The sequence below is a fragment of the Cyanistes caeruleus genome, chromosome 27 (assembly GCF_971803275.1).
Source record: "Cyanistes caeruleus chromosome 27, bCyaCae1.hap1.1, whole genome shotgun sequence".
Taxonomy (NCBI): Eukaryota; Metazoa; Chordata; class Aves; order Passeriformes; family Paridae; genus Cyanistes; species Cyanistes caeruleus.
In genome coordinates, this window is record NC_141727.1 from 2,798,350 (window position 1) to 3,209,652 (window position 411,303).

The window sequence follows — 411,303 nt, forward strand, 5'->3', positions numbered from 1 at the left end:
GAGAGAATAGAAAGCCGCAGGTGCGGCAGAGATGTGGGACACCTGGCAGTGCACCAGGATTTTTGCTACCAGGAGCTAGAACCATATGCTGAGGACATTGGCACCTGCCCTCCTGTCCCCCAGCCCCTGGCAGTGCCTGCAGGTCCATCCCCAGGAGAAGCACAGCCCACCTGGCCTTATCCTGACATCCTGGGGGGCTGCCTGCCCTGGCCACAGCCCCACGTCCTGACCCTGTGCTGGGTCAGATCTGTGACAGCCCCAACAGGGACATGTAGAATGGCCGTAGGGCCAGCATTGGCCCCAGGACCTTCCTCCCCCCTTTCCCCCCAAGATGCAGGGGGCAGGAAAGCACCCCCAGAGCCAGCACAGGGCTGAGATCTGCAATTAGCATCCCTGCACTGCAGAAAGGGGAAGAGAAGAGTCCTGGAGGCTGGGAGCACCTGTCCTCATCCAGGGTGAAGCAGCTCCACAGCCCCACAGCGAGCATCCAGGATCCTGTCTGGAGGCAGCAGGAGGGCCGAGGGCACAGTGGAGATAAGCCACGGCAAAGACAGCTGTAGCTGGGAGAAAGGGGGATTGAGGGATTATGGCCAGGAACCCATCTAAGCTAGGGATCAATTTTCTCCACCCCCAGGGAGAGGAAAGTGGGGCCTCTACCCCACAGGAACTAATCTTTTTAATGAGGAACTGGGAATTTTGTTGTCAACAACCAGCAACACGCATGCCCCGTGCTGCAGGGATGCATCGCCAGGTTGGGACCCCTGGGTGAGTGCTATGCCCTGCATCAGCAGCCACCCCAGCTTCTGGAAACACTGTGTTTACCATCAGGAAAAAATGATCCTAGACCAGGAAGGGCCCTGCCGATCCTGCTGGAGGATCATCCTGCCTGTCCCCAGCTCAGCGTCAGCCAACAACAGCCCCCACCCACTTCATTCATTGGCTCCATTCCCTCTGTCCTGCAGGAGCCAACAATAGCCCTGGAGTGGGCTGGGGGTTCCTGCTTGTGCTGGATGCCCTTGGGCAGGCCCTGCTCCCCTGGCTGGGTGCTCCTGGGTTTGACCTGCACACCTGCATGACAGAGACTGAGCAGAGCTGCTATTTCTGTCCTGAGCATGCAGATGTAAAAGACGCACCAAGTTAAAGGTTCAGGACTGGCTCCAAAGTGGGGTCGCACCTGCCACCTTGCCTTCCTCCCCAGGGCTGGGCCTGTGTTCTGCTCCGTTCTCGGTATCGAGAGCAGCACGTGGTCAAACCACAGGTTACAGAGTGCTGAGACACCAAGAGCTTCAGACCCACCGGCCAGGGGAAAGGCTCTGCTGTGCAATGACGGAGCAGGTGAGGGGGCAGCAGGGTGAGGGGCTTGCTTGGGAGCCAGGCAGAATTCCCCCCATCACTGGCTTTCCTTAGTTTTTTTAAGGTAGTTTTCTTGTGAGCCCTGTGGGTTTAGACTGAAAGGCAAATCCCTGGGGAATCAGGGCAGTGCCTGGTGCTCCAGGCCCCTGGGGCTAGAGGAGCTGCTGGAGAATCAGCCTGCCCTGGCACTGGCTTCTGATCCCACCTGTGGCCTCAGAGCAATTGAGGGGCTGAAGCTGAAGCCCAGCTGCCTGGGCTCGCTGACAGGGGCCAGAGTGAAATTGCTGTTGTGAGGTTACTGTGAGTCAGAGTGTCAGATCCTGATCTCCAGGTAAGTGGGGTCCCAGTGGAGATATCAGTGCCAGGCTGCAGCACTGTCCTGCTGCCCCAGAGCAGGGCTGAGCAGCTGGGAGGTGGGAGCACTGTGCTCAGCTGCCTGCAACCTGTGTGAGGCAGGAGCTCCCTATCTGGGAGCAGGACCAGGCAGTGCAAGGCTGTGCCCACACTGGGGTCTCCAGGGTGGTGCATGGGGGCTTTGGGCACCTGGGGATGCTGGTGTGGATCCCCAAGACTCAATAGCCCAGGGCATCTAGGGCCATAGGCTGGGTGCTGGACCCCAGAGCGGTTCCCCACGTGCAGGGTTAGTTCATGGGACAGTGCTGTGCTCGGGATGCCACGGCTGGGGTCATGTCCCTCCGCCAGCTCTGCATTGCAGACAGCTGCTGGGGAAGCGTGGTCACTCTTGCAATGACTGAGCACGCTGCTGTGGGGTGTGAGACGGAAACAAACTCCGCGCGTGGGGCCAGGGACCGGGGGCTGCGGCACACCCGGGCTCCCGGTGGTGAGGCTGGGTGGAGAAGGGCTGCCTTGGGTGTGGTTCTGCACCTCGTGGCCGGGCCACGACTGCCGAGCCCCCCTCACTCAGCCTCCCTGTGCACAGGTAACTTCCAGCCCCGTCTCAACAGAGCTGATGGCCACCACCGACTTCTACCCCTGGGAGGAGGGGTACTCGGGCGAGTCCGGCATGTTGCCTGAGCTCTGTGAGAAGCAGGCAGTACAGGGCTTCGCCCGCGCCTTCCAGCCTGCCGTGTACGTGCTGCTCTCACTGCTGGGCACAGTGGGGAACGGGCTGGTGCTGCTCACACACACCCGCTACCGCCAGGTACACAGTGTCACCGATGTCTGCCTCCTGCACCTCGCTCTGTCTGACCTCCTGCTGCTCCTGACGCTGCCCTTCGCCAGCACCGACACGCTGCAGGGCTGGTCCCCAGGCACAGCCGCCTGCAAGGCGCTGCAGGGTCTCTACGCCCTCAACTTCTACAGCGGCTTCTTCTTCCTCACCTGCATCAGCGTGGATCGCTACGTGGCCATTGTGCGGGTGCCGGCTGCCTGCCGCCTGCGCCCACGAGCTCGCCGCCACGGCTGGCTGACGGCAGGGCTGGCGTGGCTGCTGGCCCTGCTGCTAGCCCTGCCCCAGTTCATCTACAGCCAGGCACAGCAGCACCAGGATCTCCGGCTCTGTCGTGTCGTCTTCCCCCGTGGGGTCTCACGGGCAGCCCGGGGAGCCACCAACCTGGTGCAGGTGGTGCTTGGCTTCCTGGTGCCCTTCCTGGTGATGGCGAGCTGCTACGCAGCCGTGGCACGGACACTGCTGGCGGCCCGCGGTGCCCAGCCCCACCGGGCCCTGCGGGTGCTGCTGGCCCTCGTGCTGGTGTTCGTGGCCCTGCAGCTGCCCCACAGCCTGATGGTGCTGCTGGACGCGGCCGAGCTGCTGGCCAGCTGGGAGATGAGCTGCGCCCAGAGCCGCCGCAAGGACCTGGCGCTGCTGGTCACCGGCGGGCTGGCGTACCTGCGCTGCTGCCTCAACCCCCTGCTCTACGCCTTCCTCGGCCAGCGCTTCCGCCGGGAGCTGTGGCTGCTCGCCAGCGACGCCGGCTGTGTGGGGTCCCTCGACCCGCCCTGCTCCGGCTGCCCCAGTCCCCGGCGGCGGACATCGCTCTCCAGCTGCCTGGACGTGCTGTAGGAGCACAGCGGGGTTCGGTCCCTCCGCGACTGCCCGGGGACAGCCCCGTCCTGCACGGACCTGCCCCGGAGAGCAGCTGGGCACGGGCAGCACCGGACAATCCGGACGGCACCCGCACACGCCTGGGCAGAGGGAAGAACAGCCCCGCAGCGCCTGCATGCCCTGCCAGTGCCTTCACTGCCCGGCGACACGCCGGGCTGCGGTCTCCGCAATGTCGCGCGTGTTTCGGGGCCACCCCGCAATGTCGCGGGTGTCGCGGGCCATGCGATATTTCACATGCTCTGGGGGTCCGGGCGGTGCCGGTGAGCCGGGTCGGTGGGTGCAACACTGGGGCCAGGCAGGCGGCTGGTTCCCACTCTCACAATAAACCCCGAACGAGTCCCGGTGGGAGAGCGCAGTCTCCGTGGGGGCCGACGCTGTCCTGGGTGGGTTTTGTGGGGCCGGGGGCTGTTCCTTGGCCACCGGCACTGGCGGGCGGTGCCTGCAGGAGGCAGCAGAAGCTCGCGTTTCCTGGCCGCCCTCTGCTCGTCCCCGCCGCTGCAGGGACAGGGAGCCCCCGGACAGGGGACAGCACAGTCCCCCCCGGATAAACCGTCCTTGGGTCCTGCACCCCAGGGCGGGGTCAGAGGGACGTTTGTCTCCCCTCCTTACTCCCCCCACCAGCTCCTCTGCCACGGCATATCTCGGCCCGGGGGCTCTCCAGCACCTGGGCGCTGCGCTGGGGCTGGCCCGGCCCGGACACGTGGCGACCAACACATGACCACGGGCTAGGACACGGCGAGCGACACATGTCGCACGGGCTGGCACATGGTGCCGGGGCCGGGCCGTGTCGCACTCACCAGGCCAGAGCCGGGAGCAGGACTGGGGTTAGCTGGGGTGCAGCTGCTCATGGAGCCTCCCAGCAGAGCTGGGCATGCAGAGAAGCACCTCCCGGTCCTGCCGGGGCTGGAGGCTCTTCCTGCTCACCCCCTGCTCAGTTTGGGATTAGCCCAGGGCTCGAGTGGAAGAAGCCATTCCAGAAGCTTCACCTACTGCTGGGCCAGAAACAGGTTACTGCTGGCTCAGCAGCCTCAGAGGGGAGCTGATGTTCCTCTGTGCCCCACAGCCCTCGGTGGGACCAAGAGCCAGATTCGGGCAGCTCTTGGCCAGACAGCACAGCTGCCCCTGCTGCCCTCCCAGCCTGTGGTCTCGGGTGGTCCTGCTCCAGTCCTCCGCTGCCCCCATAGCTGGTGGGCTCTGCTCGATGCCCGTGACTGCCCTGGCTGCACAGCCGGCCCCACCACCAGGGGCTCAGCCCCAGGCAGAATCCAGAGCAGGCTGCGTGGGAGGGGAGCTGGCAGCCGGAGCTTCCTGCCTGCGCATCCCAGCACCCAAGCTCACAGGGACGGCGGTGACCCAACAGCTGCGGCAAAGCCAGAGCCTTAACTCCTGGGGCTTCGGGAATGGGGCCAGGGCCTGGACGCTGCCACGGCACCCATGGTTTGAAGGTGCCGTAGACCCTCTGCCACTGGGGAGAGCCTGGGGCTGAGCTGCGCCACAGTTGTGGCACTGGGTGTGACCCCACCATGAACGCCTTTAACCAGTTCCTCTGTGGAAAGGCGCTACGAGGGCCTGTAGGACAAGCCTGCCTGGGCACGGTGCCCTCCTGTCCACGGTGCCCTCCTGCCCAAGCACAGAGCCCACGGTGCTGCCCGCCGGCACAACCTTGGCACCGCAGCGGGCTGAGTCGCCGTGCTGGGACGGGCGCCAGTGTTGCGGCACGCAGGAGCCTGGGCAGCGCCTGATGCGGATGCCGCGGGGCAGGGCAGGGGCCCGTGCCCGGTGCCCACACCGGCTGCAGGCGGTGCTCGGTGACGGTGCCCCGTCAGGAGCCGAGGGCAGCCGGTGCACCGCGCCGGCGGTGGCTCCGGGAGCACCGGCCCCACGGCAGCCCGGCCCGCGCTGCCCCCGCCCCGCAGCTGACGCAGCGGCGGCCCCGCGGCCCCGGGCAGCAGCTCCGCCCCGGGCCGCGCTCGGCGATTGGCGGCGCCCGGTGACGCGCGGCCCGGCCCGCCCGGGGCGGCGGCGGGGCCGGCGGCCGGTGCGCGGGGCGGGCGGGCGGCGGGCCGGTCCCGTCGCGTCCCGGTGCCGTCCCGTCGGTGTCGGCGGGGCGATGCCGTTCCCGGGCGGGCTGTGGTGGCTGCTGTGCTGTCGACGGGGCTTCACGCTGCTGCGGCGGGACTACGGCGAGGCGGAGCGGGAGGCGGACGGCGAGGCCGAAGAGGAGGAGGAGGCGTCCTTCGAGCTCCGCGCCCAGGGAGACCAGGTGGGGCCGGCAGCGGCTCTGGGACGGCCAGAGGGACGAGCACAGCCGAGCCGCCGGGGTGGTCCCGCTGGGTGCGGGGTGGGTCGTTCCGGCGGGTGCGGTGCCGCAGCCCGGGGAAGGCTCCGGGCGGGCGCGGTGGTCCCGGGCCCGCGGGGCAGGGCCGCCCGTCACGGGAGCCGCTGCCGGCCGGGTGCCGGCCGGTGCTCCTGCCCGCTTCGGCCTCGCTGTCCGCTCCTCAGGACGGGGGGCTCCCGTGCCAGACCCGTGCCAGACCCGCGGCGGCCCGGTGCCCCGCAGTGCCCCGCCGGAGCGGGCCGGGGCTGTCCCGGGAGCACGTGCCGGGCGCGGAGAGCGGGCCTGGATCTCCCCTCTCCGGCTGCTTCCTCTCTGGAGGGAAACGGAGCGGCGGAAACCGGTGCTTCCTCCGTCCGGGCTGCGTGTGCGGCGGCTGATAGCGCGGGGTGCGGGGGCAGCCCCGGCTCCCGGGGGCTCCCGTCTGTCCCGGCCGTCTCCTGCACCAAGGGCCGTGGGGCCGAGTCCCAGCCCGGACTCGAGGGGTGCAGAGCATGGTGTCCGCCTGGTTCCGCTTGCTGTGGCCCGTCTCTGCTGCCCGCTGAAGGGGCTGCAGCACCGTCCTGGCTGTGCAGGGCTGGGGGAAGCCCTACGCTGTCGGTCCCATAGCAGCAGGTCCCCTTTCCCAGTCGTGCCAGCACCGTGGGACAGTGGGGGCAGTGACAGGGCTGCAGCTGGGCCCTCTGGGAACTGGTGGCAGTGCCAAGGGCACAACTATGTCAGGAACCGTCTTTGGGCTTCCCACATCCCAAGAGCCGCACTGGCTCCGGGCTGGCGTGGGCGACTGGTGACGCCAGCTCCCCCGAGAGCCCTTTGCTGTGGCCAGGGGGTCCTTGCAAAGCCACAGTGTCGACCGCCCCTTCGTGGGAGCGTGGGAGCCGCTACCCTGGCCCTGCCTCCGCAGCTTCTCTCCTGTTTATTTATATCCCTGAGAAGGAGCCGGCTGCCACTGCTGCCTCCTCTGGACTGCCCGCGAGGAACCAGGCACTGCCTCGGTGCCTGCAGCCCTGAGGAGTGCGTGAGGCCCTCCCCAGCCTCGGCACTGGGACAGTGTCTGGAGGTGCTGGCGCTGTGCACGGCTGCCATCATTCTGTGACAGGTGCCCTTAATGCCACAGGTCAGTGGTGTCTGGCCCTGCCCCACAGCACGACCGTACCTGCGGCGGCTCCCCCCTCCCTGTCACTATTTTTAGCGTCTGTCTCTTTTCCTCGGTGTTGCGTGCTCTGGCCTGTCGTGCCTCTAGCTGTTGTGCTGCAGCTGGCAGGAGCTCCCGTGCATCTCCCAGGACAGCATTGCTGGTGCATCCATGTCCCCGCACCCGTCTCTGCTGGGCACCCTGCCCGTCCCGGTGCCTGCCTGTGCCTGGGCTCTGCCTCGTGTCCCAGCGTGTGTGCCAGGGCTGTCACGTGCGTGGCACTGTCCATGTCAAGTTGTGCTGCGTGAGGAGGAACTGACCCTGTCCTGCTGCAGGGCCAGGGACTTCCCAGTGCTGCGTCCCACCGCCGCGGGCAGGAAGTCAGCGGCCCCATTACAATGGGACTTTGTGCCGTAAGCGTATTACTCAGCACTGACCTTGTGCAATTCTGCACGGTATTCAGCCAGCCGGGTCAGCTGAGGACACACGGCCAGCGCGCCCGCCGGCTGCCCCCGCACCCGGGCTGTCCCAGCTGCAGCCCTGCTTCTTGCCATGGCCTTGTGGGTGCCAGGGCTCCTCTGGCCCAGGGCAGCAGGGTGTGAGCCCGTCTCTCTGGGCCCAGAGCTGGGTTGATAAGGAGGCGTACAGTCATGGTGGAAGATGGCCAGGGGTTCCAGGTAATGACCATGGGGCTGAGATGTCTCCTTCCTCCCCAGGGATCCCTGGAGGTGAGCCTGAGCCAGCCGACCCGTAGCAGCAGTGGCTCGGAGCGGTGAGTGATCCCCTGCTGCACTGTGTCCCTTGTGTGGTGCTGCAGGAGCTGAGGGACTGGCATGTTGTGGGAGGTTGTCCTGGTGCTGGCATGTGCTGAACCATCCTGCCCACAGAGCTAGCACCAGGCTGTGCTGCCCTGTCAGGTAGAGCAGGGAGTGGCAGAGCCGGGACTGCCGTGCTTGTCCCCATCCCTGGCGCATCCTCAGGCATGTCTCCATCCCCCTGCTGTGCCAGATAGCTTAACTGCCACAGGCTTAGCTGATGGGGCTGTGCATGACTCTTCTGTGCCAGGGGGCTCTGCCAGGCTGTGCCCATCAGCAGAGGCTGTGCCCTGGGGTGGTCGGTGCTGAGGAAGACGGGCAGCCGGGGCACAGGGTCCTGCTCGCTCCCTGTACTCGCAGTACTGACACTGCTGCCAACATTCCTTCCTGGTTGTTCATTTTCCGAATTCCTTGGCAGGGCCAAGACTGCAAACAGCTTATTTTTAGCCGGGGTCATTTGCACCCAATGACTCTGCCGTGTTCCCACCACAGGGCTGTGGGGTGCCCAGAGCCCCTTGAGACCCAGCTCATCCCAGCCCCCAGGCCAGCTCCCTGCTCAGGGGCTGTGGGAGACCCCTACGGGTACCTGAGCTCAGCCCCATGTTGTCCTCAGGTCCCTGCTTGTTGCAGAGGAGATGCGCAGCCTCATCGTGGAGAAAGGCCCAGGGCCAGTGGAGGATGACCCTGATGCTCTTGTTAAAGGTGGGATTGTGCCCCAGCTGCCCCAGAGTGATGGTCGGACCTGTGCAGACCCTTCCCTGTGCTGAGAAGCCGGTGGGGTTGACGTCAGTGAGGGCTGAGGGTTCCCTTTCCCAGGCTGGCTGCAGCGGGAGATGCGGGGCTGCATGAAGACCCCCTGGATCCGTCCTCGGAAGTACTGGTTCGTGCTGACCCCTGATTCCCTGGACTACTACAGCAGCAACGAGAAGGGGGCCAGGCGGCTGGGCTCCCTGGTGCTCACCAGCCTCTGCTCTGTGCTCTGGCCAGACAAGCAGCTCTACAAGGAGACAGGTGAGGTGCCCATGCCCCTTGGCCGGGCTGTGTCTTCCCAGCCCCTCGTGCCCTGTGTTACCCCCCCAGCCCTGAGGGCTTCTTTTGCCCAGAGGAGGAGCTGTGCTGAGCCCTGGGGCACTGAGCCAGCCTGGCTGTGGCTTGGTGTGAGTGAGTGAGTGGGTCTGTCCCTTGCAGGCTACTGGAGCGTGACGGTGTTTGGCAGGAAGCATTGCTACCGCCTGTACACGGAGCACCTCAACGAGGCCGTGCGCTGGGTGTGTGCCGTGCAGAAGGTCATTGACAGCAAAGCGCCTGTCCAGACGCCCACCCAGCTGCTCATGCGTGATGTGGAGGTCAGCCCATGGCGCCAGGCTGCCCGTGCCCACAGCTGTAGGCAACGCTGGGATGGATGTTTGGGGCTTTGTGTGCCCCAGGGTGGTGGTGGGGGTCTGTGCCAGGCATTGGGCCAGGTGACCCCTCTGCAGCTGCTGCTATTGCTTTGCCCCCCCAGGAGCACAGAGACAGCCCCGAGGTTCTGGAGCAGATCTATCGCTGCAACCCCATCCTGCGCTACACCAGTGGCCCCCTCTACGCTCCCCTGCTGCCCTTCCCCTATGGCAGCCTGGACCAAAGTGGTGAGGGGCAGCTGGGGGGCACAGAGTTGGGTCCTACGCTCTAGGCTGGCAGCAATGACGGCTGGGCTGGACACTGTGCGGGGTGGGTGGGCACTGGGCTGGGGCCTGGCTGGCCCTGGGTGTGAGGACAGTGCCCAGCTGCTGGCCGGGGTGCTGGGGATGACCATGGGGCTGTTAACCCTCATCCCATCCCGCAGCCCCTGGCCCCCGCAGCTACACCACGCTGCGCGACGAGGCTGTGAAGCTCTTCAACTCGCTGCAGCAGCTGGAGTCAGAGCGGGACCCAGTGCCGCTGATGCAGGGTGTCCTGCAGACCTGCCTGGACCTGCCGCCGCTGGTGGATGAGATCTACTGCCAGCTGGTGAAGCAGACAACGGAGCCGCCGGCGCCGGGCGGGCAGGGCGACCTGCACTACTGGCAGCTCCTCACCTGCATGAGCTGCACCTTCCTGCCCTCCCCGCCTGTCCTGCGCTTCCTGCGCTTCCACCTGGACAGGTGAGTGCCAGGGGTGCCAGCTGTCACCAGGGAGCTCGCCAGGTGCTGGGCACCCCTCAGATCAGTGCCACCCTGATCCTCCTGGCATTTCTTGCAGGACAGAGATCCGTTTCCCTGCCTCGGAGATGGCCAAGTACTCCTGTTTCATCCGGGAGGCGTTGGGAAAGACGAAGGGGAGGGAGTGCGTGCCCTCTCTGGAGGAGATCCTGGTGCTGATGCAGCGGCAAGAGATGATCTGCACAGTGCACTGCCCTGGGGCGCCCTCCTGCAGCGTGGCCATCAGTTCCCACACCACGGCTGAGGAGGTGAGGGGTTATGGCTGTGCCAGGCAGGGGGCTGGGGATATTTCAGTGCACAGGGTTGGGTGGGCAGTGTACCACAGCAGATGAGCAGGGTCTCTCCCAGCTGAGCCATGGTGGAGAGGGGCCAGGGGCTGTCTGCCTTTGCCCACCATGACCTGTCTGTGTCCCTTTGCAGCCCTGAGTGCCGTGGCCAGGAACACGTGGTCACCATCGGTTGCCTTTGTCTCGCCCAGGTGGCCCAGGAACTTGTGTCACGCCTGGGGCTGTCCCAGAGCCCCAACCTCTTTGCGCTCTACGAGCAGTCCCGGCGACGGGAGCAGCCAGTGGGCAGTGCCACACTGCTGGCTGATGTCCTCACCAGGTTTGAAAAGTAAATGTCATGTTCTGCTGCCTGTGGAGGAGAGGGGCTGGGGGGCCACGGGTGGGAGGGGACACACCATATGGGGCACGTCTACAAGCTGATGGAGCCAATCCTGTCGCTGCAGCCTGGCTGGAGAGGACCGGGAGCAGGACCCACCGTGCCGGCTCTGCTTCAAGCACTACGGTTTCCTGGACACGGACAATGTCCCACGGGACAGCCTGGAGTTTGCCCTCCTCTTTGAGCAGGTGAGTGGCACGCTGGGGTGGCTGTGCCATGCCATGCCATGCCATGCCATGCCATGCCATGCCATGCCATGCCATGCCATGCCATGCCGTGGTGGCGGTGCCAGCTCACCCCGCTCTCTCGCAGGCGCACGAGATGGTGCTGCGGGGCTACGTGCCCACATCCGAGGAGACGCTGCAGACACTGGCGGCCCTGCGCCTGCAGAGTCTCAACAGCGACTTCTCCACCCACGCGCCCTTCCCGCGCCTGGAGGAGCTCTTCCCACCCCACGTGCTGCATGCCCGCTTGCCGCCCCCGCCCCACCGGCCCCCCACCAAGTGCCGGGGGGCCCGGCTGCGCGCGGGGCTGCTGGCCGGCGGGCTCTGGGGTCAAGCGCTGGCCAAGCAACGGGCGGAGCGGGACCAGCGCCTGCGGGGCCGTCTGCGTGAGGAGGGGGCCAGCACCATGGCTGCCATTGTGGAGAAGTGGAAGCTGCTGCAGGGCATGGGCCGGCCCGAGGCCATGGCTGCCTACATGGCCTTGGTGCGGGAGTGGCCTGGCTTTGGCTCCACACTCTTCGATGTCGACCTGCACGTGGTGAGGCCCCGGCTGGGTGTGGTACAGGGGCAGCCTTGGCAGTGGGCAACCCTGACACCCCTCTCTCTCCCTGCAGAGCCCAGTGGGCTCTGGGCCCCAGCGCCTGTGGCTGGGCATCGGGGCCAAGGCCGTCTCGCTCTACAAGCCGGGAGAGCCCGAGCCCTTGGACAGCTTCTGCTATGGCCGCATCTCCTCCTTCGGTGCCTTTGACAGCAGCACCTTCCGCCTCTCCGTGGAGGATCGAGACCTGCTCTTTGAGACCTCCCAGGTAAGGGGCTGCCATCCCTCCATCCTCCCCTCTCACCAAGGCTGCCCCAGACTGACCCCGTGCCCCCTCTACCTGCAGGTGGATGAGATCGCCCAGCTCCTCAACACGTACCTCGCCTCTGCGGGTGCCCAGCGGCTGCCCCGGCCCCAGGAGCCTCCCACCGGTCGCCCCACCTCGGAGCCCACTGTGCTGCCCCAGGGGCTCTGCCCTGCAGCCGGGCCCTGGCAGCACCAGCCCCCAGTGGGTTCCTCCCACAGCTAGCCCAGCAGCTGATGTGGCCACGCAGGTGCTCCAATGGCCGGCGTGGGAGGGCAGCCAAGCCTGGCAGCGAGTGGCAGGTCTGTGCTGGCCCCCAGCTGCTCCAGAGAGCAGGGGGCCAGGGGGTGGTGCTCCCCCCACTGCCATTGCCTTTCTGGCTATTCCTTAATTTATTTTGAGACGCCTGCGTGCCCCATGTCTCCCAGCACTTTCCCTGGTGGGCAGCGGGGCCGCCCCGCTGCGGTTCCCTTCACTGCCCCCAGGCCTGTCCCCGTCCCCTATACCCTGGTGCCTTTGCCTGCAGCACTTGTGTTGCCTGGCCACTCTGCTCGTGCCCCGGGGGCTTTGCCCAGAGCAGAGGGTACCAGGCAGTAGTGCTGTGCCATCATCTGTCTGTCCGTCCTCTGGACCCACCCCTTCGGGAAAGCTGCGGGCGGCTTTTGGCCAAGCTGCCCCGGGGACCCGCGGGCTCCTCCTGCACGAGTGGCTGGGCTCTGAGGTGTCCCTGTGGCCAGGTTTATGTCACAGGGGTGGCTGGTGGAGTGGCAGCTGGTACGGCTGGGGCTCAGCCCCTCAGTATTGCCTCTGTAGAGTTTGTTGGTTCTGTCTTGGGATGGGGGGGGTTGGTTGGTTGTTTTTCTAAATAAATGCACAAAGGAAAGGCTGGGCCTGCTGTCCTGGAGCGTGGGCTGACAGCGGGAGGCTGGGACAGTCGGATCCCTGGGGCAGCCAGGGCAGCAGGGCCTGGGACAGGCAGCGGGGAGGAGCAGCACAGCGTGTCCTTGGGGGCAGGGACTGCTGTCCCTCTGGTCACTGCCAGGCGACCTTTGGCATTTCACCAAGAGCACAGGCAGCTCCAGCTCCCCGGCAGCCCCTGGCACTGGCTGCCCCGGCGGGGGGAACTGCCCCAGCCACGGGCGCTGCTGCCAAAGAGGGCGTGGGAGCTCCTGCTGCCACGGTGGCTGTATTTTTGGTCGTCTGCTCTGTGCCCTGAAGGCTAAGAGGAAGATGCTAATTTTCACCGTGGGTTACCTGGGCTTGGGATGGCGCCAGCACTGCCCCTTGTCCCCAGCTTACAGCCCAACTGCCACAGGTCAGAACCAGAGCTGCTGTGTCCATATCCCCTGACACTGTACGGCCTCAAGCCCATGTCCCCTGCCTCAGATCCTGAGTGGTGAGAGCACCCCCAGGCTCTCACGGCCCACCCCTGCACAGGGCCTCACTCCTGCAGAAGATCCATGTGGGTGCTGTGTGCTCTGCGGGCAGGGCGGTGCCGGTCCCAGCCCTGGTCAGCCTGGTCAGGTCCTGCCAGTATTTCTGGCTCTGCTGCAGCAGTTGCCCAGTGCTGCCTGGGCCCCGTGGCACTGCCCGCTGGGGCAGAGCTGGCCCTGCACACCCCAGGACGTGCTGATGAGCAGTGGCCATGGTGCTCCTGTGCCATGGGGCCAGCTGGCCAGCCAGACAAGGCCCTAGTCTCTGCATCTGGCTTCCCTGCCTGGCTGCTCAATCTGGAGTCATGCAGGCAGCATCAGTGCAGGAATGGCCTTTATTAAAGCAAAATAACCTACAAAAATATAGATACAGCCCGTGCCCCAGGCCTGATCTGGCCAAGAAGGAACAAGGCTCCTGCCCAGGGCAAGGACTAGCTCAGCCACACGGAGCCTTTGGCCACGGGGGTTGTGTGCACCCAACTCAGGGGGCCAGGCCTGTTCCCAGCCCCAGGGTCACTCTCCTCCTCCTTACAGCAAGTTTTGCTCCCACAGGCAGAGGTTCCCTCCCAGCAGAGCGCGCAGCTGCCCCAGTCCTGTCCTGGGCCAGGGCACACGGTGGGGCGGGGGCTGTCCCCCGCTGAGGAGCTGCAGGCTCCCCACAGAGGGCCTTCCACAGAGGGCTCTGCCGTGCCAGGCAGCGCTGAGGGGTGAGAAACGTGGGCACGGCCGAGACGAGCCCTGCCGGCGTGCGTGGGGGTGGCCATGGGACCTTCCCGTCTCCCGGCGTGGCACTCACTGTTCCTGCGTGCCCCAGGAGATGTAGTCAGGGCGTGTGGCTGCGTGATACTCATCGATCAGCTGCTGCACGATCTCCCGGGAGTTGTCCAGCTCGTCGAAGTTGTCCTTGAAGATGTCCTCCTTGCGGAACTGCTCCAGGAAGGCCTCTCGCTTGCGCAGTTTGTCGTACTGCCGGCACGTCCGCTCAAACAGCTGGAGAGCGGCGCAGGGTCAGGGGGGCCACAGCTCCCCAGGGACCCTTCCCAAGAGAAGGGCACCTCGGCCAGCAGGACTGAGGAGAGGACCCTAGACCAGACCTGAGCCCTGCTGGGAGCCACCCACCCCGTCCCTGGCTTTGTGACAGGCCCAGACTGAAGAGACACGAGGTCTGGGGCTGCAGAGCCCGGCGTGGTGAGGAAAGGCACTCACCGAGGAGATGTTGGTGTGGTTTGCCATCATGAGCCCACTGACACGGTGAGCGGATGGCAGGTAAGGGGACTTGCGGGACAAAGCCACCTGGATGCTGGCAGGGCCCCAGGGGATGAAGTTGGCCAACTTCCTCTCCCGGATCCGCTGCAGACTCTTGTGAACCTGGTGGGATGAGAACAGCAAGGGGCACCAAGTTGAGGGACAAACAGCTTGGCTGCAGCAGACCCAGGAGCTGCAAGAGATACAGCCATGGGAAGGTGGATTTCAGCATGACTGTAGCCTTTCCATGAGGCCAAAGCCCAAACAGGAGCAATCTGAAGCCAGCTCTCAGACGCTGCCTAAGTCTCACCCCAGGATCCTTGCACAGACAGTGACCATGCTCTTCCCTGGGCCACACCATGGCCATCAGTACCTGAACAGCCAGAGGAACTCACCTGTGTAGGATCCACCTCTCCCTGGATGATGTTGAGGATGGCGATGTAGCAGTGGTTGGTCTGCCTATCTCGCCCTGTGGACACCATCACGTTTTTAGGCTGCAGCAGCCTTCTCATCACATCCAGGACTGTGGTTTTCCTCACGCTGGCCACCTGCACAGGCCAGCCAGGGGTCAGAGGGAGTAGGTGTGCTGCTCCTGCTCTCCTGCTGCCTGCTACACACACACACAGGAGCAGGGGGCAGCTGGACAGAGATGCCCTCACCCTGAGGATAGAGTCACATGCAAAGCCGCATGCAAGACAAAAGAAATCCCAGCACCACACAACAGGCACAGCCAGGCCAAGAAACAGAGTGTCAGTAAAGGCTCCAGCTTGGGAGCTGTCTGGTCCCCACCCTGCAGCACAGCAGGGGCTGGGGGTGAAGCTCAGCTGAAAACAGAGGGTCAGGGACCTGTTTTATGTTGTCATTGTCAAACATAAATCCTGTCCCACTGCCAGGCAGGGAGCAACGGGGGTTCAACAGGAAAGGACTTGTTCCCCACTCCATGCCCTCCCTGCCTTGCCCAGCTCTGAGCCATGGGCAGCCTGGCCACTGCCCTCCCTGAGTGCTGTTGGGGCTTTGCCCAGCTGTTACTGGCCAGGGGGGTTCACAGCCAGGGCCAGCACCCAGACTGCCCCACAGCAGGGACAGCTGGCTGAGGTGGCAGTCCCTCCTGCACTGGTTGAGCCATTGGCTGAGCCCTGCCCGCACTCCTCCCTCGGAGGACAGATCACACACTGATACCCTTTTCAGAGCCAGCAGTTTTTCAGATTTGCTTCTCTGAGAAACATCCTGAGGAAATGCACAGAGGGAGAGGAGAAGAGCAGCTGTTAGTTCCTTCCGGACCGCGGTGGGCCAGTGCAGGTGAGCACCTCCCGAAACAGAACTGCCCCACTGGCACCAGGAGGCTGGGGGACACCAGTTAGGGACAAGCCAAAGGCAAGAAGCAGCACTTGTAGTGCAGAGGAGCAGCAGATTCACTCTCAGACACAGACTGAGTTTCAGGAAAGGGCTGACACCTGTAGCCCACCATCAGTGACAACGAGCATTAGGGTTTGGATCCAAATTGTCGAAGCCAATGGCTCACAGGAACGGCAGAACCACTCTCCTGGCCTTGCTCTCATCATTGCTAAGGGTGGCTTTTGCCAGTCCTGACCACGATGATCTTGACAGCCGCCCTGATGCGTGCAGCAGGTAGCCTGGCACAAGCACAGCTCCCTGCTCATGTCTGATTCATTGCACATGCAGCAGTCACATGGTGTGAGCACGTGGGCTGGGATTTGGGACGTGCAGTGACAGCTCACACCAAGACGGGGCTAACAGATGCTGCAAGGTGAGTGTGGCAGCTTCTCTGCCCTTGGGGATGGGAAGGAGAGCCTGGGGCTGCCTTACCGACTGGTCGGTGGTGAGTGGCGTGTACCCCGTCATGAGGAAGTGCAGCCGGGGCGTGGGGATGAGCGAGGCAATCAGCCCGATGAGGTCGTTGTTCATGTACCCGGGATACCTGAGCGTGGTGGTGCTGGCAGACATGATGGTGGAGACCTAGGGGAGAGGACAGGGTCAGCAGAGGGTTGCAGAGCATGTCAAACCTGCCTCAGACATGCCAAGGGAAGCTGGGGTGCCTGGAAGGGCACAGGACCCTCACAGCTCCAGGCTGCCCACCCCTGAGCCCAGCCCATGAAGCAGGTTCAGACTAAACTGAACACAGCAGGGAAACCCCATGCTGGCTTCTCCTGAGGGACAAGTCCTCACCAGCTGGTTGATCTGTGAGAATGATGGGTTCTGAATGTGCAGCCGGTCTGTTGCGATCCGATTCAAGGCTGTGTTGTCCAGAACCACCTGCAAGAGAAACCTGGCTCTGTGAAGGGCCCCTGAGGCAGCTGAGGAAGGGCAGTCCTGGCCATGTGTCCCAGGGCACTGGTGGTCCAGCACAGGGCCTGAGTGGAGCCATCTGTACAAGTGGCAGACACTTGAAACCATAAGCTGACTCATCTGTGGCACGTAACTGACACCGTCAATGGAACCTCTTCCCTCCCTCCTGGCTGTGCTCCCCAGCTCTCCCAAAGAGCTCTGCCCCTGGGTCAGCACTGCAGCAGTGTCAGCTGCAGCAGCTCCAGTGCAACTGCTCCTCCACTGCCACATGCAGGGTGCAGCTGCAGGGGACGAGCAGTGTCTCGGGCAGACCTGGCTGAAGGCGCTGCCTGGCTGGGGACCCTGTGGGTGCTGCAAATGACACAGGTGTTGCATTCAGGCAGGGGCTGCAGCACAGCTCCACAGAGGAAGCACAGCTAGTCCTCACTGCCTTGGGAAGAACCACCAAGGCAGAAATGCCAGGCAGCTCTGCAGGGGTTAGCACCAGTGGGGGTCCTGGGGGCCACATCTGCTTGGCCCTTCTGTTCGGGGTGCACTCATTGCTGCACCTGGGGCTCACAGGCACACGGTGCTGTCACTGTGCTGGCCCCAGGATGGGCCCCAGATCTGAGCTGTGGGGACAAGGACGACTCCTCAGGACTGGCTGCACCACAGGCCTCTTACCACACAGTCAGCATTCTGGGTCAGCCTCTTCAGTGTCAGCAGAGAGTTGTATGGCTGGACTACAACATCGCTCATCTCATCCTGGTTTGGGAACACCGAGTAGGTCTCCACCAGTTTCTTTGGATACCTAGTGAGAAGGGCAGCATCTCAAGGGTTAACAGCATCAAGCTGCACTCTCCCCTCCCACAAGCTGCCTTAGCAGTCTCCAGGGCTCAGGACAGGGTGAGTCACCAAAGCTGCAGCCAGAGTGGCTCCCAGGGAGGGAGAGAATGTGTCCCAGCAATGCCTACCCCAGCAGCACAAGGCTGCCAGAGGAGCTACAGGGAGGCTGAGCCATCCACAGGCTGATTAAGCAGCCGCTCACAAGTCTTTTCAAGAGGATGCAAGCTGAAACAGGCCAGGATGGCAACTCACAGCCTTCAACCAGAGCCTCCCACCCTCCCCTGCACTGTCAGGGTGTCCACAGGCAGCTGCCTGATAAGAACATCTGAGGGATGGCAGAGCTTGGACAGAAGGAGTCCAGTTTCAGAGCCTCTGAAGTCCCCAGGCGTATCAGGAGTCAGCCTTCTGCAGGCAGCATGCCAGGGATTGCACAAGGCAGTGTTTGGGTGGGGGTGGTGGCTCTGAGTCAGCGCTCCCGCTCCAGGCAGGCTGCCCAGGCTGGGCCAGGCACTGCAGTGTGGGAAGGGGACAGGGCTGTGCTCACCTGTCATTCAGTCTCTCCAGAAGGTACGAGCCCAGCCCAGAGCCTGTTCCACCAGCAATAGAGTGGCAAAGCACAAATCCCTGGAAGGAAGCAGAAGGCAGGTGCTGAAGGTGAAGCTCAGCCCCAGAGCAGACAGACAATGTGTCACCCTCACTACCTCCAGCAGAGACCTGCCAGACAAGGTCAGAGCTCCTCGTGGCTGCTGGGAGCACGGATGCAGCAGAGACTGACCCCAGCAGCAGCCACAGCTCCTCAGGCCACTCCTGCCCACACCGTGGGATCTGCATCTCTACACACCCCGCAAAGGGCAACATCTGCTCGGGAGCTCAGGATTCCTCCCACCCAGAACAGGATTGGAATAGCTCCAATGTCACCTCCAGGGTCCAGTCAGTCACAGGAAATGGAACTGCACATTCTCAGCCCTTTCCTGGGTCCTTCACACCCCTCTCTCCCTCTAGAATGACCGAGGCCAAGCTCCCACTGCCTGACTCCAGCTCAGCTCCCACAACAGGCACTCCAATCTTGTGCCATCTTGTTCTGGTGATGGTCTCCCTTCCCCTGCTGCCATGTCACAGCCTGACAGGAGCACCCAGCAGCCCTGTCTGCACACAGGGTATGGGTTCACACAGACAGTGTAAAGAAAAATGCTCCACAAGCCAACAGTGAAAGAACTTCTGGGGCAGGCTGGCAGGTGGAGTGGGGATGGACAGACCTCCTGTCCCTAGATCCCCTCTCTACATGTCCTGTGCTCAGTCCCAGAAGCTCACTGAGCAAGTCTGTGCCCATTGGAGTGCTGAGCTCAACCTTACAAAGAGCAACCAAGCTGGGAAAACACCAGGCAGGGCCACTGGATCCAAGTCCCTTGTTTACTTACTTCCAAACTGTCACTCCCATCAGCCTCTCTGTCTATTATGTCAAAAATATCTTCATGGATCTTTTCTCCCTGCAAGAGAGATCAGGACTGGTTTAGCTCCTTTCCCACAGAACATAGAGAAGAGCTGCTCAAGCTTGCTGTGAAGTCAAGTCAGACTGGCAGTGTGGTCCTGTTCCCAGGGTACCACAGGGCTCAGGAACACAGTCCCAGAGACATCAGTCCCTGCCAGTGACGAGCTGTTCTTCACAAACTGGGACTGAGCTGACATGAGGGAGCCAGGACAAAGCCCCAGAGCTGAAGAGCTGCCCTGTGTCTCACCCAGCAGCACTAGAGCTGGTACCTGCGAGAAGCCACTGGCCCAGTTGTTGCCAGCTCCCCCTCCATGCTCGGACAGGTAGATGTTTTCTGGGTTGTAAAGGTTGGCGTAAGGGGAGTTGAGGATGGAGTGGATGACACGGGGCTCCAGGTCCAGCAGCACAGCCCGGGGGATGTAGTGCTCATCATCTGCCTACAACGGGAGCAAGAGGATCTTGATGCTGCTGCAGCTCGGTGCCACTTCCACTGCTAGAGCAGGAGCTACCCCCTGGCTGCAGCTGAGCCCCACATGGCCAGGCCTGGCCAGAGGGGAAAAGAGAGGCTGGTCCTGTGCAGCTTATCCTCACTGCAGCATCCCTGGTGCCCCAGAGCACTCCCAGCGCGGGAGGGGGAACTCTTGGTGCTTACATAAGACACTATCTATGGCACCACAGCCTCGTGCCTCTGCTCCGCCTCCACAGCGCTCCGCTAACACAGCGGCAGCGCAGGCGGGAGCCCGGAGCGGGCTGCAAGCAGGAGCCGGGGCTGAGCCGCCGCTCCCACCGGCACGCTCCGTGCTCGCCCAGCCATCCGTGTGCCCGCAGGGGCTGCGGAGCGGGCTGCAGGGGCACACACAGCCCAGCTGCACCGCCGGGCACAGCACACTGGGCGCGGTGTGCCCGCTCCACGGCCTGCGGCTGCCGGTACCTGGTAAAAGAAGACGTCCTTGCGGTCGGTGCCCTCGGTGGCGAACTCTTCCACGATGCCCTCGGGGCTGATGCCGTGCTCGGCGCAGAGCTGCTTCCAGAACTCGAACCCGACTGCGGGGAGGCGCGGTCAGACGGGCCGGGCAGCGGGACCGGGACCGGGGCCGGGGCAGGGCCCGGAGCGCCCCGGTCCGCAGGCCCCGCCCCATTCGCTTGAAGCCCCGCCCCGTCCCGCCAGGCCCGCTCGCTGGCCCCCCCACAGCATCCCGACCCCACCCGGTGCGCGCTCTCCCGGGCCCCCCACGGCCGTGGCGCGCTCACTCTGGTTGCCGCACTGGCCCAGCTGCAGGGTGATGATCTCCCGCGGCATCGCGGCCGAGGCTCCGCTCCGCTCCGCGCCCCGCCCGACTCCGGTACCGCCGCGTCTCCCGCCGGCGCCAACGGCAGCGCGCGTGCGCACTGCTCGCTTCCGGGGCAGCACCGCGCACCTCCGCCCCCGGCGGCGCCCTGGCAACGCGCGTGCGTCCCGCCAGGGGGCGCGGCCCGCGCCTGCGCAAGATGGCGGCGCACAGGACGGAGCTGCAGCCTGTGGCAGGGCGCCGCCATACCTGCGGCGGGCGCGCGCGCGCGCGCGACGGGCGGGCGGATGTTGACGCCGTGAGGGAGCGATGGCGGCAGCGGCGGCGGCGGGGCCCGGGCCCGGGCCCGGCGAGCGGCAGCGGCGTGTGCAGGCGCTGAGCGCGGCGCTGCGCTGCCGCCTCGGGCCCTACGAGCCGCTGCTGGGCGCCGTGCAGGCCGCGCTGGTGTGGGAGCGGCCGGGCCGCAGCGCGCTGTGCTGGGCGGCGGTGCACGGCCTGTTCTGGTGAGCGGCGGGGCTGGGACCGGGACCGGGACCGGGCCGCGCAGGGCGAGCGGCGCAGCGGCCCTGCCTCGGGAGGCGCGCTCCGCCGGGCCCCCATCGCCGGGGCTGCGGGGGTCGGGGAGCCTGCGGGAGCTGCTCCCGGGGAGGAACGGTCCGTAAGGAGCCGCGTGTTTGCTCCGTGTCCCGTTCCGGACAGGAGGGACCTGGGAACGCTGGGTCCGCTGCCGTCCCCGTGCTGTCCTTGTCCCTAAGAGCAACAAACTGCCTGGGAAAACTCAGCCTGCTGTGGCAGGGGAGGGAGGGCAGCTTGCCTGGGACAGGAGCTGTACAGCAGGGAGAACTGATACGAGCAAACCAGGGTCAGCTGGCAGCTGCTTCCGGAGCACGCTGTGTGCTCACTGAATAGCAGGTGCTGAGTTTTCCCTCTGAGTGACTGATTTTAGGTTGGTTTGTGTTACCCTTTTGTGTCTCATAAAGATCTGGCCAGTACCGACTCATTGGTTTCTTCCCCACAGGTTCTTTGCTCTGACTTCCCTTCGTTTGCTGTTTCTGACTGCATTGTCCCTCATAGTAGTAGTGTGTCTAGACCAGTGGAAGCATAAAATCTGGCCAGAAATTGGTGGTAAGTTACATTTTGAGCTCATAGCAGCAAACAAGCCCCATTTCCAGCCCCAGAAGTACAGGCTCTGCACTGTCTGCAGTTACATTGTTAAAACCTGGGTATTTTGCTTTAAGGGTCTAGAAGCTGGCAAGAGTATTGCAGGCAGGCTCTTTCTGGAGCTGGAATATTCTAAGCTGTGTAAACAAAAGTTCTTTCTGTGCTTGTGACACTGGTATTTGTCTTGTCATCCTGAACCACAGGGTGTACGTGACCTAGTGCAGGCTTGAGACAGTGATTCACTTTCTAAGCATTCAGTACCAGAGTGAGAAATTGAAGTGTATGTGGAACTCATCTGGATTCCTCCTCAGAATCCATAATAACCCAGTTTAGGATGAAGACAAATCGCAGCCTTGCTGTTGATCAGAGATTTCTTTGGGAGAAGAGGCTGTTAATGAAGTTAGTTTTCAGCTTTCAGTAACCAAAGCAGTTGTATCCCTCCTTTGTGACATTAATACACTGATGAACAACCCCAATCCGAGCAGCTCGGGGTCCCTTGGCTTTGCATGGACAGGTTAGTTTGGAGGAGTGTGAGGGCCTGCATGTTCCCAGAGCTGGTTCCCTGACTAACCAGCAAGTTCAGCTCCCAGCTTCCTGCTTCAATCTGTGTTCTCTCTAGTTCCTGGGAAGACATTAAAGCTTTCCTTGGTTTCAAAGCTTGGCTCAGGCTCCTTCTTAGAAGCCAGCATCTGTACAACTCCCTCATCCCTCTGATCTGATCTCTCAGGGTGGCTGGTACATCCCTTTCAAGTCCCAGCCTGGGTGGGAAAGTATCAAAAGCCTTAAATCCTTGATGCCTCCAGTCTGCAGGCTGTTCCTCTTCCCCAGCTGGTGTGTGCAGGGAGTGGGGGAGAGGGAACTGGGCAGCCTCTAGCAAACACCGAGGAGCAACAGGGAGACTCTTGCAGTCCTGTACTGTCACACGTACATGCTCAAGATGTGTTATGGACTGATGCATCTCCATCCTGTAATTACAGTTAATGTCTTTTCCAGGTGTTTCCCAGCTCATTAAAGCTTTACTCAAATCCCAAGAGCTAAGCATTCCCATGGCAAATTCCTTGCAACTAATGTAGTGTCTGTTCTTAATATTTTAGTGGCGAGACCTGATGAATTAGACAATGAGAGGTAGGAAACTAATTGACTCCTCTAATGTGATACTTTGTTGTGATACTGTGTTGTTACCTGCACATGCTTGGGATGTTGGCTCCTGGGGACAAGGGAGGAGGGAGCTGGGAGCTGCTCAGCGGAGGACAGATGGAGACCCAGGTGCAGTCAGGTGGTCATGAGAAGTTTTTGACTTGCCCAAGCCATTTTATTATACTTTGCCTTCATACCAGCCTCCAGATATGCTTGCTTGATTCCCTGCCCCCTGAAGTTAGAGGTGCTGCCTTAGAAGCAATTCCTCTTGTGTAGGCCTCCAGTGGCAGGAAAGCTGCATTTCTGTGGGAATTAATGAAGTCTTCTGAGACTTGATAGGGAACATTTAACAGGCTTGTTCCAGCAGTTGTTTCTGCATAGTTATGATCTGACTGCAGCATTAATAATGGGTTGAGAAATGCTGAGGTGTTGTCTCACTGCTCACACCTGCCTCTCTGGGCACACCTTCCTGCCGCCACTGCCAGGCTGTGCTGGATGTCAGCTCCTGATTAAATCACCTGAGCTGGTGCCAAAGGACAATTGTCTTTATTCATTTTTTGTAAGAGGCCCAAGCACAAAAGAAATTGCTCTTTCTAACCTTCAGGTCCTCGTGACTAGCAGTTAGGCAGCACTAACAAAACTGACCAATTCAAGGCCTCCAGAGTAACTGAGAACATGAAGTGAGGTGCAAGGCTGCTTCTAGACCTCATACTGAACACTTGGAGGCTGCAGTTGACCAGAGAAACACAGAAAAAGTAAATGGATTCACTTGATTTGCCTCTGCACTGTGCACTCCCTCCAGTAGCATGGAAACTGGTCCAGGCCATTGACTGAAATTCCTGCTCCTCAGTGCTGTGGGAACACTAGGATGCTGCTAGAGGGGCTGTAGATAAACTGCTTTGGGCAGGGCACTGCTTGGAGGGCAAGTGACCCTCATCTCTAGAGCTCTGTGCTGGGTGGGAAAGAAGGAAGCATTGGGACAAGTATTTGTAACAAGGGTCTTCAACCCTGACACTGATACAGCAATATCTGTTCCCAAATTCTGCCCTCACTGCAGCTGGGGATACGTCCACCCTCGGCTGCTCGGAGTGCCAGAGCTCTGTCATCATTTGGCTGAAGGATGGGTGACTGGGACCAACTTTTTAAGTAATCTCTTCATTTTCAAGAGGCAAAGCCCTGGCAAGGTGAGAATGTACAGTCTTCAGAAATAACCTGTTTGGTGTGGAGCCTCTGCTGACCACGGGGATCCTCCTGTGCTGGCATTCAGCACTGGCTGAACACATTCCTGGATGGGAGGTTGCCATGGGAGGTCTCCCACAACACCATGCCTATTAGATGGTGGGGAAAAATGGAAAGCACAGGCAGAATAATCAGGTTGTGGAGGAGGGAGGAGAAAGTGAATGTCAGTGTGTGGATTGCACCACTGAAGTGAGAGCGTGACTGCTCCTTCTGTAGGTTTCTGGCTTTTCAAGTGTCTGTCGAACTTGTCTCCTCACTGGGTTTTAACAGTTTGAGAAAGTGTGTCAAGCTTTTTCTTTCTTCTTTTTTTGAGTTTATGGAAAGATAAACCTGTAGCACAGTGATATTGCCCTTGTCCTCTTCACCTTGAAGAGCTCTCTAGTTCAGCCTCTTCCTTGCTGTTAGTGTCCCTGCTTTGGGAAGCTCCTCTTTCCCTGAGGCAGGAGGCCTCAGCTGCTGTGGCTCTGAGGGCAGACAGCCCTGTGTCTCTGCCCATGCTGGAGCAGGTGGTTGGACATTGTGAAGGCTTCACCCTTTTTGGAACAATAACTTGACCTAGAATTTGCAGAGGCTGAGATGGTCAAGAAGTGAGTGAACCTACTGCTTAACCCTGGAAACTCACTGTCTCTCATGTCTTCAGTTTTGCCTTCTAGTGTGTGGAGTGTTCACTTTCCTGGCTGTCCTGGGCCAGTATATCCCTGGGCTCTTGCTCTCATACTTGCTGTGTAAGTAAATCTCTCTGCCAATACAGACTTACATGTGAAAAGAGATGAGTGGGTGCTGAATGTCCAAGAAATGGGGCTCAGAAGGAAAGCTTTTGTGACTGGCTTTAAAATTTAAAACAATACATTCTGCCAGGAATGTGATGGTTCTTGACCAGGATTCAAAGTCTGGTTTGGAGAGAACATGTTTGAGTGCTTAGTAACTACAGATCTGAGCACTAACAGGTTGGCCTCTCAACTTTGTTAAATTGGCAGAGGTGATGGCACCTGTTGTAACAGGCTCCCACAGCACCACCCTCAGTGCTCAGATCTGCCATGCTCTGTGTGCTGTGCCGCATCACGAAACAGGCAGGATGTTTGCCAGGCAGCATCCTGAACAACCTCCTAACCCACATTCCTGCTCACTGCAGTGCTCTTCGTCCTGCTGTGGCCCCTGGCCGTGTACCACCGGCTGGGGCAGCGCGTGTACCTGCGGCTGGAGCCCCTGCTGCAGCGGCTGGACTTCAGCGTCCAGGGATACATGGTAGCGAGGCGGCGCGAGAGGCAGAGTGAGTTCTGTGCCGTTTCTGGCCCCAGGGTTTTACACCTTGATTTTTGATACCTGAAACGGGCTGTGAACAGAGGCTCTGGCCTTGGTGGGCAGTAGAGGCTGCACGTCTGGGATGGCAAATTCTTGGAACTGCCTTGGGAAGAGAGAGACGCAGTTCCGCCTCTGCAGCCATCTCCTAGGAAGCAGCTGCTGTGGGCTTTTCACAGCACTGAGCTGCTCCAGTTCTTGGCTGCCAGAACTGTGTGTTCCCTATTCTGGAAAAAGGAGGAAAGGCTCTGTGCGAGGGAGTTCTAAACATGTTCATCTCAGCAAAAACCTGCTACAGCCGCAGTCAGAAGTTAGCATGGCTCTGCTGTGGAACAGAGCTGGCTCTGCTCTGTTTTGTGCAGTTTGGGGTTTTCTGGTCCTGCACAGAGCCTTTCCCCAGCAGCAGTAACAGTTTTGTGTCTGGTTTCTAACAGTGCGTGGCCGGGCTCTTGGTCAGGAAGCCACGGATGATGGGAGTGACAGCGAAGAGGAGCTGGCTGCATTCTGCCCCAAGGTAACAGAGCCTCTGGGGGAGAGAAGAGCTCAGCTGGAAAAAACAAACTGGGGACATGCAGCATCTGGCTTTGTGTCAGCACAGTGTAGCTGAGAGTGATGGGAGAGCAGATGAGGACACTGTCCTTTCATATGGGTCTTTCCCATCTGTTGAACTAAAGAATGTCCAGAGCTGCTTGTACCAGCTGCAGTCTCCTAAACTGCACTAAATGTGAATGAGTCTCAGGTACCAGTCTCCCATGAGGGCCAGGTTTAGCTGGAGGCCACTCCATCATCAGTTTTGTCTTGAGGCATGGGGATAACCTTTCTAGTGCTGATGTTTTCAATTTTATATTCTATTTCAAAGCTGGATGACTCCGTGGTCGCCAAGGAACTGACCATCTCTGACTCAGAGCATTCAGATGCTGAGGTTTCCTATACTGAAAATGGGATATTTAACCTTTCAAGGGGCCAGACACCCCTGACAGAGGGATCAGAAGGTGAGAGGAAACAGCTTCTGGAAGGTGTGGAACGTCAAGCAGACGCCAGTGTGATGGGTCAGAGGGAGGATGTGTTACCTCCCATTGTTGAAGTCTGGGTGTTTGATGTCGGCCTTGCTGGAAATGAGCTGCCTGTTTTATTCAGAACTGAAGCTTCCTCCTTCACTCCTGTGGTGCTGGAGTGGAGCGAGGGCAGCAGCTCTGCAAAGGCAGATCCAGCTCCACCAGCCTGGCTGTGGGTGCTGGTGCTCCCCTCTAGCAGGTGGCTGCTTCAGCACCAGCGAGTGAGCTGGGATCTGAAGAGCTGAGATGGGGGCAGGGAGACACTGAGAAGAGTGTGATCTGTGAGCTCCCAACAGTCCATCCAGGGGAGGTGCTGGCCCAGCTCCTGCCTGGGCCTGTGGGTGCTGGTGAGCGCTGGCAATTAATGCACTTTCTCCTCTTCCAGACCTGGATGGTCACAGTGACCCAGAAGAATCTTTTGCCAGGGATCTCCCTGACTTCCCTTCCATAAACCCAGAAGCAACTGGCATAGATGATGAAGATGACACCAGCATTGGGATCCCGAGCCTGGCGTACCGCTCACAAGGGACAGAGGATCTGCAGCTCCCATATGAGCAGGAGGAATTTGGCACACTGCCATCGGTGCAGAATCTCACCAACAACATTGCTGGCTTTGTCACCAGGGGCATGATCCAGCTGGCACTGTCAGGAGCCCCTCAGCCAGGCTCCTCACGCAGCACCAATCCCCAGAGAGGGGCAAAGACTCACCTCAGAGCCGCCAGTTTGGACTTGGACACTGACGCTGAAGGGGATGACTTTGAAATGCTGGATCAGTCGGAGCTGAATCAGCTGGATCCCACTGGCTCCCGAGGCCAGTAAATCATCCTGTCACTTCCCTCTGGTTTTCTGTTGCGCATCATGGAGGGAATCCTGGGAGGAAAAGCCTTGCACAGTTCTCTCAATTGTCTCCTGTGAGTCTGAGTGAAGTGACAGCCAGTCCTGGCTGGGTACACAGTGTGACTTGTGACTCTGTAGCCTCGCTTGGATTTTAAAATAAAGGACACTGGCAATCTGTAGAGAAGAGGCGTTGATGGGATAGCTCCACAATCACCTTGCACTGTCTGACAGGATGCTGCCTGCTCAAAACTTTCTCTAAGACAATAAATCTGGTGTCTGCAGCTCTCAAGTTCAGTGGGACTGACAGTATCACCAGGAACAATTGTGCACTGAGTTCTGGCACTGATGTGTAACCAGGGGAACAGGACAAAGCCCCTCAGACACGGTGTCTGGGACTCAATGCTGTTCTGTCACAGACAGCTGTTCCCTGCTCTTAATATGTGCACAAATCCAAGTCTTCTCTCTCAGCAATATCCAGCTCCAGGTGGAACCAAGCCCCTTGCTCCATTGTGGATGTTGTGCAGCCGCAGTGTTTTCCTTGCACTGGCTGCTCCCTCGACTCCAGCTCCTCCTGATGCTGTTTTGTAAGAGCTCAATGGCAATAAGACACCTGTTGTGACCACCAGACCACCTGCAAGAACATCCACGTGTAGCCCCTGCTCTTGTGTTGCTTTTCTGAACTAACAGCCTTTGTTAACAGCCAACTAACACTTTGCTAGAAACCCTTGTGCTGCTCCAGTGCGTTCCCGTGGGCAGGGCCGAGGCTGCGCGTCCCGCAGCAGTTTTCCTGGGAGAAGGAGGAAGTGGAGCAGGGCTGACAGGGCGGAGGTGTGTCCCCTGGGCCCTTGCTGCCTCCAGCCTTGTGCAGGCAGAGCCCGCAGTGGGAACCGGACAGGGACAGCAGCCCGGACCAGCAGTGACTGAGGAGATCGCGCCTGCCGCGCTCCTGTGAACAAACCAGCAGACCCCAGGGAGAGCCACCCCCCTCTGCCCGCCGAGTGCCCCCATTACTTTTCCTAAGCCATAGACCCGGTTCTGATCACGTTTGTGCAGCCAAGAACGTACCTCGTCAGGGACCCCGTTACCGGCTGCTCTTTGTCTGACTCTGCCCATCGGGGGCGGGGGGCGGCCTCAGCCGGGGAGGGGGGCTGGGTACCGGGTTCCGTACGGGCTGGAGCCCCTTCCCCTGGCCGAGTCCGGTGCGGAGGTGGGAGGGCGAGGGGGCTGCGCTTCTCGCCCCGCGGCGGGAGCGCCGGTTCCGGTGGGTGAGTGCGTGCCCGGGGCCGTGGAGCCGCCGCCGCGGGCTGTGCGCGGGGCCGTTCCCGCGGGGCGGGCCGGTACCGGGCGGGGTTACCCCGCCAATCACCGTGTGCCCCCGCCCTCGCCGCCATTGGCGGGGAGCAGCCGGCGCGCCGGAAGTGCGTGACCGGCGCCAACCGGGAACGGAGCGGGGTTGGAGGCCCGGGGCCGCGGGATGAGCAAAGGGCGCGAGGCCGCGGCGGGCGGTGAGTGCGGGGCTGGCGGGGGAGCACTGGGTACCTCCGCCGTACCGGGAGGCCGCGGTGACCGGGGCTGGTCCCGCAGGAGGCGCCGCCGCTGTCCTGCTGCGGTACCTGCGGGAGCAGAACCGGCCGTACAGCGCCCAGGATGCCTTCGGGAACCTGCAGCGGGAGCACGGGCTGGGCAAAGCGGTGAGCGGGGCCGGGCCGGGCTGGGGCGGGGCGGGCCCGGGCCCGGCTGACGCGGAGTCCCGCAGGCCGTGGTGAAGGCGCTGGAGCAGCTGGCGCAGCAGGGCCGCGTACGCGAGAAGGCCTACGGGAAGCAGAAGATTTACTTCGCTGACCAGGTGAGCCCCGGCCGCCGCCGCCGGCCGCTGGCCCCGCTGGCCCCTCAGCCCTGAGCCGCCGCTCCCCGCAGGAGCAGCTCCCGGCCGCCAGCGATGCGGAGCTCCGCGGGCTGGACGGGGAAATCGCCGCACGCTCCGCACAGCTGCAAGCGCTGCAGCAGAGCTGCCGGCACATGGAGGCGGGTGAGTGTGCCCGGCCGGGCAGCCCCGAGGGCACCGGCAGCTCTGCCCTGCTGCCGTGTGGCAGCCCGGCCCGTGATCGGTGCCACCTTCCCAGAGCTGAAGGACCTGAACAGCTCCATGACAACCCCTGAGATCGCCAGAGAGATCGAGGCGCTGAGGAAGGACTGTGCCAGTTGCACGGAGAAACTGGAGAGGATTAAGTCTGCTACCAACCACGTAACTCCAGAGGAAAAAGAGAAGGTGAACAGCTGCTGTGTCTGGATCCAGGATCCAGCAGTTCCCTTACAGGCAGTGCTTGCCCGGGGCTCCTGCCACCCCCTCGGGCTGTTTGTGACCCGCTGCTGTTGGCAGGTGTGCCGGGAGCAGCAGCTGTACCGCCGGGAGTGGCGCCGGAGGAAGCGGATGGTACCGGCTGGGGTGCGGCTGGGCACTGAGGGCCCTGCTGGGACTGCTGCCCACAGCCCTCACGTGCCCTGTCTCGCCAGGCCACAGAGCTGCTGGATGCCATCCTGGAGGGGTATCCCAAGAGCAAGAAGCAATTCTTTGTAAGTACCGAGGCTGGGCCATGCCCACAGCTGCCAAGCCAGACCCTAAGCCTGTTCTCCTGCCACGCAGGAGGAGGTTGGGATAGAGACGGATGAGGACCATGGTGTCGTGCTGCCAGCGACTGTGTGAGGTGCTGGGAGAGCCTTTGTTCTGGAGAGAAGCTGCTATGGAGCTGCCTCTGAAACTTGGCTGTTGGGTTCTTCTTTTTCTCATTTTGCAGGACTGGGGCTTGTCCTGTGTATTTATTTGTTTTTGTTTTAAAATGTTTTTCAGTTGGAAGGGTGGTGGGTGGGAGGAATTTGGCACTGGCCCTCTCCTTGCAGTGGATGTCGTTTTTTCGTGCCCCCAGTAAATGGAGCTGCCTGGCTGAGGTTTGATGTGACTGAGGGGACATGTGGGGGCCCTGGTGCTGTGTCTCTGGTGTTCTGGTAAGGAAAGGGGCTGCAGAGCTCTCTATGTGTTCCAGCTGCTGAGTGGTCATATGAGAGTATGATCCATTAAACAGCAGGATTTTGGTTCAGCTGCACATCCCTGTGCTGTTTGTCTCTTCAGAGGGTGTCAGGGCAGTGTTTAGGCTCTGAGGAGTGGGGAGGGCAGGAGCCAGGAGAGGGTGACCTGAGCCACAGGGGCTGGAATTGGCTTATGGAAACTGCCAGCTCTAGAGCAGAACTCCAGGAACTCAACATCAGAAAAAACATTAAAACATTCAGCGAAATTTATTTAATTACTTTCCACAATAGAAAAATACATCAGTTTCATGTGTGAGGTCTGTAAAATTCCACATCCTCTTTCCAAGGCAGGAGGCAGTGCTCCCTCCTCAGTGTTGGAAAAACTTCCTGAAATAAACATTCCCTGGATGTGCCCCTGGAGCAGGAGCACAAACATGGTTATGGAGAGCCCTGCTGCTGGCAGCACCCTGGTCCCATCACTCTGGACAGTGACCAGCCCTCACCTGGGCAGAGCTGTGACCCAAACTGGGCGTGGGACAGGGTCAAACATGTTGCTGACAGCAGCTGCTCCTACAGCTGGCACAGGCAGCGCTTTGAGACCATTTCAAAATTTACAATAATAAAAATTAAATCGAGGCTGGTCGTGGATGTGTGTGTATAGAAGTTCTGAGGAGCAGCAAGCGCATGTGCCACACTATGCTACAGCTGCAGAACTTTCCTGTGCAGTACAGTCACAGTTTCTGAAAAGGAGAGGTGTTCCAGCACTTGCAGGAACTTCCTGTGTTCCTTCCCAGGGACTCATGGCTGCAGCAGAGCTTGGGGTTCATCAAGGCCCTAGTATATATTGACAGGGCCACAGCTCTTGACAGGTTCATCCTGCTGCCAGCACTGCCAGGCTCCTCCAAAACACAACAACTGACTCAAAACAGCTGATTCAGAGGGGCAGGGGACAGTGGGTTGGGGAAAAGCAATTACTGCTGTACCAGAAACCCATGACTTTTAGTCCCCAGTTGTCACAATTCCCTACCCTGGGGATAGCAGGGCTGTCACACCTGAGGGCACAGGATGGAGCTGCTCTGGGATCAGCTCTGCAAGGAGAGTCAGTGGCACAGGCAACCCCGTGGCACTGCCTGAGCCAGAGACTCTGCTCCCCACCTTCTGTTCCTCACCACCTTTCCCTCCCCTCCTGCCCAGTCCCTACAAAGATTTGGTGGCACTGAGTGGAGCAGCAGTGTTTGCACGACCACTTCAGAAGGAATACAATAAATAATTCAGAGAACCTTAAAAACAGCCACAAGGGAGAGGACCCAGGGTGGTGGCTGGCACCCAGGCCTCTGGGCAGAAGTGCCCCATCCCCACAGGCACAGAAGTGGCACGGGAGGCTCAGTAGAGCTGGCACTTCACCTTGTGCAGGACCCCGATGACAACGTCCCGCAGCGTCTGTGGCAGAGAGAGGACATGGTCAGCTGGTCTGTGGAGGGACAGCCACCCCTGTGCCACTGTCTCTGCCCCCTTGGCCATGGCACCAGCCCCTCTGCAGCCCTGCATTCACCTGGGGCTTGCAGTGCTCCTCAATCCAGCTGAAGACGCATGCTGAGAGCTCCTGAAAACTCGTTACAGAGACTGAGGCATTGAAGGACTGGAACAGGGAGTCCATGATGCCTTGGAAAACATTGAACTTCACCTCATCAGAGATCTGGTTCTTCCCCTCGTTTGGGTTGTCCTGATGAGCTTTCACAATCTGTTCGTAGTTCCTGAAACAAGCACGGCACACCAAGGACAGCAGTGAGGCCTCCACTCACGACTCCGAGCTGCCACTCCCAGCTCCTGCTTCCAGCTCTGAATTCCCACACCCAGCTCCTGGTTCCAAGCTCCAGGCCTGTCCCCAGATGGAGAACCACTGCAGAACCCTGCAGGGATTCTTGCAAGGAAACAACGGGAAGTAGACAGCATGACCCCAACAGCTCTTCCCTTACACTTTCATGATCTGCAAGGCCATCACATCTTTCCTGAGGGTAGAAACTTCCTCCTCCTGTTTTTTCTTTTCCTTGTGCAGGAACTGGATGTAGTCAATAGCTGAGCATGAAAACACAGAGTGAGGATTTGGGAGCACACACGGGCCCCTGAGATCCCCACAGGAGGTGCCTGAGCCAGGGCTCCACTGACCCAGTTCCCCTGGGGAAGGTGAGTGCAAGGGAGGAGCACCCAAGCTCCCCAGAGCCTCATCACACCAGAAGGTTCTAAGGTGCTGAACTTTGTCCTGCACACCTCTAGGGCGGAGCTTCGGGGGTTGATAGCACCTCCTTCCCTCCTGCCCTTGGGACTCACTTTTCTGGAGCACGATGGCCTTGCTCAGCTTCTGTGAGCTGATGGAGAAATCCTGCTGCTCACAGGTGGGGACAATGGCCTGCAAGTCATTGTAGCCTTTCTGCAGGGAAGTAAAGCCACAGAGTGTGGGCTCATCCTGTGAGGCCAGGTCCACACCCAGCTCCCACAGCACAGCCTGTCAGAGCCAGGGCAGCTCCCAGCACACACACTCATGTAGGGAGGGCACATCCAGCAGCAAAACAGAGGAGTGCTGGAAGAGAGGGGTGCTGGAGCAGGCTGGCAGCAGCAAACCGCTGCCTTGTGCCTCACCTTGATGGCATCTCGGCGCTTCTGCTCGGCCTGGGTGTGTGCCCGGCGGCGCTGGTCCTTGTACGACTCCTTGCAGGACTCCTGGTGGTAGTCACTGTCCTCATCATCTGTGGGGACAGACTGTGGCTGGGGGTGGGGAGACAGGCACCAGGAGGGGCACAAGACAGCTCAAGGGACCACTACAGCTGCAGCCAGGCCCAGCATAGCTCCCACCCCATTCAGCTACAGCAGGCTGGGCCAAAGAAAAGCCTTCCAAGGAGCCCTGGCAACCCTTTCCCCTCTCCTCAGGGAGTTGGGCAGGAGGGTGGCAGCTCCCTTGGGAAGGTGTCAAAACCAGAGTGATCCTCGACTCCAAACCCTGCTGGAAACCACAGAACCCTGATGTTGTTGTTTCCACCACCTTCCTCTTCTTCTTCCTGCTCAGGATAGGAATCCTGCCCAGCCACGCTCAGCCCCTCGGTGCAGGGCAGACCTGGAGCCCCGCCGGATTCCCGAGCGAGCAGAAACACGCGGTCACGGAGGGCAAACCCCACCTGTGTTGGGGACAGAAGAGGCACTGGTGGAGCCGATGCTGTTGGCCCGGGACACTATGCTGCCTTTCCGGGCATTTTCCATGAAGAGCGCTGGAAGAAGAGTGTCCCGGGGTCAGTGCCCAACGCGGGGTGTGACCGGGCGCAGGGACGTGAGGGACGTCCCCGGGCAGCCGCTGCCACCCACAAACGGGGCTGGGGCGGGCCGGGCACCGCCCGGGCACCTACCGGAATCCAGGCCATTGTCGCCGTAGGCCGCGTCCACCTGCGCGGGGCCGGCGGGCGGAGGAGACATGTCAGTAGAGCTTGGGCGGCGACCGGGCCCGCGCCCCGGAGCCCCCCCGCCCCCAGGAGCTCGGTCGGCCCGAGGAGCACCCGCCAGCCCCGAGCTGCGGCTCCGCCGGGGCCTTCACCCACCGCCCCTCACCCAGGCACTGACCCGTGTGCGCTCCCCGCCCCCGTACCCCCAGCCCGGCGCTCACCCTGCCCGGACGCCATGAGCCGCGTCCCGGCGTGCCGCCCTGCGCCCCCGCGGCACCCGGCGGCCCGGCCCGACCCGATCCCGGCCCCACCTTCCCCCACGAGTCCTCGGCCGCGGCGCCCGGCGGCTCCGCCATCTTCCGCCCGCCCGGTCATGTGACCGCCGCCAGGGGGCGCCCGCGCGCCCCCCCGGAGCGGCCCCGCGCGTGACGTCATGGGCGCGACGTCGCCGCCGCGCGCCCCCGGTACCGCGGGTACCCTCCGGACACCGGGAGTCCCGCACCGAGCCCCGGGGAAGGACACCGGGAGCCCTGCGGGGCGGGCGAGGGGACGGCACCGGCGCACGGACACGCACTGCAGGAGCAGCCTCTTTACTGTCACCCAGCGGAGCTCAGCCTCAGGTCCCCCTCACCGGGGGACCGCAGGACGCCCCGGACCCTCGCCGAAGCTGAACGGGGCCGGTGGTCTCGGTGCCACGCTGCTCCGTCCGCTGGCTCATGGTGGTCAGTGGTGGCAGGACCTTCTCGGCGCTGTCGGGCCGGTCCCTCACGGGCCGGGCTCCGGGCTCAGGCGCTGCTGCAGCAGGTCCCAGGCCTTGTGCACCTGCCACAGATCCGCGGTGACACCTCACAGCCCACGGCTGAGCTGGCAGGAGCGTCACACCAGTCCCACAGCTCTTCCTTCCCGGCTGAATTTACACCCCCAGATCCACCCCTCGTGGCAGCGCACACAGGCACAGCAGGCACGGCCTGAGCACAGCACCGAGCCCTTCAGTTCCTGCCACAATCACCCAGAACGGCCCCGGTGCTGCAGCAGCCCCAGGCTCACCTGCTGGCGGGTGATGTCCGGCTCCCAGAGGGTGCAGAGCACCACCTGTGACTGCTCTACCCGCTGCCTGTTGCTCATCTGGCTCTGCAGCCGGCGGCGAGCAGCCTCCTCGGTCAGCCCATCCCTGGCCACAATGCGCCTCACGGCCTGGCAGGGACACAGGGGACACTCGTGTGCTCGGGGGGAAGCTGAGGATCAGCCCCAGCAGCAAGGGAGGGGTCCAGGGCAGGGCCCACCTCCTCCTCTGGGATGATGGCTGTCCACACCTCGTGGACCATGTCCTGCCAGCTGGCCTCCAGCAGCACAGCAGCGTCCAGCACACACACGGCCTTCCCTATGGAACAAGGGCATTCCTCAGTGCCTGGCCGTGGATGGCACCAGCCTGGGCTCAGTCCCACCTTCCTGCAGTGCAGGCACTTCACTGCTGAGCTGAGGCTGCCACAGAGCCGGTTACCTTGAGCATCAGCCTCTCTGACTTTCTCCTTTGCCATCTGGGCTATTTCGGGCCACACAATGTCTGTCAGGCTCTTCAGCCGCTCCTGGAAAGGACCACAGTGGGATTTGAGATTCAGTCCCTTGCTCCCAGAACCCCTGTGTAGCCAGCCAGAAGAGGGAGGGTGTAAGCAGTCAGGGGACACTCAGGAAAGACTGAAGCCGGGGAGGTGGGTCCAGCCCATCGCCAAGCATCAGGAAGGAAAGCTTTCTCACTGGCCAGAGGCTCCCATTCCTGCTGCCAGGGTCAGGGTGATTTTCCCTGTTGTTTTTCTTGTCCTGCCATTAGGGCCCTGCTATTAGCAGAGATCTCAGTCTTTACTCCACAGCACAGCAGTCTCCCTGTGCAGCAGGTCCCACAAGAGACATGTCCATCCAGGGAACCTCTTGAGCTGCCTCCACCTTGACCTGGGGCAGCAGCAGAGCAATAGGCTGAGCATCTGTAAAGGCCACTGAGCCCCCAAGAGACAGAGACCACTGGCTGTGTGTGTCAGGGCTGTTGCTCTGAGCTGGGTGAAGGAAAAGCATGGTATAGAGGAGATGGGAATGGCAGCGGGGACAGGGATGAGAACAGGGAGGCAGCAGCAGCTGCAGGGCAAGAGCAGTGTATCCAGCACAGCTGCTGATTCAGCTGCAGAGACGTGACCTGTCCCACTCTGTCCCCATGCCACTGCCAAGAAACACAGCCAGGAAGGTGTCACCATCTCAAAGGGCTTAAAACTAAGAACCCTTGGCACAAGAGAAGAACGGCCCCCACTCACAGCATTAAGTATTTAAAATAAACCTGCTTTTACCTGGTTTCCAAACACTTTGGCTCCAAGGACTTTCCTGTTAATCGTTCCATCTTTGTTCAGGATCTCTGCAAGGCAGAAGCAAGACAGGTTTGGGAAGGACAACTCCCATCCCTGTGGCAAGCCTGGACTGAGGAAAGGGCTTTGGCAAAAGGCTCTCAACAGCCCACAGAAAAGGGCTGTAACACCTAACATGGCAGCTCTTCACCTGATTCCTGAAAAGGACAGGGAAAAGCTTTTTCCAGGCAAACAGCAGCCTTGGTTCATTGTTCCCCAGCAGCAGCAGCTCTGACACGGGACACACAACACTTGGGGAGCCCAAAACTCATGGGGTGGGAGAGGGGCACAGGCCGGGGCTCTCTGGGTTCCTGGGACACCCCTCCCTGCCCTTCCTCCTCCCTGCAGCCTCCAGTGACTCTACCTGCCCCAAAGGCTGCCACCACTGCCTCGTAGGCCGGGCCACCGGGGACATAGACGGCGTGGCCCAGCTTGTCAGCGTCGATGACGAACGCGCCCAGGTGCCCCAGGAGTCTGGCAATGGAGGTTTTCCCACTCCCAGTTCCCCCAGTCAGGCCAATCACGTACGGGCGCAACGGCAGAGCTGGGTCTTGCTAAGGGAAAGAGGAAAGCCATGGCAGCAGACTGGGCTTTGCTATGGAAGGATCCTGACACTCCGGCCTGGAGATGGCCATGAAAGGCCCTGGCCTGCAGAGAAGCAGGCAGCCTTTCCAAACTCTTCAGCTCCTGAGACTCCCACCCCTCCTCCCCAGCACTCCCATTGCAGCTGTGGCTCTGCAGGCCCCCTCACCCGTGGGGGCTGCAGCAGCGTCCCCAGCAGCCTCTGCCGGAGGCTGGAGGAGCTGATCTTCTCCTCCTCGTTCTGGCTGTGGTCAGGGTCCTTCATCAACTGGATTTCATGGAGAGCCAGCTCAGTGAGCCCCTGATGAGAGAAGGGAGCCCTGAGGGCCCTTAGCCATGAGGATGCAGCAGAGGGAAGGGGTGAATCGAGACCAAATTTGCCCCCAGGGTAAATCAGCAGGGTGAGAGGGTAGGCAGGGGTAGCCCAACGAGCTCCAGTGTGGGAATTACATTTTCAAGTCTCTTCCTGTTGACAGCCTCCCCTCCCCGGCGGGTCTCCTCGCTGACCACCAGGCACTGCAGGTCGGGGTCTGTGACTGAGGGCCCAAAGGGGTCGGCCAGAGGCACGATGTCGTAGCACAGTGAGGGCTTCACGTCCTCCAAGAACTCGCGCAGCTTCGCCGCCCGCAGCTCGTACGGCTCGATCAGCTCCGGCAGGACTTTGTCTGCCGGGTGCCAGGAGGGCGGAGAAGCACAAGAGTGACAGAAATGACCAAGACCAAGAGATGGGAGAAAACAACCGGCTGGGACTTTGAACGCTGCCTCCCCCTCCCCTCGCCCCCGCTGTCCCTGTACACCTTGCCGGTTGTGGGCAGGACACCAGGTCCCCACTGGGTCCCCACTGACGCTCTGCCTGGCTGGCACCACCTTGGGTGGGTGACTGCCAGGACTTCACTTGTCACTGGGCCCTCAAACCACTGCCCTGCCCCGGGGAGCACCGGGCTCACCCCTGGTCCCCGCGCAGTGCCACGGCCGCCCCGGACTCACGGCGGAGCAGGTCTCCGTCGGCCACCCCGGCCAGGAGCCGCCGCCGGGCCAGGAGGCAGCAGGCGCTGAGCAGGAGCCGGTGGGCGCCGTGCAGCCGGTCGAAGGTGCCGCCAACCGCCACGTCCAAGAATTCGGGGAACGTCGCGTTAAGATCCTGCTCGGGGTCCCCCTCGGGGTCGCCCCCGAAGTCCCCCGCGGTGTCCTCGCCCAGCAGCAGCGCGGGCAGGCTCGGCGGGCAGCCGTACACAGCCGCGGCCAGGCGCTGCAGCCCGAGCCGCACCGGCTCCGGCGGCCCCGGCGCCTCGGCAGCGGCCGCCAGGAGGACGCGGGGCTGCCGTGCCAGGCGGCGGCCGGGCCCGAGCAGGACCCGCAGGTCCAGCCCCCGCCGCGCCGCCGCCGCCCCGTACAGCGCGGCCAGAGCCCGCAGCAGCGCGGGGCCCGCGGGCGGAGCGGAGGGGCCGGCGGCGGGGCCGGCCAGCCGCAGCCCCGGCTGCAGGTGCACGTAGAGCGGCCCCGCCACCAGCCCCGCCGCCGCCGCCACCAGCCCCGCCGCCCGCCGGGGCAGCGCGGGCAGCGGCGCCGTCAGCACCAGCAGCCCCGAGGCGAAGGGCGGCATCGCCCCGGCGGAAGCGCCGCCGACCGGAACGGGGACGGGAACGGGAGCGGAACAGCACCGCCTCCCGGGCAGCCCCGCCCGCGGGGGGAGGAGACCGGCAGCCCCGGCCGCAGGGCGGAACGGGAGCAGGGACGGAGGCAGAGCCGTGCGGCTGCAAAGGGCTTTATTTGAAAGGACACGGCGGGACCGAGCAGCGGGCGCGCCCGGCTCCGGGCTGGGGGCTCGCAGGCGGCGGTGCCGGTGTGGGCTCAGGACCGGTCCCCGCCGGGCTCGCTGCCGCCGAACACGAGGTCGTGCATGGCGCGGACGTACGCGGAGCCGTCGGGGCTGCTCAGCCGCAGGCGCCAGAGCGGGGCGAGGAGCTGGGTGCTGGCGCAGCGGAGCGGTGGGCAGGGGCTGCCGATGGCCTCCAGGAACAGCTGGCACCGCAGACGGGTCAGAGCCCTGCCTGGCACGGCCCCACGGCCACCCCCGCCCCGCGGCCACTGACCGGCAGGACCTCCTCCACCTCCTGGGCCGTGTCGCGGAAGATGCTCTGGCAGTGCCACAGGTACCGGCGGTACAGCCCCTGTGTCTCGGTGTCCAGGCCCCGCATCTCGCTGCCCTCGGGGTCGGGGCGCTGCAGGTTGGCCAGGAAACTGGTGTGGACCGGTCCGCACTCCACCAGCGTCAGGCTGCGGGAGGGAGCGCATCAGCTGCCACCGCACCCCCGCCCTGCCATTCCCCCCATCCTGCTGGGCAGGACACAGCCCCCCCGGCACCACCGGCACTCACTGGATGTTGAAGGGGCGCAGGACGATGGCCAGACTCTCGCACAGCCCCTCCACTGCGAACTTGCTGGCACAGTACACAGCATTGAAGGGCAGCCCTGGGGCAAAGCCACACCCTTAGCACCAGAGCGCTTCCCCACGGCTCCCTGTGCCTCAGGGTGCTGGGATCCCACCTTGCAGCCCCCCGATGCTGCTGGAGACAATGATCCGCCCGGCCCTGCGGCTCTTCATGGCAGGCAGGAATGCCTGGATGGTGCGGACAGCCCCAAAGAGGTTCACATCGAAGAGAGTTTTCATGGCCTGGTCGGAGCAGGTCTCCAGCGGTCCCATCAGTCCCACCCCTGCATTGCAGACTGCCAGGCACGGTGCAGTCAGACAGTGGCTGTGCACACCACCCAGTGCCACAAGGCAGAAATGGGGGGGCCTTTCCCAGCTGATGGGCCCTTGGCACCCCCTAATCCATCTAATGCACCTCTGCCCCGCTAAACACATCCTGTCCCAGCCCTAGGACTGCGTGCACCTCCCGTGATTTGGCATCTGCTGCCGGTGCCCTGGGTAGGGCTGTGACCCCAGAGAGGTCCCCTCAGCACCCCAGGAAGAGCCTTACCCAGCACATCCAGCCGCTGTCCCTGCACCCGCTGTGCAGCAGCTGCCAGCGAGCCTGGATCAGTGACATCAAGCTGCAGCACCTCCAGCGTGTCGGGGCAGCAGCCCCCCAGGCGCTCCAGCAGCCGCTCACCCTTGGCCAGGTCGCGCATGGTGGCATAAACTGAGAGGAGAGAGTGTGGCCATGGGCAGCGGTGCCACCAAGCTGCATGGCCAGCACCAACCCCAGCCCACCCCCAGGCTGTTTCTGGCTGTTTCTCCTTGGTGAGGCCCTACCTGGCCCAGCCCTGAGACCACCGGGGGCTGCTGGACCCCCGGGCAGCGACGACCCCTTTACCTTTGAAGCGGCGAGAGGCGTCAGCTGCCAGGCGTGCAGCCAGCCCCAGGCCGATGCCTGAGGAGCAGCCTGTGATCAGCACCGTGGTTCTCTCCATGGCTGGCAGCTCTGGCCAGCGGGGCCACGCCATTTAAGAGGGCTGGGAAGGGGTCCCCCCGCCCCACACCATCGTGTTGTGTCTGCTGCCTTATCTCAAGGCCCCTCCACCCACCTCCCTGTGCATGCCTGGGGCTCCCTGTGCCTTGATCCTCGTGCAGGTGCTGTGATAAAGGCTCCACCGAGCCAGGACCTCCCTGCTGGAGGAGGCTGTGGGGCACACGGGGAGCTGCAGCCCCAGGGGTCTGCCCCAGCTGTACTTTGCTGTGCCAGGCACCCCGGCTGCCAGGACACGTCTGGCAGGGTGCTGTTCCTGCTCTGCAGGCTCAGGGCTGAGCTGCTCCTCTGCCCCCATGTTCCACACGGTCCTGTGCTAGCAAAAGCAGCTGGACACACGTGGGAGAAAAGTCTGTATTTGCTCCATGGCTGGGCTCTGCCCAAGCCCCAGCTGTGGAAAAGGCCTCAAAAACTCCATCCTGGGGAACGCAGCCCCAGCAACACTGCAGGCAATGCTGCAAAGTCCTTCATGACACAAAAGGCACCAAATGTGGGCAGGGCCATGCAGTGCCATGTCCCCACAGGCACTGGGGTCCAATGCTGCCCATTGCCCACTGCCACCTCCCTGTCTGCTTCTCCCCCATCACTGCCCCTGCTAGCCAGCCAAGGCCCCACAGCAGGGACACATCTGTCCTGTCCCTCTGCAGTGTCCCACTAAGCTTCCAGCTGAGAGCACTGGGGCAGCCCAGCTTTCCTGGGAGCAGGCTCAGGGCAGCCAGGCAGAGCTGGGCACAAAGCATGGTGTGAGATGGGACTCCGGGGCACAGCCTGTCCCCCCATCCACCTGCCAGCCCCTTGTCCATGTGCCAGCCCTTCTTGGGGCACATCCTGCCCATGCAGGTGAAGGGGTCTATCCAGGCTGGCTGAGGGCCACCAGGGCTCTGTGCCCCTCTTCCAGTACAGCCAGGACACAGCCATCAGGCCAGGAGCCCAGAGTGGGGAGGGTGCAGGGGCTCTGTCCACCCTCTCTGGGGGAGGCTCCAAAGTCACGCAGGCCCAGCCAAGCTGCGCCGCAGGGCGCTGGGGTAGTATTTGAGGAACAGCTTCCTGGAGATCTCCATCGTATCCCCAGCTGGCACAGCTGGGTAGCGCTTCTTGTTGTAGATGAAGCCTCTCTCCACTTGGAAGACAGCCTTGTTGAATTGATCCTGGTGGAAGGGGCGGCCTGAGTTGAGGCTCTCCACCAGCACAGAGACGAAGAGGCTCCAGCGCACAGTGTAATAGTCCAGCACCAGCCCCCCCAGCTGCTTGTTGGCGTAGTCCAGAATGTTCCCGCTGGGCCCCCAGAGCGTCACCTGGTTGCGGGCATTCAGCTCATACTGCTCAGCCTCCCGGTCACTGGTGGCCATGGCACGGGCGCTCTCCAGCCAGCGGCCGAGGAGGAAGAGGCTGTGGCTGGACAGGAGGCTGTCCAGCTCTGGCAGCAGGTCGTACACCAGCACGCCACCGGCCGTCAGCAGCTCGGGCAGCGCGTGGCTCTGGAAGGCCTGGCGGATGCTCAGGTAGTAGTCGCTGACCAGCTGCTGGGCCGCCTGCCGCGTCACGTCCACCAGGTCGTACAGGAAGGTGGGGCTGGAGCCCAGCTCGGCACCGGCGCTCAGCAGCAGGCGCCAGGCTTCGTACACATCGCTGGCGTTGTACCAGAGCTCCGTGTCCATGTGCAGCGAGGGCCGGCGCACCAAGGGGCTGCGGTTGTGGTTGACGCACACACCGGTGCAGTTATACACGCTGCGGAGGAGCAGGCGCCAGGCGCCGGCTGCGGCAGTGTTTGGGGCGCCGTAGCGGCGCTCGGCGTAGCGGGTCACCCAGCTGGGCAGGTCGAGGGGCTCCTGACGCCAGCCCAGCTCGTTCATCAGCTCGTACACCATGTCGTTCTGCTCAATGCCCTCGGGCACCAGCCCCGTGCCCACCATGGTGGAGTTGGGGAAGCGCCGAGCGGCGAAGGGGCCGTGGTTGATGGCCTCCACGGTGCCAAAGAGGCCGTGGTTGCCCCCAAAGTTGTGCAACATGCACCAGATGAAGGGCTGCCCATAGAAGGACTCTGTCCACTGGTAAACGGGCTTGGACTCAGCGAAGAGGTCGAGAACAATCATCCTGCCGAGGGGCACTCCATGCAGCAGGGCTCGCACCTGTGCTGGCTGCCAGAAGTCAGGCTGGTGCTGGAAGAGCCAGCCCTGCATCAGCCACAGAGCCTTGGGGTCAGCTGGGGACAGAAAAGCACTGAGTGAGATCCTCTCCAGACAGGGCCCACAGGTGTCTCATGAGGCCCTGGGGTCACCAACCACCCCTCAAGGGGGTTTTGGGGGTCTGGCACCAATGGGTTCTGTGCTTGCATGGGGCCCACAGCCATCTCCCCCAGCTCCTGCTGTCCCACCTGGAGCCGTGTGGCCAGGCCAGCAGCACACACTGACCCACCTCCCGTCATCGAACTGAAAACAGCACTGCTGACTCTCGACAGATAGGCAGGGTCAGAGGACAGCGGGGTCATCTCGTTGAAGGTGTCTGCGCTATAGACGTGGTCTGTGCCAAACTCCTTGATCAACTCCTTCAGGAAGAGGGTCCCGATCACCTGGAACATGGGGTCCTCTGGGTCCAGCAGGTAGATGCATGAGTAGGTGCAGTCAAAGTGGCTCCAGCGCCCCAGGCGAGTGGCATTCACACGTGGGAAGACCCTGCACCGGGGAGCAGAGATGGGGATCAGGAGAACAGGACGGGACCACTGTGCCCATACAGGGACAGGGCAGCCTCCCAGGGAACTGAGCCCCCGGGGCAGGGACTGCACCTACCGAAGGATCCCCTGCGGCACGTGGCCCGCGAAGGCCGGCAGCACCGTGGTCATCCCCAGCGAGCGCATCCGCTCCACGATCCGGTACTGGGGGAGAGAAGGAGGGAGGGAGCAGGAGAGAAGCCCCCACCTTCCCACGAGGGGACCCCGGGCGCTGCTGCAGCTCGGGGTGGGGCAGGGGGATCCCCGAGGCTCCCTGAGGGCAGCCTCGGCCAGGAGGACCAAGGGGTGACAGGGGTTTGCCCCGTCCCCGGTACCTGCAGGTAGAGCTGCTTGAGGTGCCAGGTGGGCGGCAGCGGCCCGGCCCAGCGGCGGAGGTTGCCCATCCTGTTCCAGGCCAGGAACGCGGGGCCCGTAAAGTACTTGTCGATCTCCGACTGGTTCAGCCCCAGGTTGCGGTAAACCTGCGCCGGGCGCCGGGGGTCAGTCGGTCCCACGGCTCCCGGTTCCAGAGGTCCCGCCACCGCCATCCTGTTGGTTCCGGTTCCGACGCCTTCCCGGTCCCCGCCGCCCCTCGTCCCCGGTTCTCACCCGCTGCCAGACCGCCTCTTGCCCCGCGAACGCCGGTGCCAGGTTAATGCCGCTCAGCGCCATCCAGTCGATCTCCCGCTCCCAGCGCGCCCAGTCCCACCAGGCGAAGGAGTAGCTCTGGGTGCAGACGTTCTGGTAGTAGCGGTACCTGCGGGACGGCGGAGGCTGCGCCCGGGCCCCCCGGGCCCCCGTTACATAACAGCGCCTTGTCCCGCGCTAACGAGGCGTGAGCCCGGCCCCGCGTCCCCGTTACCTGCCGGGGGCGGCGGCGCGGATCTCGGCCCGCAGCCGCGGCAGCGGGTCCGGCAGGCGGAGCTGCGCTCCGGACCAGGACAGGTGGCAGCCGCAGAAGTCTCGCAGGTAGCGATAGAGACCGGCGGCCGCCGCCACGCCGCTGGAGCCCGTCACGGCCACGGCCACGGCGGCGCCGGGAGGCGACCACAGCCGGTAAATGTCGGGCCCGCCAGCCGCCAGCGCCGGGTCCACCGCCAGCGCCACGGCGGCGGCCCGCGGGCCGAGCAGGCGCCGCGCCAGCGCCCGCACCGCCTCCTCCTGCCGCGCGTCCCCCGCTCCGGCCGCCGTCACCGCCAGCAGCAGCAGAAACGGCAGCGTCAGCCCCGGCCCCGGCTCAGCTCCCGGTTCCGGCCCCCGCCGCACCGCCATCGCCGCTGCCTGCCCCTGCCCCGCCTCTCCCGGTACCGGCCCGCCCGCCGCCGGCCCCGCCTCTCCGGGCCCCGCGGGGCTGGGCGGGCCCGGCCGGGGGCGGCCCCGATCTGTCACCGACCTGCCCCGAGCGGAGCGGGTCCCGGCCCCCGGAGCAGGGATGTCCCGGGCCGGCTGGGGACAGCCGGGGCTGGCTGGGGACAGGCGCTCCCTGAGCCCCGGGGACGCTGCGGCTCCTTCCCCGCCCGCTCCGGCTGCCCCAGCAGGGACCGGGTGTGCAGCTCCTGCCCGGGGCAGCGGGACCCCCGGGGCTCCGGGCTATTTCCAGTCTCGCGTTTTATTCCCGTCACAGTTCCGCACCACCGGGGCAACCGGGCCGCGGCGGCACCGCCCATCCATCAGCCCGGGGGCTCCCGGGACTGACCGGGACCCGCTCCGGCCGGCCGGGGGCGCTGCGAGACCGGGCAGCGCCGGTGCCCCGGGGCCGGGCAGTGCCCGGGCAGCACCGGGAGCGGCCCCGCCCCGGGGAACCGGGCGGGCTCGGGCTGCCCGGGTCTCTGTCAGCTGCAGCACGAATTCGTAGACACTTCCAGGCCAGAACCCGGTTGCGGGGCGGCCCGAGCACCCCCAGTACAGCCCATGGGAGGCTGGGGTCTCCTGCCAGCACCAGGGCTGTGCCTGTGACCCCAGAGCCGTGGAAACGGCTGGAAATGTTGCGATTGCACGAGAGAATGGTGAAAGAGAGAACATTTCCCCGGGCCTCTGGTACCTACAGCTGCAGAAAAAGCATCCCCCGCACCTACGGGAAGCCGGTTCCTTGTCCAAGAGGAGGAGCCGCAGTTCAGCGGCTTCTCGCCCTCCTGGAGAGCCCAGGAGATGGGAAACACACCAGCATGAGCAACACAATCGCCAAAACCCTGCAGAACCCTCCCTTCCGCTGCTCCCACACACGTGGAAATACCCTGTCCGGCAGGAAGGGCCTGGGTAAACACGGCCCTGCGGGGAGAGTGGGGGTCCCTGGGGCTGGGGACAGCAGCAGGGCACAGCCCGGGCAGGCAGCTCGTGTTAGCCCATGGAAGGCTACCCACAGCACAGGGTTTAACAAGGAGCTTTTCCCCCTGCACAGCTCCTCGTTCCACCCAGTTACGGGGTCTTTCGAGGTGGGCAGGAGGCCCCGGGATAAACGGCCCTGGCCCAGCCTCGGCTCAGGACAGCGCTGGGGCTCGATAAGCACAGAGACAACACAGCCAGGCAGGGTCACACCGGCCTTGCTGTGCAAACCAGCCCTGCCCAGCCCCTGCCTCTGGCCACAGAGCTGACAGGATGCTGGACAGAAACGCCTGAGCTCCCAGCTGTCCCCAGCAGCTCCGGGGGCTGTGTTCAGTGTAGGTCAGGGATGAGGGGCTGCCCCCGAGCCCCCTCACTGAGGAAGCAGAAAACAGATCACAGCGTTTGTTGTGGAGTTCATTTTATTTATACAGTGACTGTCAGCAACGTTTCATCCGGGCAGCAGAACACAGCAGGACTCATGTCAAAGCTCCACGCTTTGATTTCACCCTTCAGTCTGCCAACACCTCTGTGCATGCCCACCACATCCTCCTGTAACGAGTGCCCAGGGCCTGCCCAAGTGCAGCACATGTGGCTCACACACGTGCACAGTGCAGTGTGCAAGGCACACCAAACTTTCTCACCTAATTTCAAGCAGCCTGGCACCTCGAGGCATCTCCTCCTTTCTTCCAGATTAGTGAGTCTCGTTATGGTTCTAATCTGCTCATACACAAATGGCTCCACTGCGAGAACTGAACGCGACAGTCACACTCAGCACTAACACACCCCACTGCTGCTACAGCTACATCAAGTTGAGGAGTGCAAGGAAATATTGACAGCTCGGACAGGAAAGAAAGCAACAGCCAATGCAGGGACACACCACAGAGACCCCCTTGCCATGGAGCTGTTTTGGCAAGACTGGGCCACTGCTCTCCCTTAAAGGGCTCCTCAGACCTGAGTGCACAGGACAACGTGAGTCACTGGTACATCCATCTGTGCAAAAGCTGCCTCCACCAATGCCCAGCCCACACATACACTATGATGTGCCTCAAGGACTTTGATTTCAAACCAGAAACACCAGAATTTTCACTGCCAGTGGCAGTACATGCAGTCACCAGTGACAGTCTGCATCAAGACTCATCCCTCCCCATCTTGCCCCAGGCCACAATCAGGCAGCTGAGTCCCAGTGCATGAGGACTCCTCACCACTGCCTCCAGCAGCAAGAGGGAGAGCAGCCCTCACTCTTCTCAAGCTGAGGTCGTTGGGCCTTTTCTCTGTTTGTTTTGTTGTGCTGTTTTGTCCCCTCAGCAGAGCTGCCGTGTCTTTTCTGATCAGCTGCCAAGGAATGCACAAAACAGGGAGCACACGACTGCACACCAAACAGACTCCTCATGCACTTGGTACCTTTGGGAGTAAACTTAAGGAACAAAAAGTTTCTGTGATCCAGTGTTGTTACCCCAGAACGTCAAAGCTTTTGGCTTTGGATGCCATGGTAACGCTTGAGGGTGCTGCAATAAGTTATTGTCACTATACACACAACTCACAGGGACACACGGGGAGGGTCAGTCACACCCCTGGTGTTGGGGAGGGACAGTCACACACACACACAACATTTAACACTGCTGGAATGGGGCTCCTCAGTCGTCAAACCTCCCCTCACGGATGATGTCAAAGGAGAAAGGGAGAAACTTGAATCCAGTGCCAGTGTAGAATTTGTTCTGGAATTCGATCCTGCAAGAGACAGAAGATTGATTACTCATTAATAAGGCAGCTCTCAATAGGAACAATTAGCAAGAACCCCACTAAAAGTAGGATTACTGACTGTAAAAAGCTCTAAAAAGAAAAAGAGATATTATAACAAAATGTATCTTTTGGCACAACTGAACTGTCCACAGACTTCCATCCCACCCTCAGGGACAAAAAATGGCAACAGGAGCAGAAGGCTGGCTCTGGCAGTGTCCCAGGATGCACAGGGTGCAGAGGGAGCATTTTCTACACCGGCTGCTAAAGTTCCCTTTTTCATTAGCACAAGCCTCAGCCACGTGACACCGAGCTCAGACTCCCCACCAGCCTCTTGTGTTTATTCCCTGCAGCACATTTGTACTGGGACGTGCCCGTCAGCTCCAGCCGAGCGTTAGCTCAGCCCCATTTGCTGCTGGCCCTAATGAACTTGAGTAAAAAAGAGAATTATTCTAGAGAACTGCCCAATAGTCAGTGACAGCCAAATAGGGACAGGGAAAACTAATCCCCTGATCCCCAGCAAAAACAAGCCCAGGCTTCACAGACACTTTCCACTGCACAATCTGCTGGAAAACAAAGTCTCTGCAGGCAGCAAGTGACAGCAGACTGGGGAGCCTTTAATACAGTTCAGGAGAATGTTTTTTTCAGCAAGAAAAGACAAACTTGAATTATTTTTCCCCAAATGGGGAATCATGGCCAACTCCAGAGCTGCTGGATTCAGCCAGCAAAAAGTGATTTCCTCACAGAGCCCAGGAGGGAAATGCTCAGGAAAACCAGCTTTAGCCTGTATCTTCTACTGCCTCACAGGCCAAGGGATCCCCAGGATGAGCAGGATTTTCCATGTGGGAGGAAGGGCTTCTTGCCAACATGCTCCAGTTTTTCAGGAACCCAGATAATCTCTGTAAGTATCCTGTGACTAAGTAACTGTTCTGTAAGCAAAGGGAAATGGCAGAGGGCTGGGTATGTGAGTCACCCAAGCTCACTGTGACTGACATATTAACCCTGATGATTCACAATTCCAGCTGGCCTCAGACCCTCCCTTTGGACATTCTGTTACAACTGGCCACAACTGGAGGCCTGACACTGGAAGAGAGGCTGCTCTAACGTTAGAGAACTAGCCAGAAAAGTGTATTTAACCAAATAATCAGTGTACATGGTCAGTGGGGTTTTCTGCAGGTGTCTCCAGAACACTCAGAACCCAGCAGGAAGCAGTGCTGTTGCCAGGCTCACTGCCTGTTACATGTCCCAGTTTACTGCTCCATGTGTCTCACATCAGTGACCAAGTCCTGCAGAGAATTTATAGACAGTGGCATCAGCAGCAAACAGCCCAGGCGTCCTCAGGTAGCAGCAGAGCTACAGGAGACCCACTCTGCAGCTTTCTGCATTAATATTCATGTCAGTGTTTGTCAGACTGTTGTTCTGTGGATTTTCCAACCCCACAGAGTCAGGGTACACTGGGAAACCAGACAGCTCCAGTCCTGTGAGCAGGAGGCAAAAGTGTAATGGGAACCCTGAGTGCCACTCAGTACAAGTGCAAATTCCCACTCTGTGTCCCTAAACACAGGTGCCACAGCCTGGGGTCAGGTGTGAGCCAGGCACACCTCAAGGGTGGTGACCTGACAGACAGAACCCACTGTTTGTGCAGAGACTGCTGCAGTTACTCCTTCCCAAAAAGAGCAGAGGGACATATCTGCCTCTGGGATATTCCATGCTGCCTGACAGGAGGCTGTGGCTGCCCCTTGGAGCAGTGGCTCCTGCAGTCACACTGCAGACGAGTCCTGGCTTGTGACATTTACAGAGGAAAATCAAATCCTGGCAGGTGGGTGAGCAGCTGGACCTCACCACTCCCACTCACTGGGTTGAGAGTGGGATGCAGCTCCAACACACCCACGCTTCTTGGGAACCCTGAATACAGTCACAAACTTTTTCTTTTGGGCACAGCCTGTTTTGGCTCATGTTGGAAGAGGTGACTAGTTTAAAAAGGGGGAAGCTGCTTTAATCTGAATCTTCATGTCAAACTACATCACTGAAAATAAATAAATGGAAAGGTTAAATATTTCAGAAGAGTTACAGCAAAAGAAGCTGACAGCACAACAGCTCAGACACATACAGAGCTGCAGTGGAGCCCCAGCTGACACCCTGCAATCCTGGCAGCAACCCAGAGGGCTGCCTCAACCCCAGAGTGGCCTGAGAAAGCCCAACCTGCTCAAAGAATGCACACGGAAAAAGTACAAAATAAACCTCCCTCATTTGGGACTGCCAGGCACAGCATATGGAACAACCTGTGAATTCCCTGACCAGTAAAACACATGCTCAACTCCTCCTCCTTTCCAGGAAGGCTGAACCACCCACACCTCAAATTCCTGATAGGTGACAGTTCTCCCATAGCCAGAAAATCCCATCTGCTCCTCCCAGGACAGCTGTATTTGACCTCCACTCTTCCTTCCTCTTCCTAAAAAGGGAACACCTGCCATTGGAACACCCTGTTTTCAGCTCAGGAGCAAAAAGGAATGTGAACAGTGTGCTCTTTGGAACCACTGCAGGTGCCTCCCTGTGATAACCAACACCCAGCAATCTCAAAATCATTTCAGCAGATCACTTGCAGTCTGAAATAGAACCTTAAACTTGCTTTTTGGGCTCTGAGCCTGAACAGATTTTTCTCTCACAGCCTGTGCATGAAAAGCTTGCAGGTTTGAAACACATATTTAGGAAAAAACAGGACTTTGAGCACTCCAGTTCCACAACTGCCCTGCTCTGGTCTGCATGGGCAGAGTGATCTGTGCTCACTGCTGCTGCCCCTGGGTTTGCCATTTGCCATTTCACTGACAAAAACACAGATGGATTTTTAATGGCCCTTTAGGGAAAAGTCTAGCAATGTGAACCATTACCTCCAGCTCACACCTGTTCCAGGTGTCTGAGCCATATCTGGAGGTGCAGTTTGTGATGAACACAAGACAAGTAGCTCCCCAAAAATGTGTTTTCTGCTCCAGAGAGCCTGCCCAGAACAGCTGCTCAGAGCTGTTCCCCTGCTGCTGCTTAGAAATGGCCATGCAGCTCCACAGCCCAGAGAGGCCAAGCCTTGGAAATCCTCTAATCCTCAAGGAATTGCAGAGCAAACCCCCCACATCTGGAATTACAGCACTGCTGCCCTCTGCTCCTCTTGGCCTGCTCTCAGTGCCCAGCAGGGTCTGGGGCTCTTGCTGTCACTGCTGTCACGTCCCAGCACGGTGGCAGCAGGGAGAGGATGAGGGACCTCTGGCCAGGCAGCAAGGAGCTCTGGAGTGGCTGCTATGCAGGGTTCAGGCTGCATGCCAGGAAAAACAGAGGCACCATCCAGCAGCCATTTCCAGGAGTGCCCCCCTGGCTCCCTCAGCACAAGATGGCCTCGCCCCATATCAGCTTGGCTTACTTGGCTACAGAGACACAGGTGGACCAGGAGCCTCCAGCCTGCACCCCCAGGAGCCAGGACACTCCAGCCTGCACCCCCCAGCCTGCACCTCACTAGCTGCCAAGGCAAAGGGCAAAAGGCCAAAGCTTTCCTTCCCCACAAGCAGGGGGTAAGTGCAAAAAGGCTGATTTTCTTATTTTGCTTTTTAGAGGGACTTGCTTCCTGTTGCACTTACAGAACTACTTTCAGAGTGTGCTCCCAACATTTTCTTCCCATTTAAGCATGACAGAGTATTTCTTGTGATCTTTAGAAACTTCCATTCACTCTCATGATCCCCCCATCCCCAGGAAATCAGCAGCTAGAGGAGGTGGGAGCAGCCTGAACCCCAGAGTGGCACAGACTCTCCTGCATTTCAGGCTGAGAAAATCCTACTCCCAGTTGCTCCTCTGATCCCACCAGTGCACTAACGAGGGAATCTGAAGTGGAACAATGAGTGCTCTTAAACATGGATTAGAGAAAGCTCTCGAATATTTTCCATACTTGGGAGCAGAGTAATTCCTTCTGCTTTTCTGGCTGCATACACGGGAGCTTAATGATCACAGGAAAGGGGTTGAAAAAGAAATTTCCAAAAGCAAGACCAGCAAAAATTCACTGCCATCCCAAAGTACCCCAAGGGCAGAAAGCAAAGCCACTCCTTTCCAAGGCAAGGTTTTATGGCAATGAACAAGAGCATGAGAAGGATCATGCAGTCAGTGGCTACTGCACCCAAAGGACAACAAACACAGGAATCAGGGAAAAGACCAAGAGATGGAATGAGAAAGTCCTGCTGAAAGCCACAAATCACACTGCTCCAGCCAGCACAGTCTCCCCAGTCCCTGGTCCCAAGACTTTGGTCCTAAAGCTTTGGTCTTTTAGTGCTTATCTCTAAGTAGAGCTCCACAACTTTAAACAACAGTTAGGGGAAGGTGTTTTACTACAAACAGGATTGAAATCTCTGACCCTTTTTAAAGACTTTCTGCCTTCTAGAAGATGGCATTTCTGCACAGTCCAGGTGACATCCATTTCCTTGCTATGAAGAGCTCTCCCAGTTTCTGGGTGTCCCAGTAACTCACCAGTGCAAGCGCAGAGCGTGGAGGAAGGCTGAAAGCCCCTCCATGACCAGCAGAATGGCCACTGTCAGCGTGGCAAAAGCAGCAAAGATGAAGAAGAGGCCCAAGCCTCCCCCCAGGCTCCTCACACTGAGGCCAATGTGGATCACCATGGTCCAGAGCACCTCCGAGAGCTCTGCCGAGAGAAAGGGGAGAAGACTCGAGTCAGCAGGAACAGGGGGTTGTTTACTGGTAAAGTAATAACTAAAGTCAAGCAAACCCCCGCTACAATGAGGTGGAAACTGAAGAGGGACGAGAGCTTTTGCAGCCAAGTGTGCCAGGACATTGCCTCCAGCTGTCACACAGGGCAGGGCAGAGTCCTTGCTCAGCAGCTCTTTGCTTTATTCTGTGATTTTACCTCCATTTCTCCCATTCAGCAGAGCTGTGGGAGCAGACCCTGGTGTGTGGAGCTCACTGCTCCCAGGTAATTCACACTGTCCTGTGCCAGCCAAGCCCTGAGAGGCCTCTTGTGCCTGGGCTGAGCAGGCACAGGGCCCCCCCAGCTCAGCTCCCTGAGGACACTCACGTGCGTGGGCCAAGCTGAGGGCCCAGAGGCGCAGGTAGGACGCGGTGTTGGAGATGCAGCCCAGGCAGTACTCGATGGTGTGGATGGCCTGGTACACCACGGTGTCCCCAAAGTCGAACTGCAAAGGGAATGCAGGATGAGGGGAGCTGGGAGCACGGCGTGGGCAGGGACAGGGGCAGGGGAACTGCTGCTATCACCAGGGACACTGTGTGTGACACTGCACACTGACACTGTCTTCTCCTGGTTTAGCACGCCAGCGCCACAAACAAAAAATGAATCTTGTCTCGACAGGTTTTGCAGAATGACAAATGCTGTGATGCGAATATTTTCTTATTCTGGCATGTGGAAGTCAAGATATTCCAAATTCATCCATGGGCTTAGCCAGGAAAAGACTGTTCAGCAGAAGGTGGTGCTGGTGTGCACTCCCTGGTAAGCCAGAGGTGCTGCTGCAGGAAGGAAGCAGTGCCCCAAGCTGTAGTGCATGTGCCTTTGCTACAGGAGCAACAGGAGCATTTTGCAAGACATGAACCTGCCCTTTTTGAAAGCAAAAATAATGCATTAAGCTACTCTGAAAAAGTCACATCTGTGCACCGTTCACTGGCAAAGTCTTTCAGTGATTTTCTGCAATAATAAAAGAACTTAGAAGGAAATCTGCCATGGGGCAGTTTCTTATCCTGCAGCTTGGGAAAACATTCCTTTGCAGTTTGGATTTAATCCATGCTTCAGAAACTGCTCAGATTTAAGTGAACATGATGTTTTAAATACATCCAGTGACTAATGCTCTAGGCATGCACACAAAGCTATTTATAGTCTTAATTCTCCCCTAGTATATCCAAGGCAATATTTCAAACAATTCAGTTAAATTAGCTGTCAAAATCCTAATCCTTTCACTACAGAACATGAGCTGTGAAGTTCTTCACTAAAGGCTGCCCTAGCCAACAGTTCCAGCTCCGGACACATGAGCCAGGAGAGAATGTGGGAAATGTTTAAACAATGACCTTTCAAAGCTGAGTGCAACGGCCTGAGAGATCCACCACTGAGCCAGGAGTGGGAGCACTGGGATTGCTGTGGCACAGTCCTTGTGGGCTGACACATTTTGCCCAGGTTCAGAGAGACATCAGGTACACCAGAACAGGAACCCCGTGCCCCTCCCCTTCCCCCCCATTCCACACAGGCCTGTGCACAGCAGAGCTCTGAGCAAACCACTCTCAGCACAATTTGCAGCAGCAGCACCCTGGTCAAGCTGCTCTGATTTCATGCCATTTGCATTTTTTTGTAGTAAAATTGGTTACCTGATAGTGTTGAAACCTACACTCAATCCTGCATCAATATTAAACCCCCATTTTTTTAACACTTGTTACGAGTGCTTATGGATGAGCAGTTTCTCAGAGCAGAGCTTCTCTTTTACACAAAGCTTCTGGCCAGTTCAGTTCTTCAACTACATGAAACTGGACTGGTTGTGCTGCATTTGCTCTCTGGGTCAACCAGCATCATCCTTAACATGGCAGATAGTCTGAGGGAAGAAATACCTTTAAACAGTTTGCTGCAGCACAAAATTAAGAAGGCCACAACATAAAGAAATTCAGACTTTTTTTGGAAGCTCACAAGAGAAAATTTTCAGTTTCAGACCTCCAGCTGAACAGTTTCCCAGGTAACTGGGAACAATCAGGGGATCACACAGACAAGTTGTATAGATGAAGTAATTAAAAGTCTGTTGATGTATGTGTGTATGAATTAAAAATGGCCTGTAACATGAAAACAGCAAGATCTTTTGGAAAACAAGATGCTGTGACATAACAAGTTCCATTCAGCATGTGTTACACCGATGGGAAATGGCCCAGGTACACATGAAGGCAAAGCTGCTGTGCTCTTACCACCTCGTCCTCTGTAGGCTTGAAAACATAAATTTACATTTAGTGCAGTGTTTTGATCACATTAATCATGAAGACATTCAGCAATTCCCTCCTACGCACGCCACAGAAAGCAGTAACACATCCCATGCACTACAGAGGCAGGATCTGCTGCAGTCGTTCAGAGGCATCAGAAAATTCCCCAACTACGTGAGATTGACTGTTTTTCTCCTCTCCCATAGGAAAGAGAAGTAATTAATATTACCCCCAACAGTCAAAATGAATATATAAACAGAAATTCAGTGCTGCAGAAATGCAGCCCCTGAATTTCCACTGGCATGGGAGAAGCAGATAACGTGTGGCACCTGGGAGTGCTGTGCACCCCTGAGATGGTGGCTCTCTGGGGACAAACAGAGCCACATCTCCCAGGATATGCAAATTATGCTGTTTTTTCTGGAGTCCTGGGAGTGACCAAGAGACAGTCAGTGAGAAAACTGCTAGGAACACACTTCACTGGGAATGCTGCTGCTTAAACAGCCTGGAAACGAGTAACTACAGTCCCAGTGAGCTCATCCTGCTGCCGAGTGCAGTGCCCTGAGAGCGAGGATGCTCAGGTGCTTACCTCTTCCCCCTCCTCAGAATGGGTAGATAACTGGTCATGTTGAATGATCTCAGCATCCTCCTCCGTTGGGCCATTGCCCACCCGGATCCCACCAAAGTTGTGCGTGCCCTGACACATGCAGAAAAGAAAGAGCAAAGTGTTGTTCGGGTTTTAGTGCAAAAGTGCAGGTTTCTCATGACTCCATGTGCAGCAGCAGCTCACAGAGGAAAACAAAATATTAAATATTAAGGCCCAGATCAAGGCAGGTACAATTCTATTTCCCAGCTTGGATGGGAAAGGTGCTGATTCCTGCTGGGGCTGGGGGAAAAAAAAAAAAAAAAAAAAAAAAAAAAAAAAAAAAAAAAAAGTCTGTCTGAGTGAATCCTCGGTACATTTCTACAGTGTCACTGCAACCATGAGGACAATAAAGGCACACCTCTCAGAGGACATTTGCTGGCTCTGACATGCAACAGCCCCAAGTCCTGCCCAGCACGGCTGGACAAGCACTGACACACCACTGCTGGGTACTGGAGCAGGTCATGGAGCTGAACACGCTGACACAAACACACACACACTTGCTCCCACCAGCCTCAGGCACACCAACAGCACACACAAAACCAGATCTTCCCCTGCTTGGAACCTCTAGGTTGTGCAAGCAGGTCTTTTTAGAGACATTTGTTCTGACATTCAGCATCTGACCTTCAGCTGCACCTCCAGGACTCCAAAGGGAAGAGAACAACACACAGACTGAGCTGAAATGCTGAAATGGGGAGCAGTTCCCACCTGACCCCTGAGTCTGACCCCTAGAGAGGCAAACTACAACACCAGAAATAGAAATAAACCCTGTGCCCAGCTTCATCACTGTCTTGGGTCACCTGTGACACAGGATGTGACCTGACTTGCCACACCCAGACTGCAGAGGTCCAGGGATGCCCATGCAGATGAAAGAGGTGCTTGCCCAGACCAGCAGAACAGCTGCTCTGAGTTCTTCTACCTCGTTTATCCTTAGAAGCCTGCTTTTATTTTAGGCTGAATTATAAATATGCCCAAAATGCCAGATATTAATTAGAGATTTTGTCAGGTTTCTAAAAACAAATTAGGTAGGCGTTTATGCTCTGAAAACAGAAATAAAATTTTAAATCCCCTCCACATTAACAACTAAGACAATGCTTTTAATTAGGATTTTCAGTATCTCTGAAACACCCCAAGTCACTGATGACTCCTGTCAATATTCTGTTTATTTATTTCTAGCCTGTGAAATTGAGCAGCCTTTCCCTCACACTCGACTCATATCCATTCCCTGCAAACCAGCCAACCTAAACACAGCTCCAACAGCTCCAATTGTTTACTTGATCCTTCTGAGCACACTTCACGCAAGACCTCCCCTCACAGCTTCCCGACGGAGATGCATTTCATACGCTGGATGGATCCTGCACAAAGAACCATTTTCATTTCTGGCATTTCTCTGAGGACACTAAAATGTCATGAGAAAACCAGCTGACATGTCCCTCTGGAGAGCATGATGTGCTTCTCACAATTGGTGAGATTCACACCTCCTTAAGTCAGCCAGGCAGATTCAGAACTAAAATGTAGCTGAAATAAGCAGTGCTGGGGAAGGGACTGAGTTCTGGGGGCTGCCACAATCCTCAGCAGAAAGCTCTGGCAGCAAAGGGCCATCTGTAGGCTTAGAAACACATAAGTCAAAACAACTGTCATCAAGAAGCTTGTTTGTGCACAACCACTTAATAATAATTTCAGGTCAAAGTGTGTACAGGACAGATGTGTCACAAATCCAATGATCACTGACATGGAGTTGCTGGAGGCCATCACATCACTGTGTGTTTGGGAACACGTAATGCAAACAGAAATGCTGCACTGAGAAGAATCCTAATCTATCTTAAACAAATACACAAGCAGAAGAAAAAAAGGGGAATTTAACATGGGGGGATGTGGTAGCAGGAAATCCTGTGCTGCTCTGCAGGTTGGATTCAGCAGCACTTCTGCAAGGAAGTGTCTCTGTGCACACACAACTACCATCCTCCAGCTTGGGTGTTCATCCAGAATGTATCAATTTGGCTAAACTTTGCTCTTTCCAAGAGAAAGTGTTTTTCACCCTAAAGGTGCGCTTGCCATTCCCTTATGAAATTCAGATACATTCCATGCTCCCTCGATAACCAGACACGAAGCCAACTCCCATCTGTAATGCATCAGGCGAGTTTGAAGTGCACTCACTGTTGCAGCCGCTGCTACCTCGAGCGCCTGCGTGTTCGTGCTGCCCTGGGCCTCCTCGGGCTGCCCTTCCTGAGGGTGGACGGAAGAAGAGAGAGGGAGGAGGAAGGAAACAAAAAGAGAAAGGGAGACGAATGGAGGGGGCATGGGAGGATGGAAGGTGGTCAGAGAAGGGAGAGGGAGTGTCTGTGACTGAACTGATCTCTGACTCGCTGCACATCCTCACAGCGCTGCCAGACATGCAGGGAGCACTCGCACGTCTCCGCAGCGCACGTGTGCCACGTTCCTGCATCTCACACACAGGTACAGTGCAGCTGGAAACCTACAGAGCACCCCAGCAGACAACCTCTCACATGAGTCTCTAAGTCTCTTTTTCCTTTTAACTGTTTTTTTTTACCATCCAAGCTGCTTTAACAAAGATAGCTGAGAAGTTTGCCAGCCAATTCCACCTCCGTTTCCCACTGCCAGCCTCGCCCAGCCACAGAAGTGCATCCAGCAGCCAGTGAGACTGTTCCTAAACCAGATACCAAAGCCCAAGCCAGAGACACTGTTCTGATCATTACCAACATAAGGGGTTTTTAAAAGCAGGTTTGATGCTGGATCCAGATCTGGGAAGCAGGCAGGCAACACTCTCTCTCCAGTAACCCACCTGCTGGTATGCCCAGGAATATGAAAAAACACTTAACAGGTTTCAATGTGGTGTGAACCCATGGATCCAAGCTCAGGATGAAGAACACAGCTTTTCAACCAAAAACAGTTTTCATATGTAAAATATAAAAGAGAGTCACCCACCAAGTGTTTTCTCCTTAAATACTGCTGCCGAAGGACCAGGGGTTTGGCTACCAGCATCCATGGCACACACAGCAAGGCTACCACCACGAGGAAGCACTGGAGCCCTTTCTGCAAAAGAAACAAGTCTCAGGTAATTCAGCTGCATCCCCTGCTCAAACACACACAGAACCCAGCAAGAATGGCTGAATTCCCAGTATGTGGATGCTCCTCCACCTCTCTCTCTTCTGGGAACAGCAATTAAGTACTTAATGCCTGCAGCTGCCACCTCTGACTGAGCACAGCATTTAATGCTGAGACTGGGTTAGACTGGGGAAAAATCCAAAAGATCATGTAGGGAATGAATTTGGCAGATGTCTGATACTGCTGGGAGGAAACAGTGTTGGTGTCTGAGCTAAGCTGAGAGGTATCACATTGCAGACATGGATAATATTCCTAATTGCTTTCTGCTATTCATCAGGATCCACATGTTCTGAAGCCACAGTTGACTTATGGTCAGACAAATAAAAATTCCTGCTATAGGGATTATTCCTTCATTCTTCAACATTAGATAGTATCAGACTTCAGAAATGCTCTGTCACAGTGGAAAGATGTTTCATGCTTGATTTCACAATTATGACGAGGTCAATGAAACACTCCAGTATCACGAAGCATCTCTGATTCTGTTCTACAAGAGCACGCACCTGCCCACTATAAAGCATCTTATTACTGGTGTCCTCATAGGAGAACAGAAACATGTTGATAAAGTGTATTAAGAGGCTCGGTGCTTCCTTGGATGTGTGAGCATCGTAGGCTGTCCACTTGTAAAAGATGAGAATAACAAGGTATCCAAAGAGGGAGGACATGAAAATCATTTCTGGGATAAATCCAAGGTATATGTTCAGTGGCTTCTTAAAATAGCTACAGGGAAGAAAAAAAAAAACAACATGAAAGTTTGTATTAGATTTGGTTAGAATTAGGGCAAAAGCTTTTAATCAGTCTTTGGAATGACAGCACAGGGGCTCAGCAGCTCGACAACAGCTGGGCCTGGAGCACAGGAACTGCCTGGCAGGCACAGTTCCACACACAGCCAGAGATAACTGCACTGCACCTTCCATCAGGAGGTGAGGGCTGATGGGCATCTTAGACCACAAAACACCCAAAGACATTCCATTCCCCCCCACCACGAGAAAAACAGAGCAAAGCCCTTACATGTGGTTGAGGAGACTCAATGCAACACCAAAGAGCATCTGGAAAATGCCAAGAATCACAGACATCTTCATCTTAAAGGAATTGAGGAAAGCCAGCTTATTGCTGGCAATGTTCCAGATCTGTGAAAAACAACACCTAGTCAGATACCAGGGAAAGGAAAACAGGAGGAGGAAAACACTCCCTTTAAGCTAAACAGTATGAACCAGTCAGGAAGTGTGAGGCTGAAAAAGCAGGTTTTAAAGATGTGTTTGTCCTATGGATATCTTTTGGGGAAATGAGCAGACATTTCAGCTGGCAGTAACTGAGCCCACCACTAAGCAGGAATAAAACCTGTTTTCCTGGTGCCTCAAAGGTGCAGGAGAAAAGAGGCTGCATCCTTAACAGAAAAAATATGATTATCCATTTAAAGGAACAATTACACACAGTTCTGATTTCCTGCACTTCCTCTTTATGTGGAAACCACACAAGGTTTGTCAAATATTATAAGCAGAGTTAAGAGCAGAGGTGTTGATGCAGGCAGGTACAAAGTGACAGGATTACTGGGAAATGTATATTTCCAAAGGTAAAGGAAAAATTTTTCTCACTGAGAAAAGAAATTAACAGCTTTCCCCAAGGTAAAAAGTAACTTCAGGATGTGATTTTCCTGGCTAATCAGATTTGATTAAAGCACTGCAGGTTAGAAAGGGTGAGAAAGCAGCCTTTAATGGACCTCAGAACAAGGGTCTCTATCCCAAATCTGGCATCTCAGTAGGAATTCTGTTGCTCAGGAGTATTCCTGACTTGCTCAGGGAATGTCTGGGCTGGGCAATCTTTCACAGAACAGTGAACAGACAGACAGGTACTGTTCTTTCTGCTGACAAAGAGGATTTTTCCCAAAAGACTGCAGAGGAAGGATGAGCTCTTACTGGGTCAATGCCAAACGGGTAGGGCCCACCAAACACCCCTGGGATAGCAGGATCCAGCTGCAGCAGGGGGGTGGTCTCCAGCAAAGCATCTCTGTTTGGGAATAAGATTATACAAACATTAACCACAGCAATGCCACCCTCTTTCTGTAAAAACTGACAACACTTCCCTTGTGAGAGGAAGGAATAGCTGATCTGAGTTTTATTAAATTGAGAGAACTTCAAGGTTGTAGAACCTGGATGGTTCTAGAGATTTTCCCAAATTAATGAAACCTTGTTTCTTGACTTTTTACTCAGTGTCAAAAGGAAGACAGGTGCAGGGGACAGGATTCTTGAAATGTCTATGGGGAAACAGGTGAGAAACTGCATCTTAGCAAGTTTTCTGGAAAAAAAAAAATAAAAATTGAATCTTGGCATGTATCATCCCATTTACACCTCTCTTCCACATCTACCCGAGACAGAGGTCAGAAATTTTTGTTTTCCTGAGCTGCAAGGACAAGGCACCTGCTTCTCACTGTCTCTACAAAGTTCCCAAGGGTTTACTCACGACCAGTTGGCTTTATTGAACATTGGCCTGACGCTCCAGGAGGAACCAAACATGTTGAGGGACTTGGAGAAGCAGTCGTTGTAGATGAGGCCCGTGTAGGTGGAGAACAGCCCCATCAGCAGGATGATGTATCGACCACTGAACACCATGTTGAACATCTGGTGTAAAAACCCAAAAGGAACAAAGAAAGTCCATAAGAACAGGGCAGGTCCCTCCCAAAGCCAAACCAGGGAAGTCAGTCTGCTGTAAGACAAACATTGGCCACATGAACTGAGAGTCCAAAAATCTCTATTTCCCCTTGGCAGGGATTAAGGGTGCAAGAGGGAGCACAGCAGATAACGAGGATGAAGGGGCAGCATGGATCTCCACAGGGGACCCAGGAGTAGCTGGAGAGGACAAATTGCAATGCACAGCCTGATGCAACTCCCAGCTGGCAGCATGAGTTTGGAACCAGGAGCACAGACCCTGTCAGCCTCCTCCAGTTCTGTCAGCACGTCTTAACTCTGGTTCAGCCCCTGTCAGTCCTGAGCCAGCAAAACTAACCTTGAGCAGCAAACAGGAAAAATGCTGGGGATGGGATATATACATACAGGAACTGGGAGTTTTGCAGTGGTTAAACCCCACTATTATCCAGTTAAATTTGGGGTGATTTGTTTATGTCAATTTACCTACTACTCTTGATAATTTCCTTCAGACAACTGAAATGAATAATTTCCTATAAATACACAAAAGGAAAACTAAGGGAACTCAATAGTATTATGAAATTACACTACTCAGTGTGTGTGTGTGTGTGTGTGTGTGTGTGTGTGTGTGTATGTGTTCTTCGGGCTTCTCAGCCTGTCCATGTGCTTCAAAAATTCCAAAGGAGGAGTAATGGGCATTGTCAACTCAAGGGGAAAAGGATGGGAGTTAACCAAGCTGTAACTCTTTGTTTGAAATGCAAAGCTCAGCACGATCTGCCATTTTACCTCATTGTCACTCTTCTGGGACAGAATCCTGCTTTCCCTCACCACCATCCAGACAGCAATCAGAGTCATCAGGATTCCATGGCCAAAATCCCCAAACATCACAGCAAACAGGAATGGGAATGTGATGATGGTATAGGGTGCTGTAAGGGAAAAGACAACATTCCCAGGGCGCTGTGTGTTAGTCAGCCCAGATTCACCATAGTACAGTACAGGTAATTCAGCAAATGTAATTCCCCAGCTTCCCCTCTGTTACTGAAAGCTGATGAGTCTCCAGTAGAATTCTCTATTAGAGATTTCCACACAGGACAGGCAATACAGATAAACATCATGACTAAAAATCTTGAGACACAAGTCTTGGACTTTTCCAAGTCTGAATTTACCTGGATTTATTTCCCGATATGTCCCAATGCCATAAGCATCAACAATGTTTTGAAAGCCAGAAGTAAACTTGTTAGTTTTGTTGTAAGTGGGTGGGGTCTGATTGGTTTGCATCCTGTTTAAAATAGATGGGACAGTGGATCCGCTGTGCTCCTGTTTGAGAAAAACAAAGGGAAGATCAGCAAACCCACCCTAGGAGCACTGGAGGATGAAGTCCAACACAACTGTCCCACTGGCATTTGAAAAACTGCAAGCTTGAGTGTTTGCAGTGTGCTTGCACAATGAGATGCTGGAGCAGCTGAGGAAGGCTGCCAGGATTCCACTGCTCTGCACTTTGTGTAGCAGGAGTAAAGGTGAACGTTGTCTGCGCAGGACAGACAAGAAAACAACAAGCAAGTGGAAGGACTTCAAGAAACCCAACTCTCTTGACTATCTGAGCAGAGGGTGAGTTTGCCAACATCCTGGAGAGCTCCTCTACCCAGACACCAGGACTGCAGAGCCCAGCCAGGGTAACTAAACATAGCAAAGGACTTACACATGGGAAAATCCTCACCATTCCAGCATTCACCTCAACTTTAAGCTTCGCACAACCTATTTGTTACTACTTTTATCTCTCAGTCATCATTCCTGCATGCTACATAAGCTGTCCTCTGTGAAGGCTGATTCCCAGCCCAAGGGGATGGTGTTCAGAGGATCACAATACAGAAAAGGCAATGAATCCACGTGGTGCTGCCACTGACTGGCACAGCATCTACTCACAGTGCCTCTCCTGAGAGCAAACTGGATGGAATCGAGGTCAGCAACAGGACACCACACTTCAGCAATCAAGCACTTCTGTGTCACATCGATGTTGCACAGGTTCAGGGTGTGGTAAATGGCCTTCATTTTCCGCACTTTGATGAACCAGACACGGATGTTTTTAGCAGCCGCCTGCAAAACCCTCTGGCGATGATCCTCGGTTTGGTTCAGCACCTTTCAGAGAAGCAGGAGAAAGATCAAGCCAAATCATGGACCAAAGCTCAAAGCGCACCAACAAGACAAGCCTTTCCCACAGAGGATGAATGAGCAGCCTGCTCCCCCCACCCATGCCTGCAGTCTATGATGTACCTCCATAATAATTAGTTCTGCTGAAAGGCTTAAGGGATGTTTCCAGGGATGTTTTCTGATTATTTTCCTCCTCCAGCTAGAAGGTCAGTGGTTGTTTCAAACAACAAACTGTGCCAAGATCACAGAGAACAGTTTTACCTCCACCCAGGTTAAAAGAGCAGAGAAGAGTTCTGCAAGTGAAGGGTTTGCTGCCTTGAGAAAACACATAAATTACCCTGAAAGACTTGTTTACTGAAGGGAAAAGGAGAAAGTGTTTCCTGCCGAGGGTGTTTTCCAACTGGAACATATCAAACTCAGGCCAAGTCAGATTTCCAGAATGGAAAGTCTTAGATTGCAGGGAAAGTGAGGACACCAGGTACATGCAGCTCACAGCAGTTATTCTGCTTCTGAGTTCCTGTCTACTTTAAAATATCTTTTGAGCTGCACTGCACAACTCCCAGCTTGAGACAGTTTCTGTATCAAATAAGTAGGTAAAATTAAACCATTTTTCCTTTTAGCTTTGAACCTTTTCTCAATTTTTGTCTCAAATCCCTTAAATCTTTCTACATTATCACATACTGCCTTTCTTCTTTGAAGAAAGCACCAGGTATTTCAGAGGTGGCACCCACGAGATCTGGGTGCTAATTACTTTTTACCAACCCTCAGGCTGCTGCACAAGAGATTAGTTGTAAAGCAGAAGCTCTTCAGGACAGCACAACGTGAAAATATAAAGATAGGCAGAAAAAAAAGAAGAGCTAAGTTAATGTTAGCATTGTTATCTCACCTTGGAAAAAAGTTTAAATGTTTTCAAAGTACTTGGAGATGAACAGGCAGTTACACAACATGCTCTCAGAGTCAGAACCTGTGGGATCTCCCTACACACGAGTTCCTCTTTGCTCCCTGATATGGAGTTCTCTGTACTTATATATATATATATACATACATATATATAATGAATTGCTAAGCCCTGCAGAAAGATCAAACCACCCGTCCCAAATCCTGACACAGAAACAACTGAGCAGTCTCCAAACACCTCTCTTGCACTGCTGGTCTCAAGCTACCAGAAGGTGAAAACATGGTCATCTAATAAGGGCAAACATCCTCCTGTTTTAACAGGATCCAAAGTTTCCAAATAGAGTTTTCAACCATATTATTAAAGAAAAAAACTAAAGAACGGTCATTGACCCCGGTTATTTTACCATCTGAAGATCATCAATTCTGGTATTGACACCAGAAGCCATTTCCTTCCTCTCCTGAGGTGTTTCTGGGCATGGGTAGAGGGAGGCTCGGAACCTGGAAGACAGGGAAGCACCTCAGTGACAGAGATGGAAAGAAGAGCAATCATTCAGGGGTGAACCAGAGGCACCTTAAGAGAAGTTTCTGATCAGCAGAGACTGCCAGGCAGAGCTCCAGCCTCTACATCAATGGGATGCAGAAGTTTGCTTTAGGCCAAAGCAGAAGCTGGGTGCTTAAGAAAACAGAAGTGGGAGAGAATCCTCTTCTTCCTGTGCTGCCAGTGTCTCCAGGCACTGTCACGAGGCTGGTCAGCCATCCAGCTGAGGGGGGATGCTGTCACACCAGTGCAGCTGCTGATAGAAGCAGTCACTGTTGTCTCCCCTGTGAGAATATCCCACTGATGTCCCATCAGGCTGCCCCAAAAATCAACATTCCCTTGGTATTTTGCATTCCCTAGCACAACAGTTTTGGACTTTTGAGCATTACAGGCTGAGGAGTGGCAAGTCTGACTGTAAAATGTGTTTCAGTTACTTATGGCACATTTCATTTGCTGTCTAAATATATGCTCCTGCAACCACTGCGAAACAGGGAGTTGAGAAATACTGATATTAAGTCATGCCAGTGTGTTTCAAATAACTGAGAGCTGCCCAGCTGTTAGACTTTCATACCCTTCACAGATCTTCTTGACTCTGTTCTTCAGCTGGTCACCTTGGAAGAAGATGATAAATACAGACTTGTGCACATAATCCCCCTAGAACAAAGGAAAGAATTGTAGAAATTAGCATGAGATATTTACCAGATATTTTTTTCCTTTTGCTGAGTCTGTCCATCAGAGCTCAGATATGCACAGCAAGTCAAGAATGTCCCTGATTAACACTGAACAGTCACAGGAAGAGCAATTTTCTCAGCCTCAGTACAGAATACCTGCACTGTATTTGTGTCTAGTGAAGCAAAATGTCCCAGGTTATTGATTCTATGCAATACAGTAAATGGGAAAACCTGGTAAGAGCTCCAAAATTAATGAAGATGCAATTAAGTATTTATCAGCACTTAGTGCAGTCAGCTCACCTACAGAATCAAGCCAAAAGAGGGAATGAAGATATAAAAAAGTGGAATTTAACCAGTGTGGTTCCCAGGGAGGCCAGAGCCACATTCCTTGCACAGCTGTGTCCGTGGGGGCAGCCAGGGCCCCTTTCCTGCATTTGTTGACAAGTTATTGTTCTACCTTACTTAGGAAATTTTAACATAATGTTTCAAGAATAATTACATTAGGTGTAACCTCAATTTAAGGAAGTTCTGCACAATAAGAACAAAGTCTCTCCTAGCAGACAGATGATTCCCCAGGTCAGCTACCAGTGGTTGGTGGGACAAGCGAACACATCAGCCTCACATGAGAAAGAGATGCTGTTACTGAGCTTCATCTCCCAAGTCTGGGTTCCAGGGCAGCCCTTCACTAGGTAAGAGCAAGGGTGCCCCAAGTTTGGGCAATGCCCACTGGTTTGAGCACAGGAGACACTGGATGTAAAACCAGGTCCAATCACAACATTTACTATTTATTTCTGTACTAATGCAAACAATTGTAAGGTGGATGTTTAAACTATTGATTAGTGAATTAAGAAAAAAAGTAAGGTTCAAGTTCAGAGAAATGAGCTTCAGATATTACACACTGCCCATGTCCCAAGGAGCATCTTCCACACAGGATCACTACTCATTCAGAACTGCACTTGCAGTTTGGGCCAGAGAAATCCCTAGGCCCTGCTGCAGTCCACGTTTTGAGCTGTTTTCCAACAGCACTCCCCATCCAGCCTATTTTTGTTTTAATTAAACAGGAAAACATTTGTTGATGAAGCTCAGAGGCTGCAGCAGGCGCTGGGACAGACCTCACCCCATGGATCTGACAGAGGGACACAACTTTCTACATGATGCACAGCTCTTGGGCCCTGCTGCTGTAGCCAAGAGCTCCTTTACCGTGACGGGGTCCTCCAGCGGGTTCTCGATCTCGGCCTGGCGCAGGAACACGTTCCCGCGGCACACGCGCCACAGCATCCGCTCGAACGTGGGGATGCGCTCGCGGTTGATCACGCCAGCCACGAACCTGCAAGGGGACAGCACGGCCTCAGGGGCTGCACCTGAGCCACCCCAGCACACTGGGGGCTGGTGATGCACCCAAAGCTAGAAAAATCTTGTTTTAATGTTAGTTCTTCAAGAGGAATGGAAGGTCCTTGAAGTGTGTGGAGGTAACACACAACAAAACAACTGAACTATAGCACAGGCTCTGTTTCTTAACAGAATGAAATAATCTTTAAAAATATATAGATCACTGCTTATATAGGAGAAAGAAATGCATTTAGATATAGAATTTCTAATCTTCATTTCCCTGCAGCCCTGGTACATTGGCTGCAAGAGTTACAGCCAGTGACTATGTCCTGGGCTCATACTCAGACCTCACTGGAACAAACCTCCATGTCCAGATAAAGAATTACAAATGCATAAGGAAGCCTGGAAGCAGCTGATAAAGAAGAAGTAGAACTGTACAGTTATTTCAGACCATTATGTACCCACAGTAGTAACAATTTTCAACAAAGCTCTGGGATCTCAGAATGTCTGAAGAAACAACCAGAGATGACTACATGGAACAAACTGGGTTAATTGTTTGGTGCAGAGAGAAACTTGTGAATCACAAACATGAACTGGGAAGTTAATATGGGCAAGAAAAGAGCAGAGAGCAACAGCTGGTTTCAGATCAGCTTTCATCTGCTTGGTGTGGAAAGTTTCGTAACTATGCTCAAATCATTGCTGCTTCCACAGGCTGATAATCCCTAATCCAGCAATCCTGAACTGCAATTACCCGAGTCGGAGCGGGGCACCTCTTCCCATCTCGCTCGGCTCCAGCAGTGAAGAGGATTCCTCCAACAGGTCTGGATCCGCCATCTGCTGATGATGCAATTCAGCCTGAATTCACAAATCAATTAATATCTAATGAAACCAGTTAGTGGCATGCAGGGAATGAGGAGCCAGGAGATAGTTGTGGGAGACAAAAAAAGAAAGGAAAGCAAAGAAAAAAGGAAGAGTAAACATAAAACAGCAAAAAAAGGAACAAGATGACAGAAAAGACAGCAAGAATAACACATGGAAGGAGAAAAACAAGAGGAAAAATGGAATGGCTCAGCAGGGCTTCCACACAAGAAAGGCTTAAAGATTGTTGCAACAAAAGGGCTGGGAGATATATAAGTCTGAAGAAAGGCAGAAGTAAAAAAAAAAAAAAAATAATTTCAAGTTCTAAACACAAGTGATGTTCCCAAGAACCATTTTTAATGGCACAAACCAGAGAAACACGCTTGACTCATGTATTTCTCCAGATATCAAATTAATTTATCCTTATTCACCGTATGGTTCACCATCAGACACAAACACTGCTTAGAGCAGGCTGGCAACGTGGCTCATCTCTGCCAGCCAGGCACTAAAACAGGACAATTTTACACTGTCCTTCTTTGCAACTCATTTGCAGGCTAAAATTCTTAGGAATATGGCTTGTAAGTGTCAGAAATTCAGGTCAAGGATGCTCAAATTATATCCTCTTGTGCACTATCTTCACACTTGTTCAATCCCGCCTCACACTTAGTTCTACCTCTGCAGCTTATATAATGAAATGCCAGAGATTACAGTTCCTGAGCACAACCAGAGGGCCAAAGTCTACCCTCTGTGGTATGCAGGAGGTCTTTCCCACAAAGCCATCAAGGGGACTTGCTGAATCTCACTGGAAGGCAGAGTTTGACCCAAGGACACATCATATCCATGCACACACACACAGAGCATAGCCTTGCAAAATCTGTGGCAAGTGCCACATTGACTTAAAGATTGACTTAGCCCCAGTCTCTGTTATTTGGGGAATAGTTGTGCTAGAGTGAAAAACCTGCTTGTCAAATCAAAGTGTTTGCCACATACAAGGGAGTTTTTGCAAGGCTGACACCAAACACAGCTCAACACACACTTGCTGCAGCTTAGGATGTTACATGAGGGAGGGAGCCCTTCATTCTGCTTGGAAAGTCAACACAGGGAATTCCTGAACCTTTCAACTTTAAGGAGAATTGTTGCAACATCAAAAACTGAATGAAAATTCAGTTCATAGAGAACACAACTAAAACAAGAAGGTTTGGTACCTGAAAACGAAACACACAGACCAAACATCCCACCAAGTGTTTGACATCTCGATTTCAATCGAGATATGTCGAGGAACAGTGAGTTACAATTGTTAGAGGCTTGTATTGTATTTCCAATAATCAAGACACTGTTTGTGGTCATTTTTAGTGATGTGCAGCACATTTTAGCAGATGAAAAAGGAAGGACAGCACATGTGACATCTTTGCATTTGCCTCACCTGAGAGAGGATTTTTTATATTTAATATTAGCTTGGCCCATTTGGGCTATGTGTCCTTTATTCAGGACAAGGTCTGCTTAGAGAGGGTGGAATTACAAAGCAAAACAGTTTAGAATAAATGTGGATTAGAGCAGTTTAACTAAAAGAAAACGTTATTTTGAAAGAATTATTTGCATTACAAATTCCATGTTCCTTAAATTCATTTCTCAACAAGTCTGGTTTGATGAGCACACCCTTTCTAGAAAGGAAACAGCACAGCAGCTCTCTGCAGTAGGAAGGATAACTAAAGCACTGATGGGAGATTTAATAGAAATAAAAAATTGAGACTATGTGGAAATGGAAGAGCTATCCAGTTCCAGTGCAGAAAAACAGGATTCTGGGAAACCTACTATGAATATGAGTTTTTGCCAGCAGTGAGTGAAATGTCAGAGCTATTGTGGAGTATTTTTCATTAGATGAAGTCGTTCAGGATTGGGATCCTCCAAGCACTTCCATGACAGTAATCAAGCAGTATAATACAAGAACTTTCATTATTAAGCATTTTTAAATTGCTTATTGATCCCATGATCAGCATCCAGATCACCACCTTTAATCTCAAAAAAGATTCATTTTCTCCATTCATGATTCCAGTCCTGCCCTGTGATGGTTCTGGATGCCCAGTGCAAGCCCATACAATTCAAGCCCCTTCCAGATCACAAACAGGACAAAAATCAATGTTCACAAGAACTAAAAACAATTCATGTCACCATCTATTAACCCAGAGCCAGACAGAAGTGACAGAAGCAAAGCAAACAGAGAAAAGCAGATGGCAGAAGAGTCAGAGGGAGGAAGAAGGGACTGCATGCCATTAACCGTTACTTTTCCAGTCTTCTTTTACGCTCACACTCTAGGCAAAGCTCTCAGAGAAATCTCTCCAGCTCATATTGCTCTTCATAAGCAAGGACAAGAAGACTGAGAAAAGGAGCATAATCATCAACATGGTGTGTTGGAACAAGAAATGGCTGCTTGGGCTGGAATGGTCACAGGAAGAACAAGGGGACATTTTGCCACCCTCCCTCCCACATGTTCAAACTCTGGAAAGCAAAGGCCAAGCATGAAGGAATTGGAGAGTCAGCCATTTCTTGTGCAACTCATTACTATGAATAACACAATCTTAATTACAAGTTATTGTAGTCTTCAAGTGTTGAAAGTGCTGTGCAATGGCAGCATGGAGGAAGGGAGCATTGGCCACTCCAGCTCTGGGCTGCTCAGGGCTCTCCCCAGGTGTTTGCTGAGCTGACAGGTTTAAACTGCCCACACTTACATTTTGCTGAACATCACCTGTAAGCTATTTCGTTTGCTTTCACATAGAGCAGCACATGTTATTTGGTATATTTTGTCTTCTTACTACAGAAAACAGTTATGAAAGAGAAGCAGGACATATCTGAGATATGGTTTGTAGAGGGTTGTGGGTGACCTGCCATGGACTGGTTAGAAAATTGATTTTCATCTTTAAATTTAGTTTGATCCCACTGCAGTTGAAGAAGAGCAGTGGGCAGAGAGAACAGCAATTAACAAGGCCAGGTTGGATGGGGCTTGGACCAACCTGATCTAGTAGAAGGTGTCCCCCATGGCAGGGGGATGGATGGGGATGAACTTTAAAGTCCTTCCCAACCCAAACCAGTCTGGGATTCATTCTTGATATAGGACTGCTCAGCACTTGGTTTTACATGATACTCAGAACAGGCAGTGCTACTTTTACACAGCAAAGCAATGGATTATCAGGTTAATCCTGTTTGTCCAAGGGACACTTGTAAGTGAACATTCAACACTAGAAGACAAGGGCTTTTTTGTACTGAAATCAACCCCACAACCCAGCAGCCCTCAAACCAGCAGCAGTATCTGTGTCAGCAGTGACTATGACTGGCACAGGACCAACCTTGGTGCCTGAACAGGCAACACCTTGTGCCAAAACAACAAAAAACAAACCATTAGATAAATGGCCTGCAGTGTGCAGGAGTCCTGCTCCACTTGTTAATACCAGGAGTCATTTCCGTTAAGAATTCTCTGATCAAATCCTGAGATTAGAGGAAACAGGACATCTACTCAGCAAAAACATGTCCTGAAAAACATACAGGAGCCCTTTGAGAGAACTGCCAAGACTCTTGAGATACTTCAGCTTTACAAGGCAGGGTTGTGTCTTCTCCCAAGCAGGATTTATGTCAGTGCCATGAACAACATTGGAGAAGCTGCTCTCAGGTCCAGTGAAAGTTGCCAGTTCCTGGCCCAGATGGTATTTGACAAAATGTCAAAGACTTTAAATGTCAGCTTTCTTCCACAACTGACCTCTGAAAGCTTCAGAGTTTGATCAAAGGCTCAATTAATTAATTAACTAATCTATTACTTCAGTGGACTTTGTATTGTGTCCCTGATGAGTCTCCATGTAACACTTTTAAGGCTGAATTTAAGAAATTCAACTTGAACATAAGTCCTCTGCATGTGCATCAAAGAGACTCTTACCCACTGGGGACAGTGCTCACTGTAGCACCAAATTTTGGGGCTGTTGATGTGCTTTCAAAACTACTCACATCTAAATTACTTTACACAATTTTTAGACAAACCATTGCTTAACTAGAACAAGCCCAAATCAACATCCTAGGAGGTAAATCATGGGTAGCTACGTGTACTGCATGAAAAATGGAAAACAACTCGTGCAGCTTTCTCAAACAAAGCATAAAATGACCCTGCTGTCCAAAACAGCAACTAAAATATATTTGAGAATAAAAATGGTAATTTCTATGAGAAGAACCAGCTCCACAAGCGTTGAACCCCACTGGTATTCTGACCTCATCAAAAAACTGCTGAGTTTTACGCAGTATAAATTTTAATTCTGTCAGCTCCAAGAAGTTTCTCTTCAGAGCCTCCTGGTTGGTGTTGATTTCTTTAAGCTCATTTTCAATTTTCTCAAAGTTTGCCTGGAAGATGTGAAAAGGAGAAAGATAAAGGACTTAAAGCAATTCCATAATTAAGTGCTGATCAGTCTGTCAACACACAGAGGTAAGTGAGATGCTTCACATCCCCACCCAATTTGCGTGGATTTACAGGTGCATCTCCAGCCTGCAGGAGCACAGATCCAGATCTGCCACAGCTGCAGACTTTGCACAATCAGCCAGACTTTTATGGGCTGGATTGATAGAGTTTCTTCAAATCAATAAAATTGTAATAAACTTTATGATCCACCACCATAAATCATGAGGTTCCAGCAGTTTTTGGCTCATTTCAGTGGTGAAATTCCTACTGAGTACTCTCACTTCAGTATTTGGACAAACACTGCCAGCCCAATGTGACCTGGCAGAGCTGCTTCCAGGGACAGCTGGAGACTGAGCTAATGCCCCCCACCACTAAATTCTGCAGGTACTGACCAACAGAGACAATTTTCCCTGTTTCCATCCAAAATCAAATACTAGTTTAAGTCTTAACACATCATTACCTCCAGATCAATCATGTCACGTGGAAAAGGCACCTCTGGGTTTTCACCAGTGTCCATGATAGGAATATTTGCCTTTTTAATCTCCTTCTCCACAAAGCCTGCCAAGACAGCATTACAAGTGTTAATTACAGACATTTCAGTGTCAAACAGTTACTCTAACCTGCACCTGGCCCCAGCAGCTGATGATTCCTTCACCTCCTATCCCAAGATTGTCTGACTTGGACAGAGTTGTTTTTCTAGGGGGAGGTGGAGGCAGCGAGCTCTGCCTGTGCCCTCACCCCTGTGCTCTGTTCCAAATGCTGCCCTGCAGCTTCAGCGTGCCTTGACTGGGGCTTTTTTTTTTTTAAGCAAAAGCTGCAGAGACAGAGCAACATCAACCCCAGTGGGAACGTACGGAGCTTTCGGTCCATCTCCTCGCACCGCCGGACTTCATTGACGAATTTGCGGTGGAACACGTTCACGTCGGGGTTCAGCTGCAGGGAGAGACATGGCACTCAGCAAAGCCCCGCTGCGGCTAGGCCGCACCGCGGCGGGCACGGGCCCGGGGCTCCCGGTGCCGCGGGGCTCCCGGTGCCGCGGGGCTCCCGGTGCCGCGGGGCTCCCGGTGCCGCGGGGCTCCCGGTGCCGCGGGGCTCCCGGTGCCGCGGGGCTCCCGGTGCCGCGGGGCTCCCGGTGCCGCGGGGCTCCCGGTGCCGCGGGGTGCTGAGGGGACACTCACATCGCGGAACTGGACCTTGCCCAGCTCGCCCAGCTCGCTGACACAGCAGTACGCGGCCTCGGACTGCAGAAAGAGCTGGGCCAGGGTCATCTCCTCGCTGCGGAACAGCTCCCCCATGGCGGCACCGCTCCCGCCGCGGCCTCTGCGGAGAAGGGCCGTGAGAACCGGGAGGGGGGCAGGGACCGAGGCCTTCCCGCCTCCGCCGCCCCGTCACAGCTCGGCTGCACTCGGACGCCACCGCAGCGCGGCTCGGCGCGGCGTCCCCACCTCATCCCGTGCCGTCCCCATCACATCCAGCCCCGTTCCGTTCCGTTCGCTCCCCGCCATTACCTGCCGCTGCCGCCGCTCCCGCCTGACCCGAGCCGGCTCCCGTCAGCGGCGTCACCGTCCGCGCGGGGCGGTGTCACGCGCACGTCTCCTAGCGACCGCGCGTGGCCCCGCCCCGGAAGTGATGCTAACCCCGCGCGCACCGCGGTCGGTGACGTCACGATATGTGTGGTGACGGAGACGTGACGTCACTGCGAGCGTGTCGCGGGCTCGGGGGCGAGGCCTGTCCCCGGCAGCCCGGGCCGGTGTCGGTGCGGCCCCGTGTACGGCCCGGGGCAGGGACATGCACAGTGTGAGCCACGATCAGCCCCCAGACAGCCGCTGTTCCCACCGCCAGAGACCGGCTCCAGACTGAGGCTCCAGAGGGGGGGGCTGCAAATTCCCAGCCATTCCTGGTGCTCCTGGTGTGTCCCCGCAGCAGAAAAGGCGCTGAACTGAAGTTAATCCAGACATAGAAAACGATTCCAGGAATTTCAGTGGACATTCCAGGACAATTGGTGTGGGCACAGAGGCACCGAGCGGGGCAGTCCAGCTCAGTGAGCTCCAGGAGCAGATGTGCATCGCTGTCCTGTTTGTTTATCTGCTTCTATCCAGACTGACCTGCTCAGGCAGATTTATTTTTTTTATTATTCTTCCCAAATGAACATCCAAAGGCACAGAGATGCATTGGAGTCACACGTGGAATGGATGTCAAAGACTTTATCAGCTTTGCTCCACAACTGATCTCTGAAAGCTTCAGGGTTTGATCAAATGCTCAGTTAATTAATTAATTAATCTATTAATTCGGTGGAATTTGTATTATGTATTAAAATACAGATGAGTCTCCACATAACACTTGAAAGGCTGAATTCAGAAATTCAGAATTTCTGAAGAGAAATTCAAGGAGCTGTGCTCTGCGTGTATCCCGTCCTGTACCTGAATCCCTACACATTTATCTGTGGAAGCCCACCCGGGGCAGGTGACCCCAGGGACAAACAGCCCTGGGGCCTTGGACTGGCTGCCTACAGTGAGGTTTTTTTTTTTTTTTAATGGAACTCTTTTATGTCTTTTATGGAACAGCAGCAGCAAACACTGGAAATAAATGCTCTGGAAAAAGGTCCCTCCAGGAAAGAACAGTGCACAGAAAGCAGCCTGTTTTCACTACGTGAGATAATGGCTGTTGTGGGGGACACAGGGTACAATTCTGTGATCCCAGAGCCACCAGGCCCAGGTCAGTGGGGACAGTAAGCAGTCACGGGGCAGGGAAAGTGCTGACTGCTGTGAGCATTGTGAGTGAACAATCCCTCTGCATCTGTGGGATGTCCGGGTTCCCCAGTGTGTAGCTGGGATGGATGATCTCCCCCAGTCTGCCCTGAGCCAGCTGGGCTGGGAGGAGCCCGGGGCTCTCCCTGGTATTTGCCAGCCAGTGGCAAAGGCTGAGAGCAGACTCGGTCTGGCAGGAGGTGCTGAGGTTGAGTAACCCTTGTCAAAGCTCTAGAATGAGCTCTAGAATGTCAAAGGTCCCTGTCCATGGGCACTTGGTTCCCTCTGGCTGAGCCAACCCCTCAAACAGTGAAGGGTCTGGCCCAGGGTCACTCCCAAGATCTGAATTTTCCTTCTCCACATTCCTGGCATGTTCCAGCTGGGTTGTTGAGAAGTCTGTGGTGGCGCCTCCCATGTTTTGAATCATTTGGGGGTTTTACCACTAAATGCACAAGTAACCCACTGAATTTGGGCTTTGTTTACAAGCAGTGTACGCTGCAGCGTGTCCCACATTTAAAGTCTGGTGACTGGATCTGTAGAAGGCTCAAGGATTGCAGAGCTGGAAGAGCTCTTTTGGGGGGGTGCCCAGCTGCCTCACCTCAGGAGCGAATTATCCATCTCTGTGTTAAATCTGTGTGGAGAAGTATTGCACCCTGTGTGTACTGTGTGTGCCTCTTGTACATTCACATACATGGCAGGGGGCATTGCTAAGATACATTTTCATGCTGTAACTGTTGAATTCAAATTGTAGCATTTCTTTAAAATACTGAAAATCAGGTTCTCATAGTCCTGGAAAAAAAAAAAACCAGATCTAAGTATTGGCAAAAGGTCTGAACTTCCAGCTGAACTTCAGCATGTGCTGTTGTTTAAACCAGCCTTCAGTGCACACAGCTGTGCCCAGATGGGGCTGCTTGCTTCCTACTCTCTTCCCAGCAGCTTCCCGAGCCATTTACTAACTAAAGGATTTTGTTTTTTCCTCCTGCTACTTCAGTGCCTTTAGACTGAGGGTAAAGAAGGGGCAGCTGCAGTTCCAGAGCTTTGCATTCCTGGCCGAGCCGTGCTTGTGTTTGCATGCAGAGCCATCGCCTCCCCTCCAACTATTTTAATCATTTCAAAAGGGTGGGTCAGCAGGCATTTGGCAGCAGCTCCTTTTCTATAGCTGAGGTGGAGTCAGCCAATGACCTGCAAGGCTGGAAAATTTTGCAGGGCAGTTCCACTGGACGGCTGTGCGGAGCTGTGCCATTTGAATTTCAGCACAGACACTCACTCACTGTGCTCCCCATTCCTGGCGTGTCTCCCAGTGCGGAGTTTAGCTGAGGCTCGGGCTCAGTTTTCCCTGCTCTCTCCCGGCAGTGACAGCTTCTCCGGGCTCTGTGAGCCAGGACTCCCGAGCCACCATGGAGGACACCACCTTGCAAATCATCGAGCCACCCACTGTTTCTGAGACCTCGGAGGAGCAAGCGCCCGAGGAGCCCATCAAATCCGACCAGATCAATGGTGTGATGGTGCTGACCCTTCTGGACAAGATCATCGGAGCAGTGGATCAGATCCAGCTGACCCAAACACAGCTGGAGGAGAGACAGCAAGAGATGGATAGCGCAGTGACCAGCATCCAGGGAGAGCTGACCAAGCTGACCAAGGCACACACCACCACCAGCAACACTGTCAACAAAATGCTGGAGAAGGTGCGCAAGGTGAGCGTCAACGTGAAAACAGTGCGGCAGAACCTGGAGAAACAAGCTGGGCAGATCAAGAAGCTGGAGGCCAATGAAGCCGAGCTCCTGAAACGCAGAAACTTCAAAGTCATGATCTATCAGGTAAGGAGCTGTTTCACTATGTCTTTACATCCTGTTAGTGGGTGTTTTCTCTGCTGAGGGTCCTGTCACGCTGCATGTTCGGTCCAACCCTCTCCCAAACTCCCCAGATTGTCTGGCAATCCAAATTGAGGCGGGTCCCCTGTCACTCTCATTTGTGGTTTAACATTTTCTGTGTGTCCTAAGACAAAGTTTGACAGAATTGTCCCATTTAACAGGAATTTTAAGGCAGGTAGGGAACAAGGCCCTAAGAACTCACTGCAATGGGCCAGAAGTATCAAAATAACCCGATTTTACTGCTTAGCTCAACGAAAAGCAATAGTGCTCTGCGATCTGGCAGGGGGTGTTGTGAATCCAGCTGCCAATGTCTCTTCTACAAAGAGACACCATGTGTATGGCTACGTGGAGACCGATAATATTTCAGATTTGTGACATGCATCTGGTAACAAGTGATAGTAACCCCAGCCTCAGGGTTACTCTGTCCAGCCAGGGCAAATAGAACTGTCAGAGAAAATCCAGCCCCCTGAGCTTGGCAGTGCTTGGGGTGGTCTTTGCCGAGGGTTTGTACAATTCCCACCTTCTTTGTTCTGCATCTTTCAAGCCTTGAACCTCCTTGTTGTTTGGTCTCAATAATAGCTTTAGTTTGCTTAACAATCATCCCCTGCACTAAGCGTTGGAGTTTTCACTTAAACAAGGAGAGAGAGAGAGGAAAGTGATTCTGTCAGGTTTCCTGCCTGGAGTTAGTTTTCTGCAGCAGAGCAAACTCTTCTATTGGGCCAGAAAAGAGAGTGAAACAGTTAATGCTGCAGTTGAAAGCCTCTGGGTTAATAATAGCCAGCACTCAAATGGAGAAGCTTCGAGTGCTGATCATGTGAAGAGAGAAAAGAAAAGCAGAATAAAAGGGAGAATGGTCCATAGTGTGAGGTTTGAGGGCAAGTGGCTCATGACAAGCTCGGGGGTCGGACACTGCGGGACTCCTTGGTTCAGAGCCTGAGCATTTGTTGTTTTATCACGGCTGAAAGGCTGAGATATTTGAGCCGGTTCAGATCATACAGGAAACACAACCAGTTGTAGACAGATATATGTGTATGGATTTATTACAAGCTTTTTGTATCTATTTATCCATGGAAAAAAATAAAATATAAGCAACAACCACCACAAAATGAGAGGAGTGAAGGGAATTGTTTAAACATAAGATTCCATGTCAGTTACGGAAATAGGTAGGAAGTTAGCAAGGTTCAAGGTCCTTGGGAAGCATCCCAAACATCTGCAGGTTAGTGTTTCATGAGCAATTTGTGTTGATTTGCTGTGGCTTATTGATATTGAGTAGAGTTTCTTTTTTAATATGAAAAAGCAATCCTGCTTCTAAAGGTTTGGGGCCTGTCCTTGCTGCTGTGGTGAGGATGGAGCAGCCTTGGAAAGAGTCGTTTGGCCAGGGGCTGTGCCAGGGACTTGAGGAATCATGGAGGTATTAGGGGAGGAAATTATTTGGGATTTGGGATCATTTCCCAGCATGGATTTTAGTGTGATTTGAATGCTACAGAGCACAGATAAGGAATTCTCCAGGTTTGCAGCATGTGAAATGGAGCTGTTTGTGCCCTCATGGACATGCTGGTACTTCCATGGGAGCCGGAGCAGACCCAGCCCCAGTGGGAAACATCCAGTGCTGGGGTCCTCCCTGGGGGTTAACTGAGGAATTCACTGTGCTTTCCTAAGGTGTCTACACTTAAAACCAAATAATTACAAAATAACTCTAATTCAGTGTCTCACTTCTCCAATCCCCCACCTACCAAAGTGTGTGTTGGGTACATTACTGATCATGTAACTAATTCTGCAGTGCTGAGCACATTATCTCTCATCTCTGACTCAGAAAAAGCTACTTTCCCAAGCTGGGAGTGAATCCTGTGTGTTTTCAGTTGCTGTGGAAAAAAGTCCGAAGATTTATTAGTCTTTTATTTTGGAGAACAAGAGATAAACTTATCCTAAGAGATGTAAAATGTTCCATAATCCCAGCAGTGACTGTTTTTGGGTGAGAGATCTGAGCAGAGCAAGAGTCATGTTCTGTAGGGTTCAATAGTGCACAGTTCTGCAGCTGGAAGAAATAAAGGAGTTAAAGACAAATTAGCTCTTTGCTGGTTCTTGATGTTTGATTATTCTCTCAGCATCCTGAGGCTTCAGCCATCGTGGAGGGATTATTTCAGGAGTGCAAACAAGACCTTTTGCACCTTGGGGAGAAGTCAGACTGCCTGTGATAATTTTTTATAATAATTTTAATAAACAATTTAATAAATTAATTTTAATTAATAATTTAATTAATTTTAATAATGTTAATTTTAATAATTTTAATAATTTTAATTTTGATTTTAATAAATTTTAATAATTTTGCTTGCTGTAGATTAAGAGGAGATGAAAACCAAATTTTTTTCAGGGAAAGCCTGACCTGTGGCATGATCCTGAGCACGTCTGCTGGGGTAGTTTCAAAATTTGGGGAAGAAAGTGCAGAGCTGGATATCACTCCCACGTTCTGGCTGAGGGGAGGTACTAAGCAGAACATTTACAGGCATTACTCCCAGTCCCATCCACGCTTGCGTTTTCTCACTTGCTTACCCTCTTTGAGCTGATTTTGCCAGGACCTGGTCTGATTTCTCTGAGTTAAGAATTTTTTTGTATAGACTTACTGTAAGGAATTAGATATAAAAGTTGAAAACAACCCTACTGCTCCAAATTACTCCATCCTTCTCTTTTGAAAACTTGCTGAGCCAAAGCAGAGGTGACAGCTTTGACAGGCCACTCAGACATTCAGTGCAGAACTTACCTTCCTAAAAAGTCTGATGGCAGTGAGTGCCTGCACTGCTCAGCAGCCCCTGGGAACAGAGCTCAGAGCTTCCTTTGTGCCTCTGTCCTGGGCTCCTGTCTTTCAGAGATATCAGGACACCAAAAAATTCCGTGAGAGTGGTTGCTAATAAAAACAAACTAAAGTGACTTCATCCCAAATCTCCTGGTTTTAGGATCCTGAACCTGGGGCTGGTTACTGCAGTTCATGGTTTAATAATGGATGTCCTGTGCTAGCAGCTACTGCTCTGAAACCAGACTTTGTGCCATGTTCAGCTGGAGAGTGGCACGTGGCAGTTTATGTAAGCTTGGCATTTTCCTCCAACTGTTTTTTTACAATTAAACTTATTCCTGCAAATGCCAAAGGCTGATTTTGTTACAACCGGACAAACCCTTGCAGCACTCGGCACACACACAGAGTATTGAATTTCTAAAGTGTGCAGGACCTTTATTTTGAGGCTTGTGTGGGTGCCGAGCTCTGGGAGCTCTGGCTTGGGATGAGCAGTGTTTCCTTTGGGAAGAGCAGCCTTTGTCCAAGGGGTGTGAGTGTGTGCTCACCACACTGTCCTGTTTGGAGGCTCCAGTGGGGCTCATCAGCTCTTCAGGGGGCTTTGGTAGCTGCTCTGAGCTGTGTGAGATGTGAGTTTCTGTGGGAAGGGCTGTGCTGTTGGGAGAGCAGGGTGGGATCTGGATCCCAGCCATGCAGTGTTGGGTGGGTAGGGCTGGGCAAGGAAATATAAATAGCCCAGCCTGGCTTTGTGCTCGCGTGGGCCTTATACGGACGGGAGCAGCGAGTCTGTACATTGAGAGAAGGAGGGGTAGATTTCAAACCCACACATTAATGGGACAGATTCAGAGGCCAGACCTGAACTGCCTCGGGTTTGGGTCTGTGCTCCTCAAAAGAGAGTGTGGAAAAGGATATGAGTTCAGGGGGCTGAGGAGAAGCACAGGGCAGGGAGCCCAGGGCATACAAACCCACTGCCCCCAGGTTACAGCCTTTCTCCACTGCCCAAACAGAATGGCAGCTGTAGCCCTGAGCTATGGTTTTGTTTCAAATTAATCATTCAGAAACTCATTCATGCTGAGTTTAATGGCAGTGGAGCATTGACTCCAGCCAGCAAGATCCACAGGTTTGAGGGACAGCCTGGGTGGGTGACGTGCCTGCAGTTGAGTGGAGCTTACCCAGCTCCCAGCATTAAAAAATAAATAGGAATTTCCAAAGCAGTTTGACAGCACTGGGATAGGCATGGGCACCAGGTACCGTCAAGACCAGCTGGCTTCACATGGCTGAGAGATCTCTGTGCTGGAACATCCATCCCTCTTCCCAGTGGGTCACAGCAGGGATTTGCATTGCAGCAGCCACTGTATTTATTTTCTGAAAATACTTTAAAATGAAAAGCAGGTTTCACTTTCACTGTAAGTCCAGTCTAAAGCAGCTCCTGTCAGTGCTGCCTCCAATGCTCCCCCATGAACATCCTGATGTACAAAAATCTTGTATATTCTTTGCATATTACGGAACTATAAGAGTCTCAATAATTCAAAGGAGACTGAGCCTTAAAAAAAGTCAGGATGTTAATAGCTCTGACTCTTAGGATTTTTTTTTGGTGCAGATTACCAGTCTACCATAGACAACTCTGGAGCATGGATTTCTCTGTTGCAGCCTAGTATCAACTGCATTAATATTTCATTGCTCAGCTATTATTTATAAGCAGTTGGTGCCAGAACTCTTTGCTTTGCTCAAATCCTTTCACCATTATAGTTACAGACTGAGCTGTGCAGCCATAAATTGTCTCAGAGCAAAGGGCCAGAGGCTGCCCAGCCATTGGGATAGGGTTAGATTGGATGAGTGGTGCCTCAGGAAAACAAACCCAAGGTAATATCCCTCCTGATCACATGCTCCTCCCTCAGGCCTCTCATGTGCACAATGCAGAAGGTACAGCAATGACTCATAAACTATTCAGCAACAGGCTTACCCCTCTTTTATTCCATTTGGGATGGTCCTCTTGATTCTGCAAGATCTCCTACAGCTTACAGGGCACCTGAAGAATTGTGGGTCCACTGTCCAGCTGTAGGAAAGACAAAGAGCAGAAACAAAATGTGCAGTATCAGTAAAGGAAAATCAAATATTTAGAATAAAAAGTCTCAGGATGTTTAGTCTCCAGCTTTATGGGAGGATGCAAGTGTCAGTGTCTGCAAATCATCTGTGATACAAACCCCATCTTTGCTGCTTTGCTGTTCAGGAGCAGCTCCGGAGTCATCAGTTAGTTCAGACAGATTTATCCGGGAGGAGAAGATCTGAGAGGAAAGCCAGTGGTACAAACAGACTGATAATGGCATCAAAACTTTTTAATCCTAACAGAGGAGGGGAAAAAAGCTCCTTTTCACTTCCAATTTATTTACTTCTCTGTTTCCTACAGCCCTGCCTCTCTTCTGACTCACTAAAAGCAAAACCATTTTTCCAAGCACAGCCTTCTTCTCTCCCCACCCTCCCTCCCTCCCTTCCTTTGCACCAACTCTGGTGCCTGTACCAGGCTGCTGTTTCTCTCAGCACATGAAGCAGATCCAGCTTTTCAGACACAGCTTTCAGGACACAGTGTAACTGGATGTGCCTGATAGAAAGAAGTGCCAGGCAAATTGCACAACATCCAGAATTACAGAGGCTGGGAGGACTCTGCCAGTCAGGGAGATGCTACTTGAGAATGAACTATTTATCCCTCTAACATTCACCTAATCCCAGCCTGATTTGCTTTCTCCCCTCATACTTTAGATCTCCTTCTCTCAGAAGTATTCCTTGGTGACTTCTTACAGCAGGACTCAAAAGTCTCGTCTCTAAGGCTTGAGGCTTCTCTTTTCATGGAGTTCTTGGCACTATTGAAGACAAACTTTGTCCAACCCTTGGAACCCAGAGTCAAGGCCCTGCCTGACTTTGCTGTGTCACTGGGTGCAGAGATCTGGGAGCTGCTGGGAATTATCCAGCGCTGGTTTAGGGTAAGGTCAGTACGTGACAAAAACAGCGGATAGAGTTCTGGAGTTGTAGCCGCCTGTTTCAATCTCTGCAGCCTCTGCACTTGAATCAATAGACACGGGGGTTTAAAATCACCACCCTTTTTTTCATGATCTTACACTTACAAGCAAACTCTGAGTTCAGCTAAGCAAAGAGAGACACATCCCCAACAGGCGACACTGAATTCCTGTGACCGTGAGCAGAGTCTGGCCCTGTGGCAGTGGCAGTGGGAATGTGCCTGAACCCACAGAAGAGATCCTGTGTCTCCTGGGACCTTCTGAATCAGAGACAGACACTCTTCAATCTCACAGATCTTTGCTGACTCTCTTTTCTTTCAAATTCTGCTTCCTGGCTTCTCCCTTTACTAAAATGTACCCCTGTGCCTTTTCTCTCTGCCTGTTCTTGTGCTAACCCAGATCACTGTTGGTGTGTTCTTAATCAGATTCCTGGCAGGAACAGGTAAGTGTTTCCACTGTGCTTCATTCCCCGGCCATTGAAACGCAGTTTTCCTCATCTTAGCCCCAGAAGATGCCGCGCGTGTGCCTTGAGTCTTCGCCAGGGACTGCCCTGTGAGCCCAGCCCGTGGAGACAGGCCCAGGGCAGCAGAAGACACACGAGGAGGCAGCAGTTTAGGGCCTCGTCAGCAGCACCCCCGAAGATCACTCTGAACCTCTTCGAAGCTCTGGGAGCTGCTGATTGCGAGCCTTTGCTTCTCTCCTGCTTGGGGCTGCCTCAGGCTCCCAGACCTGCAGGGCTGATCCTGCTGCTGACTAATGTGCTTGCTGCATGAGCGTGGGTGTGAGGAGCTGGGATATTCCCTTGGGCGATCTGGGGAGCAAGGAGCTGCTGTGTGTGGCTTGCATGAAGGGCAAGTGGCCAGGGGCAGTTGGCTCTGCTGGCATCTGCTGTGACTGGGCAAATCCCACCTGTTCTTTGAGCTGCCATTTCCCCCTCTGCAGCACGGCCCGGCCCGGGAACACTCACCTCCTCAGGCTTTTTGTGAGAGTTAGTTTGTGATTGTGAAATGGTTTGAAGTTGTTGTTTTAAACAGGTAGAACAGGCAGAGAGCACAAACTGTGACATAAACTTCCAATGCCTCGGGCAGCCCCTGCAGCATCTCCCATTTTCATCTGGCCACAGACACTCTGCTTGCTGACAGTCAGGCCCTGCACACACTGGAGTGGTGACTTTAACTGCTGTTCATGTAACATTTAGACCACAGAGGCCACAGTGGCCTGTTGCCTTCCTGTCATTTGGCAGCTACTGGACACAACCCGAGCTGCAGCTGCCCTTTGGGAGTCACCCAGCAGCGTGTGCAGCACTGTCCAGTGGGAATGGCCACCTGCATGGACAGGACTATTCCAAGAGCCAGGTGAGGGTGAACCAACTCCAGGAATTGTGGTCCCTGGGCAAAGATGCCAGGGAAAACTTCTCCTTTTCAAGGAGAGTGTCAGATGTAAGGAAAAACTTCTCTCTCTGTCTTTTGTTTTTTTTTAATCTAGCAATTTCAGTCTCCACAGAAAAGGTCTCTTCCACCAAGGCACTGGAGAAGAAAGCAAAGCTACCTCTGTGCAGGGTATCTGGTATGCTAGGCTCAGGGTGCTTCTCAGGCATGCTGCTGTTACTCAGGAATAGCTGAATCCTCCTTCCCATGACACTGCTGGAAGGTCAGCACAAAATAGTGTCCTCTGAGGCCTGGCAGAGTAGAGCAGTTATCATGGCAACGGGAGAGCAGAACTTGTTCTCCTCTGGCACGGTTTGACCTGACCTGGAGGGCTGTTTGCTGCCCAAGCTCCTCCTAATCCTCCCCCGGCCTCCCCGAGGCTGGGATGCAGGAGGGGCTACAGGCTCCAGCTCACCCAGCCTTGGGATCAGCCCGATTTGGTCATAGTGGAGCCCAGGAATGTGAGTTGGTCGTTTTCTGCACGTTATGGCTGCAAATGTCAACCAAACTCACTGTTTGTGCTGTTGCAGTTGTGTAAAAATAATGGAGTGAAATGAATTGCAGATGTGATTTGCATGTGCATGTGAGAACCTTCCATTAAACCTTCCAACTGGAGACCGGAGTGCCTGGGAGTGCTGGGACTCTGTTTCTTACACACTGACTGAGAATGCAGCTCAGCTCTGTGTCTCCTTGGCCTTTTATACACCAGGGGAAGTGTTTATGTGTGTTGTAGCAACCAGGCTGGTGTCCATGGCCGTGGGCTGCGGGTGACTCACTGCCAGGGAACTCGAAAACAATGTCAGATAAAAGCCCACTCAGGAGAGCTGGGAAGAGACTGCTGTGGATCCAACAGCTCGGAATTGTTTGAAGTAGGAGGACACAGGGCAGCTGGCAGCCAGCTGCCTTTGGGGTTGGCTGTGGGCACTGGGGCCCCTCTGGGTGCCCACAAAGTCCACAGATGGGCCGGCCCAGTGCCAGGGAGCTTCCCGAAGCACAGCTCATCCCAGGAGGTCTGTGCTGCAGGGATAACGCAGGCTCCCTGTCCCTGTCCTGCTGCTGGCTGCAGCTCTGCACCGTACACAGAGCACAGAGTTTGCTGCTGCTGGTACCAAAGTCTTCTGAAAAATGTTGTTTACCCGCTGTCCTTGTGCCAGCTGGATCCAAGCAGAGAGGACAGAACTGGTTTGCCTCTGCTGATTGGGAGCCAGGTTTTGAACACCCCAACAGGCAGGGATGCCAAGACCCAGGATTTTGGACTCGCCCACTTCAGGATCAGTGTTTTCCAAGTAAAAATAGAATGCCTGGTGTTAAAAATGTGGCTCAACTGGATGAGTCATGAGTGAAATGAAGTGCAGAGAGCATAGTGCTTTGCTCAGAGCAGGGATTTGTACAGCAGCCACCTGTGGGCCTGGGATGGTTCTTGATTGTTCCAGTCACGTCCCATTATCTTCCATGCCTGTGTCTGCAGGCATGTCCTGCCCACACTAGGCAGTTCCCCTTCCCCACTGGAGAAACCTCCCAGGCAGGGAGGAGGAGACTCTTGGTGGCTTTGGGGCAGTGCCTGAGTGCAGGGGGGAGGAACACGCAAGGGATGCTCAGCAGAATGTGCCTGTCCCCATTAAGATGTGCCAGAGCTGTGGATGTTCTTGCACCAGGTGTGCCTGAACCTGCAGGAACGCTCCCTGAATGCAGGTGAGCTTGGACTCTGGGACTGTCCCTTAGCACACTGCTGAAAATCCTCCAGTGGTCCCCCAGCTGGTTATCTACAGGTCAGATCAGCAATCAGTGAGGAAGAGGTGGGAAATACAGGAATTCTACCATGCTTAGGAGAGAGAGAGGCCGGGAGCAGGACGTGAAGGGTTTCCCAAACACAGCTGGAGAAAAACTCTCAGAAACGGTCCCAAGGGGGGCAGCTGGGATCCTCACGTATGGGAAAGGCTGTGCTCCCTCTGTGCCTCTGGGTCGATCCAGGAGGTGCCTCCTGACAGAGGCAAGAGCAGAGCTGTGAGTGCTGCAGGGCTGGGGTTGGGCTGTGGGGGTGGAGTGGGGCTGGCAGAAGTCAAGAAGTGCCTGAGTGCAGCCCTGGGATCACAGAGCTGGGCAGCTGCTGCTCTGCGGGTGAAGTGCAGGATTAGGGAGATCTGCAGGCACCCAAGAGGGGTTGTTCCCGCTGTCCCATGTATCCAAAGCTGCTGCTGGCAATGTCTTCATGGCTGTGAGGGAAGAGCTGCAGGATGCTGCTGAGGCCATCCCATGACATCAGAAAATTCAGTCAGGAGTTGGATATACTGGTGTAGCAGGAGGAAAGGTTGTTATTTATGTGACAGACACCGCGTTTTTGAGGTGGTGTTTCTTTCTCAAAACACATATTCTGGAGCTCACAAGGGGCTGATAGGATCAGGGTTTGCAGGATACGGCCCATTTCCAGGGACAGCCCTGCCAGGCGGGAGGGGGATGCCTTTGTTCTGGCTCATTGTGTTGCCTCAGAGGGAAGGAAGTGGCTGGAGTTCCTGATGTTCTGCTGGCTGGGCAGGTCCCTGGAAGTTTCTGGGATTGCTCTAGCAGGTGTTGTTGTGGAGAACAGGATCCCTGCCTTCCCTGTGATGTGGGTTTGCCCTGGACTGACCTGGCCCTCTGGAGAACGCATGTATTGTTTTCTGCTGAAGTGGCTCATCAAATGAAGAAAACACATGTTGGCCACTTCACCTTAATCTCCACAAAGTAGATGAGACCTGACCTGTGATCTGGAGGGTGAAGAGCTGCACCCAGCACAGTTCTTTGCTCTGAAGAAAACCCACAGCAAAAGCTCTACTCCAGTAGGCTCTGTGTTTTCACACAGACACTGCAGACTGTGCCATCCTCACTGACCTCAGTGCTCCATGGAGCTGGCTTTTCACTGCTCACAAAGGTTTCTCCAGATGCCCTTGTGCTTCCAGAACCTCACCTGGCCCAAGGAACCTGTACTTGGGAAAAAAATGAGAAAGTAGCTGAGAGCATCTGGATTTTGCCCAGGTGAAGCTGTGCTGGAGTCACGTATTCAATGAGTTGTGTCACTTCTCCAGGGGTGCAGGGCTCAGAGGGCTGGGCACAGCACCCATGTCTGCAGGGAGGGCATCTCCTCCTGCCTCTGTCCAGGAGCTCAGGCCAGAGCCAGAGTGGCAGTGACCTTGGTCAGCCAGGGCAGTGGCGTGCGGTCGGACAGCTCTCAGGGTGTGCACGCATGCCGTCCCTTCCGGCACTGAGCAGGGACCGGGATGTTCTGTCCCACGGCAGCACCAGGAACACCCCTCCTCATGCCTGATGGAATGACCATTCACAGTGTCCTGGCTCTTGGCACCTGTGCAGCTCGTTCGTGCACGCCTGCAGCGGAGCAGTGGCAGCTGCTGTGACACGCAATGCATGGGAGGTGCCACAACAAAGTCACTCTCCTGGATCCCAGGGCACCTCCCCGAGCCGGGGGCACGCAAATCACTGCTGGTGTTCCAGGGTTTGCCCTTCAAGCACTTGGGGTACACAGGGACTGCCCCTTGATTTCCCTGGGTCCGGTTCCTGCCAGTGCAGGACTGGAATCCTGTCCTTGCTCTGTTCTGCTGCTGTCTGCACCAGGGCTCAGAATGGCACCTGGCCATCCTGCTGCCCAGGCTCTTCAAACCTCAGCCCAGCAGCTCCGAGTGCCGTGTGCCCATTCCACATATTGCCCTTTGGCTGCTGCTGGATTTCTGACAGCACTGGTCCTGGCAGCTCCCATCTCTCCCACCCAGCTCTGTAGATTAAAACTGCTTGGGCAATAAATTTCCGAGCGTGAGCTGCAGCCCTGCAGCTGTGACGCTCTGTACAGTGACAGGCTATTTCCAGCCTCTCCTGGGAACAGAGAGGTGAATCACTGCAGCAGGGACGCATGCTATGTGCTGCTCAGATGAAAACCAATCCTGCTCCAGACTTGTGCCCCTCTCCCAGGCATATGCTCGTCCTCTGCCACTGGGATCAGAAACTTGGCTGGCTCAGCCTTGTGGAGAAGCTGAATGAATCCTGCCCTGTCCCAAGTAGAGCTGTGTATCCTTGCAGACCAGGCTGGGTGAGTTGGGACCGCTGTCTCCACCATCTCCAGATATGGACTCAGGCAAATTCTCTAACTTACTCCCCAGTGGAGAAATAGGAAAAACAGGGCAGCCTGCTGCATCCCAAGAGATGTCCCAGCCCCACATCTGGATCCTGAGGCCTTGGGAAAGTCTGAGTGCAGCCTGGGGGCAGCCAGGACAGCTTGTACATGCTGGTGCTGTGGCCAGACTTTCAGCTTTGGCTGAGCCGCTGCAGCCCTGCACTGCACCGGGGCTGCAGCTGGACCTGGCCGGGCTGGAGACCTGAAGAGCACTGTTCTGTGGTCAGGAGTGATGGCTGTGATGGTCAGGTCCTGGGATAAAGATGAAACTGGAGGGCACAGAACTGTGACACAGGCAGAGGATGAAGGGAAAAGGCTCCAGTTTCAGTGCTGGGCTGCCTTTCCCATACTTCTGGTGTCACAGATGAGTTTGGAGCCAGCCTAGGGTGAGAACTGGTGCCCAAGTCCTGGTGCAGGAGAGTCCTAAGCAGATCTTCTTCACAATAACTTGTCAGCTGCAGTAAGGGAGGATGAGCTCAGGCCTGAGGTGTGTTTAGCTGGGCGGAGGCTGATGGCTCTGTGGCACCATGGGAGGGAGGACGGGCCGGCTCCAGGGTTGCCGGTGTCTGTGTGTCTCACTGGCTCCGCTGTGTGTCTTGCAGGATGAAGTGAAGCTCCCATCTAAACTGAGCATCAGCAAGTCCCTAAAGGAAGGTGAAAAGCTGGAGAAGGAAGGTGAGGGTGAGGAGGTCCCTGTGGGTGAGGACCATGCAGAGGAGGACCACATCCAGCTCTCCTCGGATGAGGAGGTGGAGATTGAGGAGATTATTGAAGAGTCACGGGCAGAGCGCATCAAAAGAAGCGGCATGAAAAGGGTGGATGACTTTAAGAAGGCGTTCTCAAAGGAGAAGATGGAAAAGACTAAGCTAAAGACCAAGGAAAACCTGGAGAAGACCCGCCACAACTTGGAGAAGACCCGCCACAACCTGGAGAAGAGGATGAACAAACTGGGCACTAAAATTGTGACAAATGAAAGGAGAGAGAAGATGAAGAGCTCTCGAGACAAACTGAGGAAGTCTTTCACCCCCGACCACACCATCTATGCCAGGTCCAAGACAGCTGTCTACAAAGTGCCACCCTTCACTTTCCATGTCAAGAAAATAAGAGAGGGTGAGGTGGAGGTGAAAGCCACAGAGCTGGTAGAGGTTGGTGGAGAGGAAGGAGAAAATTCAGATCTGATGCGTGGGGAGAGCCCCGACATGCACACACTGCTGGAGATCACGGAGGAGACTGACGCGGTACTGGTGGACAAGAGTGACAGCGAGTAGGACAGGCTGCAGAGCACAAGGGTTGTGGACGACAGCTGAACACATTATCACTCACATTTTGAGCTCTCCCTGCCCTGGAGCCCCAGGGAAGTGTACACGATGAATTCTTCTTACCCTGCAGAGCCGACGCCGATCCCCTGCCTGCTTGTATAAGGTTTATTTTATATTTTAGTTTAAGCACATAAACATTAGGAACACGGAACTGTTTTTCTTACACTACTAAATCACCCTCAGAGACCAATCCTGCAGCAGCCTTCTTGCCCCACACCTGAAGATGGGCTTTGAGTGACAGGGCCCTGACCCAGCTGGAGAGTGCTGTCCCAAGACAATGGCTGTACAGAGTCCTCCATAAGAAAAACCTGGTGTCAAGAAAGCTTCCTGCAAGTAGCCCACCAGCCCACACCACCCAGCCCCCTGTGCCAGGCTGCACAGCAACCCCACAGGCAAGAAGACTCGCAGCACGCAAACCGGCTGCTCCTTCGGGGGACCAGAGGAACTGGGATGCAGCCGGTGCACGGGAGGGAAGAGCTGAGCAAGTCCTGTTGATGGGCAGCACATGGCCAAGCTGAGCTGGCATGGGGCAGGTGGGGCTGCTCCTCTCTTCCCTCCCAAGGACTCGGTGACCTTTGCACGAAGCCACCCTGCAGCTGGGCCTGCCATGCAGGGTGTAACACAGCTGGGGCCAACTGCTCCTCCCCGCTGTGGCCCAGGGCCGTGGCAGGAACAGCACAAGCTGCAGGGATGTAGCTGCCAGAGATCCAGGGTCCATGGCGAGTGCCAGGGCCAGGGAGCAGCATGGAGGTGGGGTGCTGGATCTGCTCCCTCCATACCCACAGAGCTGGTGGCAGCAGGCGATGAAGCCCACACTTGCTGCCCCAGGAGAGGGGAACACTCAGGCAGTGATAACAGAGCAGCCACCACAGCTAGGGACTTGTTCCCAGAAGGATCGGGGATTCACTGCTGCCATGTGAGGCTCTAGACCATCAGAAAAAGGCCTTGACACCTGTCCAGCACCAGATCTTGAGCACTTCCGAGCATCTGATTTCTGCAGGGGTCCTGGCACAGCTCATGCCCGTGCCCATGTCCTGTGCTTTCCTCCCTGTGTCCTGCTTTCTGCAGCTTCACTCCCTGCCCTGAGTGAGGCAGCACAAAGGCAGCACACGGTGGCTTGGGGGCTCTGCCTGGCTCAGCCCCACTTGGCTCTTACATACTCAGCCCCTGCTGCAAGCCCCAGCCATGCATTCCCCATCCTGCTCCCCCAGCACGAGGCTGCTGCTGTTCACATAACCCAGTAGATAATCTTGCTTTTCCTTTAAGAATTATTTTCCTTCAAATTGTCCAGTGCTATCCCGACCTCGGGGTCCTGCCACAGCTTCCCTCCCCACAGAAGGTGTGACCGGTCGGTTCCGTGTGCCGGCTGCAGGCAGCCCCGAGACATTGGTGGCCCCGAGGCTCCTGGTGTGGGGAGGCACTGGGCACCGGCTCTTGGCTGCTGGTGGTTCCCAGTCCGGTGTGGGCCCCAGCCCGCAGGTCACCTGCCCTCATGGAGTCTCTTGCGAGCCCGCAGGCAGTTTTCACGCGGGTTTTCTCTGAGCAGCGGAGCCAGGAGAGCAGGGCCAGGGCGGCAGAAGCCCGGCTGATCCTCACCTGTCCCTGGCTGTGCCCAGGCAGCAGCGCAGCAATAAAGTCTCTTTTGTAAACCACCAGTGTGCGGCCTGTCCATGGCACCGGGTGCTGGGGAGGGGCTGCCACACAGGGATCGATCCCAGAGCTTCAAGGGGATTGATCCCCCCAGCCATATGGGGCTGGTCTCCACAGTCCTACAGGATCCATCCCTACAGAATCCATCCCCACAGCCCCACAGGGATCCATCCCCACAGCCCCACAGAGATCCATCCCCACAGGGACCCATCCCCACAGCCCCACAGGAAGCCATCCCTATAGCCACACAGGGACCCATCCCCACACGGACCCATCCCCACAGCCCTGCAGGGACTGATCCCCACAGCCCCACAGGACCCATCCCCACAGGAATCCATCCCTACAGGGACCCATCCCCACAGCCCCACAGGGATCCATCCCCACAGCCCCACAGGGATCCATCCCCACAGCCCCACAGGGATCCATCCCCACAGCCCCGCAGGGACCGATCCCCACAGCCCCACAGAGATACATTCCTATAGCCACACAGAGATCCATCCCCACAGCCCCACAGGGACCGATCCCCACAGCCCCACAGGGACCCATCCCCGTTTGCCCCACGGGGCCGATCCCCTTTTCCCCACGCGGGGGCGCTGCTCCCAGCGCGGCGCACGGGCCCGGCCAAGGAGGCGCGGCCCCTTTAAGAGGCTGCGGCGGCGGCGACCGCGTTACGTCACGGCGCTGCCCGGAACTCAGCTGGGTTTCCCGCACGGCTGTTCCCGGCAGCCGCCCCCCCCCGGGCCCCTGCGCCGCCTCTGCCTAGCGAAGCCCCGCGGCGGGAGGCGGTGGCATCCGGGAATAGCCGGGGGCAGCCCCCTCGCCTCGCGCCGTGACGCGCTACGCGACGGCCGCGCTGATTGGCTGTCAGAGGCTGGCTGGGGCGGGGCCGTTGAAACACCGAGTCGCCATTGGCGTTCGGATAATGACGTCACTGAGGGGGGGGTGGAGCCGGGCCGCAGGAGGTCCGGTCCCTCGGCGCAGCCGGACGCGATCGTCGCCGTCACCGAGAGCCGCCCCGCCCGCCGGGACCGCCGGTGAGCCTGGGAGGAGCGCGGGCGCTGCTCGTCGCCGGGAACCGCTGTCCCCCGGGCCGGTTTGGGGCTGGGGCCGCCCCGCGGGCGGGCCGGGGCGGGAGCGGGGCCGGCATCGCGGGACGACGCGGGGGGGGGCCTGTCCCGGCTCCCCACCTCACGGGAGGGCCTAGCCCCGGTGCGGAGCGGGGTTGATCTGTGCGGCCGGGCCGATCTTCCGGGTTGACACCGCACACGGTCCGGCACAGGGGCAGAGCCCGAACCTCGGAGAGCGGAAAGCGTCGGGACCGGCAGGGCCAGAAGAGGCGCGGCCCGGCCGGGTCCAGCTGGGGCTGGGCCGAGGCTGGCACAGCTTCGGGGTTCCCGTGCGGAGAGAGGACGGGTGGTGCCGCTCGTCCCAGCGCTGGTAGCATGATGTTGATGGCAGGACTCAGAACCAGGACTGGGAGCCCAAAGGGTGTCCCGGACACCGGGGCTGAAAGACCCGGCTGGGATCTGTGGAGCTGCGAGCTCAGGGCTGTCGAGAGCCTCTTGGGCTGCAGCAGCAGCAGCTCGGGGTGTCCTGCCCGGACCGGGCCTTGCCTCGGTTCCTGTCCCCGTGGGTGCTGCTGTGACGAGCAGAGCAGTCGGGCTCTGCAGCTCGGGAGAGCGAGCCGCCCGAGAGCTGTGCGGGGGCTGGCAGCGCTGCCCGCCGCTCCTGCCCCCGCTCCCGCCGCTCTGCTGCCCGTGGCTGGGTAGCTCCTGTCCCACGGGCCGTGGTGTTACCCCCGTTCCTGTCGGAGGGACACAGGCACTGTCACCGTGGCTGGAACTGGGGGGTGGGCTGCCCTGGGCCCTGTGCACCGGCAGGGACTGGCCCTGCCTGGCGGGCACGTCGGGGAGCAGACCCCGCTTCCACCCTGACGGTGATCGCTGTCACTGTCGCTCCCCCAGTCTTCTGCTTCCTGGGGATCTGTTGGAGCTGCTGGAGCAGCGGTGGCAGAGGACAGCAGGGGTGTGGGCTGGGTGTCCCGTGCCCTGGGGTGGATGGCGACAGTGTCACTCACAGCTGCTGCAGTGGGAGCTCTGCTGGGATGGACCTTGGAGAGCTGTGATGAGGAACAGCAGGCCCACAACCTCAGTGGCTGTGAGGTTGCCCAGAGCCATCTCCCTCCTGTTGCAAATCTCTGCATCACTCTTTTCCACCTCCAAGGCTGGCTTTGAAATCACTCTAGAGGAGCAGAGCCAAATTCTTCTAGCAGCCTTTCCAAACTGGCTCTTGTGCTGCCAGAGCGACTGGCTGCTGTGTCAAACAGTTTTCCATCAGGCTGTTGATGATTGTGTGCAAGAGGGAGCAGCGAGGTGCCTGGTGCTGGTGCAGGGACTCTGTGAAGTGTTGTTCATGGCATCTGTCATGACCTTGTGATGGCACCGGGATGATGTGACTTGTGCAGCGCTGTGAGTGGCTGAGCTTCATCCTACTCGTGTCACTGCAAGGGACATCGAGTCCCAGGGTCCTTCTGAGGCCCTTTCCAGTGACTGCCCCATGCATTGCCCCAGGGCTCATTGCTTGTTGTGGGGCACAGTGTTCCCAGGTGTGTCCCAGAGATGAGAAGGTGGACAGAAAGCAGTTGTAGCATTGCTTCCAGGGCAGCCCCATTTTGAGTGGGGTGGTTGGAGTGTGCAGAGCTGTCCCAGAGGCTGCAGGTGACACTGTGCAGCTGGGCCTGACTCTTGTGCTCTGCCCTTGCAGGGAGATAAAGAAAGGTGAACTTTAGCTCTTGAGCTACTTTTAGGAGCTCTGCTCTGAGCTCTGGACAGCATGTTTACCCCTGAGCTTGCATCATGCTGTGTTGGTCCTGGCCATGTTGGCTGCTCTCTGGCTCCATTCCAGAGACAGAGAGGCAAACCACAGCGATGGGCAAGCCCAGCAGGATCAGAAAGGTTCAAACTTTAGATCTTTAACCCAGGCAAGGATAGCTTCCATTGGTGGGGCTGGCCTGGCAGGGTCAGAACTTCCCTGCTAGTGGTGGCTGCTGCCGTAAGGAGTGTCTTATGGACCCTTTTCCTCCAGGAATGTTGGTGTGCCTTGTGCCCTCCTCGTTTCCAGGAGGAGCTGGAGTTGAGTGCTGCAAGCTGGCTTATCCTGCTGCTGTTTGTGGCAGTGGAAAGTGGCTGAATCCTGTCCGAGTGCTGCTGCCGTGTGGCAGCCTGGGAGCTTTGCTCTTGGCCCTTTGGTGCTCTCAGACTGCGGCTCCGGCACTGCTCTGAAATGCCGAGATTGTGGCTTTCAGGAGGAACATCTGCTTGGATCACGGGTCCGGATGTGGCATCTGGTTCCGTTTCTGCAGCCCGGTGGGAAGGTTCGCCTGTGAGCCACTCGACACCGGGCGCTGCAGGGGCTGCCCGGGTGCCTGCCCGCTGTGCCATGCTGCCGCAGCACTGTCCTCCCCAGAGCTGGAAACAGGGCTGTGGCAGGAGCTGGGCTGGGGCAGCAGCTGCTGCTGTTTCCGGAGGGGCTGGTGCAGCCCCCCCGCCCCCGGTTCATGGCGCAATAGGAAGCGGCGGCGGCTGAGCTCACGGTCCAGGCCGGGCAGTCCCTGCCGGGCTGTCGCTCTTGCATGGCCTGTGCACTTGCTGGGTTTTTTCTCCCAGCAGTGGCACCACTCATGCTGCAGGAGTGGGCTCCAGGACCGAATGGATGGAGCCCTGCAGCTGCTGGGGCAGAGGAAGCATTCCCTGAGCTGCTGCAGCTGAGAACTGGCCACAAAGGGCTGAACCTGCTGTGGGATGGAGGCTCTGCTGTGCTGCCCCACACACAGCCCTGCCCCACAGCTCACAACCCAGCCCTTGGTCTGCAGCATCACAGAGGCTCTGTCACATCAGCCAGGGCTGACTCCAGGGCTGTAGGAGTCTGTTGTCTGCAGGACCTTGCACAGCCAGTGGCTCTCTCCTTTCATGTTCACTTGTTGCTGTATTGAAAGCAGGTTTGGTTCGTGTGGGTTTCTCTGAGGATTGCACCAGAGGGTTGTAGGTCAAGGTTAATGTCCTGTGGAGGCTGCTCCTGCCTTTGGGGCCATTCAGTGCTGTGAAGTACTAAAAACCTCTCTAACTCCCATGTCTGTGCCAATCTCTGTCTGCTCCTGGTGCCTTAGCCCACAGGGGATGTTTTTCCTTTCTTCCTTCACACCCAGACAAATGGGGAGAGAGTCCCTCAGGAGGGCAGGCCATGCAGTGATGCTGCATCACTCAGTGCAGGGACGTTTTGGAAAAGCAAACCACTTAATGCAGGGAAGTGACTGCTGGTGTCACGTGGAGCTCTGCCTTCATTTGCCAGCACAGCTGGAGTCCCCTCGTTAGTGTCAGTTTGATTTCCATTGATACAAGTCGTGAACGTGAAAATTGCTCCTTCCTTGTTTCTGTAGTTTCCTGGCAGTCTCCGCCTTCTGCACTTACTGTAAGCTCCACAGCCTCTTCCCTGCCTCCCGGCAGGGCCGACCAGGGGTGCCTTCGAGACCAAATAAAAGCCTCATTCCTACCTGTTGTCAGTGACCAGCCTGCCCGTGCCAGCTGTCCTGGAGCACTGTGCCCTGGGCTCGTGCCCTGGCTGACTCTGGTTCTGACCAGAGAGAACCCTTTTCAGGGCATTGCAGTAGTCACAGCTGGGTCCTGGCAGGAGGGAGCCAGGAGCCCACTGGGAGCCAGCTCTGAGCCACCTGTGTGCCCATTCCTCAGGTCTCCGGAGCTGGCCAGGATGGCGCAGTGGAACCAGCTACAGCAGCTCGACACGCGGTACCTGGAGCAGCTCCACCAGCTCTACAGTGACAGCTTCCCCATGGAGCTCCGGCAGTTCCTGGCCCCGTGGATTGAAAGCCAGGACTGGTAAGCCCCTTTGAAATGCCAGTGAAGGGACTTTGCTTGTAACACCCACCTGTAGGGGCTCAAGTGGGCTGGAGGAGTTCTGTCACTTTCCCTGGGCCCCTGGTATGGTGGGACAGGCCTCTCTCCCTGAGGCCTATGTGGCATCGAGGGAAGCAGGACTATGCATGGAGTGGTACTTTGTGCACTGTGTTAGAGCCTGGACCAGGAGAAGAGGTAGCTCTGAAGCAGGGGGATGTTCCCATGCAGGGCTGGCTGACACGGAGCACTGATCCCTGAATCCTGTCCATGAGCATGTGGGACGTGCTCACAGACATCAGGTGCTGGTGTGCACTGTGCCTGGTGCTCTGGTCTACTTGACCAGATGCTGATTAGTCACAAGCTGGACTCAGTCTTAGAGGTCTTTTCCTACCTAAATGATTCAGTGATTCTGTAAGATGCACAGGGGATGGTGGCTGTGAGCAGAGCCCCCCTGCTTTGACCTCGCCCCACACCAGGCACTCAGGGCTCTCCCTCCCTTGTGCAGGGCATATGCTGCCAGCAAGGAGTCGCACGCCACGCTGGTGTTCCACAACCTGCTGGGGGAGATTGACCAGCAGTACAGCCGCTTTCTGCAGGAGTCCAATGTCCTGTACCAGCACAACCTGCGCCGCATCAAGCAGTTCCTGCAGGTGAGGTGGGAAGTGCCAGCTTGGCAGGGGTAGGCACAGTGGGAGACCTGGTGAGAGTCCAAGCAATTCCTTGGCACACCTCACTATTCACAGCCCTCAAGGATGTGGAGATCCTAGGGGTTGCCTTGTGCCTGCTGACCATGGGGTGTTTGACCCTTTACAGAGCAGATACTTGGAGAAGCCAATGGAAATAGCCCGCATCGTGGCTCGCTGCCTCTGGGAAGAGTCCCGGCTCCTCCAGACAGCTGCCACTGCTGCCCAGGTCAGTGGCCAGGTATCCCAGGGCCTCCATCCAGGACACAGTCTGGGTGTTCTGGCTGGGTGTGGTGAGCTGGGTGCCCCCATCTTTCCTCTCCCTGACCCTGTGCTGCCCTGGAGCTGATGCTGAAGTGAGCAGCAAGCTGCCAGTGTGTGTTAGGGACAGGCTGAAGATCCTACAGAACCTCCTCAGGCTGGGAGGGAGCATCCCCAGGTTACAGCCATGTCCTTATGCCCTTCTTGTCCCCTCTACAGCAAGGGGGACAGGCAACACATCCAACAGCAGCTGTGGTGACAGAGAAGCAGCAGATGCTGGAGCAGCACCTGCAGGATGTCAGGAAGAGGGTGCAGGTATGTGTCTGGGCGCCTTCTGCTGTCCCCACCATGGTTCTTGAGTGCTTTGAATGAAATCACATCTCATGCCTTGCAGGATCTGGAGCAGAAGATGAAAGTGGTAGAAAACCTCCAGGATGACTTTGATTTTAACTACAAGACTTTGAAAAGCCAAGGAGGTAATGACAGCTCATTAGCATCTGCAAACCACAGTGTGTTCCTGCAAGGAAACTTGCTGGAGAGGTGTTCCAACCTCCACTCCCATCGGGAATGTGCTCAGGCTCAGGGCATTTGCATGGCAATTGGAGAAACTTGGTCTTCTGTTTCTGCCACTGATGGTGCCCTTGAGGGAGCTGAACTGAGCTTTGCTGTGGGATGGGGAGGGATTGGCTTCTGTGGGTGCAGGAGAGCCATGGAGGTGCTTGGAGGCTGTGCCAGATTCCTGCTTGGCTATAGGTTGCCTGCATTTTGCTGTGGAAGTGTTGTGTTGTTGTGGCACTTGAGAAGGTGGGAAGAGTCCATGTGTGTGGCTGAAGCTTCTCACCTCTGCACAGACATGCAGGACCTGAATGGGAACAACCAGTCAGTGACCCGGCAGAAGATGCAGCAGCTGGAGCAGATGCTGACGGCGCTGGACCAGATGCGCAGGGTAGGTGGGGAAAATGGCCCTCCAGATTGCCCTGGGTGCAGATCCCCCTTCTTCAGGGTTGGAGTTTGGTAGTTCCTGCATGGCCAGAACCAGGGGCAGTGCAGCAAGCACAGCCCTGAGCGACTTCTTCCTTGCCTGTGAATGTGAAACCTGTGGGTCCGTGGGGGAAGTCACAGGGTGCTGAAGGTTCTGCTTTCTCTCTTGGCAGGGCATAGTGAGTGAGCTGGCTGGGCTGTTGTCAGCCATGGAATATGTGCAGAAGATGCTGGCAGATGAGGAACTGGCAGACTGGAAGAGGCGGCAGCAGATTGCCTGCATTGGTGGCCCACCCAATATCTGCCTGGACCGGCTCGAGAACTGGTGAGAGCTGGCTGGGACTGTGTCAGTCCCCAGAGCAGTGGCACTCACACACCTGCTGTGGGAATGAGCTCTTGGTCTCTGGAAATGTCCTTGCAAAATGGTTTCTGATGCTTGCACATATGAATGAAGTCTGCAGTTTAGACTGAGCCACGATGGTGGGCACGGTGCTGGAAAGGTGTCCCACTGTCCCCAGCTCCATGCCTGGGGGACTCTGAGGCTGCTGGAAAGTTTCTGGTCCTGGAGTCACCTGGGCATGTACACGTTTTGTTTGAAGTGCATGGCCTAGAAAAATGCTCTGGGCTTGGAGCCACAGACACACTCAGTTCTTGACTGGTTTGGCATGGAGAGTGTGTTCTTGCATGGGAAGAGGAGGGCTCTGCAGGCTGGATGATGTGGGCTTGGCAGCCAGAGCTAATGCTGGTTCTCCCTGCATTATCTCCCTAGGATAACCTCTCTCGCTGAATCACAGCTACAGACCCGGCAGCAGATCAAGAAGTTGGAAGAACTGCAGCAAAAAGTATCCTATAAGGGTGATCCAATCGTCCAGCACCGGCCCATGCTGGAGGAGCGGATTGTGGAGCTGTTCAGGAACCTGATGAAAAGGTGCTGAGGGCAGGCAGGAGCTGCAGGTAGTCCCAGTCATGGCCATGGGTGGAAGGTGGGCAGTGAGGATCTGACTGTGCTCTCTGTGCTGTTCCTGCAGTGCTTTTGTCGTGGAGAGGCAGCCCTGCATGCCCATGCACCCTGACCGACCCCTCGTCATCAAGACAGGAGTGCAGTTCACCACCAAAGTCAGGTGGGTTACCTCCTGCAGGTGAGGGAGTGGAGCTGAGCAGGGAGGGCAGTGTGGGATTGCTCTCCAGAGATGATGCTGCAGATCCATGCTCCCCTGCTTTCCTGGGGAGCACTAGTGCTGGGAAGGGATGGATCCCAGCAGGATAGATCCCAGAGGGATGATCCCAGTGGGCTGGAGTGCTGCCCACATGACTCAGCACGGGGCTGGCTGGGGATCCGCCGGGTTCTGGTAAATCCTGTTGTGGGAGTAGGAAGCATCAGCACATCCCTGGTCCCCCTGCTGCTCAGCTGGGCCGTGTTCCCTGCCAGGCCTTCGTGGAAGGAGGCTGCTCTGACACCAAGCTCTGCCTGGAGCTTCCTTGCCCTTTCCCAACTGTGCCTCCATGGCAGCCTCTGGCTCAGAGTAGTGGGGAGAGTGTTTGTTCAGAGCCTGGTGTGGGCAGTCAGCAGCCCAAACGAGCTCCTTGGGATGCTCAGGGGAGCATCAGCACCTCTCTGGTTCTGGGGACAGGTGCCAGGGCTAACATGTCCCAGGCCTGTGTGAAGGTGTGCCCAGGGCTGCTGGAAGAGCTGCTCCATACTGCTGGCTGTGCCAGGTGCCCTGTGGAACAGGAGCAGTTTCTGTGCACAGGTTGTTAATGCTCTGTGTCTGCTGACTCTTGCAGGTTGTTGGTCAAGTTTCCAGAGTTGAACTATCAGCTGAAAATCAAAGTCTGCATTGACAAGTGAGTCCTGTGCTTTCCTTCCAGTGGCACTGGGATGGGACTGATTCCTGCTGTCCTTGGATTGGGCTCAATCTCCACAACAAGGGCCAGTGTGGCCCCCAGTTGAAGGGGAGGGTGCAGGGTGGTGCTGAGTCCTGAGGGTTCACCTCCACATGGGGGGAAGGCCTGTGGGACTCATGGGACTTGTGCTGGGATGTAGCACAAGCTTGTGTGCATCAGGGTAGGAGGGCCACTGCCATGACCTGGTGTCTCTTGCCCCTTTTCTAGGGACTCTGGGGATGTTGCAGCACTTCGGGGGTAAGTGCACTGTTTGCTGTGGTCCTTTTTCCTTGTTTCTGCTTTTATTCCTGGCAAACATCCTAGCACACATTCACTCCAAGACAGCCCTCTCAGCCACACTCTTTCCTCTTCCCAGGTCCCGGAAGTTTAATATCCTGGGGACCAACACCAAGGTCATGAACATGGAGGAGTCGAACAATGGCAGCCTCTCAGCAGAGTTCAAACACCTGGTGGGTACCGTGAGCTCCTGGGCTGCTCCTGTTCCACCACGTGTCATTGTGGTGCTGCTGCAGCCTGTTCCTCTCTCTGCAGACCCTGCGGGAGCAGCGGTGTGGGAATGGAGGCCGAGCCAACTGTGATGTGAGTGTTGGGGGCCCTGGTAGGGGGTCTGGCCTGACCCCAGGGGCAGCTGAGCTGGGAGGGGATGCAGGAGTCCTGCCTTGAGGCAGGGGGTCCACCGGCACCGATTGGCACACTGGCAGCTTGCCAGGCCAGCCCTGAGCAGCCGTGCTAGGTCTGGTGGTCGTGTGTTGGGCTCAGGGTGGGTGTCTTGGGGTGCTCATGGTGTCCCCTTCTGCCCCAGGCCTCGCTGATAGTCACCGAGGAGCTGCACCTCATCACTTTTGAGACAGAGGTGTATCACCAGGGGCTGAAGATTGACCTGGAGGTGAGGCATGGGTCACTGCCTTTCACTGGCACGGGCCTGGGTGGAGCCTTGGAGTTGTCCCAGCCCATGGTCACATCCTCTCTTTGCAGACCCACTCATTGCCTGTGGTGGTCATCTCCAACATCTGCCAGATGCCCAATGCCTGGGCATCCATCCTGTGGTACAACATGCTGACCAACAACCCCAAGGTAGGGCTGGTGTGGGAGGACAGCAGGGCAGGTGTCAGGATGGGGGTGTCAGGGTGAGAGAGGGAAACTGAGGCTGGGGAGCGAGGCTGAGGCAGTACCTGGCGCTGCTCCTGTCACATGTCCCGCTCAGGGCTGTGTGTTCCCTCGTGCAGAACGTGAACTTCTTCACTAAGCCGCCCATTGGGACCTGGGACCAGGTGGCAGAGGTGCTGAGCTGGCAGTTCTCCTCCACCACAAAGCGCGGGCTCAGCATTGAGCAGCTGACCACGCTGGCAGAAAAACTGCTGGGTAAGTGCAGGGTGACGTGGCATGGGGTCCTACCCATCCCTGTTGTCCCCTGGGGTGATTCCCCACCTTTACATGTCATCCAAGAGTGAGGTCCTGTGTTTGGCCTGAGGGCTTTTGGCCTGAGTAATTTTCAGTTGCTTGGTTTTCTCCCAGATGGCACAAACCCTGGAAATGGTGTCTTTGGGAGGACAGCTCTATTTAAATGGTTGTGTTCTTTTTTTCTTTGCCAGGACCAGGTGTGAATTACTCTGGCTGTCAGATCACCTGGGCCAAGTTCTGCAAGGTAGAATTTCCTCTCTTTTCAAGCACCTTCCCTTGGCTGTTCCCTTCTTCCAAGCTGTGCTAGCAGCCTCTCTTTCTTTTCCTCAGGAGAACATGGCTGGCAAAGGCTTCTCTTTCTGGGTCTGGCTGGACAACATCATTGACTTGGTGAAGAAGTACATCCTGGCACTGTGGAATGAAGGGTGAGTGCCAGCCCAGAGCCTGTGGCTAGGCTGGGCCTTGGAGGGGGTTCCACAGGTTCCATCCTGATGGCGTGGGGTGCCTTGTCCATGTACGCTGTCCTGGGATACTTTTTGCTGGTTCAGAATGCAAACTCGCCTGGGAATCCATAAAATGTCAGTGGCCAGGCTGAGTTTTGCTGTTGAGTAGAGCTGGCAGGGTTTATATCCTGGAGGAGCTGCTCCTGTGCCCTGACCCACATCTGTTGTTCTTGTTTCCTCCTGCCCAGGTACATCATGGGGTTCATCAGCAAGGAGAGGGAGCGAGCCATCCTGAGCACCAAGCCCCCAGGGACCTTTCTGCTGCGCTTCAGTGAGAGCAGCAAGGAAGGTGGCATCACCTTCACGTGGGTGGAGAAGGACATCAGTGGTACGAGCTCTACTCTCAGTACCCTGGGTGCCTGGCTTGGCATTCCAGAGGGGGCTTGGATGCCCTAATAAACACTTGTCCTTTGTCCTTGTCCCAACAAGCTTGGGTTTGCTTCTGAGCCTGGCCACCCTTTGCTGGTCTTTGGTGGGTGTCTGTGCCCACGTGCTGCCCATGGGCACAGTTTTCTATGGCACTGAACATATTCAGGTCCCAGCCCTACCCCATGGTCTGCTGTGGTAGGGCTAAACACAGCCCCAGGCCCATCTTGTCCCTACTGCTCCAGGAGTGTCTGAATGCAGCCCTGCCTTTGTTCTGTGCCAAAATTCTCCTTCCTTGCACAGGGAAGACACAGATCCAGTCGGTGGAGCCTTACACCAAGCAGCAGCTGAACAACATGTCGTTTGCGGAGATCATCATGGGCTACAAAATCATGGATGCCACCAACATCCTGGTGTCCCCGCTGGTGTACCTGTACCCAGACATCCCCAAGGAGGAGGCGTTTGGAAAGTACTGCCGCTCCGAGAGCCAGGAGCACTCGGAGGCAACGGACTCAGGTAGTCGTTGGCTTTCTGTGGCTCCTTGGTCACAGGGAGGCTCTGGGGACAGCACTAGCTGTCACCAGCCAGGACTCTGTGCCATCCCTGGAGGGCACAGCCAGTGTGGGACCAGCCATGGGGTCCAGTTGGGTATGGGCAGAGGGTGGGCACTGCCTGTGTTCCTGGGGGCGGAGAGAAGGGCTCGTCCTTGAGTGGCTGATGACGGAGCTTCTCCCTCCTTGCAGGTGCTGCTCCGTACCTGAAGACCAAGTTCATCTGTGTCACCCCGTGAGTGTTCCTGGGGGCTGTCTGTCAGTGCTGGGGGGGTGTTTGTGTGCTCAGCCTTGCTTGGGGGAGAGGTTTCCTTCCTTTCTTTGTACCTCCATCTGAGCTTTGCTTGGTTACTGTGGGGTTCCCAGCCTGGGGTGACAGTGGGGGCTGAGCCAGGCTCCGGCTGCTGCCCAAACCACAGCCCTGTTCTTCCCCTCTGGGGCCCCTTTCCTCTGGAGAGCTCTGGGGGCCGCTGGGCCATGCTCGGGGGCCCCTCAGCGGGTGGAGGGGGTGTTGAGAGCTCTGGCCAGGCCCTGACTCCGGAGGTTTCTGTGCTTCTCCCTCGGACAGCACTTCCTTCAGCAACACCATCGACCTGCCCATGTCCCCGCGCACCCTGGACTCACTCATGCAGTTCGGCAACAGCAGCGAGGGAGCAGAGAACAACGCGGGTGGGCAGTTCGGTGAGTCAGGGGGGGCTGCAGGGGGCCCTGGCTGCGGCCACACGCGGGCTCCGTAACCCTGGCTGTGTCTGCCCGCAGAGTCGCTGACCTTCGACATGGAGCTGACCCCAGAGTGTGCGTCCTCGCCCATGTGAGGGGCTGCGCCGGCGCACGGGGCCCTCCCTGGGCTCAGCCTTCCCACCTCCAGAGCGCTCCCCCGGATTTGTCTCACTCGGCTGCAGCTGCTCCGGGCCTGCCCTCGGGAACAGCCGCGGGCCTGGCTCCCTGAATGGGTCAGGTCCTCACCTGACCCCACAGAGCAGCCCCTCTCCCGGGTGGTGCCGCTCATCTTTGGGGGAGGGGGATGAACCTTTTTCTATTTCCTTCCATAACAGTTTTCTATTATTTTTGCTCATTCAAGTGCCTATTTGCCTCCGATTGCAGCCACAGTTCCTACAAACGCTTCCACAGCCCCGGTCCTGCTGCTGGAAGCTGCTGCCCTGACTGCCCACACCCAAACCCACAGGACCCTACAAGTCTGGAATTGCAGAGGGGATTGGCCATGTGGTGGGGTCTGCCCTACTGCTCCCAGCACGTCCTAGAGCTTGCAGGGTGCTGGGTTGAGTGCTCACTCTGCACCCACCTGGCCCTGGTTTTGGCCAGGATGACCAGTACAGGGCTTGCCGTTGCAGGTGGATGTATCCAGGTGCTCCTGCCCTGGACTCAGCAGGCACTGCCCCTGCTGGCCTCAGCATGGCTTTGCTGGGAGACCAGAGGTTTGGGAATGGCTTGTGCTTGTCCCCAGCTTCCTGCTTCAGGCACAGTGGTCTGGCCAATGCCAGCAGCCTGGGCTCCTTTTGGGATGGTGCGTGTCCCTGGGGTAGGGCAGAGCTGCTACCCAGTAATGGCACTTGTGTGTAAACAGCATTTGCAGCTGTGGCCCACTTTGGGAGCTGGGTAGAGCCACAGGGGCTGCCCTGGCTTGCCTGTGGCCAGGCTGGTGCTGAGAGCATGGTCTTGCTTCCAGCATTGTGCTGAGTTAGACCAGTTGGACCCTGGGGAACTGGGGGAACCAGCATGGCTGGCACCTGGCCTGTCCCTTTCTCCCTGGGTTGTGAGGGGCCAGGCATGGGCTCTGCAGCTTCTCGGGGGCTTCATGTGGCATTTCTGTTGGAGATTGGCCCTCACAGTTAAGGTGGGAATGGGCAGAAGTTGAAGGTGGATGTGAGGAGAGGAACCTGCTGTGGGGCAGTGCAGGACAGTGACATGGGTGTTGTGAAGTGCAGATGTCCTGGCTTCTGGGGGGGTTGATGGTTGTGGTCCTGCATTTTCCAAACTTGGAGGAGCCCTCCTGCCCTTTCCATGCAGTGGGCAGACAGATATGGATGAGCAGTGGAGGGGTGAGGGAGGCAGGGGGAGAGCTGCTCCCTCCAAGCTGCATCACAGCTGGTGGGCACGGAACCAGAGGGCAAGGGGGAGGATCCCCATGGCTGTAGGGTCTGGGAAAGCCCCCCCAAACCGTGTGGGAGCAGGATGGAGGGTCCGTGAGGACGCTGAGGGGCGATGAGGACCCTTTGCCCCTCTGCTCACTCACCATAGCTGCCTCCAGCCGCAGTCCCTGGAGCCCAGGGCAGCATTCAATACTGTAAAAAATTTTATTTTTTGTATATTTTATTGCTGTATCTACAGGCTTTAACTTTCTCCAAAATAAAGGCCCTGAAGCGACGTGCTGTGGGGTGTGAGCGTGGCTCTGCCTGACCCTGCTCCGGGAACTGGGGCCTCCGTCAGCGCGGTTCGGCCGCGGTGCCGCAGCTGTGGTTTGCTGCGTGGGCAGCTGCCCCTTCCCGGGCCCTGCCTGAGCCACACGGGGGGCAAGCGCCGTGTCCCAGCCCGTGGTTGCTTTCTCTGCCCCAGAGACGTGCCTGGGTCTCCTCCGCTCATGTAAAGGAAATGCCGGTGCCAGCGTGGGAGGACACGGCTGCACTGGGGCCCTGCTCTGGCTGCTCTCAGCCCGGGGTGTCTGGGGCTGCACTGGGGCCCCTGCGGGTGCTTCTGCCCTGGGGGTAGGTGGGCTCTGGCTGGAGATGACTGGGCTGGAGCTGAGGCTGGGGGCAGCAGAGGCACCACTGCTGGGTGGGTGTATGAGGCTGGGAGCACTGGCTGGTGGCACCGATGTGCTCTGCCCACAGGGCCCCAGTGGATCCCACCCCAGCACCTGCACCCCTAGCCCTCTGCAATACCACAGAGAACAGGATCATTCCAGCATTTGTGCTCTGGTGAGGCAGAGAGGGAGAGATTATTTCTCTGTCAGAGCAGGATTAGTGGGATTGTTCATGCAGGTCATGTGGAACTGGCTGTACTGGATGGTTTGAGGCGCTGGAGGTGCCCTGGAGCCTTCTCTGCCCTCTGTGTGCCTTGGAGCATCCTGCTCAGGTCTGAGCTGACTGTGTCCCTGCTTTGGAAACCAGCCCCCTTCTAGGACCCCTCCGTTTCACTGTCAAACCAAACCAGGGCTCTGCCCAGACCCCACAGACTCATTCCTGCTCCCAGGATCCCTGTGTTGGATCATTGTCTGCCTCAGCAGTGCAGCCCAGGGTGCTGTGGGTGGGGGGCAGTTCACTGGCAGGGACCCTCTTCTCCTGCCCTGGCAGCTCCTCTGGCAGCTGCAGGATGGAGCTGAGAACCCAGGACTAAGGAATTTTCTAACCCATCTGCAACCCCTGGCATTGCCACACCTCTGTGGTGTCAGGAACAGGGTCTCATTCCATTTTCCTGTGGATCAGGGGTTTCTTATCTCCCTGGACCCACTGCATCCGTGTTGGCACCTGCCCCACTCAGCCAGGGGCCAGCCCTGAATAATGGGGTCAAGGGGCCACTGCTCCCAACCCAGGGTTCCTGCTCTCAATGCTCTGGGTGGCAGCAGGCTGGGAACTTGTGGGTCCTGACGTGCAGCAGGAGAAAGGGCCCTGTGCTGGGCTGCTGAAACCCCTGCAGCAGCAGCAGCAACTGGGGCAAGGGACATTTGCCAACATCCTGTCCCTCTCTCCTTCTGCCCCAGCCAGCCCTGCAGCCCTTGCTTTCTGCCTGTGCTGGGCCATGAGGTTGTTTGTGGCTCCAAAAGGAGGTCACGGGGTGGCTTTGCTCCTTGCCCAGGGCCACAGCACAGTGGGGAGGAGTGGGGACGGTGTCTGAGCCAAGCGTGCAAACGGATTAGGGGTTTCCAAATGCAGATAATCCGCTTGGGATGCGGACACTTGCGTGATGGGTACAGGGCCACCCTGTGGGGATGGGCAGCCACCTGCCAGGGCAGCCCTGGAGCAGGGGCAGTCCAGAGGAGGCACTGATGTAGGGTCCCACTGGTGCCTGGGGTGTCTTAGCTGTTCAAGATTGACAGTTCCTTGGGAATAAAACAGCAGACAGGGAGGGATTAGAGAGGCCACAGTTTATCTGCGACTCCAGCCCCATCCCTGGGGCCAAGCAACTGAATGAGCAGGGCTGCAGTGAGGGGTGGGAGGCAGAGACCCCGGGGATTCAGCTGCCACCTGCCCAAGGACCGGCCTGAGGGTCTCCTCTGCCCTCCCAGGATCTTCCCACAGCAACACATGCTGAGCTGCAGAGCACATGCCACTGCTGCCCAAGCCAAGAGCCATCCCAATCCCTGCTTCCAGTGCTCAGAACACAACAGTCAAATATTGCTTCACACTCAGATTAATACACAGCAGAGCAGAGCCAAGCAGTGGTGGCTTCCACTGCCACATGTGGCAGAGGTCAGACCTGGAGCTGCAGCACAGCGTGATCTCCAAAAACACCACCTCCCAGCCATTCCAGGAGGACACAACCTTCCTGCTTCCCTACAGGTGTCCCATCCTGGCTCAGAATGCAGTGTTTGGCTGTGGTGGCACCACCACCGAGGGCTCCACTCATCCCAACATGGGGTGAAGGGCCCTGGCCCTGCTGCAGCTGCTGGACTGGGCTGACCTGTGGCAGCACGATTGTGGCAGGAGCAGGAGCAGCTGGGACTGAGCGGTTACTGTGGCAACCTGAGCTCTGCAAGGGAGAGCAGGGATGCAGGGAGAGGGCAGAGATGCATGGGGAAGTGCAGAGATGTTGGGATGCACCAGCATGGGGTGGTGGCCAAGCGCAGCCCTCCTGCTGCCCCCAGCCAGCCCCGGCACTGGGGTGGGCATGAGAGGATTGTGTCCTTGGTCCCAGCTGGGCTGCAGAGTCCCTGCCGTGTCCCCTCAGGTGTAGAGATAACCACTGAGCTGATGGGGGGTTCTGGTGCCCTCTGCAGATCCTGCAGGGCTCTCGCTGTCCTGCATGTTTCAGCAGCAGAAACTGGATGTTCTTTCCTAGCTGGAGGAGCTGTGGAGGAAACAAAGAGTCTTTGCCCAAGCAATGGCACTGCTTGGCTGCTGAGGCCAAGCGTTTGCTGGGTTATTCCCGAGTGGCTGGAAGCAGAGGTTTCCTGTGGAAATTCCCCCTTGGACAAAATGTCATTTCCGTTTTTTTCTGGAGCAGATCATCCCCTCCTGCTGGCACTAGGCACCATCAGGCTGAGCCTGTGCCAGCGACAAGCTTCTCTGGTGCCCCCACTTCCCTCTGCCCATGGGCTGGCCGGGTTCTGGCAGGGTCTGTGCTGCTGCCCTGTCCCCTGGGCTGCTGGCCCCTCTCCACAGGCTGCCTCTCGCACCAGCACCAGGGCTGGAACCCCGCAGGGCCCATCCGGACTGGTTCTCCAATGGGACCTTTGTGGGAAAACATGAATCTGTGACTAATGTGGGGATTCATCTGGTTCACATTAGCTGGGCTGGATTATCACAACAGGGCTTTGTGGCCTCAGCACAGACCTGGGAGGGTGAGGGATGCAAAGCAGGGATATGGGATGGGGCTGGGCTGCCCCATGAGACGTCCTGCTGCCCTAAGCAGGAGGGGATGGAGCCCAGGCTGTGTCCTGCCCGCAGGTGATGTGGTTGGGTGTTTGTGTTTCGCCCAGGCTCAGCACCCTGCACATCCCGGGAGCAGCAGGGAGGATTGCAGAGGAGCCTCGCATACAGGATGTGCCCGGAGGGCAGTAGCCAAAAGCGTCAGGACCTCTCCGGAGCCGCCTAAATAAATGTTTCCACTCCTGAGAAATAATTAAGACCCTTGAGATGCCACTTAGAGAGGAAGGCTGTTCCGCCTGCACTCTTTGCGTTCCTTCTCCAAACACAGAGGCAATTTTCTCAGAAATCCATTACGAAGCTCCAGGCTCCCTCTGTCCCCGGAATGCACGGCGTCATTCTGCATCCTGCTGAGCTCATGCGAGGTGACCGTGCGTCCGGCTGTGCCTCAGCCTGGACAATGCCCACCTTCCCAGAGGCTTCCCGGGACTTGCTGAGGACCAAAGAGAGCCAGGGCACAGCTGGGGCCACTTCAGGGCATCGCTGGGGGTGGAGGTGAGGCAGATCCAGGGGCAGCCTCTCTATCGATCTCTGCTGCAGTCACTGTTCCTCTGTTCTTTTCTTCTGGAAAGAAAGAATTTCTCCTGGGTAACATCCCCACCAGCCAGCTCGTAGATTTCCTTGGGACCTGGTGAAAACAAATTGCGATTGGCTTGGATTGGATTACATTGGATTCCATTTGCTCTCTCAGCATGGACCACTCTCCACTTTCTCTCCCATCACTAATCTATTTTTCCTTTTATTCACCCTTCATACCAGAAAGGGGAGGGAGAGAGGAGGGAAGTGAGAAGGACCGGAGGGTGTTTTCTGTACATCTTCCAGCTCTCCCAAGCCCATGTGGCTGTGCAGGTCTCTGGTACAGGTAGTGCTGTGTCCCCCGGGTTCCTCCAGATATCCCTGGATCTGAGGTGCCCAGACAGAGCCCCAGCAGCCACAGACATTGTGTGTGACCTTGATTCTCTGGCCTGAGCAGCCAGTGCCCGCCTGGCTGACTGTGCCAATGGGTTATGTGGGCCAGGGATTGTGAAAGCCGCGTGTCCGCGTGATGCAACTCACCAGAGCAAGAGCGTCCTGGCCAAGCAGGGTGGGCAGGCACCAGGGCCCTGCGCTGCCTTCTCCGCTCCTTTTCTTTCGTCTCATTGAATACAGACAGTGTGGGGGCTGCTGGCTTCACATTGTGTGCCTGTCCCTGCTTCCCAGGGTCCCAGCTCACCTCTCTGTGAGGTCTGGAGTGCCCCAGCAGCACTGGGAATGGCAGCCAGGGCTCTGCTGGCAGCAGCTCAGCACCGATGTGTCAGCCTCTGTGCGTGAGATTCTCCCAAGTGGGTGAGCACAGGCGGCAAAACATTTGTTCGGGTTTGTTCGGGCTGGATTCACTCATTCAGTCATTCACCAGGGCTGCTGCAGGCTCAGAGTGGGGCTGGTGAATTGGAAAGCACTGTTTTGTGGTTGGCGTTTGCATGGAGCAGGTGCTGGGCTGGTGCCTGCCCAGCCCACAGGTATTTATCTCTTGGAAGCGTGGAGCTGGATAAGGCAGTGAGGAGCCCGAGCTGGAGGACTTTAGTACAAGAGCAATAGATAAAAGCAGTAGAGAGGTGGGAACTTGAGGCTGTGCTTTGACACAGCGGCCAAGTGATTTGCAATTGCTGGTGCATCAACTGTCTGAGAGTGATCCTTTTCCAGCACTGGCACAAGGAGAGACAAACCTCTCCTTCCTGGATTCCCACGGGGGAAGGGTCACCTGTGCTTCTACCAGCCCAGAGCAGGAGAGGGACCTGCGTTTGCTGAATTTCCCTCCAGAGTTTTTTCAGGCCACAGAAGATGAGCTGGTAACGAAAGTGAAAGCCCAGGAGATCCCATGCGGCGGGTGCGAGTGCTGGGGCAGAACGAGCACGCCCAGTATTGCTTCCTGCCGCCGCCTCTGCCCATCACCGCACAGCAGCCGCACCCCGGGGTGCCCATCACCCGGGGTACCCCACGGCCCTGGGGCGCCAGTGCTGCCAGGAGGAGCCTGCTGTGAGTGGTAGCTGTGCAAGAGCTCCTCAGGATGGTTTTCTTATGGTTGCTGTTAATTTTCCCTGTTTGAGCAACTGCAGAGGAGCTGGCAGTGCCTTGGGTCTCCTCACAGCTTGCAGGGGACGTGGCAGCTTGGGGAAGGGGATGCAGTGTCCTGTCCCAGCAGGTGCCCGAGGCTGTAGCAGCGCTGGGGATCTTGCTCGTGTACGTGGCTGCCAAGTGTCAGCCCAGGCCTGTGGTGGGAACGAGCACCGTGCAGCCACGGCTGCTTCACGCAGAGGGCCTGGCATCAGCACAAGGCAGCTCTGTGGCCACCTGGTACAGATTTGGTCATTCCTGTTCCCAGAACCAAGGCTTGGTGCTACTTTGGGCTTTCCCGGTACTTACTGCCAAATTCTGGTGCTGGTTTGTGTCCTGCCAGAGCTGCTGAAGCTGTGTTGAAGGTGTTGAAGGCTGAAGCTGTTTTGGATTCTGCCCATACCTGGTGCTAGTGCCACTACTCACTTATGACACCCTGTGCCATTACTCGTGCTGCTGCTGGCACTGGTGCCGTTAACCTGCGCTGATGCCCGGTACCGTCACCCAGTGCCACTGCCTGCTGCCATTATCCCGTGCCTTGTTCCAGTACCGTTACCCGGTGCTGTCACTCCATGCCATTACCCGGTGCCGTTGCTGCCCGGTGAGTGGCACCGCTCCCGTTAGCCGGTGCCGTTGCTGCCCGGTGAGTGGCACCGCTCCCGTTAGCCGGTGCCGTTGCTGCCCGGTGAGTGGCACCGCTCCCGTTAGCCGGTGCCGTTGCTGCCCGGTGAGTGGCACCGCTCCCGTTAGCCGGTGCTGCTGCCCGGTGAGTGGCACCGCTCCCGTTAGCCGGTGCCGTTGCCGGTGCTGGCGGGGGCAGGCGGGGGCGGGGCCGCGGGGGGCGGGGCCGCGCGGGCCGGGCCGGGGCGCGGCGGGGGCAGAGCGGCGGCGGTGCCGAGTGCCGGGAGCCGCCGGGAGCCGCCGGGAGCAGCGGAGCCGCAGCCGCCGCCGCGGCCGCAGGTGGGCGCGGAGCCGCCATCGCCGCGGCGACCGGACCGGACCAGACCGGACCGGACCGAGCGGGCCCGGACCCCGTCCGCCTTCCGGAGCAGGGCCGGACGGGGTGCGGTGGGGCCGGGGACGGGGCCGGGGCTGGGGCTCGGGCTCGGGGCGGTCCGGTCCGGTCCGGTCCGGTCCGCACTGTGGGTGTTTCGTAACCCCGGGCGGGCGCAGCTGAGGCAGTTGCGGGGCTCGGCGGGGGCCCGGCTGGGCCCGCGGGGCCCTGGGCGGGCGGAGGCGACGAGTAAGGGCCGCTCCGAGGGGGCGGCGGGTACGTCCCGGGCTCGTCCTGGTGCCGCGGCGCATCCCGGCCCGGGGGCGCTCCTCGCCCGGCGGAGCGGGGCCGGTTTTCGCATGCGGGCCCCGCCGGAGCGGCGGCCGCGGAGGGCGGCTCCGAGTGTCGGTCCCGGGCCGAGGGGAGGATCCGGGACGACGCGAGGCGTTCCGTGCCGTGACGGAGGGGTCCCGCCGCGGGCGGCACACCGGGCCGGGATGGCGGCAGTGCGAGCCCCGTTGCCGTCGGTGGGACACGCGGCTCCGCGGGGCGGGTGGGATCGTCCCCCGGCGGGAGCGGCGACACCACGGGGACCGCAGCTCCCGGTGGCCTTTCACCCAGCTCGGGCGCGGCCGGTGACTGGGAGCCCGCGGGAGCCGCGGCCACCTGTCCAGCGGGTTACGGAGCTGTCAGGGCTCCGTGCCCGGCCAGCCCCGGGCCGTGCCAGGCCGGCCCCGGGCAGCTCCTGCCGAACGGCTCCGGGGCTCCAGTGCTCAGCTCGCACCGGCACTGAGCGTGCCCCGAGCTGCGGTGGCACCACCGGCGGCCCGGGGCTGTTGGCTCGTTCGAGTCTCGGTGGCCGTGCTGGGCACAGGGCCGGGGACAGGCGGTCACCAGCCGCACTTTGGTGACAGAGTCTGGGGCGCCTTGCGGAGGGAATCGGGGCTTGGCTCAGGGTAGCTCTGCGTGGTTTGCCCGTAGCAGGGACATGGCACACGATGTCCCTGTGGTGCGGGGCGCTCGGTTAGAGCAGGACATTCCTGGCTGTGGGCTGGCTCACTGTGCTGGCTGCCTGCGGCCAGCCCGCGTCCCTGCAGTGCTGGTGCCTGTGTCCAGAGCAGTGCGAGCCCTGGCAGTGGCATGCGGGGGGGCACTTAGTGCAGGCACGATGAGCTGCTCCGCAGAGCCCGACCACTGCCGTGGGCACCGGGAACCGGCCCTCCACGGTGGGAGAACCCTCTGAGACCTGACTCCTGGTCCGGGTCCTTGTGCTCCTGGAGCCGTCAGGATTGCAGCGTGACCTGATGTGGTTCCGAGGTGCTGGATGTGAGGATGGAGACTGACTCTGTGTTTTACAGCTGTTCCTGGGGAGCTGCTCATCCCTGGGGCTGGAGAGGGCTGGTCCGTGCCCTGCTGTGCTGTGGGTGCAGCATGAGGAGGAGGAGGAGCTCTGGTGTGGGCTGATGGGTGCCAACGGCCTGTGTGTATGGACACAGGAGAGCTGGAGCAGGGCGTGACGGGTGGCTGTCACCCACTCTGTTTTGTGGCACTGACAGTGCCCTGCTTTGTGGGTGTTGGGCCCCTAGAGCTGTCACTGGAGCCACCTCACCGGGTCTTTCTGCACCTGCCTTGTGCCAAGACCAGTGCTTTTGGGCAGGATTAGGGATGCTCTCACCGTAAAGAGAGATGCAGCTGGGGATGCTTAGCACAGGGCACACAGAGCCTCTGGAGGGACCTTCCCCTCTCCCTCTGCAGGGGAAGTGCTGACTCCAAAGTGACTGTGAAGGCTTTGCCATGGGGTTTCCCAGCTCTCTCTCGAGTGATAGCAAAACTCAGATACCCTGCTTGCAAAAAATCCCTGCTCCCTTGCACTCCTCTATGTCGTGGGCGGCGAGTGGCGACTGTGTTGAGCTGGGTACAGTGAAGTGGCCCCATCATCTGGGAAATTACTTTCTAGTCTGCAAGGAATGACTGTAAGCTGGGCTGCACTTGACAGGCTTCACAGCAGCCCTGGGGAGCCGGTGGGAGCCCAGGCACAGTGGGATGGCAGGATGGGACCTCCCTGCCATCTGCATCCCCTGGGACTGCAGGCCGTGTTCCTCTGCCTGCCTGGCTGCGGTGACTCCCAGTGTCCCACACACTGTGACTGCTGCCCAGGAAGCAGGGCATGGCTAGGCTTAGGGTTAGGGTAAGGGTAAGGGTCAGGGTCCCCACCTTGCCAGGATGGGTCAGGACTTGGCTCTGCAGCCTTGCAGGCAGCTCCAGCCTGGGAGGCTGTGCTGGCTCCGGGGCCCGGCACGCTCCAGGAGAAGTAGCCTCGACAGCTGTAATGTTTCTGTGGCATGCCTTTCCTTTCATGGGGTGTCTATTTTGCAACCCCCAAGTGTTTTGATCCCGGGAGGAAGGGGGCGGGGGTGTTTACCCTGGCACCGCGTGGCTGGTGCAGGGATCCAAGTGGCGCTGGGCATGCCTGAATTTCACATGCAGCAACAGTTCTAGCAACATCTGCTGGCTGATAAAAGGTAGACTGCTGCACGCCGCTGCTCCCGCCGCGTTGGGAAACGTCGAGGGGGAGGCACACTGTGAACACGGCTTCCTGGCAGATAGGGCTGAGCTGACTTGCTGATAAAGCAGAATCCACCCATCTGGCTGCACCAGAGGGGCCAGGAACATAGGCTACTCACAGGCGCTTCACGCCCAGTGTTTCTCTGAGTGCTGGGTCCTGCTTCCCACTGTATCAGGAGCGATGTGCTGGTGGGCTGGGACAGCCCCAGCAGCATAGCTGAACCACAGCACAGTCACAACCCATTCCCAGTTCAAACAGTCACTGGTGAGTTTTGCAATCTCCATTTTCAGTGTAACTTTGTGTGATGAGCTGGTTTATAGCACAGCTCTGCTGGGAGGGAACTGGGGAAAAGGCTGGTGCTGGAGAGCCACTGCCTCAAAGAGCCAGAGAGAGCAGCGTCAACCCAGGCCTGCCCACCGTGTGCTGGGAGCTCATTTTGTCTGGCCTCTCATCCCTATCAGTCAGTGGCCCTGCAAAGCCTTTAGCAGAGGAACAGGCTGCTCTTGCTGGGAGTTCTGAGTTCCTACACCAGCTGGAATGGTCTTTATCCTCTCTGGTGTGAACACCCGACCCTGGTGCTGCTGGGCTGTGGGCCCTGGGGTGCAGCACCAGGAGATGCTGCAGTGAGGCTTATGGTGCAACTCAGGGGCAGGGGCTCTGCTGCTGCTCCAGGAGCTGGAAAGCCCATCCCAGGGCTAGGAAAACCAAAATTCACCTGGAACGTTTGTGTGTGTGTGGATGCATGCTGTGCTTCACCCATCTCTGGTTTTGAGAGTTTTGTTTTACAAACCACTGGTGTTTTGGTTGTTTTATTCTCTGTCTGACCAGTCCCCCCTCCTGCCAGCATCCCTGGATGTCTGTGTATCCCCTCTTCCAAAGGCAAGGCTTTACCCCTCTCCATCCTGCTCCTCTGACTTGGTGCAAGAGCATCTCTGTGCACAGCTGCTGCAGGTGCTGGGATGAACTCTGGGAGTGCGGTGGGGGCATGCAGGAGCTGCTGTGGTGTCTCTCTGGCTCTCCCTGCTCACCACACATCCAAAAGCCTGTGCCATGGCTGCTGGGCTGGCCCTGCAGGACTGCCGTGCCAGGGGTGAGGAGACTTCTGCACCATCTCCCCAGCCCCAAGGAGAGCTGGATCATGGCACGGATCTGAGGGGATGGATGTGGCCAGAGCAGTGCCGCCGGTGCCTGTGCTGCCCACATTTTCCCCAGCCCACAGGAGAGCTGGATCATGGCATGGATCTGAGGGGATGGATGTGGCCAGAGCAGTGCCGCCGGTGCCTGTGCTGCCCACATCTTCCCCAGCCCACCTGGGTCCTGCCCAGCAAATCCAGTCTGGCTCTGGCTGGATTAGTGCCATTGTATGTGCTCACTGGAGCATGGCAGAGAAAATGAAATTGTGTCTCCAGACCCCAATCAGGACTAATTCGATGCTGAAATGAGCTTAATCCTCAAGTCCTTCACCCAGCCTGTCCCTCCTGGGCTGGCGCAGGTCTGAGCAGGGATTAGCACCGAGCCAGGAGCTGTGATGGATTTGGCCTTGGTGCAGGAGGCTGGCACAGAACCTGTGGGACCCCAGGGCTGTGCCCTCAGCATGGCATTATAGGGACTTGGGCTTGGTCATTATTAGCATGGAGGGAAAATCCCTTCCTTGAGTGTCCTCACACAGGGCAGCTGCACATCCCTGCCCAGGCAAGGGCCAGAGTCTACCCAAGCTGGGATGCTGCAAGTGGTCAGTGGCTTTGTGCCTGCCCTGGGATTCTGCCACCAAGCCAGGGGAAGCTCCAGAACCCTGAGCTGGCAACTCCCTGTTGTGACAGCCCCAAAACCAGTTAATTCAGCTGCTTGGCCCCAGGGAGGCAGGAGTAATTAAAGCTCTGCCCAGCCTCTCTAATCCTGTCTGGGGGTTTATGGTGAGGGCAAGCACCAGTGCTGGCAGGGGCTGGGCTCCCCACAGCAGATGTCCTGCAGGAGTGACACTGGACTCGTGTCCATGGGGCTGGTTGGGCACTGGGCTCTGCTGATGTGGCTTCACCTTGTGTCCTGCCCACCACTGCTGGCCCTGCTCAGTGTCTGAAGGAGCTCTGGTTGCCCCAAGGCGGCTCTTGGTGCACTGAGGTTTTCTCGAGGTTCCTGTCACTGGATTCAAGGGATTTTGCTGGGTATTTTGGTGGTTTTGGTTTGACGCAGGTTTCTGGGCCTATCTGGTTGGAAGAAATCTGAAGTGAGGAGGAAAACCTTTCCCGAGGGTGGCAAGTGCTGGCAGGTGCAGAGCCTGGCCCGTGGTGTGAGATGAGCTGTTGGCAGCCCGCAGCACGGATGCCCCTGGCACCAGTCCCCAGCTGGGGCATCTCAGCCCGTGTGGGGCTGACGTCCTCTCTGGGCAGCATCAGGTCATGCATGCGGTTTCCTCGTTCATGTAGGTACATGTGTGAATTCTCTGCTATCGGCTCTCAGTTGTTGGGACACCTGAACAGTCCTGGTGCTACTAGTTCCAGCTCTGCCTACTGCCTGTGGGGCCTCTGCTCTTGGGGGGAACGTTGGATTACCAGAGCCAGCCATGCCTCTTTCATGAGTGCCATGGTACCTGGCCCTAGATGTTTCCAGTGTGGGCTGAGTGGTTCGGCTGCCTCCTCCCCGATGCCACCAGGGTGAAGCCATAAGTCACTGCCATTTTCTGTGGGAGACAAACAAAGCCCATCAAAGCACAGAACTTCTAGAAAGAGCTCACTCCCGTGCCGGGTTTCCAGAGCTGGAAACCACAGGCCGGTGTAAAACACGCGAGCAGCCTTGTCTCCACGGCGTGCCGGTGCCACAGCACTGGCTGCAGCTCTGGGCAGGGCTGGGGGCTGCTCACCAGCCCCGGGTGCTCCTGCCACAGGCTCCGCTCCAGGGCTGTGCTCCGGGGGCTGTGAGCCAAACTGGGGCCGCAGCTGAGTGGGTCCCATCTCACCCCATGCCCAACTCCTGCGTGGTCCCTGGGCCCCCATCCCTGGCTCCCAGCCAGCCCCGGGGGCTCAGTGCCAGTACAGAGGCTGTGCCTGCTGTTCCAGCGGGGAGGTGTGAGGGGCGGAGGGGAGAGCGGCCCGGGCCCGCTGTCCGGCGGGAAGCCGTGGCAGCAGTCGGGGAGGCTGTCCCGCGCAAGCAGCTGACATTTTGGAAGGAAATAGCTCCTCTCTGCTCCTTCCTGTAGTGCGCAGCCAGCGAAACGGCGGCCCGGGAGCCCGGCTGTGCCCGCCCCGAGCCGTGGCCGGGCCGTGCTGGGGCCGAGCGGGGCCTGAGCGCGGCTGCGGGACGGGACGGGACAGTGCAGGCTGCAGCGGGCCAGTGCAGGCTGCAGCGGGCCAGTCCAGGCTCCAGCGGGCCAGTGCAGGCTGCAGCGGGCCAGTGCAGGCTGCAGCGGGACAGTGCAGGCTGCAGCGGGCCAGTCCAGGCTGCAGCGGGCCAGTGCAGGCTGCAGCGGGCCAGTGCAGGCTGCAGCGGGACAGTCCAGGCTGCAGCGGGACAGTCCAGGCTGCAGCGGGCCAGTGCAGGCTGCAGCGGGCCAGTGCAGGCTGCAGCGGGCCAGTGCAGGCTGCAGCGGGCCAGTGCAGGCTGCAGCGGGACAGTCCAGGCTCCAGCGGGACAGTGCAGGCTGCAGCGGGACAGTGCAGGCTCCAGCGGGACAGTGCAGGCTGCAGCGGGACAGTGCAGGCTGCAGCGGGACAGTCCAGGCTCCAGCGGGCCGCTCCAGGCTCCAGCGGGCCGCTCCAGGCTCCAGCGGGCCGCTCCAGGCCGCAGCGGGCCGCTCCAGGCTCCAGCGGGACAGTGCAGGCTCCAGCGGGCCGCTCCAGGCTCCAGCGGGCCCCGGGGTGAGCCGGTGCGGACACGGGGCCGCTGCGGGCGGAGGGGGCGCTGGCTGTGTCGGGGAAAGCGGAGCCCTGCGCTGTGCCGAGCTCCCGGCCGTCACCTCCCCCGTGCCCGGGGCCCGTCTGGGGGCCGGATCTTGCCCTGGAGGGACCTCGCTTGGGGCCGCCCACCTTGGAGGGCTGCGGGACCTTCCGCCGGGGCTGCCGGGGACAGGGGCGGCGCTGGCTGGGGCGGCCCCGGAACCCTTCGGCGGCACCACGGTAAAGTCCGGCCCTGCGGCCACAAGCGAGGCCGGCTGTGACCTGGAAGCGATCGCGGGTTCCCGGAGGTGCCGAGGCACCACGTGTCCGTGTTTACTGCGGCGGGAGGCGCCCGCTGCCGCCGGAGCCCAGCGGCCCTGCCCGGCAGCGCAGCGCTCCGGAGACCCCCGCGCTGCGGGAGCAGCGGGCGAAGGGCAGTGCGGCCGAGGGACTGCGTGGGTCGAGGGAGTGGGGCGGGGGTTTACAGCCAGAGCCCTTTGCTGTGCTCCCCCCAGGCCTTTGCCTAGCCCTGGGCCCCTGCTTGGCCCTTCACGGCACGGGTCTGGGTAAGAGGCTGCTGTCGGGGGCAGTGCCAGCACCAGGGCTCGGGTGTTTCGGGCTGGCTGTGTGCAGGGAGCATCCCGTGCAGAGGGCCCCGGGGTGGCTGCTGCCTGCAGCAGCGTTTGGATTTTGCCGTGCCCGTGGGAAGCTGCTACTGCCGGTCTCACCCTGTGAGGCATTTCCCTCCTTTTGTCTGCCCACGGATGTGCTCTGGCTCTCCTGCAGCTTGGGACTTGCTGGTGCCTGCTGTCACTGTGCCTGTGACCCTTCCCCAGTGTGGTCACGTCAGTCCCCTGCCCCCAGCCCCAGCAGAGCTGCCACCTTCCCCATCTTCCCCTCTCGCTGCTGCCTCTGGCCTTCTGAGTGCCCTTTCTGAGGGGGTTTCTCCTGTTTTGCATTGGGTTTGGCAGTGCTTCTCCATCAGCAGTGGGCAGTGTAAGAGGCAGAAATGGTGACTGCTGGCCCTCTCTGTGCTCGGTCCCTGTGGCGCTGGGGTCTGTCCCCACAGCTCTGGGGTCGGTGTCCTCAGCAGTGGTCCTACCCCGTGAAGCTGCCGTCCGCCTGTGCCGCTTCACAGGCAATAAATGAGCGCGTTGCTGTGGCTTGTCGAGTGCTGCTGGTTAACCGAGCTGCAATGACGGGTGGGTTCCAGCTCGCTGCCGGCGAGTAAATGCAAAGTAGCCTAAACCACTACAATTATCTGCCTCTTGCAGTTGTTGGAGAGCGCGTGGGGCCGGTGGCTGCCGTGCATGGCTGAGCCATGGCAGTGCTTGAGGCTGCATGGCCCTGCTGGGGCTGGTGGGCTGGAGGTGGCACTGGGGTGAGTGACTGTCCCTGGATGTCAGGTGAATTCGTCCCTGGGCTCCCATCCCTCGGGCAGCTGGTGGTGCCACCGAGGAGCATGATGCTGGAAAGTGATGTTAGGCATGATCCAAGCCAGGGCAGTGGCTGCCAGCAGCAGCCAGGGGCAGGAGGCAGGGCTGCCTGGAGAGGCTGGCAGTGGCAGCTCCAGCTGTGCAGAGGGATCATGGTGCTGCAGCTTATGCTAAAACTGAATTACTGCCCCAGCCATGTTGAGTCTCAGGGTCAAAGGTCTGCCCATGGCTGGTGGCACTGGTTGCGTGTGCTGGGGTGGTCAGGGTACCCTGCAGCCCATGGGGAGGTTTGGTTTGTCCACTGGTGAGACACAGAGACAAAAATGAGACAGATTCCCCCCAGGAGAAATTGCATGTTCTGCTGCATTGACAATGTCTGTGGAGGTTGTGCTCAAGCCTGGTGCAGATGGTGTTTTGGGACACACCAGGTGAGCTCTGCACCATCAGCCACTGCTCAGCCCCTTGTAGAGGCAGATGTGAGGCTGGTGCTCCTGCTCCCAGGCTGGCACTGGCCAAATGTGGAGCCTGCCAGCTCACCACAGAGCAGCCAGAGACTCGTTGCTTAACAACATGCTGGAGTGGAGTAGGAAGTGTTTTGTCACTGTGAGATGGGAAGAGATCACCATTTTATCAACAGGCGGGGCAGTGTCTGTTTGCTCTGTGTCCGTGCGGATGTCCCCACAGCACCGGGGACTTCGGTCACTTTGTGGTGCAGTGGCACTGGCATGGCTGTTCCTGGCTCTGCCCCTTATCAAGCCTCTGCAATTTCCAACAGCAGCATGTCCTGCTGTCAGCCATCCCACCTTTCCTTTTCTCTTTGCCGGTGTTCTTCTGCCTCCCCAGGCCCCTCCTTGCCAGCAGCATTTCCAGCTTGGTGATTTCTGTGAATGTGGAAAGGTTCCTCCCTTTTTATAGGGGAAAAATTCATTTTTAGCCAGCTCTGGGTTATTGTTCCTCTTCCTGTTCAGGGGCGGGTGTGCCTGGCTCGGGGGCTCTGGCTGTGGCTGCTCTGCTCAGAGCTGCTGCCACTGTCCCCCAGCATGTGCCCCTGACTGTAGGACAGTGCCAGCTCTTTTGGAGCCCTCTGGGCCACTGGGTATTTCTGAGGCTGAAAAAAATGCTTTGGGGAGAGGGGGAAGCACAGTCCCCACCGGCTCAGTCCCTCTGCTTGTCACCAGCCAGTGCAGTGATCAGGTCCTGGCCTTGGGACATGTCCAAGACCTTGTGCCCCTGCCTGGCCCCTCTGTGTGGTGCCAAATCCCAGGTGGTTTGGGTGTGAGTGTATCTAAATGCTGTTTACTGCTGCCTCCTCACTCAAGGGGGACCTTGAGCCCCCCAGGCCCTCCTATGTCACTCACCATCATATCACCCTCACACACTCAACTGCAGGTTGTTTCTCCAGCCCTCTCGAGCCACAGGTGACCCAGGGGGCACACTGGATTTCAGTAGAGGTGCTGTTGCCACCATCCCATCCTTGCCTGCCCCTGGGGGAGCCAAGGCTGTGGCGGGTGGGATCCCTGGGGAGCCAGAGCTACCCCAAAAGTTCTTTGGGAAGGTCCATGCATCTCCCCCAGAACATGGGGCACACAGTGGCCCTGGGACTGGGGACTTGTCAGGGACGGAAGTGCCACGTGGGCTCTTGGGGCTGGGGCTGCTCCTGCCTGCTGGCACTGCCAGGGTGTGGGCAGGAGCGGGGTGAGCGCAGGGGGGGCCTCTGCTCTGCGTCACCCTGGATTTCTGGCCAGCCCTTCCTCCCCATGGCCTGTTTCCTCATTTGCGTGGCCAGTGATGGCTGCGATCCCGTGGTGCAGTGAGGGGAAATGAGAACCATGTGGAGAGGCCGTGCAGAGGCACATCCCTGGCCCTGGGCACCCCCAGGGCTGTTCCTAGAAAAGAGGAGGGGTGACTGAGAGCCAGGGTCCTCTGCCCCCACATGCCCTTTCTTTCAGCAGCTGGAGACAGCGCTGGCAGCACCAGGAACTCCGAACACTCCTGCAGAGGGTGTGGGAACAGCCAGGGCCAGACCCCTTGCAGCACAGTGCCTGCCTGTCTCTGCTGGTGCCCTTATGGTGCCTCTCGTGCAGGTGCTGAACCATGGCGGTGTGGATCCAGGCCCAGCAGCTCCAGGGGGAAGCCCTGCGGCAGATGCAGGCGCTCTATGGGCAGCACTTCCCCATCGAGGTGCGGCACTACCTGTCGCAGTGGATCGAGAGCCAGGCGTGGTAGGTCACGGCTCCTGTTCCCAGGGGGTGCCGGCTTGGCAGCGGCTGCCCCGGGGGTACAGGTGGGTGCTCCCCACTGCCAGGCTGCCCTGACACCGCTCTGCTCCACACTCAGGGACTCCATCGACCTTGACAACCCTCAGGAGAATGTGAAAGCGACACAGCTTCTGGAGGGGCTGATCCAGGAGCTGCAGAAGAAGGCAGACCACCAAGTGGGTGAGGACGGCTTCCTGCTGAAGATCAAGCTGGGGCACTACGCCACACAGCTGCAGGCGAGTGGGGGGCTGTGGGCAGGGGTGCAGGGCCAGGGGGGTCCCTGCCCTGTGCCTGGCTCAGGCAGTGCTCTCCCCACAGAACACGTACGACAGATGCCCCATGGAGCTGGTGCGCTGCATCCGGCACATCCTCTACCACGAGCAGCGGCTGGTGCGGGAGGCGAACAATGTGAGTGCGGGTGAGGGTTCTGCAGGGTTGGGGGGATGCTCAGGGGCTCTTCTCCATCATGATGGGAGCAGCCCTGAGGCAGGGGACAGGGAGGGTCCCCTCGCTGTGCTGAGCACACTCTGTGCCCCGTGCAGAGCCCTTCTCCGTCCGGCTCCTTGGTGGATGCCATGTCCCAGAAGCACCTGCAGATCAACCAGACCTTCGAGGAGCTGCGGCTCATCACGCAGGACTCTGAGAATGAGCTCAAAAAGCTGCAGCAGACACAGGAATACTTCATCATCCAGTACCAGGAGAACATGCGACTCCAGGGTGGGTGGGGGTCCGAGGGGCATGGGCCTGGGGTGCTGGCAGGGCCAGCCCTAACACCGTGCCGTCCCCCAGCCCAGTTCTCCCAGCTGTCCCAGCTGGGCCCCCAGGAGCGCCTGTCACGGGAGACGACGCTGCAGCAGAAAAAGGCATCGCTGGAGGCCTGGCTGCACCGCGAGGCCCAGACACTACAGCAGTACCGTGTGGTGAGTGATGCCTCTTGGTTCCCCGTGATGCTGTCCCTGTCATGCCCTGTGACACTGCCCCTGCAGCCCTGACGTTGTCCCACCTCGCAGGACCTGGCTGAGAAGCACCAGAAGACGCTGCAGCTGCTGCGCAAGCAGCAAACAACCATCCTGGATGATGAGCTGATCCAGTGGAAGCGTCGGCAGCAACTGGCGGGGAATGGGGGCCCACCCGAAGGCACCTTGGATGTGCTGCAGACCTGGTGAGTGCCTGGTGGGGTGGGGTGGGATGGGATGGGGTGCTGAGCCCCAGTACATGCTGAGCCCTGCTCCCCCCAGGTGTGAGAAGCTGGCAGAGATCATCTGGCAGAACCGGCAGCAGATCCGGCGTGCCGAGCACCTGTGCCAGCAGTTGCCGATCCCAGGCCCGGTGGAGGAGATGCTGTCAGAGCTGAACGGCACCATCACCGACATCATCTCTGCCCTGGTCACCAGGTACAAGCTGGACTCAGCTGGGTGGGGGGGCCCAGGTTGGCCCTGCCCCCTTCCCAGCCCCCCTGATCCCCCTGCCCCCCCAGCACCTTCATCATCGAGAAGCAGCCCCCCCAAGTGCTCAAGACACAGACCAAGTTTGCAGCCACCGTGCGGCTCCTGGTGGGGGGGAAGCTGAACGTGCACATGAACCCCCCCCAAGTGAAGGCCACCATCATCAGCGAGCAGCAAGCCAAGGCCCTGCTGAAGAATGAGAGCACCCGCAAGTAATGCCAGGGGCTGGGGCTGCCGAGGCAGTGGGGAGCAGGGAGGGGAAGGGCTGCACTTTGCACAGCTCCCAGTCCTGCTCATCTCCTGACTCTGTGCATTCCCATGGCAGTGAGAGCAGTGGGGAGATCCTCAACAACTGCTGTGTGATGGAGTATCACCAGGCCACTGGGACGCTCAGCGCCCACTTCCGCAACATGGTGAGTGCCATTCTTCCCCGTTCTGTCCCCTTGTGTCCCTCTGTCCACCCCGGTGTCCCCATCTACTCCTCCACGCTCACCCCTCGTGTCCCTGCAGTCCCTGAAGCGGATCAAACGCTCGGATCGCCGTGGGGCTGAGTCAGTGACAGAGGAGAAATTCACCATCCTCTTTGAGTCACAGTTCAGTGTTGGTGGGAATGAGCTGGTCTTCCAGGTGAAGGTAAAGCCACTCTGTCCCTTCTGCAGGCCCTAGGCAAGGCACTATGCCCACAGGAGTAGGGCTGGGCTGAGGCCACATGGGTGCCCGTGGGTGATGTTCCCTTGGTGCCCCACAGCCCATTCTGGTCTCCTTCCTCTCGGCAGACACTGTCCCTGCCTGTGGTGGTGATTGTTCATGGGAGCCAGGACAACAATGCCACGGCCACCGTGCTTTGGGACAATGCCTTTGCCGAGCCCGTGAGTGCCACTGCAGTGGGGGCAGGACAGGCCCCATCTGCCCTGAGCAGATGTGGGAGCAGGGCTCAGCCTCCTGCTGGGACATAGCTGCTGGTGCTGACCATGCTCTCTGCCCCCAGGGCCGCGTGCCCTTCGCTGTGCCTGACAAGGTGCAGTGGCCACAGCTCTGTGAGGCCCTCAACATGAAGTTCAAGGCAGAGGTGCAGAGCAGCCGTGGGCTGACCAAGGAGAACCTGGTGTTCCTGGCACAAAAGCTCTTCAACAGCACCAGCTCCCACCTGGAGGACTACAGCAGCACCACGGTGTCCTGGTCCCAGTTCAACCGGGTACGTGGCCTGGGCCCTGTCCAGAGCCCCACCAGTGCTTGTGCTTGTGGGGCTGGATGGGGTGTACCCACCTGGGGGTCCCTGAGTCTCTGCCACTGTGCCCAGTGTCTGTGCTGTGTAACAGAGGCTCAGAGGCTGGTGACAGGAATGCTCATTTTCTGTGGATTTGCACAGGAAAACCTGCCTGGGAGGAATTACACCTTCTGGCAGTGGTTTGACGGGGTCATGGAGGTGCTGAAGAAGCATTTGAAGCCGCACTGGAATGATGGGTAAGAGCCGCCCTGCCCTGTGCTGCCTGGCCCGAGCCCCAAGCCCTGACGCCCTACTCTGCCTAGGGCCATCCTGGGCTTCGTCAACAAGCAGCAGGCGCATGACCTGCTCATCAACAAACCCGACGGGACCTTCCTCCTGCGCTTCAGCGACTCAGAGATCGGTGGCATCACCATTGCCTGGAAGTTTGACTCCTGTGAGTGTGCCCGGCACTGGCATCCCTGGATTGAGTATCCCTGGCCCCATCTCATGCTGTACTGGCACTGCCATGGCAGGCATGCTGGAGCTATCCTCAGGAAAGAGGCGAGCGCCAGAGCTCCCAGAGCACCTTGGCTGGCAGCAGTGGGGAGGAGGAACCAGGCTGAACCCTCCAACCCAGCCCTAGGGACTGATGTGGCTGTACGAAATCCAGTTACTCAGTGGTGCTCCCCAGTGCAGGGGTTGTCAGGGGTGGCCTGACCATGTGCAGGAGTCTGTTGCTATTCACAAGAGCATCCTTTGGAGGGTCAAATGGCTGAGAAGCACCACAGAGCCCCACAGAGCCCATGGTTGGGGAACCAGCCTCCCACGTGGATGAAGCCAGACCTGCCTTGGCTCTGCTGTGCCTCCTACCTTATCCCATTTTCTGGCGATCTGTGCTTTATCCTCAGCTGTTGCTGAGGGAGGGATGCAGTGTGGGACATGCTGTTTGCTGCTTGATGTGACCTGCAGCCCATGTCCAGAGCACGGCCAGGAACTGCTGCAGACTCTGGGAGTCACCATGATCCTCACACTTATCTTGCAGCTGAGAGGATGTTCTGGAACCTGATGCCTTTCACCACCAGGGATTTCTCCATCCGCTCCTTGGCTGACCGCCTCGGGGATCTCAGTTACCTCATCTACGTGTTCCCCGACCGGCCCAAGGACGAGGTGTTCTCCAAGTACTACACGCCGGTTCTCTGTGAGTCCACGCCAGGTAGCGCTGTCCCTTCACCCCACATGTGTCCCCTCCTTTGTGCATCCAGCCAGGATGGAGCTGGTGTTCTCAGCATCCCCCCTGCCCCGGGGCCGCACCAGCCCCACAGGGGTTCTGCATCTGGCCACGTGTGAGCCCCCAGCACTGCCTGGGGTCATGGTGTGTGCTCGAGCTTGGGGCCTCAGTGCTGCCTCCTTCTCTCTAGCTAAAGCTGTGGATGGATACGTGAAGCCACAGATCAAGCAAGTGGTGCCAGAGTAAGTGTGACCCCGAAGGCAGATCCTGGGCTGTGGTTGCCATGGGTTTGCAGCACTGAATTGGCTGGGTTGGGTGGCAGCCCAAGGTGCTGAGGAGCTCAGGTCTGCCACCAGTGATCACACTGGTGCTGAGCCTTGTGAGGTATCTTGGTGACCTCACCCGCAGGGCACCCATCCTGTCCCGTGCCAGTGCTCATGAAACTCATCCCCACAGGTTTGTCAATGCATCAGGAGATTCTGCCCCTGGAGGGGCCACCTACATGGACCAGGCACCCTCACCTGCCGTCTGCTCCCAGCCTCATTACAACATGTACACCCAGAAGTAAGTATCACCCCCCTCTCCCTGTACTGCTGCAGCTGGTCCTCCCCTCACCGCCTGCCTCCCGCAGCCCCGACCCTGTGCTGGACCCCGAGGGTGATTTTGACCTGGAAGACACGATGGATGTGGCGAGGCACGTGGAAGAGCTGCTGCGGCGCCCCGTGGACAGTCAGTGGATCCCCCACGCCCAGTCGTGACAGGCAGGTGCCTGGTCCCTTGCCCCTGGCCCCGGCGCTGCGGGGACTGTGCTGTGTTCGTGTCTCTGTGCCAGGGGACAGCGGGTGGGCCCTGCCCCCAGGATTTGCTCTGTGCTGCCCCGAAACACAGGCCGGCGTCCAGCTCTTTGGTGTTTATGCCCTTGTATAAACGGCAGCGGATTTGTCGCATGGTTTTCCTGTATGTTCCTTTTAAGAGGCCCAGCTTCGGCTTTCCGCTTCTGCCAGCACTGGCCCTGCAGCACCCCCGTCCCCCCGTGAGGCTGCCGGGGCGGGGGCCGCCAGCCCGGCCTCAGGTTTGCTTTCGCAGTCGTCACTAAGAATGTACATGTCGCCTTCTTGTTCTCCCCCGCGGCTCCGTTCCCAGCGGTGCGAGAGGGCAGAGGGCAGAGGAGGGGTTCTGCCAGGACTCCCCTAGCCCGTGCTGGTGCTCTGCTCCACAGTGGCGGGGTCCCTGCACCTCATCTTCTCCTCTGCCCCCAAGGATGCAGGAGCTCCTCCGGCTCCCGGCCTCGGTGTCCGCTCTGGAGCCGGTGGAGGATGGCAGGGTGCGAGGGCACCCAGCGAGGGCAGTAGGGTGGGCAGGGGGTTTGGGGAAGCGGAGCCCTCTGCCCCCTGCCTCTCCCCTCGCCTGGGCGGGAAACTCTGGGGTCCTGGCCATGTTATTTTTCTATCACAGAGTAAATAAAGCACGGAATATTTTTGTAACACAAAAGCTCTGGGTGCCACGTGTGTCTTGGGACAGAGGCGGGTCCCTCTGGGGAGCTCCTCATCTCGGGGGCACCAGATGAATGCTGGGGCTGGGCCTGGTGGTCGGGGTTCCTGTCCTCGAGGGCAGAGTCTTGAGCCTCCACTGGCACAAGCTGGGCGGATCTGGGGGGCTCTGTCCGGGTGGGAGGGCTGCCCTGGGGAGCTGGGGCTGGGCTGGGGCTGGGGCCGTTCTTCTGGGCAAAAAGCAATGTAAACCAGATCAATTGCCCTGTTTTTCGAAGAAGGATCTTGTCGGAGGGGTAGAGGGCGCTGGTACTCGGGGCTCAATTGCTGTTGAATTCCCCGCCGAGCGGGGGGCTCCGGGTGTGCTGTGTAAAGGCGAAAATGAAAATAAAAGTAAAGCGGGGAGGGGGGGCGGCGCCGGGCGCGATAATTCTCCGTCATTTCTGCCGGAGGCGGAATAGCCGCGTGGGCGAGGGGGGTCCGGGGCCGAGTCCCTGCCCCGGGGCGGTGTCCGCATTCCGCGATGCTGCCGGCGGTGGCGGTCGCGGCGGTGGTGGCCGTGGTGGCCGTGGTGGCCGTGGCCGTCCCCGCTCTGCGGCACCGCCTGTTCCGTTCCGCTCTGCGCCGCGCTGGGGGCCGGTACCGGCGGCGGCTGCAGGCTCTGGGCAGGGACGTGCGGCTGAGCCAGGAGCGGCGGCTGCGGCGCCTGCTGGGCACCGGGACCGCCGGCGGTGAGCGCGGGGCTGCGGCGGGGGGCCGGGAAGGGGTCGGTCCCATGGCTGCCCTTCTCAGTTTGTGCCTCTCCCGGCAGGCTCGGAGCAGTTCCAAGAGCGGCATCCCCTGGGGCAGCCCTGCCGGGAAGAAGCGCCGGAGGATCCGGTTCCCCCGCCGCGTCTGTGGGCTCTGCTCCCCGGCTGCTGGGGCCCCGACCCCCGGCTGCAGGTGCGGGGAGCGGCGGGCGCCGTGGGCGCGGATCCCCGCAGGGTCTGCCCTCCTGACCCTCCCGTTCCCCGCAGGGGTCCCTGCTCTACCTGGACGCCCTCGGTGCCGCCTTTCCACGGGCCCTGTCCCGCCGGGGCACGGCCGTGCTGCACTGGAGCCCTGGCTGTCCCCGCGGCCCGGCGGGGTGGCCGCTGCCCAGCCTGTACTGCACCCCGGCCGCTGCGGGCACCCTGCGCTCTCGGGCGGCTGCGCTGCGGCTGCAGCTGCTCTTTGCCCTGCGGCAGCGAGCGCTGCATGTGCTGGAGGCCGGGCTGGCGGCCGAGCTGCACGATGCGCTGCTGGCCCTGCGCACTGAATGGCCCCGGCTGGCCCAGGAGCTGGCGCTGGGCAGGCTGAGCCCCCAGCCCGGCCTGCCCGAGGGGGTGCGGGACCAGCTGCAGGCGCTGCTGTCCCCTGATGCTGCCCGGGCAGCCGAGCTCCGTGCTGAGTGCGCCCGTGGCTTCGAGGGCATCGTGTTGCGTCTGTGGCCGCAGCTGGAGGTGGTGGTGGTGAGGACGGCGCATGGCGCGGAGCGGCTCTACCGCGACTCCCTCTGCCAGACCGACTGCCAGGGACTGCCCTTCTACTGCCCCTTCTACCAGGCAGCAGGAGGTGAGTGTCCCCCACGCCGGTGTGGCCCCATGGCCTGCCCTGGGTGCCCACAGGGAGCTGCTGCCATATGGCAGCACAGGTCTCCCTGCCCCAGCAGATGCTGGTGCATCTCTGCTGCATTCGCTTCCTGCAACCTGAGAACGGCTCGGTCCCGGCGCCAGCAAAATTCTGCCCCTTGGAGAGGGGTGAGGCTTCTGTGGGCAAGGGAGGGTCTGGGGAAGCTCACATTGGCACATGATGCCTCTGCCCAGCCCTGCTTGGTATAAACCTGTGGCCACTGGAGCCAGCGCCCCAATTCCTGCTGTGCCCTGACTGGGCTTTCTGCGAGTTCCTGCCCTGCCTGGCCACCAGGGAGCCACGGACGGTGCTGCTGGATGAGCTCTGGGAGGGACGCGAGTATGGGCTGGTTGTGACAGCTCAGCCAGGAGAGTACAGGTGCCTCCTCCCTGCTGTGTAGCCCTGGGGGTCTGCCTCCCCCAGCCCCATGCACCCTTCTCCCCTTCACACTCTCCCTGCCCACGCAGGTGCCGTACTGGGGAGGTGCTGAAGGTGACCGGCTTCCACAAGCAGTGTCCCGTGGTGGAACCTGTGCGCAGGTGAGGACACCCACCCCCTGCCCCTCACCTTTGGGAGCTGGGCCTGTCTTAGCAGGAGGATGCCAGTGACCCACCCTGTGTCCCTGCACTGCAGGGAGAGCCAGACACTGAGTGTGCGAGGTGAGAGCATCCCTGAGGAGCAGTTCTGCCAGAGCCTGGGCCGCACCCTGAGGATGTGGCCAGGGGCTCGCCTGATTGACTATGTCTGTGTGGAGAGCAGCCTGCTGGGTGAGTCCTCCTGAGCTCTCCAAGTCCCCCCAAAAGTGTAGCTGGCACTGCATGGAGCTCTGCAGCCCTCCTGTGCCCAGAGGACAGGGGGCTGAGGGCAGCTTTAACATTCCCATGGTACTGGCCCAGGTGACTCTTCGGGACCCTGTGCCCCCCACTACGAGGTGTTCATGGAGCTGCAGGGCCTGCGGGACCTGTCGGAGGGGCAGCGCTACAGGGTGAGCAGGACACGGGCTCTGCTCTGGGGCTGTGTGGGGTGGCTGAAGGACACTGCTATGGCAGTGTGGGACCAGTACAGGCAGCTGCCCTCTCTTTGCAGCTGGACCAGTGTCTCCAGGAGGATTTCCCCATCTACAAATCCTTCCGCTTCAAGGGCAGCATTGGGCCCCTGCGCCTGCACCTGGTGAGGCCCGGGAGCTTCACCCAGCTGCGGGAAGCTCTGGGCTCCCCCATGCCCATGCCCAGGGTCCTGCGCCAAGAGAAGCTGCTGCGGCTCATCCAGGGATCAGTCATCTCGTAGGGCAGCCTAGGGGTCCCCCTTCCACCCCGGGATTCCCTTGGCATGCACCCTCTGAGGAGGGGTCATGTCCCAGGGGCAGGAGGGCATGGGGGCAAGGGTGCCCAGCCCCAAGGGTTTGGAGCAAATGGAGACAGTGAACTTGACCGTGACCTGTGGTGGCACCGGTGGGCACCACTCAGTGCTGCCGTGGGGATGGAGCAAGAGCTTGGGAGTATCACGGGGCAGGGGAATCCTGCAGCTGCAGGGTCGCTCAGTGCCTTGGCAGCACCTGCAGCCACAGAGGAGTGGGTGCCTGTGCCTTTCCCAAGGGACATATAGTGCACCACAGCCCATGGCTGAGGCAGAGGGCTCAATGGAAACCTGCAGGAGCAGGCAGAGCAGAAGAGCCGTGGCTCATCACTGAGCACTGGGGCCCTGTGGCATTTTGTCCCCTGGCAGGGACACTGCGGGCAGGGCTGGTGGTGGCAGGTGCCACAGAGCAGCCCCAGTCAGGCTTCAGTGCGTGTCCACTGGTTTAAAAATAAGCTCCAGTGAAGGCTGCTTTTAATGTTTTAAAAACCAAATGCAAAATAAAGGAGGATTATCTCTTAAAAATAAATAAAGGACCGAACTCTGGGATTGATTTTTTTTAGACTATTATTTTTAATCCTCATTAAAGAGATTGCTCAAGCAGTCTGACTGCTCTGGGGGCTGAGGAGTTGCTGCTGTTCTTGGGGGTCCTGGGGAAGGGACAGCCATGAATATTTAACCAGCAGAGTGGCTGCTGTGCTCTGGGGGCTGAGGCTCTTTGTGCCTTTGAGGCACATGTGTACTATCGGGAGGGACTGGTCATTTCCCCCCATGCTCATTAAGGGTTATTTCAAGGGCTGGTGAGGGCGTGGGGGGCACCTGCTGTGCCGCAGCTGCTGCTGGGGGGCAGCCGGGCCGTGGGCAGGAGATGATCCCTTGAACAAGGCTCACACAAAGCAAAGCATCCTCCAGCACAGCCGAGACCCCCGCCAGGCACGAACCTGGCTGAGGCCTGCTCTCCCATCCCTGCTGGAAAAAAACTGGAGCAAAATTTCTGCTCCAGGTCGCGGTGAAGCTTTGCCTTGGGCTGGGAGCGCCCCCGCAACAAAAGCCTTGAGGCAGCTGCCTGGCAGAGCCGTGCGGGGCCAGGGCTGCGCTGGGCGGCTCTGCTTGCGCCGCCGTGCCCGGGCACCACCCCGGAGGGAGGGGAGGTCGCTGGGGTGGAACCCGCTGGGCAGGGCCAGGCTGCTGCGTGCCCGCCTGGGTTTGGATGCCAGGCTGCAGGGCGCAAGGTCGATTTGAGTGCCCGACTGCAGGGTGCAGCTTGTTTCGGGTGCAGGCTCATTTGTGCTGCTGGTACCAAGGCTAGAGGGTGCGGGTGCCCGGCTGAAGGGTGCCAGGCGGGGTTTGCGTGCCCGGCTGCAGGGTGCGGGGTCGGCCGGGATCCCACCGGGATGGGGCGGCTGCCGGGCCCGGACGCTGCGGTGCTGGGCGGAGGCCGGGGATGCCCCGGCGCTGGAAGGTGCCGGTGCCCGGTGCCCGTCCGCGCCCCGCCGCTGCAGCTCGGTGCTCGGGGGCCGCGCAGTCCCCATCCCCATCCCCATCCCCATCCCCATCCCCGCCGCGTCCCCGCCCCCGGCCCGGCCCGTCTCCTCCTCCCGGCCGCGCCGCCTCCCGCCCGCTCCGCCACTGAGCCCGCAGCGGCGGCGGCGGCGGGCGCAGGCTCCGGGCGCCCCGGGGCCCCGCGGCGGCCGCTGCCCTGAGGCCGCGGGGGATGGCGGAGGGGTCCCGGGGCGCCCCGCCGCCGGGCTCGCCCCGCCCCGCCGCGCCGCTGCCTAACGGGCCCCGCGGCGGCGGCGGCGGCAGCCCCGGCTCGGGCTCAGGCAGCAGCAGCCGCGAGGACTCGGCGGAGCGGAGCCCCGCGCCCGCCGCGCCCCGGGCCAGCATCATGAAGGTGAGAGCCCCGCACCGGCCCGGCCCCCCCGCGCCCCGGGCCCGGCACCTGCGCAGCGCTGGGGTGCCGAGCCGTGTCCCCCCGCCGAGCCCCGCGTCCCCCCGCACCGGCTCTGTCCGCCGCTCCTCGCTCCCCCTGTGCCCGTGGAGCCGCTCCGAGGAGCTGCAGAGCAGCCGCATCCCCCGGGCGACCGAGGGTCGCCGCCTGCCCGCGGTGCTGGTCACGCCGGGACTGACACGGCGTCCCCGCGCCCTGCCCGGACCCAGGGTCCCCAAGGGCACAATCTGGCCCGGCCCGGCTCTGTGGAGTGTCCATGGATCGCCCTGTCAAGTGCCGTGGCCGCGCTGCAGCATCACCCGGTCCTGCTCAGGACACCCCTGGGTTCCCGTGAGAAGATGCCCGCTCCTGCCCCTGGAGCAGCCTCTGCTCTCCCGTGCTCTCTCCTGACAAGCGCCGAGCCTCGGGCCTGGCCTGAGCAGCTCGCAGTCTGCTCCCAGCACCTGATGTTGGTATCGCCGGGCCGTGGTGGGGCCGGGGTCTAGGGGGGTCTCCCAGCTGGGTGGGCAGTGGATCCCACGTGTGCTTTCCTAAATGCACCCCCTTGATTGTGCTGATGCCAGCGGTACTCGCTGACACAATAGGTCACGTCCGCCCGGGACTTGCCTCCCCGCTCCCGGCAGCCTATTTTAAGCTGGGATTGCTCCGGTGCTATTAATACCCGGTGAGGGGGCTGTTTCCGTGGTGCCCCAGCCCAGTTTTCTGGACAGCGGAGTCAGGACCTTGAGTCCCTGCCCGCGCCCGCCTGGGCTCTCGCTGCAAACTGTTGCGGGGGCGGCCGGGCTGTGCCCACGCGGTGACGGCACCGAGACCTGCGAGTGCTCCCGTGCTACCAGAGGCTGCTGCCACTGCACCGTCTGTGCCCGCTTTCCTTGGGGACCTTGCCGAGGTCTCCTCCCGGGACGGACCAGCATCATTCCTTGCCCAGGGACCATCCGTGGGCATGGCTGGCTGGGGGTGGTGAACATCTCGCTTGCACCGGGCCGGGCACATCCCTGTCACCACCTGCGTCACCGCGGGATTTGGCCTCACGTGAAGGTCGGGTGGCCCAGGGCCAGCACTGGAGAGGGAGGGCGCTGGCCCGGGGGAGGTCAGACCCGGACAGTGTCCCCAGCTTGTGCCGATCCGTTGTGCATCCCCGAGTCCATCCGGGGCCTGGGCGGCAGCGGAGGCACATGTGGAAAGAGCTGCCAGCTCTGTTATTTTTTGGGATTTCCAGAAAAGGCTGGAGGAGTGAATCTGAAAGTGCGACTCACTGGCTGTGTGGAGACAGGGGGGCCTGGGGCACCGGGGTTCAGAGCTGTCCCCTGCAGTGTCCCTGCGCCCTGGCTAGAGGACCTGCTCCCTTCTTTCTTCCCAGGCTGAAAGCGGAGCGGGCTGATGGTCCCGTGGGCTGAGAGGGACTTGGGGGTATTGGATATTCTGCAGGAGGTTTCGCTTCCATAGCATTTTGCTGCTCTGCCCCCCGAGCCCCCTTCCCATCGCACGCCAGTCCCAGGAGCTGTGTGGTGCCTCTGCTGGGATCTGACTCCACGGCCCCTCGCCGGGGAGTGGCAGCTGGTGCCGCGGGGAGTGGATGTGTCAGTCGCTCTCTTCTTGGCAGGGAACAAGCGACGGTAGAAAAGCCCTGACTGTGCCTGGCCTCCCACTGCCTCAGCTCTGGGGCTGCTGCCTGCCCGCACCCCTGCCCACGCTGGATGAGGGGTAGCGGGGAGACCCGGGACCTGGGGAATTCAGCTGCAGATGAGTCACGTCACGGCCAGGCTGCGGGATAAAGGGAAAGGAGGGACAACTGACGGACTCTTCTCCATCCCCTGCTTTGAGAGTGGGTTATGTGGTCGGTAACGGTGGCCGTCACGTGGAGGCTGAGATTAGGGCATCAGCACTCACCAGGGCACTAATGAAGGAGATAATTGGCTGAAGAGGTGCTTAACACATGCTGCAGGGCTGAGCAGGGCAGGCAGCTGGGCTGGAACGTGCCCTCCTTGTGAGCCCACGCTCACCACTGGCACCGCGGTCGGCATCGCGGTCTGTGCTTCGCTCTGTGGAGCCCTGCCTGCTCCCTGCCAGCTCGGTGGCACAGCGAGCAGCATCCCTGCTCCGGCCGGAGCTCTGCCCTCTGTCTGGGGGTGTTCCATGCTGTCACGGCCATGGGCACCGTGTCCTCCCGGCTCCACTGCTGCCTTACTCGTCACCTGCCTGCGCTGCTCCTGCCGCGCCTCGCCCAGCACTCCGTGGGCTGTCCCCCGGGTTGAAGACCACCGGGAACAGCCTGGGAAAGGCTGCCAGGGAGCGGAGACTCTTCCCTGCTGGTCCCCAGGCCGCACCGAGGAGCGCAGGGCGGCTGCAGACGGGAGGCTCCTCGCATCCCCTGTTCGCTGTTTGCCCGTTCAGAGGGAGAAGCGGGGTCTGTGTGCGCTCTTGGCTCTGTGCCACCCATCTGCACCCCAAAGTGCTGCAGCGGGCACCCCCTCCCCTATCTACCCCTGAGAGGGTGGGGGTCTGCAGGGAGGGCGTTCGGGCTTTGCCCTGAGCCGGGGTGCGGGGGAACCGGCGGGGCTGGTGCCGGTGCCGGTGGGGTGTGTGTGGCTGCCTGCAGCGGGCACAGCTGGAAGCAGGTCCCTGGCTCTGGGTGCACGCAGGCCCCCCGCCCGTGTTTCCTTTCCGGATGGATTTCCTGTTTTCAGCTGTGGGGCCCGGTGCGGAGCCGCTCGGGGTGGGTGCGCCGGGCGGGGAGCGGGTCCGCAGAGAGGCGGGGGTCCTGCCGGGGGGCAGGAGGTGCGGCCCTCGGTGCCCATCGCCCCTCGGCCAGCTGGGGGCTGCGGCTGCCTGTCAGTGGGGCGCTCAGATTGCAGCACGCAGGAAGCATCCGGCGTCGAGTCGTTCCCCGCAGGGCTGGCCGATGGCGTGACCTGCCGCTGAGCGCCTGCCGACCCGGGATGGCTGGCACCGAGGCAGGGTCTTGGAGCTCGGCCAGCTCCCTGGAGCAATCTGGCAGCGAGAGGATGCAAACAGCCACCACATCCGAGCTCCGGAGTAGTAGGATATGCCTGGCACTAACAGGGGGCTCAGGGCTGGTGCTGGTTCCTCCTTCCCTGGGCATCCCTGGAGGATTCCCCATTCCCTGGGGAAGCCACACATCTATTTGAGTGACCTATCCCGGATGTCCTTGGCTGTGGCTGCCTGACCCCGTGGGGCAGATCCCAACCCAGGATCAGGCACGGGATGCGCTTGCCCAGGTGCAGCCCCATGCAGGAGCTGTGGAAGCTGTCGGGACACTGAAGGGGAGCAATCCCTCACGTCCAACCTGGGCAGCTGAGCAGGACCTGCCCCTGACAGAGACACCACCAGATTAGAGGTGACTCACCATAATCTTGAAGAAGTGGATTAAATCTCCTCCTACTGTGCTGCTTAATGAAATCCATCCCATAATACACTCCTGGCCCTGCTGTTCCCCCTTATCCCCTGCCAGCTCCGTGGCAGCTGGGTCCCCCTCCCCGTAGTGAGGCAGGACAGAGTGTGGGTATGAGGTGCTGGCAGCAAACAGCCCGTGCCCTCGTGACCCTGCGCTCTGTGGGACAGAGCCGTGGCCATGGTGGTCCCCAGCATGTGGCACTGGCAGGGACTGTCCTGCCCCGCTCCTCGCAGGAGAGCAGGGGTCTGCCTTGGGCTGCCCAGGAGCAGCTCTGCTCATGCATCACATGCTGGGTGTCTGTTTTCCTCTGGTGTCCCCAGGCCAAGCAGCCAGGGGTGTGCTGGGCTGCTGGCGCATGGCTGTGCCTGTGAGGGTGAGCGAGCAGTGGGGAAGGATCCAGCTCAGGGCCAGGAGCAGGAAGGAAGGAAGGAAAGCAGAGTTAAAATAAGCCAGGCAGTGAGCTGTGAGGAAAGCCAGGGCTGGAGCTGGCTCCCAGCCCCCAGGAGAGGGGTGGACTGGTGTGGACTGGGCTTAGAGTGGTGCTGGGGCACCCTGGGGCAGTGCTAAGCACTACTTTGGGCTGGGGTGGGGTGGGGGGACCATGGGGAAGGAGGATGCCAGGAACTGGTGAGGCCTGTGCTGCCTGGCTGTCCCTGATGGCTCTGCCCCTTTCCCACCCTGGCAGGATGGCTCTCGGCAGCGGCCAGCACAGAAGAAGAAGACAGTGTCCTTCAGCTCCATGCCCAATGACCGCAAGATCAACAGCACAGCTGCCTGCATCTCCCTCATGCTGGAGGGCTGTGAGCTGAAGAAGGTGCGCTCCAACTCCCGCATGTACAGCCGCTTCTTCGTGCTGGACGCCGACATGCGCTCCGTGCGCTGGGAGCCCTCCAAGAAGGACTCAGAGAAGGCCAAGATCGAGATCAAATCGGTCAAAGAGGTGCGTGTGGGCAAGAAGACACCTGTCCTGCGCAGCAATGGCCTCTCCGACCAGTTCCCAGACGAGTGCGCCTTCTCCATCATCTATGGAGACAACTACGAGTCCCTGGACCTGGTGGCCAGCTCAGCAGATGTGGTGAGTGCCTGGGTGATGGGGCTGCGCTATCTGGTGTCCTATGGAAAGCACAGCCCTGAGGCACCTGGGACTGGCCACCCCAGCCTCCGGACATCCTGGATCTCCTCTGTCTTTGACCTTGCTGACCTGGAGAAGTCTGGCCGCATCCCTGTGTCCCGGGCTGTGCAGCTGATCAAAGCACTCAACCCTGGCATGAAGACCTCCACCATTGAGCTGAAGTTCAAGGAACTGCAGAAGGCCAGCGAGCGTCCTGGAACGGAGGTGGCCTGTGACCTCTTCGTGGAGGCATACTGTGAGCTCTGCACCCGCCCTGAGATCTTCTTCCTGCTGGTCCAGTTCTCCAGCAACAAGGAATACCTGGGTGTGAAGGACCTGCTGATGTTCCTGGAGGTGGAGCAGGGCATGGAGGGGGTGACAGAGGAGAAGTGCTTGGAGATCGTCAGCAAGTATGAACCCTCCAAGGAGGGCCGGGAGAAGGGCTACCTGGCCATCGACGGCTTCACACGTTACCTGCTCTCTGCTGACTGCTCCATCTTTGACCCGCAGCACCGCAAGGTCTGCCAGGACATGGCGCAGCCCCTCTCCCACTACTACATCAGCTCTGCCCACAGCGCCTGCCTGCTGGAGGACAACTTCTGGGGCCGCTCAGACATCAGTGGCTACATCAGTGCCCTGGGCCTGGGCTGCCGCAGCATCGAGCTGGTGCTGTGGGACGGCCCCGAGGGTGAGCCCGTGGTGTACACCAGCCCCTCAGCTGCCTCCTGTGTGCCCTTCCGTGCCGTGGTGGGGCTGATTGACCAGCACGCCTTCACTGCCTCCGCCTACCCCCTGATCCTCTGCCTGGTGGTGCGCTGCTCGGCCCCCCAGCAGCGACTCGCTGCTCAGTGCCTGCGCAAGACGCTGGGGGAGAAGCTGTACCTGGAGCCCCCCAACCCCGTGGCGTCCTACCTGCCGTCCCCGGAGGAGCTCAAGGGCCGCATCCTCATCAAGGGCAAGAAGCTGCCGCCCACCTGCGAGGACAGCGAGGGGGAGGTGTCGGACGAGGAGGAAGGCTGGGAGCTGGCGCGGCGACTGGGCCAGGAGGACCGGGAGGCACCGGAGGGAGGTGGCCTGCGGCGGGTGCGCCTCAGCCGTGAGCTCTCGGAGCTGGTGAGCCTCTGCCAGGCTGTCCCCTTCCAGGACTTTGAGAGCTCGAGACGTGGGCAACGCTACTGGGAGATGTGCTCCTTCAGCGAGGTGGAGGCGGGACGCTTCGCCAACGAGTGCCCGGCTGAGCTGGTCAGCTACAACAAGCGGTTCCTCTCCCGCATCTACCCCAGCCCCATGCGCATCGATGCCAGCAACATGAACCCCCAGGATTTCTGGAAGTGCGGCTGCCAGATGGTGGCTATGAACTACCAGACACCAGGGCTCATGATGGACCTGAATGCGGGCTGGTTCCGGCAGAACGGGGCCTGTGGCTACGTCCTCCGCCCGGCCATCATGCGGGAGGAGGTCTCCTACTTCAGTGCCAACGCCAAGGACTCCCTGCCTGGGGTGCCTGCCCAGCTCCTGCACCTCAAGGTCATCAGTGGGCAGAACCTGCCCAAGCCCAAGGGCTCGGGGGCCAAGGGGGAGGTTGTGGAGCCCTATGTCTGTGCTGAAATCCATGGCATCCCGGCCGACTGTGCTGAGCACCGCACCAAGACAGCCCTGCAGAGCGGGGACAACCCCATCTTCGACGAGAGCCTGGAGTTCCAGATCAACCTGCCGGAGCTGGCCGTCCTGCGCTTCGTTGTGCTGGACGATGACTACATTGGGGATGAGTTCATTGCCCAGTACACCATCCCCTTCGAGTGCCTGCAGCCTGGCTACCGCCATGTCCCCCTCCAGTCGCTGGCCGGGGAGCCCCTGCCCCACGCCACCCTCTTTGTGCATGTGGCCATCACTGACCGCCGTGGTGGGGGCAAGGGGCACCGCCGGGGGCTGGCGGGGCGCCGGGGCCGCCGAGTGCGGGAGTACACTTCCACCAAGGCCACTGGCATCAAAGCCATCGATGAAGTCTTCCGGACGGCCACCCAGCCGCTGCGGGAGGCCACTGACCTGCGGGAGAATGTACAGGTATGGACCCCGCAGAGGCACCCGGGGACCTGGTTTGTGCAGGGGAGGATGGGGCTGGACTGAGAGTGGTGGGAAGCCAGGCTGTCCCCCCTTTCCCAGGGGATGTGAGCGAGAAGCAGAGAGCTGTGGGAAATGGGGGTGCTCCTGGGGGTCTGCCCAGCTGAACTGACGCTGGACACTGGTCTCTGCAGAATGCGTTGGTCTCCTTCAAGGAGCTGTGTGGGCTGACACCCGCTGCTAATATGAAGCAGTGCATCCTGACGGTGTCCACGTGGCTGCTGCACAGTGACAGCGCACCCAGTGTCACCCTCAACCTGGCAGAGCAGTACCCCCCCATGGAGGCCCAGGGCCCCATCCCTGACCTGCTGCGCAAGGTCCTCACTGCCTACGAGACGGTAAGTGCCGTCCTGCTGGGCTCAGCTCCTTGGGGAGGCTCCCTGGGATCAGAGGGACCAGCAGCCAGTGGTGGTGCAGGTTTTGTGGGATGAACCCAGGCAGTTTTTATGGGATGAACTTGAGTAGGTTTGTGGGATGAACCCAGGCAGGTTTTGTGGGATGGATCAGAAGGTCCAAGGATGGGGAATCGTGAGCTCACTGTCCCCATCCTGGGGCAGGGGAAGGTGAGTGGCCAGGGGGCTGCATCAGGGCTGCCCAGGAAGGAGTCTTGCCAAGGCACAGGCTTGCCCAGATCATCTGACCCTTGGACACTGCAGCCCCTCCCCTATGTCTGCACTGCCTGTCCCTCGTCCTGGTCCCACCAGGTGGGAGAAATCCCATTAATAGCCACAGCCAGAGCTGCTTCCTTCTTTTGTGTTGAAGGGAACCTGGCCGTTGGCCAGGTGCAGGTCACACCATACCCAGCCATGTGTGGTGAGGTGGGAAGGACCAGGCCCTGGGCTTGGTGTGGGGACAGCCCCTGATGAGCCCCATCACCTCATCCACTTGGCTGGGGGCACAGGGCCAGGGCTGGCCAGCTCCTCACGCTGCCCCTCTCCCTAGATGATCCAGACTAGCCGGACGCTGATCGAGTCTGCCGACGCCGTGTACGGGAAGCTCATCCAGGCACAGCAGGCAGGTGGGTCCTGCAGGGCAGCCCCAGCTCCGCTCTGGCTCTGGCTGTGGACCCAAGCACGTCCTGGGGCTGAGGGCTTCCTGCACTGGGGCAGGGTGTGGGTGGGTGGGCTGCAGAGCTGTGTGGTAGGGAGCAAGCAGAGTGGGGGAGGCTGATGAGGAAGCGGGGAAGAGTCATTAGCTGTCAAAAACCAGAACATAATTAGTGCCAGAAATAACAGGCTAGGGCTGACGGCAGAAATGGCAACTGAGTGTTAAGACTTCCCAAACACATGGCAGAACCCACACAGGCAGGTGCTGCTGCCGCCTGCCCTGGTCCTCCCCGCAGGTGCCCCCACTCTGGCAGCGGCCTGGGACCTCTGGCCCCACTCCAGGCCCTGATGGCTGCGTGGCCCCTCTGTTGGCTGGGAACCCACAGGGATAGCCCCACCAGCTCCAGAGGCTTCTGTGGGCTCCCCTTGGGGCTGGGAGAGTGTCAGGAGCTGGAGGGGCTGGGGAAGAAGGAGGGGGCCCTGCTCTGCTGTCCCCGCCATGCCAGCCTCGCTGCCAGCAGCCGTGTTTGTTCCCTGCCTACGCGGCAGACGGAAATCTCCCCAAGCTCTTGGCTCAGCTCTGCCACTGCTGCGAGCGCTGGGGGAGCGGAGCAGTGGGGCACAAGCTGCAGGGCACAGATTGGTGCTGTGCCCTCTGTGCTGCTCTGGCTGCTGCGCTGGGGTGCTGCAGGGCAGAGCGATTCTGGGGTGTGCAGAGGGATTCAGGGGTTCCAGGGGTGCCGGTAGGCAGCAATTTGGCGGCTGCAGCCCCCACCCCCGTGCTCTCGTGCTGCCTGTCCCTGCTCTCACCCCGGCCATGCTGTGGACAAGCCCCTGTGGTGGCAGCACAGCCGGAACCCGGCTGGCAGGAGCTGGGGGTCCGGGGAGCTGCGGTGGGGGCGCGGGGCCGTGGGAGCGCTGATTGGCAGCGCGAGGGCGAGCGAGCTGCGTGGGAACCCTCGCGTGGGCCCAGAGCCGGTGCTGCGTCAGGAGGGGTAAATATAGCACCCACTCAGGGGATGTCACGTGGGGCACAGTGACGGGGTCTGCGCTCCGATGGGGGGGTCTGGGGGCCCTGCTCCCATTCCCCCCCAGATGAGCCATGGAATTCAAGAGTTGTGCCTCTGCCCAGGGTCTCCGCTGCCCTTCCAGACCTCTGGGGTCCAGAGTGGCCACAGGCCACAGCTGGCCATGGTGCTGGGATGTTTGGGGTTCCATTGGCCCATCATTTGGGCCATGGAGGATTCTTGAGGCTCCCTGGGCAGGGGGGAGCCCACCCAGCCTGCAACCCCATGGTGGGCAAAGGGCATCCCTCTGGCTTGGTCCTTGTTGGTCGTGGGTGGTGGCTGTCCCTGTGCCGATGTCCCTGCACCCACTGAGCACCTCTCCCACCAATGCAGGGATGGATTTCCACAAGGAGCTGCACCGCATCGAGGCCAAGGAAGGGCTGAGGGGGCACAAGCTGCAGAAGGCGCTGGAGAGCTTCGCCTGGAACATCACCGTCCTCAAGGTGAGGGGCAAGGGCTGCAGGGATACCTCTGCCCTGCCCCTTCACCCTCCTGCCTGCACCCTAACACACCCCCGTCTCCTCCCCGCAGGGCCAGGCTGACCTCCTCAAGCATGCCAAGGCGGAGGCACTGGACAACCTGTGGCAGATCCACAACGCGGGGCAGTCCTGCGGCATCGGCAGGAACGGATCAGCCTCGCCGGAACCCTCTCGGCTGCAAGCTCCGCTGGAGCCCATCCCTGAGACAGACGGAGGTGGCGACACAGCGTCCTGCTGACCCCGGTCTGGGGCTCGGGGCCCGGACTGAGCACCCCTGGCCGCAGGGGCCGGGAGCAGGGAGCCCCAGCCTGCCCGGGGAATGTGTGTGAGGCTGGGTGCCTGTGCTCTGCCGTGTTGAGGGACTTGCACCAGAATTCAGTGTAGAGGTTGGGGAGAGATGTCCCTGCTCCCTTCTGCCCCACCAAGCTCCCAGAGGACTCATCCATCCCCTCCATCTGCTTCTGGAGCCAGTACTCTGCCGAGGGGCCAGTGGGATGCTGGTACCCCAGTGCCCATGTGCATGTACCCAGCCTGCTGTGCCAGATGCCACGTGGAAAAGCAGCCCCAGGTCTGGAGTTCTGCCCACCCTCTCCAGGGCTGCAGGTTTGGCCTTCACCAGCCCTGGGGAAAACCTGGCTGGGGCTGGAAGGATCCTGACTGGTCTTGTCACCTCCATAGCATCCCTGGGGTCCCCACTATACAGAGGAGCTGAGAGGTTCTCTGGTGCAGCAGATGTGGGGTCAGAGTGTCCCCGTGGCTTCTGGCATCAGGGAAATGTTTGGGTTCAACCCCCAGGGCAAGGGATTTGAGCACAAGCAAAGGCTGGAGGTGGTCTGGGGTCAGGCGGGGGCTGTGCAGTGTTATAAAGAGTGCAAGACCGTCCCTGGTGCCCTGTGGCTCCCTCTGTTCCAGGCACAGGAGCAGGATGGGATGGTGTCACCAAAGGGGATGGAGGGTGGCAGCAGGTACAGGACCCTGGTGGCACCATCCCTCCCTGGTAGCAGCCAAGCGCAGGGTGACGGCTCCCCACGTCAGTCAGGGAGCAGTAGAGCTGCTGGCAGCCCTTTGTTCGGGGGTTTAATTAGCCTAATGGGGCTCTGAGCAGCGGCCAGCGCTGACCTTCAGCCCATTTGTGCCAGCCCAGCAGCGCGGCCCGGGGGCAATTACGGCCTCATTAGTGCCAGGCATCCCGTCCAGTGAGTACCCTCACAATGGGGACGTGCAAATGAGGGGAAAAATGAGGGGAAAGGCCTGGACGGTCTCCGGGCTACCGGCCACAGCGCTCCCACGTCTCCCAGAGACCAGTCGCTGCCGCTGGCCCAGCGGTATTTTTGGCAGCACTATTGTGCCGGGCTCTATAAAGTGGCAGTGGCAGTGAGGGTGCCGTGCTGTCGGCTGCCCGATGGGACATGCCCCAGAGCCGCTCGGCCACCTGAAGACCCCAGCAAGGATGGACGTGCCCAACACCAAGGTGGGGCTGGGGTACTGCAGCCCCTGGGGACAAGAGAACAGCGATGGGTGGGAGATCAGAGTGTAGGGCTGGGGGTGTGGGAGGGCCTGGCCGGTTTCTTGGGAGTCTCCGAGTGTGCAGCAAATCCCCGGGACTCCCCGACTGTACCAGCAGCTGATGAGGGAACTGCTTGGGAGGGAGCTGGGCGTGCAGTGCCTGCAGCATTCACTGCTTGTGCCATGGCACTGGGCAGAGAGGAGGGGTGTCTGCCACAGCTGCTGGGTGCCGGAGCAGGGCTGCGGTGAGGACACCCACATCTGGCTGCTGGCTGGAACACAGGGGAGGGCGACAGTCCAGGTGCACCTCGGGTGTGGGGCTGGGCCGCTGTGGCAACAACCAGGGCAGGGAGGAGTTGAAACATCAGTGAGCACAGCAGGGGGAAGGGTCCTGGGGCTCTGCAGTTCCCCCCTCTCTGTTCCTGCCCTGCTCTAACGCTGCGCGTTGCTCTGGCAGCCCCGGCGAGCTGCCTGCCTCCTGCTCCTGCTCCTCTTCTGCTCCCTGGCTGCTGCCCGGCAGAACCTGCCCCACTGCTGCCGGCAGAAGACCTGCTCCTGCCGTGTCTACGACCTCCTGCACGGCATGGGCAACCACGCCGCTGGCATCCTCACACTGGGCAAGAGGAAGAGCGTCCCCCTGGCCTTCCAGAGCCGGCTGTACCGCCTGCTCCATGGCTCCGGCAACCACGCTGCGGGCATCCTCACCATGGGCAAGCGCGGGCAGCACCCTGGCACCACCTGCCACGACACGCTGGGCTGCCCTGCGGGCACGGTCGCCCAGCCGACAGCGGTGCCGAGAGGTGCTGACAGCAGCCCTGACGGCCCCAGGGAGTGCCAGGGACACTCAGGGAAGGATCTGAGAACGAGCCAGGCCCAGGGAGCTGCGAGGAGCTTTTACTAAATGGGACGGGGGCAGCGGGACAGAGAGGGGATCCCTGGCAGGGGGCACTCCGGGGACACACAGCCGGAGCTCAGTGTAAATAGCACTTTTAGATACCTCCTCCCAGCCCTGGCCCTGGCCCGGCCTGCTCAGGGCACCGCGGGCACCGCGGCCTTTTACAATAAATGGTAGCCTGATGTCACCCGGCTCTGTTGTGTCTCTGGGGAGGGCTTGGGCGGGCGCAGAGCTGGGGCAGCTGCCGGAGCCGCGCTTGGACCGGGCTCATCTGCCCGCACCGGGACGTGCAGCTGCCTGGGCGCGGTACCGGGACAGAGGCTGACCGAGGGTCCCGCTCCTCCTGCAGCCCCCGCGGGGCTGGGAGGGCCGGGGGCGAGCGGCTCCAGTGCCGAGCGGCTCTCGGTGCTCCCGGTACGGCGGCTCCGGGGCCGAGCGGCTCTCGGTGCTCCCGGTACGGCGGCTCCAATGCCGAGCGGGTCCCGGTGCTCCCGGTACGGCGGCTCCAATGCCGAGCGGGTCCTGCCGCCTCCAACCCAGAGCCCCCCCGGGCCAGACCGCCCCACCCGCGGGCGGGGAACGGTGCTCGACGGTGCCGAGGCCCCTCCCGGTGCCGGGGCGGAGCGGGGGCGTGGCGGGAGCCCCGGGCGGGCCGGGATCAGCCTGCGGCGCCGCGGAGGGGCCGGGGGCGGCGGAGGCAGCCCCGCCGCCGCAGCCCCGCGGCGGCCGGCCGGTCGGGCGGGACGATGCCGGTGATGAAGGGGCTGCTGGCGCCGCAGAACACCTTCCTGGACACTATCGCCACCCGCTTCGATGGCACACGTAGGGCTGGGACGGGACCGGGGAGGGGCCGTGGCGGCGGCGGAGGGGGGACACCGGGTGGGGAGAGGCGCTGCCCCGCAGGACACGGCGGACGGGACAGGGGACAGGGCTCGGCCCGGCCCCGCTGAGCCGGAGCCTCGGCCGGGTGCGGTCACTCACGCACCGTACGGGGACCGTCCCGTATCTGGGCTCGGTGCTCCGGGACTCGCCGTGCCCGTGGCCCGGGCCGCCCCCGTGGGGCTCTCCCCGCTGCCGGTGCCGCTCGGTGTCGCCGCAGCCGCGCTCAGCACCAGGGACAGATCCCGGTGTGTGCCGGAGGGACGCGCGGGGCCCCGGGAGGGGCGGGGGACATCCGGAGAGGGCACGCTCGGGCTCAATACGCCCGGGCTGACCCGGGACCCCCGGGCCCCTCCGCTGCCCCGGCCCGTGCCCGTGTCCTCCCCGGCCCCCGAGTTCCTCCCCGTGTCCCTGTGCCGGCCCCGGGACGGATTGAAGCCGGGGTGGGTGATGTCCGGGCGCCACACGCCAGCTCCAGCACTGCCGGCACCATGAAGCCACCCGGGGACGGGCGGTGCTCACGGCTGACCTCAGCTTCACCTTAAAAACACCTGGAGCAGGTGTCTCCCGGGCCAGCTGACTGCATGGCTAATCATCTCCTCCCTTCCTGGGAGCCCGCAGCCACCTCCCAGGGCACTGTCGAGGCAATCGGAGCACTCTGGAGCATGTGTTTGCTGCTTTGCCGAGCTGTCTCCTGCCCTGGAGTGACACGGGGCAGCCCTGGTGGCGCAGGGGTCATTTGCCCAGGGAAGCTGAAATTTGGAATGTTACTCTTGGGGCTGTAAGGTGTGAGAAATCTCTCTTCTCCGACTCTGACTGAGCTGTTCCTGGAGGTGACAGGGCAGAGCCACTTGTGCCTCATGGTTGTGATCCCGCTGTCCCTCCGGAGGGGCAGAGCTCCGGGATCAGGCTTTCCTGGGAGGTTCTGGGGGAAGCTGACTGCAACACCACCACTAAAGCCTTGGGAATTTGCCCCGGAGAGCCTGGCTTTGCCTCCAGTGTCCTGGCAGTCCCCCGTCCACAGCTGCCCAACCGCCTCCGGGCACTTTTAACCGGTGTGGGGCTTTGCGGGTTTGATGTGCCTCTTATCGGCTTTATCTGCCATGGAGAAGGGTTTAGCGCAGTGATACCCCGAGGGGAGTTAACCCTGCCTCTCCCGGGCAGCTGCTGTTCTGGGCCCCGGGGCACCTGGCCAGGCCCACTGGCCACCATGGCTGGGGTCTGCCAAGCCTGCCAGGGCCACATCCTCCAGCTCGGCGAGCCACTCCCAAATCCAAACCCTTGTTTTCTGTTCTAATAACACATCCTGGATATCACCATAATCCCGGCTTCCCAGAGCCAAAATCTGGCCTTAGTCACAGCTTCAGGCTATTTTTGCTTCTCCGAGCTAATCCTGGGCTGAGCTGTGCTGTGGTGGCCCCACGGCACCCCCATCGGCCGGGGCTGCATCCCTTCCCTCCCGCAGCCTCTCGCTGCGTTTGCCTTGCCCTGGCACCGCTCTGCCCGTGGTGTGCGGGTCCTGGCATCACCATGGGCTCCTTTCTTCTGTGAGAGGGAGCAGAGCACATCTTCCTGATCCTGGCTGTGTGGTGCCGGGGTCCTGTGCTGGGCACCCACCACTTTAGGCCATTTTGGGGCTGGGAATAACCTGGTCTGCCCACAATGGTTCCCACCACAGTCCATGCCAGCTGCACACCTGCTTCCTTGGCACCCTGCTAACGTGAGCCCACCTGTCCCACTGGTGCTGTGGGGCAGGGCCTGTGGCTGGGGGGCAGAACAGCTATTCTGTGGTTGGGCAGGGCACGGGGCTGGCAAGGACTTTCCTGTGGCTGGTGCCACCTCCCGCTGCCAGGTCTGGGTGATGCTGGGGAGGCTCTGTGTTGCTGAGAGGCCGAGGATGCTGTGGTTCCTCTCTGGCTCATGGCAGCTGGGCACTGGCCCTTGACTTCCCATGGGCTCGTGGCTTTTCTCCCACCCTCTCAGCTGGTGTCCTAGCACCCCACACCTCTGGGGGTGTCAGCACCACAGCTGGGCACCTCTGGGCTGGATATGCCCAGCCGGGAGCTGCTGCTCCCGCTAAGCTCCCTGAGCCCCGGCGGAGCTGGAGTGGCAGATGGCGAGGGGGAGGCGTGAGCTGCCTCGCGTGGGTGATGGGGGCCAGGAGATGGATCCGGGCTCCTTCCCCTTCCAGAACATGGGGCTGGGGTCCTGCCTGGGCTGGGACCTTGGGGGCAGCAGGAGAGGGGATGAGCAAGCTCTGGGAGCAGCTAGGGGCAGCCAGCAGCCACGTGGAGATCTAGCTCCACTTCCCAGAGGACACATGGGGGGCCGGGAGGGCTGGGCTGCTGATCATGCCCTCTGAGGTTGCCCCAAGGCCTCGGGGGCAGCTGTGTCTCCTTTCAGACAGCAACTTCATCCTGGCGAATGCACAGGGCCGCTGTGGCTTCCCCATCGTCTACTGCTCCGATGGCTTCTGCGACCTCACCGGCTTTGCCCGCACCGAGGTCATGCAGAAGAACTGCAGCTGCCGCTTCCTCTGCGGGGCTGAGACCAGCGAGCCCATCCTGCAGAGCATCGAGAAGGCGCTGGACAGCAGGCAGGAGTACCAGACTGAGGTCTGCTTCTACAAGAAGGGTGGTGAGTGGCACATGGGGCTGGGTCCCTGGCCACAGCTCCAGCTGGGATTTGGCCCCATCGCGGTCTCATGGCCCTGGGGGGATGCTGCTGAGTCAGGGAGCTGCCCTGCCTTCACCAACTCTCTCCTTCACCCAGGAGCTGCCTTCTGGTGCCTGCTGGACATCATGCCCATCAAGAACGAAAAGGGGGAGGTGGTGCTCTTCCTCTTCTCCTTCAAGGACATCACAGAGAGCCGAGGCAGGAGCTACCCTGGGGACAAGAAGGAGGGTGAGCCATGGCTGTAGAATGGGGATGGGATTCAGGGAGCAGTGTGTGCAGTGGGCACGTGACAAAGTGGTTCCCTGGTGGGGAACATGTACATCCATGTCCCAGCACTCTCATTAACTCAGCATGCCTTGTCCACTGCAGAGAAGCAAAGGAGTGAGAAACAGAGGAGCAAGAAGCCTGGGAACTCACACCTAAGGGCTGCACGGAGGCAGGGCAGGACTATGCTGCACCAGCTCAGCAGCCAGTTTGTCCGGAGAGACCGTGGCGAGATGAAAATCAACCGTGTAAGGACCTGGGAAACCCTCAGTTTTGCCCAGTGCCTCCCATTCCGGGGCTGTGGTGAACTGGCAGTGCAGCAGCTCTCCTGACAATAGCCCCCAGCCTCACCCAGCCTCGCTGGGATGCTGTTCCCATGCACATCCCTCCCTGGCCTGCCAAGTACTGAACTGCCCCCCAGCTCTGGCAGCCACACCGTAGCCACGCTGCACTTGTGTTTGGTTGGCAGCAGGAGAACCCAGAGGGTGCCCAGATCTTGCTGTTGAGACAGCAGACCTGGCAGCTGTGGCAGAGCTGTGCCTCTCCTCACACACACGCTGTCAGGAAAGCCCTGGCTCTGAGCACAGCCATCCTGGCTCTGGGGAGTGCTGTTACCAGGGTGCCAGAGCTCTGGGGCTGCCAGCTGGGGCAGGGACCAGAGTCAGTCCTGTGCCAGGCTGCTGTGCCCAGTACAGGGCACCACCTGCAGCTGTGGGCCAGAGAGAGGGTCGGAGAGCTGCTGGGTCCCAGAGCTGATGAGTGTCATAAAGTCACCCCAGGACATTAGGCAAACGATATCAGTGCACCAGGCTTGAATTTTGGGGATTTGTGTGGGATGGCCCTGGCTCTGCCCTCATCTCTCCTCTGCCCCAGCATGTGAATTGGCACCTGAGACGGTTCCAGGCAGCAGTTGGCACTGCCAGGGGATTACTGTTAATAGCAATGACACTGTGTTAATTGATGTGCTGTAATTGGCCATTCTGTGCCCATCTCTGAGGGTGACCACAGTGCAGGAGAAGGGTGTCATCACCCTGGCATCAGGGGCTGCCAGCTGGTTGGCAGGACTCAGGAGATGGGGTGGCTGTGGTGGCCTTCACCCCTGGTGTGGGATGGCCCCTGCACCATCCCCGTAGCACCCCATGTTTGCTCCTGCAGAACGTGTTTGAGAACAAGCCGTCCATCCCCGAGTACAAGGTGGCCTCGGTACAGAAGTCCCGCTTCATCCTGCTCCACTACAGCATCTTCAAGGCACTCTGGGACTGGTTGATCCTGCTGGCCACCTTCTACGTGGCTATCACTGTCCCCTACAACGTCTGCTTCACGGGCACAGAGGACAGTCTCTCAGCTGCCCGCAGCACCATTGTCAGCGACATCGCCGTAGAGATGCTCTTCATCCTCGGTAAGTCTGCATCCTGATCCAGGGTAGAGGTGGGGCAGGGATGAGAGGTGATGGAGAGGGGAGTTGGGATTCCTGTGCCCCTGCTGTTGCTCCTGGGCACACCAGAAGTGAGCTCAGTGTTGGCTGTGGGCCTGGCTCAGCTCTGGCAGCCACAGAAAGGGTGGTGAGGGCTGGTCCTGCTCTCCTGGGGTAGATATCATCCTGAACTTCCGGACAACATACGTGAGCCAGTCGGGCCAGGTTGTGTACGACCCTCGCTCCATCTGCATCCATTACGTGGCCACCTGGTTCTTTGTGGATCTGATCGCTGCTCTGCCCTTCGATCTGCTCTACATCTTCAATGTGACCGTGGTGCGTGCTGCTGGCACAAACACACCTTCTACAGCAAAGCTGCTGTCCACCTCCCTGCCCCTCTCCAACACCCACATCTCCTGGGGATATTTGGTGCCCTGACAAGCCACGACCCTGGCTGACTGCTGGGTGTTAGGCACAGGGGTGCAAGGCTGACTGGGGATAAGCTGCCTCTGCCTTGCCCTATAACCCATGACCCTCCTGGCAGCTGTGGGGGTGGCAAAGGGTTCCTGCCCCGGGGGCGGTGCTGGGGTCCCTTTTTGTCCCTGCCTGCAGCTACACCGGGTTCACCTTCCTGCCTGCCCCCCAGACCTCGCTGGTTCACCTGTTGAAGACGGTGCGGCTGCTGCGGCTGCTGCGGCTGCTGCAGAAGCTGGACCGGTACTCGCAGTACAGCGCCATGGTGCTCACGCTGCTCATGTCCATGTTTGCGCTGCTGGCGCACTGGATGGCCTGCATCTGGTATGTCATCGGCCGCAAGGAGCTGGAGAGCAACGACCCCCGCACCTGGGACATCGGTGAGCGTGGGGTGGAGGCGTGCTCGGAGTGCTGGGATCCCCCCTGTGCCGTGGGGCAGCAGTGCCAGGGGTGCAGCCCTCACAGCTGGATCCTGCTAACCCCGGGCTGTGCTTGGCAGGCTGGCTGCACGAGCTGGGCAAGAGGCTGGAGGCTCCCTACATCAACAATTCGGTGGGGGGCCCCTCCATCCGCAGCGCCTACATCGCCTCCCTCTACTTCACCCTCAGCAGCCTGACCAGCGTGGGCTTCGGCAACGTCTGCGCCAACACCGACACCGAGAAGATCTTCTCCATCTGCACCATGCTCATTGGGGGTGAGGCGAGCAGTGGGGCCGGGCAGGGCCCTCACCTCGGGCTGCCAGGGCACCGATGGGCAATCCAGGGGGAGATGATGGGCACATGTGCCCTGTGAGACATCCCTGGGCTGGGGTTTGGGGAGGTGCCCCCGAGCTGTGCCCCACGCTGGGCCTGACGCTGCCCTCCTGCCCCCAGCGCTGATGCACGCCGTTGTCTTTGGCAATGTCACGGCCATCATCCAGCGCATGTACTCACGCCGCTCGCTCTACCACACGCGCATGAAGGACCTCAAGGACTTCATCCGCGTCCATCACCTGCCCCAGCAGCTCAAGCAGAGGATGCTGGAGTACTTCCAGACCACCTGGTCGGTGAACAACGGCATTGATGCTAACGAGGTAGGAGGTGTTGGTGGGGCTTGGCCAGCCCCCTCCAGCCACGACCTGCACCCAGCAGGGAGCAATGGGGCTGGCAGGGCCAGCTCAGTGGTGCTGGAGGAACCAGGTCTGGGGCCAATTCCTGCCAGCACGGGGAGCGGGACAGGCATAGGGAGCAGAAGCAGCTGATTACCAGAGCTCGCCTCTGCCAGTCGGGACTGCTGAGCACTGCCGAGACACCAGGGCAGCTCAGCAGCGAGATTCCCTGCTCCGGAGGGGGATCTGTCCCCTGGGGCTGCAGAAAAGCTGCTCCCTGCTCCCCGTGCCTCGTGCCCAGAGCCCCGGCTCCTCTCTCCCCAGCTCCTACATGACTTCCCCGACGAGCTGCGTGCGGATGTGGCCATGCACCTCAACAAGGACATCCTGCAGCTGCCCATCTTTGAGACCGCCAGCCGGGGCTGCCTCCGCTCCCTCTCGCTCCACATCAAGACCTCATTCTGTGCCCCGGGGGAGTATCTGCTGCGCCAGGGCGACGCGTTGCAGGCCAACTACTTTGTCTGCTCCGGCTCCCTCGAGGTGCTGAAGGACAACGTGGTCCTGGCCATCCTGGGTGAGGGCAGGTGGCGTGGGCTCTGCCCCAGCCCTTCCTGCTGGCCGGCAGAGTGAGGGGCTCAGGGCTCGTGTCACTAGCCCACCCCTGGTCCCCTCCTGCAGGCAAAGGGGATTTGATTGGAGCCGACCTGTGCAGCACGGACCAGGTGATCAAGACCAATGCGGACGTGAAGGCGCTGACCTACTGTGACCTTCAGCACATCGGGCTGCGGGGGCTCTGTGAAGTGCTACAGCTCTATCCTGAGTACGCCAGCAAGTTCACAGCTGACATCCACCAGGACCTGACCTTCAACCTGCGGGAGGGCAGCGAGATGGAGGTGGGTGCGTGTCCTCCTTCTCAGGCTCCTTCCTGTCCTCATGGCCTGGGGCTGAGCGTGGCCATGGAAGGGGAGTCTGAGTGCTCCCTGCTCGCAGTCCCCAGGCTCCAAGGCTGGGGTGGGGGCTGCAGCTCTGCCACCCCGGCATGCAGGTATGTCCTGTCCTGCTTCTGCCAACCCGGGGAACTGGCAGAAAGAGCATTTGCGATGCAGGAAGTTGAGGTCCCCCCTGGAGTGCAGCACACAGCTGGGGGCTGTGGGTTTAGTCATGCTGATGGCTCCAGCATCCGGGGGGATGTTCTGCTGCAGAAATGGCTCTGCTGCACTTTTCCTCCTCTGGCTCTGCTGAGAGAGGTTTGGATCTCCTCTGGAGCATCTCCATGGTACCCAATTCCCCCCTGAGCCTGGTGGATGTGGTGTGGGAGGTCAGTCTCTAGGCCCCAAACAGCCCTACCAAGACCCACCGTGTCCATAACACAGGAGGGATATAAACAAACCAAGAGTGGAGAATGCCAGGAGTGTGCAGCAGGTTCTGTGCCTGCATCACCCTCCCCAGCTGGCTGCATGCTCCAGACAGAGCTGGTGCTCTGATGGCTGAGTCAGGGCTGGGATTTGGGGTGCAGCCTTGCCTCTGTCTCAGGACACCCAGGCCGAGGTTGGGCAGCTCACCATTGACATGGCAGCAGCAGAGGAAGGAGAGTGAGTGAGGGGGTGTGGATGCTGGTGCTGAGGCTGATGTGTGGGGATGGGGTAGGCTTGGTTTTCCAGGGGGGCACTGAGAGGCTGGGGGGGCTGTGGTCTCTGTGGAGCTGTGCAGGGGCTCCCTCCCGCTGCTGAGCCGGTACCGTCTGCTCTCCCCGCAGGGGCTCTGCCGCTACTCCCGGTCCCCGAGGCTGCCGCAGGCGCCACAGGTTCGTCCCTTGCCGAGGCGATGGGGGAGGACGGGGGATGGCTGGGGCTGGGGCTGGGGCTGGGGCCAGTCCTGACCTCCTGCCCGCCTGCAGCCTCGTCCGGAGAGCGGTGCTGCCCCGGAGAAGCCCCTTCCCTCCATCGTGGAGGCTGAGGAGGAGCCCGACGAGGTTTTCCAGCAGTCCCCTGGCAGCACCTCCCGCCGCAAGCTGCTGCTGCCCGCGCTGAGCAGCTCCGTGCGCCGTGGCTCCCTGAGCAGCCTCCTGGGCGATGAGCTGGGCCAGGTCTCAGCCCTGCGGCACAGCTGCCACTCCCCAGCCCGTGGGGGCCGCGGCCGCAGCTCCTCCCCGCAGTGCCGGAGGGACCCCCGGCTCCTGGAGCGGGATGCTGGCGTGGGCAGGAGGCCGGCCAAGCTCCTCATCCCCTCGCTGCACACTTACGGCCCGCCCGACCTCAGTCCCAGGTACGGCTGGAGGTGCCGGTGCCTTGTCCGGCTGCTCAGATGGCGGCAGAGAGGTGAGGGGGTAACGCGGGGCAATCCTCACCCCCTCCCGCTCTAGAGTCGTGGATGGGATTGAAGACAACGGAGGGACTTCAGAGTCACAAACTTTCTGCTTCAACATGGACCCGCCGCCGAGTGCGAGGGATTCCCCCACCTCAGGTACTGCCGGCAGCTGCCGGAGCGCTGGCCCCGGGCCCGGGGGGCTCGGCAGGGCATTCGACCGCTCTCTGTGTCCTCCCCAGCAGGGACTGACACAGGCGGCCCAGCCCTGGTGATGGAGACAGAGGAGATAAAGCAGAACATCAGCCGGCTCAACCAGGAGGTGTGCTGGGGACCAGAGGTGGGTGCATGTCCCCAAAAACCCTGGGGACACCGGCCGGTGCTCACTGCTGTCTGTCCTTTTCCAGATCAACCACCTCAACCAGGAGGTTTCGCACCTCAGCCGGGAGCTGCAGAGCATGATGGAGCTGCTCAAGGGTCACCTGGGCACCCCGCAGCCCCCGAGCTGGCCCTGCCGCCTGCCTGCCACCGTCTCGCCGCCTCCCCGGCCCTCGCCGCCCGCTGCCCCGGTGCCCTCCTCGCCCCCGGTGCCCCCCAGCTCCCTCAGCTCCCCCACCGCCAGCCCCCGGGCCAAACGCTGTCCCGTCCGCAGCCGTTCTGCCCACGCCGCCGCGCTGCACCCCTGGCTGGGCACCGAGGGGCCGCGCCCGCCGCGGGGGGACACCCCCGGCCCCGACCCCCGCCGGGGCTCGGACTCGCAGCCGCCCCCGCTGCCGCCCCGCTCCGCCCGTTCCTTCCCCGGCTGCTCGGCCGGGGCTTGGTCTCGGGCCCGCCCGCAGCCGCGGTCCGGCTCCACCAGCTCGCACTGACCCCGGGGGAGCCTCCCCGGGGCCTCCGCTGCGGGCGGGCCCTGCCCGGCGGGCCCTGCCCGGAGTCCCCCGGGACGCCGCGCTCCGAACACTCCCAGGGATTTTGATACGGTTTTATACTTTTCGCCCACGGGGCCTTTTCTACACCCCGGCCGGGCCCGCCAGCCCCGCCCGGGGTCCCGCGGGGCCGGGAGCGGCGGGGATGTGGCGGAGGGGGCCGGGGGGAACCGTAGGGATCTCCGGTAGGATCTCCGGCTTGCCCGGGGGTCACGGCCGCTGCCGCCCTTCCGCGGCTGTAGTTCGTGTTGTTCCGCCCCGCCTCTCCCACGCTCCCCGCCACACCGAGAAATAAAGCCTCTATTTTTCCATCCCCGGCTCCGCCGAGTCTCTGCCCGCGGCCTCCCCGCCCTGTCCGGGGCCCCTCTCGAGACCCCACGGGGCCGGTCGTACCGGAACGCCCCCGAACCACAACTCCCAGCAATCCCCGCTGGGCGCCATGACGTCATGCAGCGCTCGTTGGGTGGGGCGCTGCAAGGGGCGGGGCGTTAGTGGGGCGGGGGCAGGTGATTGGCAGCTGTATCCACCTATCGCCGGCAAACGGGGGCGGAAGGGGTGGTCGGGTCCGGAAGCGGAACGGGTAAAGGCGGAAGTGAGGGCCGGGGCCTGCGAGACGCACCGGCGGGAGCGGCGCTGCGGGCGGTGAGTGGGGCTGCGGCCCCTCGTTTCGCCCTGCGGTGGCCGGACCCGGAACTGACACAGTTCCCCGGGATCTCGCCCGGCCGAGGTCGGCAGCCGGGCTCCGCCGCTTCAGGGGCCCCGTGACGGGAGTGGAGCGGGGGCTCGGTGGCGCCGCTGTGCCGGGCGGGGCGATGCTGGGGCTGGACCGGACGGGCGCCGCCGCCGGCAGGGCGGGGGCTCTGGGCGGCCGGGTACCCTCCCCTCTCGCCGTGCGCCGGCCTAGCGGGGCCCTGCGGGAATTGCGAGGGGGGGGAGCGGCGCTGCCGCGGGCACCGGCGGCTCCGGCCTGCTGCTACCGCTGTGCGGTGAGCGCTAACGGGGGACGAGCCACGCCGGCTGCGGGAGCGGCACGGCCGAGGGGACGTGCCCGGCTCAGGGCAGACTCCCGGCGGCTGTGGGTTCTCGGGGGGGCTCCTCCGGGCTGGCTGTGAGCAGGAACGGGCCCGTGCAGCCGGCACCGTGCGATTGTCCCGGAGCTCAGCCGGGACTGACCCGTGCTTCAGTGGGATTGGGGAAGCTGTGGCGTTTTTATGGTGGGGGTCGTATTTCGTATTTTGTAGTAGTTGCTGAGCCTCTGAGGTGGGAATAGGAGCTCCAGGAGCTGGGAAGCCCAGCTGGGTTCCCGGGAACTGCTGAAATGAGGGACGTGACTTGATTTACTGCAGCTGAGCTCCAGGGTGGACTGTCCTGGGTCAGTACTGGTGCCAAACACAGCCCTGTGCCCCTCCAGGGCCCTTGTGAAAGGAAACCCATGGTGCTGTAGGGCCCTGAGCAAGGCCCACGGGCTGCAAGGACATTTTGTGGTTTGTCCGTAAGAGAATCTCGAGCAAGGCTGTCCTTGGATCTCTGTCACAGTGGGAGAGAGCCTGCTGTGTGAGCTGGGAGTGTGATCGATGTGGGAGTGCAGGTGTGAGTGTCAGCAACAGGTTTGCCCTGCTAAATCCTGGGGAACCGCTCAGACCTTATTCCTGGTGATGCTCCAGGTACTCACAGAGCTCCTGGGGCTGGGCAGGAGCTGTGAGTGGTGCTGTGACCTGCAAGGACCCCGGCCCAGCTCTGACCCCGGCCCAGCTGACCTTTAGTTGCTGCCCTCGGATGTGGCTGTTGGAGCTCTGACCTTGGCTGTTTTCAATCCTGTAAGGAAGCTGGAGAGGAGAATATGTCGAGGGACTATTTTAAGTCTGGTGTGGAACAACTTGCATCTACTATTCTTAGCTTTTTGTGTGGAGGGTCAGCACACTTGAGCTGCCCTTTTTACAGCCTGACATGGAGCCTGTGCTCTGCTGGGGCTCCTGAGCCGGCTCTGAGCCTTGGCTGGGGCCAAAAAAGCAAACTCAGTCCAGTTGTCTTGACATACCCTGCAGTCTGAGTGATTTTCCAGGAAATATCCACTAATTTTCACTACTTCCTTGACTCTTAAAGTCTTTTACATTTCTTTTCAGCTTACCTGGATAATGAGGTGAAAGAACTATGTCTGAAAAGGGGTAAGAATTCAGGATAGTACCTGTAGACAGCTGCAAGACAATGTTGATCTTGATGCATTCTTAGAGTGAGGCAAGCAGGTAAAGCACGTGCCTGGCTGGATCTGGGAGGTCAAGGACAGGAATGTTTTGGGTCATACCTGGATCTCAGTGTTGAAATCACCTCAGAACCCTCACGAGTCACAATAATTTGCTGGAACAGTCAATACCTTCAGACCAAAAGTCTGCTTCTGGGGTGACCTTCTCTCCTAAGATGCTCTGGCTGATTTGGCTGACATTTGGTTAAAGATTGTGCAGGCAGTGATGAGGGGTCCCTGTAGGCTCTGTAAGTAGGGGCTGATGCCTCTTCAGGTAATGAAACAACACAAGGCAAGGCAAGATGGACTCCTGGAGAGGGTTTGAGTTACTGGAGAACATGAGGGAAAGGCTGGCTTGGCATGTGGATATGAGTATAGTAAGATAAAACATTTATCTAAATTTGCTTTAGTAGAATACGCTTTGCTTTCCTGTGAAACCAGTGATGCGTTGGGCAGTGTGTAAAGGAACTGTCTGCTGCTGTGTGTGTGCTTGGCCAAACCTAATTGTTGTGCTGAGACGTGGGATTATATGCAAAGCTCTTCTGCATCTCAGCAGGGATCAGCTGGAGGGCTGCTCTAGGCCCTGTCAGTCGTCAGCTCTGGATCCAAACTTCTTCAGCTGCTGCACACTTAGTGGATGGTGGTCATGGCATCTCCCTGAAGAGGGAGGGGGAAGGAATGCCAAGTGCTTTCACACACAGGAAATGAAATGGGAACGCTTCTAATGAAGTGGGTGTAGCCCAGAGTATTCCTGTCAGCAGACTTAAAAGAAGATAGAATGTAGAAATGTTGGAGTCAGCTGTTTTCTTCCCTTGGGGTATGAAGTTTGCAGCCTCTTATGCAAGTCCTGAGAAGTTGTCGGAATAAAATTGAACACATTGTAGATGCTGTCCAGAAACAGGGAACCTTCCTGGATGTGACAGTATTGGGGAGGTATAAAATTCATCTGCGTTCTGGGGGGAATGCTGTCCTCCCCTGGAGCACAGGAATGAGCTGCTGGAGCAACTCTGCATAAACAGATAAGAAAACACTGGTTTTCATGTTTGCTTTGGTTTGGTAGCGCTCCAGATAAGGAGCTGCTTGAGGCAGGAGATCTTTGTGCAGTCTGGGAAAGATATTCTGAAGGTCACGGATTCTTTGCAGTGCAGGTGGCAGTTTGCTGCTTTGCATTGCTGATGTTGCCTTCTTGCTGACTGACTAGTGGGTGCTATCCAAGGCATGTGTTGCTGAGTGTCTGGTCAAAGCAAAGCTGTGTCTGTCGAGGGTATCTGAACAGGAGTCAGTGTCAGGAACAGGGGTTAAACAACCTGGGCTGGAGAATTAAAGCCTTGATGCTTTTGTTCCATTTGAGTCAGTCCAGGCATCCATGAGTTGATTCTCCAGCCTTGCTGTGCCAGGGATAACTGAAAGTGGGTGAGGGCTCCAAGAGGGAGCTACTGTGGGACAGGGAGCTAGTGGGCAGCTAATGGGAGAGGAAGGTGATGTAAAATTCTTCCACAGAAGTCTGTGCTGGAGGGATTGTCACAGCAGGGTGCTGGCCTTGAAATCTCTGAGGATAGAGTTGTTTTGGAGAAGCTGCTTTGGAAAACAGCTGGCTGCTGGGGCTGCTCCAGAGGCCATGGATGTACAAATGTCAGGAAACAGATGTGTGTATCAAGTGCATGAGGAGCTGGTACTACTTCAGGTCTGTAGCTGAATGACTAGTTCAGCTTTGGAATGGAAATCCTGTTTACCTCTAAATTAAGATGAAAGTGTCCAAATCTTTGTGAGTGTTGGCTGTGGGACTGCACAGAGAAGTTGTTACACTATCATAAGTTAGTCACACCCATAGGAGTGCTGCTGTCTGTGCTGATTTGGGTCTGTGAATCTGCACTTGAGGGCTGTAGTGCAGCTCCTGCCAGCTGAAGTGGAGAGTGGCCCAGTTCAGAGCAGTTCTGAGCTCCAGACTGTGTCCTTGCTGATCAGGGCACTGAGGGCTCATTCTCTGGGGAGGGAAAAGGTAGGGAGGTAGAGTATTGAAACTCATAAGACTTGATGGGACTGAGGTCTGTGGGTTGAGTGTTTCCTGGTTCATCTCCTCTGTAGCAGGTGGATCTGTTCCTCTTTATCAGCAGCCTGGACCCTCCTGCAGTCAGGCTCAGGAAGTTTGTTCTTATTAGTCATACTAAGTTGGAATATTGGGTTGATGTTCCATGCTGTCCTAGCCTGGGCTAGTGTGGTCGGTGTGTGGTTCTGGTGGGATCCACGCTTTCTGCTGGTCCTGCTCATGGAAGTTGCTCCTGTCTCCATGTCCTGAAGCTGCCTGTGGAGCCCTGGGCCAGCTGCCTGTGCAGTGTGAGGTGAAGCAAAACCTCTGGGTAACTTCAGAGCTTCCTTTGCCAAGGAATTCATGTAACGCTGTCAGCTATTTAACGAGATAAATACTTCACTGGGGCTTTTGTCTTGAGTATTTTGGTTCTAAGCCAACAAATCCCCAGTGAAGCAACTCCTTGCATAGCTGAGAGCAGCAGCAGTCCTTTGGGTAACAAGAGTCTTCAGGATTGGGTTTCTAAATATCCTCAGCTTTCAGAGTAGTCCTTGCTACTGGGTAAAGATGGCAAAAATATCAGATTCTCTAACTTCTGACACCCTCAATGAGCAGCCTCCCTGTGGTGGGGTCTCCTGCAGGGGTTAACATGGGGGTCTGACAGTAATTCCCCTGTGGAGATTTGTGTTCTTATCCTGCGTAGGTTTGTTTCCAATGGGCTCTGTTGCTGTTCCCCTGTATCCTGAGAGCTCTGGAGAATGGTCTTGCACTTGGGCAGGCAGAGAGTGCAGCAGCCATGCCATGTGCTTTCTCATTTAGGGCATTCAGATTCTTGAATTTAATATTCCTGGCTGTGTACAGCCCCCTCCAGCTAACCCTGGAAAGCAGAGGGGTTGGAAGAGCACAAATGCAGAGGTGATAGACCTGGAGCTCTCACTTGTGGGACAGCATCAGGAATTGGTACTCGACTAGGATCTCAAAGCAAAGAACAAACTATGTTAAGAGTTCACAATAAAAAAATGAGTGTTTTTGCTGTGGGATGCAGAGCTCCGGTGTGTGCTTCAGTGAGCAGGAGGTGGGTTGGGCAGGTAAACAAACCAGCAAGAGCCTTTTCATGGGTCTTGTGATCTCCCAAGTTCTGGGTTTCACTGGTTAAAAGAAACTAGTAGGAAAATTAATGCTTGTTAATCTTGATTACATGAGTACCCCACCATGCCCTTCCTTTTCATGGCCTTGACGGCTTGAATTAGCATGGCTGGCTGGGACTTCAGCTGCTTTCCCTTGTCTGTGTGCTATTGCTGTGGTTATTTTGGTCTGCCTGACCCATGGCTCGAGTGTCAGTGCTGGGATTCTCGTGGGGAGCAGGGAGGGGTGAATGCCCAATTCTCTGCTGGAAGAGGTGGGAGGATGAACAGCTCCCCAAGCACCACAAATGGCTTCATAGAGCAGGAAGCAGTCCCTGTTCCTCAAGTCAGTGTCCACTAGTGGGTGTAGGCTGATCTAGCACAGGTTCAGGCTGTGTAGTTCAGCTGTTTGTTCCCTCTGCAGAGCTGAGTTCTGTCTGACTGGAATCCTCAAACATGTTGGCATTGGCAGAGTGCCTGTCTGTGGGGGACAGTGAGCCAGCCAACAATACACCCGTCCTTCCTTGGAGGGAAGAAACTATTTAGGATACAGTTTGCCACGCTACTTAGGGGAGAAGCCTTAGCTGGCCACCTTCCAGGTGTGGTGAAGCAAAAAGCCACCTGGCCAGCATCCTTTTTGGTTCATGTTAATTCTATTTCTTATTGGTTGTTCCCTTTAACACACCCTGAGGAGCGTCAGGATAAAAGGTCAGATTTCTGTAAGGCCAGTAGCATTCACACAGAGATTTCTTGGGACAAAGAGCTGAATTAAAGCCTCCAAAGAGATCAGATACAAAGCTCCATCTCTCTTTCCTCTGCGTTGCTGAAGAGCTGAATTTCACTCAGCCTTTTTAAAGGCTAAAGCTGAATTCACTGTAGCAGCTGAGAGGTGCAGGGGTCTCAGCACTCCACCACCACCCCAGCTGGCTATACCTGTCCTGCCACAGAGCTGCTGTCTGCAGCACTGGTGGCCACTTCAATTATTTGTTTCTTCCTGTGACCATCAGCTGGTCATCCAGGTCTTGGGTATGTCCTTAGCCCAAGGCCACCAGTGACCAGTTAGGGTCTCTAAATTCCACACAAACATATGAAAGGTATGGCAACTTCTCATGTTAACATGAAGCCATATAGACTTGTATCCAAGCCTCAAAGCACCCTTAGATGATGATCCACTTCTCCATAATTGGAGCAGTCGAGGCTTTGGCTGCTGCCCTGCCTGCACTGACCAGTGGCTGTCCACAGTGAGCTCAACATAGATGTGCTCATCTAATTCCTTTGGAGTTCATGTAGCACAACCAGATGGCAAAATGCATCAAGATCTGTGAAATATAGGTCAGGCTAAAACTTGAGGATGTCAACAAGCTCATTTCCTTGTTTTGCTCTGGGAATCACCGCTATCAGATTTCAGGAGGCCATAACTCAGACACACTGTGATTCACATGGTGTTTGTGCAGAATGTTGGTCTGGAGCAGCAGTGGAGCTGATAGGCTGCCCAGGGAGTTATAAATACAAGGTTAAACCAAAGCTGTTCCCTTGTAAGCTCTGTTTAGAGAGGAAACTCTAAAAGATGGAAACCTCTTCAGGCTGGTAGAAATGGTGAGCTGCTGCTGAGCCTCTTGAACCTGGTGGTGACCAAGCTGTTCCTGGCCAGAGCAAGCAGCTCTGCTCCCTCACCGTCCAGGAAAGCCCAGTTGTTTGTTTGTTTCATATCAGGCTTTTTCATCCTGTCAGTGTTTGCCCTTCCTCAGAAGAGGGAGGGTAGTGCTGACCATGCTACTTGCAAGGATCCAGCTCTGAATTACAATATCTTTCCTGCTTAACCCAAGACTGGACTCAGAGCAATGGCTTCACAGCTCTGGCTCCTGAAACATCCCACAGTACTCAGAAGTTTTACTCCTCAGTTTCTGTCCTACCTGCCAGCTCTGGTGACTGGTACCAGCCTAACAGCTGTGTCTGACTGCTTCCTGGTCAGAGCAATTTGAGGTGAGATGTCTCTAGGTCAACATATGCTCAAGTGCTTTGTGTTGTGTAAGTGCTGGCACTCACAGGCTCCTGAGGAGCTCTGAACTGGCTGGAGGTTCCCTGTCTGTGTGGATTGTTTAAACTTAAAGCATATGTAAAGTAACCTCAAGCAGTCACAGCTGGACAGGCCTTGCCCTGGAAAGCAGCTGTTTGAAATTCTCCTCTGTGCTGAATAGGCTTGAGCCTTGTTTCAAACTCTGCTCCAGTTTGATTTGTTTTAAACTTCTTATTCATGGATATCTAATATTTGCTGGGAAAATGCAGGATGTACACAGACTTTCTTTGGGGATACTCTCAGGACAAGGAGAAATTGGCTTTTGGGGCATTTTCTTTCAACCAACAGCCTGCATTAGGAGAGTAGAAGGGAAAGTGATGATCCAGAGCAGATGCAATCAGCTGTAGCATTTATCATCCACAGGGAAGTGGGAGTTGTGAAGAGTACAGGAAATGTGCCTAAATTTGTAACTGTGTACTTGGAAAGCATTCCTGTTCTCTGCAGGCAGCAGAGCTTAGTGCTTAGGGAGGCCCTGGGATTCACTTGTGGGTAGCTCTGGATGGAAATCAGCTTGTGCTGCTGTTCCTGCCATGGTTTTCTGCTTCTGCACCACTCGGGAGATTGGTGCTGGGGACTGGTTGGCAGTGCTGATCCCAGGGGATGCTGTCTGTTCATGCTGGCTTTGAACAGTCCATGTGAGGAACATGGCCAGTAGCCTGATGACCTGGAATGCTGTGGGATAAGGGTGCTGGGGCAGCAGGATGGGTGTGGGAAGCATTAGGTGCTGCCTCTGTTTGGATCAGGTTGGGTGGTGATCCCTGGTGTGCAGCAGGAATGGGAGGGGGAGCTGCTGTCAGCTTTGGAGGGGACAGCCTGTGCCCAGAGAGCTGCTGTCAGGTGCCTTTCTGAGGTGGGCACCTCCTCAGGTGCCTCCCATGTAGCAGACAACCTTCCTGGCTCCAGGGCCATCCTTGGGCCCACTGGGAGGGGCAGAATGTTGTGGTTTAAGTGCCTTAGGACAAACAGACAGCTCTAGAAACTCCTTTTGTCCAAAAGCCTCATGGCTTGCAGAGCTGCCTCGTGGCACTGGGATGGCTCTGTATAGTGTTGATAGTCTGAAGTTGCTTCCTTGTGAACTCAGGAAAGGAGGAGGGAGCTAAATGTCAACCCCAGTTACCTCTGTGAACTGAGTGATTGCTATTTGAATAGGCAAAGCTCTAATGACACCCATTGTGTGCTGGGTGCTGGCAAGGCCTGTGTCACATTCATACAGGGTGGAAGTGTTGGAGGGCCCACTGGTGGGGAGGAGAGCTTGTATTACCATTAACTCTTCTCCAGGGAGTCTCTGCAGACTCAGATCCTGCTGCAGAGGCTGCTGCCTAGCAGGAATTGCTCTGTGGTGCTCACAGCCAATAACTTTCCACTGGGGGAAAGAGCCAGCACCAGTCTGTGCTGATGGTGACTGCAGATCACCCTCTAGAACTGGTACAGCTGGTCCCTGAGCATGTCACTAACTCTGACCTCCTCTTCCAGTTGCAACCTGCCTACAGGTGGATCCCAGTGCAGAACCTGCAGCATCCTTAACTCTCGGCACTCCTGCACTTAGACCACAATGGCAGGTCGAGGTGGAGCTGCCCGACCGAATGGACCAGCTGCTGGGAACAAAATCTGCCAGTTTAAACTTGTTCTCTTGGGCGAGTCAGCGGTGGGGAAGTCCAGTCTGGTCCTGCGCTTTGTGAAGGGGCAGTTCCACGAATACCAGGAGAGCACAATTGGAGGTGAGTGCCAGCTCCAGATGCCTGTGGCCAGGAGGTGCTGACCTTGCTGGGGCAGTCTGGGGTGTCAGAAGCAAGACTGGCTATTTTGGTCTGGTCTAGGATTTTTGCTATAAATAGAGCCAAACAGTTAATGCTTTAACTCTTGGTTCACAATTTATTTGTTGGTGTAATGATCAGCACAGCAGAGAATAACGCTATGGCAACCCCACATTTTGCCTCTGAGGAGGCTTTGTTTCCAGTGCCTCAGCTCCAGCTTCTAATTGGAACTGAGGCCTTCAGCTTGGTTTATACCCCTTAATTATCTTTTCAGACCATGACCTGGGATTTTGGGGCTGTTTCTAGCCTGACACTGTTAACTACTTCCACAGTGCTTTCAGGTCTAGTAGTTCATTAGCTTGAAATCATTAGCACGGTGTAAGCAGTCAACCAAAGGCTGGTTGGTACGTGGGTCTCTGAGCAGCAATACTGGAGGGTGTCCTGAGGAAAGGCTTGAGTTGTCCTTCTGTGACCTGTGCAGGAAGTAAGCACAGCTGAAAGCGTGGCTAATTGGTAAGCAGGGCCTAGTGCTCCTCTGTGAAGTGCTGTGTTCTGCCTCAATGTGTATCTGAGACCTGTGCCTTTGTGCTGGGTGTAACACATGGTCCTAGGCTCACTGTGACAAGAAAACAACCAGTTATTAAACTGGGGAGTGTAGTGTAAGTGGGCTGAGTTGGGAGGTGTTATTGGTGCTCCCCAGGTCTGATCAGGGTGCTGCCACAACTGCACTGCATGATCTCTGTCAGAGGGTCTGGCAGTCTGGATGCTCCAGGGGCCAGCTGCTGCCTGGGCCCTCCAGACCACCTTCCTGTCACTGTGTGATGGTTCCTGGTTGCTGTGAGCAGGGAGTGTGGCACAGCAGAGCGAGTGGCACTGGCCTCTCCAGCTCGCTCCCCTGCGGCAGCAGAGCTGCTCTGAGCTCCTGTACTGGCTCTGAGCTCTGTCCTGCTGGAGCTGAGGCAAACCCTCTTCTCTTGCAGCTGCCTTCCTAACACAGACAGTGTGTCTGGATGACACAACAGTGAAGTTTGAGATCTGGGACACAGCGGGGCAGGAGCGGTACCACAGCCTGGCCCCCATGTATTACCGGGGGGCTCAGGCAGCCATCGTGGTCTACGACATCACGAACACAGTGAGTGTGGGCAGGGCTGGGGGGCTGCCAGGAGGCTCCTGGTGCCCCTGGGAGTGTGTGTGGGTCAGAGCCCTGCAGGTACCTGGCTGTGGGTGCCAAGTTCTTGAAAACTGCTCTGCCCTCTTCCTCAGCTCTGGCCAAGGCTGTGAGCTGATAAAGGATCCTGCTGCCAAGTGCTGCAGAGGCAGAACATTCCTTACAGGAAAACCTTGTTCTAATCATATCTGCCCTGTGGATTCCTACACGGCTGCCCTTCCTGACTGCTGCCTCCTGTTTGCTTCCAGGACACATTTGTACGAGCCAAGAACTGGGTGAAAGAGTTGCAGAGGCAGGCTAGTCCCAATATTGTAATTGCACTAGCAGGAAACAAGGCAGACCTTGCTAACAAGAGAGCTGTGGACTTCCAGGTGAGTGGGAATCCAGAGAAGTTGTTACCCCAGCAGGTCAGGAAAGCATATTTTTGATTTTTGCCTAAGTGAGGGAGATGGCAGCTATGTAAAATACGCTTTGATGGAGAATGAAAGTGAGATTTTGTGCTGAGGACTGCAGGATGCCACTCAGCAGGATCTGTGCCCTGCCTTTGCTTCTGTCATAGCACATGTGGCTCTGGCTGGTGAAAGTCCTGGTGAATGTGGAGGAGGAGGTCCACAGAGCACAAGCTTCTGTCCTCAGCCTCCTTTGCTGCCTTACTCATGTGGGGATGTCTGCAGGGTGTGAAACAGCATCTTCTGGGTACGAGACACATGAGGAATTGTTCCTAGCTTGGTCTCTGCTCTTCACAGCTCTTTCCTCATCTGAGGCAAGTGCTCAGGAGAGGTTCTTGCCCAGCCCTCACACAGGATTGCTTGTGGTGCACTTGCAATGGGTGACACACTCCCAGCTGACCCAGGCACTGTGTGTGCATGTGGCTCAGTCAGGCTGTGCCCCAGCTCAGCTGAGGGACACTGGCTGTGCAGGGCTGCTGGTGGAGCATGTCCCTGGTTTGTCCAGGCCAGGTGGGGGCAGGGACAGGGGAGGCAATTTCTGGCCCAAGGTGGTACATAGTGTTTCTCCAGCAGTTAGTGCATTGACAAGTGCATGAAGTCTGCTTGGGGCTCCTGGCAGGCTGCCTTTAGCACTCTGATGTGATTGTTTGTAGGATGCACAAACATATGCAGATGACAACAGCTTGCTGTTCATGGAGACGTCAGCGAAGACAGCGATGAATGTGAATGAAATCTTCATGGCAATAGGTACGGCCTGTGTGTAGGGCTGGGGTAGCTCTGAGCACCAGCACTGCAGCCCAAGAGGGTCCTGTGTCAGCCAAGGCTGGTGGCTCTTACTGGGGCAGGAGTCCAGTTTGCTACACTGGTGTGGTTGGTCTTTCCCTGAGTGTGTGGAGCCTTAGCCCTGCAAAGCTGGTTCCCTGTCCCTGTGTCTGGGGAGGTGATGGAGATGGGAGCAGGTCTGATGCCAGCCAGAGCCAAGGATGGGGTGCATCTGCATGTCCATCCTGTCCCAACCTCTGTTGGCAGTGAGGGCTCAGGTGGGAGCAGGCTGAACCCAGCCTGGGGTGTGCTGTGAGAGGAGGTTGGCCTCTCCGGAGGATCCTGCTAACATCCTGTTTCTTTCCAGCCAAGAAACTGCCAAAAAATGAACCCCAGAATGCTCCTGGTGGCCCAGGCAGGAATCGGGTGGTGGACCTTCAGGAGAGCAGCCAGCCAAGCAGAAGCCAGTGCTGCAGCAACTGAGCAGCTGCTCCGGCCCGCGAGCCCTTGGAGGACGTGACTGGAACCCACGCTAACGATCGCACTTACCGTAGGGCGGCTGCTGCCGGCGCCGCTGTGATTCTCCATCCCTTTCTGATCATAGGCTGGAGGGAGTTCTTCCACCTGCACCTTTCTGTACAAATACTAATTCAATTCTAAGTCTTAAGTCACTTTTTTAATATATGAACTTCTGCTCTTCCCTCTTCCTGGTGGTGGTGGATGCAGGACCTGGTGTCTGCCCAGCCAGCGTGGCCGTCCCGCGGGTGAGGCCAGCAGCAGCCAGGTCCCACAGCACTGTAGTTCACTATGGGAAACAAAGGGATATTGGGACACGTGTTTAAAGTTCCCTGTCTGTAAGAGCTGAGGCTGATCCCGTATGATGTGCCCAGAACAACCACTAAACTGTAGCATTAGAGACAAACTCCGGCTCTTGGGCCACTTATTGACCAAATCAATGATGAGTATTTGGGGTGGGGCAGAGGGAAGCAAAACTGGTTTCTTCTGTATTTTGTATTGTATGTTTCTCCATGTAACCAATCAGTATCTTGTCAATATAGTACATCCAACGAGCTGCCTGTTGTCTTTCTTTGTGTTGGACTCCAGCATGCCAACTCTTCTTTTCTCTCGGTTCTGTCGTAATGCACTAATCCTGTTGCAACTTTTGCAAAAAATCTTGTATAGAAATTTGTCCTTTTCTTGATGGTTGTGATGCCACTAATATTGTTAACCCTGCTCTGGTGGGAATACACAAGGTTTACTGATGTACAGAGGTGGGGTGGGGGAAGCCTTGGGTAACCTGTCGGTGAGAATGACGTGTATTGCAACAGCCTGTAATTCCACAAAGAATGAAGGGAGGTATTAAATGGCTTCTGTTGCCAGACTCTAACTGATGTTGGCTGCTGCCTAGTGCCTAATGCAGTGTCTTATGCATCCTGGTATTTAAGAGGAACTGTTGACTTAGTCTTCATCACAAACTTCAGTTTTGTGTGATTAAAACAAAATTTTTATAAACCTATCATAACCACAATGTTCATGTTTCTTAATGCAGCAGGGACTGGATCTGAGCCCAGCAGTTCTGGTGGAGGCTGAGATGTGCTGGGCTCCTCCTGATATGTCCCACACCTTGGTAGGGAAATGGGGCCCTTCCTTCCTGAGGAGGGAGAAGTGGGGCTCCTGAGCTTGGGCTGTGCAGCTGATCCTGCACATCTGCTCTCCTCACAGTGATGGTGCTGGTCTTCACTGGGCTCCAGTGTGCTCAAGGGAGCTTGAGGGAAACTGTGGGAATTCTTCCTTGCTTGATATTTCTGGGGAAACTACAATGCAGTTGGGAAGAGGTGGGGGATCAGTGTGTGGAGGAGCTCTGCTCTGCAGTGGGACAGCCTGGGATGGTGCACCAGAACTCATGAACACAATGCCTCTGTCCCTGGAGCACGATGGCCTTGGAAGATGCTGCTCTCCTGTCACTGCTGCATGGACTGGGAGACCCCCAACACCCTGGGACCTGGAGTCAGTGTGGAAGAAGGAGCAGCCCCTTGCAGCTCTATCCCTACCATGTGTGCTGCTGACAGCACCATTCATGCTCGGGAGAGGCTGAGGATGGAGATATGCTGCGTTTGAAACCTGTTGTCCCCTCAGCCAAGGAGCTGCAGGAGGCTCAGTCACAGGAGAGCTGTGAATAGAGTTGTATGAACAGCCTTGGCTTATGTGCCCTCCATCTGCTACCCAAAGTCTCAGTGCCTCTTCCTCATGTTGGATTTCCTTAAAATCTTGGAAGCAGGAAGGGTCTGTGGAGTGATTTAGTGATGGAGTGCCTGGACTCATGCTCGAGCCTGGGCTGCCTGTGGGGTGTGGGCTGCAGTGGTCTCCAGTACACCTCATTTGTGTGGTGCTGTTTGTGCTTGGACTGCTGAGCTGCTGGGACCACCCAGTGCTTACAGTGTGGGGTGGACTGATGCTGGTGGTTTCCCCAGGCAGCCAGAGATGGACCAGTTTTGGAGAAGAGCATCCCTGATCCCACTCAGAATATTCCAGTGGGCACTGTGTTGCACTGCGTGCTGTTGCCATCTGCTGGCTCCTCTCCGTGAGTGCCTGGTTTCTTCCTAGACTTGGGGTCTCTGTGAAGGTATCTGTGATGCCCTAAGGAGGGTGTTGCTGCTTGCCAGAGCAGGTGCTCAGGGGCTCAGTATCGAGGCTGGGGACCTGCTGCTGTTCCTGGTGTGTGTGGGCAATGGGCTGTCTGATCTCAGGACGGCTTTAGCACAAACAGGCGTTCCTGCCTGCTGCCTGCCCGCATTCCTGCTGCCTGCCCACACACCTGCTGCTTGCCTGGGCCTGAGCGCGGGTGTTTGTGGTGGTTACGCAGCATGCCCGGGGTTGGGCTTTTCCCTCCCTGCAGCTGGGAGCTCAGGGTGGACCCCAGCAAGCCCTTGCCAAGCTGGGAAGGGGAAAGTGTGAGTACAACAGCCTCACATCACACCCAGGCAATGTGGTTCCCTCCCTGTTCTGTGGGGATGGGTATTGGCCAAGGCTGTGGAGCTGGAGATGATGCTGACAGCAGTGGGAGGGAGGGGTGAGTGTACCCCTGCTGCTCCTGTACAGGTGAGTGGGATGGTCCTTTCTGTGCTCCCAGACCCCCTCCCTCACAGAACCCTCTGGGTCTGCTCTCTGGCCCCATTTTGTGCTGCCCTGAGAAGCAAAAGGAGTTCTTCCCTCTCTGTGCATCCCATTCCCTTGGCACCAAGAGTAGGGCACAGCCCCCCCACAAGTCAACACCCAGAGAACACAAGAAGATTCAATGCAAAAGTATTTTTATTGGATACAAAAACATTCCAGTATAGTGAAAAAAATTACATCATTGCCAATGAAGCTTGTCTGGGCTTAAACCCGAGACTCGCTCCTGTCTGCTCCGGTCCTGCCGTGGCCATCGGGTCCCATCCTGTTACACCTGGGCTTTCTTGCTGGCTCCATCCTCAGAAGCTGGTCCGGTCTGTGGGGCAGCAGGGCTGACCTGGATGGGCACGTTCCTCTCGGGAGTGGCCGGCAGCGCCAGCTTGGGGGCCTCGATGCGGAGCTGCCCTTCCTTGGACAGGGAGCAGGTCAGAGCTTCGGCATCCACCTCCTCGGGCACGTCCCACTCCCGCTTCAGCACCTCGTACTTGTAGGAGAAGGAGCCCTTCTCATCGACGTTCTGCGTCTCCTTCTGCCCCACCAGCACCACCTTCCTGCCCACCACCTTCACCGACAGCTGCTCGGGAGCGAAGTTCTTGACGTCCTGGCAGACAGAGAAGCCGTCCCCAGAGCCCTGGGTCAGGGTCATGCTGGTGCTCGGGGTGCGCTCTGCGGCGATGGCTCCGTGGTTGCTCAGGAGCTGCTCGAAGCTGCTCATGAACTCCCGAGCTTTCTCCATCTCCTGCTGCAGCTCGGTGAAGATGGTCTCTGCGTGTGGCCAGAGGGTCCTCACTGTGCCCAGCCGGCTGGCCAGGGAGCTGGAGGCGAATGGTGCGAGGTGCATCCGGCAAAGCATCTCTGCTGCTGCTGCTGCTGCTGCTGCTGCTGCTGCTGCTGCTGCTGCTGCTGCTGCTGCTGCTGCTTGTGTCCCCTTCTCCAGTGGGTTGGAAGCGTTCTGCCCCGCTGCAGCCGCCGCAGGTTTTTAAAGCCGTTCCCTGGAGGCGTGGCCGTGTCCTGCACATTACGTCACCCTCGGGAGAAGAGCTCAGCACTTTCCAGCCCGTTCCAGCTCATTCTTGTTAGTCACCCGTGAGGAGAGGCACCGCTGACATCGTGCCCGGCATACCTTCGCCCTGACTCTTACAGCTCTGCTCTCCTGGCTTATAATTAGCAGCATCACCTCAGCCTCCGAGCGGGATGCCTGAGCCACCCTTGCCAAAAATCTGTGCCCTTTGCATTTCCCAGGCATGGAGTGAGTGTGGGTCTCCTCCCAGCCTCCCCCCACCCTCAGCCGTGGCCCATTTCTCCCACCTGTGCCCACGGAGGTCCCCTCAGCTGAGACCAGAAGTCAGTCCGTGGGCCCATGCCCAGGTGGGGTGCACAGTGGGGTGCTGAGGGGTCAGGACAGGATGGCCAAGAGAGAGAGGGGTCTCAGGAAGTGCAGGAAGTGCCTGGCAGGAGATGACATGTACTTTTGGGTGGGACGAGTCCCTGTACTGGCAGAAGTGATGAGCTCCTGGCAGAATGGAGCCTGGCTCCACCAAGCCCCCTGTGAGGGGCCAGGGAAGGGCTGTGTAGCCCCCCGGCCATGGCCCCATGGGCTCTGCTGCATCACGATGGCTCTGCAGAAACCTGAGCTCCCAGCAGTGACTGCGGCTCCCTATTTGTGGCATGTGACGTCCCCAGAAACAGGCGCTGCTATTTTGGCTGGTGGATAATCAGCCTCTCAAAAATAGGCGATGGCTCCAGGAGGGTGCGTGGGGAGAGAGCGTTCTGGAAGGGACACACCCCTGGGCAGGGGAGAATAAAATCCGCTGTTCCCCTGCCCCAGCCCAGCACGGCTCCGGCCACTGCACCGAGCAGAGCTGCAGCACAACCAGGAGCACTCGTTTGGAGCAGAGATGCTTTGCCGCCTGCACTTCATGCCACCCATGTCCAGCTCGCTGTTCCCGTGGCTGGGACCCGTCCGCACCCTCTGGCCACATCCAGGCACCCTCTTCGCCGAGCTGGAGCGGGAGATGCGGCTGGAGATGGAGAGGGCTCGGGAGTTCATGAGCAGCGTGGAGCAGTACCTGAGCGCTGGGAGCAGCCCCGGGCGGCTCGGCATCACCGCAGAGCGCACCCCGAGCACCAGCATGACCCTGACCCAGGGCTCTGGGGACGGCTTCTCTGTCTGCCAGGACGTGAAGGACTTTGCTCCCGAGCAGCTGTCGGTGAAGGTGGTGGGCAGGAAGGTGGTGCTGGTGGGGCAGAAGGAGACGCAGAGCACAGACGAGAAGGGCTCCTTCTCCTACAAGTACGAGGTGCTGAAGCGGGAGTGGGACGTGCCCGAGGAGGTGGATGCCGAAGCTCTGACCTGCTCCCTGTCCAAGGAAGGGCAGCTCCGCATCGAGGCCCCCAAGCTGGCGCTGCCGGCCGCTCCCGAGAGGAACGTGCCCATCCAGATGGGGCCGGCGGTGGCACAGCCAGCTGGCAGCACTGAGGAGGGAGCCGAGCGAGCCAAGGCGTGAAGAGGAGCAACGGGGACCAGGCTGAGCCTGGCTACGGGGGCAGCTGCTGGCCGCATCGCTAGGACTGCGCGATGCCCCGGGGGGTGGCGTCTGCCCAAACCATGCGGCTTTTTTTGATATGTAATAAATATTCCTAACTTTTATTTGTGCGGTTTCTGTGTTTCTTGGCGAGCCCTGTGCTTTGCCGCGCTCCTGCCTGTGCCCACGCAGCGCGATGGGAGGGTGGGGAACGGGGCTGTGCTGGCACCGGCCACGTCCCTGGCACCTCTCCCCAGCTCTGCCCTGGCAGAGGAAGTTGGGCGAGGGGCTCCAGGCCATGTGCAGCACCGAGAATCCCCGGGAAGTCCTCAGCATCCCCCTGAGTCGCCTTCGGACAACCGACTCCCATCTTCGGGGTGGTGCTGGAACACTCCCGTGCGGTGCCCGCACCCCCCGTGCCGGGTGCTGGCACCTTCCAGGCACTGCCCGCAGCTCCGCGCACCAGCCCCACGCTAAACCGCGCCCCGCACGGTGAAGGAGGCGCGGCCTCTCCTAAACGGCCGTGCGGGCGGAGCCGGTTCGCTGGTACCGGGCGGGAGGCGCTCGCCGGCCGCTCGGCCGCCCCCCGTGCCGGCTGCGAGGAGGCGGAGGAAGGCTCGCACACCGCATTTGGAGACCAGGGCGTGGCCACGCTCCATATTTGCGGGAGTCCGCGGAGTGCGGAGCGCGCCGCGGGACCGAGCGCGGTACCGGTTACCGGAGAGGTGGGAGGGCTCCTCCGGGCACCGACGGCTCGGCCTCGCCCCGTGAGGGGCTGTCGCGGTGGGTCGTCATGACCGGACCTCGATCCTCTCTGGACGGCTCACGCCAGCCGCAGTCCCGAGTGCGAGCTCCGCTCCCGTTCGGGACAGCGGGTGACGTGACCCGGGCCCGGGAGCACCGTCCCGGGAGCACCGGCCGCACCTCCCCCGCCGCGGCGGACTACGGATCCCGGCGTTCCCGGCGCGCAGGCGCACTGAGCGCGGGGCGCACGCCGGGCCCGGCATGGCGGAGCCGGAGGCCTCGCAGCCCGGGCGGCCCCCGCCGGGCCCGGGGACGGGAACGGCGGGGGCGAGCGGGGGAACGGCCGGAGGAGCGGGATCCAGCGACCCGGCACGGCCCGGGCTGAGCCAGCAGCAGCGGGCGAGTCAGCGCAAGGCGCAGGTGCGGGGGTTCCCCCGCGGGAAGAAGCTGGAGAAGCTGGGGGTCTTCTCGGCCTGCAAGGTGGGGACAGCGGCACCGGGAGGGCAGCGGGTGGGGCTCGAGGCTGGGCAGGAACGGGAGATGCAAGGACGGGCACGGGTGGGCGGTGCAGGACGGGGTGCAGGGGATAGAGGAGTGGAGGTTCAGTGCTGTGCATGGGTGCGGGATGAAGGACGAGGGTGCTGACCTGAGTGGGGGGTGCAGGAGGGAGTTGCAAGGACGTTTGTGGGTGTAGGAGGGAAATTTATGGGGTGCAGGAGGGCGAGTGCAAGGAATACGTGGACAAAGGATGCGGGATTGGGTGCTGGGATGTACATGGGGTGCAGGACGGGGGTGCTGTGCTGTGTGCAGGCAAGGGGTGCAGGAAGAGAGTGCTGAGTTATCCAAGGGACGTGCAGGGATGTCACTGGGCAAGGGCTGCAGTGTCCTGGGGCTGCATGGAGGAGTGTTGGGATGGTGGCTGATGCAGGGTGAGGGCTGAGAAAAGCTGAGCTGGGTGAAAAGGGGCTGGTGTGAGCCAGGGAAATCCTTTGGCCACAGAAGGCGGCAGCCTCAGCATGTAGCAGTGCGTGGGACACTGCAACCACCACTGCTGTCCCTCATCCCAGGCCAACGATGCCTGCAAGTGCAATGGCTGGAAGAACCCAAACCCCCCCACAGCCCCTCGAATGGACCTGCAGCAGCCGGTGACCAACCTGAGCGAAGCGTGCCGGAGCTGTGGCCATGCCCTGGGTAACTCCTGAGGGACCTCCTGGGCAGGGCGAGCGGTGCTGATCCCTCGGCCTCACGGTGCTTTTCTCTCCGGCACAGCGGATCATGTGTCCCACCTGGAGAACGTCTCGGAGGAAGAGATCAACCGTCTGCTGGGCATGGTGGTGGACGTGGAGAACCTGTTCATGTCAGTGCACAAGGAGGAGGACACGGACACCAAGCAGGTGTATTTCTACCTGTTCAAGGTGCGTCTGGGGCTTTGCATGTCTCACTGCCCCACTCATGGGGGGATTTGTCTGGTCATTGTGGGGGAGCGGGGACTATCCCACTGTTTCTGCTCTGTTGGAGCTCGTGCTGAAGCTGGGGCTGTGAACCATCCACAGCCCAGCTGTGGAATGCCGACCCTCTTCTGGAGTGACTGCTCTCCTGGCCTTGAATTCCCTAGGGGGGCAGTTTCTAGGGGATGAATGGGTGTGCTCCCAGGGCAGTACTGGTGCCTTCCTGGCTGCAGGAATTGGAGCAGCCCCATGGCAGCATTCAGCCACCTCCACCATTCCTGGAGCATGCAGCTCCTGGGACTCTTTTGACCATGTGTGACGGTGTCTTTGTAGCTGCTGCGGAAGTGCATCCTGCAGATGAGCCAGCCTGTGGTCGAGGGGTCCCTGGGGAGCCCCCCCTTTGAGAAACCGAACATTGAGCAGGTGAGGCTGCTGTCAGGCTCGTGCCCTGCCCTGATGACTTGTCCTGCATTCTGCTGCTCTTGCACGGTCCCCTCACTCTCTGGGAGGTAGCATGGAAGAGCCCAGAGCAGCCCCTGGCACCCTCCCACTGTCCTGTCCTCTCCGCAGGGAGTCCTGAATTTTGTGCAGTACAAGTTCAGCCACTTGCCACCCAAGGAGCGCCAGACCATGTATGAGCTCTCCAAGATGTTCCTGCTGTGCCTCAACTACTGGAAGCTGGAGACACCATCCCAGTTCCGTCAGCGCTCCCAGAACGACGACGTGGCCACCTACAAGGTCAACTACACCAGGTGAGGGCAGGGGGCTGTCGCCCTGAAAACTCAGCTTCTGAGCTTGCTAACATAGTTTCCTAAAGACTTTCCCAGGACAGTAACTATAAACATAGATATGTGTACATTCTTTCTGTTACACGTCTTGTGATGGACATCTCTCATGGCCAGTGTAGGGGGAAAGTGTTATCCTGACCATCCAATCCCTGGCCATGGTCAGAAGCCTATAAATCCTGGGAGGAAAAATAAACTCTGTTCTTTCTTGCACCACACCTCGACCTGTGTCCGCGTGATCTATTGATCTTCAGCGGTAACAGGGGGCCACTGAGCCAGCCCCCCTGGGGTCTAACTCCCAGGACTCTCCCCAGCTCTCCCAGACTGTCAGTCCAGTAGGAGAGCAGGCACCCAGTGGGGTCAGTGTTTCTAATGGTCAGCTGTACCCTGTGTCCACCTGCTCTTCTTGCCCCTGCTCCCAGCAGCATTGGCCCAGCAGGGATATGGTTGCTCTGGGGTCTGGTTCTGGCCCTGTCACCAGAGCCCCTTCCTGTCCCACAGGTGGCTGTGCTACTGCCATGTGCCACAGAGCTGTGACAGCCTGCCCCGCTATGAGACCACCCACGTCTTTGGGCGCAGCCTCCTCAAGTCCATCTTCACGGTGACCCGCCGGCAGCTGCTGGAGAAGTTCCGGGTGGAGAAGGACAAGCTGGTGCCGGAGAAGCGGACACTGATCCTCACCCACTTCCCCAAGTAGGTGCCCGGTGTGGAGATGGCAGCTGGAGCGCTGAGGGGACTCCTCTTTTGGGGTGCTTGCATGCTGATGTGCCATTCCCTTCCAGGTTCCTCTCCATGCTGGAGGAGGAGATCTACGGTGAGAACTCTCCAATCTGGGAGGCTGATTTCACAGTGCCAGCTGCAGAGGGTGCCCAGCTGGTGTCTCGCCCAGGTATTTTAGGAAGCAGCTCCCGGTGTTTGGGGGCTGTGGAATAAAGGGTCAGGGTGTGGCTGAGCAGTGGCGGTGGCTGGGCTGCCATGGCGTGATGAGGCATTTTCCAGCGGTCATGGGCACCATGGGTCTGTTGCAGCTGTGGTGAGCACCGTTGCCGTGCCCACCACTCCTCTCTTCAGCAAGAAGCTCAGCAGCAGCAGCTCAGCTGCCAGCCTGGACTCCAGCACCCCAGAGGCCCTGCCAGGTAAGGTCCCATTAGCCCACGCCAGAGAGCTGGAACTGTCCATGGTTCCTCCCAGCACTGCATGTGCCGCTCTGCTCCCATCCCAGGAGAGAAGCGGAAGCTACCTGAGAGCTTGACGCTGGAGGATGCCAAGCGGATCCGTGTCATGGGAGACATCCCCATGGAGCTGGTGAACGAGGTCATGCTGACCATCACAGACCCTGCTGCCATGCTGGGCCCCGAGGTATGGGCTGCGGATGCTGGGGTGGCTCTGGTCCTCTCCAGGGCCCACAGAGCTGCTTCCCCAGTGTGCCAGGGTGGAGTGGGGCTGCACAACAAAGGGTGTGCAGGGCCAGTGATCCCCTCCCGTGCCCCCAGACCAGCCTGCTGTCGGCCAACGCGGCGCGAGACGAGACGGCGCGGCTGGAGGAGCGCCGCGGCATCATCGAGTTCCACGTCATCGGCAACTCGCTCTCACAGAAATCCAACAAGAAGATCCTGATGTGGCTGGTGGGGCTGCAGAATGTCTTCTCACACCAGCTGCCCCGCATGCCCAAGGAGTACATCACTCGCCTCGTCTTTGACCCGTGCGTGGCTGGGGGATGCGGGGGGGCTGGTGTGGGGGGCTCCCCTCACCCTCGGCCGTGCTGCCCGCAGGAAGCACAAGACCCTGGCACTGATCAAGGACGGACGAGTGATCGGGGGCATCTGCTTCCGCATGTTCCCTACCCAAGGTTTCACGGAGATTGTGTTCTGTGCTGTCACCTCCAATGAGCAAGTGAAGGTGAGAGCAGGGAGATGCGCACTCACGTGTGCCCCCCAAAGCCTGGCGTGGGCAGGATGGTCTCTCTGTAGCTTGTGTAGGGCTTTCCCAGCCCCTTGGGCAGTCAGACTTGCTCAGCACTGGCCAACCCCAAGCAGTGGTGGTTGCTCCAGGACATCTTCCAGCTGCCATTTCCATGAGTGGGAGGGGGTTGTTTATCCCAACTGGGGCTGCCTGGGGGGGGGTCCCTGTCTCATGGTACTTTCCCAAGGGCTATGGGACACACCTGATGAACCACCTGAAGGAGTACCACATCAAGCACAACATCCTCTACTTCCTCACCTATGCAGATGAGTACGCCATTGGCTACTTCAAAAAGCAGGTGGGCTCCTTTCCCTAGGAGCTGCCCCCAGCTCTGCTGCACACCTGCCCTCTTCCACCTACCCCCTCCCACCTGCTCCTCTCTCCTAGGGCTTTTCTAAGGACATCAAGGTCCCCAAGAGCCGCTACCTGGGATACATCAAGGACTACGAGGGGGCGACCCTGATGGAGTGTGAGCTGAACCCCCGCATCCCCTACACTGAGCTTTCACACATCATCAAGAAGCAGAAGGAGGTACAGCCCAAGGGTGGGCAGGAGGGGAGGTGGGTGCTGCCAGCTACCCCCTGAAGGCAGAGGAGAGGTGTGGGGCTGTGCTGGCCCTGAGAGCAGAGTTGCAGGGCAGCAAGGGGGCACTGGTGGCATTGACACCGGCCAGGGTTGTTTCTGGCCCTGCATGGTGGGTTTGTGGGGTCCCACATCACGGGAGCATCCTGTAGCCCCCACTTACCTGCTCCCTTCTAACCCCCATTCCCTGCAGATCATCAAGAAGTTGATTGAGAGGAAACAGGCCCAGATCCGTAAAGTCTACCCAGGCCTGACCTGCTTCAAGGAGGGCGTGAGGCAGATCCCCATCGAGAGCGTCCCTGGCATCCGTGAGTCCTGGCAGGGAATCTGGCAGGACGGTGCTGTCCTCCCTCCCCATGGCTGCAGTGCAGACATGCTGACACTGACATTTGTCTTCCAGGAGAAACAGGATGGAAACCACTGGGGAAGGAGAAGGGGTGAGTGCTGCATGGGGGTGGGGGTAGACCTGCAGGAGCAGGGCTGGGGGCTCAGCTCAGGCTGTGCCTCAGTCTTGGCATTTTCCTGGCCCTGGAATGGAGAGAGGCTGATGGGAACTGGCTTTGTCATGCAGGAAGGAGCTGAAGGACCCAGACCAGCTCTACAACATGCTGAAGAACCTCCTGGCCCAGATCAAGGTGTGGGCAGGAAAGGACCCTCACTCTGGGGTGCCTGTCTGCCTGACAGGCAGAGCTCAGAGCTGCTCCCGTGGGATGAGCTGTACAGGGCTTTGTCCTGGGGCACTGCTGGGGGACCGAGGTGTGGGGGGAGCAGGACCCCTGAGTGCTGGGGCGAGCAGGGGTTGTGTGTTCACTGCTCCAACTGCCCCCCACTTCTCCCCAGACCCACCCCAGTGCGTGGCCCTTCATGGAGCCGGTGAAGAAGTCAGAAGCACCAGACTACTATGAAATCATCCGCTTCCCCATTGGTAGGTTGCTGTGTCCAGCCTCCCAGGACAGGCTGAGAACCCCACATTAATAGTCGGATCAGTGCTGGGGACTCATGTTTGGGGTGGTGGGAGCCTCAGGCTATTCCACCCCAGAGCAATGACAGAGCAATGAGTTGGGACACGTGGTTGGTGTCCAGCTCAGTGGCTGGGGGTTGCAGAGGCCTGGGGAGGGAGGGGTCTGACCCTTCCCCACCCACAGACCTGAAGACCATGACGGAGCGCCTGAAGAACCGCTACTATGTCACCAAGAAGCTGTTCATCGCCGACCTGCAGCGCATCATCACCAACTGCCGCGAGTACAACCCGCCCGACAGCGACTACTGCAAGTGTGCCAACACCCTCGAGAAGTTCTTCTACTTCAAGCTCAAGGAGGGGGGGCTCATCGACAAGTAGTGGGGGCTGGCCTAGACCTGCTGTGGCCACTGGCCCTCCCATGGGAGGGACAGGGCTCCTGTGGGATCTAGCCCCCACTCTGTTGGTAGGAGCTGCTGGAGGGATTGGTGCTGCTGAGCAGCCTGGGGAGCTGGGCTTTCGTTCTTGGGGAGCCACAGGGGCTGGGGGGTCGGTGCTTTTATCCCTGGGGTGCTCTGGCTGCCTCTCCCAGGGAATAGGGGTGAGGCTGGAGCTGCCTCATCAGAACCTGCCCTGGGCAGGGACAGCACTGAGCTCCTGCCTCTGCCTGGGGAGGGGAAGCCCCCTGACCCCTGTGCATCCCCTCACCTGGGATCGTGCCTTCTGCCCTGACTCCCTGTGACAGGGCAGGGGTACACAAGTGCTTTGGCTTCTGCTCCGTCCACGTACAGGCAGCCCCTACCCCTCACACTGAATGTACGGCGGGGTCAGCCCTGTGCTGCCCGCAGCGGTGCTGCTCCTGGGCCAGGGTCCTGCTGGGCAGGGGGCTCTGCCCTGCACACCCAGCTCCTGCTGCCTCTGTCAGCTCTTCCCTCCCCCCGGGGCAGGTCTGCCTTCTCTGCCTGTACATCCTCCCTGCCTGCCCCTGCTGCCAGCTGGGGTGTGGGAGGCTGCCAGCCCCAGTCCTGCCCCTCTGAGTGCCAGGGAAGGTGGCTGCCCGGTGCTGTGCTGGCCTCTGCTCCCTGCTCTGCTCTGGCTGGCAGCCACCTCTGCTTGTCTCCCCCCTTGCTCCCACCTCCTCGTGCCCCCCACCCCTTTCCCTTTCCCTGCCCCCTACTCCCCCATTCCACTTGACTGGTGTTTTCGTTGGTTTGTTTTGGGTTTTTTTTTAAAATAAATGTCCTTGTGCAGCCCCAGCTCCATTCTTGGGGCTCACCCCAGCGTGGTAGGCAAGGGAACAACCTGGGATGCTCCAGAGTGCGTTGGGGAGGGGAGCAGGAACAGCTCGGGATGGGGAGAGTGTGAAGATCGCGGTGGATGGGCTGGGGTGCCCTGGGCAGAACTGGGGTGCAGGGGTTGGTTGGGGTGCACGGTGCTGCGCTGGGGTCCCGGACAGGCCAGGGCACAGGGGCGGGGGGGTTCTGCGGGAGCTCCACTCGGTTTTGGTTTCGGCTCCAGTTTGCAGCCGGGGCTCCAGGGTGGGCTCCCCGGGCCGGGCGGGCAGCTCGGTTCGGTTCGGCTCGGCTGGGTTCGGATCGGCTGGGCTGGGTTCGGCTCGGCTGGGTTCGGCTCGGCTCGGCTGGGTTCGGCTCGGCTGGGTTCGGTTCGGCTCGGCTGGGTTCGGCTCGGCTCGGTTCGGCTGGGCTGGGTTTGGTTCGGCTCGGCTGGGTTCGGCTCGGCTCGGTTCGGTTCGGCTCGGCGTGGCTGCCCCCTTGCCGGGCCCTCCCCCTGCCCCGCCCCGCCGGGACCGGGCGGATGCGCCGCCTCCAGTTTCGATTCCCGAGCGGTCCCGGCTGCGGGGAATGGAGCTCCGGGGGTACCAGCGGGAGGCGGCGGCCCCGGCCCTGCTCGGCCGCAACAGCATCGTTTGTCTGCCCACGGGCGCCGGGAAGACCCGCGTAGCCGTCCACGTGTGCCGGCGGCACCTGGAGAGCCGGCGGGGCGGAAAGGTGGCCGTGCTTGTCAACAAGGTACTGCCCTGCCCCAGCACCGCGGGAGCCTCGGCGGGGATCCCGGCCGCTGCTGAGGGTGCTCCTGTGGGCGCAGGTGCACCTGGTGGAGCAGCACAGCGAGAAGGAGTTCCACGCACTGCAGGACACCTTTAAGGTGGTGTCCATCAGTGGGGACACCAGCCACAGAACCTTCTTTGCCATGCTGGTGAAGAAGAGCGACGTTGTCATCTGCACAGCCCAGATTCTGCAGAACGCCCTGGTCAGCACGGAGGAGGACACGCACGTGGAGCTGACAGGTAGGCCACACCACATGTACTGCTGGCCCCACGGCTGTGGCTGAGCCCCCAAGCTGAGCAACCGTCTCACCCCGCTCCCCTCCCTGGCCCGGAGCAGATTTCTCACTGCTGGTGATAGACGAGTGCCACCACACGCACAAGGACGCCGTCTACAACAAGATCATGCTGAGATACCTTCAGCGCAAGCTCAGCGGGGAGCAGGACCTGCCACAGGTCCTGGGGCTGACGGCATCCCCTGGCACTGGGGGGGCAACATCCTTTGAGGGGGCTGTAAAGCACATCCTGCAGGTGCGTCCTGTGCCCCGTCCTGCTTCAGCACAGCTCGCCCTGGGCTTCAGCAGGGTGTCCCTTGGGATGGGGACAGGTGTGTGGGTGCTGGGCAGCCCAAAGGTGTCGTCCCCAAACTCACCAGCTTGCCAGTGAGCACCACGCACAGCATTGTCCTGGGCTGCTGGGCTCAGGGTGGAAGCAGGGTCTTTCCCTCTCAGATCTGTGCCAACCTGGACACTGAGAAGATCACATCGGTGCAGGACGAGGTGCAGCACCCGCAGAGCCATGTCCCCCAACCCAAGAAGCAGTATGACCTGTGCCAGGAGAGAGAGCAGGTGAGGGACAGCTGCTCAGAGCCATGGGGCTGCTCACTGGGTGGGAGATGAGACCCCCAAGCCCTGCTGGGTGAGGGGCTGTGTCCCTTCATCCGCTTCACTCAGGCCAGTGTGCAAAATCAGTTAACCCAGAGCTTTGGTGCTGGGGGATCCTGCAACTGTCTGGGTCCTGCCATGCAAGCAGCCACAATTCCCGGGTCCTGAGCCCCTCCCTGCTCCCAGGACCCCTTTGGTGAGCAGCTGAAGAAGGTGATGGTGCAGATCCAGCAGTTCATGGAGAAGCCGGATCTCCCGCAGAACTTCGGCACGCAGATTTACGAGCAGCGCATTGTGGAGCTGGAGAAGAGAGGTGAGGGGGTGGCAGTGCGGGTGTGGCAGGGCTGAGCCACGGGGACAGGCTGTGACTGCGGTGTCCCCTGGCCCCTCCAGCTGCAGAGATGTTTTGTCGCAAGACGCGGGTGTGTGCCCTGCACCTGCGCAAATACAACGACGCTTTGCTGATCAGTGACGCCGTGCGGATGGTGGACGCCTTCCAGTGCCTCCAGCAGTTCTACAGCGCTGAGAAGGATAAGAAGGGCCCCACTGAACAGTTCCTCACTGCCATGTTTGAGGGTAACAGAGGGGCCTGGAGGGGGGTGATGCTGGCTGCATTTTGGGCGCAGGGAGTGTCCCTGACACCCCGCTCACCTGTGCAGAGAACAGGGCGAGCCTGCAGGCACTTGCCGGGGACCACCGCTATGAGAACCCCAGGCTGGGCAGGCTGGAGGAGATCCTGCGTGAGCACTTTCAGCCTCTGGGAACTTCTCGTGGCATTGTCTTCACCCAGACAAGGCAGAGTGCCCACAGCCTGTTCAGCTGGCTGCAGACCACGGCCACGCTCCAGAGGCAACACATCAGGGCTGCTGTCCTCACCGGCGCCGGCTACAGCAACCAGACCAGGCACATGACACAGGTGAGTGGAGGAAGGCTGACCCCACTTGGCACATTTTGGGGTGCTGCGGGTGCTGCCCAGGCCTCAGAATCTTACACAGCTGCTGAAGCATCACCCCTCTGTCTACACAGAATGAGCAGCAGGATGTGATCAAGCAGTTCCGTGAGGGAGCCCTCAACCTTCTCTTCTCCACCAGTGTGGCCGAGGAGGGCCTGGACATCCCCGAGTGCAACATTGTGGTCCGCTATGGGCTGATGACCAATGAGATCGCCATGGTGCAGGTGCTGCCCCGGCTCCCTCTGGCCCTGCCAGGATCCCCCAAAGCTTGGGGGAGTGGGACACGGGGGCTCTTGCATTCCCTGCAGGCAGCTCCCTGGGGATGAGCCCAGCAGAACATCTCCTTGGCAAGGCACAGGGGAGGGTGGGAGGTGGCTCAATCCTCACAGGGTAGCACAGAAGGCTTGGCTGTGTCCTTCTACTGACTGCAACATTTGGACTTTGCCCTGCAGGCCCGGGGCCGTGCCCGTGCTGAGAACAGCGTCTACTCGGTCCTTGCCAAAGCCAACAGCAGAGAAGTGATCCGAGAGTTGCTCAATGAGGACCTGGTGGAGCTCATGAAGAGGGCGATTCAGGCAGTGCAAGCCATGCCTGAGCAGGAGTACTGCCAAAAGGTGGGTACTGGGTGCTGCTGTGGGCACTGGCAGGGCCAGGCAGCTCTTGCTCCCCTCTGCACCCTGCTTTTGGCTGCCTGCTCTGTCTCAGGGAAGCACCAGATCCTGGCATGGGGTTGTGTGAGGGGCACAGGGCAGTGTGTGCCCATCCTGCCCTGTGGCTTGTGCTCCTGGGATGACACATCCCTTGGTAGCCGTGGATTTGCCGTGTCTGCCATCTGTCCCTGCCTGCAGTCCTGTGCTGACCCCTGTCCCCACCCCAGATCCAGGAGCTGCAGCAGGTGGCCGTGGCCAGCTGGCTGATGAAGGAGGCCAGGATCAGCAAGCGGCGGCAGCTGCACGACCCGGACGCTGTTCGCCTGTACTGTGTCAACTGCAACACGGCCGTGTGCCGCGGCAGCGACATCCGCACCGTCGAGGGCATGCACCACGTCAACATCAACCCCAAATTCGGGTAGGAGTCTCACATGGGGAGTGGTGAGCAGGCAGATGGGTGAGGGCAGCACCAGCCAGCTGCCAGCTCTTTCTCATGGACCTTGGTACAGGGAGATTGCAGGAACTTTGTTGGACTACGGGAGCACCTGTGCTGCCCTGTTTGTGTCCCCTGGACCATCGTCCTTAGTGTCTGGTGACCCTTTCCTTCCAGGTCGTATTACAGAGTTTCCTCTGGGAAAATACAGTTCCAGCGGACTTTCAAGGACTGGGAGCCCGGCTGCTGTATCTCCTGCAAAGCCTGCAGCCAGGTGAGCTCCACAATTCCCCTGTGTCTGCAGCCCAGTCAGAGCAGGAGGGACAGGAAGGGCTGTGCCTTGTGCCCCAGCTCCCAGCTGCACATGCATGTGTCACGTGTGTGCTGTGGGACATGGACACGGGCTGGCTCCAAGGAAGGACATGCCTCGGGAGCACGAGCTGTCCCATCGCTGTGTGCGTGGCCCTGGGGACGCTGTGTGTGTGTAACTGTCTCCTCCCTGCCCACACAGGACTGGGGGATGGAGATGCTGTACCGGCAGGTAAAGCTGCCTATCCTCTGCATCAAAAACTTCGTGGTGGAGACACCAGAAGAGAAGAGGAGGTACAAGAAGTGGGGCTCTGTGACGTTCCCCATTAAGGCGTTTGACTACCTGGAGTACTGCTCTGACACCTGCAGCCTGTCCTTCTAGCACAGGCTCTGTTCAGAACAGGAATATTCACAGGGCACTTCCAGGGTGCTACATGAACAGGGGAGGCTTCCTGGACCCTTGGACAGAGAGCCACGGCTCGCTCCTCTCCTCCTCGCTGCTCTGAGCCCCAGCAGCGTGTCCCTAGCTGGAGCCCATGGCTGCTGAAGGAGCTTTGCTGCACCCATGTAGAAAGGATGAGATGCTGGGATGGAAAATCATCCAAACCCTTCCTTGCTTTCCATGCTGCTGCCTTCTCAACCCTGCCAGGAGAACCATCCGTTTCTGTGGGTCCAGGACAGTGCTTCTCCAGCCTGATTTAAGAATTTGATGTGTGTCCATTAAAAACACAGATGCTGGACTGAAGGGGCAGGGTGGCAAGAGCTGCTGGGCTGAGGCTGCGAGGGGGGCCATGGCCCTAGAGCCAGAACCCGCTGTACCCTGTGCCAGCAGAACGGGGGTCTCCAGAGGACAGTGGGGTCTGTGAGGCTGTCCCGGCTCTATCCCACCCCCAGACAGCGGCCTGAGCGATTCATCCCTCCCACCCATCCAAGGCCGAACCTTCCCGAGGTGCAGAACGAGCCTAAACCCCTCTGGGGCAGCCCCTGGGGTCCCCTCGGACTCACCTGGGAGCGCCCTGGGTTTTGCGTCCGAGCTTCGGGGAAGCCGCGGGGCTTGCGGGGCACTCGGGACCGGGACCGGGCTGGGGGGACCGGGCCGGCTTCGGGATTCGGTACCGGGAGCGCCCGCGCTCCCCGGCCGGGCCGCTGGAGGGAGCCCCGGGCCGGGCTGGGGAGAGCGGGGAACGGGAAACGATCCCGGGGGAACCGGGAGTGTTCGGGGAACGGGAAACGATCCCGGGGGAACCGGGAGATGTGCTAGGAACCGGGGGATGCCTGGGGAACCGGGGGATGCTCCGGTGAGTACAGGGGGCTGCAGCTGCCTCTGTCCCTTCCCCCCGGGATCCTGCCCCACTCCTCGGTGCTGGCCCGGGGAACCCCCCCCGGCCCCCGGTAATCAGCGCCGGTGCTCGGCAGGTCCCGGTGGGGAGGAGCTGCAGAAGGGCGAGGACACGGGCAGGGAACAGAGTCCTGCTCCTGCCTGACTTTGGTACCAGAGGATCCCGCAGTGTCAGGCACACACAGCCCGCCTGCAGGTGGAGATGGCCCTGGGGAAACCAAGCTCCTGTTCATCGGAAACTGGGTAATGAGGCCATTCGAGTTATTTGTAGCTCCTTGTGGGATGGGATGGCCTCTCCTCCCACTCCCTAGGCAGGATCCCTCCCCAGGGACCCCAGACCGTTTTGCTCAGCTCAAATTGCCCTGATTTGTGCTTGGAGAATTGAGGTTGTGAGTTAGCCCAGTGGGTGCCCACAGCACTGGGTGCTGCAACCCCTCCCCAGCCCTGGTAGATCTGTCTGTCAGCTTGGGTGCCCCAAACCAGAATTTCTGTAACAAAACTTCCCCCTTTTTGAGGGGGTGCAGCTGACTCCATGGGATACGTGGCCAGGACAGCACTGTGAGTCTCTGTGGGTTTTGCAAGTGGGTCTGTATCCAGCCCCTGCTTGTTCTTCCCCCTGTGTCCCTGGTTTAACATCAGCCACATCGTATTTCTCCTTCCCAGGGGCTCGGTCACCTTGGGCCTGGCGGCAGGGAGCAGCTGAGCTGCAGTGATCGGCACTGCGACCTTGGGCAGTGTCCTTCAGGGCTGGCATCCCTCAGAGCCTGCATCCTTCTGAGCCAGCATCCTTCAGGGCTGGCATCCTTCAGAGCCAGCCTCCTGTGGCCAAATCCCCAGGCTGGAAGAAGTCTGTGGCTCGAAGCACCTTTGCTTATCTCAGCTCCCCAGAGCCCTTACGTTCCGGCCATCACGACTGGCTGGCTGTAAGCAGAGATGGGCAGCATTAGCCCCGCAGCAAACAGCTGCTGCAGCAAGTTCTGCTGGCACAAGCAGCGTGGTTTGCCCCTGGCCCACAGGCTGCCAGCACGGGAGCAGCCCCAGGAACGCCTGTGGCCTCCTGCCCCAGCACTCCCGTGCCCCCAGCAGCCGGGTGTGCTCACAGAGTCAGGGTAATGCAGCAATTTATTCTTCACAGCTCATTTCATTTGTCATCAGTGTGTCAGAAAGCACCGATTCCCCTCCCAAGGCACCAGCTGGAAAACCTCCGGCTCCTCCACCTGGCAGTGCCTCAGGTCAGCCCTTTCCCCAGGCTGGTGTTTAGCAGGACTTAGTGCTCAGCCTGTTCGACTTATCGGGAAGGAGTCTGAGATGTGATTTGATTACAGCATGCAAGCATCTTCCTGGGGAGAAAACTGCTGGGTATTAAAGGGCTCTTTAACTTTAACAGAGAGAGGAATAATGAGAACTGGGGCTGAAAGATAAAGTCAGGCAGATTGAAATTTGAAATCCAGGGCAGGTCTGCAGCAAGGAGGGCACAAAGCAGGACCCCAGGCACCTTTCTCAAAGAGATGCCTGGCGCTGGGGGTCCTGCCCTGTGGGTGGCTCCATCCTGCTTCATGGTTTTGGCTCAGGCAGCAGCAGGATGAGCAGCAGGAGTCCGGTGGCATCCTGGCTGAGGGGGATGGGAACTGAATTTTGCTTCCCAGGCACATTTAAAAATCTGGCTATTGCACAGTATCTCTTCCAGAGCCCGCGAGCACATCAGACCCTGAGGTGCCTTTTCCCGGGACAGCTGGATTTTCCTTCTCTGTACCAGGGGAAATTCCATCCTTCAGAAAAGTGCTTGCAGTGGAGGAATTGGATGCCCAAACCCAGAAGCCCTCTCCCCATTTTGTTCCTGCATCTCCTCTTCTCCGCTGCCAGGAGCTCACGGGAGCCCACAAAGCGTGCGGGGGTTCCCTGTCCCACCCGGCCCTGCCGGGAGTTAATCCTGACTGTTCGCATGTCAGGATGCTGCTGGATTAAACAAGGGGATTAGCATCAAACAATTTCCCTGGCGCCCCGAGCGGGAGGCAGGAAATATAATCACTGCAGGTTTATTCTGCTTAGGTTCAAACAGCTCCCTGGCACGCAGCGTGAGATCCCAGCCGGGCCCGTGGCACCGCCAGGCACCTGCCCAGGCCAGGGTGGGAGCACCGGGATGAGGCTGGCACCACCAGGGCTGCTTGTGCCAGGGGGATCAGGGAGGTGTCCTTGCTGTGTGGCACTCAGGTGGCACTCGGGTGGCACTCGGGTGCCTGCTGAAGCCTGTGCCTCATGTGGATCCCACCAGCCCAACCATGAGGTGCCAGTGCAGAGGAGCTGTCCCGGCTTGGGGAAAGGGCTGCACCCTTCACTGGGTGTCCCCAGGAGGGTACAAAAGCCAGCACTGGGGAGACTCCAGTCCCCCACAGTCACTGAGCCCCCCAGCACCGTCCTTCTGCCTGCTCCTGCCAGCCTGGGCTCAGCTGTGGATGGCAGAGGATGGAACAGCCTAGGGGATCTAAAGGCAAATCTCTTTTCCCAACAGCTCCTGGGTTCCTGAGCCAGGGAATGGTGATGCTGCTCTGATCTGATGGCAGCAGTGCAGCTTTCATCCCAAGCTTTGTGCCCACCTGGGTCCCAGGGTCCCCTGTCAGCACTGGGGCACAACCCTGTGCTCTCAGCTGCTTAGAAAAAGTAAAACAAACTTAATCCTGGGGATTGATGGAACAAGCTCGTGCAGCACTGGCTGGGGCACAACAGCCCTATGCCTGGCAAGGAGACTTGACCTCTCTTCAGACCAGTGCACTGTGGGAGCAGCTGGGCTCACATCCCTATGGCCTCGCTGGCCCAGATATTTTGGTCCCTGGAGGTTTCTTAGCTGCTTTCCTCTGAGGAGCATCCCCAGGGCAGCCAAGTCCCTGGTCAGCTGAGAACAGGACCATCACACATGCCCACCTTGTTTTTCTAGGAAAGGGCTAAAAATACCATTCTAGGGCTGTGTGGAAGGGCCCGAGCCAATCCTCACTACTGGGAGTCAAGTGATTTACAGCCCTGTGCGTGATCCCAGTGACTGTGCAGGGGCAGGGACAGTCCCTGGGCCAGGGCACGTCTCTGTGGGGCAGAAGAACAGAGGAGCTGCAGGTCCTGCCTTCCTCAGTGCTGCTGGGGATGGCCACTCTCCTTTCTTGCCATTTTTTGGTGACTGTGTTTGGGCTGGGCATTGGCAGGATGTGGCAGGGGGGATGCAGCACGGTGGGGTAAGAGCCAGGGACAGCTGGCAGGTGCTGCCACAGTCTGGGGCCTGCCGGGACCCCTGGCACGAGCTGCGATATCTGAAAACTCCCAAACAAAATTTCATGCACTAAATCTTAGGGCTGCAATTCTGCTGAGACCTGGCTTTATAATTGGATCTGTCAGAAACCCGTCACACTTAATGTGCAGCTGCCAGCATGCGTGCAACTCCTCAGCGACTGCGCTGCCTCTGCTGGGCACCGGCAAATCTGGTCCTGGGATTTTCCAGCTTGAGGAAAGGTCTAGTTCATACCTAAATCTCTAACCCTGGGAGGAGGACAGCCCTAGTTTTAACTCGAGGTGCCTCGACTTCCCTCTGTGCCAGGGAAGGCAGTGGGATGGGGACGATGCTGGTGAGGCATGAGAGCCCAGCATACGCGTGTGTTCTTCACCTGAGTAATCAAACTCGTTATGCAGTGTTTGATTAAAGGCCACAAAACATATTATCTTTGATTCTTCCACTTTATTTTTGTTGCCTTCATTTGTCCCTTGGAGATGAGAGTTGCTCTGGTACGTATTAGTCACAAAGCCCCAGCCTCGCGCTGCGTTCCTGCTATCTGAGAAATGAATTATTAATGGTGCATTAAACAGAGACTGGAAAGGGGCCCTGGGACACTGATAATCAGGAGCTAATTGAGGAAGAAATGAGATACTGCTCCCGTTGCAGAACGAGGACTGTGCAGCGCTGCGATACCAAAGGTGACCCTGCTGAAATTCCTGGGCCAACTGCGCCCGGCTCTGCCTGCTCAGCCCTCGCTGGTGGGTCATGTGTACACCTGGCAAGGATGTTCTCCCTGGCAAGGATGTTCTCCCTGGCTGGGATATTTTCCTTGGCTGAGATGTTCTCCTTGGCTGGGATGCTCTGCCCTGGCCAGGATGTTCTCTGTGACAGGGATGTTCTTCCTGACAGGAATTCTGTCTCAGGCATCAGAAAAAAAGTCAGGCGAATGCATTCATGGCCCTGGAAAGCTGCTGTATCCCAGATTTTGATGGCATGAAGTAGATCCTGGGGCTGGCCAGGAGTGTGGGCACAGGCTCACACCTCAGGGGTGATATCCCACCTCAGTGGTGGCTGCTCCGGATGCTAGATCCTGCCTGGAACCTCATCTGTGACTGGGGCTGAACAATTTCAATGAATTTTATTTGTTCTCCCTGGCTGTTTTTCCACACAGCTTTCCGCTGTGGCCTGTCAAATTTCTCCTCTTCCACTCTGGCTGCATTAAAGCTCACCCCAGCCCTGGCACCACCAGGGGTCCCGTGGGACATTGCCACAGGGCCTTGAGGGCTGGAGCAAGCTGGGAGCACAGGGGATTGTCACTGTCACTGCCCTCCCTGGCCACAGGCTGCTGCTCTGGCAATGTCAGGCTGACATGGGCCCAGAGTGTCCCATCACCTCCCCTCTCCAAACCCCAGTGGAGGCTTGGGTTTAGGACCTGACTGTCCTGTTCCCCTCCTGGTGGGCTCAGCGCTGCTTCCTCCCAATACCCAGCCAAGGCTCCCTGCTCCAGCTCTGCTGCCATGTCACGCTGAAGCAGCCGCAGTTCACCCAGACTCCTTGCATAAATATTTATGCACTGATGCAACGCTTTTCTAAATATAAAGCTTTATCTGAAATTTCATTTAAACATTAAGTGTAGATAATTTATTTATAATTAATGTAGACATCAAGCCCCATCTCTGGAATGCCTGTGAGCTTTCATTTATAATTGGGAGGTAAGTCAGGAGCTAGAGGCTGGGCTCTTATCAGTTTCATTTTAATTTTCCTCCTACAGCAAATGAAGCTGGTGCAATTCATCTCTCATTAGGAGGAAGCACAAAACTCCCCTAAAATAACAGTTTTATGGGGAACAGGTAATAAACCCATCTTTGTCCCTCTTCTTGCCTTTGATAACGTTACTGGAGCTCACAGATCCCTTCAAAGTGTTGGCCTTCCTTAAAAATAAGTCCATTAAAAATTAAAACCACTTTCCTATATAATAAAATTTACTCTCTGCAATTATGCAGAGGGAGCAGTTATCGGCCTTCCATAGATTTTAATTAAAAGTTACAATGGGAAGGAAATAACAACGGCCATAAAATAACAGCAGCCTCTCCCCTAACAATGAGTTATTGGTGCCTCTGTCGCTCAGGTGCCTCTCAAAGTGATGCTCAATGCTGGTGAGAGGTGCTGGGGGTCCCTCGTTTACCTCTGCAGCTCTGGGGAGTTCCTGCACCCATGGGTGCTCAAATGGGTGCTCGGCTCAGCTTTGACCCATTTGTGCTCTTGTTTCTGCACCCCAGTTAGAGAATGAGGCTGTGCTGCCTGTGGTGCCCATGGGGTGGGGTTAGGGTTAGGGTTAGAGTTCGAGTTAGGGTTAGCTTTAGGGTTAGGATTGGGGTTGGGGTTAGGGTTAACATCACCCTGCTGATGTGGCTGTGCAGATCCTGGGGTGCAAACCCCAGTCCAGCTCTGTCGGGCTGTGGGGTCATGGCTTCTCCCCTTTCAATCCCTCCAAGCTGGGCTCATCCAGCACCCCTGAGTCCTTCCTTGGGAAGTGTGTTCTCGCAGAGCAGGGCTGGGGAAGCTGCGTGTGCCTGGCCCAGATATTTTGCAGAGCTCAGAGAGAGACCATCAAAGGCAGCTCCGCACTCAGGCTATAAATAGCGGTGCCCGGGCTGGTGCAGGGGCTGCCAGTGGGAACGCGGTGCCTCCGTCACCTGCAAGCACCTGCTCATGTGGAAAGAGCTGCAGCAGTGGAAAAGCTTATTCCATGTGTACAACTCTTCCAGAGTGCAAACCTTTGCTTCTGAGGACGCCTCAGGCTGGTCTGAATCCAAACACGGGTGTTTGTGGGGCCAGTGCCCCTCACCCACGCTGGATGTGGGGCTGAACTCCCCAGCTGGCCAGGGCTGGGTCACTGCTGGTTGAGCTGATCAGACACAGGAGAGAGCCAAGCTGCTGAGGCTGCTGCAGCTGCATTCCCCCCATGTCAGCTTTTTGCTTTCCTGGAGTCTGGAGGTGCTGTGGTGTCACATCCCAGCATCCCACAACCCATGTCAGCAGCGTGTCATGGGAATCAAGGTGAATTGAACCACCCGGAGCCCAGCTGGGCCCTTGCACCCAGGCCATGGACTGGGGACCAGTTCTGCCCCGTGCCAGGCTGCTCTGGCAGCTCTCTGTGGGCTGCTGCTGCCCAGTGCTGTTGTTCCTTTAACCAGTTACAGCTGTCAAGTGTTCCACTGCTGGTCTCGTCATCGCCTTCCCTGTGTCCTGGCTGTGAAGGTGCTAAACCCCCCCTGATTTGGCTCTGAAACGTTTATGAAATCTTTATGGGCTTTTGAAAAGATTTTAATTCCCTGACACTGCTGCTTTCACTGGGAAAAAAAAAAATAAATTATGACTCAATGAGCAATTACAGCTCAACAGCTGCTGAACGACCACGGCAGCTGCCGGAGCAGCTTGGCACGGCTCAGCACAGTGGCCGAGGAGCCAGAGAGCCTTCCTGGAAAGTGGAGCTGGGCCTGAATCACCCCACGCTGACCTTCCTTGGCTGTGGGACCCTGGCTGGGCCCTGAGCACAGCCCCTCCTCTGCCCACCTGTCTCCCATGGCCCTCGGTAGCCAGGAGCCTGAGTTGTGCGTGGTGCTGGTGGCTGCTGCGCAGTGCCAAGGAAGGAGACAGCTCTAACTGCACATGGAGAGCTGGGCACTGCAGCCAGCCGGTGTCATGGGACCCCAGTGGGTGCTGCAGGAGGGATCTTCCTTCCCTGGGGTGCTGTGGTTCCATATTTGGGATTGGCAATGTCTCAACAGCATCATGGCTGGGCCAGCCTGTCACCCCTACCCATCACTGGAAAGGTGCCACCACAGTGTCCCTGGGCAGCGCCAGCTCCTCCCTGTGTGGGGGGATGTCAGAGCTGCCAAAGGATGTAGAACATTGGTGTAATTGTAAAATTCCCTGTTTACTGAAAGCAGAGCTGCTGAGCTCCAGAAACATGATGAAAGAGGAAGGTTGCCCTGACAGTGCCCATTCCTTCCTGGCAGTGCCCATTCCCTCATAGTTCCCTCCCTCCTGGCAGTGCCCAATCCTGTTTCCTCAGAGGCTCATTTCTGCTTCTTCAAGTGCACAAAGTTGCTGTACAGAACAGACAATGGGGCTGGGAGAAATTCTGTGAGCAACTGCAGTGTGCTGGAGGGGCTGGGTGTGTTGTGCCTTCTGCTGCTCTGTCCCATGGCTCTTCAGGGTGCTGCAGCTGGAGATGACCTTCTCTATGTTTAGTGTTTTGTCTTCAGCTTTGGAGATATCTGCAGCAAACCAAAATGTTTGAGGGTGACTGTGGTCTTGGCACAAACAGTGTCTCGGGGGGAAGCAATGTGAAGGGCTGCCCTTGGAAGAGTCAAGCCAGAGTTCCCATGGGAAGGAAGAAATGCATCCGTGCTCCCCAGTGCTGGAATGCTGGGAGCTGTGGGTCAGGTAAGAGGCCTCATCTCTGCAATTCTGGATCCCTGTGCCTGGAAGGGGAGTGCAGTCCCTTCCCTGCACTGTGGTGGAGGCAGGATGAGGCTGAAAGGGTTCAAGTAAATGAAAAAAGTGTGGAGGAGCCCCAGCCATGCCTCTGCTCCTTGGAGAAGAAAGCTACACCATCATCATCAGGCTCCTGACAGCCAAGGTACTGTAAAGTTTGAGATCCATTAGAGCAGCTGTAATTATTTATAGGGAGGAAAAAAACCAACATCCTACATTGTGCAAATCAGATGGCACAGCAAACAAATGCACCGAGCTTTGGCAAAAGGGCTCTGAAAACCCAAAGTGATTTATGATGAGCCAGGATGAGGCTCAGTGGTGCCACACTGCTGCTCCTGGGGACCTGACTCTGACAGCAGCAGGGAAAGGGACTCCTGGTGTGGACAGGTGGGATCTGCTGCTGCTGGGCCGCCTGCTTGTGTTCCAGGATCTGTGGACCCAGAGGTAGCTCAGACTGGGACTCCCCGCTCCTGGCTTCCCCCTCCCTGGCCGCTGGTGGCCCTGGAGCCTCCTGTGGGCTTGCAGGGGTTTGGAGCAGCACATGCTCTGCCCCCACTTCAGCAGCCTCCAGCCTCTGCCAGCAACAGCACGGGGCCAGTCACACCTCTGCCTCTCAGCATCAATTCCGTGTTCTAGCAGAGGCAAAGCTGTGAGCAGGCAATTGCTCTGGGACACAGGAGCTCCTGGGTACCTTCTCCAGAGGAGAGGGCTCTTGGCCAGAGCAGTTCCCTCCCAGTTGGGCTCCAAAGCTCAATTAGCAGTTTTGGGAAGTGCTTTGAGATCCTCTGCAAAGTGTCCTGGCGGAGGGCAAAATGTGATTATATAACGTGTCTAGACAGCATATTCCTTGGGGCAGCAGGACACTTTTATATCTCCTCTCCTGTGTCAGCACTGTGTGGCCCCGCTGAAAGGTTCTCGGAGCTGCTAAAATATTAACAATGATGACAGCGACAGGCCAGCTCAGACTTTTGCACTTAAAATTGTTGATCTTAGCACAAGGTGGGAGCATGGCAGCAGAGGAGCCTTTGCCTGGCGGCACCTTGTGCTCCAGCTGAGGAGCACGGAGCACCTCCCTGCAGGCCCCCTCCCTCCATCCCGCCCCGGGCTCCCCTTCACCCTCTTGGAGCAGCCGGGCTGCCCGGGCATGGCCAAGGGTCCTGTCCCTCCGTGCTGCCTGCTGGGCCTGGCTCGGAACAGGGGCTCTGCCATCGGCAAAGAACTGCAGCCCCCGGCGATGCCACCTCCCTGGAGAGCCGGGCTGTCTGCTGCCACTCAGGGTGTGGGACTGGAGACCCTGAGACCCGACCCGCTCTTCTCCGGGCTGCTGGTTGCACACGGCATCCCAGTACCCTGAAATTCAGGTGCCCTCCCCACTGTGTCCTCCTCTGTGTGTCTAACCACACACCTTCCCACCTGCCAAATCCCCCGGGAAGGGCCTGGACAGGCCCTGTGTTCCCACCGTCCCAGCCCCGGGCAGCCGTGGCCGAGGGCTGCGCGACAGGAGGATGCCCCCGAGCCTCTGCGGGATGCAGCTGCGGGATGCAGCTCGGGGATGCAGCTGCGGGATGCAGCTCGGGGATGCAGCTCGGGGATGCAGCTGCGGGTGCAGCACCGGGATGCAGCTGCGGGATGCAGCTCGGGGATGCAGCTGCGGGATGCAGGTCGGGGATGCAGCTCGGGGATGCAGCTCGGGGATGCAGCTAGGGGATGCAGCTCCGGGATGCAGCTGCGGGTGCAGCACCGGGATGCAGCTCGGGGATGCAGCTGCGGGTGCAGCTCCGGGATGCAGCTCGGGGATGCAGCTGCGGGATGCAGCACCGGGATGCAGCTGCGGGTGCAGCACCGGGATGCAGCTGCGGGATGCAGCTCAGGGATGCAGCTGCGGGTGCAGCACCGGGATGCAGCTGCGGGATGCAGCACCGGGATGCGCCGCCGCGGTTCCCCCTCCCACTCCGTGCGGGCGCCGAGGGGGGGTTGGACCGCGGCGGCGCGCGCGCTGCCTTCATCCCCCCCCTTCCTCCTCCTCCTCCTCTTCCTCCTTCTCCTCCTCCTCCGAGAGCGCTCTCGCACGGCCGGGAGCGAGAAGCCGGCGAGAGGATGCTGCAGACGGCGGCCGAGCCGGGCGCCTGGGCAGGTAGGGCTGGCGGGGGCTGCCGGTACCGGCGGCCGCGGGGCTGGGCTGTGGGCACGGGGAGTTGCAGGCTTAGGAAAGTTGCGGGAGGGGGAGGATGCGCTGGAGGGGCCCCGGGAATCGGGATGGGGCCGGATGTTCGCCCCCGCTCCCTGCGCTCCGTCCCGGCGGGTGACGGAGCCCCGGCCCCGCTGACCCCCCGGAGGGGTCAGGCTAGGATGGAAACTTCTTGAGCGGAACTTTCCCGAGGCCAGCCCCTCTCCGGCGCGGGGCTGAGGTTCCCACGCCGAGCGGGACCCGCTGGGTGCCGGTAACCCCGGCTGGTCCCCGCCGTGGGACCCCACGGGTGTGCGCCGGACTGGGGTCTGCGGCAGCAGCTGGCCGGGGGCGGCGGTGGCCCAGGTGTGCGGCTCGGCAGGGACAGGGGGCCGTGGAGTGGTCCTTGGGCCCCTCTGGGCCCGGCTGTGCTGCTCGGCGTGCACAGCACACCCTGCGCCTCCCTGGAGCTGCACGCGTCCATGCTGGGATCGGGACTTGGAGAGCTGTGCTGGGAATGGAGCCGAGGCTCTGGCTGCCTCCACGGGGACTCTTGGCTCTTATGGAAAAGGACCTTCAGAGAGCTGTACAAAAGATCTTTCTGTTGGCTGAGTCTCCGGGTGGGAGCAGCGGGGTCCCCTGCTCCAGGAGTGTGGAGGCAGAAGCAGGATCCGCACTCAGCAGATTGACCGCTCTTCCCTGGCCATTACCAATAGACTTTGCTGTTAACTTGAAGCAGCAGCGAGTTATGGGGGAAGCTTTTAAGGAGTTTGCATCGGGGTGGGCAGGGCTGGGGCTTGTTCTGCCCCAGAGCGAGCCCCACGGATCCCGGCACAGGGATGTGCCTGTGCCTGCCCTTGGCAGCGCCATGGCAGGGCGGTGAGCGCCGATCCTGCTGGATGGGCGTGTGGGAAAACAACATCTTGGCACAAGAGGCTGCGATTTGTTTGCAGAGCAAAATTTGAAAGTGCTGCTTAAATAGGGGAGATGATTCTGTGTGAAGGTGAGGGGTCTAGAGCCTGGCATCGCACTCCTGGAGGCTCTGAGGGGTTTCCAGGTTGATTCACCAGTGCAGGGATCAGCACCAGCTCACTGGTACCTTGCTGCTGGAGCTGCCCCTGAGAGGGCTGGATGTGTCTGTGGGTCCCACAAAGTATGGCAGCACCTCTGAGTTGCAGTTCTGGGTGAAAATGTGAGGCAGGAGCTGGTCCTGCCCTGCTCAGCCCTGCACACACATTGGCTTCACCCCCTGCTTACCTGGGGTGTCTGAGTGCAGAGTGGAGATGTTTGTGAGCTGCATGTGGGGCACGGTGCCTGAAAATAGCATCAATGGGCAGTGCCACTGTGTGTGACAGCCTGAGGATAAATGAGGCTCTGTCCCGGCTGCCAGCCTGGCTGGGAGTTTCCTCAGTGACTGCCATCCAAATCCACCACCACTGAGTTTTTTTAAGTGACTGCAGGTGTTTTCCGACAGAGCATCCAGCCCAGTGGCTTTGCTGAATGATGTTTGGGTGGAACATCAAACACTGAGGGGATGGAGGAGCTGTACTGGTCCCTCAGTAGCTGCCAGTGTGATTCTGCCAACCAGAAACTCTCTCGCCATATGCAGAGTTCAGGGCAGGGTGATGATACCATGTGCTGTGGATTTCGTGCTTGTTCTGCCACGTGCGTTGGAAAAAAGGGCCAGTGTGACCCTGGCTGTGGCTCCGGCTGTGAATGCACAGAGCCTGGCTCTGCGTTAGCAGGGCTGTGACGTCATGCCAGGCTGTGACTTCCCACTGGGAGTCTTGTACACGAGCATCCCTGAGCTGGCATCCCTGAGCTCCCCTCCCTGAACTCTCCATCCCTGAGCTCCCATCCCTGAGCTCCCATCCCTGAGCTCCCCTCCCTGAACTCTCCATCCCTGAGCTCCCATCCCTGAGCTCCCCTTTCTGGACTCTCCATCCCTGAGCTCCCCTCCCTGAGCTCCCCTCCCTGAGCTCGTGCTGTGCTTGGCTGGGGCTCCAGAGCAGCTGCTCTCACTACCCGAGCGCTCTTCGACTGACAGAGCAGCAGCCTCTGGATGGAGAAATCGGGAGGCTGCTTAAATAGTCCCAAGGGTAACAAATATTTTTGTGGGTTGGTGGTTCACTGGCCTCAGATCACAGTGCTGCACTTTGGGGGGTTGCATGTCCTGGCCATGGTAGGTGAGGGTTGGGGTCTGGCTGCTCAGGTGAGGAGGTACCATCCTGCTGGAGTGTGCACTGCCAGTGGGATCAGGGCAGCCATCCCATCCCATCCCATCCCATCCCATCCCATCCCATCCCATCCCATCCCATCCCATCCCGCTGATGTTCTCGGCACTGTTTATGGGGGCTCGTGTTAGCATTCCCAGCTGTCCCAGGACAAGGCTCCTGTCAGTGTGCCAAAGGGGACATGGACAGGGACAGGGCAGAGCTGCCCCAGCTCATTCTGCCTGCTGCTCATCCCCATGGGCTGGCAGGAATGTGCAGAGCCTGGAGTGATGCTGTGGCCCCAGCAGAGCGGCACCAGGAGCTCGCCTGGCTGTGGCAAGCCATTCCAACCCAAAAATACTCCCTGAGCATTGCCCCAGCATCCTCAGACATCAGCTGGTGGCTGGTAAAGGAACCCTGGTCTTTGGGCTCTTATTTGTTGTGTTTCTGGGGATTTTCCTCTTGTTTGGCTTCTCTCTAATGTTCCTGGGGAGATCGATGTGTTTCTACGAGTGCACAACACAAGTCTGCTATTGACTGAACAAGGACCTTCCCAATCCAGTACTGGATGTGTCAGTCACGTTTCTTCACACTGGTGAATTTCCAGGGCTAAAAGCAAATCTGCTGTGGAAGCACCGGGCAGTCCCCAAAACGATTTACACATCACAGGGGCAAAGATTCCCTTTCCCAGCCCTGCAGCCCTTCCTGTTCCTCAGCTCGATCAGAACTGGAGTTTGAGTTTTCCAAAGCCAGAGCCCTCAGTTCTGCAGCTCTTTAATCATTTCTAGGGATGATAAAAATGCAAAAATGTGCACCCAGAGCAGAATAATGAAGCCCATGAGGGTCTATTTGTCAATTTAGCAACGATATTGTGATGTACAAAGGCTGTTTCTTAGTATGATGTTCTGAGATTGCCTCCAAAATAGCGCCATAATTTCTGTGTCAGAAAGCCCCTGTCAGGAATTATGTCTGTGCTCTCAAGGAAACCCAGGCTGCAGCTGCACCGTAACAACTGCTCCATTTCTCTTTAGAAATACAGCAATTTACTTGCCAGTCATCAAAGGGAACCTGCAGTTTTAGGAGCTGTGAGCTGTTCTGTGGGCATGGGATGCCCCAGGTCCTGTGGGAGCCTCCCTGGTGCTCCCCCAGTGCAGGTGTTGGTGTTTCAGAGGCATCAGGATGCCCATGTGCCCAGCCTGGCTGCACCCTGGCCATGGCAGCGGGGCTGGCACAGGTACACCAGGCTGTGGGCACAGGGGGAACTCTGCTCTGCGTGTCTGTGGGACAGAGTGGGTGCTTCCTCCAGCACTCCTGACTCCACAGGGGCTGAAGGCACAGAGAATCCCTCACTGTCAGAGAGCCCTTTATGGCTGTTTTTTATAAAACACACCACTTTTCCCCCTGCAATGTAAACAGCCTTTTCCCCAGGATGAATTCCCGGCAGGGTGCCAGGGAGAGGGGCTGGGGGTGGGTTTGGGGCTGCGGGGCCCTGCAGGGGTGAGCCCAGGCTGGGCCCCACTCCTTGGGGAGGGTTCTGGGGGAACCTGGCTCTGGCTTGGGCTCTGAGCCCTCGATACCAAACAAATCTGTGCTGCTTTGAAATGGGAATGTTCCTGAGTCGTGATTTTCCCTGGCCTAATTATGGAAATGTATTAATTAGTTGATAAGAAAGATCACTGGGAAATTGCAAAGGAAACATTTTGAGGTGAAGCCCTAATCTGTGCCTGTGTCTGCCTGGAGTCAGGAGCTGCTCCAGCTGCTGGACCTTTGTCAGGCAGCAGTGGCTGGGCTCGGGGTGCTGAGGGAGCTGGGCATCCCTGCTGCTTCCCACGGTGAGGTTCTGGATTCCTCTGGCCAACAGGATCCTGGCAGCTCTGTGCCAGCTCTGCTCATTCCTCTGCCTCTGCTCACCAGTCCAGGGATGAGCTGGGGCCTCTCTGCTGGGAATCAGGCTGATGCCACTCATCTCCAGTTTGAGTATTTCTGTTTCTGACATCTGGCCAGTCTTGCTCTGCATCGGGGGATGAAGGAACTGCTCAATGTGGGCTGGGTTTGGCCTGTGTAAGATCAGAGGGGGTTCTCATCTTCCCATCACCTCCTAGTTCTCTGAGAGCTCTGCTGCCTTGGAACTGGGAGAATTCTGCAGCCACTGCCCTGGGGACATCTTTGGTCACATCTTTGTACAACCACATGGAAAGGGCTAAGAGGTTTTTGGAGGATATTGGAGGATATTTCCCTTTATCTGTTGGAGCAGGAGAGACATGGAACCAATGATGCCTCTTGCCAATTGTCACTTGGCTCTGGCAGGTGCCACTGTGATGCTGCCCTGGTGTCCAGAGGCTCTCTGGACCCTGCCAGGACCAGGACCAACGTGGCAGAGATGCCAATGGCCACCACTGGTGGTGAGAGGATCCCAGCAGAGCAGCACCCTAGCCTGCTGGTTTTTGTGGATGTGGGTAACTTCTGGCACATTTTCGGAGGCTTGGGGTTTTTTTCCCCCAGAACTTTCTCTGTTACTGTGTGTGATTTGTTGCCTTCAGCCTCCTCAGCCACGTGCCCAGGGGATGGGGCATGGCTGCTGTTTGCCTTGGTCGGAAGCGCTGCTGCTCTGCGCTTGTTTGAAGGGCTGAAGGCACAGAGCCGCTCTGTGCGCTGGGCTAGGGGCTCTTCTGAGGAGCCTGAAATGCTTGTAGGAAAAAAAACCCATAAAAATCCCAAACAAGGGAAGCTTGTTAAGGAGCCAGCAGGAGGCTGGGAGTGGCACAGAGCGGCAGCTGGCCGGGCTGGGGGCGAGAGCTGAGGTCAGACAGTGGCTCCCTCCCGCAGCAGGTTCCTCCACCTCCGAGCCCTCCTGCCCAGGGCTGGGTGTGCTTCCTCTCACTCAAGGCCAGAGCCTATAAATATCCCAACTCCAAATTTTCAAGAAGTATTAGGAACTCTCCAGGCTTATTTTTGCGGGCTGTTACGAAAGGGCTTTAGCGGATTAAAGCTCTCCCAGATTAATCTGTGCTCAGGAAGGCGGGGGGTGCAGGAAGGGCAGTGCTGGCACCCCCAGCCTGTGATGCAGGGGGTTCATCATGACCCCAGGGCTCCCCACTCCCCATCTTGCTGGGACATGGGGCAGCAGCTGTGGGCCAGGAGGAGGACACTTCCACAGAGCCATGTCCCTCGCTTCTCCCAAGCCCCCAGGAGCCCCCCAGACCCAGCCAACATCTGTAGGGCTGCAGGTTTGCACAGGTCAATGTCAAATTTACCTGCCCTCTGGTTTCTAGAGGAGGTAATTAGCCAACAGGTGTAATAGCAATTTAGTAAGTGTGTCAGATAAGTGAGCCAGTGTGGTGCAGAGCACGCTGTGCCTTTGGAGTCTTCCAAGGGCTGGGGATATGCCAGATGGGAAAATAGCAAATTCCCTTGTCCAGGCTGGGGTCTGTCCATCCTGAGTCTGTGCAGGACTTCACTCATGGCCAGGAGCTGCTGCGGAGCTCGGGGAGGGACCTGGGACTGGCACTACAGGGTTCACACCTGTGCCAGAATCTCACCTTCCTGGCCAGATGTGGAGGCAGATGATGACTTGTGTGCTCCATTTCCACTGGAAGGCACAAAGCAGTGCCAGAACCTCGGGGCAGGATGAGTGCTGACTGATGCTGACTATGGCAGAGGATGAGTCAAAGGGATTTACAGACACCCAGCAGCCACCTGCACCTCCAGTGCTGGCCTGCTGCTGGCACTGCCACAGTGCCAGTGCTGCTCCCACGGCATGGGGCTCAGGCCTAGGGAAGTGCCAAGGTGGGTTCTGGCAGCAGAAAATCAGCTCCAGCACCCGCTGGCTCTTGGCATCTGCTTGGTGCTGGGAAAGCTTTTCAGTTTGGGAACATTTCTCCTCCTGGGGACTTGGGCAAACCCTCTGGCAAGGACACAGTGGTGTGTGACAGTGAGATGCTGGCAGGTGACAGGATGCCCCTGAGTGCCCTGGGAGCAGCTCCCCACTGCTCACCCACCCCTGGCTGGCCAAGGAGCTTTTCCTTCTCCTGCCAGGGGTGGGAACTCCAACCTTTTTGCAGCCCTAACTGAGGGACCGCTGGCTGTGGAGTGCCAGATGATGCAGGCAGGGCAGGGTGTGGGATCCTTGGAGGGTCAGGGTGCTGTGATGCTGCGGCCCCAGGCACTGGGTGTGTGTCCCCCCCATGGGGATGGTAATGGGGAGGGGCACTGGTTGGTGGTGAAGCGCCTGCTGCATCACGAAGCCTGTTTTGGCTGTGGGTGGAGCAAAGCGTGGCTGGTCCCGGGGGGCTCATGCAGATGGGGGTGATGGGTCTGTTGGAAGGTGGTCTCAGGTCTTGAGGGGCTGCAGAGGGTTGTGCATAGCCCTGCTGACACTGTCCCCAGCACAGGGCTCCTCATGTGGGCAGGGCAGGGCAGGCAGGGTCACAAAGACGCCTCTGTGGAGGAGTTGGCCTCTCCCTGGCTCCAGCAGAGCTTTGATGGGTGTAAATCAGTTACAGAGCAGGAAACCCTGCAGAACCCAGAGGCAGCAGTGCAGGGGTCTCACCCTCTCCCCACCCAGCCCCATCCTGCAGTGGGATCAGACACTGGCTGCCCAGCACCACTGGCTGTCCCCACTGCCAAGCCGAGTGACAGAAATCCTGCCTTTCTTCACCTGCTGACAAGGCGTTGGAAAAGGGAGAATTCTTTAAAACATAAACCAAATAAAATTAGGTCTTCTGGTAAGGGATTAAATGGGGCCCCTCATCTGTATTTATAGAAGGTTCAAAAGTAAATCTGTTCCCAGACTGAATAAATATTTTGCTCAGGCAGGCACGATCTTCAGTTCATCTGTCTTGCAAAGACTTGAGTGAGAGGGGAATTGATTTTCTCCAGCCTGAACAAGGCAAGCGCCTCTTAGACCCAGATAGAAAGTGAAGTCCCATTATCGGCTGAAATGGGGAAGCAGCTGGGAAATCATTAAAGCAAAGACAAAGCTGCTTTAGGGCGGTGACAACTCGCTGTCCTCCGCCGTGGCTGGGGCTGCCACCCCTGAAACTGCTGTGGTGCCGTGTCGCTCTGACTCCATGAGAGAGTTTGGAGACATTTTGGTGAACATTTGGCAGCAGCAGCAGCTCCCTGTGGGAGATGGGAGCGGCTGGTGGCCGTCACTGGTTGTGTGATTGCACAGGTCCAGTGGCATGGGGGAACCTGTGGCTGCCTCAGCTCATCCCCCTGGATGGAGGGGGACCCGTCCAGGTGCGGTGGCGGTGCCAAGGACACTGACCTCATTCTCTGCTGCTGCACGGATCGCCTGGAGGTGCGGACACACCGACAGCCAGCTCAGCGCTGCCGGACACGGAGTCACCGGGGCTGGACCTGCTCTCACATGTCGGGTTCCTGCGCTCGTACGGCTGCCGTGCTGTGGCTGCCCTGTCGCTAAGGATGAGAGGAAACCGCTGGCACATCCGTGTCACTTCCCCAGCCTGCGGGATGCAGCCACTCACATGGTCCCCGGACTGATGCAGGTGGTCCAGGCAGAGGTTCCTCTGGCAGCGTTCACCCCAGCGCTGGGTGCTCAGCGCAGTTCCAGCTCAAAGAGCTTCTTAATTCAAGCCGACACCTGGTGTTTGCAGACATCAGTTTACCGCCAAGACAAGAGCTCAGTGCTTTGCACTTGATAAAAGCAGCTGCCGGGTCAGATCCAGAGCGGTGTGAGCTGCGCAGCCGGGGCTGCCGGGGCCGCCAGGGGCTGCTGGGGCTGTCCGGGCTGCCGGGGCCGCCAGGGGCTGCCGGGGGCTGCCGGGGGCTGCTGGGGCTGTCCGGGCTCCCGGGGCTCCCGGGGCTGCCGGTGCTGTCCGGGCTCCCGGGGCTGTCCGGGTTCCCGGGGCTGTCCGGGACTCCCGGGGCTCCCGGGGCTCCCGGGGCTGTCCGGGACTCCCGGGGCTCCCGGGGCTCCCGGGGCTGTCCGGGACTCCCGGGGCTGTCCGGGACTCCCGGGGCTGTCCGGGCTCCCGGGGCTCCCGGGGCTGTCCGGGACTCCCGGGGCTGTCCGGGCTCCCGGGGCTGTCCGGGTTCCCGGGGCTGTCCGGGACTCCCGGGGCTCCCGGGGCTCCCGGGGCTCCCGGGGCTCCCGGGGCTGTCCGGGACTCCCGGGGCTCCCGGGACTCCCGGGGCTGTCCGGGACTCCCGGGGCTGTCCGGGCTCCCGGGGCTCCCGGGGCTGCCCCGATCCCCGCGGCTGCAGCGCTCCCCTTGCCCTTTCCCAGGTCAGAAAGATAACAATAAAAGGGAGAATGAAGAACAAGCCAAAGCCCTTGGCAGTGTTTTCCAGCTTCTTCTCGCTGTTTTCCGTGGCAGAACCACATTAAACAGATGCTTGCCTGCGAGAAGGTCCCCAGCCCCAGGTGGGTGCCCGGAGCTGGGACGCTGTGATGGAGCTCTGGCGAGAGTTTGCTGTGTGAGCTCTGTCCGCCCCGCGCTAATAAAAGGCACAAAACGAGCAAAATTATGCGCTGAGTCACTAATCGTTCACCCGCTGCTTTAGTCACCAGTGCTCCCACAGCGGGGGACGTTTGCTGAGGGGGCACAAACTGAGCTGTCACCGCGCTCGATGGATGTGGCCGAAAGCAGCGAGGAGCTGCTGCCGCAAGCACGGCTTTTGACACCGGAGCGACCATCGGGCTCCACGGCCACAGGAGCTGCTCAATTAATGACAACTCCCTGATGAATCCATTGATTAATCGCGGCCGTGTGCTGCAGCGGAGTCACTGTCCCTGTCCTGCTCCCTGTCCTGCTCCCTGTCCTGCTCCCTGTCCTGCTCCCTGTCCTGTTCCCTGTGCTCCCTGTCCTGTTCCCTGTGCTCCCTGTCCTGTTCCCTGTCCTGCTCCCTGTCCTGTTCCCTGTGCTCCCTGTCCTGTTCCCTGACCTGTTCCCTGTCCTGTTCCCTGTGGTCCCTGTCCTGTTCCCTGTCCTGTTCCCTGTCCTGCTCCCTGTCCCGCTCCCTGTCCTGCTCCCTGTCCTGTTCCCTGTGCTCCCTGTCCCGCTCCCTGTCCTGCTCCCTGTCCTGTTCCCTGTGCTCCCTGTCCTGTTCCCTGTGCTCCCTGTCCTGTTCCCTGTGCTCCCTGTCCTGCTCCCTGTCCTGCTCCCTGTCCTGTTCCCTGTGCTCCCTGTCCTGTTCCCTGTGCTCCCTGTCCTGTTCCCTGTGCTCCCTGTCCTGTTCCCTGTGCTCCCTGTCCTGCTCCCTGTCCTGCTCCCTGTCCTGCTCCCTGTCCTGTTCCCTGTCCTGCTCCCTGTGCTCCCTGTCCTGTTCCCTGTCCTGTTCCCTGTGCTCCCTGTCCTGTTCCCTGTGCTCCCTGTCCTGCTCCCTGTCCTGTTCCCTGTGCTCCCTGTCCTGTTCCCTGTGCTCCCTGTCCCGCTCCCTGTCCTGCTCCCTGTCCTGTTCCCTGTGCTCCCTGTCCTGTTCCCTGTGCTCCCTGTCCTGTTCCCTGTGCTCCCTGTCCTGTTCCCTGTGTTCCCTGTCCTGTTCCCTGTGCTCCCTGTCCTGCTCCCTGTCCTGCTCCCTGTCCTGCTCCCTGTCCTGTTCCCTGTCCTGCTCCCTGTGCTCCCTGTCCTGTTCCCTGTCCTGTTCCCTCTGCTCCCTGTCCTGCTCCCTGTCCTGTTCCCTGTGCTCCCCGTCCTGCTCCCTGTCCTGCTCCCTGTCCTGCTCCCTGTCCTGTTCCCTGTCCCGCTCCCTGTCCTGTTCCCTGTGCTCCCTGTCCTGTTCCCTGACCTGTTCCCTGTCCTGCTCCCTGTCCCGCTCCCTGTCCTGTTCCCTGTGCTCCCTGTCCTGTTCCCTGTGCTCCCTGTCCTGCTCCCTGTCCTGTTCCCTGTCCTGCTCCCTGTCCTGTTCCCTGTCCCGCTCCCTGTCCTGTTCCCTGTGCTCCCTGTCCTGTTCCCTGTCCTGTTCCCTGTCCTGTTCCCTGTCCTGTTCCCTGTGCTCCCTGTCCTGCTCCCTGTCCTGCTCCCTGTCCTGCTCCCTGTGGTCCCTGTCCTGCTCCCTGTCCCACTCCCTGTCCTGTTCCCTGTGCTCCCTGTCCTGCTCCCTGTCCTGCTCCCTGTCCTGTTCCCTGTCCTGCTCCCTGTGCTCCCTGTCCTGCTCCCTGTCCTGTTCCCTGTGCTCCCTGTCCTGTTCCCTGTCCTGTTCCCTGTCCTGCTCCCTGTCCCGCTCCCTGTGCTCCCTGTGCTGCTCCCTGTGCTGCTCCCTGTCCTGTTCCCTGTCCTGTTCCCTGTCCTGCTCCCTGTCCTGTTCCCTGTGCTCCCTGTCCTGTTCCCTGTCCTGCTCCCTGTGCTGCTCCCTGTCCTGTTCCCTGTGCTCCCTGTCCTGCTCCCTGTCCTGCTCCCTGTCCTGTTCCCTGTGCTCCCTGTCCCGCTCCCTGTCCTCCCAGGGGTATCGCAGCTCCTGCCGAGGGACACTGGCTGCTGTTCCGCGGCTGCTGGTGCGGTGTAGCACCCCCTGCTCAGGGGTGCTGAGGCTGAGCCGGGGGCTCTGTGCCTCAGTGTCCCTTCTGCCGGTGTCCCCCAGCCGACACAGGGATGTTTTAGCCGTAACCCGCCGTGCCGGAGCCAAGCGTGTGTGAAAGAGCCTGTCTCAGCACAGGGAAGAGCCATAAAGGGCCTATTTATGGAGCTGGCTCCTCACAATGTTTTCAGACACAGCCCTCGCATGTTTTCATAACAGCAACGCCTCCACCTCTCGCCAGCTGCCAGCGGAGCCGAGCCTCTCGCCGCTGTCCCCGGCACGCCCCGGGGAGCTGGGAGCCCCGGCAATGATTGAGATCGGGAGATGGAGGGGCTTCCCACCGGGATCCCGGCCCCGCTGCAGCTCATCCGGCCGTGCCTTGGCTGCCTCTCCCGTCCTGGCTGCGAGCTGGCACCGTCCCCACGCAGGGACCTTGGCACGGATGGGCTGCTTTGTGCGGCAGGGACTTGTCAGCAGCCTCTCTGCCCGGGCCGCTCTCCCCCGCCTTCCCCATTGCCGGGAATTCCACGGAGCGCCCGGCATCCAGCTCCATCCTGGGAATAAGCCAGGGAAGGAGCGGCCTCTGGCCCAGCCGGGGCTCGGTGCTGCTCCCCGGTCACACGAGCCGCCGATGTGAGCCGTGCCCAGCCCGGCTGTGTCCCCCCCCGTGCCAGGTCCTCTCCGGTGACAGCGTGGCAGGATGGCAGTGCCATGCACGTGTGGCAGGCAGGTGAGCACAGAGCGAGCAGGGACATCTCTCCTGCACAGCGCCACCGAGCAGGAGGGAGGCAGGAGTGGGGCTGTCTCCACGGCAGGGGGATAAATAACTTTTCATTAGTCCATTTTGGAATTCCTTCCAAACAGGAACGCTGACCCCTCCGAGCTCATTAAATAACGTTAATGGTGCTGCCCAAATAAATAGTCCAGCTGCCACCTGCACCGCCGGCCAACACTCGCTGCCCTCTGCCCCTCTGGGAGCAGAGGTTTCCCAGTCTAATTCCATCCACGTGCTTCTCTCCTGACACCCATGACCTCCAGCACAGCACAGGATTCTCACACTGCAGCGATTGGGCTCCTGCAGCTTCATCCCAGTGAGAGCTGGGGCTGGCAGGAGCTGGGAGAGGAGAGGAGACACCAAACCGTGGCGAGAGGAGGGAATGAATCCAGGCCATGCTTGTCACTGAACTGATTAAACCCAAGCGCTGAAACTCTTCTGTCCTCCAGCCAGTGAGCAGTGTATAACTTCATTACTCCACATCCAGGAGACACTGAGGGATGTGGGCAATTCATTATCATCTGTCCCATTTCATTTCCCTGCCTGTCAGCTCTGGCATCCTGCTGTTCACAGACAAGTCAGGGTTTCAAGGTGTGAACTGAGGCTGGAGGCCAATGCTCCTGCAGCACGGATTTGGACAGGCCCTTTGCACCCCCATCACTCTTGGGGACCCCTCAGCAGCACCTCGAAGGGTTCAGGGATTTTGTGCCACCCCTGGGCGTGGCACCACCATCACCAAACCCAAAGCTTCAGGGGCTTGACTTCAGAGCTGCCACTGTCAGCAGGGACTCGGGTGCTGGGTGTGCAGCATCATTCTGGGGAGCCCCAAGCCTCAACTGAGGGGAATGCAGAAGTGAGGGATGGTTTTGGACCCTGGTGGCTGACTCCTCTCTTCCCCATGGCTCCGGTGCCATCGTGCTGTCCCCTATCGTGCAGGTCCTTCCTGCTGCCACTGCCTGCTCGTCCCCATCCCTCACCAGGGTGCTCCTCCCCAGCCCCAGGGCGGCAGCAGTGGGTCCTGCTGGGCGCTTGCCTCAGATCCTGCTGATTAATTGCTCTGCAAAGAGCATTTCTCACAAGTTTCTTTCATAAGAAATGGTAGCAAGGCTTTGATTTAGCTCTTCTTTTCCTTTCTTCCTGTCTTTTTTTATCCCTTCCTACCCCAAATGCAGGAGCCCCTTTGATCGTGTGGGTTCAGGCTCCGTAGCAAGCATCTCTGTTTGTGTCGGGGAGTTGTCAGTGTGGTAACATGACAGCACAGTCTCCTTGTCGCCTCACACACAATGAATTATTCCTTCCACTCTTTCTTTACACCATCTCTGGGATAAATTACTGCTCCCAGATGGGCTTGTCACCCAGTGAAGCATCCTTAACCTCTGAGATGATCCCTGCCCAGCATGGAGTGCCGGCCACTGTGGCTCACCCGAGTCTGCAGTAAAACGTTGGAGTGGGGAATTGTCAGCCTAGCTTGAAAGCAAATTGCTTTGCCAATTTATTTTCTTTCTTGTGTACGAACATATTTTTCTTAAAGGGATGTTGTCACATTAAATATGGAGCTGCCAACTGCAGGCATTAAAAAATCATGGGTCGTCCCATTTTCCTTCCTCCCACTCTAAATTCTGAGAAAACAATAAATTCGGGGTTCTTTTTACTTGTCATCCACCTTTCAGCTCGAGATGCTTTTGCAAACTTTTCCCAGCAGCTGGGAGGTTTAAGAGCTTCAGCACCACAAGTGCCATGGAACTGGGGCAGATCGGGCTGGCACTGGGGAGTCATGTCAGGGTGTCTGGCTGTCCCTGGACCCATCCTCCCAGAGCTCTGGGCCAAGGACAGACCCAGAGCAGTCCTGGGACAGCGCTCAGGAGCCTCCTCCCACCACAGCTGATGGGATTGAGCCATGTGCTGGTAAGGAAATCTTCCCCAAATCTGTCCGTGAAGGGCGTTCACTGTCAACAAGTTGCCTGGACTCTGTGTCACTCTGTCACATCTCCTGTGACAGATGCAGAAATTCCTTTCCAGCCTTTGTGTTTCCAAGCCCCTTTATATAGGGAAGGTAATGAAAGTTTTGTTAAACTTTGACAAACTGTGTTTCCATACAGCCTTGCTGAGTTGAGGAAGGGAATTTGTCACACTGAACAACTTCATGGCAGTTTCTGGAACGTGTCTGATGGATCTGGCATGTGAGCATGTCTGATCTGGTGTCAGGTATCAAAAATCTCTCATATATAAGAGATCCAATTGAAAACAGGTTCCATATGGGTCTGGGTCAGTGCTTTTCCTTTTTTCTGCTGCAGAGAATCTCCCTCCCACAGTGACAGGTAGGGATAATTCTCTTGCTACTCTTAAATTTTAAAGAAAAATCCCTTCCAAAGCTGCACTTGTACTGCAGCCTCAGAGCTCAGCAGGGCTCAGCTGCCCCCCAGCCCCACCATGTGGGCTCCAGAGCCTCCCCCAGCAGGGTGTTTGATAACGTTGATTTTAATAAAGCTCTGGGTTTGTTTTGCTGGACGGATCCAAAGCACTACATGGATTTAAACAGATCCCGTTGCAAATATCTCTATCTGATACCCCTGGTGTGACCGGACTGCAAATGTCACTTGCTTAGCACTATCAAATATTTAATTTGCCTTGTAATAGAGGAGCCTTTGAGAGCTCCAGCTTAAACTGGAGATCTCCCATTAGCCAGCAGCTCTCCACAAATTCACTTAAAAGCCAGTTTCTGCCCTGAAAAGCTCCTGACCCAGATGTGGAACTGAGGGGAGCTGGGAGGGAAGATTGTGCCCACCTCTGCTGTGGGACCTGCTGGAACCCTGCTCATCACTGTAAGTGCTCATGGTGGGTGTCCTCAGCTTTGCCACGGGTGGGTGGGGGAACGGGTTGGCACTGCCCCCACCATGGTGCTCCATGCTTGTGGCGTGGTGCCTCCAGCGGCACCGCTGCTGGCCCAGCTGTCCGTGCCTGCAGTGGGGGTGGCAGCTCCCCAGGAGCTGGCCTGGATCTCATTCTGGATCCTGCACTTGTGGAAAATCATCTTCTCTGGGAACTTCCCTGTGGCAGCTTCAGCAAACAGCGAGGGGGGCACGAGGTGCTCAGACTGTGCATCACCTGGTTCTCTGGATTTCATTTTCCAAGAGAACACGGTGGCTCTGTGAGACGTGGCTCTGCCCTAATCTTTGTGCTGACCACAAGAATCCTGAAGGATGCTGTGATCCTGCCAGGTTCTCCTCACCCAGCAGAGAGGCTGGGCATGCATGGCCAGTGGGGGTGATGAATCCTGGAGCCCCAGTCCTTCCTCTGCCACCGCTCCCTGCGCTGTTACGGCTGAACCCTGGGGCAGAATGTCACACTCCCTGCCTCTGTTTGCTTTGCTGCTGTCCCTGCTGCTTTGAGAGCAGGTGGCACTGCCCAGGTTTCCTTGCTGGAAATGCAGAGCAGCAGCATTGTTCCCTCCATGGCATCTCCTTCAGCTGGGTTTCAGCTGTCCTTGTGCCCGGGAACAGGGCTGGGATGTGCTGATTCAGGGGACACGCAGCCCTGCGGTGTTAATGATCTTGATGTGCAAAGGAAGGACAGGCGCAGCGGCACCGTGCTCCGTGTGATGCTCCCTGCCCTCCCCAGAGGCTGCAGGATGTCCCAGTGCCCTTCAGTGTGTGGGAACGGGGCTGAGGGGAACCCTGGAGAGCCTCTGAGGGTAAGAACCGGGCATCTGAGGGGGTCAGAACTGAGGGTTGTGGGTGGTTTGAGCCCTGTGCCAGGAGCCAGCCTGCAGTCCCCAGCCCCTGAGGAGAGACAGCTCCCACTAATCCTTGCTCTGACAAGGGATGGTTTATGGACTGATCCTGAAATGTGCCTCGCTCTGGCGTTAGCGGAGCATATGTCAGGGCTGGGGGGGCAGCTGGTTTGATGCAGTGTTATGAAATGCTGCAAGTGCTGCAGGCATGTCCAGGCCCCTCCAAAACCTGCGCTCTGCCTGGATCTGCTCAGCTCTCAGGCCAGGCCATTGAAGCATCTCCTGATGCTATCACAAGTCCCCTGGGCCACTTCCATGTCCGGGGCAGAGCCCCCTGCACTCATTGCAGTGAGGCCAGCAGCCTTCCCACCCCCCCACCAGCAGCCAGTGCCTCTTTCCGGAGTTACACAGGGAATTCTCTGGGCCCGACCTTCGGGGCAGGCCGGGAAAGCTGCCCCATTCCCCCATCTCCCCTGTCACTGAGAGCTGCTGCCAGGTGCATCCGCCCGCGCTTGGCCCAAGGTGGCTCCTCCAGTGCCAGCCGCTGCCAGCTGGCGCCCGCTGCCCCTCGTGACGCTCGGGGCTCTTGGGGATCTTGCTGAGCCCCAGGCACCAGCTCGGACGTGCCGGCTCTCGTCCGGAGGCTGCTGATGAGGGCTGATTTAGTGGCGATCGAACCGCATTTGAAGCGCTCCTTGAAATACGAGCCAAGTGTCTGCGGCTCTCCGGGCACAGGGGAGGCTGCGGTGCCCTGAGGGCGGTGGCACAAGGGCAGGAGCCGGCTCGGCTCGGCGGTGCCAAGGGCAGGGCTCACCCTTCCCTTCACCAGCACCAGGTAGGAGCCTCCTGTGCCAGCCTGGGGCACCAGGTGCCGCCTTGCAGAGGCATCGCTGTATCCCGAGCCCGGATGGGTGGGAGGGCTGGAAATGGCCTGTGCTGGTGGTGAGGGGTCTGGGAGGAGGCAGGATGCTGCTGCTGGGGGTCTGGGGCTCGCTGCTGGCTCTGGAGGGGGGCACAGCCACAGGCCCTGGTGCAAACATGCGTGGCAGTGGCAGGATCACAGAGCTGCCCAGTGGTGCAAACCCGGAGGTGATGGGATGCAGTGATTTGAGTTGTGCTTGGCTGAGGTGTTGTGGCAGCTCTGGCTTTCCTGAGGGTCCTTACAGATGTGAACAGGGACCATGAAGTGGCCTTTACTCAGGGGGTTTGAGGGAATTTTGTGACAACTGTTGGTGGCCACTTTCATACCAACACTTTCTTTTACTTCTGCTGCTTTTATTTTTGTGTGCACTCAACTGGAGGCAAGGATGGTGGGTTCAGTAGAACGTAACCTAGTGAACTCAAATAAGATATTTTTTTCTTCAGATTTCTTGCTCTCTTACCAGGTTCATGCACTTTCTGTTCAGGTGGTGCTTTCCCTGATCCCACATCACTGAATGGAGAGATCTCCCAATTAGCTGTTGTCAGGTCCTCTCAGCTCCGTGGCAAATGCAGTTTGACCTGGGGAGAGGTTCTGGTCCTGTGTGTTCTGTTGTGCTCTGTCTGTGCTCTCTTGAGTTCAGATAAAAGTCCCATGGGACACAAAGCGGTGCTGATGGCAGGAGGGTCCCTGCTGGGGTAGGACACTGAGAGAACATCCCTGCACAGATGTTCAGGCTGCATGTGCATGGGAACCTCTGTCCAGGCACTCCCTGTGCCCAAGGTGGCCTTCATGGCTCTGCCCCGAGGTTATCCAGAATACAGGAAATGAGAGAAGGACCTGACTTGCATCAAACCTGCTCTCTCATCAGGATTTTGTAGCTTGGCCAGAACCCCACTGCCCTGCTGATGTATCTCATGCCTAGCCAGCAGCTTTTCTGGGATGCTGTGGGATGCTGTGGGATGCAGCTTCAGCACTGTGTGTGTGAGCACGGAGCCACTTCCAGAGACTGCAGCCTGAGTGGGAAGTTGTGGTTTCTGGAGTTTGCTTTGCATTCGGGAGCTGAGTAAAGGATGGCCCAGCATGGGTCTGCTTCAAAAAATCAGCAGCCAAAGGGACATCCCTGTGAGGCTGGCAGAGCCCTTGGCTCTGAGGGAAGGGCAGCAAGAAGTTCAGGTGGCAGAGTGCTGATGCCTTGAGAAGGCTGACCTGGAACAGAGGCTAGACAGAGTTAAGAATAAAGTAGGTATTTATTGAAAGGCCTTGAAGGATACACCTTGGGCAGTACAAAAGCCTGGCCAGGGGTACACCAAAGATGGACCTAAAAATGGTCACAAAATGAATGACCGGTCATGAGGTCTCACATTTTTATAAGTTTTGGTCCATCTGCATATTTGGGTTAATTGTCCAATTAGAGCTTCAGATTATGAAGTCCCAATCTTCTTGTTTTCTCTCTTCAGTCCACTGTTGTTTCTGCTTTTGGGCCTGAAACTTCTAATGCTTGTCCTTGATACCAAGCTAGAAAAGATATTTTTTTGTCTACCTACTCTGTGAAGAGAGCTCACTAACACTTAATGTGAAGCTGTGAAAACTACACACCCAGGCAGTGAAGAATATGAAAAATATGAAAGCTAAAATTTAAGGCACCAGTGTCATTGGGGTCCTGTCTTCGATGCTGATCAGCCAGGTCAAATCTGGGCAGTGGTAGGTCAGCTCATCTCCCCCATCCAGGAGAACCCTTGGGAAGACTACCCAAAAATTTGTAACTGCTTGTGATCCTCCTGCATGGAGGAGACAAAAGCCTGAGCTCACCGGTCCTGGGGTGGGCTGGGTGGTGGAGCTGGGATGTGCTGACCCTGCCTTCTGAGCTGGGTTTGGCTCAGAGCCCCTGAGTCACCCTGGAGGTGTCACTTAATCTTTACCTTGCCTTAGTTTCCCTCCTGTGAAAGGCAACAGCCCCCCACCCCCCGGGGCAGAAGTTCCTCAAGGCTTTGCTGAAAAGGTGAAATCTGCCCCAAAGCAGCCGTCAGGGCCCTGCCAGCCTGCACATGTGCCATGACCTGTCCCGTGACCTGTCCCAGCCATGAGCCACCCGGATTGTGGCCCTGACACCTGAGAAGCAGAACAGGCACAGAAGAAATTAAGTGAATGAGACAACAAGTGTGTGTGCAATTAGGACAGACCTTCAAACGCTGCCCCGGGAGCCGGCACAGGAGCTGCTGCCTAATCAGAGCAACAGCAGTGCCCGTTTTAAAGACGAGGGAGACTTTGGGGATACTTTGTCCACATAATGTTCCAATTTTAGCTCTGCGTCCTGGGATGTAATTGCATTAAAAATACCCGGGGAGGGGGAGGATGCCAAGGGCACCCGGCGACCTGCCTCGGCTGGCTTGTCCCCACCGGCGTGCCGCGTGTCCCTGGGGCCCCGGCTCACATTCCTGGTGCTGATCGTCTCCCAGATCCGCTTTCCGGCTGCTCTGCTAATGGTTATCCTGGGAAAGGCCTCCAGCTCTCTTAACAGCTAGCGGGGAAGCCTCCCGCTCCCTTTGGCTGAACAGAGCGATTGAGGGAGACACTCGGGGTGCAGGAAGGCGCAGGATGGGTCCCGCTGAGGAGGGGGGCGCACACCCGGTGCCAGTGACGGGAACGCGCTGCCCTCTGTCCCCGCTGTCCCCTCTCCCTCCAGTCCCCTCTCCCCGTTGTCCCCCCGCTGTCCCCGGTGCGGGACCCACGCTCGGGACCGGCGGAGCGGCGGCGCCACCGCGGGGCCGCGCCCGGGGCTGCAGCGAACCGAGACCGGCCCGGCTCCCCGCTGGGCCCGGGGACCGAGCCCTCGTAGCCTGCTGGATGCTGAGTGCTGGGGGACACGGGTTCTGGGGTTCTGGGCTTTTGGGCAGCCCATCGCCCGAGCCAAAGCGCCCGCTGCGGTCCCCGCTGGCCGAGCCCGCACGGTCCCCATGCGGCCCTGCCGAGGGGACATCCCTGCAGGGCACCCTTGGGTGCTGCCTGGCCACCCACAGACACCGCAGCCCCTGCCTCGGCCCCTTTTCGTGCCTGCGGGTGTTCGTAAGCCGCAGCTGCCGGCTCCAAGGTGGTAACTGGATCACAGGGCTCGGGTGACCTTCGCGCCTCCGAGGCTGCTCTGGATGTCCCACCGATCCCCAGCTCGGGGTCGGGCAGCAGGAACAGTGTCCCTGCAAAGCAAAGGCCGCCCGGAGGGCTGTCCCCAGCTGACCCCAGGCTCTCTCCATGGGCAGTTCTTCTCTGTGCTGTCGCTGAGCGGGTCTGGGGCTCCCGCTCCTGCTGCAAGTTGGTCCCACAGAGCCCCGTGTTCAGGACAGGACCTGCTGGTGGCCAGTGGTGCCAGTGCCACTCGTTCTCCTGCTGTGGTGGGGACAGGCTCTGGGACACCTCACCGCACACGAGTCCTGCCAGATGAATCTCTTCCCTGCAGAGAGTTGGTACCTAACTCTGCCTTGGGCCAACCCACAGTGCTGCCCACGAGCGAACAGAGACTTGACCTGACACAAGGAGTGTCGTCTAGAGCTGGAAACTTGGAAGAAGTGGGTTATTTTCCAGCACTAACCTCCTGGGAATGCTGCTGCTCATGTCGTCTTGCCCAAACGCTGTTGCACTTGCTCAGGGATCCTCCCAGACTCAGACACACCACAGGTGTGGGACCTGTGTTGGGCTCTCCTGCCTCACCTGGGACCTGTTCCTGTCCCTCTGTCCTCACAGTGGGTCTGTCCTTCCTCCCGCAGGCATGAAGCGACCCCTGAGCCCATCCCACAGCCCCGAGAGCGCAGTGCAGCTGGTGGAGGAGGCCAGCTGCGCCCCCAGCCAGCCCGAGCAGCGCATGAAGAGGGAGAAGAAGCACCAGTCGTTCACACTTTGCGAGGTCTGCAATATCCAACTCAACTCGGCCGCACAGGCGCAGATCCACTACAACGGCAAGTCCCACCAGAAGCGCCTCAAGCAGCTAAACAAGGGGAAGATGCCAGCAGCCCAAGGTAGGAGCCCACCCAGCAGGTCAAGGTTGCCCAAAGGCTGCCCTTGCTCTGGCACAGCTGCTCTGTTGGGCTCGTGGAAAGTTCGGAAGTGCTTTATTTTGTCCTTGGCATCTGTCACTTGCTGGCCTACCTGAACTTCAGGGCTTCCTCCAGCTGTCACTGCCAGTCCTCAAGTGGTTTTGGGGCCCAAGAGGCAGAAGGATGGACACACGTGGGTCTGTCTGTGTGAGGTTGCTGCTGCTCTGTCTTTGTGGGTGTCTTCTTGGGTTCCTGGATAGTTTGTGCAGCAGGGACATGTGTGTCCAAGGTTGGAGTAGCTGCCAGTTGCTGGGCTACTGGATGCTGCTTTCCTGGTGCCAACCTGACCGTGTCCCTCCAGGCTCCTGCTGTGCACTTCTCCTGTATCTGTGCTGAGTTTGATTCAAAATGCTGCTTAGATGTTGGTGCTGAGGCTCCTCACCTGTTGGCTGCTGCGGCAGGGATGCCGGCACACGGCAGGAACACTGGCACGTGCAGGTGCCGTGCTGCTGGGCAGGAGCTTGTGCAAGGGCAAGGACTCACTTACCCTCTGTGCCATCTGCCAGCATTCACCTGGCTGGGCCCAGCTGGCTGCTGCAGATTTTATGCACAAAATCAGGGAAATGTGCCCAGAAATGTCACCCTGTCACCATGGCTGACCTGCTCTGCCTGAGCCTTTGGCTGTGAGGGTTTGTTGTTAGCAGGGAATTGTATAGAATCACAGAAAGCCTTGGGATGGAAGGGACCTTAAAGATTATATGGTTCCCTGATCCTGTGCTTACTAGAGACTGGGCAGGCTGAAGCCATAAATTCCTAGCATGGCAGTAGTCATCTGTGTGCCAAATCCTGCCCTGACTGGTGCTGGGGTTTTTTTGGGTAAGGCCTGGGATATGCAAAGGAGCAGGTCCCTTCATCAACATTACTGACAGATGGAAATATCGCCGGCTATTTTAATGGGGATAGGGCTCATAAATTCCAGCCTGCAGCTTCCAGCTTCTCCCCTCGATCTGGTTGTGGCCTGATGGGAGGCTGTCCAGGGATGCGTTTCCTACTGAGCCAAAGAATCTTGGAGCATGCCAGTCTGCTCTTTGTGCTTCTGCACCGTCCCTGACCTCTGCCAGTGTCGCAGCCCTGGGGCCTCCGCTCCGCCGGGCAAGGCACAGTGCAGGGCTCTGATCTGCTTATGTGGGGAAATTACAGGCAGCAGCTGCTCCCTGCACCTCCCTGTCCCTCCTGTTCCCGCCGGAGCTGACCTTCCCCTGCACTTTTGGTTAAAAATGTCACTTCCAGAGTTGTCACTGTGAGCTTTTCCCAGTCTCTTGAGGTGTGCCCTGGGTGGCCGGGAACTGACTGATGTGACTCCTGTGTCCCCTCTGCACCAGCCGTGCCGCTGGCACTGGGGGTACTTAGTGCCATATGTGTCACCCCCAAATGCAAAGGGGGCCAGTGAGCTGAGGACAAGCGCAGGACAAGCTCCTGGCTGGGCTGCAGTGATGGGCAGGAGGGTACAGGCAGGGCTGGCAGGGCGATGGGGTGCTGGGGAAGCCCTGCCCTGCCTCATCACACTCCTCTAGGAGCCCTTCACCAGCCAGACCTCTACCTTCAGGTGCTGAGAAAATGCATCTGCCTGCAGTTGGGAGCAGTCACCCCTTCTTGGGCAGCTGCCTGTTCAGGGGCTGGGCTCAGCCTGGCACAGCCCACACACAGGAATGGCTAACACAGGTCTCCAGTGGTGTGTCAGCACTGGGGGAGTGTTGGGAGGTCAACGACAGTGGATTAAGTGAAATAATTGAGTTAGACAAAGATGGGATGTTCCTCTGGGCTGGAATCTCTGTCTCATGATGACATCTACAGCTACATCAAAGGCAGCTTCCCAGCCACCACTCAGTCTCCCCATTCCCCTCTGGATCTGTTGTTCCTGCACAGGCTGTGATCGCTGGCATCTCGTGGAGCAAAGCTGCAGAGGAGCATCGCTGGCAAACATGCTAATCAGTGTCATTACAATTCATTAGCTCTGTATCAGAAAGCCCCCAACTTAAAAACAAATTAATGCTTGTTAGAAGTTTCATTTTGCAAGACAGATCCCAGGTCCTTGTTGTCCTGTATGGAATCATGGTGAAGGTGGTGATTAGATACAGGGTGCCCACAGATGAAAGACGTTTTCGTGCCGCAGATGCCAGTTCTAATCCAACTGGGTCACGAGTGATTTAATTACTGCCTGTGATTTCCCAGGGAGCCCAAGCCATCTCAGTTTGCTCTCAGAGTCCTCGGGAACCAAACCACTGTCTGGTGCTGAATGAGCAGGAAGGGCTGAGCCATCCTGAAGTGGGGACCAGTGGCTGCAGGGGCACGGACAGGGGGCTGCTTCTTCCCCTCCTCCTGGATCATCCCTGGGGTTCCCATCACAGGACAGGCTGAGCTGGAAGATTTCAGAACTTACACCCTGATCCATTGCTCTCCCCAAAAGTCCTTTCCACAAGAGTCTTGAAAAAGTCACAAGATATAAAGAACAGCTTGTGCTCGCTGCTACCAGCGCATTGTCTCTGGGCCCTGCCAGCCCACATCTCCCTGAAAGGCAGTGGGAAGCACTTTCCTTTGGAGCATGAGGCTCTGGTTTCCCAGGCAGATCTGAGCTGACAGCAGCTCGTAGCCCTTTGGCCAGGGTCTGTGGGAAGGACACGCTGTTCAGGCATCTCCTGTGCCAGGAGGGTTTACACAAACCCCGAGCCCAACTCAAACCACTTTTCTTGGCTTTGGAGGCTGCTGAGCTGCTCCCCCAGTCCGAATGCTAAGGCAGGGCCAAAGCACCCGGAGGCAGCTGTGCCCTGGGGCTGATTGGTGTCATAAGCTCTTGGTCCTCTCCAGTATCCCGTGGCATTTTGTACCCTGCCCCTCTCCCTGGCTGCCCGGTGCTGCCCCCCCCGCAGCAACACAGCCCTGGAACAACAGTTCCTTGCAAAGGGAAAGGTCCTGGTTTTCCCAATTATCCACTGAAATGTCTGTCCATGCGTGCTTGGGAGCAGAAAGGTTTGAGATGAGCAGAGAAATCGCTGTGACAGCTTCAGCATCACTGGGCCTGCAGCAGAGAGCGGGGCCCCCAGCAGGGGACATGGGGACCCTGGGGGAGCCTGGGCTGCTCTGGGAGTCAGGGGGGCTGGCAGCTGCTGGTGGATTTGTCTTGGGCTTCAGAGTGGTGCCAGATGAACCCCCCGATTTTGGCAGCTGGCAGGGAACCCACTCCCCTTGAATGGCTCCTGCAGAGCTGGGGTCTCGGTGCCTGAGGCTGGGAGTGCCTGTGGCACTGACCAAGGAGTCCATGGTTGTGCTCTCAACTGGTCTGGGGGAGCCCTGCTGAGAGACAACTCCTGAAAACCACGCAGAGCAGCAGCTGGGAAAGGCGTGCCTTGGTGTGGAGAGCAGCAGAGGGAGGGGAGCTGGTGGCTCTGACCATGGGCAGTCTGGAGGGTGTGTGATCCCACTCCATGATGCTGCTCCGTGATCCTGGGCCATGGTCCTTCTCCATGGCCTTGCTCTGTGTGCTCTGGCATCTCGTTGCTCAGCTGCATTCCCTCCTCCTTCCCCCACTGCTGTGGCAGCCTTTCAGCTGTTCATTACCCAGCAAACGGCTGCCAATCCATTTCAGCGGTGTTCAGCAGGGCTTTGTTTGCAATAATCCCAAGGTATTGATTTAAATAATTTGCAAACATGTGGGATTAGGGTCTAATTGGGACTAATCGGGGTGTGGAGGTCGTGTCACCACTGTGTCAGGGCTGGGACATTCTCACATCTGCCCTTGGTGGAGCTCCCAGCCGTGCCCAGGTGCCTGCTAGGACTTGTTCCAGCAATACCAGAGGAAAAGTTGTTCTTTCTTCTTTCCTCCTTACCTCCTGCAGCAGTTTGCTGCTCTCCTGCCTTTGGGACTTTTTGGACAAATTTAGCAGGGACAGGCCAGTTTCTGGTTGTCATGGGAGCCACTTCACAGCGTCCATCTCTGGGTGCACCAGCAGCACATCGGGCTCTCCCAAACTTCCCAATGGCACATCCATGCCCAGCCTAAGTGTTAAAGGGGATTTAAATCCATTTGGCTGGACCTGCATCTGCCAGGTGCTGATCAATATCTTGTGCCCAAGCAGCACCAGGGTTCAGATTTTAAGCTTCAGTGAATTTATGAAGGACAAACATACGGAGTCCTCCTGCTCCATTGGCCTCGGCTGCTCCCTTCAGCTGTGAGCAAAGATGAGCAAAAATAGCTTTTCAGATCAGATTTGAATAACCTGGAATCTCAGTGGGAGAAATATAATGGTTTTTTCATGTCTTAAAGATGTTGGCTGGGATCAGGAATAATTTGAAGAACCTCAGTTGGGTAATTATACATTTTCCTTCCTTCTCCTCACTCCCAGGCTTCTCCCTTCCCATTGGAGCATAGGGATGGGGTGCAGGGGTGTCCCTTGGGGCTCCCGGGGGCAGAGCTGGGAGGGCTGAGAAGAGGATTTACCCCTGTCACTGGGAACTGGCAGAAAAGCCCTGATTCATTAAATGCTCTTTTTCTACCAAAAAACCCCAAATTTCTGTGGGGGAAAGGACCTGTGAGACACAGCATATGAACCCAGACCCTGAACATCAACTTTGTGCTGACCCATGAATCCAGAGAAAACTGCTCCCTTTCTAAATCCTCAGAAAATACCCCATTAGCTTGCTGTCCCAGCTTTCTGTGGATTAATAGCTGTAGCATAATTAATCTCTGATTTTATTGAGTCAGTAACTTCAAATAGAAAATGAATTGATAAGCAGTCAGCTTTGGCTGGAAGGTTCTTGTGCTGTGGAGCCTTCCCCACCAGGACTCTGACCACTGGCTCTGCACCCCAGTTCTGGCCAGAGCTTCAGGGGTACTTTCCTGACACACTTACTTTAAAAAGATCCTTAAAATTTAAGCTCTTGGCTATAAAATGACACAGAGAAGCTGCAGGGCTTTTCTTGTGCTGCTGGGACATGGAGGAGGTGGGAGCCTCCCATGGCAGGGGCTGGGATACTCGGGTGGATGCTCCAGCTGCATCCATGGAAGGGCTTTGCCTTAAGAAATGTAGAGACCAAGCCAAAATATATCAAGGTCAGGTAATGTATATCAAATATCATCTTTGTGTGGGCTGGTGTGGGCTGCCTGGGCCATGGGAGTGTTGGGGTGCCACAGATGTGGTGCTGGCAATGGCGATTTCCCCCAAAATTAGTAGGAAATTGCCTCGTGTTGGTTGTTTTTAAGCCCTGCAGTTGTGAGCCCTTCCTCTTTAATCTGGGATTTTGCTGTCACTTTCTTCCAGACGGTTTGCTGTCAAGTTGCCTCAATGGTGTTCCACAACCACTCAGCTCAGGGCTGTGACACACGTGACATTAATTAGGAGTGGATTAAGAACAACGAGGAACACGGAGCCATGGAATATTTCACAATTTCCCCTGTAGCATCAGATCAGCAGATTTGGAAGAGGAAACCTGGGATTTATTTTAAGCGGGGAGGGGAAGAAATGGTCAAAGCAGCAGCTAAACTGTGAGCACGTCCCAATTTATCAGCACCCACTGGGCCCTGTCCCGAGGGAGCTCTGAGCCTGAAGGAGCCTTTTCCAGAGCTCTATCAGCAGCTCGGAGCAGGGGGTGAGGTGCTGGGATAGGGGTGATGTCCCCTTAGGAAGGGTGCCCAGTGCTGGGGATGCTCCAGGGTCAGGCTCTGACCCCGGTCATCAGATCCAAATCCTGTTTGGAGGGTTTGGCTTTGCCCCCCGAGCACTTGGGGGCTGCTGTGTCTTAAACATCCCCAGGGAGGGCTGAGGACGAGGGGGAGCTGGGCACCCCCGGGGGGCTCTGCAGGTCCCGGGAGGGAGGCAGCTGCTGTCCTGCTGTGGCACGGGAGAGAGGAGAGCATCCCGCAGCAGCAGGCGCTGCCAGCCCGGCTGTCAGCAGGGATTAGAGGCGCTGCATGGAGCGGGTCGTGCCGGGCTGTGCGTGCGAGGCACCGGCCCAAACAGCACCGGCACCGAACCGGGGGGGCTGGCGGGGGGTGACAGCCACGGGGAAGAGACTTGTCCGTGTCTCAGTGGTGGAAACACCGCTCATCGCCCCCGGCCCGCAGCCTCGGGCCCCTCTCCGTGCCCGCTGTGCGCGGCTCGCCCGGGGGCACGGGAGGAACCGGGAGAACGGGGAGGGGAGACAGGCCGGGGGGAGCTGGGGGAGGGCAAGCGGAGGGTTGTGGGTAGAGCTGTCACTGTGATTTAGGGTCGGCTGCTTAAACTGTTTTATGTTCCCAGACAGTAAGTCGTAAGCAATATAAAATTTTCTCTGAAGAGATGATCTCCCCTCGTCATGCTTCTGCCTCTTTCCCGGAGTGAGCTCTCCTCTCCATAACCCCGTGGTGTCACTGTGGGTGTGCGGAGGGAGAAAATGGGATTCTGGCTTTTGGAGCCATGTCCACAGCCTGGGATTGGCTCCTGGTGCTGCCAGGAGAGCTGGTGACGCTGGGAGCAGAGTGCTGCAGAGCTCTGAGTGAGCTGGCCACGAGGGACTGGTGCTTGTAGCCGTGTGTCCTTCCAGCACAAGGACCATGGCCTCTCCCTGGGCTGCCCCCAGCTCTGCTTCTGCAGCCTGTGAGTTGGATCTGTTGGAGCTGTTGGAGCTGTTGGAGCTGTTGGAGTTGCCGGAGCGGTTGGAGCACTGCAGGCACTGCCTGCTCATCTCAAATTCACTTCCCTTCCTTTTCCATGCCCCTGAGTTATTGCTGCTTTTGGACAGCTTGCCCACAACACTGCTCTGGCTCACCTTTGGTATTTTCTACAGCCCCAGATTCATGAGGAATAGTTTCATTTATCTGGCTGTTTCCATGCCAGCTGGAGTGTCTCGGTGTGGCCTGTGCTGTGGCACTGGAGCCTGGATGAGCTCCCTGGGCACCAGCAGCTCCTGAGGGGCCAAAGCTAAGCCAGAACCTGATGGGAAAGACCAGAGATAGTATCACCCCTGGCTAATTAAGCATCCAGAAGATTTTGGGTAGTTGATTTCCATGCCAAACCCCAGCTGACTCCACATGGGCTCTGTGCCACCCCCAGGAAATCTGCACTGGGCTAAGGGGAACCAAAGTGTGATGGCAAGGTGGAACCCTCTGCCCTGTCTCTTCCAGGGGGACCCCCCAATTAAATGGAAAATCTTACACTGTCTCTCTGAAACTATTTCCAGGTGTAATTTCTACCCCTTTTCTTGATAATTAAATATTTTTAGGTCAACCAGTTTCTCCACCCTATTCACAGATCTGTCCTGGATGCCTTTGTAATTAGGCATCTCCCTGGGAAAGATGATGAAGCTGGGAGGCATAGGCCATTGCTGTGCTACCAAAACCTTGGCTCATCCTTGAGGGTCAGAGCTGGGGGTCTATGTCCCCTATGGTCACCAGACCCCTCCACTGACACATAGCTCCCAGGTTTGCTCCTTTCAAATGCATAATAGCAGAAATCTGCAGGAAAGATTCATTTAAAAACTGGGGCATAATAATAAAAAACAAATGAAAAAGGATCTGGGTGGGCGCTGTGAACTCAGCAGTTTGGCAAGTCTCTGTTTATCAGGGGGGTCATGGGGGGGCTGCAAGCCACAAACCCCATTCTCTTTGTGTGGGAAGCCCCTCGGGGGAGGAGGATTCAGCACTTAAAATATGTTACCTTAATCCTGAATAAACTCAGGAGCAGGAAAGGTCAGCGCCTGCCTTCCTGGCCCGGCAGGGATGAACCACCGGCAGCTGCTTCAGCCGGAGCCTTCTGCTTCTGATGGGGCTCAAGTTACAGAGCAGAAGAAAAGCAATACACATCCTCCAGGTGTATCAGTCTTGATCCTATCTGGCGTCTTTCACCCCCAAATTATACCCTAAATCCTTGGTGAACAAAGTCAGCCAGAAAGGCTCTGGAAGGCTCAGCAGGCTTGGGCAGGGGAGCAGTTCTGGCTGGGCTTTTATCCCTGTCTCCCTCCTCCTTTACTGATGTGTTCATTGCCCAGTTCTGGTCACTATTTGCCAGGCTGCCTCTGGAGTCTAAGGCTGGGAAGAGCCAGCAAAGAATTTAACACTGCCCTCGGTAGGGTTCAGCGTGATCCCTCTGTTGTGGCTCCTGCAGTCTGTTGTCACAAAGAACGCAGTGAATTGGTGACATTGGTGCCCCAGCTGAGCCCCCTCCTGTTCTCCCTGCCCTCTCTCATCCTTTAAGCCACAGGCAGGATTTGAGCAGACCTGCCCAAGCAAGCCCAGCTCTACAGCGGCTGCTGACAAACGCTCCCCCCTCTTAATGCGTGTCTGGGATTTGCCTCTCCCGGGCTCTGTGTGCTGAGCTGCAGGCTGAGGGCTGGGGCCTGGGGCCATTTCACAAGAAACCCTCTGATTCCATCCCCACACTTTTGGGATGCTCAGCCATGAGTGTCCCTCGTGTGGATATCAACCTGTGTTGGAAAGTGGTGACCACGAGGGGCTGTGGCATCTGACCCATGTTGGCTCTGGGGGTTTTTAGTGTCTCCCACGGGATGGTGGAGCTGGCTGTCATGGCCCCTGGGTACCCTTCTGAGCCACTCCAGGGTGAATAGTGAGCAGCTTCATCCCACAGCAGAGGTTGCAGGGAGCTGCAGCCATGGGCTTTGCTCCCTGGGATGTGGGGCAGCACCACTGGGAGGGGGACGTGGGTCTGGACCCTCTGGGAGGGTGTGGGGTGTGGGTCTGGAGCCTGTGGAAGGGTTTGGGGTGTGGGTCTGGAGCCTGTGGAAGGGTTTGGGGTGTGGGTCTGGAGCCTGTGGGAGGGTTTGAGATGTGGGTCTGGAGCCTGTGGGAGGGTTTGGGGTGTGGGTCTGGAGCCTGTGGGAGGGTTTGTGCTGCTGCTCTATGCCAGCTCTGGGGTACATGGACAAATATAGCAAGTTATGCACCGGACAGACCCACACTGCAGAGCTGGGAAATTCCAGCTGGAATGATCCGCTGGGCTGGGCAGGGAGGGCCGGAGGCGTAAATGGCTGGGGCTGTAATCAGCACCTGCAATTAGCCCCTGCTCCAGCTGGCCTCAAAGGCTCGGCCACGAAGTGCAGCATCCCACACCTCGGTTCCTCCCTCCCTCCCTCCCACCCCTCCGTGTCACTCCAGCTCCGGCCCTTTGAGCCCTGGCGATGCCGGCCAGGACCTGCTCTCCTGGCTGGGATAAACGCGGCGTGAGCCACAGCTGGGAGAGGATTTACTGAGGGAATTGCTGGGTAGAACTGAAGGGGCTGGGCAGGTGTGGGGGGCGAGGGCAAATAGAGGATGGAGTGAGGGGCCAGGGCTGTACATCGGTCCAGCTGATCCTTGCCAGAGGGGGTGGAGGTCAGGGGATGCCAGACTTGCTCATGGCTTGTGGTTATCCCTGGGGAGAGGAGAGCAGCCATCGCATGGTTGTCAGCCCCCCGCTCCTCCCAGTCTTTGCATTTCCAGCTCCCTCTGCTTGACGCTCCTTGCGGTAACGCCAAACTGCTGATGACATTAAACAAATTAATATCGGGTTTAAATAGCCTGCGGGAGGCCGGGCCAGGCGTGTGGGGCCAGCTGTCAATCCCAGATTAGCGAGTGCCCCGGCTAAACTTACTGCTGCTGTTAACGACCCTGACAGCAACACCCTGCCCGGGGCTCTGCCAGCGCTGCCCCGGTGCCAGCCCAGCCAGGGTGAAGGCTGGAAGAAAGACCCGTGGTGTACCCTGCCCCAGCGGGGCCCTGATGGCTTTAGTGCTTTTCAGTGCACCAAAATTCTGTAATTTACCCCAAAAGTGCCTAGTCTGGCTGTGGCACACGGGAAGAGACTCGAGCATCTCATGGTTTAATAAGTTCATTTTCACTCTGCTTACGGCCCAGTGGTTTCTGCACAGCTCCTTGTATTGTTTGACTTGAGAAAAATATTTAATTCCTTCCTTGTTCTTGTCTCCCGTTCAGGGAGGCAGGGGAGGTGATTGTTTCCCCTTCTCACAAGCAGGTTTTTCATCATTTCCCTGTTTAAAGGGCAGCAACTCATGAGCCTCTCCTCTCGAGAAGAAGCCAAAAATCCTCCCAGAGAAGGTGCTGCCATGAGGAGCCCAAGTGCCAGTCTTTGCTGATGGACTGATGGGGAGGGCAGCAGGCCCTGGGCTTGTGAAAACCCCGATCATGGGGGTCTGAGATGAGCACCCCAGCCGGGCCAGGCTGCCCGTGTACACCCGTGTCACCCCACAGGTGTCAGACCCTGTGTGCTTCCAACACTCGGGGCTGGGGCTGAGCCTTGTGGGGACCCACGGCCGCGGTCCCCAGGCAGGGACACGCGGTCCCCGCTGCCGGGGAACCCCTCCCGGGGGTTCGGGGTGCGTGGCTGCCGCGGAGCCTCTCCTCCCCGAGCAAACCCTGCGGTGGAGACCCACGGGGGCATTTCGGCTGGTGTCACCCCAAAGCAGGAACCTCAGAGGACTCTCCGAGAGCGGCCCGGAGGTGCAGCGGAGCCGCTGGAGGTTCCCTCCCCTCTCCCCAAGTTTCGGGGCTCGGGCAGCCCCGGCGCGGGGGCGGCTGTGCGGGGAGGGGGAGCTCCGGTCCCCCCGCCCATTTCCACGCTGATACCCGGCACCTCCGGCAGCTTCTCCCCCCGCGCTCCTGCGGGGCCGAGGCGGGGCCGGGCGCGGGGCGAGGGGCGGTGGGAGCGGGGCTGCGCCCGCCCGGCCCTGCCCGCAGCTCTGCCCGGCGAGCGGGAGGCACCGGCAGCGCGGAGGCGACGCAGCCGCATCCAAAATGCTTCTAGGTGGGTGAAACGCAACTTTCCCGCAGCCTCATCTCTCCCCGTCGCCCTCCATCTCTCTCCCCTCCATCGTTCCTTCATCCCCCGGTTCGCCGCTGGCGGAGCCGCTGCTCGGGGGTGCAGCGGGACCGGGGCAGCCGCGGAGCTCGGGGGGGCCGGTGGGGTTGGTGGGGAGGGGGACCGGGGGATCGCCTCGCCGCTGTCCCGGGGCTGTCGCTCCCCGCACGGCCCCGGCTTGAGCACTCCCGTCTTCTGCCGGGTTCCTTCAGCTGGAGGAAAGGGCACTTTTCAGCGTCCGAGCTGTTCTTTATGGACAGGAACACAGAATTGCTTCTGATTTTGCCCGTAGCTCTGCGCAGAGTGTGTGTGTGTGTGTGGCGGGGGGTTCTCTTCTCCACTTTGCGATTTTGGCCACTAACTTAACTCTAAATAGTGAAACACTGAGGTGGGTTATTTACTGCCGGGAAAGAACCCCGGGAATAAGCGGTGCTCGAGGAGTCCGGGCTCAGAATGAGGGGCTGGGAATGGGCTCAGCATCAAACTCAAGTATTTGTTCACCTATGGGGTTCCCATCCCGTTCCCATCAGGGCTTGGCACCCCAAATTATCCTCATGAGATTTTCTTGTTTCTAAGTAAATCACGTCGTTCCCATTCCTTCTCGCCGTTCTGCCTGAAGCCCCCGTTAAAGAGCTGCTCGTGTTATTTGCATCAGCTGAGGCTGTACCCTACACCCACAAAATGGTCCCTCCCCGCCCAGCACATAGGCAGCCTGTTCCCTCGGCTCCCAGCCTGCTAATCCTAATTACTTACGGGATTCAAGCTGAGTTTGACTCACTGCATCTTATTGATTTTTCCCAGGGCTGCAGAAAGAGGAGGGAAAAGGTTGTGTGCTGACGGGGCTGGATTTTGCCCTTGCTCTTTGTCTGGGTGTCAGCTCCAACTTGTGTTTTTGCTGCACCTGTGATGCAAATTGTCAGTGTTTTCTGTGTGATATGAGGCTGGGGGAGAGCGGCTGGCAGTGTCCTTGCGAGGGTGACAGACGAGGGTGGCAGTGGTGGAGCTCCGCGGCCAGGCTTGGCCGGAGCGGACTCGAGGAGCGGAGCAGCGGCAGCAAACAAAACGTGACGCTGTTCTTGGACCCGTTTCGTGTGGATTCAGGGCTGGTAATTTTAGTGGTTTTATCAGCGTTAACTTTGCTGCAGGTGCTGGGGAGGGAGCGTGGCTGCCGGCAGCGATGGGGCTGGCACATCCCTGTGGGCAGCGGTGTCGCTCCTCTCGCTGCGTGTGCTCTGCACATCCCTGTAGGCTCTGTGGGCTGCCATGCACTCGCTTTCCTCTGCTAACGTGTGCCTGCCGTGTGCTTGTGGGTGCCCCAGGGCAGCCAGGCCAGGAACACGGATGTTGGTAGCCTGGCACATCAGTCAGGTGCCCATTTTAGGGTGCTCGTCTCCCATGGATCAAGCCGGCTCCAGCTGTCTCCTATGGACCAATTTAATTTTTCTAATAGTTTGAAGCACAATCTTTGCTCTGAAATGTCCCTGTCTCTCTGGAATGTGTAACACTACTCGGGATGTTTATCTGGAATACTCGTCAGGCAAAGCAGACAAACAAAAATCCATCCCCAGAGCTTGCTTTTCACTCTGTGGCCTCAGATATGGAGGAAACATTGAAGAGCCACTAAAGCTTCAGTTCTGACCCCGCAGTGTCTTGGGCTCACTGATGATCTCCACTCCAGGACCGTGTTGCTCCAGGTGGAAGGACGTGGTGGTTGCACAGTGCTTTCCTGGTGATTCCAGCCCTCTTGGCACTGTGGGGGTGGCAGTGTGGGGAGTCTGGCCCCACTGAGCTGCTGGGTTTGCCTTTGGGGCTCCTTTGGTGGATGGTGCAACCGATGGAGCTTTCCCCATGGCTGTTTTGGGTGGATTTCCCTGTAAATGCAGCAGTTGTTTTTATTACTGGGGCTTGCTCCAAGCAATGTCCTGGGGGACACATCTGACCCCTGGTTTCAACCCTGAGCAACACTGGGGGGTGGCATAGGGTGCTCTGACCTGCTCCAACAGCCTCAGCCTCCCCTTCAAAAGTATTTTTAGACCAAGCTGTCATCTAATCTTGACCTCCAGGATGCTGTGGGCTAGAAAATATCACTGTGTCTCCAGCATCAAGCCAACGATATAATTCACAAATCTCTTTAGTCCATTTTTAATTATGCCTCACCTTGCTGCAGTAATGAACTGCTAACAAGTATTTTGAGCAAATGTGAACTTTTTTTGAAGTTTCTCAGTGCCGATGCTCCTGGCAGGTGCTGGCGGCACTGAGGCTTTGATGCTTTGTTTCAGCACCCACCTGATGTCCCTGAGCCTGTAATGACTGCAGGGGCTGGGGATTCAGCAGATTGCTTTTTTTTGCCTTTCCTGAGCGGGATGTTGGAAGGAGTGGGCTGGCTGCTCCCACTCTCCTCCAGAGTGATTATATTAGCGCGGCCTGGGTAGGAGTGGCGGAAATTACAATGAAATACTAGAGGTAGGAAATAAAAATCTAATTAAAAAAATAATGACAGATGTGTGTCATCCTCTAAACCCTAGGCATGACCACCCTGGCCGTGGGGCAGCCGTGGCTGCAGGGGGGTTGTGTGCTTCAGCTTTTAGGGAGCTGTGCTCGGGGAATAATGCTGGGAGCAGGATGGGAGGTGAAGGGCTTTGGTCTGAAGCTTGTGAGGGAAAATACATGGGTGGATTGGGGTTTGAAAGCCCTCTTGGTCCCCCAGAACTTGCCCTCCTGAAGTCAGAGTTGGTGGGCGCCCTTGGGGTGATTCCCCTTTTCCCCCTACCCAAGCAAAGCTGGGACTGGATGAAGCCCACATGGTTTCACTGCTTAGGGGGGGTTTGGGGACAGCTGTGACACTGTCACATGCAGTGGTTTATGCGTCACTGTGGTGGTCTGTGTGCTCTGGCACGTCTGGGATGGCACTGCTGAGAGGGGATGGCCACTGGCTGGAGCCTGGCTCTGCCACTGACCTACCAAGTGGCCCTGGCTGTGTTACTTATCCTCTCTGAACCCGTCTGTCTTTTCATGGGTCTTCTTGGCTCTCTGGGGGCTTGGTGCCAGCCCAGCCCCAGCTCTGTGAGGGAGGCACCTGCCTTCAGGTGCTTCAATAATAGAAATCATTAATTTTCACTGCTAATGCAAGAAACGCTGCACTATGAAAAATGTGCGTTGGCTTGGAGGCAATTCAAAAGGCTGGTGGAGACGGGAGCCCCTAATTTGTTCCAAATTGGTTATTTCACTGGAATGGTGAGAAAGCATCAATCTGAGGAGCTTTTCTCCCTTTTCATTTCTGTCAGCCATTCCTCAGCTGTAATGAATTGGACTTGGCTGCAATTTTTACAATTTAAACAGTGTCCAGAATAAAGGCTGAACTGATCTGGGGCTCTGGTGCACTCCTGAGCTCTCCAGCTCTCAGGAGGACCCTGGCCTCTCCCCCACCACCCAAGAAGGGCTGTGGGCAGTGCAGCCCAGATCAGGGTTCAGTGCTTGCCACCTCCCTTCTGCTGCCTCCAGTCAGAATGAGCCCACATCCCTCCTGAGCCCCTCGGGACCTGGGACAGAGGTCTTGGCTGGGCTGTGCTGGCCTGGCAGCTCTGCTGGCCGTGACCCAGAGGACACTGAGCTGACTGGGATCTCTGCTGGGGGAGGCATCCCTAAATGCTGGTTTTTCAGATCATTACCTGGCAGATGGGGAACATTGGGAATTAAAATCCAGAGGGAGTTGGGCTCAATGCTTGTGGACAAGGGAGGAAGAGATGCTCTGTAGAGCAAGACTGATATCCAGTTTTACTCCTCAGCAGCTGCTTGTGGTATCAGTGCTGAGGGGTGAAGTTCCCTGTAGCTCCTGGGAAGCAAGATGCAGCCAAGCTGCCCCAAGGACCAGGTGCATGGACTGGAGGAAGCCAGGGAGCGAGATCACCCTGTCCCTGCTTCTGCTCCTTGACAAAAGGGCTTTGCCCTTCTCAGCTGCTGCTCAGAGGAGCCTCAGCCCGGAGCTGGGGTCGCCAGAGGGGAGAGATGAGCATGCTCCCCCCGCCTCCCCAGCCCAGCTCAGTAATCCTGTTGTGGCCATGTCCAGAGTTTGCAGGAATATCATCTGAGTTTATTTCAAGGCTTGCTCCCTGCCAGCTGCAGTCACGCAGCTGAAGGTTGTGACAAGGCTGTGCAGGGGAACGAGGCACGAGGCTGCATCCTGCAAGCAGGCGGTGGCCGTGGGGTTGTGAGCAAGTGCGGAGCTTCTTCTCCAGTAGCCCCCCCATGGTTCCCTGTGTATGGCCCACTGCCCACACAAACCCCTCCACCAGGACCTGAGTGTGCTGGAGCCAGTCCACAGTGGTGCTGGAAGGGCACCCCCAGCAGAGGAGGAGCAGCACCCTGAGTTGTGCAGGAGAGCTGGGACACAGCTGGGAAATGCTGGGGTGCCCCAGTGTGTCTCCCATCCCCTTCTCCTCCCCATGTCCCCTCCAGCGTCTGCACATCCTGCAGGCCATGTCCCTGTCAGATCCGCCCGTCCAGGCACCAGCCCGGGGGCTGCAGGAATATTTTTAATTTGGCTGAGCTGACACGGTGCCAGGTGCTCTCTCCCACATGAGACAGCGGCTGCTTGATGCCTCCCCTCTCCACCACACACGGCAGAGATTGAACTGAGCTGTCACCACCTTCGGGTGCGAGGGATGCAGCCGGGCAGCTCCCATGAGTCCTCCCTCCCCTGCGTGCTCCCAGCTCATTCTGGGGGCTGTCACAGCTGGGGGTTTGGGTGCAGAGGGTGAGCAGGGACCTGCAGGGTGCTGGCTCTTTCCTACCCCATGCCCTGTGATGGCCAGGGGTGAGAGGGCTGGTGGAGCCAGGCCCAGGAAGGTGGGTGGGCAGGAGAACTGGGGGCTGCTCAGGGATGGGGCTCCCTGGGGTCAGCAGCTTTGGGAACACTAGCACCTCCGCTTCCCTGAGGGAAGAGTGTGCGTCATTTCCCAGAGCCTGACTGGCTTAGAGCAGGGATGGAAACAAAATCTCATTAATATCTTTGGACTCGGGGATTTAAAAAATTTTGGGGTAATATGGCTGGGTTTGGTCTCTTCTGTTCAGCTTATAGATGCAGTAAGAAACCCTTGGGGAACCCATGCATGGATGTGGGGCTGGAGTGCTGGAAGGGGTGCCAGGGATCAGCCCGGAGCATCCCAGTGGGATCTGTGTGCCTGGGGTCTGCTCTGGCTGCCAGAGCTGTGGGATGCCAGTGGAAAGTGGGACTCGGATGGAAACTGTGGCTCACGGCTCTCGCCGCCCTCGTGCTGCGGGGATGATGGATGTGCTGGTGTGCCGGGGCACCTGCCCACCCAACTCCTCAGGCATGGCAGTCGGGAGAAATAGCAACAATTGGCTCGAGCCAAGGCGGCTGCTGCTGCTGCATGGAGGGAAACAGGAGTATCTCCACTCTGGTTCCTTTAGGAAGGACGTCTGACATCTGGCAGCTCTGTGAGGGCAGGCTGCTCGGCAGGGTCAGGGACAATCCAGCATACGCTGCCCAAAATTCGAGTTAAAGTTTGAGGCTTCCAGCAGGAATGGGTTTGCAGGGGAGACAGGGTCAGTGGTTTCAGCCTTGCATGGAGGAGGCAGAGCAGGGATGTTCTCTGGTCCCGTGGATCCCAGTACAAGGGCTCTGTGGAGGGGTCCCCATGGGAAGTGGAGTTGGTTCCAGCCACTGCTAATTTGGGGTCGCTACCTCTGCTGACCTGCTCTGGATGCTGGGAACCAGGGAATGCGACCAGGGGATGCAGCAGGCTCCTGCCTAAAAACTCATTAAAAATACCCAATCCTTTTTTTCTCGCGGCATTAGCACAAGAATAAAATCGGGCCTGTTTTCACCCCAGAAGCCGGCTCTGGTTTCACCACCTCCTGTTCTCATTAACCCTGGGCTAAGGTGGCTCAGCAAGAATGTTCCCAGAGCAGGAAGAGCCTCTTGCCCCGGGATATGTGGAGGAGCCTAAAGAGAGGAATTAACCGGGGGCTGCCAGACTTTCCTGGTGCAGAGCCAGGTACAATGCAGCTCCTGATCCAGGCAAATTCCGGTGGGCCACATCCCTGCTCATGGCCCAACTCCACACCGGGGGAAGGGCGAGTCTGGGTGGGAGCATCCTTCGGCTCCCAGGCACAGGATATGTGCTGGGAAACAAGAGCCAGGTTCCCATCAGGGGTCCCACAGGACACTGGCGCCCCTTGGGATTTCAGTGTGCTCAGAAGCCTTGTCTGGGGAAAGCAAATGTGGCACAAAAACCTCTTTCTGGAAGTAGTGGAGAGGCTCTAAATTTCACCTGCGTTTATTGCTAAGAGAAAGTTTTTTAAGATGTCAGGGACCCCTGTGCTCGTTAGGCAGCCCTGGGTCAAGGGGCTGTGTTTCAGCCACGGCCCAGGAGTGCAGGGAAGCAGGAACACCTTGTGGCCTTCCCTGAAGGGCTTGGACTTGGATCCTGCTGAAACTCCGGATCCACGGCTGGGGGCTGCTCGCAGAACACTCCCGAAAGCCAGAGACACCACTCCTGGCCGGCTGCAAACGCTCCTGCAGCTCACCGTGCTGCATGTGCCCAGCCCTCAGCCGAAACACCCGGGCTCGGCGGCCCCGGCCCCCTGCGGCCCACCGCTCCTCGGGGGTCCCGGCGGCCGAGCGGGCTCCGTGCGCTCCCCCTGCCCAGGGGCCGGAGCCCACGGCTCGGCCACCACATCCAGTGTCCCCTCGGCCCGGCCACGGCCTCGCGGCCTTCCCCATCGCGGCCACCGCTAGTGGCCACTGCCGCCGTGGGCTGGCGGCGGCAGCCGTGAGGCAGCCGTGAGGCAGCAAGATGGCTGCTCCCGTGCTCCGGTGAGCGCGGGCGGCCGCCGCAGGCTTTGTTCCCTCAGCCGGCCCCGCGGGGGCTGCGGGGCGCTGCCGCCTCACAAACACCCCGCTGCTTTTTTTTTTTTTTTTTTTTTTTTTTTTTTTTTTTTTAATTTTTTTTTTTTTTTATTTTCGGCTTTGCGTTGCTTGGCTGGGTTTGTTTTTATTTTATTTTTAATTAGATGATTTTTTTTTTCTTTCCTATTTAAAATCTGGGAAGTTTGCGAGCCCCCCCCACCCCCACCCCAAAGCTTATGGCAGCCTTTCCATGGTACGTATGTAGGGGCGGTGAGCGGGGTGGGCCCGCAGGGCTGGGCGCTGGGCTGGGCGCTGGGGCTGCTCCGCTCACCCTCTCGGGCACGGCGAGCCGGCAGCCGGGGCTGATGCTGCTCAGGGCAGCGCTTCGTCCTTTCACGAGTAAATCCTCATCCTGCCCAAACTTCCCGGCGGGGGGAGCAGCAGGCTGGTGCGGGCACCGGAGCGTGACCCCCATCCCGAGCCGCTGCCGAGTCCCCCGCGATGGGCAGCGCTGCTCTTGCCCGTGGGCAGCAGCAGAGAGGGGCCCGGGGCTGGTGCCGGAGCAGCACGGATGGAAGGGGTGCCGAGGGAAGGGAAAGGGGTGCCGAGGGAAGGGGTACCGGGGGAAGGGAAGGGGTACCGGGGGAAGGGAAGGGGTACCGAGGGAAGGGAAGGGGTGCCACGGCGTTCTGCTCCATCCCAATCCCTGCCACGGCCTCGTGCATCCCACGCACTAATTGCTGCTCTTTTTTTTTGTTTGTTTTTCTTTCCAAGGCAGCGGCTTCTGCTGGAGCAAGTGCTGGAGGGAGGGGGCTGTGGGGATGGCTTGGGAGCAAATGGGGTCAGTGACAGGGAACGAGCACAGGAATCCTCCCGCTGGGGCCATTGCAGGCAGGAGCTCGGTGCCCGCCCGGCACAGGGATGGATGATGGGGTCACTGTGCCACGGGCTACGGTGCCGGTCACTCCAGGGCCACCCACCAGCGTTGCCCATGGCACCCTGTGGGGACTGGTTTGGGGGCTTGTTCTTCAGAAAACCCCCAAGTTTCTCATCGGTGTCTCAGCAAGTCGTGTGGACTGATGGTATTCCCCAGTTTCCCTGCTGCGGAGTGTCCATGTTCTTTCTTTTTTTCCCTGCATTTTGGTTCTCCCCTTTCCCCATGCAGCGCTGGGTTCTTTCTCCTCCTCTTACCAACACCTTTATCAAGGCTTAGTTTGGATTTTCAGCCCAGTTCATGGAGAAATGTGAGGATCAGACTGAGCGGGCCTGAAGTGTAGGGAGAAGGTCAAGTGAATGCTGAAACCCTTCAGGTCCAGGTTTGGCTACAGGGTTAAGTGCTTTGCAGCCTCTAGCTCAGTAGAAATTTGGGAGCCTGGCCTGGAGCTGATGCGTTGTGTCACCCCCTGCGAGGGGGCTGCCACTGAATGTGCAGAGCATGGCTGTGCTGCCATGGGACCTGCCACGGCTTTGGCAATTCCCTGGAGGAGAGACAAGCCAGGCAGGACTGAGAGCACACGTGTGCACACAAGCACGTGTGTCTGAGCTAGCTCCCAGTCACCCTTGTTCAGCTCCAGGCCCCTGGCACTCACTGCCAGTAGCGGGTGCTGCTCCTCTGGGGCTGAACACTCTTTTTTAGGCACTTCAGCCAGCACTGAGCCTTCCTCACCTTCCCAGTGCCAGCACAGTGGGGAAGGCAGCTCCAGGGGAAGCGTGTGGCAATGGGACTGTGTTTGTGCTCCAGTCCCACCAGTGACACCAAGAGCTGCTGGTGATGCTGGTGAGGTTCTTGATGGGATCCCCCCGTGTGGTGCTGGGGCTGCACAGCCTGACCTGCCCTCAGCACCGCTGCCACTGCTGCTGTCACCGTGCCACTGTCGCTGTGCCACCACAGCTGAGCCCTGGCTGAGGTTTGCAGGGCCCTAATCCCTTTCCCTTGTGTCTCTTTCATCTCCAGTCGGACCAGGAGAGTGGTAATAGACCTTCTTACTAAATTAAATGTGCAGGCTGCTCCTCAAGGCACGGTGCGGTTCAACCGTAGTTGATTTCCCAGCCACAGCAATATGGTGCCTCCAGGGAAAAAGCCAGCTGGGGAAACTTCCAATTCCAATAAAAAGTGTAAACGCTATTTCAATGAGCACTGGAAGGAAGAATTTACCTGGCTGGAGTTTGACTATGAGAGGAAGCTCATGTTTTGCATAGAGTGTCGGCAGGCACTGGTGAAGAACAAGCACGGTAAAGCGGAAAATGCTTTTACCGTGGGCACGGACAACTTCCAGCGCCACGCGCTGCTGCGGCACGTCACCTCCGGCGCGCACCGCCAGGCGCTGGCCGTGAACCGCGAGCAGCTGGCCTTCGAGACCCGTGTCCACGGCCACCCCGAGCTGCGCTCGCTCATCAAGGTGGAGGTGAACCCCGCCAAGGTGGCCATCCTCACCACCGTCTACTGGATGGCCAAGGAGGAGATCCCGGATGAGAAGTGCTCCTCCCTGCTCAACTTCCAGAAGTTCAACCTGTGCCAGGCGCTGCTGGCCTCGGAGCACAGCGAGTATTACCACCCCGGCAGCGTCAGGGAGATGCAGGTGTGTATGCGGGGCTGGGGGTCTGCACCTGGCGGAGCGGGGATGGAGCCCGGTCCCCGAGCTGGCCAGGCTGCTTTGCAGAAGGAAAGCTCAGGAGTTCAATTAACACAAAAGCACTGTGGGTTTTGCCTCTTTTGCCCTAAACTGAGTGATCAGAAAGATCAAGTAGCCGGAGAGTTTAGAAAGGATTTTCTGAATTTTACAAATGCTTTATGCCTGCTAGAATCAAATTAAATTTTTAGTGAGTCTTGGCCATTTGCCAGGCTTTTCAGCTCTCTGCAGAGCCTTATTTTACTGCAGATAGACTAAACCCACTAATTAGGTTTCCCAGCCTGTGGTGATCCTTGCAGCACTCACACAGAGGAAGTTTTCCCTCCAAGCTGGGGACTTGGCTTGAAATGGGGGGAGTGTGAGTAAATGAATAAATACGAAAAAAAACTTGCAGTTTTGCTGCTTCTCCTGCCCCTGCTGGGCCAGTGAAGTGGAACTGCTGAAGTTGAGTGGGGCAGGTTGGTTCCTGGTGTCCTGCCTCACTGCCAGTGTAGGAGGGGGCTTGGGAATGGGGTGTTGGGGGGCTGAGGGGTCAGTGCTCTGCTGGTGCTGTGTCCTGCTGCATCTGTAGGGCTCTGACCCCGAGCTCAGGACAGGAACCCCCAAGCTCTCTGCAGCTTCCCATGGTGCTTGAGCTGGCAAACAGGAGCAGGAGGAGAAAGCTTATTAGGGAGAAGGAAAGTGATTTCCAGCCTCTGTGCGTGCAACGAGTGTAAGGGCTTTTTCCCTGGCTTGGGGCTCCTGCACTGCGGGAGCCTGTGGGTGGGAGCCCACCCGCACACTCTGTGCCAAGTGTTGCGCATCTCCCACTGCCTCTGAATCTCATTTGTGTTTCTCTCTCCCTCCCTGCACCCCCACCCCCTTCAACTGGCCCAGGCAGCCATTGCCAAAGTCCTCCACAACGAGGACAGGCACAGGATCAAAGCCTCGCCGTTCATTGGGCTGGTGGTGGACGAGACAGTGGATGTCCTGGAGCACCGCAGCCTCGCCGTGTTCACCACCACTGTCTCCCCCTGCAACGGGCAGACCTCCACCACCTTCCTGGGCAGCTTCGAGCTGCCCACTGGGGAGGCCTCCACTGTGGCAGGCAAGGTGGGTGAGGTGATGCGCTCCTTCGGCATCCCCACCATGAAGCTCACCTGGCTCAGCGCCGACAGTGCCTCACTGGTGGCCGAGCGGCTGAGTGGGGTGGGAACGGCACTGACCTCGCTCTGCCCGCTCCTCACTGAGGTGCACTGCCTGTCCCATGGCACCTCCCTGCTGCTGGCCGAGAGCATCAGCGCCATTGAGTACCTCCAGAAGTATGAGACCACCGTGGATGCTGTGTATAGGCTCTACTCCAGGTTCCAGGGGGAGGGCAATAGCCTGCAGGAGCTGCGGAGAGTCCTGGACCTCTGTGAGATAGACCTCGGGAGCTCCAAAGCCATCCACTGGACTTCTATCTTTCCAGCTGTAGAGGCCATTGACTCCTCGTGGCCCACACTGGTGCTGCTGCTGGAGAGCGAGGCGGAGCGCTCGCCTGTGGCCCGTGGCCTCTGCGAAGAGCTCAAGAAGTTCCAGTTTGTGGCCTTCACCAAGATCCTTCTGGATGTCCTCCCCATCTTCCAGAAGCTCAGTCGCTTCTTCCAGATCGAGGACTTTGACCTTTCCATCTTGAAGCCCATTGTCTCAGCCACAGCCACCACGCTGCAGGCCCAGCAGAGCGCCAGTGGCCAGAACCTCCGCGAGTTCCTCAGCGAGATGAACAAGCACCCGCAGGACGGCCAGGAGGGCGAGAGCCGCCTCTACTACAAGGGTGTTGAGCTGGCCAACTGCTCCCAAGTGCACCTGAAACACTTTGAGCACCTGAAGGAGAGCTACCTGGAGAGGGTGCGGGGCAACCTGCTGGACAGGTTCCCCAGCAGTGTCCTGGAGGCCATCAGTTCCTTCTCTGCCATCTTCAACCCCAAGTGCTACCCCCAGTCTCTGGAGGACATTGGCAGCTATGGGGTCAGCGAGCTGAATTTCCTGCTGCAGGTGTACTCACGGGTGGTGGTGAGCGAGAGGGCCCTGAGCGACTTTCCCCTCTTCAAGCGCATTGTCTTCAGCCTCAGCCAGCTCTCCTTCAAGGACCTTTGTGTCAAGCTGGTCTACAGCAGCTCTGAGATGCATGAACTCTTCCCAGACTTTGCTGTCCTGGCAGCTATTGCCCTGGCCTTGCCGCTGGGCTCGGTCCTTGCCGAGAAGATCAGCCGTGGCCGGGAGCTGCTGAAGCACGGCCGGTCGCGCCATGCCAAGGACGAGGGGCTCTCTGACCTCATGAAGATCGCTATCGATGGGCCAGCCATCAGCGAGTTTAACTTTGCATTGGCCATCGAGTACTATGAGAGCATGAGGGAGTCTGGCTTCCTCATGGCACAGGTGAAGTGAATGTGGCTGGTGAGGGCTGAGCCCTTGGGCAGGAGGCAGGGCCTGCGGGCAGCCCCCAGCACCAGCTCAGCGCCGCCTTTCGCCATCACTGGTCATTGCTGGGGCTGGGCAGCCACACTGGATGGTCACCTGCTCTGTGCTGGGAGAACAGGATCCTTTGCAAAGCCATGCTGGTCCCATGACCACCCTTCCCTCATGCCCCAAACCTCTGTTTGAATCACCCAGAATTCAGAATCCTGGGGCCACCTGAGATCCCAAGCTGCGATGAGTTTGTTCCAAGGGTTTGTCATTATTTTGTTTTTAGGGAGATGAAGGCAAAGCTCTTGAGCTCAAATGTCATGTTGCCTTTGCACAAAGATACCCAGCAGCTTTTGCTTAATGCTCTGCAAAAATGTGGGATTTCTGTTATTCTGGAGCCTGGAGAGTGAATGCAGAAAAGGCAGCGCATCCTCCGAGCTCTGCGCCGACCCCAACGTGCCTGGCGGTGTCGTGTTGGTGTTCCTTGCGCACAGCACAGGGTATTTTTAGCAGTGGCATCAAGTCATGATCATTTCAAGAGCAAGAGATTTAGAGAATGATATTGTAATGGCTGAGGAAATAGTAACTATAAATGCACCATTGTGTACATATGTGTATGTGTATATATATATATAAATATATAAATATATATATTAAAAAGGTCTATCTTAATTTTCCTAAACTTTAAAGATATCTAAAAGGATTTTTTTTTTTTTTTTTTTTTTTTTTTTTTTGCAAGGACAGAATAAATTATGAGCAGGGGTCTGAAAACAATCAATAGCTAATTCTTGTTCTTTGCAAAACGTTCTCACATCCCAGAATTCCCTTTGCACCCTGAGCTCTTGGCAACCTGCAGTCCAGGAGAAAAGTCCTTCAACACCTGCTTTCAGGACCGACTGGAGGTGTTCAGCTCGTATTTCTGCTCTGAAGTGTTTCTCTGTCCCGAGGAGAGGGGAGCTGTTGGTGCCCACAGCAGCCAGGAGCTCGGGCCCCTCTGCCCACGGGGCTGGCGGTGCCAGCGCAGCGGCTGAGCATGGCTGGGGTGCTGCTGCTGTGTTCCAGCGTGAGGGGGCTTGGCTGGTTTTGATTTGGAGGGCTATTTCCTTCAGTTCAGATGGATTCTAATCAGCAATAAACCCAGTGCAGCAGAATGAAGCATTACCTCAGTTGGATCCTGAGCGCCGGGTCCTTGCTGGGGCTGCCAAAGGCTGGAAATGGGAGGATGCAGCAGATCTGCTGCCCCTCAGTCCAGGTCTGGTTACTCTGGGAGTCCAGTGCAGTGCAATCTGTTTGTTCCTAGTCCAGATCCCAGCGGTGTTGGGGCTGCACTGGTGCTGCCATCACGATCCAGTGCTGTGACTGGGTACTGCTCCTGTTCTCTGCCCAACAGCTTTTGGCATTGGGGAGCTTCCTGGAAACATGCTTGGCCAGAAACAAAAGCTTTAAAGTCCTGGCTAGGGATTTAGAGACACCATCAAAATTTGCTGAGAACATCTCCCAAGCAGGAGGGAGCCTCCGTGTGAATAAACAGCTCTGTCTCCATCTGGCCTGGGCAGACTCCGCGCCAGATGCTCTCCGAGGCAGCGGCGTCTGTGGAGATGGGTCCTTGGCACACTCCTGTTGGTATGAGAACCTTCAGAGGCAGCTCTGGGAGCTCCACACAGGCGGGTGTCAGAGCACAACAGTTGCTCTGCTCTGCCTCACAGGGACCAGGAGAAAAGCCTGCTGCAGGTGTGTGTTCTGTGGCTGTGTGGAGTGAAGGGGTGGGGGACAGGCTGGGGAGGACAGCCAGATACCGTTTGGGTGAGTTTGGTAAGAGGTAGGGCTGAAAATTCCTTTAAATTCCGAGGGATCCCTACAAAAGTCATTTGTCTGTGGGACAGGAACTGAGCTGAGCTCCAGAGGGCTGGGAAGGGGCTGAGCTCCAGGCAGAGAATGTGCAGGTTCTGATGGCTCTGGCTGAGCCCCAAGCAGGGGATGTGCAGCACCACCTTGGGGACATCATGGCTGTGACATCTCTTGGTCAGGCCTGGACCGTACCTGTGCAGCTGGGGAGGGCAGAGACAACCCCCCCAAACTGCAGCAGATGCTCATGCCAGGAACATGTGGTTCCTGTCTCCTTCCAGCCCCTTGGCACACTCTCAGAGCCTGGAGCACGTCCTGTCCCAGGGGGACCCGCAGTGCCAGAGCAGCAGCACTTGCTGTGGAGGTGGGGGCTCCTCTGCCAAAACCGGGGGAGACAGAGCAGGGGCCATGACAAAAGCTGCACCACTGAGGGGCTGTTCACCAGCACAGCCCCACCTGCTGCTGGGTCACCTTGCATAAGGTCGTGTCATTCTATACAAACCTGGGACCCTGCCACTCTCCCAAAAGCAAATCCCCTTAATTGAGTGTCTAATTAATACCTAAAAATAATGCCTTCAGCTGCTGCTGGAATCTGCCCTGCAGCAAAGGTAAGGCAGGACTCACAATGGCATGGTCCTGTAACCTTGGGAAGGTGCCCCAAGAGCATCCTGTGGATGCCCAGCAGGGTGTTGTGACATGCCAGGGAGCTTCACTGGGGTGGCCTCAGCCCTCTTCCTGCTCCTGGGGGTCTTGTCTGCTTCAGGGACAAAGCCAAGAGAGAAAAGATCTGCCCATCTGCAAGGTCTCCACAGGGGTTTCTGAGCTCTCCTAAACTGCCTGGTTTACCCCAGTCCAGAAATGTATTTAATCCACAGATTTGAGCTCAAGGGTGTGCCAAAGAGGTTGACATATCTTCTCTGTACCATTGGTGGGCAGCAGCTGCTGCAGGTGGTGGTCGATCGTGGTCCATCAGCACTCGTCCTGTGCCTGCCCAGTGCAGGAGCTGCTCCCCAGGGACTGAACCCTTCAGCCCAAGCATTCACTGAGCTGCAGCATCCCTTGTTGTAGTCACTGGTTTTGGGGATGAGGTGATCGCCCACTTCTTGTTCCTCCCATACACACACACACACATATATATATATATATTTGATATATATGTATATTTTATGTTTTTAAAGCCAGTGCAGTCCATGCAAATCTCACTGACTGTGATGAGTGGCACCCCTCGTGATCCAACCCCAAATGCCTTTGCTGCTCTCGCGTGGGGCCCCGGCTGCGTGTGCTGGGGGATCCCAAGGCAGCTCCTCTGGCGCCAGCCTGGCCATCTCAGATGATTTGATGTAGAAACACTGTTTCACGCCTCAGAAGGTTAATTATGCACCCCTCACCCAGTCCTGCTCGCTGCTGCTGTAATGTTATTTATTTATTTTTAAGCGGTTTCACAGATTTCCCTTCTGGGCGACTCTGGAATTAACTCGATCAGTGCACGCCTGATGAAGCAAACTGTAATTCCTCCCTGGAGTCAGGCCTGGCTTGGGGATGGCTCCGGTGCTGTGGCAGAGCCGCCGCGTGCACTCGCCCAGAAAGAGGTCGTTGGTGCCCGTGGGGCTGGCGACGAGCGCTCGCTGCTCAAATCCAGGGAATCTCTCAAAATTTGAATTTCAGATGCATGGCTCAGATCCTGCACCAGCCAGGATCGGCACAGGGCGGGTGTGGAGAAGAGTGAGGAGCAGCACCAGCCTGGGGTCCTCATTCTGCATAGCTGGCGTCAGGGTGTGGGGGCTGGAGGGGGGCTCTTGCCCCCACAAGAGGTGCTGGTGGAGGGTGTTCCTGCTGTGGGAGTGGGTACTGGCCACTGTCAGCCTCCCACAAGGGTATTCTCAGGTCCAGGGGGGTGGTGGGATGAGGTTGTGCTGTGCTGGGTCAAGGGATCTGTGATGCCTTTCAGCTGAAAAAGAACCTAAACCTCAAAAAACTCCACAGGAATGAGGAACGTTGACCTTGTCCTTGCTGCAGAAAAAGGGACTGGACTGTGGGTGGGTTGGAGTGGGTGTGAAGCTGTGTGGGACCTGAGTGGGCTCTTCTGGCTCACAGCGCTCTGAAACAGTTTATTTATTGTGTTTGATTAGTTAATATTTTTTATTTTAACTTTTCCCCCTCCTTGCTCCCAGGGCTGGGCAGGAACTCCCTCTGTGCTTGGAGGATGCTTTCCTGTGCTCATCATCTGTGATGAGTCTGAGTTGGGATGGGGAGCAGGCTGGAGAAAGATCCCTCTGCTTGGCCTTCCCTCCCTCCATCCCTCTGTCCCACGGGTGTTTTCTGTTGAAACAGAACGTTATTAATAACTCTAGGCTATTTTTAAATCTCACGCTGGAGCGCGTGGTTGATTTGCGGGGGACGGGGAGCGGCGGCTGCAGCGCAGGAGTGGTGGCAGCTCATCCTCTGCTCCCAGTCCTTTTCCTGCTGCTAGCAGCCAAAACCACAGCAGCCCTGGTGAGGAGCCCTGGTGGTGCTGGAGTGAGGGAGCCTAGGGCTGTGTGGCTCCGTGGGAGAGCCCAGGGAAGGGGCTGAGTCCCTGGGGGAAGTGTGGACACCTCTGAGGTTTCAGACTCCTGCTCGTGTCCACGCTCTGATGCAGGGGCAGCTGCATCCAGCTTCGAACTGGGGTGCTGGTTTTGAGCCTGGAAGGCAAAGGGGTGCCCAGGGCCACTCTGGGCTGGGACCTTTCCCTGGAGCGTTCTGTAGTCCATGGCAGATGTCCCCACGTGTTTTGTGTGCTCTGTCCTGCTGCTGTGATCAGGGGTCACCAGTGCTAACGCTGCTCTTTCCCTCTGCCTGCCCAGGTCCCTCCGGACACAGCAGCCCCCTCTTAGCGTCCTTGCCCATCCCTGGCCGGCCTCTCCATCCCCCCTTGGACATCAAGCACTTTCTGACCTTCAGGCTCAACGGGGCATCACCGCTCAACCTCTTCCCCAACTTCAACACGGTGAGTCCCCAGGGAGGATGGGCATCAGCTGCTGGACCCCTCCTCCCCTACAACAGTCCTTGAACCCTACCAGGTAGTTTCAGCTTTAATTCCTGGGGTCTTTCTCTGCTGGATGCCAGTTCAACATGCCTACTTTGCCCTTAGCTCAGAGAGGTTCCTGCCCAGCCAGTGCCTGTCAGTACCAGAATTAAAAACATGGTTCATTTTAACCAAGATCAATTGGATTTTGCCCCTGGAATCAATAGTAATAAAGTAGCTCTGGAGAGCAGTTCATTAGTTGAAAATTAAATAAGGAAAAGAAAAGAGAGAGAATGTACTACAGATCTGAGGAATGTGGCTGGTGCTGTGGATGTTGGGATTCAGAGTGCTGGGGGGCTGCTCCCACCCTGCTTGGGCTCCAGGTCCCCAACCTTGGACCACCAGCCCAGGTGCCTGGGGTGGGCAATGACACAAATCTTTAGAGATGTTCCATCAGACAATTAAACAGCCCTGGATGTGGCCAGGGACACACACCACCATGTCTGGTGTGAAATATTGTTTTCTCCATGCTGCTACCGCTCCTCCAGGCTGGTCCCAGCCCCGTGGGGGTCTCTGTAAGCCCTGGGTGCTGCCTGGAATTGTTGTGGAGCAGGTTGTGCCCTGGGAAGGGCAGTGGGTCTGGAGGCTGCACTGCATGCTGGTGCTCTGGGGCTCAGTCAATGCCCATTGTTTGCTCTCCTGAACCTGGAAATTTTCCTGGCAACTTTCCTGAGCCCCCTCCCTGCTCACTGGCCTTTTGTGAGTGGCTTTGAGCTGAAACGTGCTCGGAAGGTGCAAATTATCGCCGAGATCCTCAAAGACAGTTCAGAAATTAAGCGCAGGATTCCTGTTGCTGTTCAATGGGATTCAGACGTCTGAGTCCTTTAAGCTCTTTTGAAGCCCCAGCCCAGCCTCTCCCCGGGCTAATGAGCTGGAACACAGGACAGGAGGGGTTTTGATGCCATTATAGTTCCTGCTTTTTGTGTGGGCTCTTTTTTTAGTCACTGGAGTCAGGAGTGAACTTGACCCAACGCCTGTTCACTCCTCTTGGCTTCCACCTGCTGCTGCCTCAGCGCGTGTTCACCCACGTTTGTTGCTTTTAAAAAATTAGCAATTTGGAAAATGAATCTGGTACTTGCTGGAGGCATGCAGTGTCACACGGCTGCTGCTCTCCGTGTGGGCTGCTGCCACAGAGGATGGGCCAGACATGGACAGAGATGCCAGGGGGGGCTGTCCCAGCCATCTGGGGGTCTGGAGCCCACCACCCTGAGCTCAGACCTGAGCCCAGTCTGTGCTGTTGGCTGATGGTGGGGGCAGGAGCTGCCCTTTGGGGTGTGTCTGTGCTGGAGTTGTGGCTGAAGGAGGTTGGGTGAGGTTCAGGGCATGCTGGGCTGGCGGCTCTGGAGGAGCCAAAGCAGAGTTTCCATCCCACAGGAGGAAGGGCTGGAGCATCCCTGTGTCCTGAGCCAGGCTGGTCAGGCTCCACTTGAGCCTCGGTGTAGGGAAGAGAGTCAGGGTCAGGATCAGGGTCTGCCCTTTGCTGAGGTTGCTGCCACACTGGAGCTGCTCTACAGCAGGATCCTGGGGTTTCCCCTTTCATGCCCTGCATTGCTGGGGATGCTGTGAGGGCTCAGCAATGCCCTGCAGAGCAGGAGCTGTTTGCACTGCCCAGCAGAACACTCTGCACTCAGAGCAGGTCACAGGGCTCCCATGAACCCAGCAGATGTTTTACTCCGGAGCAAACAAAACCCTTCCAAGCTGCCTCCTGTCACTTACAGCAACAACCAGGGGAAAAAAACCCCCTTGCTCCAGAGGCTCTTCCCTTAGCTTGGGATGTTGCAAATCCCCAGGACCCAGCAGCGCCTCGTAAAACACCGTCAGCAGACGGGATCTGAACGGATGCTGCATCCCTGTGAATTCCTGCTCCTGACCTCAGCGGCCGCAGGGAGCTCGGCGCAGGGATCGCTATTTATATCAGCAGAAACATCCAGGGATAAATAAAGTAATGTGAGTCAATACAAATTGACTATAAAGCTGGGATCTTTATTCCCCAACATCACGGTGCCCAAAGCCACCTCTGTTGCTGGCTCCATTCTTCTGGAAACGGCCAGGAAAGCCTCAATCCCTGGCTGCAGGACTGGTATGTACGGCTGCAGCACAGCCCCCGCCAGCCCCGCAGGAGCTGCGGGGACTTTTCCATATCTGAGAGAGCTGCGAGGGCGAGTGGTGGAGGGGAGGTAGAGGGATGTTTGTGTTTGCATTTGGGGAGAAGCACAAGGGCTCTCAGGTGGCACCAGATGTGCTCAGTGCGGGCTGGAGCTGGGCTGGGCTTCTGGCAAAGCACCTGGGACTGTGTGTGCTCCCATGGGGATGGGCAGCTGAAGACTTGAGACACTGCTTGTGTTCACTTTGGGACAGCAGGAGCAGCAATGGCCACCTTGGCTGGGATGCCTGGGGCTGGGGTGAGGAGCCAGGTGTGAGTGTGCTGCCCAGCCCAGCTCCTGGGAGCTCCTGAGCCCTGTGCCTGCTCAGAGCAGTTGCAGGTGCTCTGGTGGACACAGCTCGTTGCTGTGCCACGGGGTCGAGCAGAATGGACTTGGCAAAAGCGCAGGAGGTGGACAGAGCCAGGTTGGTGCCATCACCTGGCTGATGCCATAACCCCAGGAGGATGAGGAGACACTTCTGGGGCTGTTCAACACCACCACTGTGTAGTTGAGGCTCAGACATGGCCCTGCTGCCACCGGCTTCCCTGGCAGGCTTAGGATGGCGCCAAGACAGTCCCTGGCCTCATTTGTGTCCTTGTGCCAGCATCTCCCTTCCCTCTGCCTCCTCCTCCGGTCCCCACCCTGCTCATTCCGCAGTGCTCAGGGTGTGGATGACCCGTGGGAGCTGGCAGTGCTCGGTGGGTGCCGGTGTTTGGTGGGAGCTGGTGGTGCTTGGTGGGAGCAGCCAGCTGGAACCTGGGGGCTGACACTGCTGGGAAGGTTGGAGCCATTTTTCTTTTCTGAAAGGAAAGGTGGGTGTTTCTCTGGAAAACAAGTGCTGGCCCAGCAGCCCAGCAGCATGGGGGTGCTGCCAGCAGCACATTGCAATGTTTGTTGTCAGGCATGGAACAGCATCTTGGCCATCTGTAGCTCCCCCCAGGTCTCTGCTGAACCCCAAATGCCTCTTCATTTATATGCCAGATAAGTGAGTAAAATTTCATAGCAAACAGGCACTTCATTAATCACCTGCTTTTACCATTCTGCTCACTTCTGGAAAGGAATTTGGGGTCTTGATAATGGTGCTGTTGTCCAGGCATGTGCCTCGAAGACTGATGCACCTGTCTCGGCAGTGAAATAGCTTTGCAGAGAAATACGATCACTGAAAACCCCGGGCTCTCCTGACAGCAGGACTCAGATAAGATAATCTCCCTGTGCCACAGGGTAGGGAACAATACTTGCATTATAGATTGGAGCCACGCTCAGACAAAGAGGTTATTCTTATGTTTTCTTCCTTAATAAATGCATTTCGTTAGAAACAATTATGGCTTTTGGAAGCAGTTTGGTGCTTGGGCTGTGGAATGAGGCTGAGCCCTGGGGCGAGACAGAAGGGCCAGGGCCTGGCACCGGCCACATTCTTGGCCCCACCACAGCCCTGGGCAGGCTGGAAGACAGACATGGCTCCTGGCAGGTCATGGAAATGGTTCTGTGTGTGCCCAGCCCCATGACCGAGTTGCCATTGTTAGGTTTGAGTTGGGATTTTGTGAGCACTGTATCTTGTGTGAGCTGTGTCTGTGGCAGCAAGCACTGATGTCCCTCCTGCCCTGACACCCATGTGGGCTCTCAGTGTCCTATGGGCTGGCACACATGGCTCTGCTCATGCCTTTGGCATTGCCTGGGGACATTCCAACTCTCAGGTGAAGAGCACATGGAGAATGAATGGCCAGATGTTTTGTCTCTGTCCCCCACTTTGGTGGTTTCTGCTCCTGCTAAGGTCAAGGGTAGCCAGTGAGGTTCAAACAGAAAATGGCAATTTGCCACCTGTGACACAAGTGTCTGTGTGGGGGGAGAGGAGACTTGGACACACAGATGGGGTCTCGTCCCTTCTGCCAGACCACAGCTGACATTCGAACCTTGTGGATTTGATGGATTCAGGAATGGTTTAAGCAGGACAGGAGCCAGTGTTGCCACAGCACGTTGCCGTGTGCAGGGGAGCCTCCACGGCCGCAGGGCTCCTCAGCAGATGCAGCCCATTGCTCCTTCCAGCCACCCAGTGTGAGCTCTGCGGCACTGGCAGTGGCTCCGTGGGGGTGTGACAGGAGTGGGGGTCACCAGGTCATGGTGCCATGCTGGGGCAGCCATCAGGACACAGCACCCAGCCTCCCTCTGCCCTCCCTCCCGTTCCAGATGGACCCGGTGCAGAAGGCGGTGATCAGCCACACCTTCGGCATGCCAGCCCCGCTCAAGAAGAAGCAGTTCATCTCCTGCAACATCTGCCACCTGCGCTTCAACTCTGCGGTGAGCGGGGCAGTGGATGGTGGGGAGCGAGCAGGGGACACAGGGCCAGCCCCTGTCAGGAGCATCCCCAGTGATGGGCCAGTCTCACCCACCGGAGCTGCTGGTGCTCAGTGTCTGTGCGCTCCTGGAGCTGCTCTTGCCTCCCCAGGCTGCCTGCAGAGCAGCCAAGTGCATGGGGCTGGTGCTGCTCTGCCAGCACAAATCCCTGGTTCTGGGCTTCATGATTCCGCTCCACAGCCGAGCAGCTCAGGAAAAGCATTGCTTCCCTGTTTCAGGCTGCTTCCCAGCTACAGGTGCTGTGCCGGGAGAGTCAGTCCCACTACGTGTTCCCAGTGCCCCTGTGAGCACCCCATGCCCCTGTTCCTACTCTGCCCACGTCCCTCCAGGTCCCCCAGCTTGCCCAGACCCTCAGAGCCTGCGGGTGTTCCAGCATGGAGGCTGTGACCTACTTCAGCTGTACCCAGCCCCGTTCCAGCCCTGTTATCCAGGGGGAGTTTATTGTCTTTGCTAATGAGGCACCACGCTCGGACTGGCCTTTTGCTTTCCCACGTACCAACCACAGCCCCAGCTCCCTGTTCCCAGCCCTTGGAAAGCCACAGGGGGAGGGAAGGGAAGGGATGGGATAGGATGCTTCCCCCTGCTGAGCCCGGGAATCCTCAGCTGGCCTCCTGGAATGCTGTGCAAATTAATCTGCCCAACGCAGGGGTACAGTGTCTAATTCATAGTGGGGTTTCTCTCTATAAATTGCCAAACTGGGGTTGTTTTGGGGGACAATGCAGCATTGTCCCTGTTGGGAGGACACCAGTGTTCAGGGGATTTTTTTCGTGGCCATTTTTATCAGTTTGGTGCAGATGTGAATCCATCAGAGTTGCGCTTCATTATCCAGCGTTCACTGAGAGAGAGGAGCTGGGGATGTGAACCATGAGTTGGACACCCCTTAGGATACAGTGGTGATGTGTCCTCCCCACCAAAGAACCTCTTTATTTCGTTTTTACAGCAACAATTCATTGTACATTTCTGGAGTCATAAATTTTGCCTGAAAGCTGCTTTTAGGAACGACTTGATGCATTTAATCCGAGCAGGGTCCTTATCTCACCAAGCAAGCAATGTTGTGATGTCTTAGAGAGTGATACCTTGGCCTCAATATGTCGGTGTCAGAGCAGGCTGGGGAGAGGAGGGAAAGGGCTCTGTGCTACACCCCACTCCCAACACCCCCTCTGTTCTACACCCCACTCCCAACACCCTCTCTGTGCTACACCCCACTCCCAACAGCCCCTCTGTGCTACACCCCACTCCCAACAGCCCCTCTGTGCTACACCCCATTCCCAACACCCCCTCTGTGCTACACCTCACTCCCAACAGCCCCTCTGTGCTACACCCCACTCCCAACACCCCCTCATGCTACACCTCACTCCCAACAGCCCCTCTGTGCTACACCCCATTCCCAACACCCCCTCTGTGCTACACCCCACTCCCAACAGCCCCTCTGTTCTACACCCCATTCCCAACACCCTCTCTGTGCTACACCCCACTCCCAACAGCCCCTCTGTGCTGCACCCCACTCCCAACACCCCCTCTGTGCTATACCTCACTCCCAACACCCCCTCTGTGCTGGACCCCACTCCCAACAGCCCCTCTGTGCTGGACCCCACTCCCAACAGCCCCTCTGTGCTACACCCCACTCCCAACACCCCCTCTGTGCTACACCCCACTCCCAACACCCCCTCTGTGCTACAGCTCACTCCCAACACCCTCTCTGTGCTACACCCCACTCCCAACACCCCCTCTGTGCTACACCCCACTCCCAACACCCCCTCTGTGCTACACCCCACTCCCAACAGCCTTGCAGTGGTCCTGCCCTGGGGGTGGATGCCACCAGGTAAGGTGGCTGCACTAGAAACACGCCTGAGTGGCCACATGCTGGGTCTGAGCCCATCACCTGCCCTCCCCATGTCCGTCTGTCTGTCTGGTCACAGCAGTGACTTGGCCATCCCGGTGTCCCCCCCAGAACCAGGCAGAAGCTCACTACAAGGGCCACAAGCACGCGCGGAGGCTGAAAGCCATCGAGGCCATGAAGAACAAGCAGAAGGTGGTGGGGGCTGCAGCAGGGACCCCTGGCCAGGACAGCACAGCTGACCTGGCCCCCAGCCCTGTGGGCAGTGGGGAGCTGGGCAGCACAGGTACGAGAGGGGCTGTGGGGCAGAGGTGTCACCGGTTTATAAATGAGCTCCTGTGCCTGTGGGGGAGCAGGGGATGTTTCCCTGTGATTTGGTGTCTCTGGGATGTGTTTTGTATGGATGCAGGAGAGAAAGCCAGCTCTGTCTCACACATCCCCAGGGCTCTGCCACATGCAGGGATGGGGCTGGTGGGAGCTGTGGCAGCACCAGAGCTCGCCTGGGGTTTTGTGCTGAGCCCAGATTCCATTATCTGTTATCTGTTATTACAGATAACAGCTGTAATAGGAGAGACCTGGGGAAGAGCCGCCCTTGGCAGGGATGAATGCATGCAGACTTGTCTGAGTTGGTCTTGGGGAGGATGGGGGTGCTCCCCAAAATCCAGAAAACCTGTTCAGGCACAGAACTTTTTCCTTCTCCCCATTTCTTTCTCTTTTCCCCTTTTCCCCCTTTCCTTTCCCTCCCAACAGCTGATGCCAGTAACCCACAGGAGTCGGAGGGTGAAGGCAGCAGCCTGGGGCTGGTGCCCAGTGCTGAGGAACCACCTGTGGAGCTGCCAGGCACTGTTGCCCCGCTGGGCTCCCCACCAGCCTCTGAGCTGTCGGAGGGCACCTCAGATGCCACCAGCGTGGCCTCCTCATCCGCCCAGGCAGCTGAGGCACAGACAGCTGAGTCAGGCAGCAGCATCAGCTCAGCCCCTGAGAGTGAGAAAGAGGGGAAAAAGAGCAAACAGCACCTGTACTGTCCCACCTGCAAAGTGACCGTCAACTCCCTGTCCCAGCTGGAGGCTCACAACACTGGTAAGGGCATTACTGGGGGGACAGGGGGACGGCCCCCCTGACACTTCATCGGGGCTCTGAGCAAAGCCCAGCCATGCCCCATAACCAAGCAGCCCTGCAATGAAGTAGTGAGCATTAATGAGTGCTGCTGTAATTAAAAAATGTTCATTAAAATGACCTGCACAGATCAGCCATGGGGCTTTACCTGGGCTGCAGCTTCTTGGGTGAATTTTCACAAGGTCAAACACTGTTACTGTTCATATCTCAATTAAGGACATTTCCAGCTACTTTTAATCAAGTGATTGAGGCTACTTTCTTTTCCATTTAGCTTGAAGTTGATAGCCAGGGCTTCTCCCAAACCTGGAATAACACTTGCCAAAGCAGCTGGGTGGTTTGGGCTTGTGGCCCTGTGGAGAAGACCCCTGAGAATGCAATGAACTGTGGATCTCCACAGCCTGCAATGACTCCTGGGCTGTGTGGGGCAGCCCCTTGGGGTGGGCAGCTGTGGGAGCTGCTGAGGGTCCCCCTGAATCCTGGGGGTGGCCAGACCCACCCCCAGAGTGGTAGCAGGGGGTGGCAGCCATGGTACAGGGGTCCTCAGTTGGGTCTGCAGGCCCTGCAGTTCCAGCTCCTGGCTCACCCCTTTCTCTAGAGGATGCTTAAGTTGGGCACCCCAGCTTTAAATGGAAGGTCCTTTCCTGCCCCAGCTCAGTCAGTTCTGGGGACCAGTTCCTCCCACCCCACTGCCTACTGGGGCAGCAGCAGCTGCCGTGTGCAGGGTTGGCTCAGGACACTGCTGAGGCTCAGCTACAGACGTGGCCTTTTGCTTTTGTCAGCTCCAGTTACAAATTCAGGAGCTGATTTGGGGAAAAAGAATAACAAACAAACAAACAAACAAACAAACATACATTTGCAGGCTGGCGCTGCTCTGTGGCTGTCACACAGCTCCTTGCTTCATGCCTTAAAAAATAGAATGAATTAGCAGGGGCTTAAATTACTTGCTCCCCATGCACCCTCGCCATCCTGGCACTGGCAGGGACAGGATGGGGTGCTCTGTCCCCAGGTGTGTAGGGATCTTGGGTTGCTCCTTCCCCACCTGCTGTGACCCTGCTGAGCTATTCCTGGCTCCATGGCTGGCTCCTCTCTGACCTTGGGCATGGCTCAGATGCTGCAGCACAGCGAGCGACGCGTGCCCGACTCTGCAGACTGTGCTAATGCCCGAGGACAGGCTCCAGTGCATGCTCAAAATAGCAGCATCTCTGAAGCTGGCACATGGAGGGGGGTCTCTGGGAAGATGAGCATCTCTGCTCTGCCTGCTATGTGCAGTTTGGCAAGGTTTGGGAATGAGCTGTGCAGCACCGACAAAAGTCTGGGTTCCCAGGCAGCTCCCTGTCCCCTCTGCCTGCTGCTGGGCACAGCTTGGTGGGGTTCCCCTGGAGCTGTTGGAGGGCACTGTTCCCACTGCTGTGGTGCTGGCACAGGGCTGGGCTGGGTTTGCTGAGTGTCCCCTCTCGCCAGGCGCCAAGCACAAGTCAATGCTGGAAGGTCATGGCACCCAACTGCGGCGAGGCCGGGGCAAGCTGCTCTCCCGGGCAGGGCACAAGTCCAAGCGGATCGGGAACAAGGGCAGCATCAACATCCAGAACAAGGCATTTCACTGCCAAGTGTGCGAGATCTACGTGAACTCCGAGACCCAGCTCAAGCAGGTGACAATGCCCTGGGAGTGCCCAGGCACCGGGTGTGGGCATGCAGGGACTCAGGGTGTGGATACCTGATGGTCCCTGCAGGGTGATGGGTGTCCCCACACACCTGGGCTGCACTGTACACTGTCCAGGCTCTCAGTGATCCAGCTGTTTTCCTCCCCAGCACATGAGCAGCCGGAGGCACAAAGACAGGCTGGCAGGGAAGCCACCCAAGCCCAAGTACAGCCCCTACAACAAGCTGCAAAAAAATGCTGCCCTTGCAGTGAGTATTCTCAAGGTACCTGTCTCCCTGCACAGCACTCGCTCCGTTTGCTCGCAAAGCCTTGCTCGCCATCAGCCGTCCTTGCAGTGAGTTACGGGAGCTGCTTCCCTTAAACCTTTGTTTCCATCACCACAGCTCAGCCTCTCCCCTCAGGGAGAATGAGCTCTGGTAGCGGGTTTTGAGTCTATTCCTGGGAAGGCCAGCATGGGGATAACTCGGGAGTGCTTTGGCAGCAGCATTCACAATGGCAGCACTTGTGATTCCTCCACCTGTTCTGCAATCTCACGGTGTCTCCTCCTCCCTCCCTGCAGTCCAAGCTGGCTTTGCAGAAGCACCTCACCAAAACCCTGGCAACCCGTTTCCTGCCGAGCCCGCTGACCGCCGCTGCTGTCTGTGCCATGCCTGGACCCCTTGCCTTGCGACCAGCGGCTGCCACCACCCTCTTCCAAGCCCCGATCCTCGGACCAGCCCTTTTCCGAACGCCGCCGGCCCACGTCCGCCCCACGCCGGGTCCCATCGTCTTCGCACCCTACTAGAGCCGCTGGCCCACCGAGGGTCTGTCCACTGCAGCTGGGCTGGGCTGTGGGGGCTGCGCGCTGGGGGCAGTGCTCCTGGTACCTGCTCTCCTGGCTGCTGGGAAAATGTAGTCGTAGACATCAACCCCGGCTTCTCCTTTGCTTGGAGAGGGCTCCCACTGGAGAGAGGTGCCCTGACAGAGCCCGGCCAGCCCCGCCGCGCATCCCCACCGCTCCCCCAGCCTGTGCTGGCCCCGTGCTCAGCAGATGAGCCCAGGCAGTGCACCGAAGAGGACAGTGTCCAAATCAGCAGGACCGTCTCATGGCCAGAGCCTGCCTGTCCTTGGCCTGCTGGCTGCTTCTTCATTGCCCTCCCAGTTGCCAGACTGGAAGGAGAGGAGCTGGCTGGTCCCTGGGAGAAGGAGCATCCCTCTAGTCCCTGCCAGCCCAGTGGGAAGGGAACTGTGAGGAGAATCTCAGCCCAGCTCTTACTGGGAGAAACAACCCCAGCACAAGTGGGAAGCTGACAGTTTCTCTCTCAGCCTGGGCTGGCTGTGCCCTTGCCAACCCTGCACCTGCCTGTGCTGGCAGGGGGTTTCTGTGCCACCCACCAGCCCCTTGTCCCCACAACTCCCTACGTCCCACCAGCCAAAGAGCCCCCGCGGTGGCGGGCACCGGCCACACCGACCATATCCTCACTCCGAGAGCAATAGCTGACCCCAGGGCGACGCCTCCTCCCTCCAAAGCACACGGGCCCTGCCCTGGCCCCAGAAGCACACGATGGGCATGTGGCCAAGCTGGGCCCAACTCATGCCCAGCAAGGCCGGGAGCACCAGGCTATCTGGTGCTGGCTCCCCAAGAGGAGGTGACCCTGTGCTTGGCACCTGTCCTTGTCTCTGTCCCACCGTGGGGACAGCCCTGCCCCTACCTCCCGGGAGATGCTGTGAGGCTGAGTGAATGTCCCTAAAGCACTTTCAGTTCTCCAGTGAAAGGCAATGCTGCTGCTCACCTGCCGTGCCCAGCCCTCCAATCCCATCCCAGTTAGGAGCTTCCAGGAATGAATCCTGATGATTCCCAAAAACAAAGGTGTCCTCAGCTGCCTGGACAATCAGGGTGCACCCACAACCTGTGGAATGCCGGGCTCTGGAGGGACCTCGAGGCCATAGCTCTGTGTTTCACTGTGCTCACACAGCCCAACCATGACCTGTCTGGGACTGTCACTGCGGCGCTCTGGGTGCCCAGCACACTGCTGTACATAGAGAGAGTTGCATCCCAAATGGACCTTTCGCTGGAGGAACACCCCACCCCGATCTATGCAATCCAGGGGGGCAGCTCACCCGCCGCATCGGCCGCCTGCGATTCCCTTTGGTGCTGATGCATCCATGCAGCTGGAACAGTGGTGGGAGCAGAAGAACCAACGTGACACTGAGCTCTGTCCTGTCCTCAGCCCAGGGTGCTGGTTCTGACCTCTGCTGTGACTCCCATTCCCTCCCAGCCCTCGGGAAGAGGCAGGTTGGTGTGTGCACCTGGGAATCCACACGCACAAGCACACACATATCTGATGTCTTGGCCATAAGCAGCACCTGGATTTCAGAGGGATTTTGCCCAGCGTGCTCCGCCGATGCTCAGGATGGGTCCTGGCATGGGGAGGTGAATGGGAAGCGGCCAATAGGTGACTCAGATGGCTGAAACATATCTGCTTCCGAGGGCTGGAGCCTTGACAAGGACAGGGAAGCTGCAGGAGGAAGCACACACCTGCAGGATCTGTGGGCAGCACCAACCATGGAGCCACCACTGCACCAGGAGAATGAGGGAGCCCCTGGTATGAATCCACCTGCTCAGGGCATCCCTTCCCCAGGGAAGGAGGAGAGTAGAGAGAGAGGGCACCAGGAGAAGACTGAGCAGCTGTACATGGAGACAATGGAAAGGTCTCGCAGCAGTGGTGGGACATGTGGCTTGGAGCACAGCAGAGGGAAGGAAGGCTCCCAGCAAGAACAGCTTTGCCAGGGATAGGGAGATGGTCCCACAGCCCAGGGGGGACACGAAGGGACCCCACATCCCAGGGGACAGGAGCCTGTGCTGGTGGGGCCCCAGGGGAAGGAGGGTTGTTTTACCCACTCCCCAGTGCCAAGCAACCCATGGCTGGTGCATCTCCAGCCACCCCTGCCCGTCTCACTGTGCCCTTCCCAGGCCCTGGGGGTCACCCCCAGTCCAGCAGGACAGTGGGTCCCCTCCTGTGCCATGAGCCCCTGGTGCTGTGCCCAGCCCCTCAGAAGCATGGGGAGCCAGGAGCAGCTGGGCTCCAGCTTGCAGAGCTTCTTGGCACCACTGGGCCTGTTCCCTTCCCTCGTTCCAAAAAGCCTGTGCTGGAGCCATGGTTGCTCCTTGCCCCTCAGCAGTGGAGTCCTGACGCACTCCTGTTCTTGGCACTTTAACCCTGTGAAAGCCATTCCTTCTAGTGACAATAATACTGCAACGAGCTGCGTAAGAAATCCCCGTTATGGCATCCCCTCAAATCCCCTCCTGCTCTCCAAAGCATTTACTGCCTTTGACTTAGCACATGCTGTACTAGGAGTAGGGATAGTCCATAGCGCTCGGTAACGTGTGCCCCTCTGTAAATAACCTTGGAGTGATGTGAAGTTTGATTCAAAAAACCAGAAAAAAAAAACCCCAAAATGGAATATCCAGACTCTAGGGACTTGGCCAGTACCCTGCTGTAATGTTCATTGTATATTTTTTTGATGTACTATAACTGTTGGGAAAAAAAAAAAAGGAAAATATTTTGATAACCGAATCTCGTCGCTTTATTGTGTTACTCAGTAAATAAAAGGAACAAGTATAAACACATTGGAGTTTTTCATCAGTTCTTTTCCTACATCCAGATTTACATGAAGGAAACAAGAGTTACTGGGTAGGACTGGGACACCTGTGCCTTGTCTTATGCTGAGAGGAGGCAGCATTGTGACAGGTGGGCAGTGAGAGCTGCCATAGCCCAAAGCATCAGGGGTGTGCAGTGTAAGTATAGTCCCAGCTCCTCCAAGGATCTAGGCAGGCAGGTTAAGCACAACCCCATCTCCTCCAAGCTCGTGGCTGAGTCTGCACTCAGGAAGAGGAGGGCTGGAATGATGGACTTGGGCACCCTGCCCTCAAGAACAGCACCTGCCCTGCTCTAGGCTTTCCCTGGGGCAGCATGTCTGGATATTCCAGTGCATAAAGGAGCAGTGAACACTGCCAGAGTAAGGGACAACCTGCCAGGGAGCAGCACAGAGCCAGCTGGGGCAGGACAAGGACAGGTCTTTGGCTGAAGGCAGGGCCAGCAAACAGGCTTTGCCCACATGTTATCAGAGAAAGAGGGAGTTGCTCCCTCCAGATGTGGAGCTGATCCCAACGTTCCAGCTAGCCTGTGCTGTGCCTCTGTTCCACTCTCCCAGCCTGCACCTGAGAGCAGAGGGGGTCACTGAGTGAGCTTCCTATAGCACCTCTGACCACTGCAGGGGCTGGGCAGAGAGAGGAGTGGCTCCTGTCCTACTGCCTCTCTCATCTGCCAGGACCATTCCTAGCCCTGGGATGATTGTTCCTCCTGCCACCTGTTTCCCACAGGCTCTGTGACACCAGACAGGACTCAGCAGGAGGTGTGTGCGAGGGAAGCAGGAAGGTGAGGAAGAGGAGGCGGCAGTGGAAGGGAACGGGAAGCAGGCTCAGCCATCCATGGATCCGCTGCCCTTGTTCTTGCGGCTCAGGGGAAATGCAGACTTGCTCTGTGGCTGGGTCATCTTGCTGGCCAGGTAGATGAAGGGCTCGATCAGCGTGCGCCGGTCAGCCACAGACACCTCCCACAGCTTCACCTTCTCGCCCTTGGCCCAGTGCTGGGCTGCATCATGGTCCACCCGGCGCTGCTCCTGCAGGTCACACTTGTTGCCCAAAACCACAATGGTGACCTGTTCCAAAAGGGTGAGAAGGGCCCCTGATGACCAACCACGGAGCTGAAGGGCTGGCTGGCTCTGCCATGGAGACCCTCAGTGGTGGGCATGGCCCTGCCACTGATTCCCCGTCCATGTCAAGGCCTTTTGAAACCAAATGATCTCAGCGCTCCCTTCCCCTCCTGCTGAGGTCTGTGACCTCATCCCAAACCAGCCCCAAAGTGGAAGGAGCTTTTGAGCACCCGTATGCACAAAGAGCATCCCAGGAGACAACCTGTTACTGCTGGGAGTCTCACAGGTCAGGGACCCATGGGATCAGGGTGCCAGCGGTATGTTGTGACAAGCTGGAGAAAACAAAGGTGAGAACCTGCCCCAGGGGAGCAGATCCCACTGGCAGCCCCTCCTCCCGGGGGACTCACCTCCTTCTTGTCCTTGGACTTGTCTATCTCCTTCTTGAGCAGCTCGACACGCTTGAAGGACTCCTTGCTGTCGGTGCTGTAGACCAGCACGTAGCCGTCGGTGCAGGAAAAGCAGTGCTTGGGCAGCTCCAGCCCGTCGCGCAGCCCCCGCGTGTCGTAGAAGCGGACCTGCTCCCGCACACCGCGGTCCGTCTCGATGGAGCCCACGTAAATGTCCTCCTGGGTCTCGATCATCTCCGAGCCTGGCGGGGAGGGCAGGAGCCACGTGGGAACCCAGCCCGGGGAGCTGTCCCGCCGTGCCCTCCCCGCCCGCGGCCGCTGTGTTTGAGGGTGACCGGGGACAGCCCTGCCCGGGGGGATGCCCACAGCCGGCACTGCCCAGGGCCGGACCTGCCCGCTACACCCGGGGTCGCCGCTTCCCGGGGAAGCCGCGCTTACCGACCACATGGTTCCCGTACAGCAGTTGCTCCAGGATGGAGGTTTTCCCGACCGAGGCCTGCCCGCACACCACCACCTTGCAGCTCTTGCCCATCCCGCCGCAACGGGGCGGGCGCGGCCGAGCCTCACCGGCGGCGCGCGAGGGGCGCGGCGGCACCACAGCGCCCCCCTGTGGGCGGGAGGACCGCGAGGCACGGCGATGCCATGCGCGGGAAGGGGGCGTGGTCTGTATAGGCCCCGCCCACATCCCGGTCAAGTACCGCCCATGTCCCGGTCCCGGCCCCGCCCGATGCTGCCGCCGGGCCCCTCCGCGGGCTCCCCCTGCCGGTCTGCTCCCGTCCCGCCCCACCGGCGGAGGCTCCGCCCGTTCCGGCGCTCGCCCCGCCCCGCCCCGCCTCGGTCCGGCCCAGCCCCGCGCGGTAAGATGGCGGCGGCGGCGGCGGCCGAGGCCGAGTGCGATGTGGTCATGGCGGCGCCCGACGGGCCCGGCGATACCGACAGCGACGAGGAGGCGCGCAGGTAGAGCGGCGGCCCGGGCGGGGAGAGGGCGGCCCCTGTCCCTCCCGGTGGGCGGGCCGCGGCCCGGCGAGGTTGCGAGTGCCGCAGGGCCCGGGGCCGCGGTGCATGGCGGCCGCAGCTGCTCGGCAGGGCCGGGGGCGCGCCCGGGGACTCCGCTCGCTCCTTGCCCGGGCGGACCCCGCGGGCAAAGTCCTCTGTCCCGGCCGGCCGGGAGCGGCGGCGGCCCGGGGCTCACCTGGCGGGCGGTGACAGGCACGGGCCGCACGCGGCGGGGCCCGGGAGCCGCTGGCTTTGCGGTGCGGTGCCGGTGTGTCCCACTGAGCTCCCGCGGCCTCCGTGTGCACCGGGATCTGAACATCCACCCGTTACCGGGCTGTCCCAGAAATGCAGTTCACACCCTGTGTCCCGAGGCCACACGCCCTCACCGGTGTCCGGGGAGCTCGTCCTCCCCCGCGCTGGGGAGGGAAGGATTAAACTCGTGGGAAGAGGAGGCTCCAAACTCCTGAACCCTTTGCTGCTTCGTCACCCCATTGCCCTGGTTCCTGGTCCCTTGGAAACCTGCCCGCAGAGGGTTTCACTCTGTCCTGCCTTGCTGTGGATAAGGGGAAAAACGCCTTGTGCAGAGCCCTGCTCCGGGAATGCTCCATCATCCAGGAGCTCCGGGTGTGTCTGTGCCGTGCTCTGGTGCACCCTGCCCGGGGGAGCTGTCACCTGAGGCAGGGCAAGGTGGGATCCCCACCTTTCCCACAGGTTATTCCCCCCAGGAATGAGTGAGCTGGAGCGCTGTGGCCAGAGAGGGGGGAAAGTCCCTGTCCAGGAAACTCCACTGGTTTTCCATAGTGGGAGGTGCTGGGTTCATCTCTCAGGGAGCTGGAAGGAAAGAGCTGTTCCTGCCAGAGGTGAGGCATTTGCTCTGGAAGATGATTCAGTGGAATGAAGAAGAGGAAACAAAACCAAAAGTGGCCTCTGAGGAATGGTGGTTTCAGACTCCCATTGACGGCTCAAGGGATTGTATGGAACGGAGCCCCAAGGAGCAGCTCCCTCCGGAGGTCCTGCTGAGCAAGAAGGGAGGAGCTGCTGAGGAGGCACTTGGAGCTCACAGAGCACTGGGATCGCCCAGCCTGTGAGGCTGGGACAGGCCTGTGTGGCCACATCACTCCTGCCCCCTGGGCAGGCAAAATGTGGTGTTTGAAATGGGAGAAATTCACAGAGGTAAAACCTGGCTGAAGGCACAGGTGTCTGCAGGGAGTGACCTCCAGCTCTTTTCTTCTTTCCTGAGGCTGTGCCCTTCACAGATTTATTAGGTGCCTTTACAATGTTTCCTTCTCACGTTCTTCTGGGGATGTTGCACCTTTCCCTTGCTAAAATGAACCCATTCTGGCAGGAGCTGATTCCTTGGTGTTGCTGTGGAGGAGCCAGCCCTGCACACCCCGATTTCTTTGCAGTTCTGTGCATTACCCTCTTCCCTACCCCAGCCCTTCCTGTTTCACTGTGGTAGCTCAGTTGCTCTCAAGGAAATCAGAGCAATAATTGCTGTATTGGGGAGTGGAGTTGGAGCCTCAGAAGGTGTCAGATGTTTGTGAAAGATCCAGGACCAGGCAAGAGTGGGTGAGCTCTGCATGGGGCACTCTGATTTGGTGCAGCTTTTGGGATGTATCTGTGCTCCCTTCTGTAAAAATCAGCAAAAATAAGGGAAAACTTTTTCAGCATCCTTAGCAAACGAGGGTTCCATGTTCTGTTGTTTCCATTTAGGGATTACGTGCATATGGATACTTTGCTCAAGGACTCACCTTTGTCCAAATGCACAATTCTGTTCTCTGTGGCTTAATAAACCTGGAAAGTTAGAAAACAAGCAAAAGGGGAAATCTGCATTTCAGAATGGCAGTAACTAATGCTCTGAAGCAGCTGCAGACATGCCAGAGGGCTCCCAGGGTGTCCAGAGCACAGGAATGGAGTGTGGTCACAGGATAATTATTGTCTGCTGCTGCCTCATGGCTTGTTGGGGTCCTGGCAGAAAGTGTTGATGTAATTGTGTTAATTTTATCCGTTGGTGCACCAGCACAGAGCAGCTGATGAGCAGGACTGGGCCGCCCCTAAAAACTCACTTGTTTCTTCGTTAATTTTAAAGGTTTCTCAACCATGGGAACAGTTTTTTTCCTGCTCCTAGCTGCTTTATGAGCTTGGGCCCCTGGAGCTTTGCCAGGGAGAATTTCCTTGTCATCTTCCTGGCACCTCAGGGTTCTGGCTCCCGTGCGTGCTCCAGGCTGGATCTTTCTCCTCCTTCTTCAGCATTGGAGCATGTGGAAGCCTCTTAAAAAGAAATACATCTAGCTGTTGGGAAAATACTGTCAGGAGATTGCAGAGCCCCTGCTGCAGGCTTGGGATGCGTTGGTGCCTCTGCGGGGCATCGACGTTTCCCAGAGCAAAGTGACGAGCATGGAGAGTCCCAGAGGTTGTGGGCCTGGCCAGGCTGTGGTCACTGGTCAGGTCTGCAGGTGTTACCTGGAAGTTGTCAGGTGTTGGTGAGCACCAAGAGGCTTTTCCAGTGCATCTCAGTGAGGCTCCTCCAGAATGGATGTCATTTCTCACCAGCTTTCTGCTTTTCCAGCACTGGCAGGAGGGTTGAGCCATCTGAGGGGCACCCAGTCATTCTGGGATAACCTGGAGAAGGCTCTGCTATTCCTGTTCTGCCTGTAAGTGGGCACTTGGGTTTCCCAGGTGATAAACCAGCCCATTTTACTCACCTGGAATTATTTTATGATCATACCAGAAGCAGCAGAAGATACTTGTGTAGTTGTTTGCTTCCCCATGCATCTCCAGGGTATTTGAATATCTAACTTAGGCAGTTGGTTTATCCAGCAGGAAAAGGTGACCCATAGCTACAGTTTCAGCCTATTTCTTTAACATGAAATGTGCTTTTTTCAGGTGAATCATAATGTAGTTGTTTTCCCCTGGAATTCTTAAGCTGGCTGGCTTCCTTCATTTGAAATGAATTGCTTCCTTCAAAAAAGCACTCTCAGGCTGATTCTAGACCCTTCCATAGGTTTTCACAGAAGTTACACTGTGGACCTGCCAGGCGTGATGGGGCCATTGCTGGGAATTAGGTTAATTCCAAGCTCTGGGAATTACATAACAGCACAATTAAAGCTGGGGCTCGGCTGCTGCTCTCACTCATGGCTGCAGGGAAGGTTTGGGTCGGTTCTTGGATTTCTTGTGGCATATTTTGGTTCTTGTGGCTCTTTCGGTCCTCTGAGTTTGCCCTCGGGTATGAGGAATGTTCTGAGGGTTTGAGCACCTTCTGTGTTCAGGTTCAGCTCTGCTCTTGGAGGTGCTCGAGGCAGCCCGTTGTTATGTTTCTGCAGGAGAGTCCTTTGCCCATTGGTGGAGATTTCTGCGCGTCCAGGCTCGGATTTCCCGGGCTGGGGGCTGCGTTGAGGCTCTGCCATGATGTGTGTGCTGCCCACGGAGCCAACCCTCCAGGAACGCGTTGGGGGGAGCTGATGTGCCAGGAAACAGCTCCACTCTGCCCTCGGCGTGCCAGCACTGCCCAGCCAGGGCACAGCAGCGTGTTACACACACTGTGTAACCCTGGGGAGCCTGTCCCAGTGCCCAGACACCCTCTGGGGGAAGCACCTCTTCCTAATATCCAACCTAACCCTCCCTCAGCCAGCTCCAGCCATTCCCTGGCCACCAGAGAGGAGAGCTCAGTGCTTGCCCCTCTGCAGCCTCTCATGAGGAAGTTGTAAATATAAATCCTGAATCCTCACTCAGTGTCAAACCTTACCTGAGGACAGGTCTCCAAAGTGCATCCTGTGTATCTTTGTGACGCATGGAGTGCTTTGTTTCTCTTCCAAGTCCTGAAAGAAGGGAGGGGAGAGTATTGTGTGTCCAGGGGCAAACATGATGGCTAATTTTAAGCTCTAGACATCTGCCTGCTGTAAACTGAATTGAGATCACCCAACTTATTTTACCCCAGCGGCTGAGTCACATCTGACAGCTGAGAATCTGGGTGGGATTTCACCCCCAAAAATGCCTGATAAAGGCACCATATCCTATTAAAGAAAAAGCCTCTGCAAGAACTGCACAAAATTGGCAGGTATGTTGCTTTTGCCAGAGCCTAGCAGGAAAGATTGCTTGGTCAGGACAGGATTTTGGAGCCTTTCTTAAATCCTGGCTATTTTAGGGTTTTGCCACCATTTCATAACAGAGGCAGGCAGTGAAGTGGGAGTGAGGGTCAGGAGAGCTGGCAGATAGTGACTCTGCCACCTGCATAGGTGCTGGATTTCTGTCCCTGGTGGTATTGTTGTGGCACATCCCTACCCAGGGACTGTGCCAGCACACCTGGACCAAGAGCTGCTGGGTTACAAATCCCTAAAAGTTCCCATGACAGAAAATCAGGTGTCTGCAGGAGTCTCATTGGGAGCTGGAGTGGGAGGTGGAAGCCACGATCGGCACTCGAGCGGGGGCAGCGTGTGGAAGCTCTGAGGAGGAGGCAGGAGTTGTTAGGCAAGCGTGGGATTGTGTCAGTGTGTGCAGGATGGCTTCTCCAAGAGCTGCTGTGCTGGAATGAGGAGGGGCTGAGCTTTCACAGGGCACAGGGAGGAGAAGGAGCCTTGTGCTGCTTCCTCTCTCCCCAGGCAGGCAGCGAGCTCCATCCTCAGAGCTTGAGTGTGCGAGGGAGTGTCACTGCACGCAGCTGCTGCTCGTCTTCCTGGGCCTCAAGCTGTGCCAGAAGAGGTTCAGGTTGGATATCAGGTGGAATTTCTTTGCAGGAAGAGTTGTCAGGCATTTCCCAGGGAGCAGTTGGAGTCCCCATCCCTGAGATGTTTGAGGAATGACTGGACATTGTACTCAGTGCTCTGGTCTGGTTGACAAGGTGGTGATCGATCACAGCTTGGGCTCAAAGACCTCGGAGGTTTTTTCCAACCCACAGTTCAGTGCTGGCAGGTTCTCTGGGGTGACTGGGACAAAAGTATTTCAAGTATCAGAGATGCTGAGAAATACCATAAAAGAGAAAAAAAAATAATTGCCTCGCTCACAAGGAGAATCACTCCCACCAGCCCCTCCTGTGCCTGTGGTGCATGTGAGTGATGAAAAACAAGCTTCTTACCCAGCTCCTTGGTGCAGCTCTTCTCCATTTCTGTGTCCAGCATGGAGCAGCCCCACGAAGACACAGACTGTCACAAAGACACCCATTCAGCTGGGGGCGTATTTTTAGCAAAGCACGATTCTTCTGCAGTGTCAAAAGTAGCAAGTGGGGAGCGCAGGCCCCAGCAGCGCAGGAGGCAGAATGAGCTCATTCAGACCACAGCATCTGTTGGGGTGAAACAATCCCCAGTGAGATCAGGGCCTGCAGTTCTCCTTGTTGGAGCCAGAGCCGTGGTAAACAAGGGCTGTGTGCTCTGTGTGTCATCAGGGCACAACAGGGCAGAGCTGCTCCTGTCCTGGTGCTGGAGCTCGAGCCCAGCCTGACAGCTCCAGCAGGTCCTTTGCCTTCATGCTGTGGAGGTGATTTGCTTTCACAATATTCATTGTTAAGCCTTAGGCCATGTGAGCAGCAGAAATACCTGTGCTCTTCTTTCTGCCAGCGTCACCCGAGGCACTGTGGCTTGCTGATACATTGATCTGTATTAAAATGCTTAAAAGGAAGACAGACCAATAAAAAAGAGTAGAAAACATTAATCCTTGTGTGGGGATGTTTCTCTGGCACCTCAAAGTCGCTTTCTGAAAATTGGTTTTGCTGGGGTTATGTTTTCTTTCTCCCATTTTCCCAGCACTTCCCAGCAATTTGTGGCAGATGGGATTCTCTGGCAGCCAGCCTTTAGCTGTGTCTGTTAGGTGGTAATTCTCAGGACAGGACAGGTAAAATGGCTCAAAGATTTATGACTCGGCCCACTGTGCTGAACAGGTTGTGATGGTGGCTCAGGTGGGTTCTGCCATTAGAACTGTTCACCTGTTTCTTTAGACAGTGGAGACCTGAGGGAAGGAACTTAAAATCTGTGATTTTCTTTTCTATTTGTGATTACAGAAACAAGAGAACAGTGAAACTCTTTACTGCCCGGGTTCCAAAAGTGCCGAAGTGCTGAGCACTTTTTCCACTGTATTTGGATATTTGATCTGTAATATTCAAAAAAGATAGTTGTGTTTGGAAACATTTTAATCATGCAGAGTTTGCATCCTGATGCTTGTGATATGGCTCCATCTCACAGGCATATCTTTGTTGCACATCAGTGTAGTTGAGAGGGTGCAGAATTCTTGGGACTCTGGTGGGTTCTGGCTCCTGAGGAAAAGCCAGGCTGCAGCACCTGCCTCAGGTGTGATACTGGGAGTGGCAGAGGGGGATGGCAGTTCCCCTCTCCAAAGGGCAAATTCATCATTTTCTGGAGCAGGGGTGGGAGGAGCTGACCTGGGAGCCAGGACAAGGCCCTAGGGGGGCAGTGGTGTGTTCTACCCCTTGCTCTGCCACAGTTCTGACCCATCTCATCCCAGGGTTTAACTCCTGCAGGGCTGTGGCTGGACTCAGCTGGGGTGTAGCCCACAGAAAAATTTAAAACTGAAAGTGAAGAGCACACTTCCCAGCTCCCAGTGTCCATTGTTCTGCCAGCTGGGAAATGTTCGATGGCTCAGTGAAAACAACCCCTGCATGAGGTGGTTGTGTGGGAACAGCCAATGGCAGCCTGAGCAAGGCTGAAAACATGGGAATTTGTTCCAACACAATTCCCTTTGTTCTCTCCCAGGTCAGCCTGCTGAGCACTGCTCACATTCACTGTTCCATCACCGTGATGTGCCCCCCTCTTGCCCTGTGCAGGTGAAAGGCTGAAGGGAGATGAGGGAAGAGAAGGGGCTTGGTTTCCCTCAGGGGAAGCTTCGCTTTCGAGAGTTTAAGGGAAGCTGCTTTAAACCATATGTTGTGTGTTTTTAAATGTCCCAAACTGTCTCTGCAAATGCTTGCTCTTGAGTGTGAGGACTATTTCTAGACCTGTTGCCAAGGCAGTGCCAGGCTTCTGTTGCAGGCTTGTACCCATATTTCTCTTTGATTTAGCTGTCTTTTGAATGTGGAAATTGTTCTTGGCTCTGTTCGTAAGTATGCGGGACTCCTGAAGGAGCCAGCAGTGTCTCTTTTGTTCTGAGGTGCAGCACCTTGCAGGAGGGGGCTGTTGAATGAAGTCCATACCAGGGAGTTCTGTTGGACTCTCTGAGGGGACTCAAAGGTGGCTTTAGGCTTCTGTTGCATCCATGTAAAATTTGGCCAGGAAATATCCCTGAGTATCCTGGTAAAGCACTGGAGTATGTGGGAGCCAGCAGGAAATGGGGTGTGCTGAGGGGATCTCACAAGAACCAGCTTAAATTTGGAGCATTAAACAGTTACACTGAGGTTGCTTGGGAATCAAATGCTTGTCATGGTCACAGTCTGTCTGGTGTTCATTCCTTCTGAAAATGTGGTGTTTTGCTTCCTTTCAGAGAAGCAGAAGCATTCAAGGAGCAGGGAAATGCGTACTATGCCAAGAAAGATTACAACGAAGCATTCAACTACTACACAAAAGCCATAGGTGAGAACAGCTGATAATATCAATCTTTGCTGAATACCATGTCTAAAATTGGAGCTGGTTGCTGATTTCAAACACACCAATGGGGTTTCTGATACCACTTGCTGAATGAAAACCTCTTGCCTGCTTTAATTACCTTGGGAAATGTCACCAGATCGATAATGCCAGTCAGGGCCAGTGTGTGAAGTGCCTCAAGTTGTGCAGCTGCTGTGTGACGCTGATAGTGAGTCTTGCATTGTCTCCAGATACATGTCCCAATAATGCCAGTTATTATGGGAACAGAGCTGCCACGCTCATGATGTTGGGGAGGTTCCGAGAAGCACTGGAGGATGCCCAGCAGTCAGTCAGGTTGGACGACAGCTTTGTACGGGTACGTGGAGACCTTCAGGCACCTCATTCAGTCCCTTGTTTGCAGCTGTTACAGCTCTTGCAAATCCCCTTTACCTGTGTTCCCAGGGCCACCTCCGGGAAGGGAAGTGTCACCTTTCCCTAGGGAATGCCATGGCTGCTAGCCGCTGCTTTCAACGAGTTCTAGAACTGGACCATAAGAATACCCAGGCACAACAGGAGGTAAGAGGATGTTCACATTTAAATGTCCCCAGTACATGCTGAGGAGGCTGAGCTGGCCAAAGGAGAAATGGAGAGTAGTGTAAGGCAGCTGCCACTGTTGTGTCTCTCTCACAGAGTACATTTTCCTGGACTCCCAGTTCAGTTACTTTATTTCAAGCTGATTTTAATGCTGGCAAAAGTATTCATGTCATCTGCACTATTGGTCCATGGTCTGCAGTAGTTTTGACTCTGCCATTTAGGGATTGGCTGTTCAAATGCTGCTTGGTGGCATTTCAAAGCAGAGACTGTCCTGCAGCACTTGTGTGTTCTGTCTTTCAGCTGAAGAATGCCACGACTGTGCTTGAGTATGAAAAAATAGCTGAAGTGGATTTTGAGAAACGGGATTTCAGGAAGGTGAGATTAACTTGTTTAGTGTGGTCTTATATAAGAACTGGTGTGTTTGACGTGGCCCAGGCAGGTGTGTGGCTGGTTTCCTTGTTTGGGAGGTGCTGTGCCACATCTGTTGGAGCAGGGCTGGCTGGTGAATTGTGCCAGCTCTGAAAGTGGCAGAGCTCATGCTCCCTGAGCACTGACCGAATGACAAGTGAGGAGGTGACTGGCTCAGGCCAATCCTCTGTCACTGTTTGCTTTGCAGGGTAAGTGCAGTCATGATTGAGCTGTTTGAGGCAGATTTTGTCAGCAGCAGCATTTGATCACACTTTGCTCCTGAAATGCATATCCAGGATTCTTCTTTCTCAGCTCTTTGAAATAAAAAAAAAAGCAGACTGTGTGCCAGTGAGGGTCGTACAAGGAGGAATGCAGATCTGCATGGGGCATTCTCCTTACAACTTCCAAATCTTTCTTCTCAAGGATTGTAACAGGATGCAGCTGGTACTGACCTGATAGAACAAGAAATGACAGCATGAAATCTGAAAGGCACCAAGCACTTCTCATGCAACTGCTTCTGTGCAGTGGATGTATGTAAGCCTCAGATTTATCCCAGAAAGGAGATTGTCTGGTACATTGAGCCCATTGTTCAGGTCACTCTTAGGCTAAACTCAAGATTTTGGAAGGGTAAATCCCAGCTTTGTATCACCTGTTTCTGAGGAGCAAATGGGATGTGTGATCCATCTGAATTTCCTGTGTAGGAATTGCCCTGCCTGTATTGCACGTCCTGGGCATCTGCATCTGTCCCTCACTTCCCCAGTCCCACTGCACTGGGGAGGCCAACATGAAACGTGATCTTTGTTTCTGGAGAGCTGCTCCTGTCTCACCCAGGAGCCCTTGGCTCTGGAGCACAGTGCTTCCCACAGCAGGGCCCCGTGATGTCACGGGCCGAGGAGCAGATGAACCTTGGGGAACAATGCCCCGTTCTTGCACAGATGTCCCCACCAGAGTGCAGGGATGGAAAAGACCCATTAGCTCACCCTGCCCATGGCTGTCAGGCCAGTGGAAGATCAGCCCTTGCACTGTACTTTTTTGTGTTTTGTCCAGTCCAAACTGTCTCAATCTATTGAATTTCTGTCCCTCCCACATGTCTTTATACCGCAGGAAACAGGGGCAGGATTGTCCTTCTTGGCCCTTTCTTTAGGGCTTACAGTATAGAAGACTTAAAGGGATGAACCTCCTACAGGTGTCCCTTGAGTCTTGTGTAGTGCTCTGTCGCAGTAATGCAGCAGATGCCTCAGACCTTGGCACACAAAGCCCTTTGAAAGGCACAACCTGCATATGAGGAAAATTTTCCAATGAAATCTGTCTCCAGCAGCAGTGGAGGTGGGTGTCTGCACGCTCGCCTTCCTGGTCAAACACACATCTCACACAGGGGCAGCTGTTCAAACCAGGCCCTTGGCTCTTAGCTGTGCTCACACCTGTGCTTTCTCCCACCCCAGGTTGTATTTTGCATGGATCGTGCTTTGGAGTTTGCTCCCGCATGTCACCGGTTCAAAATCCTCAAGGCCGAGTGTTTGGCGCTGCTGGGCCGGTACCCCGAGGCACAGTCTGTGGCCAGGTGAGTGTCTGAGGGCTGGGGAACACCTGTGGGGTGTCCTGGCTGCTGCCTGTGCTCCATGACAGGAATAAGTCAGGGAATATAAAATACCAATATTCCTTAGTGCATGTTGTGATGAGGAGGGAATTTATGCACATTAATCTTCCTGGGAAGCTGCATCCAGACCCCATTCACAAGCAGCCTTCCTGTTTGGGGAGGCTTCTGGCCTTTTGGCTTACCTGTACCACAGACTTGTTGAAATATCTGAGTACCACAGTGGAGAAAAGCGTTTGTGGAGGTCAGAAGGAAATGGGAATGAGGAAGATTTCCTCCATTGCTGTGTGTTGCAGTGACATCCTACGGATGGACTCGACAAACGCCGACGCGCTGTACGTGCGTGGGCTGTGCCTGTACTACGAGGACTGCATCGAGAAGGCCGTGCAGTTCTTTGTGCAGGCCCTCAGGATGGCTCCTGACCATGAGAAGGCCTGTCTTGCCTGCCGGGTAAGTGGTGGAGATGTGGCTGCAAAATCACCGGGATTTGGCTTTTTTTAAACCCAACGCATAGTTTGGTTCTGCTGGATCAATCCCTTCTCCCTCCCTCACCATTGCCTTTCCTGGACTTCCAGGAGCAGGCAGTGTGTCCAACCCTTCCCAAAGACAGTTAATTGCTGCCTCAGATGAAACCAAGCTCCTAGAAACTGTTTCTCAGCACTGATACTTGGAAGCAGCCTCTCCTTCACTCTGTTCCCTGGTCAGGCAGAGGAGAAATAAAAAGTTACATTGGTTCTAAAGGAATTCCTGACTTTCAGGTCCAATATCCAGGCCTATAGCCTTTCATTTAACACTTCCTTGGTGTTGCTCCTTCCCCTGGTGTGGCTCTTTGACCAACTTTAAATCTGTTCATGTTCTCTCAAAAAGTGAGCTCCCAGTCATTTTAATCCATAAATTTATTACACTGGCATGTTCTCATCTTAAAAAATAGGCAGCCTTTTTCCTATGGAGGATGCCTGGAACTGGCGCTGGCTGTTCCTTGGTGCTTCTCTTGGGGGAAAGGCAAAGTGCTTTCAGATCATTTCAGCTGCTGGAACAAAGCTGTGGCTTGTATCCTGCAGCAATGTCTGAAACCAGATTAGAGCTGTTGTGTCTGAGGACCCTTTTCTGGCAGAACAAGGTGCTTGGTCCCCCTGACCTCATCTTACCCAGGTTTGTTTCCTTTCAGAATGCCAAAGCACTTAAAGCGAAGAAGGAAGACGGGAATAAAGCGTTCAAGAAAGGCAACTACAAACTAGCGTATGAACTGTACACAGAGGCACTAGGAATAGACCCAAATAATATCAAAACAAATGCCAAACTCTACTGCAACAGGGGGACGGTTAATTCAAAGGTAAGGCACAGTCACCTGGCAGGTGTCTGTCACCATAACCCCACCATGGCAGTGATAAACTGCAGATCAGTTATTCTGCCAAGCACAGGCCCCCCTGCCTGCTGGGCAGCTGCATCTCTGAGGCCATGGGCAGTGTTTCAGGGTTTTGTGCTTGCACAAGACTTGGATCAGTTCCCAATAGCCAGCAATCAACTCCTGCAGAAACAAAACTCAAATACTTGGGCTGCACAGAGTGGGAGGGAGAGGAGGGACATGCTTTAGCCTTATCTTAGTCAGCAAAAAGCACTCCTGTCTCTCTTTCCTTCCTTCCCAGCGATGAGCAGATTGATTTTCTTGTAAATCACGTCTTGCTTTGTGCTTTTATGAAAAAAAAAAAAATAAGACCTAATTTAAAGCCCCATGACACTTCAGCTTTGCTGTTGAATTTTAGTCCTGCACTATCCAGAGAAACAGCCAGTCATGTGACAGTGCTCCCAATTCCCACCCTGTGTCCTCTGGGCATTTTTGTTCCTCAGCTGTCCCAGTGTTGATGCTGCTTTCCCAGACTTTTCCACTTGGTCAGAGACACAGGCTGTTCCCAAAACCTGGGAAGTGGCCACTTAATGGGTGTCTTACATGTTTGTGTCTGAAAACAAACAACACTTCTTCTAAAAAAGATTTCTTTTAAATATTTTTAGGTTTATCTTCCTGCCCAGGAATTAGTTTGGACACAGAATTGGGGTTGTTATCAGGAAGGCACATGGTTTTGAGTGCATTTCTTACACAGAAGCACCACATAGCACTGGCCAGGCTGCTGATTTTTTTTTCCCAGGGAACAAAAGCTCAGTGTCTGGGGGAAAATTGGGAAAAAAAATCCTAGACAGAGACACAGAAAACAGTGAGACTTTCCCAGATTCTACACACCTTTCATTTGCCTAAAGTCATGATGCAGAATTTGCTCTCTGTCTGGGGTTTACTCACTTGTGTCTGATGTTGTAGCTTAGGAAACTTGAAGAAGCAATCGATGACTGCACGAACGCAGTGAAGCTGGATGACACGTACATCAAAGCCTACCTGAGGAGGGCACAGTGGTGAGTACACCTTGACACCTGAGCAGGTGTGTGGGCAGGAGTGTCCTCCTGGCAGCTCTGAGGGACAGGATCGCAAATCTGGATCTTAACTGAGTAGAAGGGGTGGGGCCCTGAATTTTTTCCTCTTCCTTTTGCTGCTGAGGAGATGGGGGTAGCTCTCTGTGGCCTCTCCTGCCTGCCTGGATCTGGAACTGCCTCTTGGTTCTATTATATTATAATATATATATTATATTATTCTGTTTATAGAATCATTTGGGTTGGAAAAGACTTCCAAAATCATTGGCACCAACCTTTGACTGATTACCATCCTGTCAACTAGACCAGAGCACTGAGTACCACATCCAGTTGTTCCTTGAACATCACCTGGAATGGTGACTCCCTGAGCAACCAGTTTCAATGCCTAACCCTATGCCCTTTCACTGAGGAAATTCTTCCTCATGTCCAATCTGAACAGGATTTAGGGAGGATTTGTTTTAAATCTTGACTCAGCTTACTGTGTTTATAGAGGTTCTGTCCCAGAGAGCCCCTCTCTCTCCATGTCTGCAATTGCAAATTTACAATGGTTACAAAAGAGATTGAAAAAGACCTCCAAGATCAATCTTTCCCAGCCTCCCATCTCTGTAATTGCTAAGTTACAGTGAGTAATGTGTGTGTAAGGCTGACAGACAGACACATGTCCCTCGGAGGTGCCAGGGTTGTCACTCCTGACCAGCACTGCCAGTGTGAAGCTCTGTGCCAGCTCTGACCCTGCACCAGCTCCCTGGAGCTCAGGCTGCCTGGGATCAGTTCCTGCAGCTGCATATTGGAATGAGCAGGTTGTTAAAGCAGAACTTGTGCTGCCAAAGGAGTTTACAGTGTCCCCTTGGAGCCCAGAGTGTGGGTTCCTCTGCCAGGGTTTCCCACAAGTGTCAGGGCTCCCAGCAGTAGCCCTGTGTGGGTTCCTCTGAGGTCTGATCTGCTGAGTCCTGAGCACTTCTCTTAATCCACATCCACACAGACAGCCTGTACTGAACCCCTTTTGATGTTCCTGTGAGGGACACCTTGGCCACCAGTGTTTCTTTCCACAGTTACATGGACACAGAACAATATGAAGATGCTGTAAGAGATTATGAGAAGGTTTATCAGACAGAGAAAACAAAAGGTGAGCACAAGGGCACTCTCTGTGTGTGCACAAGTTTCCCTGAACTGGCAATTTTTTTGTTGTTCCTTTTTCCCCCCACAATATGCTGTAATTTGCAGCCTAATACCCCAGCAGGACAGTATGGAGAAGCCCTCAGAGTCACTGAAAATCCCTGTCTCTGGTCTGGTTTCTCTCCAAGCATTGAATGATGAAATAACAATTCAGCTTGTGTCTGAGGCAGTGCAAGGGGTTCAGAATGTCTGGGTTTGATTCTTGTTTTTGACTGTCCCCTTGCTTTTTGAGTGGCCTGAAGTGGAAGAGATGGAATAACTCCTCCCCTCTGGTGTTTGTTGTGCTCTTTTCCAGAACACAAGCAGCTCCTAAAGAATGCACAGGTGGAACTGAAAAAGAGCAAACGGAAAGACTACTACAAAATCCTGGGGGTGAACAAAAACGCCTCCGAAGATGAGATCAAGAAGGCTTACAGGAAACGAGCACTAATGCACCATCCAGGTACCCACAGCAGTCTTTATGTGCCCTGTGCAGCATCACTGAGGCAGAAATGCATGTGGAAGAGGGAATTTCTGGGAAATAGCAGCTCTGACCCCACAGATCTGGAGCATGTTCTGGGACAGGAGCTTGGGAATGTGCAGCATTATCCATTTGCACTGGAAATTAAAAGCTTTTTCCTGCTTGTTTGTGTATCCCCAGACCGACACAGTGGAGCAAGTGCAGAAGTACAGAAGGAGGAGGAGAAGAAATTTAAGGAGGTTGGTGAGGCCTTTACCATCCTGTCAGATCCCAAGAAGAAGGCCCGTTATGACAGTGGGCAGGATTTGGAAGAGGATGGATTAAACATGGGAGGTCAGTGTTCTTTACAATACTCTGCCATGGCAGCCTTTACCAGGATCAGACCCTTTAGAGTCTGCCTGATCCCCTAAAGCAAGCCTCCTGTTGGGAATGGTTCCATGAACTGACTGGGTTTGGTCCCTGACAGCGCTGGGATGACAGGGATGACAGCACTGAGTGTTCCCAGTTCAGGCTGGAATACTGGTGGGTGTTGTCCTTGGCAATCTGTCACGGGATGTGTTAAATAGTGTAATTGTGAGTCCCTAAATGCTGCATCTCCAGATCTTTAGGCTGCCCTGTGGCAGGCTCTCTCTGGGACAGCTGCTTTACCTGTTTGTGGTCACTTAACATGGCCCCAGGTGCTGGGAGCCAGCCCTGTGCCCCCTGCCCGGCCACTCTGAGACACTCTCTGGACCCTCAGTGAGCTGACAGCTCCTCAACTGTGGGAATGTGATGGCTGTTTCACTGCAGCTCATGAATTCCTTCTCTTCCCTGTAGAATTTGATCCAAATAACATCTTCAAGGCCTTCTTCAGCGGGCCAGGGGGCTTCAGCTTCGAAGGTAGGTGAGGTGTTCTCCTCCCAGCCTTGGAATCGTAAGTACGCAGATCCCCCTGGCAGGGCAGCTGGGGCTCCCAGTGGATGTGGTGCTTGAGAAGAGCATTTGTCTGTTGCATAAATTTAAGAGCTTTTTCAAAGTTCTGCCTGCAGTGTCAGCTGGTGGCTGGTTCTGGTTCTTCTGGGTTCCAAAAGCCACAGACCCAGGGGCTCCCTGTTCTGGAGCTGTGTGTGGGCTTGGCCATCCATGTGCTGCTTAGGATTGCACTAAACCAATTTGGATTTGAAAAGTCCTGATTATCTTCCATTTTCTTTTTCAGCTTCTGGGCCTGGAAATTTCTTTTTCCAGTTTGGCTAAGAAGCAAACAAACACAAATCAAACCACACATACCTGATCTGCTTCTTTTAACCTCGAATACGGACAGCCCCAGACTCCTCCTCCATCACGTCTCGTTGTCCTTAGAGCAGTTTCATTTCTGGGTTGGAGCCTCTGTTTGTGTGTTGTGTGTGTGAAGAGGAAACCAGCTCGGGAGGGGAAGGCTTGTGAATTTTGTTTTACTGTTAACTTTATTAAAAAAAAAAAAAAATAATAAAGCTTTGAATCTCTTGGTCCCTCCATGCTGGCCCGTGCTTTCAGCTGCTTCTGCCCCTCTGCACAGAGGATTTCCTGGAATCTTCCCAGAATCTCCACATGTGAGAGGGAGAAGGAATTCCTGGTTTGTTCTGGTTGCTTCCAAAGCAGCATGTCCAGGGTTTGGAGTAACTTGTAAGTTATCTTAATCTTTTGGAAATACTGCCAAGGCTCAATCCAGTTTTGTACAATCCCATTTCACCTGCAAGCCTGGCTTCTTGGCTTTTTTTATTTCTTTTGGTTTTTTTTTTCATGGTTCTCCCAGCAAGGCCCACTTGGGCATTAAACTTCTATGATAATGTGTGAGCTTACAATTCTGTATCAGAGAAATGCTGCTTAAAGAGCAGCTTATGTGAGAATTCCCTGTGATGCAGCTGGAATTAAGGGCTTTGTGTTCCCAAGATTGTCCTGTTTAAGGGAATATTGAATTTGCTCTGGGCTGAATTCCTTCACTGTACTTTTTTAAATTAATCCACTTGAATATTTTATATTTGTGCTAAACTTGATTTTGTTGAGCTTGATGTGTGATTTCCTGTTACTGATCCATGACATGGGTGAGTCTTTCAATGCCAAGTGAATTCCAGGCAGGGATCATGGGTGGTTTGGGATGTGCAGCGCTGAACTCCTGATGTGCAGCAGCTGTGTGTTTACTTAACCTGGTTTTCCCCTGGCAGTGATTTACTCCTCCAAAGCAGCAAGAAAATGCAAGTCCAGCTCTGAACTGACAGTCTGTACTTTCTCTTGCGCAGTGTCAGGACAGGAGCTGGAGGGATGGAAGAGCTTCCGGCCTGGAGCCGTGTCCTGGTGGGTTTGGTGTGGGGCACTGCCTGTTAGCAGTTTGATTTTCACCTAAAAGGTGGTGTTACAGCAGGGTCTCAGCTGGGAGAGGGCTCTGCTTCCAGAATTCCCCCCTTTTCTCTACAGCATGGACCTTTTTTGTCCAGGTGCCCTGTGTGAGCTCCTGTCTGTGGTTCTGGAGCACGGTGCTGTCAGGCTCAGCCTGGGGTGTGAGCGGAGCAAGAGGCTGTGGGGCCGTGGCTGGGGGTCCTGGGCTGTGCTCAGTGAGGGGCACAGGGGTTTGGCCAAGCTCCTGGGCTGACCCTGGCAGTGTGGGGCTGTTGGAGGCTGGAGTTTGCTCAGAGAATGGCTGCTTGTGCACACAGGCTGGGCTGTGCTGAGAGAAAACCTCCCAGTGACTCTGTGTAACACCTGATTTGCCTTCCCGAAGCAGAACAAACACTGCAGGGAGCTCATTTCGAGCTCACTGAACGAGGTGATCACTCATCTTTGTCTTCCTCCCTCCCGAGGGCTGTGCCCTTCAGCAGGACAGGGGCTGCTGTGGGGAGCTCCCGGCGGTTCCAGCGCTGGTGACGTTGCTGTCGTGGTCCTGCTGTGGTGTTTGGTCAGGATTCTTGACAATCTGCTTTCGTAGAGGGAAAATTTAAGGGCTTAAATTTTAGCACTGCAGAACAGAGTATTTTACAACTGGTTTGAAACTCAGCTTTCTAAGTGAACCAGCGCTGAGTAGTACTTTCAAAACCCAACTCTCCCACGTTTATTCTGATGTCCTTCACACTGGTGTGAGGGATGGACCCACCCAGGTGAACCAGGAGCAGCTGGGTCCTGCCACTTTTCAGGCTCTGAAATGGTGAATACGTGGGGAACTGAAATACTGGTCTATGCACACTGATGCTTCCCCAGCTTTCCTGGCACTGTAAATCAGAGTTTACAAGGCCTGTTTAGTGGCATTTTGGATCCATGACATCTCGTCCCGTGTGTGTGTGTGTGTTGATGTCACTGTACAGTCTGGGTTGTTCTCAGTCTCCTGTTGCTGAGCAGAGCCATGTTCTGTGTCTGTCAGTGGGTTTATTCTCATTTTCCCCTGCCCCAGGGAAGTGTGACCAGCTTCCTTCCTCCCTTCCTTCTCTCCAAGCTGAGTGAGCCCGTTCCCTGGAGCACAGGAGTGGAATGGCTCTGCTTCTGGGAGAGAAAATGTATACAGCAGCTATTTATAACCTGTACATGAATGCATGATTTAATGTAGTTAAATATTCATATGGTGAGTGCCAAGACTTTCTACAGAGCGTTGTTACGTGAATCAAGGTGAAGGCAAATGCATAGAACCATGGAATGGGTTGGGCTGGAAGGCCTTTAAAGGCTGTCAAGTCCAACCCTCTGCCATGGGCAGGGACACCTTCCAGTAGCCCAGAGTGCCCCAGGCCCTGTGCAGCCCCTGTTCCCCACAGCACAGAGCAGGGCTGAGCAGGGCTCGGTGGCACCTGGCACCTCAGGGCAGCAGCAGTGCCCAGTGGCACTGTGACCTCCACCATGTCCCAGTATGGCTTGGGGAGACAAAACTCAGCTTCTTTCCAAAAAATGGACTCAGCTGTGCATTGCTTGGAATGTTGCCTCCACACATGGTGGTTCCAGGACATTATCCGTGGGTTGTGGTTGGGTGTAGCTACAGGCAAGATGAGAGTGCCAATGCTCCAGCTGCTCACAGCCCTCCCACACATCCTGCAGCCCCAGGGGGACCACCAGCCCCATGGGGACCACCAGCCACAGGGATTTGCTGCAGAGACCACAAGAGCGTCTTCAAGCGATGCTGTGCCTGTGTTGTTTCTAGAAGGACAGAGAGCACACAGAGGTGCAGGAGGTGGTGTTGCAGCAGCTGCCCAAGGCACAGGCACGCTTTGGTTTGACTCTCAGCCTGGCAGCTCCTGCCCAGGGTCTCCAAGGGGGAATGGCTGGTGCTGCTAGAGCTGCTGCCAACAAGGACCTGGAGAGAGCAGAGCTGCCATGGCTGAGAGCCAGACCAGGCTGGTGTGTCAGGGACATCTTCCACCAGCCAGGTTGGGAGTAGATGCTCTGAACAGCTCGAGAACTGGCGAGTGGCTGTCAGCTTCTCTGGGAAAGTTATGAAGAGAAGTGTGTGAGGAGTGTGGCTTGGGCAGAGCTGGCATGTGAGGGCTCTGCTGTAGGACTGCAGTTTTGGCAGGGAGATCAGGAGCTGTGTGGCCATTAGGCTTTGCCTTGGATGTGGTTTTGTCTGGCCATGCTCAGAATCGTAGAATAGTTTGGGTTGGAAAGCTGTGAAGTCCATCCAGGAGGTTCTGGCCACCCTCTTAAGGCTCCTCATTGCTTTGGCTGCACAGAAATGTTTCAGGTTTGTTTCCGATTCTGGGAGCGCTCAGTGAGCAGGATCCCCTGTGCTGCTGGCTATTGTAAATGCAGAAATGCAAACTGGAAAATGGGAAAGACAAATTGTTCAGGTACAAGAGTATAATCCATGGATTAGCGGGTCCCTCCACTCTGTATCTGCTGAGATGCAGAGTGCATGCTGCTGTGGTACCGTGCTGTGTCTGATGTGGAGCCTGGTGCCAGTCCCTGTCCAGCCACACTGGCCTGGATCTGCAGCCATCAAACAGTCACAGGGTTGGGCCATGTGCTGCTTTGCTGTTTCCAAATGACTTCGTCAGTTTCAGTAATAACTCCAGATATTCTCTTATTTCCAATGGATGGTTTTCATCCTGTTTAAATTCGTGCCTTGTCCTCTCCCCTCTTCTTCCCTAGGGAACAGGACAACTGTGTGCTGCACCCACCCATGTCCCTGGAGCAGTGCTAGTCCCTGGGTGGCTGTGGCAGGGCTGTGGCAGGGGTAGGTGGCAATAGCTGGTGGCTGTCCCTGGCTCTGTGAGGCCATTCTGGGTCCCTGTGTGATTGTGGGAGCCGATGTGAAATGCTTTGGCCTTCCTGGCCAGGCCCCGCTCTCCTCATTCCCACCATTGTGGATGGGGTTATCCCTTCTTGGAGCAGTGCTGGGCACTTTCCCTGACCCAGATCTGAGCTTGGAGGGACAGCTCTGGTGTGTTGCTGGCAGCTGGGACACCGTGCCCGAGCTGGAGCTCCGGGGGTGGCCCAGGAGGGCAGGATCCGTGGGGAGCCCCAAGCCAGCGGGACGAGCAGCTCAGCTGCCATCCCAGCCTGTCCAACTGCCCAGCCCTGTCCCCTAATGGCTCCTGTGAACAGTGTGGTGTGAGGTGACATCCGAGGGGCCGTGGGGGAGCACCCAGAGCCCCACAGTGCACGAGTGTCACAACATTGCAGAACAGTCAGGACAAACCCAGGCACCGATGCGAAGCCACTCGGAGAGGAGCTTGTCCCTGCGCTGCCGTATTTATCTGAATTGGAATTCGGAATGTTTACCTCAGTGTACATAGCTCAACCTTTCCCTGGGAGGAAAGGGGAATTGCATGGAGCAATCGCTGTCTCATTGCTTTGCCAAACTCCTCATCCTCTTCCGGCCGGGCTCCGCATCGGTACCAACTGTCCCTCTTCGCCCTTTCTAGGATGTGAATGGTAAAAATGTGAATATTTGTTGTTTACTTCCTTAGCAGAACTCCTGATGCCGTGTTTGTATGGGAAATCAGCCTGAGCAGACTCATATGCAATCGGTTTTACTTTATTATAAACTGTATATGATGTACAAACTAATAAAAACTCAAACAACGACACTGTCACTGTTGTTCTTGAACAGGCAGATGAAGGAGATATTCCAGCTGTTGATTCCAGTGCTGGAGTGATCTGGGCACTGGGGGAGTGGGCTCAGCCAGCCCCTGAGCAGGTGCTGGCACATACCTTGTAGAGCTTTGGTGGAACAAACCCTGGAGGTTCTGTCAGGAGAGGCCCTGGCTGAGCGTTGGGCACTCGGCTGCTGCCAGTGCAGAAGCTCGGAGGGGGTTTCTCCATGAAGGGTCACAGGTGCTCTGGGTGGGTTTATAGCTCGCTATTTTATGTTATAATGCGTATTTATTCTTATCCTTTGCTTCTGAACAGCAGGAAGTATTTTGCTTTCATGGTAGAGTGTTTGGTACCAGAAAAGCACCAAAGCTCTCCCTGCTTTTGGCTTCAACAGTCAGAGAAGAAATGCTCCTTGCCCCAGCAACATTGGGCTCGGGGTGAGCTCTGCCCCAGCCCAGCCCACGCCTCAAACACAGTCAGTATTTACAGTGTTAGTGTGGGTTAATGTCACTCTGATGCTCCCCAGACCCTGAGCCAGAGCAGGAGGTCGAGCTGGGACCTTACCTGGGGCTGTTAGTGGAGCTTTGTGTTAAACCATGCCCAGGAGCCACCGCCCTGCTGGGCCAGGGCCTGGCACAGCACAAACCCAAGTTTCAATAAAACAGATTTAATGACAAAAGTGCTGGGTCAGTAACTTCCAGCCAGGGTTTAGGTTCAAGCAGACATGAGTTACACAGTTATGGTGCCTCTGCTTCCTACGCTATGGGGTTACTCCAGCCTAACTCTTAACATTCAAGTGCATTAGAGGGAGTAAAATCTTGCATGAAGTCCAGTTGTGTACTTCAGACATGATTTTAGTTTATATCAAATAAGATGGAAAAGATGTTAGTTCATCTCTTCCACTCCCTGCCAAGGCAGGATTGTTCCCTACAGGACATGGGATGGTTCTTGGTCCAGCCCAGGTGGAAGGAAGGGGCTGGAGCTGCTTTGCAGGAATTGGCTCCCTGTCCTGTTGTTTCACTTGATTTCCCCAAAGTTCATGGTTGGTGTCTTTAAGACATAACCTGGCACAGTGCCGTCCTCCTGGCTGTCCCCAGAGCATCTCTGCTGTGAGGGACAGGAGCTGGGATGGAGCCCACTGGGCAGCTGCGGGACTGGCCTGCGATTCGGGCTGCCAGGACCTGCTGCCCTCAGCGAGGTCTGTCCTTAGGGGCCAAACCCTTGGTCAGGACAGGACTCCTGACAGGAGTGACCCACGCCTGGGTCTCGCTGGTTCTGACCCAGAATGGCCGATGTCAGTCCCTGGGTGTGGGAGGGGAGGGACATCCTGCAGTTCCCTTGGCTTCAGACCAGCAACTGACAGGCTTCGGTCAGTGCCAACAGGTAAAGATCGAACGATTGTGGTTCAGAGGGAAGCGATAAAAGCCCCAGAGTTGATCTTTCTCCAAGGAGGAAAACAAGCAGGACACCCCAGCTGGTTCCCTCCAAAACTCATATTAAAATCCGTGACAATTTCAGTCAGGAGTTGCTTGTTTTCTTCCTTTTCTGAGGCCAATAACTCCCCAGGGGCTTCACGCTGGGGTGGGCATGAGGGTTTACTTTAGTAAAGGTAGAATTATTTCTCTTTACACTTTAAGGTTACAGGAGTTACTTGCCTTTTAAAAACAAACCGAGGAGCTGCCCTGCCTGTGCTCCTAGATGATGGTGCAGGAACTAAAGGCAGAGCCCCGTTTGTTGGTGCTCTGCGTTGGCACAAGTTTTCCCTTCCCATAGTATCCCGAAAATATCGCCCTCACATCAATCTTTTTAGACAGGACAAGCATCCACATACCGTTATCAAAATACAGCAGTTTCCCTCCTCCAATTTCCCCCACTTGCTCCCCTTTGTTCCCTGCCTTTTCCAGCTTCACAAACTCCAGCAGGTCGAGCCCGGTCTGGACGGCTTCGACGCCGTTGGCGCAGCCGAGGGTGATGTGAGCGCGGCTGCCCCGCGGGAGGTTGTCCGTGGGCAGGATCTTGTCGGCGTCCCCGGGCCAGAGCAGCAGCTGCTGCTCGCTCAGCTCGATGCGAGCCCCGACAGTCTTTGTGGTGATGAACAGCGCCGAGATGGAGAGGGTGAAGCCTTTGCCGTAGGAAGCCTTCACGGCCTGGAGGAGAGGGACACGCACAAGGGACAGAGTTAGCGCCTGTGGGTGGGGATTGACGGCGCTGCCCTGGGGTCACCGTCCCCAGGCTCAGGGACAGCTCACGGCAGCTCTTGCTGTGACACGGTCAAAACACCCAGAGCAGGGAGAAGGTCAGTGCCTGACACCCCAGCTCTGTGGATTCGGAGCTGGTAACGTCTTTGTTCTTCACAAATTCCAATATTTAAACCGGGCTTATGTGCTCTGAAATAATCAATCTGGGAATCTAAGTCCTTCAATTCATTATCATTCAGCTCAAGCTGTCAGAGATGATGCTGGAAGCCATGTGTGATCAGGGAAAGTGGGAGTATTTTGTTTAGAAACAGGAAACGATCACCATCTCAACAATTTGGAGTTTTCTCTGCACAGGCCACATGGACGTAGTTGCTGTCCCTGTATTTGGCCTCTTGGGTCAAAGCCCATTCCCAACCCTCTCCCAGGCTCATGGACACCCTGCTGGGGAGGGAGAGGACACGGAAGGAGGAGGTGGGACCCCAACACTCACTTCCTGCTGTGCATATTCCTCAGCTCCAGCTGCTTTTCCAAACTCAGTGTATTTTGTGGTGCAGTGCAGGACCCCAGGTGGCCTCTTCACAAAGTAGCTGGTGAGATCTATTTTTATTTTGGGATCTTCGATAGCAGAAGGAACTGCAGATACAGGTAAACAATGTCACTGTCACAAAGTGATTCCCCCGATGTCAACCCACGAGCCCTGGTCCAGTCTCAGCTCCCTTCCCTACCCCAGCCTTCACATCTCATCTCTCTGACTGCTGGGGAGTGCTGGGTGGGAAACCAAACCCCTCCCTCCTCCCAGGCTCACGGCAGATGGAGCCAGAGAACAGAAGCTCCTGTGCACCATCGTGGCTCATCTTAAACCTGACGATGTGAGGGTCCCCTAAGGGATGGGATTGTTCAGCCTTGCCCATTTCTCTCTCTTTGCCTTTTTCCCACCCAAGCCGTTGGAACCAGGGGACACCCAGGATCCCATGTCCTGGTGCTGCTGCCTGAGCTCAGTGCCCTGTGGTGCCAGAGCTAAAAAGACATGGGAAAAACTCTTTATGTTTACTTACAAAAGCAACTTTGTCAACTATGATGACCAGGTTAGTAGCTTTAAAAAGCTTTTGTTGACAGCTTTAGAAATTGGCTTTAGAAGCTGATCAGACTTGTTAACATCAACAGGTAAGAACGTGGTAAGACAACATCTATACATACAGTATTTACTCTCCTTTTTGAAGGCTTTGAGACTCCCAAGCTCATCCAAGAATGCCTGGCCAGCCTTCCTCAGGATCTCCGAACTTCTTTTGCTCAAAAACCACCCAAAATACATGGGGAGGAATTCCTTCTCCAAGCTTGGCTTCATCTTCTTCAGCTCTTCCACAGTTAGTTTCCATTGATTCTTGTCCTTTAGCTGGGGACAATCCAAGCGCCACGGGGTTTTGGGTTCGGCAAAGATGACTTTGTACCGGTACTTGTCGGCAATGTCAAAGAGCTGGTCCAGCCGTTCCCGCTCATGGTGAGTGTCATCCAAAACGATGACACTGATCTCCCGTTTGCAATAGTCAACTAGATCCTCATCCACCTTGGAGTACTCTTCAGGAATGGTGCTTCTTATTAGAGGTGTGATTTTATAGTGATCAACAGAGATGACCCTGCAGGCGTCTTTGTACCGATCGTGGATGGCCTGGGCGAGGGTGGACTTCCCGCTGCCAGGCAGGCCCCGGAGGATGAAAAAGGTTTTGGATTCTTTGAGTGTGGAGATGGTATCTTCATCATCCAGGAACGGGAAATGCAAACTCTCAGGTCTCTCTTTTGCTGATTGAGTAGACATTTTTCTAAATATTTTAGGCAGGAAAGTGTGACTCTTCTTGGAGAAGCCTTTGTTCTGAAATGGAAGGAGAAAACTCTTTGCAGGGCAGGAACCCCAGAGAAAATGTGGCTCTGCTGAGCCTTTAGTGGAAAGGATGGGGCACGGGGAGCATCTCCCCCACACTCCCTCACTGGGGTGTCCTGCTCAGCTGACACCTTCTCCCACAGCAGGGATCCACTACACCCCACCCAAGGGCTGAAGTTTCAGCCCTGCTCCCCGCTCTGGCAGTCCTGCCCCACCCAGAAGAGGTTTCTCAGGCACCATGAGCTGCCACAAAGCCCCAGCCCGGGCAGAGCTCCTCGTGTGGCACATTCAGTCTGAACGCTCGAACAAAGCCCTGTGGCTGCCGGATGCGAGAGCAGCGAGCCGTGGAGGAGCCCAACGGGAACTGAAAGTCCCAGCAGGTTGAGAGCTGCCACACGCCTGTCCCCTCACCTGAACCACAAAAACTACTCCCAGGGAAGGGGCTGTTCCCTAGGGCACCCAGCAAGGATGATGTTTCTCTCTCTGAGCTGCACTGAGGATCAGCAGCAGGAATTTGGGCTTCTCTCGGGAAGAACAACTGAGATGGCTTCCAGGAAAGCCAAACCCCTCCCAGCAGCTGCCAGGCAGAACTCGAAAGTGAAACCTCGAGTGCTGGAGGAAATGAAACACTCGTGGTTGGCAGCAGTGAGCGGGAAATGCCGCTGGGAGCTGGCACAGGCTCTCCCTCCCCTCCTGCCAGCAGCTCTGGTAAGCGGAATCCCAGATTAATTCCCAGTAGGGCCTGGGAAAACACGGGACTGAAAGGAAACGAGGGATTTCTTCAGCTGTGCAAGTTCTCAGTAGCATCAACGAGGCAGACACTGTCTGCTGGGTCAATACATGAACTTTCTACCCCCAGAGCTGTCTGTGGGTCAGCCCAGCCTGGGATCCACTGCACCTGCTGAAGCCAAAGATCACGAGAGCAATACCCAAGAAGTGAGTTTTGCCTTTGATGCAAAAATTGAGAAGTTTTATGTAAAACATAACTGCTCTGCCTGGGCTAGAAAAATGTTTTTCCAGTTCACAGTTTTTTAAAAACACTTCAGATGTTGATTTTCCCATCTCTTTATTCCAGAAGGTTTTGGTTCCAAATGTCCTGGGAGCAGGAGCAGGACCCCAGAGTTCCCACGGGGCTCAGCTGCAGCCTCACTCCCAGACAAACCTGAGAGCAGCAGGGGCTCAAAGTGCTCACACCGGAGGAAGCGGGTGAGTGACCTGGAGCACACAGTGCCCCGCTTGCCGGGGCGGTCACACGGCCGGAGCCGGTGCTGCGGCGGCCCCGGGCCGGGCTGTCCCCGCGCCGGGCCGGGCCGGGCCGGGCTGTCCCGCGGGCGGGGACCGGGGCCGCTGTTCTGCCGCGGCAGCTGCTGAGGGGACTGAGGCGCTTTTCAGCCCCGTGAACAAAGGAACAATCGCGGCCCCCCCGGGCCATTGTTCGCCGCCGGCTCGGGGACAACGGGCGCCTTCACGGGCCGGGCCGGGCGGACAAAGGCTCCGCAGAGCCCGGGGGAGCGGGGTCTCGCCGGACAATCTCCCATTGAGCCGGGCCCGGCCCCCCCGCCGCCCCCACACAGCTCCCGCTTGTCTCCGGCTCCCCATGGAACAGGGGCCAGCGGAGGGAGCGATCGCCCCCGGGCCCGGGCTGTCTGTGCCCCGGCAGCCCCCAGGGTGTCCCGGGACCCCCGAGTTGGAGCCGCGGGCCCCCGGGGCCGTTCTCGGGGCTCGGCTGCCTCCGCACCCCCCGGGACCCGGCGCCCACGTGTCGGCCACGCCGCCGGCGCTTCCGCCCTCCGGGAACCGGGACCTCTGCCGGGCGGAGCGGCGGCCCCGATCCCGATGCTAATCCCGGTGCGAGTCCCCATCCCGCCGGCCCCGCTTACCATGGTGAGGGCAGCGGCTCCGGGGCGGCCGCCGGTGGGGAGCGGCGCGGCGGGGAAGCGGCTCTGGGGCGGGCGCGGCCGCGGCTCCTTTCATAGCCCCGGGGCCCGCCCGCCCCCGAGGGCCGGGCCGAACCCCCGAACCCTCCCCGGGGCGGCGGTTCCGGGGCCCGGCCCCCGCCCCGCCCGGCCGCGGAGGAGCCGGGGCCGGGGATGCTGCCCGGGGTACGGGGAGGGGGGAGGCAGTGGCTCACACCAGCTCCTTTCCCTACTCCTGACACCACTCCAGTGCTGGGTATGACGCTTGCTCAATATTTATTTCATCTTCCCGCCTAGGCTCTACTTTTCCCCACTGCTCCCCTTTATTTCCTTGTGTTTTCCCCTTGTGTTTCCGTCTGCTTATGTACCGTTTCTGGCTTCCTCTGACGGCTTTTCATTTTCATTCCCTTCCTCTTTCACGTTCTCAGTGGTGTTTTTTATATCTTCACTGCTGAAGAGACGATCTGGGAAAGGAAAAGAAAACAAGCCAAGTCCTAGAACTCAGCAGCTGGGCACAAGAAAGGCTCCCTCAGCCTCAGCAGGAATCTCTCACTCCCGTTTGAGTCCTGGCAGGGCAGTCACTGAGCTGCACGGCCTGAGGGCACTGCGGGTACAGCGCCCTGCCAGGACCCCCCCAGCGAGCCCCAGGAGGACGGGCCAGGCCCGGGGTGTCGGTGACAGCCTGCAGGGGACACTCAGGGAGCGCTGCCATCTCCTGCTCTCAGCTGGGCACGGCCGGACCTGGGAGCGCAGCTGAAGCAATGCTGGACTTCCACCAAGATTTTAATTCAATACTTGCAAGGAAATGTGTGCTGTGGGAATTCTAAGGTGCTGCTGGATATGCAGAACAGGAGAGTGGGGTTTTTTCCCCATTTCTGGCTATAGAGGTACAAGTACCTTTATGTGAGAGAATCCTGTCTTTGTGGCTTTTGTTCAGCTCTGCAATGAAGCTTTTGCTCACATTATCCAAGGCCTGAAAAGGATGAAGTTCTTAATAAAAACTCCAGAAATGCAGCTACATACCCAACATTTTCCTGTTTTCTTTTGTTCTCTGCTATCATTACCAGATCCTTTCCTACTGTAAAACTGCATTTCTACAGCATTCTACTGGCTGGAGTATCCCAGCTGGAATATCAGCTACTGGCAGAGGCTGCCCAGAGCTCCTCCTCCCCTCAGCAGCCCCCTTACCGCTATGATGGCATTTTGAGCAGTTTCACTGGGCACAAGCTTCGCCTTCTCCAGAGCCCTTTCAAAATTCATGATTGCAGACTGGTAGTCTTTCATTTTCACTGGAACAGACAAGGATATCAGCTGGTTTAGCCCAGAATCAGGAGTAAGAAATAATCAAGCCAATCTGAGCAGTTGTGCTGGCTGTTAAATCCTAGAGATGTTTTCAGACCCGCTTCTCCACCCTGAGAGCAAAACCTGTGCCCACATCTTTACCTTGTGCCTGTGCCACCAGCACGGTGGCGTGGAGCTGCCACTCCACATCTCCCTCTTCATCTGCTGACTGCAGGGACTTCTGGCCATAATCTTGGGCTACTTCAGCTTTGTCCAGCTCAAGGTAGCACCGCCCAATTTCATGGAACAGCCAGGCCTTCTCCAGGCTGGATTGGACCAGTGGAATCTTCTCCTCCCAGCTTCAAGCAGAGTAAGACAGACATACCTTCACCAACCCTCACTGGGTACAGCTACCACACAACCACCGCTGTGATAGCAAAGGGTTCAGGTGTGAAAATGTCCCCAGGCATGGCTGCAGTGAGGACACAGCACTGAAGGACCATGACCTGGGTCACTCCAACCCCCTGATGCCTTTGCTGCTGGGCTGTACATACGTGTTGATGGCCTGCTGGAACTTGCCAATTCGGGCGTACACGTGGCCGATGTTGTCCAGGGCCCGGGACACGGCATCTGTCAGAGAGCTGAGACAGGGAGACAAAGGGATTGTGGCACTGACATCGTCCTGTTCCTCACTCACTCTGGGTTTCTTCAGCCTCATGGTCCCTCTGGTGCTCCCCGTGCTCTCAGAGAAGCCTTGGGAAGCAAAGGGTCCATGTCAGGCTGAAAGTCATGAAATCAAGGTTGATTTTTGATTTTATCTACAGCTGACTCCATGAAGAAATGGTTTAGGGAACCATTTCCACAGGGGAAATGGTTTAGCTTTGCCTTTGATTATTATTATTTTGTGTGCAAATCTAGCAGTCCTTGGGAAAGTCTTTTCACTTTTCTTTGCCCGTTTCCCTCTGTGTCCCTGAAAGTCACAGATGATTTTTGTCTTTCAAAGCAAAGACCCAAAAAGGTGTCTGCAGTGTGCCTGCAGGCTCCTGACACCTGCGCTGATCCCGTGCTTGGACCGAGCTTTGCTCCATGCTACAGGCAACTCCCTCTGTAATAACAGGCTATGTGGGCTTTTATTTTTTTTCTTAATTACCCTCATTCTCATCTTCAGAAGTGCCCTTGCCTACCCTTACCCTGGAGATGGAAAAGTCAATGCGAGGAGCAGATAAATGCGATGGGAGTCATGGAACCGCAGACGGGTTTGGGTGGGAAGGGACCGTAAGGATCATCCAGTTCAAACCCCCCCATCACGGGGTCATTAACGCGTCATTAACGAGTCATTAACAAGTCATTAACGAGTCATTAACGTCATTACCGGCTGCAGCCGCCAGAGGGCGCGGCCCGCCCGTCACCGCCGGTCCTTCCCGTTCAGAGCGGTCCCAACCCCGCGCGTCTCCTCTCCTGCAATTCCTGCCTTTACCTGGCCCTGCTCGGGGAGCGGCAGCACCAGGAGAGAGGCAGCCTTTTCCTAAACCAACATTCGTTTCCAGAAGGATTTTTGAAAATGAGAAACAACCCTTCCGTGACATTTTAAAAGCTCAGTGCGCTACTGCCAAACAGAAGTCCCAAATCGCTTCAAGGCACTGTGCCATGATTTCTGCTATGCTTTGCAAACTCTTGCTAAATCTAAGATTACATTTTGCTCCACTGTGGTTCAAGAGCCATGTGTCCAGTGCAGACAGGCAAGTGCACCTGGAAGAGACCTTTATTTCAAGCCATGCTTAATGGTCTCTATGAAAAGGAGTTAAAGACAAAATGTAGCAGAAAACTGATGCAATTTCAAGGCTTATCTTCCTGAGAAGGAAATGCTTGAGACTGGGACTTGTGTTCTTTTGCTTTACTACAGCAGAGATTTTGATGTGCTCTGTGCTGTGGATCCTTAAAAATCTGCTTCAGGCTCCTTAGTTTGAAATAGTGAAGATAAAAAGTCACCACAGAACACTTGGGCAGAGCTGAATGTATAACCCTGTTAAACTCCCCAGGTGAGAATTGCATTACCTAATGCTAAAACACCCCCACAGAGGCGCTTTCCCCTTTCTCCACCCACCTGAACTTCCCAGAACTTACTTCTGCCTGGCACAATCCAGATCCATCTTATGGCTGCGCAAAGCTGCCTCCATCTGTCCCATGGCCAACTGTGCACTCCCAATGCAGCTGTGGAGGTTCCCAATCAGTTCATTCTTGTTGGGAACTTCATTCTCAGACCATGTTTGGATCTTTTTCAGCATGCGCTCAGCTTTCCTGCAGCTTTCCTCAGCAGAACCTCTGGCCAGCACTGGGGACAGGGAGCAGAGTTTGACACCGGAGTGTGACACACAGACATTGAGAAGTTGTGAGTTCCCCATCCCTGGAAGTGTTCCAGGCAAGCTTGGATGGGGCTTGGAGCAACCTGGGATAGTGCAAGGTGTCCCTGCCCGTGGTGGAGGGTGGAACAGGATGAACTTCAAGGTCCCTTCCAACCCAAACCATCTTGGGATTCTGTGATACTCAGGAAGCGAGACCTGGTGAAGTGGCTAACCCTCAGACAAAGCTTGGGAATAGTTAGAGCTCCCCACAGCACTGGGAGGCACTCAGCTGCCAGCCAGGAACCTACACAGATCAATATCCTCCATATTCTTTGCGATGGATCTGCTAATGTCAGATGGTTTCTGTTTCTTGTCCTGCATCCACCCCTGCCGCAGGACCTTGCGCTCGTACACCCGGGCGTAAATCGGCTTCTGCTGCTGCCAGAAGTCCCGCCGGTGGTTCAGGTAGGAGATGCCATCCAAAACCAGGTCCATGACTTTGATCCCCTGCCTTGTGCTGCTCTGCATCAAGTCTGGAAATGAGATAAGATAGAACCCAGGTGAGAATCAACAGACCTGAGCTGCAGCTCAGGGGGGAATTGATTTGGAATGTTTTTCTGTTCTGACACAGTCCTGGATATTAAAGTGCCACATGCTCCTCAGAGCTGAGGTGATGGGGGAGTTAACAATGAACTGTTACCCATCCTGTGTGGTTCAGTGAGCTGAGCTGCTGTTCCAGCCTCATATCTGCTGCCTTCTCTGCTGATCAGAGCCAAGAAGGGGCCCTGTAAGTGGGGCCGGCTGTGCTGAGTACTTGTCCTCTGGGACAAATCATCTGTATGGCACATCTGTATTGACAGGGCACTTTGAACAGTGCTGTGGATCAGGTTGGCAGATGGAAACTGAGAGGGTTTTTACCTGCCTGCAAACCAGACCGCCCACATGTGTAATTAATACTGGCAACACTGTAAAACCTGTGAGCAAACCAAACCTTAATCACTTCTCTATTTCTGGGTGAAAAGTTCCCTAGAAATATGACTAAAGGAGAATCATCTTTGTGCCTTTTTCTAAAATAAGATACTTCTCCAATTCCTGCATCTTGACCTTAACAGCATTTATAACAAACCCAGAGTCCCTGAGCAAACACCTGCCTGTGTCCCCACCACTGCAAGCACCATGTGCTACGTGAGCTCTGGTACAACTAATGAAGAGTCACAGGAATATAAAAGAAGAAAAGAAATAAAGAATAAAAAAGGGATGAAAGAAAAATAGAATCTGCTGAGAAAGATAAATACCTTCATCCTTGAGCAACTTCTCCAGGTATGCTTTGTCAGCATAAAGCTCTCCCAGAAGCTGTTGCTCTGTTTTTGGACTCTGCTTCTTTGTCTGTTTTTGATCCTTTTGATCCTTTGGTTTGTTTTGCTGTTTCTGGTTGTCTTTTTTGCTCTGCAGCTAGAAAAAAACAAAAGGAGTGCATCAGTGTGGAACACTGGAATGAGCAGAATTCTGTTTATACTCCATATAAGATAGCTTATTTTTAAAATAAAAACAAAAAAACAGCTGTTTTGACCATGAGCAACTGAAATTCTGCAGCTAGTTGTGCTCCCTGGGGACCACAAGGGTGTTACAAAAAGGGTAAGAACTAGTTCTGACCTCTCAGAGGAACACTACTGCAATGGAGCACCCAAAAGTGAAGCAATAAAGAAAGTGTCCATTATCAAAACTGTGACCCTTAAACATCAGGTAAACCCAAAGTCAATATTGGAGCTTGCTGTGCCCTCCTCGACCTCTGGGCTGTTACTCATTAGCCTCGGATGGGTGACTGGCAACACCCCCAGATATGGATTGGAGGAGAAATTCTGAGTTTTGTTCCTACATGGTGGCTCCTCCTGCCCTTCTGCCTTCCCCTTTAAATTCTGCGTGGCTTGAGCCAGACCTGCATTAGAAGCAGGTGACAAACACTCTCAGGACAGGCTTTTAATGCTCCAGAGGCCCTTCAGCATGCTCCCTGCTCCCTGTCCCTGCAGGGACTGTCACTCCTCTGGTGCCCCTTTCAGCATTACAACAACTCTAGAAACTTCTTCAGCAAGAGCCCCGTGCTGTACCTCTGCCTGCCTGCTCACAAAGCACAGCTCCTCCTTGCTCTCCAGCTTCAGCGAGGATGGGTCTGCAGACACAGAGGAGTCTGTGTTAGTGCTGCACAGCAGCCATGCAGGATGTTGTCAGCAAAATGCCCAGAAAGATGCCAAGCCAAAAACAATTGGTTTCAACCAAAGACTTTCTAATTTTTTCCCATGGACTGGGGGTGTTCTGGGAGCAGGGAACACAGCTCATCCTCCAGCTCCTCTTGGGATTTAAATTCACAGGGCACCAGGGGCTCCTGTTGCAATGTTCCTACAGAGAGGGTACATCCTGCATGGAAACTGGAGGAGAAGGATGCAGGTTCTTCTGGGGGATCACAGCTGGAGCATAAAATGGAAGGAAAGGTATTTTAAAGGTTTGTGCACTGATTAGGGCAAAAGGCTCATTGTGTTTTCACTTGACCCCCAGTACCACCATCTGTCTGCAGCCTTGAGGAACAGCTTTGTCTGCTCTGAGGGAAGGACAGAGCCTCCAAGGCTGCTGCGGAATTCCCTCTGGCACAGCCACGGGGCCCAGACCAGCAGCACAAGCCAGGCAGGCCATGGGAGCAGGTGTTGCCATCCATCCAGGTGAAGCAGAGTCAGGGAATCAGTTTGGGGATGTACCCTGTTAATGTGTGTGCATTTCCCAACTATTCAAACATCTAGATCTATGCTGACGTGTTTCCATGCTTCCCTGCATCTCAGAGCTATTGACTGATTTAAAGTAAGAGTTTTCTAGATTTTAATCCATTCTTGTGCCTGCAGCCCAAGGGGTCCAAAGGTGGTTAGAGCTCTTGGTGTGGGATATTCAGCTGGGAAGATTTCAGCTGGAGTTGTGATGATACCCGAGCATTGTGCTAAGCTCAGGAAGCAGCAGGAATGGAGGAAAGCAAGCCAGATCTGGAAACCTTCCCTGTTTTTTAAATAACTACCCCATATGAAAGCGCTGCAGGCTCTGGTGCCACTGGCACGTGTTAATCCCTGGCACTGGGGGAGGGCTGAAGTTTTGAAATCCTGTGAGAGGGAGGCCCTGGCCTAGCTGAGAATCTGTGTGGGGTGTGAGTGGGGCGTGCACTGGGCAGGGACAGGCTCTGGGATCCACCGGGGCGGCTCCAACCCACCCTGCAGGTTTGGCAGCCCCAGAGGAGCCCGGCACGGGTGTTCCACTCACGTGTCAGAGGTGGCAGCCCCAGGCGAGCTGTGTCTGTGCCCCACAGTGGGGCACATCCTATCCGTGTCTGCTGGCAGGGCTGAGAGAAAAACTAAGGGAAAAGGGACGAGTTTTCTGTTTGTTTTGAACCCCACCAGGTCCTTGGCCTTTCCTGTCTCTACAGGACCTGCTCGGTGATCTGAGCCAGGAACGGTGAAAGCAGAGCTCGTTAAAAGAGTCAACAGTTTCACTGCTCTTTTGCAATGAAAACTGGAGGAGAGTCAGGATTTCAGGAGGCCAGTCTGAGGTAGCATGGCACGTATCATTCCAAGCTTTGAATACAGGGATAAAGGTCTCAAAATGGATTCTGTCGTTACAATCTCTGTTGGAAGTAGATCATAGAATCATGGAATCCCAGAGTAGTTTAGATTGGAAGGGACTTTAGAGCTCATCCAGTTCCATCTCCTGGAATTCCACCTCCCATAGGCAGGGACACTTTCCACTAACTCAGGGTGCTCCAAGCCCCATCCAACCTGGCCTTGGGCACTTCCAGGGATCCAGGGGAAGCCACAGCTTCTCTGGGCAACCTGTGCCAGGGCCTGCCCACCCTCACAGGGGAGAATTTCTTCCCAATATCCCATCCAACCCTGCCCTCTGTCAGTGGGAAGCCATGCCCCCTTGTCCTGGCACTCCAGGCCCATGTAAATTGTGTCTCAAACTCTCTCATCAGCTCCTCTCGTGTACTGGGAGGCCACAAACAGGTCACTGATGAGATGAGCTGCTCTGGTCTGTATTCTCTGGAAAGTCTTCATGATGATTTTGAAAACTGGAGTGTCAGGATTTACCTACAGAACTAAAGGGATCAGACACTGTGTATGAACAGTTCAAGGGAGAAAAAAAAAGAATGAAAGAAAAAAAGAGCAGGGTTGGCTCTTTGTGGCGCTTCCTGGTGCTTCTGGATTTATCAGCCACAAATAATACAGGCCCAGAAGCAGAGAGGCTCTGGTGTGGGGCTCTTGGGTCACTTGCAGAGCTGATTTGTCATCTGCTGTGCCCTGAACAGCATTGTCCAGGCTCATGGGGGCCAGAAAGTGACACTTCTTACTTCCAATGCAGTTGACAATCGCCTCCTCGGCCTTGTTGATGCCCAGTTGGAACTTGTGCATATCTGGGCGGAGCCTTCGGCCTCGGTGGTAAAACACCAGCGCAAACTCAAAGTCACCCATGGTGTACAGGGCCTCTGCTTTTTGGTAAAGCCCCTAAAACGACATTTGGGGGAAGAAATTAATAAAATTAGGGAAAACTTTAACTCCTGTCAGGCATACATGAGAGCCCAGGGCTGTAATAACTTGCATACATTTAACCCCAAACCTGGAGGTGCCTGAGAACCTCAACAGCTCCGAGAGCAGCAGCAGTCTCAGGAGTGTTTGGAGTGAGCTCTTTCCTCATAGCTCTGCCTTGGACCCTGCAGGGTCTCACAGATCCAGACAAGCTTTGTCACCCCCTCCTGTTTCAGCTGGTTACCTCGGGGAATGTTTTGTCAATTTGAAGCGAGGCTTCAGCATCTTTCAAGGAGTTTTCTGTGTCTCCAAGTTTCAGAAAACACTTGGAGCGGGTGATGAGGCAGTGCTTGTCTCCTGCTCTCAGCTTCAGTGCCTGGAACCACAGACATGGACACATCACCAGTGCTGGACACGTCACCACACACGGATGTCACCTGTGCTGGCTCAACACCACAAATACACAAGTGCAGGTATTTGATGCCACAGTTCCCACATGGATCTTGATGATGGATGAGGATAAAACTGCAAGTATTTTACTGAAAATGGTATTCTCTTGTTTTTCACCGCTTCTCTGCGCTGTAGGCGCTGCACTGTCCCTGAACTGCCCTATCTGGGGACAGGTCCCTCGGTGCCTCCCCCTCTAGCCGCGGGTCCCTCCGGTGCCTCTTCCCCCGCCTGAACCGAACCGCGCCTCATCACGGGGAACCACCCGAGGCCCCTCCCGCCGTGGGCAGGCCGGTGCCCTCGGGCCGCAGCGCCCTCACGTCATTGAAGCAGCCCAGAGCCTTGTCGTGCAGGCCGCGCCGGCTCAGGGTTGTCCCCTCCGTCATGAGACTCCCGAAGGTAACGACGGGCAAGGACTCATCGTCCGCCATGGCTGCGCCGCGGCGCCGTTGCCAAGCAACGGCTACACAGCAACACCTGCTTCCGGTGAGCTGCCCCGCCCCGGAAGTGACGAAACGCGCGCCCGGCCCCGCGCCCACGTGGGTTACCGGTGTCACGGGCGGCCCCGGTCGGATCCCGGTTGTGGCCCGGCGGGTGCTCGCCGTGCCTCTGAGCCGACTTCACTCCGTGCCCGTGGGGTTCTGTTCTTCCACCTGCGTTCCCGGAGCCCTGCCCGGCCGGGACGGGTGGGAGCGCGGCCGCTCAGTACAGCCGCGGTGCCCCGGCGGCTGCCGAACACCGGGCAGAGCCGGTTCCTCTGCCTCAGCGGGCAATGGCCTGTGTGTTCCGCAGGGGCAACACGAGGGCACGCACGGCCTTCCTACAGTCGGTTATTCGGTAGCGGTTTCACCGCTGAGGGGTCTAACGCTGGCCAAATAAAGCCGAACGGCGAATGCGGCTGGCTCACTCCCGCCAGCGCTCCAGCCCTGACTTTATCTTGGCGCTGGCTCAGACCCTGCGCCAACATTTGTGCTTGAAACACTTTGTTCCTGCCAAGTGACTCAGAGTAAGGGCGGGGGGAGGACATGTGTCCCGCTCGGAACCGGTGACTTTTAATGTCACCACGAGGCAGATCAGCTCCGGAGCACGCTCGGGGCTGCCCCGGGCCTGGCCGGGGTGGGGGTCACGCCAGGGTGGGGACACACGCACTGCCGAGCTCCGGAGTGGGCGGCGGGGCTGACACACCCCGTCCCCAGGGAGCCGCGCAGGGAATTTCAGGCAGATTAAGCGCTCGGTAACTGTTTTGCAGGGAGATTTTCCCCCCACTGGCACAGATAGGTATAACACGCCGTCCCCAGCGGGTTGGGCAGCACGGCTATGCCCGGCCTGGTGACACTGTCATGGGGACACCACAGCCCCGGCCATGGGGCAAGGCCGCCCGTTCACCGCGCCCGGTGCTCCCTCAGCCGCTGATGAGCGCGTTAGTCACGGGCTGGAAATGGCAGGGGAAAAGTGAATGTGCGGTGGGAATTCCCGGGAAACAGGAGAATCGTGACGGCTGCTTGTGAGGAAACGGAGCAGTGGGGCGGCAGGACGCCCCCGGTGCTCCGGGATGGTCCGGGAGCGTCGCAGCGGTCTCGCCCCGCCGCCCCGCTCCCGCTGCCGCGTCCTCGGCGATGGCGCTCCAGGGGGGCCGCCCGCAGGGGCACCGGTGACCCGGCTCCGGCAATCCCGCCGCTCCGCCGTGGGTACCACCGGGCACCGCCCGCCCCCGCAGTCACAACACGGCCGTGGGAGGTTTCTCGGCACGTCCCGGCGCTGTGGAAGGAGCCCCATTCCCGCCGCCGGTACCGCTGGGTGGTGGGCCTGTTGACGTCATCGTGGCGGGTGACGTCAGCGGCGGCTGGTCCGGCGTGGGGGGGTCACGGCCGAGGGCGCCGCCGGGGGCGGGGCGAGGGTGCCGGAACTACGACTCCCACAAGGCTACGCGGCCACACCCCATCGGCGGCGGCCAATGGGTGCGCGGCAGGCGCTCAGGCAACGCGCACGTGGCAGCGGCGGCGGCCAATGGGCGGCGGCGGCGGCCGTAGCCCGATGGGCCGGGGAGGCCGCGCTCCGCGAACAAAAGGCGGCGGCGGCGTGAGCGGGGCTGGAGCGGCGGCGGGGCCGGAGCGGCGACGGAACGGAGCGGGGCCCAGGTGAGTGCTGGGGCGGCTGTAGCACCGAGCTATGCCCGGCACGTGGCAGGGCTTTGCACGGCCCCTCTCCCGGCGCTGCTGCGGCGCCCACGCGCCTGGGCAGGGAGGAGTACTGGTTCTGGCCGGTTCCGGCCCTGATGGCTCGCGGTAGGGCGGGCGAGCCCCGGGCGCGGCCCGCAGCCCGCGGGAGCGCCGCGGGCTCGCTCAAGTCGCGGCTGTGCCGGCGGGAGCGGCCGTCCCGGTGCGGTCCGGAGTGGAGCCCCTCGCTCCCACCCCTTACCTTGCGGGCGCCGCCGCCGCCTCTCCGCTCGGGTCTCCCCGCAGCGCTGCCGCTGCCCGCCCGGGTCCTGGCGGCCGGGGCGGCTCTGGGGCACGGGCCGTGTGCCGTGGGCACAGCGCAGAGATAACCAAGGGACGGGAAAGGGCTCCGGCTTTACGCGTTTTTCTCCCCTGGTGCAAGGGGACCTTGGCCGAAGCGTTGCTTCCCCGGCCGTAAGGAAAATCCTTTGGTGGCCGTCCTGGAGGAGCAGCCCCGCTTCAGGATCCCGCTGTTCCCGTACGGGCAGCACCGTGCACAGCCCGTGTGTCGCTCCCTTCTCGGGACACTTGGCTGTGCTCCAGCTCTCCTGTTTGCCGCTTGCAAACACCTCCTGTTTGTCTTACTGCTTTCGAAATTCTCATCCTGCTGTACAGACTCTCCCTTCTCTCTGCTGATCAGTTTGTTGTCTGCGGGCTGAAAACTGAGGTGCACCCTGACTATCCTGTTTGTAGGTGTCTATACTCTTTCTGCTCCCTAATTTGGTTTAGAGCTCAGAGTATCAGCTCTTTTGCCCAGTGTTGTTACCCAAACCCTGCTGGGTTTCCTGCATGTGAGACTTTGCAGCTCTCTCCAGATATCAGGGCTCTTCCCACAGTTCCAGCAGTGCCTGAAGTGGTTCCCAAACAAGGACAGCCACAGTTGAAAGTCCTGCCCAGCCGTGGTGGCCAAGGAGCCCTTTACTGCTGTACATTATGCAAGTGATTTAAGGCATAAGCTTGTTAAGGAGCCCCTAGGCTGCAGAAGAAGATGATCTTTAATGACAGGATTCCCAAATTTCCCCCTTGTGGCACTGGGTGGCCACCAGGTGTGGGGAGCCCGTCTGCTGCTCTCATGTAACTGGTGTGTGCTCCTCCCTGGCTGCTGTGTGTTTCTCGGAGATTCTGTGTGTGCAGGGAGCCTCCCCCAGAGCTGGGCATGCAGCACCTGTTTGCATCACCTCACACAGCATTTCCTAACCGCAGCTGCGGGACCGTGACCTCATGTTGGCTGCGGCACTGAGCCCTCACCGTCCTCTGATGAAACACACGGGTCTGCCAGGTGGGAGCTGATGTAACTTTTCATGCTACCATGGGCTGAAAATACTGGCTTAGCTTGAACTGTGTTAATAAATGACCCGGAATGAAGAGGCTGCTTTATGGTGTGGGTTTGTTGACATAATTCTTGGGAGAGTGGGTGTCAAGTCTTCACTAGAGAGGGAGTCTTTTCCTCCTGCTCTGAAGTGTCGTTCAGGTGCGCTTGGAGGATGGTACTAATCTGGATCTCAGAGAATTCCATATGTGAGCACCACATTCTGTGTGAGCACAGATTGGTGAAGCTGAGTTACATATCTTCTTCTGGTTAGAAGAAAAACAAACTAAATCAATGTCTGTAGTACTTTTTCTCCCCTTGCAGAGCAGACTGTGTCATGCTGAGCACTGCTACATCACTGATCTCCTAGGAGTCAGGGAGACTTTACCTGAGAATGCCTCCCTGTTTCTCCATCTGTGTTTCCTTTGGATTTGTTGCATGCACCCTTCAGCTGGTTGCTTATATATTGGGGTAGATGTATCAGCTGTGTCACAGCAAACACAACATCCAGCTCGAGGACTCTTGCCTGCCTTGCTGCCATCCCACTGATTTTCTCTGTCAATACATTCTGGAAACTTTCCCCAAGCATCAATTTCTTTGCATATATTTGACAGGTGATGTTTTGAGGGAATAACTACTGCTGAGCTCCTGAAAATATGATCTAATCCATGTCTCTTACTTGCTCTGGACTTGCCAGCAAAGGCAGGAATCCAGCTCTTTTTTAATTGGTGGGTATGGATGATGAGAGAAAGGTCCATGAGGTGTTGCAGGGAAGCTGTTTATGTTGAAGCCCCACTAAATGAAGACAAATCATTCATGGAACTCTGTGGCACTTGTGCTGCTGACATGAATCTGCTGTTGTGTGTGGTGTGTTCAAGGTCTGGGGCAGTGGTGAGAAAATTGCTGATCATTCTTGGCTAATGCACGCTGAACAGAGCAGTGGAAGAGAAAATTGTTATCCCACAGCTTGTGTTTTGGTCAGAGAAAGGAAAATGTTTCCTGAGTTTATCTTCAGAGGTGGAGCTGCTGCTCTCCCCAGCGCTGGTAAGCACTGCAGGTGCTAAACATGACTAAAAATAAAATTATTCTGACAGATGAGAGTTTGAACCTGTCTCATTCCTGGGAAACTGGGGAGATTCAGTTCCTCTGTAATGACCTGAGTCTGTGGCCCTGCTTGGTGTTAGCAGAACAGATGCAGAGAGTTAATGGACTTGCTCTGATCGTGTCTCCCTGGTTGTCAAGGGACCTGCACGAGCACACATAGCCAGGAATTGCTGATGCCCTATGGATTATTTTCCTGCTGATCTCTTAGCTTAACAGTTCAGCAGACTGAAGCAATTGCTTTATGTTCTCTGTCCCACGAGAAAGGCAGGGTTAGAACAGTGGAAAAACTGAGTGAGGGGCACAATTACAGACTTGCTAATGTTTAGGAAACATGAAACTTGGGCAGATAAGGTCAGAACTGCCTTATTCCTGCTGTTCTGTTGCCATGACACAAGGATGTTATTTTTCATCTACTGCTATTGTAAGAATTCTGTAGTTTCCTATCTTTACCCCAGCAGTGTTACTGTCAAAATGAGGTGATGAAGTTGTGAGGGAAACCAGGGGAGCAGCAGAATGGAGCAGCATAAAAAGACCAGAAATGGTTCTGAGAGAGGAACAGCTCTGCTTTGTGTCCCTCAGATTTAAGGAATTCCATGCATGTTGCTTGTTCCCAGTGAGGTTTTTTTACAGGACTATTCTTAATAAGACCTGAGGGACACCCTGGGTCCAGTTTCTTGGAACTGCAGGGTATTCATTGGCACAACCAGCATCAGCCTGAGTGGTTTCATTTGTAATTGTGGACTGAAGTTCTGCAGTGTTGTTCAGAGGCTCTGTGACACCCTGGAGAAATGACAAATACTTAGATTTCTGAAAGAAATATGTCTGCCATTTTCTTCTACCCATCTGCTTCTGCTGCAGTGAGATGTGACAGTGTTTCTCTGGGACAGGCCCTGAGCAGATTGTGGAGTTGATGGATTTCGAAGTGGATTAAAGCAGGAATATTGCAGCTCCCTCCCAGGCAGAACAAATGGTGGCTGCAGGTATTGTGGGAGCAGGGTTTGCTCTCAGAAACAGCTCTGCTTAAAGTACAAATTCCAATGGAAAGTTTTGGGCTCTGGAGTACAGATGAGCTGTGTGTGTGCAGCTGTGAGGCTGGGCAGCGTTGTGGTGCTTGTGGGAGCACATCTGGGTGTGCCTGCAGAATCAGGCTGGGGTGTTGGTTTGGGGTTTGGTGTCCTCTGGCTGCTCACAAGAGCTCCCCTCTTGTCAGGCCACCTTGGTTTTGGCACTGGGCTAATAAACTAACAGGGGCTGTTTCAGTAGGCAGTTAGGGACAAGTGTTTCTGGTGATAGGAATGGGGGTTGAGTCTGATGAAAGATGGGGTGCTGCAGAAACATTGCCCGATCCTGTTTTGAAATGGGATTAAATTGGAAGTTGAGCTGCAATCTGTTCAGGGTTTACACCAGAACTCTTTGAAAGTGAGCCTGCTGTTCTTTGTCTTTTGCCCTTGCTGTAGCTTTGCCTTTGTGGTTTTTAACCCTGGAATTGCATTTGAAAAGATGAAAGTGGCAAAGTTGACTGCTGGTCCTTAAGCACAGTTATCAGATTTCAGTAATGGCACATGCTCAGTCTGACCTGTTTGGTTTTGGAAGCTCAGGGAATGCAACCTGCCTCCTACTATTGTTGGGATGGACCAACCTCTTTCTGCTCTAGGGAGAGAAGTTCTTTATTTCTAATTATGGCTAGTTAATTGCTGCCTATTCTGTGTTTGCTTATAGGATGAATAGCCCAGATGATTACTAATGGTTATTACCCAGAAGACAGCACAAGAAATAACTGGAATTTGTTAACTGTTTCCCTCTGTGGGTCTCAAGTGGGGTATGAGGGCAGGTAGTCTTACTGAGCCATTCTGGTACTTGGCTGTCCAGGTGCTGAGATGGAATCTGAACTCCTCTTTTTTTATCTTGGTGCATCTCTGCTTTGCAGCTTTCCCAGAATCCATCCCAAGGGTGATTTTGCTTCCTGCCACACTGGCTGTGCTTGGGGAACAGTGGCATGACCCCAGTCAGTCAAAATGCAGGAGGAGCTGCTGCTTGAGCATCCCTGTCAGCAGTCTGACCCTTCAGACAGAGCAAACCCACTGGCTGATCACAGCACTCGGTTCTGATCCGTGCCACATGCAGACAGGGTCACTGAGATGAAGTATACTTTTAAATAAGTGTTTATGGCAGCTAAAAATAAATGTGTCTTTGACACCTATGACTTTTTTGCTGCCTGTCAAAAAGAATAGTTACACTCTTGGGGTCAGAAATCATTTCCTTACATCAGTTTGGAATATACTTGAAAAGAAAACTATCCATAGGAAATGGACTGAATTAGGACTTTTTCTTTAAAAAGAAAAAAAAAACCTAAAACAAGCTGTCTAACTTTAATCTTTTTTGTTGACTTGAGCATCTTATTCTGACAGATGTAAAAATCTTTCCAAGAAACCTGGTTCTTAAAACAGAAAAAACAATGATGTAAACCTATTCTAGTTTTGGTAATCCTGGCAGTGTTTTCCTTTCCCTTTAGAAAAGGGATGGGGATTGCTGATGTGCCTACAGTCAGGCTTGACTGGGAATGTGGGATGCCTTGGAGAAGTGAGTGGGAGGGAGGGGATCCCTCCTTGGAAATGCACCAGAAAAAGGGGTAGGTGGGTTACACCAGGAACAATCCTGGGGTGCTGCAACATTGGAGAGAGCTGGGCACTGCCCTGGATGTCAGGGAATGCTCCAAGCTGTGGGTTTGGGAAAGGCTTGGTGGGGGCTGGGACAAGCTGCAGGGATTCTGCCTTTCCCTGCAGACAAGGCAGGATGAAAATGGTGTGCATGGCAGGGGAATGGTGTAGAAGTTTTAAGCAGCATGAGTAGTTCCTGATTATCAGGGGAGTTTTATGATCTTATGTGTACTGTGAAGACTTTGGTTTGCTTTGGATTTGTGTTGAGCTGAGTGAAGTGAAGTTCTTGGCCAGAACAGGGCTCTGTTCCTAATGGATTTCTGTTTTTTTTTCTCATCCAGACTAGGTAGCCATGTCAGCCAAAGCCATCTCAGAGCAGACGGGGAAGGAGTTCTTGTACAAGTACATCAGCACATCCTCTGCCATCCAGAACCGCTTCAAGTATGCCCGGGTCACCCCAGACACGGACTGGGCACGGCTCACCCAGGACCACCCGTGGCTCCTGAGCGAGGTAAGGACAGGAACAGCAGGATCTGCCTTCCTGGAGCACCTGAGCACTGCTCCAGATCCTTCCTAAAGGACTGGTTGCTGTTGTTGCTCTGCCACAGTCACTCCTAACCCTGATGAAGAAACAAGCCTTGATTCAAGGCTCAGTATCACCTCATGGGGGGCTGATTATTCCTTTAAGACTGTGAAATACAGGAGCTGAGATAGCTCTGAACCAGTTGCTCATAATTACACAGAAGGTAGAGGAGGTTGATTCAGACAGAGATGTTGGTCCCTGTTCTCAAAGCCTTGCTCTCTGAAATCAGGGAGTGCTCTCTCTGTATCTGGCTTTAATGTCAAGTTAGGACACTGCTTAGTTTTCTTTAATCCAAGCAAAATGTCAGGGAAAACTTCTTTTTTAAAATTTTTCAGTGCAAAATCGTTTATCTCTGTATCTCATACCTTCACAGTTTCTTCAGAGAAAACATATCCAGAGCTCTTTTTATTAGCTGTCCAAGCTGGCTCCTTTCCAGTGGATAATTGTATTAAGTCATTGGCTGGAGAACATGAATGTCTCATAGTCCTTGACTGACTGACTGACTGATAGAAGCCCTGCACTAATTAGATGTTCCATGCTCAAGTGCCTGAATGAACTGCAGGAAGAGATCAGCAGTACTTCTAAAAGTCTTGCAGGAAGCCAGAAGGGAGAAAAAGGCCCGAGAGCATCCTAAGACAGGTTCTGTAAGGCTGGAAAGGGCTTCAGGGTCCAGCAGCAAGACCATGCTCAGTGTCCTGTACCGCAGCACAACGTGTTCTGACTCTTAAGTTGCTGAAATTCCAGGACATATCAGTGGTACAGGAGAATGGCACCCAGCTCTAGTTTGGTTTTTTTAAAAAAGATATTTGCAAGCTAGAGATGTGTGTAACCCAGGAGCAGCTATCAGTGGGTATCTCATGAAGAGCCACAGTCAGCTGGCTGAAATGTGCATGACCCTGGCACTAGCCAGTCTCACAAGCAAAGCGTAGTGACAGTAGGAGTTTGGGGGTTTTTTTGTGAGCAACTGTCTGTGTCTGTCATGGCTTTTACTGGGTTTTTTCATCAAAAACAGCCAGAACACTGTCACCTCTGATGTCTGCTCACAGCTGAGTAGAAACAAGGCAGCTTTTTTCAAAGTACAGTGTAAAAAAGCCCAAATTTGCAGGTGTGTTGTACCAGGAGCTGGATTTGCCAAGATTAAAGGAATTTTGCAAGGACGTGTGCTGTGCAGGGCTGATTTAAGTTTTTATTTCACTATCTGCACAGAACCACTCAACAAAAGTCACTTTCTAATGCTTCTTCCTTTAAATCTCTTGCCCAACCTTTGTAGCGTTTAGTGGTGAAGCCAGATCAGCTCATTAAGAGACGTGGGAAGCTTGGACTGGTTGGGATTAACCTCACTCTGGATCAGGTGAAGGCTTGGCTCAAGCAGCGCCTGGGCCAGGAAACCACGGTGAGTGCTTTGCTTTTGTTCCCAGGACAGTATAAAAGCTGTAAAATCACTGGTCCTCTACTGCAGGCAGCCCATGTGTTTTGGCTGATGAGTGAGTGTTACTTCAGGTCCTTATTTTAATTCAGTGCTGCCGAGTAATATTTATTTTCCTGGGAATGACAGTGCAGTGCTAATGATAATGAAGTGCCTGCCATCCTTGCTGCTGCGTGTTGGGAGCTGATGGAGTTGTGCTGCCTCAAGGAATTTATGCCTTTGGTCCTCCTGGGATTGATTTGCCTCCGGCTCCAAGCCGGTGCAGCAAGAATTGGGGAACAGCAGGAGCAGCATCGTGAGTGCTCCCCATTGGGAGAATGATGGGTGTGGAAGTTACTCCTTTAGCACAACACAGCAACCATATCTAAAGCAAGAACTGTGCCACAGACTGGGGCCCACTGGTGTCCCCAGAAGCCAGGAGTATCCCCTGGTGTCTGTTGAGCCTGGAAACGTGGGTTTGGATAACAGGAAAATGCCTACACAGAACAGTTCCTGGACCCATGAGAAGAGGCTAAAGGACTCTCTTGCTCTTCTGAGCTCCCTGATACCATTTCAGGGTGAACACTACTCTGATGCCTCTGCTCCTGCCACTAGCTCAGGAATTCCTCACTTCTGAATTTTCCACTACTCCAAGAGCAACTCACTACCCTTGTGTCTCACTGTGCTGAGCAGGGCCCAGTGACAGTGCTGTCTTTGGGACAGGAGAGGAGAGCAGCTGTCCTGGTGTAATTCTGATACCCCTCTGTCCTGGTAGGAATGGGAAAGGTGACCGATGCCTGTAACCAGATATATCCTGGGGATGCAGTTCAGTGCTGAATGCTGTGCTGGAAAGGGAGGAGTGGTTCCCCAGGAGGCATGGTGGAGAGGGAACAATCTTAGAGCAGTGCTGATTAATTCTCAAAGCTTTCCTTTTGCTGTCACAAATGTGCTGGACAAGTGGTTATGGGTGTTTTGTTTTCTGTCCCCAGATTGCTAATGCAAAAGGAATCCTAAAGAACTTTCTGATTGAACCCTTTGTCCCTCACAAACAGGTTAGTACACTGTTTAAGCTTTTAAATCTCTTTGGACTTGAATGTTTAACTGGATTGGTACAGTGGAGAGAGCAGAAGTTTGGGAGCTGACAGTGTTGCTGCACACCCCTGGGCACTGCTCCTTCTTGGGAAGCTTGACATTGGGCTCAGCTGCCCCAATCCCAGCTCTGGCACAAAAGCCTCTCTGGGGTCTTCCCTGGGTGTTGCTAATAAATGCTTGTCCCTGTTCTGTGGCACAGGAGGAGGAGTTCTATGTGTGCATATACGCTGCCCGTGAGGGAGACTATGTCCTCTTCCACCACGAAGGGGGTGTGGATGTGGGAGATGTGGATGCCAAAGCTCAGAAGCTGCTCGTGGCAGTGGATGAGAAGCTCAGTGAGTCGGATGTGAAGAAGCATCTCCTGCAGCATGCACCAGCTAACAAGAAGGAGTAAGTAGAGAGTTCTGGGGAGGACCAGCCATGCAGCATCTGCTCTTTTTTATCTCAATGCCACATCCCTCTATTTTCTTCACCCTGAAGGAAATGCTGCCCTTCTTGTGGCTCTCCAGAATATGCCATGCATCCTGAATCCTAGCTTTCTGACCTTATCTCAGCTGTCTGTAAAACCCAAAAATAAGATTTCATACTGCTAAGCCTTTACTTGGCAGCAGCACTTGTCAGCCAGCTTAGGTCTCAACCTGAGACTGGAGACATGTACTGAATTCTGATCCTTTGTGTCAGCATAGAAGTTTCCTTTGTTTAGTGAAATGGTGATGAGATGTGGCTCTGACTGCTAATTCAGAACTTCCCTCTCCCGTGCTCTGGCCTGATCTCTAAAGTTATTCTCCTGTTCTTCCTTCTGCAAGCTTATCTGTAGATCTCAGGGCTTCTGCATCTCCCTCAATTAGATGCCCATACCTAGTTAGCCTAATATGAGTCATGATTTTTCCACAGCACAGTCCTTGCTGACATTGTGCAGTACTGAAGGGTGAAGGAGCCCATCACTCCACCAGTTCACTGCAGCCTCCTCTCCATCACAAAGCTCAGATCTGACAAAGATGGGTATCAACAGGGAGGCAACGATGTGCTTCTGTCTTGTGGGGAGATAAATCAGACTGCACAGCTCTGACAGTTGTGAGCAACTGTGTCCTCAACAGAGTTTGGTGGAGGGTAATTAAGATGAGTCATCAAGGTCTTCCTTCCTTGAGTCATCCATCACCCAGGCTCCATCCAGAGAAGATGAATGAGAATGAAAGAAATTGATGCCAAGTAGATTTGCAGATTGCCACTAACACCAATGAACAGAGCAGGCTGTACTTAGATTTGGCTGCTTTCTTTAACTTGTATTACTTTTTTTCCTCTTTTTTTACAGAATCTTGGCCAGCTTCATCTGTGGCCTGTTCAACTTTTATGAAGATCTGTATTTTACGTACCTCGAGATCAATCCATTAGGTAATAGATATTTTTGGAAGCAGAACTTTCTGTTCTGAAATACTGAAATGTGTTCTTGATCCCTCCTTTGGTTCTGTAATTCACAACAGCACCAGGTGCCATGTGCAGAAGTATGGAAGTAGCAGAGATGTCTTTGAGCTGTTCATTCAGTGAATTAAAAATGAGGAAATGAAAAATTCCCTTGAAGGGAATGTTAAGGCAGAACTGAAGAATGTAAAGATTGCATTGTTAAAACAAAACAGCCCCTGAGTCAGAGCCTGGCCCATGCCCACAGTTACTGGTTAATTCCTCAGGGAACTTGCTTGAGGCTGGTCAATACTGCCCGATGTCATGGGAAACAGCAGTCACCCAACTTTTGCAATGATGTCTGTGTGGTACCAGATGTTGGAGTAAATCTGTAATGTGTCTCTGTAAACCCAGAGCTAATTGTGATGTTTTTCACTGCAGTGGTGACTCAGGATGGTGTTTACATCCTTGATTTGGCTGCGAAGATTGACGCGACGGCAGACTACATCTGCAAAGTGAAATGGGGGGATGTGGAGTTCCCCCCTCCTTTTGGCAGGGAAGCTTACCCTGAGGCAAGTGACAGCTGGAATTCCTTTATTGTGTCCTGAATTCATCATTCCTTGTATGCCCATGGCATTGCTGTTTCCAGTGGTTTTGTTGCTGTGTCTAGAGCATCTTGGCAGTGCTGTCCATGATAACCTGTGCACAGGTAGCTGTAGTCCTAGGACTGCTCAGAATCACACTCTGAGCTGCAGGTGCTTCCCAGCTCTATTCTGGTCAGTTCTTTAATTCAGAATTGACTTTTTTTTAGTGGAGGCCAATATTTAACTTTCCTCAGCTGTGTGATAGAGCTCTGTGCCTGTGCAGAACTTCCTTTTGTGGTTCCTGCCCATGTTGCTCCCCTCAGCATCACTGTTTTCCTCTGGGAGCTGATGTTCCCTCAGTGTTTCAGTGACAGTTCTAAGAGCAGAGCAGCAGCTGTGTGCAAATGCTGCATCCAAGTGTGAATCCAGAGAAAATAATCATAATTTCTGAAACTTTTAAGTAAGAAGATGTTAATACACCAGTTTTTGCAAAAAGTGATGACAAGATGAGGGCTGCAGGCATCACTTTGTTATAAAGCTAGCAGTGCCTGTTCCCTCTCCAAATTCCTGGGTCTGTACATCTGTACTGCTGATGCATAAGCACTGCTCCAGACATAGGTCCCAGCAGCTTCAGAGGCTGTTGGAAGTAGAGCTCTCTCCTTAATTATTCTGTTACTTATTTCAGGGGTCTGTGCTTCTCTGTCCAAAAGGATTTCTGTCCTGACTTCTTCATTTTAATGATTATAATTATGCTTCAGTTGGAAGGTTTTTGTACTGTGGCCAGGAAATCCATTTAGCTGTTCCTTTCCATGTAGCTTGCTGGATGCCAACACTCCAACTCAAATTGCTCTTAAAAGGATTAATTCAGGTTTTGTCTCTGAATCATCCCTCTCCCAGTCCCTGGGAAGGTTGTTATGGCAGAGTCTTTGCTGAGAATGTTAATGAACTCTGATGAAGTGCTGCTCAGCAGCCTGGCACACTGGGCTGCAGGAGCACCACGTTGAGCCAAATTACAGCTCTCAATGATTATATTCCTGGCTCCAGCACAGCCAGAGTGGTCACCATGGGTGAGATGATTTTTAGATTTCCTCAGGTCTCAGTCTCAGCCAAGGCCAGAACAGACTTAACAGTTCTGTTCAGATTTTGTGACTGTTGTGTGATGGAGCTGGGCCTCTGTCCTTGACAAACGCTGTGTTTGCAGCTCTGCTGTCCCGTAGCTGTAGCTGATGGGGTGTGATTGCTCTGTGTGTCCAAATGCCCCCAGCACTATGAGCCCTTGGGATGGAAAAGGCAGATGCAGGAGGAAGCTGAGGTTGTGCTGCTCTCTCTGCAGGAAGCCTACATTGCTGATCTGGATGCCAAGAGTGGGGCTAGCCTGAAGCTTACGATCCTGAACCCCAAAGGCAGGATCTGGACCATGGTGGCTGGTGGTGGTGCTTCAGTGGTGTACAGGTAATGGAAGTGAGGTTTCCAGAGGGCAAGGATTTCAGGTGCTGGGAGAACATAATTGCTGCAGTCTCTGGGAAGTAGACTCTCCTAAAGCTGTTTTTCCTCTACTGTGACTGTTGGGGATGTCTTGAGAGTGTCTTGAAGATACTGTACAGATTTTTCACCAGGCTATGGAACATATGGAACACCTAGGCAGTTTAATTTTGGAAGGGTTAGATAGTTTCCTGTAGAGGTGCAGTTCCTTTCTGACTTAAAAAGAAACAAGCTGGCTGGAGGCTGTTGTGGTAATATGATTTTTGTAGTGATTACTAAGTTTGTATCTGGGGAGCATGACAAGATTGTGACTGGCACTAAGAGAAGAGCAGCTTAGTTTTCAGCAGACAACACTGTCCCTCTCTTAAGAGTCCCGCTTCTCCAGGGATTTGGAACACTTTAGGAACTTTATAGTGACTCAAACAATAACTAATCTCTTAAGTAACTGCTTTTTTTTGTTGTTAGTGACACCATTTGTGACCTGGGGGGTGTGAATGAACTGGCAAACTACGGGGAGTACTCAGGAGCCCCAAGTGAGCAGCAGACCTATGACTATGCTAAAACCATCCTCTCCCTCATGACCCGAGAGAAGCACCCAGAAGGTAAGGGAGATGCTGCAATTCCAAGCTGTGAAGCTGTGTCTGGCACAAAAAGCTGGACAAATCTGGGCTGTTACTATGCTTGGCCTTCCCTGACAGAGCTTTCAGTGTACTGCTGCCTTCTGAAGGAGTCAGGGCTGGATTTCTGTCAGCTCTTGCTTCAAAGAGAGGACTTGTGGTTTTCCATGGGGCCTGAGAGATCTTTATCAAACTTTTTTGCTTGGTACAAAGCTCTTATCTTCCAGGCTCTACTAAACTCAACTGCTTTAGGGTTTTTTTTCTACTAAATACAGCTGGTTACTCTGCAACCTTGCTTCACTTTGTCCTTAACAGCTTCTTGATCTTGGAGTGCTCTGCTCCTGAAATGGTTTTACTTACCTGTGTTTCTTCCCCCAGGGAAGATCCTGATTATTGGAGGTAGCATTGCAAACTTCACCAATGTAGCAGCCACCTTCAAAGTAAGTGACCAGTCTCAAACATCAGCAAACACACAGTTGTCAGCCCCCAGCCCTTCTTCCCAATTCCATGTTTGACTGAGGCTCATAGTCCATCTCTTCCAGGAGTTCCTGAGATGATGGGACGGGGTAAATGTCCACCTGGGTCACCTGTCCTGTGTGTTTCTTTTAGGGCATTGTAAGAGCAATTAAGGATTACCAAGGCCCTCTGAAGGAGCATGAGGTGAGGATCTTTGTACGAAGAGGAGGCCCGAATTACCAGGAAGGGTTACGTGTCATGGGAGAAGTCGGTAAGGACCGAGCTTGTCCTGAAGTTTTTTTCTTGTATCCTGCTTTCTGCTGAGCTTCCTCAAGGTTAAATGCTTCACTCTGGTAGAGCTTTCCCCTGAGGAGGCTGACTGCTCTTGTGTATTTCCACAGGGAAGACCACAGGGATCCCCATCCATGTGTTTGGCACGGAGACCCACATGACTGCAATCGTGGGCATGGCACTGGGCCACCGGCCCATCCCCAACCAGCCGCCCGCCGCAGCCCACACCGCCAACTTCCTCCTCAACGCCAGTGGCAGCCCCTCGGTGAGTTCTTCCTCACTGTGAAGGGGTCATGGCTGAGGAGCCTCATGAAGGCAGCTGCCCCTGTCCAAACAGGCTGGAAACACATTTTGGGCCACTAGTGTATTTGTAGGAAGCTTTAGGAAAACAAACATTCCCGGTGCAGTTTATCGGGAGAGGCCACCCCAATGCTCATCTCACTTGTGCAGAAAATGTGGCCTCTCAAAGCTGATGATGTGACTGTTGAACCTACTGGGTCATTCAGTTTTCTGTCTCTTGATGAAATGGTCCTATCTGAAAACTCGTTTTCTTTGTAGCAGACCAGTGTAGCCAAAGTGAGGCCACCTCCTCCTCTGTGCTCCAGGCCATACCTGAAGCACTGTCCCTCACTGATTTGGCTTCTGAATCTTTCAGACTCCAGCACCAAGCAGAACTGCCTCCTTCTCTGAGTCCAAACCAGATGGCATTGCTCCAGCTAAGAAGGCAAAACCAACAGCACCTCTTGGTAAGTCCAGCCCTGTGAGTGCTGCTGGCAATGCTCTGCTGTTCCCAAAGGCAGGATGGGCATGAGACAAATGCTTTTGTTTCTGGATATAAAGGGAAGCAGTTTTGTGGTACCTGCCTATCTTTGTCTTGTGTAGTTAAGTGGTTTAGCAGCTCACTTGTGCCATGAGCTCATACACATGACTAGTCAGAGTTGGTCTGATCTGGGATATTCAGGAACAGCACAACGTGAGGAAGTACAGTTAGAGGGCTCAAGTCTGCTTGTTTTTTAACAAGAGCAAAGCCAAATGCCCCGAGTGCTGTGGAGAGAAGGACTGCTGCAGCACCTGCCTGGGTGCCTGGCCAGCAGGCTGGCAGCAGCCAGCTCTGTCATACCATTGCATGAGTGATTCTCTCTTTAACAGATTCAATCCCAGCCTCGAGATCTGGTTCAGGTAGGACCTGTGTGACCAGCTGAATGTGCCTGGCCTTGCTGGCAGCTGATGTTTTTAGTTCTTGGTTTTGTTGCTGTTTTTTCTCTCCAAAAGTTTGCTGTGTTGTCTGGTCCTTTCCTCCTGCCCAGCATATTTAGCTGTCACCATGTAAACTTCTCATCTGGTTTTTCAAGTGCAGATCACATATGCCTCTGCACAAATACTTCCTATTTCTGGGGGAGAGAGGGCCAGGTCTCAAACAAACTTTGTTTTTTCTTCCTGTCCCCTGCACAATCATCATAGAAGAGCAGCCCGAGGCACACTGTGAAAAGCTCTGTTCCCTTTGCTTTTCAAAAGGAGGGGTCACTAATTGTGACCAGTAACTGGTATCTTGTTTCAAAGGGAAAGTAGTGCAGGAGCCCTGGTTATCAGGTTTGGAAAGTACAGAAAAGTCACAAATTAACTAAATGTTGCCTTAACAGTCCAGCAAACCATTAAAGTTTGTGCTCAGTAATTTTATAGGGACTTTAAGACTACTGGGCTTTGTGCTGTGTGAGAATAAAGTGCTGAACTGGGAGCAAAGAGTTTCAAGTTACCTCCCTTATCATGAGGAAGGACAGTAGAAGAGGAATTCTTGGATTGTTGCTTACATGCTCTCAGACAAACATAATTGCCTCTCTGGGTCTGCATTTTGGTGTTCCTGGGAACACTCGTGTTACCCTCCCTTGCAGGCACCTGCAAGATAAACAGAATATTCAGTTCCTTAATGGCAAGTCATGTTGCAGTGAATCTGAACTGTGAGTGTGTAGGGCTGGAGAGAAAGGACTAATTTTTTTGTTGAAGCCAGAGTTTAATCCCTAATCCTGTTTAATTCCTAATGCTGTTTACCTTTGATCCAAATCCAGAAAGAACTCAGCAGTAGCCCAAGTTGGCATCAGCATGTGGATCAGCTCTGAGTTTTCACAAGTTTTAAAATTAATTCTGCCTGGAGTCAGAAGGAGAGACTCAATGTTGTGCTGTGACAAGTGGTGTAAATAGACTTTAAGCCAAGAGTCCATCCTCACTGGCTGAACTGTTGCTTTTCCTGTGACTCTGTCCCCTGAAGCCAAGTTTTGGGCCATATATAAATGCTTGGAGCCATCAAGTTTGTGTTGGATTCTGATTGTTAAAAAAAAAACAAAACATGAGTATGTTTAGCTCCTTTATTTTCTTTGTTCTCCCACTGTTTCCTGCCTTTTTAAAAAAAAATTTCCTATCATTCTACTGTGATGCCTTGAGCAGCCTCCCATGGTTTGCCCAGACTGTGGGCTATATGCAAATAAATATATTAAATTCAATGCTCTCTTCAACTTTGCATAAGAAAACTGGGAGAAATATGAAAGGCTCCTGAGAGGAGAGGCAGAGGCAGTTTTCACTTCTCTCCTGTACCAGCTCCCTCCTGTGATTCACTTGCCCAGTTAGTGAACCCCAAAACCTGGCTGTTGTGTTCAGAATCCAGGGAAGGGGTTTTGCTGCTTCATCTACAGTTTTTTCCGCAATTTGGACAGTGTGGCTACTCCATCCTGCAAACTGCAGTTCGTCTCCTGGCTTCAGTTTGGAGGGGGGGAATACACTCATCCAGGAGCCTCAGGCAGGCATTTGGCAAAGCTGCAGTTTGTGTCTTGCTCAGGTGTACAGTTTGAAGATGGCTTGTTTTTTTTTCCCTCTCTCTGAGCAGGTAAAGCCACAGCACTGTTCAGCCGGCACACCAAGGCAATCGTGTGGGGGATGCAGACCCGGGCTGTCCAAGGAATGCTGGACTTTGATTATATTTGCTCCCGGGATGAACCCTCAGTGGCTGCCATGGTTTATCCGTTCACGTAAGTAGCCTGTGCCTGCTTTTCCATTTCCCTCTAACTCTTCTGTGACCTTCCTCGTCTCTCAGCCTCTGTGGTTCTTTAGTGGAGCTCTGCCCTGGTGTCCATCCCTGCTGGAACACCTTCTCCTCTGCTCCCTTCCACCCCTGGGTTGGCTTTGTAGGCTGCTTTCTTCAACCATTGATTTCTGGCTGCGCTGTTGAAACAGCTTAATGTTCACCACAGAACTGAAGTTCCACTTCATGTGCATTTAAAAGAAGTCCAAATTCTATTCTTCACTCAGTGAGTAAGGCAGGTGTGACTGCCTGGGCTTTCTTTCCAGCCCCCTGGCTCAGCAAAGGCAGGCAGGCTGTGTAAGGCTTCTTCCACTCACCTGCTCTTGGCTGTGTGCTTGTCTGAGACACCTTGATTTGTGCCTGCAGCAGCAGGAATTACCCATCCAAATATTATCCAGAATTTTAGCAGCTCTGCTGACAAACCAAAGCAGGTATATAGCCAAACAAAATTTAAAGAAAGTAAGATCTTGTTCATATTCTTTCCAAGAGCAGCAGTGGTTTCTTAGCAGGCGGGAGGAAGCCTGTGGATCCCTCAGTAGGATAGAGAGTTCCCTTGTGGTGTTTACCCTGTTTTACTCATCTCTACAGGGATGAGAGATGCTATTGGGTGTTCATGAGCTTTTTTATTGTACCTCCTCAGTGTGGGGATATCCCTGTGGGACAGGGCAAGTAGGGAGAAGGGAAACAGCAGCTGCTGCTTCCAGTACAGTGAAGTGGGAGCCCAGAGCCAGGCAGGAGCCTTGCTTCACTCCCGTGGTATTTACAGGCATCTTGGAGAGCTGATGTCTAATCAACCTCTGTCCTGCAGAGAATTTCTCCTCTTGACATTTAAGACCTTGTACTGTTATTCTGCAGCTCTGATGGTAATTGCAGTTCTGTAATAACTTCTCAGCAAGTGCAAACCTCGGGGTACTGAGTGCAGGCACACCCATGTCTGTAGGTGAGTGGCAGCCTCTGGCAGTGCTGCACTTGATTAAGGATGAAAAAGCAATAGGGATTGAAGTTTAAGGCTAACTGTAATTATCTGATTCTGCTTGACCTTTTGGAGGGAGCCAGGCTAGAAAAACCTGGAATGTTCTGTCACGAATGCACTGGCATGGGAGCATAGCCAGTGTCCACACACTTGAATGATGCCCAGACTTCACTGCAGTTCCACTCAGAGCATCTAGTGTGTATGAAATACCAACAGTGAAACCTTCCCAGGTGCTTCCCCTCCAGTGCCTGTGGGATGGGCAGAGTCCTGCTGTAGCAGGATTGGGCAGCTGACTGGCCCTCCTATTGCTGTCCTGGCTATTCACCACTGGTTTCCTGTTCCCCCAGTCCAGTGTTAGCACCAGCCCAGTGACACAGCTTTGCACACCTCTCATTCATTACTCTTTCTGTGCCTCATTCTGTCTTCCAGCTTGGAGTAGAGTTAAGGCTCTGGTAACTTCACTGTGGGAGAGCTTATTCATCTTGCTGGATGCCTCTGTCCCCATTAGCCCGTCTCCTTCCATACGCTGCTCTGTCCTATTCTCTGAAGAACCTTCTGCTGTCATATGGTCCCTCCCCAGACACGCTCACGTGCTCGTGTCTCAGTCAGTCTCAGGGGCTGAGAATGGGGTTTGTAAACTCCTCTGTCTGCATGCGCTGTGCCCCTTTGCCTTTCCAGCAGCCTTAAGGTCAGGGCTTTTCTATCTTCTCTTCCACAGTGGTGACCACAGACAGAAGTTCTACTGGGGCCACAAAGAAATCCTGATCCCAGTCTACAAGAACATGTCAGATGCCATGAGGAAGCACCCAGAGGTGGATGTTCTCATCAACTTTGCGTCCCTGCGCTCTGCCTATGACAGCACTATCGAAACCATGAATTATCCCCAGGTGAGTGCAGGATCCAGAAGAAGCCCAAATGAAGAAGGAAGGCCCTGTCAGCAGGGCACTGATGTTTCTTAAACCATGTTGGCATTGGGAAATTGTCTTGGTCTTCTGACTTAGCAGATAACCCCCTGTTCAGACCCCTTGCAGAATGTAAGGAAGATGCTGGGGGCCCCTGGCAAATCCTAATGCTGGACTTGGAATTTGTTTAAGAGGAAACCGGTGCCTCTTGGTTAGCAGTAACTAATTCAGGCTGACTGTACTACAGTGCTGCTCTGATGTGCAAGTGTGGCATTTAGGTAAAACCTTACAAAAGAAAGACCTTGTAAAATCATGGCTTAGGCCTATTTCTTTGGCTAAGTATAGCTAATAGCTGACCTGAGAAGTATCTGTGAGAATGAGTCTGTCAACCTGCACCCATGAGAAAGGAATCTGCCCCTATGTCAAGAAAGATTCTACCCATGTGAAACATTTTCTTTCAAGGAGACAAATATGTAAACATCGTTAGAGAGAAAAGTTTGTGACTTGTGTACACTAGCAAATACTAACCAATGAACTGAGTTACAGTAAGTTGCCAACCAGTTAGAATTAAACACAATACCTTCTGGTAACCATATAAATGTGAGCTGTGAAGAATAAAGATTGGCTGGCTATTGTGGAAGAAGAAACAGGTGTCTTTGTCCATCCTTACTGCGACATGCAAGGGGGAGAAAATTCCCTGACCAGAGCATTGAGCCTGTTGTGGAGATCATGGCAGAATGCAGATTCATGCATTTGGCCTTCCTGGATGAGAGTGCGCAGAGTGACTTCCCAGTTACGACCTCCCAGGGGCCTGATAAGGGGCTGCTCTGTGAGGTACCAATGGTTTTCTTTCTCTTGCTGCAGATCCGCACCATTGCCATTATTGCCGAGGGCATTCCAGAGGCCCTGACACGCAAACTGATCAAGACAGCTGATAAAAAGGGAGTCACCATCATTGGGCCTGCAACTGTAAGTACTGATTGCCACCTTCTCCTGTCTTTCTTAACCTTCAAATCAGCTTTCTCAGCTGGATGGAGTGTATTCTATAATCCACTTGGTCTTTAGTCATAGGAAGTCTCTCATCATAAAGTCTTTGCCATCCTTTCTCTCTACAAATGTAGGCAAGGCTGCCTTACACAAGTGCTCTACAGTTTCATTATTTTAAAGGGCTTTGCACCTTTCTCTTCTTGTCTTACAGGTTGGTGGGATTAAGCCAGGTTGCTTTAAAATAGGCAACACAGGAGGCATGTTGGATAACATCTTGGCATCGAAGCTGTACCGTCCTGGCAGCGTGGCCTACGTGTCCCGCTCTGGAGGGATGTCCAATGAGCTCAACAACATCATCTCCCGAACCACTGACGGGGTCTATGAGGGGGTGGCCATCGGAGGAGACAGGTACGAGTTGGCAGCTTTTTGGTAGGCACTGGTTTTTGAGTTGGTCAACAGAGGAATTGTTGGTAATTTGGAGAAGGAGCAGCATGTTGGGTGTTAATTTTTCTTTTAGAAAAGGATATGAAATAAATTTCTACTGTTTCCCTTGTATTGCACACAGATATCCTGGTTCAACTTTTATGGATCATGTCTTGCGTTATCAGGATACTCCAGGAGTGAAGATGATTGTAGTACTGGGGGAGGTGAGTGAGACCACTTCACTATCTGAGAAATACCCGTGGTTTTTGCTTTGGGAGCATCTGACCTGGTTGCAAGGATGCTAAATAGCAGATACTTCTACTGTTCTTGAATTTTCCAAATTTTATTTCTTGCTGCTTTCATAAAAAGAAATTTAATGTATTCCTTGGGCAAGCATAGTTTTCCCTATTAAAAAGAAAAAATAAAAATTAGAAGGTTCTGAGATGTCAGCCATTTTTCTGTGCTCCCGGCAATGCTTCTGTGTGTGTCTTGGAGCTGGTTTTATCAAAAGTGCAGCTTGGAACCATTTCTCTCTCCCTGCAGATCGGAGGCACAGAAGAGTACAAGATCTGCAGGGGCATTAAAGAAGGCCGGATCACCAAGCCAGTGGTGTGCTGGTGCATTGGTACCTGTGCCACCATGTTCTCCTCAGAGGTACAGGCAAAAATGGGGACAAATGCATAAAATAAGGATATATCCACAACAGGAAGAAAAACTGCACTCATTGTACCTAAACCTTCTAGAACTGGCAATAATGACTTTAATGTGCAAAAGTTCATAAATATAAATGATAAAGATATCTTGCGCTTCTATAGTTCTGTCACAGGAAGTTTCCAGGGGATTCTGCTTAATTGTGAAGGGACCCCAAAGATGCCAGGGAAAGCTGTCTTTTCCTGGGGTAGGGATGGCAAAGATCTGAAGTGGGGCAGTTTAGGGAGGCAGAACATGAATATGAATGAATGAGCCTGGAGGGATTCTAGATCAGAATATCCCTGTGATTGTCTTGCTGTCTCTGACTGCAAATAGAAGTTTTGGGAGCTCAGAGGAGACTGATGTGCAGCCACTGGTGTTCCCAGTCAAGGCTCTGTTCTGTTGCACTCTCTGCAGGTAACAGTCTGTATTCCTTAGTGCTCTCTCTTTTTGTAGGTACAGTTTGGCCATGCAGGAGCTTGTGCCAACCAGGCTTCTGAAACTGCTGTAGCAAAGAACCAAGCCTTAAAGGAAGCTGGAGTGTTTGTTCCCCGGAGTTTCGATGAGCTGGGAGAGGTCATTCAGTAAGTCACACTCACAGGGCACCTTCAGCAGTGGACAAAAGCTGTCAGGGCACTAATTCTGGCCTGATAGGGAGTATATTTCTGCTTAAGGAAAGCAACTTCTACTCGTTGTGGGGTTTTAAAGTCTAGGTTAGATCACCTCACCTGGATCTCTTAGAAGTACCAAAGTTACTAAATGGATTCTCTCCCTAGGTCTGTGTACCAGGATCTTGTGGCCAAAAGAGTGATTGAACCAGCTGAAGAAGTGCCTCCCCCAACTGTGCCAATGGATTACTCCTGGGCAAGGGTGAGTTGTGCTGGTTTACCTGCTTTTGGGTTTCTTGCAATCAGATGGAGCACTGGCTGTCATTCTGGATGCCACGTTGTGCTTTGTAGTGTTACTTGTGAGCTGCTGACTGTGCTGGTTCTGGGCTGTGGAAGCTGCTCTGAGGGGGGCAAGCCTGAGGCTTTGCTGTTTGCTCACTCTGCCCTGTGCTGCCCCTCTCTGCTGGTGTGGTTTGTTTAACATCCTGTCTTTGCACTGCAATTCCAGGAGCTGGGACTGATTCGCAAACCAGCTTCCTTCATGACCAGCATCTGTGATGAGCGAGGACAGGAGCTGATCTATGCTGGAATGCCCATCACCGAGGTCTTCAAAGAGGAGATGGGAATTGGAGGCGTTCTAGGCCTGCTCTGGTTTCAGAGGAGGTGAGGCGGCTCTTGTGAAAGCTTGCAGATGGTTGAAGTTTTTCTTGTTTATTAATAGACTTTTAAGCCAAAAAAGTAACTCCAGGATTCCTTTGGGAAGGTAGATTCACTGGAATGCCATTTGTGTAGTCCCTCCATGACACCATGTCAGCATTCTGGGTTGTATACAATATGTTTTAATGTCAGGATAAGGTTTTCCATGAATCTTGTGGTGCATTGAGGAAATTATTCTAGGCATGATTTTCACTCTGTGACTACTTGTGTAGTGTGACTTGAGTCTCTCAACTCTGGGATTTTACAAGCATTTGTATTTGTGTTGTGTCCCTGACTGATGTGTCTGTGCCCAGGTTACCCAGGTATGCCTGCCAGTTCATTGAGATGTGCCTGATGGTGACAGCAGACCATGGGCCGGCCGTGTCTGGAGCCCACAACACCATTGTCTGTGCCAGGGCTGGCAAAGATCTGGTTTCAAGCCTCACTTCAGGCCTTCTTACTATTGTGAGTACCTGATATTCAGGAGGTTTAGCTTTGTTACTCGTTAATCTTCTAGGTATTATTACTACTAATTTTTGGATTGGTTGCAGTCACAGACTAGTGGTTGTGTCTACTCACACTTTGAATTTCAACTCTAATAGTTTGATGCTCCCTGTTTCAAATCTGGTCCATTTTTCCAGTAAGCCAGACTAGTTTGTCTCCTTCGAGTCTAGAAATATTTTTGTAGCAGCCAAATTGCTGTCAGTGTTGACTCTATTTGGTTGCTCGAGCTCTGACAAGAGTTACTAAAACAGACACTGGATTGTGTTGCATTTTCCCTCACGCTGTCTCTAGCAGAGATGCACTGGCTCCAAATTGGCACTCGTGTGAGAGATAAGCAGATTCTTTCTCTCGGGTGCCTGCCCAACTCTAATGTCATGAATGCCAGAGACCAGGAGGGGTGGATGGGGAGATAATCTTGGGTTTGTATCTTAATTGTGGAGTCCTTTGATGTAATTGCCTTTGTGTCCTGCACCCAGGGTGACCGGTTTGGGGGAGCACTTGATGCTGCAGCCAAAATGTTCAGCAAAGCTTTTGACAGTGGGATTATCCCCATGGAATTTGTGAATAAGATGAAGAAAGAAGGGAAGCTGATCATGGGCATTGGACACCGAGTGAAATCAGTAAGAAAACAGTATTAGGACAAACTTGGAGGGATTTTTAGGGATGGGTGGGGGAGAGCAAAAACAAAAGAAAGGAAAATCAGCAAGTTTCAGAGGCAGCTGTTGACCAAATTCTCCCCAAATCTACAAAGAGTATCAGTAAGAGGCAACATCATTGACTGGAATGTGCTCTGAACTTGCAGATAAACAACCCTGACATGAGAGTTCAGATTCTCAAGGACTACGTGAAGCAGCACTTCCCAGCCACTCCGCTGCTGGACTACGCACTTGAAGTAGAAAAAATCACAACTTCCAAGGTGAAAGGCGCAGGCATTGAACTGCCCTGGGCACTGGTTCTCATGGGAGGAAAAGTGACTGGAGCTTAGCTGTATTTTCAGTGCAGTGCTTCATAAATTCTTGATGGAGATTGTCTGGGGTAGAGTTGAGGGGCAAGTACAGCTGCAGTTTGGAAAGGCTGAAGGCATTTGGCTACCAGGAAAGTGCTGAATGAGCCAAAACATCATCTCTGTGGCCACTGTCTGCACTGGCACTGCTGGGTGTAAATCTGAGGCTGTTGGCACATGCAGTGGCCTGTGACAGGGAACTTCTGGGGGTTGTTGACCCAATGGACCCCTTGTTTGGGGCTGGTTTTCTAGCATTCCCATTAAGTGTAGCTCTTGCTCAGGCTGCTGAACAGCCTTTCCATCATTGGGTTGGTGTGTCCCCAGCTATGGGCTGTTCTCAAATCACCAGTGTAAGGTGCCAAGTGAACACCATTTGCACTGTTGACATCTTTATTGAGGTATGTTTTATTTCCTGCAGAAACCAAACCTTATCCTGAATGTAGATGGCTTTATTGGAGTGGCCTTTGTTGACGTGCTCAGGAATTGTGGCTCTTTCACACGGTGAGTGAGAGGGGGCTATTCTTAGATCCTGGTTCTATGAAGCTGCACTGCCAGCTTCTGAGAGGCAGAATTCTATGACACTGGGAAGGAAACATAGCCTGGCCTGGCTTTTGGAGGCAGAAAAGTGTCAGGGGAATTTGTGTTGGTTCAGGTGGCAGCCCATCTGAGATTGATTCCTTAAATAGATGATTACCAGTAGCCATTTATTTTCCTTTGTTTTGCAGGGAAGAAGCAGATGAGTATATTGATATAGGAGCTCTCAATGGCATCTTTGTACTGGGCAGGAGTATGGGATTCATTGGTGAGTTTGCCATGTCCTCCCTGCCCCTTCCCTCCTCCTGGGGCTGCCCTGCCCCAGGAACACCAGACAAACCTGAAACCTAGGGGGGATTCAGTGCACTCTAGAAATCCAACTCAAGACTAAGAGGAGGGATGGGAATTTTGTAACATGAACCACTCCTCTTTCAGGACACTACCTGGACCAGAAGAGATTGAAGCAGGGTCTGTACCGTCACCCCTGGGATGACATATCCTACATCCTACCGGAGCACATGACCATGTGAGAAGCTGGTGTTGCCTTGGAATGCACCAGGACAGAAGCCTGGCCAGGGGACAGCCACAGTGGGACTGTGATTTATAAAGATGATTGTTGGGACAGAGACGTCAAGCTGCCTGGTCAAACTGTGCAAAGCGACTGTTTTATAAGGATAGAAACTTACTCTAATAAAACCAAAACTTGTGCTATTCCCTCTGTTACCTGCTGTATTTAATACTGTCTCACACTTATTTTTTCTATTCTCATTTCATTTTGTTTCCAGAAGTGATTTAGGGTTTGTGGGGCAGAGTTTGGCTCATAGGTATGCCTTACTGAACCTAACTCTGGTAACAAGCTGTACGTTTCCCATGAGGGGAACGTGCCTATCATTCCCATAAGCCATGACTTTGCATTTTTTTGTCGTTCATTGTTTTTCAATTTGTTTACCATGTTCTTATCCTTGGTCTGGCTGTACCTGAATCCTGGGACCACTGCTGATGTATAACCAATGTTAATCAAGCTGGTGTAGTAATTTAAAGTGTAAAGTTGTAACATACTGCTGTGAAAACTGTGAAATCCCTGTACTCCAGTGTCTGTATTTATGCAAATGACCTCTCCTTTCCTCTGACTGCTGCTCTGTGCGCTGTCACTCATGTGATCTGCAGCTGCAAAAATATCTCAGTAATAATTTCAGTGTCCTCCTTGTCTGTGTATTGTAACCAAACGCAAATAAATACACATTACTAATTTATTCCTTTTCCATGTGTGGCTTCTATAAGTTGTCCCTAAACAGTGTCTAAGGGGATGTGTGACAAGTTGTCATTTAACAAAATAACAATTACTCATAAATTGAGCATCTGCAATCAAACTGCCTACAGGCTTTCCCTTGCCTGTTTCAGTGTAGGTCAAAAAGATAAAATTTAGTAGAGCATAAGCAGAAGCACATAAAGTAGCTGTGATTGATACAGCATTATACAAGAGTTAGTGAATTGCACTATGTGTATAGCAAACATGAGCTAAGTACCTCACTGCATACCTGTATGCCATGAAGTGAGAATTCCTAATTGCTGAGAGGGCATGGGGAAGAAGAAAATAATGAGGGTTGCCTGAAGCTCCGAGTGGAACGGGGTCTGGGTCTGGTCCGTGACACCCGAGCTCCCCGATGGCAGACCGGGAGCACTGGGCTGCCCCCACGCCAGGGAAGCTGAGGGGATGTGGGGTCCGGAGGGCTCCGAGCTGAGGGGATGGAGATCCGGGGGTGTCCCGAGTTGAGGGAACGCGTGGTCCCGAGGGATCTGGGCTGAGGGGATGGAGATCTGGGGATGTCCCGGCCTGAGGGGATGCGGGGTCCGGAGGGCTCCGGGCTGAGGGGATGGAGATCCGGGGGTGGCCCGGCCTGAGAGGATGCGGGGTCCGGAGGGCTCCGGGCTGAGGGGATGGAGATCCGGGGGTGGCCCGGCCTGAGGGGATGCGGGGTCCGGAGGGCTCCGGGCTGAGGGGATGGAGATCCGGGGGTGGCCTGAGGGGACGGGGACTATGGGCAAGTCCCGAGGGGTCCTGGGTGAGGGGACGCGGAGTCTCGGAAGGTCCCAGGGGCTCCTGGACTGAGGGCATGGGCATCCACGGAGGTCCTGAGTTAAGGGGAGGTGAGGTCTCGTGGGGTGGCGGGCTGAGGGGACGCTGTGTCTCGGCTGGCCCCGGGCGCTGCGCTGGCCCCGGCTCCCCTCACGGCGCCTCCGCCATTGCCCTGCAGAGACTCTCTCTCTCCGCCAGGGGGCAGCACCGCCCTCGCCCGCCATGTCCGACAAGATGGCGGCGGCCGCGGCCTGTCCGCAGCCGCAGCCCGGTCCTAGCCCCGGCCCCGGTCCTGGCCCGCCCGCTGCCGAGCCGGAGCGCGGGGGCCCGCGCGGCGGCGCGGCGGACGGGGAAGCTGAGGCGGAGGAGTTCGGGTGCCCGGCGCACTGCTCCGACCTGGCCTGGCGGCAGAATGAGCAGCGCCGCCACGGCCTGTACTGCGACATCACGCTGGCTTTCGGCGGCGCGGGCATGGCCCGCGAGTACCGGGCGCACCGGTCCGTCCTGGCCGCCGCCACCGAGTACTTCACGCCACTGCTCTCGGGGGGGTTCGCGGAGTCGCGCTCGGGTCGCGTGGAGCTGCAGAAGTGGAGCTCGGAGGGCGGCCCCGACCCCGACACGGTGGAGGCCGTTATCGGTTTCATGTACACCGGCACCATCCGCGTGAGCCCCGGCAACGTCCATGAGGTGCTGGAGATGGCGGACAGGTAAGTGCGGCAGGGGCGGGGGCTGGCGGCCACCGGGCCACGGCATCAGAGGATCACACACTGCTTCGTGTTGGAAGGGACCTTAGAAGTTCATCTCGGTCCACTCTCTGCCATGGGCAGGGACACCTTCTACTATCTCAGGTTGCTCCAAGCCCCTCCAGCCTGCCCTTGAACACCTCCAGGTATCTATAACTCCCTTGTTTGTCCTGCAGGTTTCTGCTCACCCGGCTGAAGGACTTCTGTGGAGAGTTTCTGAAGAAGAAACTGAACCTCTCCAACTGTGTGGCAGTTCACAGCTTGGCCCACATGTATTCCCTGAATCAGCTGGCCCTCAAAGCACAGGATATGATCAGGAGAAACTTCCACAAAGTCATCCAAGATGAGGAGTTCTACACTTTGCCATTTCACCTTGTCCGGGACTGGCTCTCAGACTCGGAGATCACGGTGGACTCTGAAGAAATCCTCTTTGAGACTGTTTTGAAGTGGGTTCAGAAAAATCCTGAGGAAAGAGAGAGGTATTTTGAAGATCTCTTTAAGCTGCTAAGGTTGTCTCAGATGAAACCCACATACCTGACACGCCACGTCAAATCTGAGCACCTGGTGTTGAGCAACGAGGCCTGTGTGAAGTTGGTGTCCGAGGCTGTGGAGAGCCATGCCCTGCGCTCTGAGAACCTGCAGTCTGGGAACCTGCAGCATTCCGCCTGTCCTGCCGCGCTGCTGCCGCGCTTCGGACAGAACATGGATGTCATCATGGTCATCGGCGGCGTCTCTGAGGGAGGCGACTACCTGAGCGAGTGTGTGGGCTACTTCATTGATGAGGACAGGTGGGTGAACCTGCCTCACATCCACAACCACCTGGATGGGCATGCCGTGGCCGTGACAGAGTCCTACGTGTATGTGGCTGGCTCCATGGAACCGGGGTTTGCCAAGACTGTGGAAAGGTACAATCCAAACAGAAATATTTGGGAGCAGGTTTCAAACCTAATCACCAGGAAGCATTCCTTTGGCCTTACTGAAGTGAAAGGCAACTTGTACAGTATTGGTGGACACGGCAATTTCAGTCCAGGCTTTAAGGATGTGGCCATTTATAATCCTGAGCAGGACAAGTGGCTGAACCTGGAGTCGGCACCAAAGATCCTGCGGGATGTCAAAGCTGTCTCCGTGGAGGACCGCTTTGTGTATGTGGCTGCCCGCACCCCGGTTGACAGTGACAGCGAGGATGGGCTGAGGGCTGTTATTATCAGATATGATGTTGAAACCAGGCAGTGGCAGGACGTGGAGTCCCTGCCCCTCATTGACAACTACTGCTCCTTCCAGATGTCTGTTGCCAACACCAACTTCTACCACACAGCATCGTGCTGCCCCAAGAGTTACCCCATAGACAATGAGGAGGCCAAGGGAAAAATCTCCAACAGGGCCTCAGATGAAATCCTAGAATCCTTGCCCCCCGAGGTCCTGAGCATTGAAGGAGCAGCTATTTGTTACTACAAAGATGATGTGTTTATCATCGGGGGGTGGAAGAACAGCGATGACATTGACAAGCAGTACAGGAAGGAGGCCTATCGCTACTGCGCTGAGCGGAAGCGCTGGATGCTCCTGCCCCCAATGCCACAGCCCCGCTGCAGAGCCACTGCCTGCCATGTGAGAATCCCTTTCAGGTGCCTGCAGGGAACACAGAGGTACCCCATGCCACAAAATCTCATGTGGCAAAAAGATAGGATAAGGCAAATGCAGGAAAGGCAGATGCAGGAGATACACCGATACTCCCTGAGCTTACGAAGGATGCCACGCTCCCAGATCGAGTGCTAGTGTCTGCAATATCACTCCTGATGAGCCTAGAAAATAAACCTGTTTGTTAGGCTTGATGTGTCTTTATAAAACATGAGGGCGCAGATTGGATTTGATGCATAAAACCAACATCTGTTGTGTACTGAAAATTCAGAAGCTCAGAAGTTGAGGGTGGGTGGGAATTGAGACACTCCGTGAATCCAACAGTATTCCTTAATGATGCCCAGGGAAAAGCTGTAGCCTGTATCGGGCTGTGAAATGTCTCCGGGAGCATTAAGCCTGTTACTTCTCTCCTCAGATCTTTGATTCCAACGGTTTCTGTACAGTTAGTCTCTAACAGTACTACTTGGAAAATCAAAGATCTCTCTCTTAATAATTTAGTGGTTACATTTGTGTGTGCTTGAAGGCACCTGTTTCATTTGCACTTATCTCTTGACATTCCTTTGATTATCTCCTCAGTGACTAAACTTCACAGGATTGGTGTCGGTGTACTTGGCTTTCCCAAGCTGGAGGCAAGTGCAATAGTTCTGTATGAAACAAAAGCACAATCTTTCTTTATGAAATTACTTCAGGATCTTTGTATGTGTATTAAATATTTTGTATTTGTGTGTTGTAGAGAGGCTGCAGAGTTTGTTTATAAATGGATGGTTGGTTGGACACAAGGCGCTAAAAGAGAGATTGAGGCAGTGGGTATTTTTTTCAGGTGTATTTGCAGATTTGAGTCTGTTTGAGTCTGACTCAAGAACTTGGGTCAACAGCCTGAGTGAAGGAGTGACAACCAGCAATTAGCCACCCACCCACACTGGTTGTTCAGTTCTGTCAAAGCAGATCAGTGAGAGTGGGATTGTTTAATGGGAATAGAGTGAAACCTGAGCTACTTGTAGGTCTTTTCTCAAATGTTGCACATGTTTTAATTCTAGTGAAAAGTGATGGAAGAGCCCCTGCTGTTTCCAGCCTGTCTCTGACAATCAGAAGCCTTTGCCCTCTGTGCTGTCCCAAGGGACTCCCAGCAGTTGTGCTGCAGCTCAGTACCAAGCTGGCACGTGTGCTCCTGCAGGGGGGAGAGCTGGCCTTTCAGTCTCCAAGTATCTGAATATCCCCACTTGCTGTGGGGATGAGATTTAAGCTCGTTTAAACACCTTTTGGCATTCTGGGGTGGCTGTACATGCAAATGCCCTGGTTGGCTCTGGATTGCTTCCTGCTGTGCTCCCAGGGAGCAGAATGTGGGATAGTACCTTTGAGTATCCCTGCCTCTCTGACCCACTGAGCACTCCTCTTCCCCAGGCCAAGAAGCTCCAGGACCCTTTCATTTGCCAACAGTTTCAGTGCATACTTCCTACCTCCTTTTCTCCCCATCCTTCCCTTTTGAATGTTCCAGGTTTTTCCATGCAGTCTAACTCAGGATCTTAGGGAAGGGAATGGGAAGAGTAACCTGGGTATTACAAAATTTGTGTAGACAAACTTTTCTGGAAAATCTGTTAGTGTTCTTGGTTCATTAATGGTTTGCTGATGGGTTTGACGTGGTGACTTCTCTGCAAAGAACTTTTAACCGGTTTGGGTTTGTTTTGGTCTTAATTGTTTTGCTTCCTGAGCTGCTCATTCTCCTTTTCCAGTTCAACAGGCAGCCCAGATCATATCAGAAACTTGGGGTAAGTCTTTCTACCACTCAGTGTGTGAAGGTTTCTCTGATGTGTACGTCCCTTAATGCTTCACTTTGTGGTTCATGGGTCACTTCGATATCAACAATTTGTCTGCTTGTGAGAGAGTCTCCAGCCTTAGTTAAAAAAACTACCAAACTTGAAATTCTGAACAGTTTGTCTCAGTTTACTCCTCTGTGGTAACCATGTTGTATTTTCTTTGCCTGTTTGGTTGTTGGGGCAGGTGAAGTCTATGCTACTGGCTTCCTGCAAGAGGAAATAGGTGAGTTTAAGGTGATGTTTGACAGCTGCTGTAGGTTTGTAAGCTGGGGCTTGATCTGTGGAGTCCAGCTTATGGACCCTTGCAGGTCTGGCTGGAGTAGGTGCAGAATTGCTGCTCCTGCAGCAGTTTGTGATGCAAATGCCTCTAGTGCTGAATCCATCATTGTAACAGCAATTTGTAGGAGCTGATTTTAAGATACTTTCCCAGACTTTGCACCAAAGCAATGGAGAGGAGTTCATGTCCTCCACCCTGCTGAACCAGCTGGAAGGATTTATCAGGCAGTTGGAAGTGGCAGGTCATCACCATAGCTCTCTCCAAGCTCTCTTGTAGTCTGTCATCAAATACAGACAATTTGTAGGGAGAAACACCAAGATGGTTCTTTCAGTTGGAATAGGAACTGAATATTTAATGCATGGCACTGTGCAACAAAGAGGCAAGAATAAACCTTGCAGTCTTGCTTTCCCTAAGCAAAACTGATATTGCACTTCCCAGGAGGACTCTGGGCTGACGGACAAGCTGTGGCATTTACTAAAAGCACTCCACTCAGAGCCTGTGTGAGCCCAGCCCCATCCCTGGACAGGTAACCCGTGTGTGCCAGCCGCATGCTGTGTGTGCCGTGCTGTCCCTCCGTGTGCTCTGGGGTGAGGGGGGGCTGGCAGCAGCACTGTCTGCTCTTAAGGTTTGCTCAACCAGTTCTGGGATAGTTTTAAGCAGTTGGGGTTTTTTAGCCTTGGATCCCAGGGGACCAGTGGCACTGATGTGGTTTGTGACTGATAGGTTGAATGATCCATTGCATCACATAAGATGTTGGGAGAATTGCATTCATGGCTCTGGCTGCAGTTTAGCCAGCAAGCCTGTGAATCCGTAACAGTTTTTTGTGCCCTTGACCACTGTAGCTTGCTGGGTGTTTATCAAATGATCCCATAACCAAAAGCCTGGGAATTCTTCCCGTGTATTTCTAGAGGCTGGTCAGCTGTCAGTGGATCCTAGTGTGTGTTCAGTAAGGGTGAGAAGGCTGACTGCTGGCCTCACTGAGGGCAAAGGGCATTGGGGGAAGTTTTCCTCCTCCTTAGGACAATCACACCTTTACACCTGTCCTCATATCTGCCTCCAAACACACATGTTGTGTCCTGGCTTTCTTCTCAAAGCACCCCATACAGCCTTGTAACAGGATCCAGTGGGCTTTGAAAAGCAAGCATAAAGAAAGTGGTTTGTGGCTTGGATTTATTTTCAGCTCTGCCCACCTTAGGTTGGGGTACAAGGCATCTCCCATTTGACAGTGCTGGGTGGGATCTGATAAAACAGGTGCTCTTGAGGATCTAACCCTGTTACTAATATGAATGTAGAGTGTGGAACTAACGAGCTGTTTGATGACCATTAATAGTCAGATTCTCCTCGTGGGTCCATGTCACTGTGGGTTACAGCAGCTCTGCTCTCCTGGTATATTAACAGAGGGACAGCAGTTTCCTGGGGAGCAGCACTCATGTCCTTACCTGTGAGGTAAAGTAGTGTGTGTCATAGGCCCTTTGAAACAGATCCTGATGTCCTGTTCTTGACCTTAAATACACTGTACTAAAGTTTATTGTAAGAGATGAATTAATGAAAATAAACCTTTTATTTCTCTAGCATTCTGTTGTGCTTTTGATTTTTAAGTTGATGTATAAGGTGTGGCTGATACTCATGTTGGGTAGTGCTGGTGATTGAAAATTTGAAATCCTAATGATCCTTTTGGCCTGTTAAAATTGTTTCTATTTTAGAACAAGAGAACATACTCCCTTGCTGCCATGGGGACTTTATTACCTGAAGAGAACTATTTACACAGGCATCCAATGATGGGATGCTCAGAAGACTTTATTAGATACGCAGAACTATTTACACAAGCATCCACTGATGGCTGATCACAACACTCCTAGCTAAGGGGAACTATTTACAACGGCGAGCTCCGAGTTGAACTGGTGAACAAGATGTCCATGGAGGAGCTGTGCTGGTAGTAGTGTTGCCTGGCGATGTATTCCATGACGTTGGACAGCCCTGGCACCACGCAGCAGCTGACGGCACTGCGGGTGATGCCCATGCTGTGGGCGTCGTACCACTCGTTGGTGTCCTCCTCGTAGCACTCGGTGGCAACGGTGGTGCTGAACCCATTAAAGCCCCCGACCACGAACAACAGGCCGTCCATCACCTCAATGCCAAAGTTGCTGCGTGGGTTTAGCATGGAGGGCACGGCGTGCCAGGCGTTGGCGATAGGGTTGTACGCTTCCACGCTCTGGAGCCGGCTGTTCCCATCAAACCCTCCAACCTGCAAATGCCAAAGGGACAGAGCTTGAAAGGGGCCTTTCCTCAGCCAGATCTTGGCATGTACAAGTGGGATGGGAATTGCTCCTGCCTCCCTGGCTGCAGTCTGAGCATGGCAGAGAGCACCAGATCTCCAAACATGGCTCTTGCTTATTGCTCTCTGCTCCCTGAGGAGTTTTCCAAAGCACTTTATGCAACTGTCAATTTTGACAGTTCTCCAGAGGTTGGATGCAGTCCATGGAGAGGATAAACAATGGATGAACAGGCCCAAGCCCCTGCTCTGTGCTGCTGATGCTGTTGGCAGTGGCAGAAATTGTGTTCTTTGCTGCAGCTGCTTAAACATTGCCAAACACCATTTTCATACTCAAAAGCGTGTGATGGGTGATAACATTCTTGGGAAGTGCATCAGCCTAACCCTGACTTCCCTAAACCTCATGTAAACACATGGCCACCCTGAAGGTCTGGGAACTGCAGCCACCCAAACCTTACCGCGTACACCTGGTTCCCGTACGCCATCACCCCAACTCCGCTTCTCCTGCTGCTCATTGGGGCGATCAGGGACCACTGGTTTGTGGTGGGGTTGAACACTTCAGCTGAGCTGAGGCACTGATCACCATCAAACCCACCACAGATGTACACCTGGGGGACAGGAGAGGTGGGAAAGTGTGAATGTGGTGGTTAGACCCTTGGTCAGGAAACATGTTGAAGAGAAAATGAATGGTGTAGCAGAATTTTTTGGGGTGTTTTGTTTTAGAATGGGAATGGTCTTGTCATCCTGGGTTCGAAATAGCAGCAGTGCAAAAAGTTGATGCCAGCAAGATTTTATCTCTTGATTTTCCAAGCTGCATGAAGCAGACAGGCCTGGTATTGCACCTATGGCCAGGAAAAGGGCTGTTGGGCTCCATTTGGGCAGCAGCTTTAGAAGAATTTTTGTCCTCCTGGTCACATCTCTGCCACACCAGGCAGGCTGCTTTACATCTGTAACTCCAGGATTTAATGAATTGTTATGAATTTAAGTGTTACAAATTAAGTGAAAGTTTATGTGAACTTCCTTCATGCTGCAACCCCAACTGCTCTTCTCTGGGGTTAGTTTACCTTTCCATTCAGCGTGGTTGCGCTGGCATCGCTCCTCTGCTCGTGCATGGGGGTGATCAGGGTCCACTGGTTGGTGTCTGGGTCATACCGCTCCGCTGTGTTGAGCCGCATGTACCCATCAAACCCTCCCATGGCATAGATGAAGTTGTCCACAACGGTGACGCTGACGTAGCAGCGCCGCGAGTGCATGGGTGCTACCTGCTGCCACGTCTTCTGCAGTGGATCAAACCGTTTGACGATGTTGAAATAATCTGTGCCATCGAATCCACCGATAACGTAGACGTGGCCTTTCAAATAAGCCGAGCCGTGATAGGCAACGGGGCTTTCTTGCTCCCAGGGGATGTTCAGCCACTTGTCAGTGCGGCCGTCGTAGGTCTCGATGGCGCTGGTGGCGCCGCCCCCACTCCAGCCCCCGATGGCAAAGAGGATGGCGTAGGGCAGGCGCGGCCGGGTGAGCGGGTTGGCATTGACTGAGGAACTCTGGCCGTAGGAGTTCAGGTCGTAGATTTCAGACAGGGCACTGATGATGAGATCTTTGCAGTTGGCGTTGTCTTTCACATACTCGTGAGCTTTGACGTTGTTCATGAAGTAGTCGGATTGTAGGAGTGCCAGTCGAACCTGAAACACGCAAGGAGGAGGTTGGAGTACTAATAACGATGGCTACCTCGGTAGCTTTTGGGGACAGCTCCAAAGCTGTGCTGCACCCACCTTGCTGAGCAAGCAGGCGATGTGCTGCCTCCTGTTCTGCGGGTCATGAGCGATCCACCTCAGCACAGCCTCAAACACGGCTTCTTCTCGCCTCACGTTAAGCTCATCCTTCTCAATGATGTGTGCCAGCTCCTCAGCAGAGAGATCTAGGAACTCCTCAGAAACCTGGGACACCTCCTCGAAGTGATGCAGGATGTACACGCAGGCAGCTGCGCGCAGGTCGGGGCAGTGGTAATAGTCAGTGAGTCTGCAAATGCCAATGCAATTCTCAAAGCACAGCCTGGAACTGAGGAACTCACAGCACAGGCTGACGATGCCCATGACATTAAACTGATCTGCTGCAGCCAACAAACTCTCAACGTTGTCCTCTGTGATCGGTACTGTCCCAGTGTAGGCGTAATTGATGATGAGACCCATCATTTCAGCTGAAATGCCAGGGATTTGATAGACCATCTTGTCTGCGCTGTCCCAGTTGGTAAACAGAGTCCTAAAAACATGATGTTGCTGCATTAAACCCTGCCCCTGGATCCCCTGTGCTCCCCCTGCCTACAGGGCACCAGTTTTGGCACTGGTGGGAGATATTCTGGTAGGCCCCATGGTTTATTGATTAATGTTTTACTTGCTGGTTGTTTGAAAAAGGAGACAGCCTCTGGAGCATACCAGAGCTGGAGGCAGCAGGGCAGGGGATTTCACCTGAGAGGAGCAGAGGGGCAGAATCCCCCCACTTCCTGCTGCCCATGCTGTGGGGATGGGCCCAGGACAATGGGGGGTTTCTGGGGGCCAGTGCCCACAGCCAGAGCATGTTCAGCCTCTCACCCACCAGCACCCCAAGTCCTGCTCCCCAGGGCTGGTCTCAATCCGTTCATCCCCCAGCCCGGATTGATACTGGGGTGGGGTTGCCTCAACCCAGGTGCAGCACCAACACTTGGTCTTGAACTCCAGAGAGTCACAGGGTGTGGGGAAGGCAAAGCTGCCCCATGGCAGCTGGGCCAGGCTGGCCAGGCTGTGTCTGGGGCTCCTCAGACACCAGGGCTTAGAGACAGTGATATGTGGATTAATCCTGGTGTTCAGGGAGGTGTGGGGACTATGGGAAATCACTTGATGAGAGGTTCAGTGAAGGTGGAGTCCTGGAGAAGTGCTGAGGCAGGGTGACCTCAATCAGGGATTACCGTTTGTCCCCATCCCCTTGTGTTTCAACTACTGACCTGAAGTAGATACTGCAGCAAGAGAGGATGAGCTTGTGAGCCTTGAATTCCACCCCATCCACACTGATGATCACATCACAGAATCTCCCTTCCAGGCGGAGTTCATTGGAGATGCTGCAACTCCTATCGCTCATCTTCCTCTCCATGTTGGAGGATGAATATTTGGTAGGTGCCAAGCTATCCCCCACGTTGGAGCCAGAGGCAGTGGACCTTGCTGAGGTGTGTGGAGCACTCTGGTGTTGTCCCCAAACATCCAGTACTGAACCCCCTTGCTGGTTCTGGATTGTGCCCCATAATGACATCACAGATGAGGGGTGAGCCAGGCCCAGCATTCTGTGGTTGCCCCCAGCCTTTGCTTTTCTACAGCCCGGGTTATGCTGGGTCCTGGACCTGCACTGTGGTGATGATTGCTTGGAGCAGAACCAGCCATGTGATCGATGCCCTGGCAGCCCTTCAGAAATATTTCACTGGGGTGTAACAGCCCCCAGATGTGGCCATGAACCACTGCTGAAGTGTCTTGTGCCACCTCACCCAGGAGGAAGCTGAGGTACAGTCCAGCTCGTGTCACTGCTGTCACACACACTGTCCCTGCTGCTCTGTCACTGACGTTGTGCCGGGGAGGTTTGGGTTGTATATTGGAAATGCTGGGAATTTTATCCAGCCCAGACATAGGCTGCCCAGGGCAGTAGGGGTGGATGCCCATCCCTGGAGGGGTTTAGAAGTCTTGTGGATGTGGCACTTAAGGACATCATTTAGTGGTGTCCTTGGCAATGCTGGGGGATGGTTCTTTGAGGGCTTCTCCCCCCGCCAGTGTTCCTGACTCGGTGTCCTCAGTGCTCCCGGGGCTGCGGGGTGGTTCAGTGCCGGGAACCCTGCGGGCAAGAACGGCCCGGCCGGATACCTTTTTTTTTTTTTTTTTTTTTTTAATGTATCTTTGAGCTCGTCGCGAGGGAAACGCAACCCCCGCTCGGAGCTGCTGCGGGTGCGGGGGGAGCGCGGGAGGCTCCTCCGGCCCCGGAAAGCACCGAGCTCCCCCCGAGCCCCGCCCGGTCCCCGGAGCTGCTCCCGGTCCCCGCAGCCCCTCCCGGTCCCCGCAGCCCCGCCCGGTCCCCGGAGCCCCTCCCGGTCCCCGGAGCCGCTCCCGGTCCCCGGAACTCTTCCCGGTGCCCTCAGCCCCTCCCGGTCCCCGGAGCTCCGCCCGGTCCCCGGAGCTCCTCCCGGTCCCCGCAGCCCCGCCCGGTCCCCACAGCCCCGCCCGGTGGCCGCAGCCCCGTGGCCCCGTTCCGGTCCCGCCCCGCGGCCGCGGGGCCCGGCGGGAGCGCAGCGGGTCGCACCATCGCACCGAGATGGTGAGAGCGGGGCTGCGGGCCGGGAGCGCGGCCAGCACGGACGGACACGGGGGGCTGGAGGGTCTCGGTCACCGAGCGGGGTCTCTGCCTGCAGGTGCCCGAGCTGGAAAAAGGCACGGTCCGGATCCGGCAGCCCGAGCGTGTGCGGGGGATCATCCAGTCTCTCCGGGAGCAGGGGGTGGCCAAACTGCAGGTACCGGCCCCGCGGGGCATTGCCCGTGCTCTGCCCTTTGCTCAGCTGCCCCTTCCTCGTCCCCCGGCCCGGCTTTTCCCAGCGAGGGACCTGCGGTGCAGGGGGAGGGGGAGAAGCCCAGAGGAGAAGGAGTGCGGGGCCCCCGGACTCGCAGTTCTGGAGCTTTAACTGTGCGCCAGTCCCCAGACCCCTGCTCCGCCCAGGATGAAGCCATTCGGTGCCGATAAGAGCTCCGGGGTGGGAGGGTGAGGACACGATCTGCCTCACCGCTGGCAGGAGCGGCCACGTCGTCGCTGCCAGTCTGTGCCCACGGGGGACTGGTGGTGCTGGGTGCACCTTCTCACAGGTGGCATCGCCTTGGGCTGGCTCTGGCCAGCGCAGAATGCACTGGGTCACGCACGGATTCGGTTTTCTCCCCTCTTCCAGGTGATTTCTGACTTTGACATGACGCTGAGCAGGTTTGGTTGCAATGGCAGGCGCTGCCCCACATCTCACAGTGAGTGGAAGCCGTTGTTTTCGCTGTCACTAGCTCACTTTGGTTTCTGTGTTTGTATTTGATGTGGTTCCTGTCATTCCCTGTGCTCTCCTCTGCCAAGCCTGGCGGCTCCGTCCTGTCCTCCCCGCGCAGGCCTGGGCTTCTGCAGGAGCCAGGAGCCTGCTCCTGGGCTGGCTGCCTTCATCCCACTGCCCAGGGCACCGAGGCTGCTGTCTGGCCAAGCCAGGCCCTGTGATTGTGGCCTGCTGTGGGTTCAGAGTGGGAGCCACTGCGTTGGGACCCCACTGTGCTCAGGTCACAGTGTCACCACAGCTTGTATTGGGAGGAGCCAGCACTGAGACGCAGGGGAGTTGGTGTATAAAGTCTATTTCTGTGCTACATCATTGGTGTTTTATTTTCTTTGTAGATATCCTTGATACCAGCCGTGTTATCAGCGAGGATGGCAAGAAGAAGGTGGGTGCTGTGTGTAAGGCACCACATCTTGGCTTGGTGACTCTTGTACATGTCACCTGTCATTGGGAGGTCACACTGGCTGGTGTGGCAGCTCTCCCAGCTGTGGTGGCTGCCAGGATGGAGTGAGAAAGTGGCCAGGCTGCATTTCAGCCAGCAGTGATAGAGAAGTTAAAAAGGGAACTCGAATTTGCACGTGCAGCTGTGTGTGTTTCAGTTTGATAGGAGGAGGAAGGGGAGGGCATTTGGAGTGAGGGGAGAGCCAGCCAGGCTGCTGAGAGCTGCTCAGAGGGAAGCTGTTCAGTGACAAGGTTTTGGCTGTGTTTAGGTAGAGCAATGCTTTGGAGAACTTCAGAAATGCTAGTTTTGCTTAGTCTCTTTAGACCTGATGTTCACTTTGTTCTTTTTCCCCGTGTGACACCCCAGCTGAAGGATCTGCTCCACTATTACTATCCCATTGAAATAGATCCCAACCGGACCCTGGAAGAGAAATGTCCCCTCATGGTGGAGTGGTGAGTCCTGTTTTTGGTGATCTTGACCTTGTCCTGACAACATCTTGTACCTGAGGACTACAGGACATGAGGCTTGAATCATCCCTGGGCTTGGCAGCAATCCCACAAGGTTTAGTTGTTGTTTCTGACTTCTGAGGGCCTCTGGGAGCTCTGTCATTGCTGCCTTTCCCACATCACATACAGGTGGACCAAGGCCCATGAGCTGCTGGTGCAGCAGAAGATCCACAAAGGTGACATAGCTCAGATCGTCAGAGAGTCAGAAGCGATGCTCAGGTACGGGCACGGGATGTGCTGCTGAGGTTTGGGCATGGGATGTGCTGAGGTTTGGGCATGGGGGTGTGATGCTGAGGTTTGGGCATGGGATGTGATGCTGAGGTTTGGGCATGGGATGTGATGCTGAGGTTTGGGCACAGGATGTGATGCTGAGGTTTGGGCATGGGGATGTGATGCTGAAGTTTGGGCATGGGATGTGCTGAGGTTTGGGCATGGGATGTGCTGAGGTTTGGGCATGGGATGTGATGCTGAGGTTTGGGCATGGGATGTGATGCTGAGGTTTGGGCATGGGGGTGTGATGCTGAGGTACAGCTTGGCTGCCCACAGCCCTTCTCTCCTGCCCATGTAGCCAGATCTCTGTGCTGTCACCACACTGCAGTGTGACCAATGCCAGCCTGCCTTGCTTACTCCCTGGGGCTGAGTTGTAAGGAAGTCAGAACATGAGCCACAGCCTGAGCTCGCTCCTTGGCTGCAGGCTGCTCCCTTCCTGCTCTGAAACCACCACCCCTCTCCTGGGCCTTGGCAAGGAGCAGCTGAGGGGCCAGTACTGGGCACAGCTCCCCACTTGCAGGGCAGGATGCAGGGGCAGCCTGCAGCTCTCTGCTTCCAGCAGTGCTGTGCTCTTTGCACTGGAACTGCCAAGCCTTATGCAGACCCTTGGCTTAGCAGCAGATTTCACCCACAGCACAAAAATGCTGTGCTAGAACTTGCTGCTAAAGCTGACCTGGCAGCAGTGGCCCTAAGGCCAGCTCGGGGAGCTGGGCTCTGCCAGGTTGCTGCCAGGCTCAGGGAGGAGATGGCTTTTCATGAGCCCAAGTTCCATTTCGTTATGGAATTGTGTCCTGGCAGACTGGGGCTGACACAGCTGTTGTGATCATCCTCCCAACCAGTCTGACCTGTTGCACATCTCCCACTTGTGTGGGTGTGTGCGGGCAGTGTGCCCTGTGCCCCTGCTGAGCAGCTGAGGTGCTCAGGAGATGCCAGGCAAAATGTTCCCACAAGCACCCTCCCAGCTGCTGCACCCAGAGCTCTGGGGTTCTGCCACGGGAGTGCTGCTGCCACAGAGAGCTCGTGCTGTTTGCAGAGTTTGCACGTGTGTTTCTGTTTGGGAATGTGGGCAGGAACAGGAGCTGGGCTGAGCACAGGGCACCAGGCACCACCCTGGGAGCTGGTAACACAGCCCTGTGCAATGGACACTCCTGCTCTAGGGATGGCTTCAGGGAGTTCTTTGATCAGCTGCATAAGAACAATGTCCCCCTGTTCATCTTCTCGGCTGGCGTTGGCGATATCCTGGAAGAGATTATCCGTCAGGCCAACGTCTTCTACTCCAACGTCAATGTGGTGTCCAACTACATGGACTTCAGTGATGCTGTGAGTTCTTGCATTTCATCCGTGGGGGGAGTGTGTGGGGGGAGTGGCGTGGTGCTGGGACTGAGGACTGGGACATGATTAACAGTGCCACCATCAGGTTAAGAGCTGTCTGTCTGTCTGTCCCATGTGCTCAGGGAATCCTCACACACTTCAAGGGACCCCTCATCCACACCTACAACAAGAACAACACCGTGCTGCAGGGCATGGAGTACTTCCAGCAGCTGAGCACAAGGACGAGCATCATCCTGCTGGGGGACTCCATGGGTGACCTGACGATGGCAGATGGTGTTCCCAGTGTGGAGAACATCCTCAAGATTGGCTTTCTGAATGACAAGGTGGGTGAGAGGAACAGTTTAGTGCTTCCCTACCAGCCTTCCCCCAGCAGGGAAGGGCAGGGGGCTGCCCCAGTGATTTGGGCATGTAAGAGATTTGTATGAGATCCTGTGGGGTGTGTGCAGGGACCTGGGGATCTGCTGAGCTCCCACTGTGTCTGGGAAGTGGTCAGGGTAGTTATTGATTGCCTTTTTGGTACTGTGGGTGGAACATCCTCACCCTCAGCTTCTGGTTGTTGATGGTCCTGGCAGGTGGAGGAGCGGAGGGGGAAGTACCTGGATTCCTATGACATTGTGCTGGAGAGCGACGAGACGCTGGACGTGGTGAACGGGATTCTGCGGTACATCCTGGCTGAGACATGAGCTGGGGACGTGGTGTCCCAGCTCCAGCCACGCAGCAGGCACGGGGCAGGGAATGTCCTTCCTGGGACAGAGCTGCAGGGGACCTGCTGGGACTGGCTGGGCTCCATCCTGACCTCACTAATCCCTCAGCCAGCCCTGGAGCAGGAGAGGTGAGAAGGGGGAAGCTTCTCCCTTCCCTTTACACCAACCCTGCCTGGCTCTGCAGTTTCCCACCCAGAGTGACTTCATCCCACTGGGAATTCACCCCTGCCACTTCCTGATAAACCATTCCACGTTTCAGGCAGAGATGTTCTGCACTTGCTTCAGCAGCTGAAGGTGGAATGGGGACAGTTTACTGTGGGCTGAGGCCTGGTTTAGATATGCTACTGTGTTCCTGACTAAGAAAACAAGTTTCTCTCTCATCCTGTTTTCTGTGGGCTTCAAAGCTCCTGGGCTGACTCTGGTGCCAGTGCAACTGCTGGGCTGGTGTGGCCCTGCTGGCCATCATATCACTCAGCCCCACATTCCCCATGTAAACCAGCAGCTCTCTAGCTTCGTGTCTCAGTTCACCCGTCCCTCTTGCACCAGTGCAGCTCTTACTGTGGAAAAAAAGCTTTTTCCAGCCGTCCCTCAAGCCCAGAGCTCAGCTGCAGCTGCTGCCCAAAAAGCCAGAAGTAAGTTTGTCTGCCAGGGATCAGAGGAGTAGGGTGGGGATGGGGGAGGAGGGGCCAAATGGCAAAATTTTGAGTTTTAAGCAATGTTTTACCTGACCATGTTTGTATACTAAATTTCTGGGCTGATCCTTGGCTCTCAGAGCAGCAATAGGAAAAGACCATTTTATTTCTGTATAACCTCTGGTTATGTTGGACTCTGGGAAGAGCAGATTTGTTCTCTGTTTTGGAATAAAAACATAATTGTCTAAAGCTGGGTCACAGGTGGTTTGTAGCCAGCACCGAGGGGCTGGAGCTGCTCTGCTCCCTGGGCTGGTGCTGGCAGCTGCCTCTGCTCCCCAGCTCCCCATCCCACCAGAGCCCCCCAGCCCTCACCAGCTGCTGGCTGAGGCTCTGTTGCCTTTGGTGGAGGATCCCAGGAGGGAATTTTGGTTTCTCCTGCCAGACCCAGTGGATGCTGGAGCCTGGAATCCCCCCAGGCGAAGCTGCTCCCTGTGCTGCCAACACATGGCCACGTTCCTTGGCAAAGTAACCAAACACAGTCAAACTCCTTGGAAACCTGGAGGAATTATTTATTTGGTGCAAGGCAAGTCCCCATTTGAGGGATTCACTGCACTGATGTGCTTCTGCATTTCTTCTGTCCCTGGTGAGGACAGACTGCAGGGGCTTTGGGAGCTGGCCGGTGCCAGAGCTGTGCTGGTCCCAGGAGCACCTGAGCACTCCAAGGCTGTGACCTGCATTTGGGCACTGAAACTAAATGGGTTTGATTTGTCTCAGTCACTAGGCTAGGAGGTGGGGAGGGTGTGAAGGGGGACAGTGCTGCTCCCTGAGGGCTGGGGGGTGAAGGTCTGTTTCCCTTCTCCCAGCTGATGAGGTGTTTGCCAGGTCCCACAGTTGCAGGAGGCCCAGACTTTTGGAATGGCAGATGCCTGCAAAGTATTGGGGTTCCACCCTGGGAACCTGAGCCCCCTTCAGCCTCTTGGCCCAGGGAGGATGGCAGCAGGGGCAGAGCAGGGACAGGGACAAAAGCCTTCTCTTTCTTCCCTCTAAAGAATTTTAAGTGTATATATAAAAAACCCAATTCCCAACACTACACTACAAAATGCTGTGGTGGTGGTGAGGGGGAGCCCCCCTGTATCCTTCCTGCCCCCTGAGGCAGCACAGACAGGGGAGGGGGCTGGAGCTGGACCTGCAGTCACTGATGGAGGATGAAGGGGCTGAGGGAGGGGACATCTTCTAGTCTGGGTTTATTAGCTGAGGGCTGAGTTTTCCTGCTCAGGAGAACACATCAAAATACCCTCAGTTAATAGGAGGTGAAAATCAAAACCCGGCCCCCTGCAGGACTGGGGAGGGGCAGATTCCCAGGGTGGGAGACCGGCCATGACACGGCGAGGATGAGTCCTGTCTCCAGGAACAGCAGGGACTGCTCCTCAGAGCTCCTCATGAATCTTCTCCTGGTCCTCATCCGACTTGAGCTTCAGCTCGTTGGGTGTGATCTTCCCATCCTGGTTGCGGTCTTGGTTCTGGAACATGTCAGCAATGACTTTCTCTGGGTCGGAGCTGGGCATGAGGCGGCCTTTCCCCTCCGCCACCTGGGTCTTGATGAAGGTGGAGAACTGGAGAGGGGAGAGGGGAGAGATGCTGCTTGGGGCAGGGCAGGGAGACCATGGCCCATGCCAAGGACAGGCAGGGACTGGAGCAGAGCATGCCCTCGGGGACACTGCCCTCACCCAGCAGCAATTGAACAGAATTGAATTCTGAATTGAAAGAACACCCAGGGTGTTCTTCCTGCACAGCTCTGCAGGCTCCCAAGTGCCCAGGGGCACCAGTGCCCTTCAAGTGTTGCTGCCCAGGGTGGGGTCGCCTGTGCCCCACTTCCTCCTGCACCCCAGCACTTGGGAGCCACTCACCTCATCAGCAGGGATCTCCCCGTCCTTGTTGAGGTCCATCTGCTCGTACAGGTTGGCTGGTGGCTCCCCGTGCCAGATGAAGAGGTAGCCCTCGGGAACCCCCTCCTCCATGGAGACCAGCTCCACCTCAAAGCGGAGCACAGCACTGCCAGGCACCCCTCGGGCTGAAAACACAGCAAAAGCTCCAGCACCACAGGGGGAAAAGCAAAGCCTTGGCTCTGAGCCCACAGCCCTGGCAGGATGGGGGAAGGAGCTCAGCAGAGGCCCAGCAAGGCTGAACCACCCAGTTTGCATTGTACACATCAGCCACCACTCCCCTACCTCCGCTCTCCCCGTGGCCCAGGTGTGGGGGGATGATGAGCACCCGCCTCTCCCCTGCACACATGTCCAGCAGGCCACTGTTCAGCCCCTCAATCACCTTGTTGGCCCCCAGAGTTACCTCCTGGGGCTTCTCATAGTCGTGGCTGCAGGAGGCACAGAGGAAACAGCGCAGGTGAGAAAAGTCCCTCAGATCTAGTGGGCAACCCTGAAATCCAAACCCTTCCATCCCACCATGGCCCAGAATCCCACATCCTCCGCCCTGATATGCCATGAAGTTCCACACCCTCCATCCCACTGCGTCCCTTGAACTCTCCTCCCCGCTGCCCCATCCTGCTGCCCCGTGCCCTGTGATGCTCCAGCCCTGCCTGTTGCAGAGCGGATGGTCCCGGTGCTGCCCGGTGCCTGCCCACCCCCAGCCCAGTGCCAGGCAGGGTTCGGCCCCAGGAAGGACGGGAATGCTCGGGGCACGCACGAGGAGAAGAGCCGGGTGCCGTCCAGCAAGGAGCAGTTGTAGTGGTAGCGGACAAAGTCCCGGTGGCGGGTGGTGACATTGCAGCCCTCGGGCCGGAATACGGTCTCGATCTCCACCGGGTCCTCAGGGTTGTGGAAGTCAATGATGTGGACATCAAAGATGAGCACGGCTGAGCCGGGGATTTTATCTCCTGGAAGAGGAGGATGAGGAGAGCTGCTGGAGCGCTGCAGGGCAGGTGGAGCCTTTCCCTGCTGCTTCCCACACCCCTTGATGTGCCTGTCTCTCTGCACATTTACCTGCACCGTTCTCCCCGTACGCCAGGTGTGGGGGGATGACCACTCGCCGCTGCTCTCCCATGCAGACCCCCTGCAGCCCCTGATCCATGCCAGGGATGATGTAGCCCTTCCCAATGTAGGTGTTGTAGGTCTGATTGCGGGAGTAACTGCAGCAAGAGAACCCCCAGCACTATCAATGCCCCAGCCCCTACACCCCAACCCACACCCCTCCTCTCAGCCTCTCCTGCTCCTCCAGAAACCAAACCTTGCTCCAAGAGATGCAATAAACAGATATTGTCCTTTTTAGCCTATTTCATGCCCATTGTTCCCCTCTCCAGCCTTTCCTTGCAGCTGTGGGGCAGGAGAGGACATCAGGGGCTCTCCCTGTGCAGCTGCTTCCCCCCACACCTGGAGTCAAAGAGCGTCCCGTCCATGAGTGTCCCGTTGTAGTGGTAGCGGACAAAGTCCCCGGTCACAGCCCGGCGTTTGCAGGACTCCGGCACCTCCAGGTGCTCCAGAAAGACACCGTCCTTGGGGTTGTGGAAATCCACCAGCAGCACGCTGAACACCAGCGATGCCTGTGGTGGGATCACGGTCCCTGGGGGAGGACATGGGTCAGCATGAAGGAGGGTCCTTCTGCACCAGGGGGTTCTGGTCAGAGCTGGGAGGGAAGGGGGCTGGCACGATGGGGTGGTGCCTGGCTCACCATAGCCCTTCTCTCCATAGGCCAGGAACGGGGGGATGATGATGCTCCTCTTCTCCCCAGCGCACATGCCCAGCAGCCCCTGGTCCATGCCCTTGATCAGCCACCCGGTGCCCACGTAGGTGTCGTAGGTGCTGCCCTTGCTGTAGCTGTTGGTGGAGAATGAGGCTGGGGACGGCTCAGCAGCCCCAGCCAGAGCAGGGCTGTGCCAGAGGCTGGTTTGGGGAGTCACGGAGCTGCACCAGCCCTGCTGGGGAGCGGGGAGGGAGTACAGGGTGAGGCTGCTCTGACTGTGTGCCCAGCCTGGTGCCCCTGGGTCCCAGCCAGCCCTAGTGACCCAGTGGCAAGGCAGAGGGTGCATCCCAGCCCCACAGCCCCCTGCCCTGAGGCCAGGTGCATCCCAGTGGCATACCTGGAGTCGAAGGGGGTCCCATCCAGCAGGGTGCCATTGTAGTGGTACCGCACAAAGTCCGAGTTCTCCACTGTGCGGTTGCAGAGCTCGGGTTTGGACAGGGTGGTGATCTGCAGCTTGTCATTCTTATTCCAGATGTCCAACATGACGACGTCAAAGTACAGGGTGGCATCTGGGGGGATCAGCCCCGCTAAAGGGGCAGCAGCAAGGACAGAGCACCTTAAGTGGGACTAAGACTAAGCCCAGGCTGGCCATGGGCTCTGTCCCCTGAAGCCTCCCCTGAAGCTGCTGCTGCTCAGGGCTGCTGGTGACCCACGCCAGCCCCCGGGAAAGCAACACAGACCAGCACAGACCCTCCTTCCCAGGTAAGCCCCACTCCAGCACCACTCGCCCTGGCCATGGAACCACCCTTAAGCCGCATCTGCCAGGGAGGCACTGGAGCCCTGTCCCTGCTAAGGCCAGCCCTGGGGGTTTTGGTCCCTCAGGTCCCCCATGCCAGGGCCCCTTACCCACGCCGATGCTGCCGTAGCCCAGGTGGGGTGGCACGATGAGGTGACGCCGCTCGTTCACGCACATCCCCTGCAGCCCCCGGTCCATGCCCGTGATCAGCCGCCCAACGCCCACCACACCGGCCACCGTGGCCCCTCGGTCATAGCTGGGGCAAAGGGACACACCCGTCAGAGGTGAGAAAAAGGATGGAGCTCCAAAGCTGCCGGTGCTGGTGGGGCAGGGCAGAGGGACAGGGCTGCTCCCTCCCCAGTGTGCAGGGCTCCCATCACAGCCTGTGAGTCCCTGTGTTGCAGGCAGAGTCCATAGCTCAAAAACACGGATGCTAGAGGGCTCAATCCCATGCTGCTGGAGGGCAGCTGGCCCCTGGGGCACTGGTCAGGACTCCAGCCTGACTCTGCACCCCCAGAAGCCATCCACACCCTCCCCAGATCTCACCCACTGAGCTGGGCTAGAGGCCGGCAGCTCTGGGGCTTCCTGCTGCTTCCAAATCATTTTGGATACAGCACATTTGAGCTTTACACAGTGATGAGGAAAGACAATGTCCCGGCCTCATTTTTAAACTGCAAATTTGTTTTTATTTTTAAACCTTAAAATACTCCAAGAAATTCCTGGAGCAACAGATGGTCTCCTGGCAGAGAATTCTTTTAGCAGTGAGTGTCCCCAGACTCCCACTGCAGTTTACTTTCCCCATTCATGCTTACAAGGAAGATAAGACACGTCAAACTGTGAACACCTTTGCTTTCCAGAGCTCCAAAAAAAAGCCTGGGAAATTTTTATTGCTACATGCTAAACGGCTCCAGCTGTTTCTGTGCCCCCAGTTCTCCTTCCCACTCATGGTGCTGCAAACCAGGGGCTGCCCCAGCCCTGATTCCCAGCCAGCACGAGCAGAGCAGGGACAAAGCAGGGGCCAAGGAACACTGAACCCAGCAGAGTGAAGCCTCTGGGATAATGAAGGGTTTTGCCACTGCCACGTCTCAAAGTGCTTTGAGCATTTTCCTGCCTGTGCAGCACATGTAGGTACGTGTTCCTGAGTGCAGAGCGTGCCAGTCAGGGCTAAATCCCAAATCCTGCCTGTGCCCTGGACAGGTTATCCCACTGCCCTGCAGAGCTGAGGGGGTGCAGATCCCTGAAGGGCTGGGAGCTTCCGTGGGACCTGGTGGGGCAGACCAGGCAGGGGCTGCAGAGCTGGGCTCGGGGTTCGCTTCAGCCTGAGACGTGTTGAGCCACCAAAAGCCCTTCTTGGCTCAAAGCCGGGGGTGCTGGGCGTTGTCTGGCCGGGCATGCGGGGTCCCCGCAGCTGCCTGCCTGCCCCGGCATGCGGGCTGGGGGCTGGGGGAGGCATGCAGGGTCCCGCCGCAGCTGCCCCCCGCATGCAGCCCCCGCACAGCCCCTCCTGACCTGGAGTCAAACTTTTTGCCATCTTTAAAGGTCCCATTGTAGTGGTAGCGAATGAAATCCCCCATCTGCGCCTCCCGCAGGCAGATTTTGGGTATATAGTATCTGTCTATCACCACGTCTTCTAAAGGGCCGGGGTCGCCCAGCGCCGGGGCCCCCAGGACGCCCAGGAGGAGGAGGAGGAGGAGGAGGAGGAGGCAGCGGCTGCCCGGGGCCATGGCCATGGCGGTGAGGCGGCGGAAGGGCCCGGCGGGGAGGGAGGAGGGCGCGGGCTTCAGGACGCCCCTTTCCTGCCCGGGACGCCCCTTTCCTTCGCTTTCCCTTCCCATCCCCTGCGCCCGCCCAGCCCGGCCCTGCTGGAATTTCTGTAGACGTGTCCGGGCCCCGCCGCGCTCCCCCCGCCGCGCCTGAGCTGACACCGCGGCACAGAACCATGCACGGCGGGAGGGGTTATTTTTTTCCCCTCCTTTTTTTTTATTTCTCTTCTTCCCCCTGCCTCCCCTTTTCATATTTTTTTTACTCTCCTCTTTTTTTATTTTCTTTTCCCCTCTCATTATTTACTTTTTCTTTTTTTTTTTTTTTTTTTTTTTTTTTTTTTCTTGGGCAGTTCTTCCTCCGAAGGAAAAGCTGGCGGAGCCATTGGGGAGCGGCTGTGCGGCTGCAGGCCCAGCCCGGCCCCAAGTCCTAACTCTGCTGTGCCTCCTCCTCCTCCTGCTCTTCTGCCGCTGCCAGCTCATTGCACCCGGCCCAAGATGCTGCTGCTCAGTCCCAGAAGTTTGGGAGAGTAAATAAAAGGAATTAAGTGTTTTAATAACGAGTCTGCTGCTGGCAGAGTCTTTACTGAATGGTGATGATTAAAAATGTGAAATTCTCCTAGCAGCCCTTCTCAAACACAGCCTGAAACGCTCACAGAGGTGTTGCCCACACATCCCTGCTCCCCCAAATCCATCGGCAAGAAACAAGTCCGGTGGGGAGTGCCAGGTGGGAAATCCAACAGGCTGTGAAGCCAAACCCAAATCCCAGCTCAGCTCCTCTGAGGTTCTGCTGCCAATGAGAGCAACAGCTCCAGCAAAGCACCGTCAGCTCCCCCAGCTCCGCCCGGGGTGCTCTGCAGCCCCCCAACACAGCACACCGGGGCTGAGCACCTTCAGCGGTGCTCGGAGCAGCCCGGGAGGACACGGGGCTGTCCCGATGGGGCTGGGCAGGCCCTCCGTGTCCCGAGTGAGCGCCGACAGGGGTGGTGGCACCCAGTCGTGTGTGGCGCTGGGCACGGTCAGCAGCCTCTGCTCCGCAGGAAGAAACCTCAGCAGCGTCCTGGCTCCTGCCCCGCGCTGGGACATCCCTCAGTGCCACCGTCCAGCGCTGGGTTTGGGCCGGGGCCAGTGCGGCCATACCGAGGCCTGGCACGGGACATCTCTGGGACCGGGATCTGGCACGGCGCAGGGCGTGCGGCCTCGGGCTTGGCAGCGGCCGCCGGCGGCGACACCTCCGGGCACCGCCGGCCTGGAGGGTCCCCCGCGCACGGCGGTGCTGAGGCCCCGAGCTCCGTGCTGCATCCCCGAGCGCCCCTCGCTCCCCTGCGCGCATCCCCGAGTGCCCCTCGCTGCCCTGCGCGCTCCCCCGAGCTCCCTTCGCTCCGTGCTGCACCCCCGAGCTCCCCTGTGCGCATCCCCGAGCTCCCCTCGTTCCCCTCGCTCCTCTGCGCGCTCCCCCTCGCTCCCCTCGCTGCCCTGCGCGTTCCCCCGAGTGCCCCTCGCTCCCCTGCGCGCTCCCCCGAGCGCCCCTCGCTCCCCTGCGCGCTCCCCCGAGCGCCCCTCGCTCCCCTGCGCGCTCCCCCGAGCGCCCCTCGCTCCCCTGCGCGCTCCCCCTCGCGCCCCTCGCTCCCCTGCGCGCTCCCCCGAGCGCCCCTCGCTGCCCTGCGCGCTCCCGCGGCCCGGCGGGCCCGCACTAAGACCCTGCGCTCCCGGTTCGCACCGCCCAGCCCCGCCGCCCGCCCCCTGCGCGGGCCCGGCGCGGAGCGCGGAGCGCGGCCAGTGCGCGGCAGCGGGGATGGGCGGTGCGGTGCCGGTACCGGTACCGGTTCCGCCGCCGGCCGCGCTGCTGGCGGTGCTGGCGGCGGGGCTGTGCGCGGCGCAGTACGAGCAGTACAGCGTGCGCGGCTTCCCCGCGGCCGCGCTGGAGCCGCTGCAGCGCTCCTACGCGCGGGCGCTGGAGCGGTACGCGGACGGGCGATGGGCGGAGAGCGCTGAGGGGCTGGAGGCCAGTCTGCGGCTCCACAGGCTGCTGCGGGACAGCGAGGCGCATTGCCACCGCCGCTGCGGTGGGGAGCCCCCCGCGGGGGAGGATCCCGCCAAGGAGCCCCGCGGGGAGCGGGACCCCGCGTGGGAGTGGGAGCGGGAGCTGCGGCTCTTCGGGCGGCTGCTGCTCCGCGCCGGCTGCCTGCGCGCCTGCAAACGGGAGCTGCCCGTGTTCCAGCTGCGCTACCCGCCGGCGCAGACCCTGCGCGACTTCCAGCGCCGCCAGCCCTACCAGTACCTGCACTACGCGCTCTTCAAGGTGAGGCGGTGCAAATGGCAGGGGGTGTGTGGGGGGGGGTCCTGCTCCTCCGTCTTGCTCTCCTCCACTCTGCCCCCTGACTGGGCACACCCCATCCCGTGCGCCGTCCTGTGCCACCCATCCTATACCTCCTCTTCGATGCCCCAAACCTGCATCTCCATCCTGTGCCCCCATCCTACACTGTCAGCCTGCACCCTCTGATCTGCCCACCCTGAACCCCACTCCCATCTATCTCTGCACCCCCTGAACCCGGCTCCCCTCCATCCTGCACCCTGCTGTCAGGAGCTTCCCCTTCACTCCTCATCTGGCATCCCCCACCAGCTCCTCCATCCTGCTCCTGAGCCGTGGCACGTCAGCATCATCTGGGACACATCAGGCAGAAGGACTGAGGGGCCCCTGTGCTTGTGTCCCTCTGCCTCACCTTGTGCTGCCCTGCTGCCCCAAGGTCTCCCTGGACAGGCAGAGCATTGCCTGGGGACAGTGCACAGGGGCTGCCCCAGCTGAGGGGCCTGAGCTGGAGGGTCCAGTGCCTCTGTGATTGCCATGGGACACGTGTCTGGATGCTCCATAAGAAAGAAAGACTTGCTCAGTTTCACAGTGCAGATGTGGAGGGAGGTTTTGTGGAGGGAGGTTTCAGAGGGTTTTCTGTCTTGGTTTGAAAAGACAGGTGTCTTCTAAGGAAGGCAGGAACCTCCCTTGAAATGGAAAAATGTAAACACCCCCCCCGCCAGTTATAATCTTGAAATCAAGGGATTCTCAGGCAAAGATACAGGAATAGGAATAACAGTTTTTTATTAGGAGAATTAAAAATAAAAATGCAGTAGTACAAAAAAAACTAAAAAGCACTGACAGAATGCAACCTGACACCCTGTTGGTCAGTGTGTTGGTAGGAATCCAATTAAATGGTGGCTGCAGTGCTCCTGGAGTGACAGATGTCGTTCTGTTGAAGCAATGGTCCTGTAGAAGGGTGTAGTTTTCCTCTGAAGGTCCCCCGGTGGTGTAGATGGGTCTAGTCTTTCTCTGGGAATCCAGTAGAGAAAGGCTGACTGCAGTTTTCCAAGTCTCAGATTATATCCAGGTAGGAATGCTTGGCTCCTCCCCCTGCGTAGAGCTTCTCACAATGGGGTGAGGTGATTTTATCAGTCAGGAAGTGACACTCAATGGCCCATTAACAGAAGATGTCCCCCAGGAGTTATGAAGGATGGGTCACAGAACAGATAAAGAGCACTGCCCCACCAGGTTTTAACAGATGATAATAGAATACATACTTTTGGTTACATCTTGCACTGCAAACCAAGACAGGCATCCTGCTCAGGTGCCCGTGTGTTGGCCAGAGTGTCTCTGGCAGGGGAAGTCCTCTGGTCAGGGTCCTGGTCCCTGGCCACCTGCCACTGTGGGTGCTGTTTTAGCGCTCAGTGCCGCAGCCCCACTCACCTGGCAGTGGTGAGGGAATGCCTGGCTTCATCCTTAATGCCTTTTCCTCATGCTGCTCTGGCCCAAACCCATTTCATGGATGGGTCATTCCACCCTCCCTCCTTGCCTCTCACTCCCCTGAAGCTCCAACCCGAGAGCCCGTAAAGCAGCAGGGGCAGCAGCCAGGTCTGATGTCAGTGTTGGAGAAGAGTAGATGTGTGGGTCAAACCCACACCACGTGGATCCACCTCACGCCACGTGGACCGCTCCTGGCTGGATGTGGGGGCCCATGAGGGGCTGAGCTGTCCCTGTGCTCACCATGGGCACAGCCAGGAGGTTGGTGTGGCTGGAGTTACCTGCCAGGTCCATGTTCCCAGATCCTGTCTGTTCACCACTGCCAGTGGATGATTGTGCAGTGGGCTGTTCCCCACAAGGATCACCCCTCTGTCCTGCAGCCCAGGGGTCTGGCTGGGTGCTGAGGCCTCCTTGGCTGCAGCACTGGCCCAGGCTGCCCAGCAGCAGGTCTCTGTACCGGCTCCTCCTCCCTCCACAGTCAAATAAGATCGAGAAAGCAGTGTCTGCTGCCCACACCTTCCTGCAGAAAAACCCCAAACATGAGATGACTTTGAGGTACCTGAACTACTACAGGACGATGCTGGATGTGGATGAATACCTGGTTGACCTGGAAGCTCAGCCCTATGAGGTAAGGAGGGGAAGGGGCTGGGGCAGGAGAGGGGCTTGAAGCGAGCCTGGTCCTGCCAAACCCCGAGGGAAGCAGCTCTCCCTCACTAAGCAGTGGTCCTCGACAGCCAATATTCGTGCGGTCGGTGAAGCTGTACAACAATGGGGATTTCCGGAGCAGCGCAGCCGACATGGAGCAGGCGCTGGCCGAGTACTACAAGGCGTACGAAGATTGTCTGGCCGGCTGCGAGGGTGCCTATGAGCTTCAGGAGTTCAAGGACTTCTACCCTGCCATCGCAGGTAGTGGAGGGCTGGGGGACGGCAGAGCTGGGGAGGCGATCAGGGGTGCAACACCCGGCATCTCCCCCCAGACCACTTTGTGAGCGTGCTGCAGTGCAAGGTGGACTGCGAGACCGAGCTCACTCCCAACGTGGGCGGCTACTTTGTGGAGAAGTTTGTGGCCACCATGTACCACTACCTGCAGTTCGCTTACTACAAGCGTGAGTGGCAGTGGGAGCAGGGGATGGTGTCCTGGGGCACCCCGGGATGTTGTGGGCCCTGGGAGGGCTGTTACCCCTGTGTCACCCGGCGCTGCTCCCCGCAGTGAACGACGTGCAGGACGCGGTGCGCAGCGTCTCCAGCTACATGCTCTTCGACCCGGGTGACACCGTGATGCAGCAGAACCTGGTCTATTACCGCTTCCACCGCGAGCGCTGGCGCCTGCGGGACGAGGACTTCGAGCCGCGGCCGGTGAGGACCCCCCAGCCCCCACATCCTGTGGCCCTGCCCTGACCAGAGAGGGGCTGACACGGCCCCTCTCCCCTGCTGTGCCCAGGAAGCCATGCGCTACCACAACCAGACGGCCACTCAGAAGAAGATGCTGGAATTTGCCCGGCAGTACCTGCAGGATGATGATGAGGTACCTGCTGGGCCCAACGTGGGATGCAGATGGTGCCTGTGGGTTGCTTTTGGGGGTGTTGGGTGGTTTGTGTGGGTGCTGGAGGGACCTTCCTCAGGTGGGGGGGTCTGACCCCCCCAAAGCAGCCCTGGAGCAGAGACTGCAGGTGAGGCTGCCGAGTTCCCCTGCCCCCTCCTGTGCTGCAGATGGAGGTGGATGGTGGTGAGGGGCCAGAGCTGCTGGACCTGCCCTCTGATGGCGAGTTCGAGGGTGAAGGTGACTACGAGGAGGGCTTCTTCGCAGAGTGGTGGCAGGAACCCAAGACCAAAGGAGATAAAGACGAACAAGGTTCCTGATACCCCAAGAGTTGGGGCCAAGGGTGGGGGGATCTGCTCCCCACACCCCTGGTGCCACCAAACTCTCCTTGTTTGCAGAGATCCTATGATGAGCCAGGTGAAGGGGCACCTGGCACCAGCTGAGCTGGATGGCGGTGGCTCTGTGATGCCATCTCGGGGACATTGGGCTTTGGGCTCCTCCCAGCCACTGGTAGGAGCTCAGACTCATGGGGAGGGGCTGATCCTGCCTAGCATCCTGCAGCAGGGCTGCCTTTGCCACCTGGATGTCTGCTGCCCTGGCACAGCCCAACTCCCATCACTGGAATGCCAGCAGCCCTGAACGTCCCTGCCTGCCCAGGGGCCTGGGCCACCCCTGCCCCCAGTGCCCCAGGAGCCTGACCAGCAGTGATGCCTCACAGCACTGGGGTTTTCTGTGTCCCTCAGCTGCTCCCCAGGATCTGTGGATGATGCACCAGGATTGACCCCTGTGTTGTCTTGGGGGGCTTAGGGGGCTACCCCTACTTTGGGAGCAGTGCACAATGCTGCTGGAGCTGGTCATGCCCCTTCCTGTGGCTCCATGAGGCTCCTGCTCCTGTTCCTCCAGCCTCCCAGGCACAGCCCAGGTCCCCTTGGAGTCCTCAGCCTGGTTCTACAGGGGACTCCCGCTGTGCCAGGTGCCTGTGTCACCATGGGACTGCAGCCTTGTCAGGCTGTGGTGCCTGTGCCCTGCCCGTGCCTTGAATTTTTGCCACACCAGCCCTCTATAGCCTTAAGCTCCGTTAATTTAAGATTTCCCCTCTTGCACAGTTGTTCTTTTTATATATTTACTGGTGCTGAACTTTGAATAAAATCCAGACTGGTCTTTTCATGGCCGCCTCCACCTTCCACGTGCTGCCACGATGGGATCCAGGAGCTCAGGGTGGGAGAGACCCCACTGTGGGAGAGGAAGGGATGAGTTCAGGCCTGGACGTCCCCACAGGTGACCTGGGGGAACTTTTGGGGCTGTTGACCCGTGGAGGCCATGAGAGCAGCCAGGCTCCTGTGAGGCTCTGGGTTCCCTGAGGGGGACCCCAATTTGGATCCATGACCCCCTCATTGTGCAGGGGAGTGTCAGGTGGGGTAGGGAAGGAGGCTGCAGGGGGCTGAAGGGCAGCATGTCCTACCCCACATGGCTCTTTGGGGTGTGATATGCATGACCTGGTCGTTGTTTTGGGGTGCAACACTGTGACACTGTTCCTTGGGGATGCATCCTGCTCCTGGATCCGAGGGTGCAGCCTGCATCCCCCCATGGAGGTGGGAGGTGGCAGGGTGGGATGACCCTTCTCCTGCCTGCATCAGGGCGTTTTGGGGCTCACTGGAGGTCATGTTGGTGCTGACAAGGCTGTGCCAGTCCTGGGCTGGAGGTGTCGAGCAGCGTGTGGCCGCTCGCTCCTCCCTGCCGTGTTCCCGCTCGGCATGGAAATTGGCTACGAGGACTGAAACTGAGAGGCTGAATCACAGCGTTGGCCCCGGGGGAGGGAAGGGATGGGAATGGAAGAAAGGGGGTGGCAAGAGGCTGCCAGCACCGCACCCTGCCCTGCCTGGAACCCCTATTCACCAGGGCTTTTCCAGCTCTGCAGGGCACGGGGCGGGGGGCAGGGGCTGAGCCCCCAGACCCGTGGGCAAAGCTCAGGGCTTGGGAGGCAGTGCTGGGAGGGAGCACCCACTGCACCCCTGCGCCGGGAGAGGGCTGTCCTATCACCTGGGAGGAGTGGGCTTTGTCACCGATGGGTCACAGCCACCTCGGGGGGGGAGTGCCAGCCTGCTGGGGTGTGGCCGGTGGCACTCGCGAATGGATGAGAGGGAAGCGCTGAGCCCAGCGCTGGCACCGCAGCCCAGGGGACAAAGGCCTGCGAATCTTCCCGACAGCTGGGCGAGGGTGGGTGGCACTGGGCCCACGGGGCCTCCGCCCTGCTCTGACACACACCTGGGCACCGTGTCCCCTCCCCAGCCCCACACTTACGTGGAGAAGACAGCTCCTTGCTCCCACTAATCTACCGGCACCAGGCAAAGCCCCTTGCAGCCGTGAGCTGGGGTGCCCAGAGTCCCTTCCCTGGTCCCAGCTGCAGCCCCTGGATGTGCCGGTGCTGGCTGCATCCATCGCTCCTGGCAGTGCCAGGCAGGAGCAGCAGCTCTGGGAGCGGTGCTGTGACCCCAGCAGCGGCTGTGACAGTGAGCATGGCCACCATCCTGTCCCCCAGGACATAAAGAGTGGAGCTGCGGGGCAGTGCCAGGGGTGCAGAGATGGGATACGGAGTGACTGATTTGGGACACGGAGGTGGGATGCAGGGGGATGCAGGGGGATGCAGGGGGATGCAGCGGGATGCGTTACATACATGGTGAACACATCGTCGCGCTTCCCTGACACCCTCGACCTTGACCAAGGGGGGAGCGTGAATGAGATTTCTGGCTGACAGCTGAGCTGTGCTGTGCCCTGCCGTGCCATGTCGCGCCGTGCTGTGCCGTGTGCCCATTTCCCTGTGCCGAGAGCTCTCTCGCTGTGCTCCGGATCTCCCGCTCAGCGCACAGCCATCAATTCCCTTTTTCTTGCAGAGGCGGTGGAAGCTCTGTCTCTCACCTCCCTTGGGAGCTGAGAATCCCCGCCTGGCAGCGCTCACAGCCAGACGTGCCAGGAACCGTACAGGCAGCGGGGGTGCAGGATGCTCCCTCCTCATCCTCACCGGGGCAGAATCCTCCTGCTCACCACACCTGGGGGTCCTGAGGTGGGCTGGGACGAATCCAATGGATGACTCGGGCACTGGGTGACGGCGGCTTCGCCCGGGACGCGGCGGCAGCACCCGGCTGGACCGGTCCGGCGGGGACCGGGTTAACGCGGCTCCAGGAGCTCCGAGCCCTTCCCGAACGCCTCTTCCTGCCGCCCCCGCTCTCCTGCCTCGGGGGGTCCCCGCACGGCCCGGGGGTCCCCGCGCCCCCGGCCCTGCCCAGGGGAGGGTCCCGGCCCCACCTGGCCGCGCCCACTGACGTCACCCAGGTGGTCCCCTCGTGGTCGCGCCCTCGCTCCGCCGCCGCCGCGCCCCGCGCGCCCCGCCCCGCTGGCCAATCACCTGCGCCCGGGGGGCGGGGCCGCCGCTCCCCCGCCAATGAGGAGCGGATAAACACGTCCGACGGGAGCGGGGCCCGGCGGGCCCAGAGATTGATGGGCGTGCGGAGCAGCCAATAGCGGCGGGGCAGTGAGGGGGCGGGGCCTGTGGCGGGCGGGGCGGCGCGCGGGGCGCTGCTCGCCTTTTGTTCGGGCAGGAGCGGGCGGGCGGCGGAGAGCGACGGTGAGCGGGGCTGGGGCACCGGGGAACGGGCGGGGAGGGACGGTGAGTGGGGCCGGGACACTGGGCACGGGGAGCCGCGATGAGCGGGACTGGCGCACCGGGCAGGGGGAGCGACGGTGAGCGGGGCGGGGCAGCGGGCATGGGGAGCGACGGTGAGTGGAGCCGAGACAGCGAGCATCGGGCATGGGGGAGCGACGGTGAGCGGCATTAGGCCGGCGGAACCGGGCAGGGGTCGCTCCGGTGAGCGAGGACGGGTCTGGAGGACCGGGCTGGCGGGGAGCGGTCCGGTGAGCAGAGTTGGGGCGGCCGGAACGGGGCCAGGGCCGTGGCCGTCGGTCGTTCCGGGCTGGGCTGTACCGGGGCCGTGCGGACTCCACCGTGCGGGGCTGGGGAGCGGCCGCGCTCGGGGCGGGGAGGACCTGGGTGTCCGGGCTGGGCAGCACCGGGCGTCCCGGCTCGGCCCCGCTGCCGCCGTCTGGGGCAGGGCTCCCCGGGTGCTGCCCGTGGGCTCGGCCGGTCCTGCGCGGGACCAGCTGGGCGGGTCCCCGGCGCTTCCCGCATGGGCAGCCGGGCTGCCCTGGGCTGTCCCGGCCCCTTCCCAGTGCCGCGGGAGCCACTTTGGGAGTCGCGGCTCCGCGCTCCTGTGCGAGGCGGTGACTCTGTCCCCGGCCCCGCCCGGAGCCGCCGCTGGGCGGGCGAGGCCCTGGCACGGCGCTCGCCTGGTGCTGTGGGGCTCTTACGCAAACTGGGCTGCTCCGTGCCCAGAGTCGCACCTGGGGACACCGCGTGTTGCTCTCGAGGCCACCTCGGATCGCCTCGACATCTCCGTCCGTGCCCGCGGGGCCGGGACTACCCCTGCCCCCCGCCGGGCATTTGAGGTCTGGGGGCTGAGAGGGCCGAGGGGGATGCGGATGACCTGACATCACCCAGACAGCCCCCCATGGGTTAGGGGTGCTGGGCACAGTGCGGCCGGGGGAGTCCCTGACAGCGGCCATCCGCACCGGGAAACGGCGGGGGGAGCGAAACTTGGCTGTTTGTCTGATGTTTGGAGAGGAGAGAGTGCTCTAATTGCGCTAGCTGAGTGATTAGCTTAATTAATCAGGTTTCCAGCACAGATGAAAGGATAATGCTGAAATGTTGCTGGGAGTTGCCCGGAGAAGGCAAACGTGGGCTGTCATTCGAGCGGCGCGGGGAGATGTGTGCTGGGAGAGGAGCTCAGGAGGGCACGGCTGCTGCTGGGGACGGGACAGGGTGACCTGCGCCAGCCTTGTGCCTGCACGGCTGTGAGGACATCAGCCTGAACCCTCTCCGGCCAGGCTGGAAGTCCTTGCACCTCCGGCTTCCTCGCACCGCTGCTGGGGTGCCTGGGTGAGTTCCCTGTCTGGTTTGACATTCCCTTCTCAGCTTCCCCATACCAGAAGGGTGGTGGGGGTGGGGACGCCCTATGACACAGCCCCCTCAGTCGCTTCACCTCCTGCTCCAGCCCACGTTGTGCTGGTTTTGGCGCTGGTGCCAGCCCCGACCAGCCCGCGGGTCTGGTGTCCGTGTGCCATGGGCTGGTGGGGAGCCGGGAGCTCAGCTGCCGCGGGGATGGGGCTGGAGCGGCGCCGGGGGCTATCAGCCGCATCCAGGGCAGGTGCAGTGTCCGCGGGGGCTTCTCCAGGCTCCGCTCTCGGAGTGTCCGGCCCAGCCGGAAACAGGGATGAGAAAATTATAGGGGTCCATTTCTGTGTCCTTGTCGCTGTCGGAGCTGGCTGGAAGGGTGCAGGGACACCCGCTGGAACTTGGTATTTGCACATCTGAAGCCCGTGATCGCTCATTGTTTTGGAAGATTTCCATGAAGTGTCATGAAAAACTCATTTTACTGCTAATTTGGCTTAAACAAGTTGGCCATCAGGACGGGGACGCACAGAGCTGCTGGCAGCGGTGGCTGAGGGTTGTGTTGGCTCCTTGCGCTGTGGCCGCTGTGCGGGAGCGGGGACAGACGCGGGTCCCCAGGGCTCGGGGCGCTGGGGGAAGGTGGGGCGGCCGTGCGGGGCCTTTCCTCAGACAATGGCGTTCCAGTCTATTGTCTGGGCGATGTGCCGTGTCCTTGCCGGCTCCAGGAAGCGCGTCCATCCCCGGGGAGGGTGAGGGGACGAGCCGGGCTGCTGGGAGGGGTCTCCTGGGGCTGGGTGTGTGAGTAGTTTGTGCACCGTGCCTGGATTCCGCGGCTGAATCGTGGCCGGGCTGCAGCCGGGGGGCTTGGGGAATATCCCCTCTGCTCCTGGTGCCGCATTTCAGTTTAATCATTCGCCGCTGCCCTAATCCCATTAACTCACCCCTTTGTTTCCCCCACCTGAAAGCCTTACTCAGGCCTCGCAGGCGGGCAGGCACTGCGGTACAGCTGCACGGCTCCTGCAGCTCAGCCCGTTCCTGGGAGGACGGTTTCCCTTCAAGACTGTGGTTTGGTGTGGGAGCGCTTGATGGGATTTGGCTTTTTATCGCACTTCCAGATCTCCGGGATTTAAGACGGCGCTTTTGCCGGGCGCGCTGCCGCTCGCAGATGGCAGAGCCTGGGAGCGAAGCTGCCCTTGGCCCCGCTCCGCAGGCTGGGGGAACAGAGCCTTTGCACAGAGAACTTGCAGAACTTTAATTGCAGCATCTGTAGCGACGCTTGCGCTGGTTTTGAAGGTTTAAATTAGACTGGCTTCTAATTAAAGTAGTTAAAAAGAAACGTAGTGTCTATTACAGCAATAGAAGCCTACCTCGGAGTTCAGCTGGTGCTTCCCTACCTAGACAGGGTGTGTGGGCACCCAGCATCACCCTGAGCCGGGGGTAGCTGCTCAGTCTCAGCCCCGTGGGGTGTCCCAGATGGGTCTGTGTGAATGGGAGCTCCTGGGCAGCTCGGGAGGACACCGGGGCTGCATTGGTGCTTGAATCGCGTTCTCTGCGCTGGGAGGCTTGGTTTTACCCCTCTTAGCTCATGGACATACTTGACAAAGCGATGGACAAGGGGGTGGGAAGGTGCAGGTACTGCTGCTCCAAAAAGGCCTCAAACTTGACCTCAGCACCATGTCTGTGCTTAAACAGGGCTGGCTTTGCAGCCACACCCGGTTTGTCGATGGCTGCGGAGGGGGGAGGTGAAGATGTTTCTATTTAAGCAGAGGTTTGAAATACCCTTCTAAATACACCATCCCCGATGGGTTCTGCGGCGGCTGCTGCCGGGCCTGCAGGCATCCTGGCACGCCTTGGACTCCCGGCTCCGGAATGGCTTTGGAAACGGGGCAGGAGCCTGTCGGGCAGCCCGCGACATCTGCGCTGCCTGCTCCCAGCCAGTCCTCGGCCTCCTCCCCAGAGCCGGAGCTTCTGGCGGGGTGGAGGCGGAATACTCGCTGTTTTCCCCATATCCCACGCTGGGGTGATGGGACCTGGGCGGGGGTGGCCGTGCCCTCCGGGGGGGCTGTCCCGGTGCTGGTGGGGGGCACAGAGCCCGTGGGGGGTGGGTGCTCTGGGGTCCCGTGTGGCTTTTTGGGGTAGGGGGCTGGATGGAAAGCGCGTTCCTGTGTGTGTGTGGGGAGGGACCTTTGGCTGCTGGCTGCGCCTGCCGTAATCGCGGTGACGCGCGGGCAGAGCCCTGGTGACAAATCGTTAACTTGCTCCGACAGGCCGGGTGCTGACGGCTGTTGGTGGTAATTTCTTCTGAAGCGTCTGAACTTTGCAGCTGTAATGCAACTGGATGGAGAAATTAAGCCTGGGCTCAGCACCTCTGTGCCCCTCCTCGCTGCCCCAGCTCCTCTGGCTGGGCCAGGTGACAAATCCTGTGTCCTGGACACCGTGGCTGGAGCTGGGAACAGCCAGCAAGGTCCAGAACCTGCAATTACAGTGCTCTTAAAGAGCAACTTGTTCTTTGTGCTCATCAAAACAGAATGTTTTTTGATTCTTTTATCCAGATGGAGTAATTGTGATTAATCTCAGCATGCCAGTTCTCCTTTCCATGGACAAGTGGCAAATTCCCATCTTTCCCAGAGATGATTCTAATCAAATCAGCAAACTATGAGGAGATGTGCCCATGTGGGTCCTCCTGATCCTGGTGCCACTGCAGGTGGATGCGTCTGTGCCAACAACTAGGGATGTAGGGAGGGGGATGTGGTGCCAGAGACCTCACAGTGGGTCTTTGGCAGGTAAATGTCCCTGGGGAAGCCTTCCCTGGGCTGAGGGTCCTGCTGTGGGTCCTGCCCCCTGCACAGGAGCGGGGGGGTGGGTGTCACGATCACTGCTGTGCCCGCACTTGCAGCGGGAGAGCACTTGATGGATAATACTGTGTCGGTTTGTGATGTGAAGTGCCAAAACATCACAGCCTGGGCCTGGCGTGTGCGGGAGCTGTCAGGAGCTGTTAATTCAGGTGCAGGCGAGGCGTTTTGGGGACATGATCTGGGTTGATGGAGAGCATCAGCTGAGTGCAGCAGGTCGTGGCAGAGATGCCACGTTCTGGTGCTCAGGGGCGTGCAGCACCCCCAGCAAGAGGAGCTGGAGCTTTGCATGAGGAATTCAGCAGCTCAAATGTAACAACATCATGGGAGCTGAATAATGAAAAAGGTTTATGGCCCCCTCCAGTGAAGGAGCCGGGATTGAAGCTCCCACACCCCACTGCCTTTCCTGAGTGCCCCGAAGTTGTCAGAGCTGGTGGGGCAGCCAGGAGCCATTCTGGACCTGGGTACGTCCATACACAAAGGCCATGGGCTCGCTCCTTTGTGTGCAAGGCCAGGCCAGTGGTTTTGCCTGCTCTAACGAGAGGCTGATTCCCTGCCGCTGTCTCCTCCTCATTAAACTTCAAGCTGCTCTCGTTCCCCTTTGAATTCTTCCACTCATCTTCCCTGTAAAGCCCCATTGAAAGGGCTCCTGGTGCCAGGATCTGACTCGAACGCTTCCCATTGATGCTGGTGAGGTCTTGACAAGCTCCTTTCTCTGCCTGCTCCCGCTGTGTGTTCCTGAGGATCCTCTTCAAAACCACTGAAGCTTTTGTACAGTGTCTGCAGGGCCTTCATTAGTGGCTGCCCCAGCTTTGTCAGCCCTTGGTGTCACTTCAGAGCACCTTTGGGCAGGGCCTGTGGGTGTTGGGGGACTTTGAGGTGCAGCTCTGCAGGGTGCAGGGGGCTGTGGGTGCCCTGGTCTGGGGGAAGGCTCCGTGCTGTGGCTGCCGAGCCCAGGGCTGTCTGAGCGGGCAGTTGTTAATCCCCGGCTGCTCCAGGAAGGGGGGGACCAGAGATGGCTTGTGTGTAGCGTAAGTGCTTCTAAAATAGAGTCTTTTCTTGTGCTGCATTTATTGAATTGCCTTAACTGCCTCTTCCCTTTCCTTAAAAGCCTCGGTGGCTGTAATTGCAGCCACTCGCATGCTCGCACCACTGAGCCCAGCCCCTCACATGCTGCTGCATGAGGTGCCCGCACTGTTGCTCTTTGCTCCTGGAGGATGTGAGCGAGGGTGGAGCTCTGGGGGGGCTCTGGCAGCCTCCTGTCAGTACCCACACTGCACCCGCACTGCTGCGTGCTGGGGTCAGGGCAGGCTGGACCTGCATGTGATGAGCTCAGGCTGCCCCTCACACCTGCTGACCCTGAGACCCAGTGCCTGGTCTGGTGCAGCCCCTGCCTGGGGCTTGTGAGGATGCCCTGTGACCCCCACCTGCTCCCATTGGGGTGACCCCACACTGGGGATCACTGCTACTCCCCAAGAAGCCCTAAAACAGTAAATATTTCTGCTCACTCACTGCTTTCCTGCTGCTGTTCTGCACAGCTCAGCCCTGTCTGTCGGCTATGTCCTGCCTGCTGAGGCTGAAGGCTTCACAGCAGCTGGTGAGAAGGGCTAGTCAGGCCTGGGGCTGCATGTTTGCCAGAGACTTCCTCCGCAGACGGTGTCCCGGGGGGCCGGTGCTGCTTGGACGCTGATCAAATGGCTCTGGGGGCGGATGAGCTGCTGGCCGGTGCCCGACAGCCTGCGGGAGCTTCCTCTGCCTTCCTGGCTGAGGGAAGTGGTGGGAGAGGGATTAACCTTTTCCTGGTGGTGCCCTGCTTGGCTGACTGGAGCCCCTGCCTGTCCTGCAGCCCATGGCTGAAGCCCCTCAGATGTCTTGGCCCTTCCCCATTGTGCTGCAGGAGCAGGCTGGAGGTTCTCCCCAAACCTGCTGTCCCCCACATCTTCCTCACGGTTTCCTGGCGTATTTCTCACTGTTCCAGGAGCAAATCCTGTTTCCCTGGGGTCTAGGCTTGTGTGGAGTGTGGCTCAGGTGAGGCCTGCTGGCACCATGCTGCAGGTGCCACTGTTCTTCCCTTCCCACTCTGCCAGCCTGGTGGGTAGAGGTGAGTGCTGGGCTCAGCAGCAACTGTCCTGCCCACAGGCCTGATGTGGGAGGGCTGCGGCCCAGCCAGACATGTCCCCTGCTCGTGGCTGACCCTTCAGTGTGGGTATTTTCATATGTGCCCCAAAAAACACCCTACTTCTCCCTCCTGCATCAGGCTCCCTCCCTGCTACAGCACTTCCTCAGAAACACTGCCAGGAAATGGCTCCTGCTAAGGTGAACCCAGGTGGAACCAGCACCCTGCTGCCCCTCTCCTGCTGAGGAGGACAGAGGACACCTGAGGACAGAGCCACGCTGTGGAGGATGGGGGAGAAGCTTGTGTCAGTGTCTGCCCCTCACTGAGTGATGAGCAGGGCACGCTTGACACAGGATTCAGAAAATGTCACTGCTCACTGTAGGAGCGTCTGACATTTGCTCCGCTGGCCCTGTCACCTCAGGTGCTGCTGGTCTTGCTGGCCCCTGTGGCGATGAGGAAACGCTGTTAGGGGGATGCTCAGGGGAAGGACAGGTGCCCATGTCTCTTCTGTGGAGCTCCTGGTCCTGCTCTCCTGCTTGGAGCTTGTCTGGGGCCGATCACCAGAGCTCGTGTCTGAGCTCGAGGAGCTGCGCTGGCTTTTGATGTCCCTGGGTGCCACGGTGCAGACAGAGGGGTGGCTCATGCATAATGCAGGGCTCTGTACGGTGTCTGAGCCCAGCTCCTGGAGGTGTGGAAAATTAAGTGCCTGTCTGATGCCTGTAAATTGTGGAGTGGATGTCACTGCTCAACAATGGTGCGGCAGCATCAGCCCCTGCCAGATCTGTCTCGCTGCTGCCTGGGGTCCCTGCCCTGGCTGTGTGATCTTTTCTGCCCTCAGCTCTGCTCTCCCCCTGCCCATCTTGTCCAGGGCAGCTTCCCAGTGTTCTCCTGGGGTGTTGGGGCTCTGCAGGTGGGATGGGTGCTGGCTCACCCAGCTCCTGCACCACGGTGATGCGCCCTGCCAGTGCCACAGAGCGCTCTGCTGCCTGCCACTTCCACACTCGGTAAGGCGAGACTATTGCTTGAGTTTCCTGACACAATCTGGAGACTGCCACCATGGCCAGGATGACCCAGCTGAAGGACTCGCATTCCCAAATCCCAGAGCAGCACCGCGGCACTCCCAGCTCCGCGCCCGGGCTCTCAGGGCCCATCCCTGCTGAAATGCAGGGTGGGGAGCGGAGCTGTCTGTCCTCTCGCCCCTGGCACCGTGTGTCACACGCTGTCCTGCCGCACTGATCACACATCCCAGCTCTGCCCACCGTGGGAAGGCTCTGCCTCCACCGCCCTCCATTGCCTGACCACCGTGCATTATGCACAGCCCATTATAGCCGCTCTGAGGCTGCCAGTGCTGCTCGACAGCTCAAAAAATATTGTGTTGGCAGGAGCAGCGCCCTGCCGCGGCTCCGGGAGGGCGGCTGGGGCTGGACGCTGGGGGTTGCAGGATGCTCCCAGCCGGGGGGACGAGCGTGGCGGGCTCCTGTTTCCCATCTGGCCGCTGCTTCTGAGAACGAGGGCTTGGGATTCCTCCCTGGGAGGCCCGGCCTGTGCAGCTGGCGAGGGCTCGGCCGCTCCTTGGGAACAGCCGGCAGCGGTGGGACGAGCCGAGCCAAGCCCGTGCGCGCCGTGCCCCACGGAGCCGCGTCCTCGGCCACCACCCGACGCCCTGACTCAGCCCCGGGCTGCCGGGGGGCTCAGCTCGGGGTCCTGGCTCCCCCAGGAGGGTGCTGGGGCTGGTCCCTGCGGGTCCCGCGCTGTGCTGGCGGCTGGAGCGGAGCCAGGGGTGCGCGGCCGCCCCGGTGCAGCCCAGCGCAGGAATCGGGGCCGGTGCAGGGGATAATTAGGCTGTTTGGAGGTGGGTGCTGCTGCACCCAGGTATGCCGGGCGGCAGCTGCTCCCTTCGCTGCTTATCGCTTCTGAAACTCTGACTCATTCCACTTCTGCTCGGTCGGGAAGGGGTAGGAATCCTGGGTGATGGGTCAGCGGAGGGCTGGGCGGGTGCTGTCTCCATCCCTCCCTCCCTGCCTGCCTGCCTCCCAACCCTCCCTCCCCGCCTGCCTCCATCCCTTCTGGCCGTGCCGGGGGCCTGGATGCAGGGCTGGTGACTCACAGCCCTGGGTGAGCTCAGGCATTAATCCATGAGCCATCCTCCCTCCCTCCCTGCCCTTGTATCCCCAAATTAAAGACGAGGAAATCCCAGCCCTGCTCCCAGCAACCTTGGCTGGTTTGTCCTGAGTGTTGGGATGTGCTGGGCTGCCCTGTCCCGGCGCTGAGTGGGGAGTGCCCAGCCCTGGACCACACCATGAGCACCCATGGGAGACCTGAGCCAGTGGCTTTGCCTGCTTATTTTTAGGTGCTTTAGGAGTGTCACAGGAAGCTTCTAAAAAGGTTCATTTTATGCTTGGAGCTCCAGCCATATGGGGCTTGGCGCTCCTGGCATGTCCCCAGCTCTTTGCAGGTCCTGTTTCTGGAAAGGGATCTTAAAAAAGCTCATGGGCTGCTGGGGGACCCTGGAGCTTGTCGTGTCCCACTGTGCTGGGCAGAGCCAGCCCACACCTTGGCCTGGCAGTGGTGAGACACGGTGTTGTGAGACACAGCCGCCGTTCATGTCTGAACACGAGCAACAAAGTGCTGAGCTTTGGGTTCGTCATCCCGGTGCCGCCTTTCATCTCCAGTGGGGGAGGAGGGCAGATAGGGATCAGCTCCATCTGCTCGTGGGTGCGCAGGGGCCGGCTGCTGCACGGGGGGCTGCCCTGCCATTCAGGGGCAGGAGAGGGGCAGGAGGGTCCTGCGGCAGCCTGGGCTCTCCCAGAGGCGTAACCTCTCCCCTCCCCACCCCGCAGAGCAGCCATGGAGGTGATGAACATGATGGAGCAGCCGATCAAGGTGACAGAGTGGCAGCAGACCTACACCTACGACTCCGGAATCCACTCCGGCGTCAACACGCAGGTGCCCTCGGTCAGCAGCAAGTGCCTGGGGGACGAAGATGAGGTGTATGGGAAGCAGTACACCATTAAGAAGACGACCACCACGAGTTACTGCCAGGGAGGGAGCCAGAGCCAGAGCCAAGCGCAAGGTAAGGGGCTGTGGGGCCTGGCACATCTGCAGGCTCAGCTGCTCAGCTCCTGCCTTCCTGTTCCTCCCCCATAGCCCTGCTGCTTCTGGGTGCTCCTCCATGCTGGCTTCCACACCCCGGGAGTTGTTGCTGCCTAAAATATGCTCCCTCCTGTCCTCCTTCCCAGCGCCAAGAGGCTCTTGCATGGGGGTGGCACCTGGTCAGCCCGCGCTGGCGCTGAGCTGCGCACACATCTGAGCGTGCCAGCGGGTTGGCTTGAGATGGGAACAGCTGATCCTGGCCCACAGATCTGCCACCTGCTCCACTGCCTGTCTGCCTGCTGGAAAACCTGTCCCAGCGTGGCTGCCAGAGCTGCCAGTGTGTGCTGTAACACTGTGCCACTGCCACGGCTCCTCCTGCTGAGGCGAGGACAACGTGGAGCCTGGAGTGCAGGAGATGCTTCCCCTGGCTTTACCCCTGGGTAAAAAAGGGGGCTGGCTTGCTCTGCTTGCCTCTGCAGTTCCCTGTCAGCAATAGGTTTATTTGGAAGGTTTATTTTCCAGCTCCTGTGGGGATCAGAGCTCCCCACGGGACCCTGTGTGGTCCTTGTGCTGCAGAGATGGGGCCCATGGGTGGATACCACAGTATCACACCTCAGCATCCCCAATGGGGAAAGCCTCAGTGTTCTCCTTTTTTCCGGTGCCAGCTGGTCCCAAGTTGCAAATATCCATAATTTTTTAATTAATGGGCCTTGTGTGACAGCTGCCTCATCATGCTGCCTAATTGAGTGTTGTCTTATCTCTGTGCTGCCGGATCTGTTTACGCTTTGAAGCTCAAGCTCTGTGCAGAGTGTGCCGGGACTGCTGACGTGGCCGGTGTCACTGCGCTAAGCTCTTGCTCATCTCGTTGGGATTGGGAAGCAGGGCTGGGAGCGCTCCTTGGAGAGAGCCTTATGCTGCCTCCCTGTCCACCCCTGCAGCGGACATGGAGGCTCAGCTGGCCATGACCCGTGCCCAGCGCGTCCGGGCCGCCATGTACCCCGAGACGGTGGAGGACCGCTCGCTTCTCATCACCACCCAGCTGGAGGGGCAGCAGACCAACGTGCAGCGCCTGGCAGAGCCCTCCCAGATGCTGAAGTCAGCCATCGTGCACCTTATCAACTACCAGGATGATGCCGAGCTGGCCACACGTGCCATCCCAGAGCTCACCAAGCTGCTCAACGACGAGGACCCGGTAAGGAACTGTATCTGCTGTATGTGTGTCTGGGCTTTCAGCCTCTGCTCAGATGGGCTCCTGTCCTTGTGGGGCCATGTCTTTCTCCTTCCTCTTGGCCAAACTCCTGGTTGCCTCTGCGGGACACCTTCCCACACGCCGGCTCCTCTCCCTGCAGGTGGTTGTCAGCAAGGCAGCCATGATCGTCAACCAGCTCTCCAAGAAGGAGGCGTCGCGCCGCGCGCTGATGCAGTCGCCGCAGATCGTGGCGGCCGTGGTCCGCACCATGCAGAGCACCAGCGACCTGGACACCGCCCGCTGCACCACCAGCATCCTGCACAACCTCTCGCACCACCGCGAGGGCCTGCTCTCCATCTTCAAGTCTGGGGGCATCCCGGCCCTCGTCAGGATGCTGAGGTACACAGTGGTGTGGGGATGGCAGAGCCTGGCAGCCCCTCCTGGGCTGGGGGCAGAGGCAGGGAGGGCTCAGGCTGTCCTCAGTGTGGGTCCTTCTGCTCACCAAAACAAGGGAGTGGGACACTGAACTTGTGAAAACCTCTGGGGTTTGCTGTGTATGGAGCCTACATCAGGGCAGGAGGAGGGGAGCAGCTCCCTCACACACACTGCCCTGGCCACAGAGATGGAGCTCAGGCTCTGAGGTGTCCCTTCCCTTGCTGAGGGGTGCTGGGCTCGGGGCAGCCCCAGGGGCTCTGCTGCAGCCTGGTGAGCACAGTGTAGTTCCTACACTGACGTGGTGTGTGCTGCCGCCTGCAGCTCGCCCGTCGAGTCCGTTCTCTTCTACGCCATCACCACCCTGCACAACCTGCTGCTGTACCAGGAGGGGGCCAAGATGGCTGTGCGCTTGGCTGACGGGCTGCAGAAGATGGTTCCCCTGCTGAACAAGAACAACCCCAAGTTCCTGGCCATCACCACTGACTGCCTCCAGCTGCTGGCCTATGGGAACCAGGAGAGCAAGGTGGGATGGAGATCCCAGACTGACAGAGACGTGGGGAAGGCAGGAGGGGGGTGGTTGCCCAACTTTGCACCTCACAGATGTGCAGCAGGCAGCGGTGGAGACCCCGGCATCTCATGTGTCCTTGGTGACCTGACCAGAGCATTCCTGCATGCCAAGGGGTTGGAGCTCCTGCCTGGCATGTGTCCTGGCATGAGCTGGGGAACCTGGAGAGGGGGTCCCAGCAGCCCAGGACTGCCACACCCCCAACCCTCCATTCTTGATTCCCCATCCTGGGAAGTGCTCAAGATCAGGTTGGACAGGGCTTGGAGCCGCCTTGTCTAGTGGAATCTGCTGCTGCCTGTGGTGGAGGGTAGAACTGGATGGCCTTTAAAGGTCCCTTCCAACCCAAACCATTCTGGCATTCTGTCTTGCAGCTGATTATTTTGGCCAATGGAGGACCCCAGGCCCTGGTGCAGATCATGCGCAGCTACAACTATGAGAAGCTGCTCTGGACCACGAGCCGTGTGCTCAAAGTGCTGTCAGTGTGTCCCAGCAACAAGCCTGCCATCGTTGAGGCAGGTAAGAGAGGCTGGGGCAGAGCCACAGGAGGATGAGTGGTGGTGTCAGGGTGCTGTGGCTGAGGATGTGTCCTCCCACATGTCTGTGGGATGGGCAGAGGTCTGCAAAGTCAAGTGAAGCCACCTGTGCTGGCCTGGATTCCTGCTCTGAAGTCTACTTAGGCATGTTCCTGGCACTGTGTGTGGGTAGGATCCATCCCAGCTGGCCAAGATTCTTTACTCACCACGTTTGGTGCTCTGTGTACAGCAGCATCGGCCGATTCCCAGCCCAATGCAGCCCTGCTGCCACTCTCTCTTCCTCCTGCTGGGGTGGCCAGGGGTGCTCACAGGACTGTCCCCTTCCCTGCAGGTGGCATGCAGGCACTGGGCAAGCACCTGACCAGCTCCAGCCCCAGGCTGGTCCAGAACTGCCTGTGGACCCTGCGGAACCTTTCTGATGTGGCAACCAAACAGGTGAGACTGCGGGTCCCGTGGTTGTGCTTCGGTGCCGTATTTCGGAGCCGGGTGCCGGGCGGCTCGTGCCGGGCTGAGTCCGAAGCCTCATGTTCCCTGTTCCGCGAGCTGTGGCTGCACATGTGCCTGGTGGGGTGAGGGGATGCCCCGCTGTGCTCAAGTTACCCTGCAGCAGGGCTTGCCCTGCATCCTGGGGTGCTGCTGCTCGCTGTCCGTGGCCCTGCCCGTGCCAGCTGGCTGCCAGCACTCCTGCGTGTCCCCTGCATGTCCCCAGTGTGGGGCCGAGGCCACCGCAGTCACTCAGCGGGTGCCACCGGAGTTTGCTCTGGCTCTGCCCCGTCAGCCTGTCCCGGGCTGGCTGCCTGCCTGCTCCTGGGGGAGTGCCAGCAGAGCTGCTGCCAAGGCTTCTGGGCCCCGCAGCCGGTGCAGAGCTGACCCCAGCCCTGCTCTGGGTCTGCTCTCCCAGCCCTTTGCTGCCTCCTGATGAGTTTTCCCATCTGCTGGGGCCGCTCCATGCGGATTAGCTCTGATGCAGCCTGGAAACTATTTTGGCTGTCATGGAGGCATCCCTGGCTCTGATGACTGAAGGGTTGTGAAGGAGGACATGGTCATGGTGCTTTTAACTCCTTCCTGTCTTGCTGCTGGCTGCTGGCCAGCACAGCCAGGACTAGGGTCACTCCATTTGGTATGTGGGGAGGGCTGGCATGGGCATTGGAAGTGTGATTCCAGCAGGAGATACTGAACTCTGAGTGAATCTGCATGTGTTAGAGTGGCTGGGGCTCACCATGAAGGAGCAGCTCCAGCTGTGGGGGCTGGAAAAGGAGCTGTGAGGGGATGGAAAAGGAGATGTGTGGGAGTCAGAACACTGCAGCCCCCCCATCACTGCAGGCTGGGGGCATATGGGGCCCGATGTGGGGCTGGAACCTGGGTCTGGCTGTGTGTGCTGCTCCAACCTCCCATCCCCACTCCTGCAGGAGGGCCTGGACGGCGTCCTCAAGATCCTGGTGAACCAGCTGAGCTCTGATGATGTGAATGTGCTGACCTGTGCCACTGGCACCCTCTCCAACCTGACCTGCAACAACAGCAAGAACAAGACACTGGTGACGCAGTCAAACGGGGTGGAGGCCCTGATCCACACCATTCTGCGGGCGGGTGACAAGGAGGACATCACCGAGCCAGCCGTCTGTGCCCTGCGGCACCTCACCAGCCGGCACCCCGAGGCCGAGATGGCGCAGAACTCTGTGCGGCTCAACTACGGCATCCCCGCCATTGTCAAGCTCCTCAACCAGCCCAACCAGTGGCCACTGGTTAAGGTAAGGGGCCAGAGGGGTGTTGGGGGCAGGGGGAGGCCGGTAGCCAGGCTGGAGGGAGCCCCTCCTGCTGTTCTGTGGTGGGGTGGGCTGCTGAGGGGCTCGGCAGCTGGTGCTGTGCACAGAGTGATGGTGGCTGCTGCTGCCACAGCCCTGCTCCTCTGGGGTCGTGTTCTTGACAGCAGCTGATGAAGGAAGTGGCTGCTCGTTGGAACTGAAGCTCAGCTTGGGGAGAGGATGGATCCAGGGAGGGGAGAAGCTGAGTCAGCCTGCACCACAGAAGGGAGGGGTGGGACAGATGGGGAGGGGTGCAGCCAGTGTTTCTCTTGGGGAACATGTGCTGCTCTGATCCACAGCTGAGACAAATGGCTCCTTCCTCCTCCTCTCCTCCAGGCTACCATAGGCCTGATCCGCAACCTGGCTCTGTGTCCTGCCAACCATGCCCCGCTGCAGGAGGCCGCCGTCATCCCCCGCCTGGTCCAGCTGCTGGTCAAGGCTCACCAGGATGCCCAGAGACACGCAGCTGCCGGCACACAACAACCCTACACGGTGAGTCCCCACCCCTTTTCCCTGCTCCCAGCACAGCCTGGCACCCCAGAACCCAGCCTGTCCCTGGGGGTACCCTGTGCCCACACTTCAGGTGGCTGTTCCCCAGTGTGTGAGGGCCCTGGCTGAGTTCTTGTTCCCTGGCAGGATGGAGTGAAGATGGAAGAGATTGTGGAGGGTTGCACAGGGGCGCTGCACATCCTGGCCCGGGACCCCATGAACCGCATGGAGATCTTCCGCCTCAACACCATCCCTCTCTTCGTGCAGGTCAGGGCTGTGGGGACACGGGGGCTGCACTGGGCTCCTCCTGCCCAGCCTGCACAGCGAGCTGCAGCCCTGGGCTGGTGGCTCCTTGCATCAGGACATGCCCAGAGCAAAGGGCTCCTTGCTGGCTGCTTCACACGGGCGGGCGCTGATCTCTCCTGACAGCTCCTGTACTCGCCGGTGGAGAACATCCAGCGCGTGGCAGCCGGCGTGCTGTGCGAGCTGGCCCAGGACAAGGAGGCAGCAGATGCCATCGATGCCGAGGGGGCGTCGGCTCCCCTGATGGAGCTGCTGCACTCCCGGAATGAGGGGACAGGTGAGTGCTGCCATGCTGTGCTGGGGACTCTCCTGGCACTGTCCCAGCTGGGGCTCTGATGCTGTGTGGCAGCAGGAGCTGAGGCTGCTGGCCGTCCCTACAGCCACCTATGCGGCCGCCGTGCTCTTCCGCATCTCGGAGGACAAGAACCCTGACTACAGGAAGCGTGTCTCTGTGGAGCTCACCAACTCCCTCTTCAAGCATGACCCGGCAGCCTGGGAAGCGGTGAGCATCCCAAAAAGATCTTTTCCCCGGGGAAACCAGAGGAAGTCAGGGGATGGCCCCATCCTGCTTCCAAAAGCTGTTGCCAGTATGTCCAGCCAGAGCTCAGAGGCATTGTCAAACAGTGGTGGGAGGCAGATGGGCTGTGGCCTCAGCTCCTGGGTTGTGGCAACACCTGGGCTTGCCACCACGTGACCCCTGAGCATTGTGAACATGAATCCCTTCAACTGTGCCACCTTCTTCTTCCCTAGGCTCAGAGCATGATCCCCATCAACGAGCCCTACTCAGATGGTGAGTATGGCACCAGCCCTCCTTGCCAGGTCCCTGTGGGCTGGGTTCTGGGGTGGGCAGTTCCCTCAGGTCACCAAGCCAGCCTGGCTTTAAAACCTTTTTCAGGTGGCTGTCAGTCAAGTGCTAGCCCAGTCTGCTGGGGATTGGGGGTGCACAGTGGGATGCTCAGCTCCCAGGGAGCACACACTGCTGCTACCCTCAGGCCAGGGGATGGTGGGGCCCTTTTACAGCATCACGTGTCACATGCTGCCCTGGGTGGGGGGACAGGGAGGTGGCTGAGATCTGGAGAAGTCATTGGCTGATGGGAGCTGAGGTTTCCACAACTCTTCCCTGCAGAGCTGGACCCTGGTTACCGCCCCATGTACTCGGGTGACATCCCCCTGGACCCCATCGACATGCACATGGACATGGACGGGGACTACCCCATGGACGCCTACAGCGACGGCGTCCGAGCGCCCTTCGCTGACCACATGCTCGCCTAACCCCCTGCAGCCCCACACCAGGTACCTGCCAGCACACCTGGGCTCAGCCCTGTGGCTGAGGGTGGCCAGGGGAGGCAGGGCTGGCCGGTGGCTGGGGGGTCCCTGGTGCCGCCACGGATCGGTGTCCCCGTCACCTGTGGGCCCAGGGGAGCCTGTGCTCTGGTCTCCTCCCAAATCCCCCTCGGTGGATGACGGGAGTTCTCTGCCCCTGCAGGTGTTCTCTCCATGCAGAAGAGGGTGTCCCCAGAGCTGAGCATTCGCAAGAAGGACTTGGGAGACAGAAGTGCCTGAGAAGACAAAACTTTTCCATTCCCACGAGAGGTTTTATTTTTCGATTTGTTTTCTTCGCTGTGGGTCTGTGGAGAAGGTCCTTCCTCCTGGGACTGCTTCGAGCACCTACTGTGCCACATTCAGCATCCAAGATACTGTTTCTGAAGCTTTAAAACACAAACCTTGCACCGTTAGTGATCTTTCATTGGCAAAATAGTCTTTTCTATGAATATATATTTCTTTTTTATTTTTAATATGGTGCCAATGGCTTTTGCCGTCTTTAAGTTTGTGCTTTCTAACTTCCCCACGATTTGTTCTGCGTGTTAGTGTTCTAGGAGAGGAATCTGACATGGAAAAACCCTTTGCTTCCTCCAAACTCCAACTGAATCAGGCCAATCCAGAGTTTGCTGAAAGCAAAGGCTTCATGTCCCAGGACCTTCCAGGGTGTCTGAGGTTTAATTCTTTCCCATCAGCCGCTGGGAGCTGACTTCGTGTCCCTGTCTTGCCAGTCCCCATAGAGGAGTGACTCCAGCATTAGGAACTGTGTCCTTGTACTGATCTTTGTTGCACATTTTAACCCCATTTCCCTTCTCTTTGGTGAGTGGTGTGTTTCCGTCCCCTCCTCCCTTATCTAATGCATTTTTTAAAAGAAGCTTTAGATCTGATGGTTTAACACTCCAGCTGGAAAGGGATGGACAGTTACTGGAGTGTGGGTCAGGAATGGAAGATTTTATTATTTCTGTAAGTTGTTTTTTGTATAGACCAAAGCAAAGAATAAAATAACCCCTGCAGCCCCGTGCTGCCCTGAGCCTGTTCTTCTGTTGGCTGGGGACGGTCCCTGGGGGCAGCCAGGGGAAGGAGCAGCCATCGCCCTCTGTGAGCCCATGGCGAGTCCCTCCATGGGGCAGAGTGGGAACTTCATTCCCTTGCTTGGCACCTGCTTTGCCTGGATGTGGGCCTAGGCTGCCACAGAGCACGGCAGGATCCCGAGGTTCATGTGCCGTGCTCGGGACGGGAGCAAGTGGGGACAAAGCAGCAGGAGCCGGTCTGGGAAGTGAGACTGGGGGGAACATCCTGCCCCAGCTCAGCGCCGTGGCTGCAGCCAACCCCGGTGCTCAGGGAAATGGATCTGCTTCCTGCCAGGGCCCGTGCCAGGAGCAGCGATGAGCAAAACAACAGCTGCTTTCCGGGCAGTCCCTGCAGAGCCCTGTGTGCTTCCCGAGGGCAGTGGGGCTGGGCTGGCTCATGGGGTGAGGCTGGGGGTCAGACAGCCCTCGGCCTGCTGCAGGTGCTGCCAGAGCAGGAGACAATGAGTGACAGGCCTTGGTTCCAGCCCTGTGTGCCTGGGATGGGCTGTGCAAAGCCTGGACCCCACCTTGTGGCTCTCAGGGGTTGCAGGGATGTTCCTGCTGTCAGATCTGGCTGTCCCCAAAGTGCCAGCAGGTCTGGAGATGACCCAGAACATCTTCCCTAGGAGGGGTCGGGTCCATCCGTCCCGGAGCCGTGGACAGGGATGGGACCCCTGCATATGCTGGGGCAGGAATGCACATCCCGAGATCCCCAGTCCACTGCGGCAGAGCTGCCAGGGGGCATGTCCGGGATTTTGGGGGGAAGTGGAGCCAGAGGACACTTGGACCAGAGCAACCGGAGGTGTTTGCGGGGTTCCCAAGGAGCGGCACCCCCGGGTGGGCTCCGGGAGCGGCGGGACGGACTTGGGGATCCCGGCAACCTCGGCGGGGCCGGGAGCGGTGTCCGGGGGCTCCGTGGGGAGCAGCACCCAGCGTGTGTGCGGATCTCCCCCGAAGCAGAACCGCCTGCCGCACCCGAACCCGGCGTGTCCCGCACTCCCGGGGGCACCGAGCCCTCAGCTCCCTCGGTGTCCCACCCCAGCTCCGCTGGCACCGGCTGCGCTCTGCCTCTCCCGGTGTCCCGTGTCCCCCAGGCTGCCTTCGGGCACCCCAAATCCCCGGGCCGTGCCCGGCCGGTGCCCTCCGTTCCCCTGGGGTTGGCACAGACGGCGGCCCCGGAGAATCAGCCCGGTCTCTCCCCTTCTCACGGCGCTGTCCTCGGGAGGTGCCCGGGCAGGAGGGGCAGGACGGCATCGGGCAGGGCAGGGAGCGGCAGGTGCGAGTCTGCACAGGTACCTGGGGCGGCCTGAGCCGGGACCTTGCTCCTCCTGGCCCGTGTCCCATCGGTGCCCGATGCTGCTCTCCCAGCTCCCGAGGGAAGGACCCCGGGCATCGGCAGCCGAACGCCGGTGGAGGGGGGACAGCGGGGTCCGGGGTGGATGGGAGCTGCTGGCACGTGTCTGAGCAAGGTTCCCCGGGGAGAGGGAATGTACGTGCAGGAGCCGGGCCAGAAACAGACGCAGGGCTCTGGCAGTGCCGGCTGAGCTGACTCACCGGCCCGGCTCCAGCAGCAGCGCCGCACCTCCACACGGTGGGTCCCTGACCTTCTCTGGGGAGCAGGGTCTGAGGGCTTGGGGACATGTTTTCTGTTCAGCACGGTGCAGGATTGGGCCCCGAGCTCTGGCGGTCCCAGTGCCATGGGGCAGAGGACTGGGGAAGGCTGTGGCTGTGCTTTGGGGTCTGCATTGTGTGCCAGGGGGGAGCAGGGTGGCCTGGTCTGGGTGCTGTGCATGCGGCAGCGACCCTGAGCACCAGGAGAGAGGGCAGCAATGCCCATCCCCGGCCCCGGCATGAGCCTGCAGCCGGGAACGAGGGGCTGCTTGTGCCCACAGCAGGTGGAGGTGGGAGCAGGGCTGGTGGGAGCAGGGGGCTTGTGCAGAGGGTCCCACCCTGCAGGGCAGAGGGACAGCCGTGCCGGCAGTGGCTGCAGCCCCAGCCAGAGCCATTGGAGGTGGCCGAGAGCAGGGATATGCTGGATTTATGGCCCGTCTCATGATGTGTTTATGGTTGGGATGGGGCAGCCACAGATGCAGCCCAGCCCTGCCCTGCACTGCACGGCAAGTCCCTGCTCTGCATCCTGGTGCCAACAGGGTGGAGGTTCACAGATGGACTTTGCTCTTCGAGGTGGAGCTCCCCAGGGCTCTCCCTGGCACTGCTGCCATGTCTGCCCACTGCCGGGCAGCTCCACAGCTCCTTCCCTGTTTGCTCCACAGGCAGTGACCCAGCAGGGACCCCGTGGCGGGGCAGGGTCCTGTCCTGTCCTGTCCAGTCCTGTCCGGTCCTGTCCGGTCCTGTCTGGCCCTGGCGCTGCTTTGGTGCTGAGCCCCCCGCGTCACGTAGCAGCCACCACAGAGCAGGTACGCTGACCCCTTTCCTCTGCCAAACCTGCGCCATATTCAGGGGTGGAGCTGAGCTGGAGTCTGCTCCACACCTCTCCTGTGCCATCGGCAGGGAGTAGGGATACCTGAGCCCTGGCTATGCCGTCCGGCCCCCGGGCTGGCAGATGTCGCCTCCAGGAAGGTGTTTGTCCTATGGCAGGATTGTGGGGGATATGGGGGTTCAGGATATGTCCCTGGTCCCCAGAGCATCACCTGAACAGCTCCTTCCCCCCAGACAGGGGCCGGAGAAGGGACTCTGCTGCCCGCCAGTGCCGCTCAGGGAGCCAGGGCAGACGGTGCCTCTCCCCATGGCAGCCAGGCCCCCACGTAACGCCAGCCAAACTGGACACCCCGGTCCCACGAGAGACCCTCCCCAGCCAGAGCCCACCCGCCTGCCAGGTCCAGCCCAGCCCGGACTCACCTGTCACTGCCTGTCCCCACAGCAGCCCCGTGTCCCCCCGGTCAGACACGGGCACACGCCGCGATGCCGCGACCATCACCGGTGGGTAGAGCTGAGGGTGCCAGTGCGTGCCCTGGGGGAACTGGGGGGTGAGGAGCTGGGTCTGCTTTGGACTGTTTCTTCATCCTGTCCCCATTCTATGGCCGGAGATGAACCATTGTCCCGGCATCCTTCACCCCGCGCTGCATCCCACGCCCGCTGTCCCCAGCGTCGCTCGGCCGGGCGCAGCGTGGCCGGGAGATGGCAGCAGGAGCCTGCCCGCGGACAGCGGGGCCGTGAGGGGGCAGCAGGGCAGAGCTGGGGAGGGGTCCCTGAGTGCCACCCTGCGGGGGACCCCCTAATCCCTACACTGGTGGCTCTGGGGACAGACCCAGCTGGTGGCACCAGCCCAAAGCCCATGGAGACAGAGTGGGCTGAGGGGTGCAGGAGCCCCCTGTGCAGCCCACTGCCCCCATATGCCCCCCACCCTGGGCTGACACCGTGTTCCTCTGTCCCCAGAGCTGTGCAGCGAGGATGTCCCCGAGGTGGAGATCATCAGCCTGCTGGGCGAGCAGCTGCCCCGCTACACTCTGCGGGCTGACACCGTGTTCGGCTACGACCACGGCGACTGGCTGCAAGCCCCCAGCGGCCCCCCGCAGCCCGTAGCCCCCCTCACCCCCCAGCAGATAGAGGAGACCCTGCAGTATTTCCGTGAGAGCCTGGGGGTGGTGGGGTTGGTGAGGGTGGTGGGCACAGGCCCAGTGTCTGCGCGGGGTCGTGATGGCGAGGACAGGCTGGGAGCTAATCGCTGCTAATGGGATTGACGGGCTGGATTTCCTCCCCCGGAACATCCCGGGCTAATTCTGGGAGCAGCTCTGCTGAGCCAAGCCGGATGCTGGGAGAGAGCCCCCATCATTTCCCGGGACCCCCTGCACGTCCCTGCTGCCCTGGCTGTGCTGTGGCTCACAGGGGTGGGACACTGGTGGGGTTGGCAGAAGGTGTGCCAGTGAATCCCAGGGCTGCTGCTCCCCCAGTCAGGACAGCCTGGAGTGGGGCTCAGGGTCCCTGCTGCCAGTGAAGCCCTCAGAGCTGTGGGGACCCCAGGGGAAGATCCCTGCAGCCCCCATGGCCAGGCAGGGGCAATGCCCATGGCACTGTGACGTGGCCCATTCCCGGCGTGAGGTCGGGGTTCAGCGGGGGGCACAGACGGATTATCTCTGCTTTGTTTCTGCCTCTGGCCTGCGTGTGGCGGGGACAGGATTAGAGCAAGGGGCTGGGGGATGGATGTGGGGCAGTGGGAGACAGATGGGGCTGAGGCCTCCACCCACCTGCTCACACCAGGCTGGGCTGGGGGTAAATCCTCACCATGCCCTGCCTGTGCCTGCAGCCTTTCCCTTCTGGCTGCTCCCCTCTGCGTTAAGCAGGTAGTGGGGTGCACCCCCACCTTCAGCACTGCCCCTGCAGTGACAGCACAAGGGATTGAGCCCCAAACCCTGTCTCTGTGCCATGGGGCAGGGAGCATGCAGCACCACCACCCCAGCAACCCAGCCCTGCTCCACGGGGCTGGTGGTTCTCAGTCCCAGACTCCTGCAGGTCACAGGTGCCCAGGCCTCCAGTGCCACTGGCATGTGCTGGTGAGGAGGGGGCCCATGGCGTCATTCCTTTACTCAAACCTTTAAGCTGCCGTCAGAAATAGCCCCCTGTAATCTGCTTGCACAGGCACAGGGAACCTGCCCAGAGGAGCAAATCCTGGGGCAGGGGATTAGGAAGAAGCAGCTCCTGCCTGTCCATGCTGGGACGCGTGCTTGAGTCCTTGGGGTCCCTGGAGGGACCAGTGGGTGGTGCTAGCTGTGTCCCAGACCTTACCAAGGGAAACACCAGTGCCAGGAAGAGGGAGAGGCTGGGACTGAGGGAACCTGCTCTAGTCCTCACTCCAGAGGAGACTGGTGGTTATGGCAGGATGCAGTTGGGGACAGGATCCCAATGGGTAGGAGTCAAGCAGGCAAAAATGTGCGATGGTGAGGGGCAGCTTCAGCTGCATCCATTCCCTGATTGTTTGGGTGCTAACAAGGAAGGGCACTGGGGCAGGTGACGAGGGCAGAGCACGTTGGCATTACCAGCATCACACCCACGTGGCCTGTGCTACGTGCCTGCCAGCTCCTCCATAATTCAGCACACCATGATTTATTCAGTTTTCCTGCTTCTGTGCTCCTTCTGCACCACTGTGGGGTTGTGGGGATGAGAGGGTGTCAGCCAGGGAATGTGGGGCATCCTGGGTGGGGCACAAAGGGAGCCAGGCTCACGCTTAGAGCCAAGGGTGGTGAATGGGGAGGTGGGAGTGGAAAAGCCCCTTTCCTCATCAGGGACCTGGCAGGTCCCAGCACTGCAATGGGTACTGAAGGGGCAGGGTTTGTGATGTGGGTGATGATGGGGGTGTCCAGCCCTGGGGTGGCAGGGCAGGGCTGACCAGAAGAATGTACCCTGATCCTCATGGGCACTGAAGCCCTGCACAGTCATGGCTTTGACTGAAGGGCCCAAAAATCTCTCCCTGCCCTTTCCAAGGGGCGGAAGCCTCTGTTTGTGTATGACCCATGGTGTCAACACTGCCGAGTTGCTGCTCAGGGACCCCAGTGTCCCCTCAGCCCCTCGTGGGGGCCTGTGTGCCCTGACTAGCCAGGTTTGGACAAGAGGTGGGACACCTGCGCCAGCCCCCAGGGCTGAGCAGGATTGTCCTGGTGGGTTTCCCAAAAAGGAACCCGGTTCTAGGGTGCCTGATGGGGATCACGTCCGCGGGACGGCCCGGGAAAACGGGGGGAATGGGCAGTCCCGAGCAGCCTCCGGCACCCCCCGACCCCCGAATCGCCCCCGTTCTGCTCCCGTCCGGCCCCGCCCCCGTCCCGGCCCCAGCCCTGGCCCCGCCGCCGGGGGATGCACCGGGCAGGTGCGGGGGGACGGGCGATCCTATAAATAGGGGCGGGAGCGGCCGCAGCGGCTCCGCTCAGCGTGGCGGGGCTGGGCAGGGTTGGGTGGGCACAGCGGGCTGGGCGGCTGCGGTGGGCTCGGCACGATGGAGATCTGGAGCAGCCCCACCGCCTACGATGAGCTGAACGGGAACGCGGAGCGCGGCGGCGGCGCGGACCCCATCGCCCGCGAGCTGGAGGAAGGTGAGGGCGGCCCGGGTGGTCCCGCCCCGGGGATGGGGATGCGACTGCAGCACAGCTGGGCTCCCCTGGGCTTGGTCTGGAGCGGCGGGGACCGGGATGTCCCCGGGGCTGGTCCGGAGCGGTCAGGCCGGGGTCTTCCCTCGGGAGGTGCCGTCTGCTCCCCACCCGTGCGTTCCCTCAATCCCGGTCTCCCTCGCCACCCTCTGGCCCGGGCTTGCCGCCACCCGGTCCCTTGGGGACCCCCAGGGTCACCCCGACCCCAAGGAGAGCTGTCCCCAGGCCGGGAGTGGCGGGGAGAGGGGCCCTGCCAGCTCTGCGTGCCCGTGGGGAAGGGTGTCCTCTCTCCCGTGGGAATGGGCTTCTCCCCCCGCACCCCCCGGATCAGGCCCGAGGATGGATGTTTACGTGTTTGCCAGCGCCGCAGCCCCCGTCTCCCAGGGCCAGCCGCTCGCTCCAACCGTAACGATGCTCATGCTCTAATTATTTCCAATTAATGGCTCAGGGGCCTGACGAGGTGCAGTTGGGGACCCCCGCGGGGAGCGGGTCCTGTCGGGGTGCAGAGAGGGGGGTGAGGCTGGGGCTGGGGTTGGCCCTTCTTCCCACGGACGTGTTTGGGGTACGTGCCCTCCGGGCCGGGGGGCAGCAGCCGGGGCAGGGAGGACTGGACGGGACCGGGGTGGCGAGTGGGGGCATTGCCATGGCAACACACTCACCATTACACAACCCCAGCTGGGGAGGCCTAATGGGATTTGTGAGGCTGAGCTTCCCCGTTAACCCACTTCGTCTGCGCGGCTGGCGGGGGGGCCCGAGCGCAACCAGCGCTGCTCTGCCAGGGGAAACTGAGGCACACACCCTCGGGGCAGCAGAGCATCAGAAGGGGCACCGGGAGCGCTGCGTGCTGTGGGCAGGGCGCGGGGCACAGGCAGGGCTGTAAGCAGGGTCTGGGGTGCGGGCAGGGCTCGGGGCTTTGCGCTGCTCCCGGCTCCCCCCGGCTCCAGCGCCGCCGTCTGGGAGCGTGCCCGGGGCTGCCTGGCAGCGCCCGCCGCCGCAGCTGGCACGATCCGTACCGGGGGGACCGACGTCTCCGTGCTTGCACCTCCTCTCCCGGCCGCAGAGCCAGGGAGCAGCGAGCAGAGGCAGAGCTGTAGCCGGGTCCGGCCTGACGCGGAGGTGTTGGTGCTCTGGGCAGCTGCCCGTCCCCGCAGCTGCCTCTGCTGCTCTGGGGGTGTTCTGTGCAGCTGGAGGGGCACCGGGTGGGTGCGAGCTGCAGCATCCCCTCCCCCAGAGAGAAACTAGGGCAGGGGGGATCTGGGGGAGGGGGCTGGGGACAGACTGGAGAGGACACCGCCTGTGAGCCCGGCTCGGCGCGGTGCCACCCACAGCTATTTATGCTGGAGCTCCAGCCTGCTTTCTGCTGGAGATGTCACCTCTGATCCTGTCTCCTTTTCTGGAAGCCCTGCAGTGGGGCTGGCACCGCTCCTGTGCTGAGGCCATGGGGTCAGTGAGGGTCCCCAGCATTTTTCTTGCCACCCCAAGGTGCAGGCAGGGTTGGGGGCGAGGTGTGAGTCCCCTGATTCCCGTGATTCTGTCACAGCTGTGGGGATCTCTGCCTGGCACTGCATGAGGTGCCACCTAGCAGACAAAAATTCCTTTTTGGAGACCAGCCTGGGGCAACCTTGGGGGGACAGTGCTGAGCCCCTGGGTCAGTGCTGCCACAGTGTGGGGGTTCACCTTCTGCCCCTCTCCCCCAGTCCTGTGTGCTGAGCGGGTGGTCAGGATCACGAAGACATACCACGATATTGATGCTGTCACCAACCTGCTGGATGAGGTATGTTGGAGATCCCACCTGTGTGAGGGCTGGTGGGACCCTGGGGACACAGGGGTAGGTGAGGACCGGGGAAGGGATGTCCCAGCTGAGGCAGACCTGCCCCTTGCAGAAAGAGAGGGACCTGGAGTTAGCAGCACGCATTGGGCAGTCCCTGTTGAAGCAGAACCGGAGCCTGACTGAGCACAATGAGCTCCTGGAGGAGCAGCTGGAATTGGCCAAAGAGGAGGTAACGGCTCCTGGGCACAGGTCTGGGCCTTGGCCCCCTGCATGCCCCCCTGGGGGCAGCTGTGGTCCCCTCAGCCGTGTCCTGAAGCACTTTGTGTCTCCAGATCGCGCAGCTGCGCCACGAGGTCTCCATGCGGGATGACCTTCTCCACTTCTACACCACCACAACAGAGGAGAGCGAGCCCACCACCACCACCTCCACACCGTGAGTGGGAGTCCTGTCCTGCCACTCACCTGGGGCAGAACTGCTCCTGTGGGTTGGGCAGGAGCCATCACCATCCCTGGGGTAGCACTGCCACGCTCCCTTCCCTCCCTTGGTGGCTGTGGGTCCAACCCCACAGAGCTTGGTTGCTGAAGATTCCTGGGGGTGGGCAGGGCTCTGAGGGCAGCCCCATCCTGCCCGCACTGCCGGGTGCTCAGGTCATCCCTGCTGTCCCCAGGCTGCGCAGGCACGAGTCCTCGCTGTCCTTGCAGCAGTACTTCCAGTACGACACCTTGCAGCAGAAACTCAAGTGCTTGGAGGAGGAGAACCAGAAGCTCCGGATGGAGGTGAGCAGAGCCAGCGGTGGTGAGCAGAGCTCAGCGCCCACCTACACCCCGCTCTCTGCGGGGGGACCCGAGCTGCCCCCTCAGGGAGACAGAAGGTCCTGCCTGTCGTGCTCAGTCCCTCCAACGCTCTCCCCCAGGCCACCAACATCGCCACTGAGACCTGTCAGTACGAGGACCAGGAGCAGCAGCTGATGATCGACTGCGTGGAGCAGTTTTGTACGTGGGGCTGGGGGGTCTGCGGGCACTGCCCGGCTGGGTGGGCTGGCTTGGGACCGTGCCCGGCGGTGACGGAGCCCGGCCCTCCCGCAGCCGAAGCCAGCCAGCAGGTCGTTCATCTGTCGGAGGAGCTGGCACGCAGGGCGGAGGACGCGGCACGGCAGCAGGAGGAGATCAGGCAGCTCCTGGCGCAGGTCGCGGACCTGCAGCAGAAATGTCGCACGGTGAGGGTCCCCTGTCCTGCCGGGGGGAGCGGGGTGCGGGCACAGCCCCTGACCCGGCCGCTCTGCCCGCAGTACGGCTCCGAGGTGGAGGAGCTCCAGCAGCACCTGACCGCGGCCAAGGAGGTGCAGCAGCAGCTCCGGATGGAGGTGAGCCCGGGGGAAGCCGTGGGTGCCCGGCCTGATGGGGGGGATCCTTCCCCGCTGCCCCCGGGCCGGGCTCGAGCTGTGCCCGTGTCCCCGCAGCTGCGGGATCTGCAGGAGAAGTACGCGGAGTGCGGCGGGATGCTGCAGGAGGCTCAGGAGGAGGTGAAGAGCCTGCGGAGCCGCAGCCTGCCCAACAGCACCGTGAGCCGCTACAGCTCAGCCAGCCTCCTGCCCGTGGTGAGTGCGGGGCCGCCGGCGGGGGGGGGGGTGTCCCTGATCTCCCCCCTTCTGACACTCTGTACCCCCGTCCCCAGGACTCGCTGGCGGCTGAGATCAAGGGGATGATGAGGAAGAGGACAGACAGCTCCTCCTCAGACTACAAGTGAGTGCTGTCCTGGCCGGCTCACGCTGTGCCGTGGGCTGGGGCTCCGGCTCACCCGGAGCTGCCTCCTGCCCGCAGGAGCTACCAGCGCGTCTTCGAGACGGTGAAAGCCGTGAACCAGGCAGCCAAAGCCAAGTCTTGCTCTGAGTCTCCCCACCATGTTCCAGGCTCCAAGCAGTTGTCTGCTGCCCATTCTGGGGGGGCCAGCACCCCCCACACCAGCGGTGGCGGCTCGGAGGATGCCCAGTGAGTGCTGGGGTGGGGAGGATGGGGCCGGGTGGGAGGCGGCTGCTCCTGCACAGGAGCTGGGGTGCAGGTGAGCCGCTGCTCACAGCGGGGCAGGGAGGGCAGGCTCCGGCTGGGGCCCAGCACAGCAGTGCAGGGCTGCAGCCCGGGCACCCTGGCGCTGTGCCCGCAGGGCCGAGGGGGCCGGCGAGGAGTCCCGGGCAGCCCCGGGCCGGCAGGACCTGGAGGCGGCCGTGCAGAGGCTGTCGCTGCGGCAGCAGAGCCACGTCTCCGAGGAGCGCTCCTTCTTCGAGGCCGAACGGGAACGCAAACTCTGGCGGCTGAGAGATGGGGCGAGCTCCAGTGGCTTCCTCACCCCCGAGGGCAGCGTCGTCTCTACTGGGACCAACTACTCGGGGGGCTCGGACCTCACCGCCGGCTCCAGCTTCTCCCTGGGCTCCCTCACCTACTTACCCGACAAACTGCAGATCGTGAAGCCGCTGGAAGGTGAGGGGCAGAGGGGGTGCAGAGCTGCAGCTGTTCTGAGGGTCCTACACCCCCAGCTGAGCTCCCCCCGGCTGTGTCCCCCCAGGCTCTGTGACACTCCACCACTGGCAGCAGCTGGCACAGCCCAACCTGGGTGGGATCCTGGTGCCCCGTCCCGGGGTGCTCACCAAAGACTTCAGGCAGCTGGACACAGACCTGGAGGAGGTGTACAGTCTCAATGACCTGGAGGAGGATGATGTGGACACCAGCTCCTTCCAGCTGCTCCCTACCTCAACACCCGCCAAAGCCAAGGAGCGCCCCAGGGGTGAGCACGGGCAGAGGGGACGGAGGGGCCGCAGCCCCCGGGATGCCCCTGCTCTCCTCTCTAGGCTGCCTCTCGCCTCCCTCCTCGCTCTCCCCTCCTGCAGCAGCCTCTCCCTGCCACCACCCACCTGTCCCCACGGGGATGCTCCGCCTGCAGCTGCTCAAGGGCCGTTCTCGGGCAGCTGCCCCGGCGGGATGAGCCCTCTCCATCACCCTGGCGAGCCCCTGCTGCCCTCCGGCTGCCTGGAAGGGGCCGGTCTGGGACAGACCTGTGCTGGCTGTGCCCTCTGAGCAGGCACCAGACACAGTTGCTGCTGGAGCTGTGCCCGGTGCATGGAGCTTCCATCCCAGCTTTGGCTGTCCCCCTCCCCATTGACCCCTTGTCTCCTGTCCCTTCCAGTGTTCCTCTCTGTTAACAACCTCCCCCAGACCCCGTCTACCTTCACCATCACCACCTGCCACATCCTCCACCCCACCACTGCGATCACCACGGTGACACCCAGGTAAGGCGCGTGGCCCCCGCCAGCTGCGCTGCCTGCACCAGCCCCCGGCCCCGCTGTGCCCCCAGCTCTCTCCTTCTGCCCCCTGCCCGCCTCCCTGCAGCTCGAGGAAGTGGCAGGCCGGGGGCCACCTGCAGCCCCCGATGCTCTGAGAGATGCCAGCACTAGAAATATCCCCAAATCTGGCTGCTGGGGTGTCTGTGTGCCCGGGGGACTGGGACCAGCCCCCTCCTCTGCACTGCAGCACCCTGATGGATGGAGAGCCTTCCTCGGGTGGGCTCTCCCGGGGGAGCAGCAGCACCCCGGGCAAGGAGCAGCGAGTGCTCCTGACACCCTGGGCAACCGGCACAGCTTTCCTCCCTCCCCTCTTGGGCAGCGGCCAGGAACTTTTCCCAGCCGGGCTGTCCCTTCGTTAATGAGCACCGGTGATTAGCCCTAATGAGCCCCCCCAAGGTTCGTTGGGGGTTGGTGCAAGCTGGAGTTCACTGTTAGACAAAACCCTGGTGTCTGGAAATTGCTTGTGGAGTGGTGGCTGTGTCCCAGGCTCTCCTGGCTGCTGAGGAGCAGCCCCATCACTCTGTGAGCTCTGGGGTGCTTGAGCAGTTTGCAGCACGGGGGTCTCCTATAGCCCAGGGCTCTGTAGGTGAAGGAGGACACCAGCTGATCCCCACCTCTGCTCTCTTCCCCTCCAGTCTGTATCATGCCGTCGTGCCTTCTTGTGGGCCCTTTGAGGGGCTGAGCCTCAGCAGCCCCTCACCAGACCAGACTCCCCCCACACTGGCGCTTGGTCCTGGACCCCTGAGCACCCCCATGGGACTCTTCAGGCTCTTGCTGGGGCGAGATTCCCGCTTGGCACCATGGACTGGATCACGGTGGGCCCCCTCACTCCACTGCCAGGACCCTCAGCATTCTGAGTCACAGCCCCCCCGTGTGCCCAGGGGCCAGGACGGACCCCGACCCAAGAGCAGCATCTTCAGCTGGAACCTGGTGGAGAAGTTGCAGCGCCTTGGGCTGGACAAGGTGGTGGCCAGAGGGGAGATGTCCTGTGCCCAGCCAGGGCCCAGAGGGGCCTGGGGCACCCAGAAGTGATGCTGCTGCAGAGTCCCCAGGCTCAGAGTGAGACACATCCTCTTCCTCACCCATCCATGGGGAAATGGAGACAGTACAAGCTTCAGTCTCAGCTCCCGATGCTGACCCAGGTCCATCAGCGTTCCTGGCACCAGCCTGGGGAGCTTTGCCCCAGCTGCAAGGACAGAACCTGGCACAGCTCCCCATCTGTGGGGGGTACAGGGGGTGCTGGCTGACCCTGCCCCTGCTGGAGGAGTAGGGACCCTTCACAGGAGCCAGTTTCTGGCAATAAAAACTGTTCCTGCTTCTGCTGAGCCTGTCTGCGGAGCGAGGGGCAGCGGGGCCCGTTTGGGGCTGTCCAGATGCTGCAGAGAAGGGCGATGCTCAGTCTGGGCTCGGGTGTGTCCTGGGGCAACCCACTGGGGCCGGGGGGAGACCCCTGCACCCTGGGCTGGGCCCCTGGCCAGCACCTGGACTGGACTGGCTTTTAAAGGGAATGGTGGTTTAACTCTTTCCTGCCCACTGAATAGCAATAGTAGCAGCACCCACAGCTTGGGATGTTCCTGGGGGTGCATCTGTTGCTCCTCCCAGCTGTGTCCCTCTCTCCAAGGTGTGCCCCATCCCCTGGCAAATAAATGTGAATTCACAGAGCAGTTTGGTTGTGCTGTGTCTGCTGCATGTTCTGTTTGCTGCCCTGTGCATCCCTTTGGGGGCAACTCCCCGCTGCCCTCCCTCCCGGGCTCTCCCCAGCACAGTGAGAGTGCAGAGGCCATAGTGCCAGAGTTTTATTGTGGGAAAGGACACACTGAATGTGTCAGGGCTCTGCATGGCCAGCCCAGCAGCTACACAGCACCAGCCTCGTCCTCAGCGCTGCGGCGGCCGAAGTCCATCCAGTCGGGGTAGTAGTGGTCGTGCAAAGCCTCCATCCCCTCATCCCCGTGCACAAAGGCCTTGTGCTTGTTCAGCTCTGCCAGGGCAAAGGCAGCAGTCAGAGCTGGCACGGGGGCCAGGCTGTGCCCCCTGAGGGCTGCCCACCCTGAGCTCCCAGTACCTGCGAGGACATGGGGCAGGAACTGGGACAAGAGGTGCTGCTGCTCCTGGGACAGGTTCTCGGGCCAGTCCTGCTGGACCAGGCTGGGGGGGTGCTGGTGGGGGTCCCCCAAGGTACCCGGTGCCTCTGCTGCTGGCCGGCACAGGCAGGCAGTCGCTGCGAGGGCGAGGATGAGACTGAGGCACAGCGTCACCTTCATGGCTGTGGAGAGACCGACCAGGGCTGGGGACGTGGGGGAGCTGCAGCCCCCAAACTGGGACATGCTAGGCTGTGGTGAGGGTGGCCTGGGCACTCAGCCCTGGCCATGGTCAGTTCACACTCCTCTGCCCCTCCCTTTGGGTCCCCAAGTCCCCTTCCACCTTCTCCCCAAGTTTTCTCCATCCCCATCTCCTGGCTGGAACCCAATTCCCCATGAACCACAGTCAAGGCAGAGGGATCCATAAGGCTCAAGTCCCGCTCCTTGCAAGGATGCTGAAAACTAAAGCACACGGCCAAGAGCATCATCCAGCTCCTCCCTGAGCTCAAACAGCTGGAGCTGGGTTCCCATCCCCAGGGCATGGCCCGGCCCAGATCCCCTCGGCTCCTCTTGGTGGGTCCTCTTTGTCCCTCCCATCTGCTCCTCAGGTTTTCTCCATCCCTCTCTCCCAGCTGGTCCCCAAGTCACCTGTGGACAGTGGCAGAGCCCTGTGAGACTCACCTGTGGGTTCTGAGGCTCAGCAGGGTGTCAGGGTGGGTGTCCTGGTGGGTCTCAGTGCACGTCTTCCTCCAAGATCGCCCCAGCTCAGCCCCGCTTTTAAAGGCACTGCTGGGGCTGCCACACCCCAGGGCGGCTCCAACACAGCCACCCACCCCCGGGGGGGGCCTCGGGCACCTGTGTGTGCTCACAGCCACACAGCCAGACACACAGCCACACAGGCAGACACACAGCCACACAGCCAGAGACACAGACACACAGCCAGACACACAGACACAGACACACAGTGACACAGACACACACACAGCCAGACAGACACAGACACAAACACACAGACACACAGCCAGAGACACAGACACACAGGCAGACACACAGGCAGACACACAGGCAGACACACAGGCAGACACACAGGCAGACACACAGGCAGCCACACAGCCACACAGCCACACAGCCACAGACACACAGCCACAGACACACAGACACACAGACACACAGACACAGACACAGACACTAACACACAAACACACAGACACACAGACACAGACACACAAACACACAGACACACAGGCAGACACACAGACAGCCAGACGGCCACACACACAGACACACAGACACACAGACACACACTCAGACACACAGCCACAGCCTGACAGCCATATCCATACACACATGTACAGGTATATGTGTCCATACACATTCCTAGCTACACATGCACAGTTCATGGCGGGCTGTACATGGACACACGTGAACACAAATCCAGGTGCAGCTGCCAGGGCTCGCTGCCTTGGCTGCACATTTGTACAGAACAGGAGAGCTCTGTGTGCAGCTGAACGTGCACATCATGCATTATTAAATAACAGCAGCTATACAGTATCACACACCGCAGTGTTGTGTGCTTATATATAAATACTTATATAAATAATACAGTGTCATATATAAAATTTTATACAGTATAAAAAAATATATACATATCTATATATATATCTATATATAATGTGTACATTTCTAATAGATAACATAGCTTATGCACCTATGCAAATACATCCAGGTATCCATATGTACACATGGACACATATGGATGAGGTAACTGTACATCACTGAGTGACGGAGGGTGTGTGCAGTGATGGCTACCATGGAACACCATGACATATCTCTCTCTATATATATATGTATAGAAACACAGTTATATGTATATATAAATATGAATGATTACATAAATATACATTTACATATGTTTATATGTACATGTCTATATATATGTGCATATACACATATACACACACATATACATGTATATATATATATATATATATACACACCCATGATTTTTGGAGGCCTCCCATTACCTAAACAATTCTGGAATTATGTATATATATATATATGTATATGTATATACATGTGTATATATATATGTATATATATGTACACATATATCTAAATGTGTACACATTTATACATATTTATACATCCAGATCTATCTACATTTATAAATAGCAATACATATGCATATATCTGTATGTGCACATATATATATGTGTATACAGGAGTAGGTGTGTGTACATACATGTGTTCCTACATGTGTACGTGTGTCTGTGTGTCTGCACACACACACACGGGTGTACGTGCTCCCTGACACGCAGGTGTGTGCACACGTGTTGTGCCAGGGCTCCCAGGGGCTCTGTGCAGACCTGGGGGCTGTGTCTGTGTGTGTGAGGCCCCTCAACAGGACACAGGTCCCGGAGCTGCAGCTCTGGATCTCTCCCTGCACCCCAAAAAGCTTTGGGGTGTTGTGGAAGGAGTGGGCCCCGCTCGTGTCAGAGCCCCTGGAGATCCTTGTCTGTCGCCATCCACCCCCTCATTGGATATTGATGTTTCCTGCTGCCTGCATTGACCCCTCATCAGTGTATTTGTAGAGCCCATTTGTCTCCCTCCTTCAGTAAACCCCGTGAACGACATCCTGGGCTGGGGCACGTCACTGTCCCGTGTCCCCCCGTGTCCCCAACGAGCCGTGTTGGTGCTGCTCAAACACCCCGAAACAAATGGGCTTTGGATGGCCGGAAGGCAGCGGCACCCAGCACCCCGCAGCCATCGATCGCTCGCTCCACCGAGCACTCACACAAGGAACAAACAAATTGTTTTCCAATTTCTGCCTTTTAATGGTTCAATCTGGACCAAATGAGCCGTCAGGGTGATGGGGACATGGTGGCCACTCCCTCCAGGGCCACAGCTTGGCATCACCTTGACGCAGGTTTGTTACTGGGGCTGTGGGCTGGACTCTTCTGCGGGTGGACAGGCAGAGCTGGAGGATGGACCAAGCACCCCTCACCCTCCCTGGCTGTGGTTAGCTGTCCTGACAGTGGCCAAATCTGTGGGCAGCCTGGCAAGTCCAGTGGGGAGAAATCCAGGCTGGACATGCACCGACACACAAAGGGCATGGGAATTCCTGGTGCAGCAGCAGCAGAGATTGGTCTGTGTCAGGCTGTGGGTACAAATGCACACCCTGGTGTGAATGCTGGCCTTGGTGCTGTCAGCACCCGCTCTCCATGTGCAGGGCTGCTCACCTGTCTGCCAGCACCTGCTCCCCGAGGTACAGGCAGGGCTGGAGGTCACTCTGAGGCACAGGCAGGGCTGGAGGTCACTCTGAGGCACAGGCAGGGCTGGAGGTCACCTACCTCCTCAGTGCACTCCAAGCTGCTTTGCATAATTGCACTTATTTGGTTTCCAAGAGCAAAGTCTCCCGGGAAAGTGACAGTGAACTCAGGGCTCCTGCACAGCTCGTGGGAGATGGGGGTCATTGTGGCAGTGGATCAAGAGCCAGGACCTGCTCTGGGGGGCTGCCAGGAGCATGAGCAGGTGACCAGGGTGGGAGCAGCCTCCCAGGACACCGCAGCCCTCCCTGCTGCAGGACAGGTGGGCTGGGGGCAATGGGAGGGAAACCCAGGGACTCCCCGTGCACTCACGCATTTCAGTGCATTTCACACCGCTCTTGTGCCGGAAGCACCTGCCAGCCCCCAGAACCATTGCTGCCCTCAACCAGTGCATTTTACTGAGATTTCATTCTTGCCTGTTGATCTTGAGCTCAGGAAATAGAGTACTCAGCCCCTGACCTGTGGCAGAGCCTGACCGGGGTGGCAGCGCTTCCCCCTCCTCCCCAGAGCATTTTCGGGAAGCACAAATGCTGACCCTGCCCAGGGGACTTACAGGAACACAACGAGCACAGGAGCCGGTTCGAGGGTTACAGAGCTCGGGCAGGGGATGACTCAGCACCCACCCACTCCTCGGCTTTCCCTCAGCTCCCAGCAGGAGCAGCAGAGACAGCACCAAAGGAACTTCCCCTTCCTGCAGTGGGCCACCCCCAAGCCTTCAAGGAGCCCCCAGGGCTGGGAATCCCACCAGGCCCCAGGAACAATGGAACCCACCACGCACAGGCTTTTGAAAACCAGTTTTATTTAAATAACTTTAAATACATTACAGTAAAACATTAGAATTGAAACCAAAGCCATGTTACTGCACAGGGTGTGAGGCAGTGCCAGCTCCAGGGATGCTCATGTTAGTCCAACATCGAGCCCTTGTCACAAGTTTAACCCATGGGACAGTTCCTCCAGTGCCTGGTACCTCAGGGCTCGCAGGTACCAGCACCTGAACTGCAGCCATCCAACCTCCAAGTCACTCTTCTGTCACTCCTTCTGAGCCAGGCCTCCCCACATCCCACTGCCTCTGGGAGCCAGCACAGCCCAGGGGGATGTGTCCCGGAGCCAGGGGCCTCACACCAGGCAGGACACGATTCCCCTCTGTCAGGATGGAAGCGCAGCTGGACTGAGGAGCCATCAGGACAGGCAGAGTCCCTGGGCTTAGCTGGGAACAGCTGGAACTTTTGGCTTCAGGCTGGATGGTGCCGCTGCCCGCGCTACCTCTGGGAAATGAGGGACAGCCAGACGAGATAGCATGGGCTCGTGTCAGTTTATTACATCACCAATTACAACAGTCCAGACTCAACAGTGGACCCAAGATTGTTACATTACACAAACCGGCTGGTTTTAAACTTATGACAAGGGAGAGGTGGGAATTTCATGGTAAGGATATCTTCTTGCATAAAGCTCCAGTGGCCCACAGGCACTTAAAACCCGTGGACTTTCAGCTGGTCGTCTTTAGCCAGTCCAATCTGCAAGATAGAAAACGCGTTCACAGCATGGGGTGATGCCTCTGTGCATCCAAACGCTGCCCACACCCAGGGACCTGTGTGCATTTAACAAACTCGTGTTTATCTCAGCAGGCTGAAGGTGTCCTACCTCCACGAGGAACTGGCAGATGTTCTTGCGCTGGTCACCCTGCAACTGAATCACTTCTCCATACTCGGGGTGCTCAATTACAGTACCATTGCAGGCAAATTTCTGTAGCAAAGACACAAAAATTCCCTTAGCACCACACAAACATCCCTGCCGGGCGTGGCCGTTGCCCCCCGAGCCGAGAAGCCCTACCTTCTTGAAGGCCTTCACCAGTTTCTTTTTATCGTAGTCATCCGCGATGCCCTGGACTGTGGTGAGGGTCTTCCTGCCGTTGCGCTGCTGGATCCTTATATGGATGTAGTCCTCAGTGCCGGCCGGGAGCAGGTCATCACCCTTACTTGCATCCGCAAAGGGGTCTGCGGGAAGCGCCGTCAGGCCCCGCCCCGCCGCCCCGCCATTGGCCCCCGCGCCTGCCCATCACGCGCAGGACACGCCCCATTGGCCCCCGCGCCCGCCCGTCACACGTCAGCCCCGCCCCCGCGCGCCTGCCCGTTATCGATAGATCCCGCGCCTGCCCCCACCCCATTGGTCGCCGCGCCCGCCCGTCAGGCCTAGGCCCCGCCCCGCCCCCCCCCGCGGCTGACGCAACCGGGCCCGGAATAGCAACTGCGCCACGGGGCGGGGCCGGGGCGGGGCCCGCGCGCTCCCCCGGCCCCACCGCACAAAGGGCCTCACCGAAGGGCTGGAGGTTCTGGATAGCGGACATACGATACGCTTCCCTTCCCTCGGCGGAGGCGGCGGCGGCGGCGACGGGGGCGGCTCTGGCGGCGGGAGCGGCTCTGGGCGGAGGATGCTCTCGCGGCGGCGGCTCGAGGCGCTGTCAGGGGGGCGGGACTGCCGCCGACCGCTTATATACCGCCCCTACGTGACGCCATCACGCACGGCGAACGAGAGCGATGATTGGCTGTCAAGCGGGGGCGTCAGGACGCATCGGGCGAACGCGGCCGCGCCCCGGCTGGCGCGGGGGGAGCGGGGCGCATGCGCGGCAGGGGGACCCGGCAGCGCGCGGGGCGGCGCGTGCGCAGTGCGGGGCCTGGGCCGGGTCCGGGACCCCTGGGACCCCCGGCCCCACTCGGGGTCGCCTCCGCCACTCCCGAGACTCCCCCTGGGGCCCCAAAATACTCCCGGAACCTCAAAAATCCCTCTGGGACACCTAACCTCCTCCCCGAGACACACAAAACACCCACATGAGGCACAGAATGCTCCCCGGGGCCACTCAAACACCTCCAGGTTCCCTTGGCATTCCCCTCCAAACAGCACGGTACGCCCCGAAACCCTTACGGGGCCCCCAAATCACCTCCAGCCCTCGCAGATTTTCTTGGGACCCTCCAACCCTCCCAAAACACCCTTATTATGTCCCCTCAAAACCTCTCTGGGAACCCCGAATTTCCCCGGGAGTCCCAAAACGTCCCAGCCCCTCCTTCACTTTTCTGAAATCCCCTTGGGACCCTCAAAAGACTGATCCCCTTCCCTGGCCCTCATGGCTACACATTGTCCAGCCATGGTGCCCATCACTCTGGATGGAGAGTGATTGCTCTGCAGGAGCCGAGGCCAGCCCAGAGCAGTTTGTCCATTCCCAGCCCCGTGTCTGTCACATCCATCCGGCTGCACAGCCCAGCGCTGCCCAGGCCTGCCCGAAGCTGTGTGGGGCTCCCGTGGCCACTCCAGGTGTTTCCCTGGCCACCTGCATGTGTGGAGAGGCCCCGGGTCCTGCCTGTCCAGTGATTCATGTCCCGGTGTCAGGATCCCGTGCCCCAGCCGGGGGTGACACCGCTGTGCCCAGCCTGCCCGGGCTGGCCTTGCTGAGCCTGGCACAGCCTGGTCACCCTCCTGTGACCGCAGTGCTCCGGGCACAGGGAGATCTTGGGTCCTCTCCTGGTGCAGCTGCAGCCTGGGAACGCTTGGAGCTCACCTGTGGATGTGGGTTTGTTACTGGGGTTTGTCACTGGCTGTCCCCACAGTGACACCGCACCTGCAGGGAGCTAAGTGCTGACAGAGAGGAGGGTTCTGTTTCCAGGCTGCTGGCAGGGAGATGCTCAGAGGACACACAGTTCTGGAGTGGGCCTGGGGCTGTGCTGCCGAAGGGAAATGCTGACGGTGTCACCAGAATCTGACAGAAAAGGAAGGTTTTTCTCTTTAAACGAGTGAAATGGATCCCCTGGCACCTACTGCACCTCAGCTCAGTCTGGCAGGCCTTGGCAAACCTCAGCCTGTGCAGATTGAGCTCAGTTCCTTTTGCTGTCTGTCCTGAGCGCTGGCATGTCCCACCCTGTCTCCTGGGGGTCCCAAAGGCCTGGCTGGGTCAGCACATCCCAGTAACCCCGGTCATGGTGCTTGGGAAGGGGCAGTCCCTGTCCTTTCGTGATGAGACACAAAGGTGGAGGGCAGCGAGCCCAAAGGGGCCCAGACCAGGGTCAGTGGAAATTGGCGATCTCAGGTTTAATCCTGTTCTCGAGTCCTAATTTTAGGGCCTGGGGCCTGGCTCGCAGTGTTAGGACTGAGCTGCTAAACACAGACATTCCACGGCATTCCCGGTGCTGCCGTGGATAAACCCCCCAAACTGGCAGGTGTCTTCCTGCTGTGGCTCAGCCAGCACGGGGGCTGCTGGCACGGGAACATCACATCCCGCTCTGAGACATGGTACAGGTGCTAAAAATACCCTGAGACTCCAGATATGAAGAACAGTAAATCTCTGACAATTAATGGGGTCAAAAGCCACGTAGATCTGAACAGAGCGTGAGCTCCCCTCTGGGAGCGGGTTAGAGCTGCACATGGAGTGGGAACATTATCCTGGGGAGGCCTGGGCCTGCTGGGCTGAGGATCCTGAATCTGGAGCTCCTCAGCTCCGTTTGGATCCCCTGCAGCCCCAGCTCCCTGTGTAGGTGTTCCTGCCCTGCTTGGGAGCCATCTCTGAGGCACGACGTGGGTTTGACAGGTTATTGGCAGCTGGGTGTGCTGCCATCTGCGGCTCTGGCAGACGCCGCATGGGTCGGATGTTGCATCATTCTTGGGGGTTTTATTTAAGATAAAGGCAAATGATTTCTCTCGCACCAGGCAGAGGGAATTGTTTGCGTTGCTGTATTTGTGGTGTTTCTGAAGCATCTGTCTCTTCTGTGTGTGACGGGTCAGCTGGAGAACTGGCTGAAATTTTCATTAGAATATCAATTTGCTCCATGACCACCATGAACAAGCAGGTGGTTCTTCTCTCTCCTCTTTTTCTGATCAGATCTTCCTCCTTTCCCAGAGAAGGAGCCGTCTCTAGCAGCCACATGGTGGAGTAGCCAGACAGGAGAAGCAATTAGAGGTTTGCACTCCCATCTTTCTGCTGGAGGCATTTCCAAGTTCTCACTGCAGCCAAAGGGCTGCTATTCATATTCAACACCAAACACTCGAGCAGAGCCATCGGTATCTTCAGTCTGATGTGAGCTCTGGGCAGACTGGCCCTGCTGCTGGGCCAGGATCCCCCAGAGAGTCGATTTATCAGTGTCACTTCTGATTTGCACAGTCCACATGACACATCCTGGTTGTGTCCTCACCACTGGGCCCCCAGAGCCTTTGGTCCAACACCAGAAGAGGCGAGTGTGTGTCAGACACCAGAGTTAAACCTATCACTGGTGAGAGCTGTCACAGAAGTGTTAACATCCGATTTTTGCTGTGGGCAGGATTCTGAGCTGGCACCTGCAGTCATGGGTGACTTTGGCGACTGAGCCCCTGCACCCTCCTCCCCTCTGTCCGTCTTTGGGTGCTGGTCCCGACCTGTCCTGCCCGAGGAGGTGCCGCTCCCGGCTCCCCACGAGGTGGCAATGCTGGTCTCCTGCAGCAGCATCTCGGCAGGCAGCTCCGAGCTGCTGCCGTCTCCTCGTTCCCAGCGCCTGGCAGATGATCCAGTCTGTCCCCCGGGCTGTGCGGGGGCTCCGTGGGGCCCTGGCCGTGCCAGGGGAGCTGGCAGAGACTGTTCAGGGGCAGCAGGAGGAGCAGAGGGAGCCCAGAGCCGCCTGTGTCACCTGTGCTGTCACTGCTCACTGGAAGGCATCGTAGTCACATCTGGGGCTGCTCCTGGGGACCACTGCGCTCCTTGGCGAGTGGCACTGGTGGCTCTGCGACAAGGAAACGGGCTGGTGCGGGGGACAGGCTCTACCCGGCAGAGGGGCCCCTGCCAGTCCCGGGGATCTCACGGGGAAACTCTCCCGTGTGTGTGTGCGGACAACAGACCCGGGGAGCCTGTGTGATGCAGCTCAAGACTGTGTGGGGGTCCTGCAGCAGCGGCCCTGGGGCTCCTGGGGGCTCTTGGTGGGTGACTGCCTGTACTTACTGCAGGTCTCTCTCCTTCTCGGGTCCTGCAAGGCCATTTCACCCGTGCTCTGAGGCGGGGGCGTCTTGGTGCCACCCCTAGTCCTGGGAAGTGCAGCAGAATGGAAGGAATCATCCTGGCATTCGGCCTTACTGCTTCTCCGCAGCTCAGCAATGCCCTCCGGGCTGGGACATTCCTAGAAACCAGCTTTTCTCCTCCAACATCCTTCCTGCAGCCTCTGTGTGACGGCACGGACGGGGATTCAGGATGAGCTGGATGTTTGATGGATATTTGATCCCATTAATCAGTGCGGGCAGCACTGACAGGCGTCAGCCCTGGTGATTAACCTGCTCCTGGAAAGAGCAGCAGGGTGAGCACGGCTGTCACGGGGCCAGAGGCAGTGCAGGGATTCGCTGATCAAGTCCTACATTCCCTTTCCTTGCACAGCTATTCCTGGCATTCACATCCCAGATTTGCAGACCCCGGGCTGTTGCATGACCTGGCCGCTGCCCACCTGCAGTCGGGACCCGCGGGATGCTCGCTGTGGTCCCAGCTGTGGATGCTCGGGATGGAGGCACTGGACATGGTGTGACACATTCAGGGGGCTCCACGCACTGCGGGACAGCAAGGGCAGGCCGTGGGCACATCCTGATTCCTGTCAACCCAGTGACCTCCAGTGACCGATGTGGCCCCCCCGGGTGTGCTACAATCACTGCGTTTAAGGCTATTTATTCACCCTCCCTCCCACTGCTCAGCTCCCGCTTCCCCTGGCAGGGCCCCCACCCTCCCTCCTGTGACACCGCTGCTCTCCGCGAGGTGCCAGGAGAGCTCCAAGCACAGGCTGAGCCTGCCCGTGCTGCTGCTGCAGGTGAGCAGGAGCAGACCTGGGGCAGGTGAGTGGGCAGGGACCTGGCTCAGCCCGCACAGCCGCTCCTGCCGGCCCCTGTGCTCTCTGTCCCTCCAGGCCGGTGCTGGGGAGTTCTCTCAGGGAGGGCTCTCCAGGATCTTGGAGATGTCTTCCTGCAGAGAAGGGATGCTGTGCCCCTCACTGCAGCCCTGGCCAGTTCCTGGGTTATTCCCATGGGCTCTCTCCTCCCCCACATGGGGGTTCCCCTGGCCAAGGTGGATGCCCCGTGCAGACATCACTCCATGCTCACATCTCAGGGAATGTATTGAATAAAATCCCCCTTGTGGGGGTCACTGGGGTCCAAAACCCCCAGCCCTCAGCCGGGGCCTTGGCACCAGCCTGGAGCAAACCTGACACGGGAATAGGGATCACAAAGACCAGGAAGGGTGGGAGCAGCTCAGGGCAGTGGCTCTGCTCTCCATCAGACACCCTCAGACCTGCTGGGAGCCCCGGGAAGAGCTGGCCCCTGCCTAGTGACAGGCAGCAGATCCAGAGGGTTTTCTGCAGTGGAAGGGTCCAAACCAGGCATTGAGGGCAGCTTAAGCAGCTGGGAGAGGGACAGACATAGCCATGATACGATTTTCATTCTGTCTCCTGATGGATTCAGGAGCTGTCGGCACCAGGCGCAGCCGGCGCGGGGCTGACTCAGAGCCTCGGCATCGGGCTGTGCTGGGAGCAGGGACCATCCCTGCAGCTCTGCCTCAGCCCCACACAGCCTGTCTGCACATGCCTGTGAAGCTGCTTGGGCCAGACACGTCCTGCTTTGCTGTAGTTTGTCACTCCTGGGCCATAGGACACAGAACTGCTCCAGTGCCACAGAAAGGGGCGAAGGTACCAGGCTCAGCTCCCACAGCTCCCTCGCTGCAGCACAGCTGGGATGGCCAGCACAGCCAAGGAGCAGCAAGGGACATAACTCATCTCCCACTGCTGCCCTGCATGGCTCCAGCCCTGCTCCTCCCAGTCTCAATGCTCCATCCCTGGAAGTGCTCAAACCCAGATTGAATGGGGTTTATAGCAATCTCATCTAGTGGAAGGTGTCCCTGCCCATGGCAGGGGGTGGAACTGGATCAGCTTCAAGGTCCCTTCCAACCAAAACCCTTCTGGGACTCCATGATTCTATGATCCATCTGGGCAGGGCAGTGCAGCTGTCCTGCCCTGCAGCCCTCTCCTTTCATCTTGCCCTTCCATTCTGCCTGAGCCAGGCAGCTCCCCTCCATTCTGAAGGGAATTCCTTGCTCCATGCCAGGGAGAGAATTTGGGCCATGGAGAGACCCTGGGATGAACCTGTACTGGAATCTTTTGTGCCAGGCAGGGCCCTTCTGAGCTGGGCTCCTGGCATGTGCCAGCTCATCAGCACCATCACCAGCACTGGCAACGTCTTTGGACACAGCATGGGTGCATCTGGGCCCTTTCCTGCCATGGTGGGCACCCAGCAATGGGAATAACCTGAATGTGCCGGAAAGCACAGTGAGACCCTTCCAGGTACCCTGACACCCACCCCGTGCTGCCAATGCTGCCTGGCACAACAGGGATCACAGCAGAATCCCGTCATGCCACAGCAAGGGCAGAGGGGACGAGCCTTTCTGAGCAGCTCTCCATGTCCAGGGGCTCTGAGGCCCGTGAGAGGAGCAGTCCCAGCCCATGGGAACAGCAGCCCCTGTCCCCTCTGGAGAATCAGTGCACTGCCCCCGTGCCCCCCAGCTCCAGCCAAGGGAGGAACCGGCCTGGCTCAGGCATTTGATCCTGCCCTGGTGTGACAGGGGATGCACACCAGCCTGAATCCACCTCTTGCTGATCTGGTGGTAAGGGCCAGGGAATTTTTGGGGTAACAGCAGCAGAAATGGTGAGCACAGGGCAGAGCTGTCCCCACTCTGCTGACTCAAGCAGAGAGAGGGGCAGGTCAGGCCAAGCACCTTGGTCAGCACCTGCCTCACTCCAGTTCATATTTCACTTACAAGGCAAAACCTGTGCGGGGTGTGAGCACATCCCCACGCAGCTCCAGCCGCAGCCCCGCGGCCAGGCACACTCATCCCTGCCTACACCAACCCCCCGAGGGCCAAACACTGGCCGTGGGCCAGAGCTCCTCCCGGCGTGCTGCCAGCGCCAGCCCAGCCCAGCTGCCCGTCCCGGCACGATGCTGGCACGGCAGGGATTTGCCTCTTACAAAACACTTGGCCGTGGCACTCCCTTGCCAGGTCGGGAGCTGGAGCTGGGAGCAGGGGGCTGGGATGGCCACGCTCTGGGGTCCCAGTGCCCCCGCTCCCAAAGCCCAGACAGGCACTGGGACAGGATGGCCTGGGAAGGGCTGCAGTGGCAGAGGACACTCGAGGGGACATCAGCCCCTGGGGTGCTCAAGGTCCTTCAGAGCCACAGCTCATGTTTGTTGCTGTGTTGTGCAGCTGCCCAGGCCCCTGTGCCTGTTCACACTCCTGGGGCTCCCCTGGCCACCCAAAGGTGCAGGAACAGTGTGTTTATCCCAGAGCTGCCTGGTCACCTTAGCTCAGTAACCAGCAAGTACCAGCCTGGCAGGGGGACAGGGGAACCTCAGCAGACACTGCCTGGGGGCTGCAGCTGTAAAACCACTCGGTGACCCTTCTTTTGGTTATGAGATGTCAGGGACCCCCAGGCAGAGGCATTTCCATGTACCAGCACTGCTCAGCTGCCATGTTTGTGGCCTTCCCGGCAGCCACTGCACTCGCCCCCTGGCATGGAGCTTCCTGGGAAAACCAGGTCAAGATGGAGCCTTTCAGCCTGCTGCAGATTTTGCTGTGCTTGTGCCACTGTGGCTCAGTCCTTGCCAAAGGCAGAGCCACAGTGGCTGAACCGGCATGGGACAGGAAGGGCTGGCAGATTAAGTGGGTTTTGGGGGCACAGGGAAGCCCAGGGTTGAGGTGCGAGGGCTAATATTGGCCCTGAACCTCCCAACCCTACAGCAGGTTCTCGCCAGGCTGGGCCAGGGGCTCAAACCGTGTAGAGTTGAGGTCAGAAGTGGGAACTGCCTGGCTCCCCAACTGTCCCCCTGCTCCAGGGCAGACTGGGGTTGAATTTCTCTTTCCTTCACTCCTGAACCGGGAGAAGGAATTGCACTCCCCACCACAGCCTCCCTGCCCAAGAGCCTGTAAACCTCGTTGGAGACAAACACGACACAGGGAACAGGGGCAGGAGACCCCCAGGCTGGGGGTGCTGGGCTGAGCTGCAGGCGTGTCACCAGCGGTGTTTTGGCTGCCAGGGCCGCGTCCCTGCCGTGGCTTGTCCCCACACCCAGCGCTGGGCTGTCATTAGCGAGGCGGGTCCTGCCAGCGTTCCCATGTCCGCGTCAGCACCGCCGCCCTCGTGGGCGCTGCCAGGCGGTGCCCGCAGCCAGGTGTGCCCCAGCCAGGTGTGCCCCAGCCAGGTGTGCCCAGCCAGGTGTGCCGCCCCACCGCCGCGGTACCAAATAAAGAAATCACCCGCGCCCTTCTGCTTGCAAAACACTTTGGACTTGGTGCTCTGCTGACACCGCTGGTTCCCAGCAGCTCCTGGGATGTGCTGGGGGCTGAAATGGCTCCTCTTCCCCTTGCTGGGCTGCAGGTGAGAGCTCTGGGACCCTGCAGATACAATGCTCTCAAAGTCCACAGGGCTCCCAGTGCCCCATCAGCAGTGCAAGGGACATGGAGAGGGGACACAGACAAGGAGCCACAGTGTCATTGTGGGCTGCCCTGGCCGTAGGACTCACACCCCCTGCATGGAGCCCAACTCCCAGGCCCAGGACGTGAAGGAGCTGCTGGCAGGCAGTGTTGGTGCTGCACCATGTGCCACACTGGCCTGGCTGCGGTCACCGTGTCCCTGGTGCTGCCGGCGAGCCACGGAGCGGCACCAGGCACAGACCTGCACTGTGGTCAAGGCTCACATCCCTGCACGCAGCTGCAGCACAGCTGGGCCAGGGCCAGTGGTAGGACAGCAGCTCCAGCCTCCCAGCGATCCCACAGTGGGGTCACCAGCACAGGAAAACAGCGGTGGCTGCAGGAGGAGGCAGGAAGCTCTGGCAAAGCTGGTTCAGGAACCAGCCTGTGTCTCTCCATGTTCATGAGCGACAGGGAGAAGCTCAGGAGCAGTGGGTTCTCAGGTCTTTCTTAACTCGTTAAGCATCTGGGATGAACAGAATGTGTCCAAGGAGCTCAGAGGGTCCAGCCCTGTCTGTAATTTGGGAAGGCTGTGTGCTGGCTGGGGATGACAGAAATGCCCTGAGCAGATGTGGCCCCTCACCCAGTGAGTCTCATGTATCCCCGAGTCCCCCAATTCCTCCCAGTGCTCTGGGTCGAAGCCCTGGGTGTCAGGCAGTCACTGGGGAACTGTCCCCAGCCAAAGCAAAGGTGATGGGCTTGATAAGGCTCCAATTGAAGGGCCTGACTGGCCACCCATGTGGCTCCAATCTCTTGGGGACACTGGTGCAATCCCCCCCCACTCCCAGCTTCCAGTCACCACAACCCCAGGGAAGGGTGGTCAGACCCCGGCCATGCTGGGCACTGAACTGCACTGACCCCACACAGGGATAGAAGGCACCAGCACCCTGGCCTGTGGGAGCTCTGGGGACAGCAGGAGAGGGTTTGGGGCTCTCTGCAGAGAGACAAAGCCAAAATAGGGCTGGCAGGAGGCCCCCCAGCCCCCCTGGGCTCCGTGGGCAGGGCTGTGGCTGGGCCACGCAAGTGTAAAGTTATTTCTCAGGAACTGGCTGATGGTGAAAGTTCTTTCCCAGGTGTGGCCCAAAAGGAATGTAAATCCTCTGAAGTCCTCATCTCCCCTGTAATTATTGTCAGACAAGTTTCAGCTTGGAGCTGGGCCGCCCCGGCCCCGGGCATGGGAGCGGGGGGGATGACGCACAGACCTGTCCCTGCAGCGCACATGTCCCCTCCTGCCCCAGGAATGCATCCCATGACTCACGGGGACCGCGGGGGCAGCCAGGCGGTCGGGGTGGATGTGGAGGGGAGTACCCGCAGCCGAGATGCTGGGTGGGTGCTCAGCACTGGGCTCATGCAGGTGTGGGGGCCCGTGTTCTCCAGCCTGGACATCCCATGGGATGGCTGAACAGCCAGGCACTGCTCTCCCCCAGGGGACAGAGGCTTGCCTGTGTCCCAGCATCCCAGCAGTGTCCCAGTGTCTCAGCAGACCCAGGAGAAAGGTGCCTCCCTGGTTCTGTGAGGGGTCTGACCATGCAGGGCACCGCTGGTCTGGTCTGTGCCCCTGGTGTCCCTCATCCTGACCAATTCCACAGGCATCATCCCTGGGACATCGTCACTGGGCCAGTGGAAATATTCCTGGCAGCTGTGGGCCAGCAGATTCCAAAGGGTCTTGGCTCATGGGGCTGACAAAACTGAGGCCCATTGCACAGGACTGACAGGGTCCGACCCATCTCAGGGGAGCCTGTGCAGCTGCAGCTGGAGCTGGGGCAGTGCTCGGTGGCACCTCTGGGTCAGGGGCTCGGGGTGAGCCTGCTGTGGCGGCGTTCCCAGCGGGAATCACTCGGGAAGGAGCCCTGCAGTTCCTGAATGCCACGGCCGGGCTCTGACCCTTGTGCTGTGCACCCGGGGGTCGGTCACAGGCACGGGGCAGAGCAGAGTCCACAAGGACTGCCAAGGCAGTGCCCGGTGTCAGCGGGGCTATCCCCGCAGCCTGTGTGTGCGGAACAGCCTCGGCAGGAGAGCACACGAGTGTGCTCACCTTACACACCCGCTCATGCTCTTCTCCTTCCCTTTCCCCCGCTCTGCCGGCCGGACCGGGCGCTGGCTCTGCACCCGCCCCGGCCGTGCGGCACCGGCACCGGCACCGGGGAACTGCTGGGGCGCGGGGAGCGGAGCGGCCGGGGTGCAGGCAGGGATGGGCTGTGCAGGGCACCTTTGCACACCCCTGCACACCCCAGTACCCCCCGCACACATTAGTACTCCCCAGCGCACCCCAGAACTGCCCCAGGGACTCCGTTCCCGTCCCCGTCCCCGTTCCCGTCCCCGTTCCCGTCCCCGTTCCCGTCCCCGTTCCCGTTCCCGTTCCCGTCCCCGTCCCCGTCCCCGTTCCCGTTCCCGTTCCCGTTCCCATCCCCGTTCCCGTCCCCATCCCCATCCCCCTTCCCGTTCCCATTCCCGTTCCCGTCCCGCCGCGCCTGCCGCTGCCAGCAGGGGGTGCCCGTGCGCAGCGATCGCGCCCCCGGGCACCGCCCGGCGCTACCGGCTCGTCCCGCCCGCTCCCACCGGGACCCCCGGATCCCACCCGGCTCCACCGGGTGCCTCCGGGATTCCCCGATCCTCCCGACCCCATGGGGTACACCCCAATCCTCCCGCTCCCACCGGGTACCCCCGATCTTAACCGGTCCCACCGGGTACTGCCGAGACCCTCTAATCTTCCCGGTCCCACCGGTCCCCTGGTCTCACCGGCTCCCCTCGGATCCCCCGGCTCCCCAGGGGTCCCGCCGGGCCCCTCTGCATAGCCAAGAGCGGGATCCCAACACCGTTTCCCAGGGCAGGTCCCAGCCCTGATGCTCAGGCATCACTGTGCAGTCTGATCACAGCCGGGGTTGGGGCATCACTGGGACATTGGGACCACCGGGACACCGGGACTACTGAGCCACCAGGGCATGGGAACCACTGGGACCTCAGATACCACCAGGACCATCAGGACAACAGGACTACCAGGACACTGGGTCATGGGACCATCAGTACCACCGGGACCTTTGACACCACCGGGACCTTTGACACCACCAGGGCTCCCACCATTCTGTTCTGCCCAAGAATCTCCGCCCAGCCCTGGCAGTGCGGAGCCCTATCCATGCACTGAGCGGGGTATTGAGTCTATCCTGAGCACCCGCTGGTTCTGCAGCACTGGGCTGAGCCAGGGGTTCGGATTAACAGAATAATAACAGAAGTGAAGCTGCTTACAGAGCTGCAGCACGTAATTACTGTTACGTATTGGAGAATCTGCCGCGCTCCGGGCGAGAGCGGGGCCAGCGTGTGCCAGGCCCAGGCAAGCCATCGCCTCCTGCCAGACACGGCTGATGGGCCTTGGCTCTGCACTCCCAGCTCGTGTTCAGAAAATCATTAGTGTCATTAGAGCTCCAGGGTGGAGCAGTGGCCCTTGGCCAGGAGCGCCCTGGGCATGGTGAAGGAGCGGGAGTGGGAATGGGGTCCCAACAAGGACCTGAGCAGGGCTGGGGGTGGGGGCTCAGGTCCTTGGGGGGAGCCAGGGAGGGATGGGGCAGGTTTATCGCCAGGGGCCTCTGGTAGGCACCAACTGTTTCAGTCTTGTTAATGACTTCATAAAACTCCCTGCCAAGTACAGATTAACGAGCAGCCAAGTTATTACCATCTTGTGGGAAGTGACAGCACAGCCCGGTTACAGGGACTGCTCTGGGGTACATCTCCTGAGCACAAGGGCTGGGCAGCCCCTTCCCCTCCCAGCAGCTGTGGTGGCCTCCTGGGAGCACGGCCCCACTGTCCCCACAAGTGCACGAGGTGACAAGGCACTGCTGCACCAAGGCCATGGCACAGCCTCACAGGCAACACCTGCCACAACCATCGGCCCTCGAGGAGCAAGAGAGGGAGGGCAGGAGGGATCCAGAACACACAGCACATCCTGCCTGAGGGGCCAGGCCACAGCCCTCTTCCGGAGAGAACTGAGACCAGAGCTGGGGTCCCACTGAGGAGAGGGGCTTCCCTGGAAATCACAGTCTGTGGGGGCTGTTCCCATTGCTCCTGCCCATCCTTCTGGTCATCAGGGCTGTGCTGCTGGGAAGGGTCTGCATGGGGCCATCCTCCTGGATCCAGAAGGGCACTTAATGCCAGCAGAGGCTCCTGTGGAGGATCCTCTCATTAGGACCTCTCTCATTAGGATCCTCTCACAGAACCACCCCGCTGTGGAGGGCTGGTGGAATCCCTGTCACCACCAGCAGGTTTGTCACATCCCCCTGGGGTCCTTTGGTGTGACTGGCCTCACCCCAGAGTGGGAATTAAATTGTGATTCCCTTCTGTGAGCGCAAGCGTCCCCAGGCCAGTGCTGGTAGCTGCCTCACCCCACCACCAACGTCACGGGTGTCCCAAGCCGGGATTCCCATCTGGCTGAAGACCTTGCCCCGGGGCACAGCGGGTGTGGGTGCAGGATGAATGTGGGAGCCACTGTTTGTTGCCCACAGTCAGCAGAAAGTTTGTGTGACTCCCTGCCAGCTGTGCCGTGCTCAGTGAGGGGAGAGGAATGAACAGACAGGGTGTGATCGTATTGCCACACCGAGGAATGAGACATGAGAAAATGCAAGAACTGCTGCTACCTAGAAGACAGATGCTGAAAAATTAACGTGGGAAACTCCAAAGGTTGGAGTTTGCCATGGAGCTAGAGCTCAAGCAATTCCTGTGGCTTGGGACTTTGGCTCTGCTCAGACATAAAAATATTCTTCTGTCTGAGTAAAACAAGCCCTGAGGTGTGTCCATCTGTCCTTCTGCCCACCAGAGAGACTCTGGTCACACCCCTGACTGCAGCTCGGGGAGATTCAAAGGGAGAGCCTTGGTCCCACACAGCATTGGAACATTTGTCCCTTGGGCTCTGGACAAGGGAATGCCCAGCTCTGGTCTGTGCTCCTGCACTCTGTCACTTGCCTGAGCCCAGGCTGGGGTGGATGAGTTAGGATGTCACTGCCTGCAGGGAGCCAAACTGCTCAGTGCTGAGCTTACTGGGATGAGTCTCTCATCCCCAGGCAGAGGCAGGAGGGCTGAGCCAGCCCTTGGAGACAGGACTGGTGTGATCACAGTTTGTTCAGTATATTCCTGGCTAAGATGTGCCAGCAGAGAGGCCGTGCTCAGCCTGGGGTGGGCTGGCAGTGCACGGGGCTGTCACAGTGCCTGGGTGGCCAAGAGGAGGAACAGCTGCAGTGGGACTGGGGGGAAGACATTCAATAACTGTGGAAAGATCATCTCGTGCCAGATGTGCCCATGATCCCTGAATACAGCAGAGAGAACCCCATCCCCCCACACTGCCTGGCCACTTGGATGAAGAGGGGAGCTTTGCACTGGCTGTGTCAGCAGTGTTGATTCCTTGGGAACCTCTCTGTGAGGGGATCTCCTTGGCACACGCTGAGCCAAAACAGGCAGAGCAGGTCTCTGCTGGGGAGCAGGTCTGAGCCCCAGCATGGTGGGGGTGGAAGTGGCTCATGAACAATCAATGACACAGGACCAGGACCTCACCTGATGCTCTGCAAACCACTCAGGACCTGGGCCAAATGGAGCAACATCACCCTGTTCACATAGGAGGAGAGGAGACTCGAGGAGACTCGAGGAGACTCGAGGAGACTCGAGGAGACTCGAGGAGAGGAGAGGAGAGGAGAGGAGAGGAGAGGAGAGGAGAGGAGAGGAGAGGAGAGGAGAGGAGTCAGTAGCCCAGAGTGGCCCTGATATGGGGCCGCCAATGGGGCAGCTGGAAGGTCCCACTGGCACAGCAATGTCTGGCTTCCCTGCTCCAGTTTGGAGGGAACAAATTGTCTGGGAAGGGACAACACAGAGTCACTCCCCTTGTCCTTCCCTTCACCTGGCTGCCCCTGTTGCTGCCTTCTCCCCTCTGCAGTGGCTGGGCCGGGCTGTGCTGTCCATCTCTCAGTCTCTTGGTGTGAGCAGGAGGGAATTAGATGGGGTGACATCACCCCCACCCTGCAGCTCAGGCAGCTGAGTCTCGGCTCACTGGCTGGTGGCAATGTGCCCTGGGCTGCCCAGAGGGAGTTTCCATTGCACACACAACCACAGCTTCCTTTCATGGTAATAGGATCTGGGATGGCTTTTTCCAAATACTGTGGGGGGGTGCCAGGACACATCTTGGCACATGGTAAAGAATTGACAGCTGAGATAGAAACAAAGACATCATGTATCACTCCACACCTTGATATATTTGTTACCTATTTTGTGTTGTTCAGACTTTCAGAGCAAATCCGTCAGCAAGGGTAGAGCCTGTTCCTGCCATTCCTCACACACAGGAGACTCCTTTCCCAGGCCTGCAACCCTCAGTGAGTTCCCACTGAGCCGGGAATTGCTGCAGAAGGCACTCGGGAGAAGCTGGCCCACAGGGGAAATGCAATGACTCCTAATTAGCTCTTATTCATGACATTAAAAGCACAATTAGGTGGTGTTGTTTGAGGCAAATGCAACACACTGACCATGCCCGTTCCACAGCAGCTCTCCCCACTCTGGGCACTGCGTGTGCAGCGTGGTCATCCCAACAGGCAATGTCACCTCCCCTCCTATGCAAACCAAGGAGTTCAGTTCTTTGCTCTCCTGGCAGCACACGAGGCACAGATAGCATCTCCAGCGTGCTTCTTGCTGGAACAGACTCCGATACCATCTCCCAAGAATTATGATGTGTTCTTTTTTCCTTTTATCTCAAGGGAATTTGTTGTGGGTGAGTGCTTCAGGAAAGCCTGGGAGATTGAATTCTTCTGGTAACACGAAATAGCTGAAGCAGTGCTGCTCCTCTGAATCCTGATGTCCCATCAGCAGCCAGCACAGGGGAGCTCTGTGCTGAGGGTTCCTGATGTCAGAGTGGGGCTGGTGTGGGGTGGATGCTCAGGAGCTCAGACAGGGGCTGGGACAGCAGCTGACCAGCAAGAGCATTGGTCAGAAAAGACCAGGAAAAAGCTGATATTGCAGGACAATCTCAAGGCTGTCTGTCTGCCACATGGTAAAAGAACTGAAACCTGGGCTGGGGTTATGATAATACAGAAAGAAAAGCTGTAAGGCCAGGTGTCCCCTGCCCCTGGGCTGTGGAAGGGCTTTGCCTCGTGTTAGGGCAGTTGTCACCTTCAGGCTGACTTGTAGTGGCCTAAAATGTGAGTGTGACCTGAGGGGGGTCAGACCTCACAGCACAGGATTTAGCCCACGTGGGAGGCTCAGGGCCAATGTGGGAATTGCCTGGAGCAGGAGGGTGTTTGCTGGAGCAAACATGAGCAAAGTGAGTGCATTTGGAAGAGCTGGATGCAGGGGTGGCCTGGGATGGCTCTGGAGCACAGCTCTCACACGACGGCTGTTGGGTAATCCTGTACCCCCCACTGCAGAGGGAAATGGGCCAGGAACATCTGATCTTTGCCCTGCCAGGTTGCCCCAGGATGGTGCTGGAAGCTGAGCACTGTCCTCTGCTCACTCTGCCCTTTGCCAGTGCTGGGTTGTGCCCAGGTCCCCTCCTTCCACAGCTCTCTGAGGGATGGGCAATGTGTGCATTCCAAACTCCCGGTTTTTGCAGCCTGGGGAGTCAAAATTCCAAATCTGAAGCCCATGGATGTGAGGCAGTGCTGCCCAGAGAGCAGAGCCCTCGAATGAGAGGATCCAGAGTCTCTTGTTGTTTCCTTGGTGGCTGCCCAGAAAGTCGCCCCACGCTCCTGGAGCTGCTAAGGGGAGCGTGACTGCTGTGAAGTCCTGAGATCTAACAGGAGGAAGATAAAGCCTTGTTGTTATTGTGTCCTTCGGGGAACATGAAAGAAAGGAGGCACCATGAATTACCGAGGGTGAGGCTCTGGGAACATCTGAGCACCTCCAAAATCAGTTAGTGCATTATAATGTGAAAACAGCCCGAGGGGGCTGGGGAGGAAGGAGATCACAACATGAGGGAACACACAAAAGGGTTCCTAATCCCTATAACTCCTTCACTACCTCACAGGCACCTCTGCAAAAAGCAAAATAACTTCTTTTATTGAGAATGCCGTGGCTGGAGCCAGGCAGGCCGGGCTGGGTGTGTGATTTTCCACTGCGCACAAAAAGAGCTGGCATCACATCAGTGAAGGGCTTTTTTCTCAAGAAAGAATAAAACACTGCAGTGCCACACTTCCTGCTTCTTTGCTGCTTTTTTCACAGCAATACCTGTCCAGCTATGTTACTGTAAGCATCCTGCTCAGTCCTTCAGTAGCTCGGGGCAGACACTGTCCCTCCCCTCTGGGTGTGCTCAGAGCCCCGGTGTTTGCAGGGTCCTCACCCCAGTGCTGGATGTGCTGGGCTTTGCCCATCAGCACTTTTGACAGAGGTGATGCTGAGTTATCATCTGCATTGCTTTCTTCAGCTGCAAATCTGTAGGAAAAAGCCTTTAGCACAAGCACTGATCAGGATTGATTGTACTCTTCCTACTGATAAGGATTTATCCTTCTCTTCCCATTGATAAGGATTGATCCTTCACTTCCCATCTGCAATTGCAAGAAACCTGCGCTGGCTGTGGGTGTCTGAGAGAGTTTCATTCCCTCTCCTCTGATTTAAAATGTTTAAGCATTAAACCTTCTCAATGTTGAGAAAGCAGAAAATGTGGCACAGGATTTTTTAGCTTCTACACATTTTTTAGAAGTCACAAGCAGTTTCTGTGGGATTTTGGGAAAGGTGATGGAGCAAAGCAGGTACTGCTGGGAAACATTACTCATCTGCCCTTTAAACTGTGTGAAACCCCACCAGAGTAGGGACTTTCCAGTCTCTGTAGGGAGATTCAGCCCAGGCTGGTACATAAGCAGAAATTGATGGAGTTTATTCTCTTTTGAGCTATATGATTTCTGCCAAGTCCTGTATCAGTACACAAATCCTGCCAGGTCTGTGCTTGTCCTGTGATAAAGGTCGTGACGGGAAAGTTTCCATCTGGCTTTGGCTTGGCCCAAATAAAGGTTATGGATGTGCAGAGCTCCTAAGTCAGCGGCTTTGCTTGGATTTAGACTTCTCAAAAAGGCAAATAAATAGATTTGTAGATTTTTGCAATGATACTTGTGAGTGACTTGGCGGATGACAGAGGATTCACTTGTGTTACTCCATGAGGGAGCAGCGGGTGGAGCTGGAACGGGCACTGGGAGTGCCCTGAGCAGGGACCTGGATGGCACCAGCTGCTGGGAATGGAAGCGGAAGAAGGTCCCATGTGAGAGTTGCTGGTGGGATGTGACAAAAGATGTGAAATCAAGGAGAGAAAAATGATGATTCTGGAATTTGGCTCTGGCTGTCAGGGGTGTCGAAAGGCGCCGGCAACGCCTCCTGGCCGGGCTATAAAGGGCCCCGAGGCAGGGGAGCGAGCACTCGCTGCTGCTGCTGCTGCTGCTGCTGCTCTGCCGAGCCGCCTCTCTCCATTGCAGCTCCAGCATGAGCACCACTGTCAGGCAGTTCTCCTCCTCCACCTCCCTCAAGGGCTTCGGCGGCCTGGGGGGGGGCTCCAGCAGGCTCTCCTCCGTGCGTGTTGGGGGAGGAGGCTATAGGGCCCCCAGCGTGCACGGGGGCTCTGGCAGCTACTCCGTGTCCTCCCGCATGGTCTCGGGCTTCGGCAGCGGCTTTGGGGGCAGCTACTGCAGCAGCGCAGGAGGGACCCTCGGCGGGGGCTTTGGGGGCAGCTATGGGGCCGGCTTTGGGGCCGGCTTTGGAGGAGGCTTTGGAGGAGGCTTTGGAGGAGGCTTTGGAGGCGGTGATGGCATCCTGCCGGCCGGGGAGAAGGAGACCATGCAGAACCTCAACGACCGCCTGGCCACCTACCTGGACAAGGTGCGAGCCCTGGAGGAGGCCAACACCGACCTGGAGGTGAAGATCAGGGAGTGGTACAAGAAGCAGGGACCTGGTCCTGACCGTGACTACAGCCCCTACTACAGGACTATCGAGGAGCTCAGGAACAAGGTAGGATGCTGGGATTAACACAGGGGATGTGTCAGAGAGGAAGCAGAAACAATGACTGTTACCTCTGTAATTAGTCAGCACTAATTATGTCATAAAAAGTGTCCCAGTGGCATGTGTAGAGTGCCGGGCTGGAAATTAGAGATGTCTCAATGTCAGCTTTTGGTTACATCCTCCTGAGCTGGACAAGTGGCAGCTTTCACTGGCAGGAACAGATCTAAGAGGATGTAACACAAAAATGAAGAAAACAGACAAGTCTGCACTGATCATGTGTGTTCTTGGGAGTTTAAAATTAAGGTGCAGGGAAATTTGCAGCTGTGGGCAAGCTGTGAAATACTGATGTCATGTCTGAAAACATTCAGGCAAAGAATTTGCAAACTTGTTTCAGCACCTCCTGTTGAGGAGATTTAGATGATAAAGAGAAAAAGATGGAACTGACCAATAACGAGTTTTTTGCCTCTTTTGGCAGTTGCTGCCCCAGGGCTGGGACTGGTGCAAAGCCCTCAGCCCAGGCAGCTTGGGCGTGGGGATTTCTCTCACTTTCATTTGACTCCCAGCATCCCATTTTGGAGGAAATGCTCGAGTTTACATTGTTCTCTTTTATCTCCCATGTATTAATTGCCCTTAGCAATTCTGGAAGCTGCGGACAGCTGGAGCTGCAGGAGTGCTGGCAAAGGATGCACGGAGCTCATTTTTTTCCCCCCCTCCTCAACAGAGTTCTCCTAAACTCTGACTTGAATCTCCTCTCAGTGTGGGTTATTTGCTCCTGCTTTGGTAATATGAAAATAAGAATCTGTAGGCACCTGCTCACTACCTTTTGTTCCATTTCTGCTGCCAACAAAATAAATCCATCCCAGAACAAGGTGTGCCAAGCACAGACACCCCACTGGTCCCTCTGACCTTTCCACAAACAGCACCTGCCCTGAAGGATAGGAATGAAGGCCACCATCAGATCTCACACATCTTATGTGGCCTTTTGAAACACTTACTGAGGGACTTTTGGAAAGGGAGGTCATGGAGTAACCAGCCCTTCTCACAGTCAGTGTCAGCTGCATCTCACTTGTCCTGATTCCAGACACACTTCTGCTAAGGAAATGCCAAACTTCCCCAGAAGTGTTGTTCCTGTCCCAGCACTCAGCCAGGAGGAATTCCTGACACTCTTTATCTTTCACTGCCCAGGTGTTGGTGGCCACAGTTGACAATTCCAACCTCCTGCTGCAGATTGACAATGCCAGGCTGACAGCAGATGACTTCAGGACCAAGTAAGACACATTTCCTGGAAAAAAATGGAGCAAAGTGTGCAGGGAAGTTTGATGAAATGAGAACAAAATCCCATCCAAACCCCAGAAAGGCAATGTGGAAGCAAAGCCTTCAAAATGAGGCTACAATTTCCAAAGCAGATGGTTATCTCAGTCTTACAGGCACCCAGGGGTTGTGTTGCTTTCATCCAAACTCACTATTTTATTCCTGTAGTTTGTTAATCTCTGGCACAGCCTTTCCTGTGCAAAGACCTTGCCCTGTGCCTTGCTGTGTCCTTAATGTATGTGTGCAGCTCCACAGAGCCCAGGGTCAGCACCAAGGCCTGGTGGTGTCAGGAGCAGGGTGATGTTACAGACTCAGGCCGACACTTTATCATCAGTTTTCCTCCATTTTCCTCAGCATTTCCCCTAGGAAAGTTGTCAGTGGGGCCGTGTAGTACTGCCACAATGCCAAGAGCAGTGTGGAGGCAGCAAACAGCAAGCCCAGGTGCTGTGTGCCCAGCTGGCAGGAGCTCGTGCAGCTTTGCTCTGTGTGTGTCCCCAGGTTTGAGTCGGAGCAGGCTCTGCGTATGAGCGTGGAGTCCGACATCAACGGCCTGCGCCGGGTCCTGGATGAGCTGACCCTGTCCAGAGCCGACCTGGAGATGCAGATTGAGAACCTGAAGGAGGAGCTGGCTTATCTGAAGAAGAACCATGAGGAGGTGAGCACAGAGTTGGGCTCTAAAAAGGCCACCCTAGGCCCTGAAATTTGAGTTCTGGTCCAGCCTTTAAGGCTATGCTGAGTTCTGAAGTGCTGGGTGGGAGGTGAGAAGTGCTGGTGAGGCAGCAGAGGGGATACGCTCTGGTCAGCAGCACATCCTCCCTGGAGCCTGTGGGACTCCCATCCACCCCTTGTCATGTCAGTAATACCCACTGTGGCTCTTAGAGGTTCATTAACAACCCTCACAGCTTCTGGCTGCAAAGATCTGTTCCCTGAGAAATGAACCAGCTACAGGCTCTGCTTTATTCTCTGGAGAATTATCTCCAGTGGGGATTTCTCAAGAATTTGAATTATTTTATTTGTGGTCATGGAGCAAATTCCCCAATTTGCTCCCTTTTGATCAGCCCCCAAATGCTTGCTATCCTGAAGAACTCTGTCTCAAGAGGAACACTTTATATGCTGGTTCTTGGATTGCCTGAAGATGCGTTTCTCTTTTTGTGTCAGGAAATGACTGCCCTGCGCGGGCAGGTGGGTGGGGAGATCAGCGTGGAGATGGACGCTGCTCCTGGCATTGACCTCACCAAGATCCTGGCGGAGATGCGGGAGCAGTACGAGAGCCTGGCGGAGAAGAACCGCAGGGACGCCGAGCAGTGGTTCTTTAGCAAGGTGAGGAGCCGGCGGCGAGCAGCGGGCGCGGGGCCGGGGTGGCTGCCGGGGCTCTGAGGACACGGCTTTGCCTGGCTGCAGACGGAAGAGCTGAACCGGGAGGTGGCCATCAACACGGAGCAGCTGCAGAGCGGCAAGACGGAGATCACGGAGCTGCGGCGCACGATCCAGAGCCTGGAGATCGACCTGCAGTCGCAGCTCAGCACGGTACGAGGGCCGGGCTGGCGGCGGGGCGGGGGGCGCGGGGCTGTGCCCCCCCGGCCGCCCCCCTGAGCCCGGCCCGTGCCCGTCCCACAGAAAGCGGCTCTGGAGGGCACCCTGGCCGACACCGAGGCGCGCTACGGCACCCAGCTGGCCCAGCTGCAGATGCTGATCACCGGCGTGGAGGAGCAGCTGGCCGAGCTGCGCTGCGACATGGAGCGCCAGAACCACGAGTACAGGGTCCTGCTGGATGTCAAGTGCCGCCTGGAGCAGGAGATCGCCACGTACCGCCGGCTCCTGGAGGGCGAGGATGCCCAGTGCGTGAGGGGCTTGGCTGGGAGGGAGGGTGGGATGAGATGGGTCGTAGCAAAGGAAAGAGAAAATGAACCACCTGCATCCCCTGGAGAGTTCTCTCAGCCCATTCCCTGACCCATTGCATGCAACAGGGTCTCCCTTTTCAGTCCCACCAGCCCACAACAGCCCAGTGCTTGTAACGGCCCTGCAGCATCCCTGGGTTCCACCTCCCGTTCTTCCACGTGTGTGTGGTCCTGGGCAGGGAGCAGGTGCTGCACTGGTGTGTGAATCCCTGTGTCACACTCCCATCCTTACCAGCTTCTTCCTTGAGTGGGGACACTGGCAGCATTTTAATCATATATTGGTACAAGAAATAAAGGCAGGGTTTAAATAATGATTTTGTCTTGGAGATGACTCACTTTTCCTCACCACCTTTTCCTTGTTCTCCTCCCATAGCATGTCTTCCCACTACGTCTCACAGCCTGTGAAAGAAGGTAAGAACAGGTCTTGGCCGAAGCTCTGGTCATATACAGCTCTCATACCCTCACCCACCTTAGCACGCACTCCTTTTACTTTTCTACTAAAGTTACTATTTTATTATATTTCCCAAATTTGAACTGATATACAAAATTTTACAATATAATAAGTTTATTATATTAAAAATATTATGATATACCAAAACATGTGTCAGAAATTATCTGAACAGACTGAGTCTGTACAATTTAGCAGTGGGAATGTGGTGCTATATTGAGTTTCTAACGTGATGATTGTAGTAACAAATCTCTAAGACAAAGATCCTTAAGACACTTCCTCCCTGCTGCCCTGGAAATAACAGTTCCTTCTTTCCCCATTGCAGGACCAGTAACCACCCGCCAGATCCGCACCATCTTCGAGGAAGTCCAGGATGGGAAGGTGATCTCCTCCCGGGAGCAGATCACCCAGGCTGCCCACTGAGGCACTGCCTGTTCTGCTGCAAGCCTCGCCCAGCACAGCAAAGCAGATCCCAGCTGATGTGTTCTTGCCATATGGATCATCAAAAGCACCTTCTCCCACTATCACCCCCTTCCTTCCCCTCTCTCACCCTTCCCTCAGCTCTGTGCTACACACAGAAATCAAATAAAGCTTCTCTTTGCAGTCCTGCAAACCAAGGTCTGGTCTCGATGCTCTTGGGCTGTCCCACCCCTGTGGGACAAAGCTCCTCCCTGCAAGGAAAATATTCCCCATCCTTGGTACCCTGATGGTGGGGCCTGCACACCCACATCTCTGTAATTCCCGAGACCTGGTGGCTCCAGGGGAGAGTGTGTGGGGGCCAGTCTAGAAAGGAGCTGATCCCACAGGTGGTGGGAGGTGAAGCCTGTGAGAATCCCCACGTGTCACAGGTTGGACAAAATGCTGCTCCCCCACTGCAATGCCCAGCAACAGCAGCACTGAAACTTTAACCCAGTGAGCCCAAGCAAGTGACAAAGCCCAAGTGATGCAGACAGGACCCTGCAAACACCACACCCCAGCTCTGCCCCAGCAGCTGCTCCCCATTCTGGATCCCAAGCTTTGGGGTGAAACTGTCTGAGGCTGCAGGCAGGACAGGGATGCACCGGCTGCTGTCCCTCCAGACAGGCAAACTCAGCTCAGTTCTGTTCCTGCTTCCAGAGGTGCCACTGAAGGGTGAGGAAAACAGTGATGGGAAGAGGAGGGTATGGTCTGTGCAAGCAAAAGGATTAAAATTCTTCTGGGTGTTCTTGTAGCACTCCCCGGCTGCCGGTGGCTGCTCCTGACACAGCAGTTCCCACTGCCGTCAGCCGGCCCAGCGTTCCTGGAAAGCCAGTTCAGACACATTCTTGGCTGCATTCTGACACATTTATTACTTCATAAATCCAACTTCTAACTCAATGAAATGAATCAGAGCAATGCAACTAAGCAAGAGTGAAAGCAGAGCTGGCCACACAGCCTTATGACCCTTCTCCAGAAATCTGTGGAATTTAGGAGGAGATAAGAGAGAATTCTTTATTTTTCCCCAAACACTGGAATGATGCCTGCAGTTCATCATCTGCCCTGCAGCCAGGTTGGAAGGGCTCCATGGTTTTGAGGCCCCCTCCATGCCCCTGCCCTGCAGCTCTGCCCAGCACCGTGGGCCGTGTCCCCCCAGCCCCCTCGGAGCGGATCCCCGTGACCCTCGTGGGGCATTGGTTGCCCCCAAGCACCCCCAGTGTCCACCTGCTGGAGGAGACACGGTTCTGGTTTGAAGTTTAATGCTAATGATCAGTGAGCTCCTCAGTGGGGTCAGAAGAAAGGCTCCTGGAGCATCACGAGTGATCCATGGGTCAGTGGCAGCACAATTCCTGACCCTCCCAACTCGAGGCACTTCCAGCCCCAGCACCTCCACGGTCCTGCAGACTGCACTCCCTCCACTCCCATAGCCTTGAGGAGAGAGCCCAGAGCAATCCAGGGACTCTTCCTGAGGGAATTCATGTCCCAGGGCTGGATAAAGACAGGGTTGAATCACTCAAGATCAGATGCCTGAGAAGGGTCGGGACAGACACAGCTTGCACGGCCACACCACGTTCCAGGTCACCTCTTAGGGACCCTGTTGTCCCCATGGGTGGTGCAGGGACCACCAACACCTCTTGCAGCTCCTCTGAGGCCCCTGCCACGCCTGTGCCCCTCTGGCTGCTGCCCTTGCAACACCCAGTGCAGGGATGCTGAGGTGCCTCACTGGAATTCACCCTTGCTTTATATTTTCCTCCTGTAAAAGTCTGGGCACACCTGTGTTCCTATAGAAACAACAAATAACACTTTGCTAATGAAATCCCCTGCTTTAATTACTCCTGCTGCCGCACAGTGTGAGGGAGGTTTGGAAAACAGACGTCAATTTTCTCCTGCCTTGAGCATTAATAATTAGTCTTGACCTTAGGAAACCCTACCGAGGAGGGAGCTGCAGAGGTGGCTCATGACAGGCAGCGGCAGCTTGAGGCAGGTCTCAGAAAGTGGGAATTCAGTCCAGAAAGATGGCTTGACTTCTCAGGCAACACTGAATTCCTCTGACAGAAAAGACCACTTTAGAAACAGACATTAATGTGTGGTTTTCAGCTCATTTTAGGGAACTTCTCGGTGATAATTTGGTTCCAGGGCAAACTTTATAAACAGGTAAAAAGAGGGAAGTGGTTTTATCCAGGTAGTATCTGCATCTGCTGATATGTAATTTTGGAGCCAGAACTTCACCTCCATTTTCCCTCAAAGTAAGACTGAATTGTATGTTTAAACACCATTGTGCTACCATGAAGCTGCTGTTATGCCATAGAACTGGAATTCTTAATTTGAATTAGATTAAAAATGAGCTCGCAGTGTGCACGTGCGCAAGAACAGAGGCAGGATCTGGTTTAATACTCAGCCTTTTACTTCAAAGGGTGTGATAGAAATAGCATGCAGTCCTTGTGGTTGTGTTCAATGGGAGGTCATGGAAATAACTTTGAGTGGTTAATGTAGTTTTAAATCTTAATTAATGCTCATGATTTTAATTGCTGCCCTGTGGCATTACCAAAGTATCACAGATATTCTGGGAAATGTGTGTTTTTATGACATAGCAGTTCAATGGCAAACAAAAGATGAAAGAAAAGGCAATCCCCCATCCAGGAAGAACCGTGAATCACCTGTGTGTGACATGACTGTGACAGTGTGACACCTGTGCCACTCCAAGGGGCTTTGCTCAGGGCAGGGCTGAGCATTTGGACTGACACAGGGGCTCTGTACCGGCTTTGGCTCTGACATTCCCCGTTCCCCACATCACCGCTGCAATCAGAGAGGACAAACCACAGCATTGCCCAGGCAAAGGTGAGGAAATGAAGATGGGGACGAAGCACATTCCTGGGAGCGACACGTCCCGGCCGCCCCCGCGCTGCTGCACCTTTTCCATCTGCACCTGGGGAGGACGAGCAGCAAGTGGGCGGCCCCTGGCCCCGTGCCCGGAGCTCACACGACACGAACACGCTGACTCCAAGAGTCAGAAATGGCCAGAGCCATCATGGCCGAGACTCCCACCCTCCAGCTCTCCAAACTGCACAGACTTGTCTCCATTCACCTGTGGCAAATGGGAACATAGGGAATCACTTCTCCATAGCAGCCAACTTCTGATATTCCAAGGACACATCCAGTCCTGTACTGTCTCCAGCTTTTTGCAGATGGAGGGGAGGGAGTTGTGCCCTTTGAGCTCCTCAGCAATGTACCTTTGTTCTTCCTTCCATACCCTTTCTCCCCTCCTTTGGCAAATGATCTAAGGAAGAACTTGGCTGTTGGGAAGGGGCTGTTGGGGCCTGTCTGCAGAGACAGCCCAACAATCCACCGTGTGCTCACATGAGCAATCCCCTCCCCTCCACACCCTGCACCATGAGCCAGGGACACTCAGACTGCTGGATTCTGCTCGTGCTGCAGGTCAGCACAGAGAGGCGACAGCAGGGCCTGACCACACCACTGCCCTCAGTTCTGGAGCCTTTTTGCTTGCCACAGACAGTCACTGTCTCTCCTGAAGCTCCGTTTCTGTGGGAGCCGTAAACTCAACTCACAGTGGAGCTGTCCTGCCTGGTCACAACTTTCAGAATTGTCCACCACGGAAAACATCGCTGGCATTGCTGAGCTCACAGCTTTGTGCTCCTGTTCACAGGGCTTACACACCAGGAGCATTTCCCTTACGTCCTTCATCTACTTTATGCTATCCCACATTTTTCCTGGAGATCTCATAACTTCTAGCTAGCCACCATACCCTGTCCTTTTGGGATGGTTGGCTAGTGCTCGTTCCCAAAGAACACAAACCATCCTATTACCTTCCCACAGTCCCCCACTCTTGGGTGGTCTCTGAAGTGAAATCTCCAGTGAGCCCTGGAGCACAAATTCCCTTTTCATTGCTTTTTCACTACTGTTCATCCCCCTCCCTGCAGATAAAAGAGCGGACTTGCACTTCCAGGATTGGGAGCCAAGTTCCTCCCAGCACCACTGGTTTCAGGAGGCTTTGGAGGGCCATGCAGGGCCTCCCAACACGGCTACTGTCCTGCAGGTGTGTGTGCAGCCCAAGCAGGGACAGGAAACTGTAGCTGGGACAAAAAGCCAGAGTAAAGGAGAT

At 57.2% G+C, this 411,303-nt stretch overlaps 39 protein-coding genes and 5 long non-coding RNA genes across 115 annotated transcripts; 26 read left to right on the forward strand and 18 right to left on the reverse strand.

The window, feature by feature from the left end:
- The first annotated feature begins 1,237 nt into the window (after positions 1–1,237).
- CCR10 (C-C motif chemokine receptor 10) lies at positions 1,238–3,761 on the forward strand. The gene is made up of 2 exons (XM_086864703.1): positions 1,238–1,335; positions 2,294–3,761. Exons 1-2 carry the CDS (start codon positions 1,324–1,326, stop codon positions 3,374–3,376), a joined length of 1,095 nt encoding a protein of 364 aa, XP_086720829.1. The 5' UTR covers positions 1,238–1,323; the 3' UTR covers positions 3,377–3,761.
- Positions 3,762–5,434: 1,673 nt separating this feature from the next.
- Positions 5,435–12,495, forward strand: PLEKHH3 (pleckstrin homology, MyTH4 and FERM domain containing H3). 2 transcript variants are annotated; one of them, XM_086864705.1, is made up of 13 exons: positions 5,435–5,681; positions 7,605–7,660; positions 8,317–8,405; positions 8,520–8,714; positions 8,892–9,049; positions 9,208–9,331; positions 9,529–9,826; positions 9,924–10,131; positions 10,362–10,489; positions 10,614–10,734; positions 10,859–11,308; positions 11,385–11,576; positions 11,655–12,495. In XM_086864705.1, the coding sequence occupies exons 1-13, from the start codon at positions 5,529–5,531 to the stop codon at positions 11,835–11,837; spliced, it is 2,355 nt and encodes a 784-aa protein (XP_086720831.1). In that variant the 5' UTR covers positions 5,435–5,528; the 3' UTR covers positions 11,838–12,495. The 2 variants fall into 2 exon arrangements, with proteins under 2 accessions (XP_086720831.1, XP_086720830.1); XM_086864704.1 differs by having other exon boundaries at positions 5,436–5,681; positions 10,362–10,498.
- An 867-nt stretch (positions 12,496–13,362) lies between these two features.
- Positions 13,363–20,499, reverse strand: TUBG1 (tubulin gamma 1). Its single transcript, XM_086864708.1, has 11 exons — positions 20,163–20,499; positions 19,843–19,955; positions 19,181–19,348; positions 18,841–18,909; positions 17,967–18,046; positions 17,261–17,387; positions 16,478–16,564; positions 16,118–16,267; positions 14,686–14,838; positions 14,252–14,413; positions 13,363–14,035 (listed from the first exon to the last, which is right to left on the reverse strand). The coding sequence occupies exons 1-11, from the start codon at positions 20,209–20,211 to the stop codon at positions 13,838–13,840; spliced, it is 1,356 nt and encodes a 451-aa protein (XP_086720834.1). The 5' UTR covers positions 20,212–20,499; the 3' UTR covers positions 13,363–13,837.
- A 10-nt stretch (positions 20,500–20,509) lies between these two features.
- Positions 20,510–28,012, forward strand: RETREG3 (reticulophagy regulator family member 3). Its single transcript, XM_086864709.1, has 9 exons — positions 20,510–20,703; positions 21,219–21,325; positions 22,456–22,486; positions 23,556–23,682; positions 24,378–24,462; positions 24,870–25,007; positions 25,471–25,550; positions 25,896–26,028; positions 26,477–28,012. Exons 1-9 carry the CDS (start codon positions 20,510–20,512, stop codon positions 26,908–26,910), a joined length of 1,329 nt encoding a protein of 442 aa, XP_086720835.1. The 3' UTR covers positions 26,911–28,012.
- Positions 28,013–28,336: 324 nt separating this feature from the next.
- Positions 28,337–30,588, forward strand: PSMC3IP (PSMC3 interacting protein). The gene is made up of 8 exons (XM_086864718.1): positions 28,337–28,433; positions 28,513–28,619; positions 28,685–28,774; positions 28,846–28,957; positions 29,052–29,197; positions 29,309–29,362; positions 29,443–29,502; positions 29,573–30,588. Exons 1-8 carry the CDS (start codon positions 28,403–28,405, stop codon positions 29,630–29,632), a joined length of 660 nt encoding a protein of 219 aa, XP_086720844.1. The 5' UTR covers positions 28,337–28,402; the 3' UTR covers positions 29,633–30,588.
- MLX (MAX dimerization protein MLX) lies at positions 30,201–34,085 on the reverse strand. 5 transcript variants are annotated; one of them, XM_086864717.1, is made up of 8 exons: positions 33,955–34,085; positions 33,348–33,384; positions 33,123–33,212; positions 32,590–32,696; positions 32,281–32,380; positions 31,929–32,028; positions 31,505–31,706; positions 30,201–31,392 (listed from the first exon to the last, which is right to left on the reverse strand). In XM_086864717.1, exons 3-8 carry the CDS (start codon positions 33,202–33,204, stop codon positions 31,336–31,338), a joined length of 648 nt encoding a protein of 215 aa, XP_086720843.1. In that variant the 5' UTR covers positions 33,205–33,212; positions 33,348–33,384; positions 33,955–34,085; the 3' UTR covers positions 30,201–31,335. The 5 variants fall into 5 exon arrangements, with proteins under 5 accessions (XP_086720843.1, XP_086720842.1, XP_086720839.1 ...); XM_086864716.1 differs by lacking the exon at positions 33,955–34,085 and adding an exon at positions 33,692–33,805; XM_086864713.1 differs by lacking the exon at positions 33,955–34,085 and adding an exon at positions 33,602–33,751.
- On the reverse strand, positions 33,955–37,982 carry COASY (Coenzyme A synthase). Of its 2 annotated transcripts, XM_023948565.2 has the most exons (9): positions 37,337–37,982; positions 36,800–37,014; positions 36,519–36,650; positions 36,132–36,321; positions 35,714–35,778; positions 34,882–34,966; positions 34,664–34,761; positions 34,428–34,574; positions 33,955–34,202 (listed from the first exon to the last, which is right to left on the reverse strand). In XM_023948565.2, the coding sequence occupies exons 1-9, from the start codon at positions 37,950–37,952 to the stop codon at positions 34,146–34,148; spliced, it is 1,605 nt and encodes a 534-aa protein (XP_023804333.2). In that variant the 5' UTR covers positions 37,953–37,982; the 3' UTR covers positions 33,955–34,145. The 2 variants fall into 2 exon arrangements, with proteins under 2 accessions (XP_023804333.2, XP_086720833.1); XM_086864707.1 differs by having other exon boundaries at positions 34,664–34,966.
- A 116-nt stretch (positions 37,983–38,098) lies between these two features.
- On the reverse strand, positions 38,099–39,904 carry HSD17B1 (hydroxysteroid 17-beta dehydrogenase 1). Of its 2 annotated transcripts, XM_086864710.1 has the most exons (6): positions 39,666–39,904; positions 39,330–39,491; positions 38,896–39,075; positions 38,727–38,820; positions 38,443–38,626; positions 38,099–38,371 (listed from the first exon to the last, which is right to left on the reverse strand). In XM_086864710.1, the coding sequence occupies exons 1-6, from the start codon at positions 39,793–39,795 to the stop codon at positions 38,201–38,203; spliced, it is 921 nt and encodes a 306-aa protein (XP_086720836.1). In that variant the 5' UTR covers positions 39,796–39,904; the 3' UTR covers positions 38,099–38,200. The 2 variants fall into 2 exon arrangements, with proteins under 2 accessions (XP_086720836.1, XP_086720837.1); XM_086864711.1 differs by lacking the exon at positions 38,896–39,075 and having other exon boundaries at positions 39,666–39,871.
- Positions 39,905–40,158: 254 nt separating this feature from the next.
- On the reverse strand, positions 40,159–43,822 carry NAGLU (N-acetyl-alpha-glucosaminidase). The gene is made up of 6 exons (XM_023942513.2): positions 43,388–43,822; positions 43,135–43,282; positions 42,861–43,007; positions 42,605–42,690; positions 42,234–42,490; positions 40,159–42,021 (listed from the first exon to the last, which is right to left on the reverse strand). Exons 1-6 carry the CDS (start codon positions 43,795–43,797, stop codon positions 40,805–40,807), a joined length of 2,265 nt encoding a protein of 754 aa, XP_023798281.2. The 5' UTR covers positions 43,798–43,822; the 3' UTR covers positions 40,159–40,804.
- A 1,426-nt stretch (positions 43,823–45,248) lies between these two features.
- Positions 45,249–72,470, reverse strand: ATP6V0A1 (ATPase H+ transporting V0 subunit a1). 17 transcript variants are annotated; one of them, XM_086864609.1, is made up of 23 exons: positions 72,319–72,448; positions 71,989–72,130; positions 71,665–71,743; positions 71,271–71,368; positions 70,627–70,755; positions 66,272–66,354; positions 65,392–65,518; positions 64,092–64,174; positions 63,387–63,480; positions 61,861–62,073; positions 61,104–61,254; positions 60,724–60,863; positions 59,756–59,913; positions 59,212–59,302; positions 58,307–58,425; positions 57,799–58,015; positions 57,119–57,226; positions 56,330–56,398; positions 54,119–54,226; positions 53,521–53,538; positions 51,647–51,764; positions 51,085–51,256; positions 45,249–46,575 (listed from the first exon to the last, which is right to left on the reverse strand). In XM_086864609.1, the coding sequence occupies exons 2-23, from the start codon at positions 72,103–72,105 to the stop codon at positions 46,482–46,484; spliced, it is 2,586 nt and encodes an 861-aa protein (XP_086720735.1). In that variant the 5' UTR covers positions 72,106–72,130; positions 72,319–72,448; the 3' UTR covers positions 45,249–46,481. The 17 variants fall into 17 exon arrangements, with proteins under 17 accessions (XP_086720735.1, XP_086720731.1, XP_086720730.1 ...); XM_086864605.1 differs by having other exon boundaries at positions 66,272–66,375; XM_086864604.1 differs by having other exon boundaries at positions 72,256–72,342.
- CAVIN1 (caveolae associated protein 1) lies at positions 72,369–89,781 on the forward strand. The gene is made up of 2 exons (XM_023942476.2): positions 72,369–75,374; positions 87,413–89,781. Exons 1-2 carry the CDS (start codon positions 74,955–74,957, stop codon positions 88,076–88,078), a joined length of 1,086 nt encoding a protein of 361 aa, XP_023798244.1. The 5' UTR covers positions 72,369–74,954; the 3' UTR covers positions 88,079–89,781.
- LOC147649183 (uncharacterized) lies at positions 76,455–78,281 on the reverse strand. Its single transcript, XR_015279562.1, has 2 exons — positions 78,187–78,281; positions 76,455–77,463 (listed from the first exon to the last, which is right to left on the reverse strand). It is a non-coding gene; the product is annotated as an uncharacterized LOC147649183 (long non-coding RNA).
- LOC147649184 (uncharacterized) lies at positions 77,823–78,561 on the forward strand. Its single transcript, XR_015279563.1, has 2 exons — positions 77,823–77,909; positions 78,380–78,561. It is a non-coding gene; the product is annotated as an uncharacterized LOC147649184 (long non-coding RNA).
- Positions 79,465–80,609, reverse strand: LOC111939978 (uncharacterized). Its single transcript, XR_002869401.2, has 3 exons — positions 80,418–80,609; positions 80,177–80,269; positions 79,465–79,587 (listed from the first exon to the last, which is right to left on the reverse strand). It is a non-coding gene; the product is annotated as an uncharacterized LOC111939978 (long non-coding RNA).
- Positions 89,780–103,725, forward strand: STAT3 (signal transducer and activator of transcription 3). Of its 2 annotated transcripts, none has more exons than XM_086864654.1 (24): positions 89,780–90,813; positions 94,525–94,671; positions 95,195–95,339; positions 95,503–95,601; positions 95,853–95,948; positions 96,028–96,109; positions 96,485–96,579; positions 96,788–96,939; positions 97,384–97,542; positions 97,643–97,735; positions 98,400–98,459; positions 98,727–98,756; positions 98,875–98,968; positions 99,051–99,098; positions 99,322–99,405; positions 99,495–99,593; positions 99,746–99,881; positions 100,112–100,164; positions 100,251–100,345; positions 100,612–100,751; positions 101,093–101,305; positions 101,533–101,575; positions 101,909–102,021; positions 102,100–103,725. In XM_086864654.1, exons 2-24 carry the CDS (start codon positions 94,544–94,546, stop codon positions 102,153–102,155), a joined length of 2,313 nt encoding a protein of 770 aa, XP_086720780.1. In that variant the 5' UTR covers positions 89,780–90,813; positions 94,525–94,543; the 3' UTR covers positions 102,156–103,725. The 2 variants fall into 2 exon arrangements, with proteins under 2 accessions (XP_086720780.1, XP_086720779.1); XM_086864653.1 differs by having other exon boundaries at positions 90,456–90,813; positions 101,093–101,308.
- A 1,702-nt stretch (positions 103,726–105,427) lies between these two features.
- On the reverse strand, positions 105,428–109,844 carry LOC111939975 (uncharacterized). The gene is made up of 2 exons (XR_002869397.2): positions 108,000–109,844; positions 105,428–107,571 (listed from the first exon to the last, which is right to left on the reverse strand). It is a non-coding gene; the product is annotated as an uncharacterized LOC111939975 (long non-coding RNA).
- LOC111939998 (signal transducer and activator of transcription 5B) lies at positions 109,502–125,531 on the forward strand. 29 transcript variants are annotated; one of them, XM_086864651.1, is made up of 20 exons: positions 116,089–116,124; positions 116,266–116,448; positions 119,987–120,124; positions 120,240–120,396; positions 120,479–120,568; positions 120,703–120,877; positions 120,950–121,080; positions 121,171–121,322; positions 121,399–121,554; positions 121,638–121,817; positions 121,931–122,018; positions 122,116–122,238; positions 122,382–122,474; positions 122,594–122,800; positions 122,975–123,069; positions 123,136–123,266; positions 123,855–124,010; positions 124,231–124,282; positions 124,497–124,604; positions 124,672–125,531. In XM_086864651.1, the coding sequence occupies exons 3-20, from the start codon at positions 119,997–119,999 to the stop codon at positions 124,796–124,798; spliced, it is 2,349 nt and encodes a 782-aa protein (XP_086720777.1). In that variant the 5' UTR covers positions 116,089–116,124; positions 116,266–116,448; positions 119,987–119,996; the 3' UTR covers positions 124,799–125,531. The 29 variants fall into 29 exon arrangements, with proteins under 29 accessions (XP_086720753.1, XP_086720773.1, XP_086720758.1 ...); XM_086864652.1 differs by having other exon boundaries at positions 116,090–116,124; positions 116,266–116,456; XM_086864634.1 differs by having other exon boundaries at positions 116,104–116,124; positions 123,855–124,025.
- A 418-nt stretch (positions 125,532–125,949) lies between these two features.
- On the forward strand, positions 125,950–129,085 carry GHDC (GH3 domain containing). Its single transcript, XM_086864656.1, has 8 exons — positions 125,950–126,261; positions 126,342–126,472; positions 126,547–127,123; positions 127,375–127,558; positions 127,648–127,719; positions 127,814–127,947; positions 128,077–128,165; positions 128,267–129,085. The coding sequence occupies exons 1-8, from the start codon at positions 126,054–126,056 to the stop codon at positions 128,465–128,467; spliced, it is 1,596 nt and encodes a 531-aa protein (XP_086720782.1). The 5' UTR covers positions 125,950–126,053; the 3' UTR covers positions 128,468–129,085.
- A 1,165-nt stretch (positions 129,086–130,250) lies between these two features.
- LOC111939942 (inactive phospholipase C-like protein 2) lies at positions 130,251–142,314 on the forward strand. Its single transcript, XM_086864339.1, has 6 exons — positions 130,251–130,430; positions 134,588–137,077; positions 137,269–137,472; positions 138,077–138,152; positions 139,581–139,690; positions 139,779–142,314. Exons 1-6 carry the CDS (start codon positions 130,251–130,253, stop codon positions 139,962–139,964), a joined length of 3,246 nt encoding a protein of 1,081 aa, XP_086720465.1. The 3' UTR covers positions 139,965–142,314.
- On the forward strand, positions 141,816–142,314 carry HCRT (hypocretin neuropeptide precursor). Its single transcript, XM_023942492.2, has one exon. It carries the CDS (start codon positions 141,816–141,818, stop codon positions 142,131–142,133), a length of 318 nt encoding a protein of 105 aa, XP_023798260.2. The 3' UTR covers positions 142,134–142,314.
- A 545-nt stretch (positions 142,315–142,859) lies between these two features.
- Positions 142,860–152,262, forward strand: KCNH4 (potassium voltage-gated channel subfamily H member 4). 2 transcript variants are annotated; one of them, XM_086864657.1, is made up of 16 exons: positions 142,860–142,949; positions 145,410–145,643; positions 145,779–145,910; positions 146,052–146,194; positions 147,102–147,345; positions 147,539–147,696; positions 148,007–148,214; positions 148,334–148,528; positions 148,707–148,906; positions 149,246–149,495; positions 149,600–149,814; positions 150,678–150,725; positions 150,819–151,186; positions 151,284–151,384; positions 151,468–151,547; positions 151,633–152,262. In XM_086864657.1, exons 1-16 carry the CDS (start codon positions 142,874–142,876, stop codon positions 152,092–152,094), a joined length of 3,114 nt encoding a protein of 1,037 aa, XP_086720783.1. In that variant the 5' UTR covers positions 142,860–142,873; the 3' UTR covers positions 152,095–152,262. The 2 variants fall into 2 exon arrangements, with proteins under 2 accessions (XP_086720783.1, XP_086720784.1); XM_086864658.1 differs by having other exon boundaries at positions 151,471–151,547.
- A 499-nt stretch (positions 152,263–152,761) lies between these two features.
- On the forward strand, positions 152,762–165,266 carry RAB5C (RAB5C, member RAS oncogene family). Of its 5 annotated transcripts, none has more exons than XM_086864661.1 (6): positions 152,762–152,878; positions 161,091–161,335; positions 162,352–162,503; positions 162,788–162,910; positions 163,642–163,735; positions 164,118–165,266. In XM_086864661.1, exons 2-6 carry the CDS (start codon positions 161,170–161,172, stop codon positions 164,231–164,233), a joined length of 651 nt encoding a protein of 216 aa, XP_086720787.1. In that variant the 5' UTR covers positions 152,762–152,878; positions 161,091–161,169; the 3' UTR covers positions 164,234–165,266. The 5 variants fall into 5 exon arrangements, with proteins under 5 accessions (XP_086720787.1, XP_086720786.1, XP_086720788.1 ...); XM_086864660.1 differs by having other exon boundaries at positions 152,762–152,793; XM_086864662.1 differs by lacking the exon at positions 152,762–152,878 and adding an exon at positions 152,991–153,137.
- A 1,775-nt stretch (positions 165,267–167,041) lies between these two features.
- Positions 167,042–167,774, reverse strand: LOC111939967 (heat shock protein beta-11-like). Its single transcript, XM_023942484.2, has one exon. It carries the CDS (start codon positions 167,772–167,774, stop codon positions 167,190–167,192), a length of 585 nt encoding a protein of 194 aa, XP_023798252.2. The 3' UTR covers positions 167,042–167,189.
- A 1,045-nt stretch (positions 167,775–168,819) lies between these two features.
- LOC111939966 (heat shock protein 30C-like) lies at positions 168,820–169,571 on the forward strand. The gene has a single exon (XM_023942483.2). The coding sequence runs from the start codon at positions 168,820–168,822 to the stop codon at positions 169,426–169,428; it is 609 nt and encodes a 202-aa protein (XP_023798251.1). The 3' UTR covers positions 169,429–169,571.
- Positions 169,572–170,424: 853 nt separating this feature from the next.
- Positions 170,425–177,175, forward strand: KAT2A (lysine acetyltransferase 2A). Its single transcript, XM_086864659.1, has 18 exons — positions 170,425–170,670; positions 171,258–171,381; positions 171,460–171,605; positions 171,972–172,061; positions 172,209–172,390; positions 172,925–173,116; positions 173,206–173,312; positions 173,452–173,559; positions 173,646–173,782; positions 173,917–174,125; positions 174,196–174,322; positions 174,573–174,683; positions 174,773–174,916; positions 175,161–175,275; positions 175,368–175,404; positions 175,539–175,602; positions 175,808–175,892; positions 176,113–177,175. The coding sequence occupies exons 1-18, from the start codon at positions 170,452–170,454 to the stop codon at positions 176,304–176,306; spliced, it is 2,391 nt and encodes a 796-aa protein (XP_086720785.1). The 5' UTR covers positions 170,425–170,451; the 3' UTR covers positions 176,307–177,175.
- Positions 177,176–177,728: 553 nt separating this feature from the next.
- Positions 177,729–181,963, forward strand: DHX58 (DExH-box helicase 58). Its single transcript, XM_023942515.2, has 12 exons — positions 177,729–177,955; positions 178,032–178,233; positions 178,331–178,521; positions 178,722–178,838; positions 179,061–179,187; positions 179,268–179,450; positions 179,534–179,790; positions 179,901–180,050; positions 180,279–180,440; positions 180,704–180,894; positions 181,087–181,183; positions 181,421–181,963. The coding sequence occupies exons 1-12, from the start codon at positions 177,788–177,790 to the stop codon at positions 181,598–181,600; spliced, it is 2,025 nt and encodes a 674-aa protein (XP_023798283.2). The 5' UTR covers positions 177,729–177,787; the 3' UTR covers positions 181,601–181,963.
- Positions 181,964–192,267: 10,304 nt separating this feature from the next.
- On the forward strand, positions 192,268–253,026 carry ZNF385C (zinc finger protein 385C). 6 transcript variants are annotated; one of them, XM_086864296.1, is made up of 9 exons: positions 192,268–192,450; positions 212,363–212,611; positions 240,087–240,229; positions 244,636–244,746; positions 246,755–246,926; positions 247,391–247,720; positions 249,218–249,405; positions 249,566–249,664; positions 249,976–253,026. In XM_086864296.1, exons 1-9 carry the CDS (start codon positions 192,414–192,416, stop codon positions 250,198–250,200), a joined length of 1,554 nt encoding a protein of 517 aa, XP_086720422.1. In that variant the 5' UTR covers positions 192,268–192,413; the 3' UTR covers positions 250,201–253,026. The 6 variants fall into 6 exon arrangements, with proteins under 6 accessions (XP_086720422.1, XP_086720421.1, XP_086720423.1 ...); XM_086864295.1 differs by having other exon boundaries at positions 192,278–192,450; positions 249,566–249,679; XM_086864297.1 differs by lacking the exon at positions 212,363–212,611 and having other exon boundaries at positions 192,362–192,450; positions 249,566–249,679.
- On the reverse strand, positions 217,577–222,977 carry LOC147649185 (uncharacterized). The gene is made up of 2 exons (XR_015279501.1): positions 220,318–222,977; positions 217,577–219,594 (listed from the first exon to the last, which is right to left on the reverse strand). It is a non-coding gene; the product is annotated as an uncharacterized LOC147649185 (long non-coding RNA).
- C27H17orf113 (chromosome 27 C17orf113 homolog) lies at positions 230,267–236,005 on the forward strand. The gene is made up of 3 exons (XM_086864294.1): positions 230,267–230,594; positions 232,296–232,920; positions 233,848–236,005. Exons 2-3 carry the CDS (start codon positions 232,402–232,404, stop codon positions 235,378–235,380), a joined length of 2,052 nt encoding a protein of 683 aa, XP_086720420.1. The 5' UTR covers positions 230,267–230,594; positions 232,296–232,401; the 3' UTR covers positions 235,381–236,005.
- NKIRAS2 (NFKB inhibitor interacting Ras like 2) lies at positions 252,960–255,932 on the reverse strand. 2 transcript variants are annotated; one of them, XM_086864303.1, is made up of 3 exons: positions 255,711–255,932; positions 254,519–254,760; positions 252,960–254,117 (listed from the first exon to the last, which is right to left on the reverse strand). In XM_086864303.1, the coding sequence occupies exons 2-3, from the start codon at positions 254,750–254,752 to the stop codon at positions 253,878–253,880; spliced, it is 474 nt and encodes a 157-aa protein (XP_086720429.1). In that variant the 5' UTR covers positions 254,753–254,760; positions 255,711–255,932; the 3' UTR covers positions 252,960–253,877. The 2 variants fall into 2 exon arrangements, with proteins under 2 accessions (XP_086720429.1, XP_086720430.1); XM_086864304.1 differs by lacking the exon at positions 255,711–255,932 and adding an exon at positions 254,957–255,203.
- Positions 255,180–275,682, forward strand: DNAJC7 (DnaJ heat shock protein family (Hsp40) member C7). Its single transcript, XM_086864301.1, has 14 exons — positions 255,180–255,475; positions 262,937–263,025; positions 263,268–263,392; positions 263,479–263,592; positions 263,911–263,985; positions 265,461–265,579; positions 265,909–266,062; positions 266,781–266,945; positions 267,924–268,015; positions 269,083–269,156; positions 269,502–269,648; positions 269,847–269,999; positions 270,483–270,545; positions 270,862–275,682. Exons 1-14 carry the CDS (start codon positions 255,222–255,224, stop codon positions 270,897–270,899), a joined length of 1,662 nt encoding a protein of 553 aa, XP_086720427.1. The 5' UTR covers positions 255,180–255,221; the 3' UTR covers positions 270,900–275,682.
- Positions 275,619–281,792, reverse strand: CNP (2',3'-cyclic nucleotide 3' phosphodiesterase). Its single transcript, XM_086864302.1, has 4 exons — positions 281,648–281,792; positions 279,089–279,758; positions 278,382–278,524; positions 275,619–277,840 (listed from the first exon to the last, which is right to left on the reverse strand). Exons 1-4 carry the CDS (start codon positions 281,648–281,650, stop codon positions 277,388–277,390), a joined length of 1,269 nt encoding a protein of 422 aa, XP_086720428.1. The 5' UTR covers positions 281,651–281,792; the 3' UTR covers positions 275,619–277,387.
- A 150-nt stretch (positions 281,793–281,942) lies between these two features.
- Positions 281,943–292,131, reverse strand: ODAD4 (outer dynein arm docking complex subunit 4). Of its 2 annotated transcripts, none has more exons than XM_086864313.1 (12): positions 290,855–292,131; positions 290,104–290,235; positions 289,685–289,838; positions 287,412–287,473; positions 286,602–286,758; positions 285,615–285,839; positions 285,089–285,296; positions 283,519–283,605; positions 283,127–283,323; positions 282,872–282,972; positions 282,581–282,656; positions 281,943–282,147 (listed from the first exon to the last, which is right to left on the reverse strand). In XM_086864313.1, the coding sequence occupies exons 3-12, from the start codon at positions 289,803–289,805 to the stop codon at positions 282,044–282,046; spliced, it is 1,338 nt and encodes a 445-aa protein (XP_086720439.1). In that variant the 5' UTR covers positions 289,806–289,838; positions 290,104–290,235; positions 290,855–292,131; the 3' UTR covers positions 281,943–282,043. The 2 variants fall into 2 exon arrangements, with proteins under 2 accessions (XP_086720439.1, XP_023801898.2); XM_023946130.2 differs by lacking the exon at positions 290,855–292,131 and adding an exon at positions 290,627–290,812.
- Positions 291,180–317,143, forward strand: ACLY (ATP citrate lyase). Of its 4 annotated transcripts, none has more exons than XM_086864306.1 (29): positions 292,300–292,444; positions 297,934–298,103; positions 299,446–299,568; positions 300,570–300,632; positions 300,872–301,062; positions 301,985–302,064; positions 302,512–302,642; positions 303,988–304,106; positions 304,602–304,738; positions 305,132–305,193; positions 305,363–305,480; positions 305,611–305,765; positions 306,156–306,246; positions 306,650–306,679; positions 308,376–308,517; positions 310,262–310,430; positions 311,310–311,414; positions 311,644–311,840; positions 311,998–312,079; positions 312,399–312,509; positions 313,002–313,129; positions 313,322–313,415; positions 313,662–313,816; positions 314,164–314,314; positions 314,830–314,973; positions 315,156–315,269; positions 315,775–315,857; positions 316,082–316,158; positions 316,326–317,143. In XM_086864306.1, exons 2-29 carry the CDS (start codon positions 297,945–297,947, stop codon positions 316,418–316,420), a joined length of 3,306 nt encoding a protein of 1,101 aa, XP_086720432.1. In that variant the 5' UTR covers positions 292,300–292,444; positions 297,934–297,944; the 3' UTR covers positions 316,421–317,143. The 4 variants fall into 4 exon arrangements, with proteins under 4 accessions (XP_086720433.1, XP_086720432.1, XP_086720431.1 ...); XM_086864305.1 differs by having other exon boundaries at positions 292,313–292,444; positions 302,512–302,646; positions 303,992–304,106; XM_086864307.1 differs by lacking the exon at positions 306,650–306,679 and having other exon boundaries at positions 291,180–292,444.
- An 830-nt stretch (positions 317,144–317,973) lies between these two features.
- KLHL11 (kelch like family member 11) lies at positions 317,974–324,010 on the forward strand. The gene is made up of 2 exons (XM_023946079.2): positions 317,974–318,674; positions 318,887–324,010. The coding sequence occupies exons 1-2, from the start codon at positions 318,190–318,192 to the stop codon at positions 320,481–320,483; spliced, it is 2,082 nt and encodes a 693-aa protein (XP_023801847.2). The 5' UTR covers positions 317,974–318,189; the 3' UTR covers positions 320,484–324,010.
- A 205-nt stretch (positions 324,011–324,215) lies between these two features.
- KLHL10 (kelch like family member 10) lies at positions 324,216–328,147 on the reverse strand. 2 transcript variants are annotated; one of them, XM_023946081.2, is made up of 6 exons: positions 327,686–328,007; positions 326,780–326,967; positions 326,481–326,689; positions 325,773–326,390; positions 325,167–325,316; positions 324,216–324,681 (listed from the first exon to the last, which is right to left on the reverse strand). In XM_023946081.2, the coding sequence occupies exons 1-6, from the start codon at positions 327,985–327,987 to the stop codon at positions 324,310–324,312; spliced, it is 1,839 nt and encodes a 612-aa protein (XP_023801849.2). In that variant the 5' UTR covers positions 327,988–328,007; the 3' UTR covers positions 324,216–324,309. The 2 variants fall into 2 exon arrangements, with proteins under 2 accessions (XP_023801849.2, XP_023801848.2); XM_023946080.2 differs by having other exon boundaries at positions 326,481–326,967; positions 327,686–328,147.
- Positions 328,148–328,936: 789 nt separating this feature from the next.
- On the forward strand, positions 328,937–333,926 carry NT5C3B (5'-nucleotidase, cytosolic IIIB). The gene is made up of 9 exons (XM_086864314.1): positions 328,937–329,034; positions 329,129–329,227; positions 329,654–329,723; positions 330,130–330,176; positions 330,600–330,685; positions 330,869–330,958; positions 332,167–332,329; positions 332,464–332,664; positions 332,914–333,926. Exons 1-9 carry the CDS (start codon positions 329,032–329,034, stop codon positions 333,022–333,024), a joined length of 870 nt encoding a protein of 289 aa, XP_086720440.1. The 5' UTR covers positions 328,937–329,031; the 3' UTR covers positions 333,025–333,926.
- Positions 333,927–334,225: 299 nt separating this feature from the next.
- Positions 334,226–340,003, reverse strand: FKBP10 (FKBP prolyl isomerase 10). Its single transcript, XM_023942456.2, has 10 exons — positions 339,676–340,003; positions 338,277–338,422; positions 337,768–337,957; positions 337,359–337,504; positions 337,061–337,250; positions 336,674–336,819; positions 336,378–336,567; positions 335,906–336,048; positions 335,585–335,748; positions 334,226–335,290 (listed from the first exon to the last, which is right to left on the reverse strand). Exons 1-10 carry the CDS (start codon positions 339,999–340,001, stop codon positions 335,105–335,107), a joined length of 1,827 nt encoding a protein of 608 aa, XP_023798224.2. The 5' UTR covers positions 340,002–340,003; the 3' UTR covers positions 334,226–335,104.
- A 1,554-nt stretch (positions 340,004–341,557) lies between these two features.
- P3H4 (prolyl 3-hydroxylase family member 4 (inactive)) lies at positions 341,558–346,423 on the forward strand. Its single transcript, XM_023942517.2, has 8 exons — positions 341,558–342,228; positions 344,195–344,344; positions 344,451–344,622; positions 344,694–344,822; positions 344,927–345,072; positions 345,158–345,241; positions 345,427–345,568; positions 345,655–346,423. Exons 1-8 carry the CDS (start codon positions 341,722–341,724, stop codon positions 345,663–345,665), a joined length of 1,341 nt encoding a protein of 446 aa, XP_023798285.2. The 5' UTR covers positions 341,558–341,721; the 3' UTR covers positions 345,666–346,423.
- Positions 346,424–348,737: 2,314 nt separating this feature from the next.
- Positions 348,738–365,985, forward strand: JUP (junction plakoglobin). 4 transcript variants are annotated; one of them, XM_086864310.1, is made up of 16 exons: positions 348,796–348,878; positions 349,981–350,246; positions 358,067–358,299; positions 359,258–359,511; positions 359,669–359,907; positions 360,265–360,466; positions 360,880–361,024; positions 361,373–361,476; positions 362,451–362,789; positions 363,180–363,335; positions 363,480–363,599; positions 363,762–363,912; positions 364,016–364,137; positions 364,386–364,425; positions 364,762–364,928; positions 365,122–365,985. In XM_086864310.1, the coding sequence occupies exons 3-15, from the start codon at positions 358,074–358,076 to the stop codon at positions 364,905–364,907; spliced, it is 2,244 nt and encodes a 747-aa protein (XP_086720436.1). In that variant the 5' UTR covers positions 348,796–348,878; positions 349,981–350,246; positions 358,067–358,073; the 3' UTR covers positions 364,908–364,928; positions 365,122–365,985. The 4 variants fall into 4 exon arrangements, with proteins under 4 accessions (XP_086720435.1, XP_086720436.1, XP_086720438.1 ...); XM_086864312.1 differs by having other exon boundaries at positions 348,868–348,920; XM_086864309.1 differs by lacking the exon at positions 349,981–350,246 and having other exon boundaries at positions 348,738–348,878.
- Positions 365,986–368,087: 2,102 nt separating this feature from the next.
- HAP1 (huntingtin associated protein 1) lies at positions 368,088–378,890 on the forward strand (the record flags this gene model as incomplete). The annotated part of the gene is made up of 17 exons (XM_086864049.1): positions 368,088–368,442; positions 368,699–368,965; positions 369,422–369,613; positions 373,818–373,894; positions 374,004–374,120; positions 374,224–374,324; positions 374,560–374,668; positions 374,806–374,884; positions 374,978–375,108; positions 375,181–375,255; positions 375,352–375,489; positions 375,567–375,634; positions 375,713–375,880; positions 376,053–376,366; positions 376,452–376,670; positions 377,070–377,172; positions 377,862–378,890. Coding segments are annotated over 17 exons (2,910 nt in total), but the record flags the coding sequence as incomplete, so codon positions are not given.
- Positions 378,891–379,007: 117 nt separating this feature from the next.
- LOC111939969 (gastrin/cholecystokinin-like peptide) lies at positions 379,008–380,055 on the reverse strand. The gene is made up of 3 exons (XM_023942486.2): positions 379,986–380,055; positions 379,289–379,489; positions 379,008–379,204 (listed from the first exon to the last, which is right to left on the reverse strand). The coding sequence occupies exons 2-3, from the start codon at positions 379,485–379,487 to the stop codon at positions 379,080–379,082; spliced, it is 324 nt and encodes a 107-aa protein (XP_023798254.2). The 5' UTR covers positions 379,488–379,489; positions 379,986–380,055; the 3' UTR covers positions 379,008–379,079.
- A 3,868-nt stretch (positions 380,056–383,923) lies between these two features.
- On the reverse strand, positions 383,924–385,239 carry EIF1 (eukaryotic translation initiation factor 1). Its single transcript, XM_086864333.1, has 4 exons — positions 384,944–385,239; positions 384,461–384,624; positions 384,272–384,373; positions 383,924–384,144 (listed from the first exon to the last, which is right to left on the reverse strand). Exons 1-4 carry the CDS (start codon positions 384,972–384,974, stop codon positions 384,100–384,102), a joined length of 342 nt encoding a protein of 113 aa, XP_086720459.1. The 5' UTR covers positions 384,975–385,239; the 3' UTR covers positions 383,924–384,099.
- Positions 385,240–396,773: 11,534 nt separating this feature from the next.
- Positions 396,774–407,340, forward strand: LOC111942258 (keratin, type I cytoskeletal 14-like). Its single transcript, XM_086864265.1, has 8 exons — positions 396,774–403,079; positions 404,256–404,338; positions 404,880–405,036; positions 405,540–405,701; positions 405,783–405,908; positions 405,999–406,219; positions 406,653–406,690; positions 407,053–407,340. Exons 1-8 carry the CDS (start codon positions 402,558–402,560, stop codon positions 407,148–407,150), a joined length of 1,407 nt encoding a protein of 468 aa, XP_086720391.1. The 5' UTR covers positions 396,774–402,557; the 3' UTR covers positions 407,151–407,340.
- The last annotated feature ends 3,963 nt before the right edge of the window (positions 407,341–411,303 follow it).

Excerpts from the sequence above, each read along its gene's own strand:
- PLEKHH3 (XM_086864704.1), top strand. The coding sequence starts at position 5,529 with ATGCCGTTCCCGGGCGGGCTGTGGTGGCTGCTGTGCTGTCGACGGGGC. Across the intron at positions 8,715-8,891 it reads GCAGCTCTACAAGGAGACAG|GCTACTGGAGCGTGACGGTG; the intron begins GTGAGGTGCCCA and ends TGTCCCTTGCAG. Across the intron at positions 11,577-11,654 it reads TGCTCTTTGAGACCTCCCAG|GTGGATGAGATCGCCCAGCT; the intron begins GTAAGGGGCTGC and ends CTCTACCTGCAG.
- TUBG1 (XM_086864708.1), bottom strand. The coding sequence starts at position 20,211 with ATGCCGCGGGAGATCATCACCCTGCAGCTGGGCCAGTGCGGCAACCAG. Across the intron at positions 18,047-18,840 it reads ATGGGAGTGACAGTTTGGAA|GGATTTGTGCTTTGCCACTC; the intron begins GTAAGTAAACAA and ends GCTTCCTTCCAG. Across the intron at positions 16,565-17,260 it reads CCCAGAATGCTGACTGTGTG|GTGGTTCTGGACAACACAGC; the intron begins GTAAGAGGCCTG and ends TTTCTCTTGCAG.
- RETREG3 (XM_086864709.1), top strand. The coding sequence starts at position 20,510 with ATGGCGGCAGCGGCGGCGGCGGGGCCCGGGCCCGGGCCCGGCGAGCGG. Across the intron at positions 23,683-24,377 it reads AGAGGCAAAGCCCTGGCAAG|TTTTGCCTTCTAGTGTGTGG; the intron begins GTGAGAATGTAC and ends TCATGTCTTCAG. Across the intron at positions 24,463-24,869 it reads CTTGCTCTCATACTTGCTGT|TGCTCTTCGTCCTGCTGTGG; the intron begins GTAAGTAAATCT and ends TGCTCACTGCAG.
- PSMC3IP (XM_086864718.1), top strand. The coding sequence starts at position 28,403 with ATGAGCAAAGGGCGCGAGGCCGCGGCGGGCG. Across the intron at positions 28,775-28,845 it reads AGATTTACTTCGCTGACCAG|GAGCAGCTCCCGGCCGCCAG; the intron begins GTGAGCCCCGGC and ends CGCTCCCCGCAG. Across the intron at positions 29,198-29,308 it reads CTCCAGAGGAAAAAGAGAAG|GTGTGCCGGGAGCAGCAGCT; the intron begins GTGAACAGCTGC and ends TGCTGTTGGCAG.
- MLX (XM_086864712.1), bottom strand. The coding sequence starts at position 33,736 with ATGGCGGAGCCGCCGGGCGCCGCGGCCGAGGACTCGTGGGGGAAGGTG. Across the intron at positions 32,381-32,589 it reads AGCGCCGAGATGCCATCAAG|AAAGGCTACAATGACTTGCA; the intron begins GTGAGGCACAAG and ends ACTTCCCTGCAG. Across the intron at positions 31,393-31,504 it reads AGGAGCACTGCAAGCCCCAG|ACGCTGCGGGACGTTGTCAT; the intron begins GTGAATGCAGGG and ends TCTCTGCCACAG.
- COASY (XM_086864707.1), bottom strand. The coding sequence starts at position 37,952 with ATGCCGCCCTTCGCCTCGGGGCTGCTGGTGCTGACGGCGCCGCTGCCC. Across the intron at positions 37,015-37,336 it reads CGACGGAGACCTGCTCCGCC|ACAAAGTCCTGCCGGAGCTG; the intron begins GTGAGTCCGGGG and ends GGCACCCGGCAG. Across the intron at positions 36,651-36,799 it reads ACAGGAAGAGACTTGAAAAT|GGGCTCACTGAGCTGGCTCT; the intron begins GTAATTCCCACA and ends TTCTCTCATCAG.
- HSD17B1 (XM_086864710.1), bottom strand. The coding sequence starts at position 39,795 with ATGGCGTGGCCCCGCTGGCCAGAGCTGCCAGCCATGGAGAGAACCACG. Across the intron at positions 39,076-39,329 it reads ACAGCGGCTGGATGTGCTGG|TCTGCAATGCAGGGGTGGGA; the intron begins GTAAGGCTCTTC and ends CGTGCCTGGCAG. Across the intron at positions 38,627-38,726 it reads CTGCGCCCCTTCAACATCCA|CCTGACGCTGGTGGAGTGCG; the intron begins GTGAGTGCCGGT and ends TCCCTCCCGCAG.
- NAGLU (XM_023942513.2), bottom strand. The coding sequence starts at position 43,797 with ATGGCGGTGCGGCGGGGGCCGGAACCGGGAGCTGAGCCGGGGCCGGGG. Across the intron at positions 43,283-43,387 it reads CGCGCCGCCGCCCCCGGCAG|GTACCGCTACTACCAGAACG; the intron begins GTAACGGGGACG and ends GCCGTCCCGCAG. Across the intron at positions 42,691-42,860 it reads TCAAGCAGCTCTACCTGCAG|TACCGGATCGTGGAGCGGAT; the intron begins GTACCGGGGACG and ends TCTCTCCCCCAG.
- ATP6V0A1 (XM_086864602.1), bottom strand. Across the intron at positions 57,227-57,798 it reads AGATGCTTTATAGTGGGCAG|AAAGGGCTCCAGTGCTTCCT; the intron begins GTGCGTGCTCTT and ends TTTCTTTTGCAG. Across the intron at positions 56,399-57,118 it reads ATTTAAGGAGAAAACACTTG|GAAGGGCAGCCCGAGGAGGC; the intron begins GTGGGTGACTCT and ends GTCCACCCTCAG.
- CAVIN1 (XM_023942476.2), top strand. The coding sequence starts at position 74,955 with ATGGAGGACACCACCTTGCAAATCATCGAGCCACCCACTGTTTCTGAG. Across the intron at positions 75,375-87,412 it reads TCAAAGTCATGATCTATCAG|GATGAAGTGAAGCTCCCATC; the intron begins GTAAGGAGCTGT and ends TGTGTCTTGCAG.
- STAT3 (XM_086864653.1), top strand. The coding sequence starts at position 94,544 with ATGGCGCAGTGGAACCAGCTACAGCAGCTCGACACGCGGTACCTGGAG. Across the intron at positions 95,602-95,852 it reads CAGCTGCCACTGCTGCCCAG|CAAGGGGGACAGGCAACACA; the intron begins GTCAGTGGCCAG and ends TCCCCTCTACAG. Across the intron at positions 101,309-101,532 it reads GGAGGCAACGGACTCAGGTA|GTGCTGCTCCGTACCTGAAG; the intron begins GTCGTTGGCTTT and ends CCCTCCTTGCAG.
- LOC111939998 (XM_086864627.1), top strand. The coding sequence starts at position 119,997 with ATGGCGGTGTGGATCCAGGCCCAGCAGCTCCAGGGGGAAGCCCTGCGG. Across the intron at positions 121,555-121,637 it reads ATCTCTGCCCTGGTCACCAG|CACCTTCATCATCGAGAAGC; the intron begins GTACAAGCTGGA and ends CTGCCCCCCCAG. Across the intron at positions 124,605-124,671 it reads TACAACATGTACACCCAGAA|CCCCGACCCTGTGCTGGACC; the intron begins GTAAGTATCACC and ends TGCCTCCCGCAG.
- GHDC (XM_086864656.1), top strand. The coding sequence starts at position 126,054 with ATGCTGCCGGCGGTGGCGGTCGCGGCGGTGGTGGCCGTGGTGGCCGTG. Across the intron at positions 126,262-126,341 it reads GGGCACCGGGACCGCCGGCG|GCTCGGAGCAGTTCCAAGAG; the intron begins GTGAGCGCGGGG and ends CTCTCCCGGCAG. Across the intron at positions 127,124-127,374 it reads CTTCTACCAGGCAGCAGGAG|CCCTGCTTGGTATAAACCTG; the intron begins GTGAGTGTCCCC and ends GCCTCTGCCCAG.
- LOC111939942 (XM_086864339.1), top strand. The coding sequence starts at position 130,251 with ATGGCGGAGGGGTCCCGGGGCGCCCCGCCGCCGGGCTCGCCCCGCCCC. Across the intron at positions 137,473-138,076 it reads TCCTCACTGCCTACGAGACG|ATGATCCAGACTAGCCGGAC; the intron begins GTAAGTGCCGTC and ends CCCTCTCCCTAG. Across the intron at positions 139,691-139,778 it reads GGAACATCACCGTCCTCAAG|GGCCAGGCTGACCTCCTCAA; the intron begins GTGAGGGGCAAG and ends TCCTCCCCGCAG.
- HCRT (XM_023942492.2), top strand. The coding sequence starts at position 141,816 with ATGGGCAACCACGCCGCTGGCATCCTCACACTGGGCAAGAGGAAGAGC.
- KCNH4 (XM_086864657.1), top strand. The coding sequence starts at position 142,874 with ATGCCGGTGATGAAGGGGCTGCTGGCGCCGCAGAACACCTTCCTGGAC. Across the intron at positions 151,385-151,467 it reads GAGGGATTCCCCCACCTCAG|CAGGGACTGACACAGGCGGC; the intron begins GTACTGCCGGCA and ends TGTCCTCCCCAG. Across the intron at positions 151,548-151,632 it reads TCAGCCGGCTCAACCAGGAG|ATCAACCACCTCAACCAGGA; the intron begins GTGTGCTGGGGA and ends GTCCTTTTCCAG.
- RAB5C (XM_086864661.1), top strand. The coding sequence starts at position 161,170 with ATGGCAGGTCGAGGTGGAGCTGCCCGACCGAATGGACCAGCTGCTGGG. Across the intron at positions 161,336-162,351 it reads CCAGGAGAGCACAATTGGAG|CTGCCTTCCTAACACAGACA; the intron begins GTGAGTGCCAGC and ends CTTCTCTTGCAG. Across the intron at positions 163,736-164,117 it reads TGAAATCTTCATGGCAATAG|CCAAGAAACTGCCAAAAAAT; the intron begins GTACGGCCTGTG and ends GTTTCTTTCCAG.
- LOC111939967 (XM_023942484.2), bottom strand. The coding sequence starts at position 167,774 with ATGCTTTGCCGGATGCACCTCGCACCATTCGCCTCCAGCTCCCTGGCC.
- LOC111939966 (XM_023942483.2), top strand. The coding sequence starts at position 168,820 with ATGCTTTGCCGCCTGCACTTCATGCCACCCATGTCCAGCTCGCTGTTC.
- KAT2A (XM_086864659.1), top strand. The coding sequence starts at position 170,452 with ATGGCGGAGCCGGAGGCCTCGCAGCCCGGGCGGCCCCCGCCGGGCCCG. Across the intron at positions 173,117-173,205 it reads ATCCTCACCCACTTCCCCAA|GTTCCTCTCCATGCTGGAGG; the intron begins GTAGGTGCCCGG and ends ATTCCCTTCCAG. Across the intron at positions 173,560-173,645 it reads CACCCCAGAGGCCCTGCCAG|GAGAGAAGCGGAAGCTACCT; the intron begins GTAAGGTCCCAT and ends CTCCCATCCCAG.
- DHX58 (XM_023942515.2), top strand. The coding sequence starts at position 177,788 with ATGGAGCTCCGGGGGTACCAGCGGGAGGCGGCGGCCCCGGCCCTGCTC. Across the intron at positions 180,051-180,278 it reads ATGAGATCGCCATGGTGCAG|GCCCGGGGCCGTGCCCGTGC; the intron begins GTGCTGCCCCGG and ends TTTGCCCTGCAG. Across the intron at positions 180,895-181,086 it reads AACATCAACCCCAAATTCGG|GTCGTATTACAGAGTTTCCT; the intron begins GTAGGAGTCTCA and ends CTTTCCTTCCAG.
- ZNF385C (XM_086864295.1), top strand. The coding sequence starts at position 192,414 with ATGCTGCAGACGGCGGCCGAGCCGGGCGCCTGGGCAG. Across the intron at positions 240,230-244,635 it reads TCTTCCCCAACTTCAACACG|ATGGACCCGGTGCAGAAGGC; the intron begins GTGAGTCCCCAG and ends CTCCCGTTCCAG. Across the intron at positions 247,721-249,217 it reads GCTGGAGGCTCACAACACTG|GCGCCAAGCACAAGTCAATG; the intron begins GTAAGGGCATTA and ends CCCTCTCGCCAG.
- C27H17orf113 (XM_086864294.1), top strand. The coding sequence starts at position 232,402 with ATGGTGCCTCCAGGGAAAAAGCCAGCTGGGGAAACTTCCAATTCCAAT. Across the intron at positions 232,921-233,847 it reads GCAGCGTCAGGGAGATGCAG|GCAGCCATTGCCAAAGTCCT; the intron begins GTGTGTATGCGG and ends CAACTGGCCCAG.
- NKIRAS2 (XM_086864304.1), bottom strand. The coding sequence starts at position 255,203 with ATGTGGGCGGGGCCTATACAGACCACGCCCCCTTCCCGCGCATGGCAT. Across the intron at positions 254,761-254,956 it reads GTACGGGAACCATGTGGTCG|GCTCGGAGATGATCGAGACC; the intron begins GTAAGCGCGGCT and ends CCTCCCCGCCAG. Across the intron at positions 254,118-254,518 it reads AGTCCAAGGACAAGAAGGAG|GTCACCATTGTGGTTTTGGG; the intron begins GTGAGTCCCCCG and ends CTTTTGGAACAG.
- DNAJC7 (XM_086864301.1), top strand. The coding sequence starts at position 255,222 with ATGTCCCGGTCCCGGCCCCGCCCGATGCTGCCGCCGGGCCCCTCCGCG. Across the intron at positions 263,026-263,267 it reads CTACTACACAAAAGCCATAG|ATACATGTCCCAATAATGCC; the intron begins GTGAGAACAGCT and ends CATTGTCTCCAG. Across the intron at positions 266,946-267,923 it reads GGGGGACGGTTAATTCAAAG|CTTAGGAAACTTGAAGAAGC; the intron begins GTAAGGCACAGT and ends CTGATGTTGTAG.
- CNP (XM_086864302.1), bottom strand. Across the intron at positions 278,525-279,088 it reads CAAAAAGGAGAGTAAATACT|TTCCTTCTGCTATCGAAGAT; the intron begins GTATGTATAGAT and ends CTGTATCTGCAG. Across the intron at positions 277,841-278,381 it reads AGGAATATGCACAGCAGGAA|GCCGTGAAGGCTTCCTACGG; the intron begins GTGAGTGTTGGG and ends CCTCTCCTCCAG.
- ODAD4 (XM_023946130.2), bottom strand. The coding sequence starts at position 290,737 with ATGGCGGACGATGAGTCCTTGCCCGTCGTTACCTTCGGGAGTCTCATG. Across the intron at positions 290,236-290,626 it reads CTCTGGGCTGCTTCAATGAC|GCACTGAAGCTGAGAGCAGG; the intron begins GTGAGGGCGCTG and ends CTGTGGTTCCAG. Across the intron at positions 282,148-282,580 it reads CAGGATTCTCTCACATAAAG|ATCGTCTCTTCAGCAGTGAA; the intron begins GTACTTGTACCT and ends TTCCTTTCCCAG.
- ACLY (XM_086864306.1), top strand. The coding sequence starts at position 297,945 with ATGTCAGCCAAAGCCATCTCAGAGCAGACGGGGAAGGAGTTCTTGTAC. Across the intron at positions 312,080-312,398 it reads TGATTGTAGTACTGGGGGAG|ATCGGAGGCACAGAAGAGTA; the intron begins GTGAGTGAGACC and ends CTCTCCCTGCAG. Across the intron at positions 314,315-314,829 it reads CTTCAGGCCTTCTTACTATT|GGTGACCGGTTTGGGGGAGC; the intron begins GTGAGTACCTGA and ends TCCTGCACCCAG.
- KLHL11 (XM_023946079.2), top strand. The coding sequence starts at position 318,190 with ATGTCCGACAAGATGGCGGCGGCCGCGGCCTGTCCGCAGCCGCAGCCC. Across the intron at positions 318,675-318,886 it reads GTGCTGGAGATGGCGGACAG|GTTTCTGCTCACCCGGCTGA; the intron begins GTAAGTGCGGCA and ends TTTGTCCTGCAG.
- KLHL10 (XM_023946080.2), bottom strand. The coding sequence starts at position 328,017 with ATGCTGGGCCTGGCTCACCCCTCATCTGTGATGTCATTATGGGGCACA. Across the intron at positions 326,391-326,480 it reads TCGCCTGCTTGCTCAGCAAG|GTTCGACTGGCACTCCTACA; the intron begins GTGGGTGCAGCA and ends TGCGTGTTTCAG. Across the intron at positions 324,682-325,166 it reads ACGGGAACCAGGTGTACGCG|GTTGGAGGGTTTGATGGGAA; the intron begins GTAAGGTTTGGG and ends TGGCATTTGCAG.
- NT5C3B (XM_086864314.1), top strand. Across the intron at positions 329,724-330,129 it reads GCGCTGCCCCACATCTCACA|ATATCCTTGATACCAGCCGT; the intron begins GTGAGTGGAAGC and ends TTTTCTTTGTAG. Across the intron at positions 332,665-332,913 it reads TTGGCTTTCTGAATGACAAG|GTGGAGGAGCGGAGGGGGAA; the intron begins GTGGGTGAGAGG and ends TGGTCCTGGCAG.
- FKBP10 (XM_023942456.2), bottom strand. The coding sequence starts at position 340,001 with ATGGGAAGGGAAAGCGAAGGAAAGGGGCGTCCCGGGCAGGAAAGGGGC. Across the intron at positions 337,251-337,358 it reads CTATGGAGAGAAGGGCTATG|GGACCGTGATCCCACCACAG; the intron begins GTGAGCCAGGCA and ends GTCCTCCCCCAG. Across the intron at positions 336,820-337,060 it reads GGGACGCTCTTTGACTCCAG|TTACTCCCGCAATCAGACCT; the intron begins GTGTGGGGGGAA and ends CTCTTGCTGCAG.
- P3H4 (XM_023942517.2), top strand. The coding sequence starts at position 341,722 with ATGGGCGGTGCGGTGCCGGTACCGGTACCGGTTCCGCCGCCGGCCGCG. Across the intron at positions 344,623-344,693 it reads CTTCTACCCTGCCATCGCAG|ACCACTTTGTGAGCGTGCTG; the intron begins GTAGTGGAGGGC and ends ATCTCCCCCCAG. Across the intron at positions 345,242-345,426 it reads ACCTGCAGGATGATGATGAG|ATGGAGGTGGATGGTGGTGA; the intron begins GTACCTGCTGGG and ends CCTGTGCTGCAG.
- JUP (XM_086864309.1), top strand. The coding sequence starts at position 358,074 with ATGGAGGTGATGAACATGATGGAGCAGCCGATCAAGGTGACAGAGTGG. Across the intron at positions 359,512-359,668 it reads TGCTCAACGACGAGGACCCG|GTGGTTGTCAGCAAGGCAGC; the intron begins GTAAGGAACTGT and ends CTCTCCCTGCAG. Across the intron at positions 362,790-363,179 it reads ACCAGTGGCCACTGGTTAAG|GCTACCATAGGCCTGATCCG; the intron begins GTAAGGGGCCAG and ends CCTCTCCTCCAG.
- LOC111939969 (XM_023942486.2), bottom strand. The coding sequence starts at position 379,487 with ATGAAGGTGACGCTGTGCCTCAGTCTCATCCTCGCCCTCGCAGCGACT. Across the intron at positions 379,205-379,288 it reads CCTGCCCCATGTCCTCGCAG|AGCTGAACAAGCACAAGGCC; the intron begins GTACTGGGAGCT and ends TTGCCCTGGCAG.
- EIF1 (XM_086864333.1), bottom strand. The coding sequence starts at position 384,974 with ATGTCCGCTATCCAGAACCTCCAGCCCTTCG. Across the intron at positions 384,625-384,943 it reads CCAGAACCTCCAGCCCTTCG|ACCCCTTTGCGGATGCAAGT; the intron begins GTGAGGCCCTTT and ends CGCTTCCCGCAG. Across the intron at positions 384,374-384,460 it reads TGGTGAAGGCCTTCAAGAAG|AAATTTGCCTGCAATGGTAC; the intron begins GTAGGGCTTCTC and ends TCTTTGCTACAG.
- LOC111942258 (XM_086864265.1), top strand. The coding sequence starts at position 402,558 with ATGAGCACCACTGTCAGGCAGTTCTCCTCCTCCACCTCCCTCAAGGGC. Across the intron at positions 404,339-404,879 it reads GCAGATGACTTCAGGACCAA|GTTTGAGTCGGAGCAGGCTC; the intron begins GTAAGACACATT and ends GTGTGTCCCCAG. Across the intron at positions 405,702-405,782 it reads AGCAGTGGTTCTTTAGCAAG|ACGGAAGAGCTGAACCGGGA; the intron begins GTGAGGAGCCGG and ends GCCTGGCTGCAG.